Source organism: Heterodontus francisci, chromosome 18, assembly GCF_036365525.1.
Source record: "Heterodontus francisci isolate sHetFra1 chromosome 18, sHetFra1.hap1, whole genome shotgun sequence".
Classification (NCBI taxonomy): Eukaryota; Metazoa; Chordata; class Chondrichthyes; order Heterodontiformes; family Heterodontidae; genus Heterodontus; species Heterodontus francisci.
The window spans coordinates 36,203,461-36,655,705 of NC_090388.1; the positions used below are offsets into that span (position 1 = coordinate 36,203,461).

At 42.4% G+C, this 452,245-nt stretch overlaps 5 protein-coding genes across 20 annotated transcripts in view; 2 read left to right on the forward strand and 3 right to left on the reverse strand.

The window, feature by feature from the left end:
- The window catches only part of asz1 (ankyrin repeat, SAM and basic leucine zipper domain containing 1), a 185,301-nt gene extending 122,839 nt beyond the window's left edge, over positions 1–62,462 (forward strand). Inside the window, exons 5-13 of one of the 3 annotated variants that reach the window (XM_068051229.1) lie at positions 4,840–4,951; positions 5,330–5,464; positions 7,043–7,170; positions 7,998–8,073; positions 8,595–8,651; positions 19,346–19,458; positions 49,568–49,673; positions 50,753–50,866; positions 61,520–62,462. In XM_068051229.1, the coding sequence (XP_067907330.1) occupies positions 4,840–4,951; positions 5,330–5,464; positions 7,043–7,170; positions 7,998–8,073; positions 8,595–8,651; positions 19,346–19,458; positions 49,568–49,673; positions 50,753–50,866; positions 61,520–61,669 (991 nt within the window). In that variant the 3' untranslated portion in view covers positions 61,670–62,462. The remainder of the gene's footprint in view (positions 1–4,839; positions 4,952–5,329; positions 5,465–7,042; positions 7,171–7,997; positions 8,074–8,594; positions 8,652–19,345; positions 19,459–49,567; positions 49,674–50,752; positions 50,867–61,519) is intronic. The other 2 variants (XM_068051230.1, XM_068051231.1) reach the window with 2 other exon arrangements.
- Positions 62,463–84,375: 21,913 nt separating this feature from the next.
- Positions 84,376–105,477, forward strand: wnt2 (wingless-type MMTV integration site family member 2). The gene is made up of 5 exons (XM_068051232.1): positions 84,376–84,458; positions 91,373–91,593; positions 92,988–93,265; positions 94,676–94,940; positions 105,248–105,477. The coding sequence occupies exons 1-5, from the start codon at positions 84,376–84,378 to the stop codon at positions 105,475–105,477; spliced, it is 1,077 nt and encodes a 358-aa protein (XP_067907333.1).
- A 37,235-nt stretch (positions 105,478–142,712) lies between these two features.
- On the reverse strand, positions 142,713–374,660 carry LOC137379558 (suppressor of tumorigenicity 7 protein homolog). Of its 14 annotated transcripts, none has more exons than XM_068050546.1 (16): positions 374,480–374,660; positions 220,538–220,620; positions 206,861–207,020; positions 196,786–196,840; positions 196,068–196,195; positions 189,926–190,001; positions 189,601–189,678; positions 186,481–186,635; positions 183,897–183,994; positions 181,059–181,173; positions 174,317–174,389; positions 169,422–169,524; positions 168,860–169,010; positions 160,760–160,852; positions 153,880–154,019; positions 142,713–143,035 (listed from the first exon to the last, which is right to left on the reverse strand). In XM_068050546.1, exons 1-16 carry the CDS (start codon positions 374,577–374,579, stop codon positions 142,940–142,942), a joined length of 1,704 nt encoding a protein of 567 aa, XP_067906647.1. In that variant the 5' UTR covers positions 374,580–374,660; the 3' UTR covers positions 142,713–142,939. The 14 variants fall into 14 exon arrangements, 12 of the variants coding, with proteins under 12 accessions (XP_067906647.1, XP_067906646.1, XP_067906644.1 ...); XM_068050545.1 differs by lacking the exon at positions 374,480–374,660 and adding an exon at positions 338,953–339,487 and having other exon boundaries at positions 153,880–154,007; XM_068050543.1 differs by lacking the exon at positions 374,480–374,660 and adding an exon at positions 338,953–339,486.
- LOC137379843 (N-myc proto-oncogene protein-like) lies at positions 209,640–211,844 on the reverse strand. Its single transcript, XM_068051233.1, has one exon. The coding sequence runs from the start codon at positions 211,207–211,209 to the stop codon at positions 210,370–210,372; it is 840 nt and encodes a 279-aa protein (XP_067907334.1). The 5' UTR covers positions 211,210–211,844; the 3' UTR covers positions 209,640–210,369.
- A 6,617-nt stretch (positions 374,661–381,277) lies between the features above and the next one.
- LOC137379556 (F-actin-capping protein subunit alpha-2) lies at positions 381,278–437,373 on the reverse strand. Its single transcript, XM_068050533.1, has 10 exons — positions 437,265–437,373; positions 418,870–418,933; positions 409,489–409,540; positions 408,584–408,647; positions 400,942–401,148; positions 394,872–394,951; positions 391,574–391,652; positions 389,866–389,937; positions 388,983–389,045; positions 381,278–382,257 (listed from the first exon to the last, which is right to left on the reverse strand). The coding sequence occupies exons 1-10, from the start codon at positions 437,301–437,303 to the stop codon at positions 382,117–382,119; spliced, it is 861 nt and encodes a 286-aa protein (XP_067906634.1). The 5' UTR covers positions 437,304–437,373; the 3' UTR covers positions 381,278–382,116.
- Between the last annotated feature and the right edge of the window lie 14,872 nt (positions 437,374–452,245).

Genomic DNA, 452,245 nt, shown 5'->3' on the forward strand with positions numbered 1-452,245 from the left:
GTACATTACAGTACTTTATGAACTTCATGATCTGAACATTTTAAGCCAAAACAGTTTTGGGCCATGCTTACCCTCCTTGACTTACAAATAAAAGTTTTTGCCACCCTGAATTTGATGTGTTTGGGGTATTTAGGAATCTTTGACCCAGTGCATATACAAAATAAAATCTGGCAGCGCCATTGCCATTGTAGTTTATCTCCTGATCATTGCTTTTGTAGCTACACTGTAGAACAGAGTATAAATCAAGAAATAATGGGGGCATTTAAGAAAAGTACTGCAATAATTGTAGGCAATTTTAATCATGTAGATTGGACAAACCAAATTATCAAACGTAGCCTTGAAGAAAGGTTCATAGAGTGCATTTGGGACAGTTTGTTAGAACAATGCATTGTGGAACCAACCAGGGAACAGGCTATTTTAGGTAATGTGTAATGAGACAAGATTAATTAATCTCCTAATAAAGATCCTCTAGGGAAGAGTGATCATAACATGATAGGATTTCATATTCAGTTTGAAGGTGAGAAACTTGGAACTTAAATTTGTGTCTTAAACTTAAATAAAGACAATTACAAAGGTATGAATACAGAATTGGCTAAAGTATACTTGGAAAATAGGTTAAAAGGTAAGACAGTAGACACACATTTAAGGAGTTTTTTCATAACTCTCAAGAAAGATATACTCCATTGAGAAAGAAAGACTCTACGAGAAGGATTAACTATCTGTGGCTAACTAAGGAAGTTAAGGATGGTATCAAATTAAAAGAAAAGGCATACAATGCTGCAAAGATTAGTGGTCAGCCAGAAGGTAGGGAACATTTTAGAACCCAGCAAAGAATGACAAGGTAGAAATTAGAATGAGAATAAATTAGAAAATGTTAAGACAGATAGTAAGAGCTTCTACAAGTTTATAAAAAGATGGTCGTTAAAGTAAATGTTGGTCCCTCAGAGGATGAGACTGGGGAATTAATAATGGGAAACAAAGAAATGGCAGAGATCTTGAACATGTATTTTATATCTGTCTTCATGGTAAAAGACAGTAAAAGCATTCCAAGAATGGTAAAAAAAAAATCAAGGGGCAAAAGGGAGGGAGGAACTTGAAGCAATCACCAGAGAGAAAGGGCGGCGCAGTAGTTAGCACCGCAGCCTCACAGCTCCAGCGACCCGGGTTCGATTCTGGGTACTGCCTGTGTGGAGTTTGCAAGTTCTCCCTGTGACTGCGTGGGTTTTCGCCGGGTGCTCCGGTTTCCTCCCACAGCCAAAGACTTGCAAGTTGATAGGTTAATTGGCCATTATAAATTGCCCCTAGTATAGGTAGGTGGTAGGGGAATTAAGGGAAGGTGGGATGTGAGAGGGTAATGGGATTAATGTAGGATTAGTTTAAATGGGTGGTTGATGGTCGGCACAGACTCAGTGACCCGGAGGGCCTGTTTCAGTGCTGTATCTCTAAATAAAATAAAAAATACTAGGAAAACTGAGACTAAAGGCCTGATGGCCTGCATCCTAGGGTGTTAAATGAAGTGGGGTGCTCAGATAGTGGGTGCATTGGTTGTAATCTTCCAAAATTCCCTAGATTCTGGAAAGTTCCCAGTGGATTGGAAAACTGCAACTGAATATCTGACATTCGGAAAATGTTGGAATCCATTATTAAGGAAGTAGTAAGAGGACATTAGAAAATCATAAAGTCATGAAAGGGAAATAGTGTTTGACCAATTTATTAGATTTTTTTGAGGATGTGACAAGTAGGGTGGACAAAGGGGAACCAGTAGATGTAGTGTATTTGGATTTCTAAAAGGCATTCGATAAGGTGCCACATAAAAGTTTATTGCACGCGATAGGATGGTGTTGGTGGTAATATATTAGCATGGATAGAGGATTGGCCAACTTACAGGAAAAAGTCGGGATAAATAGGTCACTTCCAGGTTGGCAATCTGTAACTAGTGGAGTGCCACAGGGATCAGTGCTGGGGCCTCAAGTATTTACAATCTATATTAATGACAGGTGCAGAGTGTATTGTAGCCTTATTTGCTGATGGTGCAAAGATAGGTGGGGAGGACACACAGTCTGCAAAGGGATATCGGTAGGTTAAGTGAGTGGGCAGAAATTTGGTAATGGAGTATAATGTGGGAAATTGTAAGGTTCAGTAGGAAGAATAGAAAATCAGAATATCATTTAAAGAGAGAGAGACTACAGCATGGTGTGGTACAGAGGGATCCAGGTATCCTGGTGCATGAATCACAAAAAGTTAGCATGCAGGTACAGCAAGTAATTAGGAAGGCAAATGGAGTGTTCATCTTTATTGTAAGGTGGATGGAGTATAAAACTAGGAAGGTCTTGCTACAACTGTACAAGGTTTTGGAGAGACCAGACCTAGAATACTGCATAGTGTTATGGTCTCCTTATTTAAGCAGGGATGTACTTGCATTGGAGGCCGTTCAGAGAACGTTCACAAGATTGATTCCTGGGATGGAGTTGTCTTATGAGCAGGGATGAGAATTTTTTTTTTATTCATTCATGGGATGTGGGTGTCGCTGGCCAGGTCATCATTTCTTGCCCATCCCTACTTGCCCTTGAGAAGGTGGTGGTGAGCTGCCTTCTTGAACCGCTGCAGTCCATGTGGGGTAGGTACACCGACAGTGCTGTTAGGAAGGGAGTTCCAGGATTTTGACCCAGCAACAGTGAAGGAATGGCGATATAGTTCCAAGCCAGGATGGTGTGTGACTTGGAGGGGAACTTGCAGGTGGTGGTGTTCCCATGCATTTGCTGCCCTTGTCCTTCTAGTTGGTAGAGGTCGCGGGTTTGGAAGGTGCTGTCGAAGGAGCCTTGATGCATTGCTGCAGTGCATCTGTAGATGGTGAGCTTCAAGAGTGTTGCTGGAGCTGCATCCATCCAGGCAAGGGGAGAGTATTCCATCACACTCCTGACTTGTGCCTTATAGATGGTAGACAGGCTTTGGGGAGACAGGAAGTGAGTTACTCGCCGCAGGATTCCTAGCCTCTGACCTGCTCTTGTAGCCACGGTATTTATATGGCTTCTCCAGTTCAGTTTCTGGTCAATGGTAGCCCCTAGGATGTTGATAATGGGGGATTCAGCGATGGTAATGCCATTGAATGTCAAGAGGAGATGGTTAGATTCTCTCCTGTTGGAGGTGGTCAGCCCAAGCCTGGACAACCACAGCCATCTTCTTTTGCACTAGGTATGACTCCAACCAGCAGAGAGTTTTCCCCCTGATTCCCATTGAGTCCAATTTTGCTAGGACTCCTTGATGCCATACTTGGTCAAATGCTGCCTTGATGTCAAGGGCAGTCACACTCATCTCACCTCTTGAGTTCAGCTCTTTTCAGGCAAAAGGTGGAATTCTGACATCAGGTTTTTGGAAATCTGCTATTGTCTTCTTCTGGCCTGCCAAAGCTTTAAATGCGGCGCTGTCTGTGATTGGTTAGTGTCTGTGACTGATAGTGGGCTTCCTGGGCAGGGTGAGCGCCGATTGGCGGTTTGCAGCACAGGCGCACTGGGATCGGCTACCACTGTTGTTTTCGGGTAGTTCAGTGATTGGCTGGTGCAGAGGGAGACAAAAGCTAAGAGGAGGAGGAAGCAAGCCAGCACAAAGCCAGCAGTGCTGAGGGAGCATGCAAAGAGTGGCAGGCAACCCTTTAAACCAGTGCAGGGGCTGGGGTGAGGTATGCAGAGAGAGCGGGGGAGAGACAGGGGGGAGGACACAGAGGAGGGTACGGGGACGTAGAGAGAGAGGTGGGATGCGGTGGGGGAGGAGTGCAGAGAGAGAAGGGGGCACAGTGGAGAAAGACCACAAAGAAAAAAAGGTGGCATGGTGTGGGGGTGGGGGGGGGAGGGGGGTTGGCGGAGGAGAGACTGGCAGAGAGAGAGAAATATTTTTTGAAAAACAGATATAAATTAGATGGAGATTACTTTTTCCTTTTCATTTAGATCTTGGTTTTCCTTGGCTGCTGTATGTTGGATTGTACCACTCTACACTACCATATTATTGGTGATTCATCTTCATTAGGAGATCATATGTTAGTTGGGTCCATAAAATACTAAATTGTACATGTTCTGTGGGGAGAACTGATTTTATGGGTTGACTAGTCATATTCCAATTTTTTAATGTTCAAATATTTGGTGAATTATGCCTGAGTATCGTTCATTTGGGCGGCACAGTGGCGCAGTGGTTAGCACCGCAGCCTCACAGCTCCAGTGACCCGGGTTCAATTCTGGGTACTGCCTGTGTGGAGTTTGCAAGTTCTCCCTGTGTCTGCGTGGGTTTCCTCCGGGTGCTCCGGTTTCCTCCCACATGCCAAAGACTTGCAGGTTGATAGGTCAATTGGCCATTATAAATTGCCCCTAGTATAGGTAGGTGGTAGGGAAATATAGGGACAGGTGGAGATGTGGTAGGAATATGGGATTAGTGTAGGATTAGTATAAATGGGTGGTTGATGGTCGGCACAGACACGGTGGGCCGAAGGGCCTGTTTCAGTGCTGTATCTCTAAATCTAAATCTAAATTTGATACATTTGCTCTACTCATTTGCCATTTTTCACTTGAGTTTCTACTTTTGAGCATTTAACTTCTCTGTGGCTGTTTTGCCACAATTACAACTTCTGTCATACACTATGCAGCTTCTCCAGGAAATATTATGGTTGAATCATTGTTGATGAGTGATCGATGATGCCGTATTGAGTTTTATATAATTCACCTATAAAAAGGTATTTATGTAGATACAGTTCTGTCTTAAATTTACATTTTTATGATGTGCATCTGTGGTGATTTAACTTTTTTTTCCAAAAAGCTTTGATTGCAGGGTTTACTGTTCTATTATCCCTTTCAGGAATCGGATGACCCCGCTCATGTACGCAGCTAGAGAAGGGCACACTCAGACTACTACGTTGCTGGTAGCTCAAGGAGCAGAAATAAATTGCCAGGATGAAAATGGCTACACTGTATGCAACTTTGGTCAAATGTCATTGTTTGCATTAAAATTTGAAAAATACCTCCTGCTTGAAAGTAACCGAACTGAATATGTGACTGCTTTGTAATAAAAGGCATTTTTCAGTTACCTCTTAGTAAATACATTTTGCTTAGGGAAGAGAGGGTGTCGATAAGTTATGGCTAGAACGTTACCAGAGTATGGAAACATTGTAGTCTGTGGATTAATTTCACAGAGGGAGTTATTTTATTGTTGTGACTGATTCCTTGATAGGAATTTTTAGCTAATTTGTGTATTATAGGTATGCTAGCTGCAGTGATTTTATCTAAAGATTATAATGACTTGAAAATTTTGTGAAGCCTCTAAATAGGCTTTTCTCCATAACGCTTAGGCACTGACATGGGCATCAAGTCAAGGCCACAAAAGTACAGTGCTGAAGTTAATTGAGTTAGGAGCTGATAAAACATTGGAGACCAAACATGGAGAGCTGGCAGCTGATATTGCTGAGAAAAAGCATCATTCGCAGGTAAACACCAAAAATGCAAACAGGTAAATAAACAGGATTTGTAGTTTTCAGCTATTTCTCATGTTACGACCGCAGTGGGAGCAGCGCACTCTTAATTCAGTCCCATCACTCCATAGGTCACAGCATTTTATTTAAAGCTTTCCACCCAATCAGAAAACAGCAAATCAAACACTCTAGTAACCCTGGAATAAAACAGACCAAACCGGGTATCATTAGACAACAACAAATTAACTATTTATTAAAACTAAATCTTAAACATTATTAAGATAAACCTATGTCTGAAGACCTTATAACTTATTTTAATCCAACTCCCCCATTCGCACACACTCCAAAATAACAGTAGTTAACTGGTTTTAAAAGTGTTTTTAAAAATTAGCTGTCCCTTAAGAATAAATAAAATAAGTAAGTCTTTGTGTGTTTACATTCCTGATGGATGAGGTATTCTAATGTGGAAATAGTCAGAGGCCAGACAAAGTCTTCACATGGATTTGATGTAGTAATCTGTTCTTAATAGTCATTCAAACTCTTCAGCTGTAGTAAGCATCAACAGTTCCTTCAGCAATACAAACAGTTTCTTGGAAAAAGGCTTTTCTTCTTTAGGCAATTAACTCGACCCATAGCTCCCTGTAGAACTTTTGCTGACAGAAAAATAGACAGCTTTCTTTTCAGTAGCCCGCCTCATTGGAGAGTCTCTCAAAATTAACTGGTTCAGACCAGTTCCTGCCAGTGTCTCTCTCAGTCAAATCGAAACATCACATCATGTGACCTCTCTCTCTTCTGCTGTCGCCTAGGGTAACAAGTGCAGCTGCTGGCATACTGTGCCTTAGAAATTCCAGAATTTTCTCTCCCTTAAAGGTGTACTGTTTTTAACAGACTCTTAAAGGCACACACTGTTTTTAATCCGAGGAGAAAAATAATTACAAGTCCATGACACTCAGAACAAATTAGGTTATCAGGATTGTTGGCCAACTATACTGATGAAGTAGCAGTACTTATAATCCAATGGGAAATACGACACAGAATTACAAGAACAAATTGAAGAAGAAAGGTTTAGAAGGACAATAATCAGTTGTTAAACAACAAAGTCACCTGTTGCTGCTAAATATCAGAAACGAACCAAATCCAAAATCCCCAGAATAAGAGGGACCTGACCCACAACTGCAGTGGCTACCCAGTTTGAACCAATGATGCCTAATCCTTTTTGCTCAGCACTAATAATTAGGATCCCTCGTAGGGAGGTTACGTAGTGCACCTGCATAAGGCAGTAAGTGACTGGGATAGGATTACCGCTAATGCTTAGATTCGAGAAAACATGACTAAAACACAATATACTTTTGCAATATATTTAATTTATTTAGTTATTGTCTATGCTTAATAATATGTCTGTAAACTAGTGTAGCAGGCTTTATTTTTGCCAAAAAAAAGTTTATTCCAAATTTAAACAAGGCACTTGGTTTTCAAGTTTAAATTTATTGTGTGGCAATGATTATGTGGACCACAAATAACAAACTATATGTAATAAAGATCACTTCTGATTCACTGTAATTAAGCAAAAATGCTTTTTTCCCCTCCCTCCAGTTAGCATCGTTACTCACAGTGACTTCAAATTCATCCTTATTGGGAACACTCCAGAACATATCTAAAGAGGAGGCGATTTTCAAATACATTATAAATCATTCTAATACAGGAAAGAACAACAGAGTACGGTAATAAACAATGTTCAATAGTTTGTAAAAATTCTGATGGTAGTGTTTTGATTTATATTACTTAAGGATTTGTCAAATTATGTTGTTGTTCTCTCGAAATGAGGATGACATCTGCCAGGTTTCATGAGTTGTGCTCCCTCAGGTGACTCAGCAGGCCAAATTATGTATTTTCTGATTATACTTGGTTTAACAATTTTAACAATTATGTCTGATTAAGTACTGGTCAATTTAAAACACAGCTAGAAGAAATTCTTGCACAGAAATACTTATAAATGATAACTACTGAATATAAAGGGAAATAATCTTTTATTTCACTTTAATTTCCATGGAATAATGAATGATGAAATAGTAACAGGCCAGCACATTTTTTCATTGCTTTTGAGTTAGTTTGCTAGGTTTTAAACTTATAAACAAGTACACAGGAATAATTGTTTTTTTGTACATTCTGTACTTATTAATTTTCTTGTCTTTCTGTCAACAAAAAGTGGTCAATATAGAGCAAGGTCACCAGAAGTGAACAACAGTAAGGGGCTGTAGTATTGTCACACATGAAACAGCAAGATGTTCAACAAAAGTTTGTTGAGCTCTAAAATTGAATTAGTCCTAATGATCCTGATAGACATCCAGTGTTTTTAACAATCAGATACAATATATTTTTTGAATCGTCACTTTTTTAATGTATATAGGATGCCATGTCATTATTATGGAAAAATAATTTAGAAATGTAATTGAAAGGAATTGTGATTCCCTTTTTGTAAAGGATTTTTAATGTTTTAGCCATCATGCTTTTTTTTGCTGTATAATAAAGATTTCATCAATTTTCATAGTTCAACTTCACATTTTGGTGATGTAGAACTGTTTCTGTCTGGGCTTGAACTTGAACACCTTCAGGGATTATTTGAGGTATGTTTGTTCATTTTCTTGATAACTGATATTTCTTTTAGCTGCCGTGTTATCGATTAAAATGTTTTGTATTGCTGTGTTGCTTTTGTGATCTTTACCTTTATTGTTTTAGATAAATGTCAAACCATTTATGTACTCTTGAGTATAGACAAGCCTCGGTTTTAAAATGTGGGGCAAAAAAGTAGTTTTGAGAGCTAGTTTTCAAAGCTTTTGAAGTCTTTTACAAGTTACACAGTAGAACTCCAACTGAGACCAATGCAGAAGATGATTTGTAAAAAGTGTGCAATAGTTTCTTTAGTCCTACAGAAGTGTCGATAGTTTGTTAGGGTATATTTGAAGATTGAATTTAGGTTTAATTAATTATGGCTAGGTTAACGATGAATGTTTCTACAAGCTGCTAAATTAATATTCTATAATATAGTTACATGTTACTCTCCCTCCACTGGAGATTAACTCCATTAGAGTGAGAACATCTGTAAAATATACTTCATTTTTAAAATGTCTTTTATTACTTTCTGAAGGAGAATGATGTAACTTTCAGAGGACTTCTGACAATGGGGAAGGAAGATCTTGAAAAGGTTTGCTCACCAGTTTTTTATAAACAGCTTTTCGTTAAAGAACTATGTCTTCACAATGCAGAACTAAAGAAAATGTTGATTTCTCCTTATCTCCATTGTAATTATAATTACTTTGCATTTGACAAATTCCAATTTATTCAAATTAAGAGTTCTATGTTTTTTTCAAATAATCTTTCTAATAAAGTATTTTAACATTTATAAATTTGAAGACAATGACCCCACTATATTCTCTGGGATAAGGGGACAGTTGCCTTATTAACATTAGAATGGTTGGACTCCATACCACTGTCTGCACATAGATGATGCGCACCATAGTAGGAAACCAAAGAATTCTGGCGCTGTTAAGCCATTCTGTTTCGTGGCCTTATTCGCAAGCCTTGAAGCATATTTGCAGTATTTTCAATCAGGAATGCATCATTCATTTTGTCTTAACTGGAAAAAGTGCCACTGTGCAACTTTCCATTGTTCAGGCCATGCATCGATTAATTCATTTATGTTGCTGTCACTTATAAAGAGGAGCACCTATGATCAGCATAATCAACATGGATGCTATGAGCTTTATTTGCTGTGGATGCTTACAAGAAAACTGCATATAACAGTTGGGTGAAAAGTTGCAAAAATTGTCTGCTAATAAAAAGAAACTTAGAATGGGTTATAACAGAGTCGATACAGAATCTTACTAACTCAGATGAAAGTGCGGAGATTTTGGGGCTGAGTGAAAAGTAGTAGACTTGCCGAGTATCATCGCATATCAGTGAAATGGCCTGGATAGTCTCAAACATTGAAAGCAAATAATCAGGGATCAGAGGCTAGACGTTACAACCAGGATAGAGTGAATAGCCCATCTTGTCTTCAGCTGGGTGACGTATCAAGTGATTTCCCATTTTACCTCCTTGAGCAGTTTACCATTTAAAGGGAAAAGAGGGCAAGAAATCCCTGAAATGTGTGCAAAAGAACTTTCTTGATCAGTGCGTTTTCAACCCATTGAGGAAGGAAGCAGTGCTGGATCTAGTTCTAGCGGATGAAATGGGACAGTGGAGTATGTTTCAGTGAGATAGCAGTGATCATAATCTCATTAGATTTGGATTAACTAAGGAAAAGGACAAGGTACAATCAAGTGTTAAAATACTTAACTGGAAGAGGACTAACTTCAGTGATTTGAAAAGGGATTTGGCCAGATGGATTGGAATCAAAAATTTGGAGGCAAAACAGTAATTGAGCAATGGGAGGCCTTCAAAGAGGAGATGGTTTGGGTGCAGAGTAGGCACATTTCTATGCAGGAGAAAGGAAGGGCTTCCAAAGCTGGAACTCCCTAGATGATTAAAGATATAATGATTTTCGTGGGACCCAAAAAGGAAGGCTTATGACAATTATAAGGTTCATTATATAGTAGAAACCAAACTGAAGATAAAAAGTACAGAGGAGATCTAAAAAAAGGAATAAGGAAGACAAAGGGAGAGTATGAGAATAGATTAGTGGCTAATATAAATGGGAACCGAAAAGTTTTTTATATAAAACATAAATGATAAGGTATCTAAGGAAGGGTGGGACCAATTAGGGACCAACAGAGATTTTCTTGTGGAGATAGAGGCACGGCTTAGATACTAAATGAGTACATTGTATCTGTCTTCACTGGAGAAGAGGATGCTGCCAATGTAGCAGGAAAAGGAGGAAGCATTAACAATATTGGACATGATAAAAACAGAGGATGAATACAATATTGGCAGTCCTTAAAGTAGAAAAGTCCCCTGGTCCAGATGGGGTGTATTCGAGGTTACTGAGGATAGTAAGGGTGGAAATTTCAGAGGCTCTGGCTACAATCTTCCAGTCCTCCTTGGATGTCGGGTGGTGCCAGAGGGCTGGAGGATTACCAATGTTTCCCTCCTGTTTAAAAAAGGGAGAGGGATAAACTCGGCAACAGGCAGCCGAGTCAGCTTAATATCAGTGTTAACATTTCAGGTCGATGACCTTTCATCAGAACCGGCAAAGGTTAGAAATGTAATAGGTTTTGAGCAAGTGAAAGGATGGGATTGGGGGGGGGTAAGAACAACAAAAGGGAAAGTCTGTGATAGGGCCCTTCCCCCCCCCCCCACACACACACCCCCCCCCCCCGCCCGCCATTTCACTTGCTCAAAACCTATAACCTATTACATTTCTAACCTTTGCCAGTTCTGATGAAAGGTCATCGACCTGAAACATTATCTCTGTTTCTCTGTCCACAGATGCTGCCAGACCTGCTGAGTATTTAACCATAGAAACATTACGGCACTGAAAGAGGCCATTCAGCCCATCGTATCTTTGCCAGCTAAAAAAAACTATCCACCCAATCTAATCCCACCTTCCCGCACCTTGCCCATAGCCTTGCAGGTTACAGTACTTCAGGTGCAGGTCCAGGTATCTTTTAAATGAATTGAGGCTTTCTGCCTCCACCACCAATCCGGGCAGTGAATTCCAGACACCCGCCACCCTCTGGGTGAAAAAGTTTTTCTTCATGTCCCCTCTAATCCTTCTACCAATCACCTTAAATCTGTGCCCCTGGTAATTGACCTCCCCGCTAGGTGAACAGGTCCTTCCTGTCTTCTCTATCTAGGCCTCTCATAATTTTGTACACCTCAATTAAGTCACCCCTCAGCCTCCTCAGTTCTAAAGAAAACAACCCTACCCTAACCAATCTTTCCTCATATCTGCAGTTTTCAAGCCCTGGCAACATTCTTGTAAATCTCCTCTATACTATTCTCCAGAGCAATTATGTCCTTCCTACAATGTGGTGACCAGAACTGTAAACAATACTCCAACTGTGGCCTAACCAGCATTTTATACAGTTGGAGCATTTACATCCCTGCTTTTGTTTTCTTTACCTTGGCCAATGAAGGAAAGCATTCCGTATGCCTTCTTCACTTTATCTACCTGTCCTGCCACCTTCAGTGACCTGTGGACATGCACTCCAAGGTCTCTCACTTCCTCTACCCCTCTAAATATCCTCTCGTTTATTGTGTATTCCCTTGCTTTGTTTGCCCTCCCCAAATGCATTACCTCACACTTATTTGGATTGAATTCCATTCTCCACTTTTTCGCCTACTCAACCAAACCATTGATATCATCAGGAGTCTATAGCTATCCTCTTCATTATCAACGACACGGCCAATATTTGTGTCATCTGCAAATTTCCCAATCATGCCTCCCACATTTAAGTCCAAATCGTTAATATATACCACAAACAGCAAGGGACGCAACACTCAGCCTTGTGGAATGACACTGGAAACTGCCTTCCATTTGCAAAAATATCCATCGACCATTACCCTTTGTTTCCTGTCTCGGAGCCAATTTTGGATCCAACTCGCTACATTCCCCATGTATCCCATGGGCTTTTACTTTTCTGACCAGTCTGCCATGCGGCACCCTGTCAACTGCCTTGCTAAAATCCATGTAGATAACATCCACTGCACTACCCTCATCAATCCTCCTAGTTATTTCCTCAAAAAATTCAATTATTATTAAGACAGACCTTCCCTTAACAAATCCATGCTGACTATCCCTGATTAATCCATGCCTTTCTAAGTGACAGTTTATCCTATCTCAGAATTGATTTTAATACTTTGCCTACCACCAAGGTCAGACTGACCAGCCTATAATTATTTGGCCTACCCCTTGCACCCTTTTTAAACAATGGTACAGCATTCGCAGACCTCAAATCCTCTGGTACCTCACCTGTATCTAGTGAGGATTTGAAGATGATGCTCAGGGCATACACTATTTCCTCCCTGGCTTCCTTTAACAGCCTGAGATGCAATCCATCCGGCCCTGGTGATTTATATAACATTTTCTGTTTATTTATCAGATTTCCAGCATCCTCAATATTTTGATTTTATTTTAGCTTAATATCGGTGGTGGGGTTATTTTTAGAGTGAGTAATCCAGGTCAAAATCAATTGACAATTGGGAAAGTATGGGGCTGTCCAACATATTTGGCCAGGATCCGGCCCGCCAATGTTTCCATCCAGCCTGCAGATGTATTTCAGAGATAAAAGATTTTCCATTTGCTTCTTCTTTCAGACTGGCTTTAAAAAAAAAATCACACTGTCAGTTTCACAGCTGACAGTTCGATTTCGAACTTAGGAATCTGAATCTGTCTGAAGTTGGAATCCAGCCTGTTAACTTTGAAACTGAGCACGATTCTTTTTAAAAACTGACCAACCACAAACCTGCTGTGCTGAGCGCTCCTGCTCCCTGTAACTGTTAGAGAAGGGGTAAGGGAGGGGGAACAGTGAGACAGAGAGGGGGGAGCAGGGGGGTCAGAGAGCGAGGACAAGGAACAACACAGGGAGAGAGGGAAAGACAGCGATCAAGATCACTCCTGACAGATGGACATCTATCCAGAGTACTCTGCATCACTACATCAAGTGTAAGGGCAAACATTGACTACCCTTGTGCAAGCAAAAAAATGCTAGGTATCTCACTAAATCAGTGTCCAACATAGTGATGAAAAAGTAAGTCAATAAATTAATCTTCTCATTTAAAGCTCCTTCACAAAAATGCACATTTGTTGTTGTTTTGATTAATACTAAGATGACTTTTTAAAGCCTTTATCTTTCCGAAATTGTCTCACCAGTTCCCTATGTAAGACAAAAAATTGTGATGTCGGCCCCCCCCCCCCCATGCAAAAAGGTTGGACAACCCCGGTATGGGCTAATAAATGAAAGTCAGCATGGATTTGTTAAGGGCAAATCATGTTTGAATAACTTGTTCGATTTCTCTGAATTAAGCAAACGGGTTCATGTGTGTTTGAATTTTCAAAAGGTGTTTGACAAAGTACCACATCATAGAATTGTTAGCAAAATTAAAGCCCATATGATTAAAGGGATAGGGGCAGCATGGATATAAAATTGGCTAAGGGACTGAAAGCAGAGAGTAGTGGAGAATGTTTTTTTTTCATGCTGGAGAGAAATATGCAGTGGTGCTCCCCAGAGTTGATATTTGATGCATATTAATGACCTAGGATTGCATATACAGGGTATAATTTCAAAATTTGTAGATGACAAGTTCAATTGTACTGAACAGTGTGGGGGATAGTAAGACTTGAGGATATAGACAGACTGGCGAAATGGGTAGATACATGAAATTTAATGTAGAAAAATGTGAAGTGATACATTTTGGTCGGAAGAATGAGGAAAGGCAATATGAACTAAATGGTACAATTTTAAAGGGGTCCAGGAACAGAGGAACCTAGGGGTGTATGTACACAAATCTTTGAAGGTGGAGGGACGAGTTGAAAAGGCTGTGATCCTTGACTTTATTATTAGAGGCATAGAGTACAAAAACAAGGAAGTGATGCTAAACCTGGTTAGGCCTCAGCTTGGAGTATTGTGTTCAGTTTTGGACACCACACTTTAGGAAGGTTGTTGAGGCTTTAGAGAGGGTATAGAAGAGACTTATGAGAATGGTACCAGGGATGAGGGACTTCAGTTTTGTGGCGAGACTGGAGAAGCTAGGGTTGTTCTCCTTGTCGCTGAAAATGTTAAGCAGAAATTAATAGAAGTATTCAAAATCATTAATGGTTTGATAGTTAATAAGGAGAAATTGTTTCCAGTGGCAGAAGGGTCAATAACCAGAGGCATAGATATAAGGGAAAAAATTTATTTGGCTATGTCAGCCCAGACACGATGGGCTGAATGGCCTCCTTCTGTGCAATAATTTTTCTGTTCTATGGGTAAAAAGGAGGGCGGGGGCGGGGAAGTGGGATGAATTGGATAGCTTTGCCAAAGAGCTGGTCCAGACACGATGGACTGGATTTTGTTCTCAGCTTGATATCTGGTTCCAGGGCGGGAGGGGGAGTGGTGCTGGAGAATGGGAGCGGCTGCCACGGAACCTGATGCCGAGATTGCAGGACTCTACCTTCCCAAGGACGGGATAGGCCGATATCTGCCTTCCTGCCCAGGGGACAATTGAGGCCCTTAAGTGGCCTATTGACGGCCAATTAAGAGCCTCGTTCCACTGCCACTGGGATCTTAAGAGCGACCAGGAGGGTAGATGGGGGCTCCACCGCGCAGAGAGGCACCTTGGAAAACAAGGCACCCTCCCTGCAGGCTTGATTGTGGGGTGCTGGAGGTCCATCCTTCATGGCCCACGGAGGACCCCCCCCCCCCTCACTAAGTAACCACTGTACTACCCAGGGCACCCCCCCAGGACTGAATGACCACCCCCCTCACTGGGGCATTCCGGACCAGCCCCAGCAACCCTGCCTCACCTACCTGAGGTCTGGTGTTCCAATGCTGGGCCTGGGTCCAAGGCCACTGCTCCCGGTGGCGCTGCCGATACTATTGAGCGGCCAGCCCTGTGACTGGCTGGCAGCTCTTGGGGGTGGGATTCCCGTCCCTATTAAGTGTTTGAAGGGATGGGGATCCCGCCTCTTTAAACTTTGACCTCAAAAGACCGGAAGATTGTTCCGTGGGTTAGAAAAAATGCAGAGGTGGGGTTCCCCCCCACCTTTTCATCCCGGCGCCGGGAGCCCCACCTCCTGCATAAAATCCAGCCCAATGAATCTATGCTGTATAATTCTATGATTCATCCTGGTTGAGGTATGGTGAAGGGCTGCTCCCTGAACATCCTCTGTTGCCTGTGTGACTGAACACCCTTCCAGGGCATGGTGCTCTTTCAAATTCAATCTGCAAGATCAGGGGTGGGCTTTTTGTCTGCCTTTCCATAAGCTCGCAGGGGTACTTAGCCAGTTACAGCTTTTAATATCTAGGCTTCCCTGGACTGTGAAACCCCTAGAATTATGTGGTACTTCTGTGATCTCTGTGTATCCTAAATATTCCAGCCAGCCTCTGGCCATGGATACTTCCGTAGTCATTCACAGTCCCTGATGTGGGGAACTTTGCCAGTCACGTAATGATGGTCTTTTGCCTGTCCACCATGTACTATTGTTGGGAAAAAAAGCCATTGTCTCACAACTGCCTTAACTGTATCCCAGTCAGCATGGTTGGGTGAAAGCATGTCAACTTATACACATCAGTGGTCACCACATAACTGGCTGTCTGATACCTGGCAAGCTCACATGGCCTCTCAACTTGTGGTGCAGGATTTCTAAGAGACGATTGGTGGTTCATATTGTGGCCTGGCTCACCACATTTGAAATACTTGACCTCATTGACTTCAGATCTCTAACTTCTGATTGGCTGACTTTTCTGGTCTTGCCTGAGGCAAGATGTACAGCCTGAAGTAAAACTACCACATAGTCACCTGTGACACATAGAATTAATGGATGTTGTTTAAATCTGTGTTCTAAGTAGAGTCGTACATGTTAGTTTTTAAGTCTCAGCATATATACCGAAATGTTAAACAAAGCCGTCTAGACCTGTGATCTCTCCCTATTTTAAGAGTTGTTTAGCAATATTGATTGGGTTTGCTTCTATCTCAGTCCTACTAATGGAATTTGTCAAGTGGGAGATGTAGCTATATTGAAAAGGAAATCCAGATTGTACAGACCAAGAGGATCTCAAGTTTGACCCCTGGTGTATTTCAAGTTATTCCATTTCTGCAGAGGAATTATACCAGCGGTGCCTCATCAGACCCCTTTCCTATCCTGAGTGGTGTGAAACAGGGCTGTGATCTCGCACCTACACTGTTCAGGATCATCTTCTCACTGCTGCTCTCACATGCTTTCTAGTCTTCAGAAGAAGGAATTTTCCTCCACACAAGATCAGATGGCAGGTTGTTCAACCTTGCCTGTCTTAGAGCGAAGACCAAAGTACGGAAAGTCCTCAGGAAACTCCTCTTTGCTGACGATGCTGCATTAACATCCCACACAGAAGAGTGTCTGCAGAGACTCATAGACAGGATTGCGGCTGCCTGCAACAAATTTAGCCGAACCATCATCCTCAAGAAAACGAACATCATGGGACAGGACGTCAGAAATGCTCCATCCATCGGCGACCATGCTCTGGAAGTGGTTCAAGAGTTCACCTACCTAGGCTCAACTATCACCAGTAACCTGTCTCTCGATGCAGAAATCAACAAGCGCATGGGAAAGGCGTCTGCTGCTATGTCCAGACTGGCCAAGAGGGTGTGGGGAAAATGGCCCACTGACGTGGAACACAAAAGTCTGAGTGTTTCAAGCCTGTGTCCTCAGTCCCTTGCTGTACGGCCTGGACAACGTATGTCAGTCAAGAGTGACGTTTCAACTCATTCCCTCTTCACTGTCTCCGGAGAATCCTTGGCATCAGGTGGCAGGACCGTATCTTCAACGCAGAGGTCCTCGAGGCGGCTAACATCCCCAGCATGTACACCCTATTGAGCCAGCGGCGCTTGAGATGGCTTGGCCATGTGAGCCACATGGAAGATGGTAGGATCCCCAAGGACGCATTGTACAGCGAGCTCATCACTGGTATCAGACCCATCGGCCGTCCGTGTCTCCGCTTTAAAGACGTCTGCAAACGCGACATGAAGTCCTGTGACATTGACCACAAGTCGTGGGAGTCAGTTGCCAGTGATCGCCAGAGCTGGCGTACAGCCATAAAGGCGGGGCTAAAGAGTGGCGAGTCGAAGAGCCTTACCAGTTGGCAGGAAAAAAGACAGAAGTGCAAGGCGAGAGCCAACTGTGTAACAGCCCCGACAACCAATTTTATCTGCAGTGCCTGTGGAAGAGTCTGTCACTCTAGAATTGGCCTTTATAGTCACTCCAGGCGCTGCTCCACAAACCACTGACCACCTCTAGGCGCTTTCCCATTGTCTCTTGAGACAAGAAGGCCAAAGAGGAGGAAGCCATCCATCACCAAATCTGCCCAGTACTCAGGCCATCTGGGAAATCAGTAATAAAGCCTGCTTTTCACCATTACCACCTGTCTCCATAAAGTGTTCTCCTCTGCCCTCTCTACCCTCATCTCCAAAACAAAGCAGTCCATGGATTTATTTGTCACTACGATTGAGACCATCCATTCAGTTAGTTCTGCTTTTGCCCTCATGGTTCCCCTTACCCACCAAACCATTGACAGTTGTTTTGAGAAGAAGGGAACAACATCTGAGGAGAGGGAGCCATTTAAATAATAAGCTTGCATCGCAGCCAGGAAGGGAAGATGGGTGGTCAGCATGTTAGTAGGAATGAAGGCATGGGGAGTGGTGGGGGTTGTGCGCAGAGGTAGTGGCACAGAGGGGAGCGATGGTTGGGAGAGAAGTCAGAAAAAGCCACAGATTCAGGGCCTGGGCAGGGGGAGCCAAGGGTCAGGTTATCTTAAAGGGCAAGGAAGGGAGGGAAGCAGCTAAAAAGATGGTCTCAATCTAGATGACAAGTCCAACAGCTCCTCACAGTTGTTGAAGATGAGAGTGAAGGGATGGGGCAAGAGTTGAAGGAGATGCCTGGTAGTGGGGAAAAGAAACGGGTTATCTTTCCTCTCCTGGAAGAGTGAGTGGCATTGCAGAGGAAAGTGAGGTCCAACTGTACTTGATATGATCTAGCCATAACTGCTGATTGATAACTAAGCAAATTGTGCACCAGATATGCTCAGGGCTTTACCCCTTAGGAGGCCCATACAGAGAACATGATGGGGAAGAAAGACAGTAAATGTTTTGCTGCAACCAAGAGCATCAAAGCTGAAAGTGTGGGAGTGGTTGAGCAAATTGGTGACTGGAGAAGTATTGCAAACGGATGGGCAAAAGCTCGGCAGTTGAAAATGTTAAAATGCAGTTGCATGGGTGAATGTTTTCCAGTGGACACAAGGAATTTGGTTGGAAGGGATTAAGGGCATATGGGTGGTGAGGGATACCAAGGAAGTGATCAGAGATAGCTTGTCGATTTTCTTTTTATTTTATTAATGGAATGTGGGCATGCAAACAAAGCCAGCATTCATTACCCATCCCGAGTTGCCTTTGGGAAGGTAGTGGTGTCCGTTGACTTGAACTGCTGCAATCTATGTGGTAAAAGTACTCTAACAGTGCTGATGGTAGGGAGTTCCAGAATATTGTCTTAGTGACGATGAAGAAATGACATTCTATGTCCAAGTCAGGTTGGTGTGTGACTTGGGGTGGTGGCAGTGGTGTCCCCATGCGCTTGTCTTTCGAGCGAGTAGAGGTCACAGGTGTAAGAACCACTGTTAAAGAAGCCTTGGTGATTTGCTGCAGTGCATCTTGTAGATGGCACATACTGCAGGAATGGGGCATCTGTACACAGAAGATGACATGGTTTAAGGGGTGGCCTTGAATATGGATAAGGGAGTCTGTATGAAGAGAGAGATTTAGCGAGGCCAGGAAGGCAGTGATTTCAGAGGAGCCGGAGAAAGCAGAGCTGAGATGGAGATTGAAATCAGCAAGCATGAGTCAGTTCCCCAGTGCAGATGCTGTGGGAGAAAAGAAAGTTAAATAAGAGAAACCCAGTGTGAGAATCCAGTTTCCTAACAATTAAGTAGAAATACTCGGTTTGTTTGTTTGTTTCTACCACTATTGAGAATTTATGAATTATAAGTGCAAACTGACAATATGCGTATAGGGTGTATTCTAAATAAAAGTAATTATAAAATTACTTTCATGTCAATGGCTTTGCGCACAATTGAAGCGTTTACTATTGCCCTGAAGAATTCTGATGAAATGTAAATATACACCAGTGGTTAATAATAAGTTTGTACAGAACTATGAGAACATGCATAGCTATTTTCTAAATTTATCCTGGTATGAGCATAAATTATAGACATTTTAATTTTTATGCAGATTAAAATTACTGATCCTAATGATCAAAGGAAAATTTTGGAAGCAGTTTGTGAAATGCAGCCAGAAGACCTACAAGTTGCCCAGTTACCTTCAATGGAAAATTTTGATTGCAGGTAATAGAAAATAGCAAAATGAATAACTAATTTAAGCAGATAAAACAGATGCTTTTCTAACAGCACAGTGACTGTTTTTTAAAATAACGAGTGCCATACTGAGTTCCCAAATTCCAGTATATTTTGCAGCAGTCCAGTTTTTCATTCATTTTAAAATCAATCTCTGTGCCACTGCTTATTCAGGCAGACTTAAAAGATCCCATGGCAGACTATTGGAAAAAGAGCATGAGGCTTTCACAGTGCACTGGTGAACATGTCTCCCTCAACCATTATCGCCAAAAAAAAAACTTGCTGTTTGTAGGGCAGTTGGTTGCCATGGTTCGCTACATAACAATGCACTTCATAAGTAATTCATTAGTTGTGAAGCACTTCTGTGACATCCCTGGGAAGTGATATTATATAAGTGCAAGTTCTTTTTTTTACTTCAGGAGAATAACAGTAAAGATGTTCTATGGAGTAGTCCAGTCAACTTTAGTTACCATTATTGGTTAGATTTAGCTGATAAAGAGGATATATATATGTGTGTGTGTTTGTGTATATAATATATATATATATATATATATATACATATATATTTTATATATATATGTCCCATATGTGAACTGCTTGAGATATCCTAAGATGTGGAAGGCATGACTAAAATTATTATTTATCTCTGTTGATCTACCAATCTTGCCCCCACCCCTGCCTTTATGTACTGTATGAGTAGATGACAGTTCTATATTGATGATATTAAATGATAATTACCTACATCCTCCCAGATCCAACCATCTTATTTTCTTGGATCCTTGATCTTGTCTTGAAGAAAGGAACAATAATATTTCCCTTTTGACTGAGTATAGTTAATAAGAATGTTATTACTCTTGAGCTGTAAAATCACTTTAAAGGTTAAAAACACTATTGCCACCATTTTCTTTTCCCTTAATGAACAAATGCTCACACTGGTTTTAAAATACAGATACTTTAAAGATTTTTAATTACTCAGCAGTGGATGAAAGTAGTACACTGACCTAGAAGTCAAGAAAGTGATTTTGAAAAATTCCTTATTGTGACAAAGTCAAGCAACTTGCAGGAGAATGTGGGAACAAGCAAATTCTAACCCAGCAATGAAAGTTTGTTTGAAAGGCACATGAAGTAAACCTAAACTATTCTCATCTGGAAGTTTCTCCCCTTAATTATTTTAAAGTTAAAGTAAAGAATTTGATCTAAGTAAGGTATTAGTATTGCTAGATATTAAAGACTAAAGTATCCATTTAGATGTAAGATTGTTATTGTCACCAGCAGAACTATTTTGCAATGACAACTTCTGTCTCCTTTCATGTTATGCCCTAAGAATTCACAGAACTGCTGAGCATCATTCATCAGTAACAGATTATTGTCAGTGTGTAGATGTAGTTTGTAGAATGGTCACATTATTGATGCTCTTCAAGCAAATATTGCAATTAATTACGTGCCAGGGAAGACCTTGCAGTAAGCAGACAGGCGTTGAAACCCTTAATTCCCTCTGCCTCTCTGCAAATATGCCTAGGTTCACAGAACGTCCCTGAAATTGTCAGAAAGTTTGGATTTAGGTTATGGATGACAGAGCGAATGAGATCCACTATTACCTTGTCTCCCAAAATAAGCTGTGATTTAATTAATCCAATGTAAGCATCTTAACAATCTCACCTTTGACAAAATGCTTTTGAAATCAGTGTTTTGAATGAAAACATTTTGCGAAGATGATGTTTATAATTGTAATGTAAATTGTGGGCACAAGACCCAGTTTGGTCCATTTTTACCTGTAGAGTGCTTGAGTTTTTTTTGTTTTACTGAAGTGCTCCAAAAGTAGGTGGTACTTGTTCAACTTTTTTAATCATCAAATATTTATCACATATTCATGTCAAAGTTATAAAGGAGATTTTAACAAAACTTACTGTATTCTTTGATAAACGAATTAAATATTTCAAAGGAGGGAGAAAGCATTTTGAGTTTTAAAACTGAGCAAACTCTGACCTTTTTAATGTTGAACTAGATGTCAGAATAAAGCAATCCAAACAAATCTAGCTGGCATTGGTGTTTAAGTTGCAAAGTATATGGGAAAAATTGTTAGGCGCACATATTTCAGGAATCTGACCTTGCAGTCTGTTTCTGGGATGTGTTTATATACATTTTTTAGTAAGATCCAGCTTTCCATCTGTCATGAATCTTACCATGGTAGTCATTCAGTGGTAGAAAAACATTATGGAAATGTTCATTTGTTGGTTGGGGGGTTGTATTCTGACAGGATGTTTCAGAAGTCATGTAACTTCAAATGTGTATGTTAATTAATTCATATTGTCAAATCAGAAATTCATCCAAACAAATCCCCTGATGTCATCAACCATCACAAGAAAATTAAAACATCAAAACCTGCAAAACAATGTAATTACAAGTTTATCATTATTTGTAACTAATTTTAGAAAGATGCCCAAATGGTGAAAATGTTTCCATAAAGATTATTTTAATCCATTTCTATTGCTTTTTGTCTTTTAATTTCACCTTTGCATGGATAGATGGAAACAAGAATACTGCTCTCATTTTATGCAAATAAGTGAAACCTTGGTCTATAAGTAATGTATCAATTATGAGTTACATGAATTCTGTGATTCTAGGAGTAAGTTGGATCTCCGTATACATCCAAAACTAAATAACACTTGATAGTTGTATTTATTTAAAGTTTTAAAGCAAAACCATTTTGGTAAGTACATTATGGAGTGTTATTCTCTGAAGAATGGAAGAATAAACAAACATCATAACACCAAAGAAACTTTGTTTTCTGGAACTATGATAGCAAATTCAGAGGAATTATGGGCAGCTATAGATAAGTTTTTTTTTATTATGTACGCTGTACACTTTCAAGTGCAAGATCAAGTGTCAAGTGATTTTTTTTTTGTCTTCAAGTATCAGTGTGTTTTTATTCATTCATGGGATGTGGGCGTCACTGGCTATGCCAGCATTTATTGCCCATCCCTAATTGCCCTTGAGAAGGTGGTGATGAGCTGCCTTCTTGAACCGCTGCAGTCCATGTGAGTTAGGTACACCCACAGTGCTGTTAGGAAGGGAGTTCCAGGATTTTGACCCAGCGACAGTGAAGGAACGGCGATATAGTTCCAAGTCAGGATGGTGTGTGACTTGGAGGGGAACTTGCAGGTGGTGATGTTCCCATGCATCTGCTGCTCTTGTCCTTCAAAGTGGTAGAGCTCGCGGGTTTGGAAGGTGCTGTCGAAGGTGGCTTGGTGCGTTGCTGCAGTGCATCTTGTAGATGGTACACACTGCTGCCACTGTGCGTCGGTGGTGGAGGGAGTGAATGTTTGTGGATGGTGTGCTAATATAGCGGGCTGCTTTGTTCTGGATGGTGTCGAGCTTCTTGAGTGTTGTTGGAGTTGCACCCATCCAGGCAAGTGGAGAGTATTCCATCGCACTCCTGACTTGTGCCTTGTAGATGGTGGACAGGCTTTGGGGAGTCAGGAGGTGAGTTACTCGCCGCAGGATTCCTAGCCTCTGACCTGCTTTTGTAGCCACGGTATTTATATGACTACTCCTGTTCAGTTTCTGGTCAATGGTAGTCCCTAGGATATTGATAATGGGGGATTCAGCAATGGTAATGCCATTGACGGTCAAGGGGAGATGGTTAGATTCTCTCTTGTTGGAGATGGTCATTGCCTGGCACTTGTGTAGCGCAAATGTTACTTGCCACTTATTAGCCCAAGCCTGGATATTGTCCAGGTCTTGCTGCATTTCGACACGGACCGCTTCAGTATTTGAGGAGTCACGAATGGTGCTGAACATTGTGCAATCATCAGCGAACATCCCCACTTCTGACCTTATGATTGAAGGAAGGTCATTGATGAAGCAACTGAAGATGGTTGGGCCTAGGACACTACCCTGAGGAACTCCAGCAGTGATGTCCTGGAGCTCAGATGATTGACCTCCAACAACCACATTCATCTTCCTTTGCGCTAGGTATGACTCCAACCAGCAGAGAGTTTTCCTCCTGATTCCCATTGACTCCAGTTTTGCTAGGGCTCCTTGATGCCATACTCGGTCAAATGTTGCCTTGATGTCAAGGGCAGTCACTCTCACTTCGCCTCTTGAGTTCAGCTCTTTTGTCCATGTTTGAACCAAGGCTGTAATGAGGTCAGGGGCTGAGTGGCCCTGGCGGAACCCAAATTGGGTATTACTGAGCAGGTTACTGCTAAGCAAGTGCTGCTTGATGGCACTGTTGATGACACCTTCCATCACTTTACTGATAATTCAGAGTAGACTGATGGGGCGCGATAATTGGCCGGGTTGGACTTGTCCTGCTTTTTGTGTACAGGACATACCTGGGCAATTTTCCACATTGCCGGGTAGATGCCAGTGTTGTAGCTATACTGGAACAGTTTGGCTAGGGGTGCGGCAAGTTCTGGAGCACAGGTCTTTAGTACTGTTGCCGGAGTATTGTCAGGACCCATAGCTTTTGCCGTATCCAGTGCCTGCAGTCGTTTCTTAATATCCCGCGGAGTGAATCGAATTGGCTGATGGGGATATTTGTGGAGCCACCTCCTCCAGTTAGTTGTTTAATTGCCCACCACCATTCACGACTGGATGTGGCAGGACTGCAGAGCTTAGATCTGATCCGTTGGTTATGGGATCGCTTAGCTCTGTCTATCGCATGCTGCTTGTGCAGTTTGGCATGCAAGTAGTCCTGGGTTGTAGCTTCACCAGGTTGACACCTTGTTTTGAGGAATGCCTGGTGCTGCTCCTGGCATGCCCTCCTGCACTCTTCATTGAACTAGGGTTGGTCTCCTGGCTTGATGGTAATGGTAGAGTGGGGAATATGCCGGGCCATGAGGTTACAGATTCTGATTGAGTACAATTCTGCTGCTGATGGCCCACAGCGCCTCATGGATGCCCAGTTTTGCATTGCTAGATCTGTTCGAAATCTATCCCATTTTGCACGGTGATTGTGCCACACAACACGATGGACGGTATCCTCAATGTGAAGGCGGGACTTCGTCTCCACAAGGACTGTGCAGTGGTCACTCCTACCAATACAGTCATGGACAGAAGCATCTGCGGCAGGCAGATTGGTGAGGACAAGGTCAAGTATGCTTTTCCCTCGTGTTGGTTCCCCCACCACTTGCTGCAGACCCAGTCTAGCAGCTATGTCCTTTAGTACTCGGCCAGCTCGGTCAGTAGTGGTGCTACCGAGCCACTCTTGGTGATGGACATTGAAGTCCCCCACTCAGAGTACATTTTGTGTCCTCGCCATCCTCAGTGCTTCCTCTAAATGGTGTTCAACATGGAGGAGTACTGACCCATCAGCTGAGGGAGGGCGGTAGGTGGTAATCAGTAGGAGGTTACCTTGCCCTTGTTTGACCTGATGCCATGAGACTTCATGGGGTCCGGAGTCAATGTTGAGGACTCCCAGGGCAACTCCCTCCCTACTGTAGACCACTGTCCTGCCACATCTGATGGGTCTGTCCTGCCGGTGGGACAGGACATATCCAGGGATAGTGATTGCAGTGTCTGGGACATTGTCTGTAAGGTATGATTCCGTGAGTATGACTATGTCAGGCTGTTGCTTGACTAGTCTGTGGGACAGCTCTCCCAACTTTGGCACAAGCCCCCAGATGTTTTTTTAGAATTAGAATATTACAGCGCAGTACAGGCCCTTCGGCCCTCGATGTTGCGCCGACCTGTGAAACCATCTGACCTAAACTATTCCATTTTCATCCATATGTCTATCCAATGACCACTTAAATGCCCTTAAAGTTGGCGAGTCTACTACTGCTGCAGGCAGGGCGTTCCACGCCCCTACTACTCTCTGAGTAAAGAAACTACCTCTGACATCTGTCCTATACCTATCACCCCTCAACCTAAAGCTATGTCCCCTAGTGTTTGCCATCATCATCCGAGGAAAAAGCCTCTCACTATCCACCCTATCTAACCCTCTGATTATCTTATATGTCTCTATTAAGTCACCTCTCCTCCTCCTCCTCTCCAACGAAAACAACCTCAAGTCCCTCAGCCTTTCCTCGTAAGACCTTCCCTCCATACCAGGCAACATCCTAGTAAATCTCCTCTGCACCCTTTCCAAAGCTTCCACATCCTTCCTATAATGCGGTGACCAGAACTGCACGCAATACTCCAGGTGCGGTCTCACCAGAGTTTTGTACAGCTGCAGCATGACCTCGTGGCTCCGAAACTCGATCCCCCTACTAATAAAAGCTAACACACCATATGCCTTCTTAACAGCCCTATTAACCTGGGTAGCAACCTTCAGGGATTTATGTACCTGGACACCAAGATCTCTCTGTTCATCTACACTACCAAGAATCTTCCCATTAGCCCAGTACTCCGCATTCCTGTTACTCCTTCCAAAGTGAATCACCTCACACTTTTCCGCATTAAACTCCATTTGCCATCTCTCAGCCCAGCTCTGCAGCCTATCTATGTCCCTCTGTACCCTACAACATCCTTCGGCACTATCCACAACTCCACCGACCTTAGTGTCATCCGCAAATTTACTAACCCACCCTTCTACACCCTCTTCCAGGTCATTTATAAAAATGACAAACAGCAGTGGCCCCAAAACAGATCCTTGCGGTACACCATTAGTAACTAAACTCCAGGATGAACATTTGCCATCAACCACCACCCTCTGTCTTCTTTCAGCTAGCCAATTTCTGATCCAAAGCTCTAAATCACCTTCAACCCCATACTTCCGTATTTTCTGCAATAGCCTACCGTGGGGAACCTTATCAAATGTTAGTAAGGAGGACTTTGCAAGGTCGACAGGGCTGGGTTTGCCGTTGTCGTTTCCGGTGCCTAGGTCGATGCCAGGACGTCCGGTCTACAGCTTGAATTGTGCACAGTTGTAATCTGTTGTCTGGCTTTTAATTCTAAATTTGAAAAAATGCCAATATGAAGTGGACTACATTTGAGAATATTTTCCATTTAATTTAAAATGAGCAAAGAATTGCTTAGTACGAATTTCTAACAATTTGCTGATATAAATGAAACTTTAGGAGAAAAGGGTATTTACCCATAATGTATAAAGTTGCTACTTGCAGTTCTTTGTTTTCAAAATTCCCAAACCGTAGTATGACTGGATATTATCTGGCACTGCTCAGTGAGGCATCAGGAAATTACATTGTAAATTACAATACCACAGGTGATCCACATAGATTATTATATTAATGTTTTCTGAATTTTTTTCCTTACCTTCGTCCATTTTTCTTCCCCTTCCCCTCTCATAGCTGTGTTACACTGGGTTTTGACAGTTTGTTGGTATCTCAGTCAAGTAAATGGCAATTCTCATGCAAGCCTATGACTGGTATTTGATCACAGGGACATCATAGCAAGGCTAAATTCTGTCTTCACCAGACAGAAACAAATGAACGTTTTTTGAACAGAGCACTGTATATTAATCAGTAGTGGGGACCTGGCATGACTTTTTCCCCTTCCAATAGCCCTAAGACCAATTGTCCCCTCTGCTGCCTTGGCTTAGTTCAGCTAATAGAACAAGCTAGCAATCAAAGCTGGAACTTTCCTGATCTTTCTGGCACACTACTGCATTATACGGTACATTTGCCCATTGAACTATTAGAAGAGACAAACTATAGACTATACTAAATTAAACTTTTCATCTGCCTGGTTTAAAAAAAAAATTAAAAAAAATAGACATTATAGTTCCTGCATTAGTACCTGATAGGTCTTCAATTTCTTCCAGACAAATTTCCAAACAGGTTACATAGATAGGACAAAGTGCATTTAATAATGAATAAGTGATAAATCAACAACTGGAACAGCATTTCACTCTTTGTCTATCCTTTCTCCTCTTGGGTTTTGACTTAGATATTCAACGTACTATTTTCCTTCCCAGGCATGGGGAGCTGAGGAACCACAACTCCACTTTCCCAGTATCCTGTCTCTCAGAATCGTTACATTTCCCCCTGATGTCCTGTCTGCATATGATGCTTCAGGTTTACATGCAACAATTCTGTGCAACAAATAAATGCATTTGAGGTCAAATCATTGAAAAAACATATATGTGGAATAGTATAATAACCAATTACTTGGTGATTGCTCGACAGTTAACCTAAGACCTTTAACCTTTATGAATGAAACTTATTTTTACATTTACCTGCTCTCATCCCTCAAGTAGCCTTCAAAGATTAACCAAGGTCACAAATGTTGCAGTAATTGAGTTACGGGGTAAACAGTAGTACCACCCCCTTCTTGCTCAGGGACAAAGGAATGTGAGAACAAAGTATCCCAATCAGACTACAATGCCTTATCAAGCTCTTCTGACTTGAAGCGCACAGGAAAAAAATGACCCCAGCTCAGATGTTACTGTACCATTTCATTCCCCTTCTTCAAATCCACCTGCTGAAAATTTTGTCTCACTGTTAACCAAGCATTGGAATGTTACACAGAAGATGTTGATGTTGACAAGGATGGTAACTGTTCTCCATCTGAAATAACCAATAATTTTTTGGCACTTCCTTCATACTTTTCCCATGTTCAATATATCTCACACGTGGAAGGCATCAGCCTCTGGGCCTTATGTTAACTTCAGAAACTTACAATTTGTAGCCAATCATTTTCCAACTGTCCTGTATCGGCCCTTGTCAGTCGTCATTAGCTCAGCAATCAGAACTTGCAATGTAATCAATCTAGGGTCAGCTTTGATTTCATTTAAATGATAGTGAAACATATTGGCCAAAAGTTTTTGCAGATATATTAAGAAAGATAAAGAGGTAAAGGGGAATATCGGCCCATTAAATGCAGCTGCAGGCAAGACTAATGAACAGTAAGGGACTGACAGACTCGTTATATGAATATTTTGTGTCCGTTTTGACAACGGCAGAACAGGACAAAATACCAGTGAAACAAGGAAACCTAAAAATGTCAAGGGGAGAAACTTGTGGGTGTAATGTAAATTAAAAATAGTAATGGAGAAAATAGTGGAACTTGAGGTAGAGAAATCTCCAGGACCTAATAGTTTCTATCACAGCCTATTAAAAGAAATAGGTGAGGAAATTGTAGATGTGTTTGTCATAATCTTCCAAAAAGGTGATCTTGGTAACTACTTCAGCTGTAAATCTCCATTTGAAGAAATTGGTAGTATCAAAGAAAGCTCCAACAAAGTGCTCCTGAAGGCTTTGTAGCAACCATTAGCCTGTTTGGAGCCTGCTGTGATGATTTTGACATATATGCCAAGACTTTATGTAGCTATTAACATCTCTCATAGCCCAGTCAGTAGTCCATTAGCAGATTTGTAACATCTGTTTTGTGAGAAACAGGCATCCACTCATGGGATAGCCATGGAATTCTCTCAATTGAGCAGATGAAGAAACTGTTCTCTGCCTGTATCTACCTCTGTGAAGCATTTTGAGACATTTGTCTACAATAATGGCACTATATAAATACAAGATTTTGTTGCTTTGTGGTTTTGAGGTGTCTGCTCAACCTAACTCACAGGTAGAAAAGCGCTCAGCGTTATATTTCTCCTCACTGAAGTTACTTTTGTTCAGATGTCATTTGTGAAGACCCATATAAGGATTGGATGACCGTGTTCAATTTCTTCCAAGCAAAACTCAAAAGTATTGTGTGAAGAAATGCTTTGTTTCATTGGTACCAGTTGTTGTTATACACAGTTATCAACTTCAACAGCTGTTTTCAACTATCTCTCCCTCTCAGCACACCTCCCACCAGAGAACCTTCTGGGTTTTATCTTATTTACACTCAACTGTCTCATCTCCAGTGAAGGGAAGAACTATAATCACATCGTCAACAACAGCTTACAACAACTACTTGCATTTATTTAGTGCCATTTAATGTGATAAAATGTTACAAGGTGCTTCACAGGAAGGTAATCAGAAAAAAATTGACACCGAGCCAAAGGAGACATTGGGGCAAATGACCAAAAGCTTGGTCAAAGAGTTGGGTTTTAAGGAGGGGAAAGAAGTGGAGCAAATTCAGGAGCGAATTCTCGAGCTTAGAGCTGGCAGTTGAAGGCACAGCCACCAGTGGTGAAGTGGTGGAAGTGGGGGAGGAGAGCTCCCTCCTTCTCTTTGAATATGCCATGGGATTATTTAACATCCAGATGAACAAGACCTTAAATGTTTCATCTGAAGCAGATCACCTCTGACAGTACAGCACTTTTAGTACTGCATTGAAGTGTCATTTGAAATGTACAAAATCCAAGTCTGGGACTAGACCACATGGCCTTCTGTTTTAGAAGTGAGATTGAACCAAGCAGAAGTACTGGTCAGTGAATGGTTAACAAGGGGGGTAAATCAGGATTAACAGAATAAATGATTAGAGTATGGAATATTTTATCATGGTTATATGAGGGATGAACACTTGAAGAAAAATGTTCCAGGATATGTGTAACGAGCAGGAAAATAGGACTGACACAAGTACAGTGTGCTAAATGGCCACCTTCTGTATGGAAATGTCTGGTTTCGTAATCTCGGAGATCTGGCAGATTTACGTTTAAATTACCAGTACTAATCTGTATCCACCACTAGGTGGGCACATTTACTTAGTATAGTCTGGAAGATAAAGCACACTATATGCAGATTTCACTATGACAAGAATTTTAAAGTCGAAATGTGAAAGCAGGATAGTTTAGAAGCAAATAGGTTATTTACTGTATAGGATCTAACTGTCTTCTTTCTTAGGCCTCATTGTCTCGAGAGACAATGGGTAAGCGCCTAGAGGTGGTCAGTGGTTTGTGGAGCAGCGCCTGGAGTGGCTATAAAGGCCAATTCTAGAGTGGCACACTCTTCCACAGGCGCTGCAGATAAAATTGGTTGTCGGGGCTGTTACACAGTTGGCTCTCTCCTTGCGCTTCTGTCTTTTTTCCTGCCAACTGCTAAGTCTCTTCGACTCGCCACTCTTTGGCCCCATCTTTATGGCTGTCCGCCAGCTCTGGCGAACGCTGGCAACTGACTCCCGCGACTTGTGATCAATGTCACAGGATTTCATGTCACGTTTGCAGACGTCTTTAAAGCGGCAACATGGACGGCCGGTGGGTCTGATGCCAGTGACGAGCTCGCTGTACAATGCGTCCTTGGGGATCCTGCCATCTTCCATGCGGCTCACATGGCCAAGCCATCTCAAGTGCCGCTGACTCAGTAGTGTGTACAAGCTGGGGATGTTGGCCATCTCGAGGACTTCTGCATTAGAGGTACGGTCCTGCCACCTGATGCCAAGGATTCTCTGGAGGCAGCGAAGATGGAATGAGTTGAGACGTCGCTCTTGGCTGACATACGTTGTCCAGGCCTCGCTGCCATAGAGCAAGGTACTGAGGACACAGGCTTGAAACACTCGGGCTTTAATGTTCCGTGTCAGTGCGCCATTTTCCCACGCCCTCTTGGCCAGTCTGGACATAGCAGCAGACGCCTTTCCCATGCGCTTGTTGATTTCTGCATTGAGACACAGGTTACTGGTGATAGTTGAGCCTAGGTAGGTGAACTCTTGAACCACTTCCAGAACGTGGTGGCTGATATTGATGGATGGAGAATTTCTGACTGCCTGTCCCATGATGTTTGTTTTCTTGAGGCTGATGGTTAGGCCAAATTAGTTGCAGGCAGCCGCAATCCTATCGATGAGTCTCTGCAGACACTGTTCTGTGTGGGATGTTAATGCAGCATCGTCAGCAAAGAGGAGTTCCCTGATGAGGAATTTCTGTACTTTGGTCTTCGCTCTAAGACGGGCAAGATTGAACAACCTGCCATCTGATCTTATATGGAGGAAAATTCCTTCTTCTGAAGACTTGAACGCATGTGAGAGCAGCAGTGAGAAGAAGATCCCAAACAGTGTAGATGGAAGAACACAGCCCTGTTTCACACCACTCAGGATAGGAAAGGGGTCTGATGAGGCGTCGCTATGCTAAATTGTGCCTTTCATATTGTCATGGAATGAGGTGATGATACTTAGTAGCTTTGGTGGACATCCAATCTTTGCTAGTAGTCTGACCAGACCATGTCTGCTGACGTGGTCAAAGGCTTTGGTGAGCTCTATGAAAGCAGCGTAGAGGGGCATCTGTTAGCGGCATTTCTCCTGTAGCTGGCGAAGGGAGAACAGCATGTTAATGGTGGATCTCTCTGCTCGAAAGCCACACTGTGCCTTAGGGTAGACACACTCAACCAGCTTCTGGAGTCTGTTCAAATCGATTCGAGCGAAGACTTTCCCCACTATGCTGAGCAGGGAGATTCCACTCTAGTTGTTGCAATCACCGTGGTTACCCTTGTTCTTATGGAGGATGATGATATTGGCATCGCATATGTCCTGTGGTACTGCTCCCTCATCCCAGCACAGGCAAAGCAGTTCATGGAGTGCTGAGAGTATAGCAGGCTTGGCACTCTGGATTATTTCAGGAGTAATGCCGTCCTTTCCAGCGGCTTTTCCACTGACTAGAGAATCAATGGCATCACTGAGTTCCGATTTTGTTGGCTGTTCGTCCAGCTCATCCATGACTGGCAGAGACTGGGCTGCATTGAGGATGGTATCAGTGACAACATTTTCCCTGGAGTACAGTTCTAGGTAGTGCTCCACCCAGTGATCCATTTGCTTGCGTTGGTCAGTGATCGTTTCCCCTGATTTAGACTTGGGGGGGGGGGGGGTGGCGATCTTGATGGTTTGCCCAAAAGCGCTCTCAATGCCATCATACATTCCTCTGTTTCTGGTGTCGGAGACCAGCTGAATACGACTGCATAGATGTTGCCAGTAGTCATTTGCACAGCGCCTGGCTGTTCTTTGTGCAGCGCTTCTGGCTACTTTAAGTGCTACGGATGTAAACTCACTGGGGGCTTTACTGTAGTTCAACAGTGCAGTGCGCTTAGCGGCTATGACAGGTTCCAGTTCTTCAAAGTGAGATTGAAACCAGTCTGCATTCTGCTTCTCAAGTTTGCCAAAGGTGGTCATTGCTAAGTCATAGATGGCGTCTCTGATGTGGGCCCACTTCTGCAGCCCCTGCAGGAGTGTTTTGAAGGCCTTTTTCAAGTGAATTTAGAAACTTATGTAACAGCTGTGGATAAGAAATTCTGCTAGTGTTGATGCGCGGGTGGCCCTTCTGCTTGGAGTGATGTAGCTTCTTTGGTTTGAGTCTAACTTTGCTGCACACCAGGGATTGGTCAGTGTCACAGTCCGCACTGTGGAAGCTGCTTGTGATTAGAACACTTTATAGAGGCTCGCCTTGTGACGATGAGATCCAGCTGGTGCTAACGACATGATCTTGGCTGTTGCCATGAAACCTGGTGACAGGGTTTAGTATGAAAGAACGAGTTGGTGATGCAGAGGTTGTGATAGGTACACAACTCCAGCAGTCTCTGTCCATTCTCATTCATCCTTCCAATGCCATAGCGCCCAAGGCAGGAAGGCCATGAGTCATGGTCGGCCCCAATCCTGGCATTAAAGTCCCCCAGCAGGAACAAATGTTCGGTATTAGGAATGTTACTAATGATATTATGGAGTTCCTCGTAGAACTGGTCTTTAGCTTCAGGTGGGGAGCAGAGTGTTGGAGCATAGATGCTGAGTAGGTGTACTGGACCAGAGGCGGTGAGCATTCGGATGGACTGTATGCGTTCCGAGCCATTTGAAGGTGGCTGTTATGCTGAGCAAAGAGTTTCTGATGGCGAAGCCAACTTCATGCTGTCTTGGTTCTTCAGGATCCCTACCCTGTCAGTAGAAGGTGTAGTCTTGCTTTCTTAGAGATCCGCTCACAGGGAGGCGTGTCTCCTGAAGTACTGCAATGTCCACATTGAGTCTACTGAGCTCATTGTTAATGATGGCGGTCTTTGAGTCGTTGATTTGTGTCAGGTCTTCCGACAGGCCTGGACACATAGGAATGACGTTCCAGCTTGAAAATCGAAGGGCTGGTACCTTCTTTGCTTTTTTTGTCGTGCTGTTTGGTGCGATGTTACAGTCCATTTGTCGGGCAATGACCCTGAGCTCCAAGCACCCATTGAAGCAGGTGGACTGTGGCGGGACAGAACCTTTCTGACTGGGGGCTGCCTGGTTTGAGGCGGGCGGTAGCTGTCCAGTGAGATGCGATGACCTCTCCCACTGACCAAGGCAACCCGTGGCGCCCAAACCCCCCCCCCCCCCCCCGCTCGGCCTTCCTAGTGGGATCCAAAGGAGTGCAGAGCACGATGTTTGGCACCGGTATGGCTGCAGGAACTGCCGGAAACATGCCAGAGGTGACACATGACCCCCTTAGGGATTCCGCTCTGCATTTTCTGTTGGGGTTTACTCCCTTCGCCTTGGTCTCTCCCGAAAAACCCACAGGGTCGTGGGGTTGTTAGCTCCTATCCCTGAGCAGGGGCCCTAACAAGTAGACTGTGCGATTTCATGGAGGGAGGCGGCGGGGGGTGCAAGGGTGAAGGGGGTGCGAGGCGGAATGGGGGTGCACTGGGGAGGGGGTGGGGGGGTCAGTGCTATGGCTGGCCATGATGTGGAGCTTCTTCTCCTGGGATCTGATCAAGGATTTTCCGTATGAGACCAGCAGGTGGTGGGCCGAGGCCTTGCTGGGCCTTTGGCATGCTCTCATCATCGTCCCAGTCCGGGCACTGCGGCTCCGGCATTAAACGAGCAGCAGGAGTTTGAGCTCTCTGCGCGCATCCCCTTTGTTAGGCCAGCCATCTAAATGTATTGGTAATAATAATTGGGCCTCCCAATTTCTTAGTTTTGCTTCTAAACCCATTTGCAGAAAATGTGATTAAAAATCCATTCGTCGAGTTATGTCTCTGTATTTGATTTTTTGGGTTCCAAATATAGGAGTCCTAAAGGACATTTCTTCCAGACTGAGCCTGCAGCAGGTGGTGAGGGAACCATAAAGAGGGAGAAACTGACTAGACCTTGTCCTTACCAAGCTGCATGTTGTGGTTGCATCTTTCCATGACAATACTGATAGGAGTGGCCACTGCGGGTACCTCCATTGTGTTGGGTGGCACTACCACCGTGCTAAATGGGAAAGATTCGGAACAGATCTGGCAGCTCAAGACTGGGCATCCATGAGGCACTGTGGACCATCAGCAGCAGCAGAATTGTATTCAACCACAATATGTAACCTCATGACACGGCATTATCCCTCACTTCACCATTATCATCAAGCCAAGGGATCAACCCTGGTTCAATAAAAGGTGCAGGAGAGCATGCCAGGAGCAGCACCAGGCATACCTAAAAATTAGGTGCCAACCTGGTGAAGCCACAAAATAGGACTATTTGCGTGCCAGGCAGCGGAAGCAGCATGCAATAGACAGAGCTAAACTAAGATCCCACAACCAAGAGATAGATCAAAGATCTGCAGTCCTACCACATCCAGTCATGAATGGTGGTGGACAGTTAAAGAGGAGGAAGCTACACAAATATCCCCATCCTCGGCACATCGATGCAAAAGAAAAGGCTGAAGCATTTGCATCGATCTTCAGCTAGAAGTGCTGAGTGGATGATCCATCTCGGCCTTCTCCTGAGGCCCCCAGCATCACATGCCAGTCTTCAGTCAATTCGATTTACTCCATGTGATATTAAGAAATGGCTGAAGCCACTGGATACTACAAAGGCTATGGATCCTGACAACATCCCAGCTATAGTAGTGAAGACTTGTGCTCCAAACTAGCTGTGCCCCTAGCCAAGCTCTTACAGTAGCTACAACACTGGCATCTACCTGACAAAGTGGAAAATTGCCCAGATATGTCCTGTCCACAAAAAGCAGGACAAATTCCCCTCAAATCTACTCTCTCTCATCAGCAAAGTGATGGAAGTTGTCGATGTCAGTGTTATCAAGCACCACTTAAACAGTAACAACCTGCCACTGATGCTCAGTTTGACTTCTGCCAGGGCCACTTGGCTCCTGATCTCATTACAACCTTATTCCATACATGAACAAAAGAGCTGAACTCAAGTTGAGGTGAGAGTGATTTCCCTTGATATCAAGGCAGCATTTGACCAAGTGTGGCATCAAGGAGCCCAAGTAAATTGAAGTCAATGAGTATCGGGGAAAACTCTCCACTGGTTGGAGTCATACCTAGCACAAAGGAAGATGGTTGTGGTTGTTGGAGGCCAATCATCTCAGCCCCAGGACATTGCTGCAAGAGTTCCTCAGCGTTCCTCATCTTCAGCTGCTTCATCAGTGCCCTTCCCTCCATCATAATGTTAGAAGTGGGGATGTTCGCTGATGATTGTACGATGTTCAGTACCATTCGCAACTCTTCAGATGCTTAAGCAGTCCATGTCCATGTGCAGCAAGATCTGGACAACATCCAGGCTTGGACTGATAAGTGGCAAGTAACATTTGTGCCACGCAAGGAAGATCTCTAGTGAGAGACAATCTAACCATCTCTCCTTGACGTTCAGCGGCATTATCATTGCTGAATCCCCCACCATCAACATCCTGGGGGCTACCATTGACCAGGAACTGAACTGGATCAGCCATATAAATGCTGTGGCTACAACAGCAGATCAGAGGCTGGGAATTTTATGGCACGTAACCGACCTCCTGACTCCCCAAAGCCTGTCCTCCATCTACAAGGCACTAGTTAGGAGTGTGATGGAATGCTCTCTACTTGCCTGGATGAGTGCGGTTCCAACAACATTCTGGAAGCTCAACACCATCTAGGACAAAGCAGCCCACTTGATCACCCATCCACCACCTTAAACATTCACTCCCTCCATCACCGATGCACAGTGGCAGCAGTGTGTACCATATACAAGTTGCACTGCAGCAACTCACCAAGCCTCCTTCGACAGCACCTTCCAAACCCGCCACCTCTTCCACCTAGAAGGACAAGGGCAACAGGCGCATGGGAACACCACCATCTGCAAGGTCCTCTCCAAGCCACAAACCATCCTGACTTGGAATTATATCACTATTCCTTCACTGTCGCTGGGTCAAAGTCCTGGAACTCCCTCCCTAACAGCACTGTGGGTGTACGTGCACCAGATGGACTGCAGCGTTTCAAGAAGGCAGCTCACCTCACCTTCTGAAGGGCAGTTAGGGATGGGCAACAAATGCTGGCCTCGACAGCGATGCGTGCAATCCATGAAACAAATTTTAAAAAATAGTTTCTCCAGACTAAAACTGGAATATCCTGTCTACAAAGATGTGAATTACATTCAGATTGGTTTGATTGGCTTATGATTGCTATTAATTATGTAACAGAGTCACTATCCAGGGTTGAACAAGAAAATGCCAGTATAAAAAAAGCAAGGCTGGAATAAACTGACTCAAACAATATTCCACCTTTAACTCTACCCTACCCTTTATATCAACTGTGGTAGGTTAGCTGATTGAAGGTACAAGATAGTATCTGTTTACTTACTTAATAACACATTAAAGTTTGCCTGAAAATTATCTCTTGAATCTTCAAATGTAGAAGTTATCTTTTGTTTCCATATCTGAACTAGGTTGTGTCGGAGGTTAATTTGTCCTAGATACAGTGTTGGATTTGTTGCTTATAGTATTATTTCACCTAATGAATTTCAGCATCAGCTTATCCCATGTACAAACAATGTGATTTTGGTTAGGCTAAAGAATACTGAAGCTCATTGCAGTTAAACTATTTAGGATTGATGGATTGCCATTTGCTTTCACAAACACTTTTTCCTAGGACCATTAGGATGATTAGTCTACAAAACAGTTCCCTCACAGCAAATATTACATATCTGAATGACATTAAGCCCAATGCCGCAAAGCCCTTACTGTGAAACTTGTTTAATGATTTGGTTAAAATATATACTGTTAGACTAGTGATGAATTAGAAAGGCTTCATTTACTTTGTCAGTGACTAATTGCATTTTCCTTGCATTACTTGAAGTTGTGCTATCTGTTCACAGCTATTCCAGTTTCCAAATCACAATGATTTTTTTTATAAAAGAGGATGATACCAAGATTTTAACACATGAAATGCTTTTTAAAACGTTTTTCTTTCAAAATATTCACACAGTTTCACACATTTCCAAAATTTAAAAAATGTAGGCATATATTTGGTTCCAGTGCAGTTCTTCAGAGATTTAGTCATGTTATGGGCAGAGATATAAAAATAAAACAAAGCAGTAAATTTCTGAAGTTCAATGTATTGGAAGACTTTTCCATAATGATTTGAAAACAGCACAGCAATTTGAATGTCTACAATTGATCACTTCAATCTCTTGTTAAATTTTATGCAGATAATGGTTGTGGCAATGCTTAAAATAACTGACATTTTGATAACTCTTACAGCTATGTAATTATGACAATGTATTGTATAGGACAGATAATCAATGAAAAGAATCATAAACTTCCAAAAATAGCTGATAATTTTTCAGAGCCTGTATCTAAAAAATTGATTTTTTTTTTGTTAATGGCCTTTACTTTGAAACCTCACTCTGAACAGAACAATGTCAGCGATAGGGAACCATTTGTGAGCACTATCTGATGACTTAAAGAAGTATTGTGCTGAAGAAATGAAATGTTGATTTATTTTCCAACCTCTCCAAAACATTGCTAAATCAGGAGTTCCCCATCTTAAACGTGGCTGATTGAACATTGCAACCTGACAATGTGATGAAAAAGTAGGTAGTTCAAGTTACGGTAAACAATCAGTCTCCGGATCACAACCTTTTGATGGAGTATGCAGTCAGTTTCAGGTCAAGAACCTGATGTAGAACCGAATGCATGTATTGGCAAAAGACTGCAATCGCAAGATTGGTTCCTGCACCTGAACTAGAATAAATAATAAAATATAGAATTCACAATTTGATTTAGTACAGACAGATTGTCACTTGTATTTAGAAATCAGTTCCTTGTATTCTTTTTCTTTGGCCTCCTTGTCTCGTGAGACAATGGGTAAGCGCCTAGAGGTGGTCAGTGGTTTGTGGAGCAGCGCCTGGAGTGGCTATAAAGGCCAATTCTAGAGTGACAGACTCTTCCACAGGCGCTGCAGATAAAATTGGTTGTCAGGACTGTTACACAGTTGGCTCTCTCCTTACACGTCTGTCTCTTTTCCTGCCAACTGTTAAGTCCCTTTGACTCGCCTCTCTTTAGCCCCGCCTTTACAGCTGTCTGCCAGCTCTGGCGATTGCTGGCAACTGACTCCCACGACTTGTAATCAATGTCGTAGGACTTCATATCGCATTTGCAGACATCTTTAAAGCGGAGACCTGGACAGCCGGTGGGTCTGATACCAGTGACGAACTCGCTGTACATTGCGTCCTTGGGGATCCTGCCATCTTCCATGCCAAGCCATCTCAAGCGCCGCTGGCTCAATAGGGTGTATATTCTGGGAATGTTGGCTGCCTCGAGGACTTCTGCATTGGAGATACGGTCCTGCCACCTGATGCCAAGGATTCTCCGGAGACAGCGAAGATGGAATGCATTGAGACATCATCGCTCTTCACTGCCAAATGTTGTCCAGGCCTCACTGCCGTACAGCAAGGTACTGAGGACACAGGCTTGAAACACTCGGACTTTTGTGTTCCGTGTCAGTGCGCCATTTTCCCACACCCTCTCGGCCAGTCTGGACATAGCAGATGCCTTTCCCATGCGCTTGTTGGTTTCTGCATCGAGACACAGGTTACTGGTGATAGTTGAGCCTAGGTAGGTGAACTCTTGAACCACTTCCAGAGCATGGTCGCCGATATTGATGGACGGAGCATTTCTGACGTCCTGTCCCATGATGTTCATTTTCTTGAGGCTGATGGTTAGGCCAAATTCGTTTCAGGTAGCTGCAATCCTATCGATGAGTCTCTGCAGACACTCTTCCGTGTGGGATGTTAATGCAGCATCGTCAGAAAAGAGGAGTTCCCTGATGAGGACTTTCCGTACTTTGGTCTTCACTCTAAGACGGGCAAGGTTGAACAACCTGCTATCTGATCTTGTGTGGAGGAAAATTCCTTCTTAAGACTTAATTGCATGTGAGAGCAGCAGTGAGAAGAAGATCCCAACCAGTGTAGATGGAAGAACACAGCCCTGTTTCACACCACTCAGGATAGGAAAGGGGTCTGATGAGGCATCGCTATGCTAAATTGTGCCTTTCATATTGTCATGGAATGAGGTGATAATACTTAGTAGCTTTGGTAGACATCCAATCTTTGCTAGTAGTCAGACCAGACCATGTCTGCTGATGTGGTCAAAGGCTTTGGTGAGCTCTATGAAAGCAGCGTAGAGGGGCATCTGTTAGCGGCATTTCTCCTGTAGCTGGCGAAGGGAGAACAGCATGTTAATGGTGGATCTCTCTGTTCAAAAGTCGGGCTGTGCCTCAGGGTAGACATGCTCAGCCAGCTTCTGGAGTCTGTTTAAAACGACTTGAGCGAAGGCTTTCCCCACAATGCTGAGCAGGGAGATTGCACGGTAGTTGTTGATGTCACTGCGGTTACCCTTGTTTTTCTAGAGGGTGATGATATTGGCATCACGCATGTCCTGTGGTACTGCTCCCTCATCCCAGCACAGTTCCTTGTTTGTATGCATGCAATGTATTTCTTTCCTCTTAATTAGTGAAAGATTAGTGTCTAATTTTCCACTATCAGTATGTCTGTCTCTAATATAATTTCATTTAGTTACATGATAGATTAAAATGTTCCGTTGTAAACTAAATATCATTAAATTTAAGTGAGCTATCAGCATTTTCCAATGCAGTACCAAAGATCAGTCTCGCCACGGTTTATTCTACATTTATTCATTGAGAAATTTAAGCAAAGGGTCCAAGCACATGATGTCGGGTTCCCTTCCCAAGATTGTAAAGAGGATACACAATCAAATGAATCACAAAAAACATGGTTGGGTGATGGCAAGCTTGTGTTTTAGAAGGGAATAAATTGTTGGAGGATTGGGGGTCTGAAGGAGATAACTTCATAACTGAGTTCCTTGAAAACAATGATTTAAATAAAGACACTATCTGATGACTATTGATTTCCCTACAATTATTTTCAAAGGGGCTGGCCATTTAGGACTGATATGAGAAATTTCTTCAATCCAACGGTTGTGAATCTTTGGAATTCTTTGCTCTAGTGGGCTGTGGATGCTCAGTCGTTGTGTTTGTTCAAGACTAAGATCGATAAATTTTTGGGCACTAAGGGAATCGAGGCATATGGAGATAGGGTGGGAAAGTGGCATTGATGTAAAAGTGCAGCCATGATCTTACTGAATGGCGAAGCAAGCTTCATGACCTATTATAGAGTCATAGAGTTACACAGCTCAGAAACAGGCCCTTTGGCCAACGTGTCTGCGCATCAAGCACCCATCCAATCTCATCCCATTTTCCTGCACTTGGCCCATAGCCTTGTATGCTATGGCTTTTCAAGTGCTCATCTAAATACTTTCTAAATGTGTGAGGGTTACTGCCTCTACCAGCCCTTCAGGCAGTGTGTTCCAGATTCCAACCACCCTCTGGGTGAAAACATTTTTCCTCAACTCCCCTCTAAATCTCCTGCTCCTTGCCTTAAATCTATGCCCCCTGGTTATTGACCCCTCCGCTAAGGGAAAAAGTTTCTTCCTATCTGTCTTATCAATGCCCCTCATAATTTTGTACACCTCAATCAGGTCCCCCCTCAGCCTTCTCTGCTCCAAGGAAAACAACCCCAGCCTAACCAATCTCTCCTCATAGCTGAAATGCTCCAGTCCAGGCAACATCCTGGTGAATCTCCTCTGCACCCTCTCCAGTGCAATCACATCCTCCTTATAATGTGATGCCCAGAACTGTACACAGTACTCCAGCTGTGGCCTAACCAGCGTTTTATACAGCTCTAACATAATCTCCCTGGTGTTATATTCTGTGCCTCGGTTAATAAAGGCAGGTATCCCGTATGCATTCCTAACCACCTTATCTGCCTGTGCTGCTGCTTTCAGTGATCTATGGACAAGTACACCAAGGTCCCTCTGACCCTCTGTACTCCTTAGCGTCCTACCATCCGTTGTATATTACCTTGCCTTGTTAGTCATCCCAAAGTGCATCACCTCACACTTCTCAGGATTAAATTCCATTTGCCACTGCTCCACCGATCTCACTAGCCCAACTATATCTTCCTGTAATCTAAGGCTTTCCTCCTCACTATCCACGACACCACCTATTTTCGTGTCGTGTGCGAACTTACTGATCATACCTACTATATTCACGTCTAAATCATTAATGTACACTTCAAACAATAAGGGTCCCAGCAACGATCCCTGAGCTACACCACTGGTCACAGGCCTCCATTTGCAAAAACAACCCTCGACCATCACCCTCTGCCTCCTTCCACTAAGCCAATTTTGGATCCAATTTGCCAAATTGCCCTCGATCCCATGGGCTCTTACCTTAATCAATCTCCCATGTGGACCTTATCAAAAGCTTTACTGAAGTCCATGTAGACCACATCAGCTGCCCTACCCCATCTATACATCTAATCAGTTCCTTGAAAAATTCAATCAAATTTGTTTGACACAATCTCCCCCGACAAAGCCATGCTGACGATCCCTGATCAATCCCTTCCTCTTCAAGTGGAGATTAATCTTATCTCTCAGAATTTTTTCCAATAGTTTACCTACCACTGACGTTAGACTCAATGGCTTATAATTACCTGGCTTATCCCTGCTACCCTTCTTGAATAATGGTACCACATTCCTCCAGTCCTCTGGTACCTCTCCTGTGGCCAGAGAGGATTTGAAAATTTGTGTCAGAGCCCCTGCTATCTCCTCCCTTGCCTCGAATAGCAGTCTGGAATACATCACATCTAGGCCTGGGGATTTATCCACCTTTAAGTCTGCTAAAACAGCTAATACTTCCTCCTTTTCAATGCTAATTTGTTCGAGTATATCACAGTCTCCCTCCCTGATCTCTACACCTGCATCGTCCTTCTCCATAGTGAACATTGATGAAAAGTACTCATTCAAAACCTCACCTATGTCCTCCAGCTCCATACACAGATTGCCACTTTGGTCCCTAATGGGCCCCACTCTCTCCCTAGTTATCCTCTTGCCCTTAATATACTTATGAAATGCCTTGGGATTTTCCTTTATCTTGTCTGCAAATGTTTTTTTATGCCCTAATTACTTTTTTACGTACTCCCCCTACACTTTCTGTACTTCTAGGCCTACGCTTTTTTCAGCGCTCTGAATCTGCCATAAGCCTCCTTTTTTTTCCCTTATCCAATCCTCTCTATCCCTTGACATCCAGGGTTCCCTGGACTTTTTGGACCTACTCTTCACCTTTACGGGAACATGTTGGACCTGAACTTTCACTATTTCCTTTCTGAATGACTCCCACTTGTCTGATGTAGACTTTCCTACAAGAAGCTGCTCCCAGTCCACTTTGACCATATCCTGTTTTATCATATTGAAATCAGCCTTCCCCCAATTCAGTACTTTTAAGTCCGATCCTTCTATGTCCTTTTCCATAACTACCTTAAGTCTTAGAGTTATGGTCACTATCCCAGAAATGCTCCCCCGCTGTCACTTATACCACTTGTCCTGCCTCATTCCCTAGGATTAAGTCCAGTACTCTGGACTTGTAGGACTCTGTATGTGTTGGCTCAAAATGCTCTCCTGAATGCACTTTTAAGAATTCTGCCCCTTTAAGCCTTTTGCACTAATACCATCTCCTCTAAAATGGGGGAAGTTTAAATCCCCTCCTATTATTACCCTATTATTTTTACACCTCTCTGAGATTTGCCCACATATCTGCTCCTCTGTCTCTCCCTGACTGTTTGGAGGCCTGTAATACACTCCCAGCCAAGTGATTGCCCCCTTTTTGTTTTTAAGTTCTACCCATATGGCCTCATTAGAGGAACCTTCTAAGATATCATCCCTATTTATTGCAATAATTGACTCCTTAATCAACAGTGCAATGTCACCTCCTCTTTTACACCCTCCCCTATCACGTCTGAAGATTCTGTACCCTGGGATATTGAGCTGCCAGTCCTGCCCTTCCCTCAACCATGTCTCAGTGATAGCAATACTAGCATATTCCCATGTGTTAATCAACAGCCTCAATTCATTTGCCTTACTGGTAAGACTCCTTGTGCTAAAATATATACAATCCAGCCTTGCTTTATTCGCTTGAGCCTTAACAGGTCTATCTTTACTCTGCCCCTCCAGACTGACTTCGTTTCTTTTCTGTATTTGATTGTACATCACCCCCTACTGTACCTCCACTCTATATCCCATTCCCCTGCCAAATTAGTTTAAACCCCCGCCACGCCTAACAGCACCAGCAAACCTCCCAGCAAGGATGTTGGTCCCGTTCAGGTGCAACCCGTCCAACTTGTACATATCCCACCTTTGCCAGAAACAGGCCCAGTGATCCAGGAAACTAAAGCCCTTCCTCCAGCACCATCTCTTCAGCCATGCATTCATCTGCTCTAACCTCCTATTCCTGTACTCACTAGCCCGTGGCACTGGGAGAAACCCAGAGATTACAACCTTTGAGCTCCTACTCTTTTATCTTGCTCCTATTCTTACGTTCTTAAACATGCTTTTCATCTTGCACATAATTGTCTGTATTTGGCTTTCAAAAATGCATTTGAATACACCCAGAAATATCCATAACAAAGTCTCCTTAGCCAAGAATTCATTATCGAAATCCATGAGAAATGCAGTTTGCCTATTTGTCCTTGTTTAGAGCAATGTCTCTGAACCTTAAACAATAACATGTTTTAAAATCCAACGTATTCAAAGAAAAATTGCTCATTCACTGAGCTAGCCACTTTGTTTTAAGTTTTCAGCTCATACATTGTAATAATGAAGCAAAAAAAACTGCAATAATGTAATGTCATAATATTAAACCCATACCACAAAAATTGTCATGACTTAAAAAGTAGATCCTTCTGGGAAGGCTGCTGCACGAATCATCTTATCTCACTGGTGGCCATGAAGCCTGATCTCGCCTGAATGAGAGAAAGCATCACCATATGTTAAGGGTTATTAATACCTACTGTCTAAATAACAGCATAAGAAATAGAAGCAGGAGTAGGCCATAGGGCCGCTCGAGCCTGCTCCAGCATTCAATAAAATCATGGCTGATCTTCGACCTCAATACTTTCCTGCCCGATCTCCCTATCCCTTGATTCCCTGAGAGTCAAAACGCTATTCTCAGCTTCACAACTGACCATCGATAGCCCTCTAAGTAGAGAATTCCAAAGATTCACAACGTTCTGAAGAAATTTCTCCTCATCTCAGTTTGAAATGACTGACCCCCTACCCTGAAACTGAGAGTTCAAGACTCTCCTGCCAAGGGAAACAGCCTTTCAGCATCTACCCTGTGAGGCCCTCTCAAAATAGAATAGAATCATGGAATCGTTAGAGCGCAGAAGGAGGCCATTCAACCAGTCAAGCCTGTGCTGGCCCTCTACAAGAGCAATTTAGCTAGTCCTACTCCCCTGCCTTTTTCCGTACCTTGTAAATTTCTTTTCCCTTCAGGTGCTTATCCAATTCCCTTTTGAAAGCCATGATTGAATCTGCCTCCACCACCCCTTCAGGCAGTGTAATCCAGATTGTAACCATTCACTGCATAAAAAAAATTCTCATGTCACCTTTGATTCTTTTGCCAATCACTTAATTTTATACGTTTCAATGAGATCACCTCTCATTTTTCTGAACTCTAGAGAATGTAGACCCATTCTGCTCAGTCTCTCCTTATAGGATAACCCTCTCACCTATAGAGTCAATCTAGTGAGCCTTTGTTGCACCACCTGTAAGGTATGTATATCCTTCCTTGGGTACGGAGACTAAAAGTGTACGTAATATTCCAGGTGTGGTCTCACCAATGCTTCTGTACAATTGTAGAAAGATTTCCTTACTATTGTACTCCAACCCCCTTGCAATAAAGGCCAACATGTATTTGCCTTTTTAATTGTTTGCTATACCTGCATGTTAACTTCCTGTGTTTTGTGTACAAAAAAAACCAAATCCTTCTGAACTCCAACATTTGTTAGTTTCTCACTTTTTAAAAATACTCTGTTTTTCTATTCTTCCTACAAAAATGAGTAATCTCTTATTTCCCCATACTATACTCCATACTTAACCTGTTTGTATACCTGTCTTAACTTACTTTTCCAACTAACTTTCCATTGTCAACAAACCTGGATATGTCACAGTCAGTCCCTTCATCTAAATCATCGATATAGATTGTAAATAGCTGAGGCCCAAGCACTGATCCTTGTGCATTCCACTAGTAACACCCTGCCAACCTGAAGATGACCCATTTATTTCTACTCTGTTTTCTGTCCTTTAATCAGTCCTCTATTCATGCTAATCTATTACTGCAACCCCATGAGACTTTATTTTGTGTAGACACCTTTTATGTGGCACCTTATCGAAAGTCTTCTGAAAATTCAAATATAATACATCCACTATTCTTTTATGTACCCTGCAAGTTACATCCTCAAGCTCTAATAGACTAGTCAAACATGATTTCCCTTTCATAAAACCATGTTGACTCTGCCTAATCATATTATGATTTTCTAAATGCCTGGTGACCAGTCCCTTAATAATGAATTCCAGTGTTTCCCCGACGACACTCAAGCTAACTGGCCTGTAGTTCCCTGTTTTCTCTCTCCCTCCTTTCTTCAAAAATGGTGTTACATTTTCTACATTCCAATCCACTGGGACCATTCCAGAATCTAGGGGATTTTGGAAGATCACAACCCACAATCCATCTACTATCTCTGCAGCCACCTCTTTTAGAACCCTAGGGGTAGGCTATCAGGTCCAGAGGATTTGTCGACTTTTAGTCCCATTAATTTCTCCAGTATCTTTTCTTCATTAATCATTACTTATGTTCCTCACTTACATTAGACCCTTGGTTTCCCACTATTTCTGGTATTGTTTTGTGTCTTCTACTATGAAGACAGACACAAAATATTTGTTTAACGTCTCTGCCATTTCCTTATTCCCATTATAATTTCTCTGTCTCAGTTTCTAAGAGACTCACTTTTACTTACACTAATCACTTTTTACATACTTGTAGAAGCTCTTACAATCTGTTCATATTTCTATGACTAGTTTACTCTCATTCTATTTTCTCCATCTATCAATTGTTTGGTCATCCTTTCCAGGTTTCTCAAACTCCCCCAATCCTCCGGCTTACTACTCTTCTTGGCAACATTATAAGTCTCTTCTTTTAATCTAATGTTATCCACAGATGGATCACTTTTCCTGTGGAGTTTTTATTTCTCAATGGAATGTATATTTGTTGAGAATTATGAAATATTTCTTTAAATGTTCACCATTGCATATCTACCATCATACCTTTTAATCTAATTTCCCAATCTACCTTAGCCAACTTGCCCTCAAACCTATATAATGTGGCTTTATTTGAAAACTCTAGTTTTGAACTTAAGTACATCATATTCAATGTGATTTTGGATCATGTGATCATTTTTTCCCAGAGGGTGTCTTGTTATAAGATTACTAATTAACCCTGTCACACTACACAAGACAAGGTCTGAAATAGCCTGTTCGCTGCTTGGTTCCTCAGTGTATTTTTCTAGGAAACACTCTTGAATGCATTCAATGAACTTGTCCTCCAAAGTACTTTTGTCAATTTGATTTGCCCAGTCAACTTGAAGATTGAAGTCACCTATGATTATAGCAATACCTTTGTTACCTCATCATTTCTTGATTAAATACTTTGTCCAACAGTATAGCTACTGTTAGGGGTCCTATAAACTACTCTCATCAGTGTTTTTGACCCTCATATAATATATAATGTAATACCCTAACGAGTTCTACTTCCTGCTCTACCAAGCCAAGATCCTTCCTCAATACTGTCTTTGTTATCTTTTTTTATTTGAGCTAACAGTCCTGCACACCAACCACCCTCCCACCCCACCACTTTTACATTTTGTCTTATTGTTGTCTGTTGGTCTACCTACCTACATGGACTGCAGCAGTTCAAGAAGGCAATTTACCACCACCTTCTCAAGGGGAATTAGGGATGGGCAATAACTGCTGGCCTAGCCAGCGATGCCCAAAATCCCATGAAGGAATTTTCTTTTGAAAGCACCAGGTATCCTATAATACTTAGTTCCCAAGTCACCATGAAACCAAATCTCTGGAATGGCTATTAGATCAAGCCCTTTTATCTCTATTTGTAACAGTAATTTGTCTATCTTGTTACAAATGCTTCAAGTATTCAGATAAAATGCCCTTAAATTTTTTTTTACCATTTTTCCCAGATTTAACCTTATTCACTGTTCTTTTACCTTTAAACTCTCTGTCCCTTCCTGTCAAAAACTGCCTATCTTTACCCAAAATGCCACTCTGCTCTATGGCCTTGACTTTTCTCTCAAAATTTATAAATTTCCCCTCCCCTGCCCCCATCCCCACCTTTTTAGTTTAAAGCCCTATCATACAGCCTGGTTTGCCAGGACACTGGCCCCAGTCCAGTTTAAGTGGAGCCTGACTGAACTGTACAGCATTTTTTCCCTAGTACAGATGCTAGTGCCCCATAAATTGAAACTCCTGTCTCCCACACCACTCATTCAACTCTCTGATCTGTTTAACCCTATGCCAGTTTGTGCATGGCTCAAGTAGTAATCTAGAGATTCTGCTTATTAATTTGGACCCTAGTTCTTAAATTACCCCAGCAGAACCTAATTCCTCATTCTGCATTGGTTCCTACATGGATCATGACAACTGGATCCTCCCCTCATGCTCCAAGTTCTTTTCCACTCATGAGATATCCTTAACCTTAGCACTGGGAAGGCAGTGTCGCCTTCAGGTCCCCCAGTCATGGCTGCAGAGAACAGTATCCGCCTGGCTATACTATCTTCTACCAATACCACATTCCTTTTTACTCCCCTTGAATGGCCTCCTAAATCATGGTGCTGTGGTCAAATTGCCCATCCTCCCTGGAGTCTTTGTTCTCATCCAGACTGGTAGATAAATCAAATTTAGTCATGCTTTAATGCACCCATATCTGCTGCCTTCAACCTTAGCCAACACTTTTAACTTTAGAGGCACCAAATGGACTTTAAGAAATGTTACTGGGACGCCATCAAGTTAATTGATTTTCTATAGCCTAATGTGTGGTCCAGAATCCCCATTTTATGCATTAATAGTAGATGGTATATTTAAACTTTCATATACAAAGAACACAATTCTCTCTCTCTCTGGAAGAAATCAAGAAGCTTTGCCATTCATACTCTATACAAATGATTCAAACTGGTGTGCAGTTTTTGTGTTGCTGACTCAAAAATAAAGTCTACTAGAAGTTTGAGAACTCAGTCAGGATTAGCTACAAAATAAACTTCATATTTATCTAAATTTACATGCAAATCTGGTTTGTAAATTAAATTAAATCTCAATACATTTTGATATAGTGTCTGTTCTAATATCTGGGTGTTACGTAGTCAAAAGCATCGGCAACTTGCTGGTTTCCTCTCAGCCCAGTGGCTGGAATCTTATTTTTTCACATTGTGAGTACACGTGATGCACTAGGGCAGTTCACTGTCAATTCCGTGCTCATATTCTCTCTCAAAAAAAAAATTAGAGAAGTAAAATGTTTGGACTTTCTTGTACTTTAGATTTTTGAATGTGCCTCTAACAGGTCTACAGCAAGCAAAGGCAGTGTGTGAGAGCAATTCACACAGGTCAGTTTGGCATCATTTACCTAGAGAGTAAAAGCAGCTTTCGATGATTTTGGGTGCATCTATATAACACAAGTGGGGATCTATACTTTTCCCCCTCCTCCTATCCTTTCTATATTAGTGCTCTTTTGAAATTAGTGTTACACAATACCTATATAATTTATATCTGAAATAGATAATGCATTCTGGAGGCTCAAAGATGTAAAACCGGATAGAATTGAGTGATTTTCTTGAATTAAGTGTTATGAAATTTGAGAATTAAAGGGTAGAATTGGAGATTAAATTTTACATTGAGAAAATTGCAATATATTTGAACCCGTGCTCATTTTGAGAACCACCAAAGGTGAAGATTCAGTGTTGCAGCTTTAATTAAATGCAAGTGCATAGCACCCTAACACATTTCCAACATCTCCAGAAAACCAGTAACCTTATTCTAACCACAGAAGTAGTTTTAACTGAAAATACTGGTCGTCGTACAGCCTGAAATTATTGTCCATTGTTTACGTTTTGGATAACTTGTGTAATAAATTTGTTTTAATTTTTTTTCAAGCAGTGAAGAACTTACCAAATTTTTGATAAAGCTGAAGAAGCACTGCAGTCACCTAATGGCAACGGTTCAGAATGTGGCAAATCAATTAGCAACCAACGCAGAACTGGTATGTTTCAGAGTAAATGTTGCTTTTTCCTTTATCCCTGCAAAATGTACTCATTTTGATAATTCACAAAATTGACCTCTACTTTCTCAATTAGAAATACTTTTTAAATACTTAAATATTTTAATTTTAGGAAACATCTCAAACTTTGTGTTCACTGATTTTACGTTAATGCTGAAAAGGCAACTATTCTGCTACCATACTAGGATTTTGTTTCATCCAATTTGCTGCTCTAACCCCTCTTCTCCTGAAGATGGTAAATGAATCATGCTGATTTATAGTTCCATGTACATCAGCCCATGGTACCTTGTCAAAGTGATGTTTGTTCATGTGAGCTTATAAATTTCAGCAGGATAGTCCATCATGGAGGCCATCGCAGCTCAGCCCAGTCTTATCCTTGCCCACTATCTGCACATGAACTTCCATCAAGGGTTACTGAATAAAATCGCTGACTTTTTTTTCCTTCCCCTTCCTTATCCTAAGATCACAATCCCCCCCACATTTTGCAACCAACTCAGTACAGGTTATACCAGCAACTTTGCTGGTCTGTATGGCTTGATTCATCCATACTTAGTGCTTTTATCTACTGGGCTGCCCATTTCAACTTTTTTTACCCTGATTTCCCACATTTAGATTCCTTCGTGCCACACAGCATCCTCTAACATGAGGATAGGAAGTTACCGAGCAACTAGGTAGAATGTAAAAACTACAGTGACTTACCTTAAAATTGCTCTTTTCCTTCCTTCTGGGGAAGTGTTTCTGTAAGGCTTCTGGCTGGTTTAAGAAATTGAGAATGTACAGAGATTAATTTCTTATTAGTCTGGTATCCTAATAATTACGTAAAAATTATGGCCGCACCTGGCAATTTGCAACAAGTTCATCTGTAGAAATGAGTACAAAAAGTGACTAATCATGAGAAATTATTGCAAAATAGCTCATCTTAAATGCTTCTGAGGAAAGCTTCCATGTACTAGAGTGACATCAGATTGGTTGATCTTCAACCTAAGGAATTGTTTTTTTTTCGATGGTTATCTTTTACTAGTATCTTCAATTTACATCTATATTTATCTACCTATTTTCAGAGAGTGCTCGATTTGGACCCTGACCAAAAATCTGCTTTGGTTTGTGATGATTTGATTAAATGTATTCAAGATCTGGATAAAGAAGTGGAGAAATTGAGAAATCTTCTGCTGAAGGTAAAGGAAGATGAACAGACACTTGTACAGGTTTAAGTTAGTAGATTTTAGTAATTCTAATAAAACATGCGCAATTCTTTTGTTCCCTATATCTCTGTATAAGACCGTAGAACAGATATAACCTGGATAACACTTGAGTGGTGACAGAGATAGTGAGGGTGGGAGAGGTCAAGGCTGTATGTTAACACCACATCAGTCATTTGGAAACTAACAACATATTGACAGGCACTTGTCAGAAAGTGTCACTTGAAAGTAATTGACTGTTAGAGTGGGAATAAATTTACAGAGATTCAGCAAATGGAGTATTCGTGTCAGCAAAGAATCTGTTAGTGAATGAAGCCATGTGGAGATTTCATAATGAATGAGAAGAGCCCAGCAAAGAGTTAGTATTTAGAGTTTTAATATATAATCTTCCATTTGAAAAAATTACACTTACTTGAGCAATACTTGATAAAACAGTGTTCGATGAAATGTTTTCTGTGAAATCTATAAATTACTTGTTTTGCTTGAAAACCACATTGATTTAACCATGCAAGCTGTTTTCATTCAATTGAAAGTTATGCTTTTGTTACAGTATTTAGAAGAATGCACAAGTTAGTAACCCCAGTGAGTAGAGCTTCAGATCACCTGCACAAGATGGAAAATATCAGCCATGTATTGCTAATGCCATCTCCACTATTTAAAATTAATTAACAAAATTGGTTAAGCAGTGCAGGGCAATGCATTGTGAAGGGATTTTTTTTTGCCATAACCGCTACTAGCTTTTAACTATAAAACAAAGATCAGTCAGTAATTATCCTGGATTATCCCACATAAAGTAGTGAAATTAAAGAGTCAGATTGAAGACAGTAGAGATACGTGTATGTCTAGTTATCACTTGTATTTATGAAAGCAGTGCAGAGGTTGCCTGAAAACCTAACTTCTAAAGACTTTAAGTGGTTAAAATAGAACTCTAAACTTGTAATGCAGATTTTTTTTTTTAATTCTGATCACAATCAAAAAAGAACTTATGTTGAATATCTTACTTATTAGGGGTGAAATGTAATATGATGCACTGTTACTGAAAATGGTACTGGAAGCTGACAAAGATAAAAATTTGTCATTTAGTGAAGACACATTTTCCAATAGGTATTAGAAACTTTTATCCATCAACATTCTTTAAAGGACTTGGGGAAAGACTTCCATTTATGTAGTATCTCTCAAGACTTCAGGATGCCCAAAAGCGCTTTACAGCCAATAAAGAAACTTTGAAGTATAGTCACTGTTGTAGGAGATGGTGTGTGGTGCCATAGTGGTTATGTTACTTTGTTTAGTCTTTCCTGGGTTGTGAGCATCGTTGGCAAAGCCAGCATTTGTTCCTGTCCCTAATTGCACTTGAGAAGATGGTGGTGAGCTGCCGCCTTGAACTGCCGCAGTCCAACTGGTGCAGGTACACCCACAGTGTTAGGAAGGGAGTTCCAGGTTTTTGACCTAGTGACAGTGAAGGAATGGCGGTATAGTTCCAAGTCAGGATGGTGTGTGGCTTGGAGGGGAACTTGCAGGTAATGTTCCCATGCGTCTATTGCCCTTGTCTTTCTAGATGGTAGAGGTCAGGGTTGGGAAGGTGATGTTGCAAAAGGCTTGGCAAGTTGCTGAAGTACATCTTGTTAATGGTACACACTGCTGCCACTGTGTATCACTGGTCGAGGGAGTAAATGTTGAAGGTGGTGGATGAGGTGCCAGTCAAGCGGGCTGCTTTGTCCTGGATGGTGTCGAGCTTCTTGAGTGTTGTTGGAGCTGCACCTTTCCAGGCAAATGGAGAATATTCCATCACACTCCTAACTTGTGCCTTCTAGATGGTGGAAAGGCTCTTGGGAGTCAGGAGGTGACTTACTCACTGCAGGATTCCTAGCCTCTGACCTGCTCTTATAGCCACTGTATTTATATGGCTACTCCAGTTCAGTTTCTGGTCAATGGTAACCCCCAGGATATTGATGGTGGGGGATTCAACAATGATTATGCTGTTGAATGTCAAGGGGCGATGGTTAGATTCTTTCTTGTTGGAGATGGTCATTGCCTGGCACTTGTGTGGCGCGAATGTTACTTACTACTATCAGCCCAAACCTGAATGTTATCCTGGTCTTGCTGCATATGGACACGGACTGTTCAGTATCTGAGAAGTTGCGAATGGTATTGAACACTGTACAATCATCAGCAAACAATCCCACTTCTGACTTTATGATGGAGGGAAGGTCATTGATGAGCAACTGAAGATGGTTGAACCTAGGACACTACCCTGAGGAACTGCTGCAGTAATCTCTTGGGGCTTAGATAATTGGTATTTAATAACTACAAACATCTTTCTTTGTGCTAGTTATGACTCCAACCATGGTGAGTTTTGCTCCAACACCCATTGGCTTAACTTTGCCTAGGGCTCCTTGCTGCCACACTTGGTCAAATGCTGCCTTGATGTCAAGGGCCCTCACTCTCACCTCACCTCTTGAATTCATCTCTTTTATCCATATTTTGACCAAGGCTGTAATGAGATCCGGAGTCGAATGGCACTGGCGGAACCAAATTGAGCATTGGTGAGCGTGTTATTGCTCTAAGTGCTGCTTGATAGCACTGTCGACGACACCTTCCATCACTTGGCTGGTGATGGAGTGGTAATTGGCTGGATTGAATTTGTCCTTTTTATGGACAGGACATACCTGGACAATTTTTTACATTGTCAAGTAAATGCCATTGCTGTAGCTGTACTGGAACAGCTTGGCTAGGGGTGCGGCTAGTTCTAGAACACAAGTCTTCAGTACTACTGCCAGGATGTTGTCAGGGCCCATGGCTTTTGCTGTTTCCAGTGCCTTCATATGTTTCTAGATATCACATGGAGTGAATCGAATTGGATGAAGACTGGCATCTATGATGTTGGAGACCTCAGGTCGTGGCCAAAATGGATCATCCACTTGGCACTTCTGGCTGAAGATGTTGCAAATGCTTCAGCCTTTTCTTTTGCACTGACCTGCTGGGCTCCTCCATCATTGAGGATGGGGATGTTTGTGGAGCCTCCTTCTCCGGTTAGTTGTTTAATTGTCCACCACAGTGACTGGATGTGGCAAGAATTCAGACCTTTGATCTGACCCGTTGGTTGTGGGATTACTTAGCTCTGTCGCATGCTGCTTCTGCTGTTTAGCATGCATGTAGTCCTGTATTGCAGCTTCACCAGGTTGGCACCTCATTTTTAGGCATTAGTAATTCAGACTAATCACAGAATAATACAGTGCAGAAGAGGCCCTTCGGCCCATCGAGTCTGCACCGATGCATTAAAGACACCTGGAAACATGAGTTTAGATCCAAGCACAGCAGCTGGGGACTTTAAATTCTGGAATAAAAAGCTAGTATCAGTAATGGTGACCTTGAAACTACCAGATTGTCCTAAAACCCATCTGGTTCATTAATGTCCTTTAGGAAAGGAAATCTGCCATTCTTATTCAGACTGGCCTCCATGTGACTCCTGATCCACTGCAATGTGATTTACTCTTAACTGAAAAGCCACTTAGTTGTATCAAACCACTGTGGAAAAACTATAATAAAAGAAAACGAACGGACCACCCTGCATTGACCTAGACATCACATTTGGACATGAGAAATATACACCCTGTCCAGTTGACCATGCACCGTCCTCTTCATTAGCATCTGGGGACATGCCAGAATTGAGAGCTGTCCCACACACTATTCAAGCAACAGCCTGACATAGTCATACTCTCAGAATCATACCTTTCAGCCAACATCCCAGAATCCTCCATCATCATCCTTGTGTATGTCCTGTCCCACTGGCAGGACAGACCCACCAGAGGTGCCGGAACAGTGGTATTCAGTCAGGAGGGAGTGACCCTGGGAATTCTCAACATTGACTCTGGACCCCATGTAGTCTCATGGCATCAGGTCAAACACAGGCAAGGAACCCTCCTGCTGATTATCACCTACCACCCTCCCTCAGTTGATGAATCAGTACTGTTCCATGTTGAACACTACCTGGAAGAAGCACTGAAGGAAAAAAGGGTATGGAATGTACTCTAGGTGGGGGACTTCACTGTCCATCACCAAGAGTGGATCGGTAACAACACTAATCAAGCTCTGAAGGACATAGCTGCCAGACTGGGCCTGTGTCAGGAGAAAAAACCTACTTGACCTCGTCGTCGCCACTCTACCTGTACCAGATGCATCTGTTCAAGATAGTATTGGGAGCAGTGATCACCACACAGTCTTTGTGGAGATGAAGTCTCCTCTTCACACTGAGAACTGCCTCCATTCTGTTGTGTGGCATTGCCACCTTGCAAAATTGGATAGATTCAGAACAGTCTAGTAGCTCATAACTGGTCATCCATGAGGCGCTGTGAACCATTAGCAGCAGATTAGTAATCCACCACAATCTGTAACCTCATGGCCCCACATATGTATGTGTGTGTGCGCATGAGGGCTAGGAAGAATAAGGAGTTTTTAAAAATCTTTTCTAATAAATAGGTAATGTTTTTAAAGAAACCTGGTTTGGTGAGTTTTATTCTGGAGGACAAATAGAGTGTCTAATTTGGCTATTCTTTGGTAGGTGCAAAACTTCCTTGATATGCTGTGACCTGTGGAGTAGTAGGTCTGAATTACCAGTGCATTACCCCTGCCTTGCTCGTAACAGAGGGTACACAGCATTTTGAAAAGACAGGCAGAATGGAAAAGGAGGAGGGGTAGCCTTGACAGGATAACATAAGGACATAGTGAGAAAAGATCTTGGCTCAGAAGATCAGGAAGTAGAATAAGTATGGGTGGAGATCGGGAATACCAAGGATCAGAAAATGTTGGTGAGAGTAGTTTTTCGGCCCCCTAATAGTTATACTGTTGGACAGAGCATTAAGCAAGAAATAATTGAGCTCGTAACGAAGGAAATGTAATAATCGCAGGGGCCTTTATTGTTGTTATAGACTAGACAAATCAAATTGTCGAAGGTAGTCTGGAAGCTGAGTTTGTAGCATGCTTTCACAACAGTTAATTGGAACAATATGTTGTGGAACCAACTTGCAATGAGGCAGGTTTAATTAGTAATCTCAGTAAACAATCCTCTGGAAAAAATGATCATAATGCAATTGAATTCCATATTAAATTTGAGAGTGACATACTCCAGTCCCAAACAAGAATCTTTAAAACTTAAACATAGCCAATTACATAGATATGAGATGAGAGCCGGCTACGGTTGATTGGATAAATAGACTGACAGGTATGGTGACAAATAAACAATGGAAAACATTTTTTAAAAACTATTCAGTGTTGAACAAAAATACATTCCATTAAAAGACAAAAACTCAGCGAGCAAGATCCATCTGTGACTTACTAGGGAAGTTAAGGATAGTATTCAATAAAAAGAAGAAGCCTTAGATTAAAAGAAGAGGTCTATAATGTTGCAAAGAATAGTACTAAGCTTGAGGATTAGTAGAATTTTAGAAACCAGCAAAGGGTGACCAACATGTTGATAAGGGAAAAAGTAGAATGAGAGTAAACCAGCCAGGAATGTAGAAACAGATTGTAAGAGCTTTTAAAAGTATATAAAAAGGATATTAGCTAAAGTAAATGTTGGTCCCTTAGAAACAGAGACAGGAGAAATTATCATAGGGAATAAGGAAATGGCAGAGACGTTGAACAAATATTTTGTGTCTGTCTTCAAAGTAGAAGACACAAATTACATGCCAAAAATATAGAGTATAACCTAGAGGCTAATAAGAATAAGGAACTTAAGGTAATTAATATCAGCAGAGAAAAGGTATTGGAGAAACATGAGGGACTAACAGCTGACAAATCCCAGGATCTGATGGGCCACATTGTAGGGTTCTAAAAGAGGTAGCTGCAGAGATAGTGGATTACACTGGTTATGATTTTCCAAAATCACGTAGATTTTAGAGCGGTCCCAGCAGATTGGAAGTTAGCAAATGTAGCACCTCGATTAAAAAAAAAGGGAGAGAAAACAGGAAACTGCCAGCCAATTAGCCTGACATCAGTCATCGGGAAAATGCTGGAATCTGTTATTAAGGAAGTCTTAACAATGCACTTGGAAAATCAAGGTATGATCAGACAAAGTCGACATGGTTTTAGGAAAGGAAATAGTGTTTGACAAATTTTTTTTAGAGCTTTTTGAGGATGTAACTAGTCGGGTAGTAAAAGAGGAGCCAGTAGATGTAGTATACTTGAATTTCCAAAAGGCATTTGATAAGCTGCCACACAAAAGATTAATGCGCAAGGCAAGAGCTCATGGAGTTGGCGGGGGGGTTAATATATCAGCATGAATGGAGGATTGGTAAATGGACATGAAGCAGAGAGTCGGGATAAACGGGACATTTTCAAGTTGGCAGACTGTAAGAGTTTCTGTAGATATTTTAAAAAGAAAAGAGTTAAAGTGAACCTTGGTCCTATAGAAAGTGAGTCTGGGGAATTAATAATGGATAATAAGGAAATGGCAGATGAAGTGAATAGGTATTTTGCATCAGTCTTCACTATAGAGGATACAAGTAACATCCCAGTATTAGCTGTAAGTCAGGAAATGGAGGGAGGGAGGAAATCAAGAAAATTACAATCACCAGAGAAGTGGTACTGAACAAATTGTTGGAGCTGCGGGCTGACAAGTCCCTGATGGACTTCATCCTAGGGTCTTAGGGATTCAGGGAAGGTCCCGTTAGATTGGAAAATAGCGAATGTAACTCCTTTATTCAAAAAATAAGGGAGACAGGAAGCAGGAAACTACAGGCTAGTTAGCTTAACATCGGTCTTAGGGAAAATGATGGAAGCTATTATTAAAGACGTTATAACAGGGCACTTCAAAAAAAATTCAAAGTAATCAGGCAGAGTCACCATGGTTTTGTGAAAGGGAAATCATGTTTAACCAGTTTATTAGAGTTCTTTGAGGAAGTTACATGTGCTGTGGATGAAGGGGAACCGGTGGATGTATTGTACTTAAATTTCCAGAAGGCATTTGATAATCAACAGTTATTGCAGAAAATAAAAGCTGATGGTGTAGGGGGTAACATGTTGGCATGGGTAGAAGATTGGCTAGCCAATAGGAAACAGTAGGCATAGATGGGTCATTTTCTGGTTGGCCAGATGTAACGAATGGTGTGCCACAGGGATCTGTGCTGGGGCCTCAACTTTTTACAAGTTATATAAATGACTTGGATGAAGGGACCGAAGGTATGATTGCTAAACTTGCTGATGATACAAAGATAGGTAGGAACGTAACTTGTGAAGACATAAGGGGGCTACAAAGGGATATAGATAGGTTCGGTGATTAGGCAAAAACCTGGCAAATAGAGTATAATATTGGAAAGTGGGAAATTGTCCACTTTGGCAGGAAGAATAAAAAAGAAGCATATTATCTAAATGGTGAGAGATTGCAAAGCCCTGAAATGCAAAGGGATCTGGGTGTCCGAGTGTATGAATCGCAAAAGGTTAGTATGCAGGTACAGCACATAATTAGGAAAGCTAATAGAATATTATCTTTTATCGCAAGGGGAATTGAATACAAAAGTAAGGAGGTTATGCTTCAACTATACAGGGCATTGGTGAGACCACATCTGGAGTACTGTGTACAGTATTGGTCTCCTTATTTAAGGAAAGATGTAAATGCATTGGAGGCGGTTCAGAGAAGGTTTACTAGACTGATACCTGGAATGGGCGGGCTGTCTTACGAGGAAAGATTGGACAGGCTAGGTTTGTATCTGCTGGAATTTAGAAGAGTAAGATGCAACTTGATTGAAACATTTAAGATCCTGAGGGATCTTGACAGGGTGGATGTGGGAGAATCTAGAACTTTGAGCGGCACAGTAGCGCAGTGGTTAGCACCGCAGCCTCACAGCTCCAGGGACCCGGGTTCGATTCTGTGTACTGCCTGTGCGGAGTTTGCAAGTTCTCCCTGTGACCGCGTGGGTTTTCGCCGGGTGGTCCGGTTCCCTCCCACAGCCAAAGACCTGCAGGTTGATAGGTAAATTGGCCATTGTAAATTGCCCCTAGTGTAGGTCGGTGGTAGGGAATATGGGATTAATGTTTCTTTTCTTTTGGGCCTCCTTATCTCGAGAGACAATGGATACGCGCCTGGAGGTGGTCAGTGGTTTGTGAAGCAGCGCCTGGAGTGGCTATAAAGGCCAATTCTAGAGTGACAGGCTTTTCCACAGGTGCTGCAGAGAAATTTGTTTGTCGGGGCTGTTGCACAGTTGGCTCTCCCCTTGCGCCTCTGTCTTTTTTCCTGCCAACTACTAAGTCTCTTCGACTCGCCACATTTTAGCCCCGTCTTTATGGCTGCCTGCCAGCTCTGGCGAACGCTGGCAACTGACTCCCACGACTTGTGATCAATGTCGCGTTTGCAGACATCTTTATAGCGGAGACATGGACAGCCGGTGGGTCTGATACCAGTGGCGGGCTCGCTGTACAATGTGTCTTTGGGGATCCTGCCATCTTCCATGCGGCTCACATGGCCAAGCCATCTCAAGCGCCACTGACTCAGTAGTGTGTACAAGCTGGGGATGTTGGCCGCCTCGAGGACTTCTGTGTTGGAGATACGGTCTTGCCACCTGATGCCAAGTATTCTCCGGAGGCAGCGAAGATGGAATGAATTGAGACGTCGCTCTTGGCTGACATACGTTGTCCAGGCCTCGCTGCCATAGAGCAAGGTACTGAGGACACAGGCCTGATACACTCGGACTTTTGTGTTCCGTGTCAGTGCGCCATTTTCCCACACTCTCTTGGCCAGTCTGGACATAGCAGTGGAAGCCTTTCCCATGCGCTTGTTGATTTCTGCATCTAGAGACAGGTTACTGGTGATAGTTGAGCCTAGGTAGGTGAACTCTTGAACCACTTCCAGAGCGTGGTCGCCAATATTGATGGATGGAGCATTTCTGACATCCTGCCCCATGATGTTTGTTTTCTTGAGGCTGATGGTTAGGCCAAATTCATTGCAGGCAGCCGCAAACCTGTCGATGAGACTCTGCAGGCACTCTTCAGTGTGAGATGTTAAAGCAGCATCGTCAGCAAAGAGGTGTTCCCTGATGAGGACTTTCCGTACTTTGGACTTCGCTCTTAGACGGGCAAGGTTGAACAACCTGCCCCCTGATCTTGTGTGGAGGAAAATTCCTTCTTCAGAGGACTTGAACTGTAGGGTTAGTATAAATGGGTGGTTGTTGGTCAGCACAGACACGGTGGGCTGAAGGGCCTGTTTCAGTGCTGTATCTCTAAATAAATAAAAAATAAACTTGGGGTCACTGTTTAAAAATAAGGGGTCGCCCATTTAAGACAGATGAGAAGAAATTATTTCTCTGAGGATCGTGAGTCTTTGGAATTCTCTTCCTCAAAAAGCGGTGGCAGCAGTGTCTTTGAATATTTATAAGGCAGAGGTAGATAGATTCTTGATAAGCAAGGGGCTGAAAGGCTATCGGGGATAGGTGGAAATTTGGAGTAATCAGTTCAGCCATGAACATATTGAATGGCGGAGCAGGCTCAAAGGGCCGAGTGGCCTACACCTGCTCCTAATTTGTATGTTAGTATGTAACTAATGGAGTTCCACAAGGATCAGTGCTGGGGCCTTATCTATTTCCAATTCATATTAATGACTTAGACAAAGAGACTGAGAGTAATGTATCCAAGTTTGCTGACCATATAAAGCTAGATGGGAATGTAAGCTGTGAGGAGAACACAAAGAGGTTACAAAGAGATATAGACAGGATAAGTGAGTGAGCAGCAAGATGGCAGTTGAAGTATAATGTGGGAAAATGTGAGGTTATTCACTTTGGTAGTAAGAATAGAAAAGCAGAATATTTTTTCAAAAGATGTGAAACTTCTAAATGTTGATGTTCAGAGATTTGGGTGTACTCGTACAAGGAACACAAAAGTCAGCATGCAGGTACTGCAAACAATTAGGAATGCAAATGGGCATATTGGCCTTTAGTGCAAGGAGATTGGAGTATAGAATAAGGAAGTCTTGCTAAAATTATGTAGGGCTTGGCGAGACCACACCTGGAGCACTGTGCACAGTTTTGGTCTCTATATTTAAGCAAGGATATACCGGCATTGGAGGCAGTACTGCGAAGGTTCACTTGACTGGTTCCTGATATGATTTTGTTTCATTAATCCTGAAATTTTGATGTGATATTGACTGTGGGGAAGCTTCTAAGTTAGATTTATTTTTTTAACACTTATTTTTTAGCCTTGTAGTTAAGTAGATAATCTCCCCACTAAACAAACATAAGATAGTAAATGTAAATTATTTTAATCTCTAAATGATGGTGAGATTCTTAGTGTGTGGCAGGGCGCTGGACCATAGCTTTACATTTCTTTTACAGATGGCATTGATTTGAATAATCACCTGTTAATGTACATATGATGTATTACAATTAACTACCAAGTTTTAAAGTCACAGGATTCTATTTCATTTATTTTCACTGCACTTTATATGGATCAGCAAATGACTATCTGGAACATATTTATGATACAGCAGTTACATTCATGAAATTAATTCAATATGAAAAACTTTGTAGATTGATCTACATCCAATAACTCGTGCTGATTTGATTTTAACTTAGAATTCAGGATTTTCAAAAAGTGTTGCGATCGATTGTTTCAAAAACACCACGTGATCACATTTTTCCATTTTAGTTGCAGAATAACCAAGAGCGAGCTCCCAGTCGCATACCACCATCGCAAAGTTACTTTCATCACTATCAATTCCTAAAGATGGTAGCAATTGGCCTATTCGGAACTGGATTTATTTTTTTCCTCATAAAACTACGTGTTTTGAGAAATTAGCTGGAAATTGAAGTTTTATTATTGACTCTTGGTTTTTATTTATTTAAAAGGCATTTTGCTCTGGTTCGCTCAACAATACATTGTATGTGAATTTTTGGTTTAAGTTAAGTACAATGGTACAGGTTTAAAAAACACTTCAATAATTATTGCTGTAGCATCTATTGGATGAAAATATGGTTGTGAATATTGCTATAAGTCTGATTACCAGATTATTCTTGCATAAAACGCCTGCTGAGCACACACAAGTTTTCTTGCGTCAGACGTTTTCAAACTTTTCCTGTGTGAGCCCCCTGCAAGTATTGAGACACTCCTGAGTGTCCTAACTTCCAAATAAAAATCAATGTCAGCTATTCATGTTATCATTCAGAAAATGCTTTTTTTGTAGAATATAGCAACAAAAATTATGTACTAGTAATTCAACAGTAAGTCTGATAGTCTGACAGATTTCTGGTCACCATGCAGACATCCTAGTATCTGAGGACTGAGTTTGAAAAGCAGTGGTGTAATAGAAATAATGGGCCTTTAATCTGATATTTTGGCATACAGTCAATAAATACTTGAGGCAGGCATACCAAATTTGATGCATAATGTTAGTAAATGTGCATTAGGTTATAAAAAATGCCAGTGCCTAATTCAGCTTTTTTCTTAATATTGGGAACTATTCAGTCTAAAATATAAACATGATTGTTTTTCTTTCCCAGTTATGTAAGATTGCATTACATAAGAACTTTCTGAAGGATTGCTTCCATTGTAAAAAGGAAATCAGATTCAGGTCCAGTTGAAGTTTTTATCTTGGCCATCAAAGATATTTTTGTTAGAAAATAATTTGATTTACATTTGAAAAGCTTGGTTATAGAACATAAAACGTTATTTCACTGTTAATAGTGATATAAATAAATAGTCACAAATGTTCAAATATCATCGGCCTTGATTTTTTTGTGTTTGAGGTTTCTTGCAGCGGCTAGATACTGCATTTTTTTAGCTTTTATTGCAGTATATGGACTAGCAATAGGCAAAAGATTGTATTACTGCATATACTCACACAAAAGTCCAATTGTTGAGACCAATTTGTGAGGCTAAAATTTGGGGCATCAACTTTTACACGAGTCATATTTTCGAACTTCATTAACAAAATAATAGACACCATGGAGACAGGGAGTAGAGTCGAGTGGATGCACGGGAAATTATGTTCACTGGCACTTTTATTCTTTGACATCTTGCATGAGCTGTGTGGAATGTTTTCTCCAGTCTCTTGCCATTCTTGTCTGATACTTTGAATTCTAATGCTGCTGCACAATTATTTGCCTTTTCTGCACATGCAATGAACTGCGCTGTGTATTTGTTGTTGTTCTTTGCCACCATATTGAAAAAGGTGGGGCTTCTAGCTGGGCATTTATACTAGTGTGTGATTAGAATGCTCTGCAAGTTAAGGCCGACTTTTACGAGAGATATAGGAAAAATTCAAGATTTTTTGGCCTAAGGTCATGGGTCGACTTTTACACGAGATTGACTTTTACACAAGCATATACCGTATTCATTGCACAACAAGCCATGCGGTTAGAATTTCATTGGTGTTTTTTAAGCTCATGTCACTGCCACATCAGACACCCTAATTCTAATCAGAGATATAGCAGATAATGAGTAGGGCCAAACGCTGAACTCTTGAGGGTTATTTGACTCCCATAAAACCAAGCAGAGAATGGTTACAGCACAGGAGGAGGCCATTTGGCCCTTCGTGTATGTGGTGGCCCTCTGCTAAAGCAACTCAACTTGTCCCTCTCTCCCGCCTTTTCCCCAAAACCCTGCAATTTTTTTCCTCTTCGGGTTCTTATCCAATTTCCTTTTGAAAGTCTCGATTGTATCTGCTTCCATCATACTCTCAGGCAGTGCATTCCAGATCCTAACCACTCGCTGTGTAAAAAAATCTTTTCCTCATGTCGCCTTTGGTTCTTCTGCCAATCACCTAAATCAGTGTACTTTGGTTCTCTCCGCCAATGGGAATAGTTTCTCTCTATCTACTCTGCCTAGACCCCTCATGATTTTGAACACCTCTATCAAATCTCCTCTCAACCTTCTCTTCTCTAAGAAGAACAACTCCAGCTTTTCCAATCTATCCATGGAACTGAAGTCCCTCATACATGGAACCATTCTAATAAATCTTTTCTGCACCCACTCTAAAGCCGTCACATCTTTCCTAAAGTGTTGTGCCCAGAATTTTACACAGTTCTCCAGTTGAGGCCAAACCAGTGTTTTATAAAGGTTCACCCATAACTTCCTTGCTTTTGTACCTGATACCTCTGTTTATAAAGCCCAGGATCTTATGTGTCTTTTTAACCATTTTCACAACCTGCCCTGCCACCTTCAATGATTTGTGCACATACACCCTCAGATCTCTTTGTTCCTGCATCCATTCCACCAGCCTGTCTGTGTCCCCTTGTAATCTTAGTTTTTAGTTTTAGAGATACAGCACTGAAACAGGCCCTTCGGCCCACCGAGTCTGTGCCGACCATTAACCACCCATTTATACTAATCCTACACTAATCCCATATTCTGTCACATCCCCACCTGTCCCTATATATTTCCCTACCACCTACCTATACTAGGGGCAATTTATAATGGCCAATTAACCTATCAACCTGCAAGTCTTTGGCATGTGGGAGGAAACCGGAGCACCCAGAGGAAACCCACGCAGACACAGGGAGAACTTGCAAACTCCGCACAGGCAGTACCCAGAATCGAACCTGGGTCCCTGGAGCTGTGAGGCTGCGGTGCTAACCACTGTGCCGCCCATCACTATCCTCCTCACAGTTAAAAAATACTTGCAAGTTTTTTGACATCTGCAAATTTTGAAATTGTGCCCTGCACACTCATGTCTGGGTCACTAATACATACCAAGAGAAGCAGTGGTCCTAGTACTGAACCCTGGAGAACTCAACTGCATGCCTTCCTCCAGTCTGAAAAACAACCATTCACCGATACTCTGTTTCCTGTCACTCAATTAACTTTGTATCCATGTTGCCACTTGCCCTTTTATTCCATGGATATTTGACCAGTTTTGAAAAGGATATTTTATTACTTCCAGAGAATGTAACCCAGAAATGTCCAATGCTATAATTCTCTTCTCTTCCATCCTTCCTTTGTCTTCACATGATCTATCTCTGACTCTTCCATTCTTCAACTTCTCTGTTACCATTTCTGGGGATATGCTATCGATCAATATCCATCGCAAGCTCACTGATCCCCTTAGCTATTTTGACTGCACTTCCTAATGCCCCACTTCCTGTAAGGACTCTATTCCATTCTCAGTTTTTCCATCTGCTCTGATGGTGCCACCTTCCTTTTTCCTAAATCAAGCATTTCCCTCCCCCACCCCATCATCATGGTTGACAGGGTCTCATTGCATCCATTCCATTACCTGCACTTCTGTTCTCACCCCTTTCCCTCCCTCCCAGAACCATGGTCAAATTCTTCTTATCCTCATCTTCCACCCCACCATCCTCCACATTCAACGGATCATCTGCCACCATTAAACACATCTTCCCATCCCCTTCCCTTTTAGCATTTCAAAAGGACCATTCTCTCTATGACACCCTGGTCCACTCTTCAATCAATCCCAAAGCCCAACCCTCTCCCCTTCCCACAGCACCTTCCCACGCAAGTGTAGGAGATGCAACAACTTCCCTTTCCCCACCTGTTCTCATCATCCAAGGTCCGGGTGAAGCAGTGGTTCACTTGTACTTACAATTCAGTATAGTGTACTCTCTGCTCGCGCAACAATTTCCCCTTCATTGGATAGACCGAACAAAGATTGGGTGACCACGTTGCAGAGCAGCTCCATTCAGTCCGCAAGCATGGCCCCGAGCTTCCAGTCGCCTGTCATTTTAATTCTCCGCCCCTTACCCACTCTAAGCATTTTACAACTTTCTGGACTCAACATAGAGTTCAATAATTTCAGATCATAATGTCTGCCCCTTTTGCTTTTAGACAGCAGCTGTTGGTGATGATTCTACTTTTCCCATTTACACCTCCTCTAGACCCATCTTTTGTTTTTTTACTTATCCCCTTACCATCTCCCTTTGCCTTACACCATCATCACTTTTCTCATTTAATCTCTCCTGCCTTACACCCTGTCACAGATCTTCTATTGTTCCCGTCAAGACAGCTGTCCACTGTCATGTCTCCAGCTGACTTTCCCAGGGGCAGGCGGTCAGGGGAATCAGCAGCTCTCTCCACTAATGCGGGGTTCCAACTGAAGCCCCAATATAGGGCCATTATCCCACACCAACGGAACTTTCCTGGCGTCAGGACACCCCCGCTGAGTCTGGAGCCTGGAAACTGCTTGGAGTTTGCCTCCTGAATGCAGGTTGGAGGCCATCGGAGCCTCCTCGCAAACACCCAATGATGGAGCTGCAAGGCTGAAATGGCCACAATCGTTCCTGTGGAAGCCCTTCACCAATGGCCTTTTTAAAAACTTTTCCACGGACATTTAAGAGAACCTCCATTTTGAAGCACCCTCGCACTCACTTACCTCCTTCAGCAGTGTCATCTCTCCCAGTGGGGCTGCTGGCAATCCAATGCTGCAGGCTGTCTCATTGGGCATCCCGCATCGCAATCCTGTACGCTGTCCTTAATTGGATGTTGAACAAGCCAACAGCCAATTAGGAGGCTGCTTCATGTAAAGTTGTTCTGGCAGGTACATTGAGGCCATGTGCAGTTTCAAGACCCACAAATGGTCCTGATGCCCATAGGAAAATTCAGCCTATTAACTATGTTTCTCTCTCTATGGATGCTACCTGTTCTGTTGGGTGTTACCAGCATTTTCTGTTTCACTATGTAACTTTTCTCCCCTTGCTTAAGGCAAGGGAGGGATTATGGAGCATCTTAGCCCAGCCTATTTGAATGACTGTACTACGTTTAGCAATGGAGTCCACCATTCCATTTCACACCTTTCAGTTTTGAGTTAGATCCTAACAAAGGTTTTGGACGACTTGTGGAAAGCTATGGTCTCCCCTTAAGGAGTGCTTCCATGGTTTCAAAAATTACATTATTAAAATTTTTACAATGTGCAAAACAAATAGTTTTGTACATGTTTTCTTGCATCATATTACAGCATGAAGTACTGCATTTCCTCCCAAACATATACTAAGCACTAACATGGTGAGAATATCTTTTCCATCTAAAGCCTCACATTCCCCAAAATTGAACCATGGCTGAGTTTCACTTTGGCATAACCTCATTTAAGAACACTAAACAATAGAAAAAGCAGGTTAACTGTGAAAATGTGAAATTCAAGGGTAAAAATGAAGACAAGACGAAGGAAGGATTGTAAATAGCAGATCCTATGCAATCCACTTGATTCAATGTCCCAACGTTGATTGAGGTTCTATTCTCTGAATGTAAACTTCCTTGTTCTCCCATATATTACCAGGAATCATCATTTCTTCTGCTTGGTATTGTAACTCTTCCATCAAATATCCATTGTACTGTATCTTTGGTAACTGCGTTGCAAAAGGACATTTATCCACAGCATTTCCACTTCAGCTCAATAATGGAGACGCAAAACAGTTTATTTCCATGGAAAAGGACAATCACGACTACAACTATCTCCAAATAAAAATAAACACGTCTTCCAATACATATAATGCATCAAGGGTATTTTATGTTCAAAGTACCTCCTAAACTTATTTTTAATTTGTTTAAGATTTTATGGGATGATTTACTGTATTCAAAGGTTATTGTTATAGGTCAACCAAAAGTGTCTTGCTTATGCTGGAAATACTCAACTCTTTCTGTCTCTGCAGTTATAGCCTGATTTAACACTTCAGCTCGGTAACCTTTCATCAGAGCTGGAAAATGTTATAGATGTAACTGGTTTTAAGCATATACAGAGGCAGGGAGTGGAGAAACAAAAGGGAACACCTGTGATAGGGCAGAAGGCAGGCAAGATTAAATGGAAGATATGTTATAACCGAGGGGGGTGGAGTGCACTGTCTTTTCTGGTCCCACTTCTCCACAGGTCACAACATATATTTTTTAAATGTTTACCCAGTTACTGATTTGGTCAATCGTGTACTCTAATCCCAGAATAAAATACACCAACAAGGTTTCTTTAATAAACAACAAAATTATCAGTTTATTATCAAACACGACTTGTCCAGTAATGAAGCAAAGCATTAACACACAGATTGAAATGTGGAAGTCCCCTTTTTAAATTTCCCACACACACACACACACACACACTGGAAGAAAATACAGAAATTCTCTCTGCAGAGGTCTGTTACAAAAAAAGAATATTTTGGCCAAATGCCTGCTAATTCTTGAAAGAAAAAAGGGAAGATATGGAAGGAAGTCAGTGGTCCCTTTTGGTCTGGCATCCGTGTTTACGGAGACGGGTCACTGGGATCTTTTCCAAAGCAGTTCTTTTCAGGTGGCGTTAAAAATTAATCTGGCAGGTTTTCCCAGCTTCTCAGGAGAGATGTGTGGCAGGGATTTTAGTTCTCCCACACTGGATCTTTGCAGGGTTTCTTCAAAGAGGTGAGCTGGTTTCTTTTTCCTTGACAGGCAAAACACAACTATCTTCAAAACAGTTCAAGCCCCAACTGAACTGAAAACGATATCCAAACCCCAAACAGAAAGTCAACCTCCTGACCTCCATAAACCTTGACATGTGGCTTCTCTGTAAACATCATCTCCAGGTCACCAAGGTTTCTGTTTACTGAGCTTAAAGCACATGATTTCCAGCAAAAGTTGTTTACAAACAACATCTCAGTGTCCTTTCAGTGAACTGTCAACAACAAAATAAAGTCCAGCATTTATAAAATCTTCAGTCTTCCAATGACTCTATCTCCACAATTTAAATATGAGTCCTCAAAAAAAAACTTAACAGAAAATAGAAGCACTTTCGTAACAAATGGAATGATGCAAGGGAATGGGACAAATAAAAAAACAATTGATAGATCTAGAGGAGGTGTAAATGGGGAAAGTATCCCTAACAGCTGCTGTCTAAAAGAAATGGTAACGGTTATAATCTGAAATTGTTGAACTTGATGTTGAGCCCAGAAGGCTGTTATCAAAAGATGAGATGTAGTAGGCCGATGAGAGAGAGAGGCAAATTGAGAGTGATTCCGCCAGGGTCACTCAGCTCCTGACCTCATTAGAGCCTTGGTCCAAACATGGACAAAAGAGCTGATCTCCAGAGGTGAAGTGAGAATGACTGCCCTTGACATCAAGGCAGCATTTGATCGAGTGTAACATCAAGGAGCCCTAGCAAACTGGAGTCAATGGGAATCGGGGGAAAACTCTCCACTGGTTGGAGTCATACCTAGCAGAAATGAAGATGGTTGTTGTTGTTGGTCAGTCATCTCAGTCCCAGGGCATCACTGCAGGAGTTCCTCAGGGTAGTGTCCTAGTCCCAACGATTTTCAGCTGCTTTATCAATGACCTTCCCACTATCATAAGGTCAGAAGTGGGGATGTTCGCTGAAGATTGCACAATGTTCAACACCAATCACGACTCTTCAGATACTGAAGCAGTCCGTGTCCATATGCATCAAGACCTGGCCAACATTCAGGCTTCGGCTGATGAGTGGCAAATTACATTCATGCCACACAAGTGCCAGGCAATGACCATCTCCAACAAGAGAGAATCCAGCCATCTCCCCTTGACATTCAATGGCATTTCCGTCGCTGAAACCCCCAATATCAACATCCTGAACAACCAGAAACTGAACTGGACCAGCCATACAAGTACTGTGGCTACAAGAAAAGGTCAGAGGCTGGGAATTCTGTGGCGAGTAACTCACCTCCTGATATAGGTGTGCAAAGGAAACCCAACGCGAGCCCAAATTCCGGAAGTTCAGTTCGACCCATCCCCGACACATGCCATTGTATCCCGTCGGGATCAGGTCGGGTAGCAGGCCTTTTCTCATGTACTGATGTAAAGGCCTGCCACCCGACCCAACCCCGATGGGTCCCGACGACGTGCCCAGTTTGGGTCGGGTGGGTTTGGACTTCTGGGTCCGGAATTCGGGTTTCCTTTACACACCTCTACCTCCTGATTCCCCAAAGCCTGTCCACCATCCACAAGGCACAAGTTAGGAGTGTGATGGAATACTCTTCACTTGCTTGAAGGAGCGCAGCTCCAACAACACTCAAGAAGCCCGACATCATCCAGGGCAAAGCAGTCTGCTTGATTGGCACCCCATCCGTCACCTTCAACATTCACTCCCTCCACCACTGATGCACAGTGGCAGCAGTATGTACCATCTACAAAATGCACTGCAGCAACTCACCAAGCCTTCTTCGACAGCACTTTCCAAACCCGCGATCACTACCACCTAGAAGGACAAGGGCAGCAGATGCGTGGGAACAACACCACTTGCACGTTCCCCTCCAAGCGACGCATCATCCTGACTTGGATGTATATTGCCGTTCCTTCACTGTCACTGAGTCAAAATCCTGGAACTCCCCAACAGCACTGTGGGTGTACCTACCCCACACGGACTGTAGTGGTTCAAGGCGGCGACTCTCCATCACCTTCTTAAGGGCAATTAGGAATGGGCAATAAATACTGGCCTAGCCAGCAACTCCCTCATCCCATGAAAGCATAATAAAAAAAATTGTTAAAATGACAAGCGACCGTAAGCTCATGGTCACGTTTGGTGACCAACTCCCCTTTCCCCAGCATCTTCCCAAGCAAATGTAGGAGATGCTACAACTGTCCTTTCCCCTCCTCCCTTTCCACCATCCAGGGCCCCAAACACTCCTTCCAGGTGAAACTGAGATTTACTCATGAACATACAAATTAGGAGCAGGAGTAGGCCACTCGGCCCCTCAAGCCTGCTCCACCATTCAATAAGTTCAAGGCTGAACTGATTACTCCACACTTCCACCTACCCATGATACTCTTTCACCCCCTTGCTTATCAAGAATGAATCCACCACTCCTTTAAAAATATTCAAAGACTCTGCTTCCACCACCTTTTGAGAAAGAGAATTCTAAAGACTCATGACCCTCAGAGAAAATGTTTTTCCTCATCTATGTCTTAAATTGGCGACCCCTTTATTTTTAAACAGTGACCCCTATTTCCCGATTCTCCCACAGGGGAAACATCCTTTCCACATCCACCCTGTCAAGATCCCTCAGGATCTTATATATTTCAATCAGGTCGCCTCTTACTCTTCTAAATTCCAGCGGATACAAGCCTAGCCTGTCCAACCTTTACTCATAAGACAGCCCGCCCATTCCAGGTATTAGTCTTGTAAACCTTCTCTGAACTGCCTCCAATGCATTTACATCCTTCCTTAAATAAGGAGATCAGTACTGTACACAGTACTCCAGATGTGATCTCACCAATGCCCTGTATAGCTGAAGCATAACCTCCCTTGTACTTTCAGTTCAGCATACTGTATTTGGCGCTCATGATGTGGTTACTTCTACACTGGGGAGACCAAACGCAGATTGAGTGATCGCTTTGCTGAACACCCCTGTTCAGTCTGCAAGCTTGACTCTGAGCCTCCGGGCACTTGCTTTTTTAATTCACTGTGAATGTCTCCACTGTAGGGGAGATATGCGTGGAAAGTTCTTTACGCAGAGGGTGGTGGGTGCCTGGAACGCATTGCCAGTGGAGGTGGTAGACGCGGGCACGATAGCGTCTTTTAAGATGTATCTAGACAGATACATGAATGGGCAGGAAGTAAAGAGATACAGACCCTTAGAAAATAGGCGACAGGTTTAGATAGAGGATCGGCGTAGGCTTGGAGGGCCGAAGGGCCTGTTCCTGTGCTGTAATTTTCTTTGTTCTTTGTTCTGTAATGTTCTAAGAGCAGGGAAGTTCACCTGATGTCCTGCCCAATATTAATCCCTCAACCAACATCCCCAAAACCAGTTGTCTTGTATGTATCATACAGCTGTTTGTGGGACTTTGTTGATAAATTGGCTCCTGGTTTCCCTTCATAACAGTAACTACATTTCAAAAGTTGTTGTCTGTGAAGCACTTTGGGATGCCAGCACAAGTTCTGAGGCACACTATTCATTATCTTTTTTACCTTTCTTTTCGCTGAACCCACATTTCATATTTGGTCCAAATGCATTTCTGCCTTTGAAGTGCACTGAATTTTAATATCAAATGTAGTGTTTTCTAATATAGTATGCCTGTTCCAGAAACAAGTACAGAAAACTGCTAACATATGAATTAAGAGCAGGAGCAGGCCACTGAGCCTGCTCCGCCATTCAATAAGATCATGGCTGATCTGATTGTAACCTCAACTCCACATTCCTGCCTACCCCTGATAACCTTTCACCCCCTTGCTTATGAAGAATCTATCCACCTCTGCCTTAAAAATATTCAAAGGCTGTGCTTCCACCGCCTTTTGAGGAACATAGGAGCAGGCCATTCAGCCCATCAAGCCTGCCCCGCCATTCAATATGATCATGGCTGATCTTCCACTTCAATGCCCTTTTCCCACACAAGGAGGCCAAAGAAGAAGAAAAGAAGATCCTCATATCCCTTTATGTCATTTGTATTTAGAAATCTGTCAATCTCTGCTTTAAATATACTCAATAACAGAACTTTCACAGCCCTCTGGGGTAGTGGATTCAAAGATTTATAACCCTCTGAGTAAAGAAATTGCTCTTCATCTCTGTCCTAAGTGGCTTCCCTCTTATTTTGAAATTGTGTCCCCTGGTTCTAGACTCCCCAACCAGGGGAAACATCTTACCTGCATCTACCCTGTCTATCCCTTTAAGTATTTTATAGGTTTCAATGAGATCACCTCCCATTCTTCGAAACTCTAGAGAATACAGACCCAGTTTCCCCAATCTCTCTTCATAGGACAGTCCCACCATCCCAAGAACAAGTCTGGTGAACCATCGTTTCACTCCCTCTATGGCAATAATATCCTTCCTAAGGTAAGGGGACCAAAACTGCACATCATACTCCTGGTGTGGTCTAACCAAGATTCTATACAATTGAAGCAAGACTTCACTACTCCTGTACTCAAATCCTCTTGCGATAAAGGCTAATATACCATTAGCCTTCTTAATTACTTGCTGCACCTGCACGCTAGCTTTCAGAGACTTATTGACAAGGACACCCAGGTCCCTTTGTACATCTACACTTTCTAATCTCTTAACATTTAAGAAATACTCTGCACATCTATTCCTCCTACCGAAGTGAATAATCTCACACTTTTCCACATTATATTCCATCTGCCAAGTTCTTGCCCACTCACTAAGTCTGTCCAAATCCCCTTGAAGCCGCTTTACCTCTTCCTCACAACACACATTCCCACCTAGTTTTGTGTCATTTGTGAACTTGGAAATACTACATTTAGTCCCCACATCCCAAAATATTGTGAACAGTTGAGACCCAAGCACTGATCCCTGCGGTACCCCATTAGTCACAGCCTGCCAATGCGAGAATGATCTGTTTATTCCTACTCTCTGCTTTCTGCCTGTTAACCAATCCTTAATCCATGCCAGTATATTACCTCCTATCCCATGTGCTTTAATTTTGCTAACCAATCTCCTGTGGGGGACTTTATCAAAAGCCTTCTGAGAATCCAAGTATACCACGTCCACTGACTCCCCTTTATGAATTCTCTTAGTAACATCCTCAAAAAACTCCTGCTTCGTCAAACATGATTTCCCATTCATAAATCTATGTTGACTATGCCCAATTAGGTCATTATTATCCAAGTGTCCATTTGTCACATCCTTTAGAATAGATTCTCGCATTTTCCCAATGACTGATGTAAGGCTAACAGGTCTGTAATTCCCTGTTTTCTCTCTCCCTCCCTTCTTAAATAGTGGGGTGACATTTGCGACCTTCCAATCTGCAAGAAACACTCCAGAATCTATAGAATTTTGGAAGATGATCACCAATGCATCCACTATCTCTATAGCTACCTCTTTCAACACTCTGGGATGTAGAATATCAGGTCCTGGAGACTTGTCTGTCTTCAGCCCCATTAATCTCTCCAATACAACTTTCTTACTAATACTAATCTCCTTCAATTCCTCATTCCCCCTAATCCCTTGGATCTCTAATTCTATGAGATTTCTTGTATCTTCCTCAGTGAAGGCAGACACAAAGTAATCATTTAGCTTTTATGCCATTTCTCTATTCCCCATTATAAATTCTCCTGGCTCTGCCTGTAATGGACCCACATTTGTCTTAGCCAAATGTTTCCTTTTTATGTACCTACAGAAGCTTTTACAGTCTGTTTTTATATTTTTTGCTAGCTTACATTCATATTCTATTCTCCCTTTCTTTCAGTTTCTTCATTCTCCATTGCTGTATTCTAAAATCCTCCCAATCCTCAGGTTTACGACTATTTCTGGCAACTTTATAGGCCTTTTCTTTTAATCTTATACAATCCTTAACTTCCTTTGTTAGCCATGGTTGACTGCATTTACTTTTGGGGTTTTTGTGCCTTGAAGGAATATATAGTTGCTGTAAACTATGTAATATTTCTTTAAACACTATCCGTTGCCTATGTACTGTCATACCTTTTAAAGTATTTTCCCAATCCACCTCAGCCAATTTTCCCCTCATACTTCATAATTTCCTTTGTTCAAATGTAATTCCCTGACTTCAGATTGAACTACCTCACTTTCAAACATAATGTAAAGTTCTATCATATTATGGTCATTGATCTCTAAAGGTTCTTTTACAACAAGATTGTTAATTAGCCCTTTCTCGTTACAAAATACTAGATCTAAAATAGCTTGTTCTCTAGTCGGCTCCTCAACATACTGCTCTAGAAAACCATCCCTAACACACTCCAGGAACTCATTCTCCACAGCATTAGTGCTCATTAGGTTTACCCAGTCTATATGCAGATTGAAGTCACCCATGATTGCTGTATTACCCATGCCACATGCTTCTCTAATCTCCTGATTAATACCATACCCCACACTACCACGACTGTTTGGTGGCCTATAAACAACTCCTACCAATGTTTGCTGCCCCTTGCTGTTTCTTAGCTCCACCCAAACAGATTCCAAATTTTGTTCTTCCGATCTGAGATCCTCCCTTACAAATGTATTGATCCCATCCCTTGTTATCAGTGCAACACCACCTCCTTTTCGCTTGTCCTTCCTAAATGTCGAAAATCATTGAATATTCAGTTCTCAGTCTTGGTTACCCTGTAGCCACATTTCCGTTATGGCTATTACATCATACCCATTTACCTCTATTTGGGCCTTTAAATCATCTACTTTGTTGCGAATGCTGTGTGCAGTCAGGTAGAGTGTCCTTAACCTTGTCTTCTTGACATTCTGCATTCTAAACCTGGTTGATTCTCGCCTTTGTTTCACTTGCCTTCTAATGACATTTGCTACTTTTCTACCTCCTGTTACCAGCTTTACTTCCTTCCAATTTGACCTACCCCGCAGGTTCCCATCCCCCTGACAAGCTAGTTTAAACCCGCCCCAACACCACTAGCAAATCTCCCTGCGAGGATATTCGTTCAAGTCCTGTTAAGGTGTAGCCCGTCCATCTTGTCCAGGTCCCCCCTGCCCCATAACCGGTCCCAATGCCTCAGAAATCTGATGCCCTCCCTCCTACACCAAATCTCCAGCCACGTGTTCAATCGATCAATCCTCCCATTCTTATGCTCACTAGCACATGGCACTGGCAGTAATCCTGAGATTACTGCTTGGAGATCCTGCTTTTTAATTTCCTTCCTAACTCCCTAAAATCTGCTTTCAGGACCTCATCCCTCTTCCTACCTATGTCATTGGTACCAATGTGGACCACAGCCTCTGGCTGTTCACCCACCCCCAGAAGGATGTCCTGCAGCTGCTCCGTGACATCCTTGACCCTGACACCAGGAAGGCAACACACCATCCTGGAGTCATGTTTACTGCCACAGAAACGCCTGTCTGATCTCCTGACTATCGAATCTCCTATTACTATTGCTCTTCCACTCTTCTTCCATCCCACCCGTGGTGCCAAGGACTTTGCTCTGGCTGCACTCCCTGAGCAATCATCGCTCTCACCAGTATCCAAAATGGAAAAACGATTAGCAAGTAAGATACACTCAGGGGACTCCTGCACTGCCTGCCTACTTCTCTTAGTCTGCCTGACGGTCACCCATTCCCTCGCTGCCTGCATGCTCCTAACCTACCATGTGACCACCTCCCTAAATGTGCTATCCATGTAGTGACTCCAGCCGCCGCTTGAGTTCCAAAACCCAGAGCTCAAGCTTCTGCAGCCGGTGACATTTGCTGCAGATGTGTTCGTATAGGACACGTGGTGTGTCCATGATGTCCCACATACTGCAGGACGTACATTTCACTTGGCTGAGCTGACCTGCCATAATATAACTTTAAAAGCTTTTAATTACAATTACAAGTATAATAACTTACCATTTACTCACCAATCAACTTCTTCCCCTGTATTGAAGAGAGGGGCAGCTACTGGAGGATGAAGAAAGGTAGAAGAAAGAAAAAAAGAAAGGAGCCCCTCCCTCATGCACCAAACTCCCACTTTACACTATGTGCACTCAAATTTATTTTCTTAATTTATAGTTCCACTCCTTCCCAAATTCCCTCAATTACCAAACTCCCTTAACACTCTGTGCCCTTCAGCAGCACTCAATGCAGACAAGCAGCACTTGAGAGTCCCCTAAATTTATACTCTGAAAACAATTCTGTGTCAGCTCTACTAGAGCTCTACTACAGCTCAGAAACCAGATTAAGCTAGCTACCTAATTAACTAGCTACAGCTACTCTCAGAGTGTTGGTATACCCTGTTTAAAACTGCAAGAAACCTAACTTACCTCTTAACTGAAACAGGAATTTCAATTAATTGCTAGATGTAACAAAAACTAGTCTTGAGAGATTAACCCTTAAAATTCACTCACTTACCAAACTCCCTTCTTCACACTCAGTTCTTCTTTGGCCTACTTATCTCGAGAGACAATGGATACGCGCCTGGAGGTGGTCAGTGGTTTGTGAAGCAGCACCTGGAGTGGCTATAAAGGCCAATTCTAGAGTGACAGACTCTTCCACAGGTGCTGCAGAGAAATTTGTTTGTTGGGGCTGTTGCACAGTTGGCTCTCCCCTTGCACCTCTGTCTTTTTTCCTGCCAACTACTAAGTCTCTTCGACTCGCCACATTTTAGCCCCGTCTTTATGGCTGCCCGCCAGCTCTGGCGAACGCTGGCAACTGACTCCCACGACTTGTGATCAATGTCACAGGATTTCATGTCACGTTTGCAGACGTCTTTAAAGCGGAGACATGGACGGCCAGTGGGTCTGATACCAGTGGCGAGCTCGCTGTACAATGTGTCTTTGGGGATCCTGCCATCTTCCATGCGGCTCACATGGCCAAGCCATCTCAAGCGCCACTGACTCAGTAGTGTTTACAAGCTGGGGATGTTGGCCGCCTCGAGGACTTCTGTGTTGGAGATACGGTCCTGCCACCTGATGCCAAGTATTCTCCGGAGGCAGCGAAGATGGAATGAATTGAGACGTCGCTCTTGGCTGACATACGTTGTCCAGGCCTCGTTGCCATAGAGCAAGGTATTGAGGAAACAGGCCTGATACACTCAGACTTTTGTGTTCCGTGTCAGTGCGCCATTTTCCCACACTCTCTTGGCCAGTCTGGACATAGCAGTGGAAGCCTTTCCCATGCGCTTGTTGATTTCTGCATCTAGAGACAGGTTACTGGTGATAGTTGAGCCTAGGTAGGTGAACTCTTGAACCACTTCCAGAGCGTGGTCGCCAATATTGATGGATGGAGCATTTCTGACGTCCTGCCCCATGATGTTCGTTTTCTTGAGGCTGATGGTTAGGCCAAATTCATTGCAGGCAGCCGCAAACCTGTTGATGAGACTCTGCAGGCACTCTTCAGTGTGAGATGTTAAAGCAGCATCATCAGCAAAGAGCAGTTCCCTGATGAGGACTTTCCGTACTATGGACTTCGCTCTTAGACGGGCAAGGTTGAACAACCTGCCCCCTGATCTTGTGTGGAGGAAAATTCCTTCTTCAGAGGACTTGAACGCATGTGAAAGCAGCAGGGAGGAGAAAATCCCAAAAAGAGTGTGTGTGAGAACACAGCCCTGTTTCACACTCAGTGCAGACTTATATATTCCTGTGTTGTGATAGTTGGCTTGAAAGACAACAACTTGTATTTATATAGTAAACTATTGCAAGATGCTTCACAGGAACATTATCAAACAAAATTTGACACTGAGCCACCTATTAGGGTAGATGACCAAAAGTTTGGTCAGGGGGAGGTTTTAAGAAGCATCTTAAAGGAGGAAAAAGAGGTGGAGAGGCTTAGGGAGTGTACTCCAGAGCTTAGCGCCCAGGCAGCTGAAGGAATGGCTGCCAATGGTGCAGGGATTAAAATCAGGGTTGCTCAAGAGGTCAGAATTGAAGGAACAGGTATCTTGGAGGCAATATTCCCTCTTAGCTGCACCGCACATGGCTATGCAGGTAACAAGCAGCCCTTCCACAAGCTGCGATTCCGTTAAGCACAGATGTGCGACCATCTTAAAGGGACTGCGCAGTGCATCAAACGGGCTGTGAACAGTGAAGGGGGAATTAGAAAGGAGGGTTGTAAAGGCTAGAGGAGATTACAGAGATAGGGGTAAGACCATGGAGAGATTTTAAAACAAGGATGAGAATTTTAAAATCCAGGGTTTTCTTAACTGGGGGCCAATGTAGGTCAGCGAACACGGGTGAATGAGACAGTGCGAGTTAGGAAACAGACAGCAGAGTTTTGGAAGACTGTGGCTGTCAGGTCAGATAAATTAATCTACTTTAATTCTTCTTAATTGATCCAAAATGGATTGGCCTACGTCACTTTTCTATTAACCAAGCTCGTACTAGAATTTGGCGCTGGATTAGTTTAAAAAGATGGTGTGAAGTCTGAAGGTCGGACAGTGATTAAAATTCGAGCCCAGGAACTGGGCTTTAATGTCTGCAAAAAGGACATGCGGTTCACTCACACCCTGCTGATGTATGAGTTATTTGAAAAGCGGCTGTTGGTCTAATTTTTTGTGACATCGTTATGCGGTTGTGTTTTCCATACCTGTTAACATCACGGTTTAGCTCTTTAGTGAATCTATTTCAGTAGCTCGCTTTGTTATAAAATAGATAGTCGTTTCAAAGCGAATGTGACCAGGAGAGCTTTCATATCACTGATATTTTTCAAGGTTAGTATTATCTGCAAAAGTTAGGTCTGTTGGCTGCATGTTTTATGTTTGCCATTTATGGCAAACTTTTCCTGAAAGTGGATGCACCTGCGTAATACTATTCTTTCGCCAAAATACACATTTACAAATGATGCGGGTTATACGGTTACTAAAGCCCGGAAACTGGGAGGGCGAATACCAGAACTAAAGATGTGTCGCAGATCGAGCGTGGGATGAATGCGTGTGTCGGGCTGGGCCAGACAGGGGGATTTAAATGTCCTTAATTGGCCCCAGTGTTGGCTTAAACCTCGTTTGTTCTTGTCAGGACCAAAGACTTAGTAAGATTTAACGCTTTTAATCCTTTACCGAAAGGAGTTCTTGACAAGTACTTTCTCCTGCTATTTAATCTGCCAAAATCCACTAAATTACTGATAGAGGCGCATGTTCTCCATTGAAAATTAAACGGACCAAAAGAACTGCCAGGTTTTTGGTAACGTTTAATGTTGAACGGGTTTTTTTCTATGAAACAATGATTTATCCACCTATTTATTTCAATTCATGCTGTAACATGTATAACATCCCAGAATTTTAAGAACGTAAACCTTACTCAGGTACAATACCTTTGCTTTCCTTGTTATTGACTACGTGGTTGCTGGTTAAGCAAAAACCAGAGTGTACTTATTTTATACGGTCTGAATTTGGACATGTGCGAGATTTTTTCGGATGTTCCATTTTGGCTGACGATTGGAAAGTTTATGACTTATGGGATCTCCTTGGAAGTGAAACCACCCGCCCCTCAGTATTAAGCACATTGCCCCATTCTCCCAGCTGTCCTAGTATGCGCTGTTTAATGGCTTCTTGTCAAAACTGACTCTTCAATTTCAGGGTTTGAGAGCTGTTCTAAGGTCCGGTTAAAATGACAAATTGTTGCTTTCCTTGAAACCATGTTCTGTTTGAAATGTAGAAGTACTCTCGCTCCAGAACTGTTCACGGGCTGGCTGCTGACATCCAGTACCGGAAACTTCGTCGCTGCCCTGGTCTGAACATTTGTTCACAACACAACGACGTTACGTTCCAGCTGGAAATAGATATCCCAATATATAAGGAAAGTGGCCTATAGCCGTTAATGTAAAGAGAATACAATTGATGATGCAAATGAAGCGATTTTAGCTCCTGGAAGATGATAGGGTACTTTACAACTGAAAGTGCAATTTTTTTTAGTTTTAGCTGGATTTAATAGTTTTCAGCGCAGTTTGCAAGATAACTGAATCTAGACTTATTTTTATAATTTGCTCTTTTGTATTTCCACGTGGAAATTAGTTAAGCACTGTAGCCCTAATAGCTGCAAGTATAGCATCAGTAGTCAATTATTAAAGTTTCAAAGAACCAGGGCAAGAAATTCATAGTCACGTGCTTTTCATTTGGTTAATAACTGTTGAACAACAGAAAAGGATGTGAAATTCGCGGCTCCTGAACAGCGCGGGGTGAAGCCCATGGTTCATCTGCCCTCATTTATTCTAATACTGATTTCACATGATCATTTTGATAAGAAAGGTGTGCAAACATTTGCAGCACATGCGTGGCGCTTGATGATTTTGTGTCAACATTCTTGTTTGTTTTATCGTCTTGAAGTGCTACAAATAGGAAGGGTTCATTAAAAGTCTATATTGACGCTTAATCAAAAGTTGTAAAACAGTGGCAGGCAAATCTAACTGGAAGATTTCTCACACGGGCCATACATAGATATAGATAACAGTATGTTCATTCGTGGTCAGAATTTGATTATTTTCCGCTCACTCACGGGAAGCATCTCGAGTTTAAAAAATCATTTGTTTAAATATTTAAGAAGCAAGCCTTATGAATGTTGCGTTGTAACATTTGGCTAGCATTGCTATAGCTGAAACAACATACATTACAATAACAGTTTCATGTTAACAAAATCTTCATTGTAAGAAAAATAGAAGAAAACCCGAGTCACCGAGAATATCCAAATTGCAGAAGTTTGTAGGATTGTATGAATGAAACACTATATATAAAATAAGTCGATTTTGTCTGCTGTTGGATTAATAGACATTTGGTGGATAATTTTGCGTGATCTCCACTTTCACTGCTGTATATAAAGTAGTGCAGGACTATGTAACTCATGAAAGATGTTTAACTTTCTACATGTAACACTACAAAATAGAAGTGTTATACAGATAGAGTTTACCATATTCGATTTATGCAGACCTTGCAGGCCATTTGTGCCGGCTCTTCCAAAGACGTATAACTATCTGCATCAATCCATAATTACATGATCTCCATTCGACCTGGTGTAGATTAGGTATCTATTAAATTAAAAGCTGATTCCAATTGCCATTATACACGTCCTTTAAAAGTTGAATATTTATATTGTTGTCACTTAATTTCATTCCTGGTCACTGTCGGCCATAACAGAGCTGAAGAATTCGCAGATCCATCTGAGGAAATATCTTTATCGGCATATATAAACGGGGAATCGCTGAGTTTTGCAGCTATTGAACGTCCATGGTGTTTTCAGAGATGGCTTCGAGTGTTTTTCGAACAGGTCCAGCGTTTCAGAGCAAAATTTACATCAGACTGTGAAAGCTTCTGAGGAATAAATGTAACCATTTCGCAGAGTATATAAGACAGTGACTGTAACCAGACTGGGAATAAATCTGGCTGTATTCTAATTGCAGGTCTCAACAATATGATTGGTGAACTGATTAATCAATACTACGGCAACACAAGCTTTACTCAACAAATGTATCCATTACTGTGATGCTGAATATGTAGATTTTCGCGGGCAACCTTATCTAGGTTTCTGCAGGGAATATGCTGATATCCAAGGACCCCTTTAAACCGTTTATTGAACATCGAGAGAAAAATAACATGCTATTTTCCTTGGAGATGCATCTTTTATTGAATTAAGATTGATACAATATTCAACTTGAAAATCTGATGGAACTATTGGGCTTGATATGTCTGGTCGTTTGAAGTGTTGTCTAATTTTAATAGAACGCCCTTCTGTGAATACCCAAGGTTTGAAAATAGTAACTCTATATTTTAGGCTTCATTGTATGGTTACGAATGTTTAAGATCCAGAGAGTATTGACAGACTTGCATCTTTCAGATTTATTTCCTGCAGTTTGTTGATGAACATTAGTAACATTGCATTAATTTTCACCTAATGAATAAATATGCTTCAATTGCACTGCATTTTATAATAAGCGAAATGTTCTAAAGACTAGTGTTGGATTTTCCTGTGATTATATTATACAACCATTGTTCAGCCAGGAGGGAAATTGCAAATTTAGGTTTGTGGCTTCCATGAGAAGTAAGATGGCAATATGCACTAAACGCCGAGCTATTCTAGCTCATAAAATCCATTTTCAAACATCATTTGGGATGCATAAAAATTATGTGTTTGTACAAATTCTATCGAGCGTGGGATTCACTTTGAACCAATACATACAAATGATATAGGCAAAACTTACTGATGAGAGAGGCGAGAGTGTTAAACTAAAATAAACGGACAACTTTTAAAATTGTACAGAGTCACCAAAGCGTAACTGACCGGAGACTGGGCGTTTATTCATTCTTGGATCTCAATTATGGACATACAAAATTCCTGGCAACTACTTATTTATCTCATTTTAGTAAACGCGCTTTAACTTGTTTGGTTTTGCCGATCCAACTGCACAATCCAACAGCAAAACATAGCAGCTTGATTTGGAAGGAAATCGTGCATTATATTCGCGTGTTTTTCCGTCTTTAAAAACGCCTGGAAGTTTATTGCATTATTACAGATGGGAACCTACTAACCCAAATAAATATGAAAACATAGGAAGCAGTACAACATTCCAGAATGTCTATTTTTCTAATGTCTACTTCATAGTTTCAGATCCTCGTGGGTGATATTAATGTACTTGAATGTGGAATAGACTACATTGAAGCTCCATCGTCGCCATATGAGATTTACTAGTGATAGCAATGCTAAATGGACTATAGTAAAATATGATATAATTGGAGGGGGAATGAGAGTACTAATATCAGCAAGTAAATGCTAATCTAAAACGGCATTCCAACTAAAACAATTTAGCATGTTTGAGAAATGCTGTTAAAGAAATATTTCTGATATTACTATATTTGTTAACAGGGCTTGAATAAACCACCTGGATGTACAATGGTTCCACGATGACATAAAAGTGTTGGTGGGTGGTAATGGATTTATCTGTCACGCTGCTCATTACGGCCTCCACGCTGTAGGTTTTGTTTGATTGGAAATAAGTGGACACTGATTGACCAGGCTGTTCATCAGGACTGGCAAGTGACCTATATATCTTTCCCTCCCTTCAGCGCCACAGAACTGCAGTCTCAGAAACCTGTATGTTGTCCATTTTTTTTTCTAAAACCGAGATCAACGACTGATCTAATGAGTTGCGACAAAACCTAAGGATATTCTTCAAGGTCAAAGGAGCTGGCAGCCACAGGCACCGACAGGCTGTGTTCCAAATTATCGCCTCCCTCTATCTCTAAGAAGGCAAAATCAGTAATATTAACACGAACATTGAAAAGGCGGACAGTTAATTCATATTTAGGTCTTGAGCTATATCTGTCTCGCTTAGTAATTCAATTATTGTGTCGATTTTAATTCATGTAACTTTCGCTAACTTAGGGACGTTCGAGTTCCCATTAATTCGATGTCCACATTTTATCAGTAAATTTAAAGAGACAATGGTTATTTGCAAGCCGGTGATTTTTGTTTTGTTTTTGGTGTAATCCGCATGGTCGAACACACAATCCAAGCATTATGTTACGATCAGAGTTTATAATCGGCTCCATATAAAGCACAGGGACATTGACAACTTGTCCGATGTAACGCATTGCCTGTATTGCAGTTTTGTGGCACATAATCAGACCTGTTCTAAATCCCATTTTCCCGACCGCATTCGGACAAGCGTCTTCAATATGTTATCTTGAACAGGAATTCCTTGCGTTAGTTCGAAGGGGGTTAAGCTGGTGTCCTCTGACTGACTGTGGAAGATCCGTTCGATGGAAATTGTCCAGTCTAGTTGAAAGATGACGGATTTCGTCCCTCCTATGAGAATGATGGACTGCTGACGCTTTGCTTTGGGGTTTTTGCTGCTAAACTCGTTGACATAATTTCAACTCTAACCTTCATCCATCAGGACATGCCAGCCCCACCCTGTCTGTAACCACAGGACTGCAGGCAGCCGGCATCTGCTGCCAAAGCCATTGGTATGTCCAACAGCAGGTACATAGAAGCACAGCATCTGTAAATTGGACCAGGCGCAAGGCTTCACCAAATGCTCCTGTTGGCAAAGTTACAAGGGAAGGTCCGCAATGCCGTGCCCGGTGGAAAGGGATCCGTTCCGACTCCAATATTGCTGAGGTTTTACCAAGACTCGAGGAGCATTTGAAGAGGCACTCGGTCCTTGGTAACTGGTGTCTGATTATCTGAAAGCGCGAATCGATGGAATTTCTTCTCCAAACCATGAGCGATCTGGCCAGGATCCGGATTGAAGTGGTTTAATATGAACTCCAGACTCCGGGGACTCTGGCTGTCCCTGCTTTTGATCGTCCTGTGGGTCGCACCTCGAGTCTACTCGTCATGGTGGTAAGTCACTCAATGGGTTTGGGTTTCAAGAATAGCAAAAGGAAAACACCAAAACACAGCAATGCTGCTTGTGCCAAGAACCCATCATCGGGAAAAGCAGAAATCCGAATGTTTTACACCTTAGAACACACTCGACTTCCTCGCGGCCCTAATGCTCTCCGTTTCCAACAGTGCTGAAAGCAAAAGTAACCATCCAGTTAACATACGCTACACCAGCACCCTGAGACATGAAGACACTTGTTTAATTTACTTTTTGTGGCGAAATGCAAACTTTTTTGTATTTTTATCTTATTTTACAATCTCCCCACAATTTATTTGAAGCACCAATAATCTGTTGCAACTTCTGAATAAAAGCGAATTAAAACTTTCCGCAGAGGCGGGTTCGCTTTGTGGATTCTCAGTGGCTCTGGGTTCATGCGCCCGCAGACACTAAATCCGAAAATAGAGAAATGCTGAGGAACTCTGTTCCCCCACAAGCTCTCCTACCCCAAGCAGAGACAGGTAAGTGTGAAGGTTTGGGAGGGCCGGGGGGAGCTGGTGGTCGTTTGGGTTTCAGAGGAGACCAATACCTTAACGGACATGTTGAGAAGGGCTGCAAGTCACACGGGTTAGACATCTTCACAGACTTTACTCCGCAAATTAAATTTCACGCAGCACACTGTGAAATGGCAAGAAAAATCTGTTCCCACTAACAAATGGTACAAGGACTGGGGGACACAGATTGAAAGTTTTGAGCAGGAGATGCAGGGGGAATGTGAGGAAGCACTTTTTTTACACAGCGGCTGGTAATGACCTGGAACTCGCTGCCCAAAAGGGTGGTGGAAACGGAGGGGATCAATAACTTCAAGAGCAAGTTAGATGAGAGATATAGACTTGTAGGGCTACGGGGATCGAGCCCGGGAGTGGGACTGACTGAGTAGCTCCGTAGAGAGCCGGCAGGGACTCGATGGGCCGAATGTCCTCCTTCTGTGCTGTAAATGACTCTATGGCTAAGTGTTCAATTGTAATCGAGGAGCTGAACATAGTACAAAAGCCCCGAATAAAGCAGACAGCGGCATCATCCCCCAGACTGAAATAAATAGCAGAAATACAAAACTGTTATATTTGGTGGTTGGAAATAATGGTCCTCTGTCCTCACTATGACAATGCGATGTGAAGGACTTTTTCAACATTCGGACAATTTTCTGTCCTTCTTTTCAACTTGTTTGCAGCTGCTCCCTCACCTGTTGAGCAGCATACACGGAGCTGTAACTATTAATCCAGTACTAGAAGTTTTCACTAAATCTGTCGAATTAAATATAAATCCATGAAGTTCTGAATGAAAAGCAAATCCAACGCCTGCATATAAATTGGACATGAACATAAAAATAACATTTATAGGAAATATTGCGATCCAAAATCTTAGAGAGAATTCCTTCTGCTGCGCTGGAACTACACAGGATCACTCACCCCGCAAAGCAAGAGGTCAGAGGATCCCCTCTCCAAACCCAACAACTGCTTACATCCACAAACTCATAGCCGTTTCAACTCGCCTGATGCTAAATGTGAAGTCTGTAAATAATAAAAATATAAACATGCTGTTTTTAAAACTACATTTCAGTGAAAGTGCGTCTTTGTAAATGTGTCAGGAAGCAAGTCTTCGACTTAACAAAAATGCAGCACATTATATAAAATTCTTGCATGTACCGTGGATAAACCAATGTCGGAGATCTCTTAAAATCGTCTACAAAATCCTGAATTGATGTTAAATGCGTTTGCCGAATCGAAATTACTCTCAGAACACCTTTGCTCATCAATATTGGGAATTGCTGATTATTAAACAGAAGGAATGGAATAAAACTGGTTTGAACTCTAGTGGATCTGTCCGTCCATTAGACACAATGTACCTGAACTTAAAATTTCGATATTGAAAACATACAGATATTTTGTACCAATCATACATAATGGCCTTAAAACGGTCAAATGGAAAAGAACAAAATGGAAAACTAGAACAGGAAAGATGGAAAAAAGAAAATAGACCGAATCTCACAGCGCTGCAAACTGACATTGCTCGTTTTCATTTGCTATTTTCTTTATGTCATGGGCAGGTTTTCCTTGCAACCAGCAATCATAGGAATATCCTTCTAAAAGTTTTTTTTTCAAGTGAAAGGGCAGAGCTCTTCCTTCCTCAACTATACAACATACGCTTACACGGTACTTGTGTTTTTCCTCTGGCCATCGACATCAATCACTTGAGCACTGGCCTTATAGCGGCAGGAAGAAGCCCTTTTATAATTTAGATTTTTAAATTTAGAGATACAGCACTGAAACAGGCCCTTCGGCCCACCGAGTCCGCGCGACCATCAACCACCCATTCATACCAATCCTACACTAATCCCATATTCCTACCACATCCTCACCTGTAGCGTCTGATTTCATTAATTCATTTTTAAAAACATATCAATTTCATTCCACGCACTGTTATTTTACTCTTGGTTAGGGGTTATGCTCTTCTATCTCTGTTTTTTAACAGCACTGTAATGTGCTGGAATGGCTTGGGGTCGCTGGCATTCTGATTCTTTGTCTTTCTCTGGGAAGAGCACTAACCTCAGTATAATGTAATGATCAAATTCAGGAACATTCCCTGGGAGGAGTTTTACCATTCTCTGGCAATATGTCGAGGCACACACGTACTGTGCTGCCTGACTACATTTTTACTTTATGCTTTTAAAATAAATCATAAATGCTATTTAATATTGTGGAATACCTTTTCAACTTTGGAGGACAGGAAGATATGATAGAGCCAAATGCAAAACAAAAACTATTTGGTCTGTCCCTACAACATGCTCTGGAATGGACAACCTGCTTTGAGAACTTTAATATTATAGAGCGTTTTTACATTTTTCTACTTGCCAAGGAGGGGCGAGTTAATCTTAGAGTATGAGACAGTTTTCAGCATTGAAGCACCCAGTGATGGACTCCAGAAGTCCCAGGCAGTTCAGGTACACCACAGTCTGATGCAGAGCATAAGTCTCCAACTCACCCAACAATATGCCGTATAACACGCCCCCACGTCTCACCTTAGCAGAGCTCCGATACTGTCACTTTTTAAAATTCTTTCATGAGATGCGAATGTCACTGACAAGGCCAGTATTTATTGCCTATCCCTAACTGCCCTTGAGAAGGTGGTGGTGAGCCACCTTCTTGAACCGCTGCAGTCCATGTGGTGTAGGTACTGCCACAGTGCTATTAAGGAAGGAATTTCCAGGATTTTGTCCCAGCAACAACGAAGGAACAGTGATATAGTTCCAAGTCATGATCGTGTGTATCTTGGAGGGGAATTTGAAGGTGGTGGTGCTCCCATGTGTTCACTGCCCTTGTTCTTCTAGGTGGTAGAGGTCGTGGATTTGGAAGGTGCTGTCGAAGGAACCTTGGCAAATTCCTGCAGTGCATCTTGTAGATGGTACATACTGCTGCCACTGTGCGCTGGTGGTGGAGGGGGTTAATGTTTAAGGTGGTGGATGGGTGCCAATCAAGCAGGCTGCTTTGTCCTGGATGGTACCGAACTTCTTTAGTGTTGTTGGAGCTGCATTCATCCAGGCAAGTGAAGACTATTCCATCGCACTCCTGACTTGTGCCTTGTAGATGGTGGACAGGCTTTGGGGAGTCAGGAGGGGTTACTCAATGCCTCTATGCACTTTTGTGTATCACTAAATTTGACTGGCTGAACTCATTTTACTTAGGGCCATTACAGTTAATGGAAAAAAAGGCTTTAATCAAAATTGTGTGTTTACATTCTCCTTATATTGGGGGAGGGGTTGAAAAGCCTGCATTTATTTTTAGTTTTCAGTTCCACAGCTACAGGTTTTTTCTCTGGTGTGCTTTCCTGGACTATAATTTTGCCTGGTGTAAACTTGTTAGCTCAATGGAGAACATTCAAGAAAGAAGATCTGTTATCTTCAAATTATCAGCTCACTAGTTGCTGATGTAAAGGTTTCCAAGCAAAATTCTGATCTCAAGTTATCACGTTTTCACTCCAAATGTGGAAAATTCATCTGCAAGTGGCAATCTCTACAGATTCAATCTCAAAGTTTGTAGCCTAAATTAACACTGACTTTTTTCTTCAAAGAAAACAAAAAAAAAACTTATGTTAAAGGTCTGCTAGCTAGCCGTCTGATTTGGCATGGAGCAAAGACTAAATGAGGAGTCATGTGAAGTGCTTCAAGAGCACCAGTGCCTCAATGATTACTATAAAGCCAAATATTGAGGCAGCAGAAATAATTTGGTGCAGCCAACAACATACATACTTATTTCTATTTCAGAAGTATGGAAGACTTAAACCCTTGGGACCTAGCTAGATGATGTAATCTATGAGAACTACAGTTAGCATGGATAGAAGATTAGCTGGCTCCAGAAAATGAAGAGTATGCATAAATGGGTCCTTTTCTGATTGGCAGGATGTGACGAGTGGAGTCCCGCAGGGGTCTGTGCTGGAGCCTCAACCTTTTACAATTTATATCAATGACTTAGATGAGGGGAGCGATGGCATGGTAGCTAAATTTGCAAATGACACCAAAATAAGTAGGAAGGTATGTTGTGAAGAGGACATAAGGAGGTTGCAGACCGATATAGATAGGTTGAGTGAGTGGGCAAAAATCTGGCAGATGTGGGAAAATGTGAAGTTGTTCACTTTGGCAGGAAGAATAAAAAAGCAGAGTATTACTTAAGTGGAGAATGACTGCAGAATTCGGAGGTGCAGAGGGATCTAGGTGTTCTAGTGCACGAGTCACAAGATGTTAGTATGCAGGTACAGCAGGTAATAAAGAAGGTTAATGGAATGCTATCCTTTATTATGAGAGGAATTGAAAATAAATGTAAGGATGTTATGCTTCAGTTAAACAGTGCATTGGTGAGACCACATTTTGAATACTGTGTGCAGTTTCGGTCTCCTTATTTAAGGAAGGATGTAAATGCGTTGGAGGCGGTTCAGAGGAAGTTTACCAGATTGATACCTGGAATGAGCAGGTTGTCTTATGAGGAAAGGTTGGACAGACTGGGCTTATTTTCACTGGAGTTTAGAAGAGTGAGGGGAGACATGATTGAAGTATAAAAGATCCTGCATGGTCTTAACAAGTTGGATTTGGAAAGGATGTTTCCTCTTGTGGGTGAGTCCAGAACTAGGGGGCACGGTTTTAAAATTAGGAGTCACCCTTTTAGGACAGAGATGAGGAGAATTTTTCTCTCTCTGAGGGTTGTGTGACTTTGAAACTCTCTGCCTCAGAAGGTGGTGGAGGTGGGGTCATTGAATATTTTTAAGGTGGATGTAGATAGGTTCTTGTTAGGCAAGGGAATCAAAGATTATGGGGAGTAGATGGAAGTGTGGAATTCGAGACACAAACAGATCAGCCATGATCTTATTGAATGGCGGAGCAGGCTTGAGGGGCCAAATAGTCTACTTTTGCTCCTAGTTCGTATGTTCGTATGACTTCCAAAAGAGTCAACTTTTAATTGAGACTAGAAATGAGCAGAAATTCTTTCTCCTATGGCAGAGTCTGCAACCTGCAGCTCCAGAGCCGCATGCGGTTCTTTAACATCTTATCTGTGGCTCACAACCTTTTCCACTTGGATCACATTAACATGAAAAGAGTCATTTTTAAAAAATTGTCAAGAAAAGTAAGAGCTCTGTTTTTACTGTGGGGATAGAAAAAACTAATCTAATCACTATGTTGCACTTTACGGTTTCAAATGATTATTTTAATGAAAAATATCATTGTGCTCTAAATTGGGGCAGCACAGTGGTGCAGTGGTAAGCACCACAGCCTCACAGCTCCAGGGACCCGGGTTCGATTCTGGGTACTGTCTGTGTCGAGTTTGCAAGTTCTCCCTGTGACTGCGTGGGTTTTTGCTGGGTGCTCCGGTTTCCTCCCACAGCCAAAGACTTGCAGATGATCGGTAAATTGGCCATTGTAAATTGCCCCTAGTATAGGTAGGTGGTAGGGAATATGGGATTACTGTAGGGTTAGTATAAATGGGTGGTTGTTGGTCGGCACAGACTCGGTGGGCCGAAGGGCCTGTTTCAGTACTGTATCTCTAAATAAAATAAATAGACCTGTTCAAGTGGTATAACTACACCATGGTTATAGATAATGCCTTTGGTTCAGGGAATAGGTTTTATGTTGTGCCCTTTATTGTTTCTAATATAGCTGAAATTATAAATGATGATGAACATGCTATTAGAAGCTAATTTTTGATCACAAGAATCAATAGATGAAAAATTGTCTTAATTTTGTGCATCTTAAGTTATAGTTTGTTTTAAAGATGACCTTACTGGCAAAATTATAGTACAAAAATGTCATAAAACTGATAATTCATTTAGATCTATTTTAATTTCAATTTTTTTATTGATACATAAATTTTATTTTATTTGTATTTTATTTATTATATATGCAAATTTTTCCTTCTACCAGAGACACTTAACAATTTGCCTAGTATTTGGTTTAGAAATGCCGAAATTTCATCTTGTGGCTTCCAATAGTTTTTATTTTCAGCAATTTTTTTTAAAAATGGTTCTTTAGGTAGAAAAGGTTGCCACACCCTGACATAAGATATAGACAAGAGATCCTCCTGTAAGTATATATCACAATAACAGGATTTCTGAATCTGAGCTTAATAAATCCCATTAAATATTTACAACATGGGCCTTGATGCTTTGAAACTTGATTATTTTTCACTTAGTGTGGTGGGGAGGAGGAGGGAGAAAGGAGGGAGAAGAGGAGGGGATGAATAGTAGAGGACGGGAAAGGGGAGTTGAATATCTGATTTAACAGCTTAAGATCATCATTGACTGTCATGTGCAAAACGATTTCATTCTCCAGCAGTTCTTTTTTTGTCTCTTGAATATGACTGTCTCTGATTATTTCTACCAATTCTGGCAGGTATATGGGTGCCCTTGGATCCCGGGTGATTTGTGACAACATCCCCGGCTTGGTGAGCAGACAGCGGCAACTTTGTCATAAATATCCTGATACAATGCAGTCAATTGGAGATGGGGCCAAAGAATGGATCGCAGAATGTCAACATCAATTCCGTCATCACCGCTGGAACTGTAACACACTGGACAGGGACCACACGCTTTTTGGTCGAGTCATGCTCAGAAGTAAGTAAAATATGGAATATAAAGACAAACTATTTTCTGAAATGTAGTTATCTTCACAACTACTATGGTCACTCTATTCTATTTGGTGGTCTTCGTAGGCTGCAGTTGTATGGTATATGTTAGCTACCAGCCTCAGAATGGTAGTTCAGAAGTGTAACGAAGAGCTGGAAGGTCAAAGTTATACTGCTAGCTGTGCATCAGTCCAGGTCACAGTAAAATCAACCACAAAGAAAGTCTATGTTCATATATTTGGACACATGCATAGAACTCCATTCACTGGACTGTTAATCTGTAAAGTCAGGGGAGCGATTTTAAATCCAAAGTGCAAGATCTTTTTTATTCTGATTATAATACACATTCTTATTTCCATGCTTGTGGTACACTCATATATAGATACATACACAATCATAATCTTCACAAAAGGACTGCCCTTTCCGAAGCAGTGAATTATGAATGTTTTTAATTGAAAAAGGCAGACTCAAACTATTTGAGAGAATCTGGGTCCTTACTTGAATAAGAATTAAACACAAACATGCATACTAGTCTTGTGTTTACTCGATTTGCACAATTGAATGATCTTTAAAATCTTCAGCTCCCATACCAAATTGGGATTTTACATGCATTCTATATACTTACATTACTGACCTTGGATTACTTTATACTCTTTCTTTAATTAATGATAATACAATTTAAAACAAAACGATCTGAACATTTACTTAAAGGTTATATATGTATTTGTTTAAAATATGGTTCCTTTGAGTGCAGAATCAATCTTAACTCCATTATATATGGAATGAATGTGAGCATCAGGCTGAGAATGGGTAACAAGTGAAGAAGATTACTGAGGGGTTCAAAGAGTCAAAATAATGCGAGAAGTCTGAGTGGTTTACAATCAGACAGCTGTTGTATGTAATCTACACAATTTACTCAGTTTTCCATTGATATTTAGCAATTAGGTTTTTCTGGATCTTGATTTATAGAGCAATTCTGCTTTTGATGATTATTACAACATTGGCTTATACCAAGACTCCTGCTATCAATTTTTTTTGTATCTGTAGCTCCTTCTCTCATCATTTTTAAACTATTTTTATTTTCATGAAAACAATGCAATACCGACAAAACTACTCCTGACATTTAAGTATCTTTATTACTGTAATCCTATTTGTTTCAGTATCACACTGAAATATATAAAATCATTCAGCCAGGGAGAGTGGAAGTTTCCTGGTTCTGCTGGAGATCCCACCATTGAAGTTAAGTTTATTTTTTAATGTCCTCATTTTAAAGGGATACTGATAGTGAAAATTCCTGTGGAAGCGATATTCTCCTCTGTTTATATGGGCTTGCTTTGTGTTAGTAGGCATTTTAACCAATCATCTTGTGCTATCCTGGTACAGGTAGCAGAGAAGCCGCCTTTGTTTATGCCATCTCCTCTGCTGGGGTTGTGTTTGCCATAACGAGAGCCTGTAGTCAGGGAGAACTCAGCTCCTGTTCCTGCGACCCTCAAAAAAAAGGCACCTCCAAGGACAACAAAGGAACCTTCGACTGGGGAGGATGCAGTGATAACATTGACTATGGTATTAGTTTTGCTAAAGCATTTGTGGATGCCAAGGAAAAGAAAGGAAAAGATGCCAGGGCACTGATGAATCTGCATAATAACCGAGCTGGCCGAAAGGTGTGTTCATTCTTACGCTTCAGTTTATTGTAAACATCGATTTTGTGCTTCTTACATATCATTTGGGAATAGAAAGTGGCATTTTTCATAAAGAAAAGTGTTTGCAAAACTTTTTTGCATTTGAAGTCAGAAATGGTATACAACACATTGTTACAGTGTCATCACACAGAAGTGATATGATGAGTTTTTAAAATTTTGGTTGTGCTTATCAATACTTTCCCCATTTCAACCACCCAGAGTCAACATCAAGGATCGACATGTCAGGTATAACAAGGTTGGATTAAAAGTAAAGCTCCCTTAATAACGTCATCCCAACGATGTGCCTTGACTAACCTTGGCACCAGCCACACTGTGGCCAATGATTGTCCATGTACCCTTCAGGATGTGCATTAGCTCACATTAGTCACTCTGATGGCAACATGTAAAAGTTTTGTGCTAGGCAGAAACACCCATTTGCCGCAGTCAAAAGCACCTAAATAGATTTTCCATAAAACTCAAAAAGATTGAAAGTTAGACCTTCATCCAATTACCCCAATTTGATTGAGGTCCAATTCATTTCCTTGCTGCAAGTGGTTTTGTATATTAACAGCACAAATAAAAAGGGGAAAAAATATCAAAATATGATAAATCTGAAGTGAAAGCATAAAATGCTGGGAATAAACCAGCATCTAAAAAGAGAAAGGTTGTTTTGCTTGTCAGTTTTGATGAAGGGCCTAACCCTGAAAAGTTAACAATTTTTCCTCTTTTCCGCTGCTGATAGATCTGCTATCTGTTTCAAATATTATCTGGTTTTATTCAATATATCAACTGCTTTGTTTCAAATCCATACAGTTAAAATCACACTGTGGTGTCCAGGGAAGAGTTAGGGTGTTCTCCGCTCTTGGGATAGAGTGTGTGACTGACTATTAGGATGCTCGCCAAGTATAACAATCAATTAATTCTCCACCTCATAGGTTAGCGAAGAGATCAGCTCCTTGTAATAAATTATCTTTCATTCTTGTGGGTAGGAATGTTGCTGACAACCCTGTGAACATCAGCACAGCAGCAGTAATTTTTGGTGGTAACCATCCTGTTTCTCATGCTTATCATTTCCAGGATTCCAGTGAGAACAGATAGACAGAAAAAATGTCTATTATATTTTACATACTTATATATAGTAGATAAAACTGTAATTCCACACATGCATTCACAACAACATTGTACCTATTTTTGTCTTGAGTTATTACAGGAATAAAATAGCGATAGTTTTCAGCATTTAAGATGAACTATCTAATTTGCAGTTGAGTTCATCGAACACCAATAATTTACTTAATATTATACAGCGAGTATTGCTGCTGATGTCTCCAGTGAATTGATGTTTCAGTGATGTTGTTGTTGAGAACTGAAGATACTGTGTTATTTTCCTGGTAGGCTGTAAAGCGCTTCCTGAAGCTTGAATGTAAATGTCATGGAGTTAGCGGATCATGTACTTTGCGAACTTGCTGGCTTGCCATGGCAGACTTTCAAAAAACTGGTAATTACCTGCGGAGAAAATACAATGGAGCGATCCAGGTGATCATGAACCAAGATGGGACTGGTTTCACTGTAGCAAATAAGAACTTTAAAAAGCCAACAAAGAATGACCTTGTTTATTTTGAGAACTCACCAGATTATTGTGTCATGGACAGAGAAGCAGGTAATCCACTATTTGTGTTATAATTCACTGAATATAAACCCGTTCCGGATGCTGCTATCACAGTGTGACATAATGTGTCACAATGTGACAGTGTGACATAAGTCTAGACAGGGCCTTTATATGTATTCTACTGAAATTCTAAAATTGTTTATACATTACAGATCATACTCTTTCTTAATTATGACCAGAATTTCTTTAAATACGAAGCACAATAACTAAATGGTTTGCTGTCTATACTTGTCTACTGACTGGTACAGTGAGTTAGAGTGACTTCCTTTCTCCTGTGGGGTTTGGCTTTGGATCCAACTCAAATTGGTGGGATACAAGTACTCCCTTCTGTTGGTAGTAGGGCTCTTGAATGAAATGAAATTTCAATCAAATTGACAATAGGTACAAGCTCATGGCTTTAATGACCTTCAGTTTAACACTAATTGACATTACATTGCTGTTTCAGAGCGACAATGGAAAGGTCACACTGGTGCATTAAGGGTATTCTTCTGAGGTTAGGATCAAGGAATACCGTTACACAAAGTAAAGGGAACTTCACACTGCATTCAAACCACGCTATACTTAACCAGGGAGCAGCAAAGTTATCAGAAAGCACAAATAGTAAGAACCTGTTCCATTCTTTAGCACTTATATTCCTCTTATGAGTGCAGCATTTACCAAAAAATGTATCGCCATGTATACTACAGATTTGTTTTTTGGACTTATTCAGCAAAACTATCCATTTGATGTAGCAGATAGGAATATGTTAGTCGTAGCGCTGGTGTGTTTTTGCTTCAGTAAAGCCACTTCTGGCTTCCTTAAAGAAAAAAAAGCTAGGAAGTCAGTTTTCAAAGTGTTCAAAGGAACAAATTCAATTAGGGCAGGAAACAGACCCTATATATTATACCCTGTATGTAATTCTTGGGTGTCATAAAGCAGACTAGAATTATTGAAGTCATTGAGTCTATTGTTATAAAAAACATACACTTTCCACAATATTATGCCAATATTGGGGTTTTTTAAAGCATTTGGGATGGACAGCAAAGAGTTACATTCAAAATGGAGATTAGATGATAAGCCCAGCATTGTCCTTTCTATCTCAATGTATCATTTTGCCATGATATCAGTTTGGATTCAGCAATCACACTATGCAGTAGTGAGTGTCAGTTACACCATTCCCTGTATTCATTTATGAACCTTATCCAGTGGACAACTTAAGCAGTGGTTGAACTTGACCAAATGCAACAATAGGTTTCCCCAGGTGGTAAAAACAAAGTGCATTGTATTACACCATCCAAAATCCCATCTTTTGAATATTTTAAAATGTGGTGGCTGCTGGAAAAAAAATGAGTTTGTGTATTAATACTGTTTTGTCTTGAATAAGTGTGGATGGCAGTCTTTGGACAGTGGGAACAGTATTTCCAACACTAGGTTCGGTCTACATAACTCTTGGCAAAGATACAGTGTTCAATCGTCTCTGCAACTTTTATAGTCCTAAAGCAAACATTGGTGTTCCCTGGAAATGTTTGCATAACATCTCGCAAATTCATGCTTTTGTTTTACTCACACTTTTTGTTGGCAAACGCTTGCTTTCTTTAAAGTCTATGTGGTAATCCATCAGAACATATTACAATCTCCTGTCGAGTGTGCCAGAATGCAACTGCAAGCTTATGAATGGCAGGAAAATATTACTTCATTAGAAAGTTTTTCACACAACCTTTTTTTCTTTTTCTGCAATGTTCTTGGTTTCCAAGGGTAGCTGACACTAAAATATACACTTTATGTGTTTTGCAGTATCATAGGAACTGTTAACTATTCATTGATACAGGTTGGTTAGATTAAAAATATTGGGACTTTTTAGACAGTACATCATTTCGTTCAAATATATAGATATAAAAATTATATCAACAAGTTTAAAGGGGAATTGATGACATTCATGAAGAGTTGACATTCATGGTCTTTTTTTAATGGGTATGTGTTGAGTCTATTTTTGTGACATCTGTTAGCTTCATTACATACAAATAGCAGTAAATGTGTTGAAAATGAAGAATGTCTGTGGAATATTTCCACCACAACATCTGCTGATGATTTTCCTTTCCTTTATACCTTTCACTTGACCTGACAGATCTGTAATGTGTCAAAGACAAATTTCACAGTCAGATTTGCTAGACACCAACCCACTGAACCATGAAATGCAAAAGAACTGTCAAGAATTGGCAACAATGTATTTTAGATATAAAATGAAAACTTCTGCTGGTGTAACACCAGAAACTGGACCTGTCTAAAAAACTGTGATTGTAATATGAAACATCATAGGTTTAACCCTTTCCTAACCCAAAACTCTCAATAGCATTTGTGAAATCCAGTTAAAAATAATGGACTTAGAAATACATAGAAGTTACAATATGAAAATAATGCAGTTGGCCCGACCAATTCATGTCTGCATTTACCCTCCATCCAAGCAAATAGTTCTAATTAAATTTCCCCATTCGGTTCCCATATTCCATCATCTTCCTAACCAATCTAATCTTTAATGCTGACATAGTTTCTGCTTCAAATACTAACACTGGAACTGAATTCCACAGCCTCACAATTGACTGTGTCCATTCTAAATCTCTTGCATTTAACCTTAAATCTATGGCCCCTCATTCTAGATCCCTCAGTTGCTGGCTCACAGTCTGCTTCTATCTACTTTGTTCCATCCTTTCATAATTTCAAATATTTCTATCATCACCCCATAATCTACATTGTTCAAATGAAAAAAAACTCCAACTTTCCAAGCAATACTTTGACTGGCAATATCACAATGAAGAATTGTTAAGTTGGTATATACCTGAACTCCTGCACAGTAAAAGTTTGCTATTCAGTGTTACATTAAGTTCACTTTCTGATTTTTTTTAAAATCAGGGTGAAACTTGTACTCAAAGTGAGAAATGTCAGTGCTGGGAAATTCAATGTTTTCAACACTTTGCAATGTTAGCATTGAGCACTCCAAATCAAGTAAAGCAAAGGGTATATACAGTTCAAAGCTTTGTCCTTCTGTCCTAAGAGTGAGAATGATATTTCAAGATTTTACGGCCAGTAATAGCTAGACACCATGTTACCAACAATAACTCAGGATTATACCTAGATAGAAGCACCAGAAATCATCCGATTTTTGATCATTTCTAAACATTTTTGGCAGAAATATATTAAAGAATGTCTAACTGGTGCAGAGTGTGGACAGTAGTATCCTATATTTAATATATTGCTTTTACTTTAAGAATATGGTCAACTTCAGTACTAAACATTCCAATGTTCCTAAAATGTCTACCCTGTTCCCCATGTCAGATAATCACTTACTTCTACACTGAAAGAAGAGAGGGTAGGTAGGTTATAGAATCTTTCACTGGACAGATGACTCACTCCAATAAGCAATACATTGTCCCACCACAGGAATGTTAATTTTCTGTCTTTTTTTAATTCTTTCATGGGATGTGGGCGTCACTGGCAAGGCCAGCATTTGTTACCCATGTGTAATTGCCCTTGAACTGAGTGGCTTGCTAGGCCATTTCAGAGGGCAGTTAAGAGTCAACCATATTGCTGTGGGTCTGGAGTCACATGTAGGCCAGACCAGGTAAGGACAGCAAATTTCTTTCCCTAAGGGACATTACTGAACCAGATGGGTTTTTACAACAATCGATGATGGTTTCATGGCACCATTACTGAGACTAGCTTTTAACCTTAGATTTAATAAATTAATTAATTGAATTTAAATTCCACCAGCTGCCATGGTGGGATTTGAACCCATGTCCCCAGGGCAGTAGCCTGGGCCTCCGGATTACTTGTTCAGTGACATTACCACGATGTCACTGTCTCCCATGTAGCTACTAGAGCTTATGTCTCCTAGAGGCTGAAAAATACCACTGACAAACATTTGGACTTCCCATAACTTCTAAGCATGACAGTAGGTGGCTGAAGTGAGGCTCAAGGAAGGTGTTCCAGGCAGTTTCTGGTTCTTCCAAGGTGGAAAACCTCCTGTGGCAATCCAGCCTACTGTAATTTATCAATGATTCTTTCTTACTACAAATATAATGCTGAGTAAAGCAATTTTTAGCTCGTTGATGCTATAGTTATTATATAATTGCAGTCTGATTCCAGAGTCAGGACCTGACCTGGAGCTGGGTGAAACAGAGTGACCATCTCCGAGATTCAATCTTTATTTCCAGATCAGTTCAGGCCCCGACACCCACTTTACACTGTACAAGTCTAGCATTGATGCAAAACCAAGATTACCTTTTAACCTAGAACTTGAATCTTATTTTCTCTGAAAAAGGTATCTGTTTTATTTTAAAATAGTTTTAATATTTATTTTATAATAATAGAGCCATGGCTAGTTGTGTCAGCTGTTGGTGGCTCAGTTGGTAGTCTCACTCTGTATCAGAAGATTGTAGATTCAAGCACAAAAATCAAGGCTGGCATTCCTGTGCAGTACCGAGGGAGTGCTGCACTGTCCGAGGTCTCCTCTTTCAGATGAGACGTTAAACTGAAGCTCCATCCGCCCCCTCAGATGGATGTAAAAGATCCCATGGCACTATTTTGAAGAAGAGCAGGGGAGTTATCCCTGATGTCCTGGACAATATTTATACCTCAATTAACATCACAAACAACAGATTATCTATTCATTATCACATTGCTCTTTGTAGGAAATTACTGTGTGCAAATTGGCTGCCGCGTTTCCTACATTACATCAGCCACTACAGTTCAAAAGAACTTAATTGGCTGTAAAGCACTTTGAGACATCCAGTGGTTGAAAGAAAGTCTTTCTTTTTTTTTCTTTCTGATTTTATCCATCTTTCTGCAGTCAGCAGGGCATCACAGGTTCATTACTGCTAACAACTGGTAGGAGCATGATTCAGGCTGGATAAAACAAAAGACATTATGTTTCTTATCTCTATTCCAACATTAGACTTGCAGATGGTGCTCTCCCTAATGACCCACCAAAAATTAAAGTTTGCCCATGTGAAGAGGAAGAGCTTCAGAGAGCAGTCTCCTTGGAACTCAAAGTTACAACGTTTTTGCTGACTGTCAACCACTCAACTGTTTGAGCTACTATTAGCATCCTTTACAACTGAGCATCCTTTATTACAACTGAGCATCCTTTATATTGACTGAACATCCTTTACATCAACTGAGCAACCTTTACATTGACTGAGCAGCCTTTAGATTAAGAATTCTTTGTTGCGTAATCTGGAACTCCGTACACATAGCAGAATAATAAAGTGACAAATAATACAAGCCACTTGTCAAGGTGAGATTTAAGAAGAACTTAGTAATTTGGAATTAGAAGGTTATAGATAATAAAGTGTGTGAGCAGAATGTTCCAACTCAGTCATACCCATTATTATAGCACTCTGGTTTCTGCTGTTCAAGCATCTAAATTTATGGTGTACAGGTGCACTGATTCCCGAGGAATCAACATACTCTGTGTCACACCACTAGTTTACTGTCATGTTTGCAATAATACCTACATAAATCTGGTATCAAATTGGCAATACAATACGGTGTAAATGAGATAGGCCCATATGCCTTTCATTTCAGTGTGTGTTTGACAACAATTGTCAGATCAAAATTATACAGTTAGCATCTTTAGTGGGGATAACATTATCCACAAACTACACTGACCAAATGATGAAACATGGTGTTGTATTCTTTTTCAAAAAGAAGACTACACATGTAAGGTTTTAGGAGACCTCAGAGGCTATGCCTGACTTTGATATTTAAGATTTATGAATGTAATGGTGATATTGTCTGCAGTATATGGCTATTTAGAAACCAGTTATATTGCAGTACCAGTCCCTGACTGGCACCCACAAACAGCAACTTTATACTGCTGGTTCCCAAGTTGTATTACGTCTAAAGACAACACTTCTCAGTAATTTTATTATTAGGACAGACCTGGCGGGCCTGTTGATGCTCCACTAGCACAGAACAGTTTCAAAAAATTTATGGGTGAATGTAGTACTAAACCATGCAAATCGTAAGATCTCAGGTTCAACTTTTAATCAATGCTGAGGTAGCTAATTCCAGGCAGGGCTACAGTTGGAGCAACCTCTTGTCATAATATACTCTGCAATAAGATCACCAAACTGACTCTCCAGTCATACTACCAGTTTAACCTCAATGCATATTTGAAACGTGGTAGTGTAACTGGCCTGTTAGACATGAGTCATTTTATCTATATAATTGACTTTGCTGAGTGTTTTAACACCCTTTTCCCTGGCCTTTGTCTTATCTTTTATTGTTCTGAATTGCCAATGGAGTGTCCCTCATCGGTCAGGTTTTGTACATTCCAGAAAGCACTTTATCTTAAAAGTATTGAGTACAGACTATGGGTGAGAAGAGGAGCACCCTTTCCACTACTGTCCAGTTCTTATTTCCTGTATATTTTATTGATCCTTTTATTCTATGAATATCCCAAAAAGACATAGCAGTAAATTTATAGAGTTCACACAGCTGCTCATTTATTTGGAGTCTGATAATAATGCTGTGCTCTGAAGGTAGAAGTGATGATTAACTCTTTAATGATAATAGCACAGATGCTAATTCTGTGACATGTTATGACAGCAAAAACACAGATACTGCAGCCACTCAGGCACCAAGCTTTCTCAGCTATTGCCAACATACTCATTATTGGCAGATATACGAAGGAATAATTTTTTGAGGTTGTTTGTATCAAAGACTTTAATCAAAATTACAAGAGGTATATTCCATTTTTCCATTCTGTAATTTCATTAAAATATTCCACTTTTTAAAGCTCTAGTTTAATACAATAATCTGATTCATGGCAGGGTTATTTCAAAATCAAAATTTTCAGAATTCAGTTCCCAGAGAGGGTGTCCTTGGGTCGGTTCCCTGTCTTATTCATAAAACTTGAACATTTACCTCTGGCTTGGCTTGTTGAAACCTCTATGGGCAGCCAGCGCTCACACAACCTTAAATGTTCCACAATCCACAGCTTCCTTAGTTTATTTACTCTAGGCTGGAGCATTTATAGTTTTTTCTGTTATGGATGGTTGAAACTTGAATTATTGCATTTGAGTGCTTTAGCTATTTTTTTTTAGTACTCTTCTGTCTCCCAATGCAGGAAAGCCACAATGAACCTTGGTGCCACACTGTTTGTTTTCATTTGCTAACTGTTAAAATGATGCTGCATCTGTTCAGAACAGACAAGAACCAATCAAGAATACTATACATTACATTGGGATATTTGTTAAAGGAACAGGCAATCAGAACTCTAATAATGCTTAGTTCAACTACCTAAGGCTATTTTGTACTTTATCCAGCTTGATACATGATGGGCTGAATGGCCTCTTTCCATTCCGTAACTTTTCTATGGTTCTATACCAATCCTTCTTTCTTTGTCTTAATTCAGCTGCATGAACACCAATTTCAAAATATCGTTGAACTTTTCTGCTCATAAAGCCAGAACTTTTCATTAAAAGGAGATTTAACACCTTAACAGCTGCCCTGGAAGTAGCTTGCTTTCCACTAGAGGTTTCTCCAGAAACAACTGCCTACAAATTTCTCTACTCAGAAGATCCATAGGTTCTTGTCAAAGGCTTCAGGCTTCCATATTATGATGACTTACAGGCTTCCATATTATGATGACTTACAACCCAGACTGACCATTTCAGGATACCTTACACAGACACATCTCTGTCTCTACCAATGATATGTGCCTTCATATATGAATCCCAATAGGCATCTTGCCTCTGGTGGTACTAAGTCATTTTACTGATGGAGGCTTGCAAGATAAGTAAAAATATGTTTAAAATTTTGCATGTTTATTGTAGAAAGTATAATTTTTCAGAAGAGCAATACTTCAGTTGTTTTCAAAATGCACATTGACGATAACTTACCTTTAAACTAGGATCCTGGTGAAAATAAACTGTGGAATCAGCAATGTAATTCTTTTCTAAAATCAGTTTCTAACTTCATTGTTCTCTTACACATTCCACCTTCATTTGTTAAATTCTTTTTAATTGTTGCTTGCATGCAGTACGAGTCCCAAGTAAGGGGAAACTAGTTTTCTGACTTAGAACACCATGCATTTTAAATTGTTTGATATCACTCTTGTCATTTAATATTATGCCTCCAGCGTGCCCCCTATAAAGCACAAAGTGCCACCATGACTAGGTTACATTGAACTGGTACGGATTAGAAGCACAATGCTTCATAGACCATTTCTCTGTTGACTGATGGAGCATTACATTAGATTAACACATGACAGCATCCAGAAGTGCTGTACAGATGAGTAAAGCTGGAGTTAGCCCTCTCCTCTCACAGTGGGCTCTGTCAAGTTTGAGATATTAGCAGGTTTATCAAAAAGGCTAAGCCATGAAGAGTAACATACAAACATACAAAATAGATATTAAAAGGAAGATTGTAGAAATGTTTCAACAAAATCATTGGTGGCCCAGACATACTTAGTTTATGGGTTAAAAATAAGTCCCCAATAGAGCAGTTTACAGTCAAATTTTAATATGAAGGTTCCAACTGAATGTATTTCAACAGTCCTTTTTCAGTTCCCAGTGAACGAGTCAACAAATCAACTGCCTTTGTAATTAACAGCTGACATCAAAAAATTAAATAACATTACAAAACTTGAGAATTAGTCCCCTGTTATAGATTTTACATGGTAAAACCCATGATACCTTTATAAGATAATGTTTGCTGATTTATCAGGATGTCATAGTTGTGAATTAGGGATTCATCATGAAATGAAAGTAGTAATGTAAGCTTACTTGTTCTGTTGTAATATTAGCAGCATTTGTCCCAGTATGTGCAATTAGGAAATGCAGAGTTAAGCAGGTAATGATATTGGGGTAATAAAAGCAAAATACTGCAGATGCTGGAAACCTGAAATAAAAACAGAAAGTTCTGGAAATACTCAACAGGTCAGGCAGCATCTGTGGAGAGAGAAGCAGAGTTGACATTTCAGGTCTGTGATCTTTCATGAGAACCCATGATATTGGGGTGTTGGTGGGGTGGGGGCAGGGGTGAAATTGGTGTATTGCAGTAGCGACAGTCGGCTCACAGTGAATCGGCAGCCAATTTTTCACCACGTCTGATCTTCACAGACCACAGTTCGGACTCTTTTCAAAGACTCATTTCCTAGTTTCACTGTAACTTGGTTTGAAATTTTTTAAATTGGCAACAAGTCAATGGAAAATTACTGGTGCAGTGAGAAATAGCTGCCTATTTACTACAAACCCATTTCACGCCACTAGCATAGACCCAATTTCATTATAACTGAATGGCAATTCTGATTTATGAGTGAAGTTGCAAACATTGAATATTATTGTATATAAATTTAAATAATTAACTAGTGTGAGCTCTATCACAATGTGGCTGGAATTTTAAACCAGTTAATGGGGCTTCCCCAGTTTGTGGTAAAGGCATGGCCATACAAACCAGGGAAGATCCTGGCTCAACTTCCTGTCTTGTCTTCCATTTGCAAATCTCAGCCCCGAGGCATAGAGACACTTCAATTCGGCCAGGAAAAGCTGCCACTTCTGATCACTATCCAGTGACCACTGCTAGAAAGCACATGCAATGTGGTTATTGGGTGAAAGGATGGGACTCAGCCGTGATGTTTTTGTTGGTAAAGACGCTTATTGTGACCCACCGTCCTGGTTCCTAGGTGAAGAAAGGCCAGAAGGTGAGGTTCCAGAGGATTCTAATGAACACGGAAGTACAGTCCAGCAAGAGGCAATGACTTTAGGGGAGGAGGGAAACAATTGAGGGGGAAAAAATATACATACTCAAGAAAATGTTGCAGCAGATTCTGGCCAAAGTGTCCTCTGTGCTTTCCTTGAATACGTTTTAACTAAATCAAAGTCTTCACGTTCCTACACAATCAAATCATGCATTGTTTTCCACCAGAGAAGATACCATTTTACTTTATAACAAGCTTCGTAAATGTTCAGTTTTTAAAATGGATCACCTGTCAACGTTAACATTACAATGCAAAGTGGAGATAAATTGCCTCATTAATCAGTCACAGTCAAATAGAATGACAGGCCACAGTTTGATATCTTTGTGTGCTATCATATATCAGACAGCTGCATGCTAATCAGATACTGAAAACTGGACTTAGAAACAGTAGAAATATAATCTTTATCATGGTTCATATAGCTCAGCATTCTTAAACACACTGCAGGTTCTTCTTGTGTGAGAACTTATTCTTAAATGTTGAAGGAAAATTTTTGTGTCAACTATCAGTTACCTGTTTTCAGTGTTGTAAAGAACTGTGATATTTATCCCTTATTTGCCAGGTTCTTTGGGTACAGCAGGCAGAGTGTGTAACAGGACCTCTCGAGGAATGGATGGATGCGAAGTGATGTGTTGCGGACGGGGCTATGACACATCCCGTGTCATGACAGTAACAAAATGTGAATGTAAATTTCACTGGTGCTGTGTGGTCCGCTGTAAGGAATGCCATGAAATGACAGATGTGCACACGTGCAAAGCTCCTAAGAATGCTGATTGGCTAGATCAAACATGAATAGCAAGGGGAAGGTTGGACATTGACCCTGGGACGGGCAACACTCTTAACGCTTGCTTATTATTGACTAAACAAAACAGTCCTCAGTTTTCATTCTATCCTCTGAATCTACAGAAGAGTCTACTTTTCTTAAATTATTTTATATACTGAAGATTGACGATGTTTTCAGTACAAACAGGGTACTTGTTTGAAAGCCATTGAACCAGGCCTATTATGAAAAGGTAACTAAATAGGATGTGTCCTTTTCCTCACTAGAAATGCAGCATATTGTTTTTGGTGACTGAAATGCAGTCGCCCTTTACTATTAAATTCAGATAATTCATAGTTAGGGTGTAAAGTCAAAACATTCTGAAAACAGCACATTGTTCCAACTTTAGAAATTATAAATGGAAAATTCTTGGAATCAAAAAAGTGCTGAATTTTATTTCATTTTGATGGTATCTCAATTCAGGTAAATGCTTTGGACATCATCCACGAAATATTGCGGCACTATTTTAGAATGATTAGTATGCCTTTGTTCTTTGCTATGATCTGCTTTCCACAGATCTGGCTGAAACAAACGTGTTCTCCAACCATTCACTCAACTGACCAAATAAGTTTTATTTTTGTCGATTTTCTCCATCAGTTCAGGAAGACCTCAGGTAACAAATTGAATTCAGAACCAAGTTCTACATAGCTTGCAGCACTCTCTTCAAAGTCCAGGCGGCTTGGTGATCAATTTATTTTAAATGCTCTATTGTTATATCGTGTTTGACCAGATTCAAGTTGCACTTCTTCCACATCTGGTGTAATTTACAGTTCATCTGCATCTGCAACAAGAATTGACATGGATTTCAGTCAGGTTTTTTTTCGGTGTGCTGTGATCTTGGTCCTCATTCAACATTTTGTTTCAGGTGGATCTGGTTTTACTGTTAACATTCCAATCATGAGGTCTCCCAATGGCTCATAGGATAAATATACAAATGATAAGCGATACAGTCCATCTATTGATTTCTGTCAGGGCAATGGTGGGGACACATTCATTGTCCTCAATGTTCCTGGCTTAGGGAGAGGAAAAACCATCCAGGGTTCCTGTTCCTGATTGCTGTCCAGTGACTTATGCTGGAAAGCATGTGTGCACAGACATCAGGTGAGTGTAAGCTGGCTTAAAGATTCTCTCCCTTCTCCCACAGCAGTCAAATAGCTCACTGCTGTTCTCTGTCTCAGCTTGCACATGAAGCAGGGACATTATTTCAGGTACTGGGGACCTGACAATGTCCATGGAACAATATTGCAGTTTCACTCACTGTTGCCAGGAAAGGGAGAAAATATTTTAACAACATCGCAAGTTTTGATCACTGCACAAACTTAAGTCAGAAGTTATAGAATTAATTTGGATGGTAATTAAAACAATCACACTCTAAGGCTCTGCTCGCAAGCTGCGACATTCAGAGCTCAGGAAATTTGAATCTGCTTATTTATCAGCAAACACAGACAAGCAAATGACAGCTCCAGCAATTAGGCCACTTTGAATAAAGCAAAGGCAATCATCTGACATTAATGCACCCTCGATATTAGTGCTGTAGGAACAGTTGCTCCCCATAAGACCACTCCAATGGTAACATATATTTAACATATGTGAATGTAAAACCCACAAACATACACTCAGGAAATCACTAAATTGTGCATTTTTTTAATGTCCAAATTTGATACAGTAAATTAGGAGTTCTATATAGAAGAATTATCTTTGAGAAATGCAAAGACTCTTCTGCACTTGAATTTTAAAAAGTAATTTCAAAAACTACGATAAATGAACAAGTTCTTTATGATTGTCATCTTTACAATGCAATTGGGGGCATGGTTAATAGGGATAATAGCTTAAATGTTCTCAGGTACCAGTTGATTCTTAGCACAGTTAAATCAAACTGATGGGCTTTGTTGAAGTGAGATACGTATAGCTTTATTTCAACAGTTGGCTGATATTGAAATCAAATGATTTATTGTAATCGTAGTGATAATTCTGCTTTATATAGCATGTCATATTATTCCCTATTGCTGAATAAGTAAAACTTCAGAAATGTGTATTTTAGTTGTAAAATATCCATATAAATAAAGCACCAAGTTACTTGGTTAAGTTTGTTTGAAATCATTGGATTAATATTGCAATGTGCCAACAATTATATACATTTGTCATGCAGTAACTACTGTGCATATTGTATTATTTAAGAATACCTTTGAAATTTTCAGTCTTCTCTTGCTGTGGTAATATGAAGTCAAGTTTTCAACTGTAGAAACAATATTACCATAGGACTCAAACTCTTCTCCTAAATAAAGTTGTCATAGTTACTAAGATAGAAATTATTGTGTGATGAGAAATCTGTTTTATGGAGATTTTAAGCTGCCTGTTGGATGGTGGTTGTCTGTGTTTCTGCAGAAAATGCCATAAAAGATTGTATTTGTTGTATTTTTGTACATTTAACAATTATATGATTATGAGGAAAAACATCAAATTACAATTTTTTTATATTCTCAAGATTCTACCAAAGGTGAAATTTTGAACTTTATTTAATGCAATGAAAATAATTGTTTGAAGATGAATCACTGTTCAATTAGGAGACCTGACTGTCACAAGGTGATTAATCCCTGCCCCATTGCACCAAATAATTAGCATTCATTTGGAAGAGTAATCTTTCCATGGTATACTTGGTTTGAAATTAGGCAAAGTTATAGATCATTGGAGTTAGTACAATCTTTGCAGTCATTGTGATCCATATTGGGACCAACAACATTCGGGAAGAGTAGGCAAGCAGTTCGGTTTGGACAGTACTAGGAACTAGGAGGTAAATTAAAAGAACAGAACCTCAAGGGTTATAATCTCTGGATTACTACCCAAGCTACATGCAAAGTGGCATAGGGATAAGCAGGTTAAGGAGGTTAACACATAGCCGAAGGAGTGGTGTGGAAAGACACTGCTGTGGGACACTGGCACCAGAACTGGGACAGGAAGGAACTGTACTGTTGAAACAGGCTCCAGTTGAACTTGGCTGGGACCAGGGACCTGGCAGAAAGGATAAATAGAGTGGACACGAAGATTTTAAACTAGTAAATGGGGTGGGGAGGGGTGGGGGTGGGTGGTGGACTGAGGTGGAAAAGGTAGTATATATAATAGTTTGAAAAACAATCAGAAATTATGCTTTGGTCACGACAAGTAAAGGGAAAATTAAAAGATGCAAAGTAATTAAACAAGGAGAAGGAAATAAGGAATGTGGGTTTTATTTAACTTGTTCGTGGGATGTTGACATCACTGGGGCCAGCATTTATTGCCCAACCCTAATTGCCCTTGAGCTGAGGCCATTTAAGAGTCAACCACATTGCTGTGGGTTTGGAGTCACATGTAGGCCAGACCAGGTAAGGACAGTAGATTTCCTTCCCTAAGGGACATTAGTGAACCAGATAGATTTTTACAACAATCGACAATGGACTAAATTGAAAGGCATTGGGAAGTTGACAGATACTCCATCCACATGCAACCCTACCACCCCCCACCCCATCCCAGGCCACCTTCCCAATCAATTTTATGGGCCACCTCCCCCCACATCTGTTCCCATCCCTTGGGAGCCCATAAAGGTCAGCCCTTTGTGTGTAAAATTAAGAATCAGAAAAGGATTTAAGACTGTAGTGGGAGTGGTGTATAGCTCCCCTGGTAGAAGCTGTGAAGTGGTAGAATGTATAAATGCAGAGATTAGACAAGCATGTAGTAAAGGCAGAGTGGATTTAATGGGGGATTTTGATTTTCAAACTAGCTCATGTCAGGACAATGGTGAATTTCTTGGACTGGATTTAATGGGCCTCAGAGATGGGCTAAGAGGCAGGGTGGCTCATTGAATTGTGGAGGCAGGGGGAAAAGAGCCTGTCACATCATGATTAAGTCATGAGGGGGAAAGGCTGAAGACGGCCTTTCCACCCATAGGCCAATTGAAAGCCTTAAGTGGCCAACTATTAGCCACTTAAGGGACACTTCCTGTCGCTGCTGGAATTAAGACAGTGGCAGGAGATGGGCCTCTGCCACGCAGAGAGGTCGCACAGTGAAATGAGGCCACCTCCCTGTGGGTTTGGGGGGGGCCTCCTCCGTGAGCAATCTGTGGCCCACAGAAGGCTGCCGGCGGCAAAGGCCACCCTTCGATTAACACCCCCACACCCTCATTGCACACCCTCCCCAGACTATCGTCCGGACCTGCTGGACTGGCCCCGGCAACACCGCCTCACTCATTTGTGGTCCAGGGCTCCAACACTGGGCTTGCTCCTGGGCCTCCTGTAGTACCGGCAGTGGCCACCGCTCCCGGCGGCACTGCTGATACTACAGAACTGCCAGCCCTCTGATTGGCCAGCAGCTCTTGGAAGCAGGATCCCCGTCTTTAAAGGGATGGGGATCCCAATGCCGGGCACAAGTGTCTGAGCAACGTTAGATCACATTGGGGGGGCTCCAAAAGGCCAGGGCGGGGTTCCCCTTGCCTTTATGTCCCAGTGCCGAGAGCCCTGCCAGCGCGACTAAATCCAGCCCCTTGAATGTGGTCAGAATAGCTTTCTGCAACAATATGTCCTGGAACCAACAAGGGGGAAGGTCATATTAGACTTAGTAATGGATAATCAGCCTGATTTAGTTAACAGCCTAAAGGTGTGTGAACATTTGTCTAATAGTGATCATAATATGATTGAGTTCACCATTGTCTTTGAAAGGGAGAAATGCAAAACAGCTATAAGTTTCTAGATTTAGGTACGGTTGACTTCAATGTGATGAGACAGAGACTGTCCACAGTAAACTGGGAAATCTGTTAATGGGTAAAACAAAAGAAGATCAGTGAGAGATGTTCAAAAGAGAATTCAGTGTATATAAAACACATTTACCCCCTGAGGGGCAAGACCTCTATTTGCCAAAAAAACAGCCATGGACAACTAAAGAGGTAAGAGATAACAAAAAACTAAACGAAAAAGCAGGCAAAAATCCAAAAAAGATACAGATCCTGGTGAATGGGAAAGATACAAAGAACAGCGAAGGGTGACTAAACAGATAGATAGTGGCATTGAACTCACTGCTGAGTTCATTAAAAGGCTTCCAAGGAGCAGTTTTAAATTTTCGATCACCAGGGATGGGGAAAACACAGTGTCTGGGGCACGTTAGTGTTCATCTGGTGGAAGTGAGTATGAAAAGAAACGTTCAAGGGATGTCAAAATCAGCACCAAATTTATTTTTACAGTTATATTAGGGAAAAGAGGGTGGTCACGAGCAATGTGGGCTCCTTGAATGCTGCTAACAGTGATACTGTCAATGAAAATATGGAAATGGAAAGTATGTTGAACAATTACTTTGTGTCAGTATTTTCAGTTGTGTTAGGACCGAGGCGGGAGGAGTGCACTGTCTTTTCCAGTTCCACTTCTCCACAGGTCACAGCATATATTTAAATGTTTACCTGGTTATTGATACGGTCAATCATATATCCTACTTCTAATCCCAGAATAAAGTATACCAACATAATAATAAACAACATAACTATCAGCTTATTATAAAACAAGACTTATCCAGTAAAGAAGCAAAGCATTAACACACAGATTGAAATATGAAAGCTCTCTTTTTCAATACCCAACATACACACTGCAGAGGTCTTTTACAAAAAAAAAAGACAAAAAGGAATACTTTGGCCAAATACTTGTTAATTCTTGAAGAAAAAGAATGAGATATTTTGTGTCCCAAAAATGGCATACAGTCTGCTGTCCGAGTACACGTAGATGGGTCACTGGGATCTTTTCTGGAGCAGTTCTTTGCAGGTGGTATCAAAAATTAATTTGGCAGGTTTTCCAGGTGCTTCTCAGGATAAATGCGGCATCAGGGGTTTTAGCTCTCACACACTGCATTTGTAGGGTTTTTTCAAAGAGGTAGAGAAAGAGGAGCTGGGTGTTTTTCGACAGGCTACAAACCCAACTGCTTTCAACACAGTCCACACCCCAACTGAACCAAAACAATATCCCAAAAGCAAAACCTCCTGACCACCATAAATCTTGACATGTCACTTCTCGGTAAACATCTCCCCTCTCATTGGCCCATCAAGTAGTCAGACATGTTGAAGTTCCTCTTAAACAAGCAACATCTAACGATCAGAAATTGTACAACAATTGGTTGGGAATTTACTTATTTTCTGTTGTTTATTGAGCTTAAGGCATGTGACATTCAGTAAAGGTTTATTTTCAAACAAGACCTCTCAGTGACCCTTGTAAAAAGAACACATCCATGGAATCTTTTCAGTTTTCACAAATGAACCATTGTCCATAATTCTACAATACGAGTCTCAAAAACTTATTTTTAAAAATAGAAGCACTTTCATAACACTTCCATCCTTGGAGAAATGAAAGGTAATTTTTAAATGTGTTTCATTACAAAAAAGGATGAGAAATATTAAAACACATTTACACACTCATTCTCTTCACTGATTACCTTACTAATACAGTTCTGCTTTGTACCATCTTTGCACTCAGAAAACTCAAAGGAAAGTTATTTTCTAGACAAAGCATCAGAAAGAACATTGTTTTCCCCCGCAATGTAGATAATCTTTAAGTCTCACAACATTGAAGAAGTATTTAGATGAGCACTTGAAACGACATAGCGTACAAGGCTACGGGCCAAGTGCTGGAAAACGGGAATAGAATAGATAGGTGCTTGATAGCCGTCACAGACACGATGGGCCGAAAGGCCTGTTTCTGTTCTTTATAACTCTATGACTCTAAAAGGCTGCAATAGTAAACTCCGTTGGAATAGTCTGGCATTCTGTTTTTTGAATTTTTCCACGAAGGCTAGGGGGTTATGATCAGTATATACCAGTGACTCTCTGTAGTCAAAGAACAAAAGAACATAGAACAGTACAGCACAGGAACAGGCCATTCGGCCCTCCAAGCCTGCGCCGATCTTGATGCCTGCCTAAACTAACACCTTCTGCACTTCCGGGGCCCATATCCCTCTATTCCCATCCTGTTCATGTATTTGTCAAGATGTCTCTTAAACGTCGCTATCGTATCTGCTTCCACCACCTCCCCTGGCAGCAAGTTCCAGGCACTCACCACCCTCTGTGTAAAAAACTTGCCTCGTACATCCCCTCTAAACTTTGCCCCTCACACCTTAAACCTATGTCCCCTAGTAACTGACTCTTCCACCCTGGGAAAAAGCTTCTGACTATCCACTCTGTCCATGCCGCTCATAACTTTGTAAACCTCTATCATGACGCCCCTCCACCTCCGTCGTTCCAGTGAAAACAATCCGAGTTTTTCCAACCTCTCCTCATAGCTAATGCCCTCCAGACCAGTCAACATCCTGGTAAATTAAAAGCAAAATACTGCGGATGCTGGAAATCTGAAACAAAAACAAGAAATGCTGGAATCACTCAGCAGGTCTGGCAGCATTTGTGGAAAGAGAAGCAGAGTTAACGTTTCGGGTCAGTGACCCTTCTTCGGAACATCCTGGTAAACCTCCTCTGTACCCTCTCCAAAGCCTCCACCTCCTTCTGGTAGTGTGGCGACCAGAATTGCACACAATATTCTAAGTGTGGCCTAACTAAGGTTCTGTACAGCTGCAACATGACTTGCCAATTATTATACTCTATGCCCCGACCGATGAAGGCAAGCATGCCGTATGCCTTCTTGACTACCTTATCCATCTGCGTTGCCACTTTCAGTGACCTGTGGACTTGTAAGCCCAGATCTCTCTGCCTGTCAATACTCCCAAGTGTTCTGCCATTTACTGTATACCTCCCACCTGCATTCGACCTTCCAAAATGCATTACCTCACATTTGTCCGGATTAAACTCCATCTGCCATTTCTCCGCCCAAGTCTCCAACCGATCTATATCCTGCTGTATCCTCTGACAATCCTCATCATTATCCGCAACTCCACCAACCTTTGTGGCATCCGCAAACTTACTAATCAGACCAGCTACATTTTCCTCCAAATCATTTATATATACTACAAACAGCAAAGGTCCCAGCACTGATCCCTGCGGAACACCACAAGTCACATTCCTCCATTCAGAAAAGCACCTTTCCACTGCTACCCTCTGTCTTCTATGACCGAGCCAGTTCTGTATCCATCTTGCCAGCTCACCTCTGATCCCGTCTGACTTCACCTTTTGTACCAGTTTGCCATGCGGGACCTTGTCAAAGGCTTTACTAAAGTCCATATAGATAACATCCACTGCCCTTCCTTCATCAATCATCTTCGTCACTTCCTCAAAAAACTCAATCAAATTAGTAAGACACGACCTCCCCTTCACAAAGCCATGCTGTCTCTCGCTAATAAGTTCATTTGTTTCCAAATGGGAGTAAATCCTGTCCCAAATAATCCTCTCTAATAGTTTCCCTACCACTGACGTAAGGCTCACCGGCCTATAATTTCCTGGATTATCCTTGCCACCCTTCTTAAACAAAGGCACAACATTGGCTATTCTCCAGTCCTCTGGGACCTCACCTGTAGCCAATGAGGATGCAAAGATTTCTGTCAAGGCCCCAGCAATTTCTTCCCTTGCCTCCCTCAGTATTCTAGGGTAGATCCCATCAGGCCCTGGGGACCTATCTACCTTAATGCTTTGCAAGACACCCAACACCTCCTCCTTTTTGATAATGAGATGACTGAGACTATCTGCACTCCCTTCCCTAGGCTCATCATCCACCAAGTCCTTCTCTTTGGTGAATACTGATGCAAAGTACTCATTTAGCACCTCGCCCATTTCCTCTGGCTCCACACATAGATTCCCATCTCTGTCCTTGAGTGGGCCAACCTTTTCCCTGGTTCTCTCTTGCTCTTTATATACGTATAAAAAGCCTTGGGATTTTCCTTAATCCTGTTTGCCAATGACTTTTCATGACCCCTTTTAGCCCTCCTAACTCCTTGCTTAAGTTCCTTCCTACTGTCTTTATATTCCTCAAGTGCTTCATCTGTTCCTAGCCTTCCAGCCCTTACAAATGCTTCCTTTTTCTTTTTGACTAGGCTCACAATATCCCGTGTTATCCAAGCTTCCCGAAACTTGCCAAACTTGTCATTCTTCCTCACAGGAACATGCTGGTCCTGGATTCTAATCAGCTGACGTTTGAAAGACTCCCACATGTCAGATGTTGATTTACCCTCAAACAGCCGCCCCCAATCTAAATTCTTCAGTTCCTGCCTAATATTGTTATAGTTTAGTTTAGTTTAGTTTAGCTTAGAGATACAGCACTGAAACAGGCCCTTCGGCCCACCGAGTCTGTGCCGACCATCAACCACCCATATATACCAATCCTACACTAATCCCATATTCCTACCACACCCCCACCTGTCCCTATATTTCCCGACCACCTACCTATACTAGGGGCAATTTATAATGGCCAATTCACCTATCAACCTGCAAGTCTTTTGGCTTGTGGGAGGAAACCGGAGCACCCGGAGAAAACCCACGCAGACACAGGGAGAACTTGCAAACTCCACACAGGCAGTACCCAGAATTGAACCCGGGTCGCTGGAGCTGTGAGGCTGCGGTGCTAACCACTGCGCCACTGTGCTGCCCCCAATTAGCCTTCGCCCAATTTAGCACCTTCACCCGAGGACTACTGTTATCCTTATCCACAAGTACCTTAAAACGTATGGAAGTATGGTTACTGCTCCCGAAATGCTCCCCCACTGAAACTTCGACCACCTGGCCGGGCTCATTCCCCAATATCAGGTCCAGAATGGCACCATCCCTAGTTGGACTATCTACATACTGTTTCAAGAAACCCTCCTGGATGCTCCTCACAAATTCTGCCCCATCCAAGCCCCTAGCACGGAGTGAGTCCCAGTCAATATAGGGGAAGTTAAAATCACCCACCACCACAACCCTGTTACCTTTACAACTTTACATATGTCGTGGTGGACGTATACTTTAAAACGCTTAAGAGCTAGTAATAAGCCCAGGGTTCTTTTTCCACTGTTGAGTACCTATTTTGGTGTCCCTTTAGCTGTTGGAAAAGTATCCCATTGGACTTTCTGTCCCCGAATCATCATCTTGTACCAGAACTGCACTGACCCCCAGGTCACTAGCATTAATTGCTGCCTTGAAGGGTTTAATGAAATATGGGGAAGCCAACACTGGTTTATTAATCAAAATGGCTTTCAGCCTCTCAAAAGATGCTTGGCACTCTCCTGACCACATTATCCTGGCTGTATTTTTTTTTTGTAGCAAATCCATCAGTGGAGGAACTGAAGTATTAAAATTTGGTACAAACTTGCAGTAGAAACCACACATACCCAAAAACCTCATGATTTCTCGTTTAGGCTTAGGGGTAGGGAACTCCACCAATGCCTGTACTTTTGCTGTTCTTGACAACACTTGTCCTTGCCCTACTATATGCCCAAGGTAGGTTACCCTTACTTTTGCAAATTCCCTTTTGACAAAGCTTATCACTAAATCAGCTGATTGTAATTTTCTAAACAGAGCTTTTAGTTGTTCCAAGTGGTCCCTCCAAGTGTTTCTGTATATCAGCACATCATCAAGTTAAACCACACAGTTAGGAACATTGGCTACCACTTGGTTCATTAGTCTCTGAAAAGTGACTGGGACATTTTTTAACCCATTGGAAAAGACAAAGACTGATATTTCTTTAGCTCGGGGTGTTAAAGGAACCTGCCAGTATCCCTTTAACAAATCTATTTTTGTAAGAAATGTGGCACTGCCACTCTGTCAATACAGTCTTCCAAGCAAGGAATTGGGTCGGAATCTGCCTTTGTTACTACATTAACCTTTCTGTAGTCTATGCAGAATCTAGTTGAACCATCAGGTTTAGGAACACCAGCTGCTTTGACTGGATTCAATTCGGTGGTTTTCCAACAAGTATTGGATTTCTGCTTTTACCTGGGCCTGTTTCCCTGGACTTAAGCAATAAGGATGCTGTTTTATAGGAAGGAATTCCCCTATGTCCACATCATGTGTGGCGAAGGTTGTACCTCCTGATTTGTCCATACAGACTCCTTTAAATGCTGTGAGTAGCTTTCTTAGGTCTTCTCATTGGTCTGCATCTAAATATGAAAGTGTCCAATCTCCCTAACAATTCAGTATTAGCTGACTGGATAGTAGGAGGTTCAATTTGAGAATTGTCTAGGTCTCCTTTTGCCTCATCCTCACGATCCCTTTCACTGTCCTTACTACCTAATAGACTTGTGCTTGCTTATCCTCCTCCCAGCAATGATATTGTTTCAACATATTGATATGACACAGCCAATTCTTTTTCCAGCGATCTGGGGGGCTCAATCAAATAATTTACTTCACCGATTCTTTTGACCACTTTATATGGACCACTGAACCGTGCTTTCAGCAGTTCACCCAGTAAAGGCTCCTGGAACAGGGATACATAATCTAACACAGAAAATTCATCTCTCTATTCTAAAAGCCTTTCTTTGATTAATTTTAGAGGACCTCTTACCTCATGTCCACAAACTAATTCAAAAGGACTAAAACCGGTAGACTCATTAGGTGAATCCCTAGCGGCAAACAAAAGAAATTCTAGCCTTTTATCCCAATCATGAGGATATTCATGACAGTATGCCCTGATCATCGTTTTGAGGGTCTGATGGTCCTGTTCTAAAGCCCCTTGTGTCTGTGGGTGGTATGCTGAGGACTTTAACTGTGTTATACCTAAACTACTCATAACTTCCTGAAAAATTTTAAATATAAAATTGGAACCTTGATCCGACTGAATCTCAATCAGTAATCCATTTCTATTGAAGAACTGGGTTCTCTTCTCTACCACTACCTTAGCAGAAATTGTTCTCAAGGGAATGGCCTGTGGGAACTGAGTAGCCATATCCATGATAGTGAGTATATGTTAGTGTCCCGCTTTTGTTTTCAGTAAAGGTCCTACACAGTCTACCAACACCCTACTAAATGGTTCCCCAAAAACTGGTATGGGAATTAGAGGTGCCGTTTTATGGCAGGTTGCGGTTTTTCCACAATCTCAAACGTATGGCACATTTAACAAAACTGCACCGCATCCTGTAAGGACATGGCCAGGAAAAATTGTCGACCTATACGTGATTTGGTCTTCCAGACCCCCACATGTCCCGTTATAGGAATTTCATGGCTATTCTTAATATTTCCTGATGATACTTGGGTGGTACCACTATCTGGTGAACAACTGTATATTCTTCGTCCACAAGTCTGTGAGGAGGTCTCCACTTCCTCATCAGAAACATTTTTAATATTGTAGCCTTCCGGAACTCTCTTTGCCTCAGCTTCTGACAGAGCCGATTGTGCCACTTTACTGGATCGGCTTGCTGAGCCTTGATCAGAGAAGACTTTCTGAACATTTCCTTTGATTATCCAACTCCCCAAAGAAAGTTTCAGAAAGCCGGCTATTTATCTGCGGTACCAATTTTACCTCCGACAATGGAACTTGTTTAGTCATTGCTCGGGTGACGACACATTAAGGAAAAATTCCTGGAACCTTTTCCTGTAACTGCTCTGTCTCTTTGATTTCACTTGGTCTTTCCGTGACTACTGGAGAAGCTACTACCTTCACTCCAGCCAAATCATTCCCCAGGAGTAGGTCAACTCAGTCTATAGGCAAACTATGGACAACTCCTATGGCTACTGTTCCAGACATTAAGTCACACTCCAGGTACACCCGATATAAAGGTACAGGTATGTACTCCCCACCAATACCATTCACTAAAACCTTCAATGAGCTGTCTGGTGGAACAGTTATGCCTTTCCCCAGCAAAAGAGTTTGGGTGGCTCCTGTATCCCTAAGTATAACTATAGGTTTACCTGCCTCACTTGAGAGATAAGGAGTTACTTTTCCTTTTGACAAGAATTCCTATAATGCTCAGGCATCTTGTTCACATCCCCCACACTCACAGTGGATTTTGTACTAGGCCTTACAGCTACAGTCAGAGATACAGCCTGATCTGTTGTCCTCTCAGTCAGGGCCCCTTTCTCTGCATTGGCCTTATGCATTCCAATAAGTCCCATTGATTTACCCTGCAATGTCCAGCATTCTGCACGAAGGTGTCCCATCTTTTGGCAATGGAAACACTTAGGCTTGCGGACCTCACTTCCACAGTCAGCATATTCCTTTCTGGCCTGAAGAGGAGATCTTGGGGCATTCCCAACTGTGTCTCTTGATCCTGGCTACTTGCCTTCATTTCACCCTCCCACCTTATATCCTTCACGGGTTGTGGGGCGACAGACAAAGGGTTTGGGCTTGTAAACAAACTTGTAATCATCAGTGATCTCAGCTGCCTGTCTGACTGTTGAAACCTTCTGGTTCTCTACATGGGTTCTTACAAACCTAGGGAGTGAATTTTTAAATTCTTCCAGGAGAATTATTTCCCTAAGGTTCTCATACGTAGCCTCTATCTTTAGTGCCCTTATCCAATGATCAAAATTAATTTGCTTTACCCTCTCAAATTCTACATAGGTCTGCCCAGACTGTCTCCGGAGGTTCCAAAATTTCTGCCGAGAAGCTTCAGGAACGAACTTATAAGCAGTGAGAATAGCCATTTCTGCAATCTCATAACCTTCAGAAGCCTCCTGAGAAAGCATGGCATAAACTTCGTGAGCTCTGCCCATCGACCTGCTTTATATAAGCAGTGTCCAGCTTTCCTTCGGCCACTTCATCTGTCTATCTATCTTTTCAAAGGAAATGTAAAATGTCTCTATGCCCTTTTCCTGAAACTTTGAGAGGGCTTGCACAAATTTCAACAGCTCTCCACTGGATCCTGGGCTGGAGTCAGATATTTCCTCAACAGAATTTTCCTTGGAGTCAAGGCCATTTTTTTGTCTTAGTTACAGCTTTTTAAATTCAAATTCCCTTCCTTCTCTTTAGTTTAGTTTAGTTTAGAGATACAGCACTGAAACAGGCCCTTCGGCCCACCGAGTCTGTGCCGACCATCAACCACCCATTTATACTAATCCTATATTCCTATCACATCCCCACCTGTCGCTATATATTTCCCTACCACCTACCTATACTGGGGGCAATTTATAATGGCCAATTAACCTATCAACCTGCAAGTCTTTGGCATGTGGGAGGAAACCGGAGCACCCGGAGGAAACCCACGCAGACACAGGGAGAACTTGCAAACTCCGCACAGGCAGTACCCAGAATCGAACCCGGGTCCCTGGAGCTGTGAGGCTGCGGTGCTAACCATTGCGCCACTGTGCCGCCCTAATCTCTTTCCTGCTTGCTCCCTTTGAAATTATTCAAGCTCAAGTTTTTTTCACTTCCAATTCTCTTTTCCTTTCCAGTTCAAGCTGCTTCATCTGCAACTGAATTCTAGCTAATTCAACTGAACTACCATCTGGATTGCCTGTTGTATCTTCCAATTTCAAATGCTGTGCTATTACTTCAATTATATCTGCTTCCTTAGCTTCTGGTTTTAACTCTAGCTCCAATTTTGCTGCCTATGCAATTAGCCTAACCTTGGTTAAGTTTCTCAAATCACTCAGGAATAAGTCCTCCTTCGCCGGAAAGGATGTAGCAACTGATAATTCCATTCCAGTAGTGTAAATTTTACTGTGATGCACAAGAAACCTGTTTTTTTTTTACTTTTCCTCTTTTCAATTATTATTACAATTGCACTTTGTCGGCTTTGCGTTATCCCGCACTGAGGGCCCAGAATTATATGTTATGACCGAGGCGAGAGGAGTGCACTGTCTTTTCTAGTTCCACTTCTCCACAGGTCACAACATATATTTAAATGTTTACCCGGTTACCGATACGGTCAAACCTTACTCTTTATCCAGAATGAAATACACCAACCAGGTTTCTTTAATAAACAACAAAATTATCAGTTTATTATAAAACAAGACTTATCCAGGAAAGAAGCAAAGCATTAACACACAGATTGAAATGTGAAAGTTCCCTTTTTAAATACCCAATATACACACATTCACACACACACTGGTTAAAGAAAAAAATAGAGTAATATTCTCTCTCTGCAGAGGTATTCTATTAAAAAAAAGACAAAAAAGAATACTTAGGCCAAATACTTACTAATCATGAAGAAAAAAGATGAGATATGTTGTGTCCCAAAAATGGCATACAGTCTAGCATCTGAGTACACATAAATGGGTCATTGGGATCTTTTCTGGAGCAATTCGTTTCAGGCGGTGTTGAAAAGTAATCTGGCAGGCTTTCTAGCAAGAGAAATGCTCTTTCAGGGGTTTTAGCTCTCACACACTGGGTTCACAGGGGATTTTCCAAGAGGTAAAGAAAGAGGAGCTGGGTGTTTTCCAGCAGGCTAAAAACCCAACTGCTTTCAACACAATCCACACCCCCAACTGAACTAAAACAATATCCCAAAAGTGAAACCTCATGACCACCATAAACCTTGACATGTCACTTCTCTGTAAACATCTTCCCCAAGTCACCAAGGTTTCTGTTGTTTATTGAGCTTAAGGCATGTGACATCCAGTAATAGTTTGTTTTCAAACAAAACCTCTCAGTGACCCTTGTAAAAAAAAATACATCCATGCAATCTTTTCAGTTTTCCCAAATGAACCAATGTCCATAATTCTAAAATACGAGTCCTCAAAAAAAATAGAAGCATTTTCATAACAGTAGACATGCCAAGACAACTAATATTGAATCATGGATGGGGACTCACATAAATTAACATAAGCAAAATAACAGTCATGAAGAAAATAATGTCACTAAAGAGTGACAAATCCCCAGGACCAGACTGTTTCCATCCTAGTGTTTTAAAGGAAGTAGGTGAGAACATTAGAAGATAATAGTTAGAGCAGCTGCAAAGTTTTCTCAATTTGGAAACCAGTCCTTCAGATTACAAAATTGCAGTGTCACTTTGCTAATTAAGAAAAGTGAGAGAGGAAAACCAGGGAATTATAGACTGGTTAGCCTAACATCAGTTGTCCGGCAATTATTCGAGTCTAGAATTAAGGGTAGAGTGACTGAACACCTCGAAAATTTTCAGCTGATCAGAGAGAGCCAGGATGGATTTGTAAAGGATTGGTCATGCCTGATGAATCTGATTGATTTTTTTGAAGAGGTGGTTAAAGTAACAGACAGGGGAATGTCTATGCATGTTATTAATATGGACTTCCAGAAGGCATTTCATAAAGTTCCTGTAAGCTAAAGTTGAACCTCATGAAATTGGAGACAAATCATTGACCTGGTTAGGAAATTGGTTGAATCGGAGGAGACAGAGAGTAGGGATAATGTACTCTAATTGGCAGGCTATGACGAATGGTGTCCCGCAAGGATCTGTGTTGGCACCTCAACTATTCACTGTATTTACTAATGACTTAGATGATGGGACAGAAAAAACACACATCCAAGTTGCTGATGACACATATATAGGCAGCATTGTAAGTAGTGTAGACGGAAGCATAAAATTACAAAGAGATATTAGTGACTAAGTAAATGGGCAAAACTATGGTAAATGAATTTCAATGCAGCTAAATATGAAGTCATCCACTTTGGATCTAAAAAGGATAGAACAGGGTACTTTCTAATTGGTAAAAAGTTAGAAACAGTGGAGGTCCAAAGTGACTTGAGGGTCCAGATGTATAGAATATTAAAATGTCATGAACAGGTGCAGAATGTAATCAAGTTGGCTAATGGAACACTGGCCTTTATATCTAGAGGGACTAGATTACAGGGGGTAGATGTCATATTACAGCTGTACAAAACCATGGTTAGAGCACATTTGGATTACCGTGTGCTTCCTAAGCACACCTTAGGAAGGATATATTGGCCTTAGAGAGAGCGCATTGTAGATTTACCAGGATGATGCCTAGAGTTGGATTTTCAATTGGCCTTGCAGTGTTCCCAGAAGGCATCACTGGATCTTGATGCCTCCGAAACACAAAGCGATTTTCAAAGGGAGGGCAGGAGGGGGGAAACATGCACGCCTCCAATTAAATGGTAGCTGAGCTCAGTGCTGAGCTGATTAAAAGGCTTTCAAGGAGCAGTTTGAAATTTTCGATTGCCAAGGATGGGGAAAGCACAGTGTCTGGGGCACCCGTTGGAAGCACTGTGGGGAGCCATAAAGTCCTGTTACTGATGAGTAAAAGTGAGTGAAAAAAAGGGTGATTCAAAAACAGTGGAACAAATACCTTCCATTTGGATACTTGTAGGCATAGTGATGCTGCTGGCCCTCTGATCACCTGCCTGCTCCATTCTGTAAGGCAACGGCAAGGCCTGTCACAGCTGCCGTCTGCCTCCGAGCATTCCAACTTGGAGCCAGCTCCCGCCTCCATGCAGTGCCCGGCATCACTAATTGGGCGCCAAGCTCACCCGAGGCCCAATTAGTGGCTTTCCATTTCAAAATAGCATCATGTCAGCAACGAGAACACAGCGTAGGGTCCAGACCCTGAAATGAGTTAGGCATTGGGTTCCCGAAACTGGATTGAAACTCCAAGGATTAAATTACGGGGAGAAATTACTGAAACTAGGGTTGTATTCCCTGGAATTTAGAAGCTTATTGAAGTTTTATTGAAGTTTACATGATATTAAGGGGAACTGATAAGGTAGATGGAGAGAAACTAATTTCACCAGTTGGGGGTCTTGCACCAGTCTGAAAATCAAGAGTAAAATTAGAAAACACTGCTATATGCAAAGAGTGGTAGAAGTTTGGAACTCTCTTCCCCAAATGGCAAATAATGCCAGATTAATTGTTAATGTTAAATCTGAGATTGATAGATTTCTGTAACCAAAGTTATTATGGGATATATACCAAAGGCAGGTATATGGAGTTCAGTCACAGATCAGCCATGATCTCATTAAATGGCAGAATGGGCTAAATGGCCTACTGCTGTTCCTATGTCATATACATATAACTGAAAGTATATCATTTTCATTTTAACTCTGAAGAATTACTTTATTTCTATAAAGTATTGCATATCATATATGACTGATTGGCAGGAACTTCATTTGCTCACAGATGTGTTGCTTTTTTATTTATAAAACACATGTACAAAATTGTGAACAGGTCCTGGGTCTGCAGCTAGTTGTATATCTTTAGACAGAAATAAACACATGTACAAATAGAGTTTCACATTTGTAAAATGGGCCTCAAATTGTGATAATAGCACAGTAACTCACTATTCAAACTGCCTTGAAGTTCGTGAACTCATTCTTTCTCTCCCCAGTGTGTAAATGCAGCACATATTTTCCAGCATGTCCCATTGTCTCTCGAGATAAGGAGGCCCAAAAGAAAGAAAGAAAAGAAAGAAGAACATTGACAGCACAGGCAGAATAGTTTGTGCTTCAAACAAATAAATAAGGCATCTTGAAGAAAATCACCAAAGTCTCGTCAATTCCATTATAAAACTGTTTAGAAAACCCTGCAATGCCAATTCAGTATACATTATGAATGGAATATTTATATATTTGTTAGTATTTTCCTGTGTTCTGTCATGAATTTCCCTTGTTGAGGAGGGGTGGGGGGGTGGGGGGGGGGAGGTGTCCTGATCATTAAACATAACCCTAGATAAACAATGTCATTTTTGGGGTATCAATCAAACACATGGCCTGCGAAAAGCACTTCCTGGCAACCCTTATCACTCAAATCCTCTATCCAACCAACTTCCTTCTGTGTCCACTTCTAGAAAAAACTTCTGCTCAGGTCACTGACAATGGCATTTTCAACCTTTGACCTATCTAGCCCTTGAGCATACATTCACCAGGAGACTTCTGCAGCTGTCGATCTGCTCTAATCACTCCCTCATCTCCTCAGTTTGATGCCCCTGGGCTGCATAAGCCTCTGCTCTCTCCCACCGAAGTCACCCCTCCTGATACAACCCCTTTCTTTGCTCCCTTATGTCCAAGGGTTTCTTTGTCACTAAGATTGAGACCATCCATTCAGCTGCCTTTGCCGCAACTCCCCTTCCCCTTGCCAATCAAGCCTAGATTCCACCAAGGTTATCCCCTGCCTAGCTCCGAACTTACATCTTTCCCTAATTTCTCTTCTATTTCCATTGTACCCTCTCAGAGCTCAAGTTATCCATGAAACCCATCTCCTGCTCTCCTGACCCCATTCTTACTTAATTGCTGACCACCCAACTTCCCTTCTTGGACCTCATGTTGTCATTGTAAACAGTTCCCAATCTTCTCAGGTACCGTCCCTCTCCTTTTCAAATCTACCATCATCACCCCCTCCGCAAAAAAACATTCTTGATCCCTATGTCCTTGCAAACTATGCCCACACTTTTTCCTCTCCAAAGTCTTTGAATGTATACTGTCACCTCTCAAATATATGTCCACCTTTCCAGCAAGTCCAGCTTGACCCTTTCAAATCAGGTTTCCACCCCCCTTAATCAAAGTCACAAATAACATATGTTGTGACCATCACCGTGGTGCATTACCCCTCTTCATTCTTCTTGATCTTTCTGCAGCCTTTGACATGGGTAACCATACCATTCTCTTCCAACGCCTATCTGCTGTTGTCCAGCTATATGGAACTGCCTCAGCTGGTTGCACTCTTACCTGTATCATAGCCAGAGAACCTCCTGTAATGACTTCACTTCACAGGACGTGTTCTTCTTCAAATAGTACCATGATTAGCCATGATCTTATTGAATGCAGAGCAAGCTCGAGGGGCTGAGTGTCCTACTCCTGCTCCTAATTCGTATGTATGTTCATATGTAGCATGGTGGCCTTATTCTTATGTCTCATCCCAAATTTGGCACCTCTGTCAATGCAGTATTTCTTCAGTACTGTATTGAAGTGTGTTTAGATTATAAGCTCAAGTGCTGAACTAGGGTTTGAATTCATGGCCTTTTGATGCAGTGGCAAGAGTACCACCACTGAGTCAAGCATAAAAATAATTTAGATTACTGAATTTTTGCAGTATTCTTGAAAATTTGGATTAAAACTGGATTTACCAGAAGAATGGGCAAAATACTTTCTTTAAACCACAGTTTTCCACATTACTCCTGTTATGATATACTAAGAAATGTTTGTGCATTGGTGTTGCTCATTGTTTGACCCACTAATATTTCCGACTGTCTATTGATATCAAAGACTCAGCAGGCATCAAAAAAGATGAACATAACTCTTACCTCATAAAGCTACTTGTCTTCATTAATGCTGAAAGCTCAAATAACTATTTCTTTCAAAATAGAGAATGCCCTAAATGATGCAGTTAAAGGGAAAAGTTAAAGATGATGAATGATTCCTGTCTTCCTGTGGAGATCAGATCACTATTGATATTAATACCCAGGAATATTTGTTTGAAATAAGAAACCTAGCTCAATGTGTCTTTCACTTCTGAATTCCATCCGTACAACCTCTGAAACATTTACAGTGGCAAAATCATTTCATGCTGCCAGTATGAACAAACAGCACAATGAACTGAATTTAGCCAGGGTAATATAATTGGGTTGTGACAAACAAATGGAAGTGCTCTTCAATGAGAGTGGGGAGGGAGGGAATCAGTAACGTAGAGTTAAAAGAAGCACAGCGCAGCTGTATAGGTAGATATGCATTTCCATCCACTTCTAGCAGTACTGACCAGCTTTTAAAGGAAATCTTTAATGTCAATGATTTATCTCTTTTCTCCTATTTCTTGGTCTGCTCCTATGATGTTGCTGTAAACGAGTCACCAGCAGGTTGAAATCTGGTTCCAAAACTATGCTAGGGGATTAGTCACAGAACAGAATTACAGAATCGTTACAGTGCAGAAAGAGGCCATTCGGCCCATCATGTCCACACCAGCTCTCTGAAAGACCAACTCCCTCAGTTCCATTCTCCTGCCTTTTCCCCATAACCCTGCATGTTCTTCCTTTTCATACAACTGTCTAATTCCCTTTTGAATGCTTCAGTTGAACCTGCCTCCACCACATTGTCAGGCAGTGCATTTCCAGACCTTAACCACTCGCTGAGTGAAAAAGTTTTTCCTCATGTCACTTTTGCTTCTCTTACCAAATACTTTAAATCTGTGCCCTCTCGTTTTTGATCCTTTCACGAGTGGGAACAGTTTCTCTCTATCTATTTTGTCCAGACCTCTCATGATTTTGAATACCTCTATCAAATCACCTCTCAGCTTTCTCTTCTCCAAGGAAAACAGTCCTAACTTCTCCAATCTATCTTCATAACTGAAATTCCTCATCCCTGGAACCATTCTCACAAACCTTTTCTGTACTTTCACCAAGGCCCTCACATCTTTCCTCAAGTGTGGTGCCCAGAATTGGATGCAAGACTCCAGTTGAGGCCGAACTAGTGTCTTATACAATTTCAACATAACTTCCTTGCTCTTGTACTCTATGCCCCTATTAATAAAACCCAGGATACTGTATACTTTATTAATCGCTCTCTCAACCAGATTAACCATTCAAGCAGATTAACTCTTCCATCAATCTATAGACTGCACTAGTATATACTACTAGTAGATACTGTCCTCTGCATGTTGCTGGTTGGACCTACGTTGAATCCTCCACTTGCTGTCTTAGTGAGATTCAGGAATTAAATCTATAGTGGATGTTTGAACTGACATTACTTTCCAGGTGTACTTCAAGCAGTGTTCAGAATATTTCTACCAAACTAATTGCTAGTTAGTTAATCACTAACCATTTTCTTATTTTGTGAAAATATAATTTTTGACCTTTTTGTTGAAGACTTTGCAAAGAATATATTAATTTTGATTATTTTTCAGGCCTTTTCCCACAATTCTGGAAAACAGATTACCATTTCAAAAGACTATATGGTGGTTGTATGTACATCTGCATTGTCAGATGGGTGTGCCTAATCTCTCTTCACAAGCTCATTGCTGAAATGCACACATGTAGGTAATGGCTTGCCATGATTATGCTGCCTTGTGCAATTTTGTGCATATGCAGTTATTATGAAGTTATTTTTGTAATCTTTCCAAATGTACAGATGCAGCTCAACAATGTTAAAACAGCATTGTTGACTTGTGTGCCTGCAAATGAAAAAACATGGGAGATTTGATGCCGAATTCTTCCTTTATATTTTGCCTCCAAAGTCAGGTGGCAAAATTACTTCTCAAAATGTGTCTCGGGCCTATAGGGACATGGATACTTACTCACTTATACTGCAACAATGAGTCCAAAGGTGGGGTTGTAACATAAATGGGATAGAAAATCATTAGGAGGGTATTTTATATAGGTTTGTGATCATGTGTGTACTAACTATGAGACAATTACAATATTTCCAACATGACTATTCCCAAACTTTCTGGAGAATTGTGCCTATTTACCCCTTGCTTATCCATAATTGAATATTAATTCTCCTCTCACCAGGCTCTTCACTCATTGGCAAGCTCCAATTTCATAATTTGAGTGTATAGAACAATGTTGTGTACCTAAGCAAAGTACTGCAGATCCTGGAACTCTGAAATAAAAACAGAAAATGCTGGAAATACTCATCAACCTGGAACGTTAACTCTGTTTCTCTCTCCACAGATGCTGCCAGACTGGCTGAGTATTTCCAGCATTTTCTGATTTTATTTATTAATGTTTTGTTCATGGTGAGTATCCTCATTGTGGATGAAAACTTATTTTAAAAAGCTAAGATATTTATATCAAAATAAAATGTACATATGCCCATATCTCAACTTTATATTTCCTTGTTCTAATTTACACAAAAGCAAAGTCTGTTAGATTGGACTTTATAGTTAACATACTTACTGATAGGCATGAAAACTTCCACGTTAGATTAAAACAATTAAAAAGATGCCCTAATTATGGCTTAAACTGCATAAATAATGGTTCCATAAATGCAACATCCAAAGTTGAGGAGAGCTCTGCAAAGCTTCTTGATGGTCAAGATGATTTTGTCAGCTGCTGCACAGCTGGAGGTGGTCATTTGCACCTTCCATTCGTTTCTAGTGCCATGGGATAATAGTGGAGGAAACCCCATCTGTCCATATAGAGTTGTATTAATTCTTAGTGTGTGGTTTAACACAGAGAAACAATTAAGATCATGTGGAGTGTGAGGGTCAGCAAAGGGCGGGCCTCAAAGACTGAGTACTGAACTTTTTGTTAAGCTCAGCAGGTTTCAATATTGGTGGTCTTGAAAATTAAGAGTTAACCTTTTGCTGTAACCCATTATACACCACACTTGCAGTAAGCATAGGTCTAATTTTCCATAATTCTTAAAACTAATTAAAAGTAACCTTAAAATATTAATCAACAAAAATTGGTAACATAAATGGTGCTATCAATGTCGATGCCCCTCTGTGGAGAAAGGAATGGGGTCTAGAAAATCAATTCATGCACAGAATCCCACATTATTTTTGTGCAGCCTGGAGAGTATTCTTGCCCCACAAAATAAGCCAAATGCACTTCTCGGTCCATGTCTTCTGGTGCTGTTTATTTCGTGGGAATGTGCTTCATTTAAACTTGAAAATAACATTGAGGTCAGTAAGATGTCTAGTTCACTTTATCCAGCACCAATTATTGTAGTTTAGGCTTTCTCATAGCATCGTACAGCATAGAAACAGGACCTTCGGCCCACTGCGTCCATGCCGACCATAATGCCTATCTATACTAATCCCACCTGCCTGCATTAATTCCATATCCCTCTATGCCTTTGCTCATTCAAGTACCTGTCCAGATGCCTCTTAAATGTTGCTACTGTTCCTGCCTCCACCACTTCCTCTGGCAGCTCATTCCAGATACCCGCTATTCTTTGTATGAAAAATTTACCCCTTTGATCCCCTTTAAACCTCCTCCCTCTCACCTTAAATCCATGCCCTCTAGTCTTAGTCACCCCTACCATGGGAAACAGACTCTGGTTATCTACCCTATCTATGCCTCTCATAATTTTATATACCTCTATCATGTCCCCTCTCAGCCTCCTTCGCTCCAGGGAAAACAGACCCAGCCTTTCCAATCTCTCTTTATAACTCAAGCCCTCCATACCAGGCAACATCCTTGTGAATCTTTTCTGCACCCTCTCTAGCTTAATCACATCTTTCCTGTAGTGCAGCGACCAGAACTGCACACAGTACTCCAAATCCAGCCTAACCAACGTTATGTACAACTGTAACATGACGTCCCAACTCTTGTACTCAATGCCTCGGCTGATGAAGGCAAGCATGCCATACGTCTTCTTCACCACCCTGTCTACCTGTGTTGCCACTTTGAGGGAACTATGTACTTGCACCCCAAGGTCTCTCTGCTCAACAACACTCCCCAGGGCCCTGCCATTCACTGTATATGTCCTGCCCTGGTTTAACTTCCCAAAATGCATCACCTCGCACTTGTCTGCGTTAAATTCCATTTGCCAATCCCTTGCCCACTTTCCCAGTTGATCTATATCCTGTTCACTGTCCACTATACCAACAATTTTGGTGTCATCTGCAAACTTACTAATCATGCCCCCTACATTCACATCTAAGTCATTAATATATATGACAAACAACAGAGGGCGTAGCACAGATCCCTGTGGCACATCACTGGTCACCGGCCTCCAATCTGAAAAACAACCCTCCACTACCACCCTCTGCCTCTTATCACCAAGCTAATTTTGTATCCAATTGGCTAGCTCACCCTGGATCCTATGTGTTCGAACCTTCTGGACCAGCCTACTATGCGGGACCTTGTCAAAGGCCTTGCTAAAGTCCATGTAGACAACATCCATCACTCTGCCCTCGTCAATCCTCTTGGTTACCTCCTCAAAAAACTCAATCAAATTCGTGAGACATGATTTCCCTTGCACAAAGCCATGATGACTATCCCTAATCAGACCTTGCCTTTCCAGATGCATATAAATCCTGTCTCTAAGAATCCCTTCCAATAACTTTCCCACCACTGATGTAAGGCTCACCGGCCTGCAGTTCCCTGGCTTATCCCTGCTGCCCTTCTTAAATAAAGGCACAACATTAGCTATCCTCCAGTCTTCTGGTACCTCACCCGTGGCTAACGATGATACAAAAATCTCTGCCAGGGCCCCAGCAATCTCCTCCCTTGCTTCCCATAGCATCCTAGGATACAACTGGTCTGGCCCTGGGGATTTATCCACCTCAATGCGCTTCAAAACCTCCAACACATCCTCCTTTGTAATGTTGATATGCTCCAGGATATCGGTGTTCCCTCCTTTGATCTCACTAGCTTCCATGACCTTCTCCACGGTAAATACAGACGAGAAATATTCATTTAAGACCTCGCCCATTTCCCGTGGCTCCACACATAGATTACCACACTGATCTCTTAACGCTTTTAACATGAGACAGTTTATATAAGCAGTCGAGTCTCCTAAAACTGAAAGTTGTGCCTTTATGCATGCAGCAAATAGGATATCATGCTATGACTAACAATTACTCCCTAAATATGAAATATTGTACTGGAGATTACCTGGGATGCCAACCATGTCCTCCTGTCTTTTCAGAAAGGTAGAAAATACCATAAGGTCAGATGATTATGGCCCAGTCACAACTAGCAATCAGGTTTATTCACAAGTAAGATAATTACACAAACATAGCAAATTACCAATGATACAAGAATGTGAAAAAAGGTATATTCAGTCCTCAAGCAATTACAGCAGCCTTTCTAAAATATACCTGCTAAACTCTAAGATTTATAAATGAAACTGACTTTCATAAACTTCCTGTTGCAATGACATACAGGAGCAATGTAAGTCCGAGATTGACCTCGAGTTCAATTTCACAAGTGAACGGAACTAAAGTTAAATATCTTAATATAAAAAACTTTCATGTAGTTGTTAACTATTTTCTTCCTAAGCGTAACCACTGATAGGTGAGTCTTTAGTGATAACATAGATTTTCTTCTTATTTTACACCAGAATGATTGATAGGTTATGGGCAGTCTGAAATGGAAACTGTCCATTTATACTCAATTCTCCTAGACTGGTTCATTAGCCCAGTTACAGGCATATTTTCAAAGAGATGTAAGAAGCACGTTCCTGAGTAAAGTGGAAGGATTAGGGAGCAGAGACAAGGACGGAGAGGACAAAGGAGAGGGGAAAGATGTAGGCAAGAACCTCCTATTTTAGGGAGAAGCAAGCCTCTGTTGCAGTGAGCAGGGGACCCAATAAAGAACAAAATGGAGCAGCATTATACACCCACAGGGTTGAAAAACTAACTTGCCTTGCTTGCTTTGGGCTATCATCTCCACTCTCTTCACAGTACATTGAAATTTATACTTTGCTTCTTTGGAACATGAAAATATGGCCCATTCTGCACTTTGTGTAAACAATCCTACATGCTGTCAACTTGATTCCTGCTCACCTATAAATGGGATGGCAAGATTGATATATTTTCAACCAATGTGCCTTCCTTACTTCAGATTTATTTGGGTTGCTAAGTTACTTGGTCTGCCTTAACTGTTACTTATTTATTTGAGCTATGAAAATGCAATGAGATGCATTATATGTGATATAATCATCATCAGGATTTGAACTGCCTTCCTGCATAACTGTAAATAAAGGTGGAAGTTAAGCTTGCTACCCTTTAATTACTCTGTGCTTCTGGTCCAGAATTCTCACATGGTCACTTCTTTCACTGTAACTTATACACTATTCATCTGGTAAAAGATAATGCAATGAGTTGTGTTTTATACATATCTTTATCTGGATTGGAATCTAATTCCAACATGTCAGTTTACATAAAAGTCAAGTTTACTATACTTTCAGCTATCTTTTTTGATAATCCATATGAGTTATTTTATATAATGTCCTTTCCTGATCTCCACTGATATGTACATGCAAATCCACAGCACAGTATCTTAGAGCTGTAACCCAAGTGCTATAGTTTATTGAACTATGTATTTATTTATTTATTTAGAGATACAGCACTGAAACAGGCCCTTCTGCCCACTGAGTCTGTGCCGACCAGCAACCACCCATTTATGCTAATCCTACATTAATCCCATATTCCCTACCACATCCCCACCATTCTCCTACCACCTACCTACACTAGGGGCAATTTACAATGGCCAATTTACCTATCAACCTGCAAGTCTTTGGCTGTGGGAGGAAACCGGAGCACCCGGCAGAAACCCACGCGGTCACAGGGAGAACTTGCAAACTCCGCACAGGCAGTACCCAGAACTGAACCCGGGTCGCTGGAGCTGTGAGGCTGCGGTGCTAACCACTGCACTACTGTGCCGCCCTACTTCTGTATCTCCACAACAATGCCCTATAAGTGTTGAATATTGTAATGTAAAATGCCATAAATGTTTTTGGATTTTAGAAATTAAAAATAGCTTGTTACACAATATTCATATAATATAAAAGTATTATCCTATGAGACAACTGTTGTTAAACCTAATAACCTGTTTTTTTGGACCATTTCATGGCCACACAAAACATTACAAGGAGAGCTTTTAAATATGAGGGATCGCACATCAACGTATATGGAGTGATTGGATAGAGAAAAAAGGATGGATGGCACAATTTACTAGAAAATAATCAGAATCAGCAGGTCAGGTGATGTTATTAACTGCAAGAGAAAAACTTGTCTTTTTGTCATTTGAACTATTTGCCTTATAATATAAATATATAACAGTGTTCTTCTAAAGATTAAAATAAACTCTGATCTTCTGTTTGGAAAAGGTATGATTTCTGGTGTCAGATATCATGCTGACATTAACTGCTTTGCAAGATGGGCTTAGACTGATCAATTTACAGTGTAACCATACTTCTTTAAAAAAAAACTTCACTGTACTTACTGATCCAAGCATTGGACTAACACAGGTTATTGCTGCACAATCCCATTCATTTCATTTTATTTTGTACATCCACCTCAAAATCTGAGTGTGGCTGGAGAACAAAATTACTTACACACCCACTTGCAACCAGAGAGTGGCTGTGTGTATGGATTGCTTCTGTCTCTGGAGTCAGGGCCTGCACAGTAAACTGGATACCAAACCTGGCTAATGCTCCTAACTTCTTTTCATTTGTTTTCTTCTCTACGCTAGAAGAGGAATAAACTGCGCTCAAAGGTCCAAGCAGCTTAGCCAATTCACTCTTATTTCTTCAGGGGAAACAGTTGGCCAGTACTTACCTTCAAGGTCAGGGAGTAGGTATGGAGAACCTTCCCTCGAGATTAAATAGTTAGGTAAAGTCCATGGCAGATTGTACATGGTCTATAAAAGGAGTGGGCTTGATGAGCTGAAACCTTTCTCATTACATGCTTATTATGTTCTTCCAACATCCTGGCAGTCAGCATTGACTAGAAACCTAACTAGACCAGCCATATAAGTACTGTGGCTACAAAAGCAGGTTAGAGGCTGGGAATTCTGTGTCCAGTAATTCACCTCCTGACTCCCCAAAGCCTGGTCCACCATCTACAAAGCACCAGTCAGGTGTGTAATGGAATACTCTCCACTCTTCTGAATGAGTGTAGCTCCAACGTCACTCAGAAGCTCAACACCATCCAAGTCAAAGCAGCCCATTTAGCAGCACCCCTTTCACCACCTGAAGCATTCACTCCCTCCACCACTGGCACACAGTGGCAGCAGTGTGTACCACAGGGTTGTCCAACCTTATTGCAGGGGGGAGCCACATTACAATTTTGTCTTACATAGGGGGCTGGTAAGACAATTTTAGAAAGATAAAGGCAGTAAAAATGTATCTATTAATCAAAACAACAACAAATATGCATTTTTGTGAAGAAGCTTTAAACGAGAAGTTTAGTTTGACTTTCTTTCTCGCCAATATGTTGGGGACCGATTTAGTGAGATACCTGGCATTTTTTTTGCTTGCACAAGTCGTCAATGTTTGCCAATACACTTGTTGTAGCAATGCAGAGTATTCCAAATAAATGTCCATCTGTCAGGTGTGATCTTGATCCCTCTCTCTCCCTCCCTCCTTCTCCATGTCCCCCCTGCTGTGTTCCCCTCACTCTGTGCCAACCCACTCTGCGCCCCCCTCTTGTCCCCTCTGTCGGTCTGCCCCCCCCCTCTCTCTGTCTCTCTCAACCCGCCAACACCAACCCCACCTCTTGCTCCCCGACAGTTGCAGAGTGCGAGAACACTCAGCAGAGCAGCTTTGTGGTTGGTCGTTTTTTTAAAAAATCGCACGTCAGTTTCACAGCTGACGGGTGCTTAAAGCAGAGACAGCACTTCCGAAAATTGGACAGATTCAGGGTTTTCTGACATGTTCCGATTTTTTTTTAAAAGCCCGCTGCAAAACCCAGAATCTTTCCGAAGTTTGGAAACCGCCGTTCCCACTCCCAGCACCTGTCAGCTGTGAAACTGACTTGTGATTTCTGGTCTGGAAGAAGAAGCCAATGGGAACTTTCTCTTCTCTGAAATACATCTGCGGGCCGGATGGAAATCTTTGGCAGGCTGGATCCTGGCCCACGGGCTGTATATTGGACAACACTGGTCTACCATCTACAAGATGCACTGCAGCGACTCGCCAAAGCTCCTTCGACAGCACTTTCCAAATCTGCAACCTCTGCCGCCTAGAAGCAAAAGGGCCGCAGACACATGGGAACACCGCCACCTGGAAGTTCCCCTCCACACACCATCCTGACTTGGAACTATATTGCTGTCCCTTCACTGTTGCTGGGTCAAAATCCCGGAACTCCCTCCCTAACAGCACAGTGGGTGTACCTACACTACATGGACTGCAGCGGTTCAAGAATGTGGCTCACCACCACCTTCTCAAGAGCTGGTCAATAAATTCTGCCTTTGCCAGTAACACATGCTAATAACGAATAAGTGGCTAAGTGTTTTTCTGATGGAGAGACTTACATCTTTACTGATGGTTTATACTTGCACACTACCCATTCTGACTTAGCCTTGTGTCTTAGGTATTCATTGCTTTCTGAAATGTCATGGTTGTATGGAGCTGAAATCTTTTGCTTTATATAAGGTTTATAAAAACTTGTCTATTTTATGTTCATTTCCCTGAGCTGGGGATAGTGATTTAGAAGCAGTGTGAAATAAATTAACCTTTCCAAGGATTCTATGAATGTTGCTCTGTAATTGTCCAGTCCAAGGAGCGTAAACAAAGAATGCTGGTGTTATGCACTGATTTCGATTCCCTCCCTGCTGCAAACCACCTAGTTTCCAGACAGTACCTCCTGCTTTAATCGATTGCTGGTATAGATCAAATTTCTGCCTGGCAATATAATCACTTGCTGATCAAATCACTGCCCAGCATGATCTTTCTGGCTGTAAATCAAATTAGACATTTCTGATGTTTAGGTGAAGACATAGACAAGAGTTTTGCACTTTAAAAAAATTGTATATTTACATACATCTATTTTGAGTCATTGAGGTTGAATATCTGCCGGGGGTTGGGGGGAGGGGGCACCCACCATGTTCCAGGATTTCCTCAGCTCTTTGCCCTTGAGTTACAGTGGATGAGCACAAGGGCCCCACAATAATTCATCCCCATTATTCACAGAAATTAAGTAATGGCTTTGAGTACTTTAAAACTAACACAGAAATTGATGGCTGAGCTGGTAGAAATACTTCATTAATAGCTCTTCAAAATACCTTAAATGAGTGAAACTACTTTCCAGCCATTTCCACTCCACCTTCTAAAAGCACGTGTAATCACACTACAAGGAGGGTTCGGCAGTTATAGTTTAAATGATGCATGCCCACCTGTATTGACACCCCAAATTCTTCCTCCAATGTCCAGTACTCCATTTTGGGGCAATTCTTTCAACTGAAACATTTTGAACTGGGAAAAGTTAAACTTTGGCAAATGTGCAGGGAGATTGCAAAAGTAAAGGATAGTTACATAATTATACAGTTCACCACACAAAAGATTAATTTCTACTGTAGTAACAAGACACTTGCATTACCATGGAGATGAGAATGGTTCATTGTGCAGCAGAAACTGCAATCACACTTATATAAAATATTCTTTGAAATTGTAGCCCTTATATGGGTAAGTAATTTAATCATAAGATCAAGTCAAAAACTAATTGTGTTTTCGTATTGTTACAATTTCAGTAATGACACTGCAATGTTGAGTTTTGTTCCAATTAAGCTTAAGAATTGTTGATGAAATCACCCTTGAGCGAAAATTAAAAGTAATTTATATATGGCTTATTTCCTGAAACGTGCCTCATGCTCTTTCAAATATAAATGTTAACAATTTTTTATTTTATCTGACAGTTCTAGGAAGTAAACATGCAGGATTGACAGAGTAGATGATAAGAGGTTGTTTCCCCTGGCTGGAGAGTCTAGAGCTAGGCGCTATAGTCTTTGGATAAGAGTTCGATCATTTAAGACTGAGATGAGAAATTTCTTCACTCAGAGGGTTGTGAATCTTTGGAATTCTCTCCCCCAGAGTGCTGTGGATGCTCAGCTGGTGAGTATATTCAAGGCTGAGATCAATAGACTTTTGGACTCTAGAGGAAACAGAGGATATGGGGATCGAGCAGGAAAGTGGAATTAAGTTCAAAGATCAGACATAATCTTATTGAATGGCAGAACAGGCTCAAGGGACCAAATTGCCTACTCCTGCTCCTATTTATGGTCTTATGTTCATATTTTTTAAAAAATATGTAACACTTTGTGACAATTTATGATTTTGAATTCTGCATTGTGCAGGAACACCTACTAAAATTCTTATGCCACCTTCAAAATCTGGTAAATTACTTCAGAGGCACCAGTTTGATAAAAAGAATCCAAATACCTCAACATATACTGGACCCACACCACCAACACAAACCAGTGGTTGGGTGAGCTTTCTTCAGGTAAAATCTGTTTACTTGACGGCAACATCTTGGGTCTTAAGCATCACAACAGCCATAATGAATATCTTCTCTTCTTCAGTACACAATGTATGACAAAAAAGCCGATAGAATGAATTTTTGTGCTGCGTTTTACTGATAAACGTATCATAGTAATGATATTATGAAAGCATGACTCCTCCTGTGCCTGCACTCAATAACATTTGCGCCACACAAGTGCCAGGCAATAACCATCTCCAACAAGAGAGAATCTAACCATCTCCCCACGACATTCAATGGCATTACCGTTGCTGAATCCCCCACTAACAACATTCTGGGAGTTACCATTGACCAGAAACTGAATTTGAGCAGCCAGATAAATACCATGGCTACAAGAGCAGGTCATAGACTGGGAATTCTGCAGCAAGTAATGCACCTCCTGACTCCCCAAAGCCTGTCCATCATCAACAAGGCACAAGTCAGGAGTGTGATGGAATACTCTCCACTTGCCTGGATGTGTGCAGCTCCAACAACACTCAGGAAGCTCGACACCATCCAGGGCAAAGCAGCCCGCTTGATTGGCACCCCATCAACAAACATTCACTCCCTCCACCACCAACAAACAGTGGCAGCAGTGTGTATCATATACAAGGTGTACTGCAGCAACTCACCATGCCTCCTTCGACAGCATCTTTCAAACCTGCAAACTCTTCCACCTTGAAAGACAAGCTCAGCAGACACATGGTCACACACCATCCTGACTTGGAACTGTATCACCATTCCTTCACTATTGCTGGATCAAAATGCTGGAACTCCCTCCTTAACAGCACTGTGTGTGTACCAGCACCAGATGGACTGCAGCAGTTCAAGAAGGCAGCTCACCACCACCTTCTCAAGGGCAATTAGGGATGGGCAATAAATGCTGTCCTAGCCAGCGACACTCACAACCCATGAAAGAATTTTTTTTAAAGCTCAATATTGTTTATCCTCTTTCTACTCCCACAATGAACACTATTGAACAAAAATATTAACACCTGATTTCCTAACCGCATGTTCAGCAAGAACATTCTACAGATACGGAGTTCCGAAGAAGGGTCACTGACCCGAAACGTTAACTCTGCTTCTCTTTCCACAGATGCTGCCAGACCTGCTGAGTGAATCCAGCATTTCTTGTTTTTGTTTCAGATTTCCAGCATCTGCAGTATTTTGCTTTTATTCTACAGATTACCATTTTTTTTAAATTATAAAGGTAAATCTAATCATATTATTGTGAAATACAGTTTTCAAAATGTTTTTATGATGTTACAAATCTTAGTTTCAGCTCTTGGCCACTGATAAAAGTTTTAATGATGACCTGATGCTTTTAATAATTAAATAACAATGCTATCTCACAGACATGTCTTTCACATGAAACATTAAAACCAGGGCCATATCTGCTTAGTCAAGTTGATGCAAAAGATCCCACATCATTTTTCAAAGAGTAAGGACTTTCCCCAGTGTTCTGGCCAATAGTAATGCCTCAATCGACATCACCAAAACAGATTAATTGGTCATTTATCTCATTTGCGCTTGTAGGGCCTTGCTGAATGCCATGTTTGCCTACAAAGCAGAGGTTACACTTTAATAGGAATCATTATCTGTGGAGTGATTTGGGATGTCCTAAGAATGTGAAGGCCATTATGTAAATGCAAGTTCTTTGTTCAAATGACCCTAAATAAATTTCATATATGTCCACCCACATTCACAATAAGGACTCCATTCAAAATATTCACAGAAGGTTAGTGTTTAAAATTACATTATCTGTAAATGACACACTAGCCCATTGTTTTGATACTGCACTAAAGGAATAAGACAAAGATTTATCATGAGGCTCACCAAGGAATTATTGGTCTCAGCTCTGCTACAAAGGAGCAGAGATTGGACTGTTTTCCAGTGGAATGAAGAAAATAATTGAAGGCTTGGGCAAAACACTCTGACTCACTCTTCACAACTTCTAGCAACTTGAACAAAAGTATTATCATGGTATATTTGTTGTGTTGTCATGATATTATTACTATCACAGAGACATAGTTGAGGGAAGGGCAAGACTGGCAGCTCAATATTCCAGGGTATAGAATCTTCAGGCGTGACAAGGTGGAGGTGGTGGGGGGTGGGGATGTAAACGAGGAGGTAGCATTGCACTCTTAAGGAGTCAATTACTGCATTAATGAGGGAATGATATCTTAGAAAGTTCCTCAAATGAGGCCATATGCGTAGAACTTAAAAACAAAAAGGGGGCAATCACTTTGTTGAGAGTGTACTACAGGCCTCCAGTCAGGGGGAGATAGAGCAGCAGATATGTAGGCAAATCTCAGAGAGGTGTAAAAATAATAGGGTAATAATAGTAGGGGATTTCAACTTCCCTAATATTAACTGGGATAGTCTTAGTGCAAAAGGCTTAAAGGGGGTGGAATTCTTACAGTGCATCCAGGAGAGCTTTTTGAGCCAGCACATCGAAAATCCTACAAGAGGCGGTACTGGACCTAATCCTAGGGAATGAAGCCAGACAAGTGGTAGAAGTGTCAGTGGGGGAGCATTTCGGAGATAGTGACCATAACTGTAAGATTTAAGGTAGTTATGGAAAAGGACAAAGATGGACTGGAAATAAAGATGCTGAATTAGGGCACGGCCGATTTCAATATGATAAAACAGGATCTGGCCGAAGTGGACTGGGAGCAGCTACTTGTAGGAAAGTCTACATCAAACCAGTGGGAGTCATTCAAAAAGGCAATAGTGAGAGTTCAGGGCCAACATGTTCCCGCAAAGAACGGAAAAAAAGGAGGCTTATGGCAGATTCAGAGGGCTGAAAACAGCAAAGGCCCTGGAGGAGTATAAAAAGTGTAGGGGGGATACTTAAAAAGTAATTAGGTGAGCAAAGAGGGGGCATGAAAAAAACACTGGCGGGCAAGATAAAGGAGAATCTCAAGGCGTTCTATAAGTATATTAAGGGCAAGAGGATAACCAGGGAAAGAGTAGAGCCCAGTAGGGACCAAAGTGGCAATCTGTGTATGGAGCCAGAAGACATAGGTGAGGTTTTAAATGATTACTTTTCATCTTTCACTATGGAGAAAGATGATGTAGGTGTAGAGATCAGGGAGGGAGATTGTGATATACTTGAACAAATTAGCATTGAAAGGGAGGAGGTATTAGCAGTTTTAGCAGGCTTAAAAGTGGATAAATCCCCAGGCCCAAATGAGATGTATCCCAGGCTGCTATGTGAGGCAAGGGAGGAGATTGCAGGGGTTCTGACACAAATTTTCAAATCCTCTCTGGCCACAGGAGAGGTGCCAGAGGACTGGAGGATAGCGAATATGGTATTCAAGAAGGGTAGTAGGGATAAACCAGGTAATTACAGGCCAGTGAGTCTAACATCAGTGGTAGGGAAACTACTGGAAAAAATTCTGAGAGATAGGATTACTCTCCACTTGCAGAGGCAGGGATTAATCAGGGATAGTCAGCATGGCTTTGTCAAGGGGAGATCGTGTCTAACTAAGTTGATTGAATTTTTCGAGGTGGTGACTAGATGTGTAAATGAGGGTAAAGCAGTTGATGTAGTCTACATGGACTTCAGTATGGCTTTTGATAAGATCCTGCATGGAAGATTGGTCAAGATGGTAATAGCCCATGGGATCGAGGGCAATTTGGCAAACTGAATCCAAAATTGGCTTAGTGGCAGGAGGCAGAGGGCAATGGTCGAGGGTTGTTTTTGTGATTGGAAGCCTGTAACCAGAGGTGTAGCTCAGGGATCGGTGCTGGGACCCTTACTGTTTGTCGTGTATATTAATGATTTAGACATGAATATAGGAGGTATGATCAGTAAGTTCACAGATGACAGGAAAATTGGTGGTGTCGTAAATAGTGAGGAGGTAGACCTTAGATTACATGACGATATAGATGGGCTGGTAAAATGGGCGGAGCAGTGGAAAATGGAATTTAATCCTGAGAAGTGTGAGGTGATGCATTTTGGGAGGACTAACAAGGCACGGGAATATACAATGGATGGTAGGTCCCTAGGAAGTACAGAGGGTCCGAGGGATCTTGGTGTACTTGTCCCTATATCACTGAAAGCAGCTGCACAGGTAGACAAGGTGGTTAGGAAGGCATATGGGAAACTTGCCTTTGTTAGCTGAGGCATAAAATGTAAGAGCAGGGAGGTTATGATGGAGCTGTATAAATGCTAGTTAGGCCACAGCTGGAGTATTGTGTACAGTTCTGGTCGCCACACAATAGGAAGGATGTGATTGCACTGCAGAGGGTGCAGAGAGATTCACCAAGATGTTGCCTGGGCTGGAGCATTTCATCTATGAAGAGAGACTGAGTAGGCTAGGGTTGTTTTCCTTGGAGCAGAGAAGGCTGAGGGGGGACTTGATTCAGGTATACAAAATTATGAGGGGCATAGGTAGGGTGGACAGGAAGAAACTTTTTCCCTTAGCGGAGGTGTCAATAACCAGGGGGCATAGATTTAAGGTAAGGGGCAGGAGGTTTGTTTTTTATTAGAGATACAGCACTGAAACAGGCCCTTCAGCCCACCGAATCTGTGCCAACCATCAACCACCCATTTATACTAATCCTACATTAATCCCATTACCCTCTCACATCCCTACCTTCTACCTATAGTAGGGGCAATTTACAATGGCCAATTTACCTATCAACCTGCAAGTCTTTGGCTGTGGGAGGAAACCGGAGCACCCGGCGAAAACCCACACGGTCACAGGGAGAACTTGCAAACTCTGCACAGGCAGTACCCAGAATCGAACCCGGGTAGAGGGGATTTGAGGAAAAGAAATTTCACCCAGAGGGTGGTTGGAATCTGGAACACACTGCCTGAAGGGGTGGTAGAGGCAGGAACCCCTACAACATTTAAGATGTGTTTAGATGAGCACTTGAAACACGATAGCATACAAGGCTACGGGCCAAGTGCTGGAAAATGGGATTAGAATAGTTAGGTGCTTGATGGCCGGCATGGACACAATGGGCCGAAGGGAATGTTTCTGTGCTGTATAATTCTATGACTCTACAGTAGAGTAAATGGCACAATAAGTTAGCACAATGTCTTTTAAATCCAGCCCAGATTGCTATCAGCTGTTAAGGTGCTACTAGAATTGGTGCTACTTTGGTATTCTTGCAGTTTCTAGTGACCAAGGGTGCACAAAACAAAATGCAGTCTTACTCAGAGGGAACATTCAGAACACTGGTATGGTAATAGAGATATTCAGAATTGTGAATAGGGATGGTGTGCTGAAATTGGGATTAAGGCGCAGCAGAGAGAGTTTAATTTTGCACTTGACCATGGTGATAGTTGACACTAAAAGCCAGAAATTAAAAGTACTCTCACTCCTCAGCACTGACATGTTAAAAGTCTCCAAAATATAACCTCCCCCAAGCGATTAGTTCATTTAAAAAAAACTGGAGCTGGCAGGGCTCAGGAGTGATTGTCCTCCCCATCGGGTAGGAAATGGAATGCTGCTGCCTGTGAGAGGGGTGAAAGTACAATAAAAATGGGACAAAGAGACTGCATAGTACAATGTTAAAGAATTGTGCCATTTCACTTGTATTACACAAAATTTAAACTTTATTTTTGGGGGCTTTTTTGTTTATTTTTGTAGAATTTTGCTAACAGCAACATAATAAAATAGAACAACAACAACTTTGTTTGGTACAACAGAAAACATGTTCACATAAGAACAAAACATAGCATATGGTGTCTTAAAGTCACAGATTTTCATCCCTTTTTCATGCTGTTTTGCACTCTGCTAGATGTGAGCTTGGCACAGGTGTCATGGTAGTCAGTCTATCACAGCTCCTTTCTTCTTAGATCCGTGTCAATTGATGCCACAGGCTAGAAGGTAAAATACTTTCAACCTTTTCCATCACAAAGTTTAATGGAGCAAACAGTGTACTGAGAAACTGCAGAGAAAATGGGAAAGAACACTCATTAAAGGAGAGAATTTAGAATAAGTACAGTAAACAGTAAATAAATACAAAAAGTGAACTTGAGAGACATTGATTTAAAGGGATATTTTAGCAATTAGTCTCATACAAATTAATTACTTCAGTGCACATAAAAAGCAGAGCTTTTACAGACTTTCCTTTGCAAATACTAAGTGCAATCTGTGTCTGTGTTTTATTCTTCAGAAAGCATTGCAGTTCTAAGTACAAGATTTCAATCGGACCCTGGTCTCAACATCACATCTAATGGTCTTTGGTGCAGCACTGAGAGAGTTCTGCAGCGTCAGAGGTAGTACATTTTGGATCAGGTAGCAATAATGGAAGAGGGGCAGGGAGGTCTCCTGGTATTCTGGCCAACTGTTCTCCCTTAAGCAACATCACCAAAATAAATTAACTGGTTACTCATTTAATTGGCTGTTTACGCAACCTTGCTGTGCACAAACTAGCTGTTGCGTTTGCCTTCAAAAGCAGGAATGACAGCACTTCAAGAAATTCATTGGCTGTCAATTGCTTCGGAATGTCCAAGGTAATAAGCTGCTATTTAAATGCAATTTCTTTTCCTTCATCTGATGCATTAATATCTAAGAAAATGTACTCATTCTTGCCTGAGGAACTAACCAATTGTGGCATCTCTGCAGTACAACCAGAGAGTACAGGTAACAAAATCAAGTTCACAAATTCACTGATTACTCAAGGCAAGAGTTTGTAAGCAGCTTATCAGTAATTATTAGCACCTACCTTCTTGTTCTATGGTGACATTAGATTTGAATGCTAATTCTGTTGAATCCAACTGTTGATTGGGAACCTAATGTCTCAATTTTGCAGCTCTAACACAACTCCAAGCTGGTCCAGACCCACCAGATCTTAGTTTGAGAGCTACCCCCATGAGAAAGGCACCGAAGAAATATAAGGTGTAACAATTAAGAAAAAAGTGCAATGTGAGTAGAACTAGTATGTGTGAGTGGGTAGACTATACAGTATTTGCAGATGTACTTTTTAAAGTACATCCATTCTGCCTTCGGAGAATACTTGGCATCAGGTGGCAGGACTATATCTCCAACACAGAAGTCCTTGAAGCGGCCAACACCCCCAGCTTATACACACTACTGAGTCAGCGGCGCTTGAGATGGCTTGGCCATGTGAGCCGCATGGAAGATGGTAGGATCCCCAAAGACACATTGTATAGCGAGCTCGCCACTGATATCAGACCCACCGGCCGTCCATGTCTCCGCTATAAAGACGTCTGCAAACGCGACATGAAATCGTGTGACATTGATCACAAGTCGTGGGAGTCAGTTGCCAGCATTCGCCAGAGCTGGCGGGCAGCCATAAAGACAGGGCTAAATTGTGGCGAGTCGAAGAGACTTAGTAGTTGGCAGGAAAAAAGACAGAGGCGCAAGGGGAGAGCCAACCGTGCAACAGCCCCGACAAACAAATTTCTCTGCAGCACCTGTGGAAGAGCCTGTCACTCCAGAATTGGCCTTTATAGCCACTCCAGGCGCTGCTTCACAAACCACTGACCACCTCCAGGCGCTTACCCATTGTCTCTCGAGATAAGGAGGCCCAAAAGAAAGAAAGAAAGAAAGAACTTTTTAAAATATAACAAAACCTCAAAGGTACAGATGTTCCTCCTCCCCACTGTACACAACTCAGACAGTTATCTGTCATTTCCATGCTCTGTCCTACCACGGGAGAAGGAATACCCCTGGAAATGGGCAGACCCTGAAAATTGGGGTAGTAAACATGACCACTGCTGCAGGCCTGAGAGATCTGCTGCAGTGGAGACAGCGCTTCCCTGGAGCTGCTGTCCAAAATGAAACAGATAGCCTCCAGCCCCGCTGATCCTCCTTACAGGTCCAGAAATATAAGTAACTTTCCCAAGGGCACGGAACAATCCTTTAAGGCCCATTTTGACCTGATCTCCTATGTTTGGCACTTTTTCAGACAGAAACCCAGGAAAATGACACGGGATGTAGTCTGACGTCTATCCCACATGATCAATGTTTGATTTAAATGTTCCCATCTGTTTCTTAGGGAAACATTTCACCCAGAGCCAGGCATACCACAGGAACTGTGTATTAAATGCAAAAGAGGAAGAGAACTAGCATAATGGGTCTTTACACTTTATTCTCTGCTTTGCACTGGGAAAACCTGCATTGTGGATGTATAAAGCAGAGGAGAGCTGGCTCCACATTCTTCCACTAAACTCTTTTCAGTAAATAAGAGCAGGGTGGGTGGGAGAAAGCCAAGCAAGTATGTATCAGGTTTGTGTGAATTCTAGCAAATTAAACACCCATTGAGACACTAAAGATATTATGGAGTAAAATGTCTGAACTTATTCAAAGCAACTGTGGTCTCCTTGCACGACATGCAGGCTGGAAAGCTCCACATCTTTCAGATACCATTCAAGAATGTAAGATTATCAGATAATTGCTGGACCAACAGTTTTGCTGCTTTATGTAGTCTCGGGCAATATTGACATTCACTCCACTACTGCTCTGTACAGCGAACAACATCCATTTTAAAAGCAGATGCTAACTGACACGTTGTGCCATCATCCTTTCTTGTAATGCCCTTCACAGAAAGCAGCAAACTGAGTATTCTTAAATGCAAGATGTTGTCAACGATTTATTTTTAATGTTGAAAATAGATGAAGGCTTTTATTCTGAACACCAAATCCACATATTACAGCAGTGCTTACACTTCAAATATACTTCATCATCTGGAAAGCAATTTGAGATATCTTGAGGTTGTGAATGGCACTATATAAATGCAAGTCTTTCTTTCTTTAGAAAAGTGTTATGGTTGCACTTTGCAGTTGGCACATAACATTATAGTAGCAATGATGGAAATATCTCAGTGCCCAAGATTTTAGTCCAATACACATTTCCAGAACACGAAGTTGCCACATCTGCTAATTCAAGCAATCTCATTCTTATGTTCCTAAAAAAAACCAATTTATTTTCATTCATGTTCACAGGTATCTGGGCCCACAACAGTGAAACTTCAATTATGATCATCTTTATTCTCAACATCGCACTTGGACTTATTGACACCAACACTGCATACCTTTGCAAACAAATCTATCTGAGACATCTTGCATACTGGAACTTTGACTTTTAAGATTAAATTCAAACGATAGGGTTAAAAGCAGGCCAAAATTTTTCAGCTATTGCAATCACAGCTCATTATAATTTGATTCAATTGTCCTGTCAGTTATTAAAGATAAGCTTTAAACTGATTGTTCTGACATATTGCAAGGGAATATTCTTCATCATCAATAAATTAGAATAGGTCAGACAAGGAAGGTCCCCAATGTATCAATTAATTAGTCCAGTGATTAACTTAGCCACATGGGCCAGCAAGGCCCCAGGTTCAGCCCTAGTCTAAATTAGCCCCAGTGCCCCTGGATTAAGGAGAAAGATCAACCAAGTATCCCAGGCCAAATCACTTTCCAGCAGCTTATGCTTAAAGGTGTGTGAGTGTTAGGTTGCAGGAATGGGTTTGATTTTGGTGCCCCCCCCGCCGATCCCCATGATAAATTAGTTCCCAACACTCATTGCCAAGGCTCACACAAGAATAGCAGTTACCTGGTGAGATGCGAGACAGCGACCAATGCCTGTGGAACCCTACCCCGGACAGGCATTACTGCCTTCAGGAAAGCTCCTACAAATTTGGGGTTTTATGGTAGAGATACTGGGCTCAGCATCATTGATCACTCCTGTAAACAGACTCTGCATCCAAGGTAGTGTTACCAACTCTGGTTGGAAAGATTCCTGGAAGTTTCATCACATGAGCACCCACTTCACCCAAACAACCTTTACTCCCATCTCCAATATTTTATAATTAATGAACAAAAATGATTAAAGTACTAGCAAGAGAAAAGTCACTAAGGACTAGCTTCTAAAACTACATCACAATTTATTTATGTTGTAATTATTCACTTTAGTCATTACTCGAACCATTTTAATATTCTCTTCTTGCATCTGGGTGACTTATCAGTAATAATGAACAACTTGCATTTATATAGTACCTTTTATGTAGTAAAACCTTCCAAGATGCTTCACAGGAGCATTCCAAACAAAACGTGACACTGAGCCACATAAGAAGATATTAGGGCTGAGCATGGTCAAAGAGGTAGGGTTTAAGAAGCAACTTAAAGGAGAGGCAAAAGGCAGAGAGGTTTATGCAGGGTATTCCAGAGTTCAGGGCCTAGGCAGCTGCAAGCACAGCCACCAATGGTACAGTGATTAAAACAGGGGATGTGCAAGTGGTTAGAATTGGCAGAGAGCATACAGGGTTGTAAACCTGAGGGAGGTTACAGAGATGGGGAGGGGTGATGGCATAAAGTGATCTCAAAACAAGGGTGAAAGTTTTAAAAATGGCATGTTTCCAGACCAGGAACCAATGTATGAAAGCAAGCACAGGGGTGATGGGTGAATGGGACTTTGTGCCCTTTAGGATATGGGAAGCAAAGTTTTGGGTGTGCTCAAGTTTATGGAGGGTGGAAGATGTGATGCTGGCCAAGTGAGCATTGGAATAGTTAAATCTAATGTAACAAAGGCATGTATGAGGGTTTCAGCAGCGGATGAGCTGAGGCGGGGAGGAGTCAGGCAACATTGCCTGAGGTGGAAATAGGCAGTTTTGGTAATGGCATGGATTATGTGGTCAGAAACTCAACTTGGGGTCAAATATGACACGAAGATTGTGAATGGTCTGGTTCAGCCTCAAACTGTTGCCAGAGAGAGGGATGAAGTCAGGATGGAATAGAAGTTTTGGTGGGGTTTGAAGACAATCCTCAATATTTAGTTGGGGGAATTTCTGCTCATCCAGTACTAGATGTCGGACAAGCAGTAACAATTTAGAAACAGCAGAGTGGCCGAGAGAGGTGGTGGTGAGGTAGAGCTGGGTGTCATCATGCTGTCAGCATTCGTGTGGAATCTGACGTATTTTCAGATGATGTCACTGAGGGGCAACATGTAGATGAGAAGTAAGAGGGGGCTTTGGAGATTTTATAGGTAACGGTCTGGGAGTGGGAAGAGAACCCATTGTAGGTGATTCTCTGGGTACAACTGGGTAGATAAGAAATATTAAACAGCCAGACCTGAGCTGCACTTTCTGTTTTTATGTTAAACCATCCTCTAAAATGTCAAATATGGAATGTACTTTTCAATACAATACTTTTGCACATATGGATAGGCTTGGAAATCTTTGTTTCTGATTTAGCAAAACTGATCAGAAAGAAAAAAGGAAAGCCCAGATCAAAAAGAACTTGCACCTTAAGATACAAGTTCAGGCGGGATTGCTGCCTGAAGGACCTGAAGAAAGCAAGGCACCTGGAAGTCAGGAATGAAGCAAGGCTCAGATGATTTTAACAACCAGGTCTCAGCCTGTTGCCACTGAGGACCTGAGATGGGGGTGGGGTGGGGGATTAAAGCCTGGGCAAGGGAGGCCCAAGGCATTGCTGCTACTCTTGGTCCATAAGCAGACTTAACATTTTTTAAAAGAAACTTAGCTTGCTAGACCTCTTCCGGCCCTTGATCTAGCTCCCGGCAGGTTTGGCCTGGAGGGGAACCCATTGCTGTTCCGTTAATATGGCAGTCAAGCCCTGACTATATCATTGGACCTCTGGCTTTGGCTGGATATCCTTGCTGCCTGCAATTTAAAATTGCTGTCTATCAGAGTAAGGCAGGAAGCCAGTGACTAAGCCTCTGAATCCATTTTAACTGCCTCACTGTTCAGTTTCCGTAGGTGGGGGTGAGAGGGCAGCGTGTTAAAATGCCCTCCGCTGTGTCAAGAATAGAGAATGCTAAGGGCATTCAAAAAAGTAGCATTAAGAATGAGCTACAAGGTATCAGTACCTCACTGAAGCTTGAACCCATGTCACTGTGAGCCAGTATCATCTGAACTTGCCGTCTTGCTATCTATATTCAAAATAACCAGCTTGTATTATTGAGGCTTTAAACAATATCCCACTCACGAATCAGAGCTCACACCACAGACTAAGGATAACCATGGCACTCAGGTGAAAAATCCTTTGATCTGAGTTTCCTTGATCTTTCCAACTGCCCATTTGCATCCGGAAGTGGGATTTTATAAGGTCACCCTCATGTGAAAAAAATAAAAACAAAAATGAGAAAATAGCAATTAAATAGTCCAGGTTTGGCAAAAATCAGATGGTTTTGTAGTATTTCCTTCCAACATTTTTTGCACATAAGGGTGACCTAACAAAACCTTGCTTCTGCCTTAGCAAAACCGATCAGCAAGATAAGGATAAGATCAAAAGGACTTGCACCTTAAGGACACAATGTAATTCTGAATTGTTTGCTCATTCTATGTTCTAATGCCATTGATCAACAAAGGTCTTAAATCACCATTAAGACCAGGCGCAAAAACTTCAATTAAAATTAATTTTAGAAAGTGAATGTAATAATCTACATTACTGTAAAAAGGTTCATGATTTCTGTCCATTTCTATGACAGAGCTATCCCATTTCTCAAGCAGATGGTCATTTTATCACTTTGTATACTACACATGCACTAGATAGATACTTTCTTAGCAGCAGTGGCGGTGAGTCAACAGCCATCTTTCAATACTTGTCAATGTAAACTACTACTTCAGTCACACTGCTGCCAAATTAGATCTTACCTGTCTAACTCAAAAGAGACATTTGTGCTTGACACAGTTTAGTTCTACTAGAATTCATGCTACCAGCCAAGGTAAGGGTCAGAGAAAGATCAAAGAATTGTGATTTTGATATGTCTACAGTAGTCACAGGGGTCCTTTAGGCACCCACACACAAACATCATCACTTTGGAGTCAAGGGAACTTCTATCATTAGACTTATTGAGTAACACAATGGACACATACTACTCCGGACAAGAAAGTCAGAAACTATGCACCCAGGGCTCAGGTGGTTCAACGTGTTAAGGTCACAGACTTTCATGTTGTGACCTGGGTTCAGATTTTGACAAAACTTTGACATCAGAGCACAGCTGTTACCTGAGGTTGAAGTCTCTCTAAAATAAATTTGTCAGCTCAAGGTTCTCTGGCTCATATGATATGTCCATATTATTAAAATTAGAAACGTGAAAGTTCCAATAGCTCTTAGTAACAGCTCAACTTTATATTTTTTAAAGTTTCTCTCTTAACAGGCAACTTGCTGTAAGCACTTAACTCCTGTCAGTAGTATGTACAGAACTGTCATTATTGCGACACTGTGACTGACTGCCAAGAGTTGTAAACTCAATTGTTTTCCTTGCTCTGCTCACTCAATCTCAAAAAGAGGCAATGTCTTGCTTCTTCATTTACTGGACCAACTGTGAATCTCTGAAAGTCAACCTCTCTGAAAAATAGACTGAATCCCAGCACTATCTGCCATTCAACTTCAGAGCGTCCTGTTTGAAATCATGCACTCAACTGACTGAGCTACTACACTGGCAATCAACATAGGCTGGCTTTGTTTCTTTTCTTTACCATCAGTTATAAAGCATTTATTTCTGTATTATTGGGGCCTCCAAACAGTCTGACGTATTGTTGGACATTTGCATCATTGCTCCAAAAGAAAATCATTAAAAAGTGCTCTATGAGTACTGGAAGACCTTTCCAGCTTCAAAATTGGCACATATTTTCTTTTGTGCAATGTGCAAGAATGTTCAATGATCTCTACAAAATATTATGTAGAGAATCACAAGTTCTTGATCCACTCTATTACTGAAATAATTTATATATTTTTTTTGTACTGTGATGTTGAGATGTCCAGATATTTGAGCTGTAGTGCTAAAAATCTATTTGGGAAATTTACATGAAAGAATGCCATCTCTGAGAAATGTTTTTGCATTTGGACAGAAGGCTGAATTTGAAGGTTGCTTCAGTCATCTTGACTTTCTGCTTCTTGATGAACTGTGTAGTTTTTGTGATCAAAGATTCAAACATGACCCCATTCTTGACTTCTTTGACATGACAAAAGAAATGTGTAGAATTCTTATATTACTGAAGAAACTCTCTAAATTGACTTTATAATAAAACCAGGAACTAATCATGTGCAGAAAAAGAAATGAAAAAGAAAAGCGGTAAAAAATATAACTTGAGAACCATAAAGGGCTGACCAGTCTCTCAGGGGAGGGGAGTGGGGATGGGAAACAGGAGACCCACCCCAGGGGGAAATAGTCACTCTTTGGAATTTTGACCTGGGCGCCCCTTTAACTGGCATGGAGACAGGTTCCCCGGACAATTAAGGACAGCAGGTGGGCTCTTGAAGCTGGACGGCCAATTAGAGGCCTTCCAGCTTGTAAGGAACAGCAGCCTGCAATAAAGAGTAATTAACTGAGAAGGTGCTTCAACACTGAGGCACCCTTCCACCAACTTATTTAAAAAAATTTAATTATAAAAATAGAAAAAGCAGCCAGAAGACCCCAGGAATGAGGGGTGGGGAGTCCCTCTACAGATAGTCTTTGGTTGCATTCACAGCCAGGCAGGCATGGAGGCCCTGTAGGCCTGCCTGGAGCACTGGCACCCCAGCCTGCTATTGGGTGCATACCTCCAGGCAGTTAAACCGCCCCCTGTCACGTCGGAAAACTGGAGAACAATTGGAAAATCCCAGTCAACCTCCTTTCAGTGCCCTTAACAAGGCTTTTCATGAGCCTTAATGGCGACCCCCATCATGGAGGCAGGAAACTGGCATACCAGCCAGCACCAGAACTTTTGGGCCCCGTCCGCCTCCGATCCCAACCTCAGCAGGGCACAAAAAGCCAGCCCAAAGTGTCAGCCAGGGCTCGCTGGGAGCACTCTCCCTTCTGAGTGAGAAGGTTGTGAGTTCAAGCCCCAATCCAGAGACTTGACCACATACTCTAGCTGGCACTTCAATACAGTACTGAAGGAATGCTACACTGAATAATGTGTTGTGTTTTGGATGAAACCTTAAACCTAGCCCTCTCAGATGGATGTAAAAGAGGTCACACAGCACTATCTGAAGAAGAGCAGTGAAGTTCTGAACAACAACAATTTACATTTATATCGCACCTTTAACGTAGTAAAATGACTGAAGGTGCATAACAGGAGCCTTATCAAACATAATTTTGAGATATTAGGACAGATAACCAAAACCTTGGTTAAAGAGGTACATTTTAAGTAGCATATTAAAATGAAAAAAGAGAGGTAGCGAGGCAGAGAGGTTTTGGGAGGGAATTCCAGAACTTAGGGCCTAGTTGGCTGAAGGTAAGCTGCCAGTAGTGGAGATATTAAAATTGAGGAAGAGCACTAGGCCAGAATTGAAGGCATGCAGAGATTTCGGAGGGTTGTAGAACTGGAGGAGATTACAGAGATAGGAGTGAGACTATGGAGGGAATTGGAAACAAGGATCAAAATTTTAAAATTGAGGCCTTGCCATACCGGATGAGAATAGAGAGGCTGTGTGAGATGTCAAGGTCGAGTGGGTGGCTTTTAATATGGGTAGGGCAGTTTGTGCAGAGGGAGAGATTCAGGGAGGATAGGAGGGAAGTGAACTCCGAGGAGAGAGAGCATGCTGAGTTGAAGTGGATTTTGAAATAACTGAGGATGAGAAGTCACTCAATGCAGAGGCTGAGGGAGGAAAGCAGTGAAGATGTCTCAGTGGGAAACTTGGCATGGTACTTGAGTGGGCAGTAGAGAACATGGACTTTAAATGAGAGATGAGAGGGTTGGAAGAAAGTGAGATGCTAAAGGAGTAGGGAGACAGACCAAAGTGTAATTTGGTAATAAGAGCCACACCGCCACCACAGTGGCTTGAGCAGGGCAAGTGGTGGAAGGGAGGCATTATTAAGGGTGAAGGTGTCATTACACACGAACCATGTTTCTACCAAGACCATGATATCAATGCAATCATCCATAATAAACTCAGGGATGGCAAGGGCCTTACTCACAATTGAATGGATATGCTGGGGGGAAATGCAGAGGGGGGTGGTGATAGCTGCTCCTCTGGCAGAGTTCACAGAGTCAGCATTGGGAGGGGTGAGTGGGATGGGAAAGAGATTGGCAAGATTAGACTCCATTGGGCGCACTGGATGGGAAAGTCAATGTGGGAATATAATGGGGCAGTTGGGTTGCTGCTCAAAAGAGAAAGCCATGATGGGCTCTACGAGGAATGCCAAAAGAGGCACCGAGGGAAGCCAGAGGCTTATCTAAGGAGAAGTCAAGCCTGGTACAGTGGCAGGAGAGTAGGAAGAACAAGGAGTGTTAAAGGGTTTTAGGTAGGGATTTGGGTGTCCTGGCCAACAGTTCTCCCTCAACCAACACCTAAAAACAGATGTTCTAGTCATTTATTTCATTGCTGTTTGTGGTACCTTGCTGTGTACAATTTAGCTGCTGTGTTTGCCTACATTACAATAGTGATTGCACTTCAAAACCACTTCATTGGTTATAAAGTGCTTTGTGATTTCCTGAAGTCATGAAGGGGGCTATATAAATGCAAGTTCTTTCTTTCTTTCAATACATGCAAAAAAAAGGTCAACCAAAATTATAAACACAATGATGCACTGTGTTCCCAAAGTAATCTCTGACGAACAGGCAAATTGACGTCCTCCACAGGACAAACAGGTTTGAGGGGCTGAATGGCCTAGTCCTGTTCCTACTTTCAGAATATGACAAGAACAAATCTATAAATGCAATTTTTCAAATGCTTGGAATAAGATCAATATCAAGTTCTAACAAATATCTAAATATATACTGCCAAGAGCATTCAAGGAAAACATCCTTTAAGTGTGTAGAGCTGGTAATGTGTGGGAGGCTCGTGTACAATGCTATAATTAACCTGAAGAGGTACTTACAGCTTTTGCAAAGACGCCCATGAGCTCTGGAAACTGATGTGTGAGGAGGGCCAACATGGCGGTGAAGGAGCACAGGCCTGCTGTGAAGAGGATGAAGAATGGCAACTCCTTCTTGGGATACACTGAAACTTCATGAAACGCTGGATATGAACAGATAGCATCAGATAGGTAGAAAGAAAGAAACAGACAGAGAAAAGAGACAAAAAGAAACAGATGCCCAGGAACAAAGTGAAAAAACACAAAGAGAGAGAGAAAGAAACAGACAGAAACAAAGCCATAACAAGACAGGAAAGGAAGACAGATATAAAAAATACATTTTTACGAAATATTTTTGCATGCAACATGCTGTTGTAGAACCCTTCCTGTTTAAAGTTAGTCTTTTTAAGTGCAGAGAATAATAAATGGTTGTCTTTGGATCCAGACCATGCATCAAATGCAGTTTAAAAGGAAAAAAGGCAGGATCATTTTAATAAAGACCTTCAAAAAGGGATGCTGCAGCTTGGGGGTATGGTAGCACAGTGGTTATGTTACTGGACTAGTAATCCAAAGGCCTGGAGATATAAGTTCAAAACCAACCATGGCAGTTGGTACATTTAAATTCAATTGTTTAAATAAAATCTGGAATTAAAAAGCTAGTCTCAGTAATGGCAACCATGAAATTACTGGATTGTTGTAAAAACCCATCTGGTTCACTAATGTCCTTTAGGGAAGAAAATCTGCCATCCTTACCCGGTCTAGCCTATCCATGACTCCAGAGCCATAACTATGGATGCCCTCTGAAATGGCCTAGCAAGCCACTCAGTTGTATTCAAGGGCAATTAGGGATGCGCACAAATACTGGCTTTACTGGTGAGCCCACATCCTGTGAATGAATAAGAAGAATGAGGAATGGACAGAAGTGAAGTGATAGAAGAAGGGGCAAAGGGAGTTTAGGCCAAGATAAAAGCTATGGAGCTGAGAGGTTCCTTGGTGCAGAGGCTTAAGGATGCGGTGATACAATGGGGATGGTGGCGGAAGCAACAACAATTTGCATAATTCAACACCTTTAATTTGAAGAATGTCTAAAGGCACTTCATAAAGATTTATGAAAAACAGATGCCAAGCTAGGATGGGAGAGATTAGAAGGGATGACTCAAGGCTTTGCCGAAGAGATGGCATTGAATTGATTTTAAAGGAGAAGAGGAAGGGCAGATTAGGAAATGAATTCCAAAGAGTGAGATGTAGGTAGGTAGTTGAATTCTGCCAGCATTGATGAAGGGAAAAGGAATGCATAAAGGCCAGGCATGGAACACTGGAATGTTCAATGGAGAGATAGTGGAGCTGAAGGAGATTGCAAGATAGGTTGAAGTAAGGCCATGGAGAACTTAAAGAGAGGACCGGGATGTGTTGGGAGATTATATAATCATAGAACGCAGAAGGCTGCCATTCAGCTCATGTGCCTGTTCTGGCTCTTTGAAAGAGCTATCCAATTAGTCACACTCCCCTGCTCTTTCCCGATTGCCCTGCAATTTTCACCCTTTCAAGTATTTATCTAATTTCATTTTGAAAGTTACTAGATGGGGACCCCATGTAGTTCAATGAAAATAGGGGTGACGGATAAACGACACAGAAGATGTCACCCCTTCTAATCTCTCCCATACGAGCTTGGCATCTGTTTTTCATAAACCGTTATGAAGTGCCTTTAGATATTCTTCAAATTAAAGCTGCTGAACAATTAGGGAATATGGAATATTTGGCGAGGATTTTGAAGGGCTGTAGGCCGACATAGATAGCGGATGGTCAGATAACAATGCAGAAGATGTGAAGCAATTCGTTTCAGAAGCAAAACAGGGCAAGGAAATACAAAATGGTAAAATTCTACATGGACTGGAGGGCCAGAGTGAACTTGACATATAGGTAGATATGGCATTAAAGTCAACATGTGTAGATAATGCCATAAGAAGACAAACAATAGCCTTCATTTTGTATCAAGAGATGTAGAATGTAAATCCAAGGAGGTAATGTTGAACTTGAATAAGAACTGAGCTTAGACCATTGTTTGGAGAGCACTCTTGAGAGGGCAGGGTGAACAGCCAGCAGTCGTGGACCACATTGGTACCAACGACATAGTTAGGAAGAGGGATGTGGTCCTGCAGAAAGAGTTTATTGAGCTAGGTTAAAAAAATAGCAAGCAGGACCTCAAAAGTAGTAATCTCCAGATGACTCCCAGTACCACGTACGAGTATAGAAATAGGAGGGTAGCGCAGATGAATGCGTGGCTGGAAATATGGTGCAGGAAGGAGGGCTTTAGATTCCTGGGACATTGGGACCAGTTCTGGAGAAGGTGGGATCTGTACAGGCCGGACAGGTTGCATCTGAAGAGGTGGGACAAATTTCCTTGTGGGGCGATTTGCTAGTGCTTTTGGGGAGGATTTAAACTAACATGGCAGGGGTGTGGGAACCAGGAGGAAATATCAGAGAGGAATACCAAGGTTCACAGAATACTGGGAAAGATAGATAGCACGAGAGTAGACAATAGTAAGTTATTAGGTGGGGTCAGAGTAAGGGAGAAAGTGATAAAGTCTAAATCAAGGTTAATGTGCATGTATGTGAATGCATGGAGTATTGTTAATAAGATTGGTGACTTACAGACGCAAATTACCATGTGGAAATATGATGTTGTGGCTATAATAGAGACCTGGCTCAAAGAAAGGAAAGACTGGGTATTGAATATTCCTGGATACAAGATGTTTAGGAAAGATAGGAAAGGGAAAAAGGGGGGAGGGGTGACAGTATTGATTAAGGACAGCATTGCAATACTGGAGAAAAAGAATGCCCCAGAGGGGTTGAGGACAGAATCAATTTGGCTAGAGCTAAGGAACAAAAAAGGTGCAGTTAGATTGCTCGGTGTTGTCTATAGTAAAGGTCTGCAAAGGAAACCCAACTGAGCCCGAATGCCGGACCCAGAAGTGCGACCCGACCCGAACCTGACACATGTCGATGGGTCCCATCGGGGTCGGGTCGGGTAGCAGGCCTGTACATCAGTACATGGGTAAAGGCCTGCTACCCGACCTGACCCCGACGGGACCCGACGAAGTGTCCGGCTCGGGTCGGGTCGGACTTCTGGGTCCAGCATTCAAGCTCGGTCGGGTTTCCTTTGCAGACCTTCACCTCACATATAAGGCTATCCAACAGGGCATTGCAGTGCTTTAGTCTGTAGGCCACCAACTAGTGGGAAGGACGTGGAGGAATAACTTTGCAAGGAAATTACAGAGTGGTGCAAAAATTATTGGGTAGTTATAATGGGAGACTTTACTTATCCAAACACAGACTGGGATAGTAGTAGTAAAAAGGACAGTGAGGGGCAAGAGTTCCTAGCGTGTGTTCTGGAAAATTTTCTACTGCACTTTGTTTCCAGTCCAACGAGAAAGGAGGCACTGCTCGACCTGGTTCCTGGGAATGAGTTGGGCCAAGTGGATCAAGTATCAGTCAGAGATCATTCAGGGGACAGTGATTATTGTATTATAAGGTTTAGGCTGACTATGGAAAAGGACAAAGAACAATCCAGAGTAAGAATAATTAACTGGGGGAAAGCCAACTTCAATGGGTTAAGAATAGAACTAGAGCAAATAAGTTGGAGTCAAAAGCTGGCAGGCAAAATAGTAGCTGAACAATGGATTGCCTTCAAAGAAGAGATAGTTTTGATAGTCAAGGTATGTTCCCTCGAAGGGGAAAGGTAGGGTAAACAAATCCAGAGCTCCCTGGATGACAGAAGAGGTAGAGATTAAGATAAAGAAGAAAAAGTGTGCTTATGACAGATGCCAGGTAGAAAATACTATTGAGAACCAGGCTGAATATAGAAGGTCCAGAGAGGAAGTGTAAAAGCAAATAAGAGAAGCAGAGAGCATGAAAAGAGACTGGCAGCTAAATAGTATAAATACTATAAATAGTAAAAGGGAGGTAATAGGAGGGGTTGGACTGATTAGGGGCCAGAAAGAGGATTTACGCATGGAGACAGAGGGCATAACTGAGGTATTAAATGAATACTTTGCATCTGTCTTTACCAAGGAAGAAGATGCAACCCAGGCAATGGTGAAAGAGGAAGTAATTCAGACACGAGAAGGGTTTAAAATTGCTAAGGAGGATGTATTAGATAGGGTGTCTGTACTTAGAGTGGATAAAGCAGTGGATTGGATGAATTGGATGAGATGCATCCAAGGATAGTGAGGGTGGAAATCGCAGAGGAACTGCCATAATTTTTCAGTCTTTGGGGGTGGTGCCAGAGGACTGGAGAATTGCAAACGTTACAGCCTTGTTCAAAAAATGGTGTAAAGATAAGCCCAGCAACTATAGGCCTGTCAGTTTAACTTCGGTGGTGGAGAAACTTCTAGAAAAAATCATTTGGGACAAAATTAATAGTCACATGGACAAATGCGGGTTAATTATGTAAGGGCATTGGACAGAGTGCCAAAAATACAGCATGGATTTCTTAAGGGAAAATCATGTTTGACTAACTTGCTGGAGTTTTTTGAGGAGGTAACAGAAAGGGTTGATGAGGGCAGTGCAGTTGAAGTGGTGTACATGGACTTTCAAAAGGTTTTTAATACAGTGCCACACAACAGACTTGTGAGCAAAGTTATAGCTGATGGAATAAAAGGTATGGAAGCACCATGAATACGGAATTGGCTGAGTGACAGGAAACAAACAGTAGTGGTTAATGGATGTTTTTCGGGCTGGAGGAATGTTTGTAGTGGAGTTTCCCAGGGGTCAGTGTTGGGACCCTTGCTTTTCCTGATATATATTAATGACCTGACCTTAGTGGACAGGGTACAATTTCAAAGTTTGCGGATGATATGAAACTTGGAAGCATTGTGAACTGTGAGGAGGATGGTGTTGAACTTCAAAAGGACATAGACAAGTTGGTGGAATGGGCAGATAGGTGGCAGATGAAGTTCAATGCAGAGAAATGTGAAGCAATTCATTTTGGTAGGAAGAACATGGAGAGACAATATAAAATAAAGGGTACAATTCTAAAGGGGGCACAGGAGCAGAGGGACCAGAGTGTATATGTGCATAAGTCATTGAAGGTGGCAGGACAGGTTGAAAGCATGGTTAATAAAGCATACAGTATCCTGGGCTTTATTATTAGGGGCATAGAGTACAAGAGCAAGGAAGTTGTGTTGAACTTATATAAGACACTAGTTCAGCCTCAGCTAGAGTACTGCATCCATTTCTGGACGTTGCACTTTAGGAAAGATGTGAGGGCATTGGACAGAGTGCCAAAAAGATTCACGAGAATGGTTCCAGGGATGAAGAACTTCAGATCTGAAGATAGATTGGAGAAGTTGGGACTGTATGCCTTGGAGAAGAAAAGGCTGAGAGGTAACTTGACAGAGGTATTCAAAATCATGAAGGGTCTGCACAGAGTAGATAGAGAGAAACTGTTCCCACTCGTAAAAAGGATCGAGAACGAGAGGGCACGAATTTAAAGTAATGGTTAAGAGAAGCAAAAGTGACATGTGGAAAAAGTTTTTCACACAGCGAGTGGTTAAGATCTGTAATGCTCTGTTTGAGATTGCGGTGGGGCAGGTTCAATTGAAGCATCCAAAAGGGAATTAGACTCATATGAAAAGGAAGAATGTGCAGGGTTAGAGAGAGAAGGCGGGGAAATGGCACTAAGTGAATTGCTTATTCGGAGAGCTGGTGCAGACACGATGGGCTGAATGGCCTCCTTCTGCGCTGCAACAATTCTGTGATTCTGTGGTATAATTATGTGCCATTTTGGGCCTCCGCTAATAGAATGAATATGAAAGCAACTGAACAAATACAGTGTGGATTCATTAGGATGCTACCAGGGATGAGGAGTTACAGTTATGAGGAAAATCTTAAAAAGTTAAATCTTTGATCAAGAGGTTAAAGGATGATTCCATAGATGTCTTAAAGATTATGAACGGTTATGATAAGGTAAACAGTGATAGATTGTTGCTACTGCTTGGAAAATGGGAAGCGGAGGACATAAAATTTTAGATAATCGCAAAATGACTTATCAGGGAGATTTTTTAAATAGTTTTACAAAGAGGATGGTTATAATATGCAATTTTTTTATTTGTTCGTGGGATGTGGGCGTCACTGGCTAGGCCAGCATTTATTGCCCATCCCTAATTACCCTTGATCTGAGTGGCTTGCTAGGCCATTTCACAGGGCACGCTAAGAATTAACCACACTGCTGTGCGTCTGGAGTCACATATAGGCCAGACCTTGTAAGGATGGCAGATTTCCTTCCCGAAAGGGCATTAGTGAATCAGATGGGTCTTTACAACAACTGACATGGTTTCATGGTCACCATTAGACTAGCTTTTTAAAAAGAATTCCAGTTTTATTAATTGAATTCAAATTTCACCATCTGCCATGGTGGGATTCAAGCCCATGTCCCCAGAGCACTAGCTTGGGCCTCTGGATTATTAGTCCAGTGACATTATCACTGCACCACCGCCTCCCCGATAATTCCATAAATCATTGTTGAAGTAGAATCTATATATTATTTGAGAATGGAATTAGATAACTGCTTTAAAAATATTAAATGGATTGGAAAGTGAGCAGGAGGATGGGATTAAGGCTAGATGGTGCAGAATTAATAGGGAGAATGGCCTGTTTATATGCTATAACAACCAACTGTACAACATAGATTCTGGGTCTCCATTTATTCTTTAAATGTTATGTCTACACACAAAGCTAACGTCTGCCAGAAACAAACCTGATATAATGAAGAATGGGTTAACCCTTTGTTTAACAGGTAAACAGGTTCATGCAAATTCCAAACAGGAATTTAGAAATAACTAACTGAACTATGTTATGAGAAATTTCTCAGTAAACATAAAGGTGGTTTTCTTCATTAACTTACATGGCAGCAGTTCTCTGTCTGCAGTCTCTGTGCAGATTGGATATGGATAAAAAAGATGACCTTTTTCCAAGGGATAAGGGATCATTCGGAAAGCTGAGGAAAGAATGTTTTATTCCATCATTGCAAGTTTTAAACATTAACTAAATTATATAGGGCCTTAAAAAAATCCCCAGTATAATGAATGAAGTTCCCTTGCTGAGCAAATATTTATAATTCCTTGAGATATCAAAAACTACAAATGAAGGAAAGTATGTGGGATATTTAAAAGGCACCTCTTATTGTTTGGACTTTAGACCTGCTACCTGAACTGCATTCACCGAGTTAAAATTTTAACATACGCTTCATGTTTTTAAATTCAAAACTAGTTACATGTTTTAACTTAATATTTTCTGAGGATAATTTATTTTGATGGCTTGATCTACGCAATTAAATAGTTTGAGTTCAGTAGCTGAGTGCTTTTGAGGAGCTCAATTTTCTGATCTTTGCTATCATATAGTTTTTCTAAATAGAGTGCATTTGTTGTTTCTATTCACAAAATTGATAATTTGAAAACCAATTTTAAAAGCAGAGCTAAAAGAATTGTATTGAGGAACACACTTGCATGTTTACTGTCTGGCTCACCATTGAAATGCACTGAGCAGCGTGAAGTTGCTGTACTTGCTTGGTGGATACAAATTAAACTCCTCACAGAAAGTTACAGCTGTACTGATGTGGAGGAAGCTTGTTTTGGAGCTATTTAAAGTCTCTGCATATTTAATTAAACTGGGATTAGCTGTTGTAGATTCTGTTTCATGATGCGCTAATTGTTAATTACTGCCAATAAATCTTCTTGTTGTTTTGACAGTAAGTTTGCAGAATAAAGAAGAACCACTTATACAACCAACTGAGCAACTGGTGGTTATGTGACCAGCTCAGGCCTAAGATTGAGTTGGTGGCTGGACTGAATTCGGTAAAGTCAGAAAGTAACTAACAGTTTGTTCATAGCATCAAGCAGAGCAGCAGCAGTTAACTGAATGGATTTATGATCAGAAATATTACTTCGACTATAGGTTCACGGAAAGGAAATTAGCTTCTCTGAACTTTTCTAGACTAAACTGTGTTTTGGTTAAAAAAAACTTCTCCAGAGATTATCTGGATCTAGTCTTCATTGAGTTTTGTGCCCTAAAACACAATTTACAATGCCACCAAGTGGCTAACAGGGGAAAATCAATATCTTTCAGCTTGAGGCATTTTTAGGAGAAGACACTAAAGCCCTGCATTTGAGATATTGGCAAAATTGGGCCTATGCTCAGCCACTGCATGGGGATGCCCGCATCTGCAATTAGAGAGGGTTTGCTTCCTTGAACTTTGCAAGGCAAAGCCTCCACTTTATCTGAATAATCAATCTACTGCTTATGGAATTTAAGAGCAGAAAATCTGGTACGGAAGGTGGATGGATAGAAGTGGCAAAACTGAACAAGCCAGCAGCTAATCAAGAACTGTTCCTGGTGTTTAAAAGGCAGTGACCTCCAGTTCTTCTACTGAAAGCTGATGAGAGCAGCAGTAAAGTGTTGGCTGGCAAACTAAAGGCTTCAGCAAAAAGGCAAAAGTACACAGGAAAGGTAAAGTATGCAAGATGTTCAATACCAAAACAAACTCAAACACCAGCAACCTTACTTTGCTTAGTTGTCATGTGCCCATTTTATACAGGCAAGGAACACAATGGGGTGGAGCCTCACCCAAAGTTACTGAATTCAGCATAGAACCTTATTAATATAACAAAGTGACTCCTGACAACGCAGCCCAGAGCCGATGTTATCAGAGTGCTCCCAGCTTTGCACATGTGCAGAACAGATTCCTGCTGTCAGTGTGGTGACATGCGCAGCCTACGTCAGCACCCAGCCTGCCAGGATTAATTCATGCATGTGCGCGAAAACGTCATTGCGTACTGCAACGTCTGCTCGCCGCTCACTCCCCACCTCACCACTTCTCCTCCCTCGGCCACTAGCTCCTTGCTTCACCCCTCCACCTACCTGTGGGCCGCTCGCTTCCCGCCTCGCCACTTCTCCCCCCCCCTTGGCCACTCGGTCCCTGCTTCACCCCTCCACCTACTTGTAGGCCACTCGCTTCCTGCCTCGCCGCATCTCCTCCCTTGACCGCTCATTCTCCACTTCGTCCCTGCACCTAACTTTGGACCACTCACTCATGGCCTCGCCACTTCCTCCCTTCTCCTCTGCTCCCTCCCGCTTCTGGTCCCCACTCCTTCCTGCAATCGCCACCTTTCTTCTCCGCAATGGGGAAGAGGAGGAGAGAGAGAGTGATAAGATGGGGAGGAGAGGGAGACTTTGGGTTTCATTTGTTTTAGTTTTTGTGATAAATTGAGCAGCGCCATCTTTACTACTGGCAACTGCTGAAAATGTCACAGACAGTGACGTTTCAGTGCATGAGGCTGCATTTGCGCATGTGCAAGTACTGCGCCACCTAGTGGTTGTGTTGTCAGCAAACGTAGCCTTATATAAATATTTCACTTGAATCAATTTTCTCGTCTCAAAATCAAGCGTTGCAAAATTCAGCAGGTAGGGTGTACAAAGTCAGGGGCCTCACTTTCTGACCTGGGCCTGCCATCAGTGAAGCTCAGGGGCATAGGAGAAGATTAGTAAAATTTATCCTCAGTGCCCGTTTCAAAGCTAAAACTAAGATTAGTAATGTCTCTCAGACCCCGCATTTGATATTCATTACTTGGTTGCCTTTTAACTGTAGCAATTATATTCTGAAGGCAGATCATATATTTACTGCCTCTATTAATAGCATGCTTTGCATTTAAGCACAGTGACATAGCACATTGGAACATCAATGTACCACGCAGTTGTAGTGGTGGATATGAATTTAATTCCCCATCATGCAGGTTCCAGTTCAGAATGGCACTGGAGAAAGCTTGGGAGCAGATAATGCATAGGCTATAGAGTAAATCAGAGTTCAAATATTCGCAAGTGTCTTTATATTGATGGTGCACTTTACAACAAAAAAACTGAGGACTGAAAATAAATATATGGGCTACCAGTCCAGACCAAAAAAAGTTATAGTGTAATTAAGAACCTTTACCAAATTTAAAGATTTTTGCCAAAATATCTTAAAAAGTTTAAGTTCCTCAAAAATCAGAATTCAGTTTTTGAAAAAAGATTTACAACAAATTGCAGATCAGAAACCCTTTTAAGAAATAAAAAGAAAAAAAACTGTATCTGCTGGAAAGTTGAAATAAAGAATGCTAGAAATATACAACAGATGTACCAACATATTAAATGACTTTATCCAAAACGCTAAAAAAACTAACCTTTTCTTCCAGTACATTATTTTATTTCACAAGTTCTTCTAACTTGATTTTTTTAATATCCAAAAAAAAAATTGACAACTTTGAACATTTTAAAACATGAAATCTGATTGCGGGCATACAAAGTACCGTTGCAGCATTTTCCAGACAGAACACACATGATTTTATAAAATCTGAGCAGTTTTACTCATCTTTAGTACTCTCCATCAGCCAAAGGAGAATGTCTGATGGAGACAAATGTGAGGAATAAATTAAAACTAGAAAGTGTAAAATTGCTCTGTGTGCTCAAACTAACATATGTGCATTAACAAAACGCAAGAATGCTTTTTTTCATAGTCCCAAAATACCTTTCGGGACTGAAGTGGATTAATAGGCATCGATGCCCAAAGTCATATTCTTTAGTTTGCTGAACAACTATTAAAAAAAAACATGCAGAAGAATGTGGACTGGACGACAACATACTTGCCTTCTTGCCACATTGTGTTAATAATTACATAAAATTACACAGAATTTTACAGCACTGAAATAGGCCATTTGTCCCAGCATGTCCATGCTGGTGTTTATGCTCCAATCAGCCTTCTCCCCTTTACCCTATCAATAACTCCTTCTATTCCTTTTGCCTCATTTACTTATCAAGCTTCCCCTTAAACGCATCTATGCTATTCGTCTCAACCACTCCATGTGGTAGTCAGTTCCACATTCTCACCACTCTCTGAGAAAAGAAATGTGAAGACAATTATAATAGTGGGGAGATGTTAAGGCTATGGGAGAGCTGGCAAAGGTTTAACATGGAGTAGAAGAGATATTTTAAAGAGCAATTTAACTACTTTAGCCCACATGGGTGCATTAGCAAGTCTCAATTTGCTCGACATGTAGGTGGCGAAGAGGAAGACAAAGGCAGTTCAAGTTCATAGGAAGAGAATAACCAAATCCACTACTATTCAAGGAAACAATGCTTGAGGAGGCTATTCCTCACCAAGAAATCTATTAACTGTGTAATTTCATGCAACTAAGGAGCAACAAAATGGCAAAGCATTGCTCGCAATAGTAAAAGCGATAATGGGTATTAACTATTTTGCCACAGGCACCTTCTATGCCTTGAAGGGGATACAGTAGGAATCAGGTTACAGTTCACCACTGCATTATGCAGGCCACTGATGTCCTGGTTTGATAAACTGCTGAATATATTAAAATCTGTGCTGGTTTTCAGCAGGAAGGACTTTTTCACAAAGTGTGGTGCTCCCAAACCTTAGGACTCCACTCATGCAGCATCCTATGGTGTTCATTAACAGAAAAAAAACTTGCTGAACATTCAAATTGTCTGCAATCACCAAAGAATTATGCATACAAATGGAGTTTCCAATGATTCCCATAACTTATGGAAATCACATGTTCTTCAGGGTGAAGACAAATTGCACAGTTGGCTTCTCAGTGATATGGATTACCTGTTCAAAACATGGTTTGTGACATGACATGAAGCCCCCACATCCCCGAGCAACAGATATTCATGATGAAAGTGTCAACAGTCATATTATCATTAAGCAGATATTTGCTCAAACATTGGCTTTGAGTGGACCAAATGCCCTGGGCAGTGTTGGCAGAGTAATCGTCGTGCATTGTTTGCTGCTCAGCATAGCCATCAAAAGAGGCATATGATGTTTCTTGAAGACAGGAAGCCATAAGCTATGGCATAAGAAGAGGAGAAATTGCCAGAGTTCAGCAGTCACTTCAGCTCTTTTCTTAAGGGTTGTCTCTATGTTTCTTCAAACTTTATCTTTTATGAAAATCCATTCCTCAAAATTACTGGTAACATGAAAACTGTTAAACAATGATTTAAGTTTAAGGTGATGAGTTGTGTCTTCAATGAACATTATAATGAAGGCGTATTGAACAACTGCATCATGGTATATATAAGATTCAGTGTGGAGGCTTCCTGTAAGGTCTGCTGTGGATCCATTTATGATTCCTCTTACCTTGACATGCAACAGACACGATGGTGCCAGGAATAACCTTTCCTGTTTGGGCCCCAAAGGCTGGTTTGCTTTCAGGAATTTTTCCTGTTCCTTTTCTGGAAGCAGCAAACGACAGACTGTCAGCAACTTGAGAACTAAATGCATGCATCTGTGCTTCTAATCACACGTGCCCCACTGGAGGTCGAGACCTCAGAGCGTTACATTGTCCGAATCCCTCAGTCACATTTCTTTCAAATATGTTTCATTAAAGCAGTTATCAGGTCATGGTATAGAGACCTCAATACCTTGGCATCATTAGCGAGGGTATTTCTGAGAGATGCTCCAACTGTGCTTGCGACCTACATAACTGAGATCTTCCATCATTGCCATTGTTGCTGAATGTTGCAAATGGCAGCAAGCAGAACAATCAACTCTTGCTCCATCACAATGTGCAACTGATTAGTAGAATTGTAGGTATATCAAACCAACTTGCAACATGGTGTACAAGGAGACGAGTGACTGTTACATCCATTCATGCTTGTGGCTATTTTACAGCTGCCCCTTGAGACTGGAATTACCAAGGAGCTCAACAGAGTTTGTGGTGATGCTATATCTCTACTTAGTATTGGCCAGGCCATTTTTAGCACCACTTCTGCCTCTTCCACACCCACAAGAAATAGTTCACCCTGTGCTTCGTCATCTAAGTGAGTAAAACCTTCCCAAGTGAAGTGTATCTGGACAAGTGCATGCTTGACGTGGTGATGGTACTGAGCTGCGCTGCTCCTGGCATCCTAGTATATCTGTAAGAAGAATAAAAGGATACATAAGAAGCTAATGTGCATTGTTAGGCAAGTTGTTGCTGCACAAACAGTATGTGGCACCTTTTCACACTGCAACACACTCACTGCTTCATGTTTGCACAGAGAAGATACATACATTTTTAAATATACAAACCAGGAGCATCTGCCACTCCTCCAACATGTGCATAATCCATGCTGTGTACAGCTTCCTAGTTAATAATAGCATTGTCGAAGGGGATGAAAAGTTTAAACCGTTGAAACTTGCGACCCATCTGTGCTCTGTGCTTTCTGTTTAATTTCTGTAAAGAGAAGATATATAGGAATTAAATTATTGAATATTCTGCTCTGTATGCTCTAGGGAGCAGCAGTTTTATGGCCTTATGTGTAGCTCATTTGAATGTGAAATATCTTATCAACAAAAAGATTGAGAGATTATTTGAGTGCACCATAATTGTCAGCAGTATGCAGGAAATATAATCAATTCCAATCTTTCTCTGCTGTATCATTCCGGGTTCTTTTTCAACCATGTTTATTGCTTCCCTTTGCAATGCATTTGCAGTTGGTTATTTTTTCATTTGGGTTTCACATACAATGGCAGTGAAGCAAATTTGTATCACATTTTTAACTTTGATTGTTGTCAGTAGCTACCAGTAGACAACATTTATTCACATTCATTCTAATTTCTCACCTTGCCACTTTTCTTCGAGTCTGACACCTTCTTCCGGACATCCTTCCAAACTTTCCTCATTTGTGACGTAATAACCTCCTGTGTGAAGAACTCCCACACTTGCTTTGTCTTTTAAGCATTGATAGATTACTCCTCTACTCTGTAGAAAGCACGTCAATGCTTTCAGGGTTGTCTACTATGATCTGCAGATTTGGATACGTAAATTTCGTTTTACGCCTTCTGTACTCTTCATCCATTTCCTAGAGAAATTGTCTCTGTCATTACTGAACTGGCATGGCCCGAATAAACTATTTATGTTGGCTAAGCCACTGGGCAAGTTGAGCAGCATCTTTGCCCATGTTTTCCAACTGGCCAGTCAGCTGGGTATTTGTTTATAGCTCCATAATGCACCCAAGCTTCTAGAAGAACACAAAACTGGACGTTCCTGTGAGTGCATTAAGAAAAATGGGCAAAAATATTACCTCCCATTTAATGCATTCTGTAGTTAAGAGCAATTTCACCTCCGAGGGAAACAAACCCTTAGTCAACTTAAAGGAAATATCTTGTATCTAATCCTGCAAGATGAATTACAGGTAATCAGAAATATTTTCAGCAATATCCCAGACTGCGCAACGATGACAGTGTACTACATTGTACTTCACTCTTGGTAGCATTCTCTCCTCAAAGTCAGAAGGTTGTGGGTTCAAGTCCCACTCCAGAGACTTGAGCACGGAATTTTGGCTGAGAAACAAGTGTAGTACTGATGTAGCACTGCTCTGTCAGAGGTGCCGTCTTTCGTAGATGTTAAACTGAGATTCCGGCTGCTCTCTCAGGTAGACCTAAGAGATCCTATGGCACTATTTTGAAAATGAGAAGGGGAGTTCTACCCAGTATCCTGGCCAATATTTAACTTTCCACCAACATTACTAAAAAGAGATTATTTGTCATTATTTCATTACTGTTTGTGGGATCTTGCTGTGTGCAAATTGACTGCCACTTTTCCTACATCACAACAGTGACTTCAGAAGTACTTCATTAGCTGCAAAGCGCTTTGGGAAATCCTGAGGTTGTGAAAGGCACTATATAAATGCAAATCAGTCTTTCTTTCTTCAAAGCAATGCAATTTCATGGAAATGCTGGGGACATTTTCAAAGGCAACAATTGATTTCCAATGTATTTCACTTAACAGGAGCAATCTGATAAATTGGAGAATTTCATTTATCCCAATTAGTAGATTTTGAACTTGTGGTGGTTGTCATGACTGTGGTAATAACTGTGGTAATTAAACTGGGGAAGGAATACATTACAGAACTAATGAAGTACACTGGAGTGGGACTAAATAACTCAGATAACCAACTGCTAAAAAACACTTACTTCCCTCCCAGGTACAATGTAATAGGTTGAGAGCTCCTTCTACCCGTTTCCAGTGTTGAAGATGGAAGAATGCATATGCTATTGCTTCACTGTCTCCTCTCTTCAAAATATGTTCTGGTGGCAGTATTAAACTTTTCATTTCTAATAAATACTAAAAAAAAAAGAAAAAAAGTAATTTTTACAAAAGACACTGTTGGAAGACCATGGATTGTAAATACAGTGACTCACATTTCAAATCTGATCGTGTTTCACATGAAATAATTTTTGTCTTGCAAACTGACTAAATAGCCTATCTCTCTTCAACTTGTCAGGCATCAAGTGTTTAATAGCACTATTTAAGAATTAATTTAACTTTCAGTTTTCGACAGACATGTCAGTCACAGAGATTTCCCTCACTGCCTTCCACTTCCCCACAATTAGAAACAAATCCTATTCAATGACTTCTCTATTGATGCATTGTAAGAGATTACAAGCCAATTATATTTCACAGAAACATTACAATTAGCATTTCCAAACAAAGCTATTAGCTTGCAAGCTAATGGAGAAAAGAGCAACCACTCACTTTGGGTACATGTGGGTTAAATTCTACTGCCCTGTGTATTGCTTCTACAGCATTCATCTCTGCAGTACTCAGCCCTCGCCTGGAGGCAGCCTCTGGTGAGAATCTACAACAACAGCAAAACCGTTCATCACAATTTACATTATGAAACCACACGGCTCTGTGAACCACTGAAGAACATACATGACAACACACAGGGCTCCTGCAAATCTAGTAACACTGTACATCTCATTGCACCGTCTGGTTTTGCTTAACCCTCACAGAAATCTAAAAAGTATCAAGAGACACTGTTGTAGCGAAACAATATATTAAAGGCTAATTTTTAGTTTGACATGGTCAGCAAACTGATGGTAGCGGATCAGTGGCCCGCTCTACAGCCTGTCTAATTTTCCTTTCCATTCACTTGTGACTTTATCTTCTGTTTTTCTCTCTCTCCCTTGTTTTGATTAGTCCTATAAAGGGCCATTCGGCCTTACTTTGCCAGTTCTGAGGGAAGGTCTCCACTTGAACCGTTAATCTATCAGATGGTTTATGTTTAGAATAAATAATGGATTCTTGGGACAGACTAATGAGTGTAATCTCATTCTCAGGTTCAGATGACGTCATAAACCATGAGCACAAGATTGAATGAGTTTCAGTCCTTTATTGGACAATGAGATGAGATTATAGTTTTGTAACCACTCCTATATCTGTTGAATGTCCTTCACTTGTTTGGAGTGAAACATACTCATATTGGTAATAAATGGACGCAGGGAGTGCGATGCAGGGTTAACCCGCCTCCATTGCTTCTGATGTAGGCAACACTCCTATCTGCTGCCTTCTAATTAACATGATTGTAGTGTGCAGCTAATGCTAACTGCGCTGTTGAGTAGCTGCATGCCTCAACAGGGGGCCCAAAATCATGAGAGGCTGGCACCAGTTAAAGCCAGCCTACATCTCTTAAAGAGGAGGTGCATTGTGGCTGTAGCAGGTCTTGGAAGGCATTCTAGAACTGATTCTGACCTGGGAAAGACACAAGAATTACACAACATGTGAAAGAGCGGGCTGCAAGTTTTTCTGACGCCGCTCTGAAGGCCTTCGTCAAGGAGGTGCAGAGGAGGAGAGATGCGCTCTTCCATCAAGGGGCCAGAAGGTGCTTCAGACAAACTCTCAAACGGTAGTGAGACTAGTTAGCCATGGTGGTCAATTCCAGGAGTCAAACCCAAGGACCTGGATGCAGTGCTGCAAAAAATTCAATGGCCTCACTCAAGTGGTCAAGGTCAGTGAATCATCTTCAAATGTTATATCCCACTAACTGCCCCCCTAGCCTCACACACTGCCCAATGCACCACACCCCCCATCACTTACCTACCAACAATCTCTATCAATTACGACTCATATCTAACAGCTTCACCTCACCCTCACACACTTAGCACTACTGCAAGCCTGCGCCCACATCTCACAGCCTGCACACACTGCCAGCCATTCAGTCATGACAGTCACATCACCCAAACAGATTGCACCACAATCACTGATACACTTGCCTCTTTCTTGCAGGACAAGGTGACACACAACCAAAGGCAGCAAGATCTAACCAGCAAGGGACAGGCGCATCTGCATGTCATTACCTCTATGGAGGAGACAGTGCTGACCATCATTGGAACGGCCATGGATGAGGCTATGGCCAGAGGTGGAGTTGAAATGATAGAAGATTACATAATATTCATACCTAATCTTTCTCACATCCATTGTTAATTGTATATTAATTGTGCTTAATTGTATTCAGTTGGTGGGTATTAACTAGGGATTTACTTGTGCTCCTATATATAGGAGCAGACTGAAACCATGCTTGTTGGGTTTAGAGGTGCATGTTCGTAATGTGTATCTCTGCAGATAAAAGCTTATGCAGTGTGTAAAGATTAGGCTCCAATTCTAGCTTCCAGCACCTGGCTATCTCGAGTACAACACCTACATCCCCCCTCATCCCACAATCTCTTCTGAATTAGAAGCTGCAGATGGTGTAAGTATGCATCTTGTACTCACCCCCCCACTCCCCCACCCATGTGACTTTCTCTGTTCAGAAACCAAAGCGCAACCTGGCCAGGCAACGGTAGAACAGAAACAGGTGGAAGAGCAAGGAGACAGAGATGAAGAAGAAACACTGTCACTGAATCTCACACTTGGCAGCCACCAGCTCAGTTATCAACTAAGTGTGTACTTTAGAGAACAGCATAACGGTGGGATAGGCACATAATGAGACTCCAGGCACCATTGGTCTACAGCCAGGATAGGGGAAAAGGGTAGTGCAGATACCAGACTGCCAGAGGGTGAGATTGCACACAAGTTCTGCTATAAAGGACTCAAATGAGCACTTTGATGAGGCAGACTACAAAGAAGGCTGGTAGATATGCACAATGCAATGCTTGGTGGATTGGCAGGCCCGCCAGAAAGTCTGCCTGTAATGTCAGGGAGCATGGCAGAGTCCTACTTCAACTCTGCACAAGGCTTTGTACAGAGCTTGGAGTCAATCCTTTCCAACATGGAAGTGTTGGCCAGCTCCATGAGTACACTTGTAGATCCTACCACGATGCAGCTTATAATGGCCAATGTCTCAGATTCCAGTGCAGCACAAGCAGAAGGCACCCAACATCTGGGTGCTGCAGTGGAAGTTCACACTCCTGTGATGCAAGGTCAGCTTGCTGCCACGCAAGCTCAGACTGCTATCATCATGGCAGCGGACACCAGTGTTCAAAGGGGCTTTCAGGGTGTCACAGCAGACCAGCAATCTGTCCTCCAACAAATTACTAGGATTGCTGATGCATCGCCCCAGAGGAGTGGCTGCAGCTCCGAACCTACTGTCCACTCTGAGGATGACAGTATTCATCCTCCCACCACTGTCACGCTGCTAGTGCCCTTGCTGTTGCCTAGAAACCAACCAGCCCAGGCTGAGATGGTGCAGCCCCAGGCCATCTGCAGTCTCCTCCACTGAAAGTCAGCAGCCTTCAACCACCCATGCTGCAACTACTGCATATGAGCACTAGGAAAGGCACATGGAAGACACTAAGGGAATGTACAAGGGTGACTAGTTGACATTTGTATGCAATATTGGATGTTTTTGATTTATAAACTTGGTTTGGAATACTTATGTTGTTTTTTATTTTTACATTGTGGTCAAGCGGATGCAGTAAAATTCAGTGACAGCGGGAAGGTAGGTGTGGGACTGTTGGTGAATGGGAAATTGGGGTTGCGTTTGTTGGTAGTGCAGCTGGCTGAGTTCTTCATGGACAGCTCAGTCAGAAAGGGCCTGATTAGATTGCTGCCTCTCTCCCTTTTCTACCTTCTCCTCCTGTTCCTCAGCTGCTTGCCGTATAGCTGGTGGCAAGGGCTGCGCCTTCATTATGGTGAGACTGTGCTGCATATAGCAGACCACCAGAAATCTTGACAGTTACTCTACTGAGCACTGCAGGACTCCTCAAGATAGGTCCAGGCAGTGGAAGTGTTGTTTCAGCACACCAATATTCTGCTCTCATCTCATGTGGCAGTACGGCTTCATTGTATTCAAGCTGCATACATGTGCCTGGGTTAGGTGTGAGAATCATCAGCCATGTGATCAACCCTCTGGGTTGTTGTGGTGGCTCAAATGCTGATGGTAGAGCAGACTGCTGCAGAATGAAGGCATCATGAAAACTGCCAGGATACCGGGCATTGATTTGCTGTGTCTAGTTGCATACTAGCTGGTCATTGAGAGAGTTCTTCCGGTTCTGGTACATCTCACAGTTGACATTTGGTGTCAGGATAGTGATGTACGTGCAGTCTATGGCACCCTGCGCCACTGGGAAGCTTGCAAAGCCACTTGCATGCTCTGCGTGCTGCTCTCTGGCAAGGGTAAATGAAATGTAATCAGCTCTCTTTAAACAGAGAGTCTCAGTGACATTCCTTACACAACAGTGAATGGCAAACTGTAAGATGATGTAAATATCTCCAATTCCAGCATAGAAAGAGCCCAATGTATAAACACTCATGGCCACAGTCACCTTCAGAGCCACTGGCAACCCCGTCCTCACTTTGCTCTGAGGTTGCAGTTGTAGCTGCAGCAGGTGTCAAATTTCAGTGAGGACCTCCTTACTGAAGCGCGACATCTTACCTGTAATAGAGACGTCTGACACACTGTACCTCAGAGGTTCGGGTAGCAGAATTGCTCCCTGAACACCCCGAGTGGTTAGGGACTCCTGCTTCTCCCTGATCTCCTCCTCCTTCTTTATAGCAGCTTGTCCTGCTCTGCCTGCCCTCCGTTTGCTCTCCTAGTCATGCTGCATTCCAAGTGGATTACCTACTGTTGCACCTATGTCTGAGAGCAAGTGGTACGTGCAGTAGCCTTGAAGTCAGGAGCAAGTCCTTTAGCACTTACCACACTACTCAGTGCAGACTTTAGCAACTTTAAACTACTCCAGAAGGCACCAAAGACTCTCATAATTGCAGCAAAAGTCAGCAGAACCTGAAAGTAATTGATTATCCGTTTAAATAGCGCTGGTGGCAGGTCCTTCCTGCTGCTGAACAGGTGTTCAGCTGTGCGTGATCAAAAGATGGCTTTATCTGGAGCGTTGAGCTCCAAAATTGTAGAACTGGCATCAAATCAGTGTTGCATGCTGAATGATGTCATCATCTGCCTATTCCACATACATCTGGCAGACGCTCACTGCGCATACCCTAACACCGTCATGTCTAGCGTGACCTGCTCCAGAAGTTAGCATGCATACCACGGATGCCACTTTGGACCTCTAAGGCTACTCTTAGCGCTGAAAAAACGAGCGCTACATGTCTGGATATTGCGGCATGCATATTTAATCTTTTTCAGTCTGCTTGATCAGAAAAGTCATTCTTGGCATTATGCTGGTATTAACCACGTTGAGAATACCTACTTGTCTGAGACTGCTCTTGCTTTAAGTAGTGCCGCTGTGTAACATATTGTTGCTGACTTTGGTAAGCTAATATCTGTCACAAAAGAAAGAAGAAACCATGATTATATGACCTCAGCACACCACAAAATTCAAGGCATTCCACTTCTCTTAATAGAGGAATTAATTTTTCCACAAAACATTTGCTCTCAGTTCAGACTTTTCAGAAGTTCCATTTATCATTTTTCCTAACTGAACCAAAAGTCAATTCACTATGCAGAAAGAGACTAATAAGTAATTCATCAAAGACAAAATTGCTCACGTTGTCATCTATTCATGGTGCCTGGATTATCTCACATGGGTTTGACTCTGGGTTTTTTTCTATTGGTTTATTTTGTTCCATAGAGTTTTGGAAATCTTAAAGTATAAAAACATTAGGGATCAAAGTGGCAATGTGTGTGTGGAGCCAGAGGACGTAGGTGAGGTTTTGAATGATTACTTTTCATCTGTGTTCACTATGGAGAGGGACGATGTAGGTGTAGTGATCAGGGAGGGGGATGTGATATACTTGATCAAATTAGCATTGAAAATGAGAAAGTATTAGCTATATTAGCAGGCTTAAAGGTGGATAAATCTCCAGGCCCAGATGAGATGTATCCCAGGCAACTATGTGAGGCAAGGGAGGAGATAGCAGGGGCTCTGACACAAATTTTCAAATCCTCTCAGGCCACAGGAGAGGTACCAGAGGACTGGAGTACAGCAAATGTGGTGCCATTATTTAAGAAGGATAGCAGGGATAAACCAGGTAACTATAGGCCTGTGAGTCTAACGTCAGTAGTAGGGAAATTATTGGAAAAATTCTGACAGACAGGACTAATCTCCACTTGGAGAGGCAGGGATTAATCAGGGATAGTCAGCATGGCTTTGTCAGGGGGAGATCGTGTCTAACAAATTTGATTGAATTTTTCAAGGGGGTGACTAGATGTGTAGATGAGGGTAAAGCAGTTGATGTAGTCTACATGGACTTCAGTAAGGCTTTTGATAAGGTCCCGCATGGGAGATTGGTTAAGAAGGTAAGAGCCCATGGGATCCAGGGTAATTTGGCAAATTGGATCCAAACTTGGCTTAGTGGAAGGAGGCAGAGGGTAATAGTCGAGGGTTGTTTTTGCAATTGGAAGCCTGTGACCAGTGGTGTACCACAGGGATCGGTGCTGGGACCCTTACTGTTTGTAATGTACATTAATGATTTAGACATGAATATAGGAGGTATGATCAGTAAGTTTGCAAACGACACGATAATTGGTAGTGTCGTAAATAGTGAGGAGAAAAGCCTTAGATTACAGGACAACATAGTTGGGCTGGTAAGATGGGCGGAGCAGTGGCAGATGTAATTTAATCCTGAGAAGTGTGAGGTGATGCACTTTGGGAGGACTAACAAGGCAAGGGAATATACAATGGATGGTAGGACCCTAGGGAGTACAGAGGGTCAGATGGACCTTGGGGTGCTTGTCCCTAGATCACTGAAGGCAGCAGCACAGGTGGATAAGGTGGTTAGGAAGGCATATGGGATGCTTGTCTTTATTAGCCGAGGCATAGAATATAAGACCAGGGAGGTTATGTTAGAGCTGTATAAAACGCTGGTTAGGCCACAGCTTGAGTACTGTGTACAGTTCTGGTCATCACACTATAGGAAGGATGTGATTGCACTGGAGAGGGTGCAGAGGAGATTCACCAAGATGTTGCCTGGGCTGGAGCATTTCAGTTATGAAGAGCGACTGGATAGGCTAGGGTTGTTTTCCTTGGAGCAGAGAGGGCTGAGGGGGGACCTGATTGAGGTATGCAAAATTATGACGGGCACTGATAGGTTAGATAGGAAGAAGCTTTTTCCCTCAGCAGAGGGATCAATAACCAGGGGGCATAGATTTAAGGTAAGGGGCAGGGGGTTTAGAGGGGAGTTGAGGAAAGATCTTTTCATCCAGAGGGTGGTTGGATTCTGGAACACACTGCTTGAAGGGGCGGTAGAGGCAGGAACCCTCACAACATTTAAGAAGTATTTAGATGAGCATTGGAACATCATAGCATACAAGGCTATAGGCCAAGTGCGGGAAAATGGGATTAGATTGGACGCGTGCTTGATGGTCGGTGCAGGTGTGTTGGGCCGAAGGGCCTGTTTCTGTGCTGTAAAACTCTATGATTCTATCTCTATGTATTAAAATGAGATTGTAATCTGTGATCATAAACTGCATTTTTAATATTGTCACAATGGTGATACTTTTTCTCCGACATTAGAAATATTTTTGTATGAGAAAATGCCTACCCAGCCCTACATCATGACCACAGAACATTCAGCAAATCTTCAGAGGCCTGGGTGTCTACAATCAAAGTTTTGAAATGAGTGCACAATTTCCTTCAGTTTGAATCAATACAAGGAAATTAATCCAATAAAAACTTTCTTTCCATGGGCGGCAGTGGCGCAGTGGTTAGGGGTGGCGCAGTGGTTAGGGGTGGCGCAGTGGTTAGGGGCGGCGCAGTGGCGCAGTGGTTAGCACCGCAACCTCACAGCTCCAGAGACCCAGGTTCAATTCTGGGTACTGCCTGTGTGGAGTTTGCAAGTTCTCCCTGTGTCTGCGTGGGTTTTTGCTGGGTGCTCCGGTTTCCTCCTACAGCCAAAGACTTGCAGGTTGATAGGTAAATTGGCCATTATAAATTGCCCCTCGTGTAGGTAGGTGGTAGGGGAATATAGGGACAGGTGGGGATGTGGTAGGAATATGGGATTAGTGTAGGATTAGTATAAATGGGTGGTTGATGGTCGGCACAGACTCGGTGGGCCGAAGGGCCTGTTTCAGTGCTGTATCTCTAAATAAATAAAAGAAACTTAAAACTAAAACAGTTTCTGTTAGCTTGAACTTCAGGAGTTAGATGCTCTGATGTGCCTGCTGTTACTGAATACTTACATATATACATACTCAGGATTCCTGCAAATTCAGGCTTGATCTAGACTTGGATCCTTAGTTTTATTTGTACTCAGGATGTGGGTGACACTGGCATGGCTGAATTTAACGCCTAACCTTTATTGTCCTTATGATGTAGTGCCTTCTTGCTCTGCTGCAGTCCTGGTGGTGATGGTGCTCACAAGATATGTTAGGTAGGAATTCCAGGATTTTGACCCAGCACTATGAAGTAACAAGCAATTCACACCCAAATCAGGATGGTGTGTGACTTGGGAGGGAACTTGGAGTGGATGGTGCTTTTGGTGGTAGCAGCCATGGAGCTTGCAGGCCCTGTTGAAGTATTAAGATACGTACTGGAAAAATGGGGCAAATTTATTACTGCAAATATGAAGGGCTTCCTGGTGGATCAACTCCACACTATTTCAGTATGAATTCAGATAGAGGTCATGAGTTATAGCCCTGAAGTCCATAAATTGCTAAACACCAGCACGAACAGGAAGTGTGATGCAATTAATAATCCTTTGCAAATCTGAACTGTTTGAGACTAAATGCAAAAGTTGCCCACCTGGGATTTGGAATAAGTGGTCTCTCGTGCTGTTGTGTAAACAAGGTGTCCAAAAGCAGCTGTGTAGTTAGAGTACAGTTTACTAAACTCTGCTAATACTGAGAGTTTGTGTTGGAATCTGGTTTCAACAATCTAACACTCACAGGTGGATTAGTAGGAGTTTCTTACTAATATTAAGGCTGAAGACTACTAAATATTTGATTTTTTTTAAATTTTAAATGACTGGTCATGTCAGATGATCTACTGGTACAATTATACTCTTGCACTGAATGTTTTAATACCCTTTGGCTGTTTGGGTCTTACAGCTTGTAAGCAGCCTGCTTCTTGTTCTGTACAAGCAGGCTGGGTGACTCTTATTTTCTGCAACTTGCAATTCTGACAACATGGCTAAAATTTCAGTCTGGAAACCTTTTCATCAATCAGTGCAATTCTAAAATGAATCTTCTCTAATATGAGACCTCATCAGGAATCAGTAACGATCAACACTCCCCACTGTGCCCTCGCCCTATAGACAGCTCAGGAAACCTATGCACTAGCTGTTAAAACCAGAATACTGAGTTAAATCCTTAGTTAATTGCCTCTTTGAATATTTTAATTACTTACCTGATGGCATGGACTCAATGGGCCGAATGGCCTCCTTTTGTGCCATAAATGACTCTATGACAGCTTCACCGCGGGATCTCCGCTCGCCTGAAAACCCACCTGGGTTAACCATGGAGGTGGGTGGGATCATGTTGGGTTCCTGACAAATGCCACTTTTCTGGACTTTCACGGCAACCCCCGCCGCCCCCCCCCCCCCCACCCCCCAACCCTCACTTGAACCCGCCTCCCCTTTGGCAATTAAAATTCTGCCCATTGTCTGCAGGCCATTCAATCACTGAGGGCATCCAAGCCAAACCCATCCCCATAGTTCGAACAATTACAGCACACTTATCAACACCCTCCTGAGATCAGTTATCATAGCGATGATTAAGGATTGAGACCTCTCTGGTCTGTGTCACTTGCTGCTTTAACTTACTGAATCATCAGTGTTCTATATTTATAATTAAAACAGATACTGCATGTTTTTCTACTCAGAAAAACACCTCTAATGATTAAATACTAAAAAGTAGAGTGGAGTTAGCTGCCCGAAAGCAGAATGAAGTAAAGATTAACTTATCACCTTGGCAACTAGCTCACACCAGCATGACAACAACCAATTGCCCTAGCAAATAAACAAACACTTGTTAGCGGCATTACAGTAAATAATAGTATTACACTGAAATATGACACTCAATACTGTAAATATAATGGTTTCCAAATACAACGAAGTTGGGGTGTTGTAAGTGAAATAGGCAGCTCTTTTCCATATTTTGGGTCCAATCTTTCAAAAGTATCAAAGGTTTAAAAAGTCTATCACACTTTTCTGATGCAGATTGACCATCAAAAATCACAGTCATGACGACGTCATAAATTAGGCAGTGTTCCTTTGAACATACAGCAGATTCATGCCGTTGCTTAGCACGGTATATAGCAACAATGGTGTCAACAATTTCATCATCTATGACCAGAATATTTATGCATGGAACAATCAAATTCTTGTTTGGTGATTGTTCCATTCTACTGGTCTACTTTGTTCAGGCAAAATGTAGCAAAACAGAATTGATATTTAAAAGCTCACAAGTGCACAAGAAATTATTTCTCAAATTGTAACTGGAAGAAGAACTACGAAGCAGCTATATTTCTGTGCAGATTTTCTAAGAACTTTAAGGTATAAAAAGTATCAATGATACTTAAATAGAACTACAATCTATTAGTTTGTTCCAGTCCTGAAAATCAAAAATATTTTTCTTCTGTAAATTTGAATTCTAATAGATTAAGAAATTTACTGAGAATCAATTCTACAGATTTTTACAGTAAAATTCGACTGTGTACATTTTTTTCATTCCTTAGTTGATTCAAACACTCTTGTTTTAATTCTTTGCTTGCCAACAAGAAAAACTCAATTTCCATTCTCTCTTTTATTCCTCCTCAGGATGTGGGTGTTGCTGGTAAGTCAGCATTTATTGCTCATCTCTAGCTGCCCTAAGAAGCTGGTGGCGAACCTTCTTCTTGAACTAATGCAATTATTCTTTTTTGTGGTTTAATACAACTGAATGGCTTGCTAGACCACTTCACAGAGCAGTTAAGAGTCATTAACGTTGGTGTGAGACTGGAGTCACATATAGGTCAGACAGGGTAAGGACAGCAGGTTTCTTTCAAAGGACATTAGTAAATCAGTTGGGTTTTTAAGACAATCCAATAGCTCCATGGTCACTGTTACTGAAACCAACTTTTTATTTCCAGTTTTTAAAACTGAATTCAAATTCTCAAACTGGCATGGTAGGATTTAAACTCACATTTTTTTGGATTCTCTGGATTGCTCATCCAGTAACATAGCTACTTAAAATGGAGCATGATAATGAAGAGAAGGCTAATGATACTTTTTATCTGGTCACACGTGAATTACAGTTAATTCCAGATGATCATGACCCACTCACATGCAATATGAATTTAATTCTTAAATTGAAAATGACGCCAGAAGCATTCCTAGTGGCTGAGTTGGAAAATGCACCACATGATTCTGCACTACGCCATTCAGCCTGAAAGGTCCCATGGTTGATCTGTGGTCTGTGCTAAATTAGCTTCTCTCCACCAGAACAGCAATTGGAGCACTACAATTAATCTCAACATGCCTAAGTTAGGATGAAGAAAAATTGACAGGATTCACAAACCTGCTGCCTATCCAGGGACCCCTGCTAGAAACTTTACATTTGTGGATGGTGGATGAGAACATGATTGGGTTCAACTGACATACCCTCCATGAATGAATAGCTTGCAATACTCAAGAGTCTAGTTTCAACTATTAAGAAAGGCCACAGAGGTAAGGTACTGAAAGGCTGCCAGCATCTGTGGAACAATATCCCGAGCAAGAGTCAGCATCTTGAGGAGAGCACGGGTAGGAAACATCCTCCAGAAATAAAGGTAGAAATATGAACATGAAACAGCACCTCTGACCAAACAAATAGGTCAAAGTAGTATTTCTGCACTTAGTTGATATCAGACAATATCATGAACATTTCTGTGAAGTGCCATGGGATGTTTACAATGTTAAAGGCGCTATATAAACACAAGTTGCAGTTGTTGTTAAACCAAAACTCTTCCAAGTATTTTGTCACATTTCCTCCAGCATGTAAAAGTTCTCTGATTTTAAAACTCAACAAGGACTCACCGTCATATTTGGCTAAAACTGCTTGCACATCAGCATAGGCCTGTAGCTCTAAAAGTGCCTCCAGTAAATTTTCATGTATGTTGAACATGCTGAGAAGAGGGAACTCCTTCATCAACTGTAAAACAAATCAAATCGAGAGCTACACTGAGAAATAGGTAATAAGCTCAACACTTGTTAAAAAAGTTATTGAAGGATATTACAAAATTGACCCGTTTGGGTTTTGTATTTTCAATAGATCAAAACCATTGTCCATTTGTGTTAATAATTGAATTTTTTGAATCAGTAAGTGTAAGTTTCATTTTGGATTCTGTGCTGATCCTACAGCATATCTGCATATCTATGTTGTAACTGGCACAAATTGGATTAATTTGTTCAGGTGGTTTGCTGAAGTTCCAGAATCTAACTTCAATGGATGGGAATGGTTAAATTAGTTCTTCATTAAAATACTTAATCTATTGTGCACAACATGAAAGGAACAGAACAGTGGTTTATTGAAGGCGAGTGATATAATATTTTGCAAGGGACTAAAATGGTAATACTTATCCTTTTCAGATCTTTTGTTGTTCTGTGGAGAAGCATAACATACTTCAAATATTAGTCTGGAAGAAGATTTTTAATTTGAGGTCAATATTATGTTCATTTTGTTATGTTTGTGTTCTTAAATGATAAATAGTCCAGAAGGAGAGCATCAAGTGTAAACAATATCACAATGACTTCTACATGTTCTCAGGCGTGTGCTATGGGCAATGTTGCTACTACCACAGCCTGCAGTACTCCCGAGTTCACATTAGCCACAAATGGCTGGTGGGACTGTCACATTGGGCTGGATTTTAGTTCTGGGGTTGGGATCCCAACATCAGGTGCATTTGCAGGTCTGACCCCGCACTGCATCGGCGCCTGATGGCTGACCCAATTTTTTAATGAGTTGGCCAATTAGTGAGCAGGGATCACACTCGCCATCCAATTAAGGAGATGCGTGGTCCCAAAGTATGTAGGTGAGGGAGGATGACTCAAGACTGAAGACTTTTTGAAAAGGTGAAATTAAAACTGGCCACAGCTGCCAGACATCTACTGTGGCTATCTTGCAATCACGGCCACGGGGGGGCGGGGTCAAAAATGGTTGATGGAGTGCTGCCCCCCACCTAGGGGCCTGCTACCCAACCTGAACCCGACGGGACCAGATGACATGTGTTGGATTCGGGTCGGGTTGGGCCCACCTTAATGGTCCGGCTGTCGGGCTCGGGTCGGGTTGGGCCGAGTCCAGGCCGAATCGTGTCGGGTCGGGTCAGACACACACAAGGCAAGTGCTCTGCTGGTAAGTATTGAAATTAAAAAATTTACCTGAGCTGGAAGTCTGAGACGAAACTGCGCAGTGAGCAAGTGACGTCACTGTGATGTCATCACGCATGCGCTGCAGCTTCTTGCAGGAAAGTAAGCAAACGGATGGTCGGCTTGGGCTCAGGTGGAGTCGGGGCGGGTTCGGATCGGGCCCGGGGCTAAATCGGAGGAAGTAGGGCTGGGTCGGGCTCGCGTCCGCTGTGGTTCGGTCGGGTTCCTTTTTCCCGACCTGAGCAAGCCTCTACCCCCACCCGCTACAAGTCTGCTGCCTGGAGGCCGCCTCCTTCCCAGATCTATGTTTCGGGCAACGTGCAGAATGGTCTTAATAGGCCTTTAATGATGCCTAATTGACAAGCTGACACTTGCGGACTGGGTAGCTGTCTCCCTAACGCCCCCCTCCCCCCCACAACACCCCAAGCCCGAACTAGCATGTTCCAAAGTGGCCTAGAAACGGAAACATGCAGGCAAGCCAGCACACTGGCATAAAATTGCGGGCTCGTCCACCTTCGGTCTCACTTCCATGGATGTTTAAAAATTCGGTCCAATGTCTCCAGATTGCTGACTGAATAGGAATAGTCCATCTTTCTAATAACGGAGTGTCTCCTGATAATGCAGCCAAGCGCCGACATCATCACTGCAGTCTGCAATCCGCACATGCGTAGAACACATTCATCCTTGCACACGTGCAAAATGCAACCAAGATTTGCCAGCTTGCCAGTACTATTGCACGCGAATACATCATCACACAAAGAGACATCAGGCTCCAGCATGAGTTTTGGAAAGCGGCCTCATTTGCTGCTTCTCTTACCCGCTCCCTCTTGCAATTGGCGCCTCTCTTCCCCACTCCATCCTGCCATTCTCTCCCACGCCCAACTGCTTGCCGCTCCTGACTCACTTCCCGCAAGCACCCCGCTAGCTCCAATCCTCTAGCCACCTCACCCCACTCCAACGAACTGCAGTGAGGTGGAGAGTGAGCGGTGCGAGGGAACGACAACCAGTCGGGCGCAGGAAAGAACAGCAGGATGGAACAGCAAGCAGTCAAGAGCAGTGTGATGGAGCATCGAGATGGAGCAGTGAGCAGTGTGAAGCGGTGGGAGGGAGCGGAGAGAAGGTGGGCATGGGAGGGAGTGGGAAATTGAATGCGGCGATTGCAAGAGGGAGCGTGTAACAGAAGTGGCGATCATGAGAGGGTATAGTTGAGGGGAGGAAATCGAGGCAGTGATCGTGGCGATTGATGGGTGAGGGGCTTTGGGTTCAATTCTTTTCTTGTGTTAAATCAAGCAGTGTCATCTTTATTGGCATCTGCCTGAAACGTCGCAGGCAGTGACGATTCTGTCAATGAGGCTGCATTTGTGCATGTGCCAGTACTGTGCCACCTGGTGATGGGTTGTCAGCAAACACAGCCTTCTAACACTCAGTTTACGCATTTCAGTCCTTTTAAATAGATCACATGCAACCAGCCACACTCGCACTGTTCTGACAATGTCCACTTTTACTCACATCCCGCATCATTTTTACTGCTTCTCTTGTCCTTCCAAGTTTTCTCGAACACATTGCCAATCTTCTTTTAATGTAAACTAACACGTTTGTGTCCCGCCCTGAAAGACAGAACATCCTTTATGTACAAGTATGTTTTCAGTGGTGAAGACAACCATTTATCTAGGAACCCAGGAGCAGGAGCAAGCAATTCAGCATTGAGCCTGTTCCTCCATTCAATCAGATCATGGTTGATCTACCTGCTTCACCCTTCAATTACTTTCCTGCACTAAAGTTTAGAATTTTTAAAAAAAATAGCCATTTCTTTAGACAAAGAATGTTGTATATGAGTCCTTAGGGATCTGGCAAATATTTTACACTTTCAAAGTATGGTTTTCTTTTAAAATAGTTCAGTCACAAAAACATTAATTACCTTCATAAAAAGGATAAATATCATGGTGCAATGTTAGCTAAACTGACAAGCTACTGAAAAGCTCCATTTGAACCACATTCTAATTTTAACAAAATGATCTGAGGCATTATATTAGAGGATTACTATAGCAGTATTCACACATTCTGTGCTTTCTTCAATTTTTCCTTTCATGTGTAACTGTTACAAATTTTCATAAATTGATGTCAAAGTGAATAAAAAAATGTCTAGTCTGGATGGCTCAAAGGATGCCTTCCATATTCAAGTGGACATATGGCTCACTTGCCTCTTATCCCTTGATCTAAATTAACAGCCCTGTGTTCAATAACCAGTCTGGCTTTACAGAAACACAGGGCTTTACAAAGTCTCCATTTAACAATTTCCCTCACCTAATTATTCAAGTTTACTCATTTGATAACAGTTAGAAGTGGAAAGCAAGATAAATAAATGTGGGCATTATCACATTATATATCTGATCCAGCAGCATTAACCCTCAGAGCAATCATGGCCACATTTTCTTGGGATAAAAATAGGAAAGCTGGAATGCATCGTAATGAGATTACGGCCAGAGACATCTGTCAATGCCAAAGAACTCTCCATCTTACATTCTATCACCATTTCTTTGGTTGGTCTTTACTCACTTTGTTTTTCTCATTTCAGTTCATTCTATGTTAAAACCTATTACCTGACAAAAGCAGCTACAGACACCTTACTCCCCAGACTCCTACACATGTTGCTTCTAATGTGGTGGCTGGAGCAGAGCAAAAAGAGACAGAGGCTGCTTACACTCTGGCTTTCCTTCCTAAGTACCACAGAACCTAATATGAGGGGAACTGGAACTTTCTAGGTTAGAAACTATGTTCTCATGAGCTGTTGTGCAAATACTTATTTAAATAAAGTAAAATAAATACATGACATGCTATGGAGGGAAATGAAGTAGGACATTATTTCCACAAGTGAGTTATGATCTGACTTGTAAGTGGTGATAAAATATTTACTGCCGTCTCCCTGCAGATTTAATTTAGAACACCCCAATGGTTTTAAATTAACACAAAGGTTATTTAATTGGGCAGCTTTATTTATTTAGTTTTAAATATGCTGTTACAAGCACAACGGGTGCTTTAATATTCCAGATTACACCATCTGTTTCTCACTTTTCTGAAGGAATGACCAATAATCTCCTAAATGAAGATTAAATGAGCACAGCTATCTCAGGTCAGGATACTATTGGTCACACCAGTCAACTGTAGAATTAATAGGGGTATTTAGCTGAGATTCAATGTAGTAAAGCATTTTTTGACTGAAAGAATTCTTACATTCATTCAGACTCAACCCTTTTGACTGAACCACAAATTACTTAAGAAACATTAAACATTATAAGCCTAGGTTGGTATCCAGGCCAATATGTAGAATATCAATGTCTCAAACTATGCCCTAATAAAATTCCAACAATAAACAGGAAAATAAATGGTGCTCCACCCCATCCCATGAAAGGTTCAGTGTCCCCCATCATAGTACCCCTACATTCTCTGATCCCAAGAGGGGCAGTTGGATTCTGAACAAGTATGTGTGAGGAAGTTTATTCTTCTCAGTGAAGGATCTCCATGTTCCAGGCCCTTATTTCAAGAGACTTCCTCATCCCTTCCCAGATTTGATGGTGGAGTCCCACTCGCTTCAAATTAGAAAATGCAAGTTTCTCTCCAAATTCATCTTTTCATGGACCTCCACTCACCCAAAGGGAGTAAAGTATCTTTTTGATGTCTTCGTTGACTTGAATACAGAGAAATAGCCACTCTGTATTCTTCACCTGTGTAGAAGCTGTAAGAGCAATAAGTAATACACCTGCAAGCTTCTGAACACAAATGGGAACCAGTGAGACTAGGAAAGGAGTTTTAAATAAAACTTTATATGCAATTTCTCTTTGCACATTGCCCACATCCACCTGGCACTCACACCACTGCTGCCAAGAGAGTGGGCAAACAGTCTTCTCCACAATCACCAACAATAATCTTCATGTTGCCCCTAAGGCATGACTTATATTTCCTATGTATCTCTCCCCTCACATAGTGACATTGTGCAACTTCTATTCATCACCTCCAAGAAATGAAGTGTAGCAAACTAGAAATAAGATTGCTGGTTATTAAAATGAGTAGTGTTATTGCGCAGCAGGGTACTTACTATGCTGTGCTTCATACTGAGCTCCGTGATGCTGCAGTTGTTGACTACGTCTGTAACAAACCTCCCCTGCTTTTAGTGCCTGTTTAAAAAGTCTTTCTGCTTCCACAATGGTAGTGGCCTCCTCTTCGGCCAAAAGAATGTAGGCAGTGGCACACCTGCAAAAGATTCATCCCTGATTACACTTGGCCTCACTTGATGCTATTGCGCTGATAAAGTTATAAAATAACATCCATAGGTAGATTTTCTTTCCTTAAACTAGTAATGCAGACATACCAGGCCTCGAATAACAACTGCTTTCCCACTTTTCTGCATCTAAACAGTGTGCTCCACCTCCCATGCGTACTGAAGACCACAGCAAATAAACCAGTAAAAGTTCAGTGGTGTGCTAGCTAAAAGACTATATTCATCCTACTGAAAAGATTGTGATATAATTTATTCAGGGCGGTAAATAAGAAATGCAGAAATTATGCTAATTGGTGCCATATTGGCATAATTGCAATATCAACTGTATCAGTCCTTAAATTTGTTTTTAAACCGTGTATGGGGCAAAATCTGTCAGGTTCGATTTCCAGTCTACGTCTCGTTAGCTGGTATCAAAATGCAGTAGTTGGTAAACTAGAAATAGCCTCATTGCCCACCGAATGCAGAAGGGAAATAAATAAAAACAGGTAAGATTCCTATTCCCAAAGATGATTAAGCCCAATTGTTGGAAAATACAAAAAAATCCAGATTAACAATAAGGCACTGGCAGGATCACACCCGGCTAAAATGCCTCTCGTGGTGGCATAGTTTGCCGATGTTCACTGCCTACGCACCCAACTGAAAAATGGCTACTTGGGCAAAGTACTAAGAGTTATACTAGTATTCATGAAACTGTAACCCGAACAAGGGTCAGCAGTTTTGTGAAAGGAGATGGAAAAAAATTAAGCTACCCATGGTATTTGGGCCTGAGATTTTGAAAGACGGCAAACCTCTGAAAGTTCATTTATTAAGGTGATGAAAAGCCACATGAAAGCTTTTCCTCACTGTAGTAACATAACGTTGGTTTGGACCCTGAAAGGAATCCATTTGGATTTGTTGGATCTGTGGCTGCCAATATGTAAAACAGTTTGTTGCAATAATAAAAAGGTTTCAAACTCCAGATTGATTTCTGAACCTATCAATTTGCCCCATCTTTGCTTGCAGCTACATGCTGATAAAGCTGTTATAAAATATGCTTCAATGGTTGTTTTTAAATCTAGTTACAGTTGTTACAGAACCATGAACATAATTATTTATAAATGGGTTTAGAATTTTACTACAGCCTGCTTACAGAAGAAATCTTCCCCCACAGGTCCACTTTAAAACTACTCTCCTTGTATTACACACAAAACTGGCATTAGACATGCACTGATGAATACTGAATCAATCTACACACAACTCCATCATGTACAGCTTAATCTAAGCTTTAGGCTGAATACATTGCAATTTCAAATGTTTAACAGGTCCTGCTTAGGCAAAGCAGAATTAGAGCACCAGTGAAAAGTACATTCCATATGGATAAAAAAGATGGCAGTGAGTTATAATGCAGTGATTCAATTAAACTTCTCTGAACAGTGGCTGAATCCCCAAGAATGACTTTTTTAAAACAGAATTATTTATTCTCAGGATGTAGGCAATGCTGGCAAAGCTGCATTTATTACCCAACCCTGGTTTCTGTGAATAGGTTTTGTAGGGCACTTCAGAAAGCATCATATTGCAGGACTGAAGCCATGTGTAGGCCAGACTGGGCAGAGATTATAGGTTCCCTTCCTGAAGGACACTAGTTGAATTTTTACAGCTTTTCATGGTTATTTTACTGGTGCCAGCCCACAAATCACCAGATTTTACTGGATGCACTTCACAACCTGTCATGATGGGATTTGAACTCATGACTTCTGAGTTGTTAGTCCTATACCATAAAAACTAGACTACAGTACCCCCGACACTGCACCATACTGCTTAATACTCATTGCCACTCTTTACAATATTTTCTATAATTTGTGAATATTTATAATTCTCTTATAAGGCAAACGCGCTGAGTGGGACAGAGACATTGAGACTTAGATAAAGGGTAATGAACATGGCATTGAAGAAGATATATGGCACCATGTGGCTAATTTTGTTTTCTGCACAATATTAAGACAACAAAAAATATTCAGGATCAAGGACAATTCTTTTGAGTTACTGCTCAAGGACCTGTATACACTGACAACTAGTCCTGTTTACCAAGTCACAGGTCCAAGAGATTATAAAGGAATAGTGCTATTGAACCTAAAAATACTAAGCCAAAGTTTCCTCAGTGCCTGGTGGGTAGCACCACTGCTAGGACATGTGCGAACATCAGGTCAAATAGGCTACCGAGTATCAGGCCAAAGATTTTCTATTTGCCGTTACTTTAACTCCAAGCTAAAAATCTATGCTTCAAGTTCACACTTGAAGAACGGCAATTTAGTCATTTTAATGGGAAAGATTATCTACTGACCCATTTGACAGCTTCCAGTGGAATATTTGACCCTGGAATAAAACAGATTACAGGATACCAGCAATGTTAAGAGCTTTCATCTCGAAATACGAAGTGGAATAATATTCAACAGTAGGGTGTGTCAACTGCCAAATGCTATGGTCAATGAATGTTTTAGTGATTACTGAAATGACTAATCAAACAGGAGTCATAAAGATATTAATTCCTGTTAAATGTGCACACAGGAATTTGTTGATGTCATGCCGAACAAGCTGTAGCTTACTGTTAGTTCTTAATGTATACATGTTGATGAGCAGCTAAGAAGCCAAACACTGGAACCTTTCTGTTACCGCAATGATGTCAGAAGTCTTTTGCGGAACAGGGTCTGAGTGAGTGAATTAAATGTCAGTGCCAGATTGTACAACTCTCAGACTGGCTGATGTGATGCCAAAGCAAATAAAGTGAAATGCGGAATAATGGACACCTAGGAGTGATTAAGAGGCAGTCATTTCTTTGACAAGTTCAGATAATGTTACAAATCACAAGAGCAGAGCTCGAGCAGTTTATAACCACCATCCTACTTTAGAACCAAGATCACAGCCTTGAAATCACTCCCAGGTAACTTTTTAAGAACATACATTGTGAAGTTTATTCCATTTTGGGTCCTTCTTTTTGCTTGCAGCGGCTGTAGCAGTGGACGCCAATGGTAAAATACCCTGGATGAAAAGCGGACAGTGGTCTGGTCAGAACACAGTAGAAACGTGAAAACTGTACAAAAGTTGATCGTACTACATCAGCATTAGAACGACTGTCCATCCTTACGGCATCTGTAAAATATATTGCTCAAAAAAGAATGTGTACAGAAATACCAGGTAGAAAGGACATGTTAGGAGCACACGCTGAATCACCGGAATGGATGAAGTATAAAAGGGGCTTGAGCCCAAAATGCAAACAGTAACTCACTCATTTAATTCTAAGGCTTCATGTGCTGCTGAAATTCTTGCTTGTGGGTTTCTCTCTCTCCAAGCTTTCTGCATTACTGTTCAAACAAAAAAGAGCATTTTTTTTAACAAGATTGATGTCCTAGATGGAACATGTCACTGAGATTTGAAAGTTTACCTACCCTTTCCCTGGCACTAAGCTAGAAACAAATTCCAATTGAGATTCATCCAACCTGGCACTAACCCATTTTCATTGTGTGAAAACTGGTAAAAGGATTGGCTTTAGTAATATTCCACTGAATGAAAAAGTAAGTGATAATGTAAACTGCAGCAAAACTCTAAATAACAATCTCTCATGAAAAATAAACACATATTAACCTCAAGATGAGCTTCACTGCCCTGGTTATAGTGTTTCACTGAATCCAGCCACCCAGTGCTGAGATAAATCTGCAGCTCTTACAGAAGAAGAAGACACTGTCTTGTAGGATAGCTTGTACGAAGCTGAGCTTAGTCACTTTCAAGACATTTTATGAATCTGATTCTTCTGGACAGAAATGGTTTCCTCATATATTTCAGGCAATTTACATTTGTGGTGCCCTTAAAAAGCATGACAACTCCAACCCAGCCAATTACCAGTCTATAAGGAGTCGTCAACAGTGCTATCAAGTGGCCTTTACTCAGCAATAACCTGCTCATCAATGCTCAGTTTCAGTTCCACCTGGACCACTTGTTTCCAGGCCTCATTACAGCTCTGGTCCAAATGACAACACAAGAACTGAACTCTAGAGGCGAGCTGAGAGTGACTGCTCTTGGCATCAGGGTAGCATTCGGCTAAGTGTTGCTCCAAGGAGCCCTGGTCAAACTAAAGTCAAGGAGGATTGGGAAAAATCTCTCCAGTGGCTCGAGATATATCTGGCATAAAGCAAGATGTTGTGGTTGTTGAAGATCAATCATCTCAGCCCAGGACACTGCTGCAGGAGCTCCTCAGGGCAATGTCTTAGGCCCAACTACCTTCAGCTGTTTCATCAATGACCTTCCCTCCATCATAAGATCAGAACTGTTTAGTTTTAGTTGTACAGTATTCAGCTCCATTCGCTATTCCTCAAATAACAAAGCAGTCCATGACTGAATATGGTAAGACTTGGACAACATCCAGGCTTGAGCTGATAAATGGCAAGCAACATTTCTTTTGCCGCATAAGTGTCAAGAAATACCCATCACAAACAAGTCTAACCAACTCCCCATGACATTCAACTGCATCACCATCGCTGAGATCCCCTACCAACAACATCTGGGGTTCACCATTAACCAGAAACTCAACTGCACAATTGCTGATGCTATTAGAGCAGGGAGAGATTGGGTATGCTACGCTGAGTGACTCACCTCCCGACGCCCCAAAGCCTCGCCACCACCTACAAGGTACAATCAAGGAGTGTGATGGAATACTCTCCATTTGCTTGGATGGTTGCAGTTGCAGCACCACTCAAGAAACTCAACATCATCAAGATCAGTATCTTATCCAGTAGCCTGAGCATCCAGGCCAATATACCGTGCCTGCAGTGTTTATTATCTACAGGATGCAATGCTGATATTTGCCAAAGTGTCTTTAACAGCACCTCCCACACCTGCAATCTTCACCACTTTAATGGACAAGGGTAAAAGGTGGATAAAAACACCATCACCTCCAAGTTACACAGCATCCTGACTTGGACTTATGTCACACTGTTCCTTCATCATTGCTGGGTCAAAATCTTGGAACTCCCTACCTATCAGCATTATGGGTGCACCTTCGCCCTACAGACAATAGGGGTTCAAGAAGAAAGCCCACCAACAATTTCTCAGGAGGCCACTGGGGATGGGCAATAACTACTGGTTTTGCCAGTGAGACCCATTATCTAAGAATAAAGAAAACATTTCCTCACCAAGACTAATTCCAGTGTGCTACCACTAGTAAATGCCAGAAAACATATAATGAACTCAAATATTTATTTGACAAGGCAGGTTGATGCTGCATGTTGCTAAATAAACCAGCAGCTTTAGTGTTAGGATATAGTTTAATGGAATCCATCCCTATAGTTTCAATTTGCAGGTTATTTACCATCTGACAGGTTTTCCCATTTTCATACCTCTGAGCCTCTTTAATTTTTTTACAAGTATTTTAACTTAGGTACAAGCAGTTTTAAAAATAACATCAATTGTTTCACATCCAGATGTCAGAGTTAGAAGATTACATTCTACTAACACCAATTACACGTGCAAATGGAATTAATGGCCCAGATTTTGAGGTATTAATGTTGGCGAAACTGTCAGCATTCAAGGTCATTACTCCTCTAAAACTGACAACAACTTCAGGAGTCTGCGCATGCGCAGTTGAACAAAGTTGCTGTCAGTGATTCTATGCTGCTCCAGAAGGAGCACTGTTGAGGTCCCCAAAGTCCCACAGACTGCAATCATGTGGAAATCATTGAACTGATGAAAACGTGCCTTTTTACACGATTAGTCTCACTGTAAAAATCCTTGAAAAAATTATATCTTGTTGAACGAGGTATAATTGGATTTTTAAGGATGGAGTAAGTTCATAATTACTGCTGAACAGCCTCACTAGCCCTGAAAATAATTTTATATTTGTAGAATGTCAAATTCTCCATTATCATAAAAAAATCCACATATTTTTAAAATAATCAATTTTGTTTTTAAAAAAAATTGTTTATGATATTTCAGTTTCTACCTTAATCTTGTGTTATGTCCCAATAATTTATTTCACACGCTGTAAAATTTAATTAAAAGTGAAGGATAATTAGAGCATTTTACTTCCTGGTTTGCTGTCTGTGAGAATACTTCAAAGTGAATGGCTGTTTAATCTGTTTGATGATGTCACTGTTGATGTAGTGCCTGATTCAAACTAATGTCCAGAAAGGGAAAATCTATGTCACTGAGAGCGCTATTTTGTGGGCAGCTTTCTTTGAGGTCAGCAGCGAGTGCCGTCGCTTCGCTGCTGACTGCAACATCGAAGCTAACAACAATGATTTCAAAAGTTGATAGTGACTTGTAGTATTTTTCTGTTTTTTAAAACCTCAAATCCTTTTTTGCTTAGCTGTGTAAAATATTCCTTTTTAAAGTTTGGGACAGATGTATTCACTTTACAGAAATTATTTTTCCTCATGATTACAAGCAGTATGGATAAGATAGACAGAGAAAAGTTCTGACTTTATAACATCCAATCAGTTAACAGAAATGCAACTCCCGATATGTATTTATTATCTAATGATCAGAATGCATAGAAGACAGATTAGCATTTCAATAAATACAATATTAGTTCAGAGACAGCACAAAGCAAAGTAAGATTACCATCAGTCATGAATAAGAGAAGGAAATGTTTGCTGTAGTTTTAAGAGAATCAAAAGGCACTCTGAGAATGATGTAACTTAGGGACAAGGAGTATTAACAAGTCATAAATTACATACTGTATTACAATTCTATTTGATTTCCAAGGTCTTGGAGATAGGAAGGTGGGGGGGTGGAATTATCCCCAGATACTTTAGGCACCGACAGCCTCTGAGGTAGTCAAGATGGAGTCCTAAGCTGCAAGGCCAATTCAACCCAGATTTAGTGCAAGACACCATCTTGGTTAAGGAATTGAAGTTTGAGATAGGAACTGTTGCCCGGAGGATCGTTAATCAGCTAAATGCCAATTCAATTGCCTGCTGGCGCTCTTTAACAAGGCTTCACACCACTTAGGTGGCTGGCACTTGACCCAATGCCCTCTCTTAACAGTGACCAGCAGTTTGGGAGTAAACTTGTCACTGCAGAGGACTGAGCATCACCTAAATGTGAATCACATTTTACTATTCGCTTACATCTGGAGGTTTGAAGAGGACTTTTGAACTACATCAGAAAACTTTCTGAGGCACTTTGTCAAAACTTCACCAACACTCTATCAACATTTATTTGGAAATTCTGTGAGGACTTCACCTAAGAAGTGAGTGCTGTGCTGGTCTATCTTATTGGGCATCACCAGGAGAAAGGGAGTGCTTGGTCATCGGCATTTTGCTTGGTGTGCCGGAAGAATGGGAGGAGGAAATGAGGCCAGGAAGAGCAGAACCAGCTGTTCCAGGAGAGAGGGACGGGAGGACAAAGTGGATGCTTTTCCCCGTGTCGATACAGGACATCCCTTCACCAGGACTTCCAGTGCCACATCCAAGAATCTGTGTGCCCTCTCACTTGGATCCTAAGTCATTCTGAAACTTATCGCTGTGTGTCAACCAGCACACTCCACACCTCCAGTAGAAGTGGATGCATGAAGCCCATATAGACTGCTCCACGAAAAATTAAGTCTAATCAGCACTGGAGTGCTATACCTGTAAGTGTCTGATTTTGTACCTCCAGGCAAGTTCAAATTATGGTAATCAGCAATAAGGCCCCAAATTACTCACTAAAACCAGACTTTCAAACAGGCATGTCTTATTCGCACAGACCCATTAAGCGTGTTTTCACTCTTCCATCAAAATAACCCCCTATATCTTTCGACGGCTGCCTCTGTGCAGTCAGAACTCAATACCAGCCATCATTCTACCTTAGATAAGTTTTACTGATCAGTATTATTATGCATCTAAGTTTACTTGTGTGAATATTAACCTCCTGATATTATGACCAATTATAAAGTTAACTAGTAAAAAAATTGTAGAAAAAAAGAAAAGCTTCTGGCCAGAATTTAACATTGTGGTGGTGGCCCGGCCCACCGGCTGAAGAATTGGGGTCGAGTCTGCCTCTGCCAGGCCTGGAAGCCATGCTGCTATTTTACGTGGCCCAGGTCCTTAATTAGCCTCGGTTGAGTTTTCCGCCCTGCTGAGGCAGGAAGTCCTGCCTCTAACAGCTGTCAGCCAATCAAAGGGCTGGCAGCTCTCAGTCCCAGCACTGCCACCAGAAACAGTGGCCACTGCTGGGACTGCACCCAGCAAGAAGAGGTATCCTTCAAAAAGGTAAATGGGGTTTGGGTCTCGCTGGGGACAACTGGCTGGGCCCCAGCGAAGTGGGTGGCAGTTGGAGAGCAGGGTAGGGAGGGTAGTTTTAGTAGGGAAAGGCCATGCTCCTGGGGGGGGCCCTTCATGGGGCACAAGGTGCCCAATCAGGTGCCCACCCCCCACCAATGGCCCGCAAGGAGGTCACCAGATTTTACTGGGCGGCCTCATCAGGTACTGAACTGCCCATCCGCCAGTGGTAAAATACCAGCAGCAGCGGGAAGTGGCCCTTAAGTGGCAAGTAATTGGCCACTCAAGCGCCTCAATTGGCCTGTGGCAGGTGGACTGTTTGCTACTTCCCCCGCTGCTGGTAAAATAGCAGCGAGGCAGGCAGGCGACGGGCATGGCACACCCCCATCTCCTAACCTACACCCGGCGGGCTGGGAGGTGGTGGTGTAAATTCTGACCTTTGTTTCACTTTTTCAGTGTTATTCGCCTCTGTGAATTTAATGAATATTGAAAAGGAGCTTCCCCAATGGCAACTTGGTAAATGCACAGACTAGTATGACATTGAGTCATGCCAGGTCTACACTGAGGGTGACAGTAGGGGGAAACAACTGGCTTGAACCTCTCCCAACAAGGAAAAGGGAAGAACCGATTTGTCAAGGTTTTCCACTCAAGATTAAGATTTTGTCTCCTGCAGGCAAGTGCGGACATACAGACTTCAGTTGAGGACAAAAACAGGCTTGGCTGTGATCCCCCACAGTTGAGTAGCATGTTAACATTGGTTGGCATCCTTCAATCTGCAAAAGATGATGGACACACAGCAAACAATCCATTTAGGTGGGGTGACACTACTCGCAGATCAAGAATGAACTTTAGCCAGGTCCCAGAGGGAACTCACAGCTGATGGAAATGTACCCCCCTGCAAGTTAGCATGTCTAGTGGATGAAGGGGAACAATATTGAAAAAAAGGGGAAGAAAATAAATGAAAAGTTTTTTAAAATACAGAAAACTTCTAAAATTGCAGGGTGTAGTGTCTACTAAAACTTAAATGGAGTGAAAAGTAAGATTAATTTGCAATGCCTAAAAAGAAATCATATAGTTATGAGACATTATAAAAATGATCCTGATTTTTAAATTACAAGACAAACAGACCTACAGTAAGAACGCAATATTCGCAAATGTCTGAATTCTAGATCTTACACTCTTTCTTACTCGCGTCTGCAGGCCGTAAGTGGTCGGTCTCACATGTGAAGAAGGTCTGATGATCTTGCGCAGAAAGATTCATGTCATAATATGTCAGAGGCTCTCTTCCTGTTACCCACGTGTACCTTCAAAAGGATAAAGCAGAGTAAAAGAGAACAATGAACAGAATATACTATACGCTAGAGTCAGGATGAGCTGAATATTGGCAATCAATACATCCTTTAACTCGTAGCTCTAAAGAACAGATATTGCCACAATCAATATTGTAAAAACTGTGATTATTAGAAATTCTGTTCCTTCCGAAAACAAATTTGCAAATTAACCACTGAAAGTATACAATAAAAGCACTTGGCCCAAAAATGAAAGCTCAATTATTCTCCCTTCTCCTGAAGAATGAAAGCCTAATATTCAATAATGCTGCACCAACAGGAAAAAATCCAGAGGAGACGAATCAAATGCTTACTTAATTGCATAATTCTTTCCTATAGACCAAAAAAGTATTTGCCAAGTTGATGTTCCAGTCAGTATCGCACACCTGGAACATTTTTACAGGTACAATATAGCAAACAGATTCCTTCGCATTGTTAAGTATACTGGCCGAAAACCAAGCAACTCAGAAATATATTTGAGTATTATAGCTGCCTCTTGTAATATCACATGTTACAAAGTTATTTATGTAGCTGTGGAACTAAACACTGCATACAGAATTACTCACCGATTGTATTCTGCTCCTCTAAATAAATTTAATGGATTTCGCCACACCTTGCATTCTGCCAGAGTAAACAGAAACCAATTATGTGTTTATTTTCTACTGCTCTGGAGTGAATGTAACACATTATTGTTGAACATAAAACTGCACCACAAGATAGAAAGTCCATTTAGAATCTCTTAACTGCACAACTCCCAACGGTGGAAAAATGTATTTGAAAAGAAAAGGGACAAGAGATGAGGGGGGAAATTATTACATAACAGAGGAAAGGTGCGAGGGGCAAAGTTTAGAGGGGATGTGCGAGGCAAGATTTTTACACAGAGGGTGGTGAGTGCCTGGAACTTGCTGCCAGGGGAGGTGGTGGAAGCAGATACGATAGGAACGTTTAAGAGACATCGTGACAAATATATGAATAGGAAGAGAATAGAGGGATATGGGCCCCGGAAGTGCAGAAGATGTTAGTTTAGGCAGGCATCAAGATCGGTGCAGGCTTAGAGGGCCGAATAGCCTGTTCCTGTGCTGTACTGTTCTTTGTTCTTTGAAACACCAGTTAGCTAAAGTCTACACTAATCAATTATTTATCTCTTTCAGATGTTAAACAAAAATTTAGCACCGTCCCCAAATTTTGTTTTCTCTTTCCTCTTTATTGGTAAGTTACAAAATGTCCAGAATTATTCTTTGGAACTTTAGGTCACACTTCAAAACTGCTCTTGAGCTGTGCTGCCTAAAAAATTGTTTTTGAAAGAAAAATCAATAGGACAAATGACGTGGAAGGATGGTTCACCAAAAAAAAAGTCACTGTGGAACAATACTTACAAGATATTAATTTGGAATTACTGATTTTAGGTGCAAACAGAAGATACTTGATCAAATTTGAAGAATGATTGGGTAAACCCTTGTGGCCATATATGTGTGCAGTTGGATAGTCAGCTTAAGACGAGGAAAGTAAAAACAAAATATAAGTTTTACCTAGGGCGTTAGAAAAGAGAGCACTCTCTCCTGGTGACAGCAAGGCACAAGGCTCAGATTTCCAGCATCCGCAGTAGTTTGATTTTACACTTTATTGCACCGTGCTTTTGATTTTTCATCATTAATCACTTTTTGATCATTTATTTCCTCCTATAGGCTATGAGGTAGGAATGAGGGTGAATGTAAGCTTGTGGTATTATTGCTATTGTGGGTTAATGAAGACTCGTGGCTTTATCCCTGTTCGTGTAAGCTGAAGTGGGGAGACTGTTTTCTCTCACTGTTATTTTAATGTTGTACGGAAAAGACAAAAACAATTATTTTTATAAAATAAATATCACAGGAATGTATAGATATACGTTGTAATTTTTCCAATCGCTCATTTGGTATCGAGGCTTTCAATGGGAGAATGCAATATGATACCTGCAACCACCGAACATTAAGTTAAAAAAAGTATGACACAATGATAAAAGTAATAAGGTCTAGCTTTGGGTCTGCAATTTCACACCTGTATCTCACTCATAGTTCTGTTACTGTGGAAAGGCATAAAGTCGAGTCTTGGTCCCTGTCTTCAGAGGAAGACAAAAAATTAACACGTTTGTGCATATCACAGAAGCCAATTCAGAGCGACACTGCAAACTTTCTGGCAACAGGCCTGCTATAGTTGGTGTACAGTGTCAAGCAGCCAGGAAAGAGGGAGGGAAAGAAAGTTACCCAAGTGTCATGCATAGCTTTGCGTTTGCAAGTTCCTTTAACCCATTATGTGTTGAGCTGCTGATCTCAGCTCTGTTTCTGTGCAGAGGAAACCACAGGCTTCCCATAGCAATAGGTAATTTGTGGAGGAGGGTAAAATAAATTTAAAATCACCCTAGTCACTGGTGCAATCTGCATGGCAAGTCAGTCAAGCGTCCTCTCACCTGAGAAAGGGATAGAGGAGAAGACAGAAAAACAAACATGGCCTACTAACTGTAGTGCATTCAATGTTGCATTTTAAAAAGAAATCTACATCTTGCTTTCAAAGAATACAGTACTTGAGACCAGCTTTGTATTTTTTAAAATAATGACTTGTCCAACAGAAGGAGATAACGCGAGTTACAGTGAAAGTTATAAAATCATAAAATGGTTATAACATAAAAAGAGGCCATTCAGCCCATCGTCTGTGCTGGCTCTCTGAAGGACCAACTCACCCGCCTTCTCCCCGTAGCCATGCACATTCTTCCCCTTCAGATAACAATCCAAATCCTTCTTGAATGCCCCAATTGAACCTGCCTCCACCATTCAGGCAGTGCATTCCAGACCCTAACCATTTGCTGCATGAAAATGTTTTTCCTCATACTGCCATTGCTTCTTTTGCCAATTACCTTAATTCTGTGCCCTCTAGTTCTCGATCCTTCCACCAATGGGAACAGTTTCTCCCTATCTACTCTGTCCAGACCCCCCATGATTTTGAATGCTTCTATCAAATCTCCTCTCCACCTTCTCTTCTCAGTCCTGCTGTTCCTGATATATATTAATGACCTAGACCTTGGTGTATAGGTCCCAACTTCTCCAATCTATCTACATAACAGTAGTTCCTCATCCCTGGAACCATTCCTGAGAATCTTTTCTGCATCCTCTCTAAAGCCTTCACATCCTTCCTAAACTGTGGTGCCCAGAACTGGATGCAATACTCCAGTTGAGGCAGAACCAGTGTTTTATGTAAGTTTAAGATAATTTCCTGGCTTTTGTACTCAATGCCCTGATTGATAAAACCTAGAATGCTGTATGTTTTATTAACCACGCTCTTAACTTATCCTGTCACCTTCAATGATTTATGCATATACACACCCAGGTCCCTCTGCTCCTGCACCCGCTTTAGAATTGTACCCTTTATTTTATGTTGTCTCTCCACGTTCTTTCTACCAAAATGAATCACTTCACAATTCTCTGCATTAAATTTCATCTGTCACTTGTTTGCCCACTCCACCAACCAATCTATGTCCTTTTGAAGTTCTACACTATTCTCCTCACAGTTCACAATACTTCTACATTTTATATCGTCTGCAAATTTTGAAATTGTGCCCTATACACCAAGGTCTAGGTCATTAATATATATCAAGAACAGCAGGGGTCTGAACACCAACCCTTGGGGAACTCCAATATAAGCCTTCCTCCAGTCCGAAAAACAACCATTAATCACTAATCCCTGTTTCCTGTCACTTAGCCATGTTTCTACTGTCCATTTTTTTCCAGGAGCTCTAACTTTGCTGACAAGCCTGTTATGTGACACTTTATCAAATGCCTTTTGGAAGTCCATGTTCACCACATTAACAGCATTACCGTCATTGACCCTCTCTCAGTAACCTCATCAAAATACTTAAGCAAGTTGGAGTCTATCTGTTTACAAGAATATAACAGATTTTTTGATCTATATTTGAGCAAGGATACAGAAGTTTTGCTTAGATGTGAAACTAATTATTCGGTCAAGGCATTAACAAATATACAAGCTCCAAATGAGATATGAACTCCTATTGTTAAAGTGATTATATGTGCAAAGAACACAATATTATGAGCTGAGTTTTCTTCTGCTGCCGCTAGAAGTGAGAAAAATGGCAGCCCGCGTGCCATGATCTACTGCACGGCGGCCCAAGATAATATGCTGGTAAGGCTGCCAACCCCCCCAATCATGTGGTGGGGGTGGGCTCTGTGACGCTGGCAACTGTGTCAGCTGCCTGTGCGCAGACGCTGGCCCCATTTTTTAAAGGGCAGCCAGTCCTGCCAGTTCATTTAATTTTTAAAGGCCTACCCCCACCAACCACACAATGCACCGCAAAAAAAAACTCTCGGCCCTTCCTCCCCCAAATAAGAATTAAATGTAATAGTAGCCCACTACCATCCCCCCCACCAAAACACTTACCTGCAAGACTTAACCTTCCCACCCCAATCCCCCACCCCCACTCTGCCCGATCAAAGTGCAGAGGTCATTCTTTTCCCCCCTGCCATTACACTAAAAATCTTAAGTTTCCCCATTCCCCACCTTGGTGGTGCCAGCTTTCCCTGGATGGGAAAGTGAAGGCATGTGAAAGATGGCTGTCACTCAGAAGATCTTGGGCAGCAGGTAAGATTGCAGACAATTTAATTTAAATGATTTCATTTGGTTCATTTACATATGTAAAGTTCGGTCCCGTCGCCGAGCGGCGGGGTTGGGGGGAACTTCAACATAATCCCAGCCTATGTGTTTGAACTTGACTGATTGACCGCTTTCTGTTTAGAGGCCTGTGGACTGTGGTTTAGTGCAGAATTTTCTCAATATTTTTAGTTTTGTTTCAATAGAATCTATCTTGACTGGCAGACTCCATGTATCGGACACGATCACTGTATTACTCAAACAAATATCACATTAGGAACTCTACTGAAGATTGCCTCCTCAAAATGCATTGCACAGCATCAGGCATTGTAATAAATGCTATGAAGAAGCTATTACATTTTTGAACTGATTTTACCTTTGTTTCCTAAGTAATTATATACCATCAGTAACCTGTTGTGTTTTACTGAATCTGCACAATCATCCTGTAAAATAAATCTGACTATTAATTTAGCCTGAATGCTATGTTCTGGCTGTGGTATTTATTGGCTTTAGGAATAGAAAGTGAAATATGGTAGCATTGCCAAATGATCTCTGGTGCACTGTATCCAAATCACAGCATAATGTTGCAGGTTTTGGTTCGTAGGAAACTCATTCTACCTCTAAAAACTATCTATTAGGAGAAAGCCTGAACGGTTACATATAATTTCAAGATCCTTTTGGCATGAGCTAAAAAATTTAGAGGGTGAATTTCCATAGAGAATCTCCCAATTGTCCACCATAACTTCAGCGAAAGAACTGTGGAAACCCAGGAAAATTATGCAAACACCATTTATGCAATTTCTCTGAGGTATCAACCGCTCTTCATTTCCAGAAAATGAGTGGGAGAATCCTAATGGAAATTCACCCCTTTGGTCTAATTGTTCATGTTTCTAGGAATGAATTGTTCTTCGTCAAATTTATAGTTTGTTGCCATCTAGGTCTACTTTGAAATCTATCATGGTGGATGAAAAGGACAGCACATCCCCTTTCCTGATCAATGTCGAGTGACAGCCTCACTAACAAACTAAAGCCTAGGATAGGAAAGCCCTATTTCCCTTAGTTGAGAGGTCCAATACCAGGGGGTATAGATTTAGGTTAAGATTTAAAGGGTTTAGAGGGGAAATGTTTTCACTCGGAAGGTTGTGCGGATCTGAAACTTCCTGAAAGGGTGGTAAGAGGCAGAAACCATGATAACATTTAAAAAATACTTGGATATGCACTTGAAGTGCCGTAACCTACAAGGCGATGGACCAAGAGCTGGGAAATGGGATTAAGCTAGATGGCTACTTGTCAGCCGGCACGAACACGATGGGCTGAACTGCCTCCTGCTGTGCTGTAAATTTCTATGATTCCTATGAAGGCCATTTTAAGCACCTCCCTGAAGTATCTTGTTCATTTCACTCTGCACAAAATGTCTGTGAACAGCCAAAAATGGAGATGGAACAACATTGATAATAGTTAGGCATGAGGAGAATACACACACATTTCCAATACCCGCCACCTGAAAAGGGTGTGTGTGTGGATGGATCAGAAGAAAGAAAAAGGAACATTCAATTCTGAAATTCTGTTTCGAGAGCTGTCAGTCAAAAAATGCATCTGCTGACTCTATGCTGAGATGACCTCAATTATTTGAGAAAATTAGCTTTTTACAATTTCATAATCACCAGCCTTATCATCAACACAAATTGAACCCCTACAGGTAATGAAACAAGGGATAATCTCATAACAATTAAAGCACAGAAAATCTAATTTACTGTTAAGTACTTGCACACTCACAGTGTTTCAGATGACATGCATCACTGTTACATTAGAAATAGTTCTGCAACTAGTATCTTCAGTATCTGGGGCCTCACAGTTCATTTACTATTTAATACAAGTGCCCAAGGCATTCAAACAGCCATGCATAAACTCTGTCTAAATCACTTAAACATTATAACTTTCTAAATCTTTTCCTTCACTCCACTTGCAAACAAATCTGGATTTAAAAGGTTAAAGGTGATAAATATGTAAATCATTGCTGCCAGTTAAAGTAGCAGGCACGTCCATCAAAGTTCTCTGCATCAGGGCATTTTGGCTGACTTTACTCTTGTCACAGGATGCTACAAAAGCCAGCTGACTGTTGAATTAATTTGCAGTGTAACAATAAGCCTAGCTTTCATAATCCCAAACTAAACTGCAAGGGTCTGTTCATATTGAAATTTACTAGGAGCGAAGAGGACCCAACAGCAAGACGTCAGTGCACTATTTATCAAGGACATCAGCTAAAACTACATTTCCAATAGGAATTCGCAGCAGCTGCAGCACTGTCTAGAAATATGAACTTTTCATTAAGCTGCATTAGCCTGTGAAGATAGCTATATTTATTTATAAAGCAGGTTTATCCTGCAAAGTAAATAATATATCAGATACGCCATTAGCTTTGACAGGGTGTCTATATAACATTTCTCTTTCACAGACCTCTTGTGACAAAACAAGCATTTTGTAGATTTTTCAAAATAGTTTGGTAAGGAGTCTGCTGTGTTATCTTAATCACTAAATGGAGCCGAAAGTATAAACTTTCTGGTGCTACGTTTCAAATGTGTTAAACACGTACTCTGTAGACAGCTCTTTACAAGTACTCTTCCAGTATTTGTTCACTAACGACCTTCAGGACAGTAAAACAGGACATAGCCCAACTGCTGTGATCTACACAGTTTCTCTGAAACTGTATTCATATCTGCAGAGGATTAAAAGGCAGAGGTCTACCTTGGCCAGACTTCCAATATTGGGGTTTTGACTGCTATCTGTACAAGTGCTTCCCCTGGTGGCCAATTTTTAAGAAGAGAGGGAAGGGATTGATGATATGTTCATATGTTCTTTCTAATTTGGAAGGCAAGAGTGTATTTATAAAATTCCTAAGAAGCTCTTCGCTTTTCTGTTTTGTGAACCATCCAGGACAAAGCAGTCCACTTGATTGACACCCCATCCACCACCTTCAACAATCACTCCCTCCAACACTGATGCACAGCAGCAGCAGTGTGTACCATCTACAAGATGCACTGCAGCAAATCACCAAGGCTCCTTCGACAGCACCTTCCAAACCCGCAACTTCTACCACTTAGAAGGACAAGGGCAGCAGATGCATGGGAACACCACCATCTGCAATTTCCCCTCCAAACCATACACCATCCTGACTTGGAACTAAATTGCCGTTGCTTCACTATCACTGGGTCAAAATCCTGGAATTCCCTTTCTAACAGCACTGTGGACTGCAGTGGTTCAAGAAGGCAGCTCAGCACCATCTTCTCAAGAGCAATTAGGGATGGGGAATAAATGCTGGTCTAGCCAGTGACGCCCACATCCCATGAAAGAATTTTTAAAAATGCTTGCCTTTTAAATATAACCATTTTACACAATAATATTGCCATAATTTAGATATATGATGCCTGAACTTATTGCAGGGAAAAACTTGGTGAAATTACAGCATTCTGACTTCATGCAAGATATCACACCAGTGGCCACTGTTCTCACTACTGAATGTCTGAAAGACTTTGGCCTGAAAATTTCACTGTGAGATATTATAGTATGCATTTAATACACTCATATCAAATTCTTCAAACTCTATTTAACTGAGACATACCCATTTAGAACAATCAGGTTATGCTTCCATTAAAATAAAGGTGAAGAATTTGACATGAATGTGTGAAGCAGTCATAAATAATATTGCACAGTAATTTACCGGCTTTTAGAAGACAAGAATTAAGCAATATGATCCCAATTCAAATATGATTCCATCAAGACCCTGTTTCAGGAATTAGTCTGTCATTCGCCTACTGCTCCTTGTTCATTCAGAAATCAACCCTCCATTGAACCCTTTAGATTTTTACAACACAAATTTATTCCACAAGTCTACAGTTGTTTTTTCCTAAATGACATTTTTGTGTGGATTTATATTGGGGCAGTGGTGGTGGTGGGTGGGCGACACTGACACCATTTTCTATCGCTACAATACATAATCCTTGGCAGGAGGGTATTCTTGGGTCCATCACACTGCTGTGCGTCACCTATTACCATGTTTACTGCTTTCCTGGATTTACATTAAAAACATTCTCCATATCAACTTTAGCAATTGCTTCATTATTTAAACAATTCTGAATCATGGGGAGCATGGTGGCACCGGAGTGTCATGGAGTACAGAAATTAGTATTTTTTTCCCCTACCTCTCTTTTTTCAAATTTTCTACCCTCCTCTAACTAAGGTGTTATACCTTGCTGGATGACAGCCAGTTCTATAGTGACCATCAGGTATAAGCTTATTCAAGAGTGTTGGCAGACTCTTTGAACATGGGGGTACCATAGCCAAACCAGAACCTGACCTCTTCCAGTTGTCCATACAAGCAGTTCAAACAGGGTCACTAGTTAGCAAACAAGAACAAGCTACCAGACTGACTTACCCCCTCCCTGAACCAGGAGCTTCTGAGGCCCAACACAAGATCCCACTGGAGATTAAATAATCTAATACAGACTATTGAAATTGAGCCTGGATTTTGCTTGTTGCAGGGCTCAGCTACTCACTGCCTGTTATCTCTGAGTCAGCAGAAAAGGAGACACAGGGAAAGCTATTCTGCTGAAGGGCTGATCTTACCCAGAAAGCTGAAATTACAGGCTTCCCCATCCCGGAAAGTAAAACTAGAATTACTGTCTGTACTAATGTGTTACAAAATGTTGCTTGGTGACAATGAAAGTAGCCTGGGACGGTGCAGCTTATCCCAATTTTCAGTCGTAGAAGTGGGTCAACCCATGAAAAATTAAAATGAGGAAGAGAGAATGTAACTGATCCTTTCAAAAAACATAAAACAGAATACTTATTTGGATTATGTCTTCTCTTCATTTGCACCCATTCTTAATAGGTCAATGATCTAAAACCTGTTGTCCTTTTCAGAATTTTTCCACTGTCTCTACTTTGGAAGTATGGCAAACAACAACTAGACACCATAGGACCGATTTTAACCCCTCTCACCAATGTTGGTGATGCAGGAGTGCTCCACCTTGCTGACCTCCCACTCATTCCCTACTTAGGTTACTGGGGCCCATTTCTGGGAGTCACTGGTGGTAACATCATTCCAATCATCTTTAGGCAGGAGTTGAGAGTCGGAACATGTCAATTCCTAGGCCTCACACTCCGGGGGCGGGGGTGGGTGGGGTTGGTGGTGGGCTGGAGGGGTCCCTGTCCCCATTCCAATTCCTACACTTAGTTAAAATTGGCCCTCATATATGCAGCAATGCCAACTTGCCACATCTATCAAAGAGACTCAAAGTCTTTCATAAAATCTACCCACCCTAAATTTTACAAGCTCAGAGAAACTGTGAGAAAACTAGCATCTTGGTCTTCAACATTAAATGCCACATCATTTTCAGAGGGTCAGCATTATTTTATTGGACTTGCATTCATCTACTTATACACACCAACATCTTATTTAACAATACACCCATAATTCTGTCTGTATTTACTCTGTTTAATATCAGCTTAACAACATTAAAGAATATTTATGATTCACTTGGCTGCCTGTTAATTCTCTGTGAACATTACTTTTCCCCAACCCATCACAGCTTACATTTCTATAATGCTTTCCCACATACAGAGGGATATCTCAGGTGGTGAACAAATTGTGGACCCCAAACAAAAGGAAAAGATAGGAAAAATGTTTTGGGGAGGAGGCAAAGGCCAGGTCAAAGAGAAGGGTGTTAAGGATGCTTTTGAAAGCAGGAATGAAGCTCTGGGGGAGAAAACACAATGTCTGAAAAAGTAGCCTTGATTGGTGGAGTTGATGGAGCTTCCAGTCCAAGTTTGACATCTGCTGTATGCTTTGACCTCAAGTATGGCAGACTGCATCAGGAATAGCTAACAGACCTTTTACTGGGAAACCTAGAGACTTAAGAGACACAAAAAGCATCCACAACATTTAAGAATTAAATGAGGAATATTCTCAAAGAATGGCAAATTTCTACAGAAGGTTATGCTGCTGGTTACCTGAAACACTTTGTCTGTTGGAATCAGAATCTCCGTTATTAGAGGTAGAGTTGCTGGGGGCAGTGTTGTCCACCCCACCAAGCAACGGTCGTAAGTGGCTGACTGAAACTTGCTCAATAAATGATGTTCCATACTTTCGAAAATACCACCATTCAAATATCTGTGGACCAAAATGAAAAGGAAATCAAAGCATTTATTAAACCTGAAAAACTGGCACAGCTTTTAAGATTGCTTCATAGTGAACAAACACCCTAAGTGTAAAGCAAATCTTCAGCATTAAAAAGTCACACTGAAAATAAATTCAATGTAATATTTATTTTAAAATCACTCAAAGAAAAAGGATATAGGAAGAGGTTCCATTTTTTTCTGCTGACTGTGCATAAGGATTAGTATATGTGCAGTCAGTCAACTGAAAGTAATTCAAGGTTTCAGACAACAGAATCTTGAGTGAACAGGTTTAACATTTTTAAAGAGTTACATCGTATTTACAGCAAAGAAATAGGGTATTCTGCCTCACAGGTCCATGCTAGTGTTTATGCTCCACACAAGCCTCCTCCCAACATTCTTCATCTAAACCCATTAACATATGCTTCTATTCCTTTCTCTGTGATGTGATTAGCTTCCTCTTAAATGCATATATATTTTCTGTCTCAACTACTCCTTGTGATAGCAAGGTCCACAGTCTCATCATCTCTCGGTAAGTAGGTTTCTCCTATTGGATTTATTAGTGATTATCTTATATTTATGGCCCCTAGCTCTGGTCTTGCCTGCAAATGGAAATATCTTCTGTGCATCAAACACTTTCAAAATCTTTAAGAACTCTATCAGGTCACCCCTCAGTCTTCTCTTTTCTAGAGAAAATATCTCCAGCCTCTTAAATATTTTCTGATATGTATAATCTCTCAGTTCTGGTATAATTCTAATAAATCTTTTTTGCATTTTCTCAAGTGCCTCTATATCCTTTTAATAATGAGACCAGAACTGTTCACATTACTCCAAATGTGGTCCAATCATGGTTCCATACAAGTTTAACATAACTTCACTGCTTTTCAATTCTATCCCTCTAGAAACGAACCCCAGTACTTTGTTTTCTTTTTTTTTAAATGGCCCTATTAACCTGTGACACTACTTTAAGTGATTTGTGTATCTGTAGCCTCAGATATCTCTTATCTATATTGAAGTTCATTTGCTAATTACAAGCCCATTCTACAAGTTCATTAATGTCTTCCTATATTTTGTCGCAGTCCTCCTCTGTATTTACTACACCCCTTCTATTTACTACACACTTGGTGTCATCCATAAATTTTGAAATGTAGTTCTGATTCCCAAGTTAAAACTGTTTATGTAAATGATGAACAACAATGGTCCCAGCACCAATCTGTGTGGAACACCACTTCCCACCATTTGCCAATCTGAATACCTACCTTTAACCCTTACACTCTGTTTTCTGTTTTGTATCCATTCTGCTACTTGCCTTCTGATTTCACATGCTCTGAGTTTACCATGCGGTATCTTATCAAAGGCCTTTGAAAATCCAAAGATATGATGACTAGTGCATTACCCTTCCTGCTAATTCTTCAAAGAATTTAATATTGTTGGTCAAGCATGACCTTCCCGTTTGAAATCTACGCTGACTAACCTTCATTATGTTTTCAGTTTCTAGACATTTTTGTATTGCATCTTTCAGTAAGAAGCTAATTGGTCTATAATTCCCTGGACTTGTCTATTTCCCTTTTACAATATAGGAATCACATTAGCACACTTCCTTTTTCTACTGAATTTTTATATGCATGCTGTAGTGCCTCTGCTATCTCTTCTCTAATTTATTTTAATATGTGTAGATGCAATCCATCCTAACCAGGGGTTTTATCCTCTCTAAGTTTGATTAGTTTATCAATTATCTCTCCCTTTCTATCTTAAATGTTTTTATATTACTTTTGATCTCTTGCCCCAAGTTCTTAGTTGGTTTGAGTTCTTGTGGAGAAAACCTCCACAAAACAAAAGCTGCAAACATCAGGGAATAGTGGCTGGAATTTTGTCACAAGGGCTGAGGTCCCGCTGTCGGGGCTGAAAGCGGGAGGAACCCCGCTTTGGTGGGTGGCTGTACCCAGAGACGCATCTTCCCGGCAGCAGCCAATTAACTGGCTGCCGCTAGTGTCATGAATTCTCTGGACTGAATGTTATTAGCACACTGCACATCGTGGCGGTGCGCTTTGAACTCGTCAGCCTTCCGACACGGATGCGCCACCGCTGAGCCCCCGCGATATTTCGCACGGGGGCTCATTTAAATGGAGGGGGCGGAACAGATGCTCCTGATGACATAAAGAGGGTGGCCGCTGCGTCCCCCGCAAGGCGTCTGGTGCCACTGCGCAGGCACCATCTTAAAGGGCTTTGAGCCCTTAGATGAAATTTTAATATTTAAAGGGGAATTCGTTTACACCTCATTTTTAAATTTTATTGAAACCTGGAAGCCCTTTCAACCCACGCCCCCCCCACCCCCCTCCGCAATGTCTGTTTTGGGGCCAATGACCCTGAATAAATTTTATTGACATCGCGAATGTCCCGCCCTCAACCTCGTAACATTTGCCCCTCAACCCCTTCCCACCATCCCCACAGCCAATAAAAAGTATTTGCCCCGCCCCCCCCACCCTTCCCACCCTGAAATTTTCAGTCTTCTCCCCTCCCCACCAGTGACTCGCCTCGGAATGCCGTACAGATTGCGGCCGGCGGCCGTTACATCATCATGGGATGGCCACTGTGGCCAGCTCAGTTAACCAGCATTTTGTTTCAATGAATTTTAATATTTAAATGAGGGTCCCGCCGCCAAGCAGCGAGACACAACGAGGCCTCGCCGTTGGCGGCAATATGTGTCGGGGCGTTCTCGCGTCATGGGTCATGGTGGGCCTCTCCCGCAAGTATTTTACAGGGCCCCCCGCCACGTCCCCCGACATCGAGGGGCTGGTAAAATTCAGCTCTCTTTGTGTTACTTAAGCAACACAATGAGGTACGTGGGTTCTAGTTCTTTGAATATCTCTAGAGGGTTTATTAACAGCTAAACTAATATATACAATACAGAGCTAACTATATACAGAAACTTTGTCCAGAGTGTTACAGTGCAGAGAGACTATGACTTCTAGTCACATGACTACATCCTGGTACTTAGCTCATTAGCATACTGAGTTCTTAGTGACATCAATCTTAAAGCAATCATCTAACATCCTTCCAAAGCTGAGTCTCGCGCACTACAAGTAAAAACCCATAAAATTAGATATCAAAATTAGTTATACAGGGATAGAGATTATAAAATTTACAAGCATAAAGATGGGAATTGTGAAATTTACGAGTGCAGAAGCTTAAGTGTCAATATAGCATTTCGTTGGTTTGACAACTCTTCCATATCTTGTTATGGTATAACCTTCTGGGGATGTGGATTTTCCCCTCGGTTGTTTCTGGTTTTCAGACATGCTGCCAATGTGTTGGTTGTTGTCCTATTGTTCTGTCACTGCATGTCAGTCATGCACCATCTTCATTCTTCCTTGAGTTTCGAGCAGTGTCTCCTGCATTGTGGAGAATTTGCATTTAAGCTGTTGCTGCTTTTTGTGAAGTTTCTCCTTCTCTGCATTCAGTTTTTGTCGCTCTGTCTTCAGCCTGCTAACATACTCTGTTGCTTTTCTCAGGATGACTACTTCTGAGGCTTTGTCATTCTTGCAGAGTTCCAGTACCTCATCTCGAAGAGCCAACAGACAATGATTCAACTCATTCCTCTTCTGCCTCTTCAGGACATTGTGTGTCCGTCGCCTCTCCTCATCCTCTGCGTCTGAAGGCCTGGAGCTCAAGGTTGAGGATTTGTTGGGGAAGGAGTGCTTGGCCTCATGGAGGTATCTGTCCATTCTGGCTCGTTTTGATGCTAGCAGTTCTCCAGAGAACAGAGGTAAGGGCATGGCATAGTTGTGCTGCTGCTGGGTTTCCAGACTGCACCGTTTGATGCTGGTCAGAGTCTGCGAGTGGGTTCTGGTCCTTGGAGATTTCTCCTTGACAATGGTGCCCACTGCCAGCCTTTGCTTCTCAATGGTTACAAATTCAATTTCTTCTTCTGAGACACTGAAGTGCGAAGAAACACGGCCTGTCGACAAAGAACTTCCACTGTCTGAATTTGGATCTTCATTCTCTTGGTGTGGCATCTCTGAGAAGGGGCTGATACTCTCGAAACCAGAACCACTGATATCCTGGAAGAACTGTGACTCAATCTCAGACATCAGGAAGCTGGACACAGTGAATGCACCCTCTCTGAGGTGCAGTACGGCATCGCCTTTGAAATGTCCTATGGCATAGAACCTGTCCTGGCACATTTGTTGTAAGTCCTGGACTGACTCAATGTAGATACCTTCTTGGTCTCTTCTGCTGTAATGGGTACCTTGGTGATCTCGTGGATAGTCACAATAGGTCCTTACACGCGGGTAGTCCTGCCATTGCTGGTCCGCATGTGTCTACCAGGTAAAATATTAGTGGTTTCCATGCCGACTTGCTTTAGCTACATCGCATTGTTCGTGTGCCACTGCAAGGGATGGGTGACCCATTGTATGCAGTTAACTTTGCAGTTGTCGGGCATGTCCCCCAACATCCCCACCGATCCCTTCCCGCTCCATTTTGCCAGCCGTCCTGCCTCTCAGCCCGTTGCCAAAGGTCTGGTAAAATCCAGCCCAGGGTTTCCACTGCAATTCACCCAAAATTAGCCAAACCAGCGCAAAAGATCAAGGAATTTCAAACACATTAAGCCCAGTGCAAATTGAGTTTCTATGAACTTTTATGTTGATTTATAAAACGTCGCGCTGGAAGCTGGCCCCGCTCACAAAACTAGCCACGTCTGCATATCGAATTGATCAGCCTAGCAAGTTTCCGATAATTGCACCCATTTGTGGGTCTTTGAGAAGACTTTTCAAATCAAGCTGAGGTTTTTTCCAGACAGGCACTAGTAGACACTTAGTCAAAGTCTTTACATATTAAGAAAGACTTCATTTACTAAGAAACTGACCAATGAAAGAAAAGAAAGTCTTGCATTTTATACAGTGCCTTTCACAACCACCAGATGTCTCAAAGTGCTTTTTAGCCAATGAAGTACTTTTTGAAGCGTAGTCACTGATGTAATGCAGGAAATGCAGCAGACAGCATGCACACAGCAAACTCACATAAACAGCAATGTGATTTGTTTTTGCAATGTTGATTTGAGTTAAATATTGGCCATGACACTGAGGATAACTTCCCTGCTCTTCTTAGAAACAGTGCCATGGGATCTGTTACATCCACCCGAGCAAGCAGATTGGGTCTCAGTTTAATGTCTCTTCCAAAAGATGGAACCCCCAACACTGCAGCACTCCCTCAGTACTGCACTGGAATGTCAGCCTTGATTTTTGTGTTCAAGCCCTGGAGTGGGACTTGAACGCAGAACCTTGTGACTCAGAGCGAGAGTGCTACCAACTGAGCCACAGCTGACACAAACTCACAAATGGCTCTGTATAAAGAACAAAGAACAGTACAGCACAGGAACAGGCCATTCGGCCCTCCAAGCCTGCGCCGATCTTGATGCCTGCCGAAACTAACACCTTCTGCACTTCCGGGGGCCCATATCCCTCTATTCCCTTCCTATTCATATATTTGTCAAGATGTCTCTTAAACTTCGCTATCGTATCTGCTTCCACCACCTCCCCTGGCAGCAAGTTCCAGGCACTCACCACCCTCTGTGTAAAAAACTTGCCTCGCACATCCCCTCTAAACTTTGCCCCTCACACCTTAAACTCATGTCCCCTAGTAACTGACTCTTCCGCCCTGGGAAAAAGCTTCTGACTATCCACTCTGTCCATGCCGCTCATAACTTTGTAAACCTCTATCATGTCGCCCCTCCACCTCCGTCGTTCCAGTGAAAACAATCCGAGTTTTTCCAACCTCTCCTCATAGCTAATGCCCTCCAGACCAGGCAACATCCTGGTAAACCTCTTCTGTACCCTCTCCAAAGCCTCCACGTCCTTCTGGTAGTGTGGCGACCAGAATTGCACGCAATATTCTAAGTGTGGCCTAACTAAAGTTCTGTACAGCTGCAACATGACTTGCCAATTTTTATGCACTATGCTCCGACCGATGAAGGCAAGCATGCCGTATGCCTTCGTGACTACCTTATCCACCTGCGTTGCCACTTTCAGTGACCTGTGGACCTGTACGCCCAGATCTCTCTGCCTGTCAATACTCCCAAGGGTTCTGCCATTTACTGTATACCTCCCACCTGCATTAGACCTTCCAAAATGCATTACCTCACATTTGTCCGGATTAAACTCCATCTGCCATTTCTCCACCCAATCTATATCCTGCTGTATCCTCTGACAATCCTCATCATTATCCGCAACTTCACCAACCTTTGTGTCGTCCGCAAACTTACTAATCAGACCAGCTACATTTTCCTCCAAATTATTTATATATACTACAAACAGCAAAGGTCCGAGCACTGATCCCTGCGGAACACCACTAGTCACATCCCTCCATTCAGAAAAACACCCATCCACTGTTACCCTCTGTCTTCTGTGACTGAGCCAGTTCTGTATCCATCTTGCCAGCTCACCTCTGATCCCGTGTGACTTCACCTTTTGCACCAGTCTGCCATGCGGGACCTTGTCAAATGCTTTACTAAAGTCCATATCGACAACATCCACCGCCCTTCCCTCGTCAATCATCTTCGTCACTTCCTCAAAAAACTCAATCAAATTAGTTAGACACGACCTCCCCTTCACAAAACCATGCTGTCTCTCGCTAATAAGTTTGTTTGTTTCCAAATGGGAGTAAATCCTGTCCCGAAGAATCCTCTCTAATAGTTTCCCTATAGTTTTTAAAAATTCTATTTTCAGTTATATAAAAACATGTTACTTACAGGTGGTGGACTAAACATTCTTATTAAAACTGCTTATTAGAGTCATAGAGAGATACAGCACCGAAACAGGCCCTTCAGCCCACCGAATCTGCGCCGACCATCAACCACCCATTTATACTAATCCTACATTAATCCCATTTTCCCTCTCACATCCCCACCTTCCCTCAATTCTCCGACCACCTACCTACACTAGGGGCAATTTTAACAATGGCCAATTTAGCTATCCTCCCACAAGTCTTTGGCATGTGGGAGGAAACCGGAGCACCCGGAGGAAACCCACACAGTTACAGGGACAACTCTGCACAGGCAGTACCCAGAACCAAACCCGGGTCGCTGGAGCTGTGAGGCTGCGGTGTTAGCCAATGCACCACTGTGCTGCCCATTTTCATCTATATATAAAAAAAACTGCAACAGATTACCACTCTTAAATATATCAAGGTATATTTTTAATGTCAGAAAAAGATAAATAAATGTGTTCTAAAAGCTGCCCAAAAGTGCTGATTTATGTAAGATTTTATATTTTACATTTTTATATTTGTGATTATGCAAATGAATTTGAGCAGAAACTAACCATAACTTCACTTCGGAGAAACCAGTGTAATTTGCACCCGGATAGCTGACTGCGCTCAAGGTGGAAACTCTACCCCTAGATATTTTGCAGCTGAAATGGGTTTCCTACTACAACTTTACTTTTGTCTAAGAAATACATAATGGATGGCTTATTCATAAATACAATACAGTCAAAACTTACTGCTTAGATTAAGACATTAAGAATCACGACTAGAAGTTGCTGCAAGCGTACCCGAGAAACAGTCAAATATCTCTTGCAGAGGAAGGCGGCTAATTTTGGCTTTGAGAAATAGTGCAGAATGGACGACATTGGATCAGCTGCCTGTTTTATACCTCTGCCAGTTTTCATTTCCGTTGAAGTGGGTGTCAATGTTTTTGGCGATGAAAAAAACGAGCTGACAGCAGTCTAAATCTTGGGGTTGAATTTCGCATATGATGTACATTGACCAGGGAATTTTCTCTACCTGCCCAATGGTGGGAGACCTCATTTAAATAAAGCAGACGAACTGCCAGCGCTAACCACACTTCTTATAGGTGCTCACCATTTGGGAGAATGGGAAATCCTGTGGGCTTGCCTACAGCCCTTAAAGAGGAGCTACACTTTTCAACAGTGAAGACTGTGTTAGTGAGACAGCTTGACTTCGTCCAGAGCCTCCCAATTCTCCAATGCAACTATGGCAGTGCTTGTGAAGCAAGTGAGGAGCAAGGAGGAGGCCCTCTTTCAGTTCAATGGGCAATAGGTGCCCTGGAAAATTAGCCAGTAACATTGGAGTGAGATAGTTGAACATTGTTCCAAGGACTTGGCATTGTACAGGGAAAAAAGTGACCTTAGTATATTGCCAAGGTAACACTCCCCTTCACATCTCTCTTAATCGCTGTTGCACTCTGCACCACCAGACTTTAGTCCAATAATATAAATCATTTCCTCCCCACTTCTCAAAGCTCTCTTCCAATCATAAAGGAACAGTCACTACACTTTTCTGCTTCCACTTGCACAATCAAAACCTGCTACTTCCCTCATAACTAGTTTCCCCCCACCCTTGGCCACAGTTACTGATTCTTCTTCAGCATGTACACCATGCTAAGCTGTCTACATAACTTCAAACTCTTCAAAAGGGCACATATTAACACACTGCCATAGTCAGAGACCACCTAATTACATTTTCAATTTCATCTTTAAGGCTTAACTACTGTGAAAGGCTTCTTTTCTGCAGTAGTTCTCTCACTCTATATATATATATATATATATATATATATAAATTCACAATATTTTGGTTAAAGCTTCAAATATTAGAAGGTAAAACCAAAGCAGCAAAAGCCAATCACGAGGATACTATCCTACCTCGCCTGCACTTAGATGTTGATGATCAGTCAGGTACAGCTACAAAATTCAGTACTGATCAGATCCAGGTCAGAGTTATTGACAATTTTTTGTTGTCTTTCTTAAAATGATATTGCTTGCAATGTACTTCTCTCTGTCCCAGTGGTTTCCCTATAAGGGTTATATGGATTTGGTCAGTCGTCATTTGGCAGGAGTGGGTCCAGCCAATACCTATTTCTCAACCAAAATAGGTGGATAGTACCAAAATAACACGAAACAGGTTATTAGTCATTTATCTCATCGATGTTTGTAGGTCCTACCTCCACACAAATTGGCTGCTGCATTTCCCCACATTACAACAGGGACTACACTTCAAAAGTAATTGACTTTTTTATTCTTACATGGGATGTAAACATCGCTGGCAAGGCCAGCATTTGATGCCCACCCTTAACTGCCCTTGAAAAGATAGTGGTGAGTCACCTTCTTGAACTGCTGCAGTCCATCTGATATAGGTAAACCCACAGTGCTGTTAGGAAGGAAGGTCGAGGTTTTTGACCCAGCGACAGTGAAGGAGCGGTGATATATGTTCCAAGTCAGGATGGTATGTGGCTTGGAAGGCAAATACAGGAGGTGGTATTCCCTTGCGTCTGCTGCCCTTGTCCTTCTAGGTGGTATAGGTCGTGGGTTTGGATGGTGCTGTTGAAGGAGGCTGCGAAGTGCTTTGGGAAGTCCTAAGGTCATGATATAATGCAAGTTTGTTCTGTCTTACTGGTGGAAGAATGGCCAAAAATAGAATTACAATACTCCATCAAATAAAAATGCCACTTAAAAATAATTTATTTCTTCTCCATCTTTGAATAGATCAGCATTCTTAACATCCTTACAGCATGGGCAATGGCACAGCAACAGAGGCAATCGGGTAAAATTTCAATGGGGGTTCTCCCAAACTCTCACTGTAACCTCAGCAGAAACCCTGGAAGAACAGAGTAAACAGTGGTTTATATATTTCCCAGGGACCTCTGCCAAAGTTATGGCAGGCAATCGGGAGAGCCTCCAAACATATTCTACCCCATGGATTTACCAATGTGTTTTAAGCATCCAATAGAGGATGAAAGGAGGAAGGACTGGTTAAAAATATTAAAGTTGTACTATCTTGGTAAAAAAAAGTGTTAAGCAAATCTCTATTTTAGTTTGAGAGTCCGTATGTGTACGCATATATGTGAGGGGGAGATTTCTACTGCTGCGCCATAATGTGGTTAATACACCTAAAAGTAAACACTTCCACCCAACATAAATAATCCATGGTGTCGCCAGAGGGGAGGGAGCATTTACACTCTGGCCATATCACTGGATCTCAGAACAGAATGTGATTCTTTATTTTATTCTTTCATGGGATGTGGGCGTCACTGGCAAGGCCAGCATTTGTTGCCCATCCCTAATTGCCTTTGAGAACTGATCTATAATAAATGTCTGTAATAAAACAGACCTTTCAAAATCACTTTTAAAAATAATTGCACCAAAGAAGATACTTGTGCAATTTCCTGACAGATCCTGCATAAATCAAAGAACACCCCGTAGTGTAGTACTGCTGAACTACATACAGTAAAAGCACTCACAGCATCATCGATGTGACATACAATCTGTGGAACGCACAAGTTACGAAGTCTGTCAGATGGCACTATACTATCTTTAATCCATTGCTTAGGGGTATGAAGCCGTTACCTCATTAGTGATGAATGTGACATACTCCCAGTACTCTACCTTCCAAGGTCAAACAAATAATCTGTATTGCGCCTATCCTTCACCACTTCCTGTGCATTAATGCCTGCCAGCTCACTTTACGCCCTCTGAATAGACAGGAATGTAGAGTGAGCTTATCCATTCACCTACTATCTGATCCAACAAATGTCTTTAAGCTAAAAAATATTAAATCAAAAAAAAACTCTGCTCAAACATGAGTCTTAGTCACCCCATACTCAATGCAGTATGTTTAGTGGAGTTGGCTGATGACTCTCTAAAAAAACAGCAAAACACATAAATCCACAAGGCTCAAGTTATCTCTGGGCAAATCATTTCCAAATTAATAGAAAAAAACAAGTACAGGAATGCCACAGCTTCACATTCCAGCCTAAATCCTAAAACACATCCAAACACAATTTCACAAGTGATTACACTGCAGGCCTAAAAGACAAACTCTGTTAGAAATTAAACAGAAGTGAAGCAACTAAATGCAGCACAAACACAACAGCACTGCTGCTATCAGACCATAAACACTGCCCTTTCACTACAGGGAGACTAGACAAAGACAAGCTAGGGAATGACGAGTAGAAACAAACCAACACACCAGGCAGCTAACAAAGCCCCAGCAGAGCATGAGAGGTCAATAAAGATAGTGCCATGCGCCAAAGAGGTCAATAAAGCCAGCACCAAGGTCCAGAGAGGTCAATAAAGCCAGTGCCAAGCTCCAGAGAGGTCAATAAAGCCAGTGCCAAGCTCCAGAAATGGCAGTAAGGCTCCAGAGATGGCAATAAAGCCAGTGCCCTTCTCCGGAGATGGTAATAAGACAGATGTTTGAACTGCAGAACAGCATCAGAAACATCGGAGGTAGCTGATTACAGGAAGGTTGGCCCTGTGCAGTAAAATAGCATATATCCCTGGTAATTGTGCTAATAACCCGTTTCCTCTCCTCTATTTAGATTGGTGGAAGTTAACAGTAACATTTAGTCTCATAGCTTTGTCATGTTAGGCCCCCAGCTGCCAAGAATGAGGCACATCAATTTTGTCATGAAGCTTGATTTTCAACTGTTGTTGGAGCGAGGAAATGACTTGTTAAATAGATCAGCCGTGGCTGGAAAAAACATTTACATACTAACAGACATCAAAGGTGAGGAAGCACATTCCAGGGCCTGCTAAGGAGGATACTCTCCACAAGGGCCAGGACAGATTAGACTAGCTAGTCACATGACTACCTGTTCCCGGGTTTTCTTTTGAACAGGCCATAGAGTTGGAAGTCAGAATGTCTGTTTGGTCCTGGACTGAGAAGATATCTCATGTTTGCTCCCATCCCTTTCTCACAAGCCTCTGAATCCACTGAAGACACACGAACCCCAAGAGAGAAAAGTTTCCTACAGCGAACAAGGTTTAAGAAGAATACTGGGCCCCAACAAAAAGCAAGATCTAACTACAATCAAGGACTCTACAGTGAGCTGGAAGAATATAACAACAACTCTTCAGATATTGCCTCAAACTTTCCACTTTATTTTTCTTCTGCTCTTTTCTGTCTCTATTTGCATGTGTGTATCACATATGCATGCTAGCGGCGACATGTCGTGTATCCGCAGGTGTCAACTGAATTAGAATTTAAGTTTAATAAATTTCAACTTTTCTTCTTTAAACCTGAGAAAACCTGATTATGCTGGTTTCTTTGCCTTATTATTGGAAAGTGGTGAATAAGGATTCACCAAGGGGGAGCTAAAAACACAGTGTATTTAAAAATTAAACCCTGTTACAGTAAGACCAGGTGAAGGCTGAAAGGGAATCCTGGATCTCTTTCTCACCTGATCATAACAGCCTTCTGCAGTCTCAGCTCCAGTCTAAGCAGAGAGCTTCAAGATCCATTAAAGACTGACTTCAATTTCTGTCGAGCAAACAATATGATCTCTGCTGCACTGCTCAGGATGGAGTGCCTTGAAATCAGCAGCAGACATGTGAAGGGAGTACAGATAGTCTAGTAGCGTGCGAATAAATACAGTGTGCTAACAGTCCTTCTGTAAACTATACTAAATGAAAGAAGTACTTTCCATTGCTGTGCCTCCTCCCTTCTAATTATTCAACATCCTAAAGATGTTTACATTTTATTTTAGTCGCTCGTAAAAGGGAGAGGGGTCCATCCAGTGGCACAACTGAGAACATACAAAACTCACTCTCAATTATCAGCTGTGGCTCAGCTGATAACACTCTCACCACTGCATCAGATGGTTGTCACTTCAAGTCTGACTCAAGAGACTTGAGTACAAAAATCTAGGCTGACACTCCAGTGCAGTACTGAGGGAGTGCTACACCGTCGAAGGTGTGGTCTTTCAGATGAAGTGTTAAAGCAAGGCCCCATCTGTTTTTCTTATGTGGTCGTAAAAGGATCCCATGGTGCGGTTTCAAAGAAGACCAGGGGAGTTCTCTCTAGTGCCCTGGGCAATATTTATCCCTCAGTCAGCTTCACTAAAATGGATGATCCAGTCATTATCACATTACTGTTTGTGGGGGTTTTCTGTGTGCAAATGTGCTGCCGCATTTTCTACATTTCAACAGTGTAATGTTTCCTACATTACTACACTTCATTGGCTGTAAAGTGCTTTGAGATGTCCTGAAGTCGTGAAAGGTGCTATATAAATGCAAGTCTTCCTTTCTATTTAATTGTAAAAGAAGGCAATCAGCTCCAGGACTAGAATCCAGAGACCCTACAATTCCAGTCAAGAAGCAGTTCCAAGAATCCTACCTGGCAACCTTGAGTGACAGGCAGCCCTGGAACTGGAAGTAAGGAACTTTCTCAGTTTCAGCAACAGGCAGCTTTATGACTGATGCCCAATGACCTTTCTGATTTCAGGAGTAGTAGGTAGTCCTGGAACTGGAACTTGGGAACCTTCTTGATTCCAGTGACAGGCAAACCCACGTGTTTAGCAACAGAGGCCACAGAAGCACCAGTAGCAAAATGCTTGCAGAAAAATCAAGAAATTGCAAGAGGTGGAAAAATTTAAAAGGTTCAGGGTATCGGACAGACTGAACCGCGGCTTCCACAGCAGGCTGAATAATCCTCCACCTGATTCTGCAACCATTATCTATGCCTATATTATTATTCTTAATGATAATATTTACTCACCAGAATAAGCCCAGAGATCAATGATGATGTGCCTGTCAGAGCAACGTAGAATTTGGGGGTTAATGTATTCAAAAACATACTCACTGCAAAAGAAAGAAGAGGAACATAAATTAACATTCACCTTCAGAGGTAGAAGCACAGTTCTACAGTGTTTTAGCAAAACTGATAAACTATCCTGTACTACAATTTTATCTAGCTTCATATGGCCATCATTATATAAAGTTTAGAGATACAGCACTGAAACAGGCCCTTCGGCCCACTGAGTCTGTGCCGACCATCAACCACCCATTTATACTAATCCTACACTAATCCCATATTCCTACCACATTCCCACCTGTCCCTATATTTCCCCTACCACCTACCTATACTAGGGGCAATTTATAATAGCCAATTAACCTATCAACCTGCAAGTCTTTGGCATGTGGGAGGAAACCGGAGCACCCGGAGGAAACCCACGTATACATATATTACAGATCTCATTTTGCTATCTTGCAATTTACAATTATAAACACCCTAGAACACAGTGCTTGTCTGGTTCTGTTACTGGACTAGCTAAACCAGAGGCCTGGATGAATAATCCAGAGAACCTGAGTTAAAATCCCATGTTTGAGAATTTTTACTTAATTATAAAAAAATTGCCTGGAAATTAAAAATAAAACTAGTTTCAATAACCATGAAGCTGCCAGATTGTTGTAAAACCCCAACTGGCTCACTAATTCCTTCCCTTTAAGGAAGTAAACCTTGTATGTGACTGGCTGACCCTTAACTGCCCCCTGACATGACCTAACATACAGACATTCAGTTGTATCAAACTTCTGTAGTTCAAGAAAAAGGCCCACTACCATCTTTTCAGGCTGGTCTAATGGTGACCATGAAACCATTGTCGACTGTTGTAAAAACCCATCTGGTTCACTAATGTCATTTAGGGAAGGAAATCTGCTGTCCTTACCTGGTCTGGCCTACATGTGACTCCAGACCCACAGCAATGTGGTTGACTCTTAAATGCCCTCTGAAATGGCCTAGCAAGTCATTCATTTCAAGGGCAATTAGGGATGGGCAATAAATGCTGGCCTAGCCAGCGACACCCACATCCAACAAACAAATATAAAAAGGGCAATTTGGAATGGGCAACAATGTTAGCCTTGCCAGTGACACTCAGATCCAGATTTTTTTTTAATATTCAGCTTTATTTTTAACTTTCTTCCTTGACTCACTATGTGCACGAGAGGAGCAGGCACAGAAAGGTATGGTGGAGAAGCTTCCAAGCAACTCATTTGATGCACCTAAGTTTGTATATTTATCAAGCAGTGCATTTTTCTTTGTATTAAACACATTGCATAAAAAGAATTTGGCCAGATGGTCTGAAATGGCCTCATCTGGCCCTATACATTCCAATGTTTCTATAATCAGGCACACAGCCAGACAAACCGTTTACCCCACTCATTACTTAACAAATCTCCTCTGCTCGAGAAACAGCTTCTACCATCCTGTGTTGAGACCCATCATGTTTACTTCTGACTGCCACAGACTCTGAATGCTTATTTAGTACAAGAGCAAAGCCAAACACCGCTGACTGACCAACCATGCACTGGTATTGCCATTTTGCTAAAGGTGTGCAGCTAAACAACATTGGCCTTTTCAAATGCACTCAAGCGTAAACTCAAGTCAGAACTCTGCAAAGTTAAAACGGCCATCTCATATCAGCAACACCTGGCTTCTAAACCAGAGAATAATTACTAGGACAGCAAAGAAAGACAGCAGGTTGAGAAGGCCCCTCCCCCTATTATATTTCCACCTAGATGAATGAATTTAAAAAGAATATAAACATTCCAAAGTGTTGACCACTCAGACAGTAACAAGCATTCAGCAAAGCTGATCAAATGCATCAAATAAAGTTCTGAAGTATGACTTTCAGTAAGGGTCGTTTTGTTGTTCTCATATGTCTAATGCAAGCTACAAACTACCATACAGTTTACAAATGTCACAAAGACCTTCTGCTTCTTTGCTGTGTCATGTAAGTGTTTTTTTTTCTCTGTTTAAAAACTAAGGGAGGTCTGTGTGCCTTTAATATTGAAAGAAGTTTTAATATTCTCTGGGAAAAGTGTGTGCGAGCTAAAAGCCTGTTCCTAAGCAACAGCAAGACAGTATGTAAAGACTGGCTAGAACTGGTTTGATCTGGCAGACCAGCAAAGAGTGCTCTCCTTGAAGGAGAATTTCTCTCTCTCAGCAGAAAATCTACATTGACCTACAGGCTGTGTTTCACCCAAAGAGGAAATGACCCCTGGAAAGGAATCCTTGCATTATTGCAGCGGCGACAGGGAGAGCGAGGTGGCAGCTGGGTAAGTAAGTCCTATATATTTGGGCAGCGGCTGAACCCGAGACACTACACCTGTAGTGTCTCCCACCCGCCCTCCTCCTCTAACCAAAAAAAAAGGACTCGGTGGTGTGCAGATAAGGTAAGGCTTTTTCTATTTTTTTTTCCTGTGATTGGTGAAAACTTTTCGTTCCTTTTTCGTTTATCTAAGTTAAGAATAACTTAAGCTTAAGATTGAAAATGGCAGGAGATCTCAGACTCGTGTTATGCTCCTCTTGCTCAATGTGGGAGCTCAGGGACATGGCTGATGTTCCTGACTCCTTCACGTGCTGGAAGTGTGTCCAGCTGCAGCTCTTGTTAGACCGCATGACGGCTCTGGAGCTGCGGATGGACTCACTTTGGAGCATCCGCGATGCTGAGGAGGTCGTGGATAGCACGTTTAGCGAATTGGTCACACCACAGATAAAGATTGCTGAGGGTGAAAGGGAATGGGTGACCAAAAGGCAGAGAAAGAGCAGGAAGGCAGCGCAGGTGTCCCCTGCGGTCATCTCCCTCCAAAACAGGTATACCGTTTTGGATACTGTTGAGGGAGATGGCTCACCAGGGGAAGGCAGCAGTAGCCAGGTTCATGGCACCGTGGCTGGCTCTACTGTTCGGAAGGGCGGGAAAAAGGGTGGAAGGGCTATAGTTATCGGGGATTCGATTGTAAGGGGAGTAGATAGGCCCCATAGACTCTCCATCACAAATTTTGTCTGTTTCCACGTTGGTAACATCGCTCATCTGTGCCCCCGCCTCTGCTCATCTGCTGCTATAATCCTCATCCATGCTTTCATTACCTCCAGATGTGATTATTCCAATGCTATCTGTCCCCTATCTACCATCCTCCATAAATTTGACGTATTCCAAAACTCTGCTGCCTATATCCTAATACAGACTTCTTAAAATACCATTTAAAAACAAGCAACATTTTGAAGACCTGAAGATTTGGCCATGGTCAAGATATCAGCCAGTGACACGTCTATAACATTTGCCCAGACAAACCAATTACCCTCTTAAGGCAAACTAATCATGTTTGGTCTCTCCCTCACAAATGTGTGCTGCAGCAGTTCCTGGTTCAGTTTTTCCTTGCCAGGTGCTAGCCACAGCCACAGCTCTCTGCTCCCTCAGAACCCGTAGATGATCGATGTCACCTTATTGTGAGGCCTGAGGCATCAACAAAGGTAAAAGATACAAACTGAGTAAATTAATGGAGGAGCCTAAAATGTAATACTTACATGTGTTTAATATGAGTTTTAAAATTTAAGATTTGAAAAGTGAACTTTTGAAAGCCAAATCTTAACATTCAGTTTATTATTCCCATTTGGCAATGCACTATAGATCAAATTTGTACAATGGTTTTTAAAACTGCTACCACCTCACTTCCAACACAAGAGGGCACTAATGATCCAATCTGAGTGGGGCAAAATAGTTCTCAGACCATTCCTTCCAGGCAATTCATCTGAGTAAGGCATCTCTCAAAAATGTGACTGAATGCAACAAATTACAGACCTGTTTAAACTCTAGCAACACTGTGTGCAGCTAATATACCACGCAGTCTGCCAAAATGCAAAGATACCTGTTTCAATAAAAAAAAATACAACTTTCCACATTAATTTCTACTGCAGTCTGATAATGTAAATTCTTGAACATTCAGAGTAGCATCCAGTTATGTGCTCAGTTCTATGTTATATACCGTTAGGCTGAGAACTTTAAATGCTAGTCTACCTACAGATCAGGCTAGTCATTGTTAAGTTCTTTGACCAAACCTCAGTTAACCTACTGCTGTAAATTAAGAACAATATTTTCCAATTTAGTTTCAGTGTTGCAGCAGACCTCTCATCTGCTTGTCTGTACTTTTATACAAGCTGCAAACTGCACTGATTTATTCTTTATTCACAAGTTTTTTTTAAATTTAAACAAAGACTATGACGACCTTCTTCATGGAATATATATTATGAAGTACTTAAACTGCCTGTGTAGTCTCGTATTGGTTCTGTCAGTTAATATCTAAGTACCTGCCTTACTGTTTGATATCAAAATGCTTCTAATTGAATTAGTTTGTTCATGATTTCATAGTCTTTCTCTTTAATGAATTGCACAAGCTAATAGAAGATTAGTTATGTAAAGTTTAGTATAATTTGGACCAGTTGATATAAGATGGTTCAAGTTAGCCAAATTCAAGCATTTAATACTCTCCAAAATGCAAACAGTTAATTCCCAGATGGCTGTTTCATATGGAGTTAAGATCAAGGGTTTAAGATTCAACTGGCATGCTTTGATTAATATTCCTTACAGGGCTTACTGATCCTGTGTTCTTACGTGGAGTAGGGGGCGGGAGGGGGGGGGGGGGGGAGTTGCATTGGGAGCAAGGAAGCATAAGCAATGGGAAGGAGATAGGAAGAGAGTTGCCGTGGGCTGCAGGCCACATTTCACCCAGCATCCCTACAGGAAAATACTGCATCCACCCACTGGCAGCTCCTTTCCATGCCACACACCATGACTTCACTCACTATCTGCAACCCAAAAGCAAAGAAAAAATGTACAGAGAAGTATACGAACATACGAAATAGGAGCAAGAGTAGGCCACTCGGCCCCTCGAGCCTGCTCCATCATTCAATAAGATCATGGCTGATCTGATTTTAACCTTGACTCCACATTCCCACCCACTCCCGATAACCTTTCACCCCCTTGATTATCAAGAATCTATCTACCTGTGCCTTAAAAATATTTAAAGACTCTGCTTCCACCACCTTTTGAGGAACAGAGTTCCAAAGACTCAAGACCCTCTGAGAGAAATGTCTTAAATGGGTGACCCCTTATTTTTAAATAGAGACCCCTAGTTCTAGATTCTACCACAAGGGGAAACATCCTTTCCACATCCCCCCTGTCAGGACCCCTCAGGATCTTATATGTTTCAATCAAGTCGCTTGTTACTCTTCTAAACTACAGCAGATATAAGCCTAGGCTGTCCAACCTTTCCTCACAAGACAATGCCCATTCCAGGTATTAGTCTAGTAAACCTTCTCTGAATTGCTTCCAACGCATTTACACCCTCCCTTAAATAAGGAGACCAATACTATGCACAGTGCTCCAGGTGTGGTTTTACCAAAGCCCTGCATAACTGAAGCATAACCTCCAGAAGAGGACAGTGAGAAAAGTAGAGTGAAGCACAGAGGAAGAGAGAGAAGCGGAAGTTCAGAGACAGAGCAATACAAAGAAAAGAGACAAGGTAGAGAGACACCAATAGTTCTAACTGATTTTGACTAACCAGTAACATGATGTATAAAATTTCACAAAGTAAATATGAACACTAAACATGCTAAAAGAGAATACCGTTTTTCCCTCTGTAATTTACACAATGGGCAGCTCACATTAGCCGTTAACAGAAGTCTGCATAAGATTAGCATTTACGATTGCTGAGCTCCCTCAAACTGTACATATTCATTCAAATGAGTGGGCAGTTTAAAAACAATTTTTAACTGAACCAGAAATCCATATTACTCACTGCATAACAGACTTTATCCAATGAATTTCATTTCTCATAGTTGTGATATTTCTTCAAGCTGAGCTATGCTGGTTGCAAGATCATGTGAACCTTTCGATTGTTGCAATTCACATGGAGTTATGCACCACTGCATTGCACAGATTAAAAACAGCTGCAACATTTAGCTTGTTGCTTCTGTGCCCAAGTTAGTTACTTCCTTACACCGTACACAATCTTCTCTGGTCAACGGCTGTGACTCTTTGGGCGTATCGCACGGTCAGATAAGAACTTTGACGTGAGGGAGTCTTGAGGGCACACCAATTGAAGATCGCTCCAAAATGGTGTCGACCTGGAGGCCGACCAGGAACCACTTGGACCCATGAAGACGTGCAGGATCTAGAAAAGATCAACCTTGGCTTCCACAGTGCATGGCGCTATAAGCAAGACAGATAAAATGCGCAGCATTGCACACTCACCATCAAATGCTTACTGGTGCAGCAGGTGACCTTAATGATGTTTCCTTCTCCAATTGGCAGGACAAGACAAGTTGAGAAATGAAGGTCTGTCTGTCAGTTCTCAATGCCTCTCACATATAGTTGAAAAGATGTAAGGTTTCTGAGCAGGGGAGCAATTTTATTTCTACCATGTTATTCACCACACCACTAAAGACTGAAAAAAATCACAAACTTCAAAACTATCCATTCCCAGAGATTTGAATATGACTACTACTTATGTAATTTTAAAGTTAACATCTGTGGGCCAGCAATGCTCCTCTCACTTTTCCTTATGCTTCTGTTCAATGGTTCATGCATCAATCTGGTTAGGAGGTGAAAGTGAATAGTGCTAAAACACTGCCCTCTCATCTATGACCTTGATTTGATGCAAGTCTCTGATATTCATTCTCAGGAACCAGTCTCTTCTAAGCTGGCTTCACAACGCTGTCAGACTGTTTCTGTCATCCTCACTGATCCACAGTGACTTCCTGTCCTCCAAAGAATTGAATTTAAAATTCACACATGCATCTACAAATCCTTACGCAGTCTCACCCCACCTTATCCTTACAATCTTCTTGAGCCCTATATCTCCTCCCGCATCCTCCAGTCCTCAGATTCTGGCCTCACATGCTTCTCCCTTGTCCAATTATTAGAAGCAAAGCCTTCAGCTGTCTAGAACCCTCTCTGGAATTCCCTTTCTAAACTATCCACCTCTCCACGTTTAAAAACTTTCTCAAAACCCATCTATTTGACCAAGTTTTCTGACATCCTTCCTAATCACTTCATTCATGACTCAACATCCATTCCTACCTCCATTGTAAGGCACCTTTAGATATTTATCATATTAAAGGTGCTATATAATTCCAAGTTGTTGTTTTATTGTTGTATTCAGTGCACTGGGCCCCACTGTTACAGAGTCAGGCATCCGTTGTTCACCTGACTCATACTTGCTTCCTTATTCCAACACAGATCGGTACATCTACATTTTCGTGGGTCTGTGATGTGATTGGGTTGAGGAAGATTGGCTTGTTTACCCTGTAAAATAAAGCTGACAGAGGGCGCCTGGTTTCCTTCTAACAGCTGCATCCAGGTAGTGTAAAAACCACCCATGAGATGTCACTGAATAGTTAGTTCTCTTATAAAAAAAGGAGACAAGAAACATTACCGACAGGAACACCTTTTATATTTAAAAAAGGCTGATCAACTAGCTCTCTAAAAGATTGTGCTAAGTGTGTGTGTGAGAGGGACAGTGAGCGTGCAGCACATCTCACAAAGCAGTGGTAATCCTAGCTTATTCAAAGACTACTACAAACTCTTAACAAATTTTATCCTGCCAACATTGATTTGATTTTACTTCATAACATCCAGGATTGTATATCAGTGCATCTGAAAATAAATTTATGGGGCATTCTTCACTTTAAAAGAATGGAAAAGATGAAGCCAACACACTGGTGCATGGAATTGTCCAGGATCAGACAGCTTCACTGAAGATTATAATTTGTGAGCAGCTCACCACTCCTTTACAAAATGCTTAATGCAACTTGACAAACAGAAACATTATCCAAGACAAGGAGAAGTCTTTAATTCAAGGATTTCACCAGTAGCATGCATTTGGTGCAGTACTTGCCCCTTGAGGTCCCCAAGAGAGCACAATAAAAAATGTTTAGTGAGATTTCTAACATGAACAAATCCAAGTTTTATCCTGGAGGAAGGGGAGAACTCAGAGAAAGATCCTTTGCAATATTTTGGAGTTAATGTTTGACTCTTATCCTTTGGCTGTTTTAGAATCATCACATTAAAAAAATGAAAAATGCAGCTGTTGATACAGGACAACAACAAATTTTCAAAATATCTCCCTCTATATAAAGATTATTCATTTTTCTCTGTGTCTTCTGAACCCAGTCACCCATAGGAAGCAAATCTCCTCTTTAAAACAAAACTTTGGCAAAGGAGCACTTTTTCCAGCAGGTAGATTAGCTTTGCTACTCTTGGTCTGATTACTGTCCCTATTTTTTAGTTGCTTGTAGGGGATGCTATGAAACTCATTTTTGTTGATGGCTGCTATAAAAAAGGTCAGCAAGCTGATTTAAATTTAAAGCTGCTGAGAAGCAGGAATGGTTTACATTCCATCAAAGGCTTCCTTCCAGCTTACTGCAGGTGATTAAACAGATTAATGCAATTGATCCGAGAGTAAAATAATGATACTACCCCTGAACTCTGTTAATTTCTCGGGATGAACATACAGCTGCCATCTCTGTGAAGCAAATGCCTGATGTCCTAAATTCAGATAGTACTTAGATTGGAAAAAAAACACCTGTGTTCACATAGTCCCTTCATATATTATTAAAATTTTACAAGTGTTCCATACTACAAATGGCATTTGAGGTGCATTAACTCACATCAGGTAGGTAAATTCAGCAGCCATTATGTTCTAGCAACATCTTACAAACATAGAAACCAATGTCCTGTTAATCAGTTTTTCCCTGATTTTGGTTGAGGGATCAATGATGGTGAGAACACCAGGAGGACTTCCTGTTCTTTGATTAATGAATGAATGAGATCTTGAACATCCACATGAAAAAACAGGCGTGATCTCAAATTTATGCTTCATTCAAAAGATGGCACCCCCAACAGTAAAGCATTCGCCAAGTAACATATTGCAGAGTTAAGTTTAAATAAACACTTGCCAACGATAGACTTTAGGAATTAAATTTAAAACAAAGCCAAGGCCGTTCGGCATTACAAACTTGCATCCTCTTGTTCTATAATCTCAGGTCCTTTATTATTTACTTATGAACTGCATTAAAGGGCTGGATTTCACCTTAGGCAGACGGGAATTCACCACCGATGTAAAAGTCGGTGGCGAACCCACTTCCGCCAAGCCCAGGGATCCGTCCCGCATTTTACGGGTCCCTGGGCTTTAAATGTCCCGAGGCGGGACTTCCACCCGCTTTGAGGGAGGAAGTCCTGCCTCAGTGAGCTGCCGGCCAATCAGCGGGCCAGCAGCTCTTAGTCCCAGCAGCGCCACCAGGAGCGGCGGCCACTGCTGGGACTGCAGTCCAGCCAATGACATGGAGCCAGGAAGGAAGGTAAGTTTGGCATGCCTCACCAGTGAGATCAGTCGTGCCCTGGTGAGGCTGGGGTGGTCATTTTGGTGAGGGGGAGTCATCTTGGGTCCCGGGGGTAGGTTGGGAGGCGGGACGGCCCTGAATTGGGCACCCTGTGCCTGACTAGCATGCCCCCCCCCCCCCCACAACCCGGCGCGTGGAAAGGCTGGCAGCTATCACTGGGCAGCCTTTTACGTCCCCAGCACGCCCACTTGCCATGGGTAAAATACCCATGAAGGCGGGCGAGGGCCCTTAAGTAGCCTCGATTGGCCTCGGGCGGGAGGACCATTTCCATCCCCCCCCCCCCCACCACCCAACCGCCATAAAGTTGACCAGAGGCGGGAGCGGGGCAGGTAGGCCTCCCGGAGTCTCCCACTCAATTTTACGCCGCCCCCAAGCCACCATCCGACCCACAGGGGCGGCGTAAAATTCAGCCCAAAATATCCAGATCAATGTCACTTACTCTAGAAAACTGACCAAAATTGCACAAAATGCACTAAACCTCACTAGATATAGAAGGGCCTGTCTCTATTATAAAACAACAGTACTGCCCAAAATAAGTCCTCTTCTACTCACACTTCCTGCTATATTGTTTAAACCACTGATTTATCTTCTAATTGGCATATGGTCAAGAATGAAGGATAAACGGATTCTTAGGAAAGAAGGATAATCAGATTCAAAGCTGAGTGCAGGATCTACCATCACCCGTCTGATCATAAATAATACTTGTTGCATTCCATCAATGGTGACAGCTTTTAAAAGGCAGAAATTCAGATCCCAGTCTGAATCATTTGAACTTAATTTCTCTCAACTGGAGAATTTTAATGGGCCAGAATTTGTTGTCAAAATAATGGTAAGGCTGACTGCTCCCCCCATTATTTATGAATAAATGGTCCTGCAACTTCAGGCAAAGAACAGATGTGCAGTTAAACACTAATATCCAAAAGATGCTGTCCAAGTTGTGTAGCTCTGACATTGGTTTCACAAATACAGGATCTCTCTGTCCACCTTACTACTGGAATACATTAAATGGTATGACGTTGCTATATTTGTGTGGTAGGTACAACCAAGATCTGCTGCAGATATTTAGGGCTAGTAATTACAAGCGTAAGTACCCATTTAATGACGTGATAAGTGTTAATTACTTGCAATCAACATCTCTGACACCAAAAAATAACTCTTATAAATGTGGAATCTCATTTGTTCAGGTTTTGAATTTTTTTAGGATATTTTTAAAATGTCAAATTCTAAATTTATTTTTTTTCTGACTTCCTTTCTGTCTCTTTCTCTCTCTTAATCCGATCATTCTTTCCCTCTTTATTTCACTTTCTGTACCCAATTTAGCATTGAATTCACTCATTATAATATTTTTGTTATTCATTCATGGGATGTGGGCATCAATTGCCCTTGAGAAGGTGGTGGTGAGCTGCCTTCTTGAACCGCTGCAGTCCCATGTGGGGTAGGTACACCCACAGTGCTGTTTGGAAGGGAGTTCCAGGATTTTGACCCAGCGACAGTGAAGGAACGGCGATATAGTTCCAAGTCAGGCTGGTGTGTGACTTGGAGGGGAACTTGCAGGTGGCGGTGTTCCCATGCATTTTCTGCCCTTGTCCTTCTAGTTGGTAGAGGTCGTGGGTTTGGAAGGTGCTGACTAAGGAGCCTTGGTGCGTTGCTACAGTGCATCTTGTACATGGTATACACTGCTGCCACTGTGTGTTGGTGGTGGTGGGAGTGAATGTTTGTAGGTGGGGTGCCAATCAAGGGGGCTGCTTTGTCCTGGATGGTGTCGAGCTTCTTGAGTGTTGTTCGAGCTGCACCCATCCAGGCAAGTGGAGAGTATTCAATAACACTCCTGACTTGTGCCTTGTAGATGGTGGACAGGCTTTGGGGAGTCAGAAGGTGAGTTACTCGCCTCAGGATTTCTAGCCTCTGACCTGCTCTTCTGGCACAGTATTTATATGGCTACTCCAGTTCAGTTTCTGGTCAATGGTAGCCCCTAGGATGTTGATAGTGGGGGATTTAGCGATGGTAATGCCATTGAATGTCAAGGGGAGATGGTTAGATTCTCTCTTGTTGGAGATGGTCATTGCCTGGCACTTGTGCGGTGTGAATGTTACTTGCCACTTATCAGCCCAAGCCTGCATATTGTTCAAGTCTTGCTGCATTTCTACATGGACTGCTTCAGTATCCGAGGAGTCACGAATGGTGCTGAACATTGTGCAATCATCAGTGAACATCCCCACTTTTATATCAGTCCTTCCCGTATTTAATTCCCGATCCTTAAATGTCACTGATTAAGGAAATACCCTATTAGTTGGCCTGTTCACTCAGGTCTCAGATGCCCTGCCTCCCTTGCTGCACCATTATCAGCTCGCACATTCAGCAACTTGGTGGGCAAAAATCCTTTGAGCTGAAGGGTACAGGGGCAAGTCTAACCTATGACTGATGCCGTTAGATTTCCAGCTGCAGCAAAATCTGGTCCATTAACTCAAATCCAGGCCACCACCTACCTCATGGCATTGTACTGCTTCATCCCAGAAGAAACGTCTTATCAAGCCTCTGTCTACAGAAGCAGAATTACCAGAAAGCTTTTGGAGAGTGCAAAAGACTCAAAAGCTAAAAACACTAATTACTACAATGATTTACCTGAGGTGTAACTTTTAAAATATTTGGCTCAAGCAATAAAAAAGTCTAAACAGGATCACTGTCACCTTAAATGGTCATGCAGTAATACACTTTCAAATGAGCCAAATACAAAACTCATCTGCTCTAGCTGAGCACCCTGTAATTATCTGTGAATTGATGAAGCAAAACTGACAACACAAAACAAGCATAATGCATAATAATTTAACAGATTGAAACTACTGAGGAAGTTGGCATGAGCGGGGCGCTTTAATAAACTGTATTCTGGACAATCAAATGCATCAGTTTTGTGTAATAAATGAAAGAGTTTAGCAGTCTCACAACAAAGCCTTTTGTTTGTTGCTGACCTGTTCTGATTTCGTCAACTTGTGTCTTGACAATTGACAACACTAATTTAGCATTTGCAATATCTTTCATTTCCATGCAGTCATACATTACCACAGTTTCTGTGGATTTTGTTTAGGCTCCAGCTTCATGGATAGATGACAATTTAGCTTATTATGTTATTTGAACTAACTCAGCATACCTAAACCTCTAAGAGAATCTGCTGCTACTACCTAACAGATGCAGTCAGTCAAACCTGTTTTCCCTTGATAAGCTGACAAGTATTATTTACAAATTTTATATACAGATTAGCATTTCTGTATTATTTCTTTTGCCTTATCCTCTGACTCCTGAAACCACACCTAGAACATACATATTTCAGCTCTAAACAACAGCATGTAACCCCTTTGTTTAACAACAAAGATCAAATGGAAAATACAGATCCAGGTTATTTGGCCCAAACAGTTTATCCTCCCCAACTACAGTATCTAAATGCCTCTTTAGTAACTGTTATATTGCATTTGTGCCATCAGCTCCAGACACTTATTCTTTTCCATCAAACAAATTAGCGCATTAACCATTAACATGCCTATAGGCTTGTGCTAAACACAACCAAAGATAAGCTTGCCAGATTCACTAACGTAGCAGCTGTGAAGAGTTTTTATAAACCTTTTCTATTCTGCTTTGTGCAAGACACATAGTGGAAGGAAAAATGGATGCCTCAAGTATACTGTGATCCATGAAGAATTAGCTAAAGGTGAAATGGGAAGGGATTCTTCAAACTAGATCGGTGAGGAGAGGGAGGGCAGGGAGGAAACAGGTTCCCAGATAAGACAGGCCATAAGGAAAGGTCCTCAACGTTAGGCATCTGAATTATGAGGAAGGATTGGCGAAACATGGGCTTTGTGGCCCAGAAAGTACAATATATATGAGGTGGTGGCAAAGAGTTTAAAAGATTGTTAAGAGTATAGATGGGGTTAAGCCGGAATATTACTTTAAATTAAATGCAGGAATAGAACAGTGAACACAAGTTCAAACTAGTTAAGAGTACCTTTAGGACTGGTATCAGGAAATTCTTTACACAAAGTGTACACATGTACAGCAGGTTCCCTGATAGAGCATTGGAGCCAAAAACTCCGGAATAACTTTAAAAAAAATAACTGGTTGTTACACTGGGGGGAATCGCAGGGATGTCTCTGGATGGATAAATTAAGATGGGCTGAATGGCCTTCCTCATCTGTAATTATTTTGTGAAAGAATTGGAATGAAAATCAGGCAGGTGCTATGAATGTGAGTCATCATGCCAGGCAGTGAAGATGGAAATCTTTTGTTTAAAAAATGCTCAAAGGTTTTTGTTTAGCAAGTGCGAACAACTAGAAGAGTCATGTGTCATTTTTATTGGAATGATGAGATTGCATGCAAGGAAACCAAATGGCATTTCATCACGTGCAAATGAAGAAAGAGTTGCCAGATAACTTTCAGGGAAGTGCTGTTTTTATGGAAAAACTGGTAATGATAATACATTAAAAATTGCACAAAAGCTATTTCTGTTGCATCTGCTGTTTATTTGCGAAGACCAGTAGAAAAAAGTATTCTGTGGCCCTTGGGGCACATATACTCAAATTGAGGAACTTCTTTAAAAGCAAAATACTGCAGATACTTGAAATCTGAAAAAAAAACATAGTGCTGGAAATAGTCAGCAGGTCTGGCAGCAACTGTGGAGAGAGAAGCAGAGTTAACGTTTCAGGTCTGTGACCTTTCATCAGAACTGGCAGAACTCAAATGTTGGCCTTCATAGCAAGAGGATTTGAGTACAGGAGCAGGGATGTCTTGCTGCAACTATACAGGGCCTTGGTGAGGCCACACCTGGAATACTGTGTGCAGTTTTGGTCTCCTTATCTGAGCAAGGATGTTCTTGCTATAGAGGGAGAGCAGCGAAGGTTTACCAGACTGATTCCTGGGATGGCGGAACTGACGTATGAGGAAAGATTGAGTCGGTTAGGATTATATTCACTGGTGTTCAGAAGAGTGAGGGGGGATCTCATAGAAACCTATAAAGTTCTAACAGGACTTGACAGGGTAGACGTAGGAAGGATGTTCCCAATGGTGGGGGAGTCCAGAACCAGGGGTCATTGTCTAAGGATATGGGGTAAACCTTTCAGGACTGAGATGAGGAGAAATTTCTTCACTCAGAGAGTGGTGAGCCTGTGGAATTCGCTACCACACAAAGCAGTTGAGGCCAAAACATTGTATGTTTTCAAGAAGGAGTTAGATATAGCTCTTGGGGCGAAAGGGATCAAAGGATATGGGGGGGAAAGCGGGAACAGGTTACTGAGTTGGATGATCAGCCATGATCATAATGAATGGCGGAGCAGGCTCGAAGGGCCGAATGGCCTACTCCTGCTCCTATTTTCTATTATTCAATGTAACTCTCCTTTTCCACTTCTGGTGGAAGGTCACAGACCTGAAACGTTAACTCTGCTTCTCTCTCCACAGATGCTGCCAGATCTGCTGAGTATTTCCAGCACTTTCTGTTTTTATTTGAGGAACTTCTTTCTTGAGGTGTCGATCAACAAAGAGACTCTCTCGATACCCACCAGTTAAAAGCAGCATATGGTGTGCTCTTTGGCCAACAGACTAGGAAGGTTCCAGATTCGATCGAGAATCTATGTTAGATGAGTCAATCTCAGTTGGGACAGCTTTGGGAGTATTACAACTGTATTTAGCAACTAAAGTCCCAGGTAGAAGAAAATCAGTCAGGGTTTCTGCTACTGATCGACATTCAGCGGCCCCTGCTAAGGGTCATGTGTGGATAGGAACAGTCTCGACTGCGGTGCTTCCCATGATGAAAAAGCCTTCCAATAGAAATTCAGAATGGTGATGCAGAAATAGCTCCAAACCATACAATCACCTTTGTTCCTACCGACAGTAACTACCTCTATCCTCAGTAGCCTCTGTAATGCAGAAAAAAGAGTAAACCAAAGGAGATTCAAAGAATAAAAGTATATGTTAAGAAAACAAAATAATCAGAAAGTGCATTCTTAAACTAATTACCAACCTCTCCTCCTCACTGTACTCCATTTTAATTACTCCATTTACAGTCAGCGCACATTTAAAGAAGTGAGTCATTGCCTGCCCATCTATTTGCACTAAAATACTAGATGCACAGGCACTGGACTGCCACCATATTTTATAGACAAGCTCCCTGCAGAAAAAATGTTTTTTTCTAAACATATTTCATCTTTAGTGCCACTGCCCTTTTTCATTTCCTCCCGATAAAGCCCCGCTGCTTTTCGCTAGATATACATGCATTTGAAATGAAAGCAGGGAGAGAATGGCTGAGCTTTAAAGTTTCTTAAACAAGCATTGCATCACACTGGATTAAAATTGGGACTGTGTGCTGCAGCACAAACACAACTTTACAAGCTTCACCCACTGCTGTCATGGGAAAGATGTAAATCTGTGGACATGTGGTGCTGGATTTTCAAAGTGGAGGTGGAAAACAGGAACTGCTCTGGTTTTGGGTCTGAAACCTGCCACCTCTGGGAAGCTGATTCAGGTTGCAATTTTCAAGTGGGAAAGCCATATTTGGTATGGATACGGGTTTCCTGTCCTCTGAGAGCCAGTGGGATTGAAAATGGCAGAGTCAGATCAAGTGTGGGGTTCATGTAGACTCCCAAGGCAGCCATCACTGAGGCTGCTGGTTGTCCTGAGGGAGAGATCTGCCTTCCACAGCACCAGAGGGAAGTGAGATGTCACAGGGGAGCTAGAGGCCTGGACCCCAGCGACAGGGCAGACTCTCGCTTCATCATTGCCCACCTGGATCTAATTCTGCAGGTTGTGAGGGAGGAGAGAGGTTCTCTTCCCACAGGTAGGCAGGAGGAGGCCACCTAGTCATGCCGCAGGCGCACCTCTCTATTCAGTGTTATCCCTCTCCACCCCCTCTTCCTCCTCCTCTCCTGGCCCTCCCCTGATGAACCCTCTCCTTCCACAGCCTCAGGTGTCCTCAAGGTCCACACCTCTCTTGAGGGCCACAAGAGGTTAGTAAGCAAAATTAGAGCACATGGGATTGGGGGTAATATACTGGAATTGATTGAGAATTGGTCAATGGACAGAAAACGGAGAGTAGGAATAAACAGGTCATTCTCAGGTTGGCAGACTGTGACTAGCGTGGTACCACAAGGATCAGTGCTTGGGCCACAGCTATTCGCAATCCATATCAATCATTTGGATGTGGGGACCAAAAAATGTAATATTTCCAAGTCTGCTGATGACACAAAACTAGGTGGGAATGTGAGTTATGAGGAGAATGCAAGGAGGCTTCATGGGGATTTAGACAGGCTAAGTGAGTGGGCAAGAACATGCCATGGGGGAGTGCAATGAAGATTCACCAAACTGATCCCTGGGATAGCAGAATTGTCCTGTGAAGAAAGATTGAGCAGACTACACCTATATTCTCGAGAGCTTAGAAGAATGAGAGATGATGTCATTGAAACATACAAAACTCTTACAGGGCTCGACAGGGTAGATGCAGGAAGGCTGTTTCCCCTGGCTGGGGAGGTCTAGAACCAGAGGACACAGTCTCAGAATAAGAGGTAGGCCATTTAGGACTGAGAAGAGGAGGAATTTCTTCACTCAAAAGATGGTGAATTTTTGGCATTCTCTACCCCAGAGGGCTGTGGAGGCGCAAATATTGAGTATACTCAAGACTGAGATTGATAGACCCCGAGATATCAAGGGATATGGGGATATTGCGTTGAGGTAGATGATCAGCCATGATCTAGTGGAATGGCAAGCAGGCTCAAGGGGCCGAATGGCCTACTCCTGCTCCTATTTTCTATGTTCCAATGGAGAGTGCAGTACACCACCACAATGATCAAGACCCTTGCAGGAGGGTATTGGAGGATGCCACCCGACCAATCCAGGCACCAGAATCGCATCTTCAAAAACCCGATGGCTTGCTCAATGGTTGGCCTGCTGAGCAGCAGGCATTGGTTGTTTTGCCTCTGTGCCTTTGTCTGAGGCTCCTGTAGAGGTGTCAGTAGCCAACTCTTTAAGGGATTTCCCTTGTCCCTTGGATCCATCCACACACTTTGGAGGATGGAGTGACGATTGGAGGCAGCTTGGACTGGTGGAGGATGTAGGAGTCAAGGCAGCTGCAGCCAAGCAGTTTACTATTTTTAAAAAACAAGACTGCTTGTTGTATTTTTCAGTTGTCCAGTGGCCTGCCTTTCAAATGTTATTAACTTTAAACATAGTGTTTGTACACTGCTCACTTTCTACAGTTATGCTTACACAAATGTCCCAAATAAAGGATGAAAGTGTGGCGAAATCTGTAACAAATGGGGTGTGCATGGAACAATCCTCTACTTCGACAATGCCGATGACGAGTTAAGGATTGGAAGAGGCTTTTGCAGTAGATGGCAGATGTAGCAAAGGACAAGTAGTTTTAGGAGAGAGCTCCAGCAGGCAGGGCAATGAGTGGTGGCTCTGCCAATATTGGTGATGAACAGTGGGAGAGGGAGGTACACTAAAGTCCAGATGCAGAAAAATGGAGGGGTCAAACTGGGATCTAAGAATGGAATGAGATGCAAAGGCAGGATGGAGCCACAGAAAATGTCAATTACCTTTTTAAGAAGTAGACACAAATAGTGGTTAAAAATGAGGTAGAGAAAAACAAAATCTTAAAGCACCTAACCTCTGTACATAAACTCACTCTGTAGCTTGCAGCTTTACTCACTACTATACATGGTCATTATGAGATCTTCACAGTTAAAATATTGTACTTGTGGAAGCCAAAACTATCAGTTGCTATTTTTTTATATTCTTCCACCAGTAAAACTCCTGTCTTCCTTTCCATTCTTCTGCCTCCCCATTTGCTGACTGTTCACCACATTTGTATGTTGCTCCAGCCAAGAAGTTGACAGTCTGTACTCAGGAATTCCTGAAATCTATCACACCAAAGCTTCACTTTGACAGGTCAGCAGGAAGAGTTGCTTCTATTCATTCTGGTATGTCCAAGTTTCTGTTCAGAGTCTGGCGCTCAACCATTTGCACAGTCCAACCCCTACCCATCATGTGCTTCTGAAAACATTCAGCTAAAAAACAAGGTCACAATATTCTCATCCCCACATATACAATCTATAAAATGTGCAATATTCACAAAAATCATTTAGAATTCAAAACCATAATGAAGCGCTGGGCAAGGGTTCTTCTATCTTCTGGAGGGAGGAGCAACTTAAAGAATTGAATGCATTCTGCAGTCTCAGTAATTGATCCGTCTGTCACCTCTCCACCTCTCTCTCCAATAAGACACTCTTTAAATTCTACCTCTTGGACCAAGCTTTTGGTCACCTGTCCTAATGTCTTCACATGTGGCTCGGTGTCAAGTTTTGTCTGATAACACTCCTGTGAAATGCCTTGGTACCTCATTTTAACCACCATTATACGTTAAAGGCACTATATAAATGCAAATTGTTGCTTTTGCTGCATTGTAGTAATTTTTCAATATTCGTCTGATCAAGAAATCAGAACATGAGAGACCTACTTTCTCATTACTGAGAAAACTGTTCAATTAAAATGACACACACAAACAGAAAAACAAAACTGCTGTTCAGGATGAATTCTTCAAACCAAATTCTAGGTTTGTATCTGTGAAAGAGTGACTGTTTAGATTCTAACTGCTCTTCACCCTCAAGCATAATCAAGGTTAATCAGCAGAAATCTGATCCATACCAAGCCAATTACACTATTAGATTAATTTCTTTAGACACATTAGGGGATTTACAGAGAATTGGGACCTTTAATGACTGCATCAAAAGCTCAGAGCTAATTCAAAAAATGCCACCATTTTAAAAACAAACGTTGTTCATTCACACCATTGATTAAGTAGTCTTCTCCAGGCACCCCTGATTAACTAGTGGGTAAAGAACTGTCTGGTATAGGTCGAAATAATACATGTTAGAACATCCCCAGGTTTGATTCTCCATTTATGCTGAGTTAGCTCATTTCAGCCAGGATACCTGTGGAGTTACTACAGTTAGCCACATGTCCATGACCATCAAGGATTCTTGCTCCTGGTTGAAATCTATTGATTCTTGCTGGAAAGATCAACGATAAATATCACGTGAGAACAAAATCAGGCTTGGCTGCGATATCGTTTAGGGAAGGAAAGTTGCTGTCCTTACCTGGTCAGGCCTACATGAGACTCCAGACCCACAGCAATGTGGGTGACTCTTAAAATGCCCTCAGAGATGGCCTAGCAAGCCACTCAGTTATACCTAACTGCTAAAAAGTCAAGAAGGAATGAAAGCGGACGGACCATCCGGCATCGATCTAGGTGCCAGAAACAACAATGGCAAATCCAGCCCTGTCGACCCTGCAAATTCCTCCTTACTAACATCTGGGGGCTTGTGCCAAAGTTGGAACAGCCGTCCCACAGACCAGTCAAGCAACAGCCTGACATAGTCATACTCACCAAATCATACCTTACAGACAATGTCCCAGATACGACCATCACCATCCCTGGGTATGTCCTATCCCACCAGCAGGGCAGATCCAGCAGAGGTGGCAGTATCGTGGTATACAGTCAGGAGGGAATCATCCTGGGAGTCCTCAACATTGACTCTGCTCTCATGGCACTAGGACAAACATGGGTAAGGAAACCTCCTTCTGATTACCACCTACCGTCCCTCTCAGCTGATGAATCAGTACTCCTCCCTAAACATCACTTGGAGGAAGCACTGAGGGTGGCAAGAGTGCAGAATGTACTCTGGGTGGGGGACTTCAATGTCCATCAGTAAGTGGCTCGGTAGCACCACTACTGACCAAGCTGGCCAAGTCCTAAAGGACATAGCTGCTAGACTGGGTGTGCGGCAGGTGGTGAGGGAACCAACAAGAGGGAAAAACATACTCGACCTCATCCTCACCAATCTGCCTGCCGCAGATGCATCTGTCCATGACAGTATTGGTAGGAGTGACCACCGCACAGTCCTTGTGGAGACGAAGTCCCATCTTCACATTAAAGATACCCTCCACTGTGTCGTGTGGCATTACCACCATGCTAAATGGGATAGATTTCAAATAGATCTAGCAATGCAAACTGGGCATCCATGAGGCACTGTGGACCATCAGCAGCAGCAGAACTGTATTCAACCACAGTCTGTAACCTCATGACCCAGTATATCCCCCACTCTACCATTACCATCAAGCCGGAGAATCAACCCTGGTTCAATGAAGAGTGCAGGAGGGCATGCCAGGAGCAGCACCAGGCATACCTCAAAATGAGGTGTCAACCTGGTGAAGCTACAACACAGGACTATCTGCGTGCCAAACTGCGTAAGCAGCATGCGATAGACAGAGCTAAGCGATCCCATAACCAACGGATCAGACTGAAGCTCTGCAGCCCTGCCACATTCAGCCGTGAATGGTGGTGGACAATTAAACAACTAACTGGAGGAGGTGGCTCCAAAAATATCCCCATCCTCAATGATGGGGGAGCCCAGCACATCAGTGCGAAAGATAAGGCAGAAGCATTTGCAACAATCTTCAGCCAGAAGTGCCAAGTTGATGATCCATCTCGGCCTCCTCCTGAAGTCCCCAGCATCACAGATGCCAGACTTCAGCCAATTCGATTCACTCCGCGTGATATCAAGAAATGACTGAAGGCACTGAAATACTGCAAAAGCTATGGGCCCTGACAATATTACGGCAATAGTACTGAAGACCTGAGCTCCAGAACTTGCCGCGCCCCTAGCCAAGCTGTTTCAGTACAGCTACAACACTGGCATCTATCCTGCAATCTGGAAAATTGCCCAGGTACGTCCTGTACACAAAAAGCAGGACAAGTCCAACCCGGCCAATTACAGGGCAGTTCCGAAGAAGGGTCACTGACCCGAAACGTTAACTCTGCTTCTCTTTTCACAGATGCTGCCAGACCTGCTGAGTGGTTCCAGCATTTCTTGTTTTTATTCCGGCCAATTACAGCCCCATCACCGAATCTCAATCATCAGTAAAGTGATGGAAGGTGTCATCAACAGTGCCATCAAGCGGCACTTGCTTAGTAATAACCTGCTCAGTGACGCTCAGTTTGGGTTCCACCAGGGCCACTCAGCTCCTGACCTCATTACAGCCTTGGTTCAAACATGGACAAAAGAGCTGAACTCAAGAGGTGAGGTGAGAGTGACTGCCCTTGACATCAAGGCAGCATTTGACCAAGTATGGCATCAAGGAGCCCTAGCAAAACTGAGGGCAATGGGAATCAGGGGAAAAACCCTCCGCTGGCTGGAGTCATATCTGGCGCAAAGGAAGATGGTTGTGGTTGTTGGAGGTCAATCATCTGAGCTCCAGGACATCACTGCAGGAGTTCCTCAGGGTAGTGTCCTGGGCCCAACCATCTTCAGCTGCTTCATCAATGACCTTCCTTCAATCATAAGGTCAGAAGTGGGGATGTTCGCTGATGATTGCACAATATTCAGCGCCATTCGTGATTCCTCAGATACTGAAGCAGTCCGTATAGAAATGCAGCAAGACCTGGACAATATCCAGGCTTGGGCTGATAAGTGGCAAGTAACATTCGTGCTACACAAGTGCCAGGCAATGACCATCTCCAACAAGAGAGAATCTAACCATCTCCCCTTGACATTCAACAGCAGTACCATCGCTGAATCCCCAACTATCAACATCCTAGGGGCTACCATTGACCAGAAACTGAACTGGAGTACCGTGGCTACAAGAGCGGGTCAGAGGCTAGGAATCCTGAGGCGAGTAACTCACCTCCTGACTCCCCAAAGCCTGTCCACCATCTACAAGGCACAAGTCAGGAGCGTGATGGAATATTCTCCACTTGCCTGGATGGGTGCAGCTCCAACAACACTCAAGAAGCTTGATACCAACCAGGACAAAGCAGCCCGCTTGATTGGCACCCCATCTACAAACATTCACTCCCTCCACCACCGACGCACAATGGCAGCAGTGTGTACCATCTACAAAATGCAGTGCAGCAATGCACCAAGGCTCCTTCGACAGCACCTTCCAAACCCGCAACCTCTACCAACTAGAAGGACAAGGGCAGCAAATACATGGGAACACCACCACCTGCAAGTTCCCCTCTAAGTCACACACCATCCTGACTTGGAACTATATCGCCGTTCCTTCACTGTCGCTGGGTCAAAATCCTGGAACTCCCTTCCTAACAGCACTGTGGGTATACCTACCCCACATGGACTGCAGCGGTTCAAGGAGGCAGTTCACCACCACCTTCTCATGGGCAATTAGGGATGGGCAATGAATGCTGGACTGGCCAGCCATGCCAACATCCCATGAAATGGATAAAAAAAAATCAAATATCAAGATTCATATTGGGAGCAGTCCTGAGCTACAGTGACCAGAAAGGTTTCAGGTCTGATCCCTGGTTTGCACTGAGTCAGTTGATCTCAGCTGGACAGTAGCAAATCAGTGGAGTTCCCACTCCTCACTGGTATCTTGTTTTCCCTGCTGGACATATCTGCACATACCAGCAACAGTGACCTTGGACCAATGAGGAACAAGAAATTATGAATGAACTTACCATCAGGACTCGCATGAAGAATGGTCACTTCAGTGCAATACAAGATGGCCATACCCCAGCAACTTTTAAAAAAAATTTTCATGGGATGCGGGCATCACTGGCAAGGCCAGCATTGTTGCCCATCCCTAATTTCCCTTGATAATTGAGTGGCTTGCTGGGCCATTTCTGTGGACAGTTAAGAGTCAACCACATTGCTGTGGATCTGGAGTCACATGTAGGCTAGATCGGGTAAGGACAGCAGATTTCCTTCCCTAAAGAATATGCGTGAACCAGATGGGTTTTTAACTTAAATTCTACTAGCTGCCACAGTAGGATTTGAACCCATGTCTTCAGGGCACTAGCCTGGGCCTTTGAATTACTAGTCTAGTGGCATTACCACTACGCCACTGTCTCCCCAAAGATTTATCAAAAAAGGAAGAAAATCTGAAGGAGAAGGAAGATAATATAAATTGTTTTCAATATTTTTATTCAAGGTCAGGCTTTCTGTTAATAGCCACGTTATCAGCCAATCCCTGCAGATGATATCAGACACATCCTGGTTGCGTGATTTTGCCAAAGACAGAAAGAGGTTGTGAATGCGTGCCAATCGTTTAACTTAAATACTTCTAGAGAATGCAAGGAAGAGGATGTTCATCACACAAAATGAGTGGCAAATGCAATGAACTTCAATATAGACAAATGTGAGGTGTTACATTTGGCTAGGTCACATAGGCCTCGGGAAAAAAGTATCTAAATGAGATAGAGGAAGATAGGGATCTGGGGTGGTACAGATACATGAATTACTAAAAGTATTGATGCCGGTCAAAAAGGCCAGAAAGAAAGGCCACAAAGCACTGGGGTTCATTTCTAGAGGGATAGAATCGAAAAGCAAAGACATTATGTTAACCTTGGTTATACCGCACTTCAGGTACTGTGAACAGTTCTGGTCCCCATTATTATAAAAAGGATATAGAGGCATTGGATAAGGTGCAAGGAAGATTTGCTAGAAGCTTATACTAAGAGGTTATACATAGCAGGAAAGATTGAACAGGCTGGGGCTCTTTTCATAGCATCATTGAAAGTTTACGGCACAGAAAGAGGTAACTTGGCCCATCATGTCTGTACCTTTTCTCTCAGAAACAGAAGATTGAGAGGTGACCGGATGGAAGTCTTTACGATTTTGAAAGGTTTGGATGGGACAGACATAGAGAAGATGTTTCCACTTGCAGGCAAGACCAGAACTAGAGGCTATAAATGTAAAATAGTCACTCATAAATCAAATATGGAATTCAGAAGAAACTTCTTTACCCAGAGAGCGGTTAGAATGTGAAACCCGCTACCACAAGGAGTAGTTGAGGTGAAAAGGATAGATGCTTTTAAAGGGAAGCTAAATTAGCACGAGGGAAAAAGAAGCAGAAGGAATTATTGAGTGGGTCAGATGAAGAAGGGTGGGAGAAGACTTGTGTGGAGCATTAACATCGGCATGGATCTGTTGGGCCAATTGGCCTGTTTCTGTGCTGTAAATACTCTAAATTGCTTTGTAGTGACATGATCCACAATATGAAAGCAAAATACTGCAGCTGCTGGAAATCTGAAATAACGGGCGGCACAGTGGTTAGCACCGCAGCCTCACAGCTCCAGGGACCCGGGTTCGATTCCGGGTACTGCCTGTGTGGAGTTTGCAAGTTCTCCCTGTGTCTGCGTGGGTTTTCTCCGGGTGCTCCGGTTTCCTCCCACAGCCAAAAGACTTGCAGGTTTGATAGGTAAATTGGCCATTATAAATTGCCACTAGTATAGGTAGGTGGTAGGGAAATATAGGGACAGGTGGGGATGTTTGGTAGGAATATGGGATTAGTGTAGGATTAGTATAAATGGGTGGTTGATGTTCGGCACAGACTCGGTGGGCCGAAGGGCCTGTTTCAGTGCTGTATCTCTAAAAAAAAAAACAGAAAATGCTGGAAATACTCAGCCAGTCTGGCAGCATCAGTGGAAGAGAGAAACAGAGTTAACGTCTGACGAGAGGCTATCGACCTGAAACATTAACTCTGTTCTCTCTCTCTCATGTTCTTACATTTTTGGGTACTAAGGAAATTATGGGATAAGGGGATAGTGCAGGAAGGTGGAGTTGCTGTAGAAGATCAGCCATGATCTTGCTGAATGGCACAGCAGGCTAGAGGGACCAAATAACCTGCCTCTGCTCCTGTTTCTTACGTTCTTATGTTCTCTCCATAGACGCTGCCTGACCTACTGAGTATTTCCAGCATTTTCTGATTTGGTCTACAATAATGTTTGTCATGGGTGCAGAGTTCATAGACATCAAATATATTGCTGGAAATAGATTAAGAAATGGTGCCCAACACTTAGCCCCACACATTTAATTTCCCTATAAATAAATGAAGGGACCCATCTGTTAAACATGCAACTGAAGCTCTAATTGTTAGACTAGTCTCACTGAAGAATGAAATTAATTATTTTAGTTCACATCAATTATCACAACAAAAATCAGGTGCAATGCCCTGCAGCTACTTATTCAGTCAAAGCTTGGTCCTATCTGGGAGGTCAGAGGAATAGGTCCCCTTACTCTGCAAGTACTATATTTGCAAGGAGATCTAGAAATAGCTTTAGACACTGCTAGATGGCATTGTAACTGTGCCAACTCTAAATGTGCTACTTGCAATATAAGAACTGCTGATGCAGTTTAAAATTTTAGGTTTCATTTCATTCCAAGTAACACAGAAGTCATTCATCGGCTGAAGGTGCGCTGACAAACATGGACTGTGTTAACACTTAAAAGAAACAAAATTTTAGGTGGAGACAGTGCAATTCTTAAATGTAAGGTTGAGAATTTACTGGCTCATAAACCAGGGCTTATGTATCTTGGAAGATCTGTGATAAGACTGTGGCCTCAACCACAAAACTAAGCTGTTTAAATTGGCACTCCCAAAAATCCTCTTTCCCATACCAAAAAAAACCCTGCAAGGTTCGAGGTCTCTGCAGAATGGGGAAAAAAAACAAAACTAGAAGTCTATTCTGTGCTGTTTCTCTAGCAAAGGAAACAGTCTGCATGCTGTTCCTCTATTATAGGACTGCAAATACAACAGCAGCAACTTGGTTCTTCCCAACAGAAATGCTGAGGATTACAATCTCACTCTGAGCTGTCAAACTGTCAGCAATGCTGAGCACAACTCTGCCACCCTGTGAATCAGGTGTCAAAAATGTCAGAAGGATCTAATGACCTTTCACAGTCTCGAAGTAGCCACAGAATACATGATTCTGCATTAACTGTGTGTCCTACATTGATTCCTGGAATATTATTTATTTAAAATTAAATCAAATTTGTCATTTACCATTCAACATATAGGTATTCCAAATACAAGACAATTATTTCATGTTTTAGGCTATGAATAGGATGTCCTCGACATGAAACTAATCAAATTAAGTATTAAGTTTACAACCATAGGTCTATAAATATAGCTCATGATTAATATTTACAAAATATATATTGGTATAATTCCTTCTAGCCATTGGCAGCAAAATGACTAATGCAGAGTGCAGCAGGATCTACATGAGAGACATGCTGCCACACAAAATGTGATCGAGCTGACCAATTGGCTTGCTGAAACAATGCTTCCACTGCCTGGATCGCTCTGGAGGAGCCTTGCAGATCGTGGCTGAGTGGGTGTCAAGATTTGTGGTGGCCTGCTGCACGCAGCGCAACCTTGCCATCATGAGGAAACAACTGTTACGACTGCCTAGCAGGCAAGAAGTTGAGGAGCAGGAGCACGAGGAGGAGGAGGAAGAGGCAGACTTGGAAGAGGGGGAGGATGAAGAGAAAGGGACACTGCAACCTAGGCGGCCCCTTCCTGCTTTGGCTGTACATGAAGGACTAATTCAAATGCGATACCAGTAACCACAACCCCAGTTCCCCAGTCAGTTTCACACTCCTTGCCTTCCCTCTGTCACTGACCATCACATTGTCCTCTTGGCCACAATGCAAAAATAAAAGCCACCACAAAATAAACATTACAAACCAAACTTATAAATGAAATCATGTCATATTGCATATAATTAGTCTTGTGCATTCCCTTGGTGCCTGTCTTCCATGTGCCTTTGCCTATCGTAGTGCTCCTATGCAGTGCTACTTCAGTGGCTGAAGTGTGCCTGGTGGAAGGCTGCTGATTTGCAGTGGGGGAGACTGCAGATGGAATTGCAGGGTGCTCTTGAGCAGCTCCGAGCCTAGAAAGCCAGCTTCAGGCTGCACCATCTCAGCATGGGTGGCAGCAGGCTGGGCTGGCTGTCTGACGGGCAACAGCATGTTGAGAGATACTGGGCGCAAGTGCACTGCAGCTAGGGTAGGGTGCAAGGACAGCACAGGTGCCAGCTCGAGAGAGGGTGAGGTCGCACACGAGTTCTACTGCAGAGGACTAAGATGAGGACCCCAATGGACCAAGCTGCAGAGGAAGGCTGATAGGTGTACACAACAAAATGCTTGGTCCATTGGGAAACTAGTCAGAAAGCTTGTGGTCAATGTCTAGGAGCATGGAGGAGTCTGGCACCAACTTGGCACAAGACTTTGTCCAGAGCTTGGAGCTCACGTTTCCAGTGTGGAAGTGACGACCATTTCTGTTCACAACTTGTGGACTCAACCATGATGGCCAATGTCACAGCATCCATTGCAGCAAAGCAACTTCTACCAAAAGTCTGAGCGCTGCAGTGAAAGCTCAGACTGAAGCCATGCAAGCACTGAATACGGCCATCATGGCTGCAGACACCCGTGTTCAAAGGGACTTGCAGGGTGTCGCAACAATCCAGCAATCTGTCCTCCAACAGATTACTAGGATTGTTGAAGAATCGCCCCAGGATAGTGGCAGTGGCTCCATGGAACAAGAGCCTGTTGTCCCCTCTTATGATGACAGCATTTGTGATCCCACTCTGTCAGTGCCCTTGATGTTGCCCGTCAGACAGCCAGCCCAGCCTGCTGCCACCCATGCTGAGATGGTGCAGCCTGAAGCTGGCTTTCTAGGCTCGGAGCTGCTCAAGAGCACCCTGCAATTCCATCTGCAGTCTCCCCCACTGCAAATCAGCAGCCTTCCACCAGGCACACTTCAGCCACTGAAGTAGCACTGCATAGGAGCACTACGATAGGCAAAGGCACATGGAAGACAGGCACCAAGGGAATGCACAAGACTAATTATATGCAATATGACATGATTTCATTTATAAGTTTGGTTTGTAATGTTTATTTTGTGGTGGCTTTTATTTTTGCATTGTGGCCAAGAGGACAATGTGATGGTCAGTGACAGAGGGAAGGCAAGGAGTGTGAAACTGACTGGGGAACTGGGATTGTGGTTACTGGTATCACATTTGAATTAGTCCTTCATGTACAGCCAAGGCAGGAAGGGGCCACCTAGGTTGCAGTGTCCCTTTCTCTTCATCCTCCCCCTCTTCCAAGTCTGCCTCTTCCTCCTCCTCCTGCTCCTCAACTTCTTGCCTGCTAGGCAGTCGTAACAGTTGTTTCCTCATGATGGCAAGGTTGCGCTGCGTGCAGCAGGCCACCACGAATCTTGACACCCACTCAGCCACGATCTGCAGGGCTCCTCCAGAGCGATCCAGGCAGTGGAAGCATTGTTTCAGCAAGCCAATGGTCAGCTCGATCACATTTTGTGTGGCAGCATGTCTCTCATGCAGGCATGCTGCACAAATGTGCATGGATTGCAAACTGGAGTCATGAGCCATGTTGTCAGCAAATAGCTCTTGTCACACAGTAGCCATCCTTTGGTTTGCCCTGGTGGCTGAAATACAGCTGGCACAGTGGACTGGCACAGATCAAATGCATCATGACTTCTGCCAGGATACTTGGCCTACATGATTACATACCAGCTACACAATGAGAGAGTGCAATCCCTTTTGGGTCCAGTACATGGCAGAGTTGACATGCAACACTCATATAGCAATGTGTGTACCTGCACCATGGGAAGTCTACAAACCTTGCAAACCCCTGTGCCCACTCCACCTGCTGCTGTCTGGCAAGAGGGAATAAAATGAAGTTATCTCTCTTTGAATAGGGAGCCTCAGTGACCTCTCATATGCAACAGTGGACTGCAAACTGCAAAGTGTTGCTAATATCTCCAAAACCAATCTGGAAAGAGCCAGACATGTGGAAGTTCATTGTTAGGGTGACCTTCACCGCCACTTGCAATGTGGTCCTTGAGGCTGTAGTTGCGGCTGCAGATGTTGGCAGATTTCAGTGATAATCTCTTTAGTGAAGCATAGACGTTTCAAACATTGGTTGTTGCTGAGGTTCGGGTAGGAGAATTGCTCCCTGAACATCGTGGATCGATATGGCCTCCCGCTGAAAGCCTTCTGTCACCCCCCCACCCAGCCTTGGCTTGCCAGTGCCCAAAAAACGGGCACTGCCGAGCCCAATTTCTCACCATAATCCTGCTAATTAAATAATTCAAATGTAGAATTGCGAATTACTGATTATTGGTCTGCCTATAATGCTAACTGGATATTAATGAACTAGGCATAAATATAACTGAGCAGAAAAGTGAGATGGACCATACAAACTAAAACAAACCATGGTGTGGTATGTGACAGGTGCAAAGCTCCAGAGTTAACATTTCTGTAGTGTCTTTTTTTCATCTTACCACACAAAATATTGTAAATTTAAAATAGACATCGGTTAGCTGCAGACTTGAATTTCATTGACTTTTTTGGAGAAAAAAGACAATACGTGACTACTGACATGAATCTGTACTACTATGAGGTTAGCTGGTGCAGTAGACCTCCTACAGAGAATTGTTACACGTATTCGTAATTGTTACATGCAGTGTAAGTTAATTGCATTGGAAACTCACTCATCTTTTACGTATCTTAATAGACTGGCAGACTCCTGTCAGCCAAACTACAAAATCAAATTAAGCCACCAGTATGACAGTCAGATCCTAACCACTTGGATGGTCGAGTTGTTTATAACACTTGTCAATCTTCCATGGTGTTGCACACTGGCAGTCAAGACTGGGGAGTGACTGATTGTTAGCAGCAGTGCAATGAGTGATAGTGAATTAGTAGCCGTTTTACTCTATGGAAAATCAGATGGAGTGTAAATTGCACTGGCAATTCATTAGTGCCCGACTTGCACTGCTGCTGAAGACCTATTTCACTCCAAAGTGTAGTCTTCAGGTATGTTGGGGGTGGGAAATAATTGAACCGGCATGTGCAAATGTAATGTAGACCCCATTTTAAAGTCATGTGTTCTGTTCATATTTTTGCATTTGCATTATAACTTTCTATTGTCAACATCTGTAATGGAAACAATCTATGTAAACTTGTCAGACTTTAATTGAGGGGTTTAGAATGAGAAGTCATCATTCTAAGATGAAATGCAAGAGGTTGTGGACAGAGAGTAGTAATATAATACATGTGTAGAGGGTTGGCTGTGCAAATACACTATCAGAGTTTCTGACTGAAACAGAGACCATACCAATATTTAAGAATAGGTCAGATAGGTGATTTTAAGCAAGGTGGATAAAGGGATATGGAAACAAAGCAGGCATGTGGGATTGGAACTACCTCTCACGTGGAGCAGAAACATCAACATCGACTGCTTGGGACAGCCTGTTTCCATGTTGTTCTTTCTATGTAATTACACCCTCCGGGCAGTGGTGATGCTGCAGGCCTCCACTGGGAGGAAAGATGTAATAAACCCTGTTCCCATTATAAATATAGAAATAGGTACTTATAGTGATAAAAGTTGACAGGAAGTGTATACGGACATCTCTCTCTCTTCCACCTCTTCTGGTTCAGCCTGTCTCTCTCACTCTTCTCTTCTGTTTCTCTTCTCTTAACTCTTTTTGCTTCTCTGTTTCTTTTCTTCTTTCTTATCAGGTGGGAGATGGTAGATGAAATAGAGTTTTAGAGTCATTTACGGCACAGAAGGAGGCCATTTGGTCCATTAAGTCCATGCCAGCTCTCCACGGTGCTATTCAGTCAGTCCCACTCCCCCGCTCAATCACATCGGCCTGCAAGTCTATTTCCTTCAAGTGGCCATCCAATTTCCTTTTCAAATCATTGTCTCTGCTTCCACCATCCTCCTAGATAGCAAGTTCCAGGTCATTACCACCTGCTGCATAAAAAGGTTCTTCCTCATGTTTCCTCTGCATCGCTTGCCCAAAGCCTTCAAGTTGTGTCCCCTATGCGGCATGGGATAGAGTGGTGGAAAAAGGAGCCACCAAAAGCTAGAGATAGCATTTGGGGTGGGAACTGTCTTGAAAATATGATCTTCATTGGCTTCTGTGCCATTCCCTCCCTAGTCACTCATCATTTCCCTACCTAAGCCCCTTCTTCCCATCACTACCTTTAACTCTTCCTTTCTAAACTACTCACTCAACCCATTTATCCTCCATCTTTTTCACTTTCACTCACCAACCTTAGCCGTTCATCCACTGTCCCCATTCCGATTCACTCCTGCGAGACAGCTGCAGAGGCCAGTTACCCACTCATCCATAACCAGTATGCCTTCTTCTCTTCCGCTCATATACTCCCTACCTCATATCTATTCCCTCAAAGGCGATTTGTTTTCAAATTTCAACTTCTTCAACAAAATAAATCATATCAATATCTTCCTTTTTTTCTATTCTCTCTCTCTTCCCCCTCTCTGTCTCACTGACGTTTGTAATTAGAATCAGGCCCACAGGTGTAAATCATTAGCATTGATCTTTGCTAGTTGTTAGCAAAACACAAGTAGGTACTTAGCTGGCTTCAAAATTCAACTAATGATTTTCTTTGAAAATTGAAATAACATCACATAAAGAAAGACACACACATTCTCCTCACCTCTCTCTGCCTTTTCGCGCTCTCTGACACCAGGCCACGTCTCCCGGACCCCAGTCTCTTGCTGTCTGAGCCCAGTCTCTCTCTGCTCTTCTCTGTCCTTTACTTTTTAAAGTTTAAACAATGTGGGCAAGAGAAAGAACTGACAATATTCTGACATCGCTTGTGTGTGTGTGTGACAGAGTATCGTGTTATATATCAGAATATAAAATCATCTTTTTTTAAACAAAATTAAGATGAAACAGATTCTTCTACTTAATACATTAGAATGTTATATGTACACAATGCATTTGTAAGAAACACCATTTAGTTTTTGACTACAGAAATGAAAAACCTGCATTGATATCGCACCTTTCATGACCTCAGGACCAAAGTGCTTTACACTACTTTTGAAGTGTAGTCACTACTATAACGTAGAAATGCACAGCAAGCTCCCACAGACAGCAATGTGATAATGACTGCATAATCTGTTTTTGTTCCGTTGATAGATGGATAAATATTGGCTAGGACACCAGGGATAACTCTCCTGCTCATCTTCAAAATAGTGTCATGGGATCTTTTACATCCACCTTGGAGCACAGACAGGGCCTCGGTTTAAAATACCCAAAGGTTAGACAGTGTAGTACTCCCTCGGTACTGCACTAGAGTGTCAGCCTTGATTATTGTGCTCAAGTCTCTACAGCAGGACTTGAACCACCAACCTTCTAACTCAGAGGCAAGAATACTATCCTCTGAGCTACAGCTAAAAACTGACACAGAGTGGAGCCAATATCTCTGTTGATCTCCACTAACAGTCTGGTGTCAAAGTTGTTGTCTTTCCAGGTTGATGTTGTCCATTATTATATTCTGGTATATAACGCAGTACTCCATCACACAGAAGCAATGTCAGAACATTGCTATTTCTTTCTCTCTCTCACCCACACACACGAACATACTTTGTTGGCATTTAAAAACAAAATGCTAAATAAGGATTTATCTTAGTAAAGCTTTTGAAATTTGTCCTCCAGTTTTTCTTCAAATAATTTGGAACATTTTGAGCTGTAACTGCTAGAAACAACAGCTGCAAAATTTTGATGCGTAGCATCTGTGTTTTGGGTGCCATGGGTGGCATGAAAGGCCCAAAATGGCATTTGTGACACACGCTCTGGTGCGAGTCACGCCAGACACCATTTTAGTGAGGGTGTTAGCAATTGCACAATGAGCGTCAGCCAGAAGTATGCACCGGAGACAGATCATGCCATAAATCAGTGACTAAATCCTGATTTGATGCCAGCACTGCTATTTTGAAGCTCCATGCCAGTTAACACCCTCTCTTAACCTCGCACAGCTGAACATGTGGTCAGCAGCAGGAAGGACGCCCCATCAGTACTATTTAAAGGGATCATCAACAATTTCAGGTTAGTTGCTGAGCGATTTCTACTGGCTCTTGTTATGGTTGTAGAAACGTTTGGAGATTTCTAGAGTTTTTTAAAGTCATTAATGTCTACAGCGTGTGGTGTTGCAGGTGCTGAAGGACTTTGTCCTGACTTCAAGGATTCTACACACATCACTTGCTCCTAGGCATGTGTGCAATGGCAAACATTCCCCTTGGAATACATCATGACATGAAGAATAAGTAGAGGTGAAACAGAGCAGGACAAGCTAGTAGAAAAGGGAGGAAGAGGAGTGGGAAAGGGCTCTCAGCAGGAAGCCATATTCACCCTGGGTGTTAAGGGAGCAATTCTCCTAACTGAACTTTAGCAAGGAACACTGTGCGAAAGCTGTCTGTGCTTCAGTAAGGATGTCCTCATTGATATCTGCCACCTGCTGTAACCACAATTGCAGCTTCACAGCAGGGCAAGGACTGCATTGCCAGTGACTGTGAAGGTGACAGTAGCTATGAACTTTTATGCACTGGGCTCCTTCCAGAGGGTACTTGCAACATCTCCTAATTGTCATCTGCTGTTGCAAAAAGGAGGTCACTGAGACTCTGTACTCCAAGAAAGCTGAATACATCTAATTCTCTCTGCTAGAGACCAGCAAGTGGAGCAAACACACAGCTTTGCAAGGATTGAGACTTCTGCATGCTGCAGGGTGCCACTGACTGCACGCATATTGCTTTGCGGCGCCACATATCAACTCTGAGATGTACCGCAACCAAAAGGCATTCCCCTCCCTCAATGTCCAACTGGTGTTCGACCAGGCGCAGTGCATCAACCAGGTATCCTGGTAGCAATCATGATGCCTTCATTCTGTGCTTGTCCGCTGTATGTTATGAACATTTTTTTGAGGACTGTGTTTTAGAATTGTGGAGATGGATTCGTTGGAGGACTGAAGTGATTCCATAGATGCTGGACATTTTTTTAAAGGGTCACTGGAAGGACTCTGTTTAAAAACAGTATTTATTAAATGTCACATGGCTTCAGCTAAGTAAACAACAGGTGCCTTCTGACTATGGAAGTTGTTTACAAGAGAAGTGAAATGTCAAGATTTACGATGCTCAACATCGGGTTTCATTTATGAATACTTTTTTTTGAGTCAGTTGAGTTTGTAGCCTGCTGAAAGAAACACCCAGCTCATCTTTTCTCCAGCTCTCTGAGAACACAGCAAAAAAATCCAGTGTGTGATAACTGTAATGCCTGATGCCACATTTCTCCTGAGAAGCTTTTGTAAGACTTCCTCTCGACATCTCCTGAATGAACTGCTTCTGAAAAGATCCCAGTGACCATTCTACATGTACTCGGATGCCAGACTATATGCCATCTAGAACATAACATATCTTATCCTTTTTCTTCAAGAATTAACAAGTACTTTATCCAAAACATCTTTATCTTTCCTTTAACCAGTATGTGCGTGTGTGTGCGCGTATGTTGGATATTTAGAAGGGAATATATATATTTACTGTCATATGTCAAACTGTGTGTTAAAGCTTTGCATCTTTATTGACTAAGTCTTGTTTTATAAAGAATTAATACTTCTGTTGTTTATTAAAGAAACCTAGCTGGTGGATTTTATTCTGAAATAAAAATAGAGCATATATTTGGCCAAATTGGTAACTGGGTAAACATTTAAATATATGTTGTGACCTGTGTAGAAGTGGAACTACAGAAAGATAGTTCACTCCTCCCATCTTAGTTGTACCACCGACATTTGAGCCACCACGCCAAACCAGAGGCTACTGGCGACAAGGGGCTACCCTTTGACGACATGACTCATGACTCCAGTGCGCAACGCACACACACATGGATAGCATGCATACAACGAAAACCATGCTGCCACATGAAATTTTCAGAATGCTTTTGATAAAGTCCCACACAGGAGGTTAGTAAACAAAATTAGAGCATATTGGATTGGGGATAATATATTGAAATGGATTGAGAATTGGTTAGCAGACAGAAAGCAGAGAGTAGGAATAAATGAGCTATTCTCAGGATGGCAGGCTGTTACAGCTGTTCACAATCTATATGGAATTGGATATGGGGACCAATATTTCCAAATTTGCTGATGACACAAAACTAGAAGGGAATGTAAGTTATGAGGAGGATGCAAAGAGGCTTCAGGGGGATTTGGACAAGCTAAGTGAATGGGTAAGAACATGGCAGATGGAATATAATGTGAATAAGTGTGAAGTGATCCACTTTAGTAGAAAAAACAGAAAGGCAGAGTATTTCTTTAATGGTGAGAGGTTGGGAAGTGTTGATATCCAAAGGGACCAGGGTGTCTTTGTTAATGAGTCAATAAAAGCTGGCATGCGGGTGTAGCAAGCAATTAGGAAGGCAAATGGTATGCTGGCCTTCATTGCAAGGGGATTTGAGTACAGGAATAAAGATGTCTTGCTGAAATTGTATAAAGCCTTACTGAGACCGCAGCTGGAGTATTGTGTACAGTTTTGGTCTCCTTATCTAAGGAAGGATATACTTGCCCATAGAGGGAGTGCAACGAAGGTTCACCAGACAATCCCTGGGATGGTGGGATTGTCTTATGAGGAGAGAATGCAGAAACTGGGCCTATAGTCTCTAGAGTTAGAAGAATGAGAGGTGATTTCATTGGAACTTACAAAATTCTGTCACGGAACCATATTTATTTTCTCTTCGGATTAAAACAGTGTATCTTTAAGACTCTGTTAAAAACAATGTACCTTTAAGACAGGGAGAAAAACTTTTGGATTTTTGAGGCACAGTGTACCAGCTGCATTTTGTTACCTAGGCGACAGCAGGAGAGAAAGAGGTCACATGGTATGTTTCCCCTTAACTCTGTAAAAACTGGTATGAATCAGTTTTGAGAGACTCTCCAGAAAAGCGTGCTAGTGAAGACAAAAGCTGTCTATTTTCCTCAGCAAAAATTCTACAAGGAGCTACAGGCTGAATTAGTTGCCTGAGGAGGAAAAACACCCTTTTTTGAAGAGACCATTTGTATTGCTGAAGATAGCAAAACTCCTTTTCTTTACTTCCAAGCCAGGAGGTATTTGCTTCAAGATTGATCTCTCTTGACTGATTATATTTGCTGGAATTCGAAGTAATGTTTTGACTGACAGACTGTCGGTTTTAAAATTCAGGTTGACCTATTGTTGTGCTCATTGTTGAAGGAACTGTTTGATGCCTGCTGCAGCCGAATTGTTTTGAATGTCTATCAAGAACAGACTATTTCATCAAATCTGTGTGGAGACTTCGCGTAGCATTTGATTATTTCCACATTAGAATACCTCCCCATCAGGAATGTATTCCACAATCACTTATTTATTTATTTATTCTTAAGAAACAGCTGATTGTTTTTAAAAACACTACTTTTAAAACCGGTTAACCCTGATTTTTGAGTGTATATGTGTTTTTGGGGGAGTTAGGTTAAAATAAGTTATAAGACATAGGTTTATTTTAATAGTGTTTAAGATTTAGTTTTCAATAGTTAATTTGTTGTTGTCTAAAAGTACCTGGTTAGGTCTGTTTTATTCTGAGGGTTACTAGAGTGTTTAATTTGGCTGTTTTCCGGTTGAGCGGGAAAACTATAATAATATGCTGCGATCTGTGAAGTGATGGGACTAAATTGACAGTGTGTTGCTCCGCCTCGGTCGTAACAATTCTTACAGAGTGTGACAGGGTAGATGTGGATAGGATGTTTCCTCCAGCTGGTGAGTCTAGAACCAAGGGGCACTGTCTCAGAATAAGAGGTAGGCCATTTATGACTGAGATGAGGAGGAATTTCTTCACTCAGAGGGTGGTGAATCTGTGGAATTATCTACCCCAGGGCTGTGGAAGCTCAATCATTGAGCATGTTCGACACAGAAATCAACAGATTTCTGGATATTAATGACATCAAGGGATATGGGGATAGTGGGGAAAAATGGTGTAGAGGTAGCTGATCAGCCATGATCTGTTTGAATGGCAAGGCGGGCTTGATGGGCCAAATGGTCTACTCCTGTTCCTATTTCCTATGATCCTAAACATGATAGAGCAGACCACTGAGATAATTAAACAATGCTTCCACTATCTGGACTACTCTGGAGGAGCCCTGCACAAACGCGTCATCACGAAGGCATAGTCCTTGCCACCAGCTGTACAGCAACCAGCTGAGGACCAGGTGAAAGAAGGGAAGAGGTGACCAACAGAACCCCTTTCTGGCCGGGCAGTCCATGAACAATTCATCTGACCGTAATACCAGTAAATGCAAACCCAATTCCCCATTAACTAACAGCCCCACACCTTCTCTTCTCTCTGTCATTGACCATAACAGCATCCACTTGGTAACAATACAAAAATAAAAGCCAATACAATATAAACATTCCAAGCTAAATTTATAAATGCAATCATGCAATATTGCATACAAATGTCAACTATTCACACTTGTGCATTCCCATGGTGCCCTATAGTGCCTGTCTTCCCTGTGCCTTTGCCTGTCCTACAGCTCATAAGCAGTGCTACCCCAGAGCCTGCAGTATGGCTGGTGGTGGGCTGCTGACTTTCAACAGGGGAGACTGCAGATAGTCTCACAGGCCTGGTTCTAGACTGCATCAACTCAGCATGGACAGCGGCAGTCTGGGCTAGCTGGCTGACAGTCAACAGCAAAGGGCACTAGTGAAGTAGCAGGGGTGGGATGATGAACGCTGTTATCCTGAGAGAGGACAACAGGCTCATGCTCCATGGAACCACTGCTACTCACCTGGCGCAGTAATCTCTTGGAGGTGTCATGAATGGAAGGAGGCATGATAAAATAAACAATGCAATGGAAGAATTATGAATTTAAAAAATCAACAGTTAAACAAAACCACAAGAACATGGATAATTATACAATGGTAAAATGGAGTAGCAGTCACGTGACCCCACCCCCACCCGCCCCCCCAACCCCGCACTGGAAATAAACAAACTTGTCTGCCAAGATGGAACTCGTCAATCTCGTCTGAAATAGCTCTGGGGAGAACCCCTTTGAAATTGAAAGGAGGACTAGCGCATATTAATAACTCTTATTGACAAGAATGGATCAAAAAAGGATGTTGGAGACAGTCTGACTCACAGCCAAAATCAGGATGAATGGGTGTGAAGTAGCAACATCATTACAGAATAGTACCCATTCAAACATTAATTGATAGCCATGGTTATCATATCCTGGCCCATTGTGTGATCACAACAGGGGAGCGGGCCATGTATCTACTAACAGAAACTCCAATGTGAGATTTTTTACCTTAAAAAGTAGACCTCTTGAAAGAGAGACAGAGAGAACAAGACAACATGACAGAAAGTCTGTCGAACCAAGAGCTGTCTGAAGGATCTAGCCAGGCAAGAAGAAGCCCTGCGGCCATTTCTACACTTCAACCTGCTGTAGCGGAGAACTGCAAGTGACCACCACCTCCATTTCTGAAGTCTTAGCCACCCAAAATATACAACACCACAACAAGTTCAAGACTACAAACACCTAGCCCTGCATCTTTAAAAGAGACTGTCCTCCTTACAAAATTCAACAAGTTTACCGTAAACCATGAACACCTACCTCACTTTAACTATATCCTGCCTTTTTCTATCTATCTATTCTTGTGAATGCGTGTGTGAGTGAATGTGTATGTGAGTGAGGTTGCAACCATTTTGGGAATTGTGCAAAAATGGTTATCTTTCTTTTAACCTACGAGAAAACCTATCATTTTTTTGTTTCTTTGATCCTAAAAAAAAAACTTAGGGACTAACTCACCATTTTTAACAAAACACGATTGTGGTCAATTGGGAGATGAACAGTGGGAACCACCCACACCCCTTTCCACCTGTCCGTAACACAGGACAGATTGCCGGACTGCTGTGAGACCCTACAAAACCCTTTGAACACTCGTATTGACAGCAGGCTTAGCTTGCTTGGCAGCAAGCTGACCTTGCATATTAGACATCTGAGCTTCTATTGTAGCCTCAGACGCTTCTGCCTGTGCTGCAATAGCAGTTTAAACATTGGCCACCACACGCGGCATCATTAGGTTCACAGGTGTGCTAATGAAGTTGGCCATCACTTTCATGTTGGAAAGGATGGACTCCAAGCTCTGCGCAAAGCCATGTGCAAAGTTGGTGTCAGACTCCTCTATGCTCCCTGACATTACATGCAGACTTTTTGGTAGGCCGACCAATGCATCAAGCATTTAATTGTGCCTACCCGTCAACCTTGTTCTGTAGCCTTCCCCATAGAAGTGTTCATCTGAGTCCTCTGCAGCAGAACTTGTGTGTAAGCTGTGTGATGTGGGTGTGAGCCTTGCAGCAACGCTAAGTGTGCGAGGGTGAGCTGAAGCTATGAATGTTAGGTCTGAGTTGTGATTGATAGGACTGTTGGTAGTTTGATGATGGGAGTGTGGTGCATTAAGCAGTTTGTGAGGCTAGTGGTGCACTTGATGTGATATGGCATTTGAAAACATATGCTGACCACTCGTGAGAGGTCAGTGAACATTTTGCAGCACTCCATCCAAATCCACAGGACTTGACCCCTGGCATTGACTGCTACAGCTATCTGGCTTGACTGCCTTTGCAAAGTTTGTCTGCCTCCTGTCTCCCTGAGATTAGATGACATCTCTTCTCCTCTCCGCCTGCTGCACCAAGGTCTCCAGTGCAGCATCAGAAAATCTTGGAGCCCGCTCTCTGCCATGTTGTGCTGTCATGCTCACGCAAGGAGAATTTATGAACTATCTAATGAACTTACAAAACAAACACAAAAAATACTTTTCCTACAAAACAAAATGGAGCCAAGAGGTCAGGTGACCTTACCCTGTACTGCTAATACACATGGAAACTGCAAGAACCCTGAGCCAATCTTCATGCCTGGACAAGCCTTGGAGAAGGCATTAAAATGTAAATGACCCATTCTGTGTTAATGGCTACTTCTTTCTAACACATTCAGTTAACAATGGCATTGCAGACTTGGTGACTCCAAATTCAAACTCAAGAGAATAGGTGTGAAAAAACTCCACTTTATGAAGATGGAATGAAGATGAGTGACACCCAGACCCCACTGTCTAACAATGGCCTCACCTTCAGACACCATTTATCAGAACAATGAGAGAGAAACTCTGGTCACATGACAGAAACCAGTTTTATGATAAGGAGTTTAATAAAGGTAAATGCTGGGCAGGCAAAGCCAAAAGAAGGAAGAGAGAGAGATCCATCTACGACATTGAAGAGACAGGACCCTGCCTAAGAGTATCAGCTTTGAACTACATGTAGGCAGCAACTGGAGTTTGGCCTTGAACTCCCTACCTAAAAAATCATACCAGGTCGTTGCCAGTGACCTTTGGCTGGAATCCGCAACAAAAGGAGTCTGCAGCAGCGCATCCATCTTCCTAAACCTCCCAAATCTTTCTTCAGTGAACAAGGGAAAAGAATACAGTTCCAAGTCTTCACCCCGGGGAAACACAAGTTAAAAAAGAGACACTTTGAAACCGTTCGACCTAAATGCATGTTATCTTTTAATCTCTATCTTTTCTTGTATGTGTGTATCTGCATGCGTGTGAGAGAGGGTGAAGCTGCATATATGTCCGGATGTTGTATAATAAACATTTATCCTTCTTATAAACTTACGAGAAAACCTGTCATTTGTCTGTTTGCTGACCATTAAAATGCTCAGGAGATAAAACATTTTTTTTATAACAGCCCTCGGTCAGTTGAGCAGTGAAAAAGGGGAAACTGTCTCTATCAATTCCCAACTGTCCAAAACAGTGCCAATACTGAGTGTTTGCCATGTCAAAATCACTTTCAGAATGCATTCTACCACCACGTGTTCCAGTCGCAATGTACCTCTCCTTTAAGAGGTTCAGGCTAGCTTTAAGTTGTGCAGACTAGCTTTAACTCATTGTAGCCGCTGATGATTTTGCACCCCCTGCTGAGACATGCTGCTACTCACAGCATGCTTATCAGTGTCTGTGCACCCACCCAAGGCCCTGGAGAGGGGCTGGACCCAGGCCACAGGTCAGTCAGGGCAGGAGGGGTTTCGCAGGGTGGGGTCGCAAGGGAACGGGGAGGGTGGCTGTCGGCAGCAAGGGCAGGGGTGGCTCTCAGCGGGACTGCCGCCCACTTCCCGATGTCGAGTCCCTTGGTCAAGCATTAAGTGACTATTAACGAGGGACCCCCAACCCCAGAGCCGGCAAGCAACCCGCACAGTTTTTCTTGCTGTGCTTCCCGTGCGGCAACAGGCTGGGCCGCCACTCAGCTGGTTGCAACGGCAGCAGGGTGAGGTCCTTAACTGGACATTAATAGCCAACTTAAGGGCCTCAAATGGCGATGGGGCAGGAAGCGCGTTCACAGGCCTTCCCACCCCAGACTTAATTTCAGCGCAGGTGGGAAGATGGCGGAGTCCCCCACCACCACCCCATCCCCGCCTCCCCCCGCCAACATTCCACCCGATTATATGCTCTCCCCACCTCCAAATCCACCACAGGGGACAGCATAAAATTCCCAGTGTTTGAGGTCAGTGACCCTTCATCAGAACTGTTTCTCTCTCCACAGATGCTACCAGACCAGCTGGCTATTTCCCACACTTTCTGTTTTTATTTCAGATTTCTTTAGTCTCCACTGTTCCTACCTTTTCACCATCTAGAAAGTACGTTATCCTATCCCTTTTTGGGCCAAAGTGGATGACCTTACATTTGCCTACGTTGAAATCCATTTTCCACAGTTTTGTCCATTTACTTAATCTATTAATATGGCAGGGACTTTACGCTGCCCCAGTGGGTCAGATGGTGGCGTGGGGGCGGCGTAAAATTGAGCGGCAGGCTCCGTGAGGCCTACCCGCCCCGCTTCCGCCTCCGGACAAGTTTCCGGCGGTCAGGCGGGGGGGGGAACGGCCCGCCCGCCTAAGGCCAATCAAGGCCCTTAAGTGGCCACTTAAGGGCCCTCGCCCGCCTCCACGGGTATTTTACCCATGGCAAGCAGGTGTGCTGGGAATGTGAAAGGCTGCCCAGCGATAGCTACTGGCCTTTCCGTGCCCCGGGGAGTGGGGGTAGGATATGGCAGTCGGGCGCAGGGTGCCTGATTGAGGGCTGCCCTGCCTTCCAACACATCCCTGGGACCCAAGACAACCCCCCCCCCCCCCCGCCCCCAAAACGACCACTCCAGCCTCACCAGGGAAGGACCGATTCCCCCTGGTGCGGCATTCCCCTACTTAACTTCCTTCCTCGATCCATGGCGTCGGCTGGGTTGCAGTCTCAGCAGTGGCCACCACTCCCGGTGGCACTGCTGGGACTAAGAGCTGCCGGCCCGCTGATGGGCCGGCAGCTCACTGAGGCGGGACCTCCTCCCTCAAGTGGGTGAAAGTCCCGCCTCGGGACAATTAAAGCCTGGGGATCCGTAAAATACGGGACGGATCCCTGGGCTAGGCGGAAGTGGGTTTGCCACCAACTTTCACATGCTCGCATCCATCCACCGTAAAATTCCAGCCTATATCTGTATAATTTTATGCTTCCATCTACATTGCTTACAATGCCACCTGTCTTTCTATCATTGGGAAACTTGGATGTGGCTTTCTATCCAATCACCTAAGTCATTAATAAACATGGTGAATAATTGAAACCCCAACACAGATCCTCAGAGGACATCACTAGACACTTCCTGCCAATTAGATTACCTCAAGGGCCTGATTCTGTGCTGTATAACTCTATGACTCTACCCATTATCCCAACTCTTGAGGCTGGATTTTCCCTGCAGGCTTCTGAATCCCACCATTAGGTTCAAATGTGGGTCAGAAGCCCGCAATGTGTGGGAAACAATCACTCATTGGGCTGAGTTTTACCGGCCCCTCAACGCCACGGCGGACCCTTCATCTTAATATACAAATTAACAATAAAGAGATGTAAATGGACATACCTGCAGGTGGCAGCCTCTTGGGGAGGAGGGAGGAATAAAATTTTCAGGGCGGGAGGGGTGGAGGAGCGGGGTAAATAATCTATCCTGGCTAATGGGATAGTGGGAAGGGGTTGAGAGTCAAAGGGAACAAATATTGGGGGGGAAAGTTCAGAATACTATTAAAGGTTTATTATGGGGAAGTGTGCGATTAATGTATAATTTACCCATGGTGGGGGAGAAGTGATTTATATTTGAAATAATGTTTTACTGTTACATTCCAGAGATCAGGACCGTTAAATTTTAAAATGCAACTGAAGGGCTTAAAGCCCTTTAAAAATGGTGCCGCGCCTGCGCCATGGCACCATACACCGTTGCCGGGGACACGGCGGCAGCCCCCTTATGTCATCGGGGACGGCTGCTCCGCACCCTCTATTTAAATGAGCCCCCACGCAAAATATCATGGGGGCTCAGGGACAGCGTATCCGCACGCACTCATAAAATTCAGCCCATTTTTATTTACCCCCTGAGCGGCCAATTAATGGCCAGAGGTGGGCACAACGTCCAATTAAGGATGACGGGCAGGCTCTCGACTCTGGAGAGCCAGAGGCCTTCCAGCTTGAAGGCAGCAGTTGGAACATCCCAGTCAGCCTTCATTAGCAGGCCTTAACAGGCCCTTAATTGATTTAATTAGCAACCTGCCACATGTGGGTGGGTAGTACCGCCATCCCCTCCCTCCCCCACCCCTCCCCCCCCCCCCCCCCACCAAACCATCCCGCTTTTGAGCAAATGGCCCGGGAGCAGGATGGAGTCAGGTAACCAGTACAAAGGCCCGAGACACTATAATTACTGTCCGTCCGCTTCAGTTCCCGGACCCAGCAGGGCGTAAAAATCAGGCCTTTTGTCTCCTGCCTCTCTGCCAATCTCCTAACCGGGTTAACAATTTGCCGTTAACTTTAGCTAACACTCTCTTCTGAGGAACCTTATCAAATGCCTTCTGGAAATCCATATAAATAACATTCATAGACATTCTCCTGTCCATTACTTTAGTCAGCTCTTCAAAAAATTCAATCAGCTTTGTCAGGCATGACCTACCCTTTATTAATTCACGTTTATAAGCTGAAAGTTTTCAAGGTATTCAAGTCACTCTATCCCTCAGAGACTAAGACTCTAATAATTTCCTGATGACAGATGTTAAGCCAACTGGTATATAATTCCCTGGTTTCCTCCGCTCACCTTTCTTAAATAGTAGAGTGACATGCGCAATTTTCCAATCTAAAGGAACAGTTCCTGAATCGAGAGAACTTTGTAAGATTATAGTTACGGCATTTGCAATGTTTGACATACTTCTTTTAAAACCCTGGGATGTAAACCATCTGGTCCTGGGAACTTGATAATCTTGATTGCCATTATTTTCTTCATTACTGTTATTTTGCTTACATTAATTTTGGTGACTTCCTGTCTCTGATTCAATATTAGTTTCCTTGGGATGTCCGGCATGTTGACCTATTCCTCTACTGTAAATACTGACACACAAAGTAGTTGCTCAACATGTCTGCCATTTCTTTAGTTTCATTGGCAATATCACTATAATCAGTTTTCAAGGGGCCCACATTGCTCCTGACTAGCCTCCTGTTCCTAAAGCCTTGAAAAAAAAAATATTTCTGTTGATCTTGATATCTCTTGCAAGTTTCTTTTCATTTTCCCTTTTTATAGCTCTTACTATGTGTTTTGTCACCATTTGCTGTTCTTTGAATCTCTCCTCTTTGCTAGGATTGTGCTATTATTGCATATTTGTATGCTTTTTCTTTTTAGTTTCATTTTGTCTCTGTAGTCATCTATGATTATTTGTTTGTTAAGTCCAGCTCCCTTGCCGGTTCTAGGACATATTGCTGCAGAAAACTATCCTAACCACACTCAAGAAATTCACTGCCTTTCTGACATGTGCTAGTCTGCTTATCCTAATCTATCTGAAAGTTAAAATCCCCTATTAAAACCACTCTGCCTTTACTACATGCTTGTCCAATCTCTGCATTTATACAATCTACCACTTCACAGCTTCTACCAGGAGGCCTATATACAATTCCCATTACAGTCTTAAACTCTTTTCCATTTCTTAATTCTACCCATATAGTTTCCACTGTCTGCTTACCTCTCGTTATATCCTCTCTTAGCTGTGAAGTGATGACATCCATGATTACTAAGGCTATTCCTCCCCTCTATCATTTTCCCTATCTTTCCTGCACCTTATTATTTGACACATTTAATTCCCAGTCCTGACTATCTTGCAGCCATGTTTTTTTTAATTCTTTTTTTATTTAGAGATACAGCACTGAAACAGGCCCTTCGGCCCACCAAGTCTGTGCGGACCATCAGCCACCCATTTATACTAATCCTACACTAATTCTATATTCCTACCACATCCCCACCTGTTCCATATTTCCCTACCACCTACCTATACTAGGGGCAATTGCTAATGGCCAATTTACCTATGTCTCGGTAATGGTTATCATGACAGACCCTCCAAGTTGAATTTGCGCCCGCAATTTATATAGATTGTTCCTTATTCTTTGTATGTTTGTATAAAGAACATCTATTTGGGTCATACACCCTAAACTGTCCTTCTGCTCGAATGTTCTACTCACATGTTTTCTTTTTATTTCTCTCTCCTGGTTAATGACTTTACATCTTCTACTTTTCCCTTTACCTGTGGTGCCTAAAGCACAATTTCTGACTGTTACTCTACTCTCTTCCATTTTGTTTTTTGAACTATTATACGTAGTACCTGTTGTTATTATTACTACCTATCATTAAACTACCTTTTCCACCTGGGAAATTAGGACAAAATAACAACTTCAAGTTTTTCTGGGAGAGCAAAAGCTTTAACAAAGGCATTAAAATATATAGAAACAATTCAACAGATAAATGTAATTCTTGTGAAATTGTTATCTTTTTATTTTAATTAAACTCTTAATTTAAACACTAAAAAATTCAGTCACTGACTAAAAATGAGAAAGAGAAGAAAAATTCAAGAAGAATTTTGAGAGAATTATAGCGTCCCAGTAGCCAGATTCCATAATCAGAATCACAAGTAGCATTTTCCATTGTAAATGAGGACAGAGGAATTGATTATAATAAAACAGATATACCCAGAGGCCCGTCCACCTTGCTCTTATCTATATTGTTACTGTAAGAGACCAAATCCACTTCATATTTCTTCATCCAAAGTATTCTTACTCCTCTAGATGTCTCCCAGAAAATATCAGCTTGCAGCACAAATCCGAGTCAGTTGAAGTCCATTTGCTATACAGTCAGTTAGAAATCAGGATCAAGAGATGGGGATTTATTTTTAATTTTTATTCAACTGAGTAACTATAAATAAATCGACACCTTGAATATTGCATTTTTAATTGAAACTGTAAATTTGGAGCAAATTTGAATTTATCACTGAGCTATAGTTCTGTCTCTATGTGAAAACCAAAACTCTGACTATAGTTTTGTTAACCATAAATTTCTAACCACTGAAAGAGAAGAATGTATTTTAACTTGTTTGAAGACAGAAATACAACACATCTGCAACATTACAAAATGTCTGTATCACCCTCTAAGCCATAACAAACATAGATACGGGATTTCCACTGAAAAAAATCCTGGCAAAATTCTCTGCAGGAAAAGGTTTATAAAAGGTGCAAAACAAGCATGAGTTCCAGTTAATAAGAATCAACTGCCTGTCATTTTAATGCCATAACTGAGTGAAAGGCTTCAGCTGAGCCTGCCCGATGATGCTTTGACAGCAATCATGGTTTAAGGTCACACTGGATTAAACCACATCCAAAGGGGGGAAGCCTGTTTCAACTGCACAACATTTGGCTTCCATTTTCTTCCAAAGCCACTAACTTATATAGATGTAGAATTCTGTACTGTAATATCTTAAGAACAAAAATGACAAAATAATGGTTCATAGAGTCCAATGGGCTGGTGAAGTTTAAGAGCTTTAGATTGTTACTTTGATTTGATATAGCAAATTAAAAAATGAAACATGATAAAATAGTTTAATAGTCTGAGTGTGTAGTATCGTGCCAAATGAAGGTAAGGAGAGCACGTGGACTCCATTTAATCTCCTTTGTTTAAAAAAAGTCTGTTCACAATTTGGCAAAATTTGGATAAATGCAGTCATTTTAAAATTTTAATTTCTTAGCACAATAAAAACATACCAACTCTACCAAGTCAAAAGGGTTAAATTCATAAAACTGACTGGGCTAGATGTCTGGGACAGCTGTCAAATTGCTTTTGGCACTGAAGCGTGATGTTGTGAATTTGTGTTGAAATAGGCTTTTCCTGAAGTAATTTTCCAACATCACAACCGAGACCATTTTTTAAAGCTAGTCACATTTTATTGCCATTTTGTATTCGCTACAGGAGAAGCTCTGCCTCTAGTCATAAGGATTTGAGAAAAAAAACATTTTCTCATTTCACCAGCTTACAAATCAATGTCCACATTAGCAATGCTTTTTTGACTTACAATCATTTGAAAACTCATAAAATAACTATTTTACTCTTATAATAATTACACATCTGCTGAAAGGAGGAATTAAACTTCCAAGTTGCCCCCTATCAAAAAGAGCTCACCACTGCTGTACAAGTTTCCTAATGGAATACTGAAAGCATTAAGATTTCTGGATATAAAATTAACATATGACAACTGGAATTCAAATCCCTCAATTGACAGTGTTCAAGATCCTCGCTGAGTGGTTTATCCATCATATGCATAACCATCCTCACATATGCCTGGTGGGACTGCTACCTCATTCTCTATAATGGACAGTTTTGTGTTGCGTCCTCATGAACACTGGGGCATGGTTTGAAACAGCAGTTATGAAAAACCCCACATGCCAAATGAGAAAATATTAATTTCATGGATTGGAACTTTGCCTGAGACTTTTACTGGAAATTGTTACAAATAACTTTTTTAAAAGAACAGCTAGCTGCCAAGATGGCCACAAACATTTGAATTTGAAAAAAAAACAAAGGATTAGATTGGTGACAAACATGATTGACTCAGCCTAGCCAGAACAATGGGGTGGTCAGTGATTCAATTACCTGAGAAAACCTCATCAATGTGGTCATCAAGAGCCATCGACACCCGTTGACTTTGAAAGAGCCACTCTCCCCACCCCACAAAGTATGTCTGGACAGCCTTGAATTGCAGAGAAAATTCCAGAAGATTCTCATTAAAACACAAAGAGGTGATTATGTCATGTGACTACTAGTACAACATTGGGAGATTGTGAGTTGTGACTCAGAAAGCAGAAGGACAGCAACTGAGAAGCCATCCACAGGGCAGCTCTCTCTCTCCTTTTCTCCAGTAAGGATCCAGAAAAGCCTGAGCTACAGCTGGTACAGCCATGTCTAAAGACACTTACGACCAACAATCAGGATACAAGCAAGTCTGCAACCATGCACATGGCCCAGAGAGGACTTCAGGACTACTATTTCAACTAAGAACTCTGGAACTACTGAACTGTATTTAAATTCCACTTATTATGAACTCTACTCCAACCATCCAACTCTGTTTTTCCCTCTGTAATCGATTTGTGTGTGTGTGTGTCTCTTTGTGAATGTGGGCATGGATGCATAGCGTATTTTAGTAATTTTAAGCAGTTCAGAGTGCTAAGGATAATAAACTTACCCCTTTCTTGTCTAAACGCAAGAAAACCTGTCTGATTGGTTAATTTGCAATTATATCAGAGGAACAGGAGCAAGTGCTCACTGAGGTAGAAAGTTCAATCACTGTGTTAAACCTGTTGCGGTCAAACCAGAGAAGGTGCGAAAGGGGAGACTGAGACCCCTTTCTCACCTGGTCATAACACAGCCTATTTCACATCAGGTTCCATATAAAGCATTTACAGCCACCTGAGAGAACGGAGATTTCCATCTCATCAGTCTAGGATGGATTTTAATGCTAGAAGTAACCAATGTCATCATTCAGTTGTCTAGGGCCATTTAAAAAAAAGTAGTTGATCTAGAACTTCAGATTTTAGGGCAAGACCACACTTCAAAATTTGGTATGAAAAGGGTGTGGGAAAGTGGTGAGAGATGTTGGTTGGTGCAGACCCAGTACAAAGTAGGAAGCAACTCAGCGGCTGTGGGACGTGGGCGAATTAGTAGACAAGATTACACATGCTGTCCTAGCATCTCAATTTAAAATTAGCACGAAATGTTAGAAAAGCTGATCAGAATTTTACTTGATAATAGACTGGGAGCAGATGTGGGTCATGGGGAGTGGTAAGATGAGGTCCTGGAATGAAGTCTCACTGAAAACAATATTTTTAAATGCAGTACCTTTGGTTGTTGCTTAACATTTGCCTAGGACAGCGGTCTGCAACCTGTGGTTCCTTAACGTCTTATTTGCAGGTCCCAACCTTTTCCAGGTGGATTGCATTAATATGAAAAAAGCCGGAAAAAAATTAAGCCAAGAAAAGTAAGTGTTTTTATTGTGGGAATAAAAAGCATATAACTATGTTGCACTTTACGGTTTCAAATGACTATTTTAATGAAAAACATCGTCGTGCTCTTATTAAATCTGTTTGACTGGTATAGTTACACCATGGTCATAGATAATGCATTTGGTTTGAGGAACTGGTTTTATGGTTGTGACCATTATTGTTTCTAATATAGCTGAGATGATAAATGATGCTGAATGTGCTATTAGAAGCTTTCTTATCATGAGAATCAATAGCCAAAAATAATGTCTTAATTCTACACATCTTAAAGGAGCTTTAAACTAAACAAGGGGGGCAGGGCAGGGTGAAGGTTCAAGCTTGAGTAGGTGTAGCAAAACAAGGGGTAGAGTAAAGGCAGCAGAGCAGAATAATAATATGGGAAATGAAGATCACGGAATGGCTGGAAGGGACAGAGAGAAAAAACCTAAGAACACACCAACAGTCGAGACTGGATGTTGCAAAGATAACAAAATGACAAAACTAAAGGCTCTGTATCTGAATGCACGTAGCATTCATAACAAAGACGACGAACTGACAGCACACATTGAAGTAAATAAATATGATCCGATAGCCATTACGGAGATGTGGCCGAAGATGACAAGGACTGGGTCCTGAATACTGAGGGGTATATGACATTCAAGAAGAATAGGAAGCTAGGTAAAGGTGGAGGGATAGCACTGTTAATCAAGGATGGCGTTGGTGCAATAGTTAGAGATGACCTTGGTTCAGGAGATCAGGGTGTAGAATCAGTTTGAGTGGAGATGAGAAATAGTAAGGGAAAGAAGTCACTAGTGGGAGTGGTCTATAGGCCCCCGAACAGTAATCACAATGTAGGAAGAAATATACAAGAAGAAATATTGGGTGCTTGTGATAAAGGGACAGCAATAATCATGGGTGATTTTAATCTACATACAAACTGGAAAAATCAGATTGGCAATAGAAGCCTGGATGAGGAGTTCATAGAATGCTTTTGAGATACTTTCTTAGAGCAGTACGTTCTGGAACCAACCAGAGAGCAGGCTATATTGCACTTGGTATTGTGCGACAGGATTTATTAATGACCTCAGAGTAAAGATGCTTCTAGGGTAGCAGCGGCCACAATATGATTGAATTTAACATCCAGTTTGAAAGAGAGAAGAGTGGATCTAAGACTCGTATTTTAAACTTGAATAAGGGCCACTATGTGACATGAAGGTTGAGCTAGCTGAAGTGAACTGGGTTATTAGTCTAGGAGATAGATCAATAGAGAAGCAGTGGCAGACATTTAAGGGGATATTTCAGAATACTCAGAATAAATATATTCCTACTATAAAGGAAAATTCATCCATGGTTAACTAATTAAGTTAATCAAACCATCAAACTTAATTAAAAGGCATATAATTGTGCAAAGATGAGTGGCAGTTCAGATGATTGGTCAGATATAAAGAATAGCAGAGAAGGACTAAAAGGCGAATCAGGAGAAAAAAATTAGAGCATGAAAGGAACTTAGCTAGAAATGTAAAAATGGATAGCAAGAGTTTCTACAGGTATTTAAAAAGGAAAAGAGTAAGTAAAGTGAGTGTTGGTCCTCTAGAGAGTGAGAATGGGGAGCTCATGGTAGATAATAAGGAAATGGCGGATGCAGTGAACAGATATTTTGCTTCTGTCTTCACTATAGAGGTTACACAACACAGTCCAGTAAGAGCTGTAAATCAATAAGTGGATGAAAGAGAGGAACTTGTGGGTGAGTCCAGAACTAGGACTCCAGCGACCCGTGTTTGGTTCTGGGTACTGCCTGTGCGGAGTTTGCAAGTTCTCCCTGTGACCGCGTGGGTTTCCTCCGGGTGCTCCGGTTTCCTCCCACATGCCAAAGACTTGCGGGTTGATAGGTAAATTGGCCATTGTAAAAAATTGCCCCAGTGTAGGTAGGTGGTAGGAGAATTGAGGGAAGGTGGGGATGTGAGAGGGAAAAAATGGGATTAATGTAGGATTAGTATAAATGGGTGGCTGATAGTTGGCGAAGACTCGTTGGGCCCAAGGGCCTGTTTCGGTGCTGTATGACTCTATGACTCTAGGTCGATAGATTCTTGTTAGGCATGGGAATCAAGGGTTATCAGGGGTGGATGGGAGTGTGGAATTCGAAACACAAACAGATCAGCCATGATCTTACTGAATGACGGAGCAGGCTTGAGGGCCCAAATGGCCTACTTCTGCTCCTCATTCTGGCTTAGATTAGATTAGAGATACAGCACAGAAACAGGCCCTTCGGCCCACCGAGTCTGTGCCGAACATCAACCACCCATTTATACTAATCCTACACTAATCCCATATTCCTACCAAACATCCCCACCTGTCCCTATATTTCCCTACCACCTACCTATACTAGTGACAATTTATAATGGCCAATTTACCTATCAACCTGCAAGTCTTTTGGCTTGTGGGAGGAAACCGGAGCACCCGGAGGAAACCCACGCAGACACAGGGAGAACTTGCAAACTCCACACAGGCAGTACCCGGAATCGAACCCGGGTCCCTGGAGCTGTGAGGCTGCGGTGCTAACCACTGCGCCACTGTGCCGTATGTTTGTTTTACAGATTACTGACAAAATAATAAAAATAAATCAAAAAACGCAATAATTCAGAGTTAGGTCTATTTTAATTTTTTTTTACTGATACATAAATTCACTCCATGCATTTTATTTATTGTATATGCAAATTATGCATTCTATCAAAGACACTTGGCAATTTGCCAACTATTTGCTGAAATTTTAACTTATGGGTCCCATTAGTTTGTATTTTTGGCAATATATTTTTTAAAAGGTAAAAAAAAAGGTTGCTGACTCCTGGCCTAGGAGAAAATTCAGAAGATGCAGGCAGATTCTTAGAATCTCCTTGCTTACAAGCTTGAAACAAGCTGCAAGAACAAGCAGCAACTCCTTCCTGCAATTAATAGTTGCTCACTCAATAAAGAAAAAGGACAAAAGTGTTCTCATTAGTAACAATTCAAGTCACACCAAACAGATTTGGCTTTTATTACTTAGAATGTTATGTTTATAGCATAATGAATTTATTCAAAGTCATGGCATCTGAATATTGCTCCACTAACTGCAAATTCACCCCCTCAACAAGCACTACATTGCAAGATGAATTTCAGCACATGTTAGTTATACAGTGGGATATAAACTTCAGGATTTTACCTGCTAATGACTTCAACACTACAAATATACGCAGAGCTTCTTCATTGCTTTCAAAAAAAAATCAAGGTGGAACAGATTTTAATACTTGCAGAAACTTAATAATACATTAAAACATTAGGCATACACAGTATCTTTAAAACAAGTACCAATTATTCAGTTTTGTACAACAGAATAGAACCAATGGGTTGAATTTTTCCAGCTCCATGGTGGCAGGCTTGGAGGCGGTGGCACTCTGGTGGGGAGCTGCGTCAGGACGGCTCCCCATACATTTCCACCTCGGGGAACTTTCCCAAGGCAGACGGGAAGATCGGCTGCCCGCTCCACAGAGGCGGGAAGGCAATTTGCACTGTTAAGGCCCAATTAGGGGTGATTATGCAGTCTCTCCACCATTTTGCCAGTGACGGAGCGGCCCACCGCCGCGTGCAGAAATCGTGTGCTCAATGGAGGTAGCCTCCCTGCAGCAGGCTGGGGTGGGTGGGGGAGGGGCAATCAGAGCCAGAGGCTCCATGCCGCAAAGGTACCCTCGCAGTCCGTGACGTGCACCAGCAGCGCCTTTCTTTACCGGTGGGGCTACCATGGCTCTAGAGCTGCCTGCCATTTGATTGCTGCCAGCAGCATTGACAGCCCTTCACTTTCCTTAATAGGTCAGCAAATTAGGAGGCCGCCTCCCGGAAGATTGTGCATTGGCCTCGCTGCTGGCAAGTGCGGGCTCGGGACCCCCATTTGGTCCCGATGCTCTTGGGAAAATTCTGCCCAATATCTTTCTTCATCGCAGTTAACTCCACTAGTGGATGGACAAATACAGACAAGAAGTAGGAGGAAAATTATATGTCCTTAAACTGTTTCCAGGCTTGGTGCAATTTGGTAAACCTAGCAGTAATAGTTGAAAATTAATTGCCAGAACATGGTTACAGACATCTAAGTAGCAAATGTTCCCAGCTTTTACTGGTTACATTTGGATAGGACAGAATCTGTCAAACTATAATCCACCATCTATTCTCCATACAATTAAGACTTTTCTCCTTCAAATCTATTTCCTTCCAATTCCCAACATACTTTTTAACTACTTCTCTGTGCCATGCACCACACCCTGCACCTGCCAAGTCTCCAGTCAATCTTAAACCTACTCCTCAGAGGTCTGTAACAGAGTTATTGTTTGACTTGCTTTAGGAATTCTTCTCCTTATGGGAACAGAGGGATGGGGAGGGAACAAAGATGCTTTTCATCTCTGTTTGGCTATTCAAAAGATATTGAGCTGAACATCTGAGGAACCATTATCTATTCTTTTCAATCATTATGTAACTAATACTTAGTGAAAATCACTGACAGAAATTTCTACCATATCCCACATATAATATAATGCAAAAGGAAAACCCATGGAATCTTGGAAGAGTTTATTTACCTGCCTATACACTATGGGCCCCTGCTAATAAAGAGAATGTTGAGTAACCAGGAAGGGTGAGTGCAGAAGGTACATCATTTACTAATCTGTGACCTTAGAATAGTATGGTGATCTGTCATTGCTTCATGTCTAAAATAATTAGATCCAGTTATGTACAACCCAACCAGTCTGGAGTGATGTTTATTCTCCACTTGAGCAATAGTCATAATCCCATGTGGCTGCTCTGTTCCCATTTATTCCCCACGCTCACAATTAACTTTTATGAGACTTCATTAATTAGATGAAAGCACTACATGGTGCAGTATCGTATCATACTGTGACAGTCCCAAGTTCAAGTTGATATCAGTTAGAGTAATGGTGAGGTGTTAACAATTGGCCTTAGTGTGCCCAGGCTAGGAAGGAAAAAAGAAAAAAAAATCACACCAGCACGCCCGGGTTTCAACGATTCGTTGCTATCCAGTAATTGCTGTTGGAAAGTGGAATTGTGCGGCTGCCTGATTCAGGACAGGATCAGGCTTATCTGTGTTGCCCTGTATGGTCTTATAAGTAGGTGAACATTTACTGCCCCAGCTCAAGCAAGTCAAGTGGCCATGTAGGTGAGAAACAGAGACTGGTGGTGTACCCCAGCAGCTAGTCAGCCTTGGCTCAATGATGGTGCTCCCACTTCTAAGTCAGGTTGTGGGTTCAAGTTCCACTCCAGTGACGTGAGCACATAATCTACGCTGACACTTCCGTGCATTACTGAGGGAGTGCTGCACTATCAGAGCTGCTGTCTTTTGGGTAAGACATTAAACCAAGGCTCTGTTTTCGTTCTTACGCAGATGTAAAAGATCCCATGCCACTATGTGAAGAACAGCAGGCAGTACTCCTGGTGCCCTGGACAATATTTCGCCCTCAAGTAATACCTAAAAACAGATTATCTGGTCATGTATTTCATTACTGTTTGTGGGGCCTTGCTATGCACAAATGGGCTGTCGCATTTCCCTACATTACCACTGACGACATTTCAAAAGTACTTTATTAGCTGTAAAGTGCTTTGTCACCTTCTGAGGCCAGAAAGATGCTTTATAAATACAAGTTCTCTCCTTTCCTTTAGTCACCGACGTCAAGAGAGGAGGGAATATAATAGATACTTCAAATCCAATCTATACAGCAAGACAGCAAAAGAGAAACAATTTCAGTATTTTCATCAGTTAACACCTACGATTGTCATTACAGCTTAAACTCTCTTAAACTAAGAGCATAGAACAAAACTTCACAAGGTACTTCCTAGATTTTTGTTGCTTCTTGTTTTAAAATGCACCAGTGTCCCACCATTCTAAAGTCAGATTATTAAAAAAAAATCTCCTCACATCATTGATCATGAATATGTCCATGTTTTTGCAGTGGATGTCAATTTCAAAACTGTGCTTTTGTCAATGACCACTGCTCCCCACCCAGGATTCCTGTCAGTTACAGAACCATAGCCAAAAAGTCAACTGCAAAGGTCAGCAGATCGCACTGACAGGATGCATTCAAACTGGAATATTTCCTCGACTTCTACCTGCACATTGGAAAAGTAGCAACAATCATTTTTCATGGGTTTGAACAAATGTGTGGAGCAGTCAGACATTTTTTCATTTGAAATAACAATTTGTGAGGCAAAAGGGTACTTACAGAACACACCAGTAAAAAGTAAACAAAAGGATTGGAAATGCTGGTTTGAGTTCCTATGGAAAGGACTATAACAAGTTGTCATGCTAGGCTGCCACCTGCCAAGAATGAGGCACATTAATTTTGTCATGAACATTGACTTTAAACTGTTACTGGAGTGAAGAAAGGACCTGTTAAACAGAACAGCTGGAAAAGATATTTGCATATTAACAGACAGTGTTTGGAAGGACAAAGCAGCCATTCCCTGACATTCAACCCACAATGGACTTTTGATCACCAGGCATTGAAGGTGGGGGAGCTCACATTCCAGGTCGACTACACAAACAGACATGGTCAAACCAGCTAGTCACATGACTAACTTGCTGGGCAACCTGAGTTTTCTGAATTGTACAAACTGTTTTAACACAAAGGCCGAAATTTTACCGTTAAGAATCAGGTCCTGTCGGGGTCGTGCGGAGGGAAAAAATGGTGCGCGAAGACGTCGGGCTGGGTCCACGGCGTCATTATGCGCTGACGCACTTTAACCAGCGTGGGAAGTCGGGCGCGATCAAGTTTGCGCTTGCTGCCCGACTAACATCAATTGAGCAGTACTTAAGGTAATTCAGAATCCAATTGACAGAGATTTTACGCTACGTATCTGATTTTACGGCCGTTAATCAGGTCGTGGGGCGTGTCGGGAACCCGGCAGGTTCAAAAGGGCGACAGGCATTGATTCATGAGGGAGTTAGAGGTAAAAATGAATTTATTGAACTTTATTAATGCTGATGTTATTTGTGTGTCCTGACAAGGGTTGTAACTTGCAGGTTATGCAGAAGGTTTAATCTGAATGTTATGCACTGCTGATAGGGACCCATGTAATATTAGTTATTGCCTGAAGGAAGTACCTGAAGTGAGCCAGTCACAAAAGCCAGAAGCTATTAAACCATTTGTGGTCAAAGCATTTGTTCTGTTGTTCAACAATGGGAATTGTTCACCCTGGAAGTGAATCATCAGATGAGGAGGACAGTGATTCAATGAGTGACAGAAGTACAAATGGTCAGGGGAACGTACAGCAAGCTGCACCCGTGCATCCTCGTGCTGTTGGAGGGACAGTAGTTCGCAGAGTTGCCCGGGAGCGACCAAATGTCAGGAGACGTGCCTACTCAGTAGTAAGGGCAAACCGAACGCGTCTGAACTACCTGCAGCTGTCAGAACGCCAGTGCAGAAGATGACTGCGGCTGTCACGGGAGACTGTCACATCTCTGTGAGATGCTGGCAGTGGATGTTGCATCAAACTGTCTCGGTGGCCATCCAATGCCAGTCGCTCTAAAGGTCACAGTAGCTCTTAACTTCTATGCGTCTGGCTCCTTCCAAGCCTCAGCTGCAGACTTGTGCGGTGTTTCACAATCAGCAGCACACCATTGCATAAAAGTAGTGACTGATGCATTGTTTCAACGTGCTGACTATTTCATCACGTTCAAGACGGACAACACCAGTCAGGCTGAGAGAACCAGAGGCTTCAGCATTATATCCGGCTTCCCAATGGTACAGGGTGTGATAGACTGTACTCATGTGGCCTTAGAGCACCAGCTGGACAGTCGGGGGCATTCATGAACCGCAAGGGGTTCCATTCAATGAACGTTCAGCTCGTCTGTGATCATCGGAAGTGAATCACGCAGGTGTGTGCACGTTACCCTGGTAGTTGTCATGATTCTTTCATTCTCCACAACTCACAGGTGCCTGCAATTTTCAGTCCTCCACACAGAATGGAGGGATGGATACTTGGTGACAGGGGTTATCCTCTGAAGACATGGCTCATGACACCAGTGAGGAACCCAAGGGGTGAGGCGGAGGAACGATACAACGGGAGCCATGTGACCACCAGAGTGACAATCGAGCAAACTATAGGCCTCCTAAAGATGAGATTTAGGTGTCTTGACTGCTCTGGTGGATCACTGCAGTACGCACCGTCGAGGGTTTCCAGAATCATTGTCGTCTGCTGTGCCTTGCATAACCTGGCAATTGAACATGGAGATGCCCTAGAGGATGATCAATGTCAGTGCGATGTGTCATCAGATGATGACAACGTTTCTGATGAGGAAGACTGGCATCAGTCTAATGATGATCATGGAGAGGAAGCTGAATGTAACTTGGCTCTAACTGCTAGAGAAACAAGGGAATCTCTAATAGGAACGCGTTTCAGTTGCAATGATATAAATCTTCACACATTTCAATCTGCTTTATGACATTAATCATTGTGAGGATCTGACAGTGCAAAATCTCTAACCTTTAGGGGGTGAGACAAAGCGAATAACCAATCCATCACATCATGAGGGATGCGACCCAAGTGTGTGGCCTCACATTTGAGACTTGAGTTGACTAACTATGTAATATCTGACTTCAGGAATGACATGTCCAGTGGTAAAATCTCCAATTTAATCAAACACTATTGTTTTACAAATCAAATAAATGTACTTCAAATCACCCAGTGCACCAGGAGTGAAATTAAAGTGTTTTCTTAATCCGTTTACGTGTGCTCATTCGTGTGCATGATCCCTCGCCACCAGACTTACCAGAGGCAGGTGGCTGATCTTGTTGCCACCCTGCTTTTGATGACTTGGGCGGACGTCCTCTGCATGCTCGCGGCCGTGAAGGCCCTGGCATCTCAGGGTTCTCATGACAAATATCATGAGCACCCTCTATCACCCCAGGATTTAACGGTTCACATGTCCCTGGCCAAGGGAGCAATTAGCAGCAGGATGCATCAGAAGTGCCGTGAGAGGAGCTCCCATATGCGATCTGCTGCCTCTGTGCCCTCGTGAGGCTCCGGTGGTCCTCAATGGTGGCATCAGAGCGCTGAGTGTCCTCAACCTGGCGCAGTCACATCAGATTATGCTCTCAGATGCTCTGGTCCAGGGAGGCCATAGTCTCTCTGAAGTCTCGAATTGCATGAAGAACTGGTCCCTCCACTGCAGCCGCCAGTCTATCAACGGAGGAAGCCAAATGTTCAAATGCTTGTGAGTTTGCTGAACTCATACTCTGGATGGATGTCTCCAGAGTATGAGTCATAGCGCGCAACGTTTCAGGCAACTCCGCCAGATTTCCATGGACCGCATTCTGCACCTGCAACATCGCCCAACGAAAGGATGATCTCAGAGGCACGTCATCAGCATGCTGCTCTGCACTGGCCTTGCATCCTACTCTCCTCCGAGTGTGTGATGCATCGGCCGATTTTGCCTCTGGTGTCTGGCCCAGCACTGTGCTGTGCTCACACCAGTATGTGACATTGATTCCCCAGACACAGTCATCCCAACCGAAGTGTCAGTATCTGCTGTGGTAGTTGGTGCATCGCGATGATGTGACGGTGCACCCTCTGAGGCGTCCTCCTCCACCTCAGAGGTGGATGGTCGGGCAACGGTAATGCTTCCTGGCACATGCTGGGTGTCAGCTGTTGGGAAAAGCATTGTTATCAGTTTCATCATCAATCCAGAGTTAAGCACAAGTTTGTGCCTTCAGCATGGTGACATCTGGGTGATGTTACAATTGAGGGCAACATTCAGTGCATTTAACATTCACCAAATCATTGGCACAGTAGCGCAGCCTCACCAACCCCCCCTTCCCCCCCCATAATGAAGTGTTACACCACATTCTGGAACACTCACTCTCATGGCCAGGTACACCGGCCTCGCCATCTGCCACGGCGCAACCTCCTTCCTCCCCTGCTATAATTGAGGCATCCTCCTCCATTCTGGTGAGGAATGCCTGGGTGGCTATGATGCCACCAGTACGTGACCTCTCCCGGGCATTGTGTGTCCTCTTTTCCTGAATAAACAAAGATACTTATTTTAAACATAGTCAATGGCATATGACGCTGTCGCCCAAAGGGTTGGTATCCCATGTCACTGCTGTGACAGTGTTGGGTGCAACTTTAACATCACAGCATCAGCGTTCATCTCAGACTTGCCCATCAAGCATCCCATTTCAAGGCAGCAGCCAGACATTGATCATACAGGGCTTCCACATTGCATCATGGGTACACAAAAAACCTCCCTTGGCACATAACCGATTAGATGAATGAGGAATGTCCCTTACCCGGGCAGAGCGAAGCAGGTCATTGAGGCGCTTGCGGCACTGTATCCATGTATGCCTCACAACGCCTCGGCTGCTGACCTCCTCTGCAACCTCCAGCCAGGCCCTCTTGGTTACCGGAGGCTCTCCTTCTCCCATCTGAGCTGAACAGAATGTCTCTCCTCTCCTCAACGGCCTGGAGGAGGACCTGCAGTGAATCATCAGAGAATCGGGGGGCAACGCGATTGCTTCTGCCCTCCATCACCTCTAACAGCAATATTGCTGTCTCCCAGTCTTTCTGTGTTTCAAGGTATGGAGCCTTTGAAATCTCCAGACCTTATGACAGTTGTATCTTCCTTTACATCAAATAGGGAACTCACTGCTCTGTTTAAAATCAGTAATCCTTTATGTAGGGCTTACAATCAGCCTTCCGCATATGTGGCCCCGCCCCCAATGATGCCGAAGTTCCCGCCTGCGCCATTTCTATTCGGAGTTACGCCGCGGGCCCGCTGATTAGGTGATCAGCGCGTGATGCCGGCGGCCAGGCGACGCGGAGCGGGATCGGGGGCCTGCTCCGCTTCGGGGGCCTGATCCGCTTCGGGCACATTGGCCCCGGGGCCACCGGTAAGCGAAAAATTCCGGCCAAAGTGTCTGTTTGGTCCTGGACTGAGAAGACCTCTCTCCTGTCTGCTCCCATCTCCTTCTCACAAGCCTCTGAGTCCACTGAAGACACATGAACCCCAAGAGAGTAAAGTTTCCTACAGCGAACAAGGTTTAAGAATACTGGGTCCCAACAAAAATGCAGGATCTACCTACAGTGAGCTCAAAGAACCGGAACAACAACTCTTCAGATATTGCCTCAACTTTTCCACTTCATTTTTCTTCTGCTCTTTTCTGTCTCTATTTGCATGTGTGTATCGCATTTGCACGCTAGCGTGGGGCGTGTTGTGTATCCGTAGGCGTTAACTGAATTAGAGTTTAAGTTCAATAAATTTCAACTTTTCTTCTTTAAACCTAAGAAAGCCTGTTTGTGCTGGTTTCTTTGCCTTATAATTGGAAAGCGGTGAACAAGGATTCACCAAGGGGGAGCTAAAAACACAGTGTGTTTAAAATTAAACCCTGTTACAGTAAGACCAGGTGAAGGCATAGTGGCGCAGTGGTTAGCACCGCAGCCTCAAAGCTCCAGCGACCCGGGTTCAATTCTGGGTACTGCCTGTGTGGAGTTTGCAAGTTCTCCCTGTGTCTGCGTGGGTTTTCTCCGGGTGCTCCGGTTTCCGCCCACAAGCCAAAAGACTTGCAGGTTGGTAGGTAAAATTGGCCATTATAAATTGCCCCTAGTATAGGTAGGTGGTAGGGAAATATAGAGACAGGTGGGGATGTGGTAGGAATATGGGATTAGTGTAGGATTAGTATAAATGGGTGTTTGATGGTCGGCACAGACTCGGTGGGCCGAAGGGCCTGTTTCAGTGCTGTATATCTAAAAAAAAAGGCTGAAAGGGAACCCTAGACATCTTTCTCACCTGGTCATAACACAAGTAAAACAGCCGGTTATGTTGGTTCAGGTCTAGAGCGTCTAACTTTAAAAGAATATTTCTTGTAAATGTTATTAAACTATGAATGCACTTATTACAACAGAATATGAAGGTTCAAAATCAATATTAAAACATTTTTCCTTTTAATATAGTAGTTGGGAGCAAAGTCAGCCTATTTATATTTTTATTATGAATCCTCCCAAGCACGATCAATCATAAAGATATTCATATTTTTGCAGTGGATTACAATCTTAGGATGTGCAATTCATGTACTTAAGCCTCTAACCTCTGGTAATCACCCAAATTATGTATAATGCTGGGGAAGCTTTTTTTAAATACTCTTTGATAATTTTCTCCACTTCTAAGATGTTGATTCCTTGTTCACATATTGGTCTGGATTTTGTGATCCCAAAAGAAGAAATGTTGAGAGACATTTGGCACTATTGAGGGTCGCAACAGCACTGCAACTTCCGGTGTGGATAGCTGCGCCAAAAAACAGAATTTTTAATAAACTTGTTCATGGGATGTGGGCGTCACTGGCCAGGACAGCATTTATTGCCCATCCCTAATTGCCCTTGAGAAAGTGATGGTGAGCCTCAATTGGCTCCAGAGGAGCATACGGTGATGGTCCCGCCGAGCCACTCTGTAAAGCCGTGGGGAGCTGTCATTTGACAACGTGGGCTGACTGCCCACAAATGATGATGATTTTCACGCCTATTTTTTTTTAAAAGCTGATATTAGCAGGCGCAGAGCCTGCTCGGGAGATTCCGCACTATAAATTGACAAGCCCCTCAGCCTAACACACCTCTTCACAAATACATTTAAATGTGCAAAATGATTCTGTGAACTTCTAATTGTAAAGATGCAGAAATCAATGTTGTACTACCAGCTACTTTTTAATTTAAGATCAACAGTTTTCTGATTTGCATTGGAAATAAAATCAAAATATGAACGGCAGAGTGCACCTCAAGTTTTATTAATAAGCTATTAAGAGAGATGAAAGATTTTGCTCTTCGTGACCAAGGGGCCACAGCAGCACTGGGGAGAAAGGCACAGTGAGGGATAGTAAGGCACTTCTCCACAGGGAGGCTGTAAAATGGCAAACCCAAACTGACCACTATCATGTTTGTGTACCTCCACACACCTAGGGCTGAATTTAATGGGTCCCCAGAGATGCGCAAGGAGGCGGATAGGCCTATAGAAATGTTTGCAGTAATTTTTAATGCTGCTTTTGATGAGTCAAAGTCCACAAGGCAGACATTCCTACCTTCACAGTTCAAGAAGAGCAATGTGAAGGTGGGAAAGAGCAGGAAAGGATATCAATAAAAGACAAGGTTAAACAATTTTTTTTTTAAATGCTCACTGAACCGAGCACTTCAGATGTTTTCCGACTCAGCTGACTCTGCATGTATTATCATATGGGTTGATGATTCTTCCCTAAAGTGCAATTCTATCAGACCAGTCAGTGGTGACAATAGATTGTATCACAGAATTATGCAGTTTAAATAAAATCACTGTGAAGCAGTACCTTAACTTTGTGTAACAGCGTGGACAAAGCCTCTTTCACCACACGTCTTTGAGCTGAAGACTGACCTCAGCTCTGATGTTACTGGGGGGTGTAGCTGTGATGGTAATGTGCCTCGCTGCTAGGCCTTGCAGATCATTGTGTTGGTGGACCCTGCTGCAACAAGAAGTGGAAGTTCTCGCTGCAGCCAACGAACCAGGTAAGTTTGTATTTCTCTGTGCAGTCAGCGGCGAACGCTGCCATTTCACTGCCAACCACAAAATCTGGACCATTGTTCTGCTGTTACCAGCTGCGCTCCCGTCAGCAGAGTTATGGCCATCACTACTGTCCATTTGAAATATCTAACGTCTAGACACATGCCCTTCCAGAAGGAGTCACTAGATAACAATTAGCAACAGGATTGCTAATCAATTTATCCCTCCCTGGTCTCTAAGGCCAATTATAGCATCTAGTCATCATTCCAGCTGAGAAATAACTCAGCAGAAAACTGGGATTGAACCTGGGGCCTATCTGATTTAAATAGCCCAGATGTTTACTGCATAAATTCACTCTGCAGAGCTATCAAAAGAACCACATGTAATGCTTTTAAAATACTCCTAATGAAAATACATAAAAATCACAACCTAAATTTAAAGGCCGGATTGCCCCAACAGCTCCTGCAATGTGTTACTGAGCTATAGAACCAGGAAGATATTAGTTTCAACTACTAAACTAGAGGGTGGGAAAGCAATAATTGTCTTCATTGTTTCTGTAATAGGGGTAAGTAGCAGATCTGAAAGGTCATCACTCCCGATCACTATGCCGTTGGAAAGCGCGTATGTCCATGGATTTTGGTGAGCAGACAAGTGTTCAACTCTGTATCCATACAGTCAGAAAGCTGCTATCACTCACGATCTAACATACTTGAACTGTCTTTTGAGCAAGGTAAGGGAGGATTGCTGATGGCACAGTACACCAACATGAGTCACTGCTTTCAGGAAATGAAAGACAGAAAGAAAGAGGGTGAAAAAGCAGCAGTGATATAGCGGAGTTCTGCGCCTTTCCCTGATTTATTAGATTAGATTAGATTAGATTAGATTAGAGATACAGCACTGAAACAGGCCCTTCGGCCCACCGAGTCTGTGCCGAACATCAACCACCCATTTATACTAATCCTACACTAATCCCATATTCCTACCAAACATCCCCACCTGTCCCTATATTTCCCTACCACCTACCTATACTAGTGACAATTTATAATGGCCAATTTACCTATCAACCTGCAAGTCTTTTGGCTTGTGGGAGGAAACCGGAGCACCCGGAGAAAACCCACGCAGACACAGGGAGAACTTGCAAATTCCACACAGGCAGTACCCGGAATCGAACCCGGGTCCCTGGAGCTGTGAGGCTGCGGTGCTAACCACTGCGCCACTGTGCCGCCTAAATTGTTCTGAGAGGTGGCAATACAGAAGCACCTCAGTTAACAGCGTGAGAAAACAGACTCCCTGACAGCCAGTACAGTAAATACTGTAAATTCAACAACAGAAGAACAAGCAGGTATAGGTTGCACTGCATATTTCTTAAACTAGGAGGATTTTCTATTATACCATGGTTAGAGAATATAACCTTAGTATGTTCACAAAACTAGTTTTGTAATCATCCTTAAAATTATAGCTTTTCTACACGAGCAGTGAAGATGATTTTCTGGCAGATCTCATTTCAGGGCTGGATATTTAAATCTGAATTATCCAGATATACATCTGCTGCGACGTTAAGATTGGTGTAAGACAGCAGTCACATCTCACCAGGGAGGAATACAGAAGTTCCATATCTTTAATAACTTCCTGGTTAATTTCCCCAATGACCTACATTACCTCTTTATTGTTTCACAAAGAGGGTTCCTTGAGATTTGTTTCATCAAGACGTGTTTGTGTACAGTCGGATTGGCCAGTGCAGTTCTATAATTTGCTGCTTTATCAATGCATAGCCCCTCCTCAGATCTTGTTCCACCCCCTCTTATTCAATCCACCTACCTCAATCTCACTCTTGCCCTGGATTTGCTTTTCAATGAAATCCTCCATGTCTCAAGCTCATTTCTCAGGAGCCTCTATTATGTAATGCCTTCTGACTGGGATCTTTCCAGGAGGCAATGGCCACGATAGAGTCTTCAGTATCTGCAAGAAGCATCTAACTGGAAGAAGTTTTTATCACATTTTGTTTTAGGGACTGTCACAGCCATTTTAGATCTCCTTTTCTAATCAATTTCCGCCCCATCTCTTGTCTCCTCTCCTGAAGCTCTTGACTCTTTGTTTGGGTACAGCTCCACTGATCCTCCAGAATCTCACCCAAGTGGCCATTATTCTTTATGAACCTTGGCAGAGATAGTTAGCAGGCTACTGACTGCAAGGAATACCATAGTTGACTGAACCCATCTGGTCCTCACTTGACATCTACACACACACACCAGCACAGGTCATTAAATCGCAATCACGAGAACAAACCCTGGTTTATTTTCTCTCCTTAACCCAAGTGGCTGAAGCAATTGTAATGCTTGTACTTCAACTGAAGCTCACATTGGGGAGGAGGTGCAACATTTCAGATTTTAATACTCATCACCATATTTTAGGTTGACAAACACAATCCACATCAATAGTATACACTTTCTCCAGTTTGGCAGCAAGAGGCATACAATAATTCTGTGCGTCTAATCTACAATGAATCTTCCGTACCATAAGCATGGGTATTTACACAAATTAAACTATACTGTGACATCGTCCACATTAATATCCACCATAAAATAAAAATGTGTTCTCAGTTTTTGTTTATACTCTCAGTACTTATGGGGTAATCTTTTTCATTTTGATCCTCTGAAAACAAGCTGGAGAACACCAATAACAGAACCAGTACTTATTTCATCACAGCCCATAGTGCCATAAGCCACTTGATTAATCTGATGTCATTACTGCTGTTCAGTACACCCTATGCAAAGCAACTATTTACTCAACTGCCAAAGTTCAAACTACTTATTTACATGAGATTCCACAATCAGCTTAGTTTCTACCTATTTTAATAATCACTCTTCGGTCTTCTGCTTAGAGTTGCAGCAAATAAAAGTCCTGGCTGGAATTTTACGGACCCCCCCCCCAACAACAAGTGGGCTTGTGGCGGGGGGGGGGGGGGGGGGGGGGGGGCGGGGCCGAAAAATTGAGTGGGAGGCAGGGGGTGCCGTTCCCGACACCTTCCTGACTCCTTTGCGATTTTACGCGGGACAGTGGCGGCAAGAAATGGCCCGCCCGCCCCAGGCCAATCAAGGCCCTTAAGTGGCCAACTAACTGCCAATTGAGGGCCTCCTCCCGCCGCCGCAGGTATTTTACCCACAGCGGCTGGACGGCAAAATCCCCAAGAACACCGTCAGGTAAAACCTGGCGGCCTTCTTGCAAGTTTGGCGGGGGGGACCACCCTCTAAGTCCCAATTGCCCCCAATGCACAACACTCCCCCCACCCCAACCCTAACTGATCCCCCTTGCCTCGCCGGAGCCCAGTTGATTGTTCCCGGCAAGGCCCCAAAACCTCACCTTCTTTCAGGGGCCATCCTTCCTCTTCTGGCTGAAGCTGGGTGTAGTCCCAGCAGTGGCCACAGCTCCCGGTGGCACTGCTGGGACTTCGAGCTGCCGGCCGGCTGGTTGGCCGGCAGTTCCATGAAGTGGGACTTCCTGCCTCAAGGAGGTGGAAGTTCTGCCCAAGGCCAATTAAAGGCCTGGGGAGCGAAAAATCCCAACATGGCTCCCCAGGCCCGGCGGAGGCAGGCTCGCCACTGACTTTTCGGTCAGTGGGCGGGGCCTCCCACAACAACGTTAAATTCCGGCTTCTGATTTGAATAAATCAGTCTCCTTTTTTGAAAAAGAATATAATTGCGTTAGAAGCAGTTCAGGGAAGGTTCACTCAACTCATTCCGGGGATGAAGGGCTTATCTTATGAAGAAAGGTTGAACAGGTTGGGCCTATACCTATTGGAGTTTAGAAGAATGAGATGTGATTTTATTGAAACATATAAGATCCTGAGGGGACCTGAGATTGAAAGGATAATGGGAGGATGTTCCCCTTGTGGGGGAAACAAGAACTAGGGGACACAGTTTAAGAATAAGAGGTCTCCCTTTTAAGATGGAGATGAGGAGAAATTATTTTTCTCAGAGGATCATTAGTCTGTGGAATTCTTTTCCCCAGAAAACAGTGGAAGCTGGGTCATTGAATTTATTCATGATTTTTGACAGACAAGGGTTATGGGGGGGCAGACAGGAAAGTGGAGGTGAGACCACAACCAGATCAGCATGATCTTATCGAATGGCAGAGCAGGCTAGAAGGGTTGAGTGGCCTACTCCTGCTCCTAAGTGCTATGTTCCTATGTAAATCACAAACCTCAAAAATGCAGCATCCAAGTCAACTGAGAGGTGATGTTCCTCTTTGTTTCATTAATTTGCATTTTTTTTACATTCATTGAGAAGCAGTTCAAGTACATAAGTGGAAATAACTTGCCAAGCCATGGAAAAGAGACACCATTCCATATTAGAAAAAAATTAAGTAAATCAGCTACAAATTAAAATACAATATTCATTTGGTTCAGAGTCATTTTCATTCTATTCTTTAAAAAATTAGATTGAATGCAAAACATAGAGACACTTAATAAACTAGGCACTGTTTCTTTCCATCTCTGTTAATAGCCCTACCATCAAGACATTAGGAAGGAATTACTGTTTATGAAGCAGACTTTTTATGGGAATTTGCATTGTTGGGAAAGGAATATGCTAGATTCCTATTTGGACAACAAAAGATAAAATTTAGAGTTGTTAGTCCTGAGAACGACATCTGAATATTCCAACCAGAAACTAGCTCTATATTTAATACTTTAAGCACAGAGCTCTCGTTGCAGGATTTTAAACACATGGACGTTCCCGTCCTTTTTCTCAGAATAGCAGGTCTCAGAATAGCAGGAAAAGAACCTTATTTTCTGCAGGTTTGGAAAAATGAAACTCAACAGTGGAATTACAGAAATTTATTGCTCCTTAAAGAGTGAAAGTGTGAGGCCACCAGGATTTAACTCCAGATAAAATCTGCAGGTTAAAATATAAACATTTCTGCAGGTCTTCCTAATTCATTTAGGTTGTCATAATTAAAAAGAGAAAAATGATTAACTGCATCATAATATCATCACAGCTCATAAGAGCACAATATTTTTGCTGTGAGCAATATTTAAAATGTTATTTTATGTGATAACCTAATTGCATTTTATTTTGAATGTGAGCCACTTTGCTGATAAGCAGCCAAACTTACTCCTCCTGCATGAAAAGCTGGGGCAATTTAACACCCACAGACTTCATCAAAAACCCATACTTACTATGCCAGCTTGCAAGAGATATCAATTTTCAGCCATCACAATCTAGTTACCACAGCAGCAAGAGACATCAGCAAACACAAGGGTGAACTGGAAAAACCGTGGGCAGCTTTGTCAAACAAGGGAGCCCTGTAAATAACAGTTCACTTTGTGATAACAGGCCCTCTCCAGCCTCACGCAAACTACAATGCTCTTCCAAGATGGACAGCTCACAACTGTACACATATTCATTTGCTCAGCTGCTCAAATGATTCCATGCATCTCAATGCTGTAGCTTCTTATCAAACAGACAAGTACAGCACCAGAGCATTCAGGATCTGTGTGCAATGTCTAGATCTCCTGTCAATAGTATCTCCAGAAAAAAAAATGGGATTGGGGGCAGAGGGAGGGCAGTCTCTGTTTCCCAGTCGCCAATTCTCTGCTGAAATATTATCATTTATGGGTGCAGGTACAGATCACAAGGAATCATGAGGAGCTTTTAGGATTTTTAAACTTCATGAACTCTGGTACTCAGTCCTGTCACTAGGCCTCAGAATATACAACAGAACATATTTTAGTAAATTCACTGTAATAATTTATGAGCAATGAGTAGATTCTGTGTAGTGCACTTCTGCAACAAATTCAGCCATTCCACACCTTGCTCTATGATTTATTGCTGTTGCCAGACAGGCCTTATTTCTGTTATTTCGAGCACCTCAATCGCATTTGTGTTGTTAACACATTTCGTACAAAATCATCACAAAAGCCAGAAAACGATTCTGTCAAATTGTCCAAAACAGATAATGGCATGAATCTTTCCGATCTGCTTCACACTGAATTCTACTCCAAGAGGAGCTGTGAATTCATTGTCTGAAGTAGCCCTGCCTGAAGCCTGCATTCCGTGCAATAAAACAAAGCTTTGGCACAATGCTAAAAATGCTATTAATCATTGGACTGTTGCAGTACTGTACTTACATGAAGACTCCGTGCCGAACATGGCTGGTTCAGATGCTGCAAAAAGATGAGGCAGCTACACAGCAGGGGTCATGAGACTAGACAATGCAGCCCAGGCTCTGTGGCTGCCAGCTGCCTTGTTCAAGCCTGAAAGCTGATACAACACACAGCAGTCCTCAACAAAATACTGTTTATACTTCTCTTACAAGTGAAAGCCAAAAGCTTCTGCTGGAAATTCAACAGAAATGAAAGACCAAGCACTCTCTTGTCTTGCTGCAGTGAGTCTGAATGAAGAGCTGAACCCAGAGACTGCGATACACAGTACAGCTCAGAGTAAGACAATAGCACAGGCTGCATACATTGAGTGACGTCAAAGGCACTTACTGCAAAGACTGATTCCTGCTAACCAGGACCAGCAGCAGAAAGAGAATGAATGGAGATTCGGGAGATAGACTGTTATTGCAAAATCCAAAGACTATATATTCTCCTCTCGGAACATAAATACCACTGGAGATCATTTTTGTATTTATTGTATTTTGTTGGTGATACAAAACCCTAAAATAATGAACTGTATTGGGAACATGGAAATGAGTTGCTAAAATGAAGAGAACTTGTAAGAAGACTAGGTACTGAGCAATTTACAATATAATTGCACAGTGTAAGGGTGTCAGTATCTCAAAAACTCCCTATCATTTGTAAAGCAGACCTTCTTGTCAATTTCACAAAACACAGATATTGTTAAAATGGACCAGACAGCTACCTTTCTCTGTTGATGCCAAACGAAATTCTACAAGTAATCAGAGATGTTTAAATAAATGCTGTGACCAAAAAGAAAAATAATTTCAGACAAAATTAATCAGCAATTAAAAATGTATGACTTAAGAACAAGCTGGGACAAAACTGTTAAGAGCAAATCATGTGTGACTAATATAGCAGAGCTTTTCGAAGAAGTGACAAAATGAATAGAGAAAGGGTATTTCGTAGATGCAGCATATATGGTTCATCAGAAGGAATCCAATAAGATGTTTTGCAAGAGGCTTGTTAGAAAATTCAGGCAAATGGTATAAGAGAAAATGTCACAACAAGGATATAGAGATGCTTAGCAGACAGGATACAAACAGCACGAGTAAATGGGTTTTGCTCAGACTGGAGAAAGGTTGCAAGTGGTGTAACCCAGGAATTAGCGCAGGATCCACTTTTGTTCTAGGTATATGGAGCACAAGCTTGAAATGAGCCTACAACATGAAAGTAGGGGGTTCGATAAACAGTAAAGACGATTGTCAAATATTTCAGGAGGACACAGACAACTTGGAGCAAGGTGTGGATATGTAGAGTATGCCACTTAATGTGTTAATATACTTTAGAAGTAGTCAAAAGATCAAAGAATTGGAGTATACTCTCAACAGAAAGACACTGAAGGGTTTGGATGAACACTAGGGGCTAAAACGTCAATATGGTGAGTTTGCGGTTGCGCAATGATTGAATTGCTGCAGGCAGCACAAAAATATCTAGCTGCTTACTCATCTCCGTGATTGCAGCCTAACACTAAATGTGCTGCTGACTGGCTGCACGTTTAGCAGGGAGCCCAGGTTCATGTGAGGTTAGAACAAGTTAAAGCTAGCCTGCACTTCTTAAAGCCAGCCTGCAACTCTTAAAGGGGAGGTGCATTCTGCCTGCAGGGAGGGGAGGGGGGTGCTGGAACTCTTTCTGCAAGCATTTCCCAGAAGAAAGTGGACCATTGGAGCAGCAGGCCAAAGAGAGAGCTCCAGGTTCTCTGATGTAGCTCTGGAGGCCTTAGACCAGCAGGTGGAAAAAATGAGAGAGGTCATGTAACTGCAGGGAGCCAGGAGGCTCTCCACACATATCCTGTGAAAGGAATGGGAACAGGTAACCATGGAGGCCAATACAAGGAGTCTGGCCCTGTAGCCCTGGCTATAGTACTGGAGAAAGTTCAATGACCTCACATGAGTGGTCAAGGTCAGCAGATACATCTTCAAATGCCATCTCCTACACACCATACCACCAACCTCACACATTACTCAATGCACCATATCCTCATCACTCACCCATCAGCAACCTCTAGCAATCAGAACTCATACCCAACATTCAGATACTCCGCCTTACCCTCGCATACTTAGCACTGCTGCAAGCCTCACACCCACATTTTACAACCTCCACATACTTCCAGCTATTCAGCTATGACAGGCAGATCAACCACACATATTGCAATACGATTACTGACACTCTTTCTTCTCTCTTGCAGGTCAAGGTGACATGGAACAGCAAGGAGCAGCAGAGAACTGCCAGTGGATAGGCATCTCCTGAGCCCCTTGGAGGAAATGGACTGAGGCCGTGGCAAGTGGCATCACTGAAACCATCCAGGATTATGGTATGTTCTTCCTAATGCAACTTCTCAAATCCCACTTCACCCTCATCCTGCAATCTGGCATGAAAAACAAGCTGCAAATGCTATGACCATGAAGCTCTTACTTTCCAACCTACACCTCCTTCCCTCATCCCAACCCTCCCCTTCTTCATTTATGCTTTCAGATACCCAAGACCTGCCACTTGGCCAGCCAAAACGACCTCACCGTGAAGGGGAAAAAGAGCCTAATGAAGAAGCATCATCACTTGACCTGACACTTGCAGGCAAATACTGGCACTGAGCTTAATTTAGATGGTAGTGTAGAGGCAGGATTGGCATGTGGTGATTCACCGGTCAAGAGTGGGCTGCAGGCAGTAAGGACAGCGCATGTGCCAGCTTCCCAGTGGGCAAGGTTGCAGACGACCTCTGCTGAAGACTCAGATGAGGACTTCAATGGAGCGGTGTACAGGAAAAGGTTGCTGGGGGTGCACACAGAGATGCTTGGTACATTGGCAGGTCTGCCACAGAGCCTGTTGTCACTGTCAAGCAGCAGAGAGGAGTCTGGCTCCAACTTGACACAGGGCTTCGCGCAGAGCTTGGAGCCCATCCTTTCTAGCCTGGAAATGCTGGACACAGTGCAGCACAGTGGTTAGCACCGCAGCCTCACAGCTCCAGCGACCAGGGTTCAGTTCTGGGTACTGCCTGTGCGGAGTTTGCAAGTTCTCCTTGTGACCGCGTGGGTTTTCGCCGGCTGTACCGGTTTCCTCCCACAGCCAAAGACTTGCAGGTTGATAGGTAAATTGGCCATTGTAAACTGCCCCTAGTGTAGGTAGGTGGTAGGAGAATGGTGGGGATGTGGTAGGGAATATGGGATTAATGTAGGCACAAACCCAGTGGGCTGAAGGGCCTGTTTCAGTGCTGTATCTCTCTATGACTCTATGATAACTTCATGGCAGCACTTCCACACCCAGCCACGATGCAACATCTGGTGGCCAATGTATCAGCTTCCACTGCACAGGCAGAAGCCAACCAACATCTCCCTCATGGGCTATGGAAGCCCAGCTTGCTACCATGCAGGCTTAGAATGCTGCTATCATGGCTGTGGATACCAGTACTCAACGGGACTTGCAGGCTCTCACAGCAGTCCAACAATCTGTGATCCATCAGATTACTAGGATTGCTGAGGCACTGCCCAGAGAGAGGGGCAATGGATACATAGTGCACCAACCTGCTGTACTCTCTCAGGACAGTGTTCGTGCTCTCACCACTGGCACTCTGCCAGTGCACCTGCTGATGCCTTTCAGCCAGCCAGTCCAGATAGCTGCCACCCATGCTGAGGTGGTGCAGTGCAAAGTCAGGCTCTCAAGGCCCAGAGCTGCTCAACGGTGCCCTGCAAGGTTATCTGCAATCTCCCCTAGTGGAAGTATTACGACTGAGATGGGAGGAGTGCACTGTCTTTTCTAGTTCCACTTCTCCACATATCACAACATATACTGAATGTCTACCCAGTTACCGATGCGGTCAAGCATATATTCTACTCTTTATCCTAGAATAAAATACACCAACCAGGTTTCTTTAATAAACAACAAAATTTTCAGTTTATTATCAAACAATACATATCCAGTAACAAAGCAAAGCATTAACACACAGATTGAAATATGAAAATTCCCTTTTAAAATTCCACACACACACACACAGAATACAGAAATTCTCTCTGCAGATGTCTGATACAAAAAAAGACAAAAAAATACTTTAGCCAAATACTTGCTAATTCTTGAAGAAGAAAAGATATGGAAGGAAGTCAGTTGTCCCTTTTGGTCTGGTGTCCGGATATACGGAGATGAGGCACTGGGATCTTTTCTAAAGCAGTTCTTTTCAGGCAGCATTGAGAATTAATCTGGCAGGTTTTCCCAGCTTATCAGAAGAGATGCGGCACCAGGGATTTTAGCTCTTTCACACTGGATCTTTGCGGGGTTTCTTCAAAGAGGTAGAGAAAGAGGTGGGCTGGGTGGTTTCTATTTCCTTGACAGGCAAAACACCAACTATCTTCAAAACAGTTCACGCCCCAACTGAACTGAAAACAATATCTATACCCCAAACAGAAAGTCAACTTCTTGACCTCCATAAACCTTGACATGTGGCTTCTCTGTAAACACCTTCTCCAGGTCACCAAGGTTTCTGTTGTTTACTGAGCCCAAAGCACATGATTTCCAGCAAAGGTTTTTTTCAAACAACATCTCAATGTCCTTTCAGTGAACTGTCAACAACAAAGCAAAGTCCAATATTTATGAAATCTTCAGCCTTCCAATGAATCCATCTCCACAGTTTAAATAAGAGTCCTCAAAAAATACTTAACAAAAAATATAGAAGCATCTTCATAACAGAAGTCAGCAGCCTTCCACCAGCCACACTGCTGCCAGTGGAGTAGCACTTCATAGGAGCACTATGAAAGGCACTAAAGGAATGCACAAAGAAAATAGTTCATTTTTTTGTATGTATTGTAGCAAGTGCTTTTGGATAAAGTTGTTATGAAACTTTTTTTTGTGGTGTCTTTTATTTCAGGCTTTGGAACAGAGGACGGTGTGACAGTCAGTAGCAGCGGGATGGAAAAGAGGAGAATTGTAGAGCAATAATGATGTGGGGATGTTTTTAGGGGAACCAGAGTCTGAGGAGCCACTCACGGACTGTCTGTAAGAGCAATGGTGTCCCTGATGCCTCCTCCCTCTGCGCACAGCTTCCCCTCTCTGTTGCCTGTGCTCCACCTTCCTGTGGTGCTGCAGCCCAAGAGGGATTGCTCTACGAGTGACAGCAAGCTTTCTGCTCAGAGATCATCAGAAACCACTCAACCCGTTGCAAAGATCCAGCACCATTCCCTTCTGACCCAAACAACTTGTGTGAGCTCCTCCAACAACTGTGCAGCAGCAAAAGGAAGTCAAAAGCACCACACCTGAAAGTCCCATGCTGATGCCTTTAAATAAGGCTCATGTGGTGTCCCTTGTGCGGCTGAAAGCATGTTCAGCTGTGCATGTTTAAGAGAGGATGTTAACAGGACCTCCAAAATAGGTTGTGCGCCCAATCAGCATTTGACGCTGATTGACATCACAATCTTCCCACTTAGTATGCTTCAAACGCAAGCATGGCAGGTCCACACTTTTGTTCTTCCAAACATGGTGAATGACACTGGCTGTGGCATTCTTAGCCTTTCCGGGCTCCTGTAGCACTGAAAACAGCTAGGAACTAGGAGTTCAAATGCATAATTCCCTGAAAGTGTGGGCTGAAGTTTATAGGTCCTTGGGAGACGGATGGGAGGCAAGGGGGGGGCCCATAAAATAGCGAGGGAAGGCAGGGGTGGAGTGCCTGTCGCCTTCCTGACACCATGCGATTTTGGCAGGAGTGGAAAAGGCCAAAGACAGTCTTCCCGTCCAGAAGCCAACTGAGGTTCTTAAGTGGCCAATTAATGGCAATCTGTGGCTCACGAAGGGCCCACGGTAGCAAAGGCCGTCTGTTAGCTAACAACCACCACCTTCCACCCTCCCTTTCAACGGCCATCCTCCTCCCCCACCGCCGGGATGTGCTGGACTGGCCATGGCAACCCAGCCACACTTACCTGGGGTCCAGGGCTCCAGTGCCAGGCCTGATCCCGGGCCTCTTGTAGTACCGGCAGCAGTCACCACTCCAGATGGCACTGCCAATACTACTGGGCTGCTGGCTCTCTGATGGGCTGGCAGCTCTTGGAGAGGGGAACCCCATCCATTACAACATTGGGCACTTAAGTGCCTGAGCGCCATTGCATCGTGTCCGGGGGGGGGGGGGGTGGGGGTAGGTTCCAAAAGGCTCAGGCGAGGTTCCCCCTTGCGTTTGGGACCAGCATCGGGACCCCTGCCGACACCATAAAATCCAGCCCTGTGAGTGTACATGGATGGAACCATAAAAAACGCCAACAGCATTTAAGATTTTAGAAATAGGAAATAAAGGATAACAGTGAAGAAAAACTGATAAATTTGTATAAAGCAATGATTGAGCCTAGAGGTAGAGGACTGTGCGCCGTTTTGGGCACCCCAATATAGAAACAACATTATAGCTATAGAGAGTTTACAGCATGCATTCACAAGGATGATCCTAGCATTGGGAAACTATATTTATGAGGGAAAAACTTGAGATAGTGGAACTGTTTCCACTGGTGCAGGAGATACAATATAGATTTTTAAAATTTTTTTTATAAATATTGTATATACTCATGTGAATATATAAATATTATAATTTTATAATTATGAATAGTTCTGATAATGTGAATAAGGAAAGATTATTTCATCTAATTGGATATCAGTAACGAGAGGGCATCATTTTAAAATTGCCACTTGGAGAGTGGAGAGGTTAAGACATTTTCCTTTACATAGAGGGATGTTGGAGCATGTAATGCTTTCCTATAGGAAGTGGTTGAGGCACAGACCATTGTTTCTTTCAAGGAAACTTGGATAACAATTTGAAACAGAGGAAGGTACAGTATTATTGGGAGATGGGGGAACGGAGAGATTAATTCAGATTTTCCTACCAGGATTCGGCACAGACACGATGGGCTGAATGAAGGTTCTTTGAGCTATAAACTTCTATTGCTCTTATTTCAAAAGAGACATTTAGGATCAATATTTAACTCAGCAGGTTCAGTGTCAGATTTTGTACCAGAAGTTCCTGTGTCCAAATCCCGGTGGAGTTCCCTGAGCCTTTGGGATTAAAGTTCAGTGTCATAGATGTGGAGAAATAGCAGGAAGCTGCAGTGACTGAGCACTGCTTGCCACACTGTTCCAGGATATTCTGGCTGTTTTGGAAGAAAACTTGGATTAGCCCTGCACCCATTAGGAATTTCCTGCCTAATGGGAACTAATTGCCACAGGTATTCTGAAGAAATCTACAGAATATTAAGACTTAGACATACAAATATAAGAAAATGATTTTTAAAAAAGGCCATATGGATCAAAGTTTATCCTTATAGTATCCCAACTCTTCCAGTCCAATACTCAACTACATTTTGAATGCCCCTAAAATTGGTGTCTGTTCTACCTTGCCTGATAAATTACTCCAGCCATCTGAAAAGCATTGTGTGAACAAAAAATATTGCTAACATGCGATCTAAATTGGCTTTTTGGTAGTTAGTATTACTAGCGTGTCCCTGTTCAAATTAATAGTCTGGATTGACCGTATCAAAGTTGAAGGAAAGAAAGAATTGCATGACACTTTACCTACATCACTCCCGTGCATCTTCTACAGGTTAGTTATAAAGCATTATTTTCAGAGGTATTGTGTTCTGGTCCCCCTGGTTGTCTCTCAGTGAAGCAAAATCGTACGGGAACATGACAGTGAGCAAGTGACCACCATCTTTGACTAAAGTTCAATGGCAAATCTAGATTTTCTTTTAAATGTTTTGACATTTCGTACAGGCAAATGATTCTATTACCTGTACGAAGATAAATGGCAGGAAGCAATGCCATTTTCAGTGGCATTCCACAGTGCCAACATTGGAAAAGTCTGAAATGAATTTGAATCTCGTTATTAATTAGCATAACTTTTATTCGTGTAAGCAAAAAAACCCAGTTGCCATTACACAATGCATCTCTGGGCTCCCCAATAGCTAAGTTGGTAACTGTACCTAGAAATGTAGAACTGGCTTTTGGTGAGTGGGGCTGTCCATACAGGAAACATGGAGTACACCTTGCAGAAGTAGACTTCTAACATAGATGGACCTAAGCTCCCTACAGTCCCAAGAGCACCCCTGATATTTAGGCAATTTCCTATTAGCTGGTCCCAAAAAAAGATTTATATATTATTTCAACTGTGCAACCACAGGACTCTCACTCCATTTTCAAAAAGCAATACGTCACAACATTTGCACTCATTTTAGATTTTAACTATTAAGCAAATTTGAACAGAAAATTAAGAAGCTGATTCTTCTTCTTTGGCCTCCTTGTCTCGAGAGACAATGGGTAAGCACCACCTGGAGGTGGTCAGTGGTTTGTGCAGCAGTGCCTGGAGTGGCTATAAAGGCCAATTCTAGAGTGACAGACTCTTCCACAGGTGCTGCAGATAAAATTGGTTGTCGGGGCTGTTACACAGTTGGCTCTCTCCTTGCGCTTCTGTCTTTTTTCCTGCCAACTGCTAAGTCTCTTCGACTCGCCACTCTTTAGCCTCGCCTTTGGATAGATAGATTTAGATAGAAGCTAAAATATCAACACATACAAACTTTTATTTACTTTAAAATATATGGATTTTTATTATAATGGAGAAATTTGACATTCCACAAATATAAAATTAGCTTTTCAGGGCCACTCAGGGTGTTTAGCAGTAATTGTGAACTTAGTACACCATTAAAACCCTAATTACGCCTCATTCAACAAGATGTAACTTTTTCCAGGGTTTTTACAGCGTAAAAGTGGAAGTTCTCAACAAATAACTGATTGCTTAAGGATGGCACTCTGGGAGTCCTCAACAGCACACCCTCTGGGGAAGTGTAGAATCACTGACAGCAACTTCTGGATTTCCACATTATTCTGCGCGTGTGTGGACTCCTGAAGTTGCTCTCAATTTCACTGGAGTAATGACGGCAAATGTTGTCAGTTTCCCTGTCATTACCACTGCAAAATATGGGCCAATATATTAGGTTTTGGAATACAATGTTAAGAACTATTTTACACACATTTGAACACAAAACTAAAATAATAAATTAACCATAATTGCTGATCTACTAAAATTAACAGCATTTTTAACATGGAATACACCTCAAGTGCATTAGTAGGAGAATTACAAGAGATGATAAAGTAATATGAATATTCTGTATCAGTTTATGTTGAAGGATTAAATACAGTTACTTGGAATTAATCCCAGTTTAAGGCCTCTCCCAAATGTCAATCAAGACTGAAAGGTGACCTGATAAAGGTCTTTAAAATTATGAAGGGGTTCAACGGGACAGACATTAAGAAGATGGCCATAATATTTATAGGAGGGAGGGAGGTTGTGGGGATGCCAGAAATGTCCAAAGAACTCGGCGAGATCAGAGCTCCTGCTTAGCTTACCCTCATTATAATTTTATATCCAGCAGTCTAAAGAAAAATTGACAATAGCTTCTTTCAATTTACAAAATGTAAATTTAACTTACCCTCATTCCTCTTGAGGATATATTTAAAAAAAAAATGTGCTTATTCAGTTCGCAAATCTAGCCAGACTTACAGGCCTCTGGATCAGTTCAAGTCACAGTTGTGATGTAAGCCTGTTGTATCTGTGGCCGTACCACGTGCTGTCTGGGGAATGGGGTCAGAAAATTGTAGTGAAAACCCCTCAGTCATCCATCTGTTTCCGACAGTCCTTGTGAGACAGGTGCAGTGCTTTCATTTTTGAGATTGTTAGTTGTAGAAATACTAGTAGTTCAACTGACCACAAACAAACCAACTTTATTTAACAGTTATAAAATTTAACGGTCTATACACCAACCAAACCCTTTGTCAGCTATTCTGAAATGTGGTGGGATAGTTAATCAGTGCTACTCGGGAAAAAATATCAGGAGAAATATCAGTGAAAGGAATCCAGTGTATAATATTGTAATTCCACCCCCACCCTCTCTGCAGCTGGACAGTATGCAGCCTCCTTCCTCTTCCATGTATCCTGGAGGTTCTTGCCCTTGGGTTGTAATGCATGTCTGTTACAAACTTGATAGGACATGGCTGCATTACAATTCTAACTTCTTAAATGAGAAGTCTTAATGGGCACAGTTTTGCAACTCAAATTCCTATGGAACATTTTATGGCAGATTTATTCATTCACAGGATATGGGCAATGCTGACAACGCCAGCATTTACTGCCCATCCCTAATTGCCCTTGAGAAGATGGCGATGAGCTGTCTTCTTAAAGACAGCTGAGTGACCTACTAAGCCATTTCAGAGTCAACATACAGGCTAGACTGGGTAAAGACTATAGATTTCCTTCATTAAAGGGCATTAGTGAATCAATGGGTTTTTACAACAATCCAGTAGTTACATGGCTGTGGAATGGGATCAGGAAATTGTAGTGAAATCCAACTTGTTATATAGCTTTTAATTGCAGATTTTATTTAATTAACTATTTAAATCCCCCAGTTGCTTTCATGGGATTTGAACTCATATATCCAGACTATTAGTCCAAGCCTCTAGATTTCTGGCCCAGTAACATAACCAGCATGCTATTGTCCTCATCTATATATTGAACGATATCCAGGCCAGTGTATTTTTAAGAAACCCTGAATGGTTGCAGAAACCTTGCATCTTTAAAAAAAAGACTTTGCTTCGAATGTGTTGGAACTAAAACTCTTGCTGCACACCTATAGGAGACCTATGTGATGCCTTCTGCAGTTGTATTGAACGTCTACCCAACCAGACTGCTTGTCAGCCTCACCTGGGAAAATCTCTAGTGATAGACAACTATTCGACTTTGGGACACCTCGCCAAACCACAGGACTTCCTTCCGTATCTTTTCAGTAAAAGTAATTTTTTTAAATTCCTACTATTTCTTTGTAACAGCTGCGAACAAAAATCCCATCCAGCCAGGCCAGGCCGTCCATGTCTCCGCTATAAAGACGTCTGCAAACGCGACATGAAATCGTGTGACATTGATCACAAGTCGTGGGAGTCAGTTGCCAGCATTCGCCAGAGCTGGCGGGCAGCCATAAAGACAGGGCTAAATTGTGGCGAGTCGAAGAGACTTAGTAGTTGGCAGGAAAAAAGACAGAGGCGCAAGGGGAGAGCCAACTGTGCAACAGCCCCGGCAAACAAATTTCTCTGCAGCACCTGTGGAAGAGCCTGTCACTCCAGAATTGGCATTTATAGCCACTCCAGGCGCTGCTTCACAAACCACTGACCACCTCCAGGCGCGTATCCATTGTCTCTCGAGATAAGGAGGCCCAAAAGAAAAAAAGAATCCAGGCCAAGTGATACTATCCTACTATGATGGTGCCTCTCCTGGTAATGAATAATACTACAAGCTGCACTTCTTCACAATGCACACAAAATGGGGTTCAAGATTCTTCAGAAAGTGTTTTGTCAGTTAGTAAGATTGTTCAGAAAAATAGGGCAGAGTTCTTCAACAAGAATCAGCTCCAAGTAACTGGGCACGGTGAAGTTACGACCGAGGCGAGTGCACTGTTAATTCAGTCCCACTTCTCCACAGCTCACAGCATAACAATAAATTTTCCCACTTACCAAAACAGCCAATTAGATACTCTATCTGTCCCCAGAATAAATCACACCAACCAGGTTTCTTTAATATACAACAAAATTATCCATTTATTATAAAACCAAGTCTTAACCAATAATCAAGTAAATATATATATATATATACATACATACATGAATTGAAATATTAGAGCCCGTATTATTATCCTAGCCCTCACGCACATACATCCAAAAACCGGTTAACCGGGAGAAAAGGGATTTTTGTTCGCAGCTGTTACAAAGAAATAGTAGGAATTTTAAAACATTACTTTTACTGAAAAGATACGGAAGGAAGTCCTGTGGTTTGGCGAGGTGTCCCAAAGTCGAATAGTTGTCTATCACTAGAGATTTTCCCAGGTGAGGCTGACAAACAGTCTGGTTGGGTAGACGTTCAATACAACTGCAGAAGGCATCACATAGGTCTCCTATAGGTGTGCAGCAAGAGTTTTAGTTCCAACACATTCGAAGCAAAGTCTTTTTTTTTTAAGATGCAAGGTTTCTGCAACCATTCAGGGTTTCTTAAAAATGCAGGAGGCAAGAGTACTACTTCATACAGGTTTTTGCTTTTCAATAGCAGGGACTGTTCAAAGAGAAGTAATAGCTCTCATCTGAACTCCGAGCAGGTCCATCTCAAAGTCCAATTGCCTGCTTTAGTCCAAACCCACTGGCTTTTTAACAGTTCAAAATGAAACTACTTTTCCAAGCAAGTCTCATGCTAATCTTAAATACACTCTTGTCACAACAACGGATAGCTCTCAAGTCAACCCCCGCCCCCGTGGTGCTTACTTGAAATCACCTGTTTTCCAGTATTTGTAATTCGTACGTATGCTCGCAGACAGAGGCCACAATCAGCGGACGGAAACTTGAGGCTTCCTTGAGGGGTCAGGGAAAGCACTCCTACTCCTCCTGGCCTACAAGGAGTGCTGGAAAAGGCGCTTACCTTGTGGAGCTGGTAGCTCCCACCTCCCTTTCATTTCCGGGTTTCCCAACCCCTGGGTAACACGCACAGTGGCAATGAAATTTAAACTGGGATTCCGCTGTGGGGACCAGATTTAAATGTTAATGAAGTGTTCCGGCCTCACCACAGTGGGACACTCTGAAGCCACAAAATCTATCACCAGAAAAAAGACGGTGGAGGCATGCAGTGGGTTGGGGATGTATTCCCCATAATTAAGCCTTTACCCACCCTCTTCCTGACCCTCTCCTGGTCATCGAGCAGTGGGGGAGGGGTTGGTTAATATTGAGGCCAATATTTCCACTTGTGGGGGAGTTCAAAAATTGCAGCCATACACACGATATCCAATAAGGAATTCAAGAGCTACTTCTTTATCCAGACTATGGTGAGAATGTGGAACTTTCTATCACATGGAGTGCTTATGTTGAATAGAATTGATGTATTTAAGGGGAAGCTCTCTTCGCCAGCTACAGGAGAAATGCCGCGAACAACAGATGCCCCTCTACGGTGCTTTCATAGATCCCACCAAAGCCTTTGACCTCATCAGCAGACGTGGTCTCTTCAGACCAATAGCAAAGATCGGATGTCCACCAAAGCTACTAAGTATCATCACCTCATTCCATGACAATATTAAAGGCACAATTCAGCAGAGCAGTGCCTCATCAGACCCCTTTCCTATCCTGAGTGGCGTGAAACAGGGCTGTGTTCTCGCACTTACACTGTTTGGGATCTTCTGCTCACTGCTGCTCTCACATGCATTAAAGACTTCAGAAGAAGGAATGTCCCTCCACACAAGATCAGATGGCAGGTTGTTCAACCTTGCCAGTCTTAGAGCGAAGGCCAAAGTACAGAAAGTCCTCAACAGGGAAATTCTCTTTGCTGAGGATGCTGCATTAACATCCCACATGGAAGAGTGCCTGCAGAGACTCATCGACAGGATTGCAGCTGCCTGCAACAAATCTGGCCTAACCATCAGCCTCAAGAAAACGAACATCATGGGACAGGAAGTCAGAAATGCTCCATCCATCAATATTGGCGACCAGGCTCTGGAAGTGGTTCAGTTCACATACCTAGGCTCAACTATCACCAGTAACCTGTCTCTCGATGCAGAAATCAACAAGCGCATGGGAAAGGCGTCCGCTGCTATGTCCAGACTGGCCAAGAGGATGTGGGAAAATGGCGCACTGACATGGAACACAAAAGTCTGAGTGTTTCAAGCCTGTGTCCTCAGTCCCTTGCTCTACGGCAGCGAGCCTGGACAACATATGTCAGCCAAGAGCAACGTCTTAACTCATTCCATCTTCGCTGCCTCCGGAGAATCCTTGGCATCAGGTGGCAGGACCGAATCTCCAACGCAGAAGTCCTCGAGGCAGCCAACATCCCCAGTATATACACCCTACTGAGCCAGCGGCGCTTGAGACAGCTTGGCCACGTGAGCCGCATGCAAGATGGCAGGAACTCCAAGGACGCATTGTACAGCGAGCTCGTCACTGGTATCAGACCCACCAGCTGTCCATGTCTCCACTTTAAAGACGTCTGCAAACGTGGCATAAAGTCGTGGGAGTCAGTTGCCAGCGATCGCCAGAGCTGGCGAACAGCCTTAAAGGCGGGGCTAAAGAGTGGCAAATCGAAGAGACTTAGCAGTTGGCAGGAAAAAAGACAGAAGTGCAAGGAGAGAGCCAACTGTGTAACAGCCCCGACAACCAATTTTATCTGCAGCGCCTGTGGAAGAGTCTGTCACTCTAGAATTGGCCTTTATAGCCACTCCAGGCGCTGCTCCACAAACCACTGACCACCTCTAGGCGCTTACCCATTGTCTCTGGAGACGAGGAGGCCAAAGAAGAAGAAGAGATAAGCACATGAGGGAGAAAGGAATAGAAGGATAAGTTGATTGGGTTAGACTAAGTAAAGTGAGAAGAGGCTTATGTGGAGCATAAAGCTGTGGTTTAAATTCTATGTATTTGAGGTGAAGGACATATTATATGATGATGGCATCAGTAGTGGAATTCCCCATTCTCCCTTTGGTGGAGACTTCATTGCTTGCCACAGAGCTTACTTCTCCACTCCTAACAACACCCCCACCCCCCCGCCCCCTTAATGCCAGTTAATACCTGGATATTACATGTCACATAATGCAATTTTTAGCATTCAAAACTAATGGCTACATCCCATCTAGCGTCTCTATTATCAAGCTGCTCATTCTTCATTAAAGTACAGATAAACTAATAACAAATGCCAAAGGTTGCAGAAACTCACTGTAATAGAACAGTCTTGATTTTTAACTTTTTTTTAAATGCCCTCCTTCCGAAAACACAATATTTTTGTGCCTTTCATTTTATTTATCCTTGGGATGTAAGTGTCACTAACAAGGCCAACATTTATTGCCCATCCCTAATTGCCCTGGAGAAGGTGGTGGTGAGCAACCTTCTTGAACCACTGCAATCCATGTGGTGTAGGTACTGCTACAGTGCTGTTAGGAAGGGAGTTCCAGGATTTTGACCCAGCAACAGTGAAGCAATGGCAATATAGTTCCAAGTCAAGATGGCGTGTGGCTTGGAGGGGAACTTGCAGGTGGTGGTGTTCCCATGCATCTGCTGCCCTTGGCCTTCTGGGCGTTAGAGGTCATGGGTTTGGAAGGTGCTGACGAAGGAGCCTTGGCGAGTTGCTATAAGTGCACTTTGTAGATGGTACATGCTGCTGCCACTGTGCGCCAGAGGTGGAGGGAGTGAATGTTTAAGGTGATGAATGGTGTGCCAATCAAGAGGGCTGCTTTGTCTTGGATGGTGTCGAGCTTCTTGAGTGTATTTGGAGCCACACTCATCAAGGCAAGTTGGGAGTACTCTAACATACTCCTGACTTGTGCCTTATAAATGGTGGACAAGCTTTGAGGAGTCAGGAGGTGAATTATTCACCGCAGAATTCCCAGCCTCTGACCTGCTCTTGTAGCCACAGTATTTATATGGCTGGTGTAGTTCTGCTTCTAGTCAATGGTAACCCCAGGATGCTGATGGTGGGGGATTCAGCAATCGTAATGCTTTGAATGTCAAGGGGAGATGGTTAGATTCTCTCTCATTGCAGATGATCATTGCCTGGCACTTGTGTGGCACGAATGTTACTTACCACTCATCAGTCCAAGTTTGAATGTTATCCAGGTCTTGCTGTATGTAGGCACAGACTGCTTCAGTATCTGAGGAGCTGAGACTGGTACTAACAATGTGCAATCATCAGCAAACATCCCCATTTCTGACCTTACGTTGGAGGGAAGGTCATTGATGAAGCACCTGAAGCTGGTTGGGCCTGGGACACTGCCCTGAGGAACTCCCGCAGCAACGTCCAGGGGCTGTGATGATTGGCCTCCAACAATCACAATCATCTTCCTTCGTGCGAGATATGATTCCAACCTCAATTCCCATTGACTTCAATTTGTCTACGGCCCCTTGATACCACATGCTGCCTTGATGTCAAGGGCAGCCACACTCACCTCACGCCTGGAATTTAGCCCTTTTGTCCATGTTTGGACCAAGGCTATAATGAGGTCTGGAGCTGAGTTGCCCTGCTGAACCCAAACTGAGTATTGGTGAGCAGGTTATTCCTGATTACGTACTGCTTGATCACACTGTCGATGACACTTTCCATCACTTTGCTGATGATTTGACAGTTGACCGATGGGGTGATAATTGGCGGGATTGGATTTGTCCTTTTTGTGGACAGGACACAGCTGGGCAATTTTCCACATTGTTGGGTAGATGCCAGTGTTGTAGCTGTACTGAACAGCTTGGCTCGAGGCATGGCTAGTTCTGGAGCACACATCTTCAGGACGACAGCCAGGATGTTGTCAGGGCCCACAGCCTTTGCTGCATTAAGTGCCTTCAGACATTTCTTGATATCACGCAAGGTGAATCGAATTAGCTGAAGACTGGCATCTGTGATGTGGGGACCTCAGGAGGAGGCCGAGATGGATCTTCCACTCAACCCTTCTGGCTGAAGATGGTTGCAAATGCTTCAGCCTTGTCTTTTGCACTGGCATGCTGGGCTCCCCCATCATTGAGAATGGGGATGTTTTTGGAGCCTCCTCCTCCGGTTAGTTGTTTAATTATCCATCACCATTAATGACTGGATGTGGCAGGACTGCAGAGCTATGACCTGATCCACTGGTTGTGGGATTGCTTAGCTCTGTCTAAAGCATTCTGCTTCCACTGATTAGTATGCATGTAGTCCTGTGCTGTAAATCCACCAGGTTGACACCTCATTTTTAGGTATGCCTGGTACTGCTCCAAGCATGCTCTCCTACACTCCTCATTGAACGAGATTTGGTCTCCTGGCTTGATGGTAATGGTAGACTGAGGGATATGTTGGGCCATGAGGTTACAGATTGTGTTGAATACAATTCTGCTGCTGATCATCCACAGTGCCTCATGGATGCCCAGTTTTGAGATGCAAGATCTGTTCTGAACTTATCCCATTCAGCAAGGTGGCAGTGCCACACGTTGGAGGGTGTCCTCAGTGTGAAGACAGGACTTCGTCTCCACAGGGACTATGTGCTGGTCACTCTGACCAATACTGTCATGGACAGATATTTCCGCGACAGGGGAGAAGATCAAGTAGGATTTTCCCTCTTGTTGCTCTCTCACCACCTGCCGAAGGCCCAGTCTGGCAGGTAAGTTGTCGTTCAGGACTCAGCCAATTCGGTAGTGATGCTACCGAGCTACTCTTGGTGATGGACATTGACGTCCCCACCTAGAGAACATTCTGCCCACTTGCCACTGCAGAAACTTGAGTACAATAATCAAGGCTGACTCTCTAGTGCAGTACTGAGGGAGTGCTACACTGTCTTACTTTTGGGTATTTTAAACCGAGGCCCTATCTGTGCTCCAACGTGGATGTAAAAAACCCATGACACTATTTTGAAAAAGAGCAGGAGAGTTATCCCTCGTGTCCTGGTCAATATTTATTCATCTATCAACGTAACAAAAACAGATTATGCAGTCATTATCACATTGATGTCTGTGGGAGCTTGCTACGTTATAGTAGTGACTACACTTCAAAAGTAGTGTAAAGCACTTTGGTCCTGAGGTCATGAAATGTGCTATATAAATGCAAGTTTTTCATTTCTATGGTCAAAAACTGAATGGTGTTTCTTACAAATGCATTTTGTACATATAACATTCTAATGTATTAAGTAGAAGAATCTGTTTCATCTTAATTTTGTTTAAAAAAAGACAATTGTCCATTGTTAGATTCTGGTATATAACACGATACTCTGTCACACACACAAGCAATGCCAGAATATTGTCAGTTCTTTCTCTTGCCCACATTGTTTAAACTTTAAAAAGTAAAGGACAGAGAAGAGGAGAGAGAGACTGGGCTCAGACAGCGAGAGACTGGGGTCCAGGAGACACGGCCTGGTGTCAGAGAGCGCGGATGTGTAAGAGGCAGAGAGAAGTGAGGAGAAAGTGTATGTCTTTCTTTATGTGATGTTATTTCAATTTTCAAAGAAAATTATTAGTTGAATTTTGAAGCCAGCTAAGTACCTACTTGTGTTTTGTTGACAGCTAGCAAAGATCAATGCTAATGGTTTACATCTGTGGGACTGATGCAAATTACAAATATCAATGAGACAGAGAGGGGGAAGAGAGAGAGAATAGAGAAAAAGGCAGAGAAGGAGTTTGTTTCCTCATTTTGATTTGATTTCTTTTTTTGAAGTTGAAATCTGCGAACAAAGCACCTTTGAGGGAATAGAATAGGTAGGGAGGATATGAGAGGAAGAGAAGGCGGCATACTGGTTGTTGGACTTGGAGGGCAACTTGCAGGTGGTGGTGTTCCCATGCATCTGCTGCCCTTACCCTTCTAGGTGATGGAGGTCACGGGTTTGGAAGATGCTATCTAAGGAGTCTTGGTGAGTTGCTGCAGTGCATCTTGTATATGGTACACACTGCTGCCACTGTATGTCGGTGGTGCAGGGAGTGAATGGTGAAGGTGGTGGATGGGGTGTCAAGTGGGCTGCTTTGTCCTGAATGGTGTCGAACTTCGAGTGCTGTTGGTGCTGCACGCATCCAGGCAAGTGGAGAGTATTCCATCACACTCCTGACTTGTACCTTGTAGAATGTGGACAGGCATTGGGGAGTCAGGAGGTAAGTGGATGGAGGGCTAAGGTTGGTGAGTGAAAATGAACAGGATGGGAGGATAAATGAGTTGAGTGAGTAGTTTAGAAAGGAAGAATTATGGTAGTGATGGGAAGAAGGGGCTTAGGTAGAAAAACGAGTGATTAGAGAGGGAATGGCACGGGAGCCAATGAAGATCATATTTTCAAGACAGCTCCCACCCCAAATACAACCTCTAGCTTTTGGTGGCTTCTTTTTCCACCACTCCATCCCATGCCACACAGGGGACACAGATTGATGGTTTGGGCAAGAGATGCAGGAGAAACATGAGGAAGAACTTTTTTACGCAGCGAGTGGTACCTGGAACTCGCTGCCCACAAGTGTGGTGGAAGCAGAGACAATCAATGTTTTGGAAAGGAAATTGGATGGCCACTTGAAGGAAATAGACTTGCAGGGCTACGGGGATCGAGTGGGGGAATGGGACTGACTGATTAGCTCCTTGGAGAGCCAGCATGGTCTCAATGGTCCAAATCGCCTCTTTCTGTGCTGCAAATGTGTCTGTGACTCTGCCGCAGTACTTCTTCCAAGCAGTGTTCAACATGGAGGAGCACTGATACATCAGCTGAAGGCTTCCTTGCCCGTGTTTGACCTGATGCCATGAGACTTCATGGGGTCCGCAGCCAATGTTGAGGACTCCCAGGGCCACTCCCTCCCAACTGTATACCGTGATGCCGCCACTTCTGCTGGGTCTGTCCTGCCAGTGGGACAGGATGGTGATAATGGTGTCTGGGACATTGGCTGTAAGGTTTGATTCAGTGAGTATGACTATGTCAGGCTGTTACTTGACTACTCTGAGACAGGTCTCCCAATTTTGGCACAGGTCCCCAGATGTTAGTGAGGAGGACTTCGCAAGGTCGACTTGGCAGGGTGTGCCTTGTCGTTTCCAGTGCCTAGGTCTATGCTGGATGGTCTGGACCATTTTATTCTTCTTCAACTTTTCTGTAGTTGAAGTGGCTAGCTAGGCCATTTCAGAGGGCAGTTAACAGTCAACCACATTGCTGTGGGTTTGGAGTCACTTGTAGGCCAGACCAGGTAAGGACAGCAGAGTTCCTTCTCTGAAAGATATCAGTGACCCAAATGGGTTTTTACAACAATCTGGTAGTTTCATGATAATTATTCATGAAACTAGCATTTTATTCCACATTTATTAATTAACTGAATTTAAATTCCCCAGCTGCTGTGGTGGGATTTGAACTCATGTCTCCAGAGCATTAGTCTGGGGACATGAGTTGTTTACTGCAACTCTGTGACTGCAAGTCAAGTGTTAAAATACTTCAATCTGCATATTGCAGAATAAAAACAAAACTTGTAAGTATCCAAAATAAGTTTATTAAAGTTCTCAGATTTTTATTCCAACAATTTTGCCATTTATAAGTCATGCAAAAACTATGCATCCAGATTCAACTTAATATATCTGGTGTTTTGCTTTCTACATCTTTACTAGATGAGCATCTAGAAATGTGCAAATGTTGTGGAACTGTCCACAGCACTTACAAAACTGCAATACCAGCACTGTTGGTGTTTTTTTCCAAACTGTTCTTAACTGTTACAAGTTCTTAAATAAATATTTTCTTTGTGAAACGTTATGTATTGATTGTCACTCTGATGTCTGGCTAACTGAACCAATGTGTCATTCATTTTTCCTTAGGTAGTAAATTAAAAGTGACAATAGAAGGCCTTTACTGTACAGAAGAACAAACTCTCTTGCGACATACATGCCACATCACATTACATCACACGTATCTGTTGTGTGGTACAACATAATGACAGCAGACCAAAACTGGTCAGATAAACCAAGCAAGAAATTTACCCATTTTCCATTATTGATTCACAAAGGTTTCACAACACCTTGCAATGCGTATGCTGGCAGTCTGAAAATTGAAGCTATCCTGTCAATTGAAAACTGGCCAAACAGTTGGAATGGAAAATCCAACTACAGTACCTACTTAGCCACGTAAAAATCCATATAATATGTAGGTTGCCTGTTGCCAAGTCAGTAGCTATGACCACTGATCTTGACCAATATACTTGAAACGAAGAGTGCCCAGAGAGAGTAAGCTATTCGCTTCAATGCTGCACTTCTGGCTTATATACACACTAGAGACGACGTTGACATGTACCTACCACACACCAGAAGAATTATCATTCTGTTTTCCTTGGCTTTGACTTAGATATGCACCATATAACCTGCAATATTTAAGTTATAGACTGGTAATTCAATTTATATCTAAACTTGGCTTTCTTAGTGACCTCTCAGAAGCCCTCACTTTAGAGGTTGAACCCCACTTAACCTGACCAACTCAAATTTCATCAGCCATTAAGGGCAGACTCTTTGCTTCAGATGAGGACTAGATGAGTTTTATTTATTTAATTTCCTCTTAGACCCAAAAACAGATATCTCCATGTGAGCCAGTCATCAGTCTCCACTGCCTCTACTTCCAGCACAGCTTAATCCACTGCTCCCCCCACCCCCCCCCCACCATACTTCCTTTGAACAGAAAAATTCCCTTTGTTACAGAAACTGAACTGTTTCTTTCTATCCTCCAACTACATGGTAACAAAGGGCTACATGGTTCTAAATGTTTGTATATTTGGGCTGAGGTACTGACTCTATTTTCCATGACCTTCATTTTTCATTCTCTGCTTACACTAGAGATCCTTGCCATCTTACTCCACATTTTGTCTATATTAGTTTGATTCAAGGTGTAAGAGACAGTGGGTTGGAAAACAAAGGAGGAAAAGATGGGATTTGATACACATGGTGTTACTAAGATTTCCAAAACACTAAAAATAATGAGACACAAACATTTAATTTTTTTAGCACAGAATGCTGGTCATGGCCCTGGAACCCTTTCATTTTAAATCTTGCAAGCATCTCTGACCTCTGCACAAAACCTAGACTATTCCCGATGTCGTTATTATTTTTTGTTGCATCCAATCCAAAGTCTTTAGAAATTTTCTCCATTACAGCTGCTATTTTATAGACTTTATGCATGCGGCTCACTTTCAACGTAGCCAATTAATCCGACAAAGGAGCATGTACAACTGGCAGAGAACATTCAAATGAAAGCAACTGTCACCAGGCCTGATTACAAAGCACGCATATCTCCTTTTTCTGTTAACAAAGCATCTTCTCTAAACTATAGGTTTCTGAATTGGCACTTTGAAAATGAAGCAGTCAGGAGACTGAACAAATTCAGGTTCAGCGGAACAGCACTGAAGGCTACAAAACCTCAGCAACATAATATTGTGCTCAGAAATGAGCCAAGCACATTACAACGGTGGGTCAGTATGCATGATTTTTCTCAGGAACAGCTGCTGCAATCTGCCCCAGAGAAAGGAAGTGCAGCAACAAGCTTACAGGCATTGATAACTTCACCTCAGCAATCAAGGGAACTTGTTCCGAATGTAACTGCACAACAATCTCATTTACAATAATTACGAGTTTTCAGCTGCTTCTGGAAAAGCAGCTTCACCTCCAAGTCAAATTAGCAGTCCTTTAACCAACATGCTACATATTTGAGGTCTGGTACAGAGAATCTCATTTCTTTAAAATTACATCTGACATCTGCACTTACAGCACATTTGTTTCAGACTAAAAAAAAGTGTTAACTTCAATGCATGTACTGAATGGCCCATACATTTAGTAAATCATAATTTCTTACAACAGAGTGTGCATATTATTCTCTTTGCAAACTATCGCCTAAACATCTATGAACAGTTATTAATACAAATTAATATATTTCTAATCAATTCCATTCAATACCAAAACAGGCAAACACTCTAGTATTTTAAAAGTAAGACCAGTTTGAACAGCATGCAATTTCCCAGGTCCTATGATTAATAAACTGACAGAAATTGGACAACCTCCAATACAGTGGGTACCAGTGAATACTCTAAATACAAGCCAACTTACAATATTAGAGTAAAACATTCCAAGTAATACTTGTACTAAATATTTCTAAACAGGCAAGATTCTTGGCTTGATGACTACCATCACATCAATGATTTCTGCCATGAATTTAATGATATTAAAAACTTGCCACTCATGGAAACTTTTCCAAAACAGAGAATAAATTGCTGCCTTATTTTTTTGAAGTAGGCTGTAGCACGACTGGAGCTGTTCTGAAACTCTATGAAAGAATGATGATGCCCCTTTAAGGCCTCAAAATAAAAGTTGATGATTTATTAAGATTGATGTTATTTCCTGCTGCGTGACTCCATTTTAGATCTCCCCACATTATGCCTGAAAGCATTTATTTGTATTAGTAGATGCATATTTTATGGGGGAAAAAACCTCCTGCTCAGTGCAAAATAACAAGTTCAGATAATAAGTCTGAATAGGAGCTACGTTTATTGATAGGCATGATTTAACATGAACTCAGGACATGTTCCACAGCAACAGTCTGAGTGCAAATGGTTTACAAATATACTCTTTCATGGCTTTTCCAATCGATCAGCTGGTTAATGGAAGGAGCAGCTGAAACACACAGAAAGGAAAAGGTCCCTGAACTTTAATTCACCAGGTCATCTGTAAAAAACAAACCAAATGAAATACGATGCAATTCCAATCAGCTAGTTGATTAACATCCAGACATGTTTTGCCACCCCAATCCTCTTCCAATCGCTATTAAACCAGCACCAGACCCTACCCAATTACTCCAAACCTCACTAGCTAATTTTTCAGATTGTGAGCAAGTTTGAGTGGATTAAAAGTAACAGGAGATGAGAGATTTGTCTCAGGAAGGGCAAGAAAAGAGACGGAAGCAAGTTAGGATGAGGCAAGCTGAGAGTCAAGTACCAAAAGCATCAATCATGCCTGCGTTAGGGTCAGGCCATCTAGATCCCTTTCTTCCTTCACATTCTGGCAGAAACAAAATGAACGTGAAATGTTGCCACATTAACATTTTGTCTTGTAAAGGAGCTGTGTACCTCAGCGAGAATGTCTTAGCAGCAGTTCAGCTAATACTGTAATTCTACTACAGTGGAAGGCTCTGCTGGTTCACCCAGTTATGGGTCAGTACAATATTCCAGCAGGTACATAAAATGAAAGTGAGCTTATTCATCTCTTTTAAACGTAATGTTTGCACAATTTCACAGATCTGATTATGGGTAAAATGGCATGTTTCTAGCTGTAGTTCATATTTCTTTGCTGTGCATGGTTAAAGAATATGTGCTTTAGCAGGAAAGATACGGCATGCTGAAAATTGACTATGTTCTATCATATAAAGAAGCGAGTCAGACTGTTAAACTGAAAGCAAGGAATCAAACAAAAACAGGGAATGCAGGAAACACACAGCAGGTCAGTCAGCATCTGTGGAGAGCAAAGTCAAGTTAATGGGCTGAATTTTAAACCTCCGAACCCCTCACAGTGGGGGAGGCCAGCCGCACGTCAGGAACTCAGAAGTTTCAGAAGTGCATTTATCAGTGGCCGTTTAACCCAGCCACTGTATTTGCATCTGACGACTGAGGTTCCCGACCAGAGTGAGCGGGCGTGATGATGACCTGTAACAGTCTATTTCAGCTGAAGTATTCCAAGCGACCATGTGAGGATCAGAGTTGAGGTATGGTAGAGATTTTCAGCCAGAGCCAGAAGCTACAGGAATGGAGACACAAAGAAACAAGGCAGCACCACACTTCAGCGACACATGTTTGGATATGCTTCAGGCTGCACATTCCCGCAGACAAATTCTGCTCCCTCCAGACGGGAGGAAGAAGCCTGCCTCTGAAAACAAGCAGATGTGGCTAGAAGTGGCAGAGGAGGTGAGCAGCTTCTGGGTATAGTGCCGCAAGAGGTTCAATAATCTAATCAGGGCAGAAAAGGTGAGTGGCATGGCACATTCAACTATATCCTGATGTGCGTCTAACCCCAGCCACCCTCACTTTGCCTTCCCAAGCCATCTCCTGCACATTGCTCCTTTGACCAACACACTGAGCAGATGCACCCATCCCTCTCTGACTCGGCACCTTCTCACATCCTCATCTGACCAGACACCACTGACACTCATCCTCATCTCAATGCAATATCACCCATCACTCACAGTGACCCTCCACAAATATTGTTCTTTCATTCTCTCAACAGATTCCCTTCCTCACAGAAATAGATCTCTTCTTGCAGGAGAATAGAGCACGGAACATCAGGGAGAGGCAGAGAAGCAGACATGGCCCTCCAGTCATCTCTACTCTGACAGCTGCGGAGGAGGAAGCTGGGTCTCGGCATGCCTGGCCACTGGAAATGGAGAGCAGGGTGTCTCCCAGCCAACTGGTGACTGAATGAAATATTACACAGCCACAAGGAATACAATAACACACTCATGTTCACTGGTGTCAGCAGCCACTGAAAAATGATAATGTGCACAATGATAACTTAGAACCCTCTCAGTTCTAATTCATGTATTTCATTTCCCAAAGGGAGGGGTGTCCAATGGATGTAGAATGTGTGTGTCAGATGGCTGCACTGCCTCAGTTTAAGTGAATCGTGCCTGAATCAGGCCTTCCAAAACATCCCTGGCAGCCAGGTGCCCTTGCTGCCTTAAACTGCTCCTTCTCATGTGTCTCCTCCTCTTCCTCCAAAGTGGCAGAACACTCAGACCTCACCCTGCCTGGAGCTCCAGTGCTAGCTGCTGTGCAAGATGCAACAGACCACTATCATTCTGGATATCCTGTCTGGCACCTGAAGACATCTTCAGCATCCCAACTGCTTGCTCTATAACAGCTCAGCTCTGGCGGTTAGGTGGCTCCTGCTGTACCTTTCCTGGGCATCACTGATTGGACTCCTCACGGGCATCATCAGCCACATTTTCAGAGAGTAACCCTTGTCTCTAAGGATCCAAGGAGGACTAGCACAGGGTGAAAGCATCATGACAGTTCCCTGGGAATCATGCACAGACATGCATGATGATCTTTTGATAGTTGCAGGTGAGCTGAATATTGATAGTGTGAAATGTCTTTCAGTTGGTGAAGACTCCAGGGTGATCTGGGGGTAACTTAATTGCCACGTGTGCAGTCAATGACTCCCTGGACCTGTGAGAAACCAGCCAGATCAAATCTGACTGGCCTCATCAGTTGTGAAGTACAGACATGGCATTGGTCACCTGTGAGATGCATTTGTGGGCAGCAGATTACAAGACTCTACAGGTATCGCCTGCAGATGGTATCTCACTATTTAAAGTATTTCTTGCCTGTCAGTAGCTCAGCCCCCTCAATTCCTGCCATCCCCTCGCCCTGTTTTCCCAGACGAGTTCCAGGAAGCCTGGGAAACCCATGCACACAAGGTTCAAGTCCGAATTCAAGGTGAAAGAAGCAGATGAAGAGCAGTTTACACAGTCAAGTAGCCGAGCCACCAGTCCCACGGACCACATCAAACTCAGGTTAAAGGTGAGTGTTGACGGGTTCCCACCAGCTTCCCAACAGTTTCTGTTCTTTAAAGCTGCTGCCCACTCACAAACCCACCCACCTTGTCGAGTTAAAATTTTTACCCTACATTTCAGATGTGTAGTTTTTAGGGAAATGCTATTTCAATGTTTTACAAAGTGTGACCACACTTTTCTTCGAAGTGTATGTCATTGGAAATGTAAAAAGTTTGTGAAAGGTGGAGCAGATCAGCAGCAATCCATAACACTGTTTTTACAAGGGAGCCCAGTGCAACCACTACTGGTGTTACTAGTTTATCTTCAATTCTGCACCCAATTGACACTTGATTCTTGAATAAATTTGTGAACTAGTTCTCATTCTGTATACAACATTGACTAAAACATGATGTGCAGGCTTTATACATGCAGTGGTTTAGGACAGTTCTTAATTGGAATAGGAACAAGGTCAGCAGTTTTTGTTCCCTTTCCCCTTTGACAGTTCATTCTGCAGTCCATCATCTGTACGTCAGACTCCTGTCTTCACTAAATGAGGGTCATGCATTTTCTCGAGTATATTTGATAGAAGTGGCTGCTAATTTGCCAGCAAGATGTGTCAGGAAGGTAATATGACTAGGGCTATGTATTAGTTGACACTTATTTTGAAGTCTAACAATCAATAAATTTAAACAGCATGTATGTAAAAATGGAGACATATTGTATCGGTTGGAGATTTTCTGTCCTTATTGCTTTCTAAACTGCTGCAGATCAAAGACAATAGTAGAGTTAAAAAAAAAAGGAAACCATCAAAAATCTGAAATAATTAAATGTGAATTTATGCTATTTATAGTATACTGTCATTCCATATTAGTCTTCCCAAAGTGCAAGGACTTGAAATGTGCAGATGAACATAAAGGCCTTGGCTAATTTCCATATATGTATATATACACCAAAGCTGGCAGGGCAAGTTGATAATGTGGCTAAAATGGATATGGGTTACTTTGGTTTAGAAATGTAGGAATAGAATATAAAAGCAAAGAGATCATGCTGGAGCTTTATAAATCGCTGGTTAGACCTCAGCTGGAAAATTCTGGGCAGAATACTTCAGGAACATGTAATGGCCTTAGAAAGGATACAGAAGGTGGTCAGCAGGATGTTACCAGAGTTGAGGGACTTCAGTTATGAAGTGAGAATATAAGAACATAAGAAATAGGAGAAGGAGTAGACCAAATGGCCCCTTGAAGCTCTTCAATACGAGCATGATTGATTTTCTGCCTCAATTCCACTCTCCCACCCACTCCTCAGTTCTACCCTATCAAGCCCTTTCAGAATCTTGTGTTTCAATGAGATCACCTCTCCTTCTTCTAAACTCCAGAGAGTGTAGGCCCAATTTACTTAGCATCTCATCAAGGGACAACCCTCTCATCCTAGGGACCAATCTAATGAAGCTTCACTGTACTGTCTCCAATATAAGTATATCCTTCCTTAGATATGGAGACCAAAACTGCACAGAGTATTCCTGGTGTGGTCTCACCAAAGTCCTGTACAATAGTAGCAAGACTTTGTTATTGTTGTACTCCAATCCCCTTGCAATAAAGGCCAACATGCTATTTGCTTTCCTAATTGCTTGCAGCCAAGTCTCTCTGAACATCCACATTTAGAAGTTTCACACCTTTTAAAAACGACAATGCCTTTCTAATCTTATTAACAAAGTGAATAACTTCACATTTCCCCACATTATACTCCATCTGCCACCTTGTTGCCCACTCACCTAACCTGTCTATTTCTTTTTGCAGTCTCTTTGTGTCCTCCTCACAGCTTACATTCCCACCTAGTTTTATATCATCAGCAGACTCGAATGCATGATTCTTGGTCCCTTTGTCTAAGCTATCAATATGGATTGTAAATAGCTGAGGCCCCAGCACTGATCCTTGCGACACCCCACTAGCTAGTCTACCAACTTGAAAATGCCGTTTATCTCTACTTTCTGCTTCCTGTCCATTAACCAAACCTCCATCCATGCTAATAAACCTCCAACTCCATGAACCTGTATCTTGCATATTAACCTTTTGTATGGCATCTTATCAAATGCCTTTTGGAAACCCAAGTATACTACATCTACCAACTCCCCTTTATCTATCGTACTAGTTACAACCTCAAAAAACTCTAATAAATTTGTCAAACACAATTTCTCTTTCGTAAAACCATGTTGACTCTGTCTAATTACACTACAATTTTCTAAGTGCAATGTTAAGACTTCCTTCAGAATAGGTTAGAAAAGTAATTCCTCCTCGGAACAGAGAAAGTTAAGGGGTGGCATAATAGAGGTTGTCAAAATGATGAAAGGTTTTGACCGAGAAAAACTACTCCCTCTGGCAAGTGGGTCAATAACCAGAGGTCATAGATGCAAAATCATTGGCAAAAGATCGAGAGGGGAGATGATGAGATATTTTACCACTCGGTGTTGTCGAAGCTGAAAGGCTCTACCTGAAAAGGTGGTGGAAGCTGATTCCAAAAACACTTTTAAAAGGGAATTGAACAAGTACTTAAGTTTGAGGAACTTACAGGATTACGGACAGAAAGCAGTGATGTGGGACCAGCACAGGCATCCTTCTATGGCATCCTTCTATGCTGAATGTTTCTATGGTTCTATGATTCTATGAGAAATGTTGTAAGATACAGCAGCTCTATCATTATAAAAAGGAAAAGACAAGTTAATTTTTCAGGTATTGACCCTTTGTCAAAACTGATAAAGATCTGTTCAGTTCTGATGAAGGGTTGTCTTAAAATGTTACCCTAACTTTACTCTGATGAGGACACTTTTGTACTGCTGAGTTGCTCCCCTTCTATCGAGATAAAGAGACCTTCAGGTGTCGCTCTCCTCTGTATTTGAGTGCGAGTCACACTGGGCTCCATTACGAAATATGAAGACAGGTTGCTATTATCAGAGATCAGCTCCTATTGCACATTTGTACATGATATTTTCATGGCTCTACAATATCGTCATTTTCCCAGCATGGAGCTGTTTATACTCTGGAAATTTGCATGTCTTCTGTCAACTGCAAGAATATAACACAGAGAACAACCTGAAGTGTTGACAGGTCTACTTTATATTTCCAGCATTCTCTATTTTTATTCCAAATATATTGTTATCTTTGGTAATGTAAAAATTATGCACTAAATAAACACATGGCCTTTGTGAAAGAAACCAGTTTTAATTAATTTTAAGCAGCAAAGTAGACTAATAGGACATTTTATTATTATAAATTAAGTAAACAGGTAATGTTTCAGTGTTTTCTCTCTTGCTCCTGACATACGACTCTGTTTCTATTGGTTACTATTTGAAGTGAGGTGGTTGGTACAGTGTGTTGATGTGTTAACTTCCTGCACCAAGGTACAAGTTCTCCCTAATTTTTCTCACACACCCTTAGGTGTATGGGGTAGGTTCAGAAGAGGAGTATTTTGTCCTAGTGGGAATGAATGGAATCTGGATGTTGCAACAGAATGTGCCACTTTTGCCTGTTGACTCAAGCACAGCACAGGTCTGAGCAATAGCACAACTCATCTGTGCTTTTGGTGAATGACAAGCGTGTGTTGCTAGGCTACCTGAAGGGAGTCAGTAGCAAACCAGCTAATTTTTCAGATAATGTATCAGTGTGTATAGCGATCCCATGGGGCAATTCCAATCAACATAAAAAAACTACATCTCTGAACTGAATGTTGCATAAGCCGCTCAGCCTAGCAGTGTCCAGACAAAAAGCTAGAATGTCCCTAATGGCAGTGATTTACATTTACCGCGTGGCACACTGCAGTCGCTTAACCACTACCACTGCTGGAGAACCACCTCAGTACAGTGCAGCACTGCTACTGGCTGTAGTGTTATTGCACAAGGAAGATATTAAATCATTCTGCATGAGCTGTACTTTCATATGAGTGGGGAAAGGTACTGGAGAAGTGCTGTGTGTGTTAAATACAAATTGACTGAAGCCTGCAGTGTTCCCTCTCCCCGCAGCTTATTAATGACTGAAAAAAGGGTGAAGCTATTAATGTCTTGTAACACAACTCTGCTGGTGATTTAACAACATGAGAATGCCAAACAGATCTGTCCATTAGCAGAGTTATATCCCTTCTACCCGTTCAAAGTGCTTGGATCTGGGTTTTTTTTTTAACCTCACCAGCAACTTTTTTCTCACAGTAGATTTCAACGTGGCACTTTTCTTGAGATTAAATAAGCCAAACTGGATCCATTATCCCAGCGATAGTGTAAATCTAATAGTGACTTCCCCACAGATGAGTTCCATCATAGGTGTTGTTGCATCTGACATCTTGGAGACCTATAGACCAATGTCACTATAAAGAGAAACAGCACACAATTTAAAAATAAAGGCAACAGATAGAAAATGGCCATTGTGGGCCTGAATGAATTCAGTCCTATTCTTAAGTTTGCATGGTATGGGGGGCAGGGGGACAAAAATAAAATGTCCAAATCACAAGGAAAAATTCCAGGAAAACTCCTTATAATGTAAACATAACCTGACCTATTTAGTTACTATAAATCATTGACCCTAATCATAAACAGAATTGCATAATTCAATCTCCAAAACAACCTGGAAAAATCCCATTTTCTATAAACAGAATTTCACTTGTTCAATCACAGGCAGCCAGTTGCCTGTGAAATTTTAACACTTTTCTAAAACAGCAGCATACACCCAAACTGCTGCTGCTCCTAAGCACATGGGTGTTTCTAATCCTTTTTTATACCTTTTATTTCTTTAAATAACTTTCCCTAGTGACTGTGAAAGGTCTGTACAGGTAAAAGGGAGACAAGTCCTACAGTAGGGTCTCCAAGATATCAGAAGCCACAATATCTATAATGGGAAACATTTACTCACGCTGGAGTGACTCGTGCTTGTAATGCAGGAGCCCACACCTTTGCTAGGAATACACAGGCTGCTACAGTTGCCCAATGTACTGTGCCAATACAAGAAAAAGCACAGAATACCAGTGCATTTCAGTGCTGATTTTATCACAACTGGTAAATTGCCTGTGACATTTGCAATGGTCACTTGATGCATACAAGTTGGCAAGATGGCAAATTCAGAAGTGACTTCCGAAACTCTCTCTACACCACCACCTGCTGGCAAGAGCCTGCAACCACAGCATTACAAGCAACAGCTTAAACATGAGATTTCGATTTTAGATGCTTGCATAGGCATTTTTAATATTAAATGTTTTCCTAAGTGAATGCCCAAAGCCACGCCAGCAATGTAGTTGGACAGGAAGCGCACATATAGCATACACAAGAATTTACAGCCATATAGGTGATGTACTTAAAAAAGGAAAGATTAATTTTCTTCCTTCTGAAGATGGTGACTCATAGATCCCAGTTTAGACAGCAAATGTGAATAGACTATTTAACCGTGAAGTGCGTCACATGTATGCATGTTCTTACCTGACATCAACATTAATCCCTCTTCCATCACCATCACTGGCAACGTTCCTTCTAAGCTGCGTGGCCACAGTGACCAGAAGGTTCCCATGAAGGCCACCCACAAGTTGGTCTCTTTAAGTTATCGAACATGCTCGGGCATGAAAAAAAAATTTTGAAGGGCACGCACACTTAAAAGAATCAGCGGTACTCTACAAAAAAATTAGAGGACACATTGGTCATTGGACAGCAATTAGAACAAGGGATCCTTATTGATTTTTCTCCCTCTTCCAAGCATAGGGACACAGAAGCCAACCAAAGCACCACTATCACTGTCCCAGCTGAGATCAGTGAACTTAACACAGACCAGGAACTGAACCAGAGACCTTCCTGGGATATATGGCTCAGGACTATAACACACAGCACATTGATGCACTGGGCCATTAAGGGAGATCCTCTCCAAATAATTAAATTGCTAAAACATGAAAATTATAATATTCATGCACCCTGTGGATTTTCACAATTACAACTTAAAAGAGCCCTTTCATTTTAAATGGCAGCTACAGAATACTGAGAGAACTAAATATGACTTCCTAGTGCAAGAAGACTGAATGTGCCCAATTCAAAGGTAGCTGCTGTGACAGACTGCCCAGTATTAATTTGGTCATATTCAAGGCAGCCAGGTTATCCATTAGCCTAAAAAACCACAGTCTATACACAGACCTGTATTTTTTTTAAAAAACAAGCAGAGAGAGAGCAACTTGACCGCAAACTTCACAGCTATGTTGGTGGCGGTATATTCAAATGTAGTGGCAGGATTCCAGTGGCCTCAGGAGCTGAGTCAATGTTAAGTACAAGGCAACTAACATGGACTAACAGGCAATTGCTACATGACTGTCCGTCGCATCCTGGGAAAAAGTGCCAGTCAAGACATTATTTTGCAACACACTCTTTGTGTCTCATCAACAATTCGTGTGTAACAGCAATTCTGCACTGAGGCAGTGAAAAGTGACTGTGGTTTTCATAGCAGCTGTAAGTCATGCTCAGAGTCATGTTTGAGATAAACAATGGGACAGGTCATGTCAAAGGCCAAATTTACACCAGCACTGAAACTCCACCATTTACTGGCAGTAGGGGATAAAATTCTATAACGGAAAGAAATTGCTGCAGGAGTTCCTCAGGGTAGTGTCCTAGGCCCAACCATCTCCAGTTGCTTCAATGACCTTCCCTCCATCATAAGGTCAGAAGTGGGGATGTTCGCTGATGATTGCACAGTGTTCAGTACCATTCACAACTTCCAATACTGAAGCAGTCCATGTCTGCATGCAGCAAGACCAGAACAACATTCTGGCGTAGCTTGATAAGCAGCAAGTAACATTCGCGCCACACAAGTGGCAGGCAATGACCAAGCGTATCTAACCATCTGTCCTTGACAATCAATGGCATACCATCACTGAATGCCCCACCATCAATATTCTGGAGGTTGCCACTAACCAGTAACTTAACTGGCCCAAGAGCAGGTCGGAGGCTGGGAATTCTGCAGCGAATCACTCACCGCCTGACTCCCCAAAGCCTGTCCACCATCTATAAAGCACAAGTCAGGAGTGTGATGGAATACCCTCCACTTGGCTGGATGCGTGCAGCTCCAACAACACTCAAGCTTGATACCATCCAGGACAAAGCAGCTTGCTTGATTGACACCTCATCCTCCACCTTAAATATTCACTCCCTCTACCACCAGCTCACAGTGGCACCATCTACAAGATGCACTGCAGCAACTCACCAAGGCTCCTTCGACAGCACCTGCCAAACCCACAACCTCTACCACCTAGAAGGACAAGGGCAGCAGATGTATGGGAACATCACCACCTGTAAGTTACCCTCCAAGTCACACACCATCCTGACTTGAAACTATATCACTGTTCCTTCACTGTCGCTGGGTCAAAAACCTGGAATTGGCTTCCTGACAGCACTGTGGGTGCACCTAAACTACAAGGCCTGCAATGGTTCAAAAAGGTGGCTCACCACCACCTTCTCTAGGGCAATAAATGCAGCAACACACACATCCCATGAACAAATAGAACTGTACAGAAATGTACTGCTTAGTAATTCATACAGAATAAAGCACATAACGATATGAGTCTGTGAAAAAGCCAGTTTCAAATCACTAAGTTTAGAACAGGTTGTATTTATTAATAACTTCAATCACAGTACACAGCATGTTCCGAGCTATTGGGTGAATCTTGTTCTTGTTGTTTCATTACTTCTGCAATGCCATAAAATCACAGAATCACACAAAAAGCCCATAACAATCTCTTAAACCTCCACTTAATCTTCTTTGTTTCCAATGGAAACAGGGTCATTATCTGAAGAGTCTTCTTGTAACGATAGTTCCTTCTCCCTGGCATCATCCTGATGAACTTATGCTGTACACACTCTACAGCTTTAATGCCCTTTTATAATGGGGGCTCAAAACAGCACACAATAATCCAACTGTGGCCTAACCAACATTTTGGAAAAATTTATTACTTTTTTTACTCTTGTACTCTGTGTCCTTATTTGTAAACAACTTGCAATAATACTGCACCTTTATTGTAGAAATAGGTGCCAAGGAGCTTCACAGAGGCATAATGAGATAAACAAAATACTGTTGACCTTTTTAGAGCTTTATCTGTCTGCTTTCACAAAATTGTGTATTTGAACCTTTGGGCTGAATTTTAATGTGTCGCAGCTTGTCAGTTTGGGAGCGGGTGGGAGTTTAAAACCAGGGAGATTGACAGCATGTTGGGAAGGCAGCTCCAACCCCCTCAGGACAGCTGGGCTGTCCATTTCAATAAGTTAATTGCTCAATTACAGTGACATTAACATGGCTTTTGCAATTTAACTGTGTATCCGCAGACTTCCTGGAACTCGTCAGTGAATGCAAGGCAAGAGGACAGCAGCAATTGAGGGCGCTTGAGACAAGACGTACAAAGAGGTACTGAAACCTCACAGCTACTTTCTTGCCTGATTGTATGAAAGACTTTGGTCACAGTGCTTCTGCTGAGAGGTTAGTTTACACTCTATTAAGACTACTTTGACAGCAGCACCAGCAGGAGCACTAGCAGCAGGAGTGCCTGCAGCAATAAGAGAAGGAACAGCAGGCACAGAAGCAGCCTGTTCCCCACAGGTCTTCAGCTCCACAGGAGAGAGGGGACCAGCAGAGAGGTGCAGCACACATGAGGCCCTTTCCAGCACAGACAGTGTATGGACAGAGGATAAACTTCTTAAACATGTTGGAACACCAGTGTCTCAGGAGGCTCACGATCTCGTGTTGGGTAGCAGAAGACATTTGCAGCCTGCTGGAACAAGACCTGCAGCCAACCTGGTGACCACGTTTAACCAGTGACTGTCAAACTCAACACCGCCCTCAATATTTTTGCCTCTGGATCGTTCCAAGGCTCTACCAGAGACATCTGCAGAATCTCACAGTCGGCAGCCTCCAAGTGCATAACACAGATGTCTGATGCCTTGTTTGCTAGGGTGAGCAATTATGTCAACTTTGTTACCTATGATGTCAACAGAATGAGCAGGTACTCAGATTTGCAGCTCTGGCTGGTTTCCAACAGGTGCAAGGTGTCAACGACTGCACACACGTGGCAATTAAGGCACCTCCAGATCACCCAGCAGTAATCATCAACCTGATGGGCTTCCACTCCATCAATTTAGAGCTGGTGTGCAACCACAAAATGATATTTATGTAGGTATACACAAGATTCCCAGGCAGCTCCCATGATGCTTGCATCCTGTGGCACTCCACCCTTCCTAATCTCTCCGCACCTCAAAGCAGATTAGTCAGCTGGCTGCTCGGAGACGAGAGTTACAAATAAAAAAGTGGCTGATGACATCCGTGAGTAACCCAGCCAATGAGGCCCAAGAGCAATACAATGAAAGCCGTATGACAACCAGATGTGTTGTTCTGCAAACCATTGGAATGCTGAAGATGCAATTCAGGCACCTGGATGGATCTGGAGCCGCCCTTCACTACACACCAGGTAGGGTCTCCAGAATAATCATGGTGTTCTGCACTCTGCACAACATTGCACAGCAGCAGGGTTTGGAGCTGCAGGAGGAGCAAGGCGTAGAGCATAAAGCCTCTTCAAACGATTCCGAGGAGGAGGCAGAACATGATGCAGCCGAGGCACAGCAGCAGCACATATTGCTGCCCAGGATGCCCCCTCATTATTGTGAGGTTCACTTAGATCCCACCAGTTCGCCCATCTGACAGCCACTTCACTTTCCACCACCCACACACCACCATTCCCCCAACACAGCGCAATCCTGCAAACAACCAAGCATCACAGCCCTCACTGCTCAGCATCAATTCCTGTCTTACCATTCATCACATGTGAAAAGGCCACTTTCCAGGCAGCAACCAAAAGTGAACAACACTGGAAAGCGGAGTAAAGAAATAATATTTATGTGGCTGAAAAATAAAACTGAAACTTAACAATCTAACACTGTGTAACACACCCATGTGCATACACTTGTACAACTACAAATCTTTGCTCTTTTTCTTCATAACACATCGACATGATGCAATCCCTGTGGCTTCAGCAGAGGTAGAGGCAGGCTGCTCAGACTGCTCAGCTGCTCTTAGCTGATGTCCTCTGGGTTTTGGAGCCAAAGACTGCTCCACCTGCACTTGTGCAGGGTCAGACTTGGCCATAAGGACATGAGGCAGCATGTGAGGTTCTGACTGAGGGTAGCAACAGGTAAGAAGTGGAAGCCCTTGAGCTGAGTCCCCATTTCCACGTTCCCTTTCACCATATCTCTCTCATGGCCCAGCCACACCTCCCTGCTAGCAATGAACTGGACAACACTTTGCTGCAGATCAGTGGGGCAGTGACTGGCAACTGCAATTCCTACCAGAACAATACACATTCTCTGCGGATACTCCAGAAGCACCTTGTACGTCAACAGTCCCCAAAGTACAGCATCTGCATCCAGCTAGGCAGAGCTTAGCGTGTCCCGTGGTCTCCAACACTGACTTTCTAGTGCTCCTTTGTGACATTTAAAGTCACCAGGTGAAAAACCAACTATTTGCCTTACTGGTCCTACCGAAGTGGGAGCATCTAAGCTGGTCTGTGGTCTACATGAGTTCTGTGATGGTGCAGTCTCAGAGTGTATGAGCTCCTTTGAGGACCCCTTCTCCACCACTTCCATGGTATGCTTGAAGGCCCTGTGGAATATTAAAGATGTGAATTAGAGGTGAGAGGTGAGGGTGACTGCCCTTGACATCAAGCGGCACAGTGGTTAGCACCGCAGCCTCACAGCTCCAGTGACCCGGGTTCGATTCTGGGTACTGCCTGTGCGGAGTTTGCAAGTTCTCCCTGTGACCGCGTGGGTTTTCGCTGGTTTCCTCCCACAGCCAAAGACTTACAGGTTGATGGGTAAATTGGCCATTATAAGTATAGGTAGGTGATAGGGGAAGGTGGGGATGTGAGAGGGTAATGGGCTTAAATGTAGGATTAGTATAAATGGGTGGTTGATGGTCGGCACTGTTTCAGTGCCGTATCTCTAAATAAAGGCAGCATTTGGCATCAACAAGCCCTAGCACAATTGAAGTCAATGGTAATCATGGGAGAAACTCTCTGCTGGTTGGAGTCATACCTAGCACAAAGGAAGATGGTTGTGGTTGCTCGAGGCCAATCATGTCAGTCTCAGGACATCATTGCAGGAGTTCCTCAGGGTAGTGTCCTAGGCCCAACCATCTTGAGTTGCTTCATCAATAACCTTCCCTCCATCATAAGGTCACAAGTGTGAATATTTACTGATGCTTGCACATTGTTCAGTACCATTTGCAACTCTCAGATACTGAAGCAGTCTGTGTCCATATGCAGCAAGACTTGGACAATATTCAGACTTGGGCTGATAAGTGGCAAGTTACATTTGTGCCAGGTAATGAACATCTCCAACAAGAGAGAATCTAACCATCTCCCCTTGACATTCTATGCATTTAGATTGCTGAATTCCCCCACTATCAACATCCTGGGGATTACCATTGATCAGAAACTGAACTAGAGCAGCCATATAAATACTGTGGATACAGCAGGTCAGAGGCTGGGAATGCTGCAGTGCGTAACTCACCTCCTGACTCCCCAAAGCCTGTCCACCCTCTACAAAACACAAGTCAGGAGTGTGTTGGAATACCCTCCACTTGCCTGGATGAGTGCAGCTCCAACAACACTCAAGAAGCTCAATACCATTCAAGACAAAGCAGCCCACTTGATTGGCACCCCATCCACCTTCATCATTAGCTCCTTCCAGCATCGATGCACAGTGGCATCACTGCGTACCATCTACATGATGCACTACAGCAACTCATCAAGCCTCCTTCCATAGCACCTCCCAAACTACCTAGATGGACAAGGGCAGCAGATAAATGGGAGCACCGCCACCTGCAAGTTCCCCTCCAAGTCATACACCATCCTGACTTGGAACTATATCGTCATTCTTTCACTGTTGCTGGGTCAAAATCCTGGAACTCCCTCCCTAACAGCAATGTGGGTATACATACACCACTTGGACTGCAGCAGTTCAAGAAGGCAGCTCACCACCACCTCCTCAAGGGCAATTAGGGATGGGCAATAAGTGCTGGCTTTGCCAGCGACACTCACTTCCCAAGAACAAATATATATTAAAAAATTGTCACGGTTAGAATGTTTCAAGTGATCATTATGCGCATGATCATATTTCAATCAAGTTAACATGGGTGACTGTTGTATGTCATGTGGCCAGTACCTCCTCTTCTGAGGTTGATTGATAGCTGGAGGGTTATGTTCGATTCCCTGCCTCTCCCTTATGTTCTGTGCTCTCTTCTCTTGAAAGAAGGGAAACAGACCTTTGAGTAAGAGTAATGGCAAATATTGGATGGATGGAGAGCATTTGTTGAGGGTGACTATGAGGGAGAGGAGTGACATTGCATTAAGATGAGGATGAGTGTCAGTGGTGGTTCGACAGATGGGGATGTGAGCAAGTGCATAGGCAGAACTCAAGATGTATCCTGACTGGAGCACTGGACAGCTTTAGACTTTTACTCTACTGATTTGCTAGTACAGACCAACCTTTATTTCCTTTGTTGATAGATGGTACCTGTTAAGGTTTGCTCTCTTTCAACATCTCCCCTAGCTAACTCAATACGATTCACTGAGTACGTCTCCCATTTTTGCTTTCAATGGGTAATACTTTGCACCTATCTGTATTGATTTTTCCATAGTTCTAATAGCAAATTCTATCGATGTCATTCTACAGCTACTTCATCAGACTTAACTCCCCACCTCTATTTTGTACCATTTGCAAATGTGACTAATTCAGACATAATCGCTACCTCCTGAAAGCTAACTTAAATGCTCAGTAACAATGAATTCCACCCTACGCATACTTTAAACACCTGAAGAACATAATAAACTGCACCCTACAAGATAACTCAGTACTGTGTTAAACATCGAAATGGTGTCAGGCAATACAGCCAAGCGCGTGTTTCATTACAAGACAATGTATTGTACCTCAATTCCATTTACCCACATTTGTTCCATATCCTTTATCAGAATCAGCAGACTGTGAAGCATGTTATTCAAAATTTCATTAGTGTTCAAGTGAGCATCAAGAGCTTTATTAAACTGAAGGAAACATTCAAATTTCTGAGCACAAAGAAGTCTGCTGAATACTTGCGAGACTGAGCCCTGCTTTGCAGAAAATAATCTGTTACTATACTGTTCGTAACAGCTTTTACAAAGGGCATTCAACACAGTGTGAAGACCATGTACCACAGTGGATAAAAGGCTTTAGAACTTCTTCCAAACAAATTCCAGATAACAACTGCATATGCAACAGTGTCTGTTTAATAATAAACATGGGCAAGGCCACAATGGGAGATAAAAACACAGACATGCTAGGAAGTTGGATGTTAATGCAGGCTGGCAAGGACGGTGTGATGGGTAAGCAGGACTAGGATACAAGTGGCAGAGTTTTGAACAAGCTACTGTTTATGGAGGATGAGAGAGTAAGAAAGCAATGGAGTTTTGATGTGACAAGGACATAGCTGAGGATTTCAGCAGCACACAGGCTGAGGCAGGTGATGTTATGGAGACGGAAACAGGTGGTCTTTGTGACAGGGAGGATATTGGGATGGAGACTCAGCTCAGAGTTGAATAGGAGGGGAGGCAGTGGCGTAGTGGTAATGTCACTTGACTAATAATCCAGAGCCCAGGCTAATGCTCTGGGGACATGGGTTCAAATCCCACCACAGCAGATGGTGAAATTTGAATTCAATTAATAAATCTGGAATTAAACACTAGTCTAACGGTGACCATGAAACCGTTGTCAATTGTTGTAAAAACCCTTCTGGTTCACTAATGTCCTTTAGGGAAGGAAATCTGCCGTCCTCACCTGGTCTGCCTACATGTGACTCCAGACCCACAGAAATGTGGTTGATTCTTAAAAATGCCCTCTGAAATGGCCTAGTCAAGGGCAATTAGGGATGGGCAATAAATGCTGGCCTAGTCAGTGATGCCCAAATCCCACAAACGAATAAAAAAAAAAAGGACTCCAAAGTTGCTACCAGCCTGGTTCAATCTGAGGCAGGGACTGGGGAGGGGGGTGGAATCCATGATGGGGATATGGAGTCTATGGCAAGGGGCCAAAGACAACGGCTACAGTCTTCCCAAGCTTTAACTGGCGGAAACTAGATATTGAACAAGCTGTCTGACAAAACAAAGTACTATGTATTTAACACAAGAGATGCATTTACACAGGTGGAGTGATGACATCATTGTGGTACGTCATCTGTGATACACGGCCAACTTTTTACAGATCTAAGGTAAACAGATGATGAGCAGCTTAATTTGTCAGCACCTGAGACTTTTGGAACTATTAAAAATTAAATAGAGTTACTTCCCCCACCCCACATCAGAATTCCATAACTGGGTGAAAGACTTTTAAATACAATTAAATTTAAAGGAACATACAGTTCTCAAAATGTTACCTGACTCCACAGATTCCAGTTTATAAATTCAGTACTAGTGTATAACAAGGCCCTCGATATATTCAAAGTAGCTAAAGCACCTTCGATAGTCAATGAGTTAAACTCCTAAAATATTCTTAAATCCATCGGGCTGTACAATATTACCCTAGCTTGGAATGACCTCCCCTGGGGTAGTAATGAATGCAGCTTCTGATACTTTTAAAACTCAGAGCTCCTCAAAACCCACAATTGGCAATAATTATTGCCCATCAAAAACAAAAATCAGAGAGTTCTTAGTAAAACAAGGATGCACAATTCCATTGTATGTATATAATATAAACATACACACATGTGCACAAACATAATAAATTCATACAGAGCAGCATAGATCACAATAAGACAAGTGGATGTCGATTACGCCATGTAAACAAAATACCTCACTCCAATGCAAAACAAGATACTGCACTGTTCCTCACCCTCTAGCAGGACAGGAATTGATGTCATTGTGAAGCAAAAGGAAATTCTTCAGAATCATTAAATATATGCCACTAAATCCATGCAAAATTGAATGTTAATATATTCGAAACTACCATTTTAAAACAAATGGTCCAAAAGCCTGCCATGAGTGATGGTTAAAGCTAAATATTGCAGAAGAGAAAGTAAGCATCAGGCCTGGCGGAACAACCATAGAAAATTCCAACAACATAGTCCACCCAAGCTATTTTTAGCTCATGTTCTTGAATTCCACCAAGTTACCTCACACACCTGGAAACCATTTAGTTTGTTATTATCAACTATAACAGGCAAAACCTCAGTGTGTTGACTCATTGGGGATTGCAAACTGGTGAATGTACATGCCAATTTTTTTTTATTCATTCATGGGATTTGGGCGTCACTGGCTATGCCAGCATTTATTGCCCATCCCTAATTGCCCTTGAGAAGGTGGTGGTGAGCTGCCTCTTGAACTGCTGCAGTCCATGTAGGGTAGGTACACCCATAGTGCTGTTAGGAAGGGAGTTCCAGCATTTTGACCCAGCAACAGTGAAGGAACGGCAATATAGTTCCAAGTCAGGATGGTGTGTGACTTTGAGGGGAACTTGCAGGTGGTGGTGTTCACATGCATTTGCTGCCCTTGTCCTTCTAGTTGGTAGATGTTGTGGATTTGGAAGGTGCTGTCTAAGGAGCCTTGGTGCGTTGCTGCAGTGCATCTTGCAGACGGTACACACTGCTACCACTGTGTGTCAGTGATGGACGGAGTGAATGTTTGTGGATGGGGTGCTAATCAAGCGGGCTGCTTTGTCCTGGATGGTGTCGAGCTTCTTGAGTGTTGTTGGAGCTGCACCCATCCAGGCAAGTGGAGAGTATTCCATCACATTCCTGACTTGTGCTTGTAGATGATGGACAGGCTTTGGGGAGTCAGGAGGTGAGTTACTCGCCGCAGGATTCCTAGCCTCTGACCTGCTCTTGTAGCCACGATATTTATATGGCTACTCCAGTTCATTTTCTGATCAATGGTAGCCACTAGGATGTTGACAATGGGAGATTCAGCAATGGTAATGCCATTGAATGTCAAGGGGAGATGGTTAGATTCTCTCTTGTTGGAGATGGTCATTGCCTGGCACTTGTGTGGTGCAAATGTTACCTGCCACTTATCAGCCCAAGCCTGGATATTGTCCAAGTCTTGCTGCATTTCTACACGGACTGTTTCAATATCTGAGGAGTCACGAATGGTGCTGAACATTGTGCAATCATCAGCGTACATCCCCACTTCTGACCTTATGATTGAAGGAAGGTCATTGATGAAGCAGCTGAAGATGGTTGGGCCCAGGACACTACCCTGAGGAACTCCTGCAGTGATGTCCTGGAGCTCAGATGATTGACCTCCAGAAACCACAACCATCTTCCTTTGCGCTAGGTATGACTGCAACCAGTGGAGGGTTTTCCCCCGATTCCCATTGACTCCAGTTTTGTTAGGGCTCCTTGATGCCATACTCAGTCAAATGCTGCCTTGATGTCAAGGGTAGTCAATCTCACCTCACCTCTTGAGTTCAGCTCTTTTCTCCATGTTTGATCCAACGCTGTAATGAGGTCAGGAGCTGAGTGGCCCTGGCGGAACCCAAACTGAGCGTCACTGAGCAGGTTATTGCTAAGAAAGTGCCGCTTGATGTTACTGTTGATGACACCTTCCATCACTTTACTGATGATTGAGCATAGACTGATGGGGCGGTAATTGGCCGGGTTGGACTTGTCCTGCTTTTTGTGTACAGGACATACCTGGGCAATTTTCCACATTGCAGGGTAGATGCCAGTGTTGTAGCTGTACTGGAACAGCTTGGCTAGGGGCACGGCAAGTTCTGGAGCACAGACCTTTAGTACTATTGCCGGAATATTGTCAGGACCCATAGCCTTTGCAGTATCCAGTGCCTTCAGTCGTTTCTTGATATCACGTGGAGTGTATCGAATTGGCTGAAGTCTGGCATCTGTGAAGCTGGGGACTTCAGGAGGAGGCCGAGATGGATCATCAACTCGGCACTTCTGGCTGAAGATTACTGCAAATGTTTCAGCCTTAACTTTCACACTGATATGCTGGGCTCCTCCATCATTGAGGATGGGGATATTTGTGGAGCCACCTCCTCCAGTTAGTTAATTGTCCACCACCATTCATGACTGGATGTGGCAGGGCTGCAGAGCTTAGATCTGATCCGTTGGTTATGGGATCGCTTAGCTCTGTCTATTGCATGCTGCTTACACAGTTTGGCACACAGATAATCCTGGGTTTTAGTTTCACCAGGTTGACACCTCATTTTGAGTTATGCCTGGTGCTGCTCCTGGCATGCTCCCCTGCACTCTTCATTGAACCAGGGTTGGTCTCCTGGCTAGATGGTAATGGTAGAGTGGGGGATATGCCGGGCCATGAGGTTACAGATTGTGGTTGAATACAATTCTGCTGCTGCTGCCCCACAGAGCCTCATGGGTGCCCAGCTTTGCATTGCTAGATCTGTTCGAAATCTATCCCATTTAGCGCGGTAGTAGTGCCAAGCAACACAAAGGAGGGTATCCTCAATGTGAAGGTGGGACTTCGTCTCCACAACGACTGTGCGGTGGTCACTCCTACCAATACTGTCATGGACAGATGCATCTGCAGCAGGCAGATTGGTGAGGATGAGGTCAAGTATGTTTTCCCCTCACCACCTGCCGCGTACCCAGTCTAGCAGCTATGTCCTTTAGGACTCAGCCGGCTTGGTCAGTAGTAGTGCTACCAAGCCACTCGGTGATGGACATTGAAGTCCCCCACCCAGAGTACATTCTGTGCCCTTGCCACCCTCAGTGCTTCCTCCCAGTGCTGTTCAACATGGAGGAGTACTGACTCATCAGCTGAAGGAGGGCGGTAGGTGGTAATCAGCAGGAGGCTTCCTTGTCCATGTTTGACCTGATGCCATGAGACTTCATGGGGTCCAGAGTCAACGTTGAGGACTCCCAGGGCAACTCCCTCCCTAATGTGCCGCCACCTCTGCTGGGTCTGTCCTGCCAGTGGGACAGGACATACCCGGAGATGGTGATAGCAGAGTCTGGGACATTGTCTGTCAGGTATGATTCTGTGAGTATGACTGTCAGCCTGTTGCTTGACTAGTCTGTAGGACAGCTCTCCCAACTTTGACACAAGCCCCCAGATGTTAGTAAGGATGACTTTGCAGGGTCGACAGGGCTGGGGTTGCCGTTTCCGGTGCCTAGGTCGATGCCGGGTGGTCCGTCCAGTTTCATTCCTTTTTATTGACGTCGTAGCGGTTAGATACAACTGAGTGGCTTGCTAGGCCATTTCAGAGGGCATGTAAGTGTCACATGTAGGCCAGACCTGGTAAGGACAGCAGATTTCCTTCCCGAAAGGACATTAGTGAACCAGAAGGGTTTTATAACAATCGCCAATGGTTTCATGGCCATCATTAGACTAGCTTTTTAATTCCAGATTTATTAATTGAATTCGAATTCCACCTTCTGCTGTGGTGGGATTTGAACCCATGTCCCCAGAGCAATACTCTGGGTCTCTGGGTTACTAGTCCAGTGACAATACGACTACGCCACCGCCTCCCCCCATTCAGGCACCCATTTTGGAATTGATTGTTTTTAAACTTCCAAACTCTGAACTGATGCTTACATAGAAATTGGAGTAGGCCATTCAGCTCCTCAAACACATTCCACCATTCAATTAAATGATGACTGATCTGTACCTCAACTCCACTTACCCACATTCGTTCCATATCCTTTGATTCCCTTCACAAAAATATAATAAACTCAGTCTTTAAAATTTCAATTGACCCAGAATCCACCGTCTTTTGGGAGAGGGAGTTTCCGATTTCTACTACCCCATGTGTGTAAACGTGCATCCTGATTTCATTCCTAAATGGCTAGCTCTAATTTTAAGATCATACTCGCTTGTAGTGGATTTCCCCACCAGGGGAAATAGTTTTTCTGTATCAACCCGATCCAATCCCTTAATCGTTTTAAATACCAGCGACCCGGGTTCAATTCTGGGTACTGCCTGTGTGGAGTTTGCAAGTTCTCCCTGTGTCTGCCTGGGTTTCCTCCGGGTGCTCCGGTTTCCTCCCACATGCCAAAGACTTGCAGGTTGACAGGTAAATTGGCCATTATAAATTGCCCCCAGTATAGGTAGGTGGTAGGGAAATATAGGGACAGGTGGGGATGTGGTAGGGATATGGGATTAGTGTAGGATTAGTATAAATGGGTGGTTGATGGTCGGCACAGACTTGGTGGGCCGAAGGGCCTGTTTCAGTGCTGTATCTCTAAATTAAACCTTGATTAGATCATCCTCAAAGGTCTAAACTCAAGGGAATGAAAACCATGGTTCTGAAGCTGTACTCAATTTAACCCTTTAAGCCCTAGTCCCATTCTGGTGAATCCATACTGTACCCAAAGGTCAAAATATCTTTCCTGTGGTTTGATGGCCAAAACTAACGCAGTACTCCAGATAAGGCCTGACCAAGGTTCTGTGAAACTGAAGCATCACTTTCTCGGTAATGTATTCAACCCCCTTGAGATAAACGGCAACATTCATTAGTTTTTTAGATTCTTTTTATACCTGTGCACTAGCTTTGTCATTTGTGTACATGGACACCCAAATCCCTTTGCTTCTGCATAGCTTCCAGTACCTCACCACTAAAAAAGATTCTGATTCCTCTTTCTCAGATCCAAAATAATGCCCTCACACCTCCCCACATTAAACTCCATCTGCCATAGTTTTAACCACTCCCCTAAAATGTCTATGTTCATTCTAGCTTCCTGCTCCCATTCACAAAACTTAACTGTGCCTCTGAACTTAGCATATATGTTGAAGAGCTAAGACCCCAGTACAGATAAATGAAAGCAAAATACTGCAGATGCTGGAAATCTGAAATAAAAACAGGAAGTGCTGGAAATACTCAGCAGGTCAGGCAGCATCTGTGGAGAGAGAAACAGAAACGTTAACTCTGCTTCTCCCACCACAGATGCTGACCATTTCCAGCACTTTCTAGTTTTATCCCAGTACAGATATCCTAGGGAACATCACCTGTAACATCCCATTAGTCTGAGAACAAACCCTTTATCCTTACTCAACAGGTTCGGGGGTGGGGGGAGGGGGGCAGTGGTGAGGAGGATCATTATAAAAAGTAATTTATGAAAGTTAACTGGAATCAAATCCAATGAACATGAGAAATACGTCTATAAACAATTTGCATCTTTCATTTTGAATACACAAACCAAGATTTCAATGAACATAGAGAAAAGCGCAATTCAATTGCTGGGCAATATCTTTTTATATTTCCTGGTCAAATTGTTTCAGTGAGCTACTAGCATCGGGTTGGCAAAGCAGCATTAAATGGAACAACTGCAGGGTTCTTCATCTTTCAAATGCTGCATATAAAAAAAACACAAAGGAATTTATCTGTACCAATTTTTATGTATTATTACAACATCTGGGCATGGTGGATTCTTAGCAACAATGCAAACCATGCTGCACTGTCCAGACAATTGTGCCTCTTCATTTTGGTGTCATGTCATTACCTTGAAGCAGCAATAATTTAAATACAATAAAAAGAAAAATCTGTCTCTTATTAGCCCTTTTACTACTCTATCCTTTCCACGTATTTCACAAGTCAAAGGGAGAGGCAATCTTTTCCACCTCTTCTCCATAACCAGCTGCTAGGAGGTACATGAGAGTAAACCAGAGCGATTCTCTTAATTTTCTCTCCCTCATTGACAAAGTGAAACATCTGAGTTAGATAATCACCCCACAACATACCAGCTGAGATCTAAAAGTTAGCATTTGGCAAAAATTGGAGACTTGAACCACAGGACTATTTGGTAGCACAACACCACCATTACTTCTTCTCAAGCAGAAGTATCTAACTATTTACCACCCTTTCCCCTTCATCACTTCACATCGCAAGCATATATATACAAAGCAGTTGCTGTAATATCCACAACATGCTTTTGATAAAGGACAGTCGATGGTGAAGCAATCATTACAGTTGTTACAAGTAAAAATACCATGATTCTTCCATGACATCTTCTGCATATGACACAATTACATATTTCCATTGAAATATTCTCAGAGTTCCATGCATGACAAATTAAAAAGATGTTTAAGTATTTATTGAAAACACCTGGCAGATGGTACTTTTAGTTTATATGGTTCAGATAATATGTCTTGCATTTTGCATATCACATATATTTTGCATATTGGAAGTTTTCACACTTCCAAGTGTCAAAACCATGAATTTATATCAAAGAAAAATTTCATTTTTTTGTCTTCTGACCCAAACCCAGAAATTTACAAGCAACTGCCAATCTGCATATTTCCGTCACAATAAATCTCTAACTGACCTCGGAATTATAGAAATTAGAGTTTGTAGCTTTAAAAAGGGCAGGTTAGCTTAAACACTGCTCCATCGTAGCAGCAACAAGCTTGCATTTATCGTGTGCAGCAAAGGATTGCAGAGAAAGCAATTCCAAAACACTTCACAGAGGAGAAACAGATACTGACCTGTTATATAACAGCTAAGAGAGATACTTGAATGCATAGTTGAAAAGATATGTTTTAGTGAAGAGAGAAATAACAAAGCAAAGAGAATTAGTGAGGAAATTCCAGAAAGTAGAGCTGAGATGGCTGAAGGTACAGCATTGGGGTGGATTGGGGTGGGGTGATTAGGGAGAGTTGTGAGGGAGATGTACAGGAAGCTGCAATATAGGGTTGGAAGGGGTTGCAGACATGAGGGAGATGAGGCCAGGGAGGGATCTGTAAATGAGGACAAGTATTTTGAATTTAACTCACTGGGGACAAAGAGTCAATGGGGATGAAAAATTAAGTGAGCAGACGGTACTGTGGAGCAACATATAAGCAGCAGAGTTTGATGAATTGGGGTTTGTGTTTGACAAAACATGGGAGGAGAGCCCAGCATAATGCAGTGCCTGTACTATAGAATGCTTCTGTTAAAAAAGTGTATAATTTGACTTTCCATGTATAACTTGCAGGAAATTCACTAATCTCGATAATTAAATGTTTTGTGATTGGTGCGTATCCATGTGGCAACATATCTGTGGGGCATGAGGTACACAAACAGTTTCTTGTAAATGTGAAATTCAGGCCAATCAAAACTTTTACTCTCACAGGCCTCTCTCTTCCTTTCTGCTGTATTCCGAGAGCTACATTTTTTCTTCGGGACTTTTGGTCCTGATGTTCCACAATTCTAACTATGTGAAATCTCAATGGCCCACAGCACCAGTTTATCAAGCTCGCACATAAACACGACCTCAGCAATAATCAGGGTTGCTCAAACATACATGACCTCAAGCCTAATCTGAGAGAGTACATGAACTGTAATCAGAAAGGGAAAAAAACAGTATCAGAGATGAGGAAGTAACGATAAATATGGCTGACAAAATAGAGAGAGAAAAGAACAGAAAGAAAATATGGTGGGGAGAAAAAAATTGATAAGCTTGAGAGAAAAGATGAAACATCTGTGAAAGTGTGTGACTGGGATAAAGATACAATGAGGGGAACAAGGACACAAAGAGGTGTGACAAAAAAGTATAGAAAGGGAGAGAAGAAAAATAACCAGAGATTCCAGTGAATAAGGCCAAACATCAGCTAGAGTATGGATTTTTTAAAAATCTACTCAGAGCAGCCCACCATCACATAAATTAAGCTTCAAAAACAGTATTCTGTCCACACTGACTGAAGAAATTAGCACTCACATCTGCAGAGTAAATTACTTCAGGCCAGATTGCCAAGCCCCTGGGTTTAGTTAGAAAGGTTTAGAGCAGAAATGTGAGAATCAGTGTCCAACCCCCAGAGTGAAAAGGCGCCTTCAGCCCCTCTGGCCATGTGTGGAGAGAGGGTGATTTGTGCTGCTGCTGCTGCTGACTGCAGCCTTTAGGACCCTGCTGAAGAGTTGCATTCTGTGCGCCGTGTCGATTTTTACCACAGATTATGTTTGTGAAATGCAGTGTGTGTGTTTGTTGAAGTTGTGTGTGTTTGTTGGCGGTGATTTCGCGGTTGCATGGCCGGGGTCTGAAGCTGCGCGGATTCAGCGGGCTCCGCTCGCAATTCCCGGCTCCGTCTCTCACCCCCCCTCACACAAAACAACAAAAAAAACTTGCTCAACTTTTCCCAGCGGCGGAACAGCGCCGACCCTCTCCCCCACCCACCCCCGACCCCACACACATCACCTCCCTCACCTGTACTCAGATTGTCGTTGATTTTAAGAGGAACCCGCAGGATGTAAACCAGAAAAAGCATCAGGAAAAACCACAGCGTCCACAAGTAGGTCCAGGACCAGACGATGCAGGATTTCAGCTGCTCCAGGAGGCTGGTGCCCACTTCAGCCATCTTCCAGCTGCTACTCTCAGCTCAGCTCAACTCACAGGCTCCAGTGTATTCTGGGATCAATCCTGCCTCCAGCCCAGTGGCCCAGACCCTGGAGCAACAGCACTGCAAAGAGGGCACGCACACACACACAGAGGAGCCAGGAAAACACTGCAACTGCACCCAGAGACTGTAAAGAAAATCCAGGAAAACACTCCAACTGCACCCAGACACAGACTGCAAAGAGAACCCAGGAAAACAGTGCGACTGCACCCAGACAGAGATTGCAAAGAGAATCTTGGAAAACAGGGCGACTGCATCCAGACAGAGACTGCAAAGAAAATCCCGGAAAACAGTGCAACTGCACGCAGACAGCCTGCAAAGAGAATCCAGGAAAACACTCTAACTGCACCCAGACACAGACTGCAAAGAGAATCTTGGAAAACAGGGCGACTGCACCCAGACACAGACTGCAAAGAGAACCCAGGAAAACAGTGCGACTGCACCCAGACAGAGACTGCAAAGAGAATCCCGGAAAACAGTGCGACTGCACCCAGACAGAGACTGTAAAGAAAATCCCGGAAAACAGTGCAACTGCACGCAGACAGACAGCCTGCAAAGAGAATCCAGGAAAACACTGCAACTGCACCCAGACACAGATACTGCAAAGAGAACCCAGGAAAACAGTGCAAATGCACCCAGACACAGATACTGCAAAGAGAAGCCAGGACAACAGAGAAACAAAGGTTAGAAAACAGCAACAGTACATTTACAGAGACTGCAGTATCAATTACAAGAAAAGATCAAACAGCAAGCACATGTTGAGAGTGAGAAGCAAAACAATGTCAACCTATACAGAGTCAGCAAACCATAAAAGTTACACATAACAGAGAAACCAAACAGCAGCATGAACATAATAGGAGGAGAACTTCCAAACAAGCACCAAGATGTAGCTTGGCTGGTGGTGAGAAGGGCCCTCCTTCATGCACACCCGAAGTCTCGCCCCCTCCGCACAATGCCCCCGCGGTGGCTGTGGTGGGGAAGAGACGGTTGCCCAACTCCTCCTGGAATGTGTCTTTGCAAAGCAGGTGTGGAAAGAGATGCAGTGGTTTTTGTCGAGGTTCATCCCAAGCAGCTCTGTAATACAGGAGTCTGTGCTCTACGGGCTGTTCCCAGGGACGCACACCGAGACAAACATCAACTGCTGCTGGAGGACTATCAATTCGGTGAAAGACGCCCTTTGGTCTGCCCAAAACTTGCTGGTCTTCCAGCGTAAAGAGTTGTCCACGACCGAATGTTGCAGACTGGCACATTCCAAGGTCCAGGCCTACGTGCTGAGGGACGCACTAAAGCTTGGGGCAGCCGCAGCAGAGGCTCAATGGGGAAAGACCACAGTGTAAGGTCCCCCCACCAAGCTGAACTGAGGGGCTGGATCCATGGGAAACCCCTCGAAATGTATCGGGAAAATTTTGTGTGCTGTAAATGTAAAAATGTAATTGGCATGATAATGAAATGGAAGAGTTGTGAGGCAACTCTTGATTGTAGAGAAGGAAACTGATCACCTTTGCACTGTTTGTATTTTTTGACTTTATGCTGTTTGAAACTGTTTGGGAATTTAATTTTTACAGATTTTTATGAATAAAGTATATTATGGAAATTTAAAAAAATAGTTGGAGGAGGAGTAGGCCATATGGCCCCTTGAGCCCACTCCGCCATTCAATAAGATCATGACGGAATTTCTACATCAACTGGACTTCCCCGCCTTCTCCCCGTATCCCTTAATTCCCTTACTGCCCAAAAATCTATCAATTTTGTAATATATTTGGTGCCACTAGCAGAGAAAATGGACACCAAGCATGGCTAGTTCAAGGAAGTGTTTATTTACGTCATCACACATTTTGTCATTAGCAATACATACAAATACATTACACTGCTACCCCTATCAAAAAGTATTTTTCTTTTAGTTTCTCTACAATGAACTAAATCTATAAATCAAGTTTAATAACTGGTTTACAGTCTTTCTGATCTCCTTATGTAGGGTCAGGTTTTGGATTGCTTGATTCAGCATTTAAAGAAGATTTTGTTTCTTTCTCCAAAAAATTGGTCCTTCAGAAACTGAAGTTTGAACTGGTTCAAACTCTGGCATGAGCTCGAGATCAAGCGGATTGTGCTCATATTTTGGTTCAGACCTTGTTGGGATCATGTGATCTACATGGACATTTCTCACTTTTCCATCAATTTCAACCGAGTATCTTTTGTTTCCACACACCTACTACATTTCACACATCCCACTTGTGAGAGGGACACAAATCACGAACATGCTCATAGTACCTGAAACTGCATTCTCTCCTATTTGTGTTATACACTGTTTGGTCTAACAAATTTCACTGCTAAATTTGAATACAGACTCAAATGTGTCCATAACCATCTATTCATCAAAAGCTCAGCAGGTGTATACCCTGTAATAGAGTATGGGGTTGTTCTATACTTCAGCAGGATATTAGCCAACTGCTGTTTCATACTGAAATTTGAACAACCATGCAGCACTTGGATCTTGAGTGTTTCTTTAACACATCTTTCAACTGCTCCATTTGGTGCCAGATAATCAGTCATAGAGTCGTTTACAGCACAGAAGGAGGCCATTTGGCCCATTGAGTCTATGCCAACTCTCCACGGAGCTTTACAGTCTGTCTCATTCCCCGGCTCAATCCCTGTAGCCCTGCAAGTCTATTTCCCTCAGGTAGCCATCCAGCTGCCTCTTGAAATCATTGTCTCCGCTTCCACCACTCTTGGTGGGCAACGAGTTTCAGGTTATTACTACCTGCTGCAAAAAAAGGTGCTTCCTCAAATGCCCCCTGCATCTTTTGCCCAAAACATTCAATCTGTGTGCCCTAGTCCTTGTACCATTTGTTAATGGGCACAGTTTTTCCTTGCCTAACTTATCTAAACCTGTCATAAACTTGCACACTTCTATTAATTCTCCCTCAATCTCCTTTGTTATAAGGAAAACAACCCCAGCTTTTCCGACCTAACCTTGTAACTAAAATCCTCCATCCCTGGAATCATTCTGGTGAATCTCCTCTACACCCTCTCAAGAACCCTCACATCCTTCCTGAAGTGTTATGACCAGAACTGGATGCAGTACTGCAGTTGGGGCCTAACCAGAGCTTTATAAAGGTTTGTTCAGCTTAACTTCCCTGCTTTTGTACTCTGTGCCTCTATTTATGAATCGCATGATCCCATATGCTTTACTAACTACTCTCTCAATATGTCCTGCCACCTTCAAAAATCTATGTACATGCACCCCCCAGGCCCCTCTGTTCCTGCCCACTCTTTAGAACTGTGCCATTAAGTATATATTGCCTCTCCCTATTCCTTCTGCCAAAATGCATCAGCCCATAATTGTCTGTATTAGATTCCATCTGCCACCTCTCTACCCATTTTGCTAGCCTATGTCGTTGCAAGTGATTGATATCATCTTCACTATTTGCCACACCTCCAAGTTTGGTGTTGTCAGCAAATTTTGAGATTCTACACTTTATTCCAAGATCCAAGTCATTTATATATAGCAAAAAAAGCAGCGGTCCCAGCACTGACCCTTGGGGAACACCACTGTCTACCACCCTCCAGTCTGAAAAGCAGCCATTTACTGTTTTCTGTACTTAAGCCAATTTTTTTATCCAAATGGACACTGACCCTCCTATTCCATGAGCTTCAATTTTTTAAGCAGCTTTTTATATGGTACCTTATCAAATGCTTTCTTAAAATCCATATAGGCAACATTCACAGCATTACCTTCATCAACTTTCTTTGTTACTGCAACAAAAAATTCAATTAGATTAGTCAAGCATGATCTGCCTTTTACAAATCCACGCTGAGTATCCTTAATTCACTTAAACCTCTCAAGTGTCGATTGATATTTTCCCTGATTATTGTTTCTAAAACCTTACCCACCACTGATGTTAAACTAACTGGCCAGCTAGGACTGTCCTGACACCCTTCCTTGAATAAGGGTGTTACATTTGCCACTCTCCAATCCTCTGGCACCTCCCCCGTATCCAGAGAAGATTGGAAGATTATGAGCCCTTCTGCTATCTCCATCCCACTTCCTTTAGCAACCTGGGATGCAAGCCATCCGGGCCACGTGACTTATTTACCCTAAGTATAGTCAGCCTTTTTAGTACCTCCTCCCTCTCAAATTTTATCCCATCCATTGCTTCTACTCTCTGCTTCTACCAATACTTTGTCAGCCTCCATTTCCTTGGTGAACACTGATACAAAGTACTCATTAATTATATTAGCCTTGCCTTGCACTTCTAAGCATATGTTACCCTTTCTATCCCTAATAGGCCCCACTCCTCCTCTTACTACACGCTTACTATTTACATGCCGGTAGAAGATCTTTGGGTTCCCTTTTATGTTGATTGCCATTCTATTTTCATATTCTCTCTTTGCCAGTATTATTTTCCTCTTCACCGCCCCTCTCAACGTATTATATATTACCTGGTACTCATTTGATGAATGAGCGTATTGTTACAAACTGTGAGAGCAGGCTAAGGGTTCCCTCGCAGCCTTTGCCTGGTTTAACCGTAACAGGGTTTAATTTTAAAAACACTGTGTTTTTAGCTCCCCCTTCGTGAATCATTGTTCATTGCTCCAATTGTAACGCAAAAAAATCAAACAGGTTTCCTTAGATTTAAACAAGACAGGTAGAAGTTTATTCATCTTAAACTCTAATCTGGTTACCAACTACAAATATGCAACGCGACCACGCTAGCATACATACGTGATAAACACACATGCAGATAGAGACAGAAAAGTAGAAAAGAATAAAGGGGAAAAGTTTGAGGCAATAGATGGATTTCCATTTTACTGTCCTTTGAGTTTGCTGTGAAGTCTTTGGTTGCTAGTTAGACTTGCAATTTCTTGGGGCCCAGTGCAAACTTTAACTTGTTTCAAAGTTGGAGTCTTTTCTGTCTTGAGGTTTACGTGTCTTCCGTGGGTCCGGTTGCATGGGAGAAAGCGAGAGAGACAGCCAGGCGCGAGACTTGCTTGTTTCAGCTTCAGTTTCAAAACTGCCTTCTGAATTCAAACTGTCCTGTGGCTAGTTCAAAAAAACTGGACTAGCCAGTTAGTCATGTGACCAGCTGATTTAGCCAGTCCTGGCTCCGTGGATTGTATCTTCTTAGCAGGGCCTGGAATGCGCTTCCTTGCCTTCAGTGTCTGGAGGTCAAAATTCATTTGAGGTTAGTTGGAGCAGGGAATACTCCTTTGACTCTTCAAGCACTGTCTGTTAGTATGCAAATGTTTTTCCAGCCAAGTGTCTGGTGATTTTTTTTAACAAGCCCTTTCTTCACTCTAGCAACAGTTTAAAATCAATGTTCATATGACAAAATTAATATGCCTCATTCTTGGCAGGTGGGGGTCTGCATGACAGTATGTTTGATACTGTTTTGCTTCATGAAATTTTGTAATGGAGCAGAATGAAATTGAGAGCTGTTATCAGAGACAAGCTCCTCTGGTAGTCCATGACAAGCAAAAGTTGATCATAACTCATATATTGTTTGTTCAGCATTGGTGTTTTGACTCTTGTGCTATACTGTGAGTGGTTATCAATGAGTACTAAGAAATTGCCATTTTCCTACTCACAAAAGTTGACATGAACTCTTTGAAATGGTCGAGTCAACCATGACCACGATTGCAAAGGCATTTAGACGGCTTATTTCTAAAGTTTTGGCAGATAGTACATTTGCTAACCAGTGATTCTAGGCCACTGTCTAGACCAGGCCAATAAACAAAACCTTTTGCTATGGATTTCATACTGACTATTCTTGTGTGTTTAGTATGGAGTTCTGCCAGAATCCTATCTCTCAAAGAACGAGGTACCACCACTCTATGCCCCCACTAAATGCAGCCCTGTTCGTATGACAACTCATTGTGACGATTGTGGAATAGTTTCAGTTCCTCATCTGTACACTGGTCAAATTCTGTCTATCCATTCAATGTTTGTTCACAGACTTTTTCAACACTGAATCTTTGAGTTTCAGCCGCAATTTCAGTTGTAGTGATTGGTCATCATCTACTACTCCTATTGTAAAGATTGCGCCATAACAGCCTGCTTCTTACTCCTCATGTGGCAAATATGACAGGGCATCAGTGATAGAATTCACTTTTGGTCTGCGATATTCAATGTTGTGGTTGTACTGTGAGAGATGTACAGCCACTGCTGCATCCTTGATGCTGCCATTGTCAGTATTGAAGACTTTGGTCCCAGATGAGCTACTAGGAGTTTTTGATCTGTTACTAGTGTGAAGTTTCAACCCAACAAAATCTGGTGAGACTTTCTGATTCCGAAGATGATTCCCAGCACTTCCTTTTCTATCAGTGCATAGTCGCATTCACTCTTGGTCAGGAGACACAACACAAATGGTATAGGCTTCTCTTAACCATCATCCATGACATAACCATCACTGCTCTAACTCCACAGTTTGAAGTATCACATGCTAGCTTCAGGTCACAATTTGTGTTGTAATGAACGACTCATTGGTCAAGCTTCTCTTACATGCATCATAAGCATCTTCTTGTGTTTTAGACCATTCCCATTTCACATCTTCAACAACTCATGTAGTGGAGCCAATACCTTTGCAAGCTCAGGCAGAAATCACAAGTAGTATTGAATCATGCCTAGAAAAGATTTAAGCTCAGACATATCCTTTGGCGTTGGGGCATTGACTATTGCCTCAATCTTCTCTTTCACTGTCTGTAGTCCTTTATCATTGATTGTCAAGCCAAGGTACACTTGCTCCTTTTCAACTTCACATTGTAATCACTGAGCCTTTTTAACACTTCATCCAATGCTTGAAAATTTTCTGCCTCTGCTGCGTTCACGATCAACATGGCATCCCGATTGTATAAGCAAAGTGGTACTCCTTGCAAAATCTTATCCATTGTAACTTGAAAGATTTTTGGATAGGACTTCACATCCTAGGGCAGCTTCATGTTGGCGTATAACCCTTGTGCGTTTATTGTGAGATACTGCTGACTCTCTCGACCAACACTGAGCTAACTTTGTGAATAGCTTGGATCCTGCTAACTCCGAATACAAATCTTGAGCGGTCGGTAGTGGATACTGCTCATCATTCGCTGTTTGGTTGATTGTGACTTTGTAGTCCCTGCATAGTCTTATGGTCTTGTCTGACTTGGGCACCACTACAATTGGGGTTGCCCAATCACGGAGATCAGTTTTCATTAGCCCACCGTTCCTCTCTGCTTCTTCAACCTGAGTTTTGAGAACATAAGGAACCAGCCTAGCCTTGCAATATACTGGTTTTGCATCAGGCTGTGTGCTTTGCATCAGGGTGTGTGCTTTCACACTGATTATGTCTTCATAGCTGTCCTCAAAAATTTTGCTGCAACTATTCAATAGTTGATCAAGCTTCTTAGTCATCTCAACTTGGAAAACATGCTTTGAGTCTAATTTCAGCTTGCAAAGCCAGTCTTTGCCCATTAACATTGGTTTGTTGACATATCCTGCTACAAAAGTAGGTAATTTGAGGGACTTGCCCTTATATTGAACACTGCACTCCATTTGTCTGCACATTTCTAACTACTCACCAGAGTAGTTGCTCTCGGTTAGAGGTACATCACTGAATTTGCCCTCATGTGTGTCTCTACCCATAATGGAGCAATCTATAGCCATATCGATGCACATGTTGACGTACTGTTGATTTACCAACACCTTTGTACATTTGAGTGATTTCTAGTGCCATAAATGCTGTACAGCCCTAGCTCCTCTTCACTTTGGCACTCTGGATTCACCTCAAGATTGTGAACTCTATCCTTGTGACGTCGTCGTTTTTCATTACCACTGGAGTGAGTTCCCATTCCTGCTTTGGCCTTCGTTCAGCAAGCAGTTGCAATATGCTTTTCTTTTGGCAATTAAAGCATTTGGCATTTCTGTACTGATATGCTTGTGTCGTGTGGTTGCTCTTGCAGCGATAACAAGACACTAAACTGCTCTCACCAGCATCTTCTGACTAGATCTCTCCACTTTAGGCTCGGTGGAAGCCTTCTGACTGTGGACAGAAACTGTACTAGTCATTAGCATAGGATGAAATTCCCGAGCATTCTTTGATGCCATCTCCATAGAAAGAATAATCTTAGACACTAGCTCAAATGTAAGATTTTGCATGTTCAATAACTTTGATTGGATACTTTCATCCACCAATCCACACACAAATCTGTCTCGTAATGCATGGTCTAAGAATGTGCCAAAGTTGCAATATAGTGATAAATTCTTCAATGCCACAATGTACTCACCAACTGTTTCATTGTTTTTCTGATTTCTGGTTCCAAATTTGTAGCTTTCCACTATCTTTAGTGGCTTAGGGTTGAAATGTTCCTCCAATTTGGTGATGGTTGTTTTGAATGGCGCATTTTCTACTTTGTTGGCAACAGGAAGGTCTGTTATTGTGCCATACACTTCCAGGCCAATTTCCATTAGCAAAATTGCTTTCTTGCGCTCAAGAATTGCCTTATTCTGAGGCTTGACCTCTTCACTTTCACCTTCAAGTCCCAAAATATTATCTCTGAAAAAACATGTCCATTCTTTCAATATATGAATTGAATGGTTCTCGTGCCCTCTCATATGTTCCGAGCCTTCCAAGGTATCCTCTTGTCCCTGATGTTAACCAAATCTAAATCACTTAGAGGTGTGACTGCTTCCTGGATCAAAACGTCCAGTTAACTCTCTCCCTCCCTCCTTAATGCATCATAATGCCTGCACCTTGGACTCTAACTCAACAACTTCCTTGAGTTACAGACACTAACTGCAGATGTGATAGCCTGGGATCACACTATAGGCTCCACAAACTCCCACATGCTGCAGATGCAGCACATCTCCAACACTGCCATCTCTATGCAAAGGTGTTTTATATATTTAATTAATTAAACTATGTAATTAAATAACTTGCTTTAATTTTAGTTTTTTTTAATGGAATTAATTTAAATGATTAATTTAATGAAGTATTAGAAATAGATTCCTACTTTCTAGTTTACACCATTCCCCCAGCTTAGACGGCAAAAAAATGTACAAAGTGACTCCTGACAACGCAGTGGCCCGCTGATGTCATCAGAATGCTCCAAGCTGCGCACATGCGCAAACAGTCTCCTGCGCTCTGAGACGCTGCACATGTACAACCTACGACTTTCCAGGGCTAACTGGCTAATGTGCAGGAAAATGCTCCCCCACCCCCCCCCCCATCAGCTACTCACTCCAGGCCGCTCGCTCCTTGCTCCTCTCCCTACCCTCCGGCTGCTTGCTCCCTGTTTCCTCCCACCATCCAGTTCTCTGGCCACTCACTCCCCACTTCCCGCCCATCCCGCTCTCTGGCCTCTCGCTCCCCATTCCCCGCACCCCCCCCCATCCCGCCAGAAGCTAGCTCTAGGCCGCGGGCTGCACTGCTTCCCTCCTCTCGGCCACTTGCTTCTACATTGCCCCGTCACCCCTTGCAGCCCGCCTTGCTTCTTGGGGTGGCGTGGTGAGGAACAATTGAACATTGGAGCGACTGGCCGAGAGGAAGGAAGCGGCGCAGCCCGGAGCCTACAGCTAACGTCTGGAGGGATGAGGGGGAAGTGGGGAGTGAGCAGCCGGAGAGCAGGATGGGGGGAGGGTGGGGGAAGCAGGGAGTGAGCGGCCAGAGAGCAGGATGGCACTGAAACCTCACTGAATTACGGAGGTGTGCAGCACTGTCAGAGGTGCTGTCCTTCTGATGAGACTTTAAACAACGCAACGTTCTCCGAGAATGGAACATGTCCATTGTGTGCTGTCATGGGTTGAGGTTGTTTCTCTGTGATAAATTGAGCAGCGCAATCTTTAATCCTGGCAGCTGCCTGAACATCGCAGACAGTGACATTTCAGAGCAACAGGCTGCATTTGCGCATGTGCTAATACAGCGCCACCTAGTGGTTGTGTTGTCAGCAAACGCAGCCAAAAATGTATTCCTCACCAGCCAGCTGGCCTTTCCTGTCATGTCACCGGGCCCAGGATTTACCCCAGCTGACTGGATGCCACTGGAAAATCTCACAGTTTTTGAAACCTGATTTAGTTACCTTAGTTCTTTATCATTGGTTCTTTTTTTTTAAGAACATTACAGCGCAGTACAGGCCCTTCGGCCCTCGATGTTGCGCCGACCTGTGAAACCATCTGACCTACACTATTCCATTTTCATCCATATGTCTATCCAATGACCACTTAAATGCCCTTAAAGTTGGCGAGTCTACTACTGTTGCAGGCAGGGCGTTCCACGCCCTTACTACTCTCTGTGTAAAGAAACTACCTCTGACATCTGTCCTATATCTATCACCCCTCAACTTAAAGCTATGTCCCCTCGTGTTTGCCATCACCATCCGAGGAAAAAGACTCTCACTATCCACCCTATCTAACCCTCTGATTATCTTATATGTCTCTATTAAGTCACCTCTCCTCCTGCTTCTCTCCAACGAAAACAACCTCAAGTCCCTCAGCCTTTCCTCGTAAGACCTTCCCTCCATACCAGGCAACATCCTAGTAAATCTCCTCTGCACCCTTTCCAAAGCTTCCACATCCTTTCTATAATGTGGTGACCAGAACTGCACGCAATACTCCACGTGCGGCCTCACCAGAGTTTTGTACAGCTGCAGCATGACCTCGTGGCTCCGAAACTCGATCCCCCTACTAATAAAAGCTAACACACCATATGCCTTCTTAACAGCCCTATTAACCTGGGTAGCAACTTTCAGGGATTTATGTACCTGGACACCAGGATCTCTCTGTTCATCTACACTACCAAGAATCTTCCTATTAGCCCAGTACTCTGCATTCCTGTTACTCCTTCCAAAGTGAATCACCTCACACTTTTCCGCATTAAACTCCATTTGCCATCTCTCAGCCCAGCTCTGCAGCCTATCTATGTCCCTCTGTACCCTACAACATCCTTCGGCACTATCCACAACTCCACCGACCTTAGTGTCATCCGCAAATTTACTAACCCACCCTTCTACACCCTCTTCCAGGTCATTTATAAAAATGACAAACAGCAGTGGACCCAAAACAGATCATTGCGGTACACCACTAGTAACTAAACTCCAGGATGAACATTTGCCATCATCCACCACCCTCTGTCTTCTTTCAGCTAGCCAATTTCTGATCCAAAGCTCTAAATCACCTTCAACCCCATACGTCCATATTTTCTGCAATAGCCTACCGTGGGGAACCTTATCAAACGCCTTACTGAAATCCATATACACCACATCCAATGCTTTACCCTCATCCACCTGTTTGGTCACCTTCTCAAAAAACTCAATAAGGTTTGTGAGGCACGACCTACCCTTCACAAAACTGTGCTGACTATCGCTAATGAACTTATTCTTTTCAAGATGATTATAAATCCTATCTCTTATAACCTTTTCCAACATTTTACCCACAACCGAAGTAAGGCTCACAGGTCTATAATTACCAGGGCTGTCTCTACTCCCCTTCTTGAACAAGGGGACAACATTTGCTATCCTCCAGTCTTCCAGCACTATTCCTGTCGACAATGACGACATAAAGATCAAGGACAAAGGCTCTGCAATCTCCTCCCTGGCTTCCCAGAGAATCCTAGGATAAATCCCATCTGGCCCAGGGGACTTATCTATTTTCACACTTTCCAAAATTGCTAACACCTCCTCCTTGTGAACCTCAATCCCATCTAGCCTAGTAGTCTGAATCTCAGTATTCTTCTCGACAACATTTTCTTTCTCTACTGTAAATACTGACGAAAAATATTCATTTAACGCTTCCCCTATCTCCTCTGATTCCACACACAACTTCCCACTACTATCCTTGATTGGCCCTAATCTAACTCTAGTCATTCTTTTATTCCTGATGTACCTATAGAAAGCCTTAGGGTTTTCCTTGATCCTATCCGCCAATGACTTCTCGTGTCCTCTCCTTGCTCTTCTTAGCTCTCCCTTTAGATCCTTCCTGGCTAGCTTGTAACTCTCAAGCGCCCTATCTGAGCCTTCACGTCTCATCCTAACATAAGCCTTCTTCTTCCTCTTGACAAGCACTTCAACTTCTTTAGTAAGGTTCTTACCTTATCTTGATTTATATTTATTGATAGGTAATTAACTTTTAGTCTGTTTTTTATTTATTTGGTCTTAAACACACTAACCTGCATGAAGCACTAAACAAAAAAACTTTGAATACTTATTACCTCAAGCTTCCAGAGATCACTCCAGGTGTTAAAGGCAAAAAAGGAGCACCTCCTTCCCCCTCTTTACTGAATTCCCACTCTCAACAAATTCTCTACTTCCCACTCTGCTCATGATCCACTCCATTAACATTGCAATATATGGTTACACAAGTACATATATACACAGAGGAAGCACAACAATTGTATCCTCCCCCTCCTTCTCCATGTACTTCTCTGAAAAACTGGACTTTGCTAAACACCTCCGTTCAGTCTGCTAACATGACACTGAGTTTTGGTTATTTGCAATTTTAAGTCTCTGTCCCACTCCCACTCTGACCTCAGCCTCTTATAGGAGCAGTAGCTCAACTTTCAATTCAGCATTCTACAACCTTCTGGACTCAACATTGATTTCAATAATTTCAGATCGTAATCATTGTTTCCATTCTTTCAAACAACAATTGCTGGTAACGATTCTGCTGTTGCCATTTACTGCTCCTCCAGACCCATCTTTTGTTTCTTTACTTCTCCCATTACCAGCCCATTTGTCATGCACCATCATCTCTTTTGTCACTTAATCTCTCCTGCTTTCCATCCTATCACAGACCTTCCCCTTTGGTTCTTTCTTCCCCTCCCCGCCTCTGTATTTGCTTAATACCTGTCACATCTCTGACACTTCCCAGTTTTGAAGAAAGATCACCGACCTGAAACATTGGGCTGGATTTTACCTTCGGCGGACAGGATTTCGCCACCGACCTTTAGTTTAGTTTAGAGATACAGCACTGAAACAGGCCCTTCGGCCCACCACGTCTGTGGCGACCATCAACCACCCATTTATACTAATCCTACACTAATCCCATATTCCTACCACATCGTCACCTGTCCCTATATTTCCCTACCATCTACCTATACTAGGGACAATTTATAATGGCCAATTTACCTACCAACCTGCAAGTCTTTTGGCTTGTGGGAGGAAACCGGAGCACCCGGAGAAAATCCATGCAGACACAAGGGGAACTTGCAAACTCCACACAGGCAGTACCCAGAATTGAACACAGGTCGCTGGAGCTGTGAGGCTGCGGTGCTAACCAATGCGCCACTGTGCTGCCCCGTTGGTGGCGAACCCTCTTCCACCTAGCCCGGGGATTCATCCCGCACTTTACGGATCCCCGGACTTTAATTGTTCTGAGGCAGGACTTCCACCCGCCTGAGGGAGGAGGTGCCGCCTCAGTGAGCTGCCGGCCAATCAGCGGGCCAGCAGCTCTTAGTCCCAGCAGCGCCACCGGGAGCAGTGGCCGCTGCTGGGACTGCAGCCCAGCTGACCAGATGGATCCATTAGGGAAGGTAAATTGGGCATGCTTCACCAGGGAGATGGGTCCTTCCCTAGTGAGGCTGCAGTGGTCATTTGGGGGCATCTTGGGTCTCGGAGGTGGACTTGGAGGCGTGGGCGTCCCTCAATCGGGCATCCTGTGCCCGACTTCCATTGCCCCCCCCCCCAAGGCGCGGAAAGGCCCTCTGCTATCGCTGGGTGGCTTTTCACATCCCCAACATGCCCGCTTGCCATGGGTAAAATACCCGTGGCTGCGGGCAAGAGCCCTTATGTGGCCATTAAGTAGCCACTTAAGGGGCTTGATTGGCCTTGGGTGGGTGGGCCGTTCCCCCCCAACACCCGACCGCCGTCAAATCAATGGCAGCGGGGCGGGTAGACCTCCCGGAGCCTCCCGCTCAATTTTGCACTGCCCCCCCCTCCCCCACCATGCCACCATCCAACCCACTGGGGTGGCGTAAAGTTCCGGCCATTAACTCTGTTTCTCTCTCCATGGATGCTGCTTGACCTGCTGATTATTTATGGCATTTTCTATTTGTATTTCAGATTTTTAGCCTCCACAGTATTTTATTTCCACATTATTCATGTTTCTGTCATATATGTACTGTAAATAGTATTTTAGGCAGTATTTTGAAGATTTCTCTAAAAACGTTCCTTGCCATTTTTCAATGTGTCCTGGTGCCTCTCTGCAGTGTTGGATGATACTAATAGAAGGACATCCCATTCATTTGCAATGTCTCAATGGCAAGTTTATCAGAAAATTATCTACAATAAATTACAATAAAATCTGTTCACAATACAAACACACACTAAGACATTGCTTTTGCTACAACATCTGTGAATGAAATTCTCATGAGGAAGATCCCGTTCCTATATGTAGCAACAGACTTGTTGGAAATGGGTTCCAACTCATAATTTGCTGCATTAGAATCTATGGCTCCCAGCAGTTCCAATGTAGGTTCCAGCTGAGCAGGGCTCAACATTTCACCAAGAGATGAAAAAGTCACAGTAACCAGGATTACTCTCCCAGACCTCATAATGATGAGTCCTAGTAGAGGTTTGGGAACAGGGTTCCTCTCTTCTCAAGTTGTTACATACCACTGAGAGGAAGAAAATAGTTCATACTTTTTCATTTTCCACCATAGCTGAATAAAATGTATACATTTTGTTTCTTCAGTCTTGTTGAAGCAGTATGTAAGGAAGCAATTTCCACAGTATTGTTTGTTGAAATGACTGACCACAAACACACCAGCACCACAGTCTTGAGAAAGGTACAGATGATGGATTTTTCCATATTAATCAACCCTCAGGACAAGCTTGATCTTCTTCCACCTATGTTTGTTCAGATGCTGGGTATTATAGTATAGTTACCTCACTGAAACAGTAATCCAGAGGTTTGATTTAATAATCCTGAGAATGTAAGTTCAAATCCCACATGGCAGTTTGAGAATTTGAATTCAGCTTTTATTTTCTAAGTGGTAAAAAAGCTCGAAACAGTGGAGGTCCAAAGAGACTTGGGGTCCAGTTGCATAGATCATTAAAATGTTTTGAACAGATACCGAAAATAATCAAATATGTTAATGGCATGCTAGCCTTTATATCTGCAGGACTAGAATACAAGGAGTAGAAGATCTGCTTCAGCTGTACAAAGCCCTGGTCAGATCACACCTGGAGTACTGTGAGCAGTTCTAGGCATCACACCTTAGGAAGGATATTTTGGCCTTGGAAGGAGTGCAGCGTAGATTTTCCAGAATGATACCTGGACTCCGAGGGTTAAATTACAAGGAGAAAGTACACAAACCAGGATTGTATTTCTTGGAAATTAGAAGGTTAAGGGGTGATTTGATCCAAGTTTTCAAGATATTAAGGGGAACAGATAAAATCGACAGAAACTATTTCTGCTGGTTGGGTAGTATAGGGGAGTGTAGTCTAAAAATTAGAGCTGGACCTTTCAGGAGTGAAATTAAGAAACGCTTCTACATGCAAAGGGTGGTAGACGTTTGGAATTCTCGCCCGTAAATGGTAATTGATGTTAGATCAATCATTAATTTTAAATCTGAGATTGCTAGATTTTTGTTAACGACAGGTATTAAGGGAAATGGGGCAAAGTTGGGTATATGGAGTTAGATCGCAGATCAGCCATGATCCCATAGAATGGAGAAACAGGCTTGGGGAGCTAAATGGCCCACTCCTGTTGCTATGCTCCTATGTTCTTTTTGGAGTGGTGTCAGACTTCTTCCTCTTCGTTGCACTACCACAAGATTTCAACAGAGTTGTGGTGGTCAGCAAGAGCACGACCATCCTCTAGCTGAGAAATCTGAAATGTGTTTCTTCACCAAATTATAAAAATAATGATCTGCACTGAAGAAAGAATGCACATAAAGATATTTCACAACAAACAGAAAACATGCTATCATATGGAGAACTCCTATAGAACTGTAACTTGTCATTGAGTTATCCAGTTTCAACAGAAATTTTTTTTTTGACAATTACATTTTGGGAGCAATTTACCAGGATTTTGTTTTGGATAAACAATTGTTTGCTGGAAATGGGAAACAAGTAAAGACATTTATGTAGTGATATCTGTTCTTTAGGTATAATAAAACTCCAAAGAAATAGCAGAAACACTCTTGGAGATCTTACTGTTTGTAAGTGTAGATTCTGTAGAATCTTATGACTCTGGCAAAGATTAGTGGAGGGAGTTAGTTTTCTTCAAGATTTTTTGAAACTTGGTTTGAGAAAATTATTTGTGCCTTCACCCTTATTGCAAGGTATCATCAAATATGTTATTGTACTTAAATCAATAATGCTTTAGGGTAATGTTTTTGGTTAAACTAGTATGTAGCTTGGGAGGTGGAGGAAGCCTCGAAGTCAAACAGGAACTTTTAAAATAATTACTTTCTGGAAATGCCAAGCAAAAAATTAAAATGTGTATTTTTATCTGACAGTACTTTCTGGTTTGCAATATGATGCCTAGATCCTAGTCAAATGTGACAAACTGCATGCTACAAAATGAAAAGCTAAAGGAGCATTGTCAGCACAGCATTAGAACTGTGTCTGTGCTGGACCCTTTAGCAACGTTCCCAACTGAGTGGGAAATGATATGACCAAGGGCACACCACAACCTTTATGTGCTTTCCATTCAAATCTAACAATAAAAACAAACCAAATGTGTTAAAGTTTCCACATTAGCCGATATAGTGTTGTCAACTGCAATACAAAGTTACCTTTGTCAGCCAAAGTAACAAACTTCGACTAGTTTAAAGAACAAACTGTTCCAGCGCTGAACCTGTCTGACAACTCCACAACACTGCAATAGCCTCATTTTAACAAAGCTCTTACATGGAAGATTGATGATCCTGGTAATTTTCAGAGCCTGCAGCCACCAGCGCAATCTGTTATACACTCTGGGAGTTTTTTCCCCCATATTATGCGGCATAGCCTCATAGCAGAGATGATAATTGAGCACATAACTGCTGAGCTGTTTTTTTCAGGCCCCTACACCTGGATCCAGCTTTCATTACCATAGTGCAAACCTGGAATTGTTCATTTTCAGAGCACATTTAGCTTCCAAAACCCGCAGCCCATGTGAACTTTTTTTTAAACTTCCGTTGTGTATTTTTAAAAATTTAGTAGACTTACATTATACCAATCAACTGTCTCAATAACTTGATCATGGAATCTCTGTTGTTTAATATTGAGCTGCTGTCCATCCTGGCTTTGCTGACCTTTTACTGCCATTACATGCACTTGATTTTTTTTGCAAACTTTCTACAATAATATACTGAGTATAGTCTTGCTTGTAATAACAGCAGTTGAAAAACAATTTGAGTCACTCTGCCTTCAATGAGACTGTTAATTGATGCACAAAAAAGCATCTGCGATGTTAATATTTCCAGTAATTAATTACAAAATGGTGTGAACCTTTGGGTTCACAAATATGGATGGAATTTCTGTGGAGAATATAATTAAATAGAGTGTTGTTTGTTCTGGATTATTAATGGCATAAAAGAATTACGTTCCTGTTTGGACATGCACAGTTGTATACCTCAAAGCACTTGCATACCTGTATATCCAAAGGTAAGTTACCAGAAATCACTGCCTGACAATAAGTTCTTCCTTGAGTAGGCTCTAACCTGTAGAGGCATGAGCAAAACATTTACTGTAGTGTCAGTTTCTAACAAGTTAATAGCAGCAGTTTAATCTGTTGAATATCTTTCCAAATTCAGCTTTTAATATTCACTAAGCTGAGGATAGTCAGAATACCATGAGATACGATATCACAAATCCTGTAAGTTTCTATTGATATCTAAAAAATTAATATTATGTCAACACACTTTAATGTTAAACACCATTATCATTAAAATTATAGTTGACAAGACTTCCAGCTGGCTAGTGATCAAGACAAGTATATTAGCTTACCTCAGTGGAAAGGTCACATACTACTTTTCATATCATTGGCTCACAAAAGCTAATGGGCTAGAAACTCAGTTCCATAATGCCTGTATTTTCAATGCTATGGTGTCCAAAATGCCATCCTATGCCGCATGTGCACAATTCTGATGCGAGCTGTGCCAGATGCCATTTTAGTCAAGGCGAAACAAGAGGCATCCTTTACCTCCATCAGAAACAGACATTAGGACATTAACATATTGGAGCCTAATACCTGTTTCTGCTACCTCATACAACTTTGGTTTGTGCCCAAGGCAGCCAGCTGATTGCCTCCAGGAAAATCAACACGAAGCAGCAAGAAATGAAAAAAAGAATTAGTGCTTACCTTAATTACTACCATTCCCAGTCCCGAGATGTTGGACTTCACTCCTGACTCTGACCTTTTAACCCCCACCCACACACACAAAACCACCCTCCCTCCCAGAAGCACACCGACTGCCTCCTTCAACAATCCTCCTCCAGACCCTGCATTCTTCCTCTCTGACCACCTAGCACTCCCCCATTACACTCTGAGCCCCCTGCAGACCCTGATGATCTTCTTCCTCAACCTTCTAGACCCCCCCAACCAACAACAGCCCTCCCTGACTCCCCAACAATATCCCACACCCCCCGCGATCTTCTTCCACCAGCCTCCAAGCACCACCCACCCACCCAAATTACAATCTGAGGCCCAGCTAACAATAATCCAAATCCCTGGGATCATACCTGGAGATTGGCATACGAACCAGTGCAGGCTCCTACCACTGTGTTTTCTGCATGGTAATGAGGTCCGAGGTCCAAAATCTCAAGCTCCTCGGACCTCCTCATTTGAGAGTCGTCTGTGCGGGTGAGGTGCCCAAAAGTGGATGCTGTTGAATTTTTTTGGTCTCTAGCTCCTTTAGTATTATTAAGTCTCCCTTATTGGGGAGATCAAAACATAATTTACCATTCACAGACATGCAGGCTATTTGCAAACACAAAACATAGAATTACATAGAATATACAGCACAGAAACAGGAGATGAATATAAAAGCAAAATACTGCAGATGCTGGAAATCTGAATCAAAAACAAAAAGTGCTGGAAATACTCCGCAGATCTGGCAGCATCTGTGGAGAGAGAAGGAGAGATAACATTTCAGGTCAGTGACCCTTCATCAGAAACAGGACATTTGGCCCAACAAATCCATACCAGCATTTATGCTCCACTCAAGCTTCCTCCCATCCTTCCTCAGCTAACTCTATCAGCACAACCCTATATTCCCTTCCCCCTCATATGCTTATCTAGCCCTCACCTGAAATGATTCTTTACTATTTGCTTCATCCACTCCCTATAGTAGCATGTTCCACCACTCTCGGGATAACAAGTTTTCATCTGAATTTGTTTTTTGATTTCTTGGCGACTATCTTATATTGATGGCCTGTTCTTTCCCACAAGCATTTTTTTTCCAAAAATATACTTTATTCATAAAAATCTGTTAAAAAAAATACATTACAAAACAGTTCAAAATGTTTGTGGATACAAACACTAAATCGCTAATTGGCCTCCTTTTGTTCTCCTTGTTTTTTTCTGCACCGCTTCCCGGTAATACCATCTGTACGGACAGGGTCAATTTCCATACGTATGCTGACACCACCGACCTCTATGCTTTTTCAACATAATTTCTCTGGGAGCTTGTGAGAAAGGTACGACAATAATCATGGGTGATTTTAATCTACATGTAGATTGGCTGAATCCGATTGGCAAAGGTAACCTGGATGATGAGTTTCATAGAGTGTTTTTGGGACAGTTTCTTGGAGCAGCACATTCTAGAGCCAACCAGCGAGCAGGCTATATCAAATCTGGTACTGTGCAATGAGACAGATTAATTAATGACCTCATAGTGAAGGTGGCCCTAGGTAGCAATAATCATAATATGGTTGAATCTCACATTCAGTTTGAGGGAACACTAAGACTAGTGTTTTAAACTTAAATAAGGGCAATATGAGGGCATGAAGGCAGAGCAGGCTAAAGTAAACTGGCAAATTAGGTTAAGGGATAGGTCAGTAGAGATACAGTGGCAGACATTTAAGGAGATAATTCAGAATACTCAGAAAAGATACATTCCAGTGAACAAGAAAGACTTTAAGGGAAGGATGCTCCATCTGTGGCGAACTAACAAATTCTAGTTAATCAAATTAAAAGAAAAAGCATATAATTCTGCGAAGATGGGAGGCAGGTCAGAAGATTAGGCAGAATATAAAGAACAGCAAAGAATGACTAAAAGATTAACAAGGAGGAAGAAATTAGAGTACAAGAGAAAGCTAGCTATAAATATAAAGACAGATAGCAAGTGTTTCTACAGGTATTTAAAAAGGAAAAAGAGTAAGTAAAGTGAGCGTTGGTCCTCTAGAGAGTAAGTCTGGGAAAGTAATAATGGAAATAAGCAGATGGCGGATGAATTGAACAGATATTTTGCATCCGTCTTCACTGTAGAGGATACAAATAACATCCCAGAAATAATTGTGAATCAGGAGGTGACAGGGAGGGAAGAACTTTAAACAATTACCATCACCAGGAAAAGGGTACTGAGAAAATTATTAGAACTAAAAGCTGACAAGTCCCCAAGTCCTGATGGACTTCATCCTAGGGTCTTGAAAGAAGTGGCTGCTGAGATAGTAGATGCATTGGTTTTAATTTTCCAAAATTCCCTCGATTGGAAAATAGCGAATGTGACTCCTCTGTACAAGAAAGGAGGGAGACAGAAAGCAGGAAACTACAGGCCAGTTAGATTAACATCTGTCATCAGGAAAATGTTGGAATCTATTACTAAGGAGGTTACAGCGGGGCACTTAGAAAATCTCAATGTAATCAGCCAGAGTCAACATGGTTTTTTGAAAGGAAAATCATGTTTGACTAATTTATTGGAGTTCTTTGAGGAAGTAACAAACAATGTGGATAAAGGGGAACATGTGGATGTGCTATACTTAGATTTCCAGAAGGCATTTGACCACATCAAGGGTTACTTCTTCTTCTTCTTTGGCCTCCTTATCTCGAGAGACAATGGATAAGCGCCTGGAGGTGGTCAGTGGTTTGTGAAGCAGCACCTGGAGTGGCTATAAAGGCCAATTCTAGAGTGACAGGCTCTTCCACAGGTGCTGCAGAGAAATTTGTTTGTCGGAGCTGTTACACAGTTGGCTCTCCCCTCGCGCCTCTGTCTTTTTTCCTGCCAACTACTAATTCTCTTCGACTTGCCACAAAGGTTACTAAACAAAATAAAAGCTCATGGCGTTGGGGGTAACATATTGGTATGGATAGAGGATTGGTTAACTAACAGGAAACAGAGAGTTGGCATAATGGGTCATTTTGGGGTTGGCAAGATATGATGAGTGGAATGCCACAGGGATCAGTGCTGGGACCCCAGCTATTACAATTTATATGAATGACTTGGATGAAAGAACCGAATGTATGGTTGCTAAATTTGCTGGTGACACAAAGATAGGTAGGAAAATAAATTGTGATGAGGACATAAGGAGTCTGCAAAGGGATATAGATAGGTTAAGTGTGTGGGCTAAAATTTGGCAAATGGAGTTTAATGTGGGAAATGTGAACTTATTCACTTTGGCAGGAAGAATAGTAAAGCAGCATATTATTTAAATGGAGGGAGACTGCAGAACTCTGAGGTACAGAGGGATCTGGGTGTCTTGGTACAGGAAATCACAAAAGGTTGGTATACATATACAGCAAGTGATTAGGAAGGCAAATGGAATATTGTCATTTATTGTAAGGGCAATATAAAAGTTGGGTTGTTTTGCTACAGTTGTATAGGGTATTGGTGAGACCACACCAGGAGTAAAGTGCACAGTTTTGGTCTCCTTATTTGAGAAAGAATATAAATGTGTTAGAGGTAATTCAGAGAAGGTTCACTGGACTGATACCTGGGATGGGAGGGTTATCTTATGAAGAAAGATTGGACAGGTTGGGTCTGTATCCATTGGAGTTGAGAGGAATGAGAGGTGATCTTATTGAAACATATAAGTTCCTGAGGGGACTTAACAGGGTGGATGCTGAAAGGATGTTTTCCTTTGTGGGAGAGACTAGAACTAGGGGACAGAGTTTAAAAATAAGAGCTTGCCCATTTAAGATGGAGATGAGGGGAATTTTTCTCTCTCAGAAGGTTGTGAGTCTGGAACTCTCTTCCCCAGATACCGGTGGAGGCAGGGTCATTGAATTTTTTTTATTTGTTCATGGGATGTGGGCATCACTGTCTAGTACAGCATTTATTGCCCATCCCTAATTGCCCTTGAGAAGGTGGTAGTGATCCATCTTCTTGAACTGCTGCAGTCCATGTGGGATAGGTACACCCACAGTGCTGCTAAGAAGGGGGTTCCAGGATTTTGACCCAGTGACAGTGAAAGAACAGCAATATACTTCCAAGTCAGGATGGTGTGTGACTTAGAGGGGAACTTGCAGGTGGTGGTGTTCCCATGCATCTGCTGCCCTTGTCCTTCTAAGTGGTAGAGGTCATGGGTTTGGAAAGTGCTGTCTAAGGAGCCTTGGTGCATTGCTGCAGTGAATCTTGTAGATGGTACACACTGCTGCCACTGTGTGTCGGTGGTGGAGGGAGTGAATGTTTGTAGATGTGGTGCCAATGAAGCGGGCTGCTTTATCCTGGATGGTCTCAAACTTCTTGGAGCTTCACTCATCCAGGCAAGTGGAGAGTATTCCATCACACTCCTGACTTGTGCCTTGTAGATGATGGACAGGCTTTGGGAAGTCAGGAGGTGAGTTACTCGCCGCAGGAGTCCTAGCCTCTGACCTGCTTTTGTAGCCATGGTATTTGTATGGCTACTCCAGTTCAGTTTCTGTTCAATGGTAACCCCCAGGATGTTAATAGTGGGGGATTTAGCAATCGTAGTGCTATTGAATGTCAAGGGGGGGATGGTTAGATTCTCTCTTGTTTGAGATGGTCATTGCCTGGCACTTGTGCGGCGTGAATGTTACTTGCCGTTTATCAGCCTAAGCCTGAATATTGTCTGGGTTTTGCTGCATTTCTACACAGACTGCTTCAGTACCTGAGGAGTCACGAATGGTGCTGAACATTGTGCAATCATCAGCAAACATCCCCACTTCTGACCTTATGACTGAAGGAAGGTCATTAATGAAGCAGCTGAAGATGATTGGACCTAGGACACTACCATGAGGAACTCCTGCAGTGATGTCCTGGAGCTCAGATGATTGACCTCCAACAATCATAATGATCTTCCTTTGCACTAGGTACAACTCCAACCAGTGGAGAGTTTTCCCCCTGATTCCCATTAACTCTAATTTTGCTAGGGTTCCTTGATGCCAAACTGAGTCAAATGCTGCCTTGATGTCAAGGGCAGTCACTCTCACCTCACCTCTTAAGTTCAGCTCTTCTGTCCATGTTTGAATGTTTTTAAGGCAGAGGTAGATAAATTCTTGACTAACAAGGGACTCAAAGGTTATTGGAGTTAGATGGTAAAGTGGAGTTGAGGTCCCAATCAGATCAGCCATGATCTTGTTGAATGATGAAGTAGGCTCAAAGGGCCGAATGGCCTACTCCTGCTCCTAATTCGTATCATGCCAAGGATATACCAGAATTTCCTCCTATTGAATACTGGCAAGACCAAGTCATCATATTCAGCCCTCATAAAAAAGCTCTGAACTCTTAACACTGATTCCATCTCTCCCTCACGATTGCCTGCTGAGGCCTCATCACATAGTCCACAACCTTGGCATGCTGCTCGACCCAGGAATTGAACATCAGATCCCATACCTAACCTAAATTCCTTTAAAAATTCTTACTTCCACCTCAGCAACACCACCCACCTCGACCTCTATCTCACCTCCACTGCAGATTATCCATGATTTTGTCACCTCCTAACCTAATTTTTCTCATGCCCTCTTTGCCAGCCTCCCAAGCTCCACTCTCTACAATCTCATTCAAAATTCCACGAGATGCATCTTAACTGCACACAGCCCGACTTGCCAATGTTTGCAATCTATGCTAGCACTCTATCCCCAAATATTGATTTCAAAATCCACATCCTCATCTACAATCCATCCACTGCCTTATTTACACTACTTCAATGTCCCCCATTCTACTGTCATTTGGCTTTCTCCAAGTCCTTTCCAAATCCCCCACCCCACTTCCCCTCTCTCCATTACTTTCCTCCTCAAACCCACCATTTCAAGCCTCTCAACTCCTGCAGTTACACCCTGTGGCTGTTTCTCTCTTTTAGACATCTTGGACATATTTATACATTAAATATACAAAGACAAGGTTGCCATTGTGGTTGACCTTTGGCACGAAGCCCAGCAACAAAGTAGTGTCAGCAGGAAAAGCCTTCAAGAAATGAGCAAAAAGATAATAATATCTGGATTTTCCACCCACCTATTTGGCTCTGGCAACTCCTCCACTATTGTCATTTCAAACCCACTGGCCAAGGCCAATGTGTCCTTAAAGCCATTAAAGCTTATATGTTTTACAAGGTTTCTAGCAGTAGCTCAAACAAGTAAATCTGAACAGCCTGAGAAAACATAAGACAAGCAAGCTAAATAATATTATGGCTGCATACGTTCCTGTATTTTTGTTTTCTGGAAGAACTCTATTGCAGTCATTCTACTGATCCATCACAACACATTTCTTTTGATTTCAAAGCATGACTAAATATCCTGTGTGGAACCCAATATTAGAGTCAATTTTGTGATCAAAATTGCAACCGTCACATCAGGGCAACCTCCTAGAAATGTGGAGAAAGAAACAGAGTTAACATTTCAGGTCAATGACCTTTTGTAAGAAATTCTGAGTACTGACAAAAGGTCATCGAGCTGAAATGTTAATCCTGTTTCTTTTTCCACAGATGCTGCCGAATATTTCCAAGATTTTCTGTTTTTATTTCAAATTTCTAGCATCTGCAGTATTTTGCTTTTTTCCTAGAGATGTCTCCACCCATACTAAAGCCTGCCTACCCGACCCGAACCAGACGACAAATGTCGGGGTCAGGTCTTTCTTCCGGGTCCAGCATTCGGGCTCGGGTCGGGCTGGATGTGGACAGTGCTGCCTTGCTCTGGGAAATAATCTTCAAATGAACATTCAGGACGTCAAGGCAGGAAACGTGCAGTCCGGACTCTGAACTCTGCAGTAAAGCCTGCCTACCCGACCAAACCTGACGACATGTGTCGGGTTCGGGTCGGATTGGTCATTTAAAAAAATTAAAGGACTCAGGCCAGGGTTGGGTTCAGGTTGGCTGTTGTTGGGATGAGCCCGGGTCAGGTTTTAACTTTATACCTGAGCCAAGGTTTATCCCATACATCTACATCAAGACAGAGGTGAGTGGTAAGTAGAACACCCACTATTGGGAGAAACAATTACAAACAATTAGTTTTGTCTCCTTCTCACAGCCAAGTGTTTCTGGCATTTGGCAACTAGCACAGTGGTCCAACAAGACAGAGGCAACTGTCTTTAATTGGGCTTTGGCACATAAAGTATTTTCATTTATACAGCACCTTTCATGAGCTCAGGACATTCCAAAGCACTTCACAGCCAATTAATTACTTTTTAAGTGTGGTCATTGTGGTAATGTAGGGAAATGAAGCAACCAATTTGCACACAGAAAGGTCCCACAAACACTAATGAGTGTTAATCTGATTAACTAGATAAACTAGATAAATGTTTTAATGATCCTGTTTGAGGATAAATGATATCCTATGGGAATGTGACAAAAATAAACTGTCCTTCCTCATCCTTCTTGACCTGTCTGCAGTCTTTGACACGAATGAATCACAGAATTGTTAAGAGTCCAGAAAGAGGCTATCTGGCCCAGCTCTGCACCAGCTCTCCGAAAGAGCAATTCACTTCGTGCCATTCCCCCACCTTCTCCCCATAACCCTGAACAGTCTTTCTTTTCATCTAACAGTCTAATTCCCTTTTGAATGCTTCAATTGACCCTGTCTCCACCATACTCTCAGGCAGTGCATTCAGACCTTAACTACTCACAGCGTGAAAAAACTTTTCCTCATGTCGCTTTTGCTTCTCTTACCCATTAATTTAAATCTGTGCCCTCGCGTTCTCGATCCGTTCATGAGTGGGAACAGTTTCTCCCTATCTACTCTGTCCAGACCCCTCATGATTTTGAATAGCTCTATCAAATCACCTCTCAACCTTCTCTTCTCCAAGGAACAGTCCTAACTTCTCAAATCTATCTTCATAACTGAAGTTCCTCATTCCTGGAACCACTCTTGTGAATCTTTTTTGCACTCTCTCCAATGCCCTCACATCTTTCCTAAAGTGCGGCGCCCAGAACAGGATGCAATACTCCAGCTGAGACCGAACTAGTGTCTTATACAAGTTGAACATAACTTCCTTGCTGTTGTACTCTATGCCCCTATTAATAAAGCTCAGGATACTGTATGCTTTATTAACTGCTCTCTCAGCCTGAACTGCCACCTTCAATGACTTATGCGTATATATACCCAAGTCCCTCTGCTCCTGCACCCTCTTTAGAATTGTACCCTTATATGTTCTCTATGTTCTTCCTACCAAAATGAATAATTTCACATTTCACTGCATTGAACTTCATCTGCCAGCCCATTCCACCAACTTGTGTATGTCCTTTTGCAGTTCTACATTATCCTCCTCACAGTTCACAATGCTTTCAAGTTTTGTATCATCTGCAAACTTTGAAATTTTGCCCTGTACACCAAGGTTTAGGTCATTAATATATATCAGGAAAAGTAAGGGTCCCAGCACTGACCCTTCCAGCCCGAAAAATATCCATTAACCACTACTCTTTGTTTCCTGTCACTCAACCAATTCCATACCCATGTTGCTACTGTCCCTTTTATTCCATGAGCTATAACTTTGCTTACAGGTTGTTGTGTGGCACTGTATCAAACGCCTTTTGAAAGTCCATGTAAACCAGATCAACTGCATTGCCTTCATCAACCCTCTCAGTTACCTTCTCCAGCAAGTTAGTTAAACATGATTTTTCCTTAAGAAATCCATGCTGGCTTTCTTTAATTAACCTGCATTTGTCCATGTGAGTGTTAATTTTGTCCCAAATTATTCTTTCTAGAAGTTTCCCACCACCGAAGTTAAACACAGCATGCTTCTCCAACACCTCTCTTTCATGTTCCAGCTGGATAGGACTGCACTTGCCCTGTTTCCATTCTTATCTATCTAAGTATAGCCAGAGTATTACTTGCAATGGTTCTCTTCTTGCTCCTGCATTATAATCTCTGCTGTCTCCCAAGAATCTATCCTTGCACCACCCCGCCCCCCCCAATTCTCTTCTACATGCTCCCCCTCAGCAACATCATTGGCAAATAGTGTTAGTTTTCACACGTACGTTGACAATACACAGCTCTACCTCACCATCATCTGTCTTGACTGTTGTTAAATTATCAGATTATTTGTCCATTGTCCAGTACTGGATGAACAGAAATTTCCTCCACCTAAATATTGGGAAGACTGAAGCCATAGTCCCCTGTCCCAACTACAAACTATGTTCCCTAGCTGCTGACTCCATCCCTCTTTTTGACAACTGTCTAATGCTGAATCAGACTGTTTGCAAACTCGGTGTCATATTTGACCCCGAGAAGAACTTCTGACCATTTATCCATGCCATCAGCAAGACCGCCTATTTCCACCTACGTAACATTGCCCTACTTCGCTCCAGTCTCAGCTCATCTGTTTCTGAAATGCTCAATCATCCTTTAATTCCTTCTAGACTTGACTATTCCAATGGACTTCTGACTGGTCACCCACATTCTACCCTCCGTAAACTTCAGGTCATCCAAAACTCTGCTGCCTGTGTCCTTACTCACACCAAGTCCTGTTCACTACTCTCCTCTGCTCGCTGACCCAAATTGGCTCCCAGACAATCAATGTCTCGATTTTAAAATTCTCATCCTTGTTTTCCAATCCCTCTAAGAGTTTGCTCCTCCCTATCTCTGTAATCTCCTCCAGCCCCACAACCCTCCAAGACATCTGCACTCTTCCAATTCTGGCCTCATGAGCAGCCCTGATTTTAATCACTCCACAATTGGTGGCCGTACCTTCAGCTGCCAAGACTCTAAGCTCCCTAAGCCTCTCCACCTCTCTTTCCTCCTTTAAGATACTGCCTGGAACCTAGGATGTGATCATCTGCCCTAATATTTCCTTATCTGGCTTGATGTCAAATTTTATTTTCTAACACTCCAATGAAGTACCTTGGCACGTTATCTACATCAAAGCCACTATATACATATAGGTTCTCGTTGTTGGCCAGGACACGACAGAGAATTCCCTGCTGTTCTTCAAATCGTGCCACAGGATATTTAGGTTCACCCGAGAGAGCAGAAGGGGCTTTAGTTTAACGTCTGATCCAAAAGACGGTACCTCTGACAGTGCAGCACAGCCACACTGCCGTGAAGTATCAGCCGAGATTATGCGCTCAAGTCTCTGGCAAGGGTTTGAACCTAATCTTTTGACTCAGACTCAAGAGTGCTACCACTGAGCCACGTCTGACCCTGTGGTACAGACAAGTAATGTGTCTTTCATATACATATGCTGTTTTCAGCAAGCAGTAATGAAATTAAAGTATCAAAACCCCATAAAAATATAGAAAGATTTGTGTATTTCACGATTTGAAACACAATAGATTTTGAACCACAAGTATCAGTGGACTGAGTGAGACCAGTGGTGGTTAAAAAGTGCAGCGGCAGCGGGAACGAAGGAGACTGAGTGAGACCGGCGGTGTTTAAAAAGAGCAGCGGTAAGGGAAAGAAGGAGACTGAGTGAGACCGGCAGTGTTTAAAAATTGCAGCAGCAGCGGGAAAGGAGGTGACTGAGGGAGACCGGCAGTGTTTAAAAATTGCAGCAGCAGCGGGAAAGGAGGTGACTGAGGGAGACCGGCAGTGTTTAAAAAGAGCAGCGTCAGCGCGCCTGAGTTTTGAAAGGGGAAGCCAACAGTGACACCACAGGAGAGCTGCAAGGTGATTGGTTGGTGAGTAGCAACTGTTAAAATATCTTAAAAAATAAGGGGTAAGTTTTTTGTTGTTGCAAATAAAACCTCTGGAGATAAGGTGAGTACTACTAAAGTGTTTTTTTTTTAAAAAGAATTTTGGATTGAAGTGGGTATAACAAGGCCCCTAGTATAATTAGTATTTTTTTAATTCAGGGAGTAACTAATTAACCTAAGGGTAAGTCATGGCAGGAGAGCTCAGCCCCATGATATGCTCCTCCTGCGATATGTGGGAAATCAGGGACGCTTCCAGTGTCCCTGATGACCATGTGTGCAGGAAGTGTATCCATCTGCAGCTACTGACTAGCCGTATTACGGAGCTGGCACTGCAGGTGCATTTACTGTGGCGCATCCGCGATGCTGAGGACATCGTGGATAGCACGTTTAGTGAGGTGGTCACACCGAAGGTAATGGCTGCACAGGCAGAAAAGAGATGGGTGACTACCAGACGGAGTAGTAGGCGCAGGCAGGTAGTGCAGGAGTCCCCTGTGGCCATCCCCCTCTCAAACAGATATACTGCTTTGGATACTGTTGGGGGGGGGGGTTGACCTCCCAGGGGAAAGCAGCAACAGTCAAGTTCGTGGCACCACGGAGGGCTCTGCTGCACAGCAGGGGAGGAAAAGGGTTGGAACAGCTATAGTAATAGGGGATTCTATCATAAGGGATGCAGATAGGCGTTTCTGTGGCCGCAAACGAGACTCCAGGGTGGTATGTTGCCTCCCTGGTGCTAGGGTCAAGGATGTCTCAGAGCGGCTGCAGGACATTCTGAAAGGGGAGGGTGAGCAGCCAGAGGTCGTGGTTCATATTGGTACTAACGACATAGGCAGGAAAAGAGATGAGGTCCTGCAAAGTGAATATAGGGAGTGAGGCAGAGGGTTAAAAAGCAGGACCTCTAGGGTTGTAATCTCAGGATTACTCCCTGTGCCACGTGCTAGTGAGGGTAGGAATAGGAGGATTAGGCAAATGAATGCGTGGCTGAAGAGCTGGTGTAGGCGGGAGGGCTTCAGTTACTTGGATCATTGGGATCTCTTCTGGTGCAGAGGTGACCTGTACAAGAAGGACGGGTTGCATCTAAACTGGAGGAGGACCAATACCCTTGCGGGGAGGTTTGCTAGCACTACTCGGGAGGGTTTAAACTAGTCTTGCAGGGGGGTGGGACCCAAAGTAGTAGTCTCTCAGATGAGATAGTTGAGGCAAATGTAGAGGTTAAAGCAAGCAAGTCCAGTAGGAAGGCCAGGCAGGGGCAGGACAGGGACCGTGGAAGGTCTGGTAGGCTAAACTGCATTTACTTTAATGTAAGAAGCCTTACAGGTAAGGCAGATGAACTCAGAGCATGGATCGGTACATGGGATTGTGATATTATAGCTATTACGGAAACGTGGTTGAGCGATGGGCAGGACTGGCAGCTTAATGTTCCAGGGTACCAATCTTTCCGGCGTGACAGAGGTGGAGGCAAGAGAGGAGGGGGAGTTGCACTATTGATTAGGGAGGACATCACGGCAGTACTTAGAGAGGATATCCCGGGGGGAATGTCCAGCGAGGCCATATGGGTAGAACTTAGAAATAAGAAAGGGGTGATCACTTTGATGGGATTATACTATAGGCCCCCCAATAGTCAGAGGGAAGCGGAGGAGCATATATGTAGGGTAATCACAGATAGGTGTAGGAATTATAGGGTTGTAATAGTAGGTGATTTTAACTTCCCTAATATTGACTGGGACTGCCTTAGTGCTAAGGGATCAGATGGGGAAGAATTTGTTAAGTGTGTCCAGGATAGTTTTCTGAAGCAGTATGTGGATAGCCCTACTAGAGAAGGGGCTACACTTGACCTCCTCTTAGGAAATGAGGATGGGCAGGTGGTTGATGTGTCAGTGGGGGAGCACTTTTGGACCAGTGACCATAACTCTATTAGCTTCAACATAGTTATGGAAAAGGATAGGACTGGTCCTCAGGTTGAAGTCCTAAATTGGGGGAAGGCTAATTTCGATGGCATCAGAGAGGAACTCTCAAAGGTTGAATGGGAGAGGCTGTTTACAGGTAAAGGGACATCTGGCAAGTGGGAGGCTTTTAAAAGTGAGATAGGAAGAGTTCAGGGCTGGAATGTTCCTGTTAGATGGAAGGGCAAGGCTGGCAAGTTTAGGGAACCTTGGTTGACGAGGGATATTGAGGGTCTGGTCAGGACAAAGGAGGCGGCATGTGTCAGGTATAGGCAGCTGGGATCGAGCGAGTCCCTCGAGGGGTATAGGGGATGTAGGACTACACTTAAGAAGGAAATTAGGAGGGCAAAAAGGAGCCTTGAGATTTCCCTGGCAGATAAGATAAAGGAGAATCCTAAAAGATTCAATAAGTACATTAAGAGTAAAAAGGTAGCTAGGGAGAGATCCTTAAGGATCAATGTAGCAATCTACGTGTGGAGCCACAGGAAATGGGTGAGGTCTTAAATGAATATTTCTCGTCCGTATTTCCCGTGGAGAAGGTCATGGAAGCTAGTGAGTTCAAGGGAGGGAACACAGATATCCTGGAGCATATCAACATTACAAAGGAGGTGTTGGAGGTTTTGAAGTGCATTAAGGTGGATAAATCCCCAGGGCCTGACCAGGTGTATCCTAAGATGCTATGGGAAGCAAGGGAGGAGATTGCTGGGGCCCTGGCAGAGATTTTTGTATCATCGTTAGCCACGGGTGAGGTACCGGAAGACTTGAGGATGGCTAATGTTGTGCCTTTATTTAAGAAGGGCAGCAGGGAAAGCCAGGGAACTACAGGCTGGTGAGCCTTACATCAGTGGTGGGAAAGCTATTGGAAGGGATTCTGACAGACAGGATTTATATGCATCTGGAAAGGCATGGTCTGATTAGGGATAGTCAGCATGGCTTTGTGCGTGGGAAATCATGTCTCACGAATTTGATTGAGTTTTTCGAGGAGGTGACCAAGAGGATTGATGAGGGCAGTGCGATGGACGTTGTCTACATGGACTTTAGCAAGGCCTTTGACCAGGTCCTGCATGGTAGACTAGTCCAGAAGGTTCGAACACATGGGATCCAGGGTGAGCTCGCAAATTGGATGCAAAATTGGCTTGATGATAGGAGGCAGAGGGTGGTAGTGGAGGGTTGTTTTTCAGATTGGAGGCCGACCTGTGGTGTGCCACAGGGATCAGTGCTGGGCCCTCTGTTGTTTGTCATATATATTAATGACTTGGATGTGAATGTAAGGGGCATGATTAGTAAGTTTGCAGATGACACCAAAATTGGTGGTATAGTGGACAGTGAAGAAGGTTGTCTAAGGTTACAACAGGATATAGATAAACTGGGAAAGTGGACAAAGGATTGGCAAATGGAATTTAACACAGACAAGTGTGACGTGATGCATTTTGGGAAGTTAAACCAGGGCAGGACATATACAGTGAATGGCAGGGCCCTGGGGAGTGTTGTTGAGCAGAGAGACCTTGGGGTGCAAGTACATAGTTCCCTGAAAGTGGCAACACAGGTAGACAGGGTGGTGAAGGCATTGTATGTTATGCTTGCCTTCATTGGCTGAGGCACTGAGTACAAGAGTTGGGACGTCTTGTTACAGTTGTGCATGACGTTGGTTAGGCCGCATTTGGAGTACTGTGTGCAGTTCTGGTCGCCGCACTACAGGAAAGATGTGATTAAGCTAGAGAGGGTACAGAAAAGATTCACAAGGATGTTGTCTGGTTTGGAGGGCTTGAGTTATAAAGAGAGATTGGATAGGCTGGGTTTGTTTTTCCTGGAGCAAAGGAGGCCGAGAGGGGACATGATAGAGGTATATAAAATTATGAGAGGCATAGATAGGGTAGATAGCCAGAGTCTGTTTCCCATGGTCATGGTGACTAAAACTAGAAGGCATGGATTTAAGGTGAGAAGGAGGAGGTTTAAAGGGGATCAAAGGGGTAAATGTTTCATACAAAGAATAGTGGGTATCTGGAATGAGCTGCCTGAGGAGGTGGTGGAGGCAGGAACAGTAGCGACATTTAAGAGGCATCTGGACAGGTATGTAAATGAGAAAGGCATAGAGGGATATGGAATTAATGCAGGCAGATGGGATTAGTATAGATAGGCATTATGGTCGGCGTGGACGCGGTGGGCCAAAGGGTCTGTTTCTATGCTGTATGACTCTATGACTATCAATTACTCTTTGGCTCAGGTTAAAAAGTGGTGTGAAGGGCTGCATGTGGAAAAAGATATTTCTGGTTTAAGGTTTGCAATATTGATCAAAAAATGAATCACAATCTTGGGTTCCTCACAGGGTTTATATTCACACATGAAATCAAAGTGATGTGCTGTGATGAATCAATTGAGCCATTATAAGAGTTCTTCCAGAAAGTAAAAATACATTACCTTATCCAGCCATAAATAGTTAATAAATACAGAAAGTGCTGGATATACACAGCAGATCTGGCAGCATCTGTGGAGAAACAGAGTTAACGTTCCAGGTCTGTGATCTTTCATATGTTTCTTACACGTCTTTTATTTTACCCTTTGACTGTTCAGATTTATGTACTTGATCTATTGCTGGAAATAAGCCAAAGGCTGGTCTAGAAATTGGTTTGCGCTCAAATTTGAGGAAAATCAGTGGCGGCACCGACATAATTGATACACAAGTGGACCATGTAAAATTATTCCATGTGTATCATCAGGATGCAACCGGTGTGCGGGTGGTACCAGTGTGCCAGTTGTGAGGAGGAGGGTGTTGACTGGCGGGAGCAGTGGTACTGACACTGGTCCTATAGAGCGTCCGGGGGAGGTGATTGGAAACAGGGTAAGGGGTGGCCAGCACTCTTACTCCTCCTCCTGGCTTCACATTCAGGTTAAGAAAAAGGTTACTGACATTTTTGGGCAACTTTCATCAGTCCCTTTTCGGACCGCTGGTCTAGTTGCTTTAGGTATAGCGCATGCTGTGGTCAATCATGATCCAATTTTCCACAGAGGCCTGAAACAGGCACCAGACCCTCCATTCATCCAGCACTCTGCCACTATAGACTGAGCATGTGCATGCCCCATCACCCTTCAGCTTTAATTTTTTTACCTAAAAACAGGCGTCGTGCAATTCAATTTATAGGCCTTTATTTTCCATTACAACTTTCTAAATGTTGCTTTGCTTGCTCACTGTTGCGTTCTAATGTTATCTAGGTAGGAGGAAATAATTATAATTTACATTTTTACATTTAAATTGAGCCCCATTGCAAGTGACATCCATACTAAATTAGACAAAGAAATATTAAAAAAGTAGTTTTCCTTAGTTGAAACATCCAAGCATAGGATTAATTGTTGCTGTCTTGATTAGGCATTTTTTAAAAAATCTCTTTTCGCTGGGGACAATGAAAATGAGTTTCACATAAAAGCTTTTTGTCACGTGTCTTACAGGTACTGAACTTTCAAGATGTGTTATTTTGAAATAGGTGCAAAATGCTGCAGAGAACTGTATGAGGCCACCTCGTTTTTGTTTTGTAGCAGATGTTGCAAGTTAAACAGATCCCATCTAACTATTACAACATTTACTTCTACTAGTGTTATTAAATAAACCCAATTCAAAGTTACCACCCAAGATGCACGTTTTTTTCAATGTCAGTCAGTTGGAGAAGCCATATACAGATTGTCATATGGGTTTGTTCAGTTAAGTAGGCATATTATCCCCCAGATCATTTCATGCTTAAGGTCAGGTACTGATTCATAGGAAGCTGTGCTTTGTACTATCTGGAGAGTTCCTGAATTGTGACCAACAATGGAGTATCACCTCCTTTGAGATTTTAACATCTTTAATCATAGAGACATTTTCCCCTAAAATCAAAGATTTAGTCAGAAGTAACTGAATGGATCAAATAGCAAAAAGATTCAGTTGTACCAGTGCAAATGCTATTTCTGCAGGAAGTATTTGAAATCTTATACTTTTGCTAAAGCTATTTGTCCCCTAACTTGAACACTTTTGTTAAATGCTTTGTGAATGCAGGGCACATTTGTACATTACAGAAACAAAACTTGAGTAATGGTTTCACTTGTACAAGTTTAGTGCAACTTAGACAACAATAACAAACCAGCACTTGAACATTAGAAAGGAAAATAAGCAACCCTGGTCAAACTCTTCCAAACGCTGAATAGTTGCATTTTATCATTGGAAGCTTTTAGTTTATAAAACAAACATTTGTAATCCTAAAAAGGAATGGTCACAATCAGTTTAAGTGAAATGGGAGCTGAACGTAGTTGTATGTGGACAATGAATGTTAAAAATTACTATAATTAAATGGAAAATGGCTATTTCAATATGAAGGGTTAGTTTAGTCAGGTTCAATTAACTTGTACAAAATAACCAATTCAAACCACAGGGTGGAGCCGTAGCTTCAGGAGGAACATAGGAACATAGTAGCACAAGCTTGTTCCGTCATTTTATTAGATAATGGCCGATATGTACCTTGACTCCATTTACTCACTGTTTCGCCATATCCCTCGGTAATCTTATTCATCAAAATGTTTATCAATCCCAGTCTTGAAAATTTCAATTGACTCAGCATTCAGGCTTCCACGATCCTGTGTGAGAAAAAGTGCTTCCTCACTTCCCTCGGAATGGGCCTAGCTCTAATTTGAGATTATGACCTCTTGGTCTGGATTCCTTCATCGTGTAATTTCTATTTCTTAACTTGTTATGCTGGAATTTGAACTCTAGACTGCTAGCCCAGTACCAGAACCATTAAGCATTGTAAGTCCAATAACCCACACCCTTTCATAAATACCAGATGCTAAAACATTTTCCAAGAAAGACAAACACACATGGCCACTGTATTTACCAGCAGAACTATCGGACTTAAAAGTGGTTGCTGTTTCCTGATCAGCTTTCTTAGATCTTTCCTGAGAGTAGCCTGACCTGCAAGCTATCTGGCAGGCTACTCAAGTGTAAATGTATCAGAGGCTTCAAATATAAAGACCACTATTTTGAAATTATTTATTCACAATCACTGCAATGATAGCACCTGCACAAGAAACTGTAGCATTCATGTGAAACTGATCTACTGTAATCCAATTTCTTCATGTCCTTTTATGTCACACATCATCATGACTTGGATCTATAATTGCTATTCCTTCACTGTCACTGGGTCAAAAACCTGGAACTCCCTTCGTAACAGCTCTATGGGTGTACCTGCACCAGATGGACTGCAGCACTTCAAAAAGCACATCACCTCCTGAAGGCAAATAGGGAGGGACAACAAATGCTGGCCTTGCCCAAGAATAAAAACAAATTCTCTTTTCAAATACTTATCCAATTCCTGGTCAAATCATTTATTTGTTTCAATAAACCATGCACTTCTATCTATTTTCTTATGATATATACCATTGAGGAAAAAGACTCCATGAGAAGGATGCACCATCTGTGGCTATGGCTAACAAAGGAAGTTAAGGATGGTATCAAATTGAAAAAAAGGCATACAATGCTGCGAAGATTAGTGATAGGCCAGAAGATTGGAAACATTTTAGAAATCAGCAAAGGATGACTAAAAATATAATAAAGAGGGAGAAATTAGAATGAGAACAAACCAGCAAGAAATATATAAAAAGACAGTAAGATCTTCTACAAGTATGTAGAAAGGAAGAGAGTAGCTAAACATTGGGCCTTAGATGAAGAGACTGGTGAATTAATAATGGGAAACAAGGAAATGGCAGAGACTTTGAACAAGTGTTTTGTATCTGTCTTTACAGAAGACACAAAAAAATCCCCAGAATAATAGAAAATCAAGGGATAAAGGGGAGGAACTTGAAACAATCACTATCACGAGAGAAAAAGTATTAGGAAAACTAATGAGACTAAAGGCTGACAAGTCCCCAGGACCTGACGGCCTGCATCCTAGGGGTTTAAAAGAAGTGGCTAGAGATAGTGGATACATTGGTTGTAATCTTCCAAAATTCCCTAGATTATGGGAAGGTCCCAGCAGATTGGAAAACCACAAATTCAAGAAAGGAAGTGACATGCTTAAAGCCCATTACATTTCGAAGCTTTGCCAGTTCTGATGAAAGGTCACAGACCAGAAACGTTAACTGTTTCTCTCTCCATAGATGCTGCCATACCTGTTGAGTATTTCCAGCACTTTGTTTTTATTATATAAAAGTAGGGAAGACTTGCTACAACTGTAGAGCGTTGGCGAGACCATACCTGGAATACTGAGTACAGTTTTGGTCTCCTTATTTAAGGAGGGATATACTTGCACTGGAGGCAGTTCAGAGAAGGTTCACTAGGTTAATTCCTGGGATGAAGGGGCTGTCTTATGAGGAAAGGTTGAGCAACTTGGGCCTATACTCATTGGACTTTAGAAGCTCGAGTGATCTTATTGAAACATATAAGATTCTGAGGGGGCTTAACAGGAGAGATGCTGGGAGGATGTTTCCTCTTATGGGAGAATCTAGAACTAGGGGGCTGAGTTTCAAAATAAGGGGGTCTCTCATTTGAGAGAGATGAAGAGGAATTTCTTCTCAGAGGGTTATTAATATCTGGAATTTTCTACTCCAGTGAGCAGTGGAGGCTGGGTCATTCAATACATTCAAGGCTAAGCCAGACAGATTTTAATTTACAAGGGAGTAAAGGGTTATAGGTGGCAAGAAAGTGGAGTTAAGGCCACATTCAGATCAGCAGTAACCATATTAATTGGAGGAACAGACTCGAGGGGCCAAATGACCTATTCCTGCTCCTATTTCTTGTTGTTAGCATATGGAATCATGTCATTTTCTTTCTTTTTTTATTTATTTAGAGATACAGCACTGAAACAGGCCCTTCAGCCCACCGAGTCTGTGCCGACCAAGAGCCACCCATTTATACTAACCCTACAGTAATCCTATATTCCCTATCACCTCCCTACACTAGGGACAATTTACAACAGCCAATTTACCTAAAACCTGCAAGTCTTTTGGATGTGGGAGGAAACTGGAGCACCCGGCGAAAACCCACGCAGACACAGGGAGAACTTGCAAACTCCGCACAGGCAGTACCCAGAATCGAACCCGGGTCCCTGGAGCTGTGAGGCTGCGGTGCTAACCACTGCGCCGCCCATAATTTAGTTGTCACTTAATTTGAAGCGGAGTAGCAGTGAGGGAAATAAAGAGGAAAAAAAAGCAGCAAAATGGGATTGGAGTTGGTAGTTGTGGAATAGGTCAAATGTTGTCTTCTGTTCTTAAATTTTATGATTTATGTAAATTTCCCTTGGAATGTCTTTTTGGGTTGAGTACTAATTAAGATGTTTTTCTATTTAAGAATTTTGAACCTCCAGTAATAATTTGAGCCAGAAGGAAGTGTCTGAACATATGGACAGTATTTTTGAAGCCACAAAATGTGGCCTGGACTTTTGCTGTGGGTGTTTGTGCCCCTTTAAATAGTGTATATACAAAAATATCAGCTAAAGAGGTACCCCAGGATTGCTAAGTGGCTAATATAACCATTATTTTTTTAAATGTAAAAAAATGCACTCAAAACTATTAAGTTTTAAACTCCAAATATCCAAAAAGAGCTTGAGATCCAGTGGGAATGAAGATTTGGAAAATTTTGTAACTTGTTAAAGGTCAGCAAGTGTGTACTGAGAGTGGACATAGAAAAAGAAAATATGCAAATTACATATCTTTTCTTCAGACAAAGTGGGATACAGTATACAAGTAATTGTGAGACATAGCATATGGCTATTGTAGCATTCTTAGTCAGGGAATGGAGAAGAGGGGACAGGTGATTTTTGGACCTATGGTTTACTTGCCTCATATCTGGATCTTTGCAGAGTAAGAGATAGATTGCTATGATTAACTAATACCATTATTGTTCCATCATGCAACTACCAAGATGGTAGCATGTGAACAAGATAGACCCTAGCCTTCTTTGGTCTAGCAATTTCCCTCATTATAATTAGAGAAAAAGAGCCAAGGGTTAGAATGCATTACCGCATATTCAGACATTTCATTGCTGGTTCTTTACGGGGGCAAAATAAACATCTGCAAGAGGAGAATGACCCTGGGTACTCAGCATCAGCTGACATATCGTTCACCTGAAGGAAAGAGTTGCTCTTTGATTGTTACACAGGGTAACATCGCAAATAAATCCAAAGATATGACAAAACAATTCACTCTCGTTTGTATCTTAAGCATCTGCACTCTCATTCACTGGGTAGACATTTCAGTCAGCAATCAAAAATTTTGTGCAGTTCTTGTGCAATCCTGTACATTATTTCTGTAGATGGGTCAAGCTGACCTCACTGGACATCAAATACAGTGCTACATTCTGGCATGTAGAATTTCCAGTTTTTTTTTTGGGACAACGTTGCTTTAAAAAAATGGTCACATCCTAATGGTTTACTTATGCAGTTACACAAGCAGCCAAGCTCACTATCAGATATGTTTGAGAGTTTTCATTTATAGTACACACAATCCATTTCCATGGACTCCACAATACAATCACAAATATAGGTTGTAGTGCTGAGCTTCCAATTAAACTTACAACATGGTAATCCAGGAAATAACTGGCAAGAGATTATGCTTTATGATTTGGAGATCCACGCAAAATAGTACAATCCAGAATACAATAGTACACTGAATTAAAGGACAGATTTACTTTGACTCTCAAAGATTTTGACAAGGCTTCACATCAACTATTAATAGCTAAAGAGACACAGGAGACAGAATATAGTGATATATAGAAACCTGAAGGGGAGCTGTAACTAGGAACTTTGCAGGCTATAAAGAGACTGTGCATGATATCCAAGTTTAGGTATTGGGACACTTGATATTTTATACATGTTTTAATGAGTTGTACGCCCATGTAATAAGCAAAGTTCTGTAAATTTGCAAAAGATACCAAAATAGGACAGAGTAAATAACGAGCAAGACAAATAATGAGATACATTGCAACCAGATAGAAGGATTTGATCTTTTAGATAACTGGACCATAGATGATGCACACAATTCAATATGGAAAGGAAAACAAATTTGCAGTTGTATATTACCTTTCACATCATTGGAAATTCCCAAAGTGCTTCCAAGACAATAAATGACTTCTGATGTATCACTTGTGTTTGCAAATGCTGCTACCAATTTACCAGTGCAAGATCCCACCAACAGCAATGAGACAAATGACCAGTTAATCTATTTTGTGAAAGATCAAACCTGAAACATTAACTCTGCTTCTCTCGCCACAGATCTGCCAGACCTGCTGTGTATTTCCAGTACTGTTTTTATTTCAGATTTCAGGCATCTGCAGAATTGTGCTTTTAATTTATTTTGTGGAGTAGATTGAGGGAAAAATGGTGTCCAGGACCTCCCTGCTGTTTCAATAGGGCCAGGGCATCTTTTATATACACACACGAACAGGCGCACAGTTTGATGTTTCATCCGAAAGGGACTGAAGTGTCAGCCAAGATTATGTGCTTAAATGCTGGAGTGTGTGGAATCCACATTTCACTAAAAATAGCAGACCAAGAAAAATATACCCTATTTTCTTTCTTCAATTGGACTACATTGTATAGTAAAATTGGTAAGCTAGGAATATCCCAGGACCTTGCATCAGATGTTATTTTCAAAACGGTCATTGTAAACCAGATGAGCCAAATATCCCAGGATTGGCTGTAGCTCCTGCAGTATTTCTTCTCTCTCCTCACTGTCTCCTGAGCTCCCATCTCTCTCTCTCTCACCTCACCACCCCCAGAGCCCCCATATCTCTCCTCCACCCACAACTTCAATCCACTGTCTTAGGAATTTTAAACTCTTCACCTCAGGCTGCTGGAGGCAACACGCGGCATAGGAATGCATGTTTCCTGGAAACTGGAGAGGTGTGATGTTGCATGGTGTAGCTCCTGGCTTTGGTGGACTGGTAAGTTCTTTAACTAGCATCAATAGCAGCAGAGAAATCATTCTGCCCCCGGGATAGAGCCATGCAAGCATTCAAGTCCTGAGATAGCAGCTTCTTTGACAGGGTGAATGTTGAAAGTTTTAGTTTCTCCCACAAGGGGAAATATCCTAAGGGGCAGAGTTTAAAAATAAGAGGTTTCCCCATTAAAGACTGATGAGGAGAAATTCCGTCTGAGAGGTCGTGAGTTTGTGGAACACTTCCCCAGAAAGCAGTGGATGCAGGTTCATTGAATGTTTTTAGGGCAGAGGTAGACAGATTCTTAACAAGGGAGTCAAAGGATAGCGGGGGGTAGGTAGGAAACTGGAGTTGAGTCCACAAACAGATCAGCCATGATCTTATAGAATGGCAAGGCAGGCTCGAGGGGCCAAATGACTTACTCCTACTTTGTATGTACGTTCATATGCATTCCACAAAAAAAACTCCACCTGCTGCTGCCTCACACTTAACTGCATGTCCCGTGTTTTAATTTGTAAATGGTCTTGGTGTACTGAAAGCTGTTTGTAGTTTGTCATTTGCAAGTGGCCAGGGTTTCAAGGTGCAGCTTGTATCCATGACAATGCAAGTTATTTGGAACTGTCGATAAATACCCATTATTTTGTACAGGTTTCACCGTTAAAATGCAAATATTCTTGTGCAGTGAAACATTAAACTAATAGACACTAAAGCACTTGCTATTTTACGGTCTCAATGTTGTTTTAGCACTGATGGCCGTGGTTTATTCAACACTATTAACTGCACTCATAAAGGATATTTTTTTTTAAATGAAATAAATGTCAAAACCAGAATTATACTGTGGGCTGTGCCAAATTATGTCTGCCAACAGAGCACTCTGCATTGGGTTTTAAGTGCAAAGCTACACTAGCCAGTGTAGCTTTATATAATCAGCAGACAGCATTAATAAGATTTAATACTAAAGTTATAAAGTACTCGACAGATCCAGTGGACCATCTGAGCTCTTTTTAGGCCCCAATGCATTCTAGGCTACAGTTGTAAAAACCAAGCTCTGATGCAAACTCTCCTATAGTGGGTTTCATGCCACTTGGCTTTGAGTTATTTGAATCAGATAACCAAGTTTTACTAAAACTTGTTAAAGAACACCCTAAACCCTTTCACAAAGTGGCAGCTTACTTTCTAGATTGCTAAAATATTCTCAAATTACAGCAAACTTAGGAAGGGAGTACTTATCACTGCAATAAACACCATGCCCATGCATTTCCTTTAGAAATCTGACCTAGATTTATCAAATGACAATTTCAGGTGTCATTTACAAATGAATTGATATATACAAAAAAAGGAATGCTGAAATTTATGTCAAAGGAGAAATAAAATAGGCCAGCACACAAGTTAATGAATACAGGTTTATATTACAATGTGTCTTGTTCTGGTACAGTTGTGTCTGCTTCATAAAAAATAACTCATGGGTAACTTTTAATACACAGCTCATTGAAGGAGGAGTTTATGTGGGCACAAAGCAGTAACTGCATTTTATGTATATTTTTGCAGGAAATATTAACTACATCTGAAACAGTGCCATGTCAGTAAAGCATAAACATTACTAACCACATTGAATTATTTACCCATTAACTCAGTATTTTCTGTCCCATGCCATTTTCCCTTGAACAGAATATAGAGAACAAAGGCAAGTTCAGAAATTAATGTGGAAGTAACTGCAATCTATGAAGGGATATATCTCAGATATTAATGACCAGTAACCGTCAACTGTTCATCTAAATAAAGGTATTTGGAAGAAATAGGCCCATTCTATTAAATTTAAAATTTGCTTGTATCCTCAGCAACTTAATTGTACTAAGCAGGAACAAAAAAAACCCCTAAAAAGGCATGGTCTCACCATGGTACTGTAAACACAAGTATGGCAACTAAACATGATGGCTGTACTGGCTGCTTCAGAAAGTGAACAGACATTAAAATGAAGAGTCACATTGAGTAAACCAAGGAGTTAAACTTTTAACATTGTTAGAAAGGGAAATGCTGCATTTAAAGCTATGTGCTTTGTGCACAGTAAATCTATGAGCGCGAATGGTATTCAACTTAAAGTGTATTAAAAAAAGGTTATGAGGCAATTTCCCAAATTATTTATAAATGTAATTCAACAATTTCACACTTGTGAGACCAGACCTTTTTAAAACAGACACGAAAATTATCCAGTCATGCAAAACTTCCTCTTAAAGATTTTGCATTTCTTTGCCGATCTTGTAGCTCAGGATTTTGTTCCAGTCTATCTTGGTGCGGGTGACTGGCAGCTGCCGACGCAAGGCTTTAAACGTAGTGTCCGACATGGTCTGATAGTTTTCATTGATAGCAGTCTGGAAAAAGTAAATGCATTTAGATTGTGGGGAAAAAAAAAAAAGGGGAACACAAGTGCTACAAGCAAAATAAAATAATTTGCAACAAGTTCTATAAAAAAAGACAAGTACAAACAATGACCATCAATTGGTGCTCACCCACGAGTTCCTCTTGCACTGAAGCATGCACTCGGAAATTTGCTATTTTCACTGAGCATCAGCTGATATTTAGACTTTAAGGGGGAAAAAGAACTGAACCTCAGAGTTTACTGGACCAATAAATGGAAATCCCTATTCTATGAAAGAAGTGGCCACCACCAATCAGCACACCATTCCCATCAAACTAGCTTTCTTTTTATACTTTTACATGTACTCAAGTCAGTTAGAAGCTATATTTTGTTGCTGAATTGACTTTTTCTGTAAATATTTGTCTATTTGCTTTTGACATATGTTTAGTGAAAGTGACGGTAATGTGCTAAATTGATCGATGTAGTCCTGGCCCAAGTCTCAGACAACTGCTCAATGAGGCAATTGCAACAATTGGGATGGGTATTTTACTTGCCATACTAGAACAAAAGAATTTGAAAATTTGTAAGACACACACACAAACTAAAGCCTGTCGTTTTAAAAAACTGCAAAGGCTGATAAGTCCCCAGGACCCGATATCCTACATCCCAGAGTATTGAAAGAGGTAGCTATGGAGATAGTGGATGCATTGGTGATCATCTTCCAAAATTTTATAGATTCTGGAGCGGTTCCTGCAGATCGGAAGGTCGCAAATGTCACCCCACTATTTAAGAAGGGAGGGAGAGAGAAAACAGGGAATTACAGACCTTTTAACCTTACATCAGTCGTTGGGAAAATGCTACAATCTATTCTAAAGGATGTGATAATGGACACTTGGATAAGAATAATCTGATTGGGCATAGTCAACATGGATTTATGAATGGGAAATCATGTTTGACAAACATGTTCGAGTTTTTTTGATGTTAACAGAATTGATAATGGGGAGTAAGTGGACGTGGTATATTTGGATTTTCAGAAAGGAAGGAGGTTGGTTAGCAAAATTAAAGCACATGGGATAGGAGATAATATACTGGCATGGATTAAGGATTGATCAACAGGCAGAAAGCAGAGAGTAGGAATAAACAAATTATTCTCGCATTGGCAGGCTGTGACTAGTGGGGTACTGCAGGGATCAGTGCTTGGGCTCCAGCTGTTCATAATATATCTCAATGATTTGGATGTGAGGACCAAATGTAGCATTTCCAAGTTCGCAGATGACAAAACTAGGTGAGAATGTGTGTTGTGAGGAAGATGCAAAGTGGCTTCAAGGGGATTTGGACAGACTTAGTGAGTGGGCAAGAACGTGGGTGATAGAATATAATGTGGAAAAATGTGAGGTTATCCACTTTGGTAGGAGGAACAAATGTGCAGAGTATTTCTTAAATGGTAAGAGATTAGAAAGTGCAGATGTACAAAGGGACCTGGGTAGAGGCCTGCTACCCAACCTGAATCTGATGGGACCGGACGACATGTGTCGGGTTCGGGTCGGGCCGGACACACAGGGGGAGTGCTCTGCTGTTAAGTATTTTAAAAAAAACTTACCTGAGCTGGGAGTCCGCGACGAAACGGAGTCTGCGCAGTGAGTGAGTGACGTCTCTATGACGTCATCGCGCATGCGCTGCAGCTTCTTGCAGGTTCTGTGTCAGGAAGGTAAGTAAAGGATGGTTGGGTCGGGCCCACTGTGGTTCAGTCGGGTTCGGTTCGGGTTCTTTCTCCCGACCTAAAGCAGGCCTCTAGACCAGAGTGTCCTTGTCAACAAGTCACTGAAAGCTCACATACAGGTGCAGCAAGCAATTAAGGCGGCTAATGGTATGTTAGCCTTTACTGCAATAGGATTGGAGTACAGGAGCAGTGAAATCTTGCTTCAATTGTATAGAACCTTGTTTAGACCGCACCTGGAGTACCATGTGCAGTTTTGGCCCCTTTACCTTAGAAAGGATATTATTGCCATACAGGGAGTGCAACGAAGGTTCACCAGACTTGTTCCTGGGATGGCAGGACTGTCCTATGGAGAGAGATTGGGGAAACTATGCCTGTATTCTCTGGAGTTTCAAAGAATGAGGGGTAATCTCATTGAAACCTACAAAATACTTAAAAGGGATAGTCTTTTTTGCACTGGAGTGCTGACTTGGATTGCATTAGAATGTTAAAGTGGAAGTTTGGTGACTGAGGAAGTTCAGTGAGGAGGGAGTGAGGAGCTCCTTTCATTTCCTACCTGTCCTCAGAGTGAGGGGAGTGGAGAGTCTCCAAAGAGCACAGCTGACTGGTGAGTAAGCCCTGGTGGGTATTTTTCAAAGTGGATTGAATTGTAAGTCATTGTTTCAGCAAGACTTAGTTGTTTTTTTAAAAATTATAATCTTCTAAATTTTTAAATTTAAAGGGTTTAGTCAAGGCAGGAGAGCTTGAAGCTGTGGTTTGTTCCTCTTGCTGCATGTGGGAATCCGGGAACATTTCCAGTCCCCGGTACCAGCATGTGTGCAGGAAGTGTGTCCAGCTGCAGCTCCTGGAAGCTCGGGTTTCAGAGCTGGAACGGCAGCTGGAAACACCGGAGCATCCGCGAGTCTGAGAGCATCGTGGATAGCACGTACAGAGAGGTGGTCACACTGCAGCTGAAGGGACTTGAGGAAGGGAGGGAATGGGTGACCACCAGTCAGTCCAAGAGAATCACGCAGGAAGTTCAGGAGTCGCCTGGGGTCCCGCTTGCAAATTGGTATTCCATTTTGGAGGCTGATTCCTCCAGGGAGTGCGAACCGAGCCAAGCTTCTGGCACCGCAAGCAGCCTGTCTGCACAGCAAGGGGGAAAAAGAGGAAGAGCAATAGTAATAGGGGATTCTATAGTCAGGGGAACAGATAGGCGTTACTGCGGCCATCAACGTGACTCCAGGATGGTGTGTTGCCTCCCTGGTGCCAGGGTCCAGGATGTCACAGGATGCAGGGCATTCTGAAAGGGGAGGGTGATAAGGCAGAGGTCATGGTACATGTTGGTACCAATGACATAGGTAGAAAAAGGGATGAGGTCTTGCATCAAGAATTCAGGGAGTTAGGCAGTAGACTAAAAAGCAGGACCTCTCTGGTTGTAACCTCTGGATTATTCCCAGTGCCACGTGCTAGCGAGTATAGAAATAGGAGAATAGCACAGATGAATGCGTGGCTTAAGAGTTGGTGCAGGAGGGAGGGTTTTAGATTCCTGGACCACTGGGACCATTTCTGGGGAAGGTGGGACCTGTACAAGCAAGACTGTCTACATCTGAACCAGAAGGGAACTAACATCCTTGCTGGTGGGTTTGCTAGTGCTATTGGGAGGAGTTTAAACTAATTTGGCAGGGGGAGGGGATGCAGACTCCTAGCAGAATAGGGACACAGCTAAATTCAGGAAAGCGAACAAGTCAGAGGGAATACAAGTTTCAAGGGAGTAAGACCAGGATGGAAGGCCTCTACTTTAATGCCAAGACTATTGCAGATAAAACGGATGAGTTAAGGGCAATGATTGACACGTGGAATTGTGATATAGTAGCCATCATGGAGACATGGTTGAGGGAGGAGCAGGATTAACAGCTCAATATCCCGGGATATAGAATCTTCAGGCGAGACAGAGGAGGGGGTAAAAGAGGAGGGGGCATTGCAATATTAGTTAAGGAGTCAGTTACTGCAGTAAGGAGATATGATATCTTGGAGGGGGCATCAAATGAAGCTTTATGGGTACAGTTTAGGATAAAAAAGGGACAGTCACATTGCTAGGTGTTTATTATAGATCCCCAGATAGTCAGCGGGAAATTGAGGAGCAAATATGTGCGCAATTTGCAGAGGTGTGTAGAAATAATAGGGTAATTATATTAGGTGATTTCAACTTTCCCAACATTAATTGGGATAGTCATCGTGTTAAGGGCTTAGATGGAGTGGAGTTCTTAAAATGTATACAGGAGAACTTTTTAGCCCAATATGTAGAGGATCCAACAAGGGAGGGTGCAGTGTTGGACCTAATTCTGGGGAATGAAGCCAGACAGGTGGTTGATGTGTTGGTGGGGGAGCATTTTGCTGATAGCGACCACAACATGGTACAATTTAATCTGGTCACGGAGAAAGAAATAGACAAGTTGCAAAAAATGGTTTTGGATTTTTTGGGGGGGGGGGAGGGGGGGAGAAAAAGAGCGAATTTTAGTAAAATAAGGCAGGATCTGGCTACGGTAGACTGGAAAGAGTTACTTGTCGGGACATCTACAGAAGAGCAGTGGGGGGCATTCAAAAAGGAAATGGGGAGGATACAGGCCCAACATGTTCCCTCTAGGGTAATAGGTAGCAGCAACAAGCCCAGAGAACCATGGATGACCAGAAACATTCAGGGTACGACGAGAAGGAAAAGAGAGGCTTTTAGCAAATTCAAGGAGAGCAAATCAATGGAAGCATCAGTGGAGTACAGAAAGTGTAGGATGGAGCTTAAGAAAGCAATTAGGAGAGCAAAGAGGGGATGTGAGAAAGCTCTGGCTGGCAAAAGTAGGGAAAATCCCAAGATATTCTATAAGTATATCAATGGGAAGGGGATAACCAGGGAAAGAGTAGGACCAGTTAGAGACCAAGGGGGAAATTTGTGGGCAGAGCCAGAAGACATTGGCAGGGTGTTGAACGAATACTTCACATCTGTCTTCACCCAAGAGAAAGAGGATGTAGATATGGAACTTAGAGAGAGAGACTGTGAGGTTCTTGAGCAAATTGTCATGGGGAGTGACAAGGTATTGGAGGTTTTGGAAGGCTTAAAAGTGGACAAATCTCCAGGTCCCGATGATTTGTGTCCCAGGATGCTGTGGGAGGTGAGGGTGGAGATTGCAGGGGCTCTGACCCTAATTTTTAATTCCTCTCTGGCCACGGGGGAGGTGCCAGAGGACTGGAGAACAGCTAATGTGGTCCCACTATTTAAGAAAGGTTGTAGAGATAAGCCAGGGAACTACAGACCAGTGAGTCTCAAGTCAGTGGTAGGGAAACTATTGGAAAAAATTCTGAAGGAGAGAATCTATCACCAGTTGGAGGCGTAAAATTTGATTAGGAATAGTCAGCATGGCTTTGTCAGAGGGAGGTCATGCCTAACAAATTTGATTGAATTTTTTGAGCATGTGACCAGGTGTGTAGATGAGGGTAGTGCAATTGATGTAGTTTACATGGATTTCAGCAAAGCCTTTGACAAGGTTCCACATGGGAGACTTATCAAGAAAGCAAATGCACATGCGATACAAGGTAACTTGATAAGGTGGATTCAAAATTGGCTTAGCTGTAGGAGACAGAGAGTGATGACAGACGGCTTTTTTAGTGACTGGAAGCCAGTGTCCAGTGGCGTACCACAGGGATCTGTGCTGGGTCCCCTATTGTTTGTCATTTATATAAACGACATAGATGACTATGTGGGGGGGTAGGATCAGTAAGTTCGCGGATGACACAAAGATTGGCCGAGTGGTTAACAGTGAGGTGGTGTGTCTTGGGTTACAGGAAGATATAGACGAGATGATCAAATGGGCAGATGGAATTTAACGCTGAAAAGTGTGAGGTGATACACTTTGGAAGGAGTATTGTGACACGGAAGTAATCAATGAACGGCCCGACACTGGGAAGTTCCGAGGAACAAAGGGACCTTGGCATGTTTGTCCAGAGATCTCTGAAGGCAGAAGGGCAGGTTAATAGGATGGTGAAAAAGGCATATGGGACACTTGCCTTTATCAATCGAAGCATAGATTACAAAAGCAGAGAGGTCACGTTGAAGTTGTATAGAACTTTGGTAAAGCCACAGCTGGAGTACTGTGTGCAATTCTGGTCGCCACATTATAGGAAGGATGTGATTGAATTGGAGGGGGTGCAGAGGCGATTCACCAGGATGTTGCCTGGGATGGAACATTTAAGCTATGAAGAGAGGTTGGATAGGCTTGGAATGCCTTACCTGAAAGGGTGGTAGAGGCAGGTTGTCTCACATCCTTTAAAAAGTACCTGGATGAGCACTTGGCACGTCACAACATTCAAGGCTATGGGCCAAGTGCTGGAAAATGGGATTAGGTAGACAGGTCAGGTGTTTTAATGCATCGGTGCAGACTCGATGGGCTGAAGGGCCTCTTCTGCACTGTATTATTCTGTGATTCATGGTAGATGCAGCTACGATTTTCCACCTGGTTAGAGAGTCTAGAACCAGGGGACACAATTTCAAAATAAAGGGGTAGCCACTTAGGACAGAGATGAAGAGCAATTTCTTTACTCAGAGGGTTGCAAATCTTTGGAATTCTCTACCCCAGAGGGCTGTGGAAGGTCAGTCATCGAGTATGTTTAAAGCAGAGATTGACAGATTTTTAAATACAGATCACATAAGGGGATTAGGATAGTGGGGGAAAAAAGGCACTGAAATGGAAGATCAGCCCTGATCATATTGAATGGTAGGAAGGCTCAATGGGCTGAATGGCGGGGAAGGCTCGATGGGCTGAATGGTCTACCCCTGCTCCGATGTTCCTAAAGGGAAGTTTCAGCCGAGCGAGTGCTGCTTAGCTGTGAAGTTTATTTCTCTGCTTCAACTAATTGGTGTGACAGCTGTTCTCAAGCAGGTGCCATTCTATGACTGAATGCCAAACATTTACATAAGATCACAAACAGATTTTAGAATACTGGAAATCAATCCAAATATCAATTGGGATAATCAAATATCCGTTTCATACCTGGTATTCATTTTCTACTGCTTCTACAAGTTTTGTAAATTCTTTTGCCATTTGGGCTTCGTTCTGTAAAAGAAAGCAGGACAATCTAGATGTAAAAATATAAAGCGAGTCCTATTTAGATTACAGACTGTCCTATGGCACAATTTACTTGAGCTTTATTAAAGTCAACCATCCAGTGTTCCCAAGCCAGTTGGACTGCAGCAGCCACCACATTCTCAAGGGCAATTCGGATTGGCAACAAATGCTGGCCTTGCCAGTGACGCTCATATCCCATGAAAGAATACAAAAAGTTTCAAGTAAAGTTATGAAGACTCCTGATAGCATAGATACTACCTAATGCATTAAAGCAAGCAGACTTAGTGGTCTATGCTGTGTTAGCTGGTCTGAACATGGCCTCAGCATTCTTGAACCAATAAAAAAAAAAGGGGGGGGGGGGTGGGGGTGTGGGTAGAAAAATCAACTACGGCTCCAATTTCTGTTTGTGAATCAGAAATCCCTACAGGAAAATCTATATAGGGAGAGGATCAGGTGAGGCTTGATGCCTTTCCCAGTAGTCTGTCTAACTCCATTTATGTTGACAAATTACAAACAGCTACTTGAGTTGGGCACCAGAGCTGTTGACACCTCTGAAATAGTACATCAACATTCAGTGCTTTCAACAAAGATGTGGGGTGGAAAAGAGAAGACAGAAGGGGAATGGAGTGGGGTGGTGGTTGCAAAGATCATTAATGTATAAAAGACCATGCTGCAAAAAGAAAACATGCAACACTAGACAAGATTTATGGAAAAGATTTGCAGTCACCTCAAAGAATGTTACCAAGAGAGAGAGAGAGAAACTGAAATGGTTAATTTTCTTAGAATGTGGAACAGTAGTTTTACTTACAGTGACAGACATAGTTTCCTGTACATCTTTATGGCTGACCAGTTGAACATTGCCATCTTCATAATAGTGAACCTAAAAAACAAACTTGTGAAAAGGTTTGGATTTGCAATTCTTATTATTTTTTACTAAAAAGCAATTTTACTGAAAAAGGATTTTACATTTGATTTAAAAATTGCAGTACTCTAGTAATGCATTTTTTTTTAAAGATGCCAACATACGATATTTAGGTTTGTAGCAAACTTGTTTAGTTGTACCTTTTTAAAAAAAATTGTACACCACTTTCAAACAAAAAATTGTGGCTACAGCATGTGATGTCTAAAGACTTAGTTTAAGTTTTTCCTTTGAAAAAAAGTCTGCAAGCTGTTTTTAAATGGACAATCTCAAGCACAGCAAGAACCCAAATTATTATTGAATATGCTCAGCAATATGGATTTATGGATTAATCTCTGACCCCGCTACCATAGTACTAGAATGTCACTCATGAGATTTAATACACTTATGCATCCTACATTTGTTTCTCAAACATGTGCAATTAAAGTGTCATTAATTTCTGTAATTAAACTATCACAGGTTTTAACTTCCAATGAAAAATATCTATTAGTGATTTAGTCATAATATTAAAACATGAGACTTCCATTTAGGGGGACAGTATTTGAATTCTAGCCTCAAACATTCACTTACAATAAATACTGTCTCAGTCATTTGTTGCATTGTGTTAAAATTAGGACAGAGACCAAAATTACAGTGTAACACCTCTGCTCCCTGATGTGCAGAGCCCATCGTGATTTTGGAGCGAGCTGGCCAATAGAGGTCCAGTGTTCAAGAAACTCAATGTAAAGAGACCACTCAAGAAATGTTTCAGATAAGTTTTTAAAATGCTTTTTGTAGGGTCAAGGAGGAGCATTAAATACTCCTCTTAGCCCCATGGAAATCTACCAAGTCCTCCAGACACCCTCACTCCCCCAATGCCCGTGCTCCCTCCCCACCCCGTCGAAAACCTGGCCTTCCCTTTAAGAGGAAAACCGCTGGATTGGTTCTGTGAAGGAACTTCTGGACTTCCCAGCTTCACTCCAAATGTGTAGGCACTTTATGGGTAATACTTGCATAAGGTTTTGACATTAAATTGGGTGGAGCCTCCAGCATATTCATCAGGTGGACGATAGGCACATTTTGCCCAATTGATTAACAGGCGCACGAGAAAATTATACTAAAGGGGCGGGCGTATAAAATGCACACTCCAGTAACAGTTAATCCTGTAGTGATAAACAGCTTTAAAAAAAATGCTGGATGAGTATCTACAATTGATAGTAAATGTAGATTCAGATAATGGAATGTGGTAAAGAACAATGGTCTGGAGCCTCAAAGACTATGGAAATGTCACCTAGGAAGAAAAACTGGCCTAGAATGTAAGATTAGAGAAATATACTAAATTTTTGTTTCAACGGATACAGCTCAGACAGGAGGAAGGAGTTTAGCATAGCCTTTTTCCAGATCTCAGCTAGCTTTAAGAAAACTGGTAGAGCCCATGATAGAACAGATTGTACATGGTCTGGGGAAGGGACAGATTTAGAGAGCCATGTAGCCTTTTTGATTTGCGCTTTATTTCTTAACATTGAGAGAATCAGCAGGAGAAAACAAGATTTTTAAATATTCTTTGGATGGGATTGGTTAAGGATTGAGATTCACAGCCATCTTAGTTATTACAAACCTGAATCTTCAAAATGCCTTCCACCTGAGTTGAAGAAGAAGTGATAGTAAACTTCCACTCTGATCTCCAACGTCCATTCCTTTATTCAATTAACAGAAAATGAAAATGGTGTTCAAACAAAAGTGTTACATACATGCAATGTCATTACAATTGGTATTTCTCTTGCAAATAAATAAGGTAGCTTAGATCCTATTTTGATAAAGTCAGCTTGATTTAATTTGTTTTAAAAAATACATTTGAGTGTAACATTGACCACTTGGGTTCCATTAGAGAAGTTTAGCTTACTGGATAATGAATATTAAAAATCCCTTGAGTTATTGCAAAAGATTGTAGGTCCAATGTAACTAAGTCGGGATGAAAATGTGACAGTATAGAAATGCACATATAAGTGCATTGACAACATATAAATCAATACATCAATGGCCCAATTAGGCAAGATGATGAAGCATCTAAACAGTAAGCCTCTCGTTTAAAGTCAATAATGTAAAGCACACTAATATTGTTAAATTGAAAATATTGTAAACTTAAACGTGAAACAAAAAATTGTTTAATTGAACTGGGAATTTTATATACTACTTCACTCGACCTTGATTTTTCTTCATAAACCAATATTTTTCATTTTGTCTACCATAATGCAAGTTCTCAAAACATTTACTCGCCTATCCAACAGATAGCTCAGACCTAAAGGCAGGGGAGGTCCCAACCTCAATTCCCAATCTGTAACATGTTTGTTGATCTTAGTTTGGGAGAAGGTAGAGTGCTATAATTAGCCTCAGCGCCCCTGGGTTAAAATTAAAGATCAGTCATTCCTAATAAATGTAATTGTTAACCAGCTGGAAAAGTCTGGCATGCGGACATCAGGCAAGGGCAGGTTGGGCTTGGTGCAATGTTGCACACAGTCCAAGAATTCCAACACCCGCTACCATGGATACAGATGAACAGTGGCTCATTTAGAGAGGCACCAAAGAATGACCGGGGGAGGTAGGACACAGATTTGGCAAGAACTGAAAATAATGTTGGAGGAATGTCAGATATAACTGAGCTAGGATGGTATGGAATCAGAATACATTGATTTCTATATAAAAGTTAATGACAGTTACATTTAGCATAATCACAAGGCTCTCGAATAGTGTACAACAGGGTTTTGCTTAAGTACCTGTTCCACCCCTATATAAATAATTATATGTATAAATAAAAAACATTTGTTGTTTATACATAGGGTAACATAAGACATAACATTTCAATGTTTCAGCCCCAGCTAAATGGATCTTTCATACAGTGTAATTCAAACTAATGTTTGAAGAACATCTCTGATTTACTTTTAAATCAACTGTCAGCATCAAGCACTACAGGTCTACTACATATTAGCAGAGTAAAGCTGCTGTATGCAGAAAACAATGTGTTTAAATCTAGCATCAGGTGCCCTACTGCCCATTGCACCACTTTGGTGCACCAGCTACCTTTGCAGTCAGACTTGCAAATGGTACCAAATTATAATGTAAATCTTGCTATATGGGAATTGAGTTAAAATTGCAGAGACTTAATTTGGCTTAGGATTCATATAACCATAAGCAAATTTTATTTTGTTTGCAGTCTTGTATCTGAACCCAGGCAAATATTAAAACTGTCTCAACATACTTTACGACAAATGTTTCTATCTTTCATTACAAGACCAACTTTTCCTTGGAAAAAGTTTGAAAAGAATGTTAAGTATTAACATCCTACAATACTCTGAATTCATACTGCCTCTAGCTATACTGAACAAAACCAGAAAGGAATATTTGATACATCATTAAAAGCTTCTAAAAAATTAATGAAATATAATTTATAGCACAATCTGAATACAATTTGCCCTTGGGTTGTCAGATCAGCAAATAAATTCTATGGATCCTAAACAAACACTATTTGCTATGCAGTCCTTTCAAATAACCCCCTTATTTCTGCCTTATGTCTTCCCACTCACGTAGATTTCAAGAGATCCCATGGTACTCTTTTGAAGAGAGGGTGCTCTCCCCAGTATCCTGGTCAATATTTATCCCTCAACCAACACCTAAAAAGACAGATTATGTTGTCTTTATCATATTGCTGTTGGTGGAATTTTGCTGTGTACAAACTGACTACCATGTTTCTTACATTACAACTGATTATATATCAAAAAAATTAGTCATTGGCTGTAAGGTCTGGCACATCCTAAGGTCATTAAAGGAGTTTTATAATCTCTCTCAATACTTTCATAGGATTGGAGTGTCACTGGCAAGGCCAGCATTTATTACCCATCCCAAATTGCCCTTGACAAGGTGGTAGCCATCTTCATGAACATTGTGGTGTCAGTATACCCACAGTGCTCCTAAGGAAGGGGTCCTAGGATTTTGACCCAGCAGCGAAGGAATAGTGATAAATTTCTTCCTATGCACCTGCTGCCCTTGTTCCTTTAGGTAGGAGGTGTCATGGGTTTGAAAGGTGCTGTTGAAGGAGGCTTGCCGAGTTGTTGCAGTGAATCCTGTCGATGATGCACACTGCTGTCATTGTGGGTCAATGTTGCAGGGAGTGAATATTTAAAGTGGTGGTTGGTGTGCTGATCAAGTGTGCCGCTTTGTCCTGGATGGTGTTGAGCTTCAAGTGTTGTTTGAGCTGCACTCAGCCAGGCAGTTGGGGAGCATTGACTTGTGCCTGTAGATGGTGGACAGGCTTTGGGGAGTCAGTGGGGAAGTTACTCGCTGCAGAGTTCCCAGATTCTGATCTGCTCTTGTAGCCACAGTACTCATATTGCTAGATCAGTTAGGTTTGCGGCCAACAGTAACCCCCCCCCCCGCAGGATGCTGATGTTGGGGACACAGCAATGGTTACGTCATTGATCATCAAGGGGAAGAGACTAGACTCTTCCTTGTTGGAGATGGTTATTGCACTTGTGTGCCGGAATGCTACTTGCTATTTATCAGCCCAAGCCTGAAACGTCATCCAGGTCTTGCTGGACTAGGGATGAACTGCTTTGGTATCTGAGGAGTTGTGAATGGCTGAATATTGCACAATCAGCGAACATCCCTATTTCTGACCTTATGATGGACGGAAAATCAATACAAACATTCCCCCTGCCCACCCCAGCCATCCTCCTTTTGGTTCGCTTTGTGCTTTATATGCCTCAAATCAGACAGCGGGGCAGTTATGTCGACACCTTCGACAATGTCATTTGTGACAGATTGCCACAAATACCCCCCCACCCAGTTTTAACAATGCTGGCGACTTTTCCTCCTCAGGGATTTTATTTGAAAAATACTTCAGTAAGAAAAGCTCAACATACCAGAAATTTTTGGGTTGAAACTGATGGCTCTCAATGCATACTATGATGGTTTGATGTCCGTCAATGGTTTTCCCATATACCTGGAAAGAGATTACAGAATTTAATAAACTTAGGATGTTTTAAATAGAATGTGAATACTGGAAGAAGCAAATGTTTTACTAAAAGCAAAATCAGAGGCTTCCCTGATGATTTAGTGAGTTTCTAGATCAAGTGTTTAATCCAAATCTACTGGGGTATCAGGAATAAATTTTCAAGTTCTGGTGATAAAAACATAATTGGATGCCCCCCAAGCAAGCCATCCTTTAATGACATGGAAAGCAGCAGCAGCAAAACATCCCCAGAAGGAATGAGATTCACTCACAAATTAAGTGCTGGTGACTTCAGATTAAAAGGACTTCAATATGCCAGAGTTCCAGGTATCTGAGGAGATGATGTATTTTATCCTGGTGGCATAAACTCTATTAGGTTTCTACCACACAAGGCAAAATCCCTGAAGAGTAGAAATTCTGTCTACTTCTAAAACCAATGCAGGGACAATCGAGAGACTTCGCTGCTGCCCTACATATTCCAGAAGCCTCTCAAGCTGGCCACCAAATAAGCCTTTAACATATAACCACCTTAGAAAGGTAGTTGGGACAAGACCTGAGGGAAAGAGGAATGGTGAGGAAGGAAACAAACTGAAATGGTGGTCTTCCAAGTATACTTTGCCAGACAGTAACAGAATGTGAGCCAGTACCAACAACAACTGACATTAGTTGTCTGATGCTGGTGGCTGGACCAACAAGCTGAATTTGACTGATTCAGATGCAATGGCCTTTATCAAATGGTGAGAAAAAGCAGAGGAATGCAGAATCAGTTTGGGTGGAACTTAAAAAAAAAAGCAAGCAAAAAACATTGGTGGGAGTTGTTTGTAGGCCACCAAAACAGCAGTGGTAATGTAAATCGCAGTATAAATCAGGAAATTAGAGGTGCATGTAACAAGGGTAATACAGTAATCATGGGGAATTTTAATCTGTAGACTTGATAAAGCTAATTAGTACTAATGTTGTGGAGGATGAATTCTTGGAATGGATTGAGATGGCTTTCTAGAGCAGTACATTGAGGAACCAACTAGGGAACAGGATATTTTAGATCTAGTATTGTGCAATGAAAAAGGGCTAATTAATAATCTTGTTGTAGAGGAGCCTTTAGGAAAGAGTGGCCAGAATATGATAGAATTTTACATTAAATTTGAAAGTGATGTAGTTCAATCAGAAACTAGGGTCATAAATCTAAGCAAAGGAAATTGAAAGCATGAAGTGTAAATTGGCTATAGTGGATTGGGAAACGACGTTAAAAGGTACGACAGTAGACAGGCAATGGCTAACATTTAAAGAACTAATACATAGTTTACAACAAAAATACATTCCTTTAATGCACAAAAACACTGCAAGGGAAGTGTTCCAACCATGGTTAACAAAAGAAATCAAGGATTGGATTAGAGCAAAGGAAGAGGCATAGAAAGTTGCCAAAAAAAGTGGTAAGCCTGAGGATTGGGAGCGTTTTAGAATTCTGCAAAGGAAGACAAAGAAAAAGAATAAGGGCAAATAGAATGAGAATAAACTAGTGAGAAACAAACGGATTGTAAAACATTCTATAGGTATGTAAAAAGGAAAAAAGGTGAGCAAAAACAAATGTGGGTCCATTACAAGCGGAGTCAGGAAAATTTATAATGGGAATAAGGAAATGGCAGAGAAGCTAAACAAATACTTAGTGTCTGTCTTCACGGAGGAAGGTATTAAAAACTTCCCAGAAATAATAGAGAACCAAGGGACTAATATAAACTAGGACCTGCAAGATATTAGCAAAAAAAACTAGAGAAATTAATGGGACTTAAAGTAGATAAATCCCCTGGACTTGATGATCTACATCCCAGAGTGTTGAAAGAGGTCGCTGTAGAGATAGTAGATGCATTGGTGGTCATCTTTTGAAATTCTATAGACTTTGGAATAATAGCAGATTGGAAGGTGGCAAATGTAACCCCATATTTAAGAAAGGAGGGAGAGCAAAACAGGGAACTGCAGACCTGTTAGTCTATCAGTTGTAGGGAAATTGCTAGAATCTATAATAAAGGATGATATTGATGATATCTCTCTTGTACCTCGTAGGTTGCAAGTTGCAGTTCATTACCATCCACTGCGTTAAAAAAAAGTTCCTCCTCACATCCCTTGCCCAAAATCTTAAATCTCTACCCCCTAGCCCTTGTACAGTCAGCTAATGGGAGCAGTTTTTCCTTGTCTAACTTATCGAAGCCTGTCTTAATCTTGTACTCCATCAAATCTCCAACCCCACCCCACCAATCCCCTTTGCTCTAAAGAGAAGAAGCCCATTTTCTCCAACCTAACCTTGCAGCTAAAATCCCTCATCCCTGGAGCCATTCTGGTAAATCTCCTCTGCACCGTCTCAATGACCCACACATCCTTTCTAAAGTGTGACGACCAGAACTGGGTGCAATACTCTAGTTGTGGCCTAACCAGAGTTTTGTACAGGTTCAGCACAACTTCCCTGTTTTTGTACTCACTACCTCTATATATGAAGCCCAAAATCCCACATGCTTTACTACCTACTCTCTATATGTACCGCAACCTTCAAATATCTATGTACATGAACCCCCAGGTCCCTCTGTCCTGTACACTCTTTAGAACTAATGACTCGATGACAATGTCTTTAGATTGTAATAACTATTAGCATTAGGAATGGTCATCTGCCACCCAGTTGACCTTAATATATTGTAGTCATTTGAATACTTGAATCCAGACACCTTTGTTTAAAAAAAATTCAATGTAAGCTACAACAAATTTATATAGCGACTTTCATGTAATAAAACATCCCAAGGTGCTTCAAAGCAGCATTTTAAAACAAAACATGACACCGAGCCAGATATTTTAGGTCAGATGACCAAAAGCTTGGTCATAGAGGTAGGTGCTAAGCAGTGTCTTAAAGTAGGAAAGCGAGGTAGAGAGATGAAGAGGCATAGGGAGAGTATGCCAGAGCCTAGGGCCTCAGCAGCTGAAAGCACAGCCAACATTGGTGAAGAGATTAAAATTGACGATGGTCAAGAGGCCAGGATTAGAGGAGTGCAGATATGAGGGTTGTGGGGCAGAAAGGGATTAGAGAGATAAGGAAAGGAGGAATTTGAAAACAAGGATGAGAATTTTAAAATTGAGATGTTGCTTGACTGGGAGCCAATGTAGGTCAGCGAGCACAGGGATGATGGGTGAACGGGACTTGGTGCGAGTTAGGACATGGACAGCATTATTTTTGATGACCTCAAGTTTACAGAGAGTAGAATGTGGGAGACCAGTTTTGAGTGAGAACTAAGAAAATGTAACAGCATGATTAAAAACTGTAATAAAGGAGCAACCAAGTTCTTCATAGAGATTAAAAAAGATCAGCCAAGGGGAAGAACATCTTTATATGGTATGTGGTAGGATAGTGACATGGGCACTGATGAGGAGCCACCATGTTGAATTGTGCCTTTCATATTGTCATGGAATGAGGTGATGATACTTAGTAGCTTTGGTGGACATCCGATCTTTTCTAGTTGTCTGAAGAGACCACGTCTGCTGACGAGGTCAAAGGCTTTGGTGAGATCAATGAAAGCAATGTAGAGGGGCATCTGTTGTTCACGGCATTTCTCCTGTATCTGACGAAGGGAGAACAGCATGTCAATGGTCGATCTCTCTGCACGAAAGCCACACTGTGCCTCAGGGTAGACTCGCTCGGCCAGCTTCTGGAGCCTGTTCAGAGCGACTCGAGCAAAGACTTTCCCAACTATGCTGAGCAGGGAGATTCCACGGTAGTTGCTGCAGTCACCGCGGTCACCTTTGTTTTTATAGAGGGTGATGATATTGGCATCGCGCATGTCCTGGGGTACTGCTCCCTCGTCCCAGCACAGGCATAGCAGTTCATGTAGTGCTGAGAGTATAGCAGGTTTGGCACTCTTGAATATTTCAGGGGTAATGCTGTCCTTCCCAGGGTCTTTTCCGCTGGCTAGAGAATCAATGGCATCACTGAGTTCCAATTTGGTTGACTATGTCCAGCTCATCCATGACTGGTAGAGGCTGGGCTGCATTGAGGGCAGTCTCAGTGACAGCATTCTCCCTGGAGTACAGTTCTAGGTAGTGCTCAACCCAGCGGTCCATCTGTTTGCGTTGGTCAGTGATTATGTCCCCCGATTTAGATTTGAGGGGGGCGATCTTCTTGATGGTTGGCCCAAGAGCTCTCTTCATGCCATCATACATTCCTCTGATGTTTCCGGTGTCTGAGGCCAGCTGAATATGACTGCATAGGTGTTGCCAGTAGTCGTTTGCGCAACGCCTCGCTGTTCTTTGTGCAGTACTTCTGGCTGCTTTAAGTGCTGCGGATGTTAAATCGCTGGGGACTTTCTTGTAGTTCAACAGTGCAATGCGCTTAGCGGCTATGACAGGTTCCAGCTCTTCATTATGAGATTGAAACCAGTCTGCATTTCTCTTCGCACTTTTGCCGCATTTCACCTCATTCCATGACAATATGAAAGGCACAATTCAACATGGTGGCTCCTCATCAGAGCCCTTTCCTATCCTGAGTGGTGTGAAACAGGGCTGTGTTCTCACACCCACACTTTGTGGGATTTTCTTCTCCCTGCTGCTTTCACATGCGTTCAAATCCTCTGAAGAAGGAATTTTCCTCCACACAAGATCAGGGGGCAGGTTGTTCAACCTTGCCCGTCTAAGAGCGAAGTCCAAAGTACGGAAAGTCCTCATCAGAGAACTCCTCTTTGCTGACGATGCTGCTTTAACATATCACACTGAAGAGTGCCTGCAGAGTCTCATCGACAGGTTTGCGGCTGCCTGCAATGAATTTGGCCTAACCATCAGCCTCAAGAAAACTAACATCATGGGGCAGGACGTCAGAAATGCTCCATCCATCAATATTGGCGATCACGCTCTGGAAGTGGTTCAAGAGTTCACCTACCTAGGCTCAACTATCACCAGTAACCTGTCTCTAGATGCAGAAATCAACAAGCGCATGGGTAAGGCTTCCACTGCTATGTCCAGACTGGCCAAGAGAGTGTGGGAAAATGGCGCACTGACACGGAACACAAAAGTCCGAGTGTATCAGGCCTGTGTCCTCAGTACCTTGCTCTACGGCAGCGAGGCCTGGACAACGTATGCCAGCCAAGAGCGACGTCTCAATTCATTCCATCTTCGCTGCCTTCGGAGAATACTTGGCATCAGGTGGCAGGACTATATCTCCAACACAGAAGTCCTTGAAGCGGCCAACACCCCCAGCTTATACACACTACTGAGTCAGCGGCGCTTGAGATGGCTTGGCCATGTGAGCCGCATGGAAGATGGCAGGATCCCCAAAGACACATTGTACAGCGAGCTCGCCACTGGTATCAGACCCACCGGCCGTCCATGTCTCCGCTATAAAGACGTCTGCAAACGCGACATGAAATCGTGTGACATTGATCACAAGTCGTGGGAGTCAGTTGCCAGCGTTCGCCAGAGCTGGCGGGCAGCCATAAAGACAGGGCTAAATTGTGGCGAGTCGAAGAGACTTAGTAGTTGGCAGGAAAAAAGACAGAGGCGCAAGGGGAGAGCCAACTGTGCAACAGCCCCGACAAACAAATTTCTCTGCAGCACCTGTGGAAGAGCCTGTCACTCCAGAATTGGCCTTTATAGCCACTCCAGGCGCTGCTTCACAAACCACTGACCACCTCCAGGCGCGTATCCATTGTCTCTCGAGATAAGGAGGCCCAAAAGAAAAGAAGTGACATGGGCATTACCCTGGAATGAAGACAGCTGTGTGGATGAAGCACATGCAAAGTAAACCATCACAAGATGGTTAATTTGTTGATATGCTGTGACATAAAACAGGTGAGATAAACATTAGCAAATGGATACCTAGTAACTGCACTGTAGAAAATCACACTAACTGAATGTTCCAGATGGATAAGTTTTAAGATATTAGAAGTACAAAGGAATATCTGTCATACACATGAATAAATTTACTGGCCACTACCAATTCAGAATGAAATACTTACAGTGCAGACACCATTTGCATAATGTTCTTTTACATATGCTCTCATAGCATTATCCACAGCACTTCTCCAAGATTCCAAAGCATTCTCAACATCATGGGGTTTAGGATCGCTTGCTTCTTTTCGTAAATGGTCAAATTTAAATGAAATCTTGTTCCTGGGATCCAAAAATCTACCGTTGCCAAGGTCGCCATGCTCTGTTATTAAGACCTGTAATATAGGATCACCAAACAGCACTTGTTAAAAACAGAGAAAAATTAAAAGCATCTTATTTTTCAATTGCATGTAAAATGGATTTTCATTGTGGAAATCATATCCATCAGCAAGATCTTGCATTATCAAAACTCAGTGAATAAGCCAAAGTTATTCTAATCCATTTCATTACCACTTATGATACTATCACTTTGAAAATATTTGCAACATACGTATAAATTGCATAACTGACACCTAGGCCAGACTTTTATGCTGCCCCAGTGGGTCGGATGGTGGCGTGTGGGCGGCGTAAAATTGAGTGGCAGGTTCTGGGAGGCCTAACCGCCCCGATTCCGCCTCCGACCAAGTTTACGGAGGTCCGGCGGGGGGTGAGAAATGGCCCGCCCACCCGAGGCCAATCAAGATCTTTAAGTGGCCACTTAACAGCCCTCGCCCACCTGCACAGTTATTTTACTTGTGGCAAGCGGGTGTGCCGGGGACGTGAAAGGTCGCCCAGCTATAGCTGCCGGCCTTTCCATACTCCGGGGGGGGGAAAAAAAGAGGGCCTGGCAATTGGGCACAGGATGCCCGATTTAGGGTCACCCCCGCCTCCTAACCCAACCTCCTCCCCCCCAACCACCCTAGCCTCACCAGGGCACGACCGAGTCCCCTGGTGAGGCAACCCAAACTTACCTTCAGTCCCGGTTCCTTGGTATCCTCCTTGGTCTGCAGTCTCAGCAGTGGCCACCGCTTCCGGTGGCGCTGCTGAGACCAAGAGCTGCCAGCCCGCTGATGGGCCAGCAGCTCACTGAGGCGGGACCTTCTCCCTCAAGTGGGTGGAAGTCCCGCCTCGGGCCATTTAAAGCCTGAGGATCCGTAAAATACGGGACGGATCCCCAGGCTGGGCGGAAGCGGGATCGGCATCGACATTTACGTCGGAGTTTGGCTCCTGCCCGCCCACTGTAAAATTCCAGCCCAAGTGCCATAAAGTCTTTAAAATTAGGTTTACTATATACCAACATAATAGTAGGCCATTCGACCCCTCGAGCCTGCTTTTGAGAAGATTGTGGCTGATCTGAATGTGGCCTCAACTCCACTTTCCTGTCTGCCCTCCATAACACTTGACTCCCTTGTTTTTCAAAATTCTATCCAACTCAGTCTTGAATAAATTCAATGACCCAGCCTCGACTGCTCTTTGAGGGAAAAAATTCCACAGGCTAACGACCCTCAGGAGAAAAAAAACTTCTCATCTGTCTTAAATGGGAGATCCCTTATTTTTGTGTGCCCCCCAGTTCTAGTATCGCCCACAAGTTTCAACATCCTTCCAGCATCCACCCTGCCAAGTCCCCTCAGGATCTTATGTTTCAATAAGATCACCTCTCATTCTCCTAAATTCTAATGGGTATTGGCCCAATCTGTTCAACCTCTCCTCAAGATAGCCCCTTCATCCTAGGAATCAGTCGAATGAAACTTCTCTGAACTGCTTCTAATGGAATTTTATCCTTACTTTTTAAAAAAAAATTTGTTCATGGGATACGGGCATCGCTGGCTAGGGCAGCATATAATGCCCATCTTAATTGCCCTCGAGAAGGTGATGGTGAGCTACCTTCTTGAACTGCTCCAGTCCTTGGGGTGTCGGTACACCGACAGTGCTGTTAGGGAGTTCTAGGATTTTGAACCAGCGACTGTGAAGGAACGGCGATACAGTTCCAAGTCAGGATGGTATGCGACTTGGAGGGGAACTTCCAGGTAGTGGCATCCCCATGCATCTGCTGCCTTTGTCCTTTTAGGTGGTAGCGGTCGCTGGTTTGGAAGGTGCTGTCTAAGGAGCCTTGGTGAGTTGCTACTGTGCATCTTATAGATGGTACACACCGATGCCACTGTGCTTCTGTGGTGGAGGGAATGAATGTTTGTCGATGGGGTGCCAATCAAGCGGCTACTTTGTCCTGGATGGCGGTGAGCTTCAAGAGTGTTGTTGGAGCTGCACCCATCCAGGCAAATGGAGAACATTCCATCACAGTCTGGACTTGTACCTTGTAGATGGACAGGTTTTGGGGAGTCAGGTGGTGAGTTACTCGCAGCAGGATACCTGGCCTCTGACCTGCTCTTGTAGCCACGGTATGTATACGGCTACTCCTGTTCAGTTTCTGGTCAATGGTAGTCCCCAGGATGTTGATAGTGGGTGGATTCAGCAATTGTAATGCCATTGAATGTCAAGGGGAGATGGTTAGATTCTCTCTTGTTTGAGATGGTCATTGCTTTGCCATGCTTGGCATGAATGTTACTTGCCACTTATCAGCCCAAGCCTGGATATTGTCCAGGTCTTGCTGCACACAGACTGCTTCAGTTTCTGAGGAGTCGCAAATGGTGCTGAACATTCTGTAATCATCAGCGAATCTCCCCACTTTTGACCTTATGCTGGAGGGTAGGTCATTGATGAAGCAGCTGAAGATGGCTGGGACTAGGGTACTACCCTGAGGAATTCCTACAGTGATGCCCTGGAGCGGAGATGATTGACCTCCAACAACCACAATCATCTTCCTTTGCACTAGGTAGGACTCCAACTGTGGAAAGTTCTCCCCGTTTCCCAACGATTCGAGTTTTGTTAGGGCTCCTTGATGCCATACATGGTCAAATGCTGTCCTGATGTCAAGGGCAGTTACGTTCAACTCACCTTGAGTTCAGCCCTTTTATGCATGTTTGAACCAAGGCTGTAATGAGGTCTGGAGCCGAGTGGCCCTGGCGAAACCCAAACTGAGCGACACTGAGCAGGTTATTGATAAGCAAGTGCCACTTTATTTATTTGTATTTCGAGAAACAGCACTGAAACAGGCCCTTCGGCCCACCGAGTCTGTGCCAACCAACAACCACCAATTTATACTAACTCTACAGTAATCCCATATTCCCTACCACCTACCTACACTAGGGGCAATTTACAATGGCCAATTTACTTATCACCTGCAAGTCTTTGGCAGTGGGAGGAAACCAGAGCACCCGGCGAAAACCCACGCGGTCACAGGGAGAACTTGCAAACTCCGCACAGGCAGTACCCAGAATTGAACCCGGATCCCTGGAGCTGAGAGGCTGCGGTGCTAACCACTGCGCCGCCCTTGATAGCACTGTTGACGACACCTTCCATCACTTTACTGATGATCGAGAGTAGACTGATGGGGCGGTAACTGGCGAGGTTGGATTTGTCCTGGGCAATTTTCCACATTGCCGGGTAGATGCCAGTGTTGTAGCTGCACTGGAGCAGCTTGGCTCGGGGCGTGGTAAGCTCTGGAGTACACGTCTTCAGTACTATTGCCGGAATATTGTCAGGGCCTATAGCCTTTATCGTATCCAGTGCCTTCAGTCATTTCTTGATATCATGCGGAGTGAATCGAATTGACTGAATCTGTGATGCTGGGAACATCAGGAGGCAGAGATGGATCATCCACTCGGCACTTCTGGCTTAAGATCATTGCAAATGCTTCAGCCTTATCTTTTGCACTCATTTGAGGATGGGGATATTAGTGGAGCTTCCTCCTCCTGTTAGTTGTTTAATTATCCACCAGCATTCACAACTGGATGTGGCAGGACTGCACAGTTTAGATCTGATCCTTTGGTTGTTGGATCGCTTAGCTCTGTCTATTGCATGCTGTTTGGCATGTAAGTCGTCCCAGGTTATAGCTTCACCAAATTGACACCTCATTTTGAGGTACGCCTGGTGCTGCTCCTGGCATGCCCTCCTGCTTCGAACGAGGGCTGATCCCCCAGCTTGATGGTAATGGCAGACTGGGGGATATGCCATGCCATGAGATTACAGATTCTGGCCGAGTACAATTCTGCTGCTGCTAATGGCCCATAGCGCCTCATGGATGCCCAGTTTTGCATTGTGTTTGCATCTGTTCTGAATCTATCCCATTTAGCACGGCGGTAGTGCCACACAACATGATGGAGGGTATGATCAATGGGAAGACGGGTCTTCGTCTCCACAAAGACTGTGCAGTGGTCACTCCTACCGATACTGTTACGGACAGATGCATCTGCAACAGGCAGATTGGTGAGGACAAGATCTAGTAATGGGATTAGAATAGTTAGGTGCTTGATGGCCGGCACAGACACGGTGGGCCGAAGGACCTGTTTCTGTGCTGTATAACTCTATGACTCCAAGTGTGTTTTTCCCTCACCACCTGCTGCAGACCCAGTCTAGCAGCTATGTCCTTTAGGACGCAGCCAGCTTGGTCAGTAATGGTGCCACCAAGCCACTCTTGGTGATGGACATTGAAGTCCCCCACCCAGACTACATTCTGCACCTTTGCCACTCTCAGCGCTTCCTCCTAGTGGTGTACAACATGGAGGAGTACTGATTCATCAGCTGAGTGGAGGCGGAAGGTGGCATTCAGCAGGAGGTTTCCTTACCCATGTTTGATCTGATGCCATGACACCTCATGGGGTCTGGAGCCCATGGGCAACTTCCTCCTGACTGTATACCAATGTGCCGCCAACTCTGTTTGGTCTATCCTGCCAGTGGGACTGGACATACCATGGGATAGTGATGTCTGGGACATTGTCTGTACGGTATGATTCCGTGAGTATGACTAAGTCAGGCTGCTGCTTGACTAGTCTGTGGGACAGCTCTCCCAACTCTGGCACAAGCCCCCAGATGGTAGTTAGGAGGACTTTGCAGGGTCAACAGGGCTGGGTTTGCCGCTGTTTCCGGTGCCTCAGTTGATGTCGGGTGGTCCGTCCAGTCCCGTATACAGTACTCCAGATGTGGTCTCACTAAGGCCTTGTAAAGCTGTCGCAAAATTTCCCTACTTTTATATTCTATTCCCCTTGCAATAAACAACATTCCATTTGCCTTCCTAATCACTTGCTGCACCTGCGTACTAACTTTTTGTGATTCACGTACCAGGACACCCAGATCCCTCAGTACTGTCGAGTTCTCCGGTCTCGCGATTTAAATAATATTCTGCCTTTCTATTCTTCGTGCCAAAGTGGACAAACTCACATTTTCCCACATTATACTCCATCTGCCCAATTTTTGCCCACTTAACCTATCCATATCCCTTTGTAGACTATGTCCTCTTGACAACTTACCTATCTTTGTCATTAGCAAATTTAGTTACCATACATTTGGTCCCCTCGCCCAAGTCATTGATACAGATTCTAAATAGTTGAGGCCCCAGCACTGATCCCTCTGGCACTCCACTAGTCACATCCTGCCAACCCGAAAATGACCCCATTTATCCCTACTCTTTTCTTCCTGTTGGCTAACCAATCCTAGATCCATGCTAACATGTTACCCCCGACACCATGAACTCTTATTTTGTGTAATAACCTTTGATGTGGCACCTTTTGTAAATCCAAGTACACCACATCTACAGATTTCCCTTTATCTACCTTGCTTCTTACTTCCTCAATGAGCTCTAATAAATTAGTCAAACACCATTTCCCTTTCACAAAGCCATGTTGTTTCTGCCTGGTCCCATTACAATTTTCTAAATGTCCTGCTATAGCCTCCTTAATAATGGATTCTAGCATTTCCCTATGACAGATGTTATGTCAACTGGCCTATAGTTTCCTGCTTTCTATCTCATGCCTTTCTTGAATAGAGGTGTTACATTAGTTATTTTCCAATCCACTGGGACCTTTGCAGAATCGAAGGAATTTTGGAAGATCACAACTAATGGTTCTACTATCTCTGCAGCCACTTCTTTTGAGACCCTAGGATGCAGTCCATCAGGTTCAGGGGACTTGTCAGCCTTTAGCTCTATTAGTTTTCCCAGTACCTTTGCCCTGGTGATTGTTTTAAGTTTTTCCCTCCCTTTTACCTCTTGTTTTTCAAGAATCTTTGGGATTTTTGTTGGTGTCTTTGACAGTGAAGACCGACAAACACCGGTTCAACACTTCGCCATTTCCTCGTTACCCATTAATTCCCCAGACACACGCTCTAGAGGACCAACAGTCACTTGAGTTACTCTTTTCTTTTTTAAATACTTGTAGAAACTTTTTATATTTCTAGCTAGATTTCTCACATACTCTAATTTCTCCCTTGTTTTAAAGGACATTCTTTGCTGGTTTTTAATATCTGTCCAATGTTCTGATCTACCACTAATCTTTGCACAATTGTACACTTTTTCTTTCAACTTGATACCATCTTTAACTTCCTTAGTTAGCCATGGATGGTGCATCCTTCTCCTAAAGTCTCTCACTGGAATTTATCTTTGCTGAGATAGGAAACATCTCCTTAAATGTCTGCCGCTGCTTCTCTGTGGTCCTACCTTTTAACCTATTTTCCCAGTTCACTTTAGCCAACTCATTTCTCAAATTTTAAATAAAGGCAATTACAAGGGTATGATATAGTCTTAGACCCACACTTCTCATCCTCAAACTGAATGTGAAATTCTATCATGTTATGATCAGTGTTGCCTAGAGGCTCCTTTAATATGAGGTCATTAATTAATCCATTAATGCATTGCGCATTACCAGGTCTAGAGTGCCTGCTCCCTGGTTAGCACTAGAACGTACTACTCTAAGAAATTGTCCCGAATACACTATGAACGCATCTTCCAGCCAACCTTTGCCAATCTGCTTTGTTCAAAGTATATGTAGATTGAAATCACCCATGATTATTGCAGCACTTTACTTACAAGCCCCCATTATTCCTTCCTGTCTACTCTACCCTACAATGTAGCTACTGTTAGGGGACCTATAAACTACCCCAAGTGACTTTGTTCCTTTGCTATTTCTTACCTTAAATAAAAATTGGCCATTTTGTCTGCTAGGAAACAGTTACCAAATTTGGCAATCAAAATAATTTAAGTTAGCACCACTGTGATCAGAAAAGAATTAATTTATTTAAGATTTAACCATTCCACTTTTCATTGTTTAAAATAAAGGGCAACTGAATAGGTAACAATGTTTTTAAACAGCTATGCCATCCACTTCCAAAACAGCATGCAGCCGCTTAATTATCCTCTTCATAGGAATACAAAATCAACAGGCTCCTACAGGAATCGTCTTTATCACCACAAAAATGATCAATAAGTTGGCTACTTAGCCTAGAAACTGTATAAATGAAAAGATTCTACCCTCACTGTTGATTCTGTCATTTATGAAAATTCACAAGAAATAATCAAAATAAATATCCTATTGAAATACTTAACTGGTTAATCCAATTAAATCAGGAGCTTACTATCTTGAAACTGCAGACTCTCAAACACAGCTTAAAAAAGGCCAATGACCGTAACTCTAATTCTGTTGCCAATACAGACAGCTGAGTTTACTCAGCCGTAGATCTCCTCTTCTTCCCTCCCCACAAGACAGAAGTTGGAATACTTGCTTTGGAAAGTACAGCACACAGATATGCAATATTATCAATTAACATGTGTAATATTACCACTTACTCATGCCAATTTAATATATCAGCAGTTGCAAGACAACATGCACTGAAATTACTCCATACCTGATCATCATACCCATCAATTTTTGCTGGAGTAAACTGGTCCACGTTATACTGTGCAAAGGCACTGAAATTAGAATAAAATCAATATTAGATTACAAGCTGCAGAAAGGCTACAATTCCCAAGTATAGCATGCGTTGCTAAAATAGTCAGTTCTCCAATTAATCACATTTTAAAAAGCTCGATTGATATAAAACTTAAAGATAAAAGCAATCTAGAGCATTTAATAAATTATTGTAACATTAAGAATTGAATTTTTCATCTTTAGAAAACTACAATGGCCATCTGCATTACACAGTGGTGAAATACTTTCAGGCAGGGACAGGATCAAGCTGGGCTGAGACACCCTTTATAATGAATTGTCTGTTGACAATCAGAATCAGTCAATGCCCTCTACAGTGCAGTATCCAGCCCAGCAACAAGGCAATGCCTTGAGGAGACCAAAGTGCTGAGAAAGTTATGTTATTCATATTTCTCCTGGCTTTTATGTACACTCCAAACAGAACTCCTGTCACGTGTACTTTGTTTTTTTTTTTAAGAACTCCACAGTATCGAATAGGGCAGTGACTGATCCTGTTACCAGGACCTAGTTTCACAGAGAATTTACTGCAGTGTCATATGGTCCCGAAAATCTTTCTGGACCTTTATGTACTTCCTAGGCGATTGGCCAAAAGCCAGCTAAGGCTTGTAAGCAAGTCATTTAACCAACTAGTCTCATTGTAGAGAACTGAAAAAGGAAAAAAACTGGTGCAGAGGAGAATGGAACCAGCACTGAAAAAGAGAATTTCCCCATATTTGAAAAGGTAGTGTCTATGCCATTCGTTTTTAATTTATCACATTTTCAACATTTTTGTGTCACTTTTTTGTGATTATGGCAAATTATTTGAACAGTTAAGTCACTACTTACTGCGCTGTACCTTCCCTGAGAAGATTGTCCTCATTGAGCAGCAACCGCACATCTGGTGGAAAGTTTAACAGAACAGTGCTGAGTCAATTAGAGGTGGAAACAAAAATCAAATCAGGTACCATAGAGGATTTACACTGTGACTACATATAGTGCAGTAACTAAACCTTCAAATCACCACTGTGCAATTTTTTGTTGTTCATGGGAAGTGAGTATCGTAGTAAGGTCAGCATTTGTTGCTCAGCCCGAATTGCAAGAGTGAGCCACCTTGAACCACTGCAGTTCATGTGGTGGAGATACACTCAGTACTGTCAGGAAGGTTTTTCCAAGATTTTGACCCAGCAACAGGGAAAGAATGGTGACATATTTCCAAGTCAGGATGTTGTGTGGCTTGGAGGTAGTGCTCCATGCATCAGCTGCTTTGCCCTTCTAGGCGGTAGAGGTCACAGATTTGGAAAGTGCTGTCAAAGGAGACTTGGCGAGTTACTGCAGTGCATCTTGTTGATGGTACACACTGCTGCCACTGTACCAGTGGTGGAAGAAGTGAACATTTAAGGTGCTGGATGGGACGTTGACAAGTGCTTTGCCCTCGATGGTGTCGAGCTTCTTCAATGTTGTTGGAGCTGTACTCATCCAGGCAAGTGGAGAGTATCTCATCACACCTGTGATTTGTGCCTTGTTGATGGTGGACAGGCTCTGAGGAGTCAGGAGGGAGCTACCCGCTGCAGAATTCCCAGTCCCTGATTTGCTCTTGCAGCTACAGTATTTATATGGCTGGTCCAGTTAAGTTTCTGGTTAATGGTAATCTCCAGGATGTTGATGGTGGGGGATTCAGCAATGCTGATGCCATTAAATGTTATGGGTATCTGGTAAGATTCACTCTTGTTGGACATGGTCATTGCCTGGCACTTGTGCGGCGCAAAACTTTTGCTACTCATCAGCCCAAGCCTGAATGTCGGCCAAGTCTTGCTGCATGCAGGCATGGACTACTTGAGTATTTGAGGAGTTGAGCATGGTACTAAATACTGTGCCAGTAGCAAATATCCCCACTTCTGACCTTATGATGGAGGGAAGGTCACTAATAAAGCAGCTGAATATGTTTGGGCCTTGGACACTAGGAACTCCTGCAGCGATCTCTGGGGCTGGTATAATTGGGGGGTTGGGGGCAGGGGTGCAGCTGGCTAGCTCTGGAGCACAAGTCTTCAGGACTACAGCCAGGATATTGGCAGGGCCCATAACCTTTGCTGTGTCCAGTGTCTTCAGTTGTTTCTTGATATCACATGGAGTGAATCGAATTGGCTGAAGACTGGCAGCTGTGATGCTGGGGACCTCAGGAGGAGACAGAGATGGATTACTCACTCAGCACTTATGGTTGAGGATGGTTGCAAATGTTTCAGCCTTGTCTTTTGCATTGAGGATGGGGATGTTTTTGGACTCTCCATCTCCAGTTAGTAGTTTAATTGCCCACCACCATCCATAACTGGATGTGGCAGGACTGCAGAGCTTTGACCTGATGTGTTGGTTGTGGGATTGCTTAGCTGTCTGTTGCATGCTGCTTCCACTGTCGAGCATACATGCAGTCCTGTGTTGTAGCTTCACCAGATTGGCACTTCAATTTTTGGGTATCCCTGAGCACTTCCTGCCATGCTCTCCTGCACGCCTCAATGAACCAGGCTTGGTCCCTGGCTGATGGTAATGATAGTGAAGGATATGCCAGGCCATAAGGTTACACATAATGGCTAAACACAATTCTGCTGCTGATCACCCACAGCGCCTCAGAGATGCCCAGTTTTGAGCTGCTAGATCTGTCTCATCTATCCCATTCAGCACGATGACAGTGCCACAGTACACGATGGAGGGTATCCTCAGTGTGAAGACAGGGCTTTGTCTCCACAAGTACTGTGCGATGGTCACTCCTATCAATACTGTCATGAACAGATGCACCTGCAATAGGCAGATTTATGAGGGCAAGGTCAAGTAGGTCTTTCTCTTGTTGGTTCTTCTACCACCTGCCACAAGCCCGGTCTAGCGAATATGCCCTTCAGGACTCAGCCAACAGTGGTGTTAGTGGGGCATTTTTAGAGATGGACGTTGAAGTCCCCCAAGAATACATTCTGTGCCCTTGCTACCCTCAGTGCTTCTTCCAAGTGGTGTTCAACATGGAGAAGTACTGATTCATTAGCTGAGGGAGAGCAGTAGGTGCTAGTCAGCAGGAGGCTTCGTTGCCCATATTTGACTTGATGCCATGAGATTTCATGGGATCTAGCGTCATAAGTTGAGGACTCACAGGGCCACCCTCTCCCAAATGTATATCACTGTGCCCCACCTCTGGTGGGTTTGTTCTGCCGGTACACAGGACACACCCAGGGATGGTGATGGAGGGGTCCGGCATATTGACTGTAAGGCATGATTCAGAGAGCATGACTACGCCAGGCTGTTGCTCGACTTGTCTATGGGAGGGCTCTCCCAATTTAGGCACCAACATCTGGGGACTTATGAAGAGGACTTGGCATTGCTGACTGGGTAGGATGTGCCTTGGTCCATGCCAGGTGGTCTGTTTGGTTTTATTCTTCAACTTTTCTGTAGTGGTTTGGCACAACTGAATGACTTGCTAGGCCATTTCAGAGGGCACCAGTCTGCTGTGGGTCTGGAGTCACCTGTAGACCAGACCAGGTAAGGGCAAAAGATTTCCTTCACTGAAGAACATTAGTGAACCAGATGGGTTTTTACGAAAATCCTATAGTTTCATTATTATTGAAACTAACTTTTTATTCCAGATTAATCGAATTTAAATTCAACTATCTGCCATGGTGCGATTTGAACTCATGTCTCTGGAGCATCAGTCTGGGCCTCTGGATAACTAGCCCAGTAACATTACCACTATGCTACCTTATCCATATGATACATATTAAAAAAATAAAAGAAATATTTCATCATGTTCTAACTACAGTTCCCAGATGAATTCCAGAAAAATAAATCTGAAAACAGTATCTTACAAAAAGAACAAGTACTTTACACGGTCAACATGCCCATCTGGTACTTGCAATGAGAATATCCCCATTAGAATAACGTGGGGGTAGGAACACAAGAATCACAACCTCTTCTTTCCGCGTGCTCCTCCCAACTACCATGGGCAGAAATACAACATGGGAGGTGGGGAGGTTTGAAGAAAAAAAAGACAGCAATATGTACAAGAAAACTCAAATAGCAACATATTTTGGGGAGGAAGAGGAAAATACATACACAAATTTTCTTAGCTATCCAAGAGAAGGCCAATGCAGTAACTGTACATACTCAGTGGAGGGGAACTCTACCAACCAACGACATGTCTGTGCAAATTTGGCACTGAGTTTACTCTGGTTACATACAAAGTAGTCAAAGATCTCAAATCTCATTCTCTAGCTTTTAGTCTCCATACTTCAACATTCATTCCCTTTTAACTGCTGGAGGTACCCAATAAGCTTTGTACAATGACCCGTAAAAGCTTGAACATGCTCAATTTTTAGAGTTTTCAGATACAATCACTATATGTGGCTGACTGGGGATCCAGATGTGGATAATTGATTTCTGATTAATTAGAAGTAATGGACATCATTGTTGGATATGTGATTTCAGTAATTTATTCACCTTTTATGCATTTATTGGTAAACTGGTAAGACAGTGTGCGGGTTTTTAAAAAAAATGGTTGCATGCTTTACATCCTTGGTTACTAAATAATGTTGTGGTTCTGTTGTTGGACTAGTAATCCAGAAGCTTTGACTAATAACCCAAACAATGAATTCAAATCCCAACATGGAGTAAGAGAATTTTAATTGAGTTTTTAAAAATCTGGAAATATAAACCTGGTAACAGCAAAAGTGACAATGATATCGTCAAGAATTCAACTTGTTCATGAACGTCCTTTAGGGAAAAGGAATCTGCTGCCAATAAACATTCTGGCCTATACGTGACCCCAATCCCACACTAACGTAGTTGACTCTTAACTGCTCTGAAAAGGCCAAACAAGCCATTTCAGTTGTCAGTAATTTATGGCACAGAAGGCCAGTCGGCCCATCAAGCCTGTGTCTGCTCTCACGGAGTTATCCAGTCAGTCCCACTCCCCTGTTCGACCCCCATAGTCCTACAAGTTTATTTCCTTCAAGTGGCCATCAAATTTCCTTTTGAAGTCATTGTCCTTCTTCCACCACCCTTATGGGTAGCAAGTTCCAGGTCATTACCACCTGTGTAAAAATGTTGTTCCTAATATTCCCCTTTTATCTCTTGGTCAAAACCTTCAATCTGTGTTCCCTAGTCCTTATATCATGCTAATGGGAACAGCTTTTCCTGGTCTAACTTACCGAAGCCTGTCATAATCTTGTACACCTCTATCAAATCTCCCTTGCTCCAATGAGAGCCACCCCAACTTTTCCAACGTAACCTTGTATCTACAATCCCCATCGCTGGAGCCATTCTGGTAAATCTCCTCTGGACCCTCACATCCTTCCTAAAGTATGGTGACTGGAACTGGATGCAATACTCCAGTTGGGGCCTAACCAGAGCTTTATTAAGGTAGAGCATAACTTCCCTGCTTTTGTATTCAATGTCTCTACTTATGAAGCCCAAGATCCCATATGCTTTACTAGCCACTCTCAATATGTCCTGCCATGTTCAAAGATCAATACACCTGCACTCCCAGGTCCTTCTGTTCCTGCACTCTCTTTAGAACTGTACCATTAAGTCTACATTGCCTTTCCCTATTCCTTCTGCCAAAATGCATCACCTCGCAATTGTCTATATTAACTTCCATCTGTCACTTGTCTGCCCATTCTGATAGCCCATGTCCTGTTGCAGGTGGTTCATAGCATCCTCACAATTTGCCACTCCAAGTTTGGTGTCATTGGCAAATTTTGAAATTCTTCTCTGTATTCCAAGATCCAAATCATTTATATATAGCAAAAAAAGCAACAGTCCCAGCACTGATCCTTGGAGATCACCACTGTCTACCATCCTCCAGTCTGAAAAACAACCATTTACTATAACTTAAAAGCAAAATACTGCGGATGCTGGAAAACTGAAATAAAAACAAGAAATGAGGCTCATGGAATAGGAGGGTCAGTGTACAATTGGATACAAAATTGGCTTAAGGACAGAAAACAGCAAGTTATAGTAAATAAAAACAAGAAATGCTGGAATCACTCAGCAGGTCTGGCAGCATCTGTGGAAAGAGAAGCAGAGTTAACGTTTCGGGTCAGTGACCCTTCTTCGGTTCCGAAGAACCAACTCTGCTTCTCTTTCCACAGATGCTGCCAGACCTGCTGAGTGATTCCAGCATTTCTTGTTTTTATTTACTATAACTTGCTGTTTTCTGTCCTTAAGCCAATTTTTTATCCAATTGTACACTGACCCTCCTATTCCATGAGCCTCAATTTTGTTAACCAGCTTTTTGTGGTTCCTCATAAAACACTTTAAAACCCATATAAACAACCACTGCATTCCCTTCATCAACCTTCACTGTTACTTCAACAAAAAATTCAATTAGAATAGTCAAGCATGATTTCCTTTTTACAAATCCATGCTGGCTCTCAGTTAACTCAAACCTCTAAGTGTCTGTTAAATTTTTCCCTGATTATTGTTTCTAAGACCGTACCCACCACTGATGTTAAACTAACTGGCCTGCCGTTGCTAGGACTGTCTTTATACCCTTTCTTGAATATGGGTGTCACATTTGCCACTCTTGAATCCTCTGACACCTCCCCCAGTATCAAGGGAAGATTGGAATATCATGGCAAGCCCTATCACCCCCGCTTTCTTTAGCGAATGGGGATGGCAAGCCATCTGGACCAGGTGACTTATCTACCCTCAGCATAGTCAGCCTCCTGAGTACCTGCTCCCTCAATTTTTACCCTATCCATTGCCTCTACACTCTCCGTATCTACCACTATTTTGTCAGATCCCACTTCCTTAGTGAAGACTGATACAAAGCACTCATTAAGTACATTAACTTTGCCTTGCGCCTCTAAGCATGATTACCCTCTTTGCCTCCAATAGGGCCCACTCCACCTCTTACTATACCTAATTATTTACATGCGGGTAGATGATTTTTGGGTTCCTTTTTATGTTGACTGCCATTCTATTTTCGCGCTCCTTCTTTGCCAGTCTTATTTTCCTCTTCACCTACCCTCTCAACTTATTGAGTATGGCCTGGTTCTCACTCAAAGAATTCATCTGACATGCATGACACACCCTCTTTTTTTGTTTCAACATAATCTTGGATGCCTGTCATCCAAGAAGCCCTCTTTTTGGTTCCCTTACCTTCTGTCCTTGTTGGAATGTACCTAGCCTGTACCTGAAGCATCGCTTCCTCAAAGATGACCCATTGTTCTGATAAAGCTCTTCGACAGTCTTTGGTTTCATATTACCTTGGCTGGATCCCTTCTCATCGCATTGAAATTAGTCCTTTTCCAACCTTGACATTCTACTTTATTTCATTCCTTGCTATCAAACCTCTCTGAAGAATCTACGTTGCGGGAGCCCCTTCAGCACAGACTGCAATAGTACTAGAAGGCCCCTGTCCCGACCTTCGCAGGACAACTAGTGATGGGAAATAAATGCAGACCTCGTGATGTACAGATCCCTGGAATTAATTTTAAAACGTTAAATAAACATTGCTTGACGCACTATTACCTGTATTGTGTGCCAAGCATTTGACTAAAATTAGTCTATGTGGCTGATGTTGCAGTAGCCACATCTGTGGCTAATCAGCAGCTTTTATTGGACAACACTGCAATTCCAACTACTGTCACGCAGATTGGCCCCTATCCAAAGGGATCAGCGGCAATAAAGATAAAGGTCTGGATTTTGTGTGAATAGTAACTGAGGCAGTCAGTGCTCACCGTTATTATGCAGTAGATCGGACAGCAACTTCCACAGTCTGCACATGTGCAGTTAAGCATGGATATCCGGAAGTTGTGGTCAGAATTTCCTCCACAGGCCAGGCTACAATAGAACCTCGCTGATAGACTCGGCATTGAAATAGAAACATAGAAAATAGAAACAGGAGTAGGCCATTCGGCCCTTCGAGCCTGCTCCGCCATTCATCACGATCATGGCTGATCATCCAACTCAGTAACCTGTTCCCGCTTTCCCCCCACGTCCTTTGATCCCTTTCACCTCAAGAGCTATATCTAACTCCTTCTTGAAAACATACAATGTTTTGGCCTCAACTGCTTTCTGTGGTAGCAAATTCCACAGGCTCACCACTCTCTGGGTGAAGTAATTTCTCATCTCAATCCTGAAAGGTTTACCCTGTATCCGTAAGACTATGACCCCTGGTTCTGGACTCCCCCACCATCGGGAACATCCTTCTTGCATCTACCCTGTCAAGTCCCGTTAGAATATTATAGTTCTATGAGATCCCCCCCTCACTCTTCTGAACTCCAGTGAATATAATCCTAACCGACTCAATCTCGTCTCATACGTCAGTCCTACCATCCTAGGAATCAGTCTGGTAAACCTTCGCTGCACTCCCTCGATAGGAAGAACATCCTTCCTCAGATAAGGAGACCAAAACTGCACACAATATTCCAGGTGTGGCCTCACCAAGGCCCTGTATAATTGCAGCAAGACATCCCTGCTCCTGTACTCGAATCCTCTCGCTATGAAGGCCAACATACCATGTGCCTTTTTTGCCGCCTGTTGCACCGGCATGCTTACCTTCAGCGACTGGTGTATGAGAACACCGAGGTCTCACTGAATATTTCCCTCTGAGTTTATAGCCTTTCAGATAATAATCTGCCTTCTTGTTTTTGCTACCAAAGTGGATAACCTCACATTTATCCACATTATATGCAACATGCAACAAGTGTAAAGTTAGGGTTCATTGTCCACTTGTTCCTTACTAAACATGCGAGAAAAGGTCAGGGCCGGCGCAGTGAATTTAAGTGATAACTACCGCCAAAGAACCCCTCTAGCCCTGAAAATTTAATTTTATAATCGAGGACTCTCATTCCTACAGAAGTTAATTAGTATTTGTGATTTAAAATTTATAAAATCCTTTTCTTCTCTCATCTCTCTTAATCCCAGCTGTCTTTCCAAATCTATGTCACTTCCTCTACACGATTTAAATCCAATTTATATTTCCTGCTTTATACTTCCTAGTTTAGACTCTGTATATCTCAATTAGGACTCTTCAATCTGATATAAAAGCAAAATACTGCAGATGCTGGAAATCTGAAATAAAAAGTACTGGAAATACTCAGGTCAGGCAGCATCTGTGGAGAGAGAAGCAGAGTTAACTTTTCAGTTCTGTGACCTTTCATCAGAAAGGTGATGAAAGGTCACAGACTTGAAACATTAACACTGCTCCTCTCTCCACAGATGCTGCCTGACCTGCTGAGTATTTCCAGCACTTATTTTTATTTCTTCAATCTGATGTTTTGAACAGCCTCGCCGTTCCTTGCCCTGCTCACACAGGCTACAGGTGCCCTTTAGAGGGGGCTGGCTGGATTAAAAACTCTTAATTAGATCAAATCTTCGCTCAAAAACCTGCAAAAAACTTTGTGGGCAGCTGTCAGCATAGAACGGCAAGCCCCAATCCTTCACCCGACTGCAAAACCTGGCCAATAGTTAAGGGAACAGGCAAGACATACTGATGCTTCACCACAAGGAACTACTGTTGAAGCAGAATCCACTTAAAGTGGCACAAAATAGACTGTTTCAGACATTAGTGTACCAATAACACTAGCTGCTCAGGTTGCATAAATAACCAGGCACATGAACAAAAAGTAAACCAGATGGAACATACCTCGATCAGGAGAACAGAAAACCTATTCCCAGTCATGCAATATTGATGAATCACCACTCAGACAAGAATAGCACAGCCCCCCTTCTGAAAGGTATTACCTTTTCCTTTCAGCCAAGGAGCTTGACAAGAACTATAAACTCATTCTGGCATGCAAACAGATCAGGTTACCATGCTGTATTTCCACAATCTTATATGCTCAGTGGAGGACCAGGTAGCTCAGTTGGCTAGATGGCTAGTGTGTGGTTCAGAACAATGTCAACAATGCGGGTTCAATTCCCATTCAGGTCCAAGCAAGGCAACAGGAAACCACCTTATGTATCACCTTCTCTAGTCATGCTCATCACTCCTGGGTGGAGAGAAAAGTGCAGAGGACCTACCCTTGGACAGACCACCGGCACGGCAGATACAGAATGATCATGGGCCAAATGGTCTCCTTCTGTTGTGCTGTAATAATTCTGTGATTCTATGTTGTAGTCCCTTGCAAGCTTGTATTTGTTAACTCTTGATTATGATTAATTATTAACAATTACACTCTCGAGTTATAGCCTTACAAATAAAATAAAAAGGCACAGTCACCTTACAAGCAATTTAACAGAACTTACCATTAAAAACTTCATTGAATTCTCCTGGTGGAGCATGAATAATGAAGTTTGCTGCTATGCGCACCTGTAATTAAAGAAGAGTTTCCAATTAATTTTCATTCATAACTTGCACTCAATTTTAAAATAGCTCAACTTTTACGTCCCTACAAGTTTTCATCTCGAACAATTTTGGTAGGAAAAAGGATATTGCAATGTTATCAAAATGAATCTTTGAGTTAAATGCTTCACCATTTTTTAACCTTCAACATATTATCTATCATTTTAATAATAGTAAAAAGAGGTAAAGGAATCAGGTTTCATTAATAGCAACTGCATTCCTATGCCTTGCAACAATATTGAAAACACCTGATGGTCCACATTTGTAATATACCCATTGCTGATTTTAACCCTTGTTTACCCAGGTTTAAATCAGCATCCTGAGCTTGGACTGAAATCAAGAAGCAAAGTTGCCAATTAAATGGCACAGTCCAGAGGAGTGGAGTACAGTAGCATCTGACATCTCTAGCCAAGGGGAAAAGCACTGCTATGCTGCAACTAGTGGGTCCAGTGTATGGCAACGTCACTTGGAAGAGGGGAGAAAATAACTTGCAATTATATAGTGCTTTATAAACATTAAATTACTTTTGTAGTCACTTACAAAAGAGGAAGTGCAGCAGTCAATTTGCACACAGCAAGGTCCCATAAAGAGAAATAACTAGATAATTTAAGTAATGTTGGTCGAAAGATAATATTGGCCTGGACACTACTCTTCAAATAGTGCCATAAGAATCTTGTACACCCACCTGAGTGGGCAGACTGGGTATTGGTCTAATGTCTCATCTGAAAGATGGTATTACTTCGGTACTGCACTAAAGTGTCAGTCTAAAAGATATGCTCAAGTCTCTGGAATGGGACTTGAGCCCATTACCTTCTGACTACCCCTGAGCCATGGTTGAAACCCATGTAACTTCAGGAGTACCTGAGTGAGGACAAGAACTGTGTCTAAGATAACCCACTCACCCACCATTTTAGCCCCAAAAAGAAATCAAATTCAAGTATATGAAGTACATTTGTGAATTCAAACTGCATCTTCAAAATGAATTGATAAACCATCAGAAGTGTTCTTACTTTTTGAAACTTGGTCAAGTATAAAACTGAAGCTCTTCAGTCCTCGAGAACTACAGTAGCACTGTGTTTAACTTTATAACGCACTTCACTGAACAACCTTTATATTGTAATGTTAGAAAAACTGAAGATAGCTGGCCAGCAGTGGACTGCTGCTTAGTGTTTCAAATATACATTTGCAGAGGTTGGTGTTCCCCTCATCACAGACCAATGTGTAGCCAGCAGTACAACATGATGCACCACTCAAAGATATTGGCCTTGCAGGGCACCTGTATTATAACTAAAGAATAGGCATATTTAGAAAATCAGGACAGACAACTTGATGAACCTGTATCAAATATGCATCTTATTTAGTTTAGTGATACAGCACTGAAACAGGCCCTTTGGCCCACTGAGTCTGTGCTGACCATCAACCACCCATTTATACTAATCCTACACTAATCCCATATTCCTACCACATCCCCATCTGTCCCTATATTTCCCTACCACCTACCTATACTAGGGACAATTTATAATGGCCAATTAACCTATCAACCAGCAAGTCTTTGGCATGTGGGAGGAAACCGGAGCACCCGGAGGAAACCCACGCAGACACAGGGAGAACTTGCAAACTCCACACAGGCAGTACCCAGAATTGAACCCGGGTCGCTGGAGCTGTGAGGCTGTGGTGCTAACCACCGCGCCACTGTGCCGCCCATCTTTGAGAATATTTCCAAAAGCAGTTTTCACCAAACAGAACAGGCAGGCACCAAGTCTCACCCAACTGGAATCAGGATGGCTGCAAAGGTGTGCGAATTAGCCTCAAGAATCTGGGTTAGGACGCATGGTAACAGATCAGGTTACAGCAGCCAACTGCTATCAAAAACCTGCATCGCTACATGAATTTACAGACTTCCAGCAAGCACAGGATCAGTCTCACCAGCAACGCTCCTTGCTAAATTCACTTGGGTGAAAGCACTAAAAAGAACCATGCAATCGCGACATGAATAGCATCATAACTTACTTCTGAAATACCCTCTTTCTCCCTTTCCAGATCAAGGGAATGACCTGCCCACTCCTTGGTAAAAACTGAGGCAAAAAATATCTAGCATCTTGTAGCCAATGTGGCATCAATTTCAGTGGCCCAACACCATCTCTATATTTTATCTCTTAATATATCTAAGAAAAACTTATCCTTCACTTTTTTGCCGTATTCAATTCAAAATTTTTCTTTGCCATTGTTGCCTTTTGTTTTGAAAACACTCCTAACACACCTTTTGTTATTGCACTTATTTTAATACTGTGCCATTTTTCTTCAGGGTCTTAAATGCATTTATTTTCTAAGTTATTTGGTTATCTCCTTTGACCAGGCAAGTGTACCTTTAAGCTTAGTACCTTTGGTTTACTTAAGTACACATTGGTCTATTGTATTCAGAATCACCTTAAAAAGGGACACTAACAGTTTCTCCACCGCTCTAGCCATATGCAAAGCAGCCAAGCCCAATCTGACAAGACTGCTCAAGCACATCACATCAGTCTTAAAATTTAGCAATTTTGTTTGCGTTTTTATAATTGCTCTGATCCTTGTTTTGTCAAATGTTCACAAAGCCTCACCCACCTTTGTGCTGGAGATCTAATCACCCAATTACTCAAATGCAAGATTTTTCTCCCCTTGTTGGCTCTTTTACAAAGCAATTCAAAACAACCTTCAATTAATGCCAGAAAACTCTTCCACCTTGCCAGCACAGATAATATTGTCTTGTCAATTTCTGCTAAGCTAAAACCTCCAACCACTCCAGCTGACCACTTATCAGTTGCCTTTATCTCATCCCATAATTCCAGATCAAGGCTTCACTCTGGCCTGGCATATAGCATACCCCAATAAGAGTTTACTTCTGTTACCATCTATTACTGCTACTCAATGTAATTTTATCTGTACTTTCCTTTTTTATAACCTCTTAACACTGGAATTTATATGTACTGCCATACAACCTGCTTTCCTCCCAATACAGTTTCCTAAACAATTTATATCCATCCCCATTAGGCTATCACACACTACAAGCAAAAACGTTCCAAACATGAAAGAAAATTCACAAAACTAAATACTTCATTTAATTTTGGTGACAGTTGCTCTTTAAGTATAAAGAAAACTTGAGTAATTTCAATGCAGATCAGGGTTCTATACCTATTTGAGTACATATGACAGCACTGAAAGAATACTTTTTTCCTAATGTGCTCAGATGTTAAAAACAGTTGACAGGAGCCAACACCCTGGAAAAAAATCAAATTGAGAGATTCCACCCCCACTGCTAAAGTGAAAAAAGTAAAAGAAGAATGGAAGAAAAATCACTTGAATCTAGCTTCCGAATATGTTCGGGGATGTGCCTACTCATGCCTGATTTAAAACAGTCAAATCTTGTTGAAGGAAGCAGTTCCAAAAGGGGAATCACTAATTCAGATTTGCTTTCTTGAACATATCCAACCACAGCCTATTCATTACCTGGGTATAATGTTGCGATGATCACTGAAGCTACAATACTTTGTAAGGAAGAGGAATCTGACAAAATACCAGAAGCAGAGAGGGTAGAGGCAATGGATAGGGTTAAAATTGAGGGAGGTGGTACTGAAAATGCTGGTTATGCTTAAGGTAGATAAGTCACCTAGTCCAGATGGCTTGCATCCCAGGTTGCTAAAGGAAGTGGGGTGGAGATAGAATCTTCCAATCTCCCCCGGATACGGGAGGAGGTGCCAGAGAATTGGAGAGTGGCAAATGAGACACTCATATTCAAGAAAGGGTGTAAGGATAGTCCACCAACTACAGGCCAGTTAGTTTATGAGTGGTGGATAATGTTTTAGAAATAATCAGGGGGGAAAAAGAAATCAACAGGCCTTTGGAGAGGTTTGAGTTAATTGAGAAGCAGCACGGATTTGTAAAAGGCAAATCATGCTTGACTAATCTAATTGAATTTTTGATGAAGTAACAGAGAAGGATGAAGGGAATGTGGTGGATGTTGTCTATACGGATTTTAAGAATGCATTTGATAATGTATCACATAAAAAGCTGGTTAATAGTTGTTTTTTGCAGACTGGAGGATGGTAGACTGCGGTGTTCCCCAAGAGTCAATGGTAGGACCTGTGCTTTTTTTGACTTGGATCTTGGAATAGAGTAGAATTTCAAAATTTGCCCATGACACCAAACTTGGAGGAGCGGCCAACAGCGAGGGTGATACGAACTGCTTGCAACAGGACATAGATAGGCTAGCAGAATAGGCAGACAAGTGACAGCTGGAAATTAATCGACAAGTGAGAGGTGATGTATTTTGGCAGAATTGGGAGAGGCAATATAGACTTAATGGCACAGTTCTAAAGAGTGTGCAGGAACAGAGGACCTGGGGGTGCAGGTGCATCAATCTTTGAAGGTGGCAGGACATATTGAGAGTGCGGTTAATACTTATGGGATTTTGGGTTTCATAAGTAGAGGCATTGAGTACAAGAGCAGGGATGTTATGCTGAAATGTTATGAAGCTCTGGTTAGACCCCAACTGGAGTACTGCATTCAGTTCTGATCACCACACTTTAGGAAGGATGCGAGGGTCCAGAAGGTATTTACTAGAATGGCTCCAGAGATGGGGGATTTTAGTTACAAGCTTAGATTGGAAACGCTGGGGTTGTTCTCCTTGGAATAAATAAGATTGTGGGGAGATTTGGTGAGAGGTGTACAAGATTATGACAGGCTTAGATATGTTAGACAAAGAAAACTTGCCCCCAGTGGCTGACGGCAAATGGAGTAGGGGACATGGATTGAAGGTACTGGGTAAGAGATACAGGGAGAATACGAAGAACTTTTTGTTTCAAACATAGCAAGTGGTAATGACCTGGAACTTGCTGCCCACAAGGCTGTGGAAGCAGTGACAATGATTTCAAAAGGAAATTGGATGGCCACTTGTAGGAAATAAACTTGCAGGGCTACGAGAATCAAGTGGAGGAGCGAGACTGACTGGATTGCTCCGCGGACAACCTGCATGGACTCGATGGGCCAAATGGCCTCCTTTTGTGCCATCAATGACTATGACCTCCCCATCAGATTTTTTTTTTTAAATAGTAAAACAATATTCAGTTTATTAAAGAACATGCATTCATAAAGTGTCTTTCATGACCTCAATGTTTTAAAGCACTTTACAGTCAATTAAGTACCTTTGAAGTGTGGTCACTGTTGTAATGTTGTAAACAGGATAGTCAATTTGAACATAGCATGGTCCCACAAACAGAAGTGAAATAATGACCAATAATCTGATTTAGTGTTGACTGAGGGATAATTAGCCAGGACACAGGGAGAACCCCTGTTCTTCAAATAGTGCCATGGGAATCTTTTACGTCAATAATGTGTTGCAAACACCATCTGTTTAACATTTAAAAGGAAAATCCAAACACCAAAACACATTCTAGAAACACTTCCAATATTTATACCAGATGCTAATTTTTCATCATTTAACCAACAGAATCAAACTAAGATTAAAAACTTAATCAGCAGCCTAGACTTCATATTCTGGACAGACTGCTAGCCAGGTTAGTCATGGATAAGGTCAGATACACCCTGGCATTAATTAAGCCATAATTAATGGTTCAAATGGCAGTTCCTTACTGAGGCCTCCCTACTACATTTGCCATTATTTGCCTCATCCAAATAACTGTAGTGGTGTAGCCTTAAATCACCAAGACACACTTTGGCTTCTTCCCCAATACTTCTGGTACCACCTCACACTGATCTATCTCTCCCAACTCAAAAATCCATTTACCAGCCTTCCGAAGCCCATGCTAATACTTTCTCATACCTTTTGTCTTTGCATTGAGCACCTCCTGATCTTCGGTGTCTTAAACCTTCACTTGAATCCCGAAACCCTCTCCTCTGACTCATCAGCCTTAATCATGTTTTTGGGTTTGTACACTTAAAAGAGTTCAATGTGACCAGGCACTTTAATCAATAGGCCTCATGATCAGAAGTACACCCTTTCCTAACTGATGTCTACATAAATGATAGCGAGACCCAGGGATCAAACAGAGAATCCTTACTATGCACCTCAGCTCTTGGAATGTACAACCATTGGATTCTCATTTCCAGAGGATTGGATATACATTCTTACCAAATTGTGACACAAGTTTTGGATCAAAGTTTTAATTCATGAAACACGTGAACAGTAAACAGAACAACAATATAATATACATTTTGTTTTACCTTCCACCCTTCTCAATACAAAGAATCTACACTTACTGCTTGTTTTGCAAATTTCAGAGACCAGATGACTCACTGAAAAGAATTACTTTCTGGCATTTAGCGAAATACATTTGCATATTTATACCAATGCCCCTCTAGTGCTTCCATCCTTATTCAGCCCAAACATCGAGACCCTTAAATCACATCATCTTCAAGTCGACACATTCAATGAACAAAGCCCACTTCTCTGAGCCTAACTGCCAACAGCCCTAAAACGTAGTTATCAGTCTGGCAAATCTCTAGGGTACTCATATTCTCCACCACATGAGGCCTTGTCATTTGGAATTCTCTCTTGAAACTTCCACTTTCCCACCTTATTTAAAATCCTTAACAAAACCCATCTTTACTCTCAAGCCTTCCTTTACCTTAATTTCTCTTCCCTGACCCGAGATTCCATTATCATTATTCCTCTAAAGTGCAGAGCATTTTGAATGTTAACAACATTATATAAATACACAGTTGTTCTATCACATGGGGTAGCTGAGATGAATAGCGCAGAAGCACTGAGGTGAAGCTAGTTAAATAAATGAGGGGTATGTTCATAGGGTAAAGGTGAGAGGTAGCTTGTTTGGAGCATAAACATCAGCACAGACCTTAAAGGGCTAGTCTGTTTTATGTAATTCATTCCAGCTAGCTTGAATGTATTACAACGTATCTGCAGCACAGAAACAGGCCGTTTGGCCCAATTGATCCATGCCAGCGTTTATGCTCGACGCAAGTCTCCTCCATCCCTCTTCAACTAACTCCAACATATCCTTCCATTCCTTTCTCCCTCATCTGGCTTCCCTTTGAATGCATCCATGTTATTTGCCTCAGCTACTCATTATGGTACAGTGTTCTACATTCTTACCACTTTCCAAGTAAAGAAGTTTCTCCTGAATTCCCTACAGGTTTTATTAGCAGCTCTCATATTTATGGCCCCTAGCTGTGATCTCACCCGCAAGTGGAAACATTTTCTACATGTCTACCCTATCAAATCCTTTCATCTTGAAGACCTCCATCAGGCCACTGCTCAGCTTTCTCTTTTCTAAAGGGCCCCACCCTGTTCAGTCTGTCCTAATAGATAAAACCTCAGCTCCTTTGTCACTAGTAAATTTTTAATACACCTCCTCCAGTGCCTCTTTATATTTTTATAACATGGAGACCAGAGTTGTTCACAGTACTCTAAGTGTAGTCTAAGTGTAGTCTAACCAAGGTTTTATACAAGTTTCACGGAACATCTCTGCTTTGCAATTCCATTCCTATAGCAATAAACCTCAGTGCTTTGTTGCCCTTTTTTTCACCGTATTAACCTGCATCACTATTTTTGGTGATTTGTGCATCCGTACCCACAGATCCCTCTGTTCCGCAACTCCATTTAGACACTTATTTTCCAAACAGTATGTAGCCTCATCATTCCTACCAAACTGTACTACCTCACAGTTACCTATATTGAAGCTCATTTTCCAATTGCATGCCCATTCTACAAGTTTATTGACTACTTCCTGTATTTTGTCACAATCTTCCTACTTATCAACTACTCTCTCAATTTGGCATCATCCTCAAATTGTACTTCCAGTTCCTGAGGCTGAATTGTTTATGTAAGTGAACAGTAGCCCCAGCATCGATCCTTGTAGACCACTTCCCACCATTTGCCAATCTGAGTAACTGTGTTTTCTGTTTTGTAGCCAACTGGCTATCCATTCTGGTACTGACCCCTGACTCCACAAGTTCTGACCTTAGTCATGAACCACACCTTCTCAAAGGCTTTTTGGAAATCCAAATATATTATGCCTACATTACCTTTATGTGTTCTAAGATTATAAATATTATATTATAAAATCTTATAAGATCCTGAGGGGTCTTGACAGGATGGATGTGAAAAGGACGATTCCCCTTGTGGGAGAATCTAGAACCAGAGGTCACTGTTTAAAAAGGGGTCGTCCATTTAAGACAAAGATCTGACAGGGTCGTGAGTCTTTGGAATTCTCTTCCTCAAAAGGCGGTGGAAACAGAGTCTTCGAATAGTTTTAAGGCAGAGGTAGATAGATTCTTGATAAGCAGGTGGAAGGTTATTGGGGTAGGTGGAAATGTGGAGTAATCAGTTCAGCCATGAACTTATTGAATGGTGAAGCAGGCTCAAAGGGCCGAGTGGCCTACTCCTGTTCCTAATTCGTTATGTTCTTCCTGTTTGAATTCTTCAAAGAATTCAATCAGGTTGGGATCTATGATTATTATATTTTCCATTTCTAGAGGTTTTCTATTACATCTTTGAGTAAGGATGCCATTATCTTTCCCATCACCAACCTTAAACTAATTGGTCTATCATTCCCTGGACTTGTTCCATCTCCCTTTTTAATACATAGGAGTCATTAGTTATTTGCCAGTCTTCTGGCATTATTCCTTCTTCTAATAAATGTTTATATACATTTACTAGTGCCTCAGCCATCTCTTCCCTAACTTCGAATATGTGCGGATGCAATCCATCCTGACCAAGGATTTTATCTGCTTAGATCAATTATCTCCCTCTTTCTACAAGTAAATCAAGGTGGCTCAACTTAGTTAGCTAATCTTAGGAGGGGAGTGGTCAGCATGCTACAATGTCTTTGAGCTTTCTGGATGTTGGGGAAGAAAAGGAAAAAAATCCTGACTGCAAAGTGTACAGGTGAGCATTAGATAAAGCTATGACATCTGCCCCAATCAAATTAACTTGACACTTATTGTCAAGTTTATAACTTAAAAATGGGCATTTAAGTAAGATGCATGCAAGAAAGGAACTATAACTGAACGAGTTACTACTTCATACACAGAAAACTTCTGGGGAGTGAATTTTTAATTCACATTTTTTCCTTTGAGTATTTTGACCAGCAGTAGCAAATAGTGACAGCTAAAGACCAACCCAATTATTACATTGAGGAGTTGCATTTGCAGTTTCCTATTTGGTAGCTTAATTCGCCACCTCTGATAGATCCAGAACATCACCTCAGCATTAAATATCGGCACGCTCCAAGACTAAATATAAACACTGCTACGTTGTTCACCACATTTCAAGTGACCATTATGAAATTTCACACATACATCATCATGCTTCAAATCCTATATCCAAGTTCATCGTTAATGATGGCTTACTACCTTGCCCCTACCTCACTGCCATCTACACCTTTGTCATCTCCAGCATGGATATTTCCCAATGTTCTCCCCGCTGGCATTTCGAGTTCCAACCTGCATAAACTCCAACTCATCTGAAACGCAGTTCTTTCATCCTTTCCTACTCATCTAATCTTCATATCTCCATTGCCTCATCACATCTGCAAATCCCCCTACCCCCCCGCCTCCCTACTTTCCAACTTCCCTCAGATGCTTTCTTCTAACTATGGTTTACTGCACTTCTCCCCTCCCCCACACCTGCCTCTACTAATGACAACACAGCCTTCAACCATCTTGCCTCCATACTTCAATTTCCTTCAGAAATCAGTGTGTCTACATCACCTTTAAAAATTTGCTTCAGTAAGATACCTTCTCAGCAAGATCTACTTACAGCATCCCATCACCCCTTCAAATTTCAAGCCACTCCTTCCAACATAATAGTTACTGTTTTGCTCTTCATTTTTACGCAGAGAAATATAAAGCAGCGTTGCCTCAAATTAAAGCTATATAAACTTTTGTCGAAGCACTTTCAGAATGGGCAAGAATGAACCTTAAAAAAATTAACCCCTACTCAGTTTACTCCTTTCTAACTAATTTTTACATCCAGTTTACTATCCTCTCCCCCAAACTCTATACCCCTTAATCTTCTCTATGATCTGTCATATGATTCCTTGTCAAAGGTTTTGCTAAGGTCCATCCATTGCATTCCTAGCACAAATGTTAAGCTAACTGGTTTGCAATTACCTGGATTAGATCCATCTTCCTTTATATACTGAAACTACACCAGCTACTCTCCAGTCCTCTAACACAAAATTCACTCAGCCCTGAATCAGTTTCTAGAGTCTTGCAATTTCCTCCCTAAGGATCCTCAGATGTTGCATATGGGACCTTGGTGGTTTGTCTTCCTTTAGCTTAACTAAAGAATCTGCATTTTTTCTTTATTAACATTGCTCATTTCACTCAACCACTTCAGAATTCACTTTTCCAATATCCTTCTCTGAAGGCCAATGTGATGGACTGTTGCGACCTCAGTGAGATCGTTAACATGAAAAATAAGAGATGAATCCCCAGAACAATGTTAAGAATTACACAAGATTTCACATTTTAAGACTATTAACTAAACTAAAAGAAATTCCCAATTAACACACTTATATGTTACACAGTCCTTTTTGATGGCGAAATCCTCAAACTCCTCCATTGCAATGGGTTAGATCTCCCAGACCTTTTCAACAATCAATGTCCTCTTCACTCACTTCTCAACGCACCTCCAACCTGTACGTCTGAGATAGCGGCATTTCCTGGTGATCCTGCTGGTCTTTTACTTCTCTGCAAGCTTCAACTTTCGAAACAGGTTCAAGTCTTAGCAGCCTTTCACTGTATCCATCTTCTGAGAGCAGGTGTTCCCTCTCGTGCGCTCTCGAGCTGCCACTGCTGGTTGTCTTCCTTTCTTACAGCCTGCTGTGAGACCACAACTGCTGTGTTCCCTTCTTCCATCCTGGCTTGAGGCTGCAACTGCTGGTTTTGTTTTTTGCTGCCTGTCTCCCTTCAGAAAGTCTGTTAAATCTATCTGGACTCAAATGTCAATAGCTTGCTGTACAGTTCCAATATGCAGTGTCCAGAAGCCTGGTTTCACAGAGCTACTTGAGCCCTCCATTATTCTCAGGTGTTAACAGCTACCTGGTACATTTACATCTTCCGAAATACTGACTCCTTGTTTTATGACCTGAAAGTCTGGGAGAACGAAGCCCATTATCCTTCTGGCGTTAGCCCTGCAGTCTCTGTTTTTCGAGAGAAAGTCTTTGATCTGTGTTCTCTGTTGCCTGGTAACCAAGAATTCTGCTGTGTCCTTTCGTAGAGTGGAGGTGAGGTTACCTGACCTTCCAAGACTCCATTCTGAACTTTTAAAAGTCACAATTTCTAAAACAATCATGTTACAAAGTCCAGCATTCATAACACAAATACATTTGCAAATTTTTTCATCTACAAACTGTCAATCTTCTCCTCTTAGGGATCTAACCTCACCAACATTTGTAAAACTTTGTTTCTTTAGATGTTTCTACTCCCTCTTAGCTTTCCTCATCCAGTTAATTATCAATTATTTTCTCATTCTCTTTTAGTTAATTCCCATATAGGCCCTCCAACTTTTGTAGGCTCCTAACCTCTTGATTTATCCACTGCACTGTAACATTTTTAACACTGATAATGGAATATTCTTAACCTGTAACTTGGCAATGGACAATCTCCTTTTTAAAACATACCACTGTTGCTCTAAAGTCCTGTGTGCCAATTTCTCCTTCCATCTTACCTCAGCTACTGCACTCAACTTTCTAAAGTCTGCTTAAGCCAGTTTGATGTTCTAATCTTTGTTAGCTAGCTAGACCTTGAACCTCATCATATTGTGGTCACTATTCCAAGGTGCTCACCCTTAGTTACCTCATCTAACTGACCTATTTTATCATAACCAGATCTAGCAATGTTTCTTCCCTTGTTGGTTAACATATTTCTGAAGTAGTAATTCTACACATCATAGGAATTCCATTCCCTTTTCGCTGCCTCAATTAAAATCTTTCAGACTGATGGTTAAACCTGCCCATCTTCCATTTCATTATATTTGTATGTCCAACCTGCATCCCTACTAATGTAACAAGATCTTTTTAAAAATCCTAAGCTCCAACCATATTGACTGTCAAGTTTCTGTTAATACTATAAAATCTTAGCGTTTCATTAAAAATAATTGCCTCCAGTTCGTCCAGCTTATTTCTCACTACCTATTGCAAAGCATGCACTTTAGCTTTTTCAAAAAAAAAATCCTTTTCCCATTTTTTCTTTGCCTAAACTACCCCTTACCTCTAAGACATGTCTTTTCCCCATTTAGAACTAGTTCATTTGATTTAATGCCTCTACTCCACATCCTTCTGGTAAACTGCTTTTTGTATTATTGTCATCTATATCCCCTTATCTATTAGTTGGCACTTGGCAGCTTCACGTGCAGCACTAGTGGCAGAACCTGCCTCTCAAGGATTGGCCTTCACAGCCAAAGGTGCACCAAGACACCCCACTTAAATGGATTGTTTGCAGCGCGTCCATCATCTTTCATATTTAGAAGGATGCCAACCCATTAGTTGACCTCGTTTGTTTTTTTTTACAGCCTAGTTTAAATACTTGGTCACTTCCCTATTTAACAATGTTGTCAGTAAATTAGCGCCTTGTCTGTTCCGAAGGTCAGGCTACATCCAAACAGGTTGTACAACTGGTGAAAAGACCCAAAGCGGAATCACATTAGCCATGTATAGATTCTTCTAATTTTCTTGTCATATGGTTGAGGAAATAAACTCAAGACCATCACCCATAAGATCCTGCTCCTAAGCTTATTTTCTAATCTAAATTTACCTTCAGACCTTTCTTTACCTACATGGGCCATAATCAGTTCTCTCTCACCTAACACAATCTTTTCCAGTCTTAATGTGTGCCCTATCCTAGTACCAAGGAGACAACAAAGCAATTGGTCTGGACTGCAACAGACTGTCAGCCCCTCCTGACTACTGAATCCCCTTCACGGCTGCATTTCTAGCTGTGCTGCTAATCCCTCCCTAAGCTTCTTGTTTGTTGGTGTCATTGATATTAATTGAAAGCTCACAAGTAATATTATAGATTCAAATACCAATTTCCCAGATTGTACTCCCCATTAAAAATGATCTATAATAAATGAATACCATCTACTACAACAAAAAGCTGCAAGAATATATTTTTCAGAAATTGGGTCAACAATGCTCAGAAGGACTATAAATGTCACATGATGCATACCAGACCAGACACCGAATATTGCTCCATTATTACAAACCTGATAGCAATTCACAGAAATAATTACAGTAAGTAGAAAAAAGAAATCCCTAATTAATCTTTATAAAGAGAACACAACAGCCAGGATGGAGTAAAAAGAACACAATTCTTTTGACTGACTTCTATTAAACAAAGAATTTCAGTTTTTAAAAAAATGAAGGGATGCATCTATACTGCAACTTCAACTACCTGACTTACTGCAATCTCCCCTAACCTGGTTAAGACACTGCAGGGAATAGAACCCTTGTGCAGCTTTGATTTATTTCGCAGATTTAGCCCCCAGTCATCATGCTCTACTGGAACATGTTTACTTGCCTTTGCGAAAGTGTGGCTAAAATTTCCCCCCAAAATTGGCCAATGGTCATCTGCTTTTTATTGCTTTGCAAGAGACTGCAAGGGTTTGTGGCAAGAATAATGTGCAGAAGTTACACCATGTCAGGATGGGACAGACTCTGATCTTTCTTTACCTGTCCTTCTCCATATATTTTGTAAACATTGTTTCAGCATTTTGTTCTTAGCACTACATAATTACAATTTTTCAAGCAAAGTATTTTGCTAGAATTTTGTAAAATATGTAGAAGTCTGGACAAGTTTTTTTTCCATTAGCACTAAATCAATATTAAAAATTGGGCCCGCTGTATTTTGCTTTTATTTTAGTATTTAATTCACTGCCACTTCTCTTCCAGGAATGCCTACCTTGAAGAAGTTCTGCTCTTCTCTCCGACGGGATTTTCGTTTGTCTCTTTTACCTTGTTCATCTCTTGCCCCACCCCCACCTCACCTACTTATAACCTGTGACTTTTCTAATATTTGTCAGTTCCGAAGAAGGGTCACTGACCCGAAACGTTAACTCTGCTTCTCTTTTCACAGATGCTGCCAGACCTGCTGAGTGGTTCCAGCATTTCTTGTTTTTATTTTAAAAATTGGGGAAGTTGTTTTTGTGGCACATTTAAAATAGATACATGAGCAGGATACATGATCCAGTTTATAAAGCTATATTTTCTTAAAGAAAATAAAACAGATCATGAATGAAACCTATTTGTGATTTCAGCATATAGTCCCAAGACCTATACCAGCAAAGTCAGCAGTCAGATAAAATGGTAATTTTAGTATCCATAAAATCCTTTTGAAATAAGAATGAATCTCAAAAGATTACTCTAACAATATCATATATACCATCATTCTGTTCATTAAACTTATCAGCCTGGCATATGACAAATGGTCCGACATGCTTTTAAAATAGTGGGGTACATCATTGCCTTTCTCTTGCTAGATAGTTTGCTGAATAATAATGGGGGCAGAAATTACCCATGTCACTCAGAAGTGAAACTGCTCTATAACTTAAAAAAGTGATTGAAGTGGTTTTGTTCTTGCCAAGGAATGCAAATGAACTCATGTGCATAAAACTATATTACAAAAAAGACTAGAAAGAGGACAGAAAAGGAAGAAAGTGTGTGACATGAATATGACATACCTGGCAGCATACCCACAATTTTAGTCTACCAAATTCTTAAGCGATAACTTTGGACAGTGTTCCACTGCTACACAATATATTGCTCCATTGCTACAGGTATGTGAAGAGAAAAAGATTGGTGAAGACAAATGTAGGTCCCTTACAGTCAGAAACAGGGGAATTTAGTATGGGGAATAAAGAAATGGCTGACCAACTAAATGCATACTTTGGTTCCGTCTTCACAAAGGAGGACACAAATATCATACCAGACATGTTGGGGATTTCAGGGCTTAGTGAGAGAGAGGAACTGAAGGAAATCAGTATTAGTAGAGAAATGGTGTTGGGGAAATTGATGGGATTGAAGGCCGATAAATCCCCAGGGCCTGATGGTATGCATCCCAGAGTACTTAAGGAAGTGGCCCTAGAAATAGTGGATGCATTGTTGGTCATCTTCTAAGATTCTATAGACTCTGGAACAGTTCCGACAGATTGGAGGGTAGCTAATGTAACCCCACTATTTAAAAAGGGAGGGAGAGAGGAAGCAGGGAATTATAGATCAGTCAGCCTGACGTCGGTAGAGGGGAAAATTCTAGAGTCCATTATCATCGATTTTATAGCAGAGCACTTGGAGAACAGTGGGAGAATCGGGCAGAGGCAGCATGCATTTACGAAAGGGAAATCAAGCTTGAAAAATCTACTAGAATTCTTTGAGGATGTAACTTGTAGAATTGATGAGGGGAAGCCAGTGGATGTGGTTTATTTGGCTCTTCAGAAAGCTTTCGACAAAATCCCACGTAAGAGATTAGCATGTTAAATTAAAGCGCATGGGATTGGGGGTAGCGTATTACGATGGATAGAAAATTGGTTGGCGGACAGGAAACAAGGAGTAGGGATAGATGGGTCTTTTTCCAAATGGCAGGCAGTGAATAGTGGGGTACTGCAGGGATTGGTGCTAGGGCCCCAGCAATTCACAATATACATTAATGATTTAGATGAGGGAACTAAACGTAATATCTCCAAATTTGCAGATGACACAAAACTGGGTGGGAGGGTGAGTTGTGAGGAGGATGTAGAGAGGCTTCAGGATGATTTGGACAAGTTGAGTGAGTGGGCTAATGCATGGCAGATGCAGTATAATGTGGATAAATGTGAGGTTATCCACTTTGGTAGCAAAAACAGGAAGGCAGATTATCTGAATGGCTATAAACAGAGAGGGGAATATGCGGCGAGACCTGGGTGTTCTCATACACCAGTTGCTGAAGGTAAGCATGTTGACCTTCATAGCAAGAGGATTCGAGTACAGGAGCAGGAATGTCTTGCTGCAATTATACAGGGCATTGGTGAGGCCACACCTGGAATATTGTGCGCAGTTTTGGTCTCCTTATCTGAGGAAGAATGTTCTTGCTATAGAGGGAGTGCAGCGAAGGTTTACCAGACTGATTCCTGGTATGGCGGGACTGACGTAGGAGGAGAGATTGAGTTGGTTAGGATTAGATTTGCTGGAGTTCAGAATAGTGAGGGGGGATCTCATAGAAACCTATAAAATTTTAACAGGACTTGACAGGGTAGATGCAGAAAGGACATTCCCGATGGTGGGGGAGTCCAGAACCAGGGGTCATTGTCTAAAGATATGGGGTAAACCTTTCAGGACTGAGATGAGGAGACATTTCTTCACTCAGAGAGTGGTGAGCCTGTGGAATTCACTACCACAGAAAGCAGTTGAGGCCAAAACATTGTATGTTTTCAAGAAGGAGTTAGATATAGCTCTTGGGTCTGAAGGGATCAAAGGGTATTGGGCAAAAGCAGTAACAGGCTACTGAGTTGGATGATCAGCCATGATCATAACGAATGGCGGAGCAGGCTCGAAGGGCCAAATGGCCGACTCCTGCTCCTATTTTCTATGTTTCCAGAATAGTCATGCAAAAACAATGGTTATACTCAGCAGCTTAAAACTTGACTTGGAAATTTCAGTATTATACTGTTATCACAAATCAAGCACTTTCAAATGTTAGATATTCACTTAAGAAAACCAACTTCCTGTAAGACTTCAGACTGGTACATGCCATTAGTTAGTCACAAATTTACAGATGCAGTAAACAAAAAGTGAAATTACAAAACAGTACAATCTCACTAAAACAAACTAATACAGTACCAAGACATAGAAGGATTAAACAATTCAATTTTAATACAGAAAGCAACTACTACATTGATCTTAGCTAACCAGTTAATCACAAATTGCTTTTAATTTTCTCAGACCATTATGTTAAGCTCTCTCATTCCCAAACAATTAAGGAAACAATTAGATATACTACAGTCCTGCTTGGCACAATGTCACAGAAACTGTGTATGCAGCTTATTAAACCATAGAGAAAAATATCTTCAGTACACAAACTACTTTTAACAAAGGGGGTGATCACAGGTCCACACTTCTGTTCTCTTGAGTGAAATTCACCATTCTATTTACATCATGTGACAGGAACAAAAGTACACAGGGCTTTCAGAAAGACGTTAAGTGGCAAGAGCAAAGTGTTACTAAGAAAACAGAAATTAACTACTCGGCATTCACTCTTGTAGGTCTTAAAAATGTATGACTGTCATCAAATCGCAAAGTGCGCAATAATATCCTAAACAGTGAGGAGGAGAAAGCTCAGTGAATTTCAGATTTAAAGTAACATTTGAGGTATATGGCAGAGTTTAAGGCCTGCAGTTCTATTTTTGCAGGCGGATTGGCACAGCACTCCTTCAGATGTTAATATGATTCTGATTGTAGGGTACTTATGGTGGGTGGGTCGGTGGGGAGGGGAGAGCTTTCAGTAAAGCTGCGACTTCTGGTAACTGGGAGCAATGGACGTCAAACTCAGTTTAACAGATCATAACTTTGTAATCTTAGCCAGTAGACATGCACTAAAAGATAAGGAAAAAACTATGGGTAACGCAGCCTGGATATTTATTCCCTTCAGTATTTGCTGGTTGTGCTACCTTGAAGCAGTTACTTCAGCTTCCTCGCCGATTGAATCGAGTGGGTTTGGACTTGACAATTTGTACAGAGATTACAGACAAGACCTATAGCATTGAGAAGGACAACAGCGACTGAATGGAAACAGAAGGATACGGGTTGCTGCTCCGCGCCACGCCCGGCTCCCGGACACTGGCCCCAAACCGAGCGGCCGCACAGCTTCTCTGTAACCAGCTTTCTCCCAGCCCGGATACCCGAGGACAGTAGCCTCGGGGCCACCGATCAAGTCCCACGGCCGGGGGGGGGGGGGGAAGAGAGAGAAAGGGGGAAGAGGGGGGAAGGCGGGTTAGGGAACCCGACCAGAACCCCAAACCCTGGTCCCCGGGCCCGATCTCAGGCCACATGGGCCCTGCCCTCCGCTTTTTTGGGGGCTTGCCCAGGCGTCCGCGATGCGACGACCGTACAAGGACTGCGGCCGGCTGCACCGAGCTAAAAATAAAGTGGCTCCGGCCCAAAAAGCAACCGCCCCGGACAGGGCAGGGCCCCGAGCCCAGCGCCGCCGCCCGGCGATTCCCGTACCTTTCACCGGGCGTTGAGCGGGAGTGAGCCGGGGCAGCGAGCAGGGACAGTCACTCATTCACACTTGCTGCTGCCGCCGCTCTTACCTTCTCCTCCTCCGATACCTGCTCCTCATGATCCGCCATCTTGGCCCGAGCTGTAAATAACTAAGGCGACGCGCGGCCCCGCGCTCACCCGCCGCATGCTGGGTAAAGCGCCCGCGTGCGCGCTCCGTGCCGAGGGTGGGGTGAGCGTGCGCACACACGGTGCAGGAGCAGGCGTGTGTGTGTGTGCGTGCGCACACACGGTGCAGGAGCGGGGAGATGGGCGCGCCCCCCGCGCCGAGCTGCACAAACCCGGGTGAAGTTTCAAGTCACCTCTCTCCGTTGCAGAGTTTCTGCTTTTGGCCACAATGCAGAACTTGCGCTGCTCATGTTACAGTTCAAGTTTCCGCTAGAAAGCATTTACACAATCATAAAGATAAAGTCTTCCATGAACTTGCGCAATTAGATAATAGAATGTTGTCATTTTTCTTTGTGTTAAGAAAACTATTTATTGATGAATTTGAGAACACTAACCTCGCACAATTTTATGAGTTGAGCTGAAAATGGGTTTATCGCCACAAATTTAATGTATCTCGTCCTCCACTTGTGAGTAATTGATTTTAAATCACTGAAAATGACAAAAACTATACTGAACCATTTTTACTCGTTTTATTGGTGTACACCAGCCAGTTTCTTGGTAAATTCGATATTTTTTGATAGTAGGCGCGTTTTAAAAGTTTTTACTAACACCTGTACGCCTAAGAAACACAAAACTTTCCACAATCAGTGGAGACTCGTCATGTCGACTTGGGGGTGGGTCCAGTTTTGTGAACATATCCGGCGAATTGACTCTCAAACCAGCATAACACATCGCAGAGAATTTAAAATTCTCTAAATTTTTCTGCAGGAATCTGGGAGGTAAAACTAGACGAAATAAGCAGAAACTCTACCTTCATATAATAAAAGCAAAATACTACGGATGCTGGAAATCTGAAACAAAAACAAGAAATGCTGGATTCACTCAGCAGGTCTGGCAGCATCTGTGGAAAGAGAAGCAGAGTTAACGTTTCGGGTCAGTGACCCTTCTTCGGAACTCTACCCTACCTTTTCTGATGAACTCATAAGGAGACACTGGGTTGGTTCAGTGTCATCAGAGGGCATATATTCATGTGACTTTTTTAAAATTAAGGATTTAAGAAACAAATCCCAGTTGAGTTCTCATTAACAATATAGCCACACTTCCTCGTTTCTGTCCTATTTTACCCTTCCTGAATCCAACAGTTTCTTTTGTTGTGTTTCTGGTCCATCATTAGGATCCAACCATAGAATCATAGAAAGTTTAAGGTACAGAAAGAAGCCACTTGGCCCATCATGTCTGCAAATCTCACCTTCCAGCATTTGGTCCGTAGTCCTGCAGATTGTGGCACTTTAAGATGCATATCCAGACTCCTTTTGAATGAGTTGAGGGTTTCTGCCTCAACTACTCTTTCAGGCAGTGAGCTCCAGATCCCCACCACCCTCTGGGTGAAAACATTTTTCCTCATCTCCCCTCTAATTTTTCTACCAATCTCTTTAAATCTATGCCTCCCCCAGTCACTGATCTCTCTGCTAAGACGACTAGGCCCTTCACCTCCACTCTATCCAGGCTCCTCAAAATTTTGTACATTTCAATCAGATCTCCCCACAGCTTTCTCTGTTCCAAGGAGAACAACCCCAGCCTACCCAATCTTTCCTCATAGCTGCATTTTTCCAGTCCTGGCAACATTCTCGTAAATCTCCTCTGTAACACCTCTCGTGCAATTGCATCCTTTCTGTAATGAGGTCACCAGAACTGCACACAGTACTCAAGCTGTGGCCTCGCCAATGAGTTATACAGTTCCAGCATAACCTCCCTGCTCTTATATTCTATACCTCGGCTAATAAAGGAAAGAATTCCATATGCCTTCTTAACCACCTTTATCGACTTGTCCTGCTACCTTCAGGGATCTGTGGATATTCACTCCAAAGACCCTCACTTTATCTACACTTCTCAGTACTTTCCCATTAATTGTGTATTTACCATGTCTTTGTAGTTCACAATTTCACCTATTTTTCCCATTCAAACAAGTCGTTTTGATTTTAAATTACGAACAAATCACAATGCAGTAGTTACCAATCATATTTGCTGAACTTCGCTGTACACAGAATGAGGACTCTTCTTCCTAAAGTTCTTTCAAGTTGGTGTAACTGTTGTATAAGCTTATAGAATACTTTCATCTGTCCTCTGTTAAGATGAAGAGTTGTACCATTTTGATATGAGTGACAATGTGTGATTTTCACAGAACTCAAATTTAAAGTTTTTCAAAGCTGAACTTGAAATCTGAACACCCAGCATTCTTGAATAGTGCTTTAAAAGTTCCTATTCAAAAAGCTGCACATTTCAGAACGCAATGCGTTATAGTAAATGCTAGCATTCTTTTAAAATTGCAATTTGCTGTTTTTAAATGGGAAGATGACTTTTGAGGTAGTGTTCAGTCATGGAGCTAAAAATTATTTTACAGCCTTTGGGGCTAACTATAAAACTATTATGGCCAAGACCTCCTGAACCCCAGCAGATTACCATATCAGTATATGAGTGTTTGTATCCCTCAGTAGTTGTGCTGGTTATGGCACTGAGCAGATGGTCCCACTTTCGATCATTCATCTGTGCGTTCACTAATCTAAGCCATGGTGATGACAGGAACACAAACAAATAACCTCAGAGTTTCTGGGCTAAGGAGGGGAAAACTGAACCGGTTTCTCACTTGGCTGCCATCCATTGATTCCTGCTGGAAGTGTGCATCTGTGGACATCAGGTGAGAACAGAATTGGGCTAGGATGTAACATCCTTGTTGCTGAAAACCTACCTGACACTGTCAAAATTCACGAATGAAGAATGACCACTCGTATGAGGGAAGGGTGGATGCCCAATGTCTTTGAAACCACATTCAAGCAGAAAGCAATGACTTCAGGAGAGGAGGGTGAAAATCTATATCCAAATGTTAAGAAAACCTCACTTTCTCTTTATAGATGCTGAGTTCTAGTATTTCTAATTCTGAATCTAACCTGCTAGCTGAATCTCACCCAAAACCATAAAATATTAAATTCTAATCCTAAGTGGTAACTTCAACAATCTCACGCTCCCAATATTGATTAAAGAATTATGACTACAAGAGTTGCTCAGTGTTGGGAGGACTGAATTTATCTGTAAATTCTGGCTAGAAACTCTGAACTCTGAACCTAAATCAAGTTCCCATTGGCGTGACTAGCACATCATTGATACTGAAATTGAGGGATAACCTTGCTATAAAATATGCGCTTGTGTAACTGAGACTATGTGTTATGACATTGCTGTGCATCAGGTGAGGGAGAAGTACAGTAGCATCATGATGCACAGTCATACTTGTGCTCTTCTTTGAACTAGCTTTTTCCCTCCATTTCAGAATCTGTGATTCACTGATCACACTGGCGCTCTACAACAAAAAGGTATTCAGTTGCACACATCATGTACACCTGCCTAGTTCAGTACCACATACCAGGTTTACTTATCACCAATCTGGATCCTCATATGAGCTGTTTTGACAGAAAGGTGTGCTTGTGAGTCTGATGCCCCTCCAAAAAAATTGACTTCTGTTTGGCATCTGAAAATGTGCCTAATAATGATCTGTAGTACATTGGATAATCTAAAAAGATGGAATAATTTAAAATAAAAGTGAAATAGCAACAATCATAGTTAATATTTAAATGACAGATATATAGCTTTTTATGTGTATTAAGCAACTTGTTGAGTCACTGCAACAAGAGACTATTTAATTTTTTGTTTCATATACACTGAAGTATCATTTATTTGGATGTTAACATCTTTGCCTTTGATGTAGCACTCTGTCATGCACATGTGATGTATAGTTTCTGCTGTGAAAACAGCATATGGGGAATTGGCTGGTAATTTGCACAGTGCTATGATTATTATCTCTGTGCATCCGGACTGACTTATAAACATGAGAGTGGAAATTCTTTCTATGGGATGGTTACTTCTACTTCTCAATGGTGAGCTGACTTTGTTATGAAGTTTTACTGCATAATGTAGAGCAACATAATTCTGGGAATCCGCGACAAAACAAATGCTGCTGCAGTGTAAAGTTTTTTCATGCGATGTTGAATTTTATCACTATTTTAGTAAAACCAACAAAATGTCGAGGTAACTGCCTGATAGCAAACATCTGAGCTAAGCATTTTTTATTACTTAGTAAGGAATTAATTTCCAGGCAGAGTCTGTTCTTGGAAGTGTCTGCTTGGAAAAAAAAAAATCAGCTGTTGTGCTGCCATGTTGGCAACTACAGCAGATTTTCACTTCAGACACCCTATTTACTATTTGCTACAGTCTAAACTTTTGCAATACCTTTCTTCAATTAAAGCTAAGACCAATGACACTAATTTGTAATGGCTACATTTCATTAGCGCTCTGATCCTTGATAACATTATTCTATGCCCCCCTATTTGTCTTCTCTTACAGACAATAACTAGTGTTGGGGTATGGGTACCAACAACTCTCTAACACTTTATCTAGGTGAGTCATTCTTCATGTGGACCCAGAGAAGGCTATTCAACTATGGAGGGGAGCACAACTCTTCATGAATTGCTGCCTCATTGAATGTTGCACTATCCAGCCCAAGTGTACTGCAGGCAGTCTCTCTGGGGAGAGGGAATCCCATCACAAAATTCATTGTGGTCCACATGCTGAGCTTCCAGTGCTGTTTATCTGTACCATGGGACAGCACAACTGCATTTTTCGTCTGACTTAATAAATCTGGGGCTCATGGGTTCGCAATAATAACTCCATCAAAGGGGGCTAAAATGATCTGATTCTGCCCTCAGTGATGTCCAAGCATGAACATTTTTCACAAAGAGTCACTGGATAGTTATCAGGAATGGGTAACCTGATTGATATTTCCCTGTAAAAGTTTATGCACAAGGGGGGCTGCGAGCAATTCTGGCAGTCAGCTGAGTTAAAGCAAACCAAAATTCAAAACAGACTCTTGTGATATAAATAGGTCATGACGACATCATATAGTCCATTACCCCTGTAAGGCATTGGGGCAGGAACAGAATTTTCTCAATATCACTGATGACTTTGCTATCTGGGAATTAATTCAGACCATGCCATTTTTGTCCCATGAAGTTATCATTTTGGTTACAGGTTGGAAACCCATCACCATCTCCTTAGAGTTTCCGAACTAAGCTACTTAGAAATCCACACACTTTCCGTTTCTCCACTCTCCCACTTATCTAAATTCAGAGAATTTTAATATGGGTTGGCAAAAACTAGGCCCCCCCCACAAATGTGTGCAGGAATGCTGCTGGAGTTTAACCAGCTAAATCAGTGTTGCCTACCAGCACGGAACAATAAACATTGCTTGTTGTGAACACCCTGGGGTAATTTTAGCTTTGGGTGACTTTCTCTCTCTCTTCTCTCTTTGGCCTCCTTGTCTCGAGAGACAATGGGTAAGCGCCTGGAGGTGGTCAGTAGTTTGTGAAGCAACGCCTGGAGTGGCTATAAAGGCCAATTCTAGAGTGACAGACTCTTCCACAGGTGCTGCAGATAAAATTGGTTGTTCGGGGCTGTTACAAAGTTGGCTCTCCCCTTGCGCATCTGTCTTTTTTCCTACCAACTGCTAAGTCTCTTCGACTCGCCACACTTTAGCCCCGCCTTTATGGCTGCCCGCCAGCTCTGGCGATCGCTGGCAACTGACTCCCACGACCTGTGATCAATGTCACAGGACTTCATGTCACGTTTGCAGATGTCTTTAAAGTGGAGACTTGGACGGCTGGTGGGTCTGATACCAGTGACGAGCTCGCTGTACAATGTGTCCTTGGGGATCCTGCCATCTTCCATGCGGCTCACATGGCCAAGCCATCTCAAGCGCCGCTGGCTCAGTAGGGTGTATATGCTGGGGATGTTGGCCACCTCAAGGACTTCTGTGTTGGAGATATGGTCCTGCCACCTGATGCCAAGGATTCTCCGGAGGCAGCGAAGATGGAATGAATTGAGACGTCACTCTTGGCTGACATACGTTGTCCAGGCCTCGCTGCCGTAGAGCAAGGTACTGAGGACACAGGCTTGATACACTTTGACTTTTGTGTTCTGTGTCAATGCGCCATTTTCCCACACTCTCTTGGCCAGTCTGGACATAGCAGAGGAAGCCTTTCCGATGCGTTTGTTTAATTCTGCATCGAGAGACAGGTTACTGGTGATAGTTGAGCTGAGGTAGATGAACTCTTGAACCACTTCCAGAGTGTGGTTGCCGATATTGATGGATGGGGCATTTCTGACGTCCTGTCCCATGATGTTTGTTTTCTTGAGGCTGATGGTTAGGCCAAATTCAATACAGGCAGCCGCAAACCTTCTCTGCAGACACTCTTCAGTGTGAGCTGTTAATGCAACATTGTCAGCAAAGAGGAGTTCCCTGATGAGGACTTTCCGTACTTTGATCTTCGCTTTTAGACGGGCAAGGTTGAACAACCTGCCACCCGATCTTGTGTGGAGGAAAATTCCTTCTTCTGCAGATTTGAAAGCATATGAGAGCAGCAGGGAAAGAAGATCCCGAACAGTGTAGGTGCGAGAACACAGCCCTGTTTCACGCCACTCAGGATTGGAAAGGGGTCTGATGAGGCGCCGCTATGCTGAATTGTGCCTTTCATATTTTCATGGAATGAGGTGATGATACTCAGTAGCTTTGGTGGGCAACCAATCTTTTCTAGTAGTCTGAAGAGACCACGTCTGCTGACGAGGTCAAAGGCTTTGGTGAGATCAATGAAACCAACGTAGAGGGGCATCTGTTGTTCACGGCATTTCTCCTGCAGCTGGCGAAGGGAGAACAGCATGTCAATGGTGGACCTCTTTGTTCGAAAGCCACACTGTGCCTCAGGATAGACACACTCAGCCAGCTTCTGGAGCCTGTTTAAAGCGACACGAGTGAAGACTTTCCCCACTATGCTGAGCAGTGAGATTCCACGGTAGTTGTTGCAGTCACCGCGGTCACCCTTGTTCTTATAGAGGGTGATGATATTGGCATTGCACATGTCCTGTGGTACTGCACCCTCGTCCCAGCACAGGCAAAGCAGTTCGTGCAGTGCTGAAAGTATAGGAGGCTTGGCACTCTTGATGATTTCAGGGGTAATGCCGTCCTTCCCAGGGGATTTTCCGCTGGCTAGAGAATCAATGGCATCACTGAGTTCCGATTTTGTTGGCTGTACGTCCAGCTCATCCATGACTGGCAGAGACAGGGCTGCATTGAGGGAGGTCTCAGTGACAATATTCTCCCTGGAGTACAGTTCTAGGTAGTGTTCCACCCAGCAGTCCATTTGCCTGCTTTGGTCAGTGATTGTGTCCCCTGATTTAGATTTGAGGGCGGCAATCTTCTTGATGATTGGCCCAAAAGCTCTCTTAATGCCATCATGACTATACTGCAAAAGTAATTAAGTGGCTGTAAACCACCTTGGGATGTTGTGTGTTTGAAAAGGTACTATATAAATGCAAGTTCTTTCTTATTTGCTGTTGAGTATGGGGGACTTGGGTGATTTCATTGACCTGATTGAAGACCTCCCTAGCTGACAGCATCTATGCTTTAATGGAGGAGCCCTGCTCCAAGCTGTGTCACACCTCTTTTGGTACACTTCCCGCAGCAGGACTTCCATCTCCAAAGATCAAAGCGAGAATCTTTGCTCACATTTCCCACTTTATCACTGTGAACAATTAGACCACTTTCTCTCACTGCCACAACGTCACCTTTTGTGCAGAGTTGCAGCTGTTGGCTTGGCTCTGGAGGGAGCCCAATACTGTGACTGCTTAGTGCTACTTTCAGGCAGCCTGCACCTCTTAAAGGGGAGATAAATTGAGGCTGGGATAAGTGCTGGTAATTATTCCCAAAGTGAATCTGTCCTGTGAAAGTGAAGATTGGCTGATCATGGTTGAGAGTGTGTAGCCAGATTTTCTGATAAAGCACTCAAGATCTTGATGGAAGAGTTGGAACTGAGATGTCCTTAATCTGCAGAGGGCAGGAAGCCCTCCAGACACATCCCTCCAGGAGGGATAGTGGGAAGAAATAGGAGCCGACGTCAATGTCAGGAGTGTTGCTCCTTGAACATGGAGGCAGTGCGGGAAGAAGTTTAATAATCTCATACAAGTTGCCAAAATTAGTCAGTTCATCTCTCAAATGGCATATGCCAGTAACTGCACCTCTAGCCTCATCCACTGCTCAATTTACTACACCCCATCACTCACCTACCAACAATCTCGATCAATTAGGATTGAACTCTACCATTCATAGGGCTGAATTTTGTTCCGTTCCCAACGTCGGGCTCCGTGGTGGCGGAGTGGGGGGGGCGTTGTGGAAGATCGGAATGGCAGCGGCCCGCCACGGAGCTTGACACAGGGATTGCCGGACCCGATCTTCCCAGTGGTGGCAAGGCTCCTTGGTGGCCCTTCCGCCACTCAGCAATGGGACCCTGCTTTAAATATTTAAATAAACCTCATGCATCCATTTAAATACAATTCCCTGCAATCTTACCGTCAGATCCGGATCTTCTGTGCAGTGGGCGGTACTCGTGCCTTCATTATCCTGTCCAGGGTATGCTGGTGCCACCAAGGTGGGGGAGGGGGGAATCTCAGGATTTTGTGTAGTGGGGGGCAGAAGGGGTGACCTCTGCACTTTGTGCAGTTGTTCGGGGGAAAGGGTGACCTGTGAACTTTATGCAGTTGTTCGGGGGAAGGGAGTGACTTGTGAACTTTGTGCAGTTGTGTGGAGAAGGGGACAACTCTGCAATTTCAGTTTAGTGTAGTTGTGGGGGGTGGCGGTAAAGGGGTGAACTCTGCACTTTTTGCAGTTGGAGGGAGGGAAGGGGTGACCTCTGAACTTTGTGCAGTTGGGGGAGAAGGGGTCAACTCTGCAATATTGGTGTATTGGGGCAGGGGAACAGGGCCAACATTTATTTTTAGTACAGTGGGGGAGCGGGGGCGGGTACAGGGTTCAACACTGCATCCTCAGCAGGGCTAGCAGCCCTTTAAAATGGCGCCAGCGCCTGCGCAGAGACAGCTGACACCATTCATGGTGTTGCATCAGCCTCCTCCGCCGTGTGATGGGGGGGGCTGGATTGGCCACCCTGCATATTCTAATGAGCCACCAGGCTCAAGATTGCGGTGACATGATGGTGCACGGCTCGTGTGTGCCGGATGCCATTTTCTATGCCCGCCGCTGTGACAGGCGGCGGGAAAACAAAATCCAGCCCATAAGTTTTACTTCACCCTCAGGAAAATGCCAGAATCTATTATTAAGGAAGTCTTAGCAATGCACTTAGAAATTCGTAGTATGATCAGAGTCAACATGGTTTTACGAAAGGGAAATTTTACTTGACAAATTTATTGGAGTTTTTTTTTTTGAGAGTGTAACTAGTAGGGTAGATAAAGGGGATTTCCAAAAGGCATTTGATAAGGTGCTACACAAAATGTTAATAAGCAAGTTAAGGCCTCATGGGGGTAATATATTAACATTAACAGAGAATTGGTTAATGGACAGGAAGCAGAGAGTAGGGATAAGCGGGGCATTTACAAGTTGGCAAGCTGTTTCTAGTGGAGTGCCACAAGGATCAGTGCTGGAGTCTCAGCTGTTTATAATCTATATTAATGGCTTAGACGAAAAGACTGAGATGATACAAAGCTAGGTGGGAATGTAAGTTGTGAGGAGGACTGCAAAGAGGTGTTGACAGTACAAGAACAAGGAAGTCTTGTTACAATTGTACAGTGCTTTGGTGAGGTCATACATCTGTGTGCAATTTTGGTCTCCATATTTAAGGAAGGATATACTTGCCTTGGAGGCGGTACAGTGAAAGTTCACTAGACTGGTTCCTGGGGTGAGAAGGTTGTCCTATGATGAGAGGTTGCGTAAATTGGGCCTATTCTCTCTGGAGTTTAGAAGAATGAGAGGTGAGCTCATTGAAACATACAAGATTCGAAAGAGGCTTGACTGGGTAGACACCACGAGGTTGTTTCCGCTGACTGGGAATCTAGAACATGGGCACAGTCTCAGGATAAAGGGCCGATCATTTACTGAGATGAGGAGAAATTTCTTCACTCTAAGGCTTGTAAATTTTTGGAATTCTCTACCCCATAGGGTTACAGATACTCAATCATTGAGTATATTTAAGGCCGAGGTAGACAGATTTTTGGTCTCAGAGAATCAAGGGATATGGGGAGTGGGCAGGAATGTGGAGTTGAGGCAGAAGATCAACCATGATCATATTAATTGGTCGAGCAGGGTCGTCAGGCCCTATGGTCTAGTGCATTCCTATTTCTTGCATTCTTATGTTTGTACACTTAGCACTGTTGTGAGCCTCACATCCACAACTCACAAATCATGCATATTTGCAGCTATTCAACAATGACAGCTACATCACCCAAACACATTGCAGGACACCCACTGAAACACTTGCCTTTTCTTTCCAGTTGAGAGTGGCACACAACTAGAGGCAGCAATAATTAACGGGAGGGGGACAGGCAGCCTCCTCCAACGGAGGAGAAAGTGCTGACTATCATGGGAAGGGGTGTCGCTGAGGTTGTGGCCAGTGGTGGTGCTGAAGCAATCGATGATGAGGGTATCTGCATACGTAATCCTTCTCATCCTACATCTCCCTCATTGCCTTAGCCTCTTCTGACTGAGAGGCTGCAGAGGGTGTAAGCATGCACTTCTTACTTCTCCTCTCCCCTCACAGCAACCCAACTCCTATCCCTGTTTCATTTCAGATACACAAGAACTTGAACCTGCCCAGTCAGTGGAGAAATGGGAAGCAAAAAGTAAAGATGAACAGACACCATCACGCAATCTCACATTGCAGTCACCAGCTCACGTACTGGCATTGTACATATTTTAGATGATAGAATATTGGAGGGATCTGCATATGGTGAGCCACCTGGCACAAGTGTGCAGGAGCCAAGGGGGAGGGGGGGGGTGGTGGTGCGGTGGGGGTAGGATAGTGCAGGTGCCAGCTCACTAGAGGAGTCAAATGAAGACTTTGATGGGCCAGGCTACAGAAGGTGGCTGATGGGCATACACACCCAAATGCTTGGTCATTGGAAAGCTTGCCAGAAAGCCTCCACTCAATATCAAGAAGCACGAAGGAGTCCCAGCAACCCACTTGGCACAGGACATTGTGCAGAGCTTGGAGCGCATCCTTTCCAAAATGAGCAGGTGATCACCTCCATCTACACACCTGAGGAACCCAATGTGATGCAGCTTCTGATAGCCAATGCCTCAGCTTCCATTGCAGCACAGGCTGCTTCTACCAAAGGTCTGAGTGCTGCAGTGGAAGCTCAGATTGCTGCCATCATGGCTATGGATTACGGTGCTCAAAGGGTGTCACAGCAGTGCAGCAATCTGTCCTCCAATAGATTACTATGATTGCTGAGGTGCTGTGGCAGTGGCTCCATGGAGGACAAACCTGCTGTCCTCTCTCTGGATGACAGCATTTGTGCTCCCACTCCTGCCACTCTGCCAGTGTCCTTGCTGTGCCCTGTCAGTCAGCCAGCCAGCCCAGACTGCTGCAGCCCAAGTTGCAAAAATACCAATATATGGGGAACTGCATAAAAATCCCTCACTATACCTCTCCATACCACAGCACATTGGAATTCCACTGTGATATGCCACTGCATCCTTTCCTTCTGATTTCCAGCATTGTGCAATTGAACTAATTGTGTAATTACCAAGCTGTTGTTGAAATGATCCATCAGCTGGAAAGACTCCTGTATAATTTTGTGGTAAATCATTGTGTGTTTATAACATGCTGGATCATTACACTCTCATCAGTGGCCACCAATGGCTTGGTGATCTTTTGGGACATTATTGAATTCACTATTGTTTTCAGTAGGAGAAAAGGCCAGAGCCTCGGAAATAAAAATATTATGTGATCTATTTTAAAGTGAAAAAGTAAATTATCAGTCACTGTAATGACTGAATGATATAGTCTACTCCCCCTTTTTTTTAAATAAAGAAAACAAACTTCACTTTCCATCCATTTTTATTATTCTGTGTCAGAAAATGTTTGTGTTGCACTGGAGCACAGCAGTCACAGGCCACAGAATTTCAGCATTGCTTCTTTATAAATGTATATAAATAGATGATATCTATGTTTGAGCAATGTTTGATGGAAATATACTCTAAGACCTAGTGCATAAATCATAGGTTCATCAAGTGCAGCATATTTTCTAAATATCAACTGCCTAGGTTAAGCTTTTTATTTTCCATATACAAAATCAAACTGTTTCAAAAATAGTCTGAAAAAATTCAGATACAAGAGCATGGACTCCATCTAGTGGCTATTGTGTACAGAGCCGTTTCTATTTCCTGAACTGTAACTTCACAAAAAATATTTAATGTGACCCACTACTGGTCTTCAGCATTGATATAGTCTCAATGCATGTAATATATTGTTTAGCAGCAGAAGTGGCATTGGGAATATTGCATATTTAATTTTATTACTAAACGGCCAAGTTCTACGCTGTGTCCTGCAATGTACTTGTCCTATGTGTACAGCAGAATACAACCACCGAGACAGAATGTTGATAAGACACAAGCAAAAGGGTTGTTCACTTGTGCTGCGGTAACCTGAGGCCATGACAGGAAATGGGGCAATCTATCTTGTTCTCTTATTCAGGACACTCTTCATTCTCACAGAAGTAGCCAAAAGTCTAATTCATGTGATATCTATCAGTAAAATCCACTAATTATTTCTGATTTGCAAGTCAAATTCCTGTTTACAAAAAGGAGGGGGTAACTTGAGAATGTGAAGAGGCGCTACAGAAGTGCAACTTTTTTACTGTTGGTCTTGTAAAGTACCTGTGATATTTTGTATGCAAAAATGTAAGTGTGTTCCATTAAAATTATATTTTCAATAACATGCCATTTCTCTGGGGAGTTTCCTATGCTTGTTGTGTTGGTTCACTATTAATATTATGATATAAGGATATAAAGTTGAAATTGAAGAAAAAACAGGATAGTGTTTCCAGAGGTTTATAGGTCATATGCCTTTAGATGATTCAGCCTGGACTTAAATATTTCATTAACATGAGTGACAATATGACTGTATTTACTTTGCTAAATAACCCATGCTTTGAAATATTCAATATTTAAGTATAATTATCAAAGAACTTCCTATAATGTTCTGCTAGTAAAGAGCACTGGTTATGCTATGCGACCTACCCCACTCTTGTTCAGCACCTTCCAGGGAGGAGGGGAAGAGTGCAGAGGAAAAAAACACAAACAGTTCATTCATGGCACTTTTTAGCCTGGCTTTTTGGCTGTCTATACAGTCTTCCTAAATCTCCAATTTAAACAAACAATTCTGTTCATATCTTTATAATCCTGAATCCTCATTGACAACAGTTTCCTTTTAAAGGGATCAATGGTGGAGGAAGGGAGTGATTGCAATGACTATGGAGCACTCCTAGCAACATCACCTGTTGATAGCAAGCATTTGTATGGATAGCATTTGTGGAAATAAAATTGCATTATTGTTTTAACCTGCATAATAGAACCCCACCTCCCTCAAAATACATTAAATTCAAGAGGCAAGGATTTACAAGCTGTATGTGATTGGTACCTGATATTGGTAAGTTTGGCACCTGTTTTGTGCTTGAGAAATGGGAAAAACAAGGTACAATCATTCCTCCTAAAGCACAGCTAACCATTATCCTAACCATGAACTCTTGCTAGTTACACCCCCATCTTCGTTCATGCCCTGTATGTACCCATCTCATCCATGTCGCCCACAGTTTGTTCCCTCAACTACATTCTCACTAAACTACTGACCACCCAACCTCCCTTCTTGGTTTCCCCCATGCTAGTTGACATTGGAAATGGTCCCTTTTTCTCAGGCACAGTTGCCTCTCCCTTTCAAAACTGTCCTTACCTGCTCTCCTCAAAAAAAAAAGCTACCCTCAACCCATCAGTCCTTGCAAACTATAACTTCTTTTCCAACCTCCTTTTTCCTCCCTGAAGTTCTTGAATATGTTGCTGTCTCCCATATCTGTGCCCATCTTTCCTGCAATCCCATGTTTGAACCACTCCAATCGAGTTCACTTTCCCCGCCCCCCCCCCCTCAGACCCCCAATACCACCATTGCGCTGAAATGGCCCAAATCAAAGTCAAAATGACATTTTCTGTGACTGTGCTCCTCTATCCCTCAATGATCTCACTGCAGCATTTGACGTAGTTAACCACAGCATCCTCTTACTTATCTGATTGTAGCCAGAGAATCTGTAGCAATGGCTTAGTTTCCATCCCCTCACTGGCACCTTGAAAGTATACCAAGGCTTCATCATTGATCCCTTCCCTCATCTATCTGCTGCTGCTTGGAAATATCATCTACTGACATAGCTTCCACAAGTATGCTGACAACATCCAGCTCTATCTCTCCACCACCACTCTCTTATTGCTTCAGCCTCTTTATAGTTAGACTGCTTCTTTCGATATCCAGTCTGAGATGAGCTGCAATTTTCTCCAGCTAAATATTGGGAAGACTATAGCCATTGTATTTTCCCTTTGCCACAAACACCATACCCTTGTTATCAGCTCCATCCCCCTCTTTGGCCCCTTCCTGTCAACATTCAAGTGGGCTTCCAAGCCTTTCATTACAAAGACCACCTATTTCTACCTACATTACATTGCCTGCCTCTGCCGCTACCTTAGCCAATCTGTGATTAAAACCTTTATTCCTACCTTTGTCACCTCTTGGCTCAACTATTACATAGCACACTGCCTGACCTCCTGTGCGCCACACTCCATAAACTTCAGCTCATCCAAAACTCTTCTGTCCATATTTAATTCCACACCAAGTCCCACTCATCCATCACCTCTGTTCTCACTGAGCTGGACTGACTTCTGGTCCCCCAACGTCTCCTCTCAAACTTTATGTTCCTCTGACCCTGGCCTCTTGTGCATCCTTCACTCCCTTTGTCCGATCATCGGTGGCCATGCCTT

What these genes read in the sequence shown, in the direction of transcription:
- wnt2 (XM_068051232.1), top strand. Translation starts at nt 84,376, where the DNA reads ATGAACTCCAGACTCCGGGGACTCTGGCTGTCCCTGCTTTTGATCGTC. An exon ending in CGAGTCTACTCGTCATGGTG is followed by an intron (nt 84,459 to 91,372) that starts GTAAGTCACTCA and finishes CAATTCTGGCAG; the next exon opens with GTATATGGGTGCCCTTGGAT. An exon ending in ATAACCGAGCTGGCCGAAAG is followed by an intron (nt 93,266 to 94,675) that starts GTGTGTTCATTC and finishes TTTTCCTGGTAG; the next exon opens with GCTGTAAAGCGCTTCCTGAA.
- LOC137379843 (XM_068051233.1), bottom strand. Translation starts at nt 211,209, where the DNA reads ATGTGCCAGGACAGGTTCTATGCCATAGGACATTTCAAAGGCGATGCC.
- LOC137379558 (XM_068050543.1), bottom strand. Translation starts at nt 339,103, where the DNA reads ATGGCTGAAGTGGGCACCAGCCTCCTGGAGCAGCTGAAATCCTGCATC. An exon ending in CAGTAAAAATGATGCGGGAT is followed by an intron (nt 181,174 to 183,896) that starts GTGAGTAAAAGT and finishes TTTGTTTTACAG; the next exon opens with TTGATGAAGGAGTTCCCTCT. An exon ending in TGGGCGTCTTTGCAAAAGCT is followed by an intron (nt 143,036 to 153,879) that starts GTAAGTACCTCT and finishes TTTTCTCTGCAG; the next exon opens with TTTCTCAGTACACTGTTTGC.
- LOC137379556 (XM_068050533.1), bottom strand. Translation starts at nt 437,303, where the DNA reads ATGGCGGATCATGAGGAGCAGGTATCGGAGGAGGAGAAG. An exon ending in ATGCAAATGGTGTCTGCACT is followed by an intron (nt 394,952 to 400,941) that starts GTAAGTATTTCA and finishes ATCTCTTTCCAG; the next exon opens with GTATATGGGAAAACCATTGA. An exon ending in TTTCAACCCAAAAATTTCTG is followed by an intron (nt 391,653 to 394,871) that starts GTATGTTGAGCT and finishes AATTGAATAAAG; the next exon opens with GAATGGACGTTGGAGATCAG.